This window comes from Aedes aegypti, chromosome 3 (assembly GCF_002204515.2).
Source record: "Aedes aegypti strain LVP_AGWG chromosome 3, AaegL5.0 Primary Assembly, whole genome shotgun sequence".
Classification (NCBI taxonomy): Eukaryota; Metazoa; Arthropoda; class Insecta; order Diptera; family Culicidae; genus Aedes; species Aedes aegypti.
In genome coordinates, this window is record NC_035109.1 from 236220414 (window position 1) to 236781416 (window position 561003).

The following is a 561003-nucleotide window of genomic DNA, read 5'->3' on the forward strand; positions in this document are numbered from 1 at the left end:
CACAAATCATTATTCTGCAGTGAAGAAGCAACACGTACAACAGAACAAACGACCCGTGTGTAATAGGACTGAACCAACAACGAAATCGCCACCTAGTAAAAAACAAGTGATGGATGGGAATGAACAAATCGCTCCAACGGAAAGGCAGCAGACGAAACCAGCGAAGCCGATTGAAAAGCAGAACAGTGACGACAAGAAATTAAAACCGAGCGTGGACAGTGATTCTGACTCCGGCCTAGATCCAGCAGACGATGACATCGATGGTTGGATCATGAAATTCAAAAAACGGTCAATAAGGCAAGACAAACGGATTGCAGAGCTAATATCTAATCAACAATAATGAAACGGAATTGTATATAGAAAACAGATAATAAATATTTTTGCTCACGACATGAATGCACCCACTCGGTGTAAATGTCGTTAATAAAAAAAAATCTGTGCCTTGTTGCGTGCACTGTTACTTTATTAGCTTAAATCTCGCATAACTTGTCCCACTTCAAGAGCCATTTGGTAACCGAGTGTGTTGCTCGTTGATTCTAAGCAAATGAATATAACAATATTACAACTATCACCACAGGGAGATAGAGGAGAATGCGTTTATTTGCTTATTTATTTCTTATTCAACTGACTTCCCAGAGGTTTATTGAACGTACTTAATCTAATGTGTAACAAAAACTATATTTCATCTCATACCGATTAGATACACGCAATTTCTACAAAAACATTATAATACAAATCAGAATATCTCCTACACAAATGATAGTAAAATAAGAACATGAAAAAAAAATAATTAAAAAAATATATTTTTTATGACATAAAGAATAACGAAGCATTATTTAGGATAATTGATAGCCATAATAAAAAAAACGTTTTCAACAAGGGCTTATTGGTTTCCGAGGAATGCTTTGACGGATGAACTCACGAAACTTTATACCACACGGCCAAGTTGATGCTTCCATTGCTTTATGCTTCCATTAAACATTTAGTTCAACATTTAATGAAATATAGTCTAAGTTTTGCAGTCATTTGGAAACTATTTTTTGTACACATCCTTAATCCTTTAACCATCAGTGACTTGAGGATCAATGTTCGTTAAAAACAAAAGGACGCTCTAATCACTGTGACTATCGGTCGCATTTGTGTCGTCACCTATTTGCGTAGACTGCGAACGGTTGTGTACATCATATCGACGCACAGTGGCGCATGGCCGGACAAAACCTCAAAAAATCATGTTTTTAAAATCACTTGTTAATAGTTTCTTTAGACTTCTATACCATTGAGTGACGATTTCTCAAAATTTGAGATTGATCTAGTTATGTTTCCGATTTTTGGCAGCATCGTTAGTGCGTGAAAGTCAGCAAAAGTGGACTGCTTCAAATTCATCAACTATGGTTCACCTAACAGACTTCGAACAGCTGTATCTCAACTAAATCATAACCGATTTAAGCTCAATAGGCTTCATTTGAAAGCGTAGTCTTAAGCCTTAGACTTGGCTATAATAACATAAATTTCAACATATTAAATTATTATTTGTAGTAAAAAATATCGCTTGCAATCTTTCTTCAAAATTTTGATAAATTTTCAAAACTTCGTCCGTTTTATGTGAAATGTTCGAGAATATGAGTCACTCACTATGAATCAGCAAATCATCTATACTTTCTAACGTGCTATAGTTTTTCTTGCCTCTCTGTCCCTAGAGGTGAAAATTTCATTTACATTTTCCATTATAACTTATCTATTTCATCATTCAAATGTGTATAATGTGTCATAACTCGTTTGAAAGTTTCAGCATATAACCATTTTTTTGTAATAAAAGCCTTTTTATTCGATTGTATGGAAGAATTTAATTATGACAATATTCACTGGAAAATCGAATTTTCAATTTGACAGTTATTTCCATCGGGATGATATCAGGTATCTAAGATAGTTGATAGATTACCATTATAAAGCGATTTGGGACGTATTTGAGGTTTTGTCCGATCTTTGTATGAAGGGCCGCCACTGTGCGACTTTCGTAAATGTGCGCTTGCTATTGGTTCCATTGGACGTTGGAATCGGTGTAGAATGATGCACTGCAGCGGTAGACAGTGGCGGTGAGGGCAACATTGAAGTGTACTGCTGGCGGAACCACAGGGCAGCTATCGCACTCGAATTAGTGAGTCCCGACTACGCCCTTTCGCCTGAGCGAACAGCTACATCAACTGCCATCTGAAGTTTTTTCTGACATTCTTGATTCAGCATTCTATCAAAATTATATACCATGCGAGAAGTCTACCAAGGAGTGTTCAATTCACTGTTCGACAAAAAAAGTCGATCTGAATGCACAGAGACCGGACAACCCGGGCTTGACAGTATAAAAATAAACAAAAATAATGGCGTTTTCAGAATTTTCGTGTCTGCCCCAGGTCATTTTTAAAATATACTTGAACTTTTTGCATTTTTTATTTAAAAATCTAATCTGATCAATAAACCGACACAGTGTTTTATATTCAGGACAGCGGAATTCATGTACCATATAATGTTTTAAACGTTAAGTCCAATATGAAGAGTTGTAATCAGATTTGCAGGAAGCCCTCCCCCCTTTTTTTGCACCCACCCCATTTTTAAAGTATCGCAAATGATGGAATATTTGATATACAGGGGGTTGTCAAAATAACTGGGACAGGCAAAAATTGGGCCAACTTTGGAATGCTGTAACTTTGACAAAAATTGACCGATTTCAATTCTTTAAGAAGTAATGGACGGGTCAACTAATCTAGTTTTGAGGTGCATCCACGGAGATGAACTATGACCACCGGATAACGGTGATAATCCGGATTTCCGGAAGCATGTCTTATGCAGTAAAATTATGACGTATTTTTAGCAAAGGTCTCGGCTAAAAATTCAAAATTTTATTACACATGAAGATAGAAGATCAAATTCTGAAGCGATTGGTGCGCCAAGTATTAAGATCGATCAAGAAACAACCAAGATATGGCCATTTCCCCGGAATCGGTGCCGGTAGTGGATCCGAATTGGGATCAAACAATTTATTCACTCAAAATATGTCGCGCAATATTGTTTTCTCCCTAGCTTATCATAAAATACCCTATTATAAATTGAGAAAGAGTCTTGTACAGATTTGGCCACTCATGGCGCCGCCAAGTGCCCCGGGGGAACCTTGCATAGGGGACATTTCGATTTCGACACCAAAGCATATCATGCGACGGCTCATTCTTCATGTCTTGTCGTAAATAGGGCAACTTTAGACTCAAAACGGATAGTTGACTACAGTGACTACTTCCGGGACCACCGGATGTCCCCGAGGGAACCTGTAATTAGGGACAATTGAAATTGAACTCCAATACATATCGTGCGACGGTTCATTTTTTATGTCTCGTGCTAAATAGGGCTAATGTAGACCTAAAATGGATAATTGACTACAGTAGCCACTTTTGGGACCACCGGAATTTCCCGGAGGAACCTGGCATTGGGGACATTTCTGTTCTTACACCAAAACATATCATGCGACGGCTCTTCTTTTTCTTCATGCCTTGTCGGAAATAGAGTAACTGTAGACTCAAAATGGGAATTTATTTGAATTGGCCACTTTTGGGACCACCGGGTGTCTCCTAGGGAACCTATGATCGGGGACAATTGGAATTGAGCTCCAATACTCATCGTGCAACGGCTCATTCTTCATGTCTAGTCATGAATAGATCAACTTTAGACCGAAAATGGATATTTAACTAGAATGGCCACTTTGGGGACCTCCTATAGTTCCCTAAGGAACCTATCATTGGGGACATTTCGATTTTTACACCAAAACATATCATGCGACAGTTCGTTCTTCATGTCTTGTCGTAAATAGGGCAACTGTAGACTCAATGTGTATATTTAAATATTGTGGCCACTTTTGAGATCACCGGATGTTCCAGAGGGAACCTGTAATTAGGGAAAATTGAAATTGAACTCCAATACATATCGTGCGACGGTTCATTTTTTATGTCTCATGCTAAATAGGGCTATTGTAGACCTTAAGTGGATATTTGACTACAGTGGCCACTTTTAAGACCACCGCAATTTCCCGGAGGAATCTGTCATTGGGGACATCACAGCCTCCCTCAGGGATATCCGGTGGTCACAAAAGTGGCCACTGTAGTCAAATATCCACTTAAGGTCTACATTAGCCCTATTTAGCACAAGACATGAAAAATGAACCGTCGCACGATATGTATTGGAGTTCAATTTCAATTGTCCCTAATTACAGGTTCCCTCTGGAACATCCGGTGGTCCCGGAGAGAATGATCCGTCGCATAATATGCTTTGGTGTCAAAATCGAAATGTCCCCTATGCAAGGTTCCCTCGGGGCACTTGGCGGCGCCATGAGTGGCCAAATCTGTACAAGACTCTTTTTTAATTTATAATAGGATATTTTATGATAAGCTAGGGAGAAAACAATATTGCGCGACATATTTTGAGTGAATAAATTGTTTGATCCCAATTCGGATCCACTACCGGCACCGATTCCGGGGAAATGGCCATATCTTTGTTGTTTCTGGATCGATCTTAATACTTGGCGCACCAATCGCTTTAAAATTTGATCTCCTATCTCCATGTGTAATAAAATTTTGAATTTTTAGCCGAGACCTTTACTAAAAACATGTCATAATTTTACTGCATAAGACATGCTTCCGGAAATCCGGATTATCACCGTTATCCGGTGGTCATAGTTCATCTCCGTGGATGCACCTCAAAACTAGATTAGTTGACCCGTCCATTACTTCTTAAAGAATTGAAATCGGTCAATTTTTGTCAAAGTTACAGCATTCCAAAGTTGGCCCAATTTTTGCCTGTCCCAGTTATTTTGACAACCCCCTGTATATCAAATATTCCATCATTTGCGATACTTTTAAAATGGGGAGGGTGCAAAAAAGGGGGGAGGGCTTCCTGCAAATCTGATTACAACTCTTCATATTGGACTTAACGTTTTAAACATTATATGGCACATGAATTCCGCTGTCCTGAATATAAAACACTGTGTCGGTTTATTGATTAGATTAGATTTTTAAATAAAAAATGCAAAAAGTTCAAGTATATTTTAAAAATGACCTAGGGCAGACACGAACATTCTGAAAACGCCATTATTTTTGTTTATTTTTATACTGTCAAGCCCGGGTTGTCCGGTCTCTGTGCATTCAGATCGACTTTTTTTGTCGAAAAGTGTATAGTCCAAGCTGCGATTTTGACAATTTTGTCAACATTAAAGAACAATTTTGTTCGAGGACTTTAAACATCAGCCGAAGCTCGGCTATAGCAGCATTACGTCTCCAGCAGCTTGAGAAAGAGAGACAGATTCGATTCAGAGAGCTTGAGGATGCGGAGAAGTTTCAGCGACTGCGCCGCGAGGTCGAACTAGAGTTCGAGAAGCAACAGTTTGCCGTCCTTAAAAAACAACTCTAAGAAGAGAACAAAGATGATAGCACGAATACGAGCAGAGTAAGCTTTAGGAGGATCTGCGATAACACCAGGAAGTAGGTCAGAGCAGCGAGTCAGACCGGTGGAATTAGAAGCTCAATAGCTACCACATCGACGCAAATTGGTTCCACAATTCCAACAGGGACCTAGCAGAAGCCCGCTATCGCTTCCGAAGGTGGCTACTACCCTAGCAATTCCGTTTTCAGTTGCATAACCAACCAGTCGAGTACCGGCACCTGTCACGGTGATGAGCGTCGTCGGCGATCCTGGGGAACAGCATTCCAACCACCCTACGGAAGTACGTACCAGCACGACAACCAGCAGCGCCTAAGGAATGATCACGCGAGCTGGAATCGTTCCTCCGGAAAATATGAAGAATGAAAAACAACTTTCGTGCCGAATGCAGCAGATAGCGGGAGCAGCTCGGCCGACGACCAATTGCAACATGTCGTCGAGCATCGACGGTGAGCGAGTGGGAGCACCAATAAGCATAGGTTTGTCTACAGACCAGGTGAGAACTACTAATAGTACTTTACACGTGAGATTACAGCCGATAGACGAGGCTGCTCAAACTTGTACAGGCACCTGTAGTACAAACAAGCGTAGGAAATCAGTCAGGGCTTAGAGAAAAACAAAATCATCTAGCCAAATCAGGCACTGCGATAGGAGCAGTTCAGGGTCATATACCACACTCTACTCTCTTGAACATCTTGCCACCCTCAGGGGAACCTCCTTGGAGTCCAAAGGGGATTGGTCTTTTACTACTCTTAAAATCATTCTTGTTAACTAATCCGAATCCATCGATTAGTCAACAAACGAACCAGCAGTTCAGTGTGTCGAATTCCCCAGAATATCAACCACCATTGTAACAAGAACAGTGTATGGTGTCTAGTGAACGAAACCAATCAGTGATTCAGCCCCCACCAGGGTACTAAAATTTCATGAGTAATTCCGAAACAGCACCAGCAGGTTCCTGGACTACGTTGTATCCAACGCTCGCAAATCCTGGTCCAGCAAGCCTTTTCCGAACATCAGGTTCTTTTCAGCGGACGCGCCGCCTTTCAGACCATGCGTTGAATTCGACGGAATATCCACCGAAGATGGGCCATCAGCAATACCAATTACCGAGCAGAACAATACTGGGAGCCCAACCGGAATACCAAGCATTTCCGGCACATGGACCGGATTAATCGGAGCCACCATCGGTATTAAATCATCAGTACAAACCAGATCAGTCAGCTCACGTGCAGTGGAACCATGCCAGTGATTCTCAACCGCGTCGTGGAACAAGGCCCACAGCCGAGCTAAAGGCAGCTCGACAATTCATCGGAAAGGAACTGCTAATGTTTGCGGGAGATCCAAAGGATTGGCCACTCTTCCTTAGTTCCTTCAACAACGCGACCGAAACATGTAGCTGCAACGATGCGGCAAACCTCGCTCGATTGGAGTGATGCTTGCGTAGGCATGCACTGGAGAGCGTTAAAAGTCGACTGCTGATTCCGGAATCAGTTCCTGTTGGATTGGAGGGAGACACTGGACAACAATATCCAATATTCAATCCTATGCTATTACAGGAATTGGTGGATAGGCTTCCACCGAATCTAAAACTCCAGTGGGCCTGCTTCAAGTGCAACTACAACCCAGTCAACCTGGCTACGTTCAACGATTTTATGGAAGAACTTGTTGAGATGGCCAGTTACGTCACTCTTTTGCCTGCTTTGCGGCTGCAAACGGTCAAGATATAAGAAAAGGGAAAGAGAAAGGAACCCACGAAGGAAAAGCTGTTTGTTCATCAATTGTCATCAACGGTGGTTGGGAGAGCCTACCGGCAAAGCCCTGTATCCGTGTATCGGTCAAACGGGCAATCGAACCGCCGACTGTATGACATTCTGGCGATTGAATGTGGACGAGCGATGGAATGTGCTAGACAGAAAGGATTGTGCAGGCTATGCTTAATACCTAATCGATCTTGCCCCTTCCAATCAAAACTGGAATGCGGAGTAGGAGGCTGTCGAATGCGTCATCATGGTTTGCTACACGTTAGGAAGAAGGAGTCAGGAGTACCAACGTCATCTTCGCTGGAGAAGAACAATGTTCAGCAACATCTACATTCAGCAATTTCTAGTACACTGTTGCGCTATCTTCCTGTGACGTTGCACTTCGATGGAAAAAGCATGGATATATTCGCATTTCTAGACGACGAAACTTCCTCAATTATGGCGGAATCAGAAGTAGCGGATTAGCTGGGCGCTGTAGGTCTAACAGAAGCAGTCCTGGAAAATACGTTAACATTCATGCTGAGCTGCCCGAAGAAGACGCCGAGATGAGCAATCTGTTCAGGCAGTGGAATTAAATGGTATAGTACTGAATTCGGTTTTTCATTTACTTACTGACGTAGTAAGCTAATGTCTTCCACAAATTTGTTGAACAGGCTAAGTCCGATTTGTGGCTCATGGAATACAAGATGGCAAAATAATAATGAAATGGCTATCGAAGATTATGCTACGTACACTATCCATTGGAATATACAAAAGTTTTACAAAACTTATTCCCGTAATGTGCTTGCTGGACTCCAATCATCTCGTCATAGAAATCTTGGTGTCATCCAAACTTCGTGACTGGCGATGCATACAATCAGATTAATTGGTACGATTCGCTAGTCACGAAGTTCAGATGACTCCAAGATTTCTGTAATGCGATGATTGAGTGCTAACAAATAGGACGACTTACGCGTTGGTTGAAGTAGATTAAAATTGTCATTATGCTCAAACAAGTTAAAGCCTGGCATTGCATTCTTGTTGCTTGGCACGTTTGGTGAGACTTGACGATATTATTGTTTGTATGAAACACCTAAGATCATACCCATGGTGAACGAAAATTTCAGTGAAACCTAAGTTAACCTGTAATATTTTATGACATCAAAGCGTAACATAACTGGCTCAAGTAATTGGTGCGGGTAATTTTATAGAAACCTAGTTTGATTGATATTTGAGAAACTTTTTTGTGAGAAGTTGCAGTTACTGCTTGGATGACAAAGCCGATTCAAAAAGTAACAAGTAACTTAACCTGATTTCACAGTGAGTTATACGCAATATGTAATCGATTGGAACAGATTAACAAGAAAAAAATGAAACAATGTAGCAACTCACGGAAAATGGAGCAATGGCAGTTTTATTTAATGTGCTTCATTTTCCAATGCCACCCTTTGACGTATGGCTCGCGGGGATCTCTGCGTTACGGCCAGTTTCACGCTCCATTCGTGCATTGGATGCATTTGTCAACATGAGAAACTCGTGGCGCTATGTTTTACAAGTTTCCATATTGTACGCAAATGGTTCGTGCCTCCGTCGCCGAGCGGTTCTGCGATGTTGAACTTCATTTGTGTACTCAATTACTCATGTACCGACCCTCTACCAGTTGCAATTTATTTTCCATATGGGGGTTGGGCCAGTTCATATATGGTTTGGTTTTGTATGACTGTAGCGTTCCGGCGGTCATTCCGCAGGGTTCAACATATATATAAGCTGTGCTGTTTTTCTGCGTGAAAAATTGCTGTTAATTGTTGAACAGATATGCACGATTAAAAGGTATTGGGCGAGGATGATGTTTGTCAATGAATTGGAATATATTTTCCTTCATTATTAAGCGGGGTCTCATTAATTAACTGTCCAATGAAAATCGATCACATCAGAAGAAAGAAAAGATTGTCGAGTCTCCCTTACTGAATAATATTTAACTCGATATTTACCCTGACGCGATGGAATCCTCGGTCCCTTGAATCTAGAATATTTTGATACCTCAATTTGTTGAAAACTCTCTTACTCAATGCATTATGTTTCAGTTTCCTATACCAGTTTGCCTCTCTAATTCGATACTTTCATGAAAAGTTTAAAATATCCTCCAAATGTTTGCATTACTTTGATTATAATCTTTTCGTGAAAAGAAATGTTCTCAACTCCCCAGGGCATAGAGTATCTACGCAATAAAAAAAAACGAATTATGCTAAAAATGAAGGTAAACAACCCGTTTCAGAATGATAAAAGAGGAAATTACCGATGATTGATTAAAAACTGTCACTTAGAAAAATGTGTTTAAATTTACAATTTTTCATGAGAAGCTTGGCGCTTCAGTTGTATTTTTGGGATCAAAAACTGTAATATTGTTTATTCTCCAACGTTTCGATCCGTATTGGATCTTCTTCAGGGATTCGACGCTATTATAGTTTTATCGTCAAATTTACGTTTTTTCTAAAGTATCAATTGTCATTTTTTAGTTTATTCGTTTTTATCCGAAAAACCATTACATTTAAATATCGGTAGTTGGAACCCGGACTGCAATTGCTACTTTGCGCACTTGTAAATATCGTGTGTGTAAATAGCGTTCCCCACCGCACTACCTCTCGGTGGAGCGTAATAAAGTAGAATTAGTAAGCAGCAGTTAGTTTCAGCGGAATCCTTCAACAAAATCACAACGTAGGACTCGTCTCATCCTGACGCAAAGTAGTCATTGCAGTCCGGGTTCCAACTACCGATATTTAAAAATTATTGAAAAAAAAAAAACCAACTTCGTAGACAGAAAAGTCAATTAGGACAAATTGAGATGTAAAATTGTGACAAATAATTTAATCGTTCTGTTGGGCTTCAATCCCACGACTCCCTATAGGCTAGACTGGGCGCGTTAACCAACTACGGCACAGAACGGGTAACGATTCTGCAGTGCAATCGGCCAATCTGAAACCAACGTCCGTCACGACCCCATATTCTCCTTCACAACTCTACATCTCGTTCGGCTCTCTTAGATGCCCAATTCGACTCTCCTAAGCGTGCCTACGAACAACAGTGAGAGTTCACCATACTCCTCATAATCCAACGTTGGCTCAATGAGATGGTTAGTATGGGTCCGGCTTTCGACGTGGTCGAATCTCGTCAAACCGACCCCTTTTGCGATAGAGAGATCGCCGCTCGATATTACGCAAGTAAGGTTGTTTGGTTAAAGCGCTAAGTTTAGCGTTTTGGGAGTCGAAATATAATGCCATGTATTTTTTCTACTTTTGCCTTTCTTGGTTGGTAAAGAGTCTTCGATAGGCCACCTAACCAGGGTTGCGCTACCTACATCGTGCTAGAGGGGCTGCCTCCTCGGTGCTGACACGATACAGCATTGTCCGCTTATTCTTTACATGATGACCACGGTCATAGCCATCACAACCATCCACCTTTATCAGGGCTTTGGACCTGTAGCTCTGGTTCTCAAAAGTTTCAAGTTCTTTCGGACATGCTACTATGGTCAGCCGTCATGAGCTAGCGGTGCTCAAGCCATCAATGTATCAAGGTAGGTAGGTATTTTTTCTACATGAATTTGATTGCAAAAATAGAAATTTTTGATTACACTTTAAATTCATAATTGAAAAACTGTGGAAAATTTCTTATTTTAATATTTCTTTGCCTATAAAGCAAAATTTAAAGCAATGACTAAAGTTCTGTTTGATCCTTCGACTTTGACGCTTGATTCTGCGGGGGCGGTTGAAGCGGTCAGAACCAAACATGTCAGCTGCGTCGTTCGCGTAGTGCTGTGGAATAGTGCTTGTTTATTGTTGGCGTAATGCAGTGAAGTTATATGTTTTTTTTATATCTAATTAATTAAAACTTTTCTTACAGTAATGGATTGGATATATCAGGTAAACTCAAAAGTGATATTTATGTACTTATAAGTAAAAACTTATAATATAAGAGACGAACCAGCCAAGAGCTGAAAGTCTCTTTAACACACCGAGGACGAAGCCTCAAAATCAGTTGGAACGCTAAATTCAACCCACTATATCTCGGCTGTCCTAAGCCCGATTTACAAAATTTTGGCACCTACAGAAATGTATGGGCTTCTAGATTCATGTCAGATTTTTGAAATATTTTTGGGAACTACTGTTTGATTTGTAGTACTTAAAACACCGGAGCAAGTCCTAAAAAAATTTCTAACCGGCGGTAATTTGTAGATAACTTAGAGTTTATCGCGATAACCTATAGATTTTTTTATAGTTTGATGATCGTTACAGTGTAATCTAACAATTGGCATTGAATTTTTGATTGTTAGCCGTTCAAAGAACTACAATATATTCACAAAACTGCGTAGAATACAGAAAAAATACATTTTCAATTATAACTTGAAATTTACCGCGATGACCCAAACATTTTATGATCTTAATATATACTCATATTTAAGGCCATCAAATTTGCAGAACACTGATAATAAATTTCTGTTGGAATAACTACAATATTTTCACAAAATAGTGAAAAATACAGGAAAATACAGGTTTTCTACAATAATTGCATGTTTATCGCAATGACTCATCAGTTTTATAATTTTAATCTCTTTGTTTGTTCATGAGGAAGAAATTTCCTGAAAATCGTTGATCGCTGTTTGTTCAAAGAACTACAATATATTCATAAATCTGCGTAGAATACAGAAAAAAATACATTTTCAACTATAACTTGAAATTAATCGCGATGACCCAAATGTTTTATGATCTTAGAATATACTCATATTTAAGGCCATCAAATTTGCAGAACACTGATAATAAAGTTCTGTTGAAAAAACTACAATATTTTCACAAAACAGTGAAAAATACAGGAAAATACAGGTTTTCTACAGTAATTTCATATTTATCGCAATGACTCATCAGTTTTATAATTTTAAACTCTTTGTGTGTTCAAGAGAAACAAATTTCCTAAACATCGTTGATCGCTGTTTGTTCAAAGAACTACAATATATTCACAAAACTGCGTAAAATACAGAAAAAAATACATTTTCAACTATAACTTGAAATTTATTGCGATGACCCAAACGTTTCATGATTCTCAAATATACTCATATTTAAGGCCATCAAATTTGCAGAACACTGATAATGAATTTCTGTTGGAAAAACTACAATATTTTCACAAAATAATGAAAAATGCAGAAAAATACAGGTTTTCTACAATAATTGCATATTTATCGCAATGAGTCATCAGTTTTATAATTTTAATCTCTTTGTTTGTTCATGAGAAACAAGTTTCCTGAACATCGTTGATCGCTGTTTGTTTAAAGAACTACAATATATTCACAAAACTGCGTAGAATACAGCAATAATACATTTTCAACTATAACTTGAAATTTATCGCGATGACCCAAACATTTTATGATCTTAGAATATACTCATATTTAAGGCCATCAAATTTGCAGAACACTGATAATAAATTTCTGTTGGAAAAACTATAATATCTTCACAAAATAGTGAAAAATACAGGAAAATACAGGTTTTCTACAGTAATTTCATGTTTATCGCAATGACTCATCAGTTTAAAAATTTTAAACTCTTTGTTTGTTCATGAGAAACAAATTTCCTAAACATCGTTGATCGCTGTTTGTTCAAAGAACTATAATATATTCACAAAACTGCGTAGAATACAGAAAAATATACATTTTCAACTATAATTTGAAATTTATCGCGATGACCCAAACATTTTATGATCTTAAAATATACTCATATTTAAGGCCATCAGATTTGCAAGAAACTGATAATAAATTTCTGTTGGAAAAACTACAATATCTTCACAAAATAGTAAAAAAAAAATACAGGAAAATACAGGTTTTCTACAGTAATTTCATATTTATCGCAATGAGTCATCAGTTTTATAATTTTAAACTCTTTGTTTGTTCATGAGAAATAAATTTCCTGAACATCGTTGATCGCTGTTTGTTCAAAGAACTACAATATATTCACAAAATCTTGTATAATACAGAAAAATCTTAAATTTCTGCTGCAATGTATTGATTGCCTCTAGATCAATTAAAAGATTTTAAGTATTTTTTGTTATGAAAATAAATATATTTACAGAACATTTTTGATGTTTTTTAAAGAACTACAACAGGGAAATTACGATCCTAACAACAGTTTGAAATTCATTGCAATGATACATGTATTACAATATTCTGTTGCTACCGAAGTTCGAAAATTTTATCATCTATATAATTTTCTAAATCGTTGAAATAAATAAATGTGCTCAAAATTATTAGAAGCTGTTTGTTTGTTTGTTCCTTTGGAATATTGTAAAATTTTCTAATTATGAAAACATTTCCCAATTACTGAACTGTAGCGGAAATAAATCCGAGGTACATTTGATTTGCATAATCTGCTGATTTAGAACTTTCAAATGAAGTCGTCTGACTTTATTTTTATGTGGTAAAATTATTCTTTATATTAAAAACACAAGACGCCTTGAGCGGCTATTGGATCAGTAGATATTTTTTATGTTTCAATAATCGCTCATTCAAAAATTATTATGTATACTAATTCTTTTTGCTGAAGTAGGTATAATTTGACCATGAAAAATAACAGGATAAATAACGAAATTCTAATTATGTATTGCTTTTGATCCAGTATGTTCGTCACGAAATCTGTTTACCGTGAGCGGAATAGGAACACTTAGATGCAGTAACAGTTTCAATTAAATATGTTTTATGAATGTTTTTAAAATAATTTCTATATTAACGCTGATCATCTATACTTGGAACATAAAAAAGTATTGATCGACTCAATAGTTATTTTAAAATGAACCTTCGAACACCTTACTTCCCTGCGAAATAGGAAAACTACGGTGATAGTAAACAGTACGATGTGGTTAAACATTAAAATATCTGTAAGTTTTCCATAGCAATAGGTAAAAGAAAGTTTTTATTGCGTTCAACATTCTATTGTGATTGTAGTTCTTTTAAGAATAAAATGATAGTATTTTGAAGCAGATTTTTTAAGATGTGTCATGTTCAAATATTATTAAAGTAAAGCTGGTTGAATCGATTCTTACTGTTTAACTTACTACATGATAGTTAAAAGTATATGCTATTAGAACAAAATAAAAATGGATCTGAAAATGTGACATGAAAATGGGTTTTCAATTAAGCCCTAGCTGAGACAGTGATTAGGGTAACTGCATATTTGAAATATTTACCTTTATATTTTTATTCTTAATTCTTATTATAGGTTATTAGATAGATGGCGTCAAACATGTTCTTGTTTGTTTTATGAGAAAGTTTCTCCTGAACATGAAAATGGTTTGAATTAATAAAATCAATGCGTCATCGCAATGAATATCAAACTACACTAGATATGAGAAAATTTATAGATTGTAAAATTCATGGGTAATAGCGATTATTTTAAACTATTGCTGAAACTTTTTTTTTCTGCCATATGCTACGCAGTTCAATATATATGTTGTAATTCGTTAAATGTACAAATAACAATGAAAAATGTTTGGTTATATAAATTCGAACTTCATTGTTAGATAAGTTCCAAGTTGTGTACAAACAAACGCTAAATTTTTATAGACTAGCTCCAGTGTTTGTAGTACTACAAATCAAACAATAGATTCCAAGCACATTTCTATAACCGCACATGAATCTACAAATAAGGACAAACTAGGGTTGAAGCGATCAACTTTTTTTAACACCATCATCCATGTAAGTAAAATATCATTAATTGCGTTATTATAAGTAAATTAAAAAATGATGTCATTGCGACAATAATGGATTAGCTACAATTTGTAGTTGTAAGTCTCAAATATGAGTATAGTTTAAAACCACAAAATCTATGGGTCGTTGCGGTGAATATGAAGTAAGATTGTTGAAGGTATTTTTTCTGTTTTATTTACAATTTTTTGAGAATGGTTTAATGTTTTGGAGAAACTATAAAATTTGCTCAGTTAATTTATGGTTTATAATATGAAAAAATATAATAAAACCATTAAAATGATAACTCCTTGCCACAATTATTATATTGCAACGGAAATCTGATATACTTTTGTTCTTCTTCTTCTTCTTTCTGGCGTTACGTCCCAACTGGGACAAAGCCTGCTTCTCAGCTTAGTGTTCTTATGAGCACTTCCACAGTTATTAACTGAGAGCTTTCTATGCCAATTGACCATTTTTGCATGTGTATATCGTGTGGCAGGTACGAAGATACTCTATGCACGGCGTGTATATGGGAAAGGTTCATCACAAAAAAATAGGCATCGCTAAATCTTTCACCATTCGAAAATATAGGTTGTTAGCTTTCATTTGAAGTGTTCCCCAAAAAAATCAACCGAGGGATCCTGAACTTTTTTTTTTATTTTAAATTTTTGTTCTTTAGAGTACATTATTTTTAAATGTAATCATTGTAAAAGACAGCTTCGTTGGTCTTAAGCTCGATAAAAGTTTTAGTTCCATATAAAAGTTCATAAAATAAATATACATACATATCTATTAAGTTTCATTTTGTAAAAAACAAAACTGTTCTATGTGATTTTGAGGATTTATTGAGCTATACGACACTTATTCGATCAGATATGTTGTAAGTTCGACTGTTCACTTATTCCACAGTGTGGAAGTATATCTAACCGAGCACTGTTTCTTTTCATGGTTAGAATACATTAAATTTATTTTTCTTCTGTCTGGCATTACACCTCTGCTGGGGCATAGCCTGCATCCCAGCTTAGAGTTCGTTGAGTACTTAGCTATTAATTGATAATTTTCTTTGCCAATCAACCGTTAAAGATTAAAAATAGAATGGATCAATATTACAACAGCCTACGAAATTAAATGGAATATGCTTAAACGCCCTGTTACCCAAGCCTTAGCATAAAGCTTAAAAAATCCTCATTAAGTATATTATTGAGGCACCTGGAGTAAGTGACACTCCACAGACTTTTTTAATAGTATTGAAATTATTTTGATGTTTTTAGCTTGGAATTTAAAAATTTAATAAGAATATAGTGGAAGATATTTCCTGTTAAATCAAATTATAAAAATAATTCCACCGTGAAAGTGGTTTTCTGACAAGCAGAACAACAATAATACAATTTTCACAATTACTGCAGTTATTAAAACACGTAAGCAGTTTACAAACAAGAAAGTTTTACCATTTTATACTCCTTTTAGATTGATATCATATGCATATAATATATGTTTCATCATGAAATATGATTAATTATGTGATTATTGGCAACGGTAAGTATTATGAGGTAGAATAACAAGTCAAATTTCATGTGCCCACTTGCCCCGTAGAGTTGAGTAACTGCAATTTAAAGTAGGTTTTTATGACTTTATTCTAAGGGTTTCAATATCTCTTTTAAATTTTTTTGGGCTTTTTCATGAAAGCAACATCAATCGAGTGGCTGCATTTATTGGTCGTAGCAAAATGAGCTCCATACAGTATGCATTTTACATTACCTTTTGGAGCTTTTTGGGGGGTTTTGCGATGATAACGACTCAAAAGTCTGCCTTGAGCTCTGCCTCTGTTTTTACAGTAGCTCCATAAACTTAAGTCAGGAGGAGTCAAATTATGATCTCCAAAATCAAATCATGTGTCCCTTTTTTATGTCAGATGTCCATGGAATTTCCGTTGCAGAGACATAATGAACAAACTTCCAAAGATATCGAATTTTATCGACTGTTTCGTACTGTTTGAAAAAAAAAAAATTACTCAATGATTCTTTTGGCCTGGTCCAAACTGTTAGTACCTACTAAATCATGAAAAGGCGTTTCTTGAATCTTGAATAGATTTTCTGTTCCACAAATGTGGCATTTTTGCTTATTTATGAAGCCAGATTGTGCCTGTTGACCACGATACTTTCAAGGATATAACAGTTGAGTTAACACAATTGCAAGACTATTTTCAATTAAAAGAGTCACTATTTTAGCATGTTGTTGTTTTATATTATATTAATTGTGGAAAATATGAAAATATTAACCCAGCAGCAAGTGATATTGATTTGTAAAAATGGTTCAAAAGAGCTCTATTTCGTATCAATCGTTTGGCAGCGTCCATTTATTACGTAACGCTAGAATCGGAAATTTTTGACTACCTCACCCCTTCCCCCTTCGTAACGTTTTTTGTATGTAAAAATTAAACGCTCGAGCCTATTCCCCCTTCCCCTGGAGCGTTATGTAGTTTGTGGAATTTTCAGGGTGGTTGATTAGATCTCATCGGTTGAGTATATTTTTCTTACACACAATATAAAAAAACATTAATGATAGGCGAATCAAATTCTCAGTTAATGAGTAACCGAAGAACTCTTATCTGGCTTTGTCTCAATAGGGGTGTAATTCCAGACAGAAGGAAAAGAAAATTCATCTTTTCTAAATATGAACAGAAACAATTATACACTAGAATCAAATACACATTTAAATCCGAATGCCGATCTCAGCTGTGCAAATCTCGGTAAAAGGTCGTTTGTTGACATCTTAGTAAAATTGACGTTTGGTAACGGCACCCAAAGGTGCTGTTTTAAGTAAACTTGATGTTAGGCTGACATATCAGTTAAAATTAATTTGCTGACCGCTCAGCTGTACGGATCCCGGTAAAAGAATGAAAATTAGTTGAAATCAACTGAGTGTGTCCTCCACTGTACGAGTAAGTGTCCAATCCACAAGATCACATAGGACAGTTATGTCTTTTACAATATGTAATCTTATATATCTTTGTTATATCAACTTTCATTTGAAATTTGGGCTACCATCAAGCTTGAGAGAAAAAAAACTGTCTTTTTTTTTTTTTTTTTTTGGCAGCGGAACTACAAAAGGCAGAAACATGGAAAAGGGCATGTTGCTGAATCACGACGCTTCAAATAGTACCACCGGGGCTCCAGCCGAGAGGACGACGTTAAAAGCATGTAAGGCATGCCAGCGCAACGATCACCGCCTTAGATTTTGTGAGGATTTTCGCAGAATGACCTATGCAGATCGAATGAAAATCGTGACGAGGTGGAAATTGTGCAACGTCTGTTTAAATGACCATGGAAACGCAACCTGCAAATTCAAGATCCGCTGTGACGTCAGCGGCTGCCAACAACGCCACAACTCGCTGCTCCACCCTGTCGGCGGCGTTATCGGGACGAGTGCGCACATTCGAACAACAAGCTCAATTCTCTTCCGAATCCTTCCAGTGCGACTGTTTTGCGGAGAAAAAACGATCACTGTCCTAGCCTTTCTGGACGAGGGTGCCTCAGTTACTTTAATCGAGCGGCAGTTCGTGGATCAATTAGGCATTGTGGGAGTTCCTGAGCGGTTGACAATTACTTGGACGGCCGATATATCTCGCGAGGAAAAAGGTGCAAAACGCGTTTGTGTATGGACATCGGGGATTGGTAACAACGAGCAACTTTTGCTGAACAATGTGTACACCGTGGAAAACCTACGTCTCCCAATGCAATCGCTGGATGCAGCGGTATTATCGGAGCAGTACAAGCATTTGAAGAATCTTCCTATCACTTCGTACAGCGACGCTAGACCCGGAATGATGATCGGTCTCAACAACCTTCATTCATTCGCGCCGATTGAAGTGAAACATGGTGCTCCTGGAGAACCGATTGCGGTACGTTGCAAACTTGGATGGACGGTCTATGGACCAAGGAAGGAAGGCGCATCCAGTCAGAACGCAGTTCTAGGTTTCCATGTAGGGGTCAGCAATGAAGAATTGCATGATTTAATTAAGACACACTACGCGTTAGAAGAGCCTGTGATGGGTGTGAAAATGGAGTCACCAGAAGACGAAAGAGCCCTTGATATTCTGCGACGAACCACCAAACGAAGCGGGAATCGGTTCGAAACTGGTCTACTTTGGAAAAGCGATCAAGTGAGTTTTCCTAACAGCTATCCAATGGCAGTCAAAAGGCTGATACAGCTGGAACGGAAGTTGGGTCAGAAGCCATTGCTTTATGAGAACGTACGTAAGCAAATACTGGAATACCAACAAAAAGGCTACGCTCACTTAGCATCAGAGGTGGAGCTTAATGCTACTGATCCCAACAAAGTTTGGTATCTACCGCTCAACGTTGTCCTAAATCCACGTAAGCCGGACAAAATTCGTTTGGTCTGGGATGCTGCCGCGACTGTCAATGGAGTATCCCTAAACTCGCAGTTGTTAACAGGACCGGATCTGTTGACTCCGTTGATTTCCGTGGTTACTAGGTTCCGAGAACACCGGATCGCTTTCGGCGCAGACATCCGCGAAATGTATCACCAGTTGCGAATCATTGAAGCTGACAAACAAGCACAGCGTTTTGTGTTCCGGATGAGTAAAGAAGACCCCATTAACATCTATGTTATGGACGTGGCCACTTTTGGGTCGACATGCTCGCCATGTTCGGCCCAATACGTCAAAAACCAGAATGCACTGGAGTATGCCGAAGAATATCCAGCAGCAGCAGCGGCAATTATTGATGGACATTATGTGGACGACTATTTCGATAGCGTTGACACCATCGACGAGGCGATTGAACGAGCGAAAGAAGTCAGCTTCGTCCATGCACAAGGTGGGTTTGAACTCAGAAACTGGGTTTCAAATTCGCCAGATGTACTTCGCAGCCTTGGAGAAGTGACGGAAACTAAACCAATACACCTTGGTCGAGTGAAGGAAACCGGTAGCGAAAGAGTTCTTGGGATCATATGGAATCCAGAACACGATACGTTTTCATTTTCGTCGGAGCATCGTGAACATCTTCAAGTGTACTTGAGCGGTATAAAAATGCCAACGAAAAGAATAGTCCTCAGTTGCGTCATGGGATTTTTTGATCCTCTTGGTCTGCTGGCAGTTTTCACAGTCCATGGCAAAATCCTCGTACAGGACCTATGGCGAACGGGTTGTGCTTGGGACGATACGGTGAATGAAGACTGTTGGAAAAAATGGAAACGCTGGATCGGGCTTCTTACGGAAGTGGAAGCAATACGCATCCAACGCTGCTACTTCGGAGAGGTACCCTGGTCGTCTGTCGAATCAGTAGAGCTGCATATATTCACGGACGCCAGTGAACATGCGTATGGCTGTGTGGGATACCTGCGAACGGTCGTCGAAGGATTTGTTCGATGTTGCTTGATAATGTCTCGCTCTAAAGTAGCGCCGCTTAAACGACAATCAATTCCCCGGCTGGAGCTAATGGGTGCCGTGATGGGCGCGAGAATGCTGCACTCGATTATTAGCACTCACTCCATAAAATTTCCACGGTACGTCCTATGGTCTGACTCGCAAACCGTGCTAAGTTGGATATCCTCTGATCAACACAAATTTAAGCAATTCGTTGCTTTTCGTATCGGGGAAGTTTTAGAATTGACAAGAACTACTGACTGGCGTTGGATCCCGTCGAAATTGAACGCAGCGGATGCCTTGACGAAGTGGGGAAGTGGTCCGCCTTTGGAAAGCGACGGTTCCTGGTTCACCGGTCCTAGATTTCTGCTCGATCCTGAAGAAAAGTGGCCCTCTCAAGCAGAACCAGCCGAGAAGACTGAGGAAGAGACAAAAGAAGAAACGCGCGCTTTCATACTATACCATCGAGCGTCGTTGGTGGAGGAAGTTATCGACAGTGAAAGATTTTCTCAATGGACACGACTTCTGCGGAGTACGGCAACTGTGCTGCGGTTCATAGACAACTGCAAACGGAAGAAGACCGGCCAACCGTTGTTGACGTCGAAGGCTACGGTGAATCAACTGTCCATGATTAGAGCGAAGAGATTGACGATTTGCCAACCACTGAAACAAGAAGAATTGGTGCAGGCTGAAAATGTTCTGTGGAGGCTGGTACAGAGCCAGAGCTTTGCAGACGAGGTGGCGATACTACTGAAAAATAATGCAAGGAGCGCCAACCAGCCACCGATTTCACTCGAAAAATCAAGTATGTTGTACAAACTGACACCTGTATTAGATGCAAATGGAGTCATTAGGATGGGTGGTAGGATGGAAGCTTCAAGGGTCCTGCCATTTGACATGAAGTACCCAATCATTCTCTCTAGAACCCACGACGTCACACGTAAGTTGATACTACATTATCATGAAAGGTTTGGGCACGCTTATCAGGAAACTGTCGTAAATGAATTGCGGCAAAGGTTTCACATCCCTAATTTACGCGCTACGATCGGTCATGTCGTACGAGGGTGCATCAAATGTAAAGTTATGCGCAGTCGTCCCCGTGTTCCTATGATGGGCCCTCTGCCTGTTCAACGAATTTCACCGCAATTACGTCCATTCTGCGCCGTAGGAGTGGATTATCTAGGCCCTATTGAGGTAACCGTTGGCCGAAGATCTGAAAAGAGGTGGATAGCACTTTTTACGTGTTTGACTGTCAGAGCAGTTCATTTAGAAATTGCTTATTCTCTTTCGTCGCAATCCTGTCTGATGGCAATTAGAAGATTCATCTGTAGACGAGGACGGCCCGAGGAATTTTTTTCTGACAACGGGACGAATTTTACGGGAGCGAGCAAGGAGTTGCTGAAGCAAATCGATGGTGATTGCGCTGAAGCAGTGACCAGTTCCGCAACGAAGTGGAATTTCAATCCGCCCGGTGCGCCACATATGGGTGGAATCTGGGAGAGGATGGTAAAGTCGGTCAAGGAAGCGATGACTGTGCTGAATGACGGAAGAAAGCTTACCGACGAAATCCTAACGACAACGATGAGTGAAGCTGAAGACATGATAAACACGCGCCCATTAACCTACAGATCACTAGAACCTGCGGAGACGGAAGCCATAACTCCTAATCATTTTCTACGGGGGGCTGTACGTGGCGTAGACGTTAATCAGGATGGTCCGACGGAGCTAGCTGAAGCGTTGAGGAACATGTATAAGCGGTCACAATATTTAGCAGATCAAATGTGGGAGCGATGGTATAAAGAGTACCTGCCTACTATAAATCAACGCACCAAGTGGTTCGATGATCCGAAGGCTCTTCAAATTGGTGACCTCGTATTCGTAATGGACGGGAAACACCGGAAGAATTGGACTAGAGGAGTTGTTGAAGAAGTGTTTGCTGGGAAAGACGGACGAATCAGGCAGGCGAATGTAAGAACGTCCAAAGGAGTGTATCGTCGAGCGACAGCGAACTTGGCGGTGCTGGAAATACAGGACGGTAAATTCGGGTCGTCAGTTATGCCGGAACCGATGTTTACGGGCTGGGGAACTGTCAACACCGCTGGGCAGTTATAACGGGGTGCCGGAAAGCCAAAAACGCAAAGTGACAGAGCTAGACAGAAGTTTAGATAAGGGGAAGAATAAAAAACATAAACAAACTTTTCAGAGTGCAGGAAAACGTGAATTATAAAAGTTGTCCAGTTTATTCTTGAAAAATAGTTGAAATCTGCGGATGTACAGTAAAGTTTGATAAAGTTGATTGGCCTGTAAGTAAATAAAATTATCCTGAAATGAAATTAAAATGAAAATAATATAAATAATGTTTGTGATGATAGATTGATGGTTAAACAGAAGCGATTTGTGAAGCAAATGAAGTTTCGGACAGATTTGAGAAATTAAGAATAAAAGTTGTAATCGGGAAATCGTAAGTAATTACAAAACAAACAATAAAATAACACTAACGAAGAAAATTTGTTACAAATAGGAAACAATCTGCACATTAGGATTGAAGGTAGAGAGCACGAGGGTTAAAAAAAAGGAAACTACTTTGTGAGTATTAAAATCAACAAACATTTATACAAATAATAACAAAAATAAAATATTATAGTTTGAGCTGACCAAAAAACTGGAGTCTGCTTCAAATTCAGTTCCTGAAGTCCGAACAATGATTATATTTGAAAATATTGTACTTCAAGGAACAAAAATTTAAAATAAAAAAAAATGGGATCCCTCGGTAGATTTTTTTGGGGAACCCGTCAAATGAAAGCTAAAAACCTATATTTTCGAATGCTGAAAGATTTAGCGATGCCTATTTTTTTGTGATAATATTGTTCTACCAGACACGCCGTGCTATGCCCTGGGATGTCGAGAAAATTTCCAACCCGAAAAGATCCTCGACCGGTGGGATTCGAACCCACGACCCTCAGCTTCGTCTTGCTGAATAGCTGCGCGTTTACCGCTACGGCTATCTGGGCCCCATTTCTGTTATAATACATAATAATACATAGATATGATTTGTGCAAATATTATCAATAAATAGAAATTGTTATATTACCAATTTTGTAAACTGTTTGTCGTGCTTTGAAAACAGAAATAATAACTGCTCTATTTTTTATATTTATTACGTTGAGAATATTTCAAATCGTAAACACAACTATTATGAAAACGGAACCATAGTCAGAAACTGTTCTGCATTATTCGTGATTTTGTGAAAATATTGTTAGTTCTTAGAGCAATTGTTGAGGAAGCTTGTTTCTTTTCAAAACTTAATAATTGTTTCGAATAATAAAATCAATTAGTCATCTTGAATAATATGAAACAAGAAAAGCAATAGTATATTTTTGTATTACATGGTATTTTGTGAAAATATTGAAGTTTTCTAACGAAATTTCATCGATTAATTTATACAAGCTTACCAACTCTAAATGAAAATATTTTATTTAACATTTTCAAATCATAAAATCCATGGATCATTGTGGTCAATTTCAGGTTTTTATTACGATCTAACTTTTCTGGTATTTTCCACAGTTTTGTGTAAATGTTGTAGTTCTTCAGAAAGCACTAAAAATGTTCTGTAGATATATTTACTTTTATATATAATTATGCTCCAAACCCTTAAAATTATATGGTCTGGAGGCAATCAGTTATTTGCATTTGGCTGACAAAACGTCGAAAAGTGGGAATTGGAAGAGAACGAAATGATCTTGGAAGAATTATTCTCTTCCGAAAGAATAAATAATTCGATATTTTTTTTCATTTCGATGTGTTATTCCTTTCGACGTTTTGACATTCAACGTTTGTTGTTGTGTTCTATCAATTTATATATGAATCTGAAAAATTCTAAACCGTGGAGATTATAAGAAAATGCAGCAATTTTGAAATAACAGGAGAAATTTTAAATGTTTCTTATTTTTCTTGAAAATTTACAACAATTTAGAAAATTATACAGATGATAAAATGTTCAAACTTTGGTAGCAACAGAATATATTTGTATTATACGGTAATTTGTGAAAATATTGTAGTTCTTTCAATGAAATTTCATCGATTATGTTGTGCAAACTTGACAACCCTAAATATGAGAATATTTTAAAATAAAAAAACCCATGAATCATTGCAAAAAAAAAAAATCAAACTGTTGTTAAGATCGTATTTTTCCTGTATTATTCACAGTTTTGCGAAAAAGTTGTCGTTCTTTGAAAAACATAAAAAATGTTTTAAAATATGTTTATTTTTATATCTCACAATTGAAGCATCTGTCAGATAAGGTCCAGAGACAACCAATAAATTGTAGAAGAAATTTCAGAATTTAATACAGAAAATTACAATACAAGATTTTGTGAAAGCATTGTAGTTCTTTGAACAAACAGCTTTCAACGATGTTCAGAAAATTTGTTTCTCATGAACAAACAAAGAGATTAAAATTATAAAACTGATGAGTCTTTGCGATAAATATGAAATTACTGTAGAAAACCTGTATTTTTCTGCATTTTGCACTATTTTGTGAAAATATTGTAGTTTTTCCAACAGAAATTCATTATCAGTGTTCTGCAAATTTGATGGCCTTAAATATGATTATATTTTAAGATGATAAAACGTTTGGGTCAAAGCGATAAATTTCAAGTTATAGTTGAAAACGTATTTTTTCCAGTATTCTACTCAGTTTTGTGAATATATTGTAGTTCTTTGAGCGAACAGCGATCAACGATGTTCAGGAAACTTGTTTCTCATGAACAAACAAAGAGTTTAAAGTTATAAAACTGATGACTCATTGCGATAAATATGAAATTGCTGCAGAAAACCTGTATTTTTCACTATTTTATGAAAATATTGTAGCTTACCCAACAGAAATTCATTATCAGTGTTCTGCGAATGTGATGGCCTTAAATATGAGTATATTTTAAGATCATAAAATGTTTGGGTCATCGCGATAAATTTCAAGTTATAGTTGAAAATGTATTTTTTTTCTGTATTCTACGCAGTTTTGTGAAAGCATTGTAGTTCTTTGAACAAACAGCGATCAAAAATGTTCAGAAAATTTGTTTCTCATGAACAAACAATAAGATTAAAATTATAAAACTGATGACTCATTGCGATAAATATGAAATTACTGTAGAAAACTTGTATTTTCCTGTATTTTTCACTATTTTGTGAAGATATTGTAGTTTTTCCAACAGAACTTTATTATCAGTGTTCTGCAAATTTGATGGCCTTAAATATGAGTATATTTTAAAATCATAAAACGTTTGGGTCATCGCGATAAATTTCAAGTTATAGTTGAAAATGTATTTTTTTCTGTATTCTACGCAGTTTTGTGAATATATTGTAGTTCTTTGAACAAACAGCGATCAACGATGTTCAGGAAATTTGTTTCTCATGAACACACAAAGAGTTTAAAATTATAAAACTGATGAGTCATTGCGATAAACATGAAATTACTGTAGAAAACCTGTATTTTCCTGTATTTTTCACTATTTTGTGAAAATATTGTAGTTTTTCCAACAGAAATATATTATCAGTGTTCTGCAAATTTGATGGCCTTAAATATGAGTATATTTTAAGATGATAAAATGTTTGGGTCATCGCGATGAATTTCAAGTTATAATTGAAAATGTATTTTTTCTGTATTCTACGCAGTTTTGTGAATATATTGTAGTTCTTTGAACGGCTAACAATCAAAAATTCAATGCCAATTGTTAGATTACACTAATACGATCATCATACAATAAAAAAATCTATAGGTTATCGCGATAAATTCTAAGTTATCTACCAATTACCGCCGGTTAGAATTTTTTTTTAGGACTTGCTCCGGTGTTTCAAGTACTACAAATCAAACAGTAGTTAACAAAAATATTTCAAAAATCTGACATGAATCTAGAAGCCCATACATTTCTGTAGGTGCCAAAATTTTGTAAATCGGGCTTAGGACAGCCAAGATATAGTGGGTTGAATTTAGCGTTCCAACTGATTTTGAGGCTTCGTCGTCCGTGTAAGTGACGAATATCTTAGGCGGACAAGTGTTAATAAAGACAAAAATAATAATAACAATTATAATATAATGCTCTAAATTGTCGAATTGAGGTCATCCTCCTATACACCCTACCCTACTAGCACAATCTCCCTTTCCCGTGACATCTATGAAGATAGTTTGGGTTCCCTGTATCTTCTTAAGTAGAAGTTGAACTAACATTCCTTCCCTTCCCCAAGCGATTGTGAGGACGTGGCCAGGTGTACAATGTGATGCTTGTTTTGTGTATTTCTATTATGTAGAGAAAGACGTTCAAAATTCAAAGCAATGACTGATAGTTTTCTCAACTTAAACGTAACTGCTGAAGTCTATTAAATATGTTTGTGAGGTAATGTTAATTTATTAATGCACTTTAAATTGATTTCAATTTTAAAAACTACGAAAACCACATTTTTTAACTATTTGCCAATAAATCAAAATTTATTGCGATGACATCTTGTTTTGTCGCCATAAATTTTATTATAGAAGTCTGGTGAACATGTTTGGTCAGAAATTGATAATTTTGAGTTCATTTAAAAGGTATTTTACTTTTAAAACTACGAAAAGCCCATTTTTAAACTTTTTGCCGGCAAATCAAGAATTAGAAACAAATGTTTCAACTTCCACAATTGCCGACAAATGACAAAAGTTATTGCTGTTTGTCTTTCGTTTCTCGACAAATAATGATATTTTTTGTATTTGTATCATTGTTTGTAGCAGATAATGATTGTTCAACTGGAATAAGTTCTACAGCATAGGGTGGTCTGATCATTATCTGTTGATGTCCTCTATTTAAATAAATAAAACTATGACACTTAACTTTCTTAACATCAATTGGTTTATAGAAATCCAGTGAAAATTTCTTGGTAGAAATAGAAAGATTTTATTATACTCAAATTTATTGTTCTAGAACTACGAAAACAATATTTTTGTAACTGTTTGTTTTTTAATAAAAAATAATGCGATAGCTTGAGAGTTTGTTTTTTTCTTGCTAAACTTCTTAGAGAAATAAATTTGAATCGGAAAAGCAAAATATAATTTCTTTAAGTTTTGATTTATGGTTAAAATGGTTAAATATTAGGATGTTTCCTAGTTTTTAAGACAAAATATTTTTTTAAGTGTGATCTCTAATCACTTTTTTAAACTGGACACCTTAAAGCAAATTATTGTCAAAAAACAATTTGCATTTTGATATAAATTCTATAAGGCTAAAATCTTGAATTTATAAAAGCTTTTTAAGTTAAAAATATTCAGTGTTAACAATAAAAATATTTCAGCCCTGTAGCGTTAATAAGACTTCTGAATTGATTCCCGATTTACAGACAACAGTTGAAAACAATCAAGATTTTAAGTAGTTTTAAGGTTGAATAATTTTCTATTCTGGCCAAACATATTTTCTAGACTTTTAGAACAAAATTGATGGCGATAAAAATAATTTCATTGCTTCAAGTTTGGATATACCACTCAGCGTAACAAAAATAACACTTTTGCATGTCTCAAGGATCAAACTATGTGTCTTTAGTAGATTTTGGGTTGCTGAATCTAATGCCGTTCCAGCACGTCACAATTTTTAGCTACAGGTAGCCAAAGTTGTATAAAACACAGTTTTTATGGATGTTTACATGAAAAAAAAAGTATGATTTATCAAACCTTTTTGTGATATAATCTACTAAAGTTGCTAAATTGGATTTGAAATTTCAATTTAGATACAATACAGTTAAAATTTCAAGATAATTTTTTTTTTCAACATGCTTGCAGTTTTCAACTAAAATTCTTCGTATCTTTTATATGGCATAATACAATACTTTTCTGAACCACCAAAAATTAACATTTCACCATCGAAAATATTATGAACTTATTTGATAATAATTGTTTTATACATGAAGTTTGAATTCTGTGACAAATTTAGCAAAGAAATAGCTGTACAAGTTGGCAAACTTCCATGCAAGTTGGCTGAAACAGTCATATTTTGCATTTTCAACAGTCAATATCTCAAAAACTAGACGTACTATGATATTTCTGAAAGTGGCAATGGATTCAGCTTAGCTTAGCTTAGCTTAGACTGACTACACATATCAATGGTTGCTATTCCGTGATTGACCGAAGTCAGTGAAAATGCACAAAGAATCAACTAGAAGTTCGGCTGGGATTGGCCATAATCTTCTGCAGTGTGCATAATTCAGTGCCTCTATTTATACAGGGTCAATAACGGCGCCGGCCACGTCCTTGCAGTCAGGTGGGATTAGGGGAAGGAATGTTAGTGTGAAACCTTTGCTATTTGGAGACCGTGTTTGCCTCTGCATCTCCACAAAGGTTACTGGGAGGGATGTTTGTTAATGGGGAGGATCGTTGGGTCACAGGATTCACTTTGATAAGCGATTAGACTATGATAGGGGAAAAGCACTAATTTTCGGCCCACAAGAATTCTGTGCCAATTTTCGAATTTTCATACAAAGTAGGCCAAAATTAAATGAATGGGTCGAGAATAAGTGCTAGGTCGAAAATTGATGCATTTCCCCTAAATAATTTGATGCGAGCAAAGGATCACACACTGGCAATGAACTCAGCAACCCTTAATAAAGTAAACAGCTGTATTTTGGTGCGAGACAAAACCGTGTTCCGCAGTGCTATCAAATAATTTAAAGCAATGAAGATTTTCTCAACTTTTTAGCAAAAAGAATTTTGAGTGTAATCTGAAATTTTGATTTCACCTCAAACATGATCACCATAAGCAAATAAATGCCAAACAACATATGTCATCACATTGAATTCCGATTTTTCAAAATTAGGGTTTCTTGAAGTTTTTGAACAAAAGAAATTTTGAGTAAAACCACAAGTTTCTTTTTCTGCACAAATATAATGATTGCTCTTGTACAATCAAAATTATTACTATAAAACACATGTCATTGCTTTCCAACTTGATTTATGGGCAAAAATATATTGAACATAAGATGTTTGTTGTTCTTTTTAGTAAAATAAATTTTGAGTGATTTCAAAATAAACATTATTTTTTAAACATGCTCACTGTATTTCTACAGCTGAGTTCTTGCCAAAAATAATATGCCTTTGTTTTATATATTGATTTAAAGCCAGAGAGGTTGGTAATCTAAGGTTTCTCGTATGGTTTTGGTGAATTTTTTTTAAAGTGTGATCCAAAATTTCTATGCCTGCTCAATTATGTTCACTGCACTTGTAGAAGCCAATTTTACCGAAAAATCTAGATATCATCGCTATGAATTTTAATAAACATGCTAACAGGAGGGAAACCTGATGTGTTTCTTAGTTTATTGAGTAAAACAGATTTTGAGTGTTATCAATATTTTATATTTCTACTAAAATTGTTCCCTGGACTATTGCAATCAAATTGCTGTTAATAAAGCTTCATGTCTTTGCTTTGAATTTTGTTTTATTAGCAAACAGTTCAAATAGTTATAATTACTATTATTCAAGTGGAAATAAATTTTGAGTGATATCAAAAAACTCCATTTCTGCTAAAACATTTTCACTGCACATCTACAATAATTTTAATAGCATAGCATAGCATAGACTGACTGCACATGTCAATGGTTGCTACTCCGTGATTGATCGGAACTGGTAAGAATTGCACTACGATCCAAATGAATAAGGGATGGGAGTTTCCGCTTACTCTCGAAGTGCATTTTTAGCAGATCTAATATTATTGATCAATAACGGCGCCGGCCAAGTCCTTGCAGTCAGTTGGGATGGGGAAGGAATGTTAGGGTGTAATGATTGTTGCTTCTAGAGACCGAGAATACCTCTGCATCTCCACAATCACCACGGGAAGGGTGTTTATTAATGAGGGAGGAAAAGATCTGGGAGTCACCTCTGGTCGGTGATGCGATCCATGGACAAGGGGGGAATATACGACTTATATTTAAAGCTAGTTTTGTATTTTTGTCTCGAGAAGTTTTTGGAAAAAATACGTCAACATCTATAATGTCGAACAATTCAAAAGCCGTTTTTATTAATGACGAAAACTGAAAATTACATGCATATATTTTAAATTATATGAAACAGGAATAATGCCGACACTTGTAGTGACGAACCATACATAGTTTGTTTGAAAATTACATATGAGTATTACTGTGCATTTTGTCTCGATATGGTAGAAGTTTTAGAAAATACGTCAACATTCACAATGTCGAACAATTCAAAAGATAATTTTTAATAATGTCAAAAAGAGAAAAATGTATGTATATTGAAATTATATAAGAAAAAAAAGCATAATTCCGACACATATAGTGACGAACCATACAAAGTTTGTTTTAATATTACATGAAAGTTACGCTTTCAAGAGAAAATGTGTTATCATAAGCATGAAACGAACTCACCAGTTGGTAATCCATTCTTGACTGAACACAAAACTGACACTGACAGCAAAACTTCTTGGCGTTCCGAAAACAAACCGTCTTGCTTGGGCCTTCCCAAATACCTACCCAGCAAGACGCTCCAAAACAGGGAAAAAAAAATCTCCGGCGACGAAAACACGCGCGAAATTGTCAGCAAAATCTATCGGACGACGCAAAACCGAACTGTCCTGCTCGGGCTTCACGAAGCACTACCCAGCAAGACGCTCCAAAACAGGAAAAAAAAAAAAATCTTCGGCAACGAAAACACGCGCGAAATTGTCAGCAAAATCCATCGGACGACGCAAAACCGAACTGTCATGCTTGGGCTTCACGAAGCACTACCCAGCTAGACGCTCCAAAACAGGGCCTTCTACAATAATTTTAATGTCGAAAAAACTATATGTCATCGCTATGAGTTTCATTTTATTTTTGGATGTTTTAGTCAAAATGCTAGGAAGTGTCTATTGTTAAATAAATTTGGTGGACGCATTTACTTAGAACTAATTGAAATGGACGTTGATCTTGAATTATGCTTGGTTTCATAGCTGATATGCATAGTCCAAGTAGGGTTTCCGACTTTTTTAGGGGGTTGGATGTGCAGGTTTAAGGTACATTTGATCATGCTGTAGCGCCACCTTGTGAGTGAATTCCGAAATAAAATGTATGAAAATTAACAATGCTCAACTGCCTTAGACGTCTGTTTAGTAGTTTGGCGATTTCAATCGATCATTTGACTTCTCTATTTATGATATTCATGAGTTGTCCGGAATTGAAATCAAAGTGTCCGGAAATCAAGGCAAATGTAAGGAAGCGTCCGGAATAAGAATCATGGGAAGTCCACACATTTTCATTTATTTTAAATCATTCATGTTGCGGAATCAAAATCTTTACCCACCATTTTAAAGCTAAGGGATTTCAAAGCTCGATGACGCGGAGAAATCATACATTGATTTATTGTATATGCTTTTCGATGAGTAACACTTCACTGAGGCCTTAAGTGTAAAGTGTAAAAAAAAATGTTTCAAAATAAAAAAAAAAAACAATCATTTATATAAAGTTTATAACGAAATATAACTGTTACGAAGACGGTCACGTTTCGGACTCTTAACAGCAAACTCGTTCTTTGCTTGAGTAGGCTTTAAGCTGTAATTTAGTTTTATTTAGTTATATGTCGCATGTTTTAATTTATTTTACTTACATTTGTTGTCTTCTACGTTAACTGTTCGTCTACTAGTAACAAATGTGTAGTTGTTGTGTATGTCCCTTCATAGATTAAGTTTTACAATTAGAATCAAATTAATTTTAATAGATTAAACAATACTTACTTATTTTTAGGAACAAATTCTATTTTAGCAACTTTAGAATAAACAATTTTAGAATAATAAATTTATGAGATTCAATCTAGCTTAGAGAGTCTTTGTGTAGATGTCTGCTATTCGTTTTTAACAATAGGTTATCTCAATTTTTCCCCAATCATCCCCCATGACGTTTTGTGCTGCACTTGTCAATCGATCGTCGGATCGGTTGAACCGATAGCGGTAGCCGATAACGAGGGGTCTTGTACCGTTGCGCACATACCCCTCCCCGTATTGCTTGAAGTTCTGCCTTCAGCCATACCAGGTTGATCGAGCACGTCCAAGACCGCCAGTTTGGTTACCGGCCGAAGAAGCACACCTCCTTTGGTCCTAACATCTGCGCTGCGTATACGGCCATCCTTTCCAGGATGCACTTTCAGGATAACGCCACGCTCCCAACTATTTCGTCTTGCCTCGTCCACCACAATAACCAAATCTCCAACTCGTACTGGTTTCGTTTCTCCGAACCACTTAGCCTGCCGAGTGATGACCGGTAGGTATTCTTTAACCCATCTGGTCCAGAAACGGTCCAACATCACTTGCACGTGACCCCAGTTGGCAAGAAGTGCCGACTTGGCATCTACAGGACTTACTGCTGGCTGGCACACACCATTTGAGCTAAGTAGCAAAAAATGGTTAGGCGTGAGTGCTTCGCTCTCAGCTGAGTCCAGTGGTAGGTAGGTGAGTGGACGTGTATTCACGATGGATTCAGCTTCTGCTAATGCGGTTAAGAAGGTCTCTTCGTCTGGGTTTCTGTAGGTCTCCATGGCGGCCAAAGCATTTTTGACAGACCGCACTAGTCTTTCCCAAATACCGCCCATATGGGGGGCATACGGCGGATTCAGCTTCCACTCTGTCGCTGCGTTTGTGAAGGTTGATGCCAGCTCCTGGTTCATCTTCCGGACGGCTTCCTGTAACTCCTTCCGCGCCCCTTGGAAGTTAAGTCCTTGATCGGAGTATATCTCCAGAGGCGCACCACGGCGGGCGATGAATCGTCGCACAGCTAGTTTACACGACTCCGTACTCAGAGTAAAGGCCACCTCTAGGTGCACCGCCCTAGTAGTGAGGCACGTGAATAATGCCGCCCAGCGTTTCACATTTTTGCGCCCAATCCGCACATTAACGGGTCCAAAGTAGTCTAGACCGGTGAACGTGAATGCCCTGATGTATGGAGTCAAGCGCGCTTCAGGAAGTGGGCCCATGCGAGGTGGTTGAGGAGTCGCTCTACGCACCTTACAGTAGCCGCAGTTTCCCGCTACTTTCTTTACAGCAACTCTGAGCTTCGGTATGTGAAACCGTTGTCTGAGCTCATTTACAATCGTCTCGTTGTTAGCGTGCGCAAATCTCCGATGGTATTCATTGATGATCAGTCCGGTGACGTAGTGCTCCTTCGGAAGTATCACTGGAAACTTTGCGTCTTCCGAAACGATAGCAGCTGCACTAATTCGGCCATCTTTGCGAATCAGTCCATCGTCTTTTATGCAAGGATTCATCTTGTAGATTGGGCTGGTTTTCTCAACCTGTTTCGGCGGATGTGAAGGTTCTTTTTGCATCGACTTCAACGTAGCATACTCTTGTGGAAATGCTTCAAACTGAACCAGCTTCAACACAGTTTGTTCTGCCAACTGCAACTCCTTGCTGGTGAGATGTACTGTTTCCGGATACGGCAACTGGTCCTTCTTCTTTCGGCAGTTACTCTGGAACCGCCACACATATCCGACTGCTCGCACAAGCCGTTCCCATCTGGAAAATCGCTCAAACTGTACAGTTCCACTGACGTTGACACGATGAACGGCCACTGTGGCCCGCACCTCTTCATTAGTACTGCATTCTTCTTCCTGCGTAGGCCATTCAGATTCATCTCGGTAGAGAAATTCCGGCCCACGAAGCCATCTTGAACTCTCCGAAGCATTCGGACCACTGCCCCATTTAGTGGCCTCGTCTGATACGTTCCATTTTGATGGAACCTTCCTCCAGTCGGTAATGTCGGTGGACTCAAGGATTTCTCCGATCCTAAAAGCCACAAATTGGTGAAATCTTCGCTGATCAGCTCTGAGCCAGGCTAACACGGTGTTCGAATCGCTCCATAGAAATTTCCTACCGATGGGAAGGGTGTGACTTGAAACAACCGTTTTCATCAACCTAGTTCCAAGGACGGCGGCTTGTAACTCCAACCTGGGTACGGAGAGCTGCTTCAGAGGCGCTACCTTTGTTTTTGATGAAACGAGACTGCAGCGTACCGTGTCACGCTGGACAACTCTGAAGTAGGCCGCCGCAGCGTAGGCATTCAAGCTGGCATCCACGAAAACGTGCAATTCCAGACTGTTCAACGTCTCTGCGTCGTAACCTGGGAAATAACACCGATCGATTTGTACTTGAGCTAAACTGTGCAGTGCTAGGACCCATCGATGCCATGATGCGGACAATTCCTGAGGTATTCGGTCATCCCAGCCGATACCAGACCTCCACACCTCTTGTACGAGGATTTTGCCGTGAACTACGAAGTTTGCCACCAACCCGAGCGGATCAAAGATGCTCATGACCAGGCTTAGGAGCTCTCTCTTCGTGGGGAACGCATTTCCGTCGAGCAATCGCTTCAGATCTTCTCGAAACTGTATTGCGAAAGTAAAAACGTCCTCCTTTGGCAACCATATCATCCCCAGCACACGTTCAGCGCCGCTGTCCTTCCCCATCACGAAGTTTTTCGCTGTGACAGAGGATTCTTCGCCGATCTGTTCCAAGACATCAGTTTTGTTGGACAACCAGTGCCGCAGTTCAAACCCAGCGCGTTCGTGTAGTGACTTCACTTCCGTTGCAAGATCCACCGCTTCGTCGACTGTATCAACGCTATCCAGGTAGTCGTCGACGTAGTGGTTTTCCAGAACTGCGGTTGAGGCTTTCGGAAACTCCCTGGAAAATTCTTGGGCGTTTCGATTTTTCGCAAACTGTGCAGAACTTGGTGAACATGTAGATCCAAATATGGCGACGTCCATCACGAACACCTCCACCGGTAGCGATGGATTATTTCGCCACAGAAATCGCTGAGCCTGTCGATCTTCCGGTCTAATGAGAACTTGGTGGAACATCTCCTTGATGTCAGCGTTAATGGCCACCTCTCTCTGCCGAAAGCGACAAAGTACCATCGGTATTGACTGCAGCAGATCAGGTCCTTTTAGTAGAACGGAATTGAGCGAAACTCCTTTAACAGTGGCGGCTGCATCCCACACCACTCGGACTTTCTCCGGTTTTTTCGGGTTGGTTACGACCCCCAGTGGCAGATACCAGGTTTGGCTTGGGTCGGTCTCTATTAGCTCCTGCATCGTCGCTTTGTGGGCGTAGCCTTTGGAGAGGTAATCAGCAATTTGCTGTCGCACTTTCTCATACAAGGCTGGATCTTTCGAAAGCCGCTTTTCGAGGCATTGAAGCCTCCTCTCCGCCATAGGTTTGCTGTCCGGAAACTTTACCAGGTCGTACCTCCATAACAGACCTGTTTGAAATTTTCCGGACTCCGTGCGAACTGTGGTAGCTTCCATTATTTCGCGAGCCCGCTTTTCACTAGTGGATTCGACAAGTTCGTTCGACCCAACACCAGCGCCTTCGATGGTGAAAAACGATTTAACTAAGTCGTGCAGATCTTCATTTGAGGGTGTATTGCACAGGTGCAATACTCGTCGCAACAGAGTGGGGTCTGACTCTCCAGATCTTCCGTATAGCATCCAGCCCAGACGTGTTTTCGCCGCAACTGGTTGATCTCCGCTACCCTCGCGCAGTTTCAGGGTGGTTTTCAGCATAGTATTGTCCAAACCAATCAATATTCCTGGGACAGCGTCTTCATAACTTGTCACAGGAAGCCCCTTCAGATACGGAAATTTTCCTTGCAGCTCAACGAAATTGATGGTCTGATGCGGCAAATCTAAGCTGGACACGGTATGCACTCCAGAAATCGTGAAACGCTTACCGCTGGTCCCAGAAATCTCTAGCTGTACACGCCTCGAATCTTCTTCTGTCCGTCTAACACCATTCGTCCACTGCATACAGAGAGGTGAGACTGCTCCGGTGACCCCAAGTTTCCTAGCGATAGAACTTTCTAACAGCGTTGAGTCAGAGCCTCCATCCAAAAAGGCGAACGTATTCACTGATTTGCCGTTAGCGTGAAGGCAAACTGGCAAGATCCGAAACAGAATTCTCTGATGCAGATGCTGATGAACAGTAACTACACCAGAAGTCGAAGCTGGTGCAGAATTTCCTTGGTTGTTTCCAGCTTGGGGATTACCAGGGTGGAGAAACTTGTGATGATTCTCCTGGCAACCATCGGAACCACAAACAGGTGCCTTACACGGCCACTTGCCGTGAGGATATAAACAGCGCTTACACAAATGTGCTTCTTGTACTGCTTTCCAGCGTTCACCGAGAGATTTCGTCTTGAAAACAGAGCAATCCTTCGGCTTATGGCCATGAACTTGGCAGACTGCACACGGCCGCACCTTGGGAGCTGTAGATGCCTTCGATTCCACGAACTCTTTTCCGCTACTGCTGCTTTTCTCCGTTCGCTGATTGCTCTTACTGTTGTTCTCCAAACGGACGGAGTTCACGAAGGCTTTACCTTTCTGCCGCTCTGCTTTTGTAACCTCGGTAATACCGCTAGATACACTGCTCGCTGCGTTGATGATCACATTCATATACTCAGCAAACGTTCGAAGATCTGCCACTGCTACTGACTGTTTGTGCATAGCCCATCCCAGTTTCACATTGGCCGGCAGCTTATCCACCAGCTCCTGAAGAAGGATCGGGTTGGCCAAGTGCATCTCTTGGCCTGCGGACACTAAATGTGCACAAAGGTTGCGCACCACCAATCCAAAATTCACCAGGGTTTCCAATTTTTCCGGTTTGGGCGTTGGAGTGCTTCTGACATCGTTTAGCAAGGTGTTTATGATAGCCTCCGGGCGCCCATACAGCGTGCGCAAGGTTGACATAATGTCGTCCACGTTTGCCGGGTGCAACAGGAAACTATTCACCGCTTTTCTCGCTTCGCCCTTCAAGCAACGCTGCAGACGAAGAAGATTCTCAGCTCCCGTGTAACCACACATCTGCGTTGAAGTAGTGTAGCTACTCCAGAACATTGGCCACTCCGCAGGATTCCCATCAAAAATTGGAAGCTCTCTTGACACCACATGACGAGCTGCGAGCTGCTGAGTGTTTGGTGCGTAATCCAGTGGAGCCGAAGGAAAACCACTAATATTCGACTCTTGTAACATCGGAACATTTGACCCCACACCGTGCAGTGAAGCCCTTTGGGGACCCCCAGGAACAAATTGAGACGAAAGGACTGGGTTTTGATTTATTTGTATACCCTGAGAGCCTGACTGACTTGTGTTCCCCCCCAAATGTAATGCTGGCCTAGCTACGCTTGCTATATTTTCTTGCTGTGGCGATATTTGCAATGGAGCATTGTTTGCTCCCGGGAACCAATAATTTGGAAAATAATTTTGGTACGAACTTTGCATGCCATGTAATCCATAGGTATTACTTACCACTGCTGTAGGTTGTGCATACTGACCTACAGAGCTACCATTCTCACCAAGACCTGGATGCATACTGATTCGACTGACCGGGACTGATGCAGAGTTGTGCTGATCTCCCTGAGAACGAACTAGCTGTGTATTGTACAGATGTTGCTCTCCTACTGGACGTCTCTCCGAAGCCACAGTCGTTGGTGTTGAATGGTGGGTTGGTGGTGGCATACTAACGTACGTCGATTGTTGCCACACTGATGGAATTCCTCCTGATGGTAAACACGACGCCACAGCAGTGTGTGATGTACCTATCCGATACAACGATGATGATGGCACAGATGGAATTGCTTGCAGTTGTGGTGGTTGAGATGAGAACGACGCCGGTACGAAAGAGTGCCTGTAGGGTGGTACAGAGCTAGCGGGTAACGTGGGCAGTGGCGGAAACGAGAGCGATGCCGTAGACACAATAGTTGGTGATATCACAAACATATTGCTGGTGTCGATTGATGTGGATGGGAAATTTTGTTGCACACTCGCAACTGGGTTTTGCATTGCTGCCTGCGTGATCGATGCGTTCGAATAGCATGGCAGGGGAGTCGAATCACTCGTAGTCGTACTCGGCGCGGTCGGTGGTACTTTGGATATGAAACCGGGAGCTGGGTGAACACGATTCGCATTAGTGATCGCTGATGCCGATGTTTGCTGCATAGAGTGTGTGATTGGTTCCAGTTGCGATGTGAGTCCAGTGGGAATAGTCCCAGTGTTGGCACTCATGGTCACAGCCGGATTACTGGTAATCCAATCCACAACCCTTTCTGATCTTGGTTGGTAACGGCTACGAACACTAACTGCGTCCCCGTCGTCATCCAACTGCGTATGTAGGAGGTCATATTTCCTCTGGAGATAATCTTTCTCCAGGGCGAACTTTTCCTTCATCGCCTTGTCCCTCCGCTCTCGTTCGAGACGCAAAGTCATCTCTAGCAGATCTCGCTCCTGCTTCTCCCTTTCCGCGTGCATCTTTTCCTGAAGCCTTTTTTCGTCCGCCAGTCGCTGTACTTCTAGCTGGATCCGGGCTTCACGGACACTCGCTGATGTCGATACCGTTGAACCCGGAGGATCGGGAACAGTACATGCCGCACATTTGAAGCTTCTTTCCGGATCTTCGATGCTGTCGTTCACACCGACGCATCTGAAGTGGAACCAGTGATCGCATCCATCACACTGGACCATTTTACGATCGGCATGGTTCGGTTGATTGCAGATAATGCATTGACTTTGCTGATCTGCATCACGCTGCTCGCGTGAATCGGCAACGGGATCACCACTAGACATTGTTATGTAATCCACGCCGATAACGATACCGAACAAATCTTAAAGTTTTTGTTACGAAGACGGTCACGTTTCGGACTCTTAACAGCAAACTCGTTCTTTGCTTGAGTAGGCTTTAAGCTGTAATTTAGTTTTATTTAGTTATATGTCGCATGTTTTAATTTATTTTACTTACATTTGTTGTCTTCTACGTTAACTGTTCGTCTACTAGTAACAAATGTGTAGTTGTTGTGTATGTCCCTTCATAGATTAAGTTTTACAATTAGAATCAAATTAATTTTAATAGATTAAACAATACTTACTTATTTTTAGGAACAAATTCTATTTTAGCAACTTTAGAATAAACAATTTTAGAATAATAAATTTATGAGATTCAATCTAGCTTAGAGAGTCTTTGTGTAGATGTCTGCTATTCGTTTTTAACAATAGGTTATCTCAATTTTTCCCCAATCATCCCCCATGACGTTTTGTGCTGCACTTGTCAATCGATCGTCGGATCGGTTGAACCGATAGCGGTAGCCGATAACGAGGGGTCTTGTACCGTTGCGCACAATAACTCTTCCGGGGGAATTATTAAAAAAATTCTGAGTAATTTTCTCAGGGATTTCTGCACAGAATTATAATATTTTCCCCCTGGGATGTCACCCTAGGATTCTTCCATAAAATCACCAGATATGTATCCAATTGTTTTTCAGAGATTTGTTTTTTTAACAGCTCTAGTGATTTTTCTGGAAATTGTTAAAAAATCAACAGATTTGCTAAAGAATTTTGCAATTCATGCTTGAACATCTCAAAAAAATGTCCAAAAATTTTAATAGGTATTCTTTTAGGTTTTAGAAATAACTCCTTTAATTCTGAATATTAGGTTAGCATATATTAGGGTTAGAAATATACCAACTTTCCATTTTTGTTTCAAAAACTCTCCAGAAATACTAAGAAATAAATTTTTGTTAAGGATTTCTTCACCAATTACGAAATTACCACTACGAATCATCATATACATCATATACAATTTACATCAGATTTCCAGAGTAACACATACAAAATGAGCTTTGGAATAACTTCTAAGCAAATTTGTTGGATAATTTCAGCCTAAATTGAATTTGAAAAAATATACTGGATTCTTGTAAAAAAATAATTTCTCAAACTTATTGACGAAATTCCTGACCGCACAGAAAAGCTTATGTATATAGAATTTACTACAAAAATCCTTGTTATTTTTTCTTCGTCTTTTATATGGGCAATGATTGGCGTTGAAACGGATGAAATTTTTGCTGAAGGTATTTTTGCAGGAACTCCAAAGGTTTTATTTCTCTTTTTTTTCTATCGCTATTAACGAGATTTTTAGCCCTGGGCTAGTTCATCTCGGGACCAACGGTTTTACTTCTCTTCCGAAGGAAGACGTCACTGAAAAATTTTTAGTGACTATTTCGGGGATGGGATTCGATCCCAAGTCCTCGGCGTGAGAGGCGTGTGTTCTAACCACTACACCAGGTCCGTCCCCCCAAAGGTTTTATGGCGAACAAATTTGTGTTTAAACTTATTCTATCCAACTTACAGAAATTGCAAACAAACATTTTTTAGGGACTATTTTTAATTATTGTGTTAAAACTGTAAAAGTTCAACGTGAAAATATTGACAGTATTGATTTTAATTCCCAAAGATGTCTTATGGTGAATCTAAGATTTAGGGTGAAGAACCGAACGCCCGTTTATGCTGAAAACTTAATCGATTGGTCAGCACCAGCGAGTGACCAATCGATTAAGTTTTCAGCTAAAACGGGCGTTCGGTTCTCCAGATTCGTGCTCTTGAAAATTTGTAGTTTGGCTTCGATTCATATTCACCTTAACGAAATAAAAATCTTGCAAGAAATCACCTTAGGTAGATGATGGGATCCATGATATATTCACGTTTAACCGGATTCGCGATATTATTCGACAATCACATTGTAGGTATGCCTAACAAGCGTTTATCACTCACCCCCGTAAGAGCAAGCGACGCGATCTTTGATCACTACTAACAAATCGCGGCACTTTTTCACTACAACGCAAATAACGCGCGACATGTTTGATCCTGCCGCCCTCGTCCGCCTACAAGCGAGCGACAAAGTCGAAGGATCAATCACTAATTAAAAAAAGTTAAAGATGAATACAGTGCCCGAAATTCCTATAAGCGCATGCCCATTTTTCACCGGCACATGTAGTATGAAAGTCCAATACTTCAATAAATCATCTCTGCTTTTAGGTATTCGGATAATATGATATTTCTACCAACTACTAAGACTTTTCTTTCAAACAGTTTGGAATGAAGAGGAATAAACGGGATTTGAGTATGGAAATTCTCATAAGCGCACCTTTATTTTCAGATCATAAAAAATCATATCACAAGAACACAACAACTTTAGTACTTGGTTTGTTTACCATTTTTCAGAATTGTTTCATAAATTTGTTTCGGCATTGAATCGACGAGGTTCTGCAGCATTGTCAAAGGAATTTTACGCCACTCCTCTCTAACAGCTGCTTCCAGCTCTCGAACTGATCCGAACTGCCGTCCTCCACTGTAAACCCTTGCGAGGATTCCCCAAAGATTTTCGATTGGGTTTAGGTCCGGACTCCGCGCTGGCCAATCCATAACTGGGATGTCCCTCTCCAAAAATCATTGTTTGGAGGCCTTGCTGACATGGATCGCAGCGTTATCTTGTTGAAAAACAAATTCGTTTTCCATCACATCCTCCGTAAATGGGATCAAAACACTGTCCAGAAGCTCAACATAGTTTTTGGACTTCATTCTGGTAGTAATTGTTGCAATCGGGGTTTTACCTCTACGTGAAAATGCAGCCCAGACCATCAAACTTCCTCCACCGAAATTTCTGCTCAGCTTCACTTGCGGATCCTTCCGAAGATCGTGCCAATAATACGCGCAGCAGTCAGGACCATCAAGATTAAACTTCTTCTCGTCGGAAAAAATCACGTTGTTCCATTCCCGCTTCCAAGACATATGGTTTCTGGCAAAATCCAGTCTTGCCTGAACATGCCTCGGAGTAAGGTTGGGTTTTTTGGCCTTTTTCGTGTACACCATGTGTCCAGATCCACGTAGTATTTGAGATACTCGCCTTGTTGTGATGGAAAGACCCAATTCCTTCTTAATACCGGATGAATCCAGCTCCCCGGCTTCACCAAGCTGGATAATTCGGTTCCTCTCACGGTTGGTGATCTTGGAGTTGCCCTTGTTTTTCTTCCGGATGCCGTAATTCTCACCTTTCTTCAGGAAATTTCGCACGACCGTCTCTCCTCTACCGATCCTCTTGGCGATTGCACGGTTACTTTGGCCAACATCCTTCAATTCAAGGATTAATCTTCGCTCCGTTTCGTCCAAGAACTTTCCTTTCGGCATCTTGAAAACTGTCAACAAACAACACTGTGCACGAATCGCAAAACTTTCCGCACGCATCCGTTTACATCGGCAGCAAAAGAAAATGACAAGTTTTTGTAGTGTGAGTGAAGCAAACACAAATGGCGTTAGCTTGGACACTGTGCGCTTATAGGAATTTCCTGGCCAAAAAATGATATTTTTATTTCACAAAATCGAAAAATTATTAATTTTGACTGTCTTTCATACAACCAAGTGGAAATATAGTAAATATCATTTTAGTAACAGATCGTCAATGTTTTATGTAATAACAAGTCGCAAATGTTGTAAAATGCGTGTGCGCTTATAGGAATTTCGGCCACTGTATAATATTCTACAAAGTAAATTTCATCTAAGTGAACATATATGCAGTAGCATGACAGCTTCTAAAAATTCACTTTTTTTTATATTTCTATTTGAAAATTTCAACATTTTTCTCTAGACAGTACTTTTAATAACTTCCAAACTCTTGAAAAAGATTATGGTTTATTTCGCGTAGATAAAGTTTCCAGTTATTTATGAGATGTAGTTCAAATTTCAGGTAAATCTGTTCATCAGATGCTGTGATACAGTTCCCTAAACTAGACAATTTTGTATGAACATCGGCCTTTGTGTACTGTATTCTTGCTAATACTGTATGTATCCAACCATTTCCTAATTCCTTTTTCGTCACACAAACATGTGATATTCAAGCAACATTCACTGCTCATCGTTCTGTTTTCGATATACCAGTGAACGAATCGTAACACATTTCATTCATCACAGACTGTACGAGCTATGGAACGTTCGGATATGAGATCGACATATTCTTCGTTGCGAAAATGATTTCAACTGATGCATATTCTCTCAACATCCGTAACCATCATGTAGGAACGCATATGCGCAGACAGGAAAACAAGCACAAACCATCGGGTGCAGTTTTATCAACTCAGCAATGGCCAGAAGGAATCAATCTACCTCCGGTAAACGGCACCAAAAAAAAAAAATTCGGATCATTGAGCTTAAACCGAGCTGTTCGGATATTATCCCATATGTGTGGGGATCACAAATTCGGTGGTACGTTTCAATAGTGACGAACGACGATGTGATATGGTTGGTTGGGATCCACATCAAAACATCCGTACAAACTACGGTGGAGGCATGAAATGATTCAGATGGATGTATTGATTTTTGTAGATAAATGTACGATTCGTGAATTTATCACTTTCATTCAATAAATGGGAAGGTTTGTGTTTTAACGTTATATTTGTGATCTGACACATATTTGTACAGTTATTTCGATTGCCAGTGGTGCTTGCTTTAATTTTTCTAAAATGAACACTCTCCAGCTTGTTTTATTCTTTCCTTTCTATTCGACGATAAATTCTAATGCCAAAGATACTCTATGGAAAACATTCAGGAGGAAGCTATGAAGATTCTTGATACAAGATGTAAAACAAAAGTTTGGGGCAACTAGCGAAATATCGCACAAGATTGTAGCCATCAACGTTTGAACATAGCTATCCTAAGAAAGGAGAAAAGATTCAAATGTCTGTTTTCAATTTAGTTTGCCGAATCACAATTTATTTTAACAGCCAATTTACAAGCAAAAACAATTTTGTATACATAACTGAAACATTATTTAAAAATGAAGTTCAAATACAATTCAAACGTTATGCAGTAAAGCATAATTGGACCACAAACGACTCAAATATAATCGAATGTCAGTTGCATCCCCTGTGCACCCGGGTCCCTTAATTATTACGAGAAATTTAAAACAATAACTGCACTTGCAACCACGCTCAGCAATGGACCTCCCTCACCTCTGGCACAATGGACTTTCTCAGAGGCTATATGCAGACGGGATTTGGTCTCCACATACCTACAAACAGCTTCTGCGCCATACCACGCAAAAACAGGCAGTAACAGTTATTTACACCTTCCTGAGGTGTACCTCGCAGAGAGCCATTCTGCATAATACAGAAGCCTTTGGGGTAACTTAGAAATGGGATGAAATACTAAAAGGCTGGAAATATTTGCCTAATTGTGAAGAATATTTGTCGTTTCTTTTACTTATCAAGAGATAATGTTTATAACACGATATTTACGTATGTCAGATTTTTGGGCCAGATTTAAAGATATTAGTGCCTATCTTTTCCATTTTTTTGGGAAGATTCCGGATTCAAGGGATTTATTAAAAATCCAAAACAATGGCGCTGTTAGTTCTTTTGCTAATTTTTTCAAAAATATTGGTCGCACTTGGATTTGATTTACACCAATATCTCTAGAGAATTCCGGATAAAACGCTAAATAATTGCGACCGCGGTCTTCTTACGAAAACCTCTAGTACTCTGGATATGCATTTTAGAGGTTTGGTGTCTTCAACCAAGTATTTTTGAATAATTTTGCTACATATTGACTCATTCGGATTTGATCTAGATAACCGAATACTGATCGAGATTAGTTTTATATTTTGATATGAGCGTCCAAGCAGAAAAGTTTCTTTTGGAAAGTTGTACATTGAGGCATTTTTAACACTTCTTCCGAAGACACTTACACTTTATCACTAACGTGGAAGGCGCTGTATGACACTTTAGAAAAAAAAACATCCAAAAAATCGATTTTGACTATTTTTATCATATAAAAATTGATAACAAATGTTTCTTTATCGAGTTTCCAAACCTCAAAAATAAAAAAGTAATTTTACTTCATTTAATAGCAAAGTTTTTACATATAATGATACTTTTAGTGAAAACAGTACAAAAATAAAGTTGGGCAAAATACTGGATAACTAATGAAGCGGCAGATGACGGCAGCTAATTTCTTGTCCGCGAATAGACAAGAATAAGAGTTTTTTGCTAGAAAAATTTTAGGATCGACAAAAAAACGGTTATATCAGTATGGGATTTTAAATGGAATATATGTCATTTAATCTGGGTTAAGATCTAGAGAACAATCAGAAGATTTGGAACAAAAAATATATAAACTTCTGAAAATTCAGGCTCCTGTCGAGTAAGTAAAGAAATTGCATTCGGTTGGTCAAATTGATGGACCCCTCTGTAGTTATAACCAAAACAGTTTTTGAGGACCCCTCGATTTTTGCCAATTCTTGCCTCACTCAAACTGCTATGACTCGAAAATTTCTTCAACAACCCCTTCACAATAGCATGGTTTTGGAAAGATAAAACAAAGGAGCTTCATTTGAAAAATAAAAGTATTTGGCCGCCATATTGGTTTCATCATAAAAAATATTTTTCATGGTGTTCGCAACCACCGATTCTTAAACTTTTTACATCACTGTTATGTTATGTTATGTGCGATTTTGAAGACCATTTCATATCGCGCTGCTGTAATTTTCGGTCATACAACGTTGCGGTAGCGATTTAAGCTTGCTGTGATGTATTTAAAATATGAAAAATTATCTCTACACTTCTTAACATGAGATATTATATGTATTGTGCAAGAAATGAGGGGTTGTGAACACCATCAAAATTCTATTTTTCTGATGAAATCCAATATGGCGGCGAAATTCAATATGGCCGCCAAGTATTTTTATTTTTCAAATGAAGCTCCTATGTTTTCTCTTTCCAAAACCATGTTATTGTGAAGGGGTTGTTGAAGAAATTTTCCGAGTTTCAGCTGTTTGAGTGAGGCAACAATCGAGGGGTCCTCAAAAACTGTTTTGGTTATAACTATCGGACCACCAGAATGCAGTTTCTTTACTTACTCGACAGGAGGTTTCGAGTGAGCATAATTTTAAACATTTTGTAAGACCAAGTGTAAATAGTGGGCCGGTCTCAGCGAGAATTATTTTCTATTAAAATCGAAGGGTGATACAGTGTATACTGATACACATATGAGACAAATAATCATGAATTTCGTTTAAATGTTAATTAGAGTATCAGTTTAGTGATGACTTCGTCAACATTCAACAGTACATTTTAAAAACATAAATTCTAGAAAAGCTTAGCGAATATAAGTTTTTCATAACAAATTTTTATCAAATATTCAAACCGCCACAACAAAAAAGCTCGACGTGGCTCCACTTTTCTTTCTTCGTGACAATGATACTAATGTTCTTCACAAGTCGTAGACATTAAATTAGCTGCCGCCATTTGCCGCTTCATGAGTTGTCCTGAATTTTGTAGAACATTATTTTTGGACCGCTTTTCCAAAAAAATATAATTAAATCTAAAAGTTTTGCTAGTAAATTATGTAAATTTACTTTGTTATTGTTAAGCTGCAAAAACTTGATGCTAAATAATTGTTCAACATTTGTTTTGCACGAATCAGTGGTCAATATTTTTACTGTTTCTACTAAATTGTTATATATCTTCATCCACGCTACTGATAGAGTGTAAGTGTCTTCGGAATTAATGTCAAAAATGCTTCAATGAACAACTTTGCAGAAGAATGTTTTTAGCTAGGACGCTCCTATCAAAATATAAAACTGATCTATTTAAGTTTCGGTAATCTAGATCAAATCCGAATGAGTCAAAATGTAGCAAAAAATATTCCAAAATACTTTGTCGAAGACACCAATCCTCTAGGATGCATATCCAGAGTACTAGAGATTTTGGCCGTCGAAAACAACGATCTGCCCCAGGGTGAGGCGGCATCCCTAAGTGACCACAAGCATAAAGGTGGAGCGGCGTGTAACTTAAGAATCATTAAAATCATCATTGATATAATAGTAGTACTGTCGCCTTTCCATGTACTTTTTCAAAACAAACAAACAAAAAATATAACATTTGTGTTAAGCATATTGCTATATAAACACATGGAAAATTTATTAGAATAACGAGTATTGGAAATCAAAATCAACTCTTCAATCGTACATATTGAAAGAAAACATTATAATTTAATGAACGGTAACGAAATTTCTCTGTTTTATATTGGATTTATCGCATAGTTTTATTATGCACCGGTACGGTTTATGTTTGCAAGAGATGACGATGTTGCCAGGTGGTTGGTGACAGATTTTTCTACTAATTGTTACAGGCTTGCTTTCGGAACATTTGCTGGTTATTATTAAAACTTATCATTTTGCAAATAGTTTTCCATCACAAGATCTCCGATTTAATCAAATTTGAATGATTTTTGTTATCAATTCACATTAAATGCTATGATTTTACAGATAGCAACTCTGACATCACTGCGCTCAACGATCGCGATGATTGTGCACACACGATAGACACGTCCCAATGCATCGCACTGTGGAGCTTTTCAATTATTTTGGTGGTCCAAATTGATAAACTCTTGGTATGATTTTATGCTTCGTAGAGATGGTTTTTGAAATTTGAGAGAATCGAAAAACAAACAACGTACATTTCAAGTGTCTTTGCTTTGCCCAACCTTTCCGCACTGAAAATTAATACAACAGAAAAAGAGTTGGATATTTTAGACTATAACACAGGCATGTCTCAGTGTGCGACGGCGGCGTCGATTCGCAGCAAGTGAAAACCACCGCCATAATAGTTTTGAGTGTTGCGGTTAATAAAATTTTAAAAATATTGAATTCCCGGTGGAAATGTGTTCTTTTAAAGAAAGTGAATGAAAGATTTGTGTAGTGAATTTACAAGTGTAGTTGTGTGAGGCAATAAAATGCGGCATAAGATCGGAGATTTTTTTTTGAGAATATAAATCTCATGCAAATTGTTGCTAAATTGATAATGCTGCATCTGAGAGTGGTGATTTAATATTGAAGTTCCACATGAAGCATTTTTCTTCGCATAAATTATCCATAAAATCAGCTGATGAGCAGTTATATTTCATCGATGCTGCAATTACCAATACTATCATAACAATTTGTTAATGATTTTAGAAGAGGCCATTTTGTGATGATGCACCAAAAAGCCTTAAGGTATTACCGCAACCTGGAATTGAACCAAAAACCATACGATTGATAGGCCCGTTCGTGCACTACACGCCTATCGACCACTCAATGTGCTGAGATGCTAAATTGATACATAAAACTTGAAGATTAGCAACCAACACAATGAAAACAAAACAAAATCTCAACAGCAAAAACACGACAGCCGTGGTAAACTTGGGAAGTGCAACACAGGGTGGGTGTACGGCTGTTAACTACAAACAAAGCTCGCCTAACAATCATCTCTCGGGCGGGCCGTCCCAAACAGCACAGGTCGAAACGTGGGCCATGTCAGACAGCAAATGCTGATGCATTTCAACACTCAAACAGCGGGATGCCTAGCAGCGTTGTGAGCCAAACGAATACACCCACAAAACATGAACGGTAGGCGAACCTCGTTGCGTGTACCCCCCCTGGTGCAACAGTCGTGTCCACCAACTTATTGCGCACTTCACCCCAAATTGAACTATCACAAAATTTGTAGAGTGCAGAAAAAAATGTGATAATGGTGCACGATTGCATCGGATCATCTCAACGTATTCGGTGCACTTGTTCCACACCATCATGATTCGACGTAACCCGTAGCTGCTATCACACTTTGAGGGAGTTTACACACTTAGGACGGTCCAACTTGGAGTGAAAACGACAATATTTGTCACTGGCAAAGAAAGGGCGCTGCTTGAAGTTGCACAATTTGCCCGGCCAAGACATGCAGCATTCATAATCCGGAGGATGGGCGCGGCGAGTCATCGAAAACATCTCACAATTAATTTGGGTTCGAATTCCTGCAAAGGAAAGAACCAAAATACACATATGAATCATTCTAAAAAAAAAATATATAGACAGACATTGCAACGGACAAAAAAATACAATAATATTTTTGTGTTTCTACTTTTGATCTCAAAACAATGGTTTCCGTCATGCATTAAATACACTTTGGCTAAAGCTTTTATACGGTACAGACAGTACCGTAAAATGGGGGTTTAAGGGATGAAAATAAAAAACCAACTCGAATTTCAAGCAATTTCTAAAATGTCAATAATTGGACAAAGGAAAGCCCTTCCATTCTCTCGTCGTAAATATCAAATGCCAAATACAATTTTGAGGATACTATGATAGATTTCTGTGATAATCATGAAAATATGTGATTGTTGACAGAAATACAAAAAAGGGGGTGTTAAGGAATTTTTGTTTCGTAAATGAAACCATATTTTTCCAACAACAAAAAAGAATCGTTTTTGGTTTTTGATGCCTTCATTCAATTTCACAGGTTATGTTCAACCTTAATCAGATATATCAATATTATTGAACTTCGAAGTCCTGCAAGCTCAAACAGTTTTATTTTAACTGCTTAATCTTTCATAGTTATTAATCCTTTTTGGGAACTATCAGTATATCGTAAAATTGTCTTGAAATGATACTTACATGCAACAGGATCATAATCTATACATTTGCAGTTTACAATTCCTATTAGCTATGCAGAGCAACTTCGTAAATAACCTATCATATAGGATTAATTTCAAGAACTTTTTAGTGTTAATAGGAGAAATGGCCAATTTGCCCTGTAAATAAAACACTTCACTAAATAACGTGTTTGCTGAAGAAAAGTATTCCAGTGAGGAGCGGAAATCTACTACACACTCCACAATAAAATGCGTTTAGTGCCCGACGAGGCAGCTAAGTTTTTCAAAAAGAGCTCAGAAATGGCAAAATATTCTTATTGTTTACCACTTCATAGGACTACAACTAAAAGATAAAGGAGAAAAGGCTTCAAAACCATTTCCAAATCAAAAAATCATTCCAACTTCCCAAACATTTTACCAGTGTGATCGAACAAGTTTTGAGAATACAGTCAACTCTCCCTTACTCGATATTTCGTATCTCGATATCGAGTTAGAGAACCATGATTAAAGTTGGTTTTCAAAGCTAACTCGAGTGTCCCTTGGATCGCAGTTCCACTGGTGTTGTGTTCTGTAACGCGACACCTCCCTTATTCGATGGTCCCTTCAATATCGAGTTAGGGAGAGTTGACTGTAGTATCAAGAAAAATCCCATATTTACTTTAAGGCCCAAGTAAAAATGGAGCAAATGTCAAAAATGAAAAAGCAGTTTTCGCCGTTAAAATCGACAAATCGAAAAAAATAAAAACCCGCAGCTGTTTTATTTCTAAAATAAAAAGGCTGTGTGTTTTTATTTTTTCCGATTTTTTGATTGCAAGGGCAAAAACTACGTTATTATCAAGTTTTACCAATTTTCGAGATTAGACATTTTTGATAATATTCAGAAACAAACAAAATAGACTCCTTAACTTTTACAATGCAGTTTTACTTCACGGAACAAGCCTAAAGTATATTGGAATATATTATGGCATAAATCCAATGAGTTTAATAACATGGAACGAGTAGAAAAGATAATCCCTTAACACCCAACTTGATTTCGGAAAGAGAATTTTTCCATAAAAATTATTAAAAGTCGAAATCTAGTTAAAATTCTCAAAAGTATGTGTCTGCGTTATGATCTCAAATAAATATACTTATCTTCTAAGTTAATATTTTTCTAAGTATTGTTTCATAATTTTGTAGTTAAATGTATTTAGGCTATAAAATTAGAACAAAAATGTTTTGAAATGTTTTCAATATGTAGATTCCACGATACTTTATTTCAATAGACATCCCTTATCACATAATGCAGTTCACAATCCTTCAAACAAATCAAGCATTTCAGATGACTGATATATTACCTTTTGACGTTTTTGTGACTTGTCAAACTTGATGGAGAAGTTTAATCCCTTAAAACTCCACGAGTCCTTAACACCCCATTTTACGGTAACTATACTTTAGCAATTGCCAACATAGAGCTAGGATATGTAGCTGTACACAGAAAAAATATTTAATTTTCAATGTGATGTAAACTGATGTATACTCTGTAAAAATAAATCAAATTCGTGTATTGTTACAGCATCATGTAAATTTAAAAAAAATATACATTCAATATTCAACTAAAAATGGTTGAATATTACATGATCGTGTAAATTTAAAGTGAATTCGATTGAAAAATAATGGATTGGTCGTTGAAATTTAGGTTTATTTTGATGCTCCAAATATGTGCATGAAAATAAACCTAAATTTACAACATATTTTTAGCTGTGTATTTACACTTTAATAGCGCCCTTTTCCACTTAAATACTGCATTAATGAGACATGTAATTCGTCGTCTGTCACCTGTAGTAAACGAGTTCATGGGAAATTATCAAGCCGGATTCGTTGACGGCTGATCGACAACGGACCAGATCTATGCTGTACGGCAAATCCTCCAAACATGTCGTGAATACCAGGTCTCAACGCATCATTCATTCATCATTCATCATTAATTTTCATCGATTTCAAGGCGGCATACGACAGTATCGACCGCGTAGAGCTGTGGAAAATCATGGACGAGAACAGCTTCCCCGGGAAGCTCACGAGGGTGATAAGAGCAACGATGGTGTGCAAAATTGTGTGAAGGTTTCTGGCGAACATTCCAGTTACTTTGAATCCCGCCGGGACTACGACAAGGTGATGGGGTTTCACGCCTGTTGTTCAATATTACGCTGGAAGGTGTTATGCGGAGCACCGGGTATGATTTTTAAGAGATCCAGTCAATTTGTTTGCTTCGCGGAAAATATGAACATTGTCAGCCGAACATTTGAAAAGGTGGCAGACAAAGACAAATTAAAGACCTCCATGTCCCTTGCAGTTGCCCAAAATTTTATGGCTCATAAGGTAATCTAGAATGCCGTGAAAAGTGTACTGCGATCTGTCAAACTTGGGTACCTTTTGCACTACCGAGGGACCAAATGCAGTACTAGAAGTGGTACCCAATCTGAGCTCGAGTGTGATGGACCTGGTGGCAGACCTATACACCTGCTTGAAACGCGAAACGGCAAATGTTGGACTGGTGGTGAATGCGACCAAGACAAATTACATGCTAGTTGGTGGGGCCGAACACGACAGGGCTTGCATAGGTAGCAGCGTTACGATAGACGGAGATAAGTTCGAGTTCGTCTACCTTGGATCCTTGCACGTCTACCTTGATGACGGCAGACAATAACGTTAGCCGTGAAATTCGGAGGTGCATCATCAGTGGAAGTCGGGCCTACAAGAAGCTGCGATCAAAAATGATTCACACTCGCACCGAATGTATCATGTACAAAACGGTAATAAGGCCGGTAGTCCTTTATGGGCATGAAATGTGGACGGTGCTCGAAAAGGACCTGCAAGCACTTGGGGTTTTCAAACGTTGTGTGCTGTAAAACGGTGTGTGGTGACGAAAGGTTAAACCACAAGCTCGTCGAACTATACGGCGCCAAAGCTGGAAGGATACGATGGGCAGCATATGTTGCAAGAATGCCGAATGGCAACCCTGCAAATGTGATGTTCGCTTTGGATCCGTTTGGTACAAGAAGACGTGGAGCACAACGAGCTAGGTGGGCGGATCAAGTGCACAACGATTTGACGAGTGCATTCATATGGTTCCGATTACGCTTGGAGCTATGCCATTCGCTTTAAGGATTGATCAGTTAAAACGAATAAAAGATCGAAAGACATAATACTTACATAAATAGACAAAACATTGAAAGGCAAAAGTATGAGAGGATAATTGGTCAAACTTTGCTTTGTTGGATATTATTTTTCTCTCAATTCGACCTTGTGTCTTTCCTTATATTCCTCTGCGACTTATTGCACGTACTTAAGACAGTGTATAGACATACTGAATTTTTTTTTTTTTTCAATTTGCTAGGTAATTGTTGATTATTATTTTTAAACCGTTCATTTTCTATTCGATTTCTGCCTTAAGTGTTTTCAGCCAACCGTACAGGTTCGTACTCGCAGTTTCAGTAGCACTATTAGGTACCACCGTCGTCATTCTCACAGCGTTATCGCAGCAGTTAGTAAGCAAAAGAAGCATATCATGATAGCCATCGTTCATAGGGTGCCCCTAGTTGCCCTCAGCCAGCCAGGAACACAGATTTTCATTTTAATTATAATGGGGCTCACAAGGCAGGGGTGATGTATGAACATAATTTAATGTACTGTGGCGTGCATAATGTATGGGAAAATATGCATTTAATTAAATTTTCTTTTTCTCACCGGGACAAAGGAAGATACCGGCGGAGTTTGGGCGAGAACTCTGAGAATGAGTCGCAGAATGTGAGAACTTCGAGAGCTTTGTGAATGGCTATGGTGGAATTCATTCAAGTGTGAATTTGTTTTATTGTATTTAACTTCCAGGAGAAAATGTGGTTAATTTATAATGCAAGAGCTGAAGTGCAAGGTACTCTAGAGCTGTGCATGCTCAAAATCCTTCTGCTCTCGGAAGTTTTTAAAACTACCTGAAGCAATGAAACAGTACTTCTCAATGGTAAGAAAAAGTATTTTTCAGTACTCAAACGCACACTTCAGGTTAATTATCAGAACTCCAGGTATGAAAGACTTTCTGTATGAACTGGTGTTCCTCAAGGCAGCATTTTGGGACCAATATTATACAAAATTTTCACATCTGATTTACCTGAGTTACCTCAATGTTGTCAAAAATCCTTGTTTGCAGATGACACAGGGTAAGTCTGCGTGACATCTGTAGTCGATTGCAAAAAAGTTTGGATATTTTTTCTTCATATTTGCAAAAATGGTAGATTTCTCCTAATGCTTCCAAAACTCAACTAATAATATTCCCACATAAACCAAAAACTCTTTATTTGAAACCTTCAAGTAGACATGTTGTCACGATGAAATAAATAAATTGATCAGATGAAATTAAGTATCTAGGGCTCATGCTAGATAAGAATTGAACTTTCAAAAATCACATTGAGGACATTTAAGCCATATGTAACAAATATAAATTGTCTGTATCCACTTATTAACAGAAAATCGAAGATTTGTCTCAAGAACAAGCTTTTGATCTCCAAACAAGTTTTCAGGCCAGCCATGTTGTATGCTGTACCAATATGGACAAGCTGTTGCAATACCAGAAAGAAAGCTCTGCAGAGGATTCAAAACAAAATTTTGAAAATGATTCTGAAGCTTCTTCCCTGGCATAGTACTAATGAGTTACATAGAATATCCAATGTTGAAGCATTGTAACAAATGTCAAATAATATAAATAATAATTTTAGACAAAAATCGTTGCAATCTTCTATTGACACGATTAATGCGTTGTATATTACGGTTGTTAAGAAAATTTTACTGTTTGCGGTAGCCGCAGAGTTCTACCGCAGCTGTCAAAGTTCTACCGCAGGCTTCGAAATCATTCCATCATTGAAACAAAAATTCAATCATAGTATGCTTGAAAGCCCAGATAGCCGTAGCGGTAAACGCGCAGCTATTCAGCAAGACCAAGCTGAGGGTCGTGGGTTCGAATCCCACCAGTCGAGGATCTTTTCGGGTTGGAAATTTTCTCGACTTCCCAGGGCATAGAGTATCTTCGTACCTGCCACACGATATACGCATGCAAAAATGGTCTTTGGCATAGTAAGCTCTCAGTTAATAACTGTGGAAGTGCTCATAAGAACACTAAGCTGAGAAGCAGGCTTTGTCCCAGTGGAGACGTAATGCCAGAAAGAAGAAGAAGAAGATGCTTGAAAGAGATAACGCTATGAAAAATAGCAACAAACAACAATCATCAAAACGGTATCCAAGGTATCATTGAAGCCTACTGATGATTTACCAGTGCAAATCAGTGATGTGACAGCTGCGGTAGCTTTCCGTTGAACCAAAGACAAATTAAGGACCTTCATGTCCCTTGCAGTTGCCCGAAATTTCATGGCTAGATAATCTAGAATGCCGTGCAAAGTGTACTGCGATCTGTCAAACTTGGGTACCTTTTGCACTACCGAGGGACCAAATGCAGTACTAGAAGTGGTACCCAAACGGAAAGTTTTCCCTAAAATTGCAATATTTAGGTTAAGTTACGTTGAGTAAATTGAAAGCGTTTTTTCTCTTATAAGCATTTCAACTCATCTGTAAAAACTCTTAACTACTACGACAAATGATATGTAATATCTTGTTAACAAAATGTCAATAGTTGCTTAATTCAATTTTACCTAATTATGATGATAGTTTTGGCCAACAAAGAACACCTGGTTACAAGCACTGAATGTAACAAAGAATTAAAAAACTGAGCATTCAAATTATTTCATATAAAAAGCTCATTTGAAGCCATGGTAATTTGAAGCGATAACGAATCATGCCCTACAGTTCCACCACCCAAAAACCATCATTACTCCAATTATTATATTACAGCTTCAAAATAGCACCCAATTTCGTCATTTTCAGAACGGTTGGCAGCTTGAGTCGACACAACGCAATGCTAATGGTAATATTATTTAATTAGTTTCTCAACTATTATGCTGTTCGCAAAACATGCTGCCCAAAGGCATTGTCAAGAAACATTTCGAAAGCTGCATCTTCAACTAGCGTCTTACAGCAGCCCAGTGCAAAAACAGTCCGGTTTAGATCGTTAACAAACCATGAGCAAAATATAATTCTAATGGGGTACTAAAAGCATTGTACAAGCTTTACTGTTTTCTAAAGAATGCAATTAGATGGAAAGCTTCAATCCATGCTGCATTTCTGGCACTTACTTGAAAATATTCTCAGTGCCAATTACGGTGGTGTAATGGCAAACTTAAAATTTAATTAGTGTCACACGATATCGTGGCTTTATATGGTGATTGCCCTCATGTCATTAAATGTACTTTTTTTCTGAAAATAGCTTTCAACTACAGTGAGGGATTATGGAGTCAGGTCGATGACGACGACGACGACGACGACGGACGGTAATAAAATTCCGAACCAACCCTCATCAAGTGAAAATTATGATAAAATGTACACGAGATCTATTGTTGGATGGAACACCTTGTCCCACGCCGCAAAGGCAAATCCGCTTTTGACAGGCAATTAAATTTATTCAATAATGATTCAGGATACATCGTATCGTGTCTGCTAGCAGGTGCGTCTAATTGATTTCAGAATTGATCCGTTGGGAGGAAATGGAAGGAGGGGATGCTAAATAGAATCCGGTGATTGCTTGAGCGGCACGATAATAGCTCCAAGAAAACGCCATTATTGTATCCAAGGTGTGATGTTTCCTGAGGGATATGGTAAGAATTTAACTAACACTGTATTCCCCTTGTATGCACACCACATATAACTGAGGGAGTCGGGTGAAAACTTTCATTTCCTACCTTGATTGGAAACCATAATTTAATCATGATGAAAATCATTTCTCATCATGAAGGTTATCAACATTAGCGAAGAAACTATATGATAAAGGAGCTAGTTACTCAGAAGAGATTATTTGAGTGCAATAATCGGGAAGGCATTGTGTAATTATGATACGGCCTTTTTGGTAGAACAGTTTTATCACAAAAATAGGAAATGCCAAATTTCACAGTGTGACAAAAATTAAATTTGTTGCATGTCTCAAGGGTCAAATTATGTGTCTCTAGTAGATTTGGGATTGTTGAATCTGATGCTTCTCAGAAATGTTCAAACATGTCACAAGTTTTAGCAACAGATCGCCAAAGTTGTATTAATCACTGCATTATGTATTATGCAGTTCATAGTCCGTTCATCTGCCAGGGAGCATTCATAAACCACATGGACTTTTTTGGAAATCAACATCCCTCTCCCACGTCGTGGCCTTTTGTCCATATACAAATTAAAAAATAGTCACGTGGTTTATGAAGAGGGATGGTACACAAATTATGTCACGCAAAATTTCAACTTTTTCGACCACTTCTTTCTAGTTCAGGGGGTTGTTCATAAAATACTCCCATATTTTGGAAATATGGCTGAATACACACTAGGTGTCTTTGGCAAAGTTGTTTGTATTTGAATTATCTACAACTTTGCCAAAGACATCATATTTAAAGATCGTCATTAAAAAAAAAAATAGTTTCGCAGCGCCGCCCGTGGCAAAGTTGCGAACTAACTTTCACCGTCTATATACGCTATAGTTTTAGAAAATTTTCGTCCGAAGATACCATTCCGAAAAAATCACGTTTAAGGTGAAGATAATTCGAAGCCAATTCTCAAATTTCCAAGAGCACAAATCTGGAGAAGCGAACACCCGATTGGGCTGAAAACTTAATCGATTGGTCATCATCAGCTTGTGACCAATCGATTAAGTTTTCAGCTCAAACGGATGGTTGGTTCTCCAGATTTGTGCTCTGCAAAATTTGAGGTGTGGCTTCGATTAATTTTCACCTTGAAGCTGCTACAGAATTAAAATCACGAATTCAGCCCATCGAAATACTGTGCGTGGGTCGCAGTCGAGGATGGAGAGAAGCGGCCATGAACCGAGTGAATTAGCGAAATATTGTTGGCGAGGTTTTATCAAGCTAATTGATAAGTAGATGAAAAAATCGAATTTAGTACTATACCATTTAATTCCACTAGAGTTTGTATCTTTTGACAGATACACGTATTTCGACCTCAAGGCCGTCTTCAGTGTCGTGTACTAGACTCGACTACACGACACTGAAGACGGCCTTACAGTTGAGGTCGAAATACGCGTATCTTTAGAAAGATCTAGTGGAATTAAATGGTATAGTACTAAATTGTTTTTTCATCTACTTATAGGTATTCTACTAAACAGCTCGAAGATTTACTATCAAGCTAATTGATGTAAAACCAAATAAATTAATAAATAACTAATCGAAACTATATTTCATGTGCTTACTACGTCACGTCGTAATGACGGAGCTCTCACGAGAGCAATCTTAATGTTGTTTTGGTTTTAAAATTTCAAAAAAAAAACAACATATTTTCTCAGTGTACATTTTTTTCTTGTAGGCCAAACGGTTCACTACAACTTCTTCATAGAACATTTTTCTCTAGAATCAACAGTTTCGGAGTAAGAATTTTTCAAATAAGTTGCATGCAAAAAAGTATAGGCCATTTTCATAAGTTATTCTCGAGTCAAAATGATCGATTTTACTATTGTATCATACCAAAAAAATATGCAAAATTTACTGCAAATCGAAGATGGACAATTTCTGTGACTGACCGATTTGACCGGGAATTCGTCACCTGCCCCATCATATGAAAGTCCTGCAAATTTAAGGCTAAATTTATTCCATGATCGTACTCCAGTAATATCAGATCTTCTCAGACAACCAAATACTCGTGAATATTAACCAATTCTTTGGGACAAATTGACCAATGCACGAATTTGACGTTTGAGTGGTGCCGAATTCACTGGTTTCCATGGCCACATAAATAACGGCACCGCTCAAACGTCAAATTCCTGAACTCGTGCAATGGTCCATTACAATAATTATCGCCTTCCAAGATTGGTAAAGTGTCGAATTTCAACAATTTGATATATTCTCTTCACAGTTTAAGCAATTTTACGAGAGATTTCAAATAATCAGTTTATGACAATAAACGCAGGATTTACGCCGTTTAGTGAATACCCCTAATATATTTTTTCTTTTTTTCACTAAACTGCTGATAACTACATAGGGTGCAGAACCACTTGGGCACTTCCATGATTCACTTTGGCATGGGGGATTTTTGTCGACCGAAATGTCTGAAACTTTACAAAAAGATTTGCTTCAGTACGTCGCATGTTGGGGCCAAATATGAGCTCCGTAGCTTTCAAAAACCCCACTGCCGAAGTGAATCAATAGTGCTAAGAATAGGATCCGACTCCCTATTTGTAACATTCGACAAAAGTAAGCATTGAGTAAATGGAATACCAAGTGTGCATTTTACGACGGTGTGGGAAAAAACTAAAGAACTCAAGAACTTCAAAATGCTTATTTGAGGCTGAAGTTTCGTACAACTCATATCGTATATTGCAGTGGTTCTCAACCTTTTTGAAGCTGCGGCCCTTTTTGAATATCTGCAAATAACCCGCGGATCCCCGAAATGGTTTTGAAATCAATGTTCGTGCAAACCATCCAAAGATTTCAGAATGATATGCCAAATATAAGACCTTGTCACTTAGTAGGCGTACCAAAAAATCTCGTTCGTAATTAATCCCAGCTATTGTAAAGTTATTGTAGGACAAAGTATTTGTTTACTATATTGGGGTGCACTTGGTAAGTACGGAGATTGGGATGTGTAACAAAATTGGGTAAACGTTATTAATTCAGTTGGTTATGAACTAACAATAACGATTTTAGTATCAATAGTTGAAAATTTATCTACGCATCGATAATATTCTGATAGTTTTAAGGCATCTCCATAATACATGTTGAGTTTACTAGTTTAAAACTTTAGGCTCAAACGCAATGATAACGGAACAACAACGGTAAACGGAATCAGTTCGCCAGCTGAATGAGAGAACAAGTTCTTGATAATGAAAGATTTGGATTCGCTTTTTCACTAAAATGATCCGTTTAAAAAAAAAAATCCGAATCAGATATCCTGTTCGCTAGAACGCCCTTTCAATTCAATGGATTTGAATAATCATGCCCTGATTAGGTGATCATTGATTTCGATCTCCTAATCATCGATTCCGATCTCCTTTTGGATACGATAAACCAAACTGAAGAAAAGAGTTTCAATAAGGGTATTCACTTAAGAGCGTAAATCACTGCGTAAGTCATGCTAAACTGGTTATATGAAATGTTTCATGAACCTGCGTAAATAATCAATGAAACGTTTCAGCATGTTCAAAATCAATCGAAGTATGCTTTGGTAATGTCAGTGTGTCACTATGGGAATACCAAACAAAAACAAATATTATGTTACGGAGAAGACTGAAAACCCAAAGTTTTACCATTCTACTGCCGGAAATTGTAAATAATATACCGTTTTGTCTCAAATTCCGAACAGACTCATATTTCGAACACTCGGTTTTTGTATGGCGATTTGGTTGAAATGTTTCGCTGAAATATGTCACCAAATAACAAGGAAATTGCAATTCAATTTTAATGTCTCCAATATAATTTATACCGCGGGAGTAGTGATGGTTCCCTAGTTTGTGACCAGTAGAACAAGCTCACATAAATGTGTTTGCAAAATTATTCATTTGAATACGATTTATTCGTGCTGTTCGGAATTTGAATCAAAGTGTTCGGAATATGAGACAGAATGAACACAGTGTTCGGCATTTGAATCAAAATGTTGTTCCACACTTTTACGTAAAAAGAAAACTAAAACTAATTAAATCAACATTATTATTGGTACACCCAACAGCTAACAGTTAGACTTTGTGAAGAAACTAAAATTTACACTAATATCAGCCAATTTATATCAATCAGATGCATTTGAAGCCACTGTTGGCCTTAAGTGTTCGGAATATGAGTCAAAACGGTAGATTGAAATAGAAGATTCTGGGCAAATTTAAGTGTACACTTGGAAATAAAATCACATGTTGGCCATTCTACGTCTACGTAGTTTCCGTTGGTCTCTTGTCTAGTGAAGGTAGTTGAACCGGGTACACTGGGTACATGGCTAGCTGTAGCATGTGAGATAGAAATTGCACCTATTTTGCTTTGTCATGTAGTTCCCATTAGTATTCCCATCTTCACGTATTCCCATACCATTGCACTATGGTCCAGGAATCAGTTTTACGCGGAAAGATGCATTTTGAGCTTTAGAATGAAACATTAGACAAAAACGGTCTTCTACAAAGTTGTTTGTATTAGTTGAGCCCTATGTTTGGTTTCATTGAAAATTAGGGTGGACCACATTTTCATAGAAATTGTGTGACTAATTTTCTTATTTGTAGAAATTATATTATACATGCTTCAGCAAAGTTAAAAACCATTCAATTTCAAGCAACTTTGCCAAAAAAGTTTTTTTTGTATCTCTTAAATTGACCGATTTAGAGCTTTTTTCCTGCAGTGACATAGGGTGGTCCGAACAAAACTGGTTTTCTGGCTCTAGAGTTTTCAATTCAAATTTCTCATCAAAGTAGTCTATGAAACACTTTTGGAGCTTTAAAAATGCGTAATTTGGTGAGTGAAGAAACTCGCTTTCTCCTTCCGTTTATGAGTTATTGTTGTTTTTCTCTCAAAAACATGCCTACTCTAATAAAACGTCTTGAAAATCAAATATTTTAATAACTTTTGAACTAAAATGGATATCAACAATCTTTTTGCATGAAAATTTGCGTTTTGTTAAGTTCTAAAAGTCGTTCATAGATGACTTTGACGAGAAAAAAAAATATTAAAAAAAACTAGAGTTGAAAAACTTATTAGTGTTGGACCACCCTGCAATGCTCTAGATTGGTAAAATTTTGAGCTACAGAAAAACTTTTTTGGCAAAGTCGATCAAAATTTCAAGCTCTACCGCTTTGCCAAAGAGCATATACCAGTATTTTTGCAAATAAAAAAGTAGATTATATTATATGTGTGATATTGTGGACCACCCTAATTTCAAATGACACAGTATGAAAGCTTACACTTTTAGAAACAATTTTGTAGAAGATCATTCTGATTTTTGTCTAAAATTTCATTTTCATGCTCAAAATGCAAAATAATAAAGAAATACATTCAATGAAAATCTTCAAAATTGTTTTAGAGCCCTATCTTTCTTATTTCAGATTTCTCGTCAAAACGGTCTATGAACGACTTTAAGAACTTGCAAAAATATTGATGATATCTATTTTAGTTCAAAAGTTATTAAAGTTTTTCTGCTTTAAATCCTTTGTTTTTCAAAGCATTTTATTGGAGTTACTAAAATAACACATCTGTAATTTTTTGATATAATATACAATTTCATTTTGTCTTTTGAATGCCGTCAAAAGATGTTTTTTATGTTTGCCCCAATCAGGGATATTTACAATCAAAGTAGGCATGTTTTTGAGAGAAAAAAACAATAACTCATAAACGGAAGGAGATAGCGAGTTTCTTCACTCACCAAATTACGCATTTTTTAAAGCTCTAAAAGTGTTTCATAGACTACTTTGATGAGAAATTTGATTTGAAAACTCTAGAGCCAGAAAACCAGTTTTGTTCGGACCACCTTATGTCACTGCAGGAAAAAAGCTCTAAATCGGTCAATTTAAGAGATACAAAAAAACTTTTTTTGGCAAAGTTGCTTGAAATTGAATGGTTTTTAACTTTGCTGAAGCATGTATAATATAATTTCTACAAATAAGAAAATTAGTTACACAAATTCTATGAAAATGTGGTCCACCCTAATTTTTAATAACACCAAACAATGGGCTTAACTAATACAAACAACTTTGTAGAAGACCGTGATTCTACCCCATTACCCCGAATCCCATTACCCCGAATGCCATTAACCCGAACGCCATTACCCCGAATTCCAAAACCCCGAACGACCCATCACCCCGAATTCCAATATGATGGGGAAATGTCATCAATATCATCATGTCAAGATAATTGTAAATTCGGGGAAATAGCATTCGGGGTAATGGAATTCGGGGTAGTGGTACATTCGGGGTAATGGAATTCGGGGTGTTGGCATTCGGGGAAATGGCATTCGGGGTAATGGGGTAGAATCGTGCATTGGTCTCCCAAATCATGTACATATGAAGATCATGGACATCTCCGTTAACACGATACAAAGAAAAATATCCTGAATGACCACAAACAGTGCACTGGCTCTTATTTATGGCTGTTTCTTAGGTTGGATTCAGGTTTTTTTTACGAAAAATGAATGCATAAACATCAGTTTTGAAAAGTTATCCTCCGGCGATAAAAAACAATTTTGAGATCTAACAACAAACCTTGGACGACTGTTTGACGTTTATAGTGGATAACTAGACTGTATTTTTTTGATTTGATATTCAATAGAAGCGGACGAGGAATATTTCATTTGAAATGTTTCATTGCTAAAGTTACGCAAGATTTCATTTTACGCAAGTTTTAGTGAATACCCCTAATGTTCAAGTACAGTGGGGGACCGAAATCTGTACAGGCTCAAAATCCGTAAACTTCATGCATATAGTAGGCGTTTTGTATGATGTGGATGGATTTAGATTAATTTCTTACGGATTTCAATCCCGCATGGTAGTGGCTCACAAAAATACGTCGCTGGAATTGTAATATCGTCATTCGGCTTGTTCACTGTCAATGAGTTAGATGTTTTTCTCGTAAAGAGCTGCAATGCTTGCTGAGATTAATTTCAGTATATTTCAGTAAGCTGATTGATAGTGTTTATCATCTGATGAATCTACGCGGTCTTGATTCGAAATTATTAAGTATGTCTAATGTGAAAAACATGCAGTTATGGACAGTAAATGTTCTTCTTCTTCTTGGCATTAACGTCCCCACTGGGACAGAGCCGGCTACTCAGCGTAGTGTTCTAAGAGCACTTCCACTGTTATTAACTGAGGGCTTTCTTTGCCTAAGTTGCCATTTGCGCATTCGTATATCGTGCGGCAGGTACGATGATACTCTATGCCCAGGGAAGTCAAGGAAATTTCCATTACGAAAAGATCCTGGACCAACCGGGAATTGAACCCAGACACCTTCAGCATGGCTTTGCTTTGTAGCCGCGGACGCTAACCACTAGGCTAAGGAAGGCCCCTAATGTAAATGTGGACAGTAAATGTGAGTACAATATTATTGTTGAAAATTCAATGCTGCTACTAAACTATTAGGAGGTATGCTTCCGACTTCTGCAAGGTGATTGATGTGCAGAGCATGTTTTGCATTTTTTTTTCGAGCATTTCAACCTAAATAAAGTCTCTTCTGACTTCCGCCTTCTTCCGATGTAAATTTTTCGAATATAATGTAATGTATAATATCGTTCAACAGAACAGAACACTCTCGGCGCCAATAATGTGTCACGATTGAATATGGAAATCATCACCATTCTGACGAGACAACGTGCAAAATCACCATCACCAGGCATGGTGAGACGTCTCGACGTTTGTCGTTTATTCGGAATCAAATGATGATTGCCTCCCTTACCGAGGAGGAAAGAATAACTCGTAATTACTTGTGTATACCATGTTTTGGTATCATACCATAATTAGGTATTGTTCAGTTGTTAATACCTCATTTTGGTATTATAATGATATTGGTTAAAACGGTTTAAAACAATTAAAAATACTTTATTTTGGTATTCGATAGCTATTGAGGACTGCTGGAGGTATTGAACTATTATAGAAAAAAATCACTTTTATATGAAAATCCATCATGTATTGTTTAGGTATTACAATACCTGATCTAAGTATCAGCTTGGTATTTGTAGAATATGCAGAAGGTATTATTTGAGGTATTATATCTCTTATGCAAGGCTCATTCATACCTCATTCAGGTTGTAAGTATTGGAAGTTATCTGGTATGGAATACCTCAATTTGGTATTCAGTAGTTATTTTCTTCTGCTCAGGTTGTAATGCGCATCCCATTGACGACGTGAAAATCCAGCCAATTCGATTCTATTTTCTGTGTTTGCTAAGTTGAGCTAACGGCAAGCATTTGTATAGCATCCAGCTGTTAGAGATTTTTCGACAAGGAGCATGTTCAGCCCAAAGCGCAAATCACGTAGACACTATCTTTTCTGAATTGAATAGTATTTTGCACAGGTTATAGAAGCTGTACAATACGACATTTATTTTCAAAAATTCTGATAAATATCCTAGCCTACTTGTTGAAATAGCCGAACAAGTTTTTTTATAATTAAAAATTTATAATTAAGAAACAAGGCATTTGATTAAAACGATGACATCGGAATAGCTCGAAGACCATGACCATCAATACGTTTATGAAACAAACATATTTCAATGCATTTTTAACACTTCGAACACATGAAAACTGTAATATTAAGTTTCTGCAGAGTAAAATTTCACTTTCATCTAATGGACTCATGATCGCCTTCTGAATGCAAATATATTTTCATTCTTACCATCAAACAATTCACTTGACTGTTTCCAAGTAACTTAATTAAGGTCATCGGTGCTCTGGACATTGGATGCCTCAAATCGGCGCTGGTTTTGATTAACCAAGCAGAGCCCTTACGAGACTTCATTACGCACTCCAATTGCCCAAACATAGATTCAACTCCGAAACAGTCAGCGGCCCAAAACGGGTTCAGATGAAATCCCATCTCATCGATAATGGATGAATTCAATTTGTTTGCAAATTGCTTTTTTGTCCTGCAATGAGCGTTCAATGGTCTCGAAACGCAAACGAGGAAACTCCCTCGCGTAAGCAGGAAGCTCCTCTTCTCGGTAGGACACATCGGTCAATCAGTCAGTCGGTCGGCCATCAGTCAATTGGGAACATTTGAACAAACAGCATGACATCCGGTGGTCATTGATGAGCTGAGTGCTGTTTGCTATGGGTCGACCCTTTCTGCCTTGCTATGGGATTTGAAGGGTTTGACTGAGTGATGGTGAGTTTCCATCAATCAGCAATCTAATCGGGACAAGCAGTGTAAATAGTACGCAAAGGTCAAAATCAAAAGCATTGACTATAGAAACAATGAAATACTGTATCAATAAAGTAGTATTATTCCAAACATTACATTCATTTCTTTATTCCAATGTTTTAATATTGGATATTCTGTGTAACTTATTAGTACTATACAAGGGAGGGAGCTTTAGAATCATTTTCAAAATTTTATTTTGAATCCTCTGCAGAGCTTTTTTCCTGGTAGGGTAGATGTACCAATAGTGGAGGTACTAAGCACAATAGAACTTCATTTAATCGCCTAAATTCAAGAAGTGCAATTAATGTACATGTTAATGTTTTAACGGAAATTTAAGACCATTGACTTAATGAGAAAAATGATTTCATCGCAGTAATCCGCGGGATGTCAGTGAAAAATAATACCTCCACTATTAGTACACTGTTCCTTTAGTTGCGGTATATTTTTAATTTGTGTTCCTATAGTTGCGGTATCCGTTCATTTCTTATGGGACCCTCCACTATAGGAACACTTTACCGCAACTATTGGTACAAGTAAAAACAGTTTTAGCAATTTTAGTGTTATTTCATCAGTTTTGAAGCAATTTGAACGCTTTTTCAACTATTCCGCGTATCAACAAGCCAATACGTCGATTGGAAGTGTCGGTTCTGTGGCTAATGTAATCAAATCAGTGGAAACAGCACTACCGCAACTATAGGAACACCCACAACTAAAGGAACACTTACCCTATAACAACAGTTACTCCATATAGATACAGCATACAACATGGCTTCCCTGAAAGTTTGTTTGACGATCAAAAGCTTGTTCTTAAGACGAAGTTTTGATTTTCAATTAATAAGTTGGAAAAAAAAATAAAAATAAATGTCTGTATTTTATATAATTCTTACGTTTGGCTTGAATGCTAAATTTTTATCTAGCATGAGCCCTAGATACTTAACTTCATCTGAGATATTTTGGTTTACGTGGGATTATTATAAGTTGAGTTTTGGAAGCATTAGGAGAAACTTTCCACTTTTGCAAGTATGAAGAAAAAGTATACAAACTTTTTTTGCAATCTACTACAGGTGACACGCAGGCTTCGTGGCCTGTGTCATCCGCAATCAAAGATTTTTGACATCTCTGAGGTAACTCAGGTAAGTCAAATGTGCTATCATTTCTGCTCATTTTGCCTTTGCACCATGTTTGATTCTACCATATCAATTTCAGCGATGTATGTGGATTTAGTTACAGCGGTACGGAAATTTCTCGCTTCCGTATAACCTACTGTATTTACATCTTAAAACGTGAATTTTCACAACAACTTAATCTCAAACAAACAAAAAAACCTAAAAATTGGAACCAACTCTTTACAGAACCTATGTTGGAATCTTTATTTGCAGGCTATACCAGTTTTTTTTTATTTAGTCGCATCAAACGAACCTAGCACCGTTGATCTAACTTCCGAGAATTAATTACCACTTTCATAGCAATAGTTATTATTGTCGTTAAACTGAAATTGAATGCAACGTGCAGATGCAAACAATAAAAAGCGGAATATTGCGCATTCCTGTCATCCTTTAATTAGGCATCCATACACAGCGGATGCGTGTTTTTGCCTCATTTGTGTAAACTTCATCATATCGACAGCCAGCGCAACAGGGTGTTGTGTAAATAATTGAAAATTAATAAGCTGTCGCGTGAATTGAAATTTAATTATCACAACTTCCCACTGGAGGGCATGGCGGTAAGCAATTAATACCATTGGTTTTTGTACTAATCGTCACCGTAATTGGCGATATAACCATTCCTTGGAATTATATGTGATTTCAATAAAATTAAAGCGAGCGCTTTATTGCTACAATACACAGTGAATAATGATCCTATATAGATTCAGAATTCAGTGTTTTATTTTCTCGATAATCGATTAATATCGGATTTCTTTCACAGTTTGAATGGGTATGTGACAGTATTTTATTGCTCCAAATCAGTGCTTCCGACGGGCATATGTTAATGACTAATGAAAAAATGCCAAGGTTGTATCAATGATAAAACCAGACAAAAATCTTGCCGCAGCTTCTAGATATCGTCCAATCAGCTTACTATTCAGTATCAGTAAACTTTTTGAAACAGTAATTTCGAACAGAATGATGGTCCACATTAACGAAAATTCAATTTTTCCCTATGAACAAAATCGGATTCCGACATGGATATTCGACCACTCATAAGATTTTACGTGTAACTAATTTGGTCCGTTCCAATAAATCTGAAGGCTATTCTACTGGTCTTGCTCTTCTAGACATAGAAAAAGCATTCGACAGTGTTTGGCATGAAAGTTTGATCGTAATATTAAAAAACTTTGATTTTCCAACATACATTGTTAAAATAATTCAAAGTGATCTGTCAAATCGCACACTTCAGGTTAATTATCAGAACTCCAGGTCTGAACGACTTCCTGTAAGAGCTGGTGTTCTTCAAGGAATGTCAAAAATCTTTGTTTGCGGATGACACAGGCCTCTCCGCCAAAGGACGAAGTCTGCCTGTCATCTGTAGTCGATTGCAAAAAAGTTTGGATATTTTTTCTTCATACTTGCAAAAATGGAAGATTTCTCCTAATGCTTCCAAAACTCAACTAATAATATTCCCACATAAACCAAAATCTCTTTAATTAAAACCTTCAAGTAGACATGTTGTCACGATGAGAGGGGTTCCAATAAATTGGTCAGATGAAGTTTAGTATCTAGGGCTCATGCTAGATAAGTATTTAACTTCAGAATTCACATTGAGGGCATTCAAGCCAAATGTAACAAATATGTAAAATGTCCCTATCCACTTATTAACAGAATATCAAAACTTTGTCTTCAGAACAAGCTTTTGATCTTCAAACAAATTTTTAGACCAGCCATGTTGTGTGCTGTACCAATATGGACTACCAGGAAGAAAGCTCTGCAGAGGATTCAAAATAAAATTTTGAATAAAATTATTAAATTTAAAACAAAACTCGTTGCAATTTCTATTGCCACAATCAATGCGTTATATATCTAGGTTAAGTAAGGTTAAGTTAATTGAAAGCGCTATTTTTTTTCTCTTATAAGCAAGTTAAACCAACTTACCTAAGAAAATCTAAACTGTTACGGCAAATGAAATGTAATATGTAGTTAACAATATGTTAATAAAAGCTAAATTGAGTTTTACCAGATTAGGATGATAGTGTTGCGTGCACAAAACACATAAATGAGAATTTGTGTTCCTGTTTTGCATTTCGCAGTGATAAGCTGTCGCAGTTTCCAATGTATCAATGTACCCGTATCGTAAATCTAATTGTGCTGACTATCAGGAATAATCAGATCATGGCTCACCCGAGAGCATTCTGCAAATTCGATAGAGTGCACATTTTGAAAATATTTTTGTCAATATTTACCGATTCGATTCGACATCCGACGAAAGAGCACAATAGTTCATCAGTGGCTGCTGCTGCTGCTGCTCAGTTTGCTTAAAACTACACCGTAAGGGACTGTCCATGAATTCCATATAAAACTTACCAAATTTTCATACAAAAAGTCGAGTTGAGAAGGAACGGGGGGCTGAAAAACTTCCGAAATTGTCTTACGTAATTAGCGGACAGCCCCCAAAGTGCACAGCCAAGCAACGACATTGAATCACGCTACCGCGTCACTGCAATCAACTAATTGAAAATTAATTTGGATTTGAAGGCGTGAAACCTCCTACTCGATTCGCGGAAGGACCTTTTTTCGGAGCAAATGCAGCGCAGATGCAAAGAAAACACATTGGCTTGGGGAAAAGTGCACAGGATAAGAGAATTAAATTGATAAAGTTTTTGCAGTTGAGTGTAGGCTGCCTCAATAGTTGGGGAAAGTCATACTTTTTCGTAAATCAGCGGGAAACGCTACATTGAAAACAGATACTTGTAACCAAAACTTCAGTTTTTTTCAATTATGAGGGCTAAACTTTTTATGCATTAAGGCTAAGTAGCTCGTCATTCGTTTTGGCATCAATGATGACTTTTCAGCTTGCATTTCAAAGTGATTAAACTCAGTCTTGATAGTTTATATTGACTTGAAAAAGTTTCACTGTACGCGCTAACATGCACAAATTATGCTGATACTTTTTCAGCTGTATCAGTGCAAACCAACTGATTATCTTCGATTCAAAATCGTGAGACGAATTAGCAACAATCATCAACGATACGTACAAATTCCAATGAATTTGTTCCGTCATTGAAATTTGTTCGCGTCGCTGATGATTGTTGCTGATGAATTTCGCGATTTCGAATCAAAGAAAATCAGTTGGTTTTGCACTGACACTGCTGAAAAAGTATCAGCATACTTTATGAATGTTAGCGCGTACAGTGATACGTTTTCAAGTCAATATAAACTATCAAGACTGAGTTTTATCACTTTGAAAAGCAAGCTGAAAAGTCATCATTGTTGCCAAAACGAATGACGGGCTATTTTGCCTTAAGCACTTACGACATCAAGAGATAAAGGAATTATATTTAAACAAGAACAAATAGGTTAAAGGTTTCATGTACAGCAGAATCACTCTTAGTTTTAGTTACTACAGAGCATCACCATAAAAAAAAACATCTCAAAGTAGTATCTCTATGAGTAGTATGAAATCGAAGCATAACTTATTTTGAGATCAAATATTCTTGAAAATATTAACAATCGTCATTTATATTTTATTCGAAACTTGGTAATAATAAGAGGCATAAGGACAAAATATTTTATGATATTAATGTTCACAAATAAAGAGAAACATCAAATTGCATTAGTTTACGTATAAAATAGATCATGTCCAAATCGTGCTTAAATCGGTTCAAGATAGTATTTATTCATGAATGACATTTAGATCGGAAACGAAGATGTGATTACACAGAAAAAAATCCGTTCTCGTATCCGTGAACAGCAGGCGTGAACTCGTCAACAAGCAAAAATACACCGTGAACTAGATCATGTATACGAGACCAATCATGGTAGTTCACGGTGTATTTTTGACAGTTCACGTTTTCCAGAACGCTTTTTTGAGCGTGTAGGGGATGATCTCCCAGTATCTCAAAGTTATTGGTTTTATACGATCATGTTATCCATTTATGATAAATATAGTTCCGCCTTCCTTAGCCGAGCGGCTACAAAGCAAAGCCATGCTGAAGGTGTCTGAGTTCGATTCCCGGTTGGTCCAAGATCTTTTCGCAATGGAAATTTCCTTGACTTCCCTGGGCATAGAGTATAATCGTACCTGCCACACGATATACGAATGCGAAAATTGCAACTTTTGCAAAGAAAGCTTTCAGTTAATAACTGCGGAAGTGCTCTGTCCCGGTGGAGACGTAATGCCAAGAAGAAAAAGAAGATATTTTCGCAAAAATTAAATTTTGACGTTGCATTTCGAAGATGTATTTAGCTTAGCTTAGCTTAGCTTAGACTGACTACACATATCAATGGTTGCTATTCCGTGATTGACCGAAGTCAGTGAAAATGCACAAAGAATCAACTAGAAGTTCGGCTGGGATTGGCCATAATCTTCTTCAGTGTGCATAATTCAGTGCCTCTATTTATACAGGGTCAATAACGGCGCCGGCCACGTCCTTGCAGTCAGGTGGGATTGGGGGAAGGAATGTTAGTGTGTAACCTTTGCTTTTTGGAGACCGTATTTGCCTCTGCATCTCCACAAAGGTTACTGGGAGGGATGTTTGTTAATGGGGAGGATCGTTGGGTCATATGATTCACTTTGATAAGCGATTAGACCATGATAAACAATGATTATTTGTGAGATATATACATGCTTATACGTAAATATAATATTTTCATTTGATATGAACAATTTCTATGTAGAGGAAAATTATGCCGACACTTGAGAGGTGACGAACCATTCAAAGTTTGTTGAACAAATACCTAAATGTAACATTCCTACAGCTGTCAGGACGAAAGCATGTGTTATTATATTTTACTCATTTGAAAAGAAACAAAAAACTCGATTGGTTGGGACATCATAGAACACTCTTATTCTTATGCCGACACTTACAGTGGCGAACCATCCAAAGTTTGTTGAATAAAGTGAACCTTTCGCAAGTCTACACTTGTAGTGTCGAACCATTCAAAGTTTTTTTAATTACAAAAATAAAGCTATATAAGAGGTGTTCTGAAAAAAAATGTTAAACATAAATAAATCATGAATCAGAGATTGTGTCGACACTCACAGTGACGAACCATCCATAGTTTGTTGAAAAATCATATTTACATCCCACCATTGTAACGATTGAATGTGCAGTCATACATATTTTATAGATTAGAAATAGTAGCATGAAACGAGCTCACCAATTGATCCGTTATCCTTGACTGAGCAGCCACAATCCACTTTCGACTTCACTCGTTTGCTCGGCTATAAAAAAGCACTCAGGAAAAAAAATAAAATAAGCGCGCGACCCAAAAAGAATAAAAAAAAAACTGTTCGGGCTTTCTTGACGCACTGCCCAGGAGCAAGCGTCAAGGTCGAAGGATCAAACAGAACTAACCGATCGCGGCACTTTTTCAGTTACTCCAACCGAACTCACCGATCACGCCACTTTTTCACTTACTAGACCAACGCGCGACATGTTTGATCCTTCCCTCGTCGCTCGCCCCGGCAAAAGCAAGTGTCAAGGTCGAAAGATCAAACAGAACTCGTTGCATTTCGAAGATGTATTTAAGCGATAAATTCTTAGAAGGTGACCTCCAATACCGGACACAACTTTGAAATATATCGAAATCCCTAAATGTGTAAATCATTAAAAATCGTTTGTTTTCAAATGCAAAAATAAAATTAATACACGTCCAACATGAATGCTTGAGCTAAACAGTCTAATGCACCCCACAGACGCTCAGACGATTTGACCAACATAGACTCCGTCCCAGATTGATGCTCATGTTGGTGCTATGTTTGACCGTGTGTGATGCTGCTTGACGAACCAATTTATTATTATTATTATTATTATTATTATTTATTTTTACTAAAATTTTGAAAGAGGGAAAACCCCCTTTGAGTGATTTCTAGTGGAAATCTTTCTCAAAGAGGCACAATAGTTATTTATGCAACTAGTTGCAAAATGAAGATTTTTTCAGCACGAGTCATACATTTATCCAACGAGGCTCGCCGAGTTGGATAAATACGACGAGTGCTGAAAAAATCGAGTTTTGCAACGAGTTGCATACAACATTTTTTGCAATAACGAAAAATGCCGGTAAAGTTGTAATTTTGGGGATATTTCAAGAAAATCCACATGGCCATCCATGCGTTGTAGCAACTCAGTATTTCTCAATCAGGTAGGCTGTGGAAAGACTGTCACCAATTTTCACACTTTCATTGCTGATTCTACTTTCAAAGACAGACCAGGTAAGGACGCCGCGCTTAGAATTTTCAACCATATTGTATATGCTGAATCTTGACAAATTACAAGAACCACCCCATAACGCTCCCGTCCTTTTATATAGTGAACCCATAAATCCTCTACTTCCGCAAAACTCAGAATCCCCACGGTTAACCAGCTTCTGATTCTAGGATCCGAATCCGATTTAATTCGGTTCGTCAAATGGATGAAGAATCAACTGATTCTACATCCATTTGACGAACCGAATTGAATCGGATTCGGATCCTAGAATCAGGAACTGGATTGAGAAAACCACAGCATTTCAATAAATGACGTATGGAGGTGATCCGACGCCGATTCGGTAACTTCCTAAACAATACTGAAAAGTGGTACTTTTCGATACTGTTATTAGTGCTGAAAAGTAACACTTTTCAGCACTGTTTGTATCGGTAGGAAAAGTAGGCTGTTATGTCGGTCATTTCCTTGATAAAAAGTTAGCCGATATGCAATCGAATTGCAAAAAACCTCTTTATCTTTTCAATAAACGTTATAAATCAAACTTAAAACTAAAGGCTCATACGGTTACAAACCATAACAGAGCCAAAATCTTGAAATATAACCATCGGCGTTAAAATAAGAGGGTCATCGGAAGCCAGTGAGGAAGAGAGTCAAAATCGAATCCGTGATATCTGAAAATAAAAGTAAAAAAAAAAACAAAGAGTATCAAACCAAATATGGAATCTCATTCAAAAACTGAAATAAAAGTTTCATTACAGGAATAGGTTGACCCAAATCTTCTATATTGTTGATTAATTTATTTCTAGGAGAAATGAATTTTTGACAATGAAATACAATATGATCGATGTCTTCATAAAATTCCCCACAATCACATAAATTGGAATCTATTATGTTAATGCGATATAAATGGCTGTTACAATTATAATGATTTGACATCAATCTTGAAAAAGAGCAAATCAAATTTCTACTTGCTGGCATATTTTTAAACCATGGAAAACGATTAACCTTAGGACAAATAGCATGACACCAACGTCCTTTGTCACTTGAATTCCAACATGTTTGCCAATCCAAAAGAGATTTAACTTTCAATTTTGGATAAAATTCAGAAGGTAGTATGATACGGCTGTAAGTTATTCCGCGATGAACACCAAATTTAGCTAACGTATCTGCCTGTTCGTTACCATAAATTTTACAATGAGCAGGAATCCGAACAAATTTGATGATAAATCCTTGAAAACTGAGTTCAAGCAATATTTTTTTCATTAATAATATAATATAATGAGTTTTGAAATTGAAATTAATTGTATTCAAAGCCTGGAGACAACTCAAACTATCAGAACAAACAATATAAATATTTGGTGTACAATCTTTAATTAAATTGCACGCAAAATAAAGAGCAATTAATTCTGCTGAGAAAACAGAACAAGGAGATTGCAATTTAAAAAAATGACCAGAAAATAAATTATAGACACCAAAACCTGCGATTCCTTCAATCAATGAACCATCAGTATAATAAAATTGTGCGGGAGTAATTCCATTGAATTTACGCTCGAACAAAATATTAGCAAAATGAGAATGTTGAAATTTTGGAATTTGTTTCATTTCATAGAATAGAGACAGGTCAATTAATGGTTTGTATGAATGAATGGAAGTTTTTGAATTATGAAAAGCATTCGAAAGGATTGGTTCAATATTTTCTGTAGAACAATGAACAAAGGAATCTAACATTTTGCTCGTAGGATTAATATCAAATAAAGATTTCAAAATATCAATAAGAGGATGATTGTTTGAAAAACAATTCATCACAAATTTGCAATTTAATTCTTGAAAACGAATTTTCAGTGGTAATATGCCAGCAAGAACTTCTATCGATTGAGTATGAGTTGAATTTATAAGTTTCAAACAAATTCTCAAGCAACGAAACTGTATTTTTTTCAAGTTTGGTAAAATATGTACGTACAGCGCTCCCAAATGTGAAACAACCATATTCCATTACTGAAAGAATAGTAGTTTTGTAAAGTGTAATTAAATCAGAAGGATTAGCGCCCCACCATGTACCTGTAATTACACGAAGAAAGTTTATTCTTTTTGAACAAACTTTCTGAATAAATTTAATATGAGCATTCCAGTTCAATTTAAAATCAAACCATATACCAAGATATTCATATTCATCAACTTGTTCAATTTCAATACCATTTAAATATAAATTAATCATTGAAGTCGAATATTTTCTAGAAAATATTATATATTTTGTTTTTTGAACTGAAAAAGCAAAACCATTTTCATGAGCCCATAAACCAATATTGTTCAGGGCACATTGCATAAAATGTCTTATAATTTCTCTATTTTTACCACTGATAGATATTACGTTATCATCAGCAAATTGTAATAAATAACATCCATTAGGAATAATCGAAGCAATGTCACTTGTGAATAAATTACACAAGAAAGGGCTTAAACAAGATCCCTGTGGAAGACCAAAATAACTATAACGAATTATTTTGGATTTTCCATTATGATAAAAATTCATGATTTTGAAAGAAAATAAATTGCATACAAAATTTGAAATAAAATTTGGAATTTTCAAATTATGCATTTTATTGTATAATAAATCAAATAAAACAGAATCATAAGCTCCAGAAACATCCAGGAATGTTGACACAACATCCTGCTTTTTATTGAATGAAAGCTGAATTTGTGAAGCTAAAAGGGCAATACAATCACGAGTACCTCGACCTCTTCTAAATCCAAATTGAGAAGATGAAAAAATGTTATTGTCCTCGGCCCATAAGTCAAGGCGATTCAAAATCATACGTTCTAATAATTTCCGCAAACATGACAATAAACTAATGGGTCTTCTACTATCAGCGCATGCAGGATCTCTACCAGGTTTGACAATATTAATAACTTTGATGAAACGCCATTCAAAAGGAATAATATTTTGACAAAATAAAGCATTATATATCGAAAGTAAATGAAGTTTTCCTTCATAAGGTAGATTATTAAGAACAATAAATTTAATGTTGTCAATACCTGGAGCAGTATTTTTGGTTATTGATAAAGCCATGTCAAATTCAGCTAATGTAAAAGGATTACAGAGTTCAGGATAGTAATTGATTGAATTAGTTTTGTAATTAATGGATGGAGGAACAAAATCAGGACAAATTTTCGAAGAAAAATTATCCATCCATTTTTCTGAATATTCTAAAATAGAAGGAGGAGAAGAGTTGTAATTTCTCAAATTACGTGCTACGGACCATAAAGTTGACAATGAAGTCTCTCTGTCCAAATTTTCAACAAAATTTTTCCAATAATTTCTCTTTTTAAATTTAGTAAGTCTGGTAAACTGTGCTTCAGCTTTGCAATATAAAAAGTAATCATTTCTGGAGCCTGATCTGCGAAATAGTTTAAAGGCTTCCGATTTGTTTCTTAAAGAAATGGAACACTCATTATCCCACCAGAACGACGGACGATTTTTTTTAAAGTTTTTGAAGTTGGTTTATTATATTGAGATTTTTGTAAACAATCAATTATTAATTTTGAAAATATATTGTAATTATCAATTGGAATATCTGAATTGACAATATTGATTAATGAAATAGAAACAAGATCAGAAAATTTAACCCAATTAACATTTTTACAAAGATCAGGAGTAGAAGCTTCATAAAATGTTTCAGTGTCTGCAGAAGTTTGCATTACAATCAAAATTGGTAAATGATCACTACCATTTGGCTGATCAATAGTTCTCCAAGATGATTGCATTGATAAATTATTTGAACATAGAGATAAATCAACACAGGAATGATTATTAGGAGGCACAGCAATCCTAGTAATCGATCCATCATTAACAATATATATATTCAAATCATCAATCAAATCCATAATTAAAGAACCTCTACCATCAGTTTTTTCACTACCCCAAGCAAAATTATGCGCATTGAAATCACCTAATATATAAAATGGTGATGGAATTTCATTTAAAATACTTTTAATTTCTGATAAACTAAAACATGTATTTGGAGGGATATAAAAACATATAATTGAAAACTCATGCATTTCCTTTCTAATCGTAACAGCAACATACTCTATTTGCGTTTGAAAGGATACATTTATATATTTAAATTCAATATTGTCGCGAATTCCAATTAAAACTCCGCCAAATGATGTATCTCTATCTTTTCGAATAATATTATATTTAGGGATACGAAAAAATTTAGCTGTACCTAACCACATTTCATTCAAACAAAATACATCTATATCGAAATTAGTCAATAAAACTTTTAATCTATCAATTTTTGGAATAATACTTCGACAATTCCATTGTAAAATGTGTAATTTTTTGGGATTGAACGAAGCCATTAGAACGAAAATAGAGAAGAAATAAGGGGAACAAATGAATTCAATTTATCTAGAAGGGAAGCCAATAATGGTAAAATCAATTTGATTATTTTTTTCCAAAAATCACTCAATCCCAAAAAATCAACAATTTCTTCCAAAATATTTAAAATTGATTGATTAGAACTTTCATTGTTTTTATCACTGTCAATATTGTTCGAATTTTTGTTAGTTGAATGGATAGAATCAACTCTTTGAAATCCAGGAATATTATTAGAGGGACCAAGGGGAGGGAAATTCGTTTCAAATGAAGTAGATGGTTGAGGTTCAAAAAACAAATTTTGGTTATTTGAAGATTTATTAGAAATTCTTTTCCTCTTACTAGGAGGTTTATAAACATAATTATTTAAATTTTGTGATGATTCAATCCCAACATCATATAAATTGGAAGATGAAAAATTTTCAGTGGATTTTGTTATTTCAGCGTAGGACAATATATTTTTATTCCTAATTTTTTGATTGAATTTGGATTGATGGTCAATGTAAACAACACATTCTTTCAAAGAATTGTGTTTTTGTTTACAATAAAAACATAGATCCGAGATTTTATTACACTCGGATGACTAATGAGGTTCTCCACATTTCGAACACTTCTGTTTGTTTGAACAAAAATTTGAAGTGTGTCCGAATAGAAGACATTTATCACAATGCTTGAGCTTTGGATAATAAAGTCTCACGCGAAATTTTACATTATCAATCATAACGTAATCCGGAAGAACTGAACCGGAAAACGTTATTTTAATACAATTTGAATGAAGGTATTTTGAATCATTTCCAACAAAAAATAATTTCGATAAACAAACACAATCCAGAACCTTAACAGGAGAAATAGATTTGTTCTTGAAAACGCCTGAACCATGGATTTTGATATCTTCACAATCCAAGGTTTCATCGTAAATAATTCCATTTATTTCGCAAGCATCCGAAGGAGCATAAACGCGATAGGAATCGAAAAATAGTTTGGATTCAAGAAGAGCGTTAGCATCATCTCTTGATCCAAAAATTACTCGTAATTTGTCGAGCGAAATTTTCTTGATTTCTTTAACCGAAGTGTATAATTTATATAACTCAGAAGAGATCAATAGAACATTAATAGGTTTCTCTTTTTTACGAAAGTAAACTACGTAAGGTCCAGGAAAACTTGATGGATAAACCTTTATTTATTCGATGAAGAGGAATCATCAGAAAGAACGTTTTCTTTTGATCCCTCTCCATCATCAGTTTCCATAATGGAAACTCAACAATTAGCAATTAGAAATAATATGTAATACTTAAGAGAATAGAAAAATATAGAAATAAAGTAAAAACAAATACTTAACAAACTTCAGGTGATTCAAACTGCAACCAATACCAAGATGGCTTCAAGCTTGAAAACTCCAAATCGAATAACGCCCTCTTGACAATATACTCCTTCCGCGCCACACAGGAAATCCTTACTACTTCCGCACCACACAGGAATTATGTTCTCCAACGTCCTTTCAGAGGCCACACAAATGGTTAACGTCCTCGAATAAGTACTCCTACCGCGCCACACAGAGAATCATCTACTTCCGCGCCACACAGGAAAACAAACGCTACCTCGAACCTCGAAGTTTTCTTGAAACTCGCCGTTCAGGCAATCTTGTTCTTCTTCCGCAACACACAGGAGTCGTAATTCCAAATTCTTGAAAAAATTTCTCTGAAAAGAGAAAAAATGTCAGATGGAAAAAACAACGTCTTACCCGTTCAAGGCCTGCTACAACAATGACGAACCAATTTGACAGTTTGTGAAACCGGTTTGACGGTTGGCGAATCGCTCGTCCAAAATCGAACGATTTTGACTTTGCTCAAACTACCGGTGCGCGGAGCCAAATGTTTGACGAACTGATCGTACCGTCTGTAGGGATGTTGTACGAACATTGTCGTCAGTGTGTCTAATTAAAGCTTCGGCTTCCCATGAACTGCCGCAGCAGGTGGATGCAAGTCAAAATGAGTGAATAAACGCAGCGTCGAAAACATACAGATCTAGTAAATGTGCGCTCCTGAGTTGTTTCTATATATTCCAGTAGCGTTTCCCCACAATCTTTAACCTATTTCTTCAGCATATACACCAGCTGTTCTATCGGTGATTCCCTAACACGGAATTACTTAAGGGTTTGTACCAGAAATTCTTATAAAGAATCCATCAGGAATTTCACCAGAAATTCATCCAGCGGGGGATTCCTTTTAAAGTTCGTCCAGGGATTCCATCAGGAGAGTTTCTATCAGAAGTTGTTGTAAGGATTACTCCAAGAATATCATCAGAGATTCCACCAGGAACTCTATCAAAATTTCCTCCAGGAACTACCATCAAGAGTACTGCTAAAGTTTCAATCATGAGTTCAACGAAGGAATACATCAGGAGTTCCATCAGGGTTTCCATAAGAAGTTTCTCTATGGATTCCGTCGGAAGTTCCTCTAGGGATTCCATCATGGGGATTTCATCAGATGTTCTTCAAGGGATTCTATCAGGAGTATCTTTAGGGCTTCCATCTTAATCTTTTCAGGGATTTCATCAGGAGTTCCTTTTAAGATTTCACCTGAAAATCTCCTAGAGATTATTTCAGGAATTCCTGGAGGAATTTCATCAGGATTTCTTCTAGGGATACCATAAGGAGCCAGGGATTTCATCAGAAGTTCCAATAGAAATTCAATCAGGAGTTCTTCTAGGGAATTCATCACGAGGTCCTCCAATGATTTCGTCAGGAGTTTCTCAAGAATATCTTTAGGAATTCCTCCAAGGATTCCATCAGGAGCTTCTTTAGGGATTCAATCAGGAGATCCTATAGGGATTCTATCAAGAGTACCTTCAGGGCTTTCAACAGAGTTCTCCTGGAGATTACATCAGGAGTTCCACCAGGGGTTCCATCAAAAGTTCCTTCAGAGATTTCACCTATAATTCCTCCAGAGATTATATCGGGAGATCCTCCAAAGCTCTAAGGATTCCAGCAAGAGTTCTATCAGGAATCTTATCAGGAACTCCTTTTGGGAGTTCATCAGGAATTCCTATAGGAATTTAATCAGGAACTCTTCTAGGAAATTTATCAGAAATTATTCTAATGATCCCATCAGGAGTTCCTCCAGGAATTTCATTTGATGTATGGATTCTATCAAGAGTACCTTTAGGGCTTCCATCAGAGTTCTTCTGGGGATTTCATCAGGAGTTCCTCCAGGGAATCCATCAATAGTTCCTCTATAGATTTCACCTGGAATACTTCCAGAGATTCGATCAGGGGTTTCTCCAGAGATTATATCAGGAGTTCCTCTAAAAATTCTAAGGAACCTTCTAGGGATATCATAAGGAGTTCCTCTACGGATTCTATCAGGAATTTCTCCAGGGATTACAACAGAAGTTTTTCTAGAGATTTCATGAGAAGTTTATTCACAGATCTTCTTCTTCTTTCTGGCGTTACGTCCCAACTGGGACAGAGCCTGCTTCTCAGCTTAGTGTTCTTATGAGCACTTCCACAGTTATTAACTGAGAGCTTACTGTGCCAATGACCATTTTTGCATTCGTATATCGTGTGGCAGGTACGAAAATACTCTATGCCCTGGGAATCGAGAAAATTTCCAACCCGAAAAGATCCTCGACCAGCGGGATTCGAACCCACGACCCTCAGCATGGTCATGCTGAATAGTTGCGCGTTTACCGCTACGGCTATCTGGGCCCCTTCACAGATATCACACAGATATCTTCACAGATATCACCTGAAATTCTTCTTGAGATTATATCAGGATTTCCTCAAGGAAATACATCAGAGTTTTTTTTTCAGGGATTGCATAAGTAGTTGCTCCAGGAATTCCATCAAGAATTCCTTCAGAAATCGTATCAGTAATATCTTCCAAATTTCAACAGAAATTCCTAAACAGATTCTTTCAGAAGTTCCTCTAAAGATTACATCAGAAATTTCTTTAGATATTCCACCTGGAACTCCTCCAGGAATTACATCACAAATTCCTCTAGGAATTACATCAGGAACATCAGGGATTTAATCAGAAGTTCCTTCATAAAATTCACCTGGAATTCCTACAGGTTTTTTTTTTTAGAAGTTTCGCTAGGGATTCCATTAGGAGATCCTTTGGAAAATGCACCTGACATTTATCTAGAGATTATATCAGGGATTCCACAAGTATATCCATCAGGATTTTTTCTCGGGATTTTATGAGGAACTTCGCCAGGCATACAATTAGAAACCCCTTTAGGGATTTCATCAGGAACTCCTATTAGAATCCCGTCAAGAGTATCTTCTGAGATTCAATTAGAAGTTCCTGCAGGCGTTACATCAGAAGTTCTTCTAGGAATTACCGCAGGAGTCCATCTAGGGGTTCCATTTGGAGTCCTTCTAAGGATTTTATCAGGAGTTCCTTTAAGAATATCACAAGTTTTTGTATGATTTCCTTTATGAGTTCCTTCAGATATTCTACCTGGAATTCCTACAGGAATTCTATGAAGATTTTCTCTAGGGATTCTATCAGGAATTCCACCAGGAGTTCCAGAGGTTCTTCCAAGGATTCAATTAGATATTTCAATAGAGATTTCATCAGGAGTCTTTCAAAAGATTTCATTAGGAGTGTCTACAGGAATTCCATCAGAAGTTCTTCCATGGATTTCTTCTGAAATTCTTCTAAGATTTAATTATAAAATCCTTATAGGAATCCATCATGAACATCTTCTAAGGTTCCATCAGATGTTTTATCGGGGATTCTATCAGGTGCTAAAGGTTCCTCAGGAATTCCTCTAGGGTTTTTTTTGGGTTCCATCAGACTATTTACTACGGATTTCACCCGGAATTTATTAATGAATTCTACCAGAATTTTCTTCCAGTGGTTTTTCTAGGGAATATTTCAAGGGATTCCTTCAAAAATTCTTCAAAGGAGTTCTCCTGGAATTGATCATGGGATGCCTCCCGAAATTCGTTAAGGAATTAATATCTCCAAGGGTTATCAGGAATTCCCCTTGGGATTTCAACAGAAATTTCGCGAAAGGATTCGATAAGCGCAATCACTCAAGAGATTCCTTCTGGAATTTCTCAAGGAATTCCTCGCAGAATGTTTCCAGGGATTCTTGGGGTTTTCAGGAATTCCATCCATCAGTAAATCATCCAGTGACTCTATGACGAGTTCCTCCTGGGAAAGAAATTCCACCAGGGATTCCTCTGAGAATTCCTTCATTAGTTCCACCAGGAATTTCTTCGAAAATTCCGATAGGATTCCCTCCTCTAGAAGTTCTTCTAAAACATTCTGGAAAATTTAGATAATCTCCAAGGATCGCATAACGAAGAGGATTAAACAAAGCATTTCTATGAATTTCTTCAAGTTGAATCCCTGGAAGGATATTTTAGGAAAATTTCTAGAAACATTCATGGAATAGTTTGTTGTTCATGGAATAGTTTCTTGGATGAATTATCGAAGAAATCACTAGAGTAATTCCCAGAGAATTCCCTGGAGAAATTCCCTAATATATCCCTGGAAGAACTTTTCAAACAATCCTACAGGATTCTCAAATGTTATTCTTGGTGGATCCCTTGGAAAAAATCTTTCAAGAAATACTGAAAGGAATTGATGGATAAATTTCCTTCCTTCAAAAATCCCAGGTCAAGTGCCTCGTAGGGTCCCTTCAGGGATACAAAGAAGAATCTTTGAAGGAAATACTGGAAGAATGTATCAAACAACCTCTCAAAAATTGCAAGCGGGATCTCTAAAGGAACTCCTGGGAGATCCCCGTGTAGGATTTTTTTAATTCTTTTGCAGTATTTCTTGTGGAATCCCTGAAAGTTTCCTGGTGGAATGCCTGGAGGAACTCCTTGATGAATCCTTGGAGATATTCTGGGTAGAATCACTGTAAGAGTTTCTAGAGTAAATCTCGGCGTGTATTTCTGTAGGAATTATTGAAGGAATTTCTAGCAAAAATCATGTAGGATTCCCTGAAGCAATCCCTGCAAGAATATTTGGATTGATCGCTGAAAAGATTTTTGAAAGGAGTAATTCCTCGTATAATTCCTGTATTAATTTCTTGGGAGGGATTTATTAAGCAATCTCTTTAAGAATTTCGAGAGGAATTCCTGGTGGAGTCGCACAATAAAAATGCTTATTGAATATGTTTAGGAATTCCTGATGTTTCTCTGTAGGAATTTTTAAATGAATATTTGGATGATTTTTTGGTAAAATATTTGAAGGAAGCATTATTAAATCCTTGGGAAGTGTTTGGGTAAATCCCTGGAAACTTGAAAAAATATAATAATTTATTGCTGAAGAAATTCCTTTTGGAATTTCTGTTGCAACTTCTGGTGGAATATAAGGAGGAGTACTAGGAGAAGGCCCTTAAAAAAAAGTCGTGGTGTAATCCTTGGGAGAATTTCTGATGATGAATTTATTGAGAAGTATCTAAAAGAATTCGTGATGTGATTCCTGAATAATGCATGATGAAATCCTTAAAACTAACTTCTAGAAGGAATTTTTGAAGAAATTGTTATAGCAATCTCTGGAATTCTTGGAGGCAGCCTTGGAGTAAGCTTTGAAAAATTACTGCAAAAAACACTTGGGGTATTTTTTGAATTGAGCTTCGAAGGAACCAGTGGAGGAAGTCCTGAATAATTGGTAGAGGATCCTTTGAAGGAATCTCCGGAAGAATGCCACCTTAAGGTATGCCTGAAGAATTCTCACCGGAAAAATTTCTGGTTTCTAGAGGAATTATTGGTGAAATTCCTGGTAGAATCTCAGGAAGGTTATCTGGTGAAATCCGTAGTATAACCCATGGATTATTGGAAAAACTTCAAAGTAGAATAACTAGAGAAAACCACTAAAGATTCCATTTCCATATTGCTTACTTTTCAGAACAACCCCTGACATGGACCCGTCATAATATTAGAATTCCTTAGAAATTGGAATTCTAATATCTAACATAATTATCAATATCTATTTCTCCCGGTACTTTAATTTTGAAAGTTCTGCTCTTCCTCACTACGATTATTGCCCAAAAATCTTAGAAATATGCCCACGCACTGCCACACAATTCTAATAAAAATAACAATCTCATATAGAGTGTCCCAGAAACTATGGGCACGACTTTGAAAATGAATATCATAGTACTTTTCCAAACAATCAAATATTTTTATATATTTCTTTTTTTCTCTAGGCTATTCCAAGCAGAATCTGTAATAAATTTGTTTGATTTAATAATCGTTTACATTGAAATTTTTGATTTTAGAAAATCATTTCTTATCTGGTCAGCACAGATCCTACATTTTGTTTTTGTTGAAAAATAACTAATAATATATGTTTCTATCGATATATTTCGCCATGTTGAGTTTGAGTACATTTATCAATGATGTTTTACATACAATTCTGTTTGAAATTTTATTTGGCTTCGTTAGGGAACAATTGAAAGAATGGTAAAATTCGAAAAATCTCGTATTTTTCTCTCCTTCCTTCGTAATAAGAGAAGTTATAACACTTCAGGTATTTTAAATAGTAATTTAAAAACATTGCAGAATTACGAAAGGTGAATCCCTATTCTTTTAGATAGGCAACTTTAATTTTTGATTTATTCATGTTTTTACGTACATATAAGGATTTGTTTTTTGAACATTTTCAATTCGACCACGGCTGGAAACAGATTTTTAGTTCCAATACAAATTTGATAAGCTTAAGTCAAAAATTTCGTATTGATCCGATCAATTATCATAATTTTGATACTTGTTTTTAATTATGAATCGCGGTTTACGGCTAACCAGCCGAGTGGAAGTTTAACAACTACCGAAAAGCTAAACATTACATATAATTTGCAATTGATCTAATCCAATTGCAAATTATATGTAATGTTTAGCTTTTCGGTAGTTGATAATTTCGATATCAACTCAACTATCATATCGTCGCTGATAAATAGATTTTTTAGGATTTTTTCTATTCACACTTTCTGACATAGAATAAACTATGTAAAACAAAGTCGCTCAAAAATAACGCGATTTGTGCAAGACTGATAAGAGATGCTTCAAAGAAATGTTACGCACAGTAATCAAATGTGTAAAAATCAGATTTTTATCTTCACTAGTCTTGAAATGTTAGTATGATGAAGTCATGCCCATACTTTCTGGGACACCCTATATTCACTAGACTTGCCGAAGATCATTCAAAACATACGAAGAAATATAGTGTTACTGCAGAAGATTTTTTTTATTATCGTACAAATTGGGCCGAAGGGTCTCAGATTTTCATGAAACTTTTTCCTCAGGCAGGGCTCATGGAAATATGAATAAAAAAAATTGAGAAAAATTCAGGGTCGCCTATTTTTCCGGAAAACTCAGGTGGAAATTTTCTGTTTTCCCTTGACACTACTTACTTTGAAAAAGCATAACTCAAGAACGAAGCATCGTAGAAACAAAGTTTTTATATGAAAATTTAAGCAAATTTTCTCAAGAATCTAAAAAAAATATGAACTGGAAAAAGTTTCCCACAAAATTTTTCACCGTTGGGAAAATTTGTAAAGAAAAGCCGGAAAAACTATACCCGAACTCGTGGAAAATTTTCAAAAAAATATTTTCGAGGAGGTAATTTTATAAGTTTTAATCACTGAAATTTTTGGAATGCTTTTTTTTTTTCGTTTTTGAGTTATGGCCAATTTTGTGAAAAATGTCCAGATGTGCCATATAAGACTTTTCTTTGAAAAATCATAACTCAAGAACGAAACATTGTAGAAACAAAGTTTTTATATGAAAATTTGAGAAAATTTCTTCAAAAATCCAAAAAAAAAATATGAACTGGAAAAAGTTTTCCACAAAATTTTCTACCGTTGGGAAAATTCGTAAAGAAAAGCCGGAAAAACTATGCCCGAACTCGTGGAAAATTTTCAAAAAAATATTTTCAAGAAGGTAATTTTATAAGCTTCAATCACTGAAATTTTTGGAATGCACTTTTTTTTCATTTTTGAGTTATGGCCAATTTTGTGAAAAATGTCCAGATGTGCCATATAAGACTTTTCTTTGAAAAATCATAACTAAAGAACGAAACATTGTAGAAACAAAGTTTTTATTTGAAAATTTAAGCAAATTTTCTCAGAAATCCAAAAAAAATATGAACTGGAAAAAGTTTTCCACAAAATTTTCCACCGTTAGGGAAATTCATAAAGAAAAGCTGGAAAATCTATGCCTGAACTCGCGGAAAATTTTTATTAAAATATTTTTGAGAAGGAAACTTTATAAACTTCAATTCTAGTAACTTTTAGGATGTACTTTTTTTTGTTCCTGAGTTATGGTCAATTTTTTAAAAAATGCAAAGGTTTGCCATACATGCCTTTTCGTTTAAAAATCATGACTCAAGACTCATCATGACTTGTCGAACCGGTAATGGAGCACTTCACGCAAATTTTCATCTTTTCCGTAATCCACCGTAATCCATTCGAATGAAGCTTACTGATGAGGCCTTGGCTGATCGATCGTAGATTTGTCCTTACTGATTTGTGGCCGTCCAGTACGAAGGGGTAACAGCATAAAGAATTGTATTCGTAATATTAAACTTTGTCCATTTCAACAGCTTCGCGAAAATTTTTTTCACTTTCCAAAAATTAACAACGAGGAATATACAGCTGATAGACAACACTTGCACTTTCTCACTGCTTTTTGTTAGTTTTTGGTAAACTTATGATTCTCAAGCCATTTCAACGCTTTAAACTTGAATTGGTAAATACCTATTTGTCATATTGTCTACCCATTTATTTAACTGTCAATCTTGTAGTTACCTAACAGGAAAAAATTGCCTTCATTCTGATTGAAGAAAACTTTGTTTCTATGTAGTTTCGTTCTTAAGAAATTTTGTTTATGAACTTATAAATTTGTAAATATATGGTTCAAACAGCTCATCCTAGCAATATTTGATCATGTTTTAGGAACGAAAAATGAGCGTATTGAAAAATATTGTAGGATTGGATCTTATTGATCGCTCCTTTCAAATATACTTTGTTTGAAAGCTGGAATAGCTAATCGGGTTTTCATTATTTGTTTTCATAAACAGTGAAAAATGTCCTGGGAAACTGATTCCATTTCGAAAATTTCATATTTTTGAGATAATTTGAATCCGGTTCGACAAGTCATGATGAGTCTTGAGTCATGATTTTTAAACGAAAAGGCATGTATGGCAAATCTTTGCATTTTTTACAAAATTGACCATAGATCAGGAACTAAAGAAAAGTACATCCTAAGGTTACCAGAATTGAAGTTTATAAAGTTTCTTTCTTAAAAATATTTTATTAAATAATTTCCGCGAGTTCGGGCATAGATTTTCCAGCCTTTCTTTATGAATTTCCCCAACGGTGGAAAATTTTGTGAAAAACTTTCTTCAGTTCATATATTTTTTTGATTTCTGAGAAAATTTGCTTAAATTTTCATATAAAAACTTTGTTTCTACAATGTTTCGTTCTTGAGTTATGATTTTTCAAAGAAAAGTCTTATATGGCACATCTGGACATTTTTCACAAAATTGGCCATAACTCAAAAATGAAAAAAGAGTGCATTCCAAAAATTTCAGTGATTAAAGCTTATAAAATTACCTTCTCGAAAATATTTTTTTGAAAATTTTCCACGAGTTCGGGCATAGTTTTTCCGGCTTTTCTTTACAAATTTTCCCAACGGTGGAAAATTTTGTGGAATTTTTTTTCAGTTCATATTTTTTTAGATTTTTGAGAAAATTTGCTTAAATTTTCATATAAAAACTTTGTTTCTACGATGCTTCGTTCTTGAGTTATGATTTTTCAAAGTAAGTAGTGTCAAGGGAAAACAAAAAATTTCCACCTGAGTTTTCCGGAAAAATAGGCGACCCTGAATTTTTCTCAATTTTTTTTTATTCATATATCCATGAGCCCTGCCTGTGGAAAAAGTTTCATGAAAATCTGAGACCCTTCGGCCCAAACCCGTACGGTAATAAAAAAAAATCCCCTGCAACGAACGAACGACAGTCGGTCAAACGGTTGCAGCAACATAAATCGATTTGACTAACTTAGGGGCCAAGTCAATGTTGGTCAAACCGTCTGAGCGTCTACGGGCTGCATAAAATATAGTCTTCATTGCCTTGGTATAAAAGCATGAAAGATCATGTCTTCTCCTATTCTTCCCATGTTCACAAAACGAATTTACTGCCAAAGCTCTCATTTCATATTGCATCATCATTCATTGAATTAACACACCTTCATAGATTCTGATGAAATGGTGCAAGCAAATACTACATTCCATCCCTATCTAAAGCAAGCTAAGCAGGATTTATTCTGTTTTCACCCCGCTCAATTTTAAACCCGTGGCAAAGATTGCAACGGTGTTCATTTCCATCGCCAGGAGGTACCGTCAAATGGGGTGTCTTTGATAATGCAGGTCATTTACATACTTAACGAAATAACATAATTTCTGTTAATAGGTTAAGCAAATCGAATACAAAAGTAGAGAGTATCATTATGGCACTCGGTTTCATAGCAATTTTAGTTGAAATCGAAAACATTTCAAGTTTTATATTTGAATATAAAAAATATGAGATTTAAGCAGTTTAGAAACACTAATTTATATATGGTCTGATAATAGTGTTTTTCATGTTTGTTTTAAATCAAAACATTTTCGTAGCTGCTTTCTTCTATAAATTCTTTATTCAATAGCATAAAATTTAAACAACGTTCTTGGTTAACATAATCCAATTCAACTCCAATAATGTCAAACAGTAGTTTGGTTGAGAATTCCATACCTATTACACTGCGGAACACGTTTTTGTCTCCAGCATCAAAATACCTCTATTTACTTAATTAATGATTGCTGAATCCATTGCCGTTAACAGAAGTATTATAGCACGTCTAGTTTTTGAGAATGCAAGTAGTTGAAAATGCAAAAATTGACTATTTCAACCAACTTGCATGCAAGTATGCCAGCTTGCAAGGCAATTTATTTGCTTAATTTGCCACAGAATTAAAATTTTGTGTATATAACAATACTTATCATCATAGTTTGTAATACTTTTGATGCGGAAAAGTTATTTTTGATGGTTTAAAAAAGTATTGTATTTTCCCATATAAGAGAAACGAAGAATCTTGTATGGAGATGAATCGTGAAATTCCAACCAAAATATATCTTAAACGAAAGTTTAAGTCCTCTTTTGCATGCTTGGTGGATAAGATCACAAAAAAGTTTGATAAATTATACTTCAAATTTGAGGTAAACATCAATAAAACTAATGTTTTATACAACTTTGTCGACCTGTAGCTAAAAATTGTGACGTGCTGGGAAATTTCTGAGAATGGCATCAGATTCAGTAACCCCAAATCTACTAGAGACACATAATTTGATCCTTGAGACACGCAAAAATGTCATTTTTGTTGCGCTGTGTTATCATAGTTACCTCAAAATCTCAAACCGACTTTAGTGTTGAACTAACGTCAGTTGAAAACTCTCAAATAAAGGCAAAAAAAAGACAACAAGGTCTGTTGTCTATTTTTGTCTTTATTTGAGAGTTTTCAACTGAATAAATGGAAAAATAGTCGTGCATTCAAAATGAATTGTTATGCAATCGATGACTATGATACCAGTACAGAATGCAACGGCGTTCTGATTATTTATCAACACACTATTGAAGTTACCCCCGTTTATGGTACTCCATAATCCGCGTGTTTCGTTTAATGAATTCATTGAACCATTCTATCACGTTAGAGCACGCTAAGCACGTCATTACCACCATAGCAACACCTTGTTGCTTGTCGCATTTGGTCTTTTTCCGGGATACTTCTTCATTCTGGCATTGCGTCCCAACTGGGACAGAACCTGTTTCTCAGCTATTCTATGTTTACTTCCACAGTTATGAATTGGAAGTTTGGTTTCTCAATTGTTCCGATCCCAGTCACTCTCAGCATGATTTCGCTGAACAACTTAGCGTTTATCGCCCCCGGGATGAACCGGGTAAATACATTATGTCCCAAATAACCAGCGTCGAATACTAAGAAAGATCAAGCACCTGTTACTACGCAACAAGACAGCGAACAGGGTGGGGGATCTCAATTAAAGGTTTCTGGAACGACATTGACAGAGGGTCCAACTTCATTTATAACCATTGGAGAAGCTAATTTCCCCTCCTTGTGAATGTTGCTGGTTTGCGTTGGTGGGCTCTACGTCTTCTTCGATGGGCCCTTTACCAATACTGGGTACTGGTGTAAAGTTAATAATAGACTTGGCCATCGCTGATTAGGGGCCCAGATAGCTGTAGCGGTAAACGCGCAGCTATTCAGCATGACCATGCTGAGGGCCGTGGGTTCGAATCCCGCTGGTCTAGGATCTTTTCGTAATGAAAATTTTCTCGATTCCCAGGGCATAGAGTATCTTCGTACCTGCCACACGATATACACATGCAAAAATGGTCAATCGGCAAAGAAAACTCTCAGTTAATAACTGTGGAAGTGCTCATAAGAACACTAATCTGAGAAGCAGGCTTTGTCCCAGCTGGAACGTAACGCCAGAAAGAAGAAGAAGAAGATCGCTGATTAAATTAAATTATCGTCGCTGACGAAAATTCTAAATTGGTGTTAGTCTGCTTGATGAAGGTGCAAAACATCATGAAATGAAATTAACATCAGATAAAAGGAGAATTTAAGGCTCTAGGAAACAGTTAGTTGCACTTCCATAGTTATAGGGCGTATGTACCACTGATAGAGGCAATAGTAACGGGTTGAGGAATAAAAAATCGCAAAAGAATAACGGAAGGTCGTGTTTCATATCTGAATACGCCATTCAATAGCAATTCTATTCTACTTCACGTAAAAAATAATCTAAGAATGATAAAACCATTGGATCTTCTGAAAAATCATTTCCTTCATTACTGGAATATGTTCCAGTAATAGTGGTATAGACTCACTATTATAGGAACGCCCTACTATTACTGGTGCAAAGAAGCAAAAAAGTTAAGGTTTATAATTGTTTTCTACTATTTCCTTACTGATATCCAAGATGTTTTTTACGCATTCATATTATTTTAACAAGGGCCTTGTTAGAAAAATACACATAAAATATAAATTGCCTATAACACGCTTGAAACCGCTCTACCACTATTGTTGGGACACACACTATCACTGGATCAGCCACCCTAAGAGCTTTATTTGTAAAAGTTGCCATTTTTGTAATCGTAGATCGTGTGATAGGCACGATTATACTTCTGTGCCCAGCATAGTCAAACTTATTTCCATGACTAGAAGAATTCTGGACCGACTGGAAATCGAACCCATGCACCCTCAGCATGGCTTTGCTTTGCAGCCGCGGACGTTACCACTAGAATCCCTATTTAATTACGAAGGAAGGAGGTTTCAATTTCATTTTTCAATTCGACATTGTTGTTGTTGGAGTCTTAAAAATCAAGAAGAATTCGACAATATTTTGAACGAAGCCAATAATTTGAAATCCGATCTTGAATTTGAGCTGCTAATCGCAAAGAATCGGAAAATTTTTCAAGACTCCACTAAGGATCTGTGTATCTTAAGTTGATATTGGGAGGAATATAGATGGAGGCAATACTTAACTCTGTTACTGCGACGGTAATAGTTGTAGACACTATTTCAATATGGGAAGGACGTTCTATCTCCTCAATTCGTTTAAATTCAATCCCGTGTTTCAAACCAAGCAAGAATCCGCCATAAAGCTTCTAATTTTGTTGAAATGTGATACATAAAAATCTTTCTCTTCTGTCAACTAAGGAACTGGATCCTATTCTTGGCACTCTTGATTCACTTCGGCAGTGGGGTTTTTTGAAAGCTACAAAAATCTTAGTTGGCCACAATATGCGTCGTACTGAAACGCTTCTTTTTGCAGAGTGTCAGATAATTCGGCCGAGAAAAACCTCCCATGCCAAAGTGAATCATGGAAGTGCCCAAGTAGCTCTGCACCCTATGGCTCTGACATTGCAAATATTTGAACTCGATTTTAATTGAAAGAGCACGCTGATTTATCATGCATCTCAGCACATTTTCCTCAACGTGCTTTGTTATCGCACATTTTAGCCGATTGGCCATATTGTTTGCAATTCATACACATCAACACTTTAGGAACACATATGAGCGATTCTCGCTGAGATCGGCCCACTATTTACACTTGGTCTTTTAAAATGTTTAAATTTATGCTCATTCAAAAGCTCTTTTCGAGTAACTAAAGGAACTTCATTCGGTTGATAACATGGATGGACCCCTCGGTAGTTTGTAACCAGTGGTGTATCTGTCTGTCCGAGATTGGTGAAATTTCCGCGATGTAGTGTGTTCCGTATAGTATTGTGATGTTTTAAAAATTAAGAAGGTGTTTGAATATTTGTTAGCATCACCACCCATCGCCCACTGGACAACATGCAGCCGCATAGAAAATAGTTCTGCTACTCACCACTAGGCCTAAAAGGACGAGCAGAATGCAGAATTGCAAGTTATAATAGATTCTAAGAATTAGTAGACTAACTGAAGCTACTGTCACTAAGTATGATGAAATTACGTTTAATCTTGTGGACATATGGCATGAGGACGTTTGGCCGAATAAGGCGTAATAACACAAAACTATGTGAAAGAACAGCCTATTATCGAAATAAGAGAAAATGCCAATTGAAATATTATTAGCTAAGAGCCACTCAATATTTGAACATTGTAAGTATAGCTTTTTATTGTATTTTTTAGCGCATTTTTTCGATATCTTCTTCTATCTGGAATTACTTCCCCCTGGGACAGAGCCTGCTTCTCAGCTTAGTGTTCTTATGAGCACTTCCACAATTATTAACTGAGAGTTTACTGTGCCAATAACCTTTTTTGCATGCGTATATCGTGTGGCAAATACGAAGATACTCTATGCCCTGGGAAGTCGAGAAAATTTCCAACCCGAAAAGATCCTCGACCGGTGGGATTCGAACCCACGACCCTCAGCTTGGTTTTGCTGAATAGCTGCGCGTTTACCGCTACGGCTATCTGGGCCCCATTTTTTCGATATCTCCATTGCTAAAATACCATGGTACAAAAAAGCGTCAATATCCTGGAAATTTGATTTCTAAAATTATTTTTTTCTGAATAATCCAAATAATGCTGTTTGAGCATTACGCAGCATATTCACTGCATTGTGTTTTCTCATGTGTTTGGTTATGATGATTTCCCCTATGAGAATTCACTGAAGAATATATATTACTAAGATTACAAATACAAGAACATTAACTTCAACTCGTAACATTTCCGTAAAAATAGACAAAACTACTAAAGGAATTTTTTAGAAAATACATTGCGGGAATTTTTGTCGAAAAATGAGGCTTAACCTTCAAGGAATTTCGACATGGCCAAGTTTTCTTCAGATAAATGGTAGTAATTTAAACTGGTTTCGATAGAGATTCTTCGACAAATTTTATGGTGATCAGAAAGCCTTTTCCGTAGCGAAAATTGAAATTTACAAATATAAATGATGTACCACGAAATGAGACAAATAAATGAAACAATACAAATCTGTTAAAATTTCGAAATTTGTGAAAATCTTGATTATTGCGACCGACATTACTTCTGTAAAACAAGTATTTGCTAGGCCCCCCCCTAGGCCCCCTCCAGAAAAAAATCTTAGCTACGCCAATGGAACTATCAATGATAATCAAATCTAGTTTTAGAATTTTACTTTAGATTCCGAACTCGTGTGCAAATATTCGTTCACTCTACACTTGTTAACTGTCTGACTGTTCGCTGACAGGTCACACGGTGTGTGTTGACAGCTGTCACTTGTCTTGACGCGGCGCATTGACAGCGTAACGCGTCGCCTCCGAAATGGGTGGCAGGGTTGCCAGCTTGCCGTCTTCTGCGCCGACAGCCCGAAAACGAGATACTGCACTGTATCTCATACTATTCAGGGTAATGGCTCATTCGGGGTAGTGGCGTTCGGGGTAATGACCCATTCGAGGTAATGGCTTTCGGGGTAGTAACCAGGCATTACAATATCATCTGATCACTTAGATCATCTTTGAATGGTGGAGAGATATTATCCTCAATCCAAGAGCGATTTGATGTGATATTGCTGTTTGCATTTGGGATGCAAATCTAGACTAAACGTCCTCCAAATGCGGGAACACAAAACAATCAAAGGACACCTAGCAACGATTAAATAAATCTCCGCCGCCCTAGGAAGAAAAGTCTAACTTTGACATCGCATTTCTTGTAAAAATCTTACCGCATTTGGTGTTCCCGCATTTGATATTTGCATATCAAACGCACACAGCAATACAATATTTCGATCTGATGCTTAAAAAGATGTCCTTGACAGTTGTTTGGTGTACAAATGCAGAGTCGATGAATGAAGAGTCGCGCAAACAGTAAATCCAAATTGAACTTTTCGAACTGTCAAACCGTCTACTTACTTATCGAGTAGATCAGCAAACCGAAAGAGTCTATTCTAGAACAATGGAATTTGTTGTGAGTTTTTTTTTTGTGAAATTGTGTGGCCTTCGGCAAATTTTTGAAGACCCTTGTATGTGGATTCCTGACGAGATAAGCTTATATTTTCAAGATGTTTGGCAGAAATCAAGCCAAATACTTTTGCATTTTTTTTTTGTAAGACAATGCGTGGCAACGACAAGGAATGTTCAGTTTTACCATAGTTTTATTAGAGTTGTACGGAATTCTATACTAATTCATAAAACAAATACATTTAATCAGCTTGAAAATGTTACTCAATAACTTTACGATTTTTCTAGCTGGACAACGAAATCATACGAAGCTTTAACAAAAATATCAGGTGAATCATAAAAGTCTCCGATTACACCAAAAAAGCATCCAAAAACGGTGAACTTTATTGCATACAGACTTGTTTGCTATTTATATCCAGCAGATCTCAAGTACTATGTTTTCTATAGCTTTGTTGTGTTCTTATCTTATAAAAGCGCCAGCTCGAACGACTTTTGATGCTAATCTTCCATCAAAAGACGTTCGAGTTGGCGCTATAATTGAATTAGAAAAGTCAAAATCATGAAGTTTGAGCCGTCGCATGCCTAGTTTTGGTGCTAAAACTTAGTGGTCCCATATTACGGGTTTTCCGGTGGTCATTTCGGTGCTCCAAAAGAACCAGAATAACCATCAATTTATTCTTTTGGCAAAATACATTCAAACATAATAAATCGTTATGAGTTGGACACAATTCATTTGGTTTTTTGGCATCAATCCGAGTAATTTCATCGAATTGTCCAGATTGGCTACCTTCCGGGTCTCCAGGAACCGATTCCGCATGGACCATACTGAACCGTGTTTTTCAAGGGATGTGCACCGGTAATTGGTTCCTTATTATTGATAAATTTTATGACAAAATATCCATCAACCGAATAGAACCGATGTGAATTACATACACAAAACTTCGATGGAAACTTACTTTTCGGATGTTCCGGGTTTCCGGAACCGGGTATGAATAACTAAATGATTTGAGAATCTCTATTTACAGTCCACGTAAATATCTATTCAACACTTCAGACTATTTGTTAAGTTGCGAAACTACAGGTTGTCGAAGTAAGGGTCTCTAAAGGGACTTTTTTCAGATGTAGCAGGTTCCTGGTGGCCACAGTGACGCAATTCCGGATCTGCGGATGGGTTTCCGAAAATCGACATGTGTGCCTTTCATTTCAGCCCAACAGTACTAATTTCGGTCAACACACTGATTTTTTCGAGCTGTTTTAATTTTCGGGTCGAAAACGACCCTAAGTTACAATTTGTAACTTTTATTTTAAGAGGCCATTCAAAACTTTTTATTCTAAGAGGCCATTCAAAACTTTTTTTTCCGCAAAAATAAATGTTCCCACAAAAAATACCCAAACGTCAGAAACGTCAAATCCCAAACACCGTAAAAAAATTGAAAAAAAAAAATATTGTTCTAGACCCCCCAACCGATTATTTTCGTTTTGGTTGCATGTGAAAGGGGAGAATCGTGGCTTTATTGTGTCAAAATTTCAGACCTGCCGAATTTTTTGTTTTGAAATTGCTCTACGAAACACACCGAGCTGTCACTGATTTTCATATTGATTACTTGCGCGTGGACTGCTGAGTTTGAATGATTTTATCTAGCCTCATATGAATTAGAGATTTCGATGAAAGATCGATCAAAGAGCGCTAAGATTATATCTTGTTATTCGATCCGTTTCTCTCTCAGATGATCATTTGATAAGATAAAATGTAATGCCTGGTAGAAACCCATTCGGGGTAGTGGCGTTCAGGGTAGTGGCATTCGGGGTAATGGGATGGAGCCATCGTATCACTTACCAAGGTGAATCCATATTGTGTGGCTACTGAATCCTTCCCGCTAAAAAAAACTCCTTCCCGTAACAATCATGCAAAGGTGAAACTAATGGTCCTTCCCTCTCCCGATGACCGTAAGGACGTGGTCGGTGCCGTTATTGACTTTATAATATCTGAATTTCCCAAAAGTGTACAATGGATATATAAAGTTTCTCTAAACGTTCAACGCTCTGTCACCGTAACCATCGTCATCATCGAAACTTCAAAAGTAGTTTTTCTGTTCAAAACTTAAAATTATTCGATGGAAATGTGTTCACTGTGTTGCGGTTGGAGAATAGAATACAGTGAACACATTTTCCTGTAACTGTTCTTGATTTCGAACGAACAAACTGCTTTTGGAAATTCCGAAATCAATGACGGATCCTGCCCCTTAAATTCCGTCTACTGGTTTTTTATGCAATTTCGAATAATCAGATTAATTACGGAGTAGTAACTACGAATTGCACGGTCATCAGTGTTCATGCTTCCGGAAAGAAACATTGCACTGATTTAGTTCCCATTAATCATGGGCCATTTCTCAAATTCCTATTTCAAAAACAACACTAGTCAGCATTTTATATCATAGAATTTACTTTCGCACATGAATGTGTTTTTGTGGCCAGGCCCCGGAATTCCTATCCTATATAAATGGCATTTCAATAAATTTCAAATTTACGTCTCTAGTTTATGTACAGTGTTTATCTCTCACTTTGTTTGCCGCATTTTGATTTATGACACTAGTGTACAATGTACAATTGATTACTCTCCTATTTAATTACATCTCATTGTGGGGTGCTTTTGGGCTCTCTATTTGGGGTTGTGTGTATGTGTGTGTGCTAGTAACGTTAAATTTTTCGTAGTCGTACTAATTTTAGTTGGTAATATTTAAGACAATTGCACTAATTCACCTAAGCTATTGTGGCCATTGGAGGCATTCGGTGCCGTTCGATTGGCCGAATCGGCTGTTCGGTCGTTGTTACAGTTTTTCCCGTTGTTCCCACTTCCGCTTCCGTGATGGTTATTGTTCATTAAGCTCCTTTGTACGACAGGTGGGCTGGGATTCCGCGAGGACACGGTTGATGCCGCGGTCGTTGTCGTGGTGGCCGTCGTGGTCGGATCGATCAACAGCCGATGTTGCACTTTCGATGTGGTCAGTTGGGTCGTGTCGGAGTTCGTTCGAGTGCGGGACCGCTTCGGCATTACGCTGTTTTCTAATTTTAACTGGGCATTTACCTCTGCCCGGGCGGCACAGGTGCAGGCTTTAAGAAAACTTTTCTTAAAGTTTTCGCTAAGGTACGCGTAGAGGATGGGGTTTATGGCTGAGTTAATGTAACCTAAACAACCGACCAGGAGGAAAAGTATGATATCGAGCCGAGTGCTGCAGGACCCATCCGGGGAAGTAATTAACGCTACCTGCGAAATCCAGTACGGTAGCCAACAAAGGATGTAGACGGTGATTACGGTTAGCACTAGTTTCGTTACCTTCCGGTGGGAACGTCGTTTTCCGCGTGATTTGTTGGTCGTTTTTGGCCCTACGTTACGAAGTTTGCGAATCACGAGACAGTAAAATGTCATTATAAAGCAGAGTGGCACTACAAATCCCAAGATCAGCGAGTAGAGCGTGAACGTGTATCCGGGCATATGTTCGTGTGATTCTGGCCACACGATTTGACACGAGTAGCTGTTGGGTTGCAGCTGGATGATGTCACCGTAAATCATGATTGGCAGCATGATTAGAGCGGAAGCTAGCCAAGCAAGAGCAGAGACCACTCGAGACACCAGAGGCGTCCTGTACTTGGGCGATGAGATATGGTGACAAATAGCTATATAGCGGTCGGCAGACATGATGAACAGAAATATTGAAGAGGTGAATTGCGTAATCGACGTGCTGACCATATAGGCTTTGCACATGGCTCCACCGAAGACCCAACGCTTCATGTGCATCGTTGCTATCAGGAACGGAATACCGATCAGGAAGCACTCGTCCGCAATCGCCAGATTCAGAATGTACATGTTGGTCACCGTCTGCATGTTGGAAAATCGTAGCACCACATAGATTACCAACGTATTGCCCATGACACCAACCAGACACACGACGGCATATAGTATCATGAACACAGTGTACGTGGTTGGCATATCCGTCGATGGGCAGGTGAAGTTGCCACGAGGCATCCCTCCTGTGTCGTTCAATGCATTCTCTCCTATCGAAGCATTTTCCCCGAACAAACCACCCGTAGTCAGAAAATACGTTAGATTATCATCCATGTTGTTGCATCTGTTTCTTTTCACACTCAATATAAAGACTCAATTATCACGCCTCCCATTTAAAAACTTCACACTCAAACTCCAATGCACGCCTCTGGCCTTAGCCTGTTGTCATCGACTCGTGAAACGTGAATGAGCGACTAAGTAAGTGCTTTTAGCATTTCTGTTCGATGATCAGAGGGAGTGGTCAATAGCAGTCAGTCAGCAACAGCACACGACAGGTGATGAGAAAACATTTCCCAGATGTCCTCCGGATGGTGGCTGTCAACGTTGGGCGCCAATCGAGAGGGTGTGTTTCCTGCAAGTAAACAGAAGACCAAAAAAAAAAGCGCTTAAAATCCAGGTCAGTGATGTTTGTCTGCTGGTGCTTAAAAAATATGCATTCGCTGTGCGGATGTTTGAACGGGAAGTGGTGTATGCTGCAAGTGGGGAGACGCACTTGCCCTGCAGAGGACTTCGCTTCGATAGCATTCGTTCAATTGTCGAGTAGGTTTGCAATTACGATGAGCAAATCGATTGCATGTAAACTGTGTGGGATTAAAGAATATACCAACTCTACCTAGGGAAAATTAAATCACTGAAAGCATTGTAATTACACCCATTTTTGATAGAATCGGATACGTTAACTGCAATGCAGAAATTTATTTAGCCCAATTATATATCGTATATATATATCGTACATATGGCTAACAAATTGGATCTACTTAAGCAAACCGCTTTTTTCAAAATTTCTTCTTGTACATCAGACTAATGAAAATTTTGAAGTTTCTGCTCCCCTATGCTTAAATGGTGTCAATGATAATAAAAATCATTTTCACTAAACTTGAAGTGATTTGGAAATAAATTTGGTTGTGCACATGTCATTTTAAGTTCACATGGAAACTACTATGGGAAAAGCAAACCTTCGGCCCTCTATTTCTTCGTTATTATATTTTGTGGAAAAGTTAACAAACATCTTCTTATGTGAAATCTCAAAATATGCATTACTCTATTGTACACTGGTCCCACAATGAAAAATCAAATTTTAAGAAATCTATGGAACGAAATGAACAAGATATTTTAGTGCATTCAACACCAAATGGAAAAGTTGAGCATGGACAAAAGGTCGATGATGATTTGCTTGGTGGAATTTTTTTCCTTCGTTGAACAAAAGATTTTTGACCTTTTGTCTCTTCTTTTTTGTTCTTCCATCTTTTATCCTTTAGACCTATTGTCTTTCGACCTTCTGTCTTTTAGTTTTTTTGTCTTTCGACCTTTTGTTATAAATTCTTTCAAAATTACATGTTGAGAAAGGGGCAAACAATTTGTCCACAAACACGATTCATGAATCATCTGAATATCTTCAATTATATCATAATTGAATGCTAGATTGCCGTAGGGATGTGAAGGGATAAAAAAAATAACTGGAATTTCTAGCGACTGCTATTATGTTGATAATTGAACGATATTTTACGGAAATGCAAAATGGGGTGTTAGGGGGTCCGTAGTCTTGACGTTACGCATTCGCTTCATAAGCAGATAATCATGGGTTCAATTCCCAGCCCCTCCACAAAAAATAACCCGTCCATCCCCCAGAAGACGCCGCACGGAGCTTAAGAGCAGTGGACTATGGCTTATATGGAAATTGATTGGACTAACTGCAAAGCACTCTCCTACCTGTTGGTGTGAGAGTAAGAGAAGAGAAGAGAGTGAAAGTAGATGATAAATATTAGACTTGCCCTTAAACAAAAAAGTTGTAAATCTCAACGAGGCACCCACTAGATATGTGCCTTAGGGTTGCTCCCCCAGCTGGCGCATTCAATTCAAAGTTTGTATGGAATATTCGTTTCAAATATGATGAAAATTAACCCTCTGTCTCTGTTTTGTTCCGTTTAGTCGTTAATCACGTTCAATTGAGCCCAGAATGACAAATTCACTAGTTGATACCTTAATGAACATAGTTGCAGAAGGTTGTATCTGAATTCAAGCTTATTTTCATTAACCTATCAGTTGTTGAAAGTTAGGCTTAGATCAGCACTCCCGTTACATATCATCTTGTACCGCAGCTCGCCCAGCGTCATAGGTGGCTATGATGCGCACCTAGCTATGTTGAAGAAATACTAAGCATTATTGCAAATCTACTTCAGATAGTTAAAACGCCAACTTTCTCAATTTTAATCATCATACAACCTTCTACAATATTGTTCGCTATGGTATCAAGTTGTGTTTTTGACATTCTGTGTTCAATTGAAAGCGATCAACAATTTTTCTGACCCAAACAGGAGATGAATGTGCTGTTTCTCATATGTTTGAGCTGTAAATCCTATATTAACTTCAATTGTAATGCGCCAGTTCATGGAACGACCAAATGAGCTGAAATTCTCATTAAGTCTTCCTCTAACTCTAAGGAATCATCCTGGGGGGTGCCCCGTGGAATTGTAAAACTTTATTTTTCTCCCATGATGAGCTGGGCCAGTCTAATAATTATAGATTATCTAAAAATAGTTCTGTAGCGGTAAAGATGCTACAGATGAACTATGATTCCGGCACAGTAGCGGCACGAGCACATATGTAAACTACGTACAGTGCCTCTTCGATTTTGGCAACATGACAAAAGATTTCGTGTTGCCTAAATCGAAACGTGGCAAAATCGAACGATTCATTTTATTAAAACTTTGATGACCGTAGATTCAATAAAATCTAAATAATTAATCATGAATTAAATTTACCAAATTTGGACAAGGTAAGCCTCGAATATGTCCACATAAATAGTGATATTAACAGGATTGGAAACTGACCCACGATCTTTTTTTTTGTATATACATTTCCATGTTGCCAGAATCGAACGGCAAATCCTAACAAAAAGTTTTCCAGTATGGAGCGGAAATCTAATTCACACTTTATAGCTGCTGCCATATTCTACCCACAGTTGTTCCTCATGTTGGCCCACAAGAAGATCCGGATTCTTAATCAGAATAACTCTCCTGAGTCTGATTTGGATCGCCCAACGGATGTAGAATCAGAAACGAGTTAGGTAATTAGAGAACAGACGTATGATACGACTGAAAAGTGCTACTTTTCATCACCGTTAACAATACTGAAAAGTGGAACTTTTCAGCACTGTTTTTTTTAAGGTAGATAGTGAAATAGACTCAAATATGGCGATGACACAAATTCCCAGTTGATGGGGATTGTGACTTTGTGGCCGACCTTCTGATATCTAATTCACCATAAGGTATCTTTGTCAATGCCCAATTTTCCAATGTTGTATGTTTTGTTTGCACTAGAGCACTTGGTAGAAGAGACACTTGAGAGCTGCCTACATAAATGCTTGAACAATTTGAACATGTATTCAGCATGACACCATTCGAGAATGGCTGGTTTGAAAAAGCGTGCACATCACTCAAACAATTACCCACGCCACTACAAAAACCTGCGCAAAAATGCATAGCGAGCGAGTATCGTGACAACGGAGTGGGACGATTCTGTTTGTTGGCAGCATTTTATTTGCCTTCGGAGTGGCTATGAATTCTGAAGCTGTAGCAGCTAACACTATTGAAAAGAATTGCACGCATTGAAATAAAAAATGATGATGCTGCAGAAACAGTGCTGCAAATAGAAATCAGCGCTAGGACAAACAGAAGCTGCCGGCAATAGCTCCCAACATTTTCGCTTAAAAACAGGGATCCGATGGCTGTGTCATTGTTGAATTATCCAAGTTGGGTTCATCCACGCGAAAAATATGAGTAAACACCGGTTCTGAAGCCGGGTAAAAAGTTTAATAACAGCCATTTGTTGGGCTTGCGCTGCTATCTACCGTAACGCCGAATGGATTCGTTTTGATAATTTATGGATTCAGGGAAGTTCACTGTGAGGACTTCACAACGTGATAAACATAATTTATTTTCAGTTTATTAAATTTGCCATAGGAGTGCTTGTAGAACACATAACTTAGAAACAGAATCTTAACGGTTGATATGTGACGCCAGAAAGAAAAGAAAAAGTTTACAAGAATGTCTAAGAGAAAAATAATTAAATTTATTTGAAATAATCCATTTATTTTGATTCAAACTTTGAGCTGTAGCCATTGGATTCACTTGACTTAATACTTATTATATAAACAAATCCTCCAGTTTCATAAACTATCCATTTCCAGAGGTCCGAGAGATGCGTGTAGAACTTCAAAGAGGGTGGTTGTTTCAAGGTGGTTGGGAACCACTGGCGGTTGGGAACAACTGGCATTAAGCATCATCGTACTTGCCAGACGATATATGAATACCACTTAACTGAGAAAAGGCTCTGTTCCAGTTGGAACGCAATGCCAGAAAGTAGAAGAACTGGCTTCTTGCTTTGAATTACTGCCTAGAACAGGCCTCAATTGTTTTCGAAGGAAGTAACAACTTATAACATTGAACTAAATCCGATTATAGGTCACATCAAATGGCCTTTCTTCCGATTGATTGATGTTTGGCCTCAGATCACAACAGTGACAATCGGTGGTGATGCGCATCTGGGAGGGAGAAACCGATACAAAATTTATGTACGTCATAGTGAGCCGAGATTCTGCTGTCACGAACTGTCACAGTGAGCCCAGATCTTAAAGAATGGACAAACATGAAAAAAGCGCGTAATTGATCAAAACATATTTTTGCATTTCAACAAAGTTGACAACAATCGGTTGAAAATGAATTCCTGCACACCCAAAAGCAATGCCACGATAGCACCTTTTAATTTGATCGAATATAAAGTACTGAAACACGCATCTTTTTACTCTTTTCCAATCAAAATTAAAATTAAATGCGCATAAAACTATAGCCCTTTTTCCAAGTTTGTCCAGAAAGATCGCAGGTACACATCAAAAGAAAACTAGCGATTCTTCCCAAGCCTGCCTTGATTGTCGTTGGTGAGCGGAAGTTATCTTGCAATTTGGAAAAGTGTTGTTCAATATTTCGTGTGTAGTATCTGTGCCTCCCTCCCAGATGCGCATGTAAACATTGCCAAATACAATATATCTCATACTTTTCGATAACAAATCATGGAACGTGGACTCGAAGTGAATTAATTGGATTTTTAGGTGCCTCAGTAACTCTCGTGATAGTTTTATTCTCAAGAAATGGAGGGCTTAAGGTTCCACTCGAGTTTGGCACCCTACTCCCAACACGCCATGTAATTCCATTGCCACCATGAAACCAACAATGAACGCTTATTTCCATACAATAAGTCCCTTTTTCGCCAGCATCGCACCAGCACCCAATAAGCCGTGTTGCAAAACTTTCTTAATTTGATATATTATTGAACCATAAATAATGCATCAACACATGATATTGACTGCATAAATTCGACGATGAAAGCGAAGTAGCTTTTCTTCGGTTCCTTGCAACGACCACCACTGCTCGAAAAGTGCATCCTAAAACCCGGCGGGGCGATTCCTGCTTTCAAAACGCACCTAATCATCGGAACCGTATTATGCAGCCGGAAGTGGTTTATTAAACTTTGTCGTCTTGGGTTGGCAGTAGTGTGGCCACAAGACTGGTTCCTCATCTCTGGCAAGAAGGCAAAGCTTTTGCTCTGCTCTGGAGATGAACTTTTGTCAGTTATCGTTCATAGAGCGGACCCGGAGGAAAAAAGAACACTACGAAAGAAGAGGACAGGGAGGCTTTGCGGCTTTTTAGGGGAAAACCAAAAAATATGAGTACATTTTTGTTGTATTGTATTTTTGGATAGATGCAGTGAAAACCTACATATCTTTTTTTAATTTCTTTATTAATATTATTTAAAACATTGTATTTATATCTAATATCTAGTTGTGTTAAGGGGGCAGGATCCGTCATCGATTTCGGAATTTTCAAAAGCAGTTTTTTCGTTCAAAGTCAAGAAAATTCACAGGAAAAAGTGTTCACTGTATTCAATTCTCCAACCACAACACGGTGAACACATTGTCGTCGAATAATTTTCAGTTTTGAACAGAAAAACTGCTTTTGAAGTTTCGATGATGACGATGATTACGATGACGGAGCGTTGAGCGTTAAGCAACACCATCATCCTAGTTTGGTAATACTAAATTAAAATTGTATTAACATTTTGTTAACCCGACATGAATGCCCTGACGAGGGAAAAGTGTCGTTAATAAATAATAATAATAATAATAAAAATTTTGTTAACAGCGTATTACATTTCATTTGCCGTAGCAGTTTAGAATTTTTACTGGTGAGTTGATTTCACTTGCTCATAAGAGAAAAAAAATCTTTCAAAAATCTAACGTTGCTTAACCTAGATCTTCTTCTTCTTGACATTACATCCTCACTGGGACAGTGCCAGCTTATGAGCACTTTCACATTTATGTACTGAGCCGCTTTCATTGCTTAAGTTGGCATTTTCGCATTCGTACATCGTGTGACCCAAGGAAGTCAAGGAGATTTCCAATACGAAAAGATCCTGTACCGATCAGCAGTGATGGAAAGTGACGAACATTTCTTCTGAACTTTTTTTAGGAAAAATGCTGCTTCCCTTCCGAGATTTATGGTTTTCAAGGGCTTTTGACTACAAACTAGTAGTTTGCTGTCGATATGATGGTTATGTCTGCCAAAACCATAATAAATCACACCTTGCTCGGTTACTCGCGAGTAAACGCTCCCGAGTTTGTTGCTACTTCTTTTGACATGTTCTCCCGAGCAGACGGGTGCGGACTTACTCACACCTAGCCAGTTCCCGAGTCTGTGATGCTTCGTGATGCGAACTTTTCCAGCACTGCCGACCGGGAATCGAACCTAGACACCTTCAGCATGGCTTTGCTTTGTAGTCGCGAACTCTAACCACTCGGCTAAGGAAGGCCTCAACTTAACCTAGATATGTAACGCATTTATCGTGACAATAGAAGATTGCAATGATTTATGTTTAATGTTATCAATTATTTAATTCGTCATTTGTTCTAACGTTTTAACATTGGATATTCTATGTAACTCATTTGTACTAAACATGGGAGGAAGCTTCACAATCATTTTCAAAATTTTATAATGAATCCTTTGCAGAGCTTTCTTCCTAGTTTTACAGCCCAGCTAACAAATATGTTTACGTAACTGAGACTGCATGTCAATAAAGTGAACACTTATTCGGTAAAAACATATTGTATAAAGAAGAATTGTGTTTGATCCTTCGACCTTGATGCTTACTCCTGCGGGGGCCGGCGATGAGAGCAGGATCAAACATGTCGTGCGTTGTTCGCGTAGTGAAATGAAAATGCGCCGCGGATCGTTAGTAGTGGGCGAGTGATGAACACTTGTTCGGCGTACAATAAGATAATCGAATTATTTCGCGACACCGATTAAGCGTGATTATATCATGGATCGCATCACCAACCATTGGTGATTCCCAGATCTTTACCTTATCCCACTAACCCATTGGTCCTCAGCCCTTTGACCCCTGAGGGCCAAAGTATATTTTCAGTATGACTTAGCGGGCCACATCATATTTTTTCGAGACGTTCAATTTTTCAAACACATTTTTGGTGATTTGGAATAAATACAGGTTTTTTTAGATTTCATTATTTTATTACAGGTTTTTATCATACAGTTTTCAATGCTACAAAATTGTCCACTTTGAATCATTACAATTATGTATACAAAGGTAACTACACATTTTTGCATTTGTATCATTACTTTTCTTGTACAAGTTTTTCCTTAGCAAGCTTGTCAATGTCAATAGTTAGATTCGAGGAAGATATTCTTAGCAAATTCTCTAAATGTTGGTCTGTCAAACGGTTTCTTGCTTTTGACTTATCATTTTTCATGTTTGAAAACAGCTGTTCGCAACAATATGTAGTAGCAAAAAGGGACAACATTTTCAACGCATGTTTCCGTAGTTCAGGAAACTCATCAACGCACTATGGGCCAGGAACGCAATCTGGCAGGACAAAATTAATAACTTCGGTAACGAAGCGTTTCCGGTATTTGGTGTCTTCGGCAAAGTTTTTTTGTAACAACGAGGACCATCTACTGACATAAACGGATAGAAGGTAAATCGTCTGCATATTTGGCGCTACAATCTAACTTTTTACTGTGACGTTCTAGAGACATGGCATGTTCGACAAAGTTGTTCATTTTGTTAAAATAAACAACTCTCTCCAGGACGTCAAAATTCCACAGCCTACTGTTTTCGAGTTATTGGCAAAATTAGAGAAAATGAGTGAAAAACGACATTTTTCCTAAGAACCAAGTCATATAATATTTTTTGCTGATAAATATATAACAAACACAACTTCTGGTATAAAAAAATAATAATACGACGCATAAAAATTAAGAAATTATGAAGAAAACTTGAAAGATAGAGCAATCTCGGAACCTTAATATCTCCAAAAGTGCAAAAAATCTCAAGCTCAAATTTTCAGGCAACATAGAACAATACTTGATGAAACGGACGTCAAAATTTCAGAGAGGTTTATTTTGGTGTTTTTGAGATTTTTTAATTTTTTTACGGTTTTTTTTTTCATAACGCGATATGATTCGTAATATTGATTCCGTGGCAAAAATTTTAGTGTATATTCAAATTAGTTGAAAAATATATTTTATTATTTCATGAAATTATTATACCTGCTCACAGTACAAGCTGGCTTTGGATTTCATCTCAAATTCGTCTGTTACAGTTTTCCGAAAGCTCAAAATTTAAGCAAATCCGGTGATTAAACACATATTTAAGGTTAAACAACCTAACAGTTCTCAAAATCGAAGGGATCTCCAAGGTGATACCTTTGATCTGTATCCTCTGTTTTGAAACATCCAAGGATCAACGTTCTTCCCGTTTGAAAACAAATCTACAAGCTCCGGACAAGAGATCGTGCGCTCTGAAATTTTGGTATTTAGAGATATCAACATGAATATGCTTCACATTCACACAAATATTCACAAAATAAATTGCTCACCTCAAGCCATGATGACAAAAATTAACGGACACATGATCAAGTTTTATGTACCCAGTTGAAATCTACAATTTCATCTATATAACTCGATATCAACTCAAGGAAATGCTCTTAAACTGAATTTCATGGCTACTATGATGGCTTTTTAAACAGTTTTCTGAAAGGTTTTGTTCCATGACTCGTTATTTCTAAAAGTCGATCGTCCCTTCAGATTGACTCATGGAAATTTAACTGTATTGGAGTAATATAATCATTGTAAAAAATTGAAATATCTCAAAAACACCAAAATATACCTCTCTGAAATTTTGACGTCCGTTTCATCAAGTATTGATCTATGTTGCCTGAAAATTTGAGCTTGCGATTTTTTGCGCTTTAGGAGATATTAAGGTTCAAAAATTGCTCTATTTATCAAGTTTTTTATAATTTCTTAATTTTTATGCGTCGTATTATTATTTTTTTTTTCCACCATTTATCAGCAAAAAATATGATAAGACATAGTTCTTAGGAAAAATGTCAAATTCGGTGAAAAAAATCGTTTTTTACTCACTTTATCTAATTTTGCCAATAACTCAAAAACAGTAGGCTGTGGAATTTTGACGTCTTCGAGAGAGTTGTTTATTTTATCAAAATAAACAAATTTGTCGAACATGCCAAGTCTCTAGAACGCCACAGTAAAAAGTTAGATTGTAGCGCCACCTATGCGGACGATCTACGAACTATCCGTTCATGTCAGTAGATGGTCCTCGTTGTTACAAAAAACTTTGCCGAAGACACCAAATACCGGAAACGCTTCGTTACCGAGTTATTAATTTTGTCCTGCCAGATTGCGTTCCTGGCCCATAGTGCAACGGTAATGTATTTCGAATAAAACTCGAACAAATTCATTTTCTTAAAAACATCTTCCAGGATAGTGTTTGTAGAACTTCAACTATTAATTCGAGCTGTAAACTACTTGGAACCGTTTCTACGTCAACTCCCCATGGCATAGACATGATTTTCAAACTTGTCTCATTTGCCTTGATATCATTGAAGCGATTTTTAAACTCTTCTCTGAGTGTCACTATCATATCAACGTATTTTTCGGTATCTGTAATTGAGCAGTTGGACATACAGTTGAAGTGCGAAAAATCACGTTTTCCCAATTGAATCTCCCATAAACGCAATTTTGTTTCGAAAGCTCTCACGTGCTGCAAAAACTCATGGACGAAAATTTGTTTACCCTGAAGCTTAACATTCAATTCGTTCAAATGTATCGATATGTCTGTCAAAAACGCGAAATCCGACATCCAGATTTTGTTATCGAAGAAATCAACCTTTTTTCCTTTCATCTCCATAAAACGTTTGATTTCATCTTTCAAGTCGAAAACCCGTTTGAGCACCTCTACTCAGCCAGCGAACATTGGGGAAATACGGCACATCACGATACTCGGCACCAACTTCATCCAAAAACTCTTGAAACTCACGGTGATTAAGTCCATGAGCCCGAATGAGCTTTTCACAACATCACCCATAACATTTTTCAAGCTGATATTTTAGCACATAAGTTTTCTTGATGTATGATGCAATGATATTGGAGGAAATCTCCGTTTCCTACCAGTTTGGCCTTTTTTCGTAAATAAGCCACCGCACCTTCATTTTTTTCCATCATGGCTGGAGCGCCATCCGTTACAGCTCCTGCATTTTTAAGAACTACCCGAATGATTATTGTAATAAACTATTTTTAAATAAGATTTACCTACAAGATTAATCAGCTTCAACCCATACCTATCAAGAGTTGAATCCAAAGCATTAAAAATATCAACTCCTTTCGTGGTGCCTTTCATAGGGAAAAGCGCCGCCAACTCCTCAGTAATGTTGAATTTCTCGTCGATTCCACGGACAAATATTGCCAGCTGAGCAGTGTCACTAATATCAGTGCTCTCATCAAGTGCTACTGAGTAGAAAACGAATTGCCCAGCCTTTTCTTTCAAACAGCTTTCAAATTCTTTGCCAATTTCTTCGATTTGCCTCGTTACGGTTGGAGCGGAGAGGCTGATTTTTACAAACACTTCCTAACACAATATCTCAACCACCGATACCAAGCACTCCTTTATAAATTCTCCTTCCATAAATGATTTCGATGACCGCGCTATTTTTTTTTTTTTCAGATATAACGTAGCTTGCCTTCACCAATGATTCACTTTCAGAGTTTTGCTTTTTAAACACACTGTGCTGATGTATCATTTGCCTCTGCAGCTCTCTCAACTTATCGGCACGCAGGTTACCCGAAAGATTTTCGAACTTGGATGCATGCTTTGCATCAAAATGCCGCTTTATATTAAATTCCTTGATCACTGCTATGCTTTCATTGCAAATTGAACAAATCGGTTTATCTTTCACCAAAGTAAAAAAATACATTTCCGTCCACTTATCTTGGAACACTCGCTTTTCATCATTAATTTTTCTTTTCGTACCACTGGCACTGCAAGCAGCCATTTTTCGATCGATTCACGAGTCTACGGAACACAGAAAATACGCGTCCAAGCGAAACAACGAAGTTGAATGAAATGACGATGGCTTGTGAATAACGCCAGACAAGAATGAATACTGAGTATATTGGTGTGCATGATGAAAGTTGATAGAATGTGGAAGCAATCATACACTTGCTTCACTACTACAATAACGCAGCTTCAAATCATTCATCACACACATCACAACTGCTAATGATCCACAGTTCAGAAGTCGTGCTGATGTATTTTGTACAACATGGGTGTAGCAAACTTCGTACACAGCATCAGTGCGGTGCTTCTAGTGGTGGTCAAATGCGCTACGACCGGAAGGTTAATCGTTACATACATATATAACTGGCTTAATATTCCATCAACGCAGTTCTTCAATATATACAGATATGATAGTTATGTTATTTATTTTCTCCATTATGAGTGTTATAATGTTTCCAACATCTTCCGCGGGCCGCATTTTTCAACATTCTCAAAATCGTCCGCGGGCCGCACAAAATGCTTCGGCGGGCCGCACTTTGGTGACCACTGCACTAACCCAATATCCTTTCCATGACAACCGTGGAGATGCAGAGGTAATCTCGGTCTCGATTGTGCGATATTTGCCAGAAAACCATTCGCCAGAAAACTATTCGCCAGAATGACATCCGCCAGAAAGTACCATATGCCAGAAAACCATTTGCCAGAAAGTACCATTCGGCAGAAAACCATTCGCCAGAATGTACCATTCCCTAGAATAGACCATCCCCTAAGTTTTATTTTCAGATTAACCAATTCTAAAAGAAATAATCGAGCTGGAGCGTTAAATAATATGTGAAATTGTTTTTGTTAGTTACATATAAAAGTACAGGGTATTTTGGACACCATCTCCAATTTACTTAGTGAGCCAGCTTAGAATATCCGTTTTGAGTATTGTGGTTCTAGTATTCTAATTTTTGGACTAGGTACACATGACTTCCTTACGGTTCTCGTGCATTCAACGATCAACATCAACATTTGAAGCTTTATAAATATGAATTGAAAAGACAGCACTTAATTCGTTGAGACCGTGGAACTAGAAAGAAGAAAACATACAATAGAATTACAATTCCATTCATTGGAAGCTGTTCCACTATGCATGAAAGATACTGCTTACTGATGTAAAGATTCGATATTCAGAATGACGGACAATAAAGTAATGTTTTTTTTTAATATATGTAGTTCCAGTAAAAAGGTATTATGGTTTGGAAGACTTCACAAGAGATTCGCCCTTCTTTCCAACCTAAGTTGTTCTTTAAAGTTTTGTGGCTTCTCATTGACGAATTCACGTGGTTTATGGCCGGCACCAAAATGGATGCAGTTTAAAATAAATAAGGAACAATCTTCAGAGACAGAGTGGTAAACTGGAAAGAACGATAGAGAAAACAAGAAAAAAATACTGAGTTCGGAGAACCGCTGATCAAAAAAGAAGGTTGCATATCATATAAACGGTTCATAATCATGAAATATACAATAAGTTATGGTAATTATGAGAGCCAAAACATTTCCGAGGAAATATTCCACTTCAGAAAACGGGGTATTCAAGGAACTGGCATTTGCGGAACTGGTGTTCGGGGAAAAGACACTCGGGGTATAGATATTCGGGAGAAAATAGCACAGCCCATAAACTAAACTGCCCATTGAAAAGCAAAAATTATCTGGTAGTTGTACAATACAATATTCTGATGAAGAAAAGCTTGCGGTGACAGGAAATACAATTTTCTCGAAGTTAAAGCTAGGTAAAACAGCTTAGAATATTGTATCAAAATATAATAGGCGAAAATCTCGCGAGAGATGTAGAATAATAGTGTTATATTGTCTCCACTCTGTGCAGTAGCAGACAGCTTAAAATGAGAAGAACGAGATTGTTACCATACTACTTGTTCAATTTAGTGCACTTAAAGATGTGAAAAGTGACACAAGTCGAATATTGTGATGGCCATCTTTAGATTCCGAGATATTTCACCATGCATTAATTGATCAAAATCGACAAGAAAAATAATTCTGGGGAATGGTACTTTCTGGCGAATGGTACATTCTGGCAAATGGTTTTCTGGTAAATGGTACATTCTGGCAAATGGTTTTCTGGTAGATGTCATTCTGGCGAATAGTTTTCTGGCAAATGGTTTTCTGGCAAATATCGCACAATCCTCGGTTTCTAGTAACAACAGTTGTCTAACTTATATTCCATCCCTTCCCCGATGACTGTAAGGACGTGGCCGATGCCGTTATTGACTTTTAATGCTTGAGCTCTCTATTTGTGCACATTGAAGAATGGTAAGCTAATCCCAAGCCCCATTCATTAATTTCCTGTGCAACTTCGATTGTTCTGGTCAATCACGGAGTAGCAACTACGAATTGTACGATCATCTATGCTCATGCTCATGCTCAAAAGCAGATTGTATAAAATGCATTGATTACCTCAATTCGCAAAAATCTGGAGGCCATATACGTACATTTTAGACAATTTATCATGGTCTATACTATTGAGGCAATTTTATTTGGCGCTTACTATAATTTCTTGTATGACTGTGTGTCACAGTTTTATCAACAGACAAGCCTCAAACTTCTGACCATCCGATCACTACTCAAACACGTTACCACTAAACCGTTCAGTCGTTACTGAAATATTTGTTGTTTCAGTAAATATAAATGCAATATTGTAGACTATGTTTCGATGTTACCGAGCTTAATTGTCATTTGGCAAAATAATCCTCCAGTGCAGTGAATCACTGAATGTTTCATGTTCCTATCGAATTAATTATTGCAATTGAAACGAAGTGCAGCTAAGTATTTATGTAGAAATCGTACATAAGTAATGTCATCGTGTTTCTGTTGAACGGTGATGTTCTTTTAACCGGTAAGTCAATAAGTATATTGTTAGTAGTTTTTCGTTTTATGTTGTGTTCGGTGATCTGTTAAACTCATATGTAATTTCACATTGATAATAACCAAGTGAAATAGAAATCGTAATGGAACAAAAGATGTTACATATTTGGGCAGATTAAATTTGAATTCTACAAGATGCAAATTTAAGTCACATAAAACTGATGACTTCATTAACGATTTGAATCAATTTAATTTTGCATCATGTATCCCATTCGAACGAGACTTTCACTTTTATACAATTTGAAATAAACATCCTTATATGATCTCTAATTTGCTGGAAACAGCTAGTCCATTCTGGTACAGCATACAACATGGCTGGCCTGAAAATTTGCCTTAAGCTCGTTTTTATGACAAAGTTTTGATGTTCTGCTAATGAGTGGATACATATCCCAGACAACCAGAAATCGCATGAAAGTTCACGTTATAACACGTTATAACATACTAATTATATCCAACTCGCAAAACACCGTGGATAAACTCGTCAAATTGATGAGATTCCTCGCATAAAACACTACAAAGTAGTACAAAGTAAATCGAATCAATTCGTAGCAGCTGACAAATCAACATTTGTTATCATAAGTTGAGTCGCATAAGATCACAGGTTAGTTCGGTGGAATATTTAAACACTCGCATTGTATGTTATTGTTCATCACATAATATATGCACGCATATCGCCTCCACTTTTGTACGTAGAAAGCCTTTTCGCGACATCTTATAAGTGAAATTTTGCACATACAAAGCCTCCAGGTGATTTCGTTATGCGTACATTTTGGATGTCTGGGATGTTTTGTATATTTGTTACATTTGGCTTGAATGCTCTTAATGTGATTTTTAAAAGTCAAATATTTATCTCGCTGAGACTTAGATACTTAACTTCATCTATCCAATTACTTAACGGTAGAGTTACTGTGTACGTGCTAGTTTATGCGCAAGAACCTCATTGCTTGCAGGCGCACGGGCGCGCTTGAGCATTGTGATACCTTTTTAGGTTCGCCTCATTTTTTTCTTGAGATGTGTCTCAATGCGATCTAATGCGCTCCGTGTCATGTGCTGTTTTAAAGTCAGCGCAATAACACAGTGTAACGAAATTGACATTATAGCGTGTCTCAAAAATCAAATTATGTGTCACCGGTAAATTCGGGGCTGCATAATCTGATGCCGTTCTCAGAAATGTTTAAGCACGTCACAATTTTTTGCTACATGTCGTCAAAGTTGAACAAAACGCTTGTTTCAAAGATGTTTATATTAAATTTTGAAGTATGATTTATCAAACTTTTTCTTGCGATCTAATCCACTAAGCATGCAAAATAGGACTTTAACATTTATTTTAGATATAATTTAGTTGAAATTGCACGAATAAATTTAGATTAAATCTATTTTTTTTAACTTGATTGTAGTCTCCATACAAAGTTCTTCGTTTCTCCTTATATGGCATAATACAATACTTTTCTAAACCATCAAAAATAACTTTTGAGCATCGAAAGCATTATGATTTTTGATGATAAGTATTGTTATACACATGAAGTTTGAATTCTGTGGTAAATTACGCTCCTCACTCCTGTTGTTATCGTTTTGTTACTCAACTTTGCTCGGGAAGTGGGACTTATGGTTGCACCTGCAATTTGCGCATACAAACTTTTTAGTATACTCCTTCGCATGACAGACGTGCTGCGCGTCAGAAGAACCTCCGCATATCATGTATTTAGCAACCACAATCCAATTCTCATCATTCTTTCATCATTATAGCACGCCTTTCCTTACGCCTGATACATACACAGTCTGCTAACCAAACCAGCAAGCCTCTCTGCCATAATAAATACTCTACCCCCTTACCTTTCCCGCATGAACTGGCATAGACGCAGTGGTATATACGGTCTACCGTGGGAGCCAGTTGAATGCATCATCAACTCCTTCCGCTTCCCCTCATTGGTCAGCATTCTGACGTGGCAGGCACCATTGTTGCCTAAAAATAGAAGATCCATAGCACTTATACACTGAGGGTGTCTGTTAATCCCAAGCAGTCATCTGGTTGATTCCTTGTGAAATTGCAGCTGACCTGGCGATACTGGAGCTCAATCTCAATTCTACCAGGTAAGCAAAACACATTCTCTAGAGCTGTCTAACTTGATTGACGAGTGACGAGACAACGATTAAGTGATCACTAACAACTGAAAAAATAGTATCATTTCTTACTTATAAAAGTTCTTCTTATTTACATACAATCTAGTATGTTTTTACTTCTCAGACGTATTTGAGCAAACAGAGCCATACGATTCTAGTATCTTTTGTATCTCAGGACAACATTATTGTTCGCCATATTCATTGTAATATTGACTCCTCCACTTAAAAAAGGGACATGAACTAAAAAATGAAAATAAATTCTCAAGCACCAAATGAAATTTCATGAAATCAAACGATGAAGGTCTATACACACCAACAACATCATATAACTGTCTATTGATTTTTATATTTATTTATTGTTGTCATTCATGTTTGTAGACCGTTACAGAGAATATGTTATGCGCTAGTTTCACTAATACATTCAAATATAGCGCTATGAATTAAATGCATTCCATCAATATTAAAGTTTTTACCGACACTAAAACTTAACCCACATCTAACATACATAACAAGATCACCAGAAAATGAATCTCGACAAGAAAATACTGAATTGTAATTAGGTATTTGAAATAAAAAAACAATTATCTGCTTTGAGCCACGTTTCCCATATAATTAAAACATCAATAGGAACTCGTAAATAATCTAGAAATAATAGTATGTCATCGATTTTTTGCATGTTGTTCAATCCTCTGACATTCCACTGTGCTATACAAAAAGAGTTTTGATTATTCATTGAAAAAATTGAGTTAAATCATCGATATTATCGTGATACAAATTTATTGTGTAAGCCATTGTTAAACATAAAGTAACAAACAAAACTTGAAAACTATATATATGTTTATGGTTTTCAAGCTGAATGAACATTTACCACGATGTTTCTTCTTTCTGAATATCGTCCATAATGTTGAGCAAATCATTTCTAGTTTTAATAATTTCCAGCTTTGAATTCTCAATTTTTTTTCACTAAGACCTTTCCACCTCTCCGGTCCAAACATATTTAATTTTCAATTTTTCTTTGTATCCTTTCATCTCATTCAAAAGTCACATCGCTAACGGTGTCAATGCATTTCGGATCGTAACATTTGTCAATTTTCCGTTAACAACGAAATTGGGATCGATTGAGGATGATAACAGTTTTCCATGTTCCATCGACTCACAAAAAAAGCTTCTCTATCTGCTTGACTCCTAAAAATTGACATTAAACAAAAACAGACTTAAAACATGGCTAGTTTCCTCAGCATTGAATCGACCAAAACTTTAAATTAATGTGCCATTAGAATCGTTATCCTATATTCTTTGAAGAGAGCTACCAAAATGTTAGCGGAAAAATCTGAAAACTATTCTAAATCAATGCAACAGTCATTCAAGTCATCGTGCAAAAGTTTGGGTTCACCTGAGCCGCACGAAAATCATTTTTGTCAATATCTCTGCCATTTTTCAACCGATTTCAATAACCCATAGCTTTTCTCAAACGCTAATGATGGCGTGTACATGAATGGTTTGAGATTTCTCAGCATTTTCGTGTTTAATGTAAGTTCAGGTAAACCCAAACTTTTGCACGATACACCAGAATGAGGGGTGAGTCCAAACTTTCGCACGATTACTTGAATGACTGTTTCATTGATTTTGAATAGGTTTCAGTTTTTCCGCCAAAATTTCAGTAACGCTCTTCAAAGAATGTGAGATTACGATTCTGATGACACAATAATTTAAAATTTTGGTCGATTCAATGCTGAGGAAATTAGCTATGTTTTGTGTTTTTTGGAAAATGTCACAACTTTAAGTAAAAAATTATGTAAACAAAATTAAAAAACTGTTTATGGAAAAATACCTACGAAGTAGGAATAGCTCATTGCCTTTCAAATGCGCTACAGAGAGTTTCAATTGGACGTGTAATCACAGAGATGTGGACAAAACACTTTTGTATATTTTTTTAGGGGTGAACCCAAACTTTTGCAAGGGAGTGTATGCATGAATGTATGAACAAATGTATGTATGTACAGTATTGCGCAAAACATTTACAACTTTATCGATTTTTCGAACAAAATGATCAACTTTAGAAGCCTAAATCTAATTTAAGTTTTAATCAAACATAACTTAAGTTTTAATATAAATTATTGAATAATTTTTCCAAGCACGAGTTCAAAAGTATTAACAATATAACCTAATTAAAATTTTCAACGAAAAATGCAATTTTTTTGTCCCAAAATATATTTGTACTTGTCTTTATCAAACTTGATCATGTCGTCAAAATCTACAACTTTACTGAAGATACCATGAAGCGATTACTTCAATCGTAAAAATTCACTCTAGTCAAATCGTTGCTGTTTTTGAAGTCGTGATTGTTAAAATAATTCAAAAATATTTGTTGGAGTTATTTCTGAAGTACTGTGAAAATTTCATTCAAATCGATCCATGAATGTGTCATATATAACCCTCTAAAGTTGACCATTTCGAAAAAGTTTCAATTGTTTTGTTCAATACTGTATATCTGTGAGTAAATATAAACATATACTGGGGATTGGATATGAGTACTAGACTTACGCACTTTTTCCAAATGCGACCGGTTTTTTATAAAATTATTTTTCATCTATTAGACTCCACTTATGGTGATAGCAAATGAAGCAACCATTTCCAATAATAAAAAATCAAATTACCAGGATTTGTAATTTATGTGAAGGTTTGGAATATACTAGAAAAGATTCCGGTATTCCGTCTGGTTACACTGCGGAACGCGGTTTTGTCTCAAGGACCAACATACCGCTAATTACTTCATTAAGGATTGTTGAATCCATTGGCTTTCTCAGAAATATCATAGCACGTCTAGCTTTCGAGATATTGGCTGTTGCAAATGCTAAATTTGACTTTTCCAGCCAACTTGCATGCAACTTTGCCAGCTTGTATGGCAATTTATTTGCTTAATTTGCCTCAGAATTCAAACTTCATGTGTATAACAATACTTATCAACAAAGTTCATAGTACTTCCGACGCTCAAAAGTTAGTTTTTCGTTGCTTTAGAAAAGTATTGCATTTTGCCATATAAGAGAAGAATTTTGTATGAAGACTGCAAACATGTTGGAGAAAATCAATTTAATCTAAATTTAACCGTGGAATTTCAACTAAATCATATCTGAAATAAAAGTTAAAGTCCTATTTTGCATGCTTGATTGATTGGACCTAATATTTTCTGATACATCATTGAGTAAATTTTATGTAAACATTAACTTTGGCTACCTGTAGCTAAAAATTGTGACGTGCTGGAACATTTCTGAAAATGGCATAAGATTCAACAGCCCCAAAACTACTAGAGACACATAATTTGATCATTGAGACACGCACAAATGTCATTTTTGTTACGCTGTGTTATCGTTTGCCATATTAAAGGCTTTACATTACAGGTAATGCAGTATGAACTGAACATGCATAAGGTAAGCTATGATAATATGATTTTCCGTAGTATTACACTCATACAGCACAAAAGAACAATTAGTACAAATTTTCTTTCGGTATCAATGGAAGAAATGACTTTTTTAGAAACTTTTAAGTAAATTGTTCTTACTGGATATTTATGTCCAAATTAGTTCTGTAAATCACTTATGCCGGATTCTGTTTTTTTAAATACTAAACTAAACAATAACTAACATTTGTTCTCCTGCAATATAAGATATTTTGCAATATGACATATAAAACTTAATTGCGGATTTTGGGGCAAATAAATTGTTCTCCAACTATATCTAAAGTTTATCAAACCCTCTAATTTAGCCTCATGATGATAGTTTCTCACGAAATAATATATATTGTACTAAAAATTTGTTATTTATGAACAAATAAATAACTAAAAATATAAATAACAAATTACAAAAGGCTTTGTAAGCTAGAATGTGCGATAAGCCTACTTTTTACCATTGTTAGTCTGTTTATGGAAACAAGAATCGGATATTCATGATCGAAACAAGCATCGCACAGCTTTGAATGACGCCTATTTACTCAATCAATACTAAATGCATTAAACACCGAAACTCAAAAAACTTGCATACAAATTCGCACAAACGCTTTTGTCTCGGTAATATTGACAGAACCACGCAAAGTGCTATTCACAGAGCTACTTCAGCACCTATATACCAAGCACGAACCAACGGAAAGATTGCGTACGACGCCCGTTTGCTCTATTTGACTAAATCTGTCAATCCAGTACTAAACTGAGTGTTTTGGAAAGCCCAAGCAAGACGATTCGTTTTCGGGACGCCGGGAGTTTAGTTTTCGGTTCGCGAGTTGTGCTGGGCAGTGTTTTGGAAAGCCCAAACAAGACGCTTCGTTTCCGGGAGGCCGGGAGTTTGGTTTGCGGTTCGTGTGTTGTGCTAGGCAGTGTTTTGCAAAGCCCAAGCAAGACGGTTCGTTTTCGGGGCGCCGAGAAGTTTTGCTGTTCGCGCTGTGTGAGTGCGAAAAGATATTCGTGTTCAGTCGAGGATGGATTACCAACTGGTGAGCTCGTTTCATGCTTATGATAACACATTTTTTCATGAAAGCGTTACTTATGCAATATATATATGCAATCAAACTTTGAATGGTTCGTCACTATAAGTGTCGGCATTATGCCTGTTTTATACAATTCTAATAAACATAAAATTTTTGACATTTCTTAAAATATTTTTTGAATTGTTTGACATCATGAATGTCGACATTTATTTTAAAACTTCTACCAAAGACTTTTCTTCTTGAGGCATAAATGTTGTAATTTTCAAACAAACTATGTATGGTTCGTCACTACATGTGTCGGCATTATTCCTGTTCCATATAATTTGGGATATACGCATATATTTTCTTCTTTTCGCCATTAATAAAAACTTCTTTTGAATGGTTCGACATTATAGATGTTGACGTTTATTTTAAATCTTCTACCAAAAACTTTTTGAGACAAAACTAAAAACTAGCTTTAAGTATAAATCGTATTTTTCCTCCTTATCCATGGATCGCATCACCGACCAAAGGTGACTCCCAGATCTTTTCCTTCTTCACTAATAAACATTCTTCCCGTGGTGATTGTGGAGATGCAGAGGTATTCTCGGTCTCTAGAAGCAACAATCATTACACCCTAACATTCCTTTCCTATCCCAACTGATTGTAAGGACTTGGCCGGCGCCGTTATTGATCAATAATATTAGATCTGCTAAAATTGCACTCCGAGAGTAAGCGGAAACTCCCATCCCTTATTCATTTGGATCGCAGTGCAATTATTACCAGTTCCGATCAATCACGGAGTAGCAACCATTGACATGTACAGTCAGTCTATGCTATGCTATGCTATGCTATGCTATGCAATCCAGTACTAAACTACTCAATCATGCAATTCGCAATAGCCGTGGTAAACCAGAACCGAATAGGCCTTTTCATGTGACAGGTCCGTCTATGCATTTGGAGGACCGGTGCAACCACGAGGCTGTCATTTCCATAGAAGAACTGTCAAAGAGCTTCCCGATCAGCTGATTTGTGTCTTGTGAATTGTGAACATAGAGTATCTTTGAGCTTGTTGCGACATATTTGAAAACAGTAAATTGGCAAAGGAAGTTCGCAGTTATTCATCAAGGGAACGTTCATAGAATATTTCGCTGCAGATCAAGTTCTGTCCCAGTTTGAACATAACACTCGATGAAAATTTCTTGAGAATGGAATTTTTTTTTGCAAAATATCAAAAGCTCTAATCCAAAGATCTATCAATGCGACTGCAAAAAATCTTTTCACAGCATAGCTCAAATGAACAACACATCTTTAAAAGAAAATATTTGTGGCAAAACTTTTCAACGGTTTAATATAAATTCTTATTAATAACACCGTCTATTATCGAGAGAAGGGAAAATTTGTGATTGAAATAATATTTTTTCCAGCATATCTCAGATGGAGATCACGCGTTTGCCCCAAAAAAGTATATGTTGAATATTGGCAGGTTCTAAAGTAATTATCATTCTAACAACACATTTGGCATTGATAAAACAGCAAAATATAAAAATGATTAACATTTAGCTTAACTACATAAAAAAAAAATCAAAACAGTATACATATAAAGAACAGCCTATTTCTACAAGAAGGCAAAATGTATAATTAAACCAATAGAAGAATGGACGCCAAAAATTATTGCGGCATAATAAAACAAAAAGACATAAAAAGGGCGTTCAGAATCATCGAAGTGATTGTGTTACTTTTCCCCGAATGCCATTTCTCCGAATGACTGGTTTCCTCGAAAAGTGGTGACGATAAAGAACGATAAACAGACAAAAGAAGGAATTATTCTGTCATTCTCGGCTATAGACATGTTGGCAAAATGCTGAGGACGGTAAAACTCGGAAGAACCGCCAATTAAATAAAAAAGGGTGCATATCAGATAATTAGTTCGTTCACCACCCTGAAATGTATAAAGTTACGACAATTATGAGTGTTTAAAACTTTTCGGGAAAGTTGAATTTTCGGGGAAACGGGATATTCGGGAAACTGGCGTTCGAGGAAACGACATTCGAGTAATCGATTTCTTTTTTCGCTGATAATTTGAGCAGATCAATGTTATCGAGTGCCGCCCTTTCGTCCGTTGGAAACAAAAAAATACTTTAAAAATATAGCTCCAATGAACAGCCTATGCATAAAAGAAGGAGAAATTTATTGAAATTTTAATCAACAGTTTTCATACCTTTAGTTATGATAACATCATATTTAGAAAAAAAAATTGAACAATTAAAAGAAGGGTAAATTTGTGCTTAATATATAAAAATCTTCAGTGCAAAAAAATGTTCCAATAGCGAAACTCAGAAGAAGAATTAATATTTGAAAGAAGGGTAATTTCTGGATGAATAATAAAATACTATTGTCAATAACATTCCTAATATGCACAGCTAAAAATATGTAGTAAATTTCAGTTTATTTTCATGCACATATTTGGAGCACCAAAATAAACTGAAACGACAAATCGCTTATTTTTCAATCGGATGGACTTTAGATTTACATGTTCATGTAACATACAAGCATCTTAAGTTGAAAATAAAACGTGAGTATCAGTCCAGTAAATCGTGCTTCATTGCTAAGCAACCGGGCAATTTGTTAGCTGAGTCTCGGTTAAAATCGGGAAACCGAGATTCGCACAGCCGCGCTCGTGAAAAAATCTGAGTGTGTAACAATAGATGAATTTGATCTACTTTTACTATACTTTTCTGTTTACGCTACATTAAAATTTGAATATTTTAATCTGTGTGCTTAAATTTATTCAAGAGCGAATGATTGTTTTGTGTCAATTGACTCCAAAACAAGCCGGATGTCATCAGAAAGATTCAATAGAAACGTAAAATCGAAAAATTGAGAAATTCTTGGTTTATTATGCCAAACGACCTTTATGCCAAACGACTTGATGTCAAATGACCATTATGCCAAACGACTTTATGCCAAACGGCTTTATGCCAAACGACTTTATGCCAAATGACCTACCACTGGTCGAACCAGAACCAGAACCACCAGCATTAATGCTGTTAACAACAACAGCAGCGCCATTCTGCATGGTACTATTCCCAAGTAACACAGAAAACATCTTCTCGCTCAGTTATTCGAAAATGATGTTATAATCAGATGTTAAAGGTAAAATCCAATACATCTTCTGTTTTAAAACCGTTCTGGCGAAGTTTTACAAGAACATATCTCTTCGGCAAGGTCAGAAACAGTGTTTATGTTATATTCCTGAATGACAAATGTAAATAATACTTAATTAAAGCACTCATCATTACTAAACTTCAGTCGATGGAAATTTAGTTATAAAGTTGCTTTTGAATACATATTTCGTACATATTTGTTTCATTGTTTTGATAGAGATGTTATAATGATGTTTTTATATGTCAAACGAAAAACATATTTAGCATATATCTCTTTGACAACTCAGTTTCTCTTCAAAGATGGATGCAGAAACTTGAAGCAAAACTAAACCTGTGGCGAACAATTAAGTCAATTGGTAGTTAATGCAAGCGGAGGATATAAATGATTGAAAATATACACGAGAATAGTGCGCAAATGAAAGTTCGTCAGATGTATTTTTTTTTTTCAATGGGAACGAGCATTACACATCAACGACGATATTTGACATTTTCAATGAAATGAACAGCTTTTTTATTTTTTGTTTTGAACAAGTTCTCGATACGTATTTAAAACTTCATTCATACACAAAATTGCTTCCAGGCATCTTTCCAAAGTCATGCCACGTTACAGCACCGATCAGAAAAATCAATAACTGTAAAAATTTCATTGCAAGCGATTTACATATAGCAGAATTACGGTTTTCAGTACGGATGGTCAGTAATGTGTTCGAACCGGCTTAAACTTTTGATGTCTTTCGAATACTACATTCTATTGAATCAAAACATATCAACCAATTGATTTTTTAAGGTATCTAATCCAATAAATATTACGAAGAGTTTTTACCTACCCTGTTGGCATCTGATTGAATCCACCATGTTTATCGCTTGTTCATCCAAAGAAAAAAAAAACACACAATCGGATAAATTGCACTGATCACAAGTTGCAATTTCGCATCTCTTAAATGGCGCTTCAATAAACAAGGGGTACAACACTCAGTTACACCAGAAATCTAAAACGGCACATAAAAAAACATACACCATACGTGCACAAATATTACTTTATATTTGGAAACTCGTAATTTGATATAACAAAAAATCCCAGCTAAATTTAATACAGCATGGTACTTGTTTTTCCTCACGATATTTGCACCACTTGAAGTCAATTGTTAATCTTATTTGTTTTTGTTTTTTGAGCTGTCAAAACAATTCAAATATCTAATACACTATGTGCACTTGTATTCTAATACGACAAATTACGTCTTGATAACTTGATTACAACTTCTTGGTTATTATGATGTATGATATAACTTTGATATAGCAAATCAGAATGCTATGTGAAGTATGAAATAGGTATTGTAAAACATCCAATTGGACTATGAAAGATGTTTTAAAACTTTCATCGTCTGCGCTTTTTCGGTTATAAAGGTGTATGAAATTTGGTATTGTACATTCGAACCAAAACAGCGGTGATGTATGAAAGGTGTTTTTTAACCACATTTATGACAAAATGTGTTACTTGGGTTTACTATCAATCTACAGCATTACTTAAAATTACACTCTTTAAACTCAAATTTTAAAAAACCTTATCAGAAAGACTAGCATCAACTATACAACATTGTTGCCAGAATAGTCACTTGAGAGACCATTCACGACGACTTTGAACAAACGTTCAGTTTTGTCGTCATAGGCAAAAAATGTGCTACTCATGTTCATGCCTACTAACTATAAGTGAGGAGTTGCTGATGTGATGTACAAAAACATGTGATTCGTATAGCAGTTTAGGATGGGTGACATACTTCAAAGTTGGCGTCAATCGAAGAACAGGACGACAATTTTCAACATTTCCAGCTAATTTGGTGAGATTTTTCCAGATCACATTACATTTAATAAATTATATTAACAACAATATATGAACTATGAAATTTATTTTGGGATTGGAAAGGAACAACAAGGCACTAAATTGAAAGGATTTGAATAGGGAGCTTGGGACTGCCTCCTCCTCACAATGGACCGAATCGACAATTTAGCCGGAAAAAAAGTGCTATCTCTGTTCTCGTCGATTTTAGACGTTCGATGTCTTCATAGAAGTTATTCGTATTGAGTTTTGCATCTTTTAAGGAAAAAGTTAAATAGGGTGGCCCATATTTAAGCTAAAATTTTGACTCAAACTTTTTTGTTTGATTAAATTTGTGGCTGCGCTCTTCTGCAAACTTTTAGAAAATATTATTTTGAACAACTTTGTCGAAGAATTTTTTGATCTAACTCTTCATTTGAGCTAAGTAAATTGATTTTGAAAGTATTAACTTAGGGTGGACCCAAAAAATCAGTTATTTTGATCTTAATTTTTTATTTTCAGTTTTACGTGAATGTGGTCCTCAAAAGAGTTGTAGAGGAAGTGAAAAACTATGAAATCTTAAGATGCCCATAACTCATGGAGTTGGTTCGAGAAATTTTTTCTTTAAGTGGCATTAGAAAGGCCATACAATAGACAACTTTTGCTGCAAAAACTGTGAGAACGTATTTTTTGTAAATTGAGAAAATTCACTTCAAAAATATACTTAAAAACTCAAAATTCGCTTGTAACTCACAAGATTTTAAAGTTAACGGCGTGCTGTCTTGAGCAAAGTTGTAGAATTTAAATAGATCTATAACTTTTCCATATACCACTTTTAAGAGAAATGTGAAGAGGCTGCTTCGATTTGGTGTTCGGAAAATGTGTCTAAGGCTTTGAACTGATTGCTCATTTCGATGCAATTATCAACATTAACCGTTTCACCCTATTCAGGAGAAACGTCCTTTGCATTTATGCCACGTTTAGTGACAGTTTTAAAACCCAATTTTTGGAAGAAGTTTTTTCATTGAATAATCGACTAGACCTTATAAGAGTTTTTTTTTCTAGACAATGTCCAAAAATGATTACCACCGCTAGCTTTGGATAACGTGTCCTATAAAAATCGAAGGCACGGGTCCAAACAAGGATCGACAACAGGTCAATAGACATAAAAACGTATTACTGAAACGTACTGTTTTTGTAGCACTGAGAAAAAATGTGTATGCACGAGGGTACGATGTGCACTGAAATATTTGCTGCTTTCGATCAGTTTTTGCAGCGATTGCTTTCTTAAAAATCGGTTTACCGAAATCGATTCTGAAATTTGGGTATACTGCATCTAAGAGGAGACCTGACTGTAACTTTTAAGGAATAGCTAGGGTTCAAATTAACTGCACATCATTTCTACCCACGTTCTCTGACGTCAAACTGCAATAAAACGGCTCATACTAGTTTCACCAAACCAATAAATCTCATCATACAAAACATGTTTACTCGACATCGTTACTTTGGATTAAATTTTCACTAAACCGATGTGGTAAACATTTCCCATTAGATGTTTTCCTTAAACCAATCAACCGAATCGCGCCATCAGTCAAAATAATAATAACGACGATGGCGGGGAGGCGCTAAATATACTTCCATTAATAACGAACGGAGGGGTCCAGCATCAAGGCCACCTCTCTATTTGCCACAATAAACAACACACAAATCAAACAGTTAATGCAATCAAGTGGCCCAACGTCGGTTTTTTTTTTTATATGGCAGCCGAACAAAGAACCAACGGCGGGCAGCATCACCAAAATATAACGAACGTGAAAAAATCGGAATGAAAACCACCGCATCCGTCGCAGCACCCTCAACTAAGGGTATGCGATATATGTAATGATTCCGTCTAATACAGTTCGAAATCTTTAATGTCCCGCAAAATTCCACGGAATCCGATAAGGCAAAATTTTTGATTTTCGATTTGTTTTTCGTTCTGTAAACATAAAGTAAAACCGACGGTTTTCATTGGCAGCAAACGAAATAATAAGGATTTTTGCAAAATTTAATTGAAGATATATGCCATTTTTTAAATATCATTGCACTTATTGAAATCGTAAAAAAATGGTTCGTTTTGGAAAATTCCACGCAATTTTTTTAGTATTTCGTAACGAGTTTTATGAAACATTTTCATTTCTTTATTATTTAGGATGCCAGAAATTTCATATATTGTTTCGCATACCGTTGCCCACAACTAGGGCGCATCCATTGATTTCGCTGTAGAATAATTGATCATGTTCAATTTTTCCCATTTTTCGTAAATCAAATGGCGCACAAATTTTGCTCACAACAATTTTCCTTAATGCATTTAGTAATCTATGGATGCTCCCCCAATAAACAGTCAATGCAAGTCAGGCAACCGCTGTTAAAACAAACACATGTGGTAGAGGGAGCGAGAAGCGTAGGAAGTTGATCGGCGCGCATTTTCAATTTCTTGAAACAGCAAAAAATAATAAACGTCTCGGGAAAGACGAAAAAGCGACAGAGAAATGAGGCGGCGTTCTCATGTTGTGTGAAAATTTTGAAGAAAGCAAATCAATTAGCACCATGGAAAGATACAACACGCATCGACAGTATTGTTTGAGGGCATCCCGCAGTATGGGGCGCGATCGGAAAATGGAAAACCTTTTTTTTTTTCGAATTTTCCTCTCTGCAGGACAAACGCGTGCAGACGAAAATGGGTGGATTGTTTAAATGTGGAAAGCGGGGCAAAAACGAAACATAATATAGACGTGCAGACTAATGTGCCAGGCACTCATAAATAAATACACAAACTGAGCACGATGCAGGAAATGGGGGCGTGAGGAACTTTGAGATACGAGGTGGGACAGGAAGACATCGGAGGAAGAGTCTACTCAGATACCATATGAATTTCTTCTACTTTCTTTCCACTTCGAGTGAAGCACACAGTTTATTTTCAAGCAGAGAATATACCGACGAAAAGTGGTGGCAAATTGAAATTGATGGTTTAATTGAGTGTGAATAATTTGCTTCAGTGCATGTAATTTGTGCTGCCTCATTGCAGTCGATGGGGCAGGATAGAGGAATTTGAAACGAAAACATATTAATCCATCAAGCGGTGACAGTGACTGTTTTTGGTGCCACATTATGTTTGAAGTTTGTAATTACTTTTTTTAAACAGCTTACACCAAGCGTATGTATGAAATAAACTCTTATTTAATTCTCCATAGTTCAAGATGTGTTAATAACTTTATCAAATTGGAAAACACTAGCAAACGAATGAGATGTACAGTGCTTTCATTAATAACTCCCTTGGATATAGTGTTTATCGAAAGGAACAAATCATTTTCCAATCAATCTTGGAGCAAATCTCTCACGCATATCTGTGTGAAATTTTGAATAAAGAGAAATCGAAAGATTGATACATATTTGAAAATAGTCAATAGAGGGATACAGGAACAGTTTGCCTCATTCTATTAAACGGAAAACATCATAAGCTGCTTGCAAATGAAAAATGTTTGAATTAGGAAGACCCCTTTCCTTAGCCGAGAAGTTAGAGTCAACGACTCAAAATCTAGGCCATGCTGATGTTGCTAGGCTAGGTTAATGTGACCAGATGTGTCCTGGAAAAAATCCGGGACGCTTGTCAGATTCCATCCCCAATGAAGTGCTGCCTATATTTGATGTGCAATTTACATTCATATCCAATCTAAGACATGTACTAGATACTAAGTTAATTGAAATAAAAAGTATTTACTCTATACTGTCAAGTTAAAAATTGCTCTGTCCCGGATAATCCGGGACGCCTGGTCACTTTAGGCTAGGCCATGCTGAAGGTGTCTGGGTTCGATTCCCGATTGGTCCAGGATCCTTTCGTGATTGAGATTTTTTTGACTTCACAGGGGAACTAGTATCTTCGTACTTACGGCACGATAGGGAGATTAACGGCTTCGGCACCATTCGACTATTATTGGCAACTAAATTTCAAACAAATAACGTTTTGATGCCTCGGGATTAGTGATGATTCTCTAGCTCGAAGTCACTAAAACTAGCTCAGATAAATTTACTTGCGGAATTGTTCATTTGAATACAATTTATTCGTGCTGTTCAGAGTTTGAATCAAGGTGTTCGGAATATGAGACAGAATGAACGGCATTTGAATCAAATTGTTCCATACTCTTATGTAAATAGGTACTAAACATTTTTAAATAAACATTGTTGGAAATAAAGTCAACGTTGGTCTTAAGTGTTCGGAATATCTATCAAATGTTTCTATCAAATGGAATGTATCTATCAAAACACACCAATGCAAACAATCAGACAATTTTTTGTTCTGTCAGCTACCCGCTGACGAGATTTCCGAGACTGGACAAACAATTTCGCCAGAGATGCTATCAATTCAAATGAAAACGCCTCAAAATGCAACTGATTTGGTGCTGCCGAAGAGATTTGCCTGCAGTTCTTATGGGAAAGCTGCCGAAGAAAATGAGGCTGCCGGCAATAGTCACACTGACAGGAGATGTTCGAAGCGTTGTCCATTGGCGTAGCTAGGATTTTTTTTTCTGGAGGGAACCTAGGGGAGGGGGGGCTAGTAAATTTTATGTTTACCGAAAGAATGTCGCAATAATCACTATATTCACAAATTTCGTTGTTTGCATAAATTTGTTTTGATTTTATTTGTTTGTGATATTGCCCTTATATCGCTGCACATCAGTGATACTTGCAAATTTAAATTTTTACTTAAAATATATTATACAATAATATATAAAATATTCATTCTTTGTCTAAAACAGTAAAAATATCATTCAAGAATTTTCCCAAATAACTCAGGAGGAATATCGCTTCCTCGAACGTTTCAGGTATCAGGGATTTATTCATATATTATTTCCGTACTTTTCCAGTGCATTCTACTCCTTTACCAGATTTCACTGAGTTCCTCCTGGGTTTCCCACGGAGAAGATTTAGATTGTTTTGATGAAGTTTCTTCAGGCTTTCAGATATTTGCAGAAAATTTATCGAAGAATCTGTATCAAATTTCATATAAAATCTCGTGAAGAATTCCGCCAGAGAATGCTTTCGAAATTCTTTAAACAATTTTGAACATTTCTCCATGAAGGCTCTCTACGTGCTTATTACCCATAAACTCCAATTGTTAGTTTAAAATATCATCCACTAACCATCCAGTTGTTGATTAATAATTTGTTCAGGATTTTCTGAAGTTACTGAGGATTTTTTAAAGAAATTGTACAAGAAATTCTAGGAATCTCGCCAAAATTGCCATCAAGCAACGATTCCACAAATTCTTCAGAGAATGCACCAACATTTTTACAACTTTGCATTTGAAATTCTTCCTAGTGTTTCTCTTAAGATTCCTTCAGCAAATATTTCAGAAATATTGGAAACACTCAAGGATTGCTTGAAAAAATCACAGCAAAAAATATCCAGTACTTTCAGTCAAGCAAAAAATATCCAGGACTTTCAGGTCAAGGATTCCTACTAATATTCCACAAGATTTTTAAAGATAATTTAACAAGATTCCATTAAGAAAATGTTCTTAAATTTTTTTCAGAGAAGCTCTCGACAGTCTATCTCTATTTTTTCACTGAAAAATATCTAATTGTTCCTTTAGATTTGTATAAAAATTTGTCTAAAATCTATAAACACATTCCTCTTCTCGAAAATTATATTTTAAAATTAAAAAAAAATGCCTATATGCTTAATTTTCTATTTAAACATTTCAAATAAAATCTAGCGGTACACGTTCAACTTCTTTTCCATATACTGTTCTGTTTTTCAGATTTTTTTTATGTTATTGTTTCCCCTGGCATGTCGTCTATGTTTCTTCCGAATAATTCACCAGAAATCCATCCAAGTATTTTTTAGAGTTTTTTTTTTACTTTGAACAGCATTAGCGACTCTTTAGAGGATTTTTAAAGAAAGTTTTCGACAGGTTTACTAAAGGATTTCATTCTTGAAGTTCTCAAAAAATAATCTCCAGAAATTCCATCAGGTATTCTTTTAGGTTCTTTAAATACACCATACTTTTCCGAAGGTTAATTTAAGTGTTCTTCCTTAAATAATGTCTAGAAATGTATCCACTCATAATAAATATTTGGTTCAAAGACTACACCAGAAATACCTCAATATATTTTAAGGGATTTCTTCACAATACAAATACAAATACATACAAATTTATATCCACATCCGGTTTATAGCAGATTTATAGAATTTTGGAAGAACTTCTAAAAAAATAGTATAATTTCAGTTCAAATTGAGTTTGGAGAAATTTACTGAATTCTTGTCAGAAAATTCAAGAACTAATCGTGGAATTTCCGAAGCGTTTTGACGAAGTTCATGTACATACATCGTAAGAAAATGACAGAGAAGCTTAAGTGAGCTTTGAAGGATTTACTACAAAAATTTTGTTCTTTTTGATTCGTCTTCTACAAAAGACGATGACTTACGTTCAAACGGATAGAATTTTACTGAAGGTATTTGAATCTAAAAATTTGTTTTTGCATAAACTTCGAACTTACATGATACTTATTAATTGAACAGATTATTTTTTTACATTTTCCTACTTGCAGAAATTCCAAACAATTTTTTTGTAGGGACTTTTCTTATATATTATGGTTCTATCAGAAGCAGAAGTTTAACGTTAGAATATTTGCGGTATTTTTAAGAACATTGCCAAAGATGTAAAAAATTACCGGTAAAATTTCACCGAATTGAAATCTGGAGTTTTTGGTCCTGGCATCAGCAAGGCAACCGCTATGAGGCGCAGTCCCACCGTGTCCCAAGCTGAAATACTAGCCATCATAGACTGTACAAATGTTTGCCTTAAAAGGAGCTACAGGTTTGCAAAAAATCTGCATTTCCTCAGACAGTCAAGCAGCTTCGAATGCTCTAACGGCCATTACGTGTCGTTCAAATTTAGTGTGGGAATGCATTCTTCCTCTGAAGCAATTGGCCAGTAGGAACGAAGTTCAATTGTACTGGGTGCACGGCCATCGTGGTATTGAGGGGAATGACTTGTGCCTAATTGGGATAGAGAGCTCCATCAACCTACCTGATGAATGTTTGGGATTAACAGACACCCTCAATGTATAAGTGGTGGTGATCTTCTATTTTTAAGCGATAATGGCGCCTGCCACGTCAGAAAGCAGACCAATGAGAGAAAAGGGGAAGAAATTGATGATGCATTAAACTGGCTCCCACAGTAGACCGCATTACCACTGCGTCTACGCCAGTTCTGCCTGCCTATGTATCAGGCGTAAGAAAAGGCGTGCTATAATGATGGAAGAATAGAAGCGTAGGGAAACGATTTTTTTATCTGTCTCTTGATCTAGCACATGCTACGAATGAATAGATCAACTGTGATAGACTAAGAGTGAAAAGATAGAAGCAAGTGAAAGATACAACTACAAAGTAAGAGGAAAGGGACGGGTCTGGGATTCAACCCATGATCTTCTGCTAGCCAACTAGACGAAGAAAGCAACGCCACGCACAGAAGCTCAAGGAGATGAACGCGGTGCAGCATTCAAAGAGGCAAAGGCTCTCAAAAAGGAAATCAAAACTCGAAAATGGGCATGCTTTGATAGTCTATGCGTGAGTACCAATTCGAGTCCGTGGGGTGACGCCTACAGAGTGATAATGGCTGAGACCAAAGGTGCCATAGCGCCCCAAGAGTAGTCGCCCGAGTTGCTGCGATCGTAAGTACTCTTCCCGCATCATCCCACAAGCCCATGGTCCCCAGCACCGTATGCAGCAGATAATGGAGAAGTAGTGACGAGAGTGACGAACGAAGAGCTGGCAGAAGTCGTGAAATCATTCGCGTTAAACAAGGCACCGGGACCTGGTGGTATCCTAAATGTTGCCTAGAAAGCGGCAGTAAAGGCCGATCCGGACGTGTTCAGATCCACGGTGCAACGCATAATTGATCAAGGAATCTTCCCGGATGTATGGAAGCGACAGAAATCGGTGCTACTACCAAAGGCGGGGAAACAACCACGTGACCCGTCGGCATGACCTGTCTACTAGATACGACGGGCAAGTTATTGGAGAGGGTGATCCTCAACAGGCTAGTACCGTATACGGAAGGTGCGTATGGCCTGTCCAACAACCAGTTTGGACACTATCCAGACGGTCGCTCAGACAGCCGAGGTGGCAATCGAGCATACAAGGAGCGGCATCCGTTACTGCGCGGTTGTCACTCTGGATGTGAAGAATGCGTTCAACAGCGCAAGCTGGGAAGCGATATCCCACGCACTTCACCGCCTCAAGGAACCGGTGCAGTTGTGTAAGCTTCTAGAAAGCTATTTTGATGGTAGGTTTCTACTGTATGATACAGAGGAGAGGCAGAAAAGCGTTCGAATTACCGTGGAAGTACCTCAACGTTCAATCCTGGGCCCGATGTAATGGAATGCAATGTACGATGACGTACTGAGGCTGCCCCTTCCAACGGGTGTTAGGATTGTTGGCTTCGCCCAAAATATCACTTTATGGGTCTATGACGAATCGATAAAGGAAGTAGAGCTGTCAACAGCGCACTCTATCTCTATAGTTGAGGAATGGATGAAGTTTAGGAAACTAGGATTGGCCCGTCACATGACTGGGGTGGTGGTGGTGATCAACTGTAAGTCCGAGCAACGGGTGCTTATCTCGGTAGGTGATTGCACCATAGAGTCCAAGCGATCCCTTAGGCATCTTGGGGTAATGATCGATAACAAGCTCAGCTTCGCTAGCCACGTTGAATATGCCTGTAAAACAGCATCTACGGCTATAGCGGCGCTTTCGAGAATGATGTCAAACAGCTCTGCTGTAATTGCCAGCAAACGCAAGCTCCTTAGAATGAGAAGAAACCTAAAGCGGATGGGAGGCACGTACATGATAATGTGCTTAAGAGTAGCAAGTGCCTACCGGACGATCTCTAAAAAGGCTGTATGCATCATAGCTGGGATGGCGCCCATCAGGCTCATCATCAAGGAAGATGTTCAATGCGTCAGCCAAAGAGGTACCAGAGGAGTCCGCGACACGTGTAAAGAGGAAACGTTCAGAAGCTGGCATCAGGAATGGGATAACTCCACTAGGGGTAGATGGACCCATCGGCTAATACCAAATGTGTCAGATTAGTATGGAAGAAACCATGGGGTTGCTATAGATAGTACCTGCATAGGTTCGGGCACTCATAATCTCCTGCGTGCCCCAATTGTGCTAGTGTGGAGGAAACAGAAGAGCATGTCGTGTTCGTTTGTCCCCGTCTCATTGTTGTGAGCGGTCGCATGCTCGCTACATGCGAAGGGGACACGTCCCCCGACATTATAATAGAGAGAATGTATGCGGATGCCAGTGCTGGAATGCAGTAACTACAGCTGTCACTCACAACATGCTTGAATTGCAGCGCCTATGGCGCGGTGACCAAGAGTTGGCTACAGAAGATTAGTCCTGACCATGCTAGTCCCTTGTAACATTGTTTAGGTCGGCTAGGAGAAGCAGTTTGCCTAGGCTACTTCTGCTACATGTGTTAAGTTCTATATGCACTTGCCCCTCTTCGAAGAAATACGGTGAGGTGGTTCCGTGGAGAAAAGGGTCTGAGGCCTTTAAATATCCAGTGGTTTGAAGTCACAATTCTAATAAATCCCAATAGATTACATTTGTAAAACAAAATACAAAACAAGTACAAATTTGAAAATTATTTCAGCGAAGTAAGTAACATCCAGAATTGACCCAGTTACTGCCACACTACTAACTGAAGCATTAGTCAGTGCTAAATCTAGCAATCGTGAAATGAGTAGAATGATTAATGATTCACTGGAAATACGATTCTTTACGGCCTCACTTTCAATCATTTCAGACTGTGTGGTCTTTTTTTTTCTCTCGTTCCAAGATACAACGAACTAAACAATTTAATGGCCCAGGCTCAACTTGATTGTTCGAAATCAGAGCACTCTTGTAGCCAAATCAGGTTACGATTTGAATAGATGAGATTCGTTTTCCGGGCAAAGACTATCAATTTTGGCCTCGGAAGGCACCTCGAGACAGTTTCGGTTCGAGTGAAGAAGGGTTTTCATTTTATATTCGAACCGTTTGGGGTGTTGTATAACAATATGCGATATGGGGGTGGGTTTCATTTAAGTTGTAAGTTTATACAACCCACATTTCGTTTTATTTTGGTTACGTCTGCGAGCGAATACTTTAGGATTTGCTTGAATGTTTGTCCAATGCACACACCAATCATGCTGCAGTGCATATGCACGAGTCGGACTGATTGAGTTTATACGAGCCGAACGGAGTCAGATTGTTTTAAATTAGTTACATTTTTCGGATGTAATTTACGGGATAAGTTTGATTGTTTTTCAGAAGAAAACCGCTCAACTGTTCCGGATTCACTGGAAACAGCTTTTAGATGTTTTTCTACTAGTATGGCTTTCGTAAAACATTTTTTTTTTTTGAAAATGACGTCATTCATCGTTCGGGTTCATTTGGCCGAATGCCGTTAGGCCAAAATTAAAAACAGTAGGATACTAATGTTAGTATGCAGACATTCCATGAAAAACCGATCTAGCGGGTCTCCGAATTCCGTGAAAATTTGCTATTTTGTTTCTTATCCGAAATAAGGATACACGTATTTTTGGATTTTTTGATTAGGGTGACCATTTCCGAAATAGGGTGACCAGAAAAATCGCGATTTTGCAAAATTTTTATTTTTTAAAAATATATAACTTTTGAACCGTTTGACCGATTTTCAATCTTTTTGGACGAAATGAAGGCTAAAAATTTTGACTTTTCAGGAAAAATATAAAATTTCACAAAAATTGTTTTTTTACATGGAAAAACTCAATAGTTTCCGCTTTTTCGTGTTTTGAAGGCCTCGGGACCAAAGGGGCTATCGCTGTTCTCATTTTTTCTTGAAAGTTCAGGAAATTTTACGTATACTGTCAAATTTTCAGCGATGTATGTTTTTTAGTTTTTGAGATATATTTTTTTGAAAATAAAAAATTAGTCATTTTTTATCGGCACACACTGTAGGTCTCAGCGCATTAGATTTGTAATGTTTAAAAAGAATTATAACTTTTGAACAGCTTAACCGATTTCCAATCTTTTTGTATGGAATGAAAGCTTAAAATTTCAACTATTCAGACAAAATTGAAAAATCTGATAAAAATATGTTTAAAAGTGAAAAAATATAATAATTTCTAGTTTTTTTTTTTTAATTTCATATATTTTAATGTGAAAAAATTTTTTTTTTTCAAAGTTTTCTGTTTTTTTCTATTTTTTCTGAAAAGTTGAGACCTTAAGCTTTTATTCCATTAAAAAAGATTGGAAATCGGTTGAGCTTGTCAAAAGTTATGATTATTTTTAAACATTACAAATCTAATGCGCTGAGATCTACAGTGTGTGCCGATGAAAAATGACTGATTTTTTATTTTCAAAAAAATATACAGTGATACCTCCATGAGTCGATGTTCCATGACTCGATATCGACTCATGGAACCATACTAAAAACAAAATTTCATGGTTACTATGATGGTCCCTAGAAGCAGCTTTCCTAAGGATAGCTGTTCCATGACTCGATATTTCCATGAGTCGATGGTCCCTTCAATATCGACTCATGGAGGTTTCACTGTATCTCAAAAACTTAAAAACATACATCGCTAAAAATTTGACAGCTTACGTAAAATTATCTGAGCTTTTAAAAAAAATGAGAGCAGCAATAGCCCCTTTGGTCCCAAGGCATTAAAAACACGAAAAAACGGAAACTATTGAGTTTTTTCATGTGAAAACACAATTTTTGTAAAATTTTATATTTTTCCCGAAAAGTCAAAATCTCTAGCCTTCATTTCGTCCAAAAAGATTGAAAATCGGTCAAACGGTTCAAAAGTTATAATTTTTTTTAAAATAAAAATTTTGCAAAATCGCGATTTTTCTGGTCATCCTATTTCGGAAATGGTCACACTAATCAAAAAATCCAAAAATACGTGTATCCTTATTTCGGATAAGGAACAAAATAGCAAATTTTCACGGAATTCGGAGACCCACCAGATCGGTTTTTCATGGAATGGCTGTATGTTTAAAATGAGTCCCGAAGCTAAGTTTTGAAGAACAGCCTATTTGTAAAGAATTCACCATTGATATACAGTGTTGGTTGAAGAATTTAGAGCACTCCGATTTTCTGCTGGCGCCAATAGCCGTCAGTAATGTAATTCCGGAATAATTACAGCATAAATTGAAAGCATAGATAACATATAAAGCAAGACAAAATTTTGGATGAATGTGTTATCATAACATTTTTTTAATGTATCAGAACTGAAGTAAATCATACAAAAGAGAGCAAATTTTCTAAATTACCCAAAATTACCCACAATCCAATAAGAGAGATTCCAAAGTTAACTCACCAATAAAACTTTCACGGATGCCCTATAGAGCTCTTCTATTATACTATTTCTTCTCTTAAAGTTTCTAGATGTATTCCTTCAAGCATTCCCTCATAGGATGGATCCGTTAAGAAAATGGATCCTCTTAGTCGTTTTCCACACTGCTGTCATTTTTCACTCTAATTATGTTTCAGAGAGCTACTCAAAGAAACTGAACGCAAACACAACTAGCGTAAAGTGACACGCTGAGTTGTTTAATTCACATTGTTAACCCGTCAGCTCAATTATTTGATTAGCATTCTATCCACAGAAGTTACGGCACAGTAGTTACCCACACCAGTTCGTCTTGCAACTCAGCATAATATATTCAATTCCAATTGTGCTTCACTTCAACGGTCCTGGAGTAGCTCCTCAGCGCTTGCTTATGCATCGGAGGCGTTTTCCACCGTTCATTGGCTTACGGACTTGAAAAAGTATTAGCATTTTATCTTCCCAACTAACCAATTTAACTGCCACTGACAACCGTTATTCTCTCGAGTTCCATTTTTCCCCGCAGCGACGCGTCGTTTCATCGTTGGAAATAGCACATTCAACAGGTCATTCCACGGCCGGTAGCTTCGCGTAGGGTTACCAATCGATTTGATCAGGACATGTCCTGATGTTAAGTTCAATTTAAAGCGTCCTGATTTATTTTTGATATAGGATACGTAATATACGTATTTGGTATTAGGATAAGTACAGGTCGGACTCGATTATCCGGAGACTCGATTATCCGGGGACTCGATTATCCGGAATTTGGTTTTTGATGTTCTTGTTTTTCAATTTTTATGCATACATCTGAGATAATTTGGTATTGCAATATACAATATGAATGGTTTTGCAGTTTTGAACGTATTTAAGGAAAGGAGGTTTGAAAAAGTGTTTTTTTTTTGTGTATACTGGTAAAAAATTGTTTTCTTGTAAAGACCCCTACTGTTCCTAGAAATAATTTATGGCTACACCATCGCATCATATAAATGAACCAAAAAAAAAATATATTTAAGTTCTTTTATCGAAGATTCCAATTTTTTTCTTAGTGATTTGATTATCCGGAGGATTCGATTATCCGGAGTGAAAAAAAAATCGATACTCCGGATAATCGAGTCCGACCTGTAATTGGTTTCTAATATTTTTTTCTTGAATTCTTTGAGGAAATACACTCGGAATTCCAGTAAGTTTTTTGCTAGATCTGGTGAAATAAAAATTATGTAGCATTCGATGTCCGGAATCAAATCCTGGAGTTATAAAGTATTACTGTCGACCTGACATGCTCTATATAAGCCGTAAAATAGCCCCGTATGTCCAAATAGCGAGATAATGGGCTAGAAATTACTTAGAAATGAAAAGAAAAAGAACAAAATTGATTCGAACGTCATGATTGTTTAACTCAACCATATAAAGCCTGTCCACGTTAAATTTCGGACACCCAAATAATGGCAGCAAAAAAAAGTTCGAGAATTTTACAGAAAGAAGGATTAACATCCTTGTCAACTGTTTATTTTGTAGATATAACTCTTTTATTCTGAAATAAACAATTGTTTTTGTTGAATTATGAGTAACTTTTTTTTGCTGCCATTATTTGGGTGTCCGAAATTTATCGTGGACAGGCTTTAGTCACCCTATGGCTTTGCCGTTTCCACCGAGTTGCAATCGCTTCGTTGCTTCCATCGCTGGGGAAGGGGAGAGATTGCATTCTTCAAGCTCTACGCTCTGACTCATATTGTACCTACATAACATAACTATGATCGTCCTGCTAATCCTTGTTGCTTCCTTCCAACCAATTCAACTGACGACGAACTGGAACTACCACTGAAGCCGTCCAGAGCAGCAGGCAACAAACAAAACCGTCCGAGTCCCCCGAGGAAAGTCGGTTACATCATCACCGAGCGATTGGAATAGTGAGAAGGAAAGCGCTTGAACCTGGAGGAACGACGTGTAATAAAATTTTATTTGCTTTTCATTCACTACATTAGTAGCATTTTCGGAATGAATTGCTGAATCCATTCAAAACTTCACTATTTATTTATGTAAGCGCCCTTTGTTGGAGCTTTCCAGTCCGGAGTCCGGTTGATTGTGTTGGGCGTTCTCGATGGCGAAACCTTGCCATGACTGTTGTTCAGGCTTGGGTTGAAAACGGTCCTCCGTATGCTGGAGAAGGTGTTGTTTCGTTAAAAACGCTATGGGTAAAAAATGGTAGCATCAATCAAAACAACTAATGTCGAGCACATGGTTCCCCAATGGTTTTTGAATGGCTATTTGGACACGCAGGGAGTTGATCACCAGTATGTTTACTTCTTTCGGTGCGCATCGTACCTTCTTCTGCTTCTTCTTCTTGGTATTAACGTCCTCACTGGGACAGAGCCTGCTTCTCAGCTTAAAGTTCTTATGAGCACTTCCACAGTTATTAACTGAGGGCTTTCTTTGCTAAATTGACATTTTTGCATTCGTATATCGTGTGGCAGGTACGATAATACTCTATGCTAAGGGAAATCAAGGAAATTTCCATTACGAAAAGATCCTGGACCGACCGGGAATCGAACCCAGACATCTTCAGCATGGCTTTGCTTTATAGCCGCGGACTCTAACCACTCGGCTAAGGAAGGCATCGTACCTTCGTGCTGTGTGGATTCTCTCTGCACTTGGAAGTTTTTCTTTAAAAACTACCTAAAGCTGTTTTATTGCTACTTTTCTGTACTATTTTTTCTACTATTGAATCCCTTTACGATCCTTGTTTAGACCCGTGCCTACGATTTTTCGTTGGACCCGTTGGCGAAAGCTAGCGGAGGTAACCCTTCTTGGACACCGTCTTGGGAAAAAAAACCTCTAGACAAATTTTCTGAACACCAAATCGAAGCAGCCTCTAGCCCAGGCTCTTTGATTCAAGTGAGGAAGCAAAGAGTGCCGCATATCGTGGTCAATTGTTCCGAAGTTGGGGGATTTTGGCAGGAGATCTTGAACTCCATTAGGGGAATCAAGGTCTTCTTCCAAATCGCAAAGAAAAAGCTAGACTTATGTCCGTGTTGCATGGGAACATTTCCAGAAACTTGGAGGAAATTACCAGAACCCCGCAGGTGCCAAAAGTGGGCTCATGGTACAAAAAATTTCCGCATGGATGTTAAATGCATGATTTGCGGAGGTTCTTCTCACGCTAAAGCGTCTGTCCAATGAAGGAAGATACCACCAAGTTTACATGCTCGAATTGTGAGGGCAATCATAAGTCAAATTTTTGGGCTTGCTCTTCGCGTAGGCGAGTCGTCGAGGCTCGTGCCAGGCAGATAAACAGTAACATCCGTTACGAGAACGGTCGTTTCCGGAATTTGCCTGGTAGAGTATCGAACAATGCTCATTTTTCAGTTATCGATCGCTTGATTAGGAATCATACCTATCAGGAAGATCATATTCATAATCATTCACAAACTAATTTTAATCCTTCAGGTGTCCGTTCGAATCTCTTAATTTCGAATGGATCTACTCACGGAAAATCTTTTGCCGATATCGTAGCACGTAATTTGAACTCCTCCCCTATTGGTACTATGAGTACCCATTCTAATTGTTTCAAATTAAATGGAAAAAAAAAAACCCTGGCGCCACAGGAAACTGCTACTCCTCCTCTTCCTCTACCGAAAATTCTAACGAGAAATCATCAGATAATGTACCCACTTCAAGTGATATGTCTGCATCTGATTTTAATTTTCTAACTGAACAATTCAATCTAATGATTGATGCAATGTTCAAAGCCAAGTCCAAGTTGGTGTATAATTTGCTAATAAAATTGTTATTAAATAACGTTTTTCTAACGGATCTAATAAATAATAATTTAAATATGTTAAATTGGAATGCTCGTTCTTTGAATGGTAAAAAGGGCCAGCTGTTTAATTTTCTTATAGCTGTTAACGTGCATATAGCAGTTATTACTAAACCATATATTAAACCTGGATCCAAACTAAGAAAAGATCCTAACTTTTTTGTATACCGTAATGATGGACTTGATGGGGCATGTGGGGGAGTTGCAATCATCATTCATAAGCGTATAAAACATCAACTGTTTTCGTCATTTGAAACTAAACTTTTTTTAAACTTTTGACGTTTCAGTTGAAACACAGCTTGGCAAATATACTTTCATAGCTGCCTATTTGCCTTTTCAATGTTCTGGACAGCAAGTTAATTTGCTCCAAATGACTTGCTAAAATTGACTCGCTATAAGTCAAAATTTGTGTCCTTGGTGACTTTAATGCCAAACATCGATCATGGAAAAATTCTCAAAGTAATTCCAACGGCAGAATTTTATTTGATGAATGCTTATCAGGATATCATGGGCCTTCCTTAGCCGAGTGGTTAGAGTCCACGGCTACAAAGCAAAGCCATGCTGAAGGTGTCTGGGTTCGAATCCCGGTCGGTCCAGGATCTTTTCGTTATGGAAATTTCCTTGACTTCCCTGGGCATAGAGTATCATCGTACCTGCCACACGAGATACGAATGCGAAAATGGCAACTTTGGCAAAATAAAGCTCTCGGTTAATAACTGTGGAAGTGCTCATAAGAACACTGAGCTGGGAAGCATGCTCTACCCCAGTGAGGACGGTAATGCCAAGAAGAAGTTATCAGGATATATCTCAATTCAATACCCTGATAGCCCTACATGTTTTTCCTCTTCTAGAAAACCATCTACGATTGTCTTGGTCTGAACCGACTCTAGTCATCTTTGTTCTTATGCTGATTTTGATTCTGATCATGTCCCTGTTACATTTCAAATATCCCATGAAGCGATACTTTATTCTATCAACTCCACTTTCAATAATTTTCGAGCCAACTGGAATATATATGCTTAGTTTAGCTTAGCATAGACTGACTACACATATCAATGGTTGCTATTCCGTGATTGACCGAAGTCAGTGAAAATGCACAAAGAATCAACTAGAAGTTCAGCTGGGATTGGCCATAATCTTCTTCAGTGTGGATAATTCAGTGCCTCTATTTATACAAGGTCAATAACGGCGCCGGCCACGTCCTTGCAGTCAGGTGGGATTGAGGGAAGGAATGTTAGTGTGTAACCATTGCTATTTGGAGACCGTGTTTGCCTCTGCATCTCCACAAAGGTTACTGGGAGGGATGTTTGTTAATGGGGAGGATCGTTGGGTCAAAGGATTCACTTTGATAAGCGATTAGACCATGATAAACAATGATTTGTGAGATATATACATGCTTATACGTAAATATAATTGTTCATATAATTTCTATGTAGAGGAAAATTATGCCGACACTTGAGGTGACGAACCATTCAAAGTTTGTTGAACAAATACCTAAATGTAACATTCCTACAGCTGTCAGTACGAAAGCATGTGTTATTATATTTTACTCATTTGAAAAGAAACAAAAGACTCAATTGGTTTGGACATCATAGAACACTCTTATTCTTATGCCGACACTTACAGTGGCGAACCATCCAAAGTTTGTTGAATAAAGTGAACCTTTCGCAAGTCCACACTTGTAGTGTCGAACCATTCAAAGTTTTTTTAATTACAAAAATAAAGGTATATAAGGGGTGTTCTGAAAAAAAAAATGTTAAACATAAATAAATCATGAATCAGAGTTTGTGTCGACACTCACAGTGACGAACCATCCATAGTTTGTTGAAACATCATATTTACATCCCACCATTGTAACGATTAAATGTGCAGTCATACATATTTTATAGATTAGAAATAGTAGCATGAAACGAGCTCACCAAATGATCCGTTATCCTTGACTGAGCAGCCACAATCCACTTTCAGCTTCACTCGTTTGCTCGGCTAGCACTCAGAAAAAAAAATAGGCGCGCGACCCGAAAAAAAACACGGACGACAGCTCGGGCTTTCTTGACGCACTGCCCAGGAGCAAGCGTCAAGGTCGTCGAAAGATCAAAAAGAACAAACCGATCGCGGCACTTTTTAACTTACTCCAACCGAACTCCCCGATCACGCCACTTTTTCACTTACTAGACCGACGCGCGACATGTTTGATCCTGCCCTCGTCGCTCGCTCCGGCAAAAGCAAGCGTCAAGGTCGAAAGATCAAACAGAACTCTCGAGCCAACTGGAATATATATGAACCATATATTGACTCTAATTTTGATGTTAACATTTCTTCACAAACCAAGGTTGATATTGAAAATGCCCTTGAAACTTTAACAAATTCCATTGTTGAAGCCTAAATGCAATTCCAAAATGTGAAGTAAAATTTGAATCCGTTATTATAGACGATGATCTTAAGCTCTTGATCCCTCTTAAAAACGTGAGGAGAAGGCAATTTCAACGCACTCGCGATCCTGTTATGAAAATTAAATGGCAAGATTTACAGAAAGAAATTAAAAAAACGATTTTCACAATTAAGAAACAAACAATTTGAAAATGAAATTGGTTTTAAGCCCTTTTGGAAATTATCTAAAATTTTAAAAAAAAACCTCAGAAGCCAATACCGGCATTGAAAGAGGAAAACAAATTATTACTAACTAATTGCGAAAACTCTCAAAAAATTGCTATACAGTTTGAAAGTGCGCACAATTTTAATATAGGACTTACTAGTCCAATTGAAAATCAAGTTACTCAAGACTTTGAAAATATTCTCAATCAAGAGAACGTTTTCGAAAATGTCTGGGAGACTGATTTGGAAGAAGTAAGAACTATTATTAAAGAATTCAAAAATATGAAAGCTCCTGGCGATGATGGAATTTTCTACATCCTCATCAATAAACTCTCAGAAAGTAGCTTATTATTCTCAGTTGATATATTCAACAAATGTTTTCAATTTCCTGACAAATGGAGAAATGCCAAGGTTGTACACATTTTAAAACCAGACAAAAATCCCGCAGAAGCTTCTAGCTATCGTCCAATCAGTTTGCTTTCCTCCATCAGTAAACTTTTTGAAAAGGTCATTTTGAACAGCATGATGGTCCACATCAACGAAAATTAATTTTTGCCAATGAACAGTTCGGATTCCGCCATGGAAATTCGACCACTTATCAACTTTTACGTGTAACAAATTTGATCCGTTCAAACAAATCTGAAGGCTATTCTACTGGTCTTGCTCTTCTAGACATAGAAAAAGCATTCGACAGTGTTTGGCATGAAGGTTTGATTGTAAAATTTAAAAACTTTAATTTTCCAACATACATTGTTAGAATAGCCTAAATTTATTTGTCAAATCGTACATTTCGGGTTTTTTATCAGAACTCCAGATTTTCCTTCGGTAATGCAAGAGTTTTCTTTATAGAACCTTTCGGTATTTCATCCAAAGATTCCACCAAAAAATCCTCCTGGATACCTTAGAAGAATTCCAAAAGAAGTTTCTGGAGGATTTCTCGGAGAAATTTTATCGCTTTTACGGCTTCTATAAAGCTGTAACTCAACACCTTAAACAGTAGCAACCTAATGTTGTGGAATAAAAGCCCCCATAATTTTCATCCAGTTGCTCTTATGCAATGTGTTTTGTTTTGCTGCTTTGTCGTTTGTTATACAGCGGATATACAGCAAAAAGCTATATAATAACAATAAGTGGCGCAACTGCATAGCCTGTTGGATGAAAACATTGCATTTGACGTTTCACACCCTTTTACAGCCTGATGAAGTAGTGTAAGCGTGGCTATAACATCTTATAGCACCATTATACAATATTACATGAACCATTTTCGATATAGAAGAAAACTGTGTCTTTTTTTGCCTTCGATATATACTGTGGTAGTAGCAAGGACAGCATCGAGACTTGTGGATGCAGAGATCGTGAGTGCGATCAGAAGCGGTGGCGAGTACTCTTATTGTGTAACTTTGGGAACATTGAATTCAAATACTTATGAATTGAGTTCCGGAAGCTAAGAAACAGCTTGAAAATAATATATAATCAATTATTTAGTGAAGCTGTATAAAAATTATTCAACAGCTACTTGTACCATAACTGAAAGAACCTCTGAGGGAAATCCAGAAAGAACTTCTGGAGGAATTCTTGAAGGAAACCCTGGAAGAATTCCTGAAGGATCTCCTGGAGGAATTTCTTAAGGAACTCTTGGAGGAAATCCTAAATATACTCATGAAGGAATTTCTGAATGAACTTCGGGAGCATTTCCTGAAAGAACTCCTGGAGGAATTCCCGAAGTAATTCATGAAGGAACTCCTGGAGCGATTCCTGAAAGAATTCCTGAAAAACTCCTGGAAGAGTTCCTGAAAGAACATTTGGGGAAGTGCTGAAGGAACTCCTGGAGGAATTCCTGATTGATTTCATGGAGGATTTTTTCTGAAGTAATTCTCAATGGAATTTCTGAATATACACATGGAGGATTTCCTGAAGGATTTTCTAGAGTAAATCCCGAAGTAAATCCAGGAGGAATTCCTGAATCAAGGAATTTGATTCCTAAAAATGTACGTTCGGCAACGAATAGAATTTAACACCTTAGTTTTCATATTCCGTGTAGTCAAGAGGATGGCTCCTCAATATTTGACAAGGCATGCAGGAGACCTCATATTGTTGAACTGCAGGAAAACATGCACGCAAAATTCGCTGTTCTATAAGGGTTATAGCTTGTTTAACCAACTACCAGAAGAACCAACAATCTGCGGGACTTCAAAAGCCTCTGCTCAATATTTGTAAAACAAATCAATAGAATAAACGACAGAGAGAAATCAATAGAATAAACGACAGAGAGAAATGGATGGGCATACACGGAAGTGGAGTCAGATTCAGGGATCTCTCATAAGCTGGTGGAAAACATTATCGAAAGATATCTGCTCGTAAACCTTCCATACTACAAAAGATGTGTATGGGTATGTGGTGGGCCATCCGAAGAAAAAATAAATGATCCAAAATGTTTGCATACAAATATCAACCGCAATGTCCATGGACCAATGCACGAGTTCACTATTTTGCGGTTTGAGCGGTGCCGAATTCATTGGTTGCCATGGTCCTAAAATAACACTGCGCCGCTAAGATAGTGAACCTGTGCATAGGTTCTTACCTACTCGCAGCAAGCTTTGTCCCAGTAGGTATGTTAGCTTGACCTTGAACTTGACTGGCCGCCCGTGGATGCTACTCCAGATTCGCCAGATCAGCTGCACTTACACAAGGGACCAACCGAATGACTGTTTGGGACCAATAGATACCCTGATCTTCTATTTTTGGGCAACAATGGCGCCTGCCACGTCAGATTGCAAACCAATGTGGGGAAGGGGGAGGAATTGGTGTTGCACTTATACTGGCCCACTGTAGAACCGTGGAGTCCGATTGCATCTACGCCAGTTAATGCGGGAGTGTATGGATTGGGGGAAAGGTATGGCAGAGAGGTTTGCTTTTGTGGTTAGCAGACTGCCTATGTATCATGCTTAAGGAAAGGCGTGCTATAATGATGGAAGAATGAAAGCGTTAGAGATACGGTTTCTTGTCCGTCTCTGGTTCTAGCGTTTGCTATGAACGAACAGTTTGAGTGTGATAGATTAAGAATGGAAGATATAAGCAAGTGAAAGATACAACTACAAAGTACGAGGAAATGGACGGGCCTGGGATTGAACCAATGACTTTCTGCTTATGGGTCAGAAGCGGTAACCATTAGACCACTAACCCCGTCTCTGTCCCAGTAGGGACGTTGAGTAAAAAACAATGTTATCGTAAAAAAGCCGAAATCCTTCTCGGGTGCGTTTCAGCTTTCTCACAATCGTTGATTACATAAAACTGTCACCTCTCTTTATATTGGTAATGCAGAGAGAACTCACAACTACACACACATGACAAAGAATATGCTGCCAGCCGTTCAGCCACCGGAGAGTCGAAAATATCGTTGCCGACGATATTTTTTGACTGCCCGGTAACATTCCGGTTTCACCACGGACGCGGCTCGGTAGCTTTGATGTGAACTCCACTCAGGCAAATGGACTATCGATAAACATAGGAACCCCTTATGAAAATTCGCCACAAGAAATCGGGTTGAAATTCATAAATTTGCCTTATGAAACCAGAATTTGAAGACAAAAAACGTTTAACGCGGCAACCTGGAAACGAACCAAGAACCTTGCGATCGATAGGCCCGAGCGTACACCACGCGCCAATCGACGCCTTGATCAGGAGTGATGCTAAAACGGTACATAAAGCGTTTGTATTGCAATAATCGATAAACCTTTCATAAGGCAAAATGTATGAAATTCGATAGTCCAGTTCGCTGCGTGTCTTGCACATAAACACAAGAGAGTAATTGAATACTTAACCCGGACGGGTCCCTGTCCAGACCCGGCACCGCGCAATGAGAATGGCCCTTAAATGTACAAGAAAATAATTACTCAGTGCAATATTCGAGAGGATGTGGATTTAAAAGAAATTTTAAAGAAGAGGAACCTATGGGGGGATTGCCATTTTTATTACATCCTAAACCATAACGTAAAACTTTCATTACGATGTTATTTAATTCGATAATAATTTGTAGTACTTCTTATGCTTCTTATATGAAGCGCAATATTACAACCAAGGTATCTAGAAGGTAGGTCGTTCAATGTATCAGAATCTTGAATTGGCCATTTTGAAATACCAGCTGGCGAGTTTGTTTTGGTTTCAAGATGCTAACTTAAGAAGTGCATCCAGACATTTTTCACTGCTACACTCCATCTCGTTTCGTTCGTCTTTTTAATTCACCGTGTCATGGAAGAAATTTAGCATCCAAGTAGCTTCTCCTCGCTTTAATCAATAAAACACTTGCATTTTACATCCTCTATAACATACGAAAAAGTTAGGCGTTACTCAGAAATGTGGGAGAAAATTTTCACATTACCGGTAGGATTTGTTTTCTGTGGTAAACAAGCCCTAACAATCCCATAGAAACGATACATGCAAACATACTCGTTAGCTAGCCAGATCGCCAGCTGTCACTTCTACCTCCCCTGTAGCTGACCTCACCTCGCACCCACTGACTGCTTTGATAACTGAACCTCCCTTCAAGAAATCTCGATTACAACAGTGACATTCGTGACAAGTATGATGTAGATTGATTATGATGTGATATTATTTTTGAACTTATCGCAGTGTATATACGAAGCATATAGATGAGAAATTCTAACACAGCATTAAAAGGTGAAATACGCAACAACAAATGCATTAATTCTACTCCACTTAGTTTTTTCGTAAATGTGTTGTTTATTTAGTTGGACATTGTTAACATGCAACTTTCTTAAAGTTAGCATATAAAAAAGTACAAGATGTTGTTTTGCAAACGGTCAACGGTCAATCTTAACGTTTCAACACAACCCTGAAAAATTGCCACTCCCATAGAAAAAAGTTCCAAAGCGAAAAAAATTACAAATGTTTCCAAAGGAAATCCATCACCTGCTAAGCGACTGTCCATTAATTACGTGAGTCGTTTATGGAGTTTTTTTTTCTTATGAATACAATAGTACAGTAGTTCATTCACAATTAGGCTTGCTTATCGGACGCAAAATATTAATCCAAAAACCTGATTTAAAATATTTTAGCTGAATCCATTGTTGTTTCGGTAATAACATAGCACGTCTAGTTTTTGAGATATTTGCTGTTAAAAATGCATTATTTAGCATTTTAAATTCGAATTGCATGCAAGTTAACAGCTTGTACGATAATTTATTTGTTTTATCTACCACAGAATTTAATTTTTATGTGTTAAAGAGAAAATAATAGTTTTTTACTAGGGGGTGCGGACTCGAAGATTAAGGTTATTCAAATTGAACACAATCTTTTCCACGAGTGCTAAACGTTGTGTGTTCACTTGTCTCGTAGGAAACCACATTCAAAATGCACACTTAAAATACTTCAAATTAACCCATTGAATAGACTTAATCAGATAGTTTCTGGTCGTATATTAGTTAGAAACATATTTTGAGCTATGCATATTTTGGACCAAGCACAACCATTCTTTGACAGTTGGCGATCTTTGTGTTACATAAATTGTATAACAATTTTTAGCGTATCGAAATCACAACCGTACATTTCTAGGCCTACTCTGATCATTTTTATGAAAATTTTAGTTTGACAGCAGCCTGACTGCTTGTAGATTTTCTGCTCGCATCTCTCAGGTTTTAACAAAGTTCATTATAATATTGCTGCTCAAAGTTCTATTTGTGCGACGGGATCAGCCTAAGTTAGATTAGTAATAATAACTTTACGGAGTTTCTATCGATTTCTTTTTAATTTCAGTTTTGGAAAGCAAATTGATTTCAGTTTTCCTTAAAAAAAGAAAATTCAAAAAAGGTGGTTCTTGACGAGGAGGGGTTATTGTGAAAAAAAATAAAATTGAACGTGCAATTTGGAAACTTTGTTTGCTAAAAATTAAAACACAGTTTTACATAAAACTATAGTTTCTTCGGTAAAGATTGGCATCATGGATAGGGCTACTAAGTTGCACATTGATTAGTTGGGAATTCCACTGCATGATGGAGCTATTACAAAAAAAAATATTATTTTCTGATCCCGTGAGTTCTATAATTTTAGAAAACTATTTTTCAAGATAATTGAAAAAAAAAATCCATGTTCGAAATATACAACTAGTGGGCATTAACAAAAAAGATACAGCTCCTCAAGATTCTCTGCGGTTGTATTGACCCCCGGAAACAGACGAGGAATTAACTGTTATATAATAATGCTTTACAAAAATTATTTTATCTTGTCATATAAACGTAACGTAATTTGTAACTGTTACGTGGTGGAACATTTCAGAAAGCGGCATAAGATTCAACAATCAGAAATTTACAAGAGACACATGATTTGATCTTTCAAGAAACATATTTGCGCTACATCAATTTTCCGAGACTGTGATATAGTTCTTAATTGGAGAGTTGCAGATTTTCAAGAAGAAAATTAATTACACTCTATTGAACAGAAGACAATATAAATTTACCATTATTAACGCTGTACGGTTCAATGACCACTTTTAACCAGTCTTTGAGAAGCCTCCCGAGAGGACAAATAAGGTTTCCTCCGATTAAATTTCCCACAGAAACATAAAACGCTTCCTGTCATTTTCTCCGATCGCTTATCACTCGTTCGTTTTTCATTTCCCCCTAAACAACCCAACGTTCATTCAATCCTAATGGTACCTATTTCATTACATCGCCCTCTCAGCAAAGAAAAATGTGCAATGGCTTCCGTTCCGTTGCTAACCGCGAAACCATTTTATTGGTCACGTAAACACGCAGCGTAAACCTTTTCTCTGGCTGCCAAAAACGCCGCCACCACCGGTCCCGGGCTCGGAGGTGCTTGAGATGACACGTTGGCCGATCCCTTTCCATTTGACCGTCGCACTAAGGGGTATTTAGACAATCTAGCTGGTCAAAACTAATTCAAGAGATTTTCCGTTTTCTCTATGTTCGAAATGCATTTTTAACGGTACTCTGATGAATGGATTATATATGGATGCAATGCTTGTAGATCTGTTGACTTGTATTTCAAGTAATTCTTGGATAATAGTGGATTATAATTGAATAAGCCCATTCAGGTATCAACCTTGCTCATAATTCTTCGGAAGATCACTGGTTTCGCTTGTTGTCAGCACTTTTACAACTTTGAACATTGGTAAATTTCAAAACTTAACGGAATATATTTTCATGAACCAATCTGGGTATAAATGTTCATTAGAAACCTTCGAGAGATCAGTAATTAGGTTTATAGATCTATGGGTCTGATTTCCTTGGAATACATGGCTTATATAAAACATCATGTTTTTGTGTTGATTTTTGCTTTTGATAAAAATAAGCAGCTTAAATTTACATTTTTTTAAACCCAGATTTGGAGGTAATGCAGCCCTGGAATAGACTCTTATAAGAGAAAAAATAAAAGTATGCAACTCAATATGCAGAACTTTATTTGAAACTCTGAATAAGCTTTTACAATAACTTTTGACCAGCCAAATTTGCCAAATACCCCTTAGTGCGTCGTTGTTGATTGCTAGATGGATTCCTAAAAGCCCTCACCATCAAAAGCTTGTGACAGGCCAACGCAAACACGCTTCTCCACAAAGTGGCAAATGGTGATTCGTTCGGGAAACGGCAAGGAACCTATTGTCGTTATTCGGTTGGAACGCATCTGAAACGCCACCGTATCGACAGGTTTGTTCAATCTGACATGGATACTTCTTTCCTGTCGGTCAGATTGACACGAAATTGAGGTTTGGCTTTCGTCGAAGAAAGTAATCCCGCCAGAACCATTGAATGGATTCCGGCATGATGAGGGTTCCATGATAAAATAGCACTTAGATGGGTGTTGAAATCGGACGACAGAATTTATTGCCGTATTGCTTGGAAATATTTCAGGAAAGTGTGGGTCAGTTATCATCAGGGAACGGTTGGATGCTCAAGGTAACGACGAGAGAAATATCCGTACATAATTTGTGATGCACGGTATGGGAAACGTTTGGCCTTTTTTGTCCATTAAGTCCATTAGATAGAATTGCTGACAAAGGAACGAATTTGTTTATGGAAAATTTTAACTTCATTTCACCGGGAAACTGATATCCTGAGCAAATATTGTCTACTGAACTCCATGAGATTTTCTCATACGAATGTATTGCTGAAACGGTGGTATTTTTCTTGAATTATTTCTGTTGTACGTTGAAAATTATGGAAATCATTCATTCCAAATACTTAATACCTGATTTGACATATAATATTGTTGCTCGTTATTTTAGCATGTGAATTTCATGTGGTAGGTAGGAAGATATTCTATGTTCTGGGAAGTCAAGAAAATTTCCAGCCCGAAAAGATCCTTGACCATGCTGAAAAGCACATTGAATTAAGACTGGCCCTTAAACAAAAAAGTTGTAAAACACAACCGGGCACTCCCTAGATATGAGTCTCAAGGCACACACGCAATGATAGCGGAACGGCAACGAATTCAGTTCCGAAAAGCAAGATTCATTGCATCTCGTTTTAATGAAAGTATCTATCCCCCTTGTATGCTTTTTCAGTAACGCTTTCCTTACCATGACTCTGAAATCATGATATCCAGAAGCTATAAAATCATATTCGCGATTAGATTCCCGTTAACGAGAACTCTGTTCATACGCGCTGTCAAAAGTAGTAACGCATGCGCATTAAAAACGAATATACAGTAGTCATCAGAACAGTTCTGAATGGAAGCCGGCAATTCAATTTTTGCTTTCTAAAGATTTATTAGTTGGCATGTGAGATATTTTCTACCTGGATCAGAAAATTACTCGTTATTTCCGTTGCTGTTCCTGCAAAAATACTGTCTGATTTGGCGCTGAAAATTTAATATCCCCCCGAGAGCGCAGTTTTGTGTAGCTTCCTTGCCTTTTTCGGATTGTGCAATTTGCGGATATACAATTCAGTTGGCTACTATGAGATTCATCGCTGCAGTTTATGTATAATTTTCATTTTCATTTCGTTTTGCAGCGTTTGGTGGGGCAATAAGAGCGCAAGTCAATCCAAAGCCGATTATAGGAGGGGAAAATAGGATAGACTTGGCACAATAATGCTATATGTAATGAATCCGTAGGTCAAACAATTCAATTGATTATTTTAGAGCCTACGAGCAAAGTGATTCAATATTGAAATAGTATTTTTAACATACAAAAATATATATGAAAGGGAAAAACAATATTTGGAAAAAATATGTGAACCACTGATCAAATCTAATATATTTGAAAAATAAACATAGAATGGCAACATGAAAGAATTTATTTTTTTATGTTGCTAGCCGTACAGTGAATACTGTCCGAAGCTCTAAACTAGACTTAAGATAGGAAAAAGGACGTAATCCTTCTGAAGCAGTTCACCAGACGTACACGGAAAGATGGCTTCCAAGAAGACACTGTTGCAATCTGTTTCAGAAGGTTACGGTAGAAGGTGGAAAACGTTCTTTTCACACTATCACTTCACTTGATAACTATTAGATTACTTCATAGCACTATTCACTAGTATTGATATCACCATCTTTATTATCAACAGAATTTCTACTAACAGCGTCACCATTATCAATACCAATTTTGTTATTAACATCACATCTATAATCCAGACACAGCACAATACTACTGCTTCGTCAAGTTTAAAGTATAATATATAATCAAATATATAATCAAATAATAATCACTGTAATAAATAAATCATATCAACACTCAATATCATTATCTTTATTAAAATAAAAGCAGGGTTCTTGTTGCGTAAATCACTAATATTCACAATATCACCAACTAGGGTAGAAGCACCGGTTTTGGCCATACGCCAATTGTAGCCATAGTGGATTATACACCGTTTTACATAGCCAAACATCATGAAACCTTTCGTATTGAGTAGATCACATTCCCATGATGGAGCTACATTCATTTACACGTCCAAATTGATTCAAAACATAAGAAAAACAATTAATTTTCCTTATAATTTTAACTCCCTTACACCTAATTTGGCCAGGGTACTCCTAATTTGGCCACTCTCATGAGAAATCAATGCGATTGGCCAATTTAGGAACCGAAGTTAAATCTCTGGCCAAAACTGGTTCTGGTGGCCTATATCAACCACCGAGATTTTCACAGCGGAGAATGGTTTTGGCTCAGTTTTGGTATTTTACATGCATAATATGGATTGAAAGCTTACATTTGACATATTTGTAGTATAAATGCGGCTTCCCATCTAATTGTTATTGACTTTTTCTCTTAGGCTGGCCAAAACCGGTGCTTTTACCCTATAATCACTCTAATAATCACCATCTTTGTAGCTTACTACCATTAACCACACAAACTTATTCGACACAATAACGTCATTTCACTATCACATTATCACTATTTTCTTAGTAACATGATAAAAACCAGCAACGGAATTATTAATATATCTTCTTAAGGTGATCCCGCCGAGGGGCCGAAGGCCGCAATAATAATGAGAACAATGTCCTGCAACAATGAAGCGCATCGCACAGCAATCACAGGTACAGATTACACTAAAGTGACCTAAGAACACTGTTCAGGATTACCATGATTATGTAAGTTACCGTTTCCGCTTACTTGTGATAGTCTTCCTCTATATCCTATGAAATGCTATTTGAGTCCGGAATCTGTTAACTGCTTCGGAATGTTGCAAAGTCTTGCCTAAGATTAGTGGTACGTAGCTATGAAGCAAGAAGAAGAATTTAAGTATTTTGTATCAGTTGTGTCTATCAATATGACTGATAAACTGTTATCATTCTGCACACTATTGCTAAAAAATATAAATTTCTGAGAAAAAAGAAAAAAGCATTGATTCACATACAGTTGTGCTCAGAATAATAGTTGTGAAAGCCGATTTTTAAACAAAATGCTCAACTTTGGCATGCTGCAGCTTTGTTTCCCTATGAGCAAAATTTTGGTAGAGAACTACAAATATACTTAACCCATATCCGCCCACCGTCCTAAAAATAGGACAGAAGCCCCAAACGCCCCGCGTCCTATAAATAGGACAGTACTTGTAGTGCAAATATCTTGAATATAAAGATGTTTACGAGAAAAATGTCTTCTGCAAAGTTGATCACAGGACTGCTGACTTCCACTTGGTAACTATTTTAATTCAGAATTAACTCACCAGGTAGCGCACAGACGCCAACAAATGTTGCATCTATAAGCAAAATATTTGCTTCGTTTATATCTCCGTCCAGCAATGAGATACAAAATTGGTGTCTTCGACAAAGTTGAATAACTAAATAATACCTATTCGCAAAGAACCTTATAAATTCGGAAAACACTCCCAAAATGGCGCTAGTGAGCCAAAGCTTTATTTGCTTATATCTTAGTCCAATTACAAAATAGGTGTCTTCGATAAAGTTGATCAACTAAATGAGACCTATTCGCCTAAATCCTTATAAGTTCAGAAACACTCAAAAGATGGCGCTAGTGGTCGAACATTTTAATTGTTCATATCTCAGTTCAGTGATGAGATACAACATTGGTGTCTTCGACAAATACGTTCAACTGAATGAGATCTATTCACCCGAAAACTTTTTAGTTTGGAAAACATTCACTAAATGGCGCTAGTGGGCAAAGATTTTTTTTGCTCTCAGTCAAGCGATTAGATACAAAGTTTGTATCTTGGACAATGTTGAACAACTAAATGAATCCTATTCGCCTAGAACCTTATTAGTTCGGAATACACAAACAAGGTGGCGCTAAAGGTCAATTTTTTTTATATCTCAGTCCAGCGATGAGGTTCGAAATTGGTGTCTTCGACAAAAGTGTTCAACTAAATGCGATCTATTCGCCCCGAAACATATTAGTTTGAAAAACACTCCCAAGGTGGCGCTAGTAGACAAACATAGTATTTGCTTATATCTCAATCCATTGATTGGATACAAAGTTAGTGTCTTTGACAAAGTTGAACTTAATGAGACCTATTCGCCACTACTGGGCACACATTTTATTCGCTTATATATCAGTCCACTGATTAAATCCAAAGAAAGCTATTCGCCTAAATCTTTCTTAGTTCGGAAGTCATTTTCATGATGGCGCTAGTCGGCAAATATTTTATTCGCCTATATTGAAGTCCAGTGAAGAAAAATTTGGTATCTTCGTAAACGATGATCAACTGAAGGAGATATTTTCGCAAAAAAACTTATTAGCTGGGAATTGCTTTTATGTGCAAAACATCAAGGAAACAACCAATAAGAAATTGGTCTGCCTAGATCAAATCAATGGCTACTTACTATCAAGTCGAGCAATAATCGCTTATTTCGGATGCAATGCTCCTTACATTTTTAGATGAACCTTGAACCATTTATTGGAGGCTAAAAGAAGAAAACACGTGTTTTCTAGCCGTCGAATGAAACAGATGATCTTTTGAATCTCTAGTGTCAAAAATCTTGGACCGCGTGGATTCGGTTCTATCGGTGAATAAGACCATATGCAGTAACTTCAATGTTTTAGACGAATCATGTTGGCTTCAAATATTCACGTCTGTAAAGCACGTAACAGTTGGAGTGCAATATTTGACTGTCATTGGACTTAAGGTCTAACTTTTGATTAGCACTAACGAAATTCTGATATTGCCAAATATATATTTCGATCGCTGTCAGATCCGAACCACATTGTATACTAATAACTTGACCGAGAAGTCAGCTGGTAAGTTTTATAGAAACTTTTTGAAGACTATTCTGAAACATCTGTAGGTTTTTTTATAATCAAAATATTTGACGTAAGATTTTATTTTGTTTTTGATATAAAAGGTGTAAGTGGGCATAATTGTACATGTACATGTATGGAAATGTATGTATTCTTTATCAGGATACGTCTATAAATTACGTCACGCCAAGTTTGGCCATATTCATCCTCCTCAATTTTTCTCTAAGGAGTGTATCGAAAAGTAGTCGCAAACATTCAAAACGGTATATCTCAGAGCATAGTTCATCTTTTTAAAAGCTTTTTTCACGCAAATCTTAATCATGTCATCAAATTTTGAAGCAACTAAAAAAATATTGAATAATATGCAATCTTAATATAAATACAACAAGGTTTATAAAGCATAAAAAGTAAAATCTTGCACAAAATTACATTTTTGAAGTGTCTTCTGAAGATTCGATGATTTGTATTGAACAAAATGTATATCAAACAAAATAGGTTGAAAAGCTTATTCTATCGGAAAATATGTTTACTTCACACAGCACGTAAAACGGATTTCAAAAAAATAAATTATTGCTCTAAGAAAGCTCAATTATTGAAATAAGGTCGGTTTTAGGAAGTCACTTTTGTATAATCAACTTTTGAAGCTCTATCATTTATAGTGTCAATTATATAGAGTACAATTTTTTGCTTACGTTACTTCATAAATATGCAAAGAAACTTTTCCAATCAAAAAACAATGTTTTATTCGTGACAATCGTTCGATATTACCATTAACGTGTAGAAAGAAAAAATCAAAAACCGAGGCCCTTAAAAATCGACTTTTTTCAATTTTTGTATTTGTTCTCAAATGCTTGTTTATGTATTTTTCGAAATATTTTTCACACTATGTCATGAGAGTTGTGGTACAGAATATATTAGCATGAACAAAACCCATTTTTTCTTAAAATTTAACACATTTATTAACATATCATTTTTTTTCAGAGGTGTGCAAGATTTTCATCGACATCTGTTAGTAATTTGCAAAATTATCATACAAAATGCCACTTTATTGAAACAATATCACCGCATCATAATTTTTAAATACATTGTAAAGCATTTCTGAACAAAAATTGTTTGTAGGTTGAACCCAATATTTTTGAGACTGATTTGAATGTTTGCGACTACTTTTCGATACACTCCTTATATTACACTTTTTGTATAGATTTCAATTTTTTTATGGGTAGTCACGTTTCCTTGTAACCCCCTTCTTCCACCATCTGTACGGGACGTAATTTATGAATTACCCCTCAACTGCAGTTTTTTTTCAACTTGTTTACATTGTAATGGGATGAAGAGCATGAAAATATATTTGATTAATCTTGAAAATAAACTTATAGAACAACTAGATATGGACGACACACTTTCAAGACTTTTTTTGGATTCCCACCATAGACTTGAATTTTTTTGGTGAAATTAGGTTTAATTTATGGGAATACGACTATGAATAACAAAAACGAAGCTGAATTCCAATTGTGAGATACCTTGGGCGGTAACGGGTTAATTTCATTAGAAAAAAAATATGAAATTTTTCATACTACCCATTAAAAAGTTAAGCACCAGGTTAAATCGCTAAACATAAAAGTAGTTTTTGTTTTGTAATTTTTTGTGTAGCAACAATTCGGTTAAAAATGGCTTGCTTATACATTCATAGCTTGAGTGGAAATTGTTGCAACGATGAGCAAAAAAAAATTCAAACACACAAAATATAGCTGATATTTATAGATACATACAATCATATCTTGTAATAATGTTTGTAATGTATTTCTTAGTTAAATTTGTAACTGTATAGAAATATTGGAACTACAAACATTTTGAAAACATTGTTTTGGGCATATGCTGGAAAATCTTTGCCTTTTACTCCATTTTTCCACAATTGACCTTATAAGAATTCTAGTTATTTTTATCAATATGTGAAATTTTGTCCCGTCTTGGAGCAAACTATATCTAGCCACTTGATGCTGGCAGAGAGTTCCTCCTGCTGCGCTGGTTTTCCGATCCGCGCTGTTCTCTATCCAGTCTCGAATTCTACTTAGGCTATCCCCGCGATTTGCTTGGCTCCTCTTCGGCGATAATCGAAACTTCCAACAGCCTTCGTTACTCGTCTAAGAACTTCTTTTCTCTGTGATTCTATTATAGCTCTGTTGGTAAGCGCGTGGAGTTGACGTTTCAGAGATCGTTTGTTCGATTCCTGACGTGTTTTGTTTATGTTTAATTCATTAATTTTTTTAATGCTCTTAATCTATCGAAGACACGATTCATATTTTTAGTCGGCTCAGTGCTCCCGAACGAAGATTCACCCGTAACGAAGGAGTCGTATTTGTTCGTCATGACGCCGAGCCTATGTGATCCGATCTCTGCGGCAAATCGTCATCCAATAGTTTCGTTGCCGATTTTTTTTCCATTTGACGGTGACGATAGGGATAGGGACTCCTTAAGAAACTCCTCTCGAAATCTGTAGAGGAATTCCTGTAGAAATCCCTGGAATAATCTTTGGAAGAATCCCTGAAGGAAACCATGAAAGAAATCCTGGCAGGAGTTTTCGAAAATATCCCTGAAACCCAATCGGAATCGCTCTAAAAAATCTAGTAGTGATCCAAAGTTCTTCCTGAAGACATTCTTGAATGAATACTTGGCAAGATTCATAGTGAAATCCCTGGAGAAATCGCAGTATGGATTACGGTAGAGATTGTCTTGGATGAATTCCTGGTGAAATCCATGGAGGAATCTTCGAATGAATTCCTGGAAAAAATGTATGGAAGAGTCTCTGAAGAAATTCCTGAGAATGTACCACTGATCGATCTCATAAATGCTAATCACGCTTGTAATCCATAGTTCTTTCCCAAATCAGAATTAAGAACTGCACCAACGATTTTCAACCGACTACAAAAATCAATTAAGTTTACTATAATCTGGTAAAAATCACTGACCAGTGCAGTAAAAGTGACCATGTCCATAGTAGTCTCGACTACATAGCATTGTTTTCAATCCGTGACACTCACCTTACAACACAGTGTGCTCAAAAGTACAACGCCAAACTTGTCAAATCAAGAATGTTGTCATAAATGCTGCAACTGTGGTTAATTAAACCGAAAATATTTTCTTGTGTGGTGATGTTGACTATGTTCTGGTAGAGTTAACATATTAGTGTAGTCGGTTGAAAATCGTTGGTGCAGTTCTTAATTTTACCATGGATTCAATAGTTTCTACTATAAAATTCATTTCAGTGCACACTTTTCGTTGACAAATCCAGTAATAGCCGCTTGCAACAGCCATTTCACCAATAAAATAAAAAAAAAAACACAAGTTTCACATCACAACATAAATTTTCAATTTTCTTTTAATCAGCGTATTCAATCTACCGCAATTCAACAAAACACATAATATAATTCGGCGACCGTTTGACTGCCACGTAATTTCACAGAAGCACAAAACAACCAATTATGGTCACCAAAATTAGTCTTGCAAGTTAGGAGAGTGGTTTTTGTCGGGCATCAGCATTTATTGGACGAAACCAATTGTTTATTTTCGTTACGTGGTTAGGATTTCTAACCTTATGATAAGAGGGAAAAAGTGAACCAAAGAGCGGCCCCCTTTTAGCCCTTTTAGGACGGATGTATTGGTCCAGTTGGCAGCATGAAATCAAGGACGAAAAATAAGTTGTTATCTATGCAGCAAAAATATAAACAAACAAGAATTTTTAAATATGGAACGACTCAGTAAAAATTGGGATACTAGATTATGCACTGTGAAAAAGATTATGACTTCTTTCAGCCAATCTTCAAAATATGTTTTTGTATGTTATCACTATTTCCGGTCAATCGCGAATAGAAATGTGCACTCAGTGTAAACTAAGCTAATCTTCGCTCTCACAGAAAGATTTGCTTTTAGAGCTGATCTTTGAGATCTTGGCTACGCTGGTAGATTGAGTGAATTGAACTCAAGGAGAGTTTGGTGAAACTAGAATATCTTATACATCCCAAAAAACTTATTAAAATATGTTGCTCTTTCTCTGACTCTTATGGTAAATCTTTACACATAAACTTTGATTCGTTCGTAAAATATGTATAGAAAAAATCGCCTTGAAAGGGTTTGAGCATGGCTCTATCTGAAGCTAGCTTCAGCACGTACAAGGAGCTCGGCAAATGACACGGAACGAGAATCGCAACAAAAACAAGCGGTTAAATAATTGCTTTTCCTACCTTTCCTATTGAAGCACTCCGAGGATCCGACAGTTGTTCCTAGCATCTGAAGAACCAGTTAAGATATCTGGCTGACTACAATTTGATGGAAACAGCTCCGGCACAGCTTCGAGCACGCTTCTTCGCCGATGGGTGGTGGAAATAGAATATATCTGCTTCAGTCTTTGTTGACCCAGGTGTGCCTCTACAGTCAGTGATGGAAAGGCGAGGTTGAAGCAGTTTGTGAAAGGTGCGCCCAAAGAACCTTACTTCAGAGTGGAGCTTTTAGGCTGTGCGTGTTTATCTTTCCCAGCTTCGAGGTTCGGTTCGAGGAAATGTAACATAATTCATCCATTTTTGGGTCATCCTAAAACGAAAAGCAGAAAGGGGAAACGGGTTGGATGAATGGAATGAGGTAACGATTCATTTCCTCTCAACTGGTGTAAGTAATTCTTAGGCGCGATATGAGTTATTATACGGGAAAGGATTAAGCAAAGGTGGGATGACTCGTGACCTACATTGCATTAGTGGAATGGTGAATATTCTCGCTCATTTATCTTGTAAATGGAGGCGGAATTATAAGATACTTTATCAAAAAATTTGCCACATCATCTAATGTTTCTTGAGCCTGCTTTACTGTTTCAATGCTTACATGCTTACATAATAAGTAGCTGAGTCTTTTTTTATTTATTTGTTTCTGTTATTTATAATTGATTGGTAGATAGTATATTGAGCCACGAATAATAATCCCTTCGTTGTTTTGTGTTAAACCTTTAAATTTTTCCTAATTATGAAAGTCCTATTCATAAATTTCTGTAAAATCGTAAATTTGACATTATATGAATTTTAATGGTTCACATTAAATAAATTGTATTGGTTGACTTATTAAAGTATGTTTGTTGAATTTCTGTTAAAACATTTCGCATAAATTTTTTTTCCTAATAGAAAACAATGCGCGATCATTCGTGTGCTATTTACAAATTGTCTTTTTAATGAAAAAACAATGTGTTCAATGTACGTATAGAAAAACATATTTTTATTGATTTCAAAAGAAACCTCTTAATGGATGAACAAAACTAAACGACTAACACCATAGTTGAAGAAGTGAATTGATAGCTTTTAAAAACGAATTCTATTCAATATGGATGTTCATAAGAATGTGTTCAACACTATTTGTTACCTAACCACGTTCAAACAATCGCCATAGTCAGACATAGCCATAACTCAAGCTGACGTTCCATTGAAAAGTTTTGCCCTATCCGATGCTTTTTCTACTATAGGTACCATTCAGCCTTTTTCAGCCAGAAAACAATCCTAGGTCCGCGAAGCAGAAGCAAAAAAAGGAACAGAACGGACATGCCTTTCGACACTTTTTCTGGCGACACTATTATTGTATTCCGGTGGCATTTTAAGTATGCTAATGAGATGGTTTCTATCACGACCGCGACAGGGCGTCACCCTGGCCTCACTTCCGTCGCTTCCTTCGCACAAAAGCGTGTCAGCTTGGATGGGACAGGATGGTCTTTAAAATAACCGGAACGTCAGGACACTAAAGGTATGCGGTATTTCGAATGATTCCGTCAACTAGTGTTCGATACGACATTCTACGAAATCCCAAAATTTTCACTTATTCCTACAACAAACAAACGAACTATAGAGATAGATTGTTGAAATCATATTAAAAAATTCTACCTTCTTGAAAATAAATTAAATCATTCTTACGATTTCTTAATTTAAGACTTGCACGGGGGGAGATAGACGTAGCGGTAGACGCGCAGCTATACAGCAAGACCAAGCTAAGAGTCGTGGGTCCGAATCCCACAGGTCGAGGATCTTTTCATATTTCACTCGACGTTTTCTCGACATAGAGTACCTTCGTAACCACCATCAGTTGACTTTAAAAAGGTACCAGTTATTTGTCATAAATGGACAATGCTGAATTTGGAACCATGCCGGAGATATTTCAGGTTGTACTGGGGTCACAAGGGTATCAAATTTTGGAAATGTGATATTTTTTTTATTGATTGCAGTTGAAACAACAAAGTTTATATGTTGAACATTAGCTAATGATCGATTGTCGATGCTAACGTCGATTTGTCCAAAACATACCGTCTAAACTCGATAAGATCAGATTTGGCCACTACAGGCACAAGATCCACGAGAGCCTCTTTGGGGACATTTCCATTTTTTGTCCAAAAAATAAAAGCATTCGGAGAGAGTCTTCGGATCTTGCAGTTTACGAACGTGGGTAAGATTTTTGGATGCGGAAATCAGAAAAAGTCAGAAAGGCAAGAAAAATTTGCTTTAATATAAACTTCATTGCGAAGTAAATGTTGAGTGTCGGTAACAGGATACGTTATTCTACTTATGGCCAATGGCAAAATTGGCTTATTGTGGCTGTTCGGGGCACGTCAGGAGTTAATCATCAATGTTAACTTCCTTTTTCCGATCAGCCTAGATAGCCGCGTAGTGTCGGTAGCGGTTGTTTCAACTGGCTAAGAATTAACACTACGGACTGCCTGTTCCGGTGGTAAAAGTCCACCTAACAGGTGACCCCTAATTCATGCGGCTTTAAACTTACCGTGCCTAAGAATGAATGGTTAGGGGGGTCTAAATAAAACCTAACCGAAAACGGAGCCTGTGGAGCACCAGGGCGCCTTCTACAGTATTGTGCTCTTCCTGTTCTACCCGGAGCAATGGTGGTGACCTTGTGTTTCTCTGAGATAATCGGCTTCCCTTCATCAGTCTCAAGCCTGAGGCTTAATAAGGGTGGGATTATTAATACGTTGTAATTTAGTTTAAATTTTCACCTTAATGGTCTCGCATTATGCGTTTTACACAGTGCATTCTGTGCTTTTAAGAGATACCGATCTGGTTTTTTCGCTGCTGGTCTTTCGTGCTGAGATTGCGAAAAGCTTAATCCTGCCTAGTTTGGGTAGTGGCTACGGTTAGGATAGCTTAGTTAGACCAATCTTCAGCATAAAATATCAGCAACGATGATTCTTTGTAGACTCATGCAAATGGTACAGCTTAAGTGGCGCTAGTTCAAAAACCTTACTTTTGTGAGCTTTTATCTAGATAACCTTGTGGACCCAGTTTTTGCTACTTTCAGAAACATGAAATGGTAAACTCACGTGACATGCCTCGTGCATGCGTGCTCGTAAATAGATGCATGTGATGTCACAATTGATATTTCTGTTCATATATCATATATTCAATAGGAAATACGTCTTTCGTTTTGTGGTGTATTTACCACATGATGAACCATCCCCAATGGATGGTGATTCCGATTATGGAACTTCTTATCACCTGATATGTAACTGTCCAATTTTCGCGTAATTGCGATTCCAATTACTTGGTAAACACTTATTAAGTGAAACTGATTTCAGAAACCTGAATCTTCAAGACATTCTGTCATTCTTAACCCATTGTGGTATGGAGCTACATGCTCTCAATTCGCTTATGCAATTTTCCCTCTTCAAGGGACCCCACTCCTATTTCCTCCCATCTTTCCCTTCCCTTTCCTCTCCCATCGGGTAGATGATGAAATAGGCTCAATTATGGCGATGGCACAAATCTCCCAAATGGCGGGGAACGTGCCTCTGAAGCCGGCCTTCTGATACCTGATACCTGAAATGTTGAGTGTCGGTAACAGGATACGTTATTCTACTTATGGCCAATGGCAAAATTGGCTTATTGTGACTTCCAGCCTAATACCATTCTTCAAGAAAATATATGACTGTCCTGGTGTTGATGACCTCGGATGAATAACAGAGTTTGCGGAAAAAGTTTTTATTGATTAGGATGAGAACACCGAGAAATAGTTTGATCATGAATAATTTAACAAGAAAATTTTGCTTATTCTATGTATTCACTGGTGGTGAACGATCGTTTTGAACAAATCTGATGATGGCTGAAAATCAGTAAGCCGAAACGTTATAATCGTGTTTCAGTGTGTAGTAATCACCGAAAAATATCAACAATCTTCAAATATAACAATCGACGGTGACTTAAACCCTATAGAGAAATGACTGATACGTTTTTCAGTTATTCAATCACTCTATGTATTACCGACAAAATATTATTCTCGACTCTTTCCACGAATTGCAAAAATGCTTGCTATTGCAATTGAACCTTCTCGACCGAATGTCCATTCGACGAAATGTCCGTTCGATCAAATGTACTTTTGACCGAATGTTATAGATTCATCTTCGCCGGGGATTTGGATGTCAATAGCCAGTTGCTGTCGAGCTTCTTTGTTAAGCGATTGGCTTCACTATTTCCGGTTATGCCAGCATGTCCAACAGAACAGAATGCTTTTGATCCAAACGCTGTGCTCGATCCTTGGATCGATCTCGTGAATCCACGGGTGTTTGGAAGATCCTCACCACCTCGTTTCTAATGTTGGAAATTGACAACGCTATATTAATTGCATACACCTCTGCAGTGAAAACGCTGCACTCTTTCAGTAGACTGGACATTCTTGAGAATCCGTTATTGTGAAATGACACTTTGACCGTCAGTGTAGACGATGCCCAAGTAGCACGTGGAACATCTTCCAAAAAGAGGTTTTCCAAAAATGGTTTCAAGCACGCATCAATAAAAGCATCTGTAGCTTACCTAGTTCTAGTTCGATTGCATGATCGAGTAGTGGAACCGAGTCGACAAAAGTAGCTGGACGACTGGGCGGACATTCCAAGCCCAGTTGCCTTGTCTCACAATTTGTACGACAGCAGGGAGTGCCGTGTCTGTGATATCCTCCAAAGATGTCGTCGGCGTACAAGAGTATGTCGACTCCAGGACCAGCGTTACGGACAAAACTGATCCTTGCAGCACACCATTTCCCAGCATGTGTTCACTGAACGTGAATCCATCTATCGACATCTAAACCGTTCGCTCCGAGAGAAAGCTTTGCAGAAGGCTCATCATCCGACCACGGATCCGCCATGATTTCAGGGTGAGAAATGAAACGTGCCATCAGGTGATGTCGTATGCTTTGGATAGATCCAGAGACCCTATCGAAGAGTGCTCGTCGTTGTCAAGTCGTCTGTTCGACTCAAGCAGTAGAAGCATTAGCTTTAGAATGCTAATGTCGCGACTGTTTGAGTGACTAACATCTAGTTTGCCACGCTCTGATAGCTTGAGTACCGGGTTTATAAGTGTCAAATCAATTTTTCTAATCAAAATAAACATTTTCTATATCTTGGCACCTAAGACAACACGTGTCAGGTCAAAGTATAAAAACGAAACAATTGCCTGCCAAAAAAGACCACTTCTGATTGGTCGTTCTGGTAAAGGCCTACGTTGAGTTGAATTGCAACAGGGCACATTGTTGCTAGCCTGGCAGTGTTGCTAGTTCATAAAGTAGAAATTTTATCAAAAGTTTGACATACTTTCATAAAATTGTTTTGTTTCAAATCTATTTATATTCGATGTTAAGTTTACTCCATGCGCTCTTACGATGCTGAAATAAATGAAAAATATTTAATTGAAAGCAATATAATGGAAATAGTGATAATTTTCTCTAAAAGTATCGCCGGTTTTGAATATAAGCCTGATGTTTAAATAAGCTAGCATCCTCTAGTGCTCTAGATGAATGATACGTGGCAGAAACAACCAAATTATGAGCCTTGATATTTGAATTGTTCACAAGATTTGCCTAAAAAGGATACTGAAAAACAACGGGCAGTCTTAGTTGAGCTGTCACGTCCTGTCCTAGCGTGGCACCAGGTCCGTCACACTCGGGCTCAGCTTGGGTACCACTTCTAGTACTACATTTCGTCCCTCGGTAGTACAAAAGGTACCCAAGTTTGACAGATCGCAGTACACTTTTCACGGCATTCTAGATTACCTTATGAGCCATAAAATTTTGGGCAACTGCAAGGGACATGGAGGTCTTTAATTTGTCTTTGGTGGCACCAAACAAACCATCAAAAACTTTAATTAAAAGTACTAATAAAATAATTCAATTTTGCGACAACAGCGCCACTAACGTTCTACTACATATATTTCTGTTACTCTAGCTCAGTGATTTACCGGCGGATCACAATCCGTTCGAGTAACTTCGCCATGCAGATGGTCAGCAAAATAGGTCAAAATGCAACAGGCCCGGAATCTTGGCAGTTTTGGGATCGGAACGACAAGGGCATTCCGCCAGCTGGCAGGAAACTCGCCACTGCACCAGATTTTATTCAGAAGCTTCAGCAGTATATGCTTCACGGACACAGAAAGGCGTTGAAGCAACGGTTACCCTAAAGGGTGTACGGAATCAAATTGCACCACTTTTAAATGGCTGTAACTTTTAACCCGTTGGGTACCGTAATACAGGGGAAAATTGTCCAGTGGGATGAATTTAATCAGGTCGGTACCAAATAGCATTTCCTTTCAAGGATTCTCAATACATCATTGGTATCACAGACATTCCATGTTTTGTAGTTTATAGATGTCTAATGAGCAAGGATGGAAATCTAGTGATCATGACAAAATCCACGATGCATCGCGGTTGTTCTTTATCGTACGATCATAGCAACAATGATTAAGGTGCAAGTAAAAATGAACCAAATGTCAAAAATGAAAAAGCAGTTTTCGCCCTTGAAATAAACAAATCGAAAAAGATAAAAACACACAGCCTTTTTATTTTCGAAATAAAACAGCTGTGTGTTTTTATTTTTTTCGATTTGTCGATTTTAACGGCGAAAACTGCTTTTTCATTTTTGACATTTGCTCCATTTTTACTTGGGCCTTAACTTTTTGTTTGATATCAGAACAAACTACGCTCCGCGATTAATGCATCGATCTGTGTGTGGGCTAGCGATTAAGTGTTCGCGAGCCATGGTTTTATCATTCTGAGGATTGTTCCATTGTTATCTGTTGATTTCCCTTCGAATGTATTGTTTGTGATTCTAAAATCATTCGGGCATGGTTTTAACGAAAAATAATAGCGCGAATGCGCCATGATTCAAGTTGATCGCTACTTGTAACAACATCCGATAAACTCTTTGTCCGACGACAAACATTGCATTGGATGCTCCTTATGTCAGTACAATGCGCGCGTGGTGAGGTTTTCAAATCATGCTGCTGCAAGAGCCACGGCCCTCTTGGACCGTTTGAATACCGTGTTGTTTGTCGCTAGAGACGATTATTTTCCATCCTTGCTAATGAGGGCTTTAAACTATTTCATTTTGGTTAAGGTTAGTCTTGCATAGAACTATACACAGTTTGTGAAGGTGTAAGCAATACTGTTGAAAATGTATGTGCTAAACAATCCGCTGGTGCTACGCTTGCATGCAAATTTTGAGTGTTTAAAATGTTGTTTAAGCCTAAGTGTGAACTACTGAACTCATTTTTGAAATCGTACAGCATCACTAGAATAGTTTTTTTTTGCTCATAAAACCGTTTATTGTTAAATAAAGTTCAAGGGAAATTGCATACTTATAAGCGTATCATGCAGATTTACAAAGTTTAATTTTGCAATAAAATGATGATATACACGAGTTGTAAGAATTTTTTCTTCATATCCAGATTCATGAGACCGAAATTTAGTAGAAAGGTATTTTTTTATTCTGAAATATGCTTTATAATATATTGATCAATTTCACCCCAATGTATCATTTTTAATTTTTGATATTGAAACTAGTTTTATGAAATGTTAAATTTTATTTGTAAACAATCGATTATATAAACTGATAGAGATCAATGATTTTGTCAAAATAAATTTAACAATACAATAACTTGAAAACACGTGGCACAGTGAAAGTCGAACGTTTTATAGTTTACATCGGCTCATAGGGCTGGTATTTTTTTAGATTGTGCTACTTTTCCCCGAATGTCGGTTCCCCGAACGCCAGTTCCCCGACTGACCCGTTTCCCCGAATGTCATTTCCCCGAATGGCCCGTTTCCCCGAAAAGTTGCTGCAATTGAAATAGGTGCTAGAATAGTTTTCAGTGGTAGGATGGTAAATTAAAAGAACGATAAGCAAACAAAAGAAGGAGGTATTTGGTCATTCTCGACTATATACATGTTGCCAAAAACACTGAGCACGGTAAAACTCGTAAGAACCGCCAATTAAATAAAGAAGGGTGCATATCAGATGACCAGTACGTTCACCACCCTGAAATGTATGAAGATATGCCAAATATGCGCGCCAAAATCCATTTCGGGGAAATGAGCTATTCGGGGAAACGGGATATTCGGGGAACTGGCGTTCGGGGAAACGACTTTCGGGGAACCGACATTCGGGGAAAAGTGGCACAACCATTTTTTTATGGCAAGGATGCTTGCAGTCTCCTGTGTATCAGGCGTAAGGAAAGGCGTGCTAAAGGCGTGATATATTCAGAGTAGAAGACAGAAGCAAGTGATATAAACAACTAAGAAGTACGAGGAAAGGGACGGACCTGGGATTGAACCCATGACCTTCTGCTTATGAAGCAGAAGCGGTAGCCATTGGACCATCAACCAACGTACAAGATGCGAAAAAAACGTGAAAGACTGCATAGGTACAAAGTCCAAAAGGCGCCTAATCGCGATGAACGGCAGAATACGGTAGGTAAAACACGTGCACGGAAGCTCTACATCCAGATGTAGACGAAACCACATTGCCTCGTTATAACATAAATCAAAGTGATTGTGTTGATACGCAGGTCAATTGAAGTGAAAACATCAACGAAAAATGACGCAACTTTTACCTGGGAGGTGTTTCTTTATGATAGGATTAAAAATCTGATACCTTTAGATTTCTATTTAAATAGGTAGCAATCATTTACGGATATAGTTTCAGGAATGCAATGGAAATTATCAAAAATATTTGTTTTGCTCACGTATTTTGTGTGATTTTCATTTTACCCCAACAGCCGTACATTTAACCCACATAGTGCAGGTGAAATAAACATTTCCATCGCTTATTGCTAATGATAAAAATATGTGATAATTTAGCTATTTTAATCTGAATTCGTGTTGCTGCTTTATATAATACCATTATTTTTTTAAGTTGTGCGATAGAACTTTAACAGATTATCGTAGAGTTCGTTGTTTCATCAGAAATAAGATGATATCCTTGAGGCGTTCATTCTACCACGTGTTCCCCTAATGATTAATAAAAAAAAAACAGAAACAGTAACAGTAAAGCCTTTGTAGAAAAAGGGGCTGAGAAGTCCTCAAGAAACCTTTAACCCATTTAAGAACGCCATGGGTAACCTTTAGAATCTCTGTGAACCCTTTGGGAGTTCTGGAATTTTTTTGGGATTCCTGAGTGATCTTCTTGAGGCCCCTGATAACCTTTAAAAATCCTTTGTGAAGCTATCAAGTCTTATTGAGTCTCCTTTGGAAATCCTTTGAAAAGCTCTGAGACCTCAGAAATCGACGTTTAGGACTTTTTTATTTCCAGTTTTTTTTTTCAGGATTCGTTTCTTTACGTATGGATGAGTACTTCAGTATTAACCCTGAAATCCTTTTCGGAACCCTTTGGAAGTTCAATTTTTGAGGATTTTTGAGCAGTGGTTCAAAACGCAACTGAAAACAGTGCGCAAAGAAAAAGCGTTGCGTAATACGCATAACGTCACTGATTTTAGTTGCGTAATGGCTATTTGGACAGTGCATAATTTAGTACACGAAAGTAGGCCATTTTACTGCAGATTGGCGTGATAATAAACAGCCTATTTCGAAGAGAAATTGCTAAATTGTATTCCACAAAACAAAATCAAAATTTCGTTTAGAAAACAATTACGCATTTTTGAATTTCGTATCAAGTTTCTGAAAATACCGTGTATCTTTTTGTTTCATGTGTACATGAAAAATTCCTATCGCATACCCCTACAAGGCACGCAGTCTTTTGGTGTCCATTGAATCTCGGTCGTTCATTGATTTGCCAACGAATGCGCGATAGTGAGTCTTGGTTAGGGCACTGGAACACGGTCCTTTTGTTATGGTAATGGCCAAATAAAAATTTATTCCTATCATCTTAATGTCGGTTGCGGAATGGTGCGTAAAACTTCGTGAGTGTGGGTGTGCGTGGACATGTGGAACTTCGTCTGGTTGGGAAAATGGCACTCGAAAGTTTCGGCTCTGCTCATCAGGAGAGGTTTGGGGGTGATTTTCACTGACATCCCCAGCTTTTGGAATGCCATGCATGAATCGCTGTAGCAAATTTCCAGTCGCCTGAACAAATTAAGGACAACTTTTTGTCGTGCATGACAGAGCCGTTGGATTTTTGTACGTTATTTACAACAGGGATCAAATTTAAATTAGATTTCTTTTCATGTACAAAATCTTTTTGCTCAGCGAGTTGGAGCTAATGATAAATGTGATAGTCACGTTATGGAAGGTAGACTCCTGTAGGTAAATTATTGTAAGCTGAAAAGCATGTGTGGCTGATGTTGACGACTAATTTTAATTCCTTTGATGCCGCAACCCCACTTGAGATTGTCGGATGTTTATACGTATATATACAATTTAGAACAATTCAATAAAAGAGCAGTCAAAGCTAAAAAGGCAACAGATGACTTTTTGTCGTTAGTTGTAAAAATATGAGCAACTGAATTGAAATTGCATAATATTGTTGCGAATATTGCTATAAACATTCATAAGCCAAGGGCATTGTTGATACGAAATCTAATCTTATCTGCTATAATGTGTTGCTGCAGTAAAGCTGTTTTGCATTCGGTACCAACAAACTATCCGAAATTGTTTTCAATCTGACAAACAAACAACCCAATCAAAGCTCAATGCTATACATAAATTTCGTTGGAAGTTGGAACTAATCTAAAACTGATCTGGCATAAATTTCCATTCATTGGGAAATTCAAACGAGCTTCACCCAAGGGCTTTCCAAATATCGATACCGATTCTGACAAGCATGTGCACTAGAGTGATGCAAATTTTGAAATTTTAGCTCCCCTATGCTCAAACGATTTTATTTATGAAAAATAGCATCCTCCCAAAGTTTGAAGTAATTCGGAAGAAATTTGACTGTGCACACGCCATTTGATGTTTATATGGAGATTACTATGTAAAACGTCAATCTTTAGTGTTCAGTCCTCTATCTCTTCGTCATAAAATTTTATGGAAAAGTGAACAAATTCTTCTAATGTGAAATCCTCCCAGCTACAACTTTGCCGAAGACCACATTTTGATTGAACGTCAGGATAAATTGTTATTCATCATTATAAAGTTGGCTTGCATGTAACATGCTTCACCAACTGTTCGGCAGGCAACAGTGGTGCTCCTGGCGGGAAGAATAGATCAAAGTAATCCAGGCTACTATGTTCTACAGCAAAAAAGCAGTGTTGCTCTGAAAGTAATTGATTGATCATCTCAGCATGATTCAGACTTTGTTATCAATAATAACAAATTATCCTTAAGTCCCATCGAAATGTGGTCTTCGGCAAAGTTGTAGCTGGGAAGTTTTCACATGAGATGAGTGTGTTCACTTTTCCATAGATTATTATGACGAGCAGTTAAAGGACTGAACACTAAAGGTTTGCCTTTTCCATATTAATTTCCATATAAACTTCAAATAGCGTGTGCACAACCAAATTTCATCCGAATCTTTCCAAATTTTGGGAGGATCATTTTAATCATAATTGACATTGTTTAAGCATAGGGGAGCAAAAACTTCAAAATTTGCATCAGTCTAATGTGCACCCCGTCACCTAACAGGTCCGCACTTAGCAGCATTGATACAAAGCGAAATTGTATCCGTTGGAAATGCTACGATGATGGCCCGACTCGATGGATAAACGAGTTTATAACAGAAATTGTTTGTGTGAAGTGATTTTTTATAACACCAGTTGTTTTAATACATGTACATGGTAGTAGTTTAAGTAACAAAACTGCAAACAAAACTTGCATCAAATATGAAAAGAGTATTGCATATCCTATTTAAAATAGCAAAATTATTACAGAATGTTTTTCAATGGTATTTAAAAAATTAAGTAGAGTAAAATGCAATTTCAAAACGTAAAAAATAATTATGTATAATTTGTATCTGTAATAAAATATGTAACAAGAGTCTATCAAACTCATCCTAATAACAAAATGATATTAACTTTTGTTATTTTCAACTACTGTCGATAGCAATGAGTTATTATCTAGCTATGTGATCCTGGTCGGGGAGATATTCTGCTCGTTAGACACTCGGAGCGTGAACTCTATCTCTCAAAGTGATTGGTGCGGTTGCGGTGCTATTATGATGAAGTTTTAATGGAATCCGGTAAATGTTTGCCTATTATTTGGCAAACAAAACAGGTGTTTCGACAACCAGCTTAATTAAATTTGTTTCTTGATAGCGCAACTGTTTGAATTGTGTGAGCCGGCGACGACGACGAGCATATTTACAGGTGTGTACATGTAAACAAAGCTGGTGCTTCTGGGATTGGTTTCGGGATGGGGGGAGGCGATTCAAATGAAACTATCAATTAGTTTCAATTAGTGACTTGAATTTTTATGGTGGTGATGAACGATTTGTTCTCTAAATACGAGATGAGTTTTTGGATAACTGTTCCATTAAGCGGTTTATTTGATTATAGGTGAAACCATTTTATCAATTGACCACCTTTGGAATGAATTTATTCATTTCAGGGTAAGTGGCAGATAATAATTTATAGCAATTCAACATAATTTGAATGATGACACCCCATTACCTATAGATACGTTAACCATACGAGCGATTACCATAAAGAGCAATTGTCATAATATATATTTCCAAATAGTACGTTAACTATAAAGTACGTTTGTAATAATGGATATTTTCCATAATTCATAATGCAACTGATTGGTACCATTTATTGGTTGTGCTACTTTTTCCCGAATGTCGATTCCCCGAACACCAGTTCCCTAACACTATTTTTTTCCGGATAGCTCAGTTCCCCGACAAATATTCGGCACTCATAATTGCGATAACAATACACATTTTAATGTGGCTTGTGCAACACACTCGTCATCTGATATGCGCCTTTCTTTATTTGACTGGCGGTTCTTTCAAGCTTAAACGTCATAATAATTTTATAATTTTTAGTAACATGGGTTAAGTCGAAATGGATCAAACAGGGTAACCAATAAAATTTGGACCCCTATATATTTTGGACCCCCTGCAGGGCCGAATTTACAGAAATAGGGGCCCCGGGGTCAGAGTCTTGTAGTGGCCTGCATATTTTTTTTATAAACTTGAATGTACTCGTTGATAATTACCCTGATAACTTTTATGCTAAATGTTCTATGTAAGGTTCTTTTTCCCAAGAGTTTTTATCTGTTTAACAGCCCTCAGAATCGTATCTTAGGATCAGAATACTTTTATTTATTGATTAGTTTTGAATAATAAAATTTTAAACCATTGAAACCCAATTATAATTTTAATTCAATAATACTATTTATTTTCAAAAAATCGAAATATTTGAAAAATTGAAAATTTTTTGATCTTTTAACTATTTGATGTAGGTATTTAAAAAATAAAGTTTAAGCATGATGTAGCCATTATTTGAGCGAAGAAATTTTCCAAAGTAGTAGCGAAAACATGCTCTATCGTGTTATTGCATAGAAATAAGATTTTATCAAAAATTTGAGGATCCTGGCTTTACAATTCACCATATTTTTAGGGTTGCTGTCCGGCATTCTTGCAACATGCCCTGCCCATCGTATCCTTCCAGCTTTGGCCACCTTCTGGATACTGGGTTCGCCGTAGAGTTGGGCGAGCTCGTGGTTCATCCTTCGCCGCCACCCACCGTTTTCCTGCACACCGCCGACGATCGTCCTAAGCACCCGACGTTCGAAGACCCCAAGTGCTTGCAGGTCCTCCTCGAGCATCGTCCACGTTTCATGCCCGTAGAGGACTACCGGCCTTATGAGCGTTTTGTACATGGTACATTTGGTGCGGGCGTGAATCTTTTTTGATCGCAGCTTCTTGTATCCCGTCTATCGTAACACTGCTACCTAAGGAGTGTATCGAAAAGTAGTCGCAAACATTTAAAACGGTATATCTCAGAGCATAGTTCATCTTTTTGAAAGCTTTTTTCACGCAAATCTTCATCATGTCATCAAAAATTGAAGCAGCTAAAAAAATATTGAATAATATGCAGTCTTTATATAAATACAACAAGGTTTATAAAGCATGGAAAATAAAATCTTGCACAAAATTACATTTTTGAAGTGTCTTCTGAAGATTCGATAATTTGTATTGAACAAAATGTATATCAAACAAAATAGGATGAAGAGCTTATTCTTTCGGAAAATATGTTTACTTCACACAGCACGTAAAAAGAAATTCAAAAAAATAAATTATTGCTCTAAAAAAGCTCAATAATTGGAACAAGGTCGGTTTTAGAAAGTCACTTTTGTTTAATCAACTTTTGAAGCTCTGTCATATACAGCGGTGATTATATAGAGTAACATTTTTTGCTTACGTTACTTCATAAATATGCAAAGAAACTTTTCCAATCAAAAAACATTTTTTTATTCATTACAATCATTCGATATTAGCATTAACGCGTAGAAAGAAAAAATCAAAAAACGAGGCCCTTAAAAATCGACTTTTTTCGATTTTTGTATTTGGTCTTAAATGCTTGTTAATGATTTTTTCAAAATATTGTTTACACTATGCCATGAGAGTTGTGGCACAGAATATATTAGCATAAACAAAAATATTTTTTTCTTAAAATTTAACACATTTATTAACATATCAATTTTTTCAGAGGTGTGCAAGATTTTCATCGGCATCTGTTAGTAATTTGCAAAATTATCATGCAAAATGCAACTTTCTTGGAATAATATCACCGCATCATCATTTTTAAATACATTGTTAAGCATTTCTGATCAAAACATTGTTTGTAGGTTCAACCCATTATTTTTGGGACTGTTTTGAAAGTTTGCGACTACTTTTCGATACACTCCTTAGGCGAGCCCTGTCGCGCTCGGCCCCACCAGCTAGCATGTACTTTGTCTTGACCGCATTCGCCACCAGTCCAACTTTTGCTGCCACGCGTTTCAGGCGGGTGTACAGGTCTGCTACCTTTTCAAATATTCGGCTGACGAAAACCATATCATCCGCGAAGCAAACAAATTGATTGGATCTCGTAAAAATCGTACCCCGGCTGTTAAGCCCGGCTCTCCGCATAACACCTTCTAGCGCAATATTGAACAACAGGCACGAAAGTCCATCATCTTGTCGTAGTCCCCGGTGGGATTCAAACGAACTGGAGAGTTCGCCCGAAACCTTCACAAAATTTTGCACCGCTCTTATCAGTCTCGTGAGCTTCCCGGGAAAGTTGTTCTCGTCCATGATTTTCCATAGCTCTACGCGGCGGATACTGTCGTATGTCGCCTTGAAATCGATGAAAAGGTGATGCGTTGGGACCACCGTTGGGTATTCACGACATTTTTGGAGGATTTGCCGTACAGTAAAGATCTGGTCCGTTGTCGATCGGCCGTCAACGAAGCCGGCCTGATAACTTCCCACGAACTCGTTTACTACAGGTGACAGCCGACGGAAGATGATCTGGGATAATACTTTGTAGGCTGCATTCAGAAAGGTGATCGCTCGAAAGTTCTCACAATCTAACTTGTCGCCTTTCTCGTAGATGGGGCATATTACTTCTTCCTTCCACTCCTCCGGTAGCTGTTCTGTTTCCCATATTGTGCCTATCAGCCGGTGCAGACAAATGGCCAGCCTCTGGACCCATCTTTATGAGTTCAGCTCCGTTACCATCCTTACCAGCAGCTTTATTGTTCTTGAGCTAGTGAATGGCATCCTTAACCTCCCTCAAAGTGCTCTCAGCGCCATTCAGGTGCTCGTCGAAGTGCTGCTTCCACCTTTCGATCACCTCACGCTCGTCCGTCAGAATGCCCCTGACATGGGGAACAGACGCTGTTTGAGGCGCTCCTAACATGGAGTACAGCCGTTCAAGGTTTGCAGAAGCAAAAGCAAAAGCAAAATCAGCTTACTAAAAATAAATAAACATTTCCCAAATAGCAAAAAACAGCAGTGCATTTCTTATTTCATACCTGTGAACTTAGTCTAGTCCTCTTGATTCTTCTTACTGGCATTACGTCCCAACAAAGATAGAGACTGCTTCTCAGCTTAGTATTCTTAAGAGTTCTTCCACATTTATTATCAGATAACTGTTGCCAAATGATCATCTAGAGTAGACGAGAAAATTTCGTTTACGAAAAGATCCTCAACCGCTGGGATTCAAACCAACGACCCTTAGCATGGTCTTGCTGAATATCTGCGTGTTCACCGCTGTGGCTATCTTGGCCTCTAGTAAAAAATAAAATTTGAAGATTTGGAACGTTGGTTTACTATTTTTTTTTCAGTTTAGTGTTTTTAAAAACGTGAGTAGCGCCATGAAAGAAGTTTTTTCAGACCGTACAATGGTAATTTGAATGCTTAGAGGAAAACAGAAACTATTTTTCATTAGCTAGGAGTAGAGTGTTCATGGCGAGATATGCCTTGACAAAAATCCCGGGATTTATGAACATTCTGGATTTCTCGTTCCCCAGGATAAACCTCAATATAAAAAGTACATTTTTTCTAAGACTCAATCATTATTTGATAAGATAGGATAGCATAATAAAGAAAAAAATAAATAGGTAATTATTTTCATAAAAAATGTTCTTCGTTGGTTTTCTCTTTAACATTAACCGTTTAATCAGCCTAAGCTGAGAAAGCCACTGAACATATCCGTCCCAAACGCGTAATCTGTCAGGCCTAGTTTATACAATTATGGCAGTCGTCTATATGCCAACCATCCGGAACAAATCAATGCCTGTTGTGCCATCCCATTTTCAATATGATACCTTAATTGATTTGTGGTATTCACATTTTTTTTCCATCAGCAACACAACAAATACGAATAGAATATACGAACAGAGATGTAATTTTTCCTGTTTGTGAACAGGATATCAATCAAAAACTCAAATGAAATAACATTTATATGCTGCAACGATTGACAGTGATTTTCAAACATCCGACAGATCAAACATCTATGACAGGATATTTCCACCGAATTTTTCGCAGAGACGAGTCAATCTATTTGAAAATCTGCTTCCCCTGCTTGATTTCCTTTTGATCGCAATCAAATCGGCAAGAAGTAATCCAACGTAGAACCGATAGATTTTAAATGAGTTGTCTTTAGCAGAATGTCTCTAGCTATAGTGTCATCCACAGAGGGCACGTACAAACTCATCAAACAGGTCTCATCAGTTCTCCGTTCAAACGGTTTCCAATCGAGAAAAAAGGCTCCCTCTCAGTTCATTGAATGACTTCTATAATCAAAAGTTCTTCGCTGTAAATATTGTGCGCGAGCAAAAAACTAAATTCAATTTCAGCATGGTTTGCCACCCATTCGGTGAAATGTGCGCTACATTTCTGATGTTAGAATAGAAGAGCGTGCATGAATTACGCCACGCTTTTCTGTAAAAGGGGTTTTGCAGGTCATGGAAACCACTCACGGTGTTTTGGATGATCCATCTAAATGCGGGGTTAGGTGAGATGGGATGTTAGAAACGTATCAGGTGAAATATGTAATTAATGGTAGATCCCATATAGTATTCCTTCGTGAGGATTTTCTGTACACTCTGAGAATCTTCACTCAGAACTGATTGACACGAACACCTATCAAATCACACGAAAGATCAGATAGGTCTGCATTTTAGGGTTCTTAACAGAATTCATAGGCGAAGATTTTAAATAAAGGATGAGAAGCATGTAATGCATGAGCTCGCTGATACGTTTTTTTTTTCTATTTTCAAGAACGATCTTGGAAATGTGATTCGGTTCACGAAGTTTTCTTAGTCACGAACGTTTTAAAAGTACATGCTGATTCAAATTTACATACAAATTTGATTGCAAAACATTTATTCTTCAACAGAAATTATAAGAATAATTCAAAGTTATCTGATGAATCGTACACTTCAGGTTAATTATCAGAACGTCTGATTTAACTGACTGAGACAGAGCCTGCTTATCAGCATAGTGTTCATTTCAGCACTTCCTCAGTTATTAACTGATAGCTTCCTTTACCAAATTACCATTTTTAAATGTGTATTAGCCTAGGACACTGATATATGAAAAATTTAGATTTTCACTTTAGTCCACTCGTCAGGTCCCATAACAACGGTTTCAAATTTCAGCTCAATCAATGAAACTATATTTAAGCGCCAGCTATTCAAAGTTTGCATAGCATTCAGTATGGAAAAAAATACTTTTGTACGGAAAGATCGCCAGAGGTCGCCCATTGTCTTCTATAAAAATCTGAACACAGATCTCAACAGCTATTTTTACGATGAACAACAATGTCGAAGACCGAAAAGCAATCCGATGCTTGTGAAAAAAGTTAGTAAGCATAGACCAATGCACGAGTTCACTAATTTGACGTATGAGCGGTGCCGTATGTACTCATTGCCATGGGCACATAAATAACACGGCACCGCTCAATCGTCAAAAAAGTGAACGCGTGCATTGGTCCATAGACTAATCAGAAATATTGCTCAATTTTGTTATTATTGTTATTCCTTTACGTGTTAAACAACGTCGCCTTGCCAACAGGTTTTCATTGAATATATTTTTCACAAAAGTCGGATTGTTTCGCGGTCTTCAATTTCTTAATAAAATACTAAAATCTAAGGATGTTTTCCAAAACTTATCTTAGGAATTTCTTAGAGAAGAACTGTTAAAAAAAATCTTACTATTTTTTAGGAATTCATTTACATACTTTCAAAGATTATTTCAGAATTAACTCTAACAACAACTCTAATAATCAAAAATTACTCTACGATCCCCGATATAAGAACTTCTCTGCGGGTTTCTCAGGAGTTTTGCTAAGCATTTCTATGAGCACAAGATAAAATATTCTTCCAAAATTTTATCTTGCAAAAATGTATTTTCCAAAGAATTCCTAGAAAATAATTCAAAAATTTGTTCAGGAATGTCTTCAAAAATATTTAATTTTACTCTAAGGACTTATGTACGGTTGTTTTTTCTTATGATATTTATGTCATATCAAAAGTCAAATTTTGAGATTTATCCTTTGGATTCTGATGATAAGTTTTTTTGTTGTGTTCTTAGAGATATTCATTGATAAATTCTAACACAAAAAAAAACTGGAAAAGGAAGCATTAGATGCATTAGCATTAGCATTAGCATTAGAGCATTAGAAAAAAAAACTCTTAACTGTTTTCTAATGATACCTGGAAGAATGTTTCAATATTAAGAGGAATTCTAACAAATACAGGATAAAACAATGCGAAATGTTTTCTACATAAACTTTACTAAGAATTTGTAATAAACATATTCAGGAGTTTCTCCTAGAATTTCTTCTGAAAACACTTCAGAAATTCCTTCAGGAAATCCTTCAACAATTTATCCAGGTTTTTTTTATGAACTTCTGGGGAACTTTTTGAGAAATATTTAACTCGAAACCGCCCATCAAATGAAAAAATGTTAAAAATTTCATCATCTCGGAAATTGTTGGATGTCTGCAGTTCGGAGTTTTTCCGGAGGGTCACTGGATACAGTCGGGTAAACATATGGGAAAATTATGGGAGAACTTAGTAAGACACTGAGACCAGCTTTCGCCTTGGGTATTTGTTTGGTTATTAATAGGATCTTCCTAGAACTGGTCAAAGATAGGACAATTTTATTTTTCTTATAGACTGTTAAAAAACTTAAACTTGTGTTAAACTTCATCATTTGCAAAAGCTTATTCAGACATGGAAGTGAAGAATCACTTCAAGAATATTGACCACCTAGATGACAGGTCTAGCGACTGAACCAGAGAATAATGCCAACTTATAATCTATTTCTAGGTGGCCATTACCCTTAAAATGATCTTGTTCGATCAGTTCTAAGCTGCTTTTGCAAAATGAAAATAATAACTACCCAAAATTGCCAGTTTAGAAGAATATAAAATTAACTTTTTTGGGGCGGGTTCCACGGAGGTCCCGTGAATAACCGAAAAAAATACCCGAAGCCAAAACTAGTGCCATTATCTAATTTAGTTATCACATGTAGAGATGAGCAAAAAAATCGGAGCCTTTCAAAATATCTGGATCACTCAAAAGCACGAGTGATCCATGGCTCTATTTTAGCGAGAGTCGGTTCATTTGATCAGACAAAAAGTGGCCCGATAAAAGAACGAACTGGGTTTTCCCCTATTCTCCTTTATTCGTTTCTCGTTTCTATTATAACGCTTGTCACGTGCCTTGCTTTGCGCGCCACGCCACACATGCAAGCTCAATTTCCTGCTGCTCCGTATTTTCAGCGCTCTCAGCATAGACTAACATATTTCCCCGTCCACTTGCATACAGGCAGATGATAGATAGAGAAGCGCCAGTGTATGTGTTTCGTGTCTGCTGTAATTTGTTCAGATACTCCGCGGTTTATATACGTCGATTTTATGTTGAAATCCTCATTTTAAATTTGTTCCGCCGCGCTCCGAACACGCATCAACAAGTGTTCTGTATCGTCTTTATGCTGCTCACATCAGTTTCCAGTTGATTGCAAGGAATAGTGAAGATTGAAGATCATCGATATTTGCTTCAAAACCCGCCATAATAAGCAGCTGCCTATCAACGCACACACCAAGATGGTTTGCCTGAGTTGCAGTATGGAAATAGTATATGGAGAACTAGTGATTGCATGTGAAGGTTTTTGCGCAGGATCCTATCACGCTAAATGTGTTGGATTGACGAAGGATGAAAATGTTTGCTGCCTCAAGAATCCTTGTATCTTCTGGATATGCACAAGTTGCAGTACAATGTTGCGTGAAATACGTTATTCCGATAATATGCAAGCCAAATTTAAGCTCAATTCATCCGCTGCGAGAAGTGCGACTGAAGAATGTGATGCTGTAAAACACTCGTCCATTTGCGAATACAGCAATGTCATAGCCGAAATAAAACCTGAAATTGTCTCGATTCAAAAAACATTGGCTGATCTTACTGCTTCTCGTCCAAGTGTATTGAACACGACCACCGATGAACTTCCACTAGCGCATTCATCGCCAACACAGTCGTCCAACTCAACGCAACAATGCTATGTAGGTAACCGCACCAATGGAATTCCACGGCAAATAGGTAGTAATCACTGGAGTATGAACTGCAACGACAAGTTTTGGCTCTTTTTCTCTCGCGTCAAGAACGATGTTACCGAGGATGAAATACGTGCTATGGTCACCGAGTGTCTTGGGATCACCGATTCAATCAGTGTGCAAAAGTTAGTTTCCAGCTGGATGGATGCCGCACAACTTCCATACATATCGTTCAAAGTAGGTATTGATGTATGTCTTCGTGATCGTGCAATGTGCTCCTCAACCTGGCCCAACGGTGTATGGTTTAGAGAATTTAAAGAGAGATGCTTCACTTGGGAACCTCGAGGACGTTGAACATGTGTTTTGATTGCATTGTGTGTATTTGAGATTATGTTCGTTTATTATGTTTTAAATGTAGTTATTAGAATTAAGTAGATGATTCAATTAGATCAATAGATGATCCGTTGAATTCAATAATCAAATAAAGAATAAAGAATAAAGAAGAGAGAAAAAAGTGCTCAACCTAGCACATTTGCTAGGTACTTCCTTTTGGTTCGGAAAATCGGCCGAGTATCGTGAGTTTCTAGGGATCAAGGTGTGTGCATTGTACTCTGTAGCCAGTGAACCCGCCTCGCTGGAGATGAAACATCAGAGAGCGAGATATACGATAGGAGTGATCCGCTCTTTTTTTCCGTTCGCATGGATCAGTTCGCGCTTTCTTTGCGAGCCACTGAACCGTTCAAAAGATCCAGTTCACAAAAATGAGTGATTCGGATCGGATCCGTGCACTAAAATGAGCCGTTTTGCCCATCTCCACATGACGTCCACAATCGAAACTATTAAAGCAAAATTAAAACAGAACCAGATTGATATCAATTAAGTAGTTGGACAAAAGTTGATCGAAAAAGAAGTTGGGGTATTTTTACCCGACTTGATCCAGTGACCCACCGTAATAGCTCCGATCCGATGGACATTTCCTAAAATTCAAATGATGATCGAAAAATACAGACAATTCCATTCGGCCTAAGACGACGACAATCCATCAAGAATTGCCGAAATGCCAGAATATGAACTTTTTTCCATTTGCTGGGAGAATACGAGTTAAAACATACAAAATGTAGTCGTCAAAAGTTTTTTATATATAAACAAAAACTGTTTCCAAATATTTGCATCAAAAGTTTACAACTCCTTACGTTTTCTGTTGGTAATCGATTGATTATACAATGCCATTAAACTGATGCAGTATTTTAAGATTTGTCTTCCAACGATTGTAAACGATAGGTACAGCGCCCATTCGATATTGGAATGGTTCGACTTTGGCTACACGCAAATGCATATACAAAAAAAATGGATCGGTCAGTCACCATTCCTAAAAATCTCAATATTTCTGTGGATCTATTTGAGGCTTACCAAATTTGACAAGTTGTCAAAGCAGAACGGGTACTGTACCCAAAATATATACTAACAAGGTACCCAATGTTTTTGGATGTCCAAGATATTGTTAAATAGTGGTTTAAGCGCATTAATTTTATTTTAATTTTTTTAGCCCATTTAATTTTAATTAAGTTTTGTTCACTGAACTTTTTTTTCATTAGGACTTTTGTGGTTACACCTTTTTAGCAACATTGGTCAACAAATTTTTGAAAAAGCTGTGAAGTTTACACGAAGTTTAATTTATAGTTATTATTAGATGTATTATACCATCGAAAGTTGCAAATTATTTTGGGTATTTTAACTTGAGGGTGAGTTGTTGAAAAAAAAAACTCAAATATTGCGTTACGCCAGTTTGTAGACATACCCATCAAATACATGAATTTTGAACAGGCTAACGTTGCATTCAGATAGCGTTAACCGTCTTTATGTGCGTGCATCATGAATATCTAGAAAGATTCGCGAATCAGGCGAAACTAACAAAATGTACACAATTTAAGAAAATATAGCGTTAGAATTGTAGCTTGATTCTCTATTCACTGCACTTGAACTTTTCCCCTATCGATAATTTAACTATTCAAAAAACGCAAATTTGTAGAAGACGAAACTTCACCTCATGCCAAACCACACACTTTGTTGATTACGCCTGTTTTTTTTTTTATCAAAGTGATGGGCGCATCTGAAATCGAAATCAAAACACGGCGAGAGTAAACGGCGACACTGCAAACAAAAAATAAACAAGGCATACATGGCGGGCTTAATTGAAACCAGAATGTAAACACGGCGCAAAAGTAATAGGCGACACTGAAAATAATATCGATTACAGGCTCATAACATTGGGCTATACTGGCATCCATGAGTGCGTTTAAGGCGAAACCTTATAATATTTTTTTTAGTACGAAATAGCTAGGGAAATTGTAGGAGATGTGTGTAATATTGATGAGGATTTTAAAATTAGGTTTATGAAATGTGTATTAAAGTGGAAAGGTTAAAGTTTGAGTATATTTTTTTCCGATTGGGATTAAAAATTTCACATGAGAATTTCATTGGTTATTTTCTCATTGTTATTGATTTGTCAGATGGGCCCTTATCGCGAATCCCTCTCGATATCAATTAGTTTTTATAAGGAAACGCTAATTTCGCGACCTATTTAAGCAATATGCTAGTCTCAATGGATAACCTGCTTTTCTCTTGTCTACAGTTGATCAGCAGAAGTTTTCTCATTGTAATTTGTATGGAGAAAGACATCTAACTTCATATTTCTCGTAAATAAAACTAGCACCAATTTTTTTTTTTCGAAATATATTGCTAATTTTGAGATATAATTCGTTAGATGCATTTCGCCACACAAATATTTTTCGCGTTATCTTTTAGCGACTTTAGTTTAAAGACACTAATGCATGTGTGTTACTATGTGATGAGTAGCTGTATCAGCATCGATTCGGCCATGCGTCTTCGCCATTCTGTCCTGAGTGTATGGAGATTGAAGAAACGCCAGAACATGTTGTCTTCGACTGCCCGACTGCTTTTGGTGAGTACGCCAGCGTAGAAGGTGTTGTCCACGGAATGATAAGCGATCCCGATCTTTGAAATATGATGACCAACATGGTGATGCAAATAATGTCTGGCTTACAGTGCAACTGGCGAGAAGAGCAGCGAAACGAGACGCAGAGAGCAGCGCTTGACGTCGGGACGTCGGGGCGCTGATGAACCGGGAGCCAAGCTCCCACCGGAATTGTCGGAATAAGTCAGTCTGTTGATGAGAGGAGACCATCGGGCGCGATCGGAGTAGGCTAGATCCTCCGTCGGAGACTAGACCGAGTAGAACGAGCGTAACGTATTATCGGTAATAAGTCGTCGAGGAGCCTGTGATCCGGAAGTCACCCTCCAACCGGAATTGTAGAACCGACCCTGACACTTGGCCGACCACCATCGAGAGGGAGTAGGCTAACTCCTCCGCCGGGGACTAGCTGAGTAGATCGCGGAACAGCACCAGCAAATGATCGTCGGGGCGCCTGTGAACCGGAAGTTTCCTTCCACCGGAATCGCACGATCGACCTCGGCATCTGCCCGGATAGCATCGGTTCGAGGAAATCTTCGTCGGAGTAGGATAGATCCACCGTCGGGGGCTATTCTGAGTAGTGCGAGCGTATCACCGGCTTGAGTCGTCGGAGCACCAGTGAACCGGAAGCCATCCTCCAACCGGAATATCTGGGCCGACTTCGGCACTCTACCGGCCAACAACGGTGTATGAATAACGCGTAACGTTACCGGTTTCGGGAGATATTCCTCCGTCGAGGTACTCTCCATCGGAGTATCGATCACGACGAACCCCCGGCTTTGGGTCGTCGGGGCGCTTGCGAACCGGAAAATACCCCTCAACCGGAATCGCAAGACCGACCTCGGCATCCAACCGGTCCGCCCGTAGAGCACGACGAGCAGAAAAATGGAGTCAAGCGCACAAACTAAACACAGCAGCATCCATCGAAAAATTCTCACATGGCCCAGGTGTGTAATCGGCCCCGAAATGTGAGTGACGTTGAAGAGACAAATTGCAGCCGGATCGAATAGAGCAAGAGGTGACGCAAAGGTGTAGAGGCATCAACAAGCGCTCTGCCTCCTGAAGTAATACCATGAGGTAGTTACAGGAGGACATCGGACATGTAGCCCAAGCCAAACAAAAGTGGCGTGGTACAGAGTTGTTTTCCCCTTTTTTTTTCTGTTACTGCACTCGAGACGTGCATCCACAGTAGACCGTTGAATAATAGACCGTTAAGTGAGAACCACATAGCCTAAACCCCCTGTGCTCCCTAGATAGCCGGGTTAGGTGAAAGTTTCTAGCTTTGCTAGAAGTGCGAAAATTCTATTAAAAAAATGTGATGAGTAGCGAATCAAGTGAGGAAAGTACCTCATTGGGATTGAAATGATTGGTTATCATTTGTTGAGATCATACATTTAAAAAAAATCTTTTCGTGATTGAAAGTGACTCAACAAACTAACAATCAATAAGCGCACATCCTTAACTTAACTTACTGTTTTTTCCTTTAATTACGTATATCAGAAGCAAACAAAAAATAATAAGGTTGTTTAATATCAAACGAATCTGTCATGAAACAGACTACTTTCCTACAATGAATTATGCAGTGGTGTGTTGCTTAATGATATCTAAGAAAAAATTTTTCACGACGCAATTGTTTCGAGTTGCGTAAAGAGTCGTAAGACATTTTTTTTAATTGTAAACTATGGTGAGGGCATCTCGATATGACTTTTGATAGATTTAGGGACAAAATGCCGAAAGACAGAATGTCGAAAGACAAAATGTAAAAAGACAGAACGTTGAATCCCAAAAGGTCAAAAGGGACAAAACGTCGAAGGTAGTAAAATTTCAACAGAATTTTATTTTCGTTTTTTTCACATCGTGCTCAATGAAACGTGCGTTTGGCACACAGGTAATTATTTATTCTTCCGGAAAAGAATCATTCTTCCAAGAAATTTTAGTTTTCTTCCAATTTTTACTATAACATATTTTGTCCTATCGATGTTTTGTCCCTTCGACGTTTTGTCCTTTCCACGTTTTGTATTTTCGACGTTTTGACATTCGACGTTTTGGAATTTGACGTTTTGCCTTTCGACGCTTTGTCACCAAACCCTTCTGATAACATTAAGTGGCCTTTTACGAATTTGCAAATAAAAGTTGTACGCAACTCGTTGCCGAACTGGATTTTGACAGCTCTCGTCGCAGTTATCCAACAGCCTCGTACAATGTACAATTCGTGCTGTAAAAATCTTCATTATGCAACTTTTTTTCAATACAAAGACATGTTTGCTTGTTGCGTAAACTACTGTTACAATACACAGCAAAAAAATTACGGCTGACATTATTTTTGTCTATAAATCAATTTTCAGATATAAGTGAATTCGATTACATCTATTGTACAACACTATTTCGCACATTTAATTCGCCAAACTAAATTGAACAAAATACCAGGAACCTTATTTGAACGAGATACAAACGAAAAACCAGTAACAATTTGAACTCACTTTTTCAAGGTGAAACTGGATGCTCTCCGTTGGGATTAGAAAAGCCCGCAATCAAATTCAAATTTTCTTGGTAGTAGTGAGCTCATCTAAGAACCGCTATAGGAAGTATTGTAATCGTGTGTAATTCAAATAATGGAAAATATAAGAATAGAAACTGAAATAACTTTCTTTAGGCAAAACGTCCGTGTCAAAAACGGAAAAAAATTTCCACCAGGAAAAAAATCCAGATGATACCTTGAACCTTCCTTTATCCTTTGACGAAAACCGATTTTGAAAATAGTGAACCAAAAATATTAAAAAAAAATATCGTGAAAGTCAAACAGGGAAATCCAATCCAGTTTCGCCTTAAGCGGGTGAGATAACCGAGAGCTATGGACCTATGCACGGGTTCACCATTTGACGCTCACACATCAAATTCAAACCCGTGCATTGGTCCATCGACGTGACACTCAGTCCCAAGAGTAGGGTTAAAAACCCACACCCTGACTTTCAACAGTCGCCGGCTCATTTTATACCATACCAACTGATGTGCAGCCAGAATGAGGTGATTTATTTTTTTGCTGTGTAATTAATACCAGATATAATATTTTTGAAAATCATATATGGTTATTATAGCGATATATTTTTGTATAATTTATGCGTTAAGTTATGTCGCATTGAGGCAAAAATAACTTCTTTTCGAGTTACATTAAACTAAGTTGCATTATGACAAGGTTACGCTATATCGAGGCTTACCTTTATTTTGAAGAATATTTATGCGTTGAGGAATGATGCAATTCCGTTTTTTATTTATTTCTGAATACATACCTGCAATAGAAAAATGAGAAAACAGTAAGATCATTAGTAGAACATATCAACAAAGTTTATTGGTGCATTAAAAATTGAGAGTTTTGCTTCTGAATTTGCGAATTTTGTTTAATAACAACCAATGTATACTTCAATATACTAGCTACTTTCATATAGCTAAATACAAGCATTTTCTTAGAAAACTTATTTCACCACGCTATTCCTTCATATTTATCAGTTTTCTCCAAACCATAGAACAAAAAATAATACTAAAAACACTTCTCCTTTCGTCGCATATGGTAACGGGAGGCCCATTTCGGTGATTGTAGCATGCTTCGGTGCCATACAACACACAGTCCACCCGCATAATGTATACACTTTAGCGAATCGTTTACTACCAGTTTTTGTGCGATCGTCATCATATGGCACGACGTGCGCCACGCCGTTAAAACGAGTTTTCCGACCCAAACTGGTTATGTTCGGGTTGTTGTTTTTGGCACTTCTTAAACCTGAGAAAAGACCAAAATATCGACGAAAACTTCCAATTTCACTGCAGGTATTTACGATTATTTTAACTATATACTGTAATCTTCTTTTTCTTCTTCTTTGCATTACGTCCTCACTAGGACAGAGCCGGCTTTTCAGCTCAGTGTTCAATGAGCACTTCCACAGTCATTAACTGAAAGCTTTATTTGTAAAAGTTGCCATTTTCGCATTAGTATATCGTGTGATAAGTACGATGATACTATATGCCCTTGAAAAACTTTGTAAAAAGAAAACAGAACTTTTAGGTGAATCGATACATGTTGACTAATCCTACGGTGGAAAACAAGCGGTAGGCACCACCATTTACCATCTGATCAAAACCGCCCGCATCGATAGCAGCGTTCCAACGCGAGGGATAAAAGAAAAACTGACCGTGATTTATGGTGTCGGCATCGGGCTCGGCAGTTCCTACATATGTGGTAGCTAGTGATTTAGGCCAGAAGGACGCAGCCGTCGTTTGTTTCCCGGAACCAAAGGCAGTTGGGACCAGATTAAAGGTATTTACGGTACGCCTCACCGGATGGGCAGATGATTTCAGTCATCAAGGGTTTTCCTTTTGTGAGGGGTAAAATTGATTGCGCAATGGCTTTAAGTAAAATATGATTTTTCCTCGATACGGTACGGCTTAAGGACATTATAAAGCGTGTGGGCTCCGTAACCGTGCGGTTAGTGTCACCAGGCATTTAGCCGCATCGTGCTAAGGAGTGTGGGTTCGATTCCCGCTGCAGGCCGTAGAACTTTTCGTGAGGAATGTTCTCCGACTGTACTACTGGGCGTTGCATGCTAGTCCGTTGTCTAGTGTGGTGCTTCCTTCAAAGGGCAAAACGCCTACTGGAAGCATTAACGTGTAGGTGTCTTTTTTTAAAAAGAAAAAAGCAAGGCCAGAAATGGCGTCTAACCGCACTTCCCCTCCATTCCACCCCTCTTGCCATACATTTGATTTGGACAAACATATGCAAACTTGTGAATCGAATTTTACGGTTCTTACCTTTAGATTGTGATGCAAAACTGCTGTAGCTGACACACATGATTATATTCTACTCACTGAAACTAAATTTGTTGCACAATTGTAGTTAGAAGACGTAGCTCGTGCATTTTTCAAACCATGCACAGTTTCTGTTTCTTTCAGCTTCTTCCTCCATTTTTGGTGGCATCAATTTAGCAGCAAAGTTCTCACTGTATTTTTACACATAATTTTAAAGTAAAAATCGATACAAATGTAATCATCACGACCGCGCACATCTAAATTTTCTATAACTTTGATTAAAATACCGAAAAAAAAACTTGCAAATCGCGTTGAACTGGCTTTATTTTTCCAATTCCAATTTCACTTTAACGGAGAGTAAACACTCGCGACGGTGACTATAAGCAGTCATGTTTTGTGATAGTATTGGTGATTTTTCCAGCAGTGGGGCTGGAATTGTTTCTAAATAATTTATACAAATCACATCCCAAGTAGCCATGGAGCATTATACAGGGTGGCCAGTGAAAAATCAGTTTCAAATTCCCGGTTTTCTCCCGATTTTTTCCCGGTATTTCAAAAATATTCCCGGTTTAATGATATGATAAGAAACATTTTTACGGTTTTTTTTACCATTTCAAACGACTTTTAATTTTTTAATAATTTTTTTCGTCATAAACCAAAGCATTTCTATTAGGGGTATACGGAAATCAGATTTTTTGCTGCGCATTCTTATTTGTTGGGCTTATACTGATTCTGCTAAATTCCAGTTTGATCTATGAAGCAATATTTTACGATGGTAAGTAATCGTTGAATTTGTTATGGAAAATTTCAGTGTTAAAAAAAGCCAATCTTTGAATGAATCACAGTTTAAATTTTGAACGGTCACAGATTTTATAGACATAAAAATGAATTTATCAATTGTTCAACATTTCGTTCCATAATCATAGAATTTTTTGTTATATTTTATCCTCACAACATTTTCTCAGGCCAATTGTTTCTGATAAAAAATTATTCTAATCATAATTCTGAAATGAATTAGAATTTTATACTATTTTTACCAAGCCCAAACAAGAAGCGAATGGCAAATCTTCAATGAATATCATATGTTGTAAACGCATTTTTTTATATTAGTGAATTGCAAGCTTGCTTAGAGAAATTTATAACATCCAAAAATTGTAGTTTTTAAAATAAAATGCTTCATAAAACTATATGAACAGATGTTTCTTCATTAAAAGTTTTTAATTTACTGGCTAATTATTTACTGCAGTGGTCACCAAACTGCGGCCCTCGAGACCATTTTGTGCGGCCCGCTAACAGATTTTGAATGTTAATGTCAAGGGTGAAGGGACCCGCAAGTAGTAAATTCCTGATGACACTTTTTTATTTCTTCCACGCTTAAACGAAGAAATTCGCAATTCGCAAAAAATTTAGCTCTTCTGGACCAACACATTCCTCATAACACGTATTGTGTGAAATTCTTTCAAATTTCGTGTGAGCTGAAACATTTTAAGGACACTCATCCACACCTACAGTGTAATGAAATTTTTGCGCAGGCATCTCAATGTGACATAAAAATTGTGAAATTGAAACATAAATCAGCACAAAATCGATATATTAGCATGTGTGATAATTACTCATACTCACAGATGTGTTGGTCCAGCAGAGCTCGGTTTTGTGTAACATGTTTTAAAAGAGTCCATTCTTGCAAATTATTATTATTTCTACATGTCCAACAATCGAATTCACTTTAACAGGAATCAACGAGGTATTATCAGCTCAAGAATAGCTCGAGTTCTGTTTAACCATCTAAGGTTCATCAAATCTTACAATTGGTCCAAAAAGGAAGGAGGCTGCGAGCCTCGAAATTTCTCAAAATTGCTTTGCTTCGCGCTTCAACATTCAGCTTTTATGGCTAAAATGTGTCATAGCCGTGAAGAAAACCTCAAACATTTCTCCAAATGCACTTTGGTTTTTATGTTTGACTTGGTTGATAAAATAAAAGATTTTCCAAGTTCGAAGAATCAATGAAATTCACGAGAATCCAGACATTTAATGCTATTAACGTTCCCTGAATCGTTATGATCAAGATGTTCTCTTTTTTGGGGAGAGCTTTGAAGATCTCGGAAATATTATCTTCCTGTTTATAAGAAAAGATTCTCAAAAAGTAGTTAAAATATATCCTAACATAACTGGCGGCCCGCGTCATAATTTGAATGTAGGTATTGGATTGGCCCGCCTAGTCAGTTAGGCTGAGGAACACTGATTTACTGGATTAGAGCAAGTGGTAACATACAAGAATATGTTCTTGACTTTATTGACTAACTTGGGATGCGAATTCAGAAGCTTTTGTAAAAATCCACTAAAATATAGATCGTGCTGGTTAAAACGTTACTTGGTATGCAAAATTTTCCCGGTGCTAATTGAAATTCCCGTATATTTCCCGGTTTTCTCCCGGTGATTCGAAATTCCCGGCTTTTTCCCGGTTTTCCCGATTTCCCGGTGCGCTGGTAACCCTGTCAATTGCATAAGGTACCCCGGGGCAAGTGAGAATCTGGGGTAAGTGGGACGTTTCGTCATAGCTCACTTAGGAAAAGTTTTTCATGGGGGTATTCTTCTAGAAAGTTGAAGATACAATGACAAGGAATGTATTAAGTACAAAACATATTGTTATTTTTATTACCATGGGGTTTATGTAACAGTTGTCAATTTAGCGCCATTTTCAACTTGTATGATAATTCGCGACATGTTTCACGTCTTTCATTGACTTGCAAAACATAAATGTGTTATAAATCGAATTTCCATCAGCAAGCTACAACCTCAATTATTATTACAAGCTGCTTGCGATAAACCAGTATTTTGTTTTCATTTCATATGAAATTTTCGATGGTCTAACATACCCCAAAATATCTTTGAACCCGGGGTAAGTGGGAACTATCAAAACAAAAACCAGAATCAAAACTTTTCGTAGACATTTCATACATTTTTCTAGAGAGTAGCACTAAAACATTCAAACAATTGATTTTTATCAAAAAACATCAATCTAAAATTACTTAATTGCATAAGAGGGAGAAGAAATGTGTAATTCTTCTATATGTTTTTTATTTATTTTTTATTTTTCTAAACCACTTTAAAATTTAACAAACACAGAGATGAAAATTGAAATGCATCATGAGAAATTATTTGAACTTTATTTGTTGTTTCTACCAAATTTAGTAGCGACGGAAAACAATTCCACCCTATTAAGCGGGTTTCTACTATGCATATAAGTAATAACAAAACATATTTATAATTTCGGCAATTATTGATGGTTTATGTACTAATTTGTAATTAACAACTTATAAATGACATATTTTGAACATGTTTAATTCCTCTTTACGCTTTTATTGAGGTATTTTCAGTTAATATTAAATGCGAGGTGACATACTATTAAATTTACGTTTTCTTCCTAAAGCGTTACGTATTTTATGGTTGATCCCTTATGTACACCAAAAATGTACTCGAAATTAAAAATATATGATTAATCAATCCTTTTATTGTAATGGTTGACTTACTGATGTGGATTGACGCATGAAACTGAATGTGTCCCACTTGCCCCGTTTAGCGAGGTAACTGCGTCAAATGGCTCATTCTAAAACTTTCCTCCAAGGTTTCCACAATTTCGAAATTTTTCGATCGGTTTCATGCACACACCAGCAAATATGTTGCCAAAATGTGATTGTGCTGTTGGATTTGAAAAATATTGACATTTGAAAATTTTATTGAACCATTTGATTGAACTACCGTTTTTTTAGTTCCCACTTGCCCCGCGGTACCTTATATAATGCAGCTGCATTGCCGTAAGCCTACCATTAAAGTAGTTTAAAAGTCGAAATGGGCACTTTTACAGTTAAATTAATGCAAAAAGGACGATAAAGCAATGAAGCAACTTATAAAGTAATATTAATGCAGCAGTACAATTTATAAAGTGATGTTAGTGCATTGATACATTTGTAATGTAGGGTTAATGCTTTATTGCTTCACGGCTCTTGAAATGTGTTGAATAAAAGCAATGTTGCATCAATGGTGTTGATATGCAGTAGAATACGTGCAATGTTATAATGCTTGTGGTTACTTGGGATATTTTAGCCGTATTTCCGAGACATTGTGCTTCAAAAATTGAAACAATGTGAAGAATTTTTTTCCATTTCAATATATACACTCTTCGAAAACGAAGCGATCAGTTGCACCTAAATTTACGTCTCTTCTTATATTTACATGATGATGAAAACCCAAAAAAAAAATACACGCCAAGATGTAAAAGCAAGTTATTTACTCACTTTTACATTTCGACGTGTAATTCATTTTGCGTCTTAGGGGTTCAATAATTCTCTACAAAAAAGGTAGAAAAAGCACCAGGGTCCGGTTCAAAACAACTCGTTCATAGGTAGCTGCAAGAAAGGTTGTATATTTTACCACTAGTGCAACTGTTGTTTTAATTTCAATTTGTCACGGGAATCCAATCGGTGGAATTTGAAGTTTACCTAGATTTCACCACAACACATACTCAATTCAATGAATTCGGCAATTCATCTAGCAAAATCGCTGAATTTCCGAAAACGGAAAATATTGGTATTATATTGGACACTGCTTCACAATATTCACATTAACACTTTTAACGTTGATTACACTTTATTACTGAGCAAATAAGATGATTACAATCTTCAATTCACTAATTCCGTTATGATGAAACTTCGATTAATTCTTCTTTGGCGTTGCGAAAACACCAAACAGCCTCCCCCACACAGGCTGATATTGAAACGGCTGCTGTTGTACTGGGAGGCAAACTTTGCACGGATGTCAACCTGTACATTATGCAATACTTACGGTTTTTATGCACAAACGACCACATTTGTTGTAAATACATTTTAAACGTCACGAACATTTTATTGTATTCCTTGAACGAACTATACCAGCGCAAGATAGAGAATCCTAAAAACGCGACGTGTGAAACCGTCCATTTTGATGTTTGACTAAATGGCCTGCCTGACGCTATCAACAAAATCAAACAGCATGTAAATTTACGCCTTTTAACATTTAGAACTAAGTACAGTGTCTATTTTTTACGGGTTTACTCATCTGAAACTAAAAACATGATCTATTTTTAGGAAAGTGGAATGAAAACAAATGTTGATTTCTGTATGCATCAAATGAAACGTAAATATAAGTGATATTTATGTTTAAGTCCTCGATTATTTGCGTTCAATTATGTTTAAGTCTTGTGTAAATTTAGATTTTTTTAAGAGTGTAGGAATAAATTTGGACAAAAATCAAGTTTGAATAACTTTCAAATAATTGAGAACATTCAGTATGAGCTTACCGCAACACTGCCATCTAGCTAGCTAATCAAAACAAACTTTGACAGTTTGTTCTTATGGTGGTATCTGTAACATGATTCTTGTTCTAACAAATACAATCACTATATGGGAAAAACTTTACTCTACCAACACTCATGCATTTTTTATGTGGCTTCCTTTTATAATGTCCTTAAGGGGACACGGGAGACCGTGTTATTTTCCCTATCTTTCGTCTCACTCTAACAATAATCATCAAAACTTTGTGAAAGCAAATCTCGAGTTTTAGTGAACCGATGAAGCTGAAAATTTATCGGGTTGTGCACTACGTATATAGAATCATAGTGATACATTTTCGCATCGATATATGGAGTGGTTCTTGGGATTTGCTTCTTGAAATGGATAGGGTGATTATGATGACGTCCCGTGGGGCCTTAAGAACACTCTTAAAAATAATGAAGATTGCTGTGGACGTAATTCTCGTTATGACTGAATGACACATGATGTAAGCGATGGAACGACACAAAAACGTGTCCTTGAAGATGTATTAAACAAAAAATGTAATTTTACATGTTAAATATTGCGAAATCAAAATTTTACGGCTAATTGGGGAGTATCAGGCCTTTAAGCCATTGTACAACGGAAAAACTAATTTGAATAAGCCGCAATCGGTTAAAGCTGTTCTTTATATCAGGAAAAAATGTATTTTTAGTGCAAAATGGAATAAAACAGACTCTCAAATTCACTGAGACTGGTTTAAAAGTCGTACATAGTATTTCCCATTTTTTTTTTTTTAAACTGCCGCAATGAGGACAAAATGAGGCAAAATAGGCTTTTTCAGTATCCAAGACCGGTATAGAAATAGTTCATTAGACGGTTTCCATGTCAAATCGGTCAGTCACAGAACTCGACCATCTTCGATTTGGATGAAATTTTGCACATGTTTTTGGTATGGTAGAATAAGTGTTTTCTATAGAAAAATTGATCATTTTGACTCAAATGTAACTTTTGAAAATGGCCTACAAATTTTTGCATGCAACTTATTTGAAAAATTCTTACTTCAAAACTGTTGATTTTAGAGAAAAATGTTCTATGAAGAAGTTGTAGTGAACCGTTTGGACTATACGAAAAAAATACACACTGAAAAAATATTTTATTTATTTTCATAGAAAAACCAAAAATAAAACTTGAATTTTAAATTACACAAAAACCACATTTTTAATATTTTTTAAATTTTCACCATAGAATCTTCATAGTGAACAGATGTTTGGGACAAAGTTTCATGATGGAGAAATCTCTCTCTCTCTCTTCTGGCGTTACGTCCCCACTGGGACAGAGCCTGCATCTCAGCTTAACTGAGAGCTTACTATGCCAATGACCATTTTTGCATGCGTATATCGTGTGGCAGGTACGAAGATACTCTATGCCCAGGGAAGTTGAGAAAATTTCCAACCTGGAAAGATCCTCGACCGGTGGGATTCGAACCCACGACCCTCAGTTTGGTCTTGCTGAATAGCTGTGCGTTTACCGCTACGGCTATCTGGAGAAATCTATATAAATATAAATGGAATGGTGTTTGTATGTCACGAAATGGCTGACGAACGGGTCAACGGATTTAAATGATTCTTCCTCCGTTTTGTTCGTCAAGAGTTCCGACGTGTTTGTGTGTATAAAAAACCCATGTATTGACCGGGATGGTTGGGAAAACGAGAGTGATCGGAACTGTCATTTTTTTATGGGACGATAAAAAGCCTTTTTCAACAGCCTACTTGATGGCAAGACAAAGTTTGCCGGGACCACTAGTTTTTTAAAAAAAAAATTTCAAGATGTTTTTGTCAAAATAAATACGATCAGATGATACAGTAAGCATCTTAAAATGATTCTAAGCCATAATGATTATATGAATAGTTTCTCTAGAAGTAGCCATCTTCGAATTATATCGAGTTTAATGCAAAAAATAGATTTTTATATGAAAATAAATAAAATATTTTTTCAGTGTATATTTTTTTTCTAATAGTCCAAACAGTTTACTACAACTTCTTCATAGAAGATTTTTCTCTAAAATCAACAGTTTTGAAGTTAGAACTGTTCAAATAAGTTGCATGCAAAAATTTATAGGCCATTTTCAAAAATTACACTTGAGTCAAAATGATCAATTTTTCTGTGGAAGACACTTATTCTACCAAACCAAAAACATGTGCAATATTTAATCCAAATTGAGAGTATCGAGCACGATTTTTATTTATTTTTTTCGACTCATTCTGGGTGGAAATCGTCATTATATTTCCCAAATGATTATACGTCAGTAAAGAATAATAAACCTGCCGTAATTAGTTGTGAATACTTTTTTATATGAATAATTATATAACAATACATTTTGAAACTATAAACTAAAAATGGGTATAATTTTGACACAAGTTCTTTCAGTACAACTTTAGCCATTTGTCATATGTTGGTCCACTGTGTGGTATTTGTTTGTGTTTAACCGTTATGATTTGACTGGAAGTATCGATTATTCCACTAAGGTCATACTTCTGTCCCACTCTATTCCACTCACATACCCGACTATTCACGCTTCCTGGCGTTCCGCGGATCTGTCTCCCGAAAAAAAACACACTCATAATCGTAAAACTTCATGATTTTGTCATTTGCTTCCCGCAGTGAATAACGGCGACCATGGAATCATTTATAAGAATCCGACAACGGTCCTGTACACGAATCTCCCCAGCAGATTGTCTGATGATGCTTTATGTTTGCCTTCAATAACACGGTGTAGCAAAAAATAAGGCTATGGTTAATATAATTTTCTGAATAAATTGAATTCTTTGGATATGTACTACAATCGTACTATAAAGTAATATGCTCAAAATATATCCAAAAATGTATTTTAAAATATATTTGACAAAACAACTGTAAACGTGAATGATTTTTGCTCATTTACTTTCGAAAAAAAGAACTGATCTTTTTTATATCATGTTTTAATGAAGAAATATCTTCGTTCTCCGACGTTTTTGTTGAAAAGTAATGAAAACATTGAATTGAGATAAAAAAAATGGTACACGGTTTACTAACACTTAACAAGGCAACCGGTAAAAGTCTCACATATGTAGTAGCCACATACTTGAGTGCGGTTTGTCGAGGAACCGTTTCGACGCCTACTCAGCAGGCACTCAAATTGGAGGAAATTTGTCGTTTGTCATGCTCCTCGAGTTTTGGAGAGCAAATTGAACCAATTTTTCTCTGCGGTAGTTCCATTCCCCATTTTCTTGCCAGAGTTTGTTCCGATTCCGATGAATGTTTCCACGTAGCAACTTTCACCGACCAAATTGTCTTGGTCGGTGCTTAATTAAATGGGACAACATTTTCATTTTGCCGAGGCTTCATTAATGTTCATTTGGATTTATTGGAATTGCAAGAGGAAATTCTGAAAAAGGCCGACAAGCTTGAACAATATTGTTCACGTACATGTTTATATCGCTTGTATTGTGTAGAGTAGACCAACTTAAATGAAGGTTATTTTAACACTGCACTTCTTTTTGCAGCTGATCGGATAAAGGCAGCATTGTGGGACCAAAATTATGCAATATTTTCACATCTGACTTACACTCCCGTGCATAAGTTTGGGTTCACCCTCTCAAAAACATACAAAAGTGTTCTGTCCATATCTCTGTGATTACGCGTCTAATTGAAACTCTTTAAGTCGCATTCGAAAGGCAAAGAGTTATTCTTACTTCGTATGTATTTTTCCAAAAACATTTTTTGAATTTTGTACACTGAATTTCAATTTAAAGTTGTGACATTTTTCAATAAACACACTAAAAAAACATTTGTAATTTCTTCAGCATTGGATCGACCAAAATTTTAAAACAATGTGTCATTAGAATCGTAATCTTATATTCTTTGAAGAGCGCTCACGAAATTTTTACGGAACAATTTGAACACTATTCAAAATTAATAAAACAGCATTCAAGTCATTGTGCAAAAGTTTGGGTTCACCCCTCGATATGGTGTATCGTGTAAAAGTTTGGGTTCACCTGAATTTACTTAAAGCACGAAAAATCTGTGAAATATCAAACCAATCATGTACGCGCGATTATTTGCGTCTGAAAAAGCTATGAATTATTAAAATCGGTTGAAAAATGGCAGAGATATTGACAAAAATGATTTGCGTGCGGTTCAGGTGAACCCAAACTTTTGCACGATTTGCATTATATTGAAGAGTGAACCCAAACTTTTGCACAATGACTTGAATGACAGATTTTTCCACAAAAATTTCGTGAGTGCTCTTCAAAGAATATAAGATTACGATTCTAATGACATCTTGTTTTAAAATTTTGGTCGATCCAATCCTGAGGAAACTACAAATGTTTTTTCAGTGTGTTTTTTGAAAAATGTCACAATTTTATGTTAAAATTTAGTACACTAAATTCAAAAACTGTTTTTAGAAAAATTCATACGAAGTAAGAATAACTCTTTGCCTTTCAAACGCGGCTTAGATAGTTTCAATTAGACGCGTAATCACAGAGATATGGACAGAACACTTTTGTATGTTTTTGAGAGGGTGAACCCAAACTTTTGCACGGGAGTGTACCTGAGCCTCCTCAGGGATGTGAGCACATGTTGATCTTGTAGGGATTGTAGTTATTCACATGCATCGAATGTCCAAGGTTCTCTAAGTTAAAGTAAATAAATTGCACTCTCTGCCATTACCAGCGTTCAAGCAATCAAATGTGTTTGCATGGGAAAGCATTTTGAAATGCAGTTTTCCACGATACGGAGCACCGTGTTCATTATATCTCCTCCGTATGTATATATAAAACACATTCCCGGTGTTAGCTTGCCTCCACATGATCATACTTTAACTGTATGTACGTTTACGAGCGAACTAATATTCCGCATGCTTTACAGCAATGGTTCAGGTGTTGGCATACGGAAATGCGAAAAACCAACAGTCCGTCTAACGACATTGCCACTTGTTGTTATTTGCATGTTGTGTAGATATCTGTACATATGTATAGATATTAATTAATTAACCACCCAAGTTGACATGCGACCGTATCGCGAGACGCCACCAGAACGCGGACGACCTCCGTAATAACGACGCCAGTGTTCAAGCACCGGCGGTATTTTGAGGATGTTTTATTCATTTATTACTTTATTAGTATCATTTTAAAAATTACATAATTTCTTATATCTAGGTATCCTTTGTTGAGCATTATCATCCTAATTTGGTACAAAAAATCTATTATTGACATATTGTTAACATCACATTAAATTTTAGCATATTGTGTTCATTGATGTTTTTATATTTTTTTTTCAAAGAGGTTAGATTTAGTTTTCATGAAATCTAGCGATGAATTAACAATTTCACACGAAGTTGCGATACTTGATTCTATCCATAAGGTAAAACGGTTCCACAAAATGCTGCTTTCTGATTTAATTAGTTTTTGCTTTTCTCATATTATGATCCAATGATTGATAAAAGCATAATAGCAGCGTTTCTTCGAGCGCAAAACAGAAAACATCGGAACCGCTTTCCAGCTAATTAATGCCTCCGAGCAGATACGTCGTAACAAGTGCCAAAGAACAAACTTTCATACCCACTGAATAAACCCCTGTGGCTCTGGAAGTTGTGTTCATTGCGACACACGACAACCGGAACGGCACCAAAGAGTCAAAAGCAAATAGTAAACATCGACACGCAAACGATAACACACCGACGTCTCACTGAACCACACCACACTGTATCCACCTCGCTGTTCTGCATTGTGAACAGTGAAAAAGATTCCTTAAAATTTGGTAAAACATAGTTTTTGCGGATTATTGGTCATAATGAACATACAGATAATCGGCTCCATCCCATTACCCCGAACGCCATTACCCCGAACGCCACTACCCCGAACGCCACTACCCCGAATGGGTCACTACCCCGAAAGCCATTACCCCGAATGGGTCATTACCCCGAACGCCACTACCCCGAATGAGCCATTACCCCGAATAGTATGAGATACAGTACAGTATCTTGTTTTGCGTGCAAAAATGCGTCTCTAATGAAGGCTGGTAATTAATGGCACGTAAAATTCGTCGGTAAAATGTTCATCATATATTTTCCCTTCTTTCATATATTTTCCCTTCAGCTATTTTTTCGAAATATCTTGATAGCAACTATATTCTTCTCATTCTTTCTGAGACAGTGCCTGTTTATCAGCTCAGTGGGCACCTTCGCAATTCAAGGGTTCATTCACAAATTTCATTTCGCCAAAAAATGCCATTTTTAACATCTACCCACCCCCTCGTACTTTTTTTTTGTATGGAAATTCTACATATTGTGAACGGGCTGTAACATTTTGAGGACAACCACCCGCAAACTCTTTTGCTCCCTTCAGCGTTACGAAATTTGTGAATGGGCTTTAATAAAATAAGCCTTTTATTGACTGAAAGGAATTCGAATCCATAACCCTCAATATGGTGTTGCTTAACAGATGCGTTTTCACCGGTATTAGGACTTATTGGTGGTGTTCATATTTCAATTTTGTTTTTGAACAAATATTTTTCTTTCTTATGAATATAGGTTGTGTCATAGCATCACGTTGCTACAGTGATCATTCACGTCATAGCTGCAAACATTTCACCAGAAATTTGCCCTTCTTTTTTAAATAGGCTGTTCTTTCACGTTTTTGTTGGATAAGCTAGTCACTAATATTTCCTTATAGAACAGCTTTTTATAAAGGAATATATCTTGAAGGCATTCACAAAAGTGATTCCTGCTATAATTCTAATCGGAAATTTACCCTTTCTTTTATCTTCTTGTATTAAAACAGACAGGTCTCTTATGGATTTACCCACCACTTTTCTGACATCATCATTTCTTCATTATCTTGAATCATAAAAATATTTGTTTGTGGTTATCTCACAGAAATTCAAATTAAAGATCCCACAAATCAACAAAAAATCTTACTGTAGCGTCAATCAGAGGCCGCCGATTTTTCTAACATGTACAAGTGTACAAGTGCGATAGCGGAACGGTCGTCTATTAGGTTGGTTTTTAGGCGGGTTCCATAGAACAACACTTGCAGCGACTATCTCAGGGTGAACTTCCATTACCATCGTTTACAAAACAAAATCTTTAAGAAGATCTTAATCTTAATGCCCGACACCTATAAAAATGAGTAAAGGAAGTGGCTACCGAGTTCCAATAAGAGACTTTACTACATCCTAATTTTGTGCATATTATAGCTATCCTTCTCATAATAAATTCACCCTTCTTTTCGAAATAGGCTGTTCTTCAGAGCATTGCAATGTGGCTGTGTGAATCTTCCCAAAATTAGAGGACAAAACTTAGTGTGTAAAAATTATTTGCTGAACAACTAGCTGCTTTTTTATCTTCTAATATTTGAAAAATACATTTTTGAGCCAAACTCGTGAAATACTCAAAAGGAATCGTACAATTATCTCCCCACTCTCTAACTAGAATATGTCTCAAAATGTTATCCATTCGGGGTAATGGCGTTCGGGGTAGTGACCCATTCGGGGTAGTGGCGTTCGGGGTAATGACCCATTCGGGGTAATGGCTTTCGGGGTAATGGCGTTCGGGGTAGTGGCATTCGGGGTAGTGGCGTTCGGGGTAGTGTCATAGAATCAGATAATCAGACAGAAGGTAAATCTCTCATAGAGTGCACAGTTTTGTCTATTTTAACAATAACTCATATTACGAACAATCAATGTGACTTAGTGATTTTCAAAACAATTACTCTTCGTTCTTGCACAAGATACGCAAACTATCAACACTATGAATTCTTCCCCACGCTCGCCAAATCGATGCGCACTTGATTCGCTCACCTAGTTCGCTACACTACACGCCTTTTTGTACCAACCGGATTCGACGCGAACACCATCTTTGCACGGTTGCTGTTCGGCTTTCTTGCAACATGCCCTGCCCATCGTATCCTTCCAGCTTTGACCACCTTCTGCATACTAGGTCCGCCGTAGAGTTGGGTGAGTTCGTGGTTCTATCTTCGCCGCCACACACCGTTTTCCTGCACACCACCAAAGATCACCCTAAACACCCGACGTTCGAAGACTCCAAGTGCTTGCAGGTCCCCCTCGAGCATCGTCCACGTTTCATGCTCGCATAGGACTACCGGCCTTATGAGCGTTTTGTACATTGTACATTTGATGCGGGTGTGAATCTGTTTTAAACCGGAGTTTCTCGTAGAGGCCGAGGTAGGCCCGACTTACACTGATGATGCGCCTCCGTATTCCGCGGCTGACGTTATTATCAGCCATCAGCAAGGATCCAAGGTATACGAACTGATCGGCGCTGTTGCGCTCGGCTCCACCAGCTAGCATGTACTTTGTCTTGGACGCATTCACCACCAGTCCAACTATTGCTGTCTCGCGTTTCAGGCGGGTGTACAGATCTGCCACCTTTTCAAATGTTCGGCCGACAATATCCACATCATCCGCGAAGCAAACAAATTAATTGGATCTCGTGAAAATTGTACTACGGCTGTTAAGCCCAGCTCTCCGCATACCACCTTCTTGCGCAATGTTGAACAACAGACACGAAAGTTCATCACCTTGTTGTAGTCTCCGGCGGAATTCAAACGAACTGGAATGTTTGCCTGAAACCTCCACATAATCTTGCACACCTTCCATCGTTGCTCTTGTCAGTCTCGTGAGCTACTACTGAATGCCGCCTGATACGTTGGAACCTGATATTCACGACATTTTATTTGCCGTACAGTGAAGATCTGGTACGGTGTCGATCGGCCGTCAACGAAGCCGGCTTGATAATTTCTCACGAACTCGTTTACTATAGGTGACATATGACGATTAGATGATCTGGAATAATACTCTGTAGACCGCATTTAGAATGGTGATCGCTCGAAAGTTCTCACAATATAACTTGTCGCCCTCTTGTAGATGGAGCATATTGCCCCCTTCCTTCCACTCACTCCTCCGCTAGCTGTTTTGTTTCCAAGATTGTACCTATCAGCCGGTACAGACAAATGGCCAACCTCTTGTTACACAACTACCGAAAAGCTAAACATTACATATAATTTGCAATTGGATTAGATGGACAAATTGATGTGAAGATTTGCGAAAAAGTTACACGTCTTCTCAGTGAGAATCGAACTCACGACTCCCCGATCTCTAGTTGGGGCGCGTTAACCACTACGCCATGAGAGGACTCATGAACACAGAAGTTAACCTGAATTCGATTTCAGCTCAATAATCACGTGGTCCTCTTTCGCAAAGTGCACCTCTTTCGGAAGAATTAGATGCCCATCCAAACACAACGCTTTCTATATATATCCAATGCCTAGCCCGAGAGCGCATTATTTTTTAGGTAGTGAAATGCCACACAACACTCTCCACCGACGTGGTGGCTGAGATTTCTATTGTGTAGGCTTCCAATGGGTCGCGACGTTCTCAAACGACCGGTTACAGAACATGAGTCCGTTGCTCGATAAATACTTGTTTTTAATTATGAATCGTGGTTTACGGCTAACCAGCCGAGTGGAAGTTTAACAACTACCGAAAAGCTAAACATTACATATAATTTGCAATTGGATTAGATGGACAAATTGATGTGAAGATTTGCGAAAAAGTTACACGTCTTCTCAGTGAGAATCGAACTCACGACTCCCCGATCTCTAGTTGGGGCGCGTTAACCACTACGTCCTCTCATGGCGTAGTGGTTAACGCGCCCCAACTAGAGATCGGGGAGTCGTGAGTTCGATTCTCACTGAGAAGACGTGTAACTTTTTCGCAAATCTTCACATCAATTTGTCCATCTAATCCAATTGCAAATTATATGTAATGTTTAGCTTTTCGGTAGTTGTTAAACTTCCACTCGGCTGGTTAGCCGTAAACCACGATTCATAATTAAAAACAAGTATTTATCGAGCAACGGACTCATGTTCCGTAACCGGTCGTTTGAGAACGTCGCGACCCATTGGAAGCCTACACAATAGAAATCTCAGCCACCACGTCGGTGGAGAGTGTTGTGTGGCATTTCACTACCTAAAAAATAATGCGCTCTCGGGCTAGGCATTGGATATATATAGAAAGCGTTGTGTTTGGATGGGCATCTAATTCTTCCGAAAGAGGTGCACTTTGCGAAAGAGGACCACGTGATTATTGAGCTGAAATCGAATTCAGGTTAACTTCTGTGTTCATGAGTCCTCTCATGGCGTAGTGGTTAACGCGCCCCAACTAGAGATCGGGGAGTCGTGAGTTCGATTCTCACTGAGAAGACGTGTAACTTTTTCGCAAATCTTCACATCAATTTGTCCATCTAATCCAATTGCAAATTATATGTAATGTTTAGCTTTTCGGTAGTTGTTAAACTTCCACTCGGCTGGTTAGCCGTAAACCACGATTCATAATTAAAAACAAGTACTCTTGTTACAATTTGAAATTATGCCAACAAAATGGAACAATAATAGCATGATTAACCGGACCTAAGCCAACCTACATGTCAGGTAATTTCATGCACTATTCAATTAACGAGACTCGATGAACCCTTATGCACCTTATCATCATGTCCACAGTTCATCTTCGCATGATGAACTTCGGATAATGAACTCATTGTTTACGATCTTCGGAAGGTAACATATAAACCTATAGATCCGCTAGGAGTGGATTAACAAGGTTTATCCTCAATATAACTCCTTTTGTTTCCAGCTTCAAGCTCGAACACCGATCTGGCTTCGCTAGAGATTGCGTTGGCACAGCATCCTAGCGCAAAAGTCTACTAGCAAAATCCTCATTCGAAGTGTGCACCTCGTCGTGATTGCATCCAAACTATCGATCAGACGATAGCGTGCATCAGAACAGCGACATCGGCACAGTGTGACAAGACCACCAGCATCGGTGAGACACGTCACCTTGTGTCGTGTGACAAGCAGGCCCGCAACGTCAAGGGCTGCGTGACATATTTGGCATGCAACAGCTTGCTACGGGATGCAAATGATGCATTAGTGTTAGGAGGTGACACGACGTTTAATAGTGCACTCAGAAATAAAAATAGTCACGGAATTACTGAAGTTTATGCATTAACGACTATTTTCTATCTGCCTCTTTTTCATTCTGCTGTGAATTTTCACACTAACTGTCATTTCGACTAGGTTGAAGCTAAGCGATGCTTCAACCCAGGTGAATTGACAAATAGGAATAAAATTCCCTGCAGGATGAAAAAGAGGCAGATAGAAAATAGCCATAAATTACTAAAATTTAGTCATTCTGTGACTACTTGTGTTTCTGAGTGTGCACAGGATGTTGCAGCTAGGTGCAGTGCAACGCATATGGTTTCGTTCTACTTCGTCGTAAGCGCTAACTAAGCAGTATATAACATTTTTTGAGTGTGCATGCTTTTTGAACTAGTTTAACAATTTTATATGATGAATGTTTACCATTAGGGATTATATTTGAATATAGTTTGTTTATTAAATTAATAAACATATAATGGGTAATTTTGGAATGGCAAATAAAGAATTTTACATCACAGTGGTAACGAAATAACTTCAGTTCAATTATCCACTTTGCACTTTTTCATCGAAATTGCATGGACGAACACGATTCGAGGAAATGCTTAGCGATCGACACCAGTCACTCCACTTTATGATACAAGTTTCTTCCCACACCCCTGTGTGACTTTCCTCGAGGGGAACTTATTTTCACTATGAAAAACCTTCGTACTTCTACACTGAAGGATTTCATTCCAATCACACGCCGTAATAGTTATATAATTCACGAAATTTTATGAAATTTCCGCAACGACCGCGTATTATTGAGAAGGTAAACAAAGTTCAATCCGTCGAACTGAGAAAAAAAGCTTTTGCGCATCAATGTGTGCGCGATGCTCGGCGTATAACAACGGTTCCTTTGATTGTGTTGTTTTCGCTACACTGTGAGCAAATGTCATAATTTTTCAGTCAAAAGTAAATGTTTTTATGTGTTTGAGCTGAATATTGATAGCGAACAATGAAATTTAAAGGAAATTGATGCATTTCATCATGATAAAAGAATGAAGAAAGATGTCTGTAAATCTAAACAAAAAGTAAAATAGCGTAATAGCGTTCATATGTTGTATTTTGACCACTCACTATATCACAGTGAGCCGTAAGTTGTGAAACAAACCTGAAAACTGATTCCGACAGAAATGAAAATACATTGCATTATTTCCAAAAAGACGATCAAGATTTATCAAAATCTGATTGTACAATGCAAAGCCCGTTTTGGAAAATAATGGTTTAGCATCGATTTGTATCAGCATCATTCACTGCAATACTGCATTGTCGTATGAGTCTATTATCCAACTGAAAAGCGTTTGGTAATGACTCATTGCGTCACACATTTTAGTTACGTAATGGTTCATTACGCAACGCTTTTCAGTAACGTAATGGAGCACATGTAATTTATTTTACTATTTTTTTTAGAAAAACGGAGAGGTCTATGAATGTTTGTTCCTAGTATTTGTGTAATTATCATTATTAGAACAAAATGGGGAGTTCAAAAGAGTTCAATAAGCTGTTTTTCTTCTATTGAATTAATTGATCTCTTCTTTTATCAGTTCAAATAAGTATATTTTTTGACAAATTGTCGCCCTATTTATTTTGGTAACAAATATCAATACAGTTAGTCATGTTATTAATTTGAACTGGGTTTTTGAACATTCGAGCTCTGAATTAAATAAGAATTTTTAACGTATTCTTCAGCACCAGTTGAAGATGTCCATCCTTCACTACTGTTACGATATACTTTTTATATATGTTGATTGTAGTGTAATGAATAAGTTTTACCTTAATCGGTTCACTCAAACTCAAGATTTACATTCCTATAAATATGATTATAATGATTGAAATGAGACAAAAAAGCAAATTTGTTTTTCATTTGCATTTTGATTTCATCAAAGGAAATTACACCATTTCAAAAAAAAAAATAAGATTTCCGATTTGTCCATCAAAATCCCATCCATCCCACACTGTCCGAATAGTTTTGGGATGGAAGACTGCATGTCCCGGTCGAGCAGTAATTTCCCGTTTAATTGCAGTCCGTGCCATCTACCATTTCGCTAATTTACTCGCTTTTATACCGCACATTTTCGTCCCTCTGCGATCTCTCTCGCTCCAACCCGAGAAAAGTGGGTTGTGTCCCAATCAGCAGCGGTACTACCTAACGAAGGGCATGGACGAAAAATGCTCGCGGAAAATTAAAAGTTGTTCATACGCACCAGGGTTTGGAGACTGAATAAAAAGTCCATCAGGCAGAAATGTTTCCCGGTCGCAATTGAGAATCGTGTGAGGTATGTGGGGTAAGTTTACCAGTATTCGCCACTTTGAAGTAAATTATGTTTTTAAAATCAATCGAAGTATTCAATGTCAATATGCTAAACGGAAGTTTTCAATCCATAGTTAGTTGAAAAATATAATAAATGGTCAGAAACTTTGTTTTTCTTTTGAAAACTGCGATCTACTACGATACTGAATCACCTTCGCTTTTGATTCTTTGGCGAATACCGGTACATTTACCTTACCACACATGGATATGGGATGATTCAACATATAACCCTTGAACGCACTCAACTCCAGATGAAAGCGATTTTTACCGCACTCGATAGGTACAACTGGTCCCAATCCGGAACGACACTTTCCTGCCTTGGTGTTTACGGAGCACGAGGCAATTAGCAATGTATGTTGACTCGTTTCGGCGTAATGGCTTGTTCTCATGTAATGAATTTGTTTACTAATGATGGAGGAAACAATTAGCAGTATAGACGGGCATCACCAATTCGATGTGTCCCGGGCACCACAATCAATTAGTGCAGTGTTTCTCAATTATGGACCGCGGCCCACCGGTGGGAAGTGAGCCTATATTCGATATAAGTAGCGCATCTGCAGAACATGAGCGTTTGATTTGCAGGCTAGAAGTGGCTCCCGACAGTGTCTGTTCTCCACGCCTAAGAAGTAGATCGGGTAGCCAACCCCGGTGGGAACTCTGGTCGTATGCTGACAGGGAAAGGAGGGGGTGTGTTTGCTTTTGCTTCTGCATACTTGGAGCGTCTGTACTCCATGTTAGGAGCGGCTCACAACAGCGTCTGTTCCCCATGTCAGGGGCGGCTGATCATCGTCCGAGTGCCAGAGAAGGACTCTAAGCTAAACTGCACACTATGGCCTTCCGAACATTAAGGGGGAATGGTCCTCCGGAAATTTAGGGGGTTAGTGTCAGACCCGGCAAGCCAGCCGTAAAAAAAATCAAGCAACGAATAATCAACGAGAGAATACGAACCGGGACAATCGGCGAAGACCACAGTGACGTAAAGGGACTAGCGATTGGAAGCTTGTTACGTGAAAATCTCTTAACTTCATCGGGAGCACACGCATACTTGCCGATGTGCTGAAGGACCTCAGATTCAGGATCATAGCGATGCAAGAAGTGTGTTGGAAGGGACCAATGGTGTGAACGTTTAGAGGTAACCATACCATCTACAAGAGCTGCGGCAACACACACGAGCTGGGAACAGCTTTCACAATGATGGATGATATGCAGAGGCCCAGATAGCCGTAGCGGTAAACGCGCAGCTATTCAGCAAGACCAAGCTGAGGGTCGTGGGTTCAAATCCCACCGGTCGAGGATCTTTCCGGGTTGGAAATTTTCTCGACTTCCCAGGGCATTGAGTATTTTCGTACCTGCCACACGATATACACATGCAACATGGTCATTGGCATAGTAAGCTCTCAGTTAATAACTGTGGAAGTGCTCATTAGAACACTAAGCTGAGAATCAGGCTCTGTCCCAGTGGGAACGTAACGCCAGAAAGAAGAAGAAGATATGCAGAGGCACGTGATCGGGTGGTGGCCGATCAATGAGAGAATTTGCAAGTTGAAGCTCAAAGGCCGATTCTTAAATTTCAGCATAATAAACGTGCACAGCACTCACTCCGGAAGCACAGGTGATGATAAAGACGCTTTTTACGCGCAGCTCAAACGCAAGTACGACAGCTGTCCAAGCCACGACGTCAAGATCATCATAGGAGATCTATCGTGGCGCTAACATCGACTCTGACCACTATCTAATCATGGTTTAACTGCGCCCAAAACTCTTCGTCGTTAAAAACGTACGGTACCGACGGTCGCCTCGGTATGACCTAGAGCGGCTTAAGCAACCGGATGTCGCAACTGCATACACGCAGCACCTCGAGGCTGCATTAGCGGAAGAGGGTGAGCTGGATGAAGCTCCTCTTGAAGACTACTGAAGAACAGTGAAAGCAGTCATCAACGATGCAGCTGAGAGCAACGTCGGGTACGCGGGACGGAGTCGACGGAACGATTGGTTCGACGAGGAATGTAGGCAGATTCTAGAGGAGAAGAATGCATCACGGGCAGTCATGCTGTATCAAGGGACCCGGCAGAACGTGGAACGTTATAGACGGAAACGGCAACAGCAAACCCGACTCTTTCGGAAGAAAAAAAAAACGCCGCCTGGAGGAGACGGAGTGCGAGGAGATGCAACAGTTGTGCCGGTCTCAAGAAACATGTAAGTTCTACCAGAAACTCAACGCATGCCACAGAGGCTTCGTGCCACGAGTCAAGATGTGCAGGATTAAAGATGGGAGCATTTTGACGAACCAGCGTGAGTTGATCAGCACTTCAACGAACACCTGAATGGCGCTGAGAGCACATGCAATTAAGGACGGGACAACGGAGGAAATACCTTCGTCAGTACTGTAGGCGATGAAAACCAACCAACACCCACTTTGAGGGAGGTTAAGGATGCAATTCACCAGCTCAAGAACAATAAAGCTGCTGGTAAGGATGGTATCGAAGCTGAACTCATAAAGATGGGCCCGGAGAGGCTGACCACTTGTCTGCACCGGCTGATAGGCACGATCTAGGAAACAGAACAGCTACCGGAGGATTGGAAAGAAGGGGTAATATGCCCCATCTACAAGAAAGGCGACAAGTTAGATTGTGAGAACTTTCGAGCGATCACCATTCTAAATGTGGCCTACAAAGTATTATCCCAGATCATCTTCCGTCGTCTGACACCTGTAGTAAACGAGTTCATGGTAAATTATCAAACCGGCTTCGTTGACGGCCGATCGACAACGGACCAGATCTTTACTGTACGGCAAATCCTCCAAAAATGTCATGAATAAAAGGTCCCTAAGCATATCCCCTTCCATCGATTTCAAGGCGGCATACGGCAGTATCGACCACGTAGAGCTATGGAAAATCATGAACAGGAACAGCTTTCCCAGGAAGCTCACAGCGACGATGGAAGGTGTGCAAAATTGTTTGAAGGTTCCAGGCTGGGGACTACGATAAGGCGATGGACTTTCGTGCCTGTTGTTCAATATTGCGCTAGAGGGTGTTATGCGGAGAGCCGGGCCTAAAAGCTGGGATACGATTTTAACGAGATCCAGTCGATTTGTTTGCCTCGGGGATGATAAGGACATTGTCGACCGAACATTTGAACAGGTAGCAGACCTGTACACCCGCCTAAAATGCGAGGCAGCGAAAGTTGGACTGGTGATGAATGCGACCAAGACGAAGTACATGCTAGCTGGTAGAGCCGAGCGCGTCATGATTCGCCTAGGTAGCAGTGTTACGTTTAAGGTGGTCGACGAGTTTGCCTACCTTGGATGCTTGCTGACGGCTGACAATAACGTTAGCCGTGAAATACGGAGGCGCATTATCAGTGAAGGTTGGGCGTACTATGGCCTCCACAAGAAGCTGCGGTTAAAAAAGATTCACGCCCGCACCAAATGTACCATGTACAAAACACTCATAAGGCCGGTAGTCCTCTACGGGCATGAAACGTGGATAATGCTCGAGGAGGACCTGCAAGCACTTGGAGTCTTCGAACTTCGGATGCCTAGGACGATCTTTGACGATGTGCAGGAAAACGGTGTGTGGCGGCGAAGGATGAACCACGAGCTCGCCCAACTCTACGGTGAACCCAGTATCCAGAAGGTGGTCAAAGCTGCAAGGATACGATGGGCAGGGCATGTTGCAAGAATGCCGAACAGCAACCCTGAAGAGATGGTGTTCACTTCGGATCCGGTTTGTACGAGAAAGCGTGGAACTCAGCGAGCTAGGTGGGCGGATCAAGTGCGTATCGATTTGACGAGCGTGGAGCAGAACCGAGGACGAAGAGATGCGACCAATGAAGAAAGGAGTAGAATAATCATTCATCATTGTAAAAATGGACTCCTTGTGAAAAATTGTAAATAACTCGAAAACAGTAGGCTGTGGAGTTTTGGAGTCTTCGAGAGTGTTGTCTATTTTATCAAAATTAACACAACCTAGCGTCTTTAAAGCACACTATGGAAACGTTTTTTGGACCGATTCAACCTGCGTGCTTTGCTGGATTAACGCAACTCCAACAACGTGGACGACCTATGTTGCAAATCGGGTTTCGAAAGTGCAGGCAATTACCGAAAATGGGCAATGGAGACATGTACCTGGAGTCGAGAACCCTGCAGATCTCATATCAAGAGAAATCTCGCCGGAAGAGATTGAAGGCAATCGTTTGTGGTGGCAAGGACCGATCTGGTTAAAAGAAAATCCAAAAGCGTGGCCAAAACTGCATCAAACTATGACCGAAAATGCAGATGAGGGTGAAAACGAGAAACGTCGGACAGTTATTGCAAACGTTACTACACCGAACGTCAAATTCGCATGATTCGCAGAACAGCATATTGGCTTTGGTTGATGGAATTACTGCGCAAACCTAGAACTGATAGGAAAAACGGATCCTTCCTGTCTATAGCGGAACTACGGGAGGCCGAAAACGCGCTCGTTAGGCGAGTACAGAAAGATGCCTTTCCCAAGGAATGGAAGGCAATTATGAATCAATCCACTCTTCCATCAAGCTCTCCATTACGGCTGTACAATCCAACAATTTCTAAGGACGGAATCACGAGAGTAGGTGGCCGTTTAAGCAAATCTCAAGAAACAGATGACAGTAAGCATCCTATTCCTTTACCGACCCGCCACGCCTTCACTCGTAAGCTCCTACAGCATTACCATGAGAGGGTTTTACACAGTGGTTCACAGCTTCTGTTAGGAGTAGTTAAACTACGATTCTTGCCCTAATGAGGAAGAAGTGTTGCTAAGCAAGTAGTTCACAATTGCCTGAAATGTTACCGTTCGAGGCCAACACCAATCCAACAATATATGGGCGATCTATAAGCAGCACGGTTCAACGTTTCCAGACCATTTTCCCGAACAGGCGTCGACTATTTTGGACCGGTCTACATCCGGCCAGCTCCTCGGCGCCCCGCAGTGAAAGCGTACGTTGCCCTGTTCAACTGCTGGTGTACCAAGGCGGTGCACCTAGAATTGGTCACAGATCTTTCGACTGGACGATCACTTCGAAGCGCTCCGTCAAACACTTGGGGGTGATGACCGTGGGGTAGCCACGTTGATTATGCCTGCAAGAGAGCCTCCACAGCTATTGTGGCACTGTCCCGGATGATGTCCAATAGCTCTGTGGTGTACGCCAGTAAGCGTAAGCTTCTGGCCAGTGTCGCCTCGTCCATACTGTGGTATGGTGGCCCGGCTTGGGGCACGACTTTAAGTACCGACAGCTACCGTAGTAAGCTAGAAAGTACTTATAGGCTAATATGCCTGAGGGTTGCGAGCGCGTACCGTACAGTATCACACGATGCACTCTGCGTCATCACTGGTATGGTGCCTATTGGTATCTTCATCATGGAGGACATAGAGTGCTTCGAAAGGCGCGGCACAAGAGGCATACGCAGGACTGCCAGACTGGCCTCTATGGCCAAATGGCAGCGTGCGTGGGACAGTTCTACCAAAGGAGGGTGGACCCACAGGTTGATTCCGAGGGTAGATATCTGGGTCAAAAGGCGCCATGGGGAACTAACATTCCACCTGACACAGGTCCTTTCGGGCCATGGTTGCTTTAGACAGTATTTACACCGTTTCTGTCATGCGGGTTCTCCCGAATGTCCAGTTTGTGCAGGTTTAGAGGAAACGGCGGAACACGTTTTGTTCGTGTGGCCGCGTTTCCGCACAATGCGTGACCGCATGCTTGCCACATGCGGTGGGGACACGACTCCAGATAATCTGGTTCAGAGGATGTGTGAAGACAAGCTTGGCTGGAATGCCGTTTCATCGGCTATCACCCACATCGTCTTGGAGCTACATAGGAGGTGGCGCGTGGACTCGAGGAGTGACTAGTGCAGACGCTAAGCAAGGGTCCAAGGGTTCGGCTACGTAGGTCATACCGGTGCCCTACGGTCGAAATCAACCCTTACAGCGATTAAGTGGCCGCGGGGAGAACATCTTGTTAGCGTTGCTGTCATGGCACCGTTCTACTGGGTTGGATCCGAGCCTTTGGTTGTTCGTAAGGGTCGGTGAAGGTGGATGCGGCTTAAGGACATTTCGTAGGAATGTTACTAAGCACAATAAGCCAATTGGCTATAAGTAGAGTTACCAACACCTAACATTCACTTCGCCATAAAGATTTTCCTGCTTTTTTAATTCTGATATCCACATTTCAAAATCTTACCCACGTCCGTAAGCTGCAAGACCTAAAATACAAAGAAATATCCCGACCACATTCTCCGTATGCTTCCAACAGATGAAGATCAGCAGTTCATTACGAAGAACGATGACATTACAAAAGAATAACAAATAATAAAAACATTATGTTCACATCGTTGAGTTGTAAAATAACTTGTTGAGCAGTTTTTCAAAGAATGATGATACAGTCGCCTCTCCACATCTCGATATCGAAGGGACCATCGAGATAGGGAGAGATCGAGACATAGAACATGTTTTTAATGCATACTAGATTGAAAACCGATCCGTTGTTAGGAAAATAGGAATAATTATAAACAAGCAGACGTCATTTCATGCTCCTCGGTTTTTTTAAATCACTAAAATCTGGTCTAGTATCCTTTGATAAAGTGATTATCGACATACGGAGAGAAAATCGGGAACGAAAAATCAACAGCACCACATCGAGATATGGAGATATCGAGATAAGGAGGATATCGAGATATGGAGAGAAAATTTATATGCTGAATGAAGGGACCGAAGAAATCATCGACATAAGGAGAGATATCGAGATGTAGAACATCGAGATGTGGAGAGTCGACTGTATTTTCAAAGAATAATAAATTCACTAGAGCTAAATATTTCAGTCAATGTACAAAAAACTACTTCTTAAAAGTTCATTTGAACAATCACCAAAATTCTAGATTTTGACATTATTTCTAATTATAAATAAAAAGATGTTTGAAATTTAAAATAAGACTACATAAATTTCCCATTTTTATTCAACAAAGCTAATGAATCAGATTCTTAAGAAGAATACGTAATCTTATGAACTTTAAAAAACTTAGAAAATAATAATCAATTTTACCGAATGATCTTTCAATAAACCATTTGAAAATAAGCTTTCAACCAAATTTCCGTTCAACTAAACGGAATTCTAGCAAAATAAATGTTCCAAAGCATTTTGACCAAATGTCCATTCGACCAAATGTCCATTCGACCAAATGTCCTTTCGACCAAATGTACTTTCGACCAAATGTCATACGACCAAACGTCATTCGACCAAATATCATTCGACGAAATGTCCTAAAGCCGTGTCATCGATGTTCGTTGCTGCATGGCTACGCAGCTAACCTTGAGGTTGCGATGTGCAATAGCCCCTCTCCGAAGCAATGCCTTCTTGGTGGTCCCGGAAAGACGAAGGGTTTGGCGGCAATGGGAATGGTTGGACCTTCAAGATCCGGGTGTCTGTTGAGCAGATTATCCCCCCATTGCCAAGAAAAAAAATCTTTCGACTGACCGGTTTCTTCAAGCTCTATATCGATTCGTGGCAAGACGGGGAAAATGTAGCGATATCTACTCCGAGAATGGCACCATTTTGTCGGTGCTATGAACAAATTACAGGAGTTCCTGAAATTATTGAAGGTTTAAACTCACAGAGAGATTGCACTGTTTTTTATTTTCTCGTTTTCATGCGCTTTTTGAATAGCGCCCAAACCGTTTATTTTAGCGATATAGTTTGTTCGGAGAAGTTTCTTGGTATATTAATGCGCAACTTTTGACGAAAAAAGTTTTGTGATCAATCCACCTAGCAGTGAGATAGAAAAACTATTTTTTCAAAACATTTAGATAGACATATGGTGTCTTCGGCAAAGTTGTAGAATTGGCAATTTGAAACAACTTTGTTGAAGACTCGATTTTTCTATCTCTTATACTTTTTGAGATGTATGTATGTGAATGACCCCTAAAAAACATATTTTTATCATAACTTTTTTCCAAGATTTTTAACATTTTTTGTGTTTTCTACAAAGTTGTTTGTCATAGAAAAACCCGTGTTTTTGCCGAACATATCATCACCCTATCTTTTGAAGTAACAAAGTTATTCATGAATTACTCTTTTTTCAAGGGGTATTTTAGGCCTCTATAACTGGCGTCGGTGCAAAATGGCGCAGACAATTCTTACAAATCATGAAAGTACCATATCCCCCTTTCGGCAGTTGATAAAAACTTTCGTCTATAAGCGTCTTTGCATAGGTTTTTACTATCAAACAAATAAGCCTTTTTAAAACGAATACGACTGATAATTATTTTACTTTAAGAGATAGAGAAGAACAATGTTCAGTAAAAACACGCGTTTTAAGATGTTTAACAATTTTGTAGAAGACATGAAAAATGTTAAAAATTTAAGTAAAAAGTTATAAACGAAAATGATTTTAAACGATTTTTTTTCATACAAATTTGTGTACTTTAAGTTAAAAAATTCGTAACTCTTTTACAAGATTTTTAACATTTTTCATGTCTTGTACAAAGTTGTTAAACATCTTAAAACGCGTGTTTTTGCTGAACATTGCACCTCTCTATCTTATAAAGTACTACGGGGATGAACCAGCCTTGGGCTGAGTTTCCCCTTAATAAAGAGTCAATCAATCAATCAATCTCTTAAAGTAAAAGAATTATACAGTCGAATTCGTTTTAAAAAGGCTTATTTGTTTGATAGTAAAAACCCATGCAAAGACGCTTATAGGCAAAAGTTTTTATCAACTGCCGAAAGCGGAGATATGGCACTTTCATGATTTGTAAGAGTTGTCTGCGCCATTTTGCGCCGAAGCCAGTTATAGAGGCCTAAAACACCCCTTGAAAAAAGAGTAATTCATGAATAACTTTGTTACTTCAAAAGATAGGGTGATGATATGTTCAGCAAAAACACGGGTTTTTCTATGACAAACAACTTTGTAGAAAACACAAAAAATATTAAAAATTTTGGAAAAATGTTATGCTAAAAAATATGTTTTTTAGGGGTCATTCACATACAACGGCATGTATCTCAAAAAGTTTAAGAGATAGAAAAATTGTGTCTTCGACAAAGTTGTTTCAAATTTTCAATTCTACAACTTTGCCGAAAACACTATATGTCTAGCTAAATGTTTTTGAAAAATAGTTTTTCTATCTCACTGCAAGGTGGATTGATCACAAAACTTTTTTCGTCAAAAGTTGCGCATTAATATACCAAGAAACTTCTCCAAACAAACTAGATCGCTAAAATCAACGGTTAGGGCGCTATTCAAAAAGCGCATGAAAACGAGAAAATAAAACACAGTGGATTGTTGGAATTCAGTGGCATTTTTCTACACCAAGCGCCCCACCTCCTTAAAGTCATCGGCGAAGATCCAGTTTCCCTGAAAGATGTCTTCACACTACTCGTCCAAGTTGAATGGTGCTTGAATTCTCGCCCTCTCACGCCCTTGTCGGAGGACCCTGAAGACCTGGAGCCGTTAATTTCCTCGCATTTCCTTTTTGGCACGTCCCTCCAAGCATTGCCGGATCCCAACCTCGAAGATATCCCACTCAACCGGCTTAATAAGTACGAACTTATGCAACGAAAGCTCCAAGATTTCTGGCGACGGTGGCGTCGGGAGCATGTATGCTTACTTCAAGCCAGGAACAAACGCTGGGAACCGCCGGTCCACGTAGAAAACGGCAAGTTGGTCGTTATCCAGGACGACAAGGTTCCTCCGATGGGTTGGAGGATGGGACGCATACAAGAACTACATCCGGGTGACGACAATGTGGTTCAAGTCGTTACCATACATCTTCAGGTGTGCTAACACGTCCGGTTGAAAAACTGTGCATTCTGGACTGCAACGACGAACCTGAGTCCGAAGCCACATCTTCCAGCAACCAAATGTGATTTCCGTTCCATTTCCCCACCCTGTCGAAGAGGCTATTCCTGTTTCTTTTCTCTTTTCAGAACCAACAAACCCTACTCATCCCTCGCTACACTACTGGTGAACTACTGGCTAGCGCAAGTCAGCAAGGATTATATAATTGCAATCAGCAGGCTACTATCTCCGAGATTACCAAACCAATAAGATTGTTGATTTCCCTACCGTGGTCGGAAACAAAAGGCTTCCAGCGCCAGTGGTATTGCCATCATCTATTCTATATGTAGGATCACAGCACCAACACTCGATAGATCGATAGCCGATCGGTTAACGGTTAAGAGAGTGAGATCCTGTCTACTGAGCATGCAGATCTACTCATCTCAGAAGATTAAACCCAGAAACCAGTCGATTTTGGATCACCGACAGGAACACTTGGGCACCGAGCCACGGGCAATTTGAATTCGTTTAGTTTTAAGACGAGAATTTATTTATTTATTTGACGTCAAGCATTTTGTAGACCATTCTAATATAGATGTTAGTTTATCCAATGTAGTTGTTTGTCCTTAAAAGATGTGCAGTTCTGTGTAACTAGTTTTTGCCTAAGTGAAAGTGTTTTTGATTGGAGAATAGGAGAAGTGCATGCATTACAATTTGGACCGGATATTTGGGCTAAAGGAACTGAGGAAGTTGGTCATAGATCTGATCACGATCTCCTAATTCGGATCCCCATACTCCTACGGTCGATGTCGGACCTGACTGCTCGCTGCATCGTATACGTTATCGAACCCACGGAAGGTTGAACAGCCAGGTGCGTACAGCCAATAACTTATAGGGGGAGATCCCCCAGTACCGGACACTTAAGCCACTAAATTCATAATTCGAAAAGTATTGATTTTATGGGCTCGTGTTACACATTTATGATATATATTATCATTTTTATAGTGTACAAAAATAAATTTGAAAATATAAATATGAATTTCGACATCGCATTTTGATGATGTATTTTAGTACCAAATTGATCGTTCTTGAAAGGTGGCACCCAATACCGGACACAATCTGGAAATGCCTCAAAATCTGTAAATTTGAGCATCATTGAATGTTTTTATTATAGGAATAGTATATAATTGCCAATTCAATGCATTTGCAACATTTAAAAGAATAATTTGAGTTTTTCTTAGTTTACAAGATGCCTATCAAAAACCTCTTCCATATATGATGAAAAATAGCACATTTTACGATGTTGTTCTAAATGTTCATTCTTTTTAATTTTATTGCATGTTTGATACCATGATCAACGGAACCCATGAAAAATGAAAGTATTTTGAGACACTGACGCAATAATTACAAAGATATCATATAACAAATCAAGCTGTCCGAAACTGAGGGACAGGAGGTGCTTAACGAAAATTGTAGTTTGTCCATATTTAGTTCAATTATGGTACAAAATACATTCATACTATCAAATAAGGATTATGTTCGATCATGCTTGCGTGATCCAAAGTATTTTTTCATATTCAAAATAATTACTGAATAGGCTCAAAATTAAGAGAATACGTCAATTTTTCAAAGATTTTCAAACTTTTCTACTTTTTTAAAAAGGCATGCATATTTCAAGGATGTGTTATTCTACGCAAACATTAGTCTACATAAAAGCTTTATTTTCTACTAATACACCATCTTGATTGGACCATGATTTCTCAATGTTTCGACTTTGTCCGGTATTGGGTGCTGTCCGGCACTGGGGGATCTCCCCCTATTAACATCTCATGGAGAGTACATTTTATTCTGACGCTTACCACTTAGCAAGAGAATAACAACTGTTAAATATATTCCACAAGGAAAAGTTACAGATAGCTCCTACTTTATCACCTAACATCAGCGTATTGGCCAAGTTTCCCCTACTCCACCACAAATGATACTGTCAACATAAATTAACAAGAATATACTATTTATTCGGCGGAAACGAATCTGAAATCAACCAATGGGTCTGTTCATAAATTTTATAACGCTAAAAATGGCAATTTTCGATACCCACCCACCCCCGTGAACGCTTTTTGAACGAATATTTTTCAAATTTTAAATTAGCTGTAACATTTTTAGGGCACCCAACCCCCACTACCACTATCAGCGTTATGGAATTTGTGAATGGGCCGAAGAAAATGTTTCACTTTATGCCATATCATCCTGCTGGTCCATTTTGCTTTAAAACACAAGACTTTCACATCCATAAATTTTCAAGGGGTACTTGAATATTCTGGCACAAGATCCGTCCATGGCGGAAACCTTAAAATGAATGTTCCCAAATCATCCTAAACCAAGAGGTCTAAATTCCTCCATTTCTTCGTCCGGAATCGACCCACGTACCGCCGAGTGTGCACATCGGACAAAGAAACACTGCTGGCAATGCTCAAATTGAATTCCAGTTCTCCGCCAATGCTTTGCCATACGATTTGTTATCCCGCAAGATGACCGTAAAGAGGAAAGATAAATTTCCTGCTAAATTGTTGGAATATTGAATCGGAAAAAGGCGTTGCCTTTCGCGTGGCGACCTGCGGAGTTCGCTTTCGTATGGACTCTGAAATCATTCTCAACCGGATTGGAATCCTACTGGCGAGGCAAGCAATTGACTGAATTGTGCTTCATTCGCACCAAAGAATGCAAAAATGTAAAATGGTATGAATATGGGTTGGAATCTGGCTTGTTGACCGCTGGCATGAGCCACGGTTGAATACCTGCTGTTTTGTTTAACTTGCGTTCAAACGGCAGCTGTTGTGGACAGAGTGACAGTCAAGCTGACAGCACACTGGCACGAAAAGGGCATGGAGACAATTCGACTACCGTAGAAAAGTTTACCACTGGGGATGAGGTTACCATCCTAACTCCTTTCTTTTTTTACATTTCTCAAAAATCAGAGCGTCCAGTTAAAAATGAGAATGATTAATTCAATACGTTTTTGTAATTAAATTTGAGAGCGTATTGTTTTTTCTCTCCAAGCGAATTGGTCTCTGGACTTCCAAAAAATGAGTGGCATGTTTCTATTCGCTCGGCTGCTGTCAGTTCAATCGAAGATGGGGTCGAAACAGCAAGCACTCCGCGAGCGTGTTATACGGTTTTACGAAGCGCCGTACGAACCGAATGCAAGGAACCCGATCAACTTACCCGAGTGCCGTCTCATTGAGGTTTTTTTCGGCATCCTCAGTGCCCTTTTGTTTAAAAATAATTGGCGGCCATGAATACGAAGCAGTTGGTCATGAAGAATCCGTAAGATGGACGTCAGTGCCGTCCAGCGCTCTTGTAAGAGCATCGCGACTGAGTCGTGTCGTGATCAAGGTTCCTTCTCCAATATTCATTGATGTTTAAAAACATGTTACTACAGTCAAACCTCGATGAGTCAATATTGAAGAGATCATCGACTCAGGGAAAAATCGAGTTATGGAACATATTTTACTATGAAAGCTGTTTGGAGGGACCATCGCAGTAATTATGAAATTCAGTTTTTAGTATGGTTCCATGACTCGGTATCGAGTCATGGAACATCGACTCATGGAGGTTTAACTGTATATGACAAAAAATCTCATTTTTTATTGAACACCCGTTATGGTCACCCTAACTGGGGAGCGAAGCGTACGCAACAAATTGTTTCCAATTCTTGCCCTAAGCCATGAGGTGCCACTGTGCATCCGATTCAAAGTGGCTCGTTTGTTTTCCTATTCCGGAGAAATTAATCATGCCAAACTGAACCCGAGCTTGAGAAATCCCGGTCCATAGTGCTTGACTTGGAGTTGAAAGCGGGCGAAATTGAAGAGGGTCGACACGAATGAGAGTGATTTACTTCCGTCTCTGGACCTGGTGTGTCGTCCTTTCCGTAGTACTCGGCTGGAAGCATTTTCCACCGGTTGCAACGAGATGGCAGCGTCGACACTGTGACCGCCGGAAGTGAACTCCACAGAGCTAGAGAAAGTTTGCTAATTGAACAGTGGCAAAGAGGATTGAACGGTTTTGAGTTGTACACCGGAAGCTTACAAGTGTCACATGCATGTAATGAACAAAGTATTTGCTCGCAATTATGTTAGCACTCTTATGAACGAGTACAAAATTAGTTTCTAGGATACTTTATGGGTTTTCAATGGTATTTTGCTAGATCAAACTCAAGAATGAAGTTTATACTATTAGATACATATAATTACTTGCCTTAAATTAATAACTTGTGTAAATGATTCTTCTTATACGATCAAATAATTTTAAACTATAACATTTCTATTTCTCAAATGAAGAGCTTTTGGTTTATGTGAGAATATTAACAGTTGAGTTTAGAATGTATTAGAAGAATTTTTCAAATTTTGCAAGTATGACGAAAACATATCCAAACTCTTTTGCAATCTACTACGGATGATACGCAGGCTTCGTTCTTTGGCGGAATGGCCTGTGTCAAGATTTTCACAAATTTCGTAGTTATTCCAGATTTATATTGTTTTTTTTTTTTATTTATTTGTTATCAGTGATATTTGTAAATTTGAATTTTTGCTACGGAAAAGAGTCATTCTTTTTGTAATCTAGTCAAAAATCCTTCAAAAAATTAAGCAAATAAAACTTTAAAGGATTTTTTTTATTCTCCCACGATTTTTTCAGGTATTCAACCATGTGCTTTGAAGAGATAACTCTGAGAATTCCTACGGGAATTTCTTGATGAATTATTTTCATACTTTTCAGTGCTTTCTTCGAGAACTCCTTTACCAGTTTTCACTATGTTCGTCCTGGGATTCCCACGGAAAATCGTTTCCAGACATTCTGTTCTCACCAGAACTTATTATTATTTTTCAAAAATGCCTTACAAAGACTATGGAATACGTTCAACTGTTCTTTCAAGAACGCTTCCACAAAAATACTCAAAGATTTCCCGAGTAATTTTTGCAGGGATTTCTTACAGAAATATATTATTGTTTCCCTAAGATTCGCCCAAAAAAATACTAGAGAGTACTCTAAGTATTTTCCAGACATTTTTTTTTTCTATTAACCGCATTAACGATTTTTTTTAATCAGATTAACTAAAATTTGGCAATTTATTCTTAAACTGCCGTAAATCGCAAGACAGTCCCATCTGTAAAAGTAGGCATTGAGAAAATGGGCTGTGAAGTTTTCAAACCTGTGTTCCATACGAATATTCCAAAAATTATAGAGGATCGGAACATGTTCAAATCTTAATAAAACTTTCACAGTTTGGTTTTCACTACGATATCTTTCCGAGCAAAAAATAAAGATTATCAAAACAAGGTTCATTTTTGTGCTACACGGTGCGGAACTCTGTAGTGGGACTGATATGCGGTTACTTTTCATTATAAGACTATTTGACTTGCTTTTTTATCCTATTTTTTTATGAACAAATTTTGTTAACTTATTAGTGCAGCTGAAAGAGCATTCGAAGATATGTTGAAAACTGAACTCAACTCAATTTTGACTAAAATGCAGATGGAACTGACTTGCGATTCACGGCAGTAAACGTCTCAATTTTTTTCTCCAGAAGCTCCATAAAGTATTCTTCTAAGCTCTAATAACTCATTTTTTTCATAATGGTAATCTCAGGATTCTTCCATAAATAACAATTCCAAAATTTATCCGCTCTTAATTTTTTGATTCAAAAACTACTCCAGGAATATCTTAATATGTTTAGGGGTTGCTTTAAAAGTTCCTCTACGAATCACTCCATATCAATTTTCTGGAGAGACACAGATACAAAAAGGTTTTAAGGAACTGTTTTAGTTTTTTTTTTTTTTTTTTGAATAATTGCAGCTTAAATATCATTTGGAAAAAATACTAAAATCTATACGATAGGATCAAATTCAAAGAATTAAACCGTAGAATTTCTGAAACTTGTTGACAATGTAACTCTTAGAATTGCTTAAGTGATTCTTAAAGGATTTACTCCATTTTTGTTTGTTCTTTTTTCTTCGTCTTTCGGTGTTACGTCTTTGGTATTACGAATGGAATTTAACTGAAAGCATTTGTAACTCAAATCTAAGATAATATTTTGTATGAACTCTGAAGTTTCATGATACTATACTGAACATTTTGATGTAGAAAGAACCCATTTTTTCCTACCTTTAGAAATTCAAACTTTTTTGAAGGGTCTATCATCGATTATTTTGTAATGGTACTGTAGTAGTGGTAATTCGTAATGTAAAATATCAGAAGGCCGGCTCCAAAGGCACGTTCCCCACCAGTTGGGAGATTTGTGCCATCGCCATATTTGAGCCTATTTCATCATCTACCCGATGGGAGAGGAAAGGGAAGGGAAAGATGGGAGGAAATAGGAGTGGGGTCCCTTGAAGAGGGAAGATCACATAAGCGAAATGAGAGCATGTAGCTCCATACCACAATGGGTTCGAACAGCGCCCTAAAAAGGGCACTGCAAAACGCATGAGCGTAGAGAGCCTATTGCTCATTACCACAGCGGGTTAAGAATAACAGAATGTCCTGAAGATTCAGGCTTCTGAATTCAGTTTCACTTAATAAGTGTTTACCAAGTAATTGGAATCGCATTTGCGAAAAAACTGGACAGTTACATATCAGGTGATACGAAGCTCCATAATCGGAGTCACAACTATCACACACAAATGAGTCAGCACGCTGAATATTTGCCATGTGGTAGTTGAGTCGGCAGTGGCCTGTAAACGCTCTGACCAAGAGACTGCAATTCTGCTTTGACAGATTTGTTAAATACTTTGCCATCCTGGCTCAGTAATGTACAATTTTGTTTGACGACATGACTCCAAACTATTCCAATATTGCTTGTGCTGAGTTGCCGCCCAAGAGTTTATCTGAAGCTTCACCCAGCACTTCGAAATTGGAATAGCCGGCTCAGGGCCAATGAAGTCATGCGATGCTCCATCGCGAGCTAGCTCATCAGCCAATTCATTTCCAGCGATGGAAGAATGGCCTGGTACCCATACAAGGTTTACAGAGTTGACTGAATTCAGTTCCTCAATTTGAGTTCGACATGCGATAACAAGCTTCGACCTTGAGTTGGCCGAAGCGAGAGCTTTTATAGCAGCCTGACTATCTGAACAGAAGTATATGACTTTACCCATTACGCGTTGTTGAAGTGCTGATTGCACTCCACACATAAGAGCAAATATTTCCGCCTGAAAAACGGTGCAGTTTCTACCAAGTGAATAAAACTGATTCAGCCTTAGCTCACGAGAATATACTCCTGCACCAGCTCTACCTTCAAGAAGGAAGCCATCAGTGTAACATACTATATTGTTTGATATACTTCTTTCCAAATAGCCAGTCGTCCACACTTCCCGTGAAGGGAATTGTGTGGTAAATGTCCTATAAGGAAAGTTACAAGCAATTGTGAGATCACTTGGAGCAAGGACAATTTTGTCCCAATTCACCAAAAGTGGAAACAACGAAGTGTGTGTAGATCTACGATTCACTGGATTTTTCTCCAGTAGATCCAGTACCCATAAACGGTAAGAGCAAGAAAGTGCTTCTTGTTTAAGATATATGTGTAGTGGCGCAACGTCGAAAATGGCCTCAAGCGCTGCTGTGGGAGTTGTAGAGAACGCACCAGACATCGCCATCAAGCACATCCTTTTAAGATGGCCCAATTTTGATTGAATTGTTCTCACTTCGCCCTTTTGCCACCACACAAGACATCCATATGCCAATATTGGTCGAACAACTGTTGTGTAAATCCATTTGATATATTTGGGTTTGAGGCCCCAAGTTTTATCAAAGGTTCGCCGGCATTGACCGAAGGTCATGCAAGCTTTTTTGACTCTGAAATCAATGTGAGCTGTCCATAAAAGTTTGGAGTCTAGAATGACTCCGACATACTTTACTTGATCAGTCACATTAATCTCAGTGCCAAAAAGACGTAAAGGTTGAATTCCATCGCGGTTTCGTTTCTCCGTAAAAAGAACAATAGATGTTTTATTATTTAACCGAAAGGCCATATTGGCGACACCAACTCTCGACTACCTGAAGCGCACTTTGCATCAGGTCGAATATGGTGCTTATGCACATACCAACTATCAGAGCTAGATAGTCGTCGGCAAATCAAAAAATGAACGTTTTATTCCATAGTCCGATTTACTGGTACATTACAGCCATTGGCACCGGCACCCTACGAGTTGAAGTTATTGTTTGGATTTTTTAGCGATTTCATCATCACCGGACACCTCGAAAATATGAGAAACCAGAATGCAATGAATATGCTTCTTTATGCTGAAACAGCATTACTAACAGGTAACTCAGTGTCATGTCTACATATCTCAAGTGATGTTCCTTATGACTATGGTACCTTTTACTTGTTCGTACCTACGGGATTTCTGAGCTATGAATACTGGCTGCCGTAAGCGCTGAAGAAGAGACTTCCCGGACTTCCCGGACTGATTAACATATTATTTTATTCTTTATTTGCAGGATATAAAAGTGGCGACGAGGATCATGGAAACGTCTGTCGGGGATTATAGTTTTTCTTTGAGAAGGCGAGTTTGCCAATTTTATTTATTTGAGTATGATGAAATTGCCAATTTGAGTTGAACTAAATTGTTCTTTAGAGCTGATGAAATTGTCGTATATTGTGAACATAGTTGTTCTTTTGTGAAGCGAGATATTATATTGAGATGAACGAAATTGTTCTTTAGTGTTGATGAAGTTGTCAAATGCAATGTTGAGCAATATGAATCCAATGATTTGAGTGTTTTTATTGTGATTTTTTTGGGTATATTTTTGATTGTTCATTGTATCAGTTGTAATAACGTGATGGTGGCTTTTAAAAGAGTTATAACAAAGTTTATAAAGGGTTAAGGACTGCCATGTCTACCTATCACAAGTGAAATTCCTTATGACTCTGGTACCTTTTACTTGTTCGTACCTACGGAGGAGACTTCCCGGACTGTGGACTGATTAACATATTATTTTATTCTTTATTTGCAGGATATAAAATTCAGAAAAAAAAAAACGATATTGACGCTGTTTTGTACAACAATATTTTTTGCAATGGAGAGTCGAAAAATTGCGCTCTCGCATCTAACAAGAAGCTAGTTCTAACAATAACCAATTGATCGACTGCTGGACGGTTAAGCTTTAGGTTGTCACGTGATTCACAGAATTCAGAACCACCACCGCTAATGCTGTGTAAAATAGGCAAAATAACGTTACTACTAAAGAGATTTTTGTAAATAACAAGAGTAATGTACATTGGTACAGAGGATTTTGCTTCATGTTGAAAAGTTTCTCTTTTTATTTTTTATTTTTTTATTAATATCATCAAAAATTCTGGAGGGGGCCAGGCCCCACTGCCACCCATGTTCCTACGCGAATGCCTGTGTCATCAGCAAACATAACATCCCTGAGGAACCTAACTCAGGTAAGTCAGATGTGAAAATATTGCATAATATCAACCCGGTGCTAGGCAGCCATGTTTTCGTGGTCAGCATCAAACTCAAGAGCAACAACGTACAATGGTCTAATAATATTACGGAATTTTTCCTCCAATACTAAAATGTGTTTTTTAGCTAATCACATCAACCCAAATTGACTTGCTGTACTGCAATCCAATAGTTTGCAACCGTTTGTTAGTTCGAATTACTGTTGTTATGCGGGAAAAGAAATTTTTCGGAGAAAAAGATTTCGCTATCATCGATTGTTATTCCTCAAACGATTATTTGTTTACAATCATTGAGCTGTTAGTAGGAACCACTTCCAAGTAGGAACCAGAGATGTTTGCTCGTTATTTTTCAATGGGGTTGTATGGGCCGTGTCAGGAAGCTGCATAATATTGATCCCAAAATGCTGACTTGCTCTTACGGGAAGTCTTTCAGACCTGGAGTTCTAATAATTAACCTGAAGTGTACAATTTGACAGATAACTTTGAATTATTCTAACAATGTATGTTGGAAAATCAAAGTTTTTTAATAATTTTACAATCAAGCCTTCATTCCAAACACTGTCGAATGCTTTTTCGAAAAGAGCAAAAAGTAGAATAGCCTTCAGATTAGTTGGAACGTATCAGATTTGTTACACGTAAAAGTTGATGAGTTGTCGAATGTCAACGGCGGAATCTGAACTGTTCATTGACAATCATTGAATTTTCTTTTATGTGGACCATCATTCTGTTCAAAACTACGTTTACACAAAGTTTACTGATGATGGAAAGCAAACTGATTTGAAGACAGCTAGAAACTTCTGCAGGATTTTTGTCTGGTTTTGAAATTGGTATAACTTTAGCATTTTTCCATTTGTCAGGAAAATATGCCAACTGAAAACATTTGTTAAAATATCAACTAAGAATAATAAGCTACTTTCTGGAAGTTTCTTAATGAAGATTTAGAAAATTCCATAATCGCCAGGAGCTTCTATATTTTTCATTTTTTTTTAATAATAGTTCACACTTCTTCCAAATCAGTCTCCGAGTCATTTTCGAAAACGTTCTCTCAATAGAGAATATTTTCGAAGTCCTGAGTGACTTGATTTTCTATTGGAGTAATGAGTCCTAAATTAAAATTGTGCGCGCTTTCAATCTGCATAGCAAGTTTTCAAGCGTTTCGCTATTAGTTACCAAGTAATAATTTGTTTTCCTCTTTCAAGACCGGTATTGGCTTCCGATGTTTATTCAAAATTTTAGATAATTTCCAAAAGGGCTTAGAGCCAGAGTCCAATTGAGAAATTTTATTTTCAAATTTTTTGTTTCTTAATTGTGAAACAGGTTTATTGATTTCTTTCTGCAAATCCTGCTATATAATTTTCATAGCAGGATCGCGAGTGTGTTGAATTTGTCTTCTCCTCACGTTTTTAAGACGGATCAAGAGTTTAAGATCGTCGTCTATAATCACGGATTCAAATTTCACTTCACATTTTAGAATTGCAACGCCCTTTGTTTCAACAATGGAATTTGTAAAAGTTTCAAGAGCATTGTCAATATCAAGTTTTGTTAGTAAAGAAATGTTAACGTCAAGATTAGAGTCAATATATGTTTCATATATATTCCAGTCGGCTCGAAGATAATTAAAAGTGGAGCTGATAGGATTGAGAATCGCTTCATGGGATATTTGAAATGTAACAGGGACATGATCAGAATCAAAATCAGCATGACTAACTAATTGGCTACAAAGATGACTAGAGTCGGTTAAGACCAAATCAATCGTAGAAGGATTTCAAGAAGAGGAAAAACATGTACACTGCCGTTGGAATTACTTTGAGAATAAGTCCATGACCTATGTTTGGCATTAAATTCACCAATGACAAAAATGTTTGACTTATTGCGAGTCAATTTTCGCAAGTCAGTTTGGAGTAAATTAACTTGATGTCCAGAGCATTGAAAAGGCAAATAGGCAGCAATGAAAGTATATTTACCAAGCAGAGTTTCAACTGAAACACCTAAAGTTTCAAATGACGAAAACAGTTGATGTTTTATACTCCTATGAATGATGATTGCAACACACTCACATGCCCCATCAAGCCGATCATCACGATAAACAAAAAAGTTAGGATCTTTTTTGAGTTTGAATCCAGGTTTCAAATACGTTTCAGTAATAACTGCTATATGCACGTTATTAGCTGTAAGAAAATTAAACAGCTCGTCCTCTTTACAATTCAGAGAACGAGCATTCCAATTTAAAATGTTTAAATTATTATTCGGATCCATTAGAAAAACGTAATCCAATAACAATTTGATTAGTACATTTTACACTAATTTGGACTGTTTCAGCCATAGTGGTGGTTTTGAACATGGCATCAACCATTTGATTCAATTGTTCAGTTAGAAAATTAAAATCAGAGGCAGACATATCACTTGAAGTGGGTACATTATCTGATGATTTCCCATAAGAATTTTCGGGAGATGAAGAAGCTGAGTAGGAGATACCTGTGGCGGTAGGATTTTTTCCATTTGATTTGAAACAGTTAGAACGCTTACTCATAGTATGGAAAGGGGAAGAGTTCAAATTACCTGCTACGATTTCGGCAAAGGATTTTCCTTGGGTAGATCCATTCGAAATTAAAAGATTCGAACGGCTACCCGACAGAATAAAATTAGTTTGTGAATGAGCATAATAATAATCTTCTCGATGGGTATGATTGTACCCCGTTTGGCATAAAGTCGTTTGGTATAAAGCCGTTTGGCATAAAGTCGTTTGGCATAATGGTCATAATGATCATTTGGTATAATGGCCGTTTGGCATAATGATTGACTTAAAATAAATATCGGCTTTTTTAAGCTTTTACCGAGATCAACACCACCGAGCCCATAACAAAAAAATTTGGTAGATGGTGTTCGTTCAGAGTTGCCCTATTTACGACAAGACATGAAGAACAAACTGTCGCATGATATATTTTGGTGTAAAAATCGAAATGTCCCCAATGATAGGTTCCTTAGGGAAACTATAAGAGGTCCCCAAAGTGGCCATTCTAGTTAAATATCCATTTTCGGTCTAAAGTTGACCTATTCATGACTAGACATAAAGAATAAGCCGTCGCACGATGAGTATTGGAGCTCAATTCCAATTGTCCCCAATCATAGGTTCCCTAGGGGACACCCTGTGGTCCCAAAAGTGGCCAATTCAATTAAATTCCCATTTTGAGTCTACAGTTACTTTATTTACGACAAGGCATGAAGAAAGAGCCGTCGCATGATATGTTTTGGTGTAAAAATAGAAATGTCCTCAATGACAGGTTCCTCCGGGAAATTCCGGTGGTCCCAAAAGTGGCCACTGTAGTCAATTATCCATTTTAGGTCTACAATAGTCCTATTTAGCACGAGACATGAAAAATGAACCGTCGCACGATATGTATTGGAGTTCAATTTCAATTGTCCCTAATTTCAAGTTCCCTCGGGGACATCCGGTGGTCCCGGAAGTAGTCACTGTAGTCAACTATCCATTTTGAGTCTACAGTTGCCCTATTTACGACAAGACATGAAGAATGAGCCGTCGCATGATATGCTTTGGTGTCAAAATCGAAATGTCCCCTATGCAAGGTTCCCCGGGGCACTTGGCGGCGCCATGAGTGGCCACATCTGTACAAGACTCATTTTCAACTTATAATAGGGTATTTTATGATAAGCTAGGGAGAAAACAATATTGCGCGACATATTTTGAGTGAATAAATTGTTTGATCCCAATTCGGATCCACTACCGGCACCGATTCCGGGAAAATGGCCATATCTTGGTTGTTTCTTGACCGATCTTAATACTTGACGCACCAATCGCTTCAAAATTTGATCTTCTATCTTCATGTGTAGTAAAATTTTGATTTTTTAGACGAGACCTTTGCTAAAAACACGTCATAATTTTACTGCATAAGACATGCTTCCGGAAATCCGAATTATCACCGGTATCCGGTGGTTACAGTTCATCTCCATGGATGCACCACAAAACTAGGATAGTTGACCCGTCCATTACTTCTTAAAGTATTGAAATCGGTCAATCTTTGTCAAAGTTACAGCATTTCAAAGTTGGCCCAATTTTTTGCCTGTCCCTGTGTGTTTGCCTGTGTGTTTGTTATTTTGACAACCCCCTGTATATCAAATATTCCATCATTTGCGATACTTTAAATTGGGGTGGGTACAAAAAAAGGGCGGAGGGCTCCCTGCAAATCTTATTACAACTCTTCATATTGTATTTAAAGTTGAACACATTATATGGCACATGAATTCCGCTGTCCTGAATATAAAACACTGTGTCGGTTTATTGATTAGATTAGATTTTTAAATAAAAAATGCAAAATATTTAAAAAATGACCTGGGGCAGACACAAACATTCTGAAAACGCCATTATTTTTGATTATTTTTATACTTTCAAGCTCGGGTTGTTCGGTCTCTGTGCATTCAGATCGACTTTTTTTGTCGAACAGTGTAAGTGCTATAAACTTCTCGGGGAAGTGGGCTAGTCGGGGAAACGGGATATTCGGGTAACTGGCGTTCGGAGAAACGATATTCGGGGAACCAACAGTCGTGGAAAAGTAAAAGTTCTCTTTTCGCTGATAATTTGAGCAGATCAATGTTATCGATTGCCACCCTTTTGTCAGTTGGAAACAAAAAAATACTTTAAAAAATATAGCTCCAAAGAACAGCCTATGCATAAAAGAAGGAGAAATTTATTTAAATTTTAAATCAACAATTTTCATACCTTTAATTATGCTTATATCATATTTAAAAGAAAAAAAATAGAACAATTAAGAGAAGGGTAAATCTGTGCTAAATATATAAAAATATTCAATGCGAAAATTTGTTCCAAAAGCGAAACTCAAAGGAAGAATTAGTATTTGAAGGAAGGGTAATTTCTGGATAAACAATAAAATACTATTGGCAATAGCTTTCCTAATATATGCTTAAATTTTATTCAAGAGCGAATGATTGTTGAAAAAAGTGTCATTTTGTATCAATTGACTCCAAAACAAGCCTGATGTCATCAGGAAGATTCAATAGAAACGTAAAATCGAAAAATTGAGAAATTCTTGGTTTCAGACTCATTATGCCAAACGACTATTATGCCCAACGACCATTATGCCAAACGACCATTATGCCAAACGGCTTTATGCCAAACGACTTTATGCCAAATGACCTACCATCATGATTCTTAATCAAGCGATCGACAAAACTCTAACAGGGAAAATCCGGAAACGAAAAACATGACCATTAGGGTGCGGCTTATTTTTCAAAAGTTCTTAAAACCAAAAATTCGTGTGCTCTACTGAATGCAAATCACATTAAAAGAGAAACCTCAAAATCTCAGCCAAAAATATTAATATTTAGAGGTGGCGCAAGCGTCTTGAAGGTAAATTTCCAAGTTATAAAAAATGACTTTCAGTGAAGTAAACATAACTTTGTTATTTTCAACCGATTTTAAAACTTTTAGCACCATTATCTTTCAAAATTAAATTTATGACAACTTCGTAGAATATCAAATTTGTCTAAAATCAAAACTAGTTTTAGTTTAAAATACTTTTATCCAAATTTTTCCTCATTTTACTAAAAATTTCAACGTTGTTTGCCCATAACTTCTTAAATATTCAATCGATTCCGAATCTTTTGACAGTTTTTTGAAGCAAATTTAGTTGTTTTCAAACCTTTCATACAACACATTTTTCTAAAAAATGGTTTTGACTAAGTTATTCAACAAAAACTATCCAAAAACATGATTTTTTAATGAATATATCAAATTTATTTGGATTACTTTGGGTTTTTCGCCGGAAACTACATTTTTTCTAAAAAACTTTATTTTATAAAGCATCTTGCCTTAATTACGAGTTAAAAAGTGCATATATTTTTTAACATATGCAATCATATTTTTGTTTCAAAACGATTTAAAAAATGTTGCAAAGTCCTTCTCAAAGGTTGACCAAAGGAGAAAAACCAGTTTCAGCATTAGAGATAATATTTAACTGGCAAAAATTTGAAAAAAAACTGTTATTTTTCGTTGAAAAATGATGTTTTTGTGCAGTTTTTGTTGAATAACATGGTCAAGGCATTTTTTAGTGAAATGTGATGTATAAAAGGTTTGAAAACAATTGAAATAGCTTTAGAAGCATGTAAAAAGATTTGGAATAGGTTGAGTAACCATGAAGTTATGGTTAAACAAAGTTGAAAGTTTAAGTAAAATGTTGAAAATTTTAGAATAAATTACTTTTAACTAAAACTTGTTTTGATTTTAGACAAATTTGATGTACTACAAAGTTTTCATAGACAGACGTCCTTAGCGTGAGAAGAACCTCCGCAAATCATGCATTTAGCATCCATGCGGCAATGTTCTGTTCCATGACCCCATTTTAAGCAGCGACGGCACTGAGTGGGGTTTCATCCAGGTTTCTGGAAATGTACCCATGTCACACGGACATCGATCCATTACTTGGACTGGGGAAAATCCAAGTAAATCATTTATTCCATTTTTGATCTGATCAGGTGACTTATAGTCACCTTTTGTTCGTGGTTGCAACCAAGTTCAGTGAATAAACGAAAGAAGACGTGACCTTCTAATAGGTTTTTTTTTCCAAGACGGTGTCCGAGAAGGATTACCACCGCTAGCTTTCGCTAACGAGTCCAACGAAAAATCGAAGACACGGGTCCAAACAAGGATCGTAAAGGGATGAATTGTAGAAAATCCACCATCGATAAAGAAAAATCAATCCATTCTTTAACCCAATTATTCAAAAATGTAGCATAAGTAATACAAACCTGGATATTCTGACCTATCAGAAAATGAAAAAGGCTGATTAAAATGTTGAACAGAACCGCTCGAGCAAACTCCTATGTCGGTCCATCACTGTTGCTGATGCCAATCCAATTGAATACACAACAAATTTGTGACAATAAATCTACGAACTTGTTAGATAAATACCTGTAAATAAATAGAAAAAATAATCAAATTCAGTACAGCAGCATTTAATTTTAACCAAAATCGGTGAGCTTCGTATTTCAATCTCCATGTAATGTCGCTTTCAGTGTCATTTTATTAATCGGAGAACACGTAAATCAAACATGGATTACTTTACACCACGAAATAAGTTTTTTACCGATTGTGTATTAACCACAAAATTGTTAACAATAAAAAAATCGTATTAATAGCTTTATACGATAAATGAATGAATATGAAATACAAAACTCCATATTGATACTGAGCAGTTATGCTCAAATTGCTGATTTAAACATGCTTAATTAACGCGAGATAATATTATACTGCGTGCAAAAATGTTCGCTTAATAAGTGGTAAATCCATTACAGGACAACTTCCCATCAAAGTATCGTATCGGAGAGGTGCGATGCACGAATTACGTTGGCGTAAACTGGAAACCCATTTACCTACTTGCTCACGTTTCACCTCACCTGTTGTTCTTGGTAACGCACACCTCTCGTCGTTTGAGTCAGGTAACATTGATTAACATGCAGGTAATACTCGGTAGAACATCAAAAGCATCTCGCTTCACTTTTTTGTAATTGGATTTACATGACGGTTGCCGTTTTCCGCCACGCCAACCAGGAAACGTATGATGCCGGATGCAACACGGGGTCGACAGTAATTAGATTTAAAATTTATTATGCATGAACTGATCCTGAAGGCCTTATGGTTGATATTTATTTTTCCTCATCGGATGGAACGTTTTCGTATTAATGCCTGTTTGTTTTTTGTGCACTGTACTGAAACCACAGGTCATCATAGACAGTCACAACTTCTGCATCGACATAACCTTGGGGCAGATATCCTCGATTTAAAAATCCGCTATATTGTGCTGTTTCACCACTCTGCGTATAATTGTCTCTATACATGAAAATATACTGCCATCCCCAACCATCCTTCAAAAGGATGTCATTTTTTCGTGTTTCTAACACTAAGCTAACTCAGCACTTGTTGGTTTGTTGCCTAACCATTCCATTTAATTTTCGCAAATCTCTCACATAAAGGATTCCCAACCAGCCACCTATAATAACAGACAAATGTGAAATAGGATCCGTCGATTTATCTCCCACTTTTCCTGTAACGAATTCCATTAGAAATCTGTAACGAAAGTCTTATATCTAACACTTCTTGATGATTCCATGAAAGGTAGAGCTAGTTTTTGTCCCTATTTATAAAAAAAAACTGGCTGTTAAATATATGCTAGAAAATATTGATAAAATTCCACCGGTACATAATAAGGTGTTCTCTTTCCAATTTCACCTCAACCCGAAATCGGAGCTTCGTTATCGATATGGTTTTTTTGTGAAACCAATTTCTAATCAAACTTGTTTTTATGCCAAGCATATTTCACTGCATGCTGGATACGTAGGTAGGTCAGATACAGAAACAGGTTCTCCCAGCTATACGTATTTTCTTTCGGGTTCATGTGCGATTATTTTTGTGGCCTTTTGGGATGACAAAGTGGATTGATAAAACACCTCAATAAATTACATATTGTTGTACGCTGCACCTTCCTCGATTGTTTTATCAGGATGATAGATAGAATGTATAAAGATCAGATTATGTCAATTTTCATGGAAGCTTTCCGCGCAATTTTTTTGTTTGTTAAAGTTCAGTTCATATTTGAGCATTTGTTAACATATAAAACAAAGTTTTCTGCAAAATGGTTGTTGGTCATCTAAAAGAAATGACATTTTTTTGAACCGTCAACTACAATATTTTAGGTGTAACATTTAGATGGAAAATACTAAGCGTGGCGTTATTATTTATTTAGTTGGTATTACATCAATTAATATGATAAACCTCGTTAACGATGTTACGCTAATTTACTCGGTCCATGGCTGTGTCCCTCCAACTTCGATTTTGGCCCACGCTCTCTAGATTTTGTTGCACCTGATCAAACTACCTCGCTCGCTGTGCTCTCGGATATGCCAACCGGGTTCGACGCGAACACCTTTGCAGGATTGTTGGCCAGTAGTCTTGTAACATGCCCTGCCCAGCGCACCCTTCCGGCTTTCGCCACCTTCTGGATACGGAATTCGCCGAAGACCCTAGCGAGCTCGTGGTTCGTGCTCCGCCGACAAACACCGTTCTCCTGTGTAGTTAGCTGTTTAGTTTCCGCCTTAGAATAGAACTCCGTATACGGATGTCCTGTTCCGGTGGTAACCCCAATTCAAGGTGTGAAGCGAAAAACCGTGCCAAGGAATGAGTGGTCGAGGGGGTGAAAAATATGCTCGATCGTTAACGGAGCCTGTGCACTATGGGCCAGAAATTAAAATTTCGCGACAAAAGTCCAAAAATCTTTTTTTTTATAAAATGAATTATTGAGATGAATTTCTCATTATTGAGAACATGTGTGATTGTGTACCATCTATCTTATTTGATTTATTACAATATTTCATTGCACTTCATGGGGCTCAATTTAGTTCCAACTGAAAAACTTGAATTTCAACCTACCATAAGAAAATTTGGTTTGAGTGGAAAAATGGCAAGAAAAAATATTGTGTGAACATTTTCGGAAAGCAAATTATATGCATGTTACATGATTTAAAAATAACGTATATATTTAATTTTAACATTGATATTACAATATACCAGTAATATCTACTATATTTTCACTAGTTTGCCTTGAAAGTTAAGGTATTCCACCGTATTCGGCTTGCAACCAGTTTGAGGTGGAAGGAGCCAGGAGGGTAGGTGCCAAACGCGAAAAGGGTGAAGCGATCATCATCAAGACGGAAGAGTCCAAGTACTCGGAAGTCTTGAAGGCGATGCGCAGCGACGCGAAGCTCGCAGATCTAAGAGCCGACGTACGCAGTGTCAGACGCACTCGTACAGGTGATCCTCGAGCTTAAGCGCGACAAGGAGCGCAAGGGCGCCGCCTACAAAAGTTTGGCGGAAGAGGTCCTTGGCGAGGGTGTTGAAGTGAGGACTCTGACGCAGTCAGTGACTCTGAAGGTGATGAACCTTGACGAGATCACCAACACAGAAGAGCTCGTCACGGCACTGCGGCAACAGTGCGAGATTCAGGTGCCGACCGCTGCCGTTCAGCTACGGAAAGGTCCGACAGGTACTCAGGTGGCCTTAGTACAGTTACCTGTGGTGGACGCTAATAAGTCCGCTAAGGTACGAAAGATCAAGGTGGGTTGGTCAGTATGCTCATTGACCATACACGAGCAATCGGTGATCTGCTTCAGGTGTGGGAAACCAGGACACAAGTCCTGAGGCTGTAAAGGCCCTGATAGGACTAAGTTGTGTAGGCGATGTGGTGAGGAAGGTCATCAGGCACTAGGCTGCAAGAACCCTCCCAAATGCTTGATTTGTTCCGGGAAGTCCGTGAACAACAAGCATCCAACGGGAGGCTCAAGGTCAGACCTGTTCATATTTGAAAAAATGTATGGAAATCTTCCGGTCAAGCAGTATTCTGAATTCATATGCTAAGAACAATGTCTGGTCAAATTTTCAGCAAATTCGATGAAGATTTCACTATGCTTCAAGTTAAAAATGTGTTTTAAGGCTTATTTTAAGGTTTGAAAAATCATAACTCAATACTTATAAATCAAAATCACTTGCTATTACCACCTATTGAAAGCTAATTCTATTGTGTTAAAGTTTGTCGAATACACCAATAATATTAAATTAAGTTTAAACATCGTTTGATCGAGATTTGTTCTCCACAGTACCCAGAAATCACGGTTTTCTGAATTTGTATGCCATAAAAAACACACATTGGCATTATTTTCCCAGGCCATAGTCAACAGGAAACAAAAATGATAAATCTATGAAATCATTAGCCATTAACAGCTTACATATTGCTTTAGGAAATAAATTACAAAAAAACTGCCCAAAGATCGAACACAGCATCGCAACCTGATGATAGTTAAATCGTGCAGGACACATGTACCGTCGAATGAATGAATTGAACAAGTTAGCATTGCTTTTTTCTTACCGAGTAATGATTGTTTTGATCGTATTTCACTGACCGTTCAGAACGATTTGAAAACAATCATTATCATCGACTGTGAAAAAGCAGTGCTAACGTGTTTATTTTTAACATTCCTTGAAGCTCACGGTGGTGCTCTTGGCTCATCGTGAGATAAAAGGTATCTTTGAACGGGATTGAGTTTAAGGCCGCACGGGACGTCATTATAATCATCCTATCCATTTGAAGAAGCAGATCTCAAGTACCACTCCATATATGGATGTGAAAAATTTATCACTATATTCTATATATGTGGTGCACAATCGATTAAATTTTCAGCTTCATCGGTTCACTAAAATTCGAGATTTGCTTCGGCAAAGTTTTGATGATAATTGTTAGAGTGAGACAAAAGATAGGGAAAATAACACGGTCTCCCGTGTCCCCTTAAGAAATACATAGTCATCATGTTCTGGAAATTAAAAATCCGAAATTTTCATATAGGTATATTTTTCAGGGAGAACACTCCCTAAAAATAGTGATTTTCAAGAACCTTGAAGCACAAACCTCAACCAAACTATGTTTAAACTTGCTCCAATCATAAAACCGTGTTCGACAAAAGTTTGTAGAATTGAATAAACTATTATGTGGAGGTATTTCCGATAAGTTTTAATGTTCCGTTTAGTAGTTATGAATTTTCAAAGCTTGAAAAACGCCCAAAAACACATAATTGATTTGAAGCACATCTAAATTTTCTCCAAGTTTACTGAAATTTTGACTAGAAGTTCATTTTGATATGAAAAATCAAAATATTGGTTGACTGAGGAACTTCTAGACATTTGAATAAGTCTACTCAAGGTGCCCGACCTTCAAAAGAGCCATAAACGATAAGTCACAGTGCAGGTAACGCAGCTGAACCTGAACCATTGTGACGCAGCTCAGCAACTGCTGTATCAGTCAGTTACTAAGTGGGGGACGGACATCGCCATCAAATCGGACCCATACCGAGTACCCGCCGGCAACGGCAACTGGGTCGTGGATGGATCCGGAAAAATGGCGGCGATATGGACGACGGGTAAATACCCCGTCCAGGAGTTGGTGTCTACTACATACAAGGGCTTTGTGATCGCCAAGGTAAACGGGGTCCTCTTCTGTAGCTGCATTGCGCCTCCGAGTTAGTCGACCGAGCGGTTCACGCAGATGCTGGACTGTATGACGACCGTGCTGACAGGGCGAAGGCCAGTAGTAATAGCGGGTGACTTCAATGCCTGGGCCGTGGAATGGGGAAGCCGTATCACGAACCAGCGAGGTCAAATCCTGCTAGAGGCACTGGCCGTGCTAGATGTAAGTCTGGCTAATGTTGGTACCAAAAGTACCTTTAGCCGAAACGGAGCGGAGTCGATTATCGACGTTACTTTTTGTAGTCCTGGCCTAACGAGTAGTTCGAACTGGAGAGTGGACAATGCCTACACTCACAGCACCTGGCGGTTCGCTACAGTATCGACTACAACAACAGCAGGCAGCGATTAGAGGAAGCGGCTAGGTCAAGGCCAAACTCTCGTAGGTGGAAGACATCGTACTTCAATGACGAAGTACTTAGAGAGGCGCTCCGCCGTGAGCGTAACCTAATCGGCCTAAGCGGGGACGAACTGGTAGCGGTGCTTTCGCGTGCATGCAGGAAAGTCCACCCTAGGAATGGGAGACCACCGACGTACTGGTGGACTCAAGCGATTGCGAACCTGCGCCATGCCTGCCTACGGGCCAGGAGGCGGATGCAGTGAGCACGTAAGGAGGAGGGGCGTGAAGAACGACGGGTGGTGTTCACCGCTGCCAAAGTCGCGCTGAAGTCCGAGATAAGGGCAAGCAGGGACTCTGTCAAAGTGCCAACGCGAATCCGTGGGGCGATGCCTACAGGATCGTTATGGCGAATACAAGAGGTGCAATGGCTTCTACAGAGCAATCTTTCCGCGCCACAACCATAGCCCTTGGCCTCCTTTCGTAGGACAGCCGGGGATTGGGGCTGGCGATGAGGAGTGGGTAATCGATGAGGAACTTGTAGGGATTGCAAAATCCCTCAGTATATGGAAGACACCAGGTCCGGACGGAGTTCCAAACCTGGCCCTCAAAGTCACAATCTTGGTGGCTCCCGGGATGTTCAGATCTGCTATGCAGATATGCCTGGACGAGGGAGCATTTCCAGATGTGTGGAAGAGGCAGAGCCTGGTACTATTGCCAAAGGCGGGAAAACCACCCAGTGACGCGTTTGCGTATAGACCAATATGCTTGATCGACACGGCGGGGAAGGTGCTCGAGAAGATCATCCTCAACAAACTGTTGAGGTACACCGAGGGTGTAAATGATCTCTCAAGCTGATGCGCTCCTACGTCTGGGGATACCCGAGTACCTGTACAAGATTCTCGGGAGTTACTTCAAGAATCGGGTATTAGTTAATGACACAGAGGTGGGTCGGACGTGCTTTCACATGACCTCAGGAGTCCCTCAAGGTTCCCTCCTGGGTCCGGTGTTATGGAATGTCATGTACGACGAGGTGTTGAGATTGAAATTCCCAGCGGGTGTGGTCATCGTTGGCTTTGCCGACGATATTACGCTGCAGGTCTGCGGTGAATCGATAGAAGAAGTGGAAATGACTGCAGCCCACTCGATCGCAATTGTGGAGGAGTGGATGAGCTCCAGGAAACTGGAATTCGCTTACCACAAAACTGAGGCGGTTGTTGTCAACAATCGAAAGTCGGTGCAGCAAGCGGGTGATCAGTGTAGGCGACTGCACGACTTCGAAGCGCTCCGTCAAACACTTGGGGGTGATGATCGACGATAAGCTTACCTTCGGTAACCACGTTGATTATGCCTGCAAGATGCCACAGAATGCCAAAGCTATTGCGGCACTGTCCCGGATGATGTCCAATAGCTCTGCGGTGTACGCCAGTAAGCGTTAGCTTCTGGGCAGTGTCGCCTCGTCCATACTGAGGTATGGTGGCCCGGCTTGGGGCACGGCTTTAAGTACCGACAGCTACAGTAGCAAGCTGGAGAGTACATATAGGCTAATATTCCTGAGGGTTGCGAGCGCGTACCGTACCGTGTCACACGATGCACTCTGCGTCATCACCGGTATGGTGCCTATTGGTATCCTTATCATGGAAGACATAGAGTGCTTCGCAAGGCGCGGCACAAGAGGCATACGCAGGACTGCCAGACTGGCCTCTATGGTCAAATGGCAGCGTGCGTGGGACAGTTCTACCAAGGGAGTGTGGACTACAGGTTGATTCCGAGGTTAGATATCTGGGTCAATAGGCGCCATGGGGAACTAACATTCCACCTGATACATGTCCTTTCGGGCCACGGTTGCTTTAGACAACATCTACACCGTTTCGGTCATGCGGGTTCTCCCGAATATCCATTTCGTGCAGGTTTAGAGGATACGGCGAAACACGTTTTGTTCGAGTGCCCGCGATTCCGCACAATGCGTGACCGCATGTTTGCCACATGCGGTGGTGGCATGATTCCGGACAACCTGGTTCAGAGGATTCCCAACCAGCCACCTATAATAACAGACAAATGTGAAATAGGATCCGTCGATTTATCTCCCACTTTTCCTGTAACGAATTCCATTAGAAATCTGTAACGAAAGTCTTATATCTAACACTTCTTGATGATTCCATGAAAGGTAGAGCTAGTTTTTGTCCCTATTTATAAAAAAAAACTGGCTGTTAAATATATGCTAGAAAATATTGATAAAATTCCACCGGTACATAATAAGGTGTTCTCTTTCCAATTTCACCTCAACCCGAAATCGGAGCTTCGTTATCGATATGGTTTTTTTGTGAAACCAATTTCTAATCAAACTTGTTTTATGCCAAGCATATTTCACTGCATGCTGGATACGTAGGTAGGTCAGATACAGAAACAGGTTCTCCCAGCTATACGTATTTTCTTTCGGGTTCATGTGCGATTATTTTTGTGGCCTTTTGGGATGACAAAGTGGATTGATAAAACACCTCAATAAATTACATATTGTTGTACGCTGCACCTTCCTCGATTGTTTTATCAGGATGATAGATAGAATGTATAAAGATCAGATTATGTCAATTTTCATGGAAGCTTTCCGCGCAATTTTTTTGTTTGTTAAAGTTCAGTTCATATTTGAGCATTTGTTAACATATAAAACAAAGTTTTCTGCAAAATGGTTGTTGGTCATCTAAAAGAAATGACATTTTTTTGAACCGTCAACTACAATATTTTAGGTGTAACATTTAGATGGAAAATACTAAGCGTGGCGTTATTATTTATTTAGTTGGTATTACATCAATTAATATGATAAAACCTCGTTAACGATGTTACGCTAATTTACTCGGTCCATGGCTGTGTCCCTCCAACTTCGATTTTGGCCCACGCTCTCTAGATTTTGTTGCACCTGATCAAACTACCTCGCTCGCTGTGCTCTCGGATATGCCAACCGGGTTCGACGCGAACACCTTTGCAGGATTGTTGGCCAGTAGTCTTGTAACATGCCCTGCCCAGCGCACCCTTCCGGCTTTCGCCACCTTCTGGATACGGAATTCGCCGAAGACCCTAGCGAGCTCGTGGTTCGTGCTCCGCCGACAAACACCGTTCTCCTGTGTAGTTAGCTGTTTAGTTTCCGCCTTAGAATAGAACTCCGTATACGGATGTCCTGTTCCGGTGGTAACCCCAATTCAAGGTGTGAAGCGAAAAACCGTGCCAAGGAATGAGTGGTCGAGGGGGTGAAAAATATGCTCGATCGTTAACGGAGCCTGTGCACTATGGGCCAGAAATTAAAATTTCGCGACAAAAGTCCAAAAATCTTTTTTTTTATAAAATGAATTATTGAGATGAATTTCTCATTATTGAGAACATGTGTGATTGTGTACCATCTATCTTATTTGATTTATTACAATATTTCATTGCACTTCATGGGGCTCAATTTAGTTCCAACTGAAAAACTTGAATTTCAACCTACCATAAGAAAATTTGGTTTGAGTGGAAAAATGGCAAGAAAAATATTGTGTGAACATTTTCGGAAAGCAAATTATATGCATGTTACATGATTTAAAAATAACGTATATATTTAATTTTAACATTGATATTACAATATACCAGTAATATCTACTATATTTTCACTAGTTTGCCTTGAAAGTTAAGGTATTCCACCGTATTCGGCTTGCAACCAGTTTGAGGTGGAAGGAGCCAGGAGGGTAGGTGCCAAACGCGAAAAGGGTGAAGCGATCATCATCAAGACGGAAGAGTCCAAGTACTCGGAAGTCTTGAAGGCGATGCGCAGCGACGCGAAGCTCGCAGATCTAAGAGCCGACGTACGCAGTGTCAGACGCACTCGTACAGGTGATCCTCGAGCTTAAGCGCGACAAGGAGCGCAAGGGCGCCGCCTACAAAAGTTTGGCGGAAGAGGTCCTTGGCGAGGGTGTTGAAGTGAGGACTCTGACGCAGTCAGTGACTCTGAAGGTGATGAACCTTGACGAGATCACCAACACAGAAGAGCTCGTCACGGCACTGCGGCAACAGTGCGAGATTCAGGTGCCGACCGCTGCCGTTCAGCTACGGAAAGGTCCGACAGGTACTCAGGTGGCCTTAGTACAGTTACCTGTGGTGGACGCTAATAAGTCCGCTAAGGTACGAAAGATCAAGGTGGGTTGGTCAGTATGCTCATTGACCATACACGAGCAATCGGTGATCTGCTTCAGGTGTGGGAAACCAGGACACAAGTCCTGAGGCTGTAAAGGCCCTGATAGGACTAAGTTGTGTAGGCGATGTGGTGAGGAAGGTCATCAGGCACTAGGCTGCAAGAACCCTCCCAAATGCTTGATTTGTTCCGGGAAGTCCGTGAACAACAAGCATCCAACGGGAGGCTCAAGGTCAGACCTGTTCATATTTGAAAAAATGTATGGAAATCTTCCGGTCAAGCAGTATTCTGAATTCATATGCTAAGAACAATGTCTGGTCAAATTTTCAGCAAATTCGATGAAGATTTCACTATGCTTCAAGTTAAAAATGTGTTTTAAGGCTTATTTTAAGGTTTGAAAAATCATAACTCAATACTTATAAATCAAAATCACTTGCTATTACCACCTATTGAAAGCTAATTCTATTGTGTTAAAGTTTGTCGAATACACCAATAATATTAAATTAAGTTTAAACATCGTTTGATCGAGATTTGTTCTCCACAGTACCCAGAAATCACGGTTTTCTGAATTTGTATGCCATAAAAAACACACATTGGCATTATTTTCCCAGGCCATAGTCAACGGGAAACAAAAATGATAAATCTATGAAATCATTAGCCATTAACAGCTTACATATTGCTTTAGGAAATAAATTACAAAAAACTGCCCAAAGATCGAACACAGCATCGCAACCTGATGATAGTTAAATCGTGCAGGACACATGTACCGTCGAATGAATGAATTGAACAAGTTAGCATTGCTTTTTTCTTACCGAGTAATGATTGTTTTGATCGTATTTCACTGACCGTTCAGAACGATTTGAAAACAATCATTATCATCGACTGTGAAAAAGCAGTGCTAACGTGTTTATTTTTAACATTCCTTGAAGCTCACGGTGGTGCTCTTGGCTCATCGTGAGATAAAAGGTATCTTTGAACGGGATTGAGTTTAAGGCCGCACGGGACGTCATTATAATCATCCTATCCATTTGAAGAAGCAGATCTCAAGTACCACTCCATATATGGATGTGAAAAATTTATCACTATATTCTATATATGTGGTGCACAATCGATTAAATTTTCAGCTTCATCGGTTCACTAAAATTCGAGATTTGCTTCGGCAAAGTTTTGATGATAATTGTTAGAGTGAGACAAAAGATAGGGAAAATAACACGGTCTCCCGTGTCCCCTTAAGAAATACATAGTCATCATGTTCTGGAAATTAAAAATCCGAAATTTTCATATAGGTATATTTTTCAGGGAGAACACTCCCTAAAAATAGTGATTTTCAAGAACCTTGAAGCACAAACCTCAACCAAACTATGTTTAAACTTGCTCCAATCATAAAACCGTGTTCGACAAAAGTTTGTAGAATTGAATAAACTATTATGTGGAGGTATTTCCGATAAGTTTTAATGTTCCGTTTAGTAGTTATGAATTTTCAAAGCTTGAAAAACGCCCAAAAACACATAATTGATTTGAAGCACATCTAAATTTTCTCCAAGTTTACTGAAATTTTGACTAGAAGTTCATTTTGATATGAAAAATCAAAATATTGGTTGACTGAGGAACTTCTAGACATTTGAATAAGTCTACTCAAGGTGCCCGACCTTCAAAAGAGCCATAAACGATAAGTCACAGTGCAGGTAACGCAGCTGAACCTGAACCATTGTGACGCAGCTCAGCAACTGCTGTATCAGTCAGTTACTAAGTGGGGGACGGACATCGCCATCAAATCGGACCCATACCGAGTACCCGCCGGCAACGGCAACTGGGTCGTGGATGGATCCGGAAAAATGGCGGCGATATGGACGACGGGTAAATACCCCGTCCAGGAGTTGGTGTCTACTACATACAAGGGCTTTGTGATCGCCAAGGTAAACGGGGTCCTCTTCTGTAGCTGCATTGCGCCTCCGAGTTAGTCGACCGAGCGGTTCACGCAGATGCTGGACTGTATGACGACCGTGCTGACAGGGCGAAGGCCAGTAGTAATAGCGGGTGACTTCAATGCCTGGGCCGTGGAATGGGGAAGCCGTATCACGAACCAGCGAGGTCAAATCCTGCTAGAGGCACTGGCCGTGCTAGATGTAAGTCTGGCTAATGTTGGTACCAAAAGTACCTTTAGCCGAAACGGAGCGGAGTCGATTATCGACGTTACTTTTTGTAGTCCTGGCCTAACGAGTAGTTCGAACTGGAGAGTGGACAATGCCTACACTCACAGCACCTGGCGGTTCGCTACAGTATCGACTACAACAACAGCAGGCAGCGATTAGAGGAAGCGGCTAGGTCAAGGCCAAACTCTCGTAGGTGGAAGACATCGTACTTCAATGACGAAGTACTTAGAGAGGCGCTCCGCCGTGAGCGTAACCTAATCGGCCTAAGCGGGGACGAACTGGTAGCGGTGCTTTCGCGTGCATGCAGGAAAGTCCACCCTAGGAATGGGAGACCACCGACGTACTGGTGGACTCAAGCGATTGCGAACCTGCGCCATGCCTGCCTACGGGCCAGGAGGCGGATGCAGTGAGCACGTAAGGAGGAGGGGCGTGAAGAACGACGGGTGGTGTTCACCGCTGCCAAAGTCGCGCTGAAGTCCGAGATAAGGGCAAGCAGGGACTCTGTCAAAGTGCCAACGCGAATCCGTGGGGCGATGCCTACAGGATCGTTATGGCGAATACAAGAGGTGCAATGGCTTCTACAGAGCAATCTTTCCGCGCCACAACCATAGCCCTTGGCCTCCTTTCGTAGGACAGCCGGGGATTGGGGCTGGCGATGAGGAGTGGGTAATCGATGAGGAACTTGTAGGGATTGCAAAATCCCTCAGTATATGGAAGACACCAGGTCCGGACGGAGTTCCAAACCTGGCCCTCAAAGTCACAATCTTGGTGGCTCCCGGGATGTTCAGATCTGCTATGCAGATATGCCTGGACGAGGGAGCATTTCCAGATGTGTGGAAGAGGCAGAGCCTGGTACTATTGCCAAAGGCGGGAAAACCACCCAGTGACGCGTTTGCGTATAGACCAATATGCTTGATCGACACGGCGGGGAAGGTGCTCGAGAAGATCATCCTCAACAAACTGTTGAGGTACACCGAGGGTGTAAATGATCTCTCAAGCTGATGCGCTCCTACGTCTGGGGATACCCGAGTACCTGTACAAGATTCTCGGGAGTTACTTCAAGAATCGGGTATTAGTTAATGACACAGAGGTGGGTCGGACGTGCTTTCACATGACCTCAGGAGTCCCTCAAGGTTCCCTCCTGGGTCCGGTGTTATGGAATGTCATGTACGACGAGGTGTTGAGATTGAAATTCCCAGCGGGTGTGGTCATCGTTGGCTTTGCCGACGATATTACGCTGCAGGTCTGCGGTGAATCGATAGAAGAAGTGGAAATGACTGCAGCCCACTCGATCGCAATTGTGGAGGAGTGGATGAGCTCCAGGAAACTGGAATTCGCTTACCACAAAACTGAGGCGGTTGTTGTCAACAATCGAAAGTCGGTGCAGCAAGCGGGTGATCAGTGTAGGCGACTGCACGACTTCGAAGCGCTCCGTCAAACACTTGGGGGTGATGATCGACGATAAGCTTACCTTCGGTAACCACGTTGATTATGCCTGCAAGATGCCACAGAATGCCAAAGCTATTGCGGCACTGTCCCGGATGATGTCCAATAGCTCTGCGGTGTACGCCAGTAAGCGTTAGCTTCTGGGCAGTGTCGCCTCGTCCATACTGAGGTATGGTGGCCCGGCTTGGGGCACGGCTTTAAGTACCGACAGCTACAGTAGCAAGCTGGAGAGTACATATAGGCTAATATTCCTGAGGGTTGCGAGCGCGTACCGTACCGTGTCACACGATGCACTCTGCGTCATCACCGGTATGGTGCCTATTGGTATCCTTATCATGGAAGACATAGAGTGCTTCGCAAGGCGCGGCACAAGAGGCATACGCAGGACTGCCAGACTGGCCTCTATGGTCAAATGGCAGCGTGCGTGGGACAGTTCTACCAAGGGAGTGTGGACTACAGGTTGATTCCGAGGTTAGATATCTGGGTCAATAGGCGCCATGGGGAACTAACATTCCACCTGATACATGTCCTTTCGGGCCACGGTTGCTTTAGACAACATCTACACCGTTTCGGTCATGCGGGTTCTCCCGAATATCCATTTCGTGCAGGTTTAGAGGATACGGCGAAACACGTTTTGTTCGTGTGCCCGCGATTCCGCACAATGCGTGACCGCATGTTTGCCACATGCGGTGGTGGCATGATTCCGGACAACCTGGTTCAGAGGATGCGTGTAGACGAGTCTGGCTGGAATGCCGTTTCATCCGCTATCACCCACATCGTCTTGGAACTACAAAGGAGGTGGCGAGTGGACTCGAGGATTGGCTAGTGCAGACGCTAAACAACAAGTGGTCCAAGGTTTCGCAGTCGGCTACGTAGGTCATACCGGGGCGCTACGGTCGAAATCGACCCTTACAGCGATTAAGTGGCCGCGGGGAGAACATCCTAGTAGCGTTGCTGCCGTAGCGCAGGCCTACTGGGTTGAATACGAGCTTCTGGTTGTTCAGGGCAGGTGCCTCCTGGTGCTAGCTGATAGGGCCTAAGCCTTCAGTAAGTCAAATTGCGAAGCCCGCAGTATCAGTTCTTGCTACCTGCGATGCAGCTGGGCGTAGGCGTTGTGGTCGACCCTGCCCGCCTTCAGCGGACAATGGGAGGAAAGGACCACCTGGGAAGCTGGCAAAGCGCCTGCATGCTACCTTGGTGGACCCATCGATTTTCGTTGCTGCATGCGTTGCGAGCCATCCATTTTCGTTGCTGCATGGCTACGCAGCTATCCTGGAGGTTGCGATGTGCAATAGCCCCTCTCCGAAGCAATGCCTTCTTGGTGGTCCCGGAGAGACGAAGGGTATGGCGGCAATGGGAATGGTTTAGTGGGTCGGGGGTGTAGTCCTGTTTACTGCTTGCATGTAGTAAATGGTCCCCAATCCCACACTCCCGGACCTTGGTCCGGCGTCTGTTGAGCAGATTATCTCCCCATTGCTAAGAAGGAAAAAAACACTCCGTTAAAGATGGCCATAAGCACTCGTCGTTCGAACACTCCAAGTGCTTGCAGGTCCTCTTCCAGCATGGTCCATGCTTCATGTCCATAGAGGACCACCGGTCTTATTAGTGTTTTATACATGGTACATTTGGTGTGGGGGTGGACCTTTCTCGACCGCAACTTCTTCTGGAGCCCATAGTAGGCGCGACTTCCACTGATGATGCGTCTCCGTATTTCATGACTAACGTTGTTATCGGCCGTTAACAAGGATCCGAGGTAGACGAACTCATCAACCATTTCAAAAGTATCCCCATATATCGTAACACTGCTTCCTAAACGGGCTCTGTCGCGCTCGGTTCCGCCTCGCTTTTCAGGCGGGTGTACTGGTCTGCCACCTTTACAAATGTTCGACCGACAATATCCATATCATCCGCGAAGCAAACAAATTGACTGGATCTCGTAAAAATTGTACCCCGGCTGTTAAGCCCGGCTCTCTGCATAACAATTTCTAGCACAATATTGAACAACATGTACAAAAGTCCATCACCTTGTCGTAGTCCCCGGGGGGATCCAAACGATCTGGAGTGTTTGCCGATACGTTGAATTTCTGATAGAACTTTCGCGTTTTTTGGAGACCGATACTCCGTCACCTGCCGGCGCTTTTTCTCCCAAAAGATGCTGGTCTGCTGTTGCCGTTTCCGTCTAGAGTTCCTTGCTGCAGTATGACCGCCCGCGCTGTGTTCTTCTTCTCCAAAATCTGCCTACTTTCTTCGTCGAACCAATCGTTCCGTCGACTCCGTCCCACGTACCCGACGTTGCTCTCAGCTGCATCGTTGATGGCTGCTTTCGCTGTACTCCAGCAGTCATCACGAGGGCTTCACCCTTTTCTGGTAATGCAGCCTCGAGGTGTTACAAGTATACGGTTGCGACAGCTGGTTGCTTCAGCCGCTCTTGGTCATACCGGAGCGCCCGTCGGTACCGTACTTTGATAACAACGAAGAGTTTTGGACGCAGTTCAACCATCACCAGATAATAGTCAGATTAGATGTCTGCGTCATGATAGGTCCTGACTTCGTTAATTAAGGGAAAGTGCCGTTCATCAATCAGAACGTCATCGATTTGTGATTTTTTGTGCTGTGGAGATATCCAGGTGCATCGATTTTTTTAGTATTATCTACAAAATAGTCTATGAGTAAAATTCGTACATCATAGTTTACCATTCCTGCTTGATATTGTTCATTGAATTATGTGGTTGCTTCGACATAGTTTCTATTTATGACTCGATGTTTTTAGAAATTGATGTTTCGCAAAAAATCCACATCAGGCTTAGAGTGGGTTTCGCCTTATTTTGTCATCTTCTCGAAATAACGTTAAGCTATCTTCTCAAATCCCGTTTACACCTCGTTGCGTTCATATCCATTCGCAAAACATAGGAAAAGTAATTTATTTTCGTTTCCAGTTGATATGGCATGACAAAGCGTGTCACCGGCCGTGATCGAGGTGTGTTGTTTATGCCTAGAAAATGGGCTTTGTTGCACGCTTCAAAACGTAATACACATTATATTCGCACCCATCATAATGGGGTGGTATCATAATTTGCTTTTATATTATATCCACCGAGGAAATATGCTCTGGCACTGGTTTCACGCGGAATAAAGCGATGAATCTTTATGGCATCCATCCCACCCAGCCTCAAACCCTTTGTCTGACTCACTCCAGAAGACAGGGCAAGCAACCACGGGGCTAACTGTTTATTATGAAATACATCAAATCACAACTTTTCCATTTCAACTCTATCCATCTTTTCACGTTTCGCAGCGAAGAAAAACAGCTTCCCATCCTAGCGGTGGTACGTGGTGCACTTTACCAGTCTTCATATTCTTCGAGGAACTTCCCGAGACCATAACTTCTCCTCCTTTACGATAATGCTGATGGTGGAGCAAAGTGAAATATATTCTTCACCTGTTTGCGCTGCTCACTCTCAATATTGAAGGGAGTCGGATAATGCACTGCTTCTACGTGACCAGAAAGGATTTGCCCCATATCACAGGCACAACAAACGGGATGGCGATGACGACAAAAACGGACGACAACGATAACGCAGCCCATCGTTTTCCATTTCCTCTGTCTGTGGGATAAGATATTGTATTTCCGTGTGAAGACTTTGCCACTCTTGCTAGATAGGTGACAGGGAGGTAAAATTGGTGTTTTCTTTCGTATCCGTTTGCTATTTCAAGCAAGTGATCTCTCAGTATATTGTTGATGATTTATAGCATTTCAGTTTTTGGCGCATTTCAGGATCACGGAATGCATGATTGAAGAGTATTTGATTTAATCAGATTTGATCAGACCAATATATTTGTTGATGTTCCGATTATGTCAGAAGTGAGTTTTTCAAACTTACACATCTCAAGATCAGCCAGAAGGATGGCGTTTTCGATGAAATATATTGTTGGGCCAAGAGTGATGCGTTAAATATCTGATTCTGTATACAGTCATCTCTCCCTTACTCGATATTGAAGGGACCATCGACTTAGGGAGGTATCGAGATACAGAACACAAAACCAATGCAACTGCGATCCAAGGGACCATCGAGTTAGCGATGAAAACCAACTTTCACTATGGTTCTCTAACTCGATATCGAGATACGGAATATCGAGTAAGGGAGAGTTAACTGTAGTAGCAAAAATAAGCCGCGAGTATCTCCCATTCTTTCAAGTTAGGTGAAAGAAATCTGCCGTATGTTATGTCAGTTTGATTTCGACTTTACATTGACATTTTCTAGGCTATTATTTTTTTCAACCAAAATTTGAGTACATAAGAAATTGAAGTCAAAGATGTCTGTACAATGAATTATAAAAAAAAATATTTAGAGGAATTGGGGCTGTCAAGTTTGTTTTTCGGATCTTCCAACGGATAGACTGTTTGTCTTGACTTCAGACATGAGAATGTCTATTACTTCAAAAATTATCTTCCATGGTTCCTATCAGGAGACACTTGAAGTACCGATATATAAAAGCGCTATGTACAACGATCACCAATCAGCGATCGTTGTTCGAGCGAAAGCGGGAGAGACAGAGTCCCTCAAAACTGCATGACTTTACCCACAGCTGGTAACAGCGTGGTTCAATAAATTTGTAATGCGACACTTTTCGTTTGTCGCCAAGAGTGCGAGACATTGAACTGAAGGTTCAATGTCGGTTTGAATTTACCTTCTCAGCATGATTCCACTGGTGTGGTCTGCTGGAAATGTATGATCGAAAGGAATGTGAACTCAAAAAACAATGCGTTCCCACTACCTCCTATCAATTAGGCTAACGGCAATTGATCATTAGAGTGATGCAAATTTTGCAATTTTGGCTCCCCTATGCTTAAACGATTTTAATTATGGTAAATAGCATCCTCCCAAAGTTTGAAATGATTCGGAAGAAATTTGACTGTGCACACGCCATTTGAAGTTTATATATGGAGATTACTATGGAAAACGCCAATTTTATGTGTTCAGCCCTCTATCTCTTCGTCATAATATTTTACGGAAAAGTGAACAAACTCTTCTAATGTGAAATTCTACCAGCTTCAAGTTCGCTAAAGACCACTTTTCGATTGAACGTCAGGATAAATTGTTATTCATCATCATAAAGTTGGTTTGCATGTAGCATGCTTCTTCAACTGTTCGGCAGGCAACCGTGGTGCTCCTAGCGGGAAAAATAGATCAAAGTAATCCAGGCTACTATGGTCTACAGCAAAAAAGCAGTGTTGCTCTGAAAGTAATTGAATGATCATCTCAGCATGATTAAGATTTTGTTATCAATAATAACAAATTGTCCTTACGTCCCATCGAAATGTGGTCTTGGGCAAAGTTGTAGCTGGGAAGTATTCACATGACGTGAGTGTGTTCACTTTTGCATAGATTATTATGACGAGCAGTTAGAGGACTGAACACAAAAGGTTTTCCTTTTCCATAGTGATTTCCATATAAACTTCAAATAGCGTGTGCACAACCGAATTTCTTCCGAATCACTTCAAATTTTGGGAGGATCATTTTCATCATAATTGACATCGGTTAAGCATAGGGGTGCAAAAACTTCAAAATTTGCATCAGTCTATTGATCATTTAGACTAATGTCGTGTACCAAAACTATCGCATATCGTTTGGAAATGTTTGGAATTTTTAATATAAGAAGGTAAATTATTCCCAATATTTTGCAGAAAGCATAATTAATAAGCATACATTTTGTACAAATTTCACTAGAACTTGTTTTGTGAGGTACCGTAATCCGGGGTAACATTGATCAGTTTTTCGGATATTTCTTAAACATTTCATTTAAGAATGCAAATATTGCAAGTTTTATATTTTTAAAACAAGTACTGCCACCAATAGCTCGTGACCATATACTGTATTTTGTTTCATGAAAGATTTAACCATGTTTATAACAATGTTTTAGGCGATTTTTTTATTTAGCTGATATGGGGTAACATTGATCACTTATGTAAACAACGTTCGGTAATATTGAAAATGTTGTTACTTACTTAAATCGAGGCTTCTGAAGCCGAATATGATAGCCAAACGCTTACAAGTCATTTATTTGTTTAGTTATTTCAAAATTAAAAACACCTCGAACCGCGGAATACGCCTAAAGGTAGGCAATTACCTAAGGAAATTCTACATTCTTAACAGTAATTCGTTAATGTTGCCTAATTGAACATTCTTATGAAAGTTTTAACAACGGAATCGTTTTTGGCGATGCCATTTTTAGTAAGAATCACATTTTCCTTGCTCTTATCACTTGCACAACTTATGTGACACATGCATCTTCGGTAGTGTCATCCTAAACCATTGAAATCATTGTTTCAAAAAGTTGTTAAATTTACGCATGAAGTAAATGCAATTTTCGCAAAAATTCTAATTTTAATTAGCTCATGAATATAAGAATGGGAAGCGCAATTCATGCTTTGGAAATATTTCTTCTATAAATGATGATACGAACTTTTTACGAGATGAGGCATTCCGGTCAATGTTACCCCGCTGATCAATGATACCCCGGATTACGGTAAATTCATAATTATTTTACTGTTTTAGAATCTATTTCAAGAAAAGTCACGTTGAAAAAATTAAAAACATATATTCTTCTTCAAAAAGAATAGGCCCCAAATCCCCTAAATTTATAATACAAAGTTTTAATTGTTGAATGGATTGAGGAAATATTTTCCACATTAAAACAATTCTACGCAAAACTACATGAAAATCTAGTTTCTCCAAAGAATCGGGGTAAAACTGGCACCATGTCAACACTATGAAGTCATTTTGGCTTTGATTGCTACACATACGTAGCTGAGTCTGATTATATCGAAAGAGTGAAATTCTCGTTCTTTTACATCGAGGCGTCATCCTATCCAGGTCGTTCGCCAATTATAACCTACAGTGAGAGGCAAAATAAAGTGCCCACCTTACCAGTTTTCGAATTTCTCTCATTGATTTGGTTCAAATTAAAGTTAACACACCTAAATCTTTTGTGATATTTTATTTTTGATGTTCTTTTAAAGTTGCACTTACGAAATTTTGATAAAAAAAAGAATTTTACTTAAAGAAAAAGAAAATCAATTTGTATTGAAAAAAAAGTAGTGACAAAAATAAGTGCCCACTTCCTTCTTGGCCCCAGAAAAGATGATTTAAGAAAAATAAAAAGCAATTTAATAGTTAATGTGATGGTCTGGGGGTGTTTTTCATGGAGTGGAGTAGGAAGCGTCGTGAAAATCGACGGAATAATGACGGCAGATTCCTACATTAACATCTTGCTGGAAAATCTGGAGGTTTCGCTGATCCAGACGGGCCTTGAAGAGAAATTCATATTTCTCTAGAACAACGACCCGAAGCATACTGGAAAGAAGACCAAGTCTTTCTTCCGGTCTTGTCGGATTAAACCGCTGGAATGGCCTCCACAAAGCCCAGACCTCAACCCCATCGAGAATTTGTGGGCGATTCTCGATGCTAGGGTTGAAAAAACTGGTGTTACCAACAAAAATAATTATTTTGAAGCCTTGGAGCGCGCCTGGGAAGAACTAGATCCACAACACCTACAAAACCTGGTGAAAAGCATGCCGAAGAGCCTCCAGCAAGTCCTTAAGGCCAAAGGAGGACACATTAACTATTAAATTGCTTTTTATTTTTCTTAAATCATCTTTTCTGGGGCCAAGAAGGAAGTGGGCACTTATTTTTGTCACTACTTTTTTTCAATACAAATTGATTTTCTTTTTCTTTAAGTAAAATTCTTTTTTTAATCAAAATTTCGTAAGTGCAACTTTAAAAGAACATCAAAAATAAAATATCACAAAAGATTTAGGTGTGTTAACTTTAATTTGAACCAAATCAATGAGAGAAATTCGAAAACTGGTAAGGTGGGCACTTTATTTTGCCTCTCACTGTAAACCTTGAAGGAGATATGATTAGCAACTCCGCTAAAAATACTTCTTCAAGTGATGGTGCTACATCTTTTGACGACTGTGATGTAGTAATTCACACTGCATCAGTAGTTCATGAAAATCCGATGGTGCCTACAACCTCTGCCAGCTGTGGTGTTGGGCAGCCAACGGTTGATTTACGAAACAAAGGAAGCACTTTAACTCTTCAGGGTGGTTCCTCCGCCAGAAGATCGACTACTTCCAGTGAAGATAACCGGATTCAAGTTCGTCTTGAAAACGGTAATTTCACAAGCGCGTTAAAAAACGCTTTGCTCCGGAATTTGAACTCAAGCCCTTCAAGGTCATTTGTTCCAAGTTTCAGTGGGTCAGGTCTCAGATTCGGAGCCATCAGGTTCGACAACGACAAAAGCTGCACCTGGGTCACGCAGAAACTTGCTTCAAGAAATGAAAATGCTGGCGATTTCAAGTTCAGAATTGAACCTTTTGCGTTGCACCAATCGTAAGTTATCATTAACAATCCTTGGGATCCAAGAGATAACCTTAAGCATGTCGATATTCTACGACGGCTGAGGTATCAGAATCCTTCAGTTCCAATGGAACATTGGAGAGTTGTTAGGACGAAACTTATTGGCAATGAAAACTAATTAGTTGTTTGTTGAATTGATGACTTTTCTTTGAAACTTAAAAAAAAAACATTTTTGCATAAAATATGCATTCGATAAAGTGTTTTTCAAAATATTTCAACAGAGCCAGTCTGTGATACCCAAACCGTAGACTTTTTTTATGTATCGGATCCAGCGAGTCTATAGTTGGTCTCCAGCAACTCAGAGCAAATTTAACAACTGTGAAGCACTGCTGCAATACTTTGCACTTGTAACTTTGTTTTAGGTTACATTATGTGTTTTGCTTTACTGTTGTTCAAGTATAGACCTTTGCACGTGTTCACTAATTTGACGTTTGAGCGGTGCCAAATTCACTAGTTGCCATGGTCACGTAGATAATACGGCACCGCTCAAACGTCAACGAGTGAACTCGTGCATTGGTCCATGAACCAATGCACGAGTTCACTAATTTGGCGTTTGAGCAGTGCTGAATTCACTCGTTGCCATGGTTACGTAAATAACAAGGCACCGCTCAAACGTCATATAGTGAACTCGTGCATCGGTCCATTGATTTCATTTTTCAGTTGATTAAGGCGAAGTAGGCCGTCATTGAAATGTGTACGCGTCGTTGATGATTGTTGATAATTCATCTCCAGATTTCGATACAAAGAAATTCAGTTGGTTTTGCACTGACACAGCTGAAAAAGTATCAGCATACGTTATGTATGTTAGCGCATACAGCGATACTTTTTCAAATCAATTTGAACTATCAAGACTTAGTTTTACCACTTTGAAATGCAAGCTGTAAAGTCATCATCGCTGCCAAAACGAATGACGGGCTACTTAGCCTTAAAGCTGTATTCCACAGGTATATTCCTGCTAAGACTTCCACTTCGTGGAGTAATAGCCCCATGGAGATGAAACACGGAAATAATGCAATTTCTGAGATTATTTATCGAAACTAAATAATGAAAATATAATTATTTGAAGAATCAGATTAATTATCTCGGTAACGGTCTTTTTTCCATGTAACGAGAGGTGCCCTAACACGCTCTGGCGCTTCATAGTGTTTATTGAAAGAACTTGTCTTGGGTTTAGCCTACTTTTCTACGCAGCGGCATACATTACACTACCCGTCATAAATACGGACTCACTAAAATAAGTATTGCAACACTCAGCTGAATATTGAATCACCCTGAAAAGTTTAGCATCACCTCAAAACACGTTAATTCACATTGCTATATCTCGAGATCCTTACGACTTACAAAGAAGCGATCTTCAGCAAAGCTGTTCAGGGGATCAAGGACATCCGGAAAGCGAACAGTTTAGTTCGCGATTTTGCCGCTAGGTGGCGCTAGTGGTCATGCAAAATTGAGCATTTTGAACTAGTTCTAGCCTGTGATCCATAAGAGATAGAAAGTTCGGGTCTTCAGCAAAATTTCTCAGGGTTTAGAGGACATCCGGAAAGTGAACAGTTTAGTTCGCGATTTTGCCGCTAGGTGGCGCTAGTGAGCATGTAAAATTGAGCACGTTAAACTAGTTCTAGCTTGTGATCCATAAGAGATAGAAAGTTCAAGTCTTCGGTGAAGTTGTTAGGAAGGCCAAGTACATCCGGAAGACAAACAGTTAGGTTGTAAATTTCGCCGCTAGGTGGTGCTAGTGAGCATGCAAAGCATGGATGCAAGCATCCATAATAGATAGAAAGTTCGGGTCTTCGGCATAGTTGCTCAGGGGTTCAAGGACATCCGGAAAGCGATCAGTTTAGTTCGCGATTTTTCCGCTAGGTGGCGCTAATGAGCATGTAAAATTGAGCATTTTGAACTAGTTCTAGCTTATGATCCACATGAGATAGAAAGTTCGAGTCTTTCGGCAAACGCGAACTAAACTGTTCACTTTCCGGATGTCCTTGAACCCCTGAGCAACTTTGTCGAAGACCCGAACTTTCTATCTCTTATGGATCACAAGCTAGAACTAGTTTAACGTGCTCAATTTTACATGCTCACCAGCGCCACCTAGCGGCAAAATCGCGAACTAAACTGTTCACTTTCCGGATGTCCTCGAAACCCTGAGCAACTTTGCCGAAGACCCGAACTTTCTATCTCTTATGGATCACAAGCTAGAACTAGTTCAAAATGCTCAATTTTGCATGCTCAAAAGGGCCACCTAGCGGAACAATCGCGAACTAAACTGTTCACTTTCCGGATGTCCTTGAACCCCTGAACAACTTTGCCGAAGACCCGAACTTTCTATCTCTTATGGATCACAAGCTAGAACTAGTTCAAAATGCTCAATTTTACATGCTCACTAGCGCCACCTAGCGGCAAAATCGCGAACTAAACTGTTCGCTTCCCGGATGTCCTTGATCCCCTGAACAACTTTGCTGAAGATCGCTTCTTTGCAAGTCGTAAGGATCTGGAGATATAGCAATGTGAATTAACCTGTTTTGAGGTGTTGCTAAACTTTTTGGGGGTGATTCATTATTCAGCTGAATGTTGCAATACTTATTTCAGTGAGTCCGTATTTATGACGGGTAGTGTATAGTTGTCCAACGCACTACGGTGGGTTTAGATATTTTGTCATTTTATTTTGCTTTACACTTTTAGAGGTTTTAAGGCTTTTGTTCGTTAACGCCTTGGCATCATATGATGCTTTTTTGAAAGGTATTTGTACAAGCTTGTCAACCTTTCCCCAAATCTTCCCTTCCTGATCCTAATAATTTCTTCTTCCCCCCGACCTTTCCCGTCAGGTAAATAATGAGAAAAGCGTCACAAAAGCTAGGCACAAATCTCCCATTTGCATGGGAATGTGCCATTTGAGCTGACGTACTGACATCTGATAGTGCTGTGTGAAGAAAAAAATCTCTGGGGAATGCTTCAATTAATCTCTTCTGATTTATTTCTGAAGAATCCTAGGACGACATCGCTGAAGAAACAATAAAACAATAATTTGAAGAAATATCCCTAAACAAACTGTCCAGGAACTTGTTGTGTAATTTTGCGAAAATGTATTTGAAAGAACAGTTGAACGTGTTACTCTAAAAACTTAATAGATACCACATGTTTTTAAATTTTCTTAGGCATTATTGAAATTTCAAAATATTATTTTCGAGAGAGTTTTGACGAGAATCTAAAGAAACACATAGTGAATTTTTTGTGGAAAAATTGCAAATGATTCTTCGGAGGACTCTTCTGAAAAATCGCTAAGGAAATTTTCAAAATTGAATCCTGTTTAAATGCTTATGGAAATCTTTTGGAATATTAGGAGGAATCCATGAATAACACCTGGAAGAACCATGAATGATAATTTAAACTAACAATTTGAATTTATATGTAACAAGGACCTTCCCGGAGAAATGTTTAAAAGAATTTCCAAAGCACTCTCTGGCGGAACTATTCAAGAATTTTCAAAATAATTAACTCGTGATGCGTGGTATAGGCGGATACACAATGAGAGAAAATATGAAAAAATCCCCATGCTCAAGTGGGATTCGAACCCACTACTATTTTATGCTAGACGAGTGCTTAACCAACTAAGCTACCGAAACATTTGGTGACCCATTAACTTAAGGTTACATGTTTTGAATTAAAATTCCAACAGTTCAAACAGACCCTTCTTATAACCCATATCCATTAGGGTGCGGCTTATTTTTCAAAAGTTCTCAAAACCAAAAATTCGTGTGCTCTACTGAATTCAAATCACATGGAAAGAGAATCCTCAAAATCTGAGCCAAAAATATTAACATTTAGGGGTGGCGCAAGCGCCTTGAAGGTGAAATTTCAAGTTAAAAAAAATAACCTTCAGTGAAGTAAACATAACTTTGTTATTTTTCAAGCGATTTTAAAACTTTTAGCATCAATACCTTCAAAATTAAATTTACAAAAACTTTGTCTAAAATCAAAACAAGTTTTAGTTAAAAGTAATTTATTCCAAATTTTTCCTCATTTTGCTAAAAATTTCAACTTTGTTTGACCATAACTTCATGATTACTCAACCGATTCCAAATCTTTTTACATGCTTTTGAAGCTATTTTAATTGTTTTCAAACTGTTCATACAACACATTTCACTAAATAAATGTTTTGAGCAAGTTATTCAGCAAAAACTGCACAAAAACATGATTTTTAACGAAAAATGCCAGTTTTTCCAAATTTTTGCCAGTTAAATATTATCTCTAAAGCTGATACTGGTTTTTCTCATTTGTTAAACCTTTGAGAAGGACTTTGCAACAATTTTTAAATAATTTTGAAACAAAACTATGTTTTCATATGTTGAAAAATATATGCTCTATTCAACTCGTAATAAAGGAAATATGCTTTCTAAATTTAAGTTTTATAGAAAAAATGCTGTATTCGGCAAAAAAACTTAAATAATCAAAATAAATTTGATTTTTTCATTAAAAAATCATGTTTTTGGATAGTTTTTGGTGAAAAACTTAGGCAAAACGATTTTTTAGAAAAATGTGTTATATGAACAGTTTGAAAACAACTAAGTTCGCTTCAAAAACATGTAAAAAGATTCGGAATCGATTGAGTATTCAAGAAGTTATGGTCCAAATAATTTGAATAATTTTTTAGTGAAATGAGTAAAAATTTGTATAAAAGTATTTTAAACTATGACTAATTTTGATTTTAGACAAATTTGATGTTCTACAAAGTTTTCATAAATTTAATTTTGAAGATAATGATGCTAAAAGATTTGAATTTGGTTGGAAAACAACAAAGTAATGTTTACTTCACTGAAGGTAATTTTTTATAACTTTAAAATTCACCTTCAAGACGCGTGCGCCACCTCTAAATATAAATATTTTTGGCTCAGATTTTGAGGTTTCTCATTTAATGTGATTTTAATTCAGTAGAGCACACGAATTTTTGGTTTTGAGAACTTTTGAAAAATAAGCCGCACCCTAATATCCATCCACCTCATGTATAAACGGATTTTAAAGCAATTTGATTAAAACTCTTCGAGAAATTTTCTAGTAAAATCAGAAAACATAAAGAAATTTTAGGAAAAATATATTGAATAATAACTAGTAACCCCGGGAATCATTTTCCGTGGGTATTTCAAAAGGAACTCATTGACAACTGGTAAAAGAGCTCTTGAAGGGAGCACTGAGTACGGGAATAAATCATGAAGAAATCCCCGTGGAAATTCTCAGAAGAATCTCTTTAGAAAACATGGCTGAACACATGAAAAGTTCGTCGAAGAATCACAGGAGAAATTCCTCGTGAATTCTTCGGAAGTTCCAACTCTTTGTTAGGCATTAAGTAATGTTAAATGGCCGGAATGTGAATAATTTGCCATTCGCCGAAAATATGGGTATTTTCCACGGAATGTAGTATCCACCCAACTGGGGCTGCACAATGTAATCATCTCTCCACAGTCATGGCTTATCTATTTCCTTGCATACAAAAGCCCGAACGGCAAACCGGTAGTTACAAACAGAAAAGCATCAGGCTATTTATTGCACGAACGTCAATAGGTTCGATTCCACAATAATAATGCGTTCCGTCCATCTGTTGCAACCAGGCCCGGATTTAAGAGGGGGCAAAGTGGGCAATTGAACCGGTCTCCCGAGGAACCAAAATGAACAAAAACCAATTATCAATGTTTTTTCTTAGACATTCGTCAAATTAAATGTTCAAAAATTAGTTTGGTTTTTATTATAATTTGTAAGATCCTGAAACATTACTCAATATGCTTATAAATCTGATGATCTGTACTCCAAGTAGTTCTTCGATAACCTTAAATAGTCATACTTTTTTTTTATTTATGAATCGTGGTTTACGGCCAACCAGCCGAGTGGAAGTTTAACATCTACCGAAAAGCTAAACATTACATATAATTTGCAATTGGATCAGATGGACAAATTGATGTGAAGATTTGCGAAAAAGTTACACGTCTTCTCAGTGAGAATCGAACTCACGACTCCCCGATCACTAGTTGGGGCGCGTTACCACTACGCCATGAGAGGACTCATCAACTAGAGATCGGGGAGTCGTGAGTTCGATTCTCACTGAGAAGACGTGTAACTTTTTCGCAAATCTTCACATCAATTTGTCCCTCTAATCCAATTGCAAATTATATGTAATGTTTATCTTTTCGGTAGTTCTTAAATAGTCGTTGTACTGAAATCTCGGTCGAGCATAAATATTTAAGCCCTATAAATATCACCCTTGTTCATAGCCCTCCTAAATATATTTGGTTACGCTTGTAGATCTGAAGGCTTGTACTGGAAGATTTTCTTATATAACTCTAAACGGTTGTTTTGCTAAACACTTGACAGTATATTTTTCCATGAGCCTATATGGGATTAAATGTTGTTCATAAATCTCTAAGATGTCACAAGTTACGCTTGTAAACTTAAACACCTGTTCTTTATCCTTTCGTGGGCATGAATTTCACTTACGTAAAAAAAATCTATTAACGCAACATTATACTCACGAACTCCCGAACCATTACGTAAACAGAGGTTTTGATGTACTCAAAATTCAAATTCAATACGTAGGTGTTTGGTCCCCCTTCGTGGGAACCGGCACTGATTCCAACCGAGCCCAACTTTCGCTTAACCAATGGATTTCCTCGAACCATCCACCATGCACCTCCATCCACAGTGCACTCCGAAATTCAAATTTGCTTCCATGTGGGGAAAACCCATTATCATTATGAAACCACAATTGCAAGCACCATTCCTATTGAATGCTGGTCAACTTTGGCCAAAGCTGATCGCTCGCTATCATTAAAACCCGTCAAATGCAAATGAAAAATCAAATTTCAACGGGCCGGACCACATCTCGTCGCACAGCAAAAGGTCGCTTCTGGTGCCGGAACGTTGAACCCTCACTGTCTTGTCATCGGCGTATCGGAAGCCCTCATGCGACGGAACGGGTCCGGAAATTTACGATATGCTATTAGGCGCAGAGATAAGATTTCATCATTTGCCCCCGAAGAACGTCCTTTTCGTCCCCCATTCCACCGTGACGTTACCACCCATTTACTGCAGCTAAGATGACATATACAGTAGTGATCGAAAAACTAGGTCACGTTGCCAATTTTCAGTGGAAGTATGTAATTATGAGGTCTATTATGACAGACACACCAAGCAAATCAATGTGCTGCATAAAACAAACGTGGATGTTTCAGTCTTCATGTAATCTATAGATTAAAATGGGGCACGAGTTCAACCTTTTTTGGAATAATTAATAATTCCAGAAAAACTAGAACAATTGAAAAAAAAAACAACTATCGTAATCCGGGCGCAAATTGATCACTAGAACGAATTTGATCAGGTCGGTACCGAATAGCATTTCCTTCCAAGTATGCTTAATGTTTCGTTGGTACCGTAATTCGGGGTGTAGTTGATCAGCGGGGAGAAGTTGATCATTCCCGTACCCACATGTATAAAGTGCCAAGAAAGCTATGATCCGTTTTCAATTGTCACAATTTCTGTGATATCGCATTTCCTGATAATTGCGCTAGATGTTTCTAAATTCGATTCGCTATTCAGCACGGAAAAAAAACAGTTTTTTAGGAAATGTTCGAAAAACTGTTGAAGGGTTCTACTACAAACATTCGACTATCGCCAAGGCTTATTCAAATGAACTGTTTTATACATTCCAGATATGTTCTGTAAACCCAGTTTCAAATTTGCATTGATGATAAAAATAAATTTTTAAGGAAATAAATGAACTTTTTGCAAACGTGTTGCCCATTACGAGGAAATTGCATACCTTTAGGCGTTTAATGTGGTGTATTCTGTAATTTACAACATTCAATTCTAAAATTGATCGATTTATCATCAAGTTGTAAGATTTTTCAGACTTGATTCAGAATCAGTGACCCCGAATTTAGTAAATAGCATATATTTTTGTTTTAGGAAACCTGCCTCAGTAATTGATCAACTTCACCCCGGAATCAAAAATGGCACTTGTTGATTTCTAAAAAATGTTTTGGTTATTATGTTAACATTTCGTAAAAAATTCATTTGTATAATTCTATAAACATTCAACCAGTACAGATTTTAAAAATATTTGGATAACATCCCAAGAAACATTTGCCTGTTTTATAATCATTTATTAAGCAATTTTTCACAACTAAATACTGAATAGTTGCTTTATTATATTACTTTGCAGCTGCTACGCACACATTGTTCAAGCAAATCTGGCGAAATTATTAAGCTTCTTATCATTTAGTGACTGTAATCATATATTGTAATGATCTTTATTCAGGTTTCACTTAGCTTAATGAGGATTGATGATTTAACAACGTTAGTTTAACAAACTACATTATTGCAGTTTAATTCAGCATCATGTTTAACAACATTTTAATTATTTCCAAGTGAAGCCTTTGTTCAGGCGTTGTTCACACAAATTTGGAGAAGTTATAAAGCGTGTCGTTATATATTGACTTTATTCTACAACTTCAAAATCGCTTTATAAGCATTCATCTCAGCTTTTATTCAACTGCCACAAAATTGATTGAAAACAAATAAATGACTAAAAATAGCTAACACTGTATACATCAAATGCAGTGTATACCTTTACCATGAATTAATAATCACTTTTAACAATTACCTGAGTACTGGATTCCAACTCGAGACCTTCCCATCGTCAGCGGTATACCTTGCCATCTGCGCCATCCTTGAATTCATATATCAGCCTTCCAGTGCCCAATATAAACCTCTTGTAGCTGATTATTGATCATGCTTGAGCTTCTATTCAACAATAACTAATCAACACGTGCTATGCTGATCAACAACTGAATAAGCGCATTACTTCTGCTGCTGTTCAGTACTGATGCGAGCTGAACTCAGTCGGCTATTTAGAGCGCACAGTGAGAAAATTTATTTCAATGCTGGTCAAAAATAAAGTTTATTTACAAAGTAAAAACAGTCTGAAATGATTAATCGAATTCCATAATAAGTTTTAACTTGTTAAAACTTTAATTGAATTGTTTATCTAACTATACTAAAATTCATTTATTAAATGTATAATATTTCTACTAGGTTAATATTTTAATTATTTGTCGTACTTTTTCCATCTATTAAACATTATACAAATATAAAATATATTTCAATCAATAATCCTATGTCAGAAGACTGATTCAAAATATTTTCTAAACAGAATTGAATAGTGTATTGAGACATCAGTTATTATTGTATCCAACATGTTTTTATATATTAGTAAGTTAGTGGCGAATTCGCCAAGGGCGAGAAGCCACTTAAATAATGATAAATAATAATAATATTAGTAAGTTGAACATTGCAATACATTAGGAATACAACGCAATTTTTAGATATTGTGTCCATTTTTTCAAAAATTTGGCTATGGTGTGATCTCTTTTGTAAGGCTTCTTTGTTGCTGAACAATGTGTTTAGTAATCGTTATTTTGGACTTCTTTGGATGACCTGCTCGGATGATATATCTATGTTGTATTAGGATTTTATAAAATACCTATTCAGCTTTTAATCATGTTCATGTTAAACATGGAAACAGCTGAAGTGCGAAGCAACCAAAACGTCAGTACGTCTCCTGTACATCTATTTACACAATTATATTTGTTTGGTGCAATATTGGCTCTTTAATAGAAGAAAAAATGACTTGTTCAACTCATTAGTAAAACAATCTTGACAAGTCGGCAGAGATTCTTTGGAGAAGTTTAATAAGTGTTGATTTTACTATTATTCATTCCAATGACAAATGTTGAACATTTACTTAAATTTGGATCTAAATACCATCTTCTCAGCTCTTTGTAGGGCATTTTTTCATTCAACAATAATTAACTATGTATGTTTATTTGTGACACTTGACTGTAAGTTGGGTAACCACTTTCATGTAACTATTGTTAAATTATTATTTATACTTCGATTATCATTAAAAATGTTATGATTAGTAACTTTTTCCGTCGCAGATGATGATCACTACATTTGGAAAATTTAAATTTTGATATTTTTAATCCAATGTGATTCGACCTTTACCCTCGTTGATCCATTACGTCGCCATTACGTCCATTACGTTAATCCATCCATCGCATATACGTCTTGGATTTGATTTGAAAAACATTTGAAAATAACATAAAAAGACATAATATGTTTTGCTTGAATAAGAGCATACTCATATACTGTTATTCACATTGCTTATAAGTTTTACTAATCATACTGGTCAACATTTTAAGTATTAGACACTGAAACTTTTGTACGATTTGTTGTTAATCAAATGTTCAATATGCTACTAAAATGATGGCTACAACCTATAGAAGCTTTTAATCAGTCAATTGTTAACTTCTTATGTGTTGTAGAACAAAAGCTACTATATTTGCATTTTCGGAGGTTTATTCAGCACTTATTGAAAACACAAACTGCAAGTGGAATAACAGCTTTTTTATAAGCGGAAATTAATTTTATTCAATTAATGATTCAACTAAAAATTTGTTCAGCAATGGCTGTTGCTATGCAGCTTGTATTAAACACGTAAGTATCTTAAAAGCTACCAATTGTTCCTTGGGCAATACATGCATTCTACTAGGGATTACAGAACAGAATCGCTCAAAAGTGATCAACTTCACCCCATTTTACGGTACCGTAATTTCTGGTGAAATTGATCATTTTTCACGGTTTTTCTGGTCTGCTTTCTAAAATATTATCAATACCATGCAACTTAATGCAGGAAAACAAGTACGACGGTGAACCTCATTAGCTGATGTACCGAAATTTTCTAACAAATGTGATGTTAGGGCTAATAACTATCTCTTAATAAAAAAATCGTAATTGGTACCAACGCCATGACACGATAATAGAGCTACCACGCTTTACCTCCCGGATGAGCTGCAGAGAACCCTAAACCCAATCCTTACCATGTCCTTCCCTTTCAAAATTGTGACCATTAACCTCGAGTTGCCACGAGTACCCTGGCTCCATCCCATACTAACTTTGGTAATGAAAATGTAAATAAATTGTAAATAGTACAAAAACGAACTTCGGCTCCGTAAAGCGTTACACGCATTTGAGCCCCAAATAAACGAACTAGGAAAAAAAAAAAAAAATCGTAGGATTTCATTTCGGAATGAAATTGATCACTTGTCATGTGATTATTGTTAGTTTTGAAATCAATTCTATATATTAAATTTGGCCCTCCTGTATCCGAACATGGTTGTCAAATTCTTAACAAAGCAATATATTTGGAAATAATCAATAATGAAATTTCAAGAATACCGCGGAAAACGCCTAAATGTAGGCAATTTCCAAAGGATTTTCCTAGCATTCAACCGATATTTAATTATTTTAACATAACTAATTGATACAAGTTTTGATGGTAAAATCTATTTTAGGGATATGTTTCAAGCATCCACACAAACTTTCAGGCTGATTATTTTGAACTAGAAGTTTATGGATGTCTATTAACACCACACCAAACAAGGTTTTGGAATTTTATGTTATTTTCATAGAAATAAACATTCTATGACACAAAAATCAGAGGGGGTTGTGTACAAGACAACCGCAAGACGCTAACTACGCCAATTGATTTTCTGCATTTGAATTTTAGTCGATTGTCATAGTTGCAGCCTTCCTATAGTTCGAAATCTAACATCATATCATGACGGTCGCAACATTTTAGATTTCCAATTGACACCCAGTATATTGCCTTAAGACGTAGTTAACGTCGAAGAAGAATGCGCAAAGAAGCAGAAATCGGTCTGCTTTTATAGTGCACTTGCCAACCCAAAAGAATAGTGGGTTTGTTTGCGTAAGAAAGGGGTCGACATTTTCCCAATTTTCGACAGTCTATCGTCGAAAATCAAAAGTTTTCTCCATTCGAGTAAAATGTTGTATAAATTTCCGACCAATTGGTGGGAAAATATTGAAAATCTACCGATAAATGGCTAAGGTAATAGTATTCAAAATCTTACTTAATTTCGTGACGGTTGCATTATTTTTTATTTTCAATTGACACCCAGTATATTGCCGTAAGACGTAGTTAACGTCAAAAACTTCACTACACACAATTCGACACTATTTAAGGCAAGCAAGGTTCATTTACTACAGGTTGCATTAATTTTGGTGCACTATTTGTAAGAAATAAAATCACTTGACACGGTGATCAATTTCACCCGAATTTACGGTACCGTAATTCGGGGTGTAGTTGATCAGTGGGGAAAAGTTGATCATTCACGTACCCACATGTATAAATTGTCAAGAGAGCTATGATTCGATTTCAATTAGCACAATTTCTGTGACGTCGTATTACCTGATGATTGCTCTTGATGTTTCTAAGGTCGGTTTGACATTGAAGATAATTATACCAGGAAAAACAGATTTTTTTATGAAATGTTTGATGAACTGTTGAAGGGTTCTTCTCCAAACAATCGACTATTGACAAGGCTATATAAAGACACTGTTTGAATAAATAAACATAAACATGGATAAACAATCATTTTCTGAGTAAAAAATGCATATTTTTGTGCGCGAGTTGCTAAATTGAAAGAAAATTGCATACCTTTAGGCATTTATTGTTGTTCTTCTTTATGGCGTTACGTCCCAACAGGGACAAAGCCTGCTTCTCAGATTAGTGTTCTTATGAGCACTTCCACAGTTATTAACTGAGAGCTTTCTTTTGCCGATTGACCATTTTTGCATGTGTATTTCGTGTGGCAGGTACGATGATACTCTATGCCCTGGGAATCGAGAAAATTTCCTTTACGAAAAGATCCTCGACCAGTGGGATTCGAACCCACGACCCTCAGCATAGTCATGCTGAATAGCTGCGCGTTTACCGCTACGGCTATCTGGGCGTTTATTGTTGTGTGTTCTGTAATTTACAACATTCAAATTTAAAATTGACCGTTATATCATTATGTTGTAAGATTTCTGAGAATTGATCCAGATTCAGTGACCCAAATTTAGTGAATAGCATATCTCTTTATTTTAGGAAACTTATCGCAATAATTGATCAACTTCACCCCGGAATATAAAACTCCACTTTTTGATTTTTAAAATATATTTTTGTAGTTAAATGAACATTTTGTCGAAATTTTGTTTGTATAATTCGATAGATATCCTTACAGTACATGTTTTAAAAATATATGGATAATAATACATGCATTCTACTAGGAGTTACAGAACAGAATCGCTCGAAAGTGATCAACTTCACCCCATTTTACGGTATCCAGACATTCCATGTTTTCTAGTTTTTAGATGACTTATTATGATTTGGAACTGTATCATTTTTCATTTAGGTCAGCTTTGCAATTTATTTTTTACGGTTTTTGAAGTTGTAAACGACTTCACCTCGTATTTTCGCTTATTTCCACATGCAATCAAGAGCGAGGTAGCTGTTTTTCCTACCAAGCTGAGGGCTTCAATTTCCATTTGGCATTCGTATTTACTGCTGATGAGCGCTCACTGACTGGAAATACACCCGGCGCAATGATTAAGTGAACGCGAAATCCGTAAATTCAGTTGAATGCATTCAGTGATTGAATGGTGAACGCGTTCTTACGTGTCTCCCAGTTAAGAGAGGATTGGTTCTCTCTCCGTTCTGTGAGTCTTTTGATTTTCGGGTTATCTCCATCGTTTGCGATTCGTCAGGATTGCGCTCGCCTTAGCAGCGTTCGGCTATCACTGAGCTTTCGGTGTCAGCAGATACTTTGCTATATTTTATTGGTAGCGTTCTGGTCAGTGAGCAAATTTTCTTTCCCATGCTGCGTCGAATCCCAAACCGACGAAAGGGACAAAATGTCGAAAACACTCATTTTTCAACACCGGCGTGGAATTTTTTTTTCTAGACTTTTTTTTACATTCAACATATAGTGAATTATGTATTCTTTCGATAGGGAATAACTATTTCGTTTTTGGAATAACTGTTCCAAGTAATTCACGTTTTCTTTCAATTCTCTACTTTCGATGTTTTTGTCATTTCGACATTTTGGCATTCGACGTTTTAGAATTCGACGTTTTGTCATCCAACCTAAGCTGCCATGGTAAACAAACACTATGAAGCGTTTCAACTTTCCAAGTTCAAAGTGGATCAATTTAAAGTGCTCCGTTTCGTCTGTGAGCTCCGAACGCCACGGAATGCGGTCATCCGAGCCAGATTGATTTCGAAGCTGGAAGCTGACGAAACCGCAGTCAACGAACAATGAAAAGCCACTAGCAAAGTAACCCAGAAAAACCTCGTGGAAGAATGCCACCGCGTGGCCAACCTCAAGCAGGACACATTGATGGTGTAGAACAAAGAAGGACGCAACGTCAACATTGTCTCTAGCAACCTGAAGAATCAGGCGAAAGCATAGCATAGCATAGACTGACTGTACATGTCAATGGTTGCTACTCCGTGATTGATCGGAACTGGTAAGAATTGCACTACGATCCAAATGAATAAGGGATGGGAGTTTCCGCTTACTCTCGAAGTGCAATTTTAGCAGATCTAATATTATTGATCAATAACGGCGCCGGCCAAGTCCTTACAGTCAGTTGGGATGGGGAAGGAATGTTAGGGTGTAATGATTGTTGCTTCTAGAGACCGAGAATACCTCTGCATCTCCACAATCACCACGGGAAGGGTGTTTATTAGTGAGGGAGGAAAAGATCTGGGAGTCACCTCTGGTCGGTGATGCGATCCATGGACAAGGGGGAAATATACTACTTGTATTTAAAGCTAGTTTTGTATTTTTGTCTCGAGAAGTTTTTGGAAAAATACGTCAACATCTATAATGTCGAACAATTCAAAAGACGTTTTTATTAATGACGAAAACTGAAAATTACATGTATATATTTTAACTTATATGAAACAGGAATAACAGGAATAATGCCGACACTTGTAGTGACGAACCATACATAGTTTGTTTGAAAATTACATATGAGTATTACTGTGCATTTTGTCTCGATATGGTAGAAGTTTTAGAAAATACGTCAACATTCACAATGTCGAACAATTCAAAAGATTTTTTTAATAAATAATTTTTAATAATGTCAAAAAGAGAAAAATATGTGTATATTCAAATTGTATAAGAAAAAAGCATAATGCCGACACATATAGTGACGAACCATACAAAGTTTGTTTTAATATTACATAAAAGTAACGCTTTCAAGAAAATATGTGTTATCATAAGCATGAAACGAACTCACCAGTTGGTAATCCATTCTCGACTGAACACAAAACTGACACTGACAGCAAAACTTCTTGGCGTCCCGAAAATAAACCGTCTTGCTTGGGCCTTCCCAAATACGTACCCAGCAAGACGCTCCAAAACAGGGGGAAAAAAATTCTCCGGCAACAAAAACGCGCGAATCCGTCACCAAAATCAATCGGACGACGCAAAACCGAACTGTCCTGCTTGGGCTTCACGAAGCACTACCCAGCAAGACGCTCCAAAACAGGGGGAAAAAAAATTCTCCGGCAACGATAACGCGCGAATCCGTCAGCAAAATCAATCGGACGACGCAAAACCGAACTGTCCTGCTTGGGCTTTACGAAGCACTACCCAGCAAGACGCTCCAAAACAGGGGGAAAAAAAAATTCTCCGGCAACGATAACGCGCGAATCCGTCAGCAAAATCAATCGGACGACGCAAAACCGAACTGTCCTGCTTGGGCTTCACGAAGCACTACCCAGCAAGACGCTCCAAAACAGGGGGAAAAAAAAATTCTCCGGCAACGATAACGCGCGAATCCGTCAGCAAAATCAATCGGACGACGCAAAACCGAACTGTCCTGCTTGGGCTTCACGAAGCACTCTCTAGCAACCTGAAGAATCAGGCGAAAAGCAATAAAGTACCTAAAACGCCATGCTGGAAATGTGGTGACCAGCACCATTTCAAGATGCAAGCAACAGGGACACAAGGAAGGTTACTGTTCCTGCGACAAGTCCACACCTTCGAAGTCATTCAAGCATTCGAAGTCCTAAGACAAAGTCAAGATGAGAAGCATCCACACGGTTCACAACGTTGGAAGCAAGCGAAAATTTATCCCGGTCGAGCTAAACGGCGTAGCAGTCAAGTTTTAGCACGACTCAGCATCCGACATTACCATCACATCGAAGGATACTTGGATCAGCATCGAACAGCCGCCCGCTCAACCAACGGAAGAATCTGCCATCACGGCTTCTGGTGGCAACCTCAACCTTCTTGGCGAGTTCCAACCCGAGATCACCATCAGGAATGTTACCAAAACCGGTCTCATTTTCATCTCAAACAGCGCAGGACTCAACGTTCTTGGAATCGAAATTATGGATCTGTTCGATCTGTGATCCGTGCCGATCACCAGCTTGGTCAACACAGTGAAACATCGTCCCGACCAATATTCCGATCAGTATGTCAGTCAACTCAAGCAACACTTCCCGGAGGTTTTTCGAAACACGTTGGGTAAGTGCACCAAAGCGCAAGTGAAGCTGTACCTGAATCCTGACGCAAGTCCTTCTTATTGCCCGAAGCGACCAGTGGCATACGCTGCACTCCCCAAGGTAGATGCAGAACTAGAAAAGCCTCAGGAAAACGGTACAATTTCTCGATTCTCGGACTGGGCAGCTCCAATAGTTGTCGTGCGCAAGGCGGACAACCTTTCAGTACGATTTTTCGACAGCTACACCGTGGATACTCAGGAATGGACGGGACGAAATCTCTGGCCCGCAGCTACATATACTGGCCTAATGTGGACGACAATGTAGTGCTATTTGTTCGTCAGTGCACCGCGTGCGCTGAAGCAGCAAGATCTCCGATACAAATAACCCTTGAATCGCGGCCCCTCGCAGTGAAGCCGTGGCAACGTGTCCACATCGGTTTTGCTGGCCCAATTGATGTGTACCACTGTTTCGACATCATGGATGCCTATTCCAAGTGGCCCGAAGTTTTCCGTTCGCGATCCATCACCACAACTACGACGTTGGATATGCTACGTGAGACGATTTCCCTTTTCGGCAACCCAGATAATTTAGTCTCGGGCAACGGCACACAATTCACCAGCGTGCATTTTCAGCAGTATTGCAGTGAAAATGGTATTGCTCACCTTCGCACTGCTGCCTACCACCCACAGTCTAACAGGCAATCGGAGCGATTCGTCGATTCCTTCAAGCGTGGTCTCAAGAAGCTCAGTAAAGGGAAAGGCTCGGCTACACTATAGCACTTGCAGACATTCCTTTCCGTGTACCATTCCACACCAAACCGAAACACACCACAGTCGGTGTCTCCAGCAGAAGCGTTCCTAGGACGACCGATACGTACTACGTTAGACATTTTGAAGAAGCCTGTAGCCCCGGCAATCAAGAACCACAAGCAGAATGGCCGGTTCAACCGTTGGCATGGAGCAGTCAAGCGCGACTTCAAATAAAATACCCTGGTGTATGTTGGACAGCATACCCGAAACATCAAGTCTTAGATGCCAGGTCGCGAAAGGTTCCGTTCACTATATCGTGTCACTGGACACGAACACGAGGTCGAATCTTGTAAACCAAATGCGCCTCGCTACGATTCCGACGTGCCAGAGTCATCAAAGCAACAACTAGCATGGGATATTCTGATAGACGAAGTGCAATCTCCTGTCGCAATCGCTAGACCGGCTGAAACAGCGCCACTGTCGGAATTTCCCGAAGCTACTACTTCCGCTGGCCTTCCGTTGCCGGCCTCCTTCGAAGTGAAGTTGTTAAGTTCTGGACGCGAATCAAGACTTCCCCGATGACTCTCTTCTTTCGACTTCTTCTAAAATGAAGAGATGTACTGCCGTTATACGCATAATTGTCCCATGTTACTTTTTGTGCATTTTTAATTTTCGTCATCAAACAGTTTATTTTTACATATAGTTTTAGAAAACACTTACTAAAAATTAACTTCGCTTGTCCCATTGTTGAATTTCCACGCATAACTGTCTCACTACTGTATTTCTACGCATAACTGTCACACTATGCAATTCTCTGCGCTGATCTCGAACAGTATATTCTTTAGTCAGTTTTGAATTAGCTGGTGTTTGGGAAAATCGTTTTGATCATCTTCTTACGTTGGCTTTACATCCCATGTGGAATGCAACCTGTTTTATGTGTTTGTATTATTGGGATGCATTCATCATTCATGCGAGCCTGCCGTCAAATTTGATTGAAATTTTCAATATCAAAATATTAAAATTCTTCTAGTTTTTGGAACCGCGGTCATCGATTAGAAATTCACCGTAATTTTGGATTCATCACGGAGTGCTGAAATAATCCCACTTGAAGAATCAGTAACCACTTTAATTTCGACAAATGAACTTCATAATTTAGCAAACCAAGTCTAAATAAAAATAGTTCGACTGTTTTTGAATGGCTTGTCCACATGCTGGATTGTTCCGAATACCGGTTCACTGGTGGAAGGGGCAATTATATTGGCGAATCTGAAACCTGGTTTGCGACACATCAATTTTCATGAATTTGCATATCAAGTCTAAAGCTGGTTCAAATGTATTTGAATAACTTGATCACATGTCGAATTGTTCTGAATTCCCGGTTCCCTGGGGGAAATGGCCTCTAAACTGTCGGATCTGAAACCTAGCTGGCAACATCAAACTTCATAAATTCCCAAATCAAGGCTAAAGAAAGGTAATTCAAAGCTTCTTGGATGACTTGATAACATGCCAGGTTGTTTTGGATAGCCTGTTCCCCAGTGGAAGTGGCCATTATATTGGCGGTCCTGAGACCTATCTTGCGGCACATTAAACTTCATGACGTCAAGAAGAAGTCAAAAGAAGAATAGTTCATAAGGTTTTGGATGAACCGGCCACATACTGGGTTATTCTGGATAATTGGCTCTTCGGTGCAAGTGGCAAATATGTTGATGGTTCTAATACTTAATTTTCGATGTATCAAATATCATGATTTGCAAACAAAATCCAAAAAATGTCAAATCGTGTGAAGATTTGTGTCGTGAATTTTGAGTTTAATATATACTCCGCAGAATAACCTTGAATTCGTAGATGAGTTTGATTGTAGTAGGCTTTGCCTGTCAATTAGAAACAGAATCTTCATTATTTAGCCAACCACCAACAAAGCAAGATTAATAAAATAATACCTAGCTTGTACCAACACTACGTCATATCCTTGGTTACGACTTTTGGCCTTTTTTTCCTCATCTGTAGAGCCTTTTAACCACTGCTTCCATTATTTAGGAATATTGTGGTATGACCCATATTTTATTTGGTGCTCATCAAACATCCTTTCACAATTGAGATGTGATAGACATTGGTTGATGTGTCACACTGTCCCAACTGGGCACAACTCGTTTTATAAAGTCTATTACCCTATAAGGACTACCTTGCCAAATTTCCAAGGGCTCTAATAACCCTTTTCCAAATGCTAACATTCTTTGATCAAGCAATGCTCCGCAGTTGCAGAGTAAATTCTCAGCAGTTTCGTTTTCAGCGTGACAAAAAAGACATTCAGAGGATTGGACTTTTCCTATCTTTTTAAGATGATACCTACTTGGGCACTGACCGGTCATCAGGCCAGTTATTACCCTGAGATTTCCTTAATTAAGATTCAGTATAGCCCGGGCTTTTTTTAGACAGTGTTTTATGAATCTTTACGCTTGCTGGGATGTATCCGTGACGTTTCAATTGGATTCTACCCAGTAGCGTAGCTATAGGGGTGCGGTGGGTGCGGTCCGCACCGGGCCCCAGGTTTATAGGGGCCCCGAAATCATGATAATTTTTTTTTTTTTCGTGGTGATAGAAATTCAGTTTTTAACAAACTAAAATTAAAACGGGAAGGAAAATTAGGTTTGGAGGGAAACTGAATTGGTTAAAGTGTAGGGGCCCCTGTTGCATTTGGTCCTTTTAGCACAGTAATTTTTAACCGAACCTAATGTCATAAATATCCTGGGACTTTCTATATCTTGAGCCTGAGGAAGCCAGGAATTGCTTTGGAAACATTTCTATTTTGAGCCGTATGCTTAACCAAGCCGGTCTCCAAGTACTTTGAAATGAATGTGCGTACTCCAAAGATTACTACGTGACTATTCCATAGCTTTATAAATGCATCATGGAAGAGCTTTAGTAATTCTGGGGCTTTGTTCAGGAATACATTCAAAGACTCGTCCAGAGATCCATCCAGAGATTATTGTAAAGACTCACGTAGTAATTCTCTCAGGAGTTCAGTTTTTAAAATCTTTAAATGATTTCTCAAGCTTTGCCAAAAGAAATTTCTACACAGTGATTACTAAAGAAAATCGTTCCAACAATGGGATTACTCCGTTAATACTCCCAGAAATTCTTAAAAGATTTCTACGGAAGCTTCTTTCAGTTTTATCGATTTTTTCGATAATTAGCATCTCAGTGCTAAAAACTAGAGAAATATTCCTACAGTAATTCTTCCAAAAAATTATACATAGATTATTCTAGGGTTGAAAAAATCGGGTACATTTTTTTTGAGGAACCAAACAAGAATTCTTTGAAAAGCCCTTTATTTAGTCATACTTTGTGTGGTTTTAGAATCACTTCTTCAGGAATTACCCCGCAGATCATCACAGGAATGGTTCCATGAATTCTTCCTATGATCACTACACAAAATCTAACAGGAACTCTTCCAGAAATTTTAATTACAAATTCAACCTGGGATTTGTCATACATTTCTCCAAAAAAATAAGTTCTTTCAAACATTTCGTGGATAATTTTTTAAATAAATTCTCAACTGATCCTTAAATTTAGTAGTTCATTTAGGGTTGAACACCACAAAATGGTACAGCAATGTTTCCTATTATTCCTTTAAGAATTTCACTCGAGATTTCCAAGGATTTTATTTAGAAAATCCTACAGGAATTATGGGGTTTGTTGAGTAAATTTTCCAATAATTACTTGATCAGTTTTTCGTGACGCTTTTCCAAGACTTTCTCAAGAGTGAAGAAATCCTGAGATCTTTAGAAGACTTCACTCCTGTAGGGAATTATTTTTTTTTTACCAGAATCAGTGGTATTTTTCTAGATTTAGTTTAAAAATATCCACCTCTTTTATTCAAGGATTCTATCTAATTATTTCAGGACAATTTCCTTAGCATCTCCTTGGAGACGTTCTTAAGGAAATTCTGGATGAATTTTTTGAGAACTTTTTCGGGACAGTTTTGGAAGAAACTATTGTAGAATTCTTAGAAGAAACTTGGGAAAAATCTATCAAGGTTATATATAGATAAATTTCTAGTTGCAATATTGAAGAAACTCTGAATGAAAATAAGAAGAATCTTTGAAGAAATCCCTGGAGTAATTTCTGAAGGTATCTTTGGAAAAATTCTGGATGAATTCTTCAAGGTAACCTTAACAAAAATCTGGGAGGAATTTTTTGGAAAAAAAAATCTGTTGGAATCGCTCAATGAACTCCTGAAGAAATTTTCAAATTTTTAACTGAAGGAGACTTTAGGCAAACACTTGTATTTCACTCTCAGGAAATCAATATATACATATAGTTATATTTAGCGTAACGTCACAGAAATTTTAAGAAAGACCTTCTGAGAGATGACTGGTTGGATTATCTGAGGAATCTTTATTGAAACTTGGCTTCTGGTCAGTCTTTCTCTGATCACGTTTTTCAGGTATGAGATTTCCAAGTTCATATTTTAAGATACCGTTACCGCTACCAGCCTTGTTGATTACTCCCATGTCAATTGTATGTTAGCATAGCGCTCCTATTTTAAAAAGGCCCAAGAATTTGACTCCGCACCGGGCCCCAAAAGCCCTTGCTACGCCACTGATTCTACCATGGACAATTCCCAATTTCTCAGTTTCATCCTGAGAGTGCACTCAGGAACACCACAGAACGGTTCAGGGCCGGCAAAGCTCGAAGCTGCACCCTGTCTTGCTAGATTGTCGGCGATTTCATTCCCCTCAATTCCACAATGGCCGGGCACCCAGTACAATGTAACTTCATTCCTACTGGCCAATTGCTTCAGAGAAAGAATGCATTGCACACTTACTTTGATCTACATGTAAACCTATAGTTTCTTTTGAGACAAACATTTGTACAGTCAATGATGGCTTGTATTTCAGCTTGGAACACAGTGGGACTGCGCCTCATAGCGATTACCTTGCTGATACTAGGGCCGAAAACTCCAGCTCCGGTGTTGTCGTCCATCTTTGACCCGTCGATTTAAAATACAATAAAACCTGGACGTAAACTTGGCCCACCAGAATCCCAAATATAGCGGCTTGGTTTAACCACTTTATATGGAACATCATAGTTGGTCTTCGTTGTCGTCCAATCTTCTATTGTTCGCATATCTGAATTACAGTATCGGACATATAAAATGCACCAAAGCCGTTTTCCCATACAAAATGGTCAACTTCAGAGAGCTATATCTCCGCCGTTTCTCAACCGATTTTTTTTCATTTTTTCTGTGACGAACTACAAATTACCTCAATTTTTGATATCTATTGAAAAAATTGTATGAAAACTATTGGTGTAAAAGTTACAGATAGGTTGAATTTTGACATAAAAAATGCACCAAGACGAAAAGTAATGTATCAGACAAACTATGCATCATATCCTTTCGGTGTCTTCAGCGCATTTGGTCCTTATCACGCAATGAACAAATGCGCTGAAGACACCAAGATGCTACGACGCGTAGTTTTTCTGCTACATCACTTTATGTCTTGGTGCATTTTTTATGTCAAAATTCATCCTATCTGTAACTTTTGAATGAATAGTTTTCACACAGTTTTTACAATAGTTTTCGAAAATTGAGGAAATATGTAATTCGTCACAGAAAAAATGAAAAAAATCGGTTGAGAAACGGCGGAGATATAGCTCTCTGAAGTTGACCATTTTGTATGGGAAAACGGCTTTGGTGCATTTTATATGTCCGATACTGTAAAATTGAATTCCTTGATGATCTTCATGTGACCAATCAAATCACCATCTAGTATTTTATTATAACGAATTAACAGCATTTTTGCCAGCTTGCAGTTTAATGAATCGATGCAAAGGCAGTATATTAAGAAGAGCATCCAAGGCAACCGATGGTGTACTTTTTATTGCCCCTGTCCAGGGATGGGAAATGTACTGTAGCAAACATTTACCACCTCGACATTCACATTTTTCTACACGACCATCAAAATCCAAAGCAAACCAACCGAATGCGAAATGACTCGAGCAGTGGTGACACAATTCGGGGTTTTGCATTTTTGCTCGATAAAGGCAGCATGAAATTGAACTTGTTTATATGTATCGCAACGGAATGATTGTGCTCTTGCTATTAGCGCTAATAGATTTCAGTTAGTTGAAAACACAAGCGAAATATTAGCGATTGAATTATTTAACATTTTTTTCTGTCATTCACCTCGAGATGGCTGCCCGAAAACGATCATAGTGGAGTGACAAAAACATTCAAGCAGTGTGTGAACCGTTGGCAGCGCAACGCATGATGGTATTGATGTTGCTGCTGCTTTGTATTTTGATTGACTGGCAGAATTGAAGAACTGTTGTTAATAGTGGTCAAAGTTCCTAAGCCTGGCCCCTGCCATTGATATACAAGCAAGTCTTTGCAACTTAGCCAGCATCTTCTGAACGGTTACCTCATTTGTCTTGGGCCATCATACCAGTGAGGCATAACTAATTTTAGGTCGGACTACTGCTGAATAAATCCAGTTTACCATATTAGGTCGCAGTTTTTCCTAGGGCTTTATTGTAGACCCAGTAAGGGCGATAACACTCCTCCTTGAGGACATCCCTTAGTAGATCTTATAGACCTCCTAGATCAGCAGAAATTGTCCGATCCTTGAGCATAGTCATAACCCATTCGATAACACTTTTATCCAAGCTCCTTGCTTCCATGGCTGAACTCATAAAGCTATAGGATGCATTATCGCTTGCTCCTTCAATATCGAGAAAAGCAACCACGGCTATTTCATGGCTTCAAGAGATTTCTCGATTTTCAGCAACTGCAGCGCCGTAATGGTAGATTTACCTGCTTGATACGCAAATTGGTATTTACAAAGAGGCATTTCTATTAAACTTGTTGACTTGATGAAGTCATCAATTATTTTTTTCCATTGTCTTTAAAAGAAAAGAGGAATGGCTTATAGGTCTAAAGGCTTTGGGAGTTGTTTTATCCCTTCTTCCAGCTTTTGGGATGAAAACAACTCGAACCTTTTGCCACGCTTTTGGGATATATGAAAGCGCAACACTTGCTTTGAATATTTCGGTTAAGAGCGGACAAAGCGGCTCTTTTCTTTGTTGCAGTAGGCCTGGGAAAATATCATCTTTCCCGGCAGATTTGTAAGGCTGGAAAGAACTCAATGCCCATTCGACCCTCGAAAGCGTGAAGATTTCACAAGCTTTCTGATAGGCATTTATCGACCATACATGTCTTGCCTCATCTGAGACCTGTTCTTCATCCAAATATGAGATCGATTCAGGGAAATGAGTTTTCATCATTACTTAGGGGAATTCGGGGTAAAACCGACACCCTAAGCTTATTGATAAAATTTGTGTACCGTTTTGATTCATATTACGGACACTTAAGGCCTCAGTGAAGTATAACCCAGCTTGGACCATACAAAATAAATCATTCTGTATGATTTTTTAGCGTTATCGAGCGTCGGAAGGCCTTAACTTTCGGATGGTGGGTAAATAATACGCGTCCGCAACTTGAATAATTTTAAATAAATCAAAACGTGTGGCCTTTTCATGATTCTTATTCCGGACGCTCCCTCACTTTTGCCTCATATTCCGGACGCTTTGATTCGAATTACGGACAGCTCATGATAATCATTAATGGAACAGTCAAATCATCAATTGAAATCGTTCAACCACTTAAGAGACGTCTAAGGTAGTTGGGCATTATAAATTTGCAATGATATTTATGGAAAAAACCTAATAAAACGAGCCTCGAAAATGAGAACTTTTGGAACGGCGAAAATTGAAACATTTCGTGTGAAATGTTTCCCATACAAACGAGAGTGTCCGGAATTTGAAGCTGTCCGTAATATGAATCAAAACGGTACTTTTGCTTGTTAAACGAACCTAAAATTGTTGTAGAATCACATATTGGTTATAAATCTATCGATCCTTGTGATCGCTGGATGATATATTTAGGTTATATAGTGATTTAAATCAAATTAATATTTCATCATTTTTAGGTGAGACAATTGAGAGTGCGGGTAAGATCGACACCCTGTTGGGGTAAAACCGACACATGCACTTTGAGTAGAATTTATACGTTGAGAACATCATCATCACATGGCATATTAAAAAGAATGCTTTAAACATGACTTTCGACTTTTATGAACCCTTTCTTTAAAGGATTATACACAAATTACGTAAATTATTGAGAAGACTCCAAAGATTCACTAAATATATGTGAAAATTTCAAATGTCCCATGCTAAGATTATAAAGTTGGGGTGAATACACATGGATATGATTATTTTGTGTTCATGGAATATTTACGAAGATGAAGTTGTGACGAATGATTGGTTTTTAAAATAAATACTGTTTTATTTTAACAAGACAGAAAAGTGTTATTATTTTTAGTTATTAAAAACTGTCGAACCTCATGGTTTGTAAATAAACAATAAAATTAATTTATTTAATAAACAACCAGATTATTTATATTCAAATTCTATAAATTTTTCAATATTTAATGAGAAAAATTTCTTCAAGCTTTATCAAATAAGTTTAAACGTGAAACATAGAAATATTATTTTTTAATACTTAATGATTGCTTGTGGCAAGTCATATAGTATCATATTTTAAATGTTAACAAGTTCGCCATCCATGAACTTCACTGGAATTCAAAAATAAAGACTCACATAAACTACAGAGGAAGTCTCCCGACAAGAAAGATTACCTGGAGCTAGATTATGAAGCAAAGAAAGGTGTCGATTTTACCCCAAATGAAAGTGTCGATCTTACCCCGAGTGGACATTTATTTTTCAATAGCGTTTTCAGCTGTCGAAAAACCAAAAATTAAATTCTTCTTCATGTTATATGAACGTAATAATAGTAAAGGATGATGTAGACGCAGAACAAATAATGACATTTTAAAAATTTCACATGTGAAATAGTTAAAGAATAACAGCGAAATATTGCAACTGCTGTTGCTTCTATGTTATTCAATACGACTTTGTTGTTTATTTTGGCAGATTATTGGTAGATTCAGTTGTAATGTCATCCAAAACACAACATTTCACAAGTTAAGATAAAGCGTGGTGGAAACTGCATGAAAATCTGTTCAAAACATGAAAAATCAAAGGGTGTCGATCTTACCCACAGTGTCGGTTTTACCCTGATTTCCCCTACAGTGTTTCAGAAGAGTCAACAGTAAAACTGCCGTCTTCTAGGTAGCCTTAGACCATTTGAATGGTCTTTTGAAAGGACTTTGTGCAGCCTTGCAGCTGCAGGAGCGTTGGTTATGGCAGGTTATGGCTATAACAATTACTTCTGTATGAGTCCCCTCGCATTGCTTAATTTAGGGTAATAAAAATACAGACTCTCTCTCTCTCTCAAGGGCACTGAGAAAAGTGAGATTTATTATAGAAGAATTTCATACGATGATATTTTTCATTAAGTGGTGACATCGATCACGCAATTTGGCAATGTTTGTATATTGAAGCTTCCAGAGTGCAACTGTTACATACCCTTGCAGCCAGAGGTAAGCACATAGGGTTGTTAGAGTGAACTAGTGAATTCAACCCAGCATCTAAAAATTACGTACATACTGTACCCAAAAGTAGAAGCACCATGCGCAGCCACCACTGACCCTCAATTTATTGTGCTGTCAATCAATCCTTCTCGAAACACAAAATGACACAAGATAGCAAACAAACCACCAACAACATCACCGCAGGCTTTCACTTTGTCTATCTGCCATGTGCAGTATCGACACCGGAGCAAAATGTGAGAAACTTATGGTCCGAACCACTTTCGACGGATTATGCGAGCCGAAACTTTTCGGAAGGGAATTTTCCCAAGTTTCCTTCTGATGAAATATGACTCTATTTTAGAATCCCCCAATCGTCGTGAGGGATATCCAACTTTGACAGGCTCTGAGTGCCGGCGGTGGCACGTGATGGGGGTTGAAAACGTTTTAAAAAGTTAAATTCTTCCGTGAGGTAATGCACCGTGATTGGGATATTCACCATTGGAGTAAATTAGTTTGATGTGGCTTATTTAGCGAGCTTATCGAACATCCATCAATTTCAGTTCATCGCTGAGGGGGATGATGAACTTTGGAAATTAGTTTTAATGCGTTATTTTGACACACTCTTCATAATGGTTCGAGGAAATTTTGCTTGAGTAGGAATTCTAAACGAGAGATCACCAAATAGTATATGTATATTATACCGTTTTGATTCATATTACGGACACTTAAGACCTCAGTGAAGTATAACCCAGCTTGGACCATACAAAATAAATCATTCTGTATGATTTTTTAGCGTTATTGAGCGTCGGAAGCCCTTAACTTTCGGATGGTGGGTAAAGAATACGCGTCCGCAACTTGAATAATTTTAAATAAATCAAAACGTGTGGCTTTTTCATGATTCTTATTCCGGACGCTCCCTTACTTTTGCCTCATATTCCGGACGCTTTGATTCGAATTACGGACAGCTCATGATAATCATTAATGGAACAGTCAAATCATCAATTGAAATCGTTCAACCACTTAAGAGACGTCTAAGGTAGTTGGGCATTATAAATTTGCAATGATAATTATGGAAAAAACCTAATAAAACGAGCCTCGAAAATGAGAACTTTTGGACGGCGAAAATTGAAACATTTCGTGTGAAATGTTTCCCATACAAACGAGAGTGTCCGGAATTTGAAGCTGTACGTAATATGAATCAAAACGGTACCATGGCCAATACCAAGGATTGTACTCTACGTACACAAACGCTAAAACGCATTCAAAAGGCAATGAGTAAATCCTATTTCAAAGGTATTTTGACAAAAAAATCGAATTTTATTAACTTTTTTTTTAATTTAAAATTGTGACATTAAAAACACTGTTTTTAAGAGAAAGTGAAAAAGAATCGTAAATCTAGCATCCACTCAACATTTAACTACTAATAGGCAACAAATAAACATAGTTTTATTTTTCATAGTACAAGATACAACAAGGATAGGTCAGATTCGTTAACAAATAGCAAAACAAGGTCTATATAGGGAAGCCAATTAGCAAGGTAAATATTCCTTCCGTTCATTGCGTGCCAGCCTTCAGCTCGCTGTGTTGGATGATTGATGATACTTTACTTGTTGTTGGCTTCACCCTTTCAATATAATTGGGATATTTTCTCCTCAAGATGATCTCTTCCTGGAATAGATGTATTTATGAAGACGTTTCATCCTCTTATACGGTGCTTAAATGTCATGTTTGTTGTGTTTTCTGCTATGAAAGATTCTAAAGATTAATAATATCTCAAGAAAAAAAAATACAACACCATTCTTGTCTTTTAATTGCTCCAACTATTTGGAGCGCCATCAAACTTTATCATTCGCCAAGAATCTAATTAAACTCTGCACCATTTCCTCCGAAGAACCACTTTCCTTCTGAAACAGCAGCGATACACTCAACCAGCCAAGCGGCCATCGAAACTTTAAAAGTTTCAAAATAAAATTTCAATTTGCTGAGCGATGCTTGAAGCAGTCGCAGTCGAAAACAATTTTGATATTTTTTTAATTTATTACTATCGAAACAGAAAGAGAATGGAATTAAGTTATACGAACGTAAAAAAAATAGCGAAAAGGAAAAGAAAGTGCTTGCTGGTAAAAGTTAATTTTGTTTATGGCTTGCAACCGTCTAGTCTGAGGGTCGTGCCGGAGAAAAAGCAATTGAACGAGCTTAAACAAAACTTTGCCATTTTAGAAGAAGTTTAACAATCAACAGTCTTCTTTGGCTGCTTCTGCTGGCTGGGTCACATGCACTAAGTGTGCGGGGCAAAGATTTGCTTCTTTCCAGAAGTTTTTCCAACCCCGGGATCGATGATTGCTTTTACCTCTTCCCTTTCGACGGGATAGATTCCGTACATCTCTAGATAGTTACGATTGTTTCGTTTTGTCAGTTACTGCTTCTGTTGCCCTATATCTACTAGACTACGAAACGATGTGATGATGGCATCCAGGGGTGCGTTGTCTAGGTTTAACATTCCACATTGCACGTATCGGAGTCGCACGGCAACCGGCTGCAAACTCCGATGAAACTTTGGAATGTACTTATTGCGATAGTTTTCCACCTGATGGAGTATGCATTCTTGGGCGTACCTATGCTATCGAGAAACGGTAGTGGTGGCCTAGAAAACAAGAGAAACGTGGGAATACTTTGAAAGTATAGACATCCGGGGTGAAGTTTTCTGAACTTTGAATTTATATTTTCAATAACAGCAGAAGTGCATTGAATAAGTTCCAGCACTCAATTGGTTTTTTTTTGTGCCTTTGACATATTTTACAGTTGTTTTAAGCGTTGCTTAAAAAACATAATGTTTGTCATTAGATGTGAGATAATATGCAGATAGATACCATAGAAACAATGCTGAACGCACTTTATGTTTGCAGTGTTCATTCACGTTGGTATCAAAAGCTTCTGACAAAACACCTCGGACGAAATACCTGTTTGCATTTTCACTCTGAGCTTTCAATGGCGAATACACCGATCTCTTTTACGATGGAATAAAAGGAAAGAATGTGATACTAAATGGATCGATTCCAAAAGATTGCAGAACTATAAGATAAATAAGTGTTGCAGTCTAGGCAGAGTTCCATAAATCATATGGACCGCGGGACAAATATGCGTAGAACGGCAGTAAGGCAGCGTCCATTTGGTAACGCTAAATTGGTAGGTAATTATTGACCGCCTTTGTAACGCTTTTTGTATAAAAAATTCTAATTTTTTTTATTAGTCGTAACACTTGAGCCAACTCTCCATAATTATTTTTTTCTATAGATTCCTGCAAGAACAAGACAATATTTTGATTATTTTAAGGAAATCTTCCTTATGGCTAAAAAACCCGTCATTCGTTTTTGCAGCAATGATGACTTTTAAGCTTGCATTTCAAAGTGATAAAACTCAGTCTTGATAGTTTATATTGACATGAAAAAGTATCCCTGTACGCGCTTACATACATAACGTATGCTGATACTTTTTCAGCTATGTCAGTGCAAAACCAATTGATTTTCTTTGATTCGAAATCGTGAGATGAATTAGCAACAATCATCAACGACGCGAACAAATTTCAATGACGGCCTACTTCGCCTTAAATGTATTCATGCATTTTTCCAGGAAAACGCAATAAATTATAACTTGAGTCGCAATAAAACATAACTTGCTTAAGCACATTTTTCCCGTCCATAGCAAATAAAATGTCAACCATATGCCTAGAAGCGATTCATATCTGTACGGCATTGAAAACCATACCGTAAAACGGGGTAACTTTGATAATGCGGGTAACTTTGATAGTGCGAGACCCACAACATATTAAACGAAATAACGAAGTTTCTGTTAATCAGTTAAGCAAAACGAATGCAAAAGTAAAGAGTATTAGTATGACACTTCATGTCAAAGCTATTTTCATTGGAATCAAGTGCATTTGAGGCTTTTTATACGAATATTGAAAATTGACACAATTTTAGCATTTTCGAAACGCTTGCAAACAATCTGTTCTACGATCACTATTTGATGTAGTTTTGAATAGTTGGCCACTTATCTTTGACAGCCTAGTTATGGAAGATCTTGAATACGGTCTCAAATCTCTTAGCGAATAGCATTTTCACAAACTGGGACCATTTTTGTAATCTAAGTCAGAAATTTCCATATAACGTTAAACGCCTAGAGGTATGCAATGCCCTACAAATGTTCGTTATTCATTCAATTTTGTTCGATTCATACTCCATTATCAAAGTTACCCCAAAACAGAAAACCAACTTTCGATTATATGAAAAATCATATATCCATTCATAATAAATCTTTTGGAAATCTATCGACTGCAATCGATAGCTAGGATGCCAGTACTTGTTTTAAAAATAAAAATTATTATTCTTTGAAACAGCATGCATAAATATTCTAGTTTTCTTCGAAAAAAACTATCAAAGTTACCCCGTTTTACGGTACCACAGTCAGCGTTGCCAACCTTCCAGATTTGTCTGGGATATTCCAGATTTTTGAGGCCCCATTTTACAAAAATCTGGAAGATCCAGATGAAATTTAAAATGAATTTGTAAAGTTTTGTAAATAATTTGTAAGGTTCTCCATATACGATATAAGCGAACTTTTCCAGACAAATTTACAAAATATACCATATATATATATCACCACTTGAACAGAATATGACAAAGATCGATCACCACGTGCGCAGCGATTTTCTGTGCTTCACATTGCAATTTACGAGAACTTGCTCTGTGTTGGTAAACATTGGCACACTATCGAACAGCATGCTTAAAACAAATTCGGTTTGATGTTTGAAATAACTGATTAATGATTAACTGAAAAGGTTGCAACAATGTTGTGCCCTGTGATTGTCATGACAATTTTGCTTCTGATTGTGTTCCAATCCGTAAAAGTATGGATAAACAGGTTGTGAGCGGCTTGCTTTGTTGTTCGTTTTTCATCTCCTTTGATGACAATTTGATTCACTGGTTATGAATCAATAATAAGACGATTCCTGAAGAAACGCCAAAACGTATGCTTTCACTAAGACATCAATCGTTTACCTCGCAGATAAATTGCTGTTATAGGGTTCTGATTTGAGTCGATTTGATTTATAGTTCAGATTCTCGTTTCCCATTGATCCACATCTTCGAAATTTCGATAGAAATCGACACTTTTTGATAAATAATCGTGAGTTTTGAGGTGTATTCCCGAAAACAGTGAGCAGTGCCTGGGAGGGAATCTTGCTTTGTACAGCGTCACTATGATTTTTAATCATATTTTGTTCTGAAAAACAACCCTTAGTTGATCCATAACTGTAAGGTGACTGTACCGCTACAAAGACATCGTCGAATATTATACTAATGTATTATTCAGAGATTTCTTATATGTATTACACAGATATTTCTTCAGAAAGCTTCATAAAATATATTCGATTACTGGGCTTCGTAGCCTTGCCGTTAGCGGCGTCTGTCGTCTAGGAGTATTGTGCCACGGGGTGTGGGTTCGATTCCCGCTCACGTCGGTGAAAACTTTTCGTCAAACGAAAAATTCATCGCTGGGCTACTGGGTGTTCCGCGTTGTCCTTTGTCTAGTGTTAGTTATTGTTCAGTCTGTGCAGTGTATGTGCTGAAGACGGTGTAAATTGTCTATTTTTACTCAGTAGGTACTTCAATATGAGTATTTTTGGGACTGCCTTCGATAATTCCTCCTGACATTTTTGCAGGAGTTTCTATAGAGATATTAGCTGATATATCTCATCATGCCATTTTCTGGGATAATTATCACAATTTTTCGAAGAAGTCTCTCAAGACTCTCTTTAGAAATACTTTCAGAATTCTTTGAACATGTTTTCAGAAATTTCCTACACTTTTTAAGGTATATCAAGGTATTGCTTGATATCACACTTGAGCAAATACATGGAGATTTTTTTGAAGCTCCTGAAGAGATTCTTAAAGCAGTTGCTTGGTGAACTTTCGAACAACCTGTGTAAAAATTTGTTTTGCAATTTCTAGAATTGACTAAACATGTGATTTAAGTAATCCTGCAGTGATACTGGAAACAATTTCATCGAAAATTTCTCCAAGAAATAAATTTTCTTTAAAAAATAATGCAAATAAACTACAGCTAATTTTGCAAACATCTTCAACGAATCCTCTAGAATGCATCTCGTAAATAGATTGTTTGGAGAGCTAAGTTTTGACCATTGAATCGAGATATTGATTTGATTGACATAAGAGAAAAAAGATCTGAAGATAATATCAAAATTTTATCATTTTTGTATGTCCATATCAAAATTTGCTATTTCTTAGCTTTTTTCGCCTGCTCGTGTAAAGACAGTGCACTATTTTGAGCATTGCTTTACAAGGGAACGGGTCCTTCGGGGAAATGGCTTCGGAGAAACGGGCCATTCGGGGAACTGGAATTCGGGGAAAAGGAGCACAGTCTCATAATCTATGTCTTTTGAAATTGTCCCGTTTTTTGTTTATTATTTGTCCCGTTTTTATCTGGTTGGCTTATGGACAGCCTATTTGACAGCATGCAAAATGTGCGTATATCGCCTCTAGATTTGTACTCTTATGGGGCTATGCATTGTTTTGATTTTGCATGGGATTTTGACTTTTACTGGCCTTGTTGTTTACAAATTTTATGGAAGAGTGAAAGAGAGAGGATTATTTTTGTGCAGAGCCCCATATCCTATTATATACGATCCTGTGTTTACTGGGATGCTTTGTTAAAACCTGGGAGTCAAAACTATTATACCAGTGGTCACCAAACTGCGGCCCGCGGACTGAAAGTTAGTGTAATGTGGCCCACAGAATGTGGTTTAGAGCAGTATGTCACTAAAATAATGGCAATTCTACATGATAAACAATTGAATGATTTTCATTAATAAAAAAAAAAACATCTGAATTTCTTTCAAGTATAACTAAAAAATGATTTCCTTAGTCTTAGAGCTCCGAAGTGGAAGAATTAGTATAAAGAAATGTTCATAGTTTACTAAAAATCCTAGTATTTGAGAAGTCTGCACCGGCAATAAAAGCACATTTTACAGAATTTTTTATGATTCAGATACGGATCTTTTTGTTTCACAGTTATTTTAAAAAATGTATTTTAGTTGATTGACAGCAAGGAAGTTCTATTGAAATTGCATTTTTGATATTTGGGTAATTTCAATTATTGGGTGTTCTATGAATTTCTTGCTTAAACATAAATTTTGATTACAGCCAACATCGAGCTCAATCACGAAAACTGAGAATCGGAATTTTACAAATATATTCAAATTATACCGACTTATTAACTCTGAGATCATTGAGAATTTTGTGTAGTGGATTTTCCTAACACATAAATTTTAATACTGGCTATTTTTTATTAATAAAAAAAACTGTTTGCCGTACAGAACTGCCGAGTATCAGTAACATACGGTTCGTTACCAAGTAATTTGGTTAGCTTTTTTTTTTTTTTATTTTATTAGAGAGGTTTTAATTATCTCGTGATCATTCACCTCTAAAGAAAATATCATAAAATATAACTTAGCTTTCTTGTTCTGTTGTCTATCTGTCGTTTCTGCCAGCTTCGATACTGTGTTGTTTCTCCTTCCTTCGCATGACTCGCTTTGTTGTATTTCTGTTCACTGATATCTTCTTTTTGTTTCCACCTGTTCTTTATTTCTTCTCTTTTTGTCTGTTGCTTAGTTCTTCTTCACTTTCTTGATGGTTTCCCTTGCTTCACATAATTAATGTTTTGTTGTTCTTCACTCACTGTTTCTATTGGTTTCTTTTTTTCACTATTTCTTTGCTCGATTACACATATTTGTATATGTTGGTGTCACGCAAAAACTTCAATAATTTTTCTTCATTTTCACTGTCACAGCTAAGCGCAACTCGAAGGCTGGTTGGATCTATACCGTGTTGCCTTCTAGCTTCGTCGTATTTTCTGCATTCTAGTATAAGGTGCCGGACATCTAGCGTAGTCCCACAGCAATCGCAGACTGGAGGACATGTTCGTTTGAGTAGAAATTCGTGGGTTATCCTTGTGTGCCCAATGCGTAATCGGGTGAGCACGCGCTGATCAATGGGGTTTGCATGATCGGGCCACTTCTCCGTAGTAAACTTAACTTCCCTGAGTTTTACGTCTCGAAGCAGTGACCATTGACTTTCCCATGATTGTCTGATTGCTTGCTTCATTGCCTTTTTAGTGTCTTTTCCTGGAAGTGCAACATTCATCGGAGTTCTATGCCTACCTTCATCGGCAAGGCGATCTGCTTTCTCATTTCCAGCGACACCAGCATGCCCTGGTATCCAGCACAGATATACCACACGGTTGTGCAGTGCATCCTCGATTCCTTGGATCCACGGATGTTGAGATTTGCCAGATTCTATGGCTGCTAAACAGCTAGCTGAGTCTGACAGAATAAGAAGCTCTTTTGAGTTTTCGACGAGGTTCAGTGCCAATTTTATTGCGAACACTTCTGCTGAAAAGACACTGCATTGTGGAGGAAGGCCAACAGACCTGGAAATATTTTCGCCAAACACTCCTGCTCCGACAGTACCGTTGCTTTTTGATCCGTCTGTATAGACAACAGTATATCTGTTGAATCGACCTGATAGGAGTTCATGAACGATGGGGCGTACCATTTCCGGAGGGTCGCCAGCTTTAACCTGTTGTTTAACAGTCCACACAACTTGTGGTTTTGGCTTATGCCAGATTCTATCAGTTAGACGAGTTCGAATGCTGATGTTTGGGGGTGATATATTCATTACTTCCTCCAGACGACTGAATACTCTTTGTATTATTGGTAAATCTCCAGCAGCTTCGTTTTTCTCTAATATGCGGATAGCCACTTGGGTTACGGATTGCAGTACAAGGAGATGGAAGGGCAGTGTGCCTGCTTCAGACATAACTGAAAGAACCGGACTGGTGACAAAGGCGCCAGACGCGTATCGAACCATCTGGTTGTAGATGGGTGAGAGGATTTTTATAACTGCGTTCTCCGCTCTGCTGGTAACTCCGATGCCATATAAGAGACGCGAGGTTATTATTGCCGATCCTATACGAAGAAGGGAGGTGCGATGTCCACGAGGAAGTCGGTTCCCGATAATTTTTAAAATCCGTAGTCTGGATTCGCAGGAAGATTTTATCGTTTTGCAATGTTGCTGGAAAGTGAGTTTTCGATCGATGGTGATTCCAATTATCTTAAGCTTGTTTGTCTTTGGAATAGGTACTTGGTCAATGCAAATATTGTTACGAGGTGCTCTGCGAACATTGGGACTTCCGTAGAATATTTTTGACTTTGAAGGTGAAATTCTAAAACCGACACTCTTAGCCCATTTGCTAACCGCCTTCACTGCAGCCTGTAGTGTTCGGTAGAGCGTTTCTTCCTTTCTCCTTCGAACGATAAGTATTATGTCATCAGCATACAAGAGAATTTCGACTGCATTTGGAATCACACGAAACACCGGTTGAACGACCACTAAAAACAAAGTGACTGAAAGCACTGAGCCTTGTGGAACGCCGTTTTCAAGTGGCATTAGACCTGTGCGCCGCCGCGCCACGCCGCCGCCGCTGATTCATTTTACGTCACGCCGACGCCGATTGACGTATCGGCGGCGCGCCATACGCTGGTCTGCGTCCCGCTGCCGATTTTGTATTTTTACGCCGATTAATATTTCAGCTCGAAAAATATAAATTAAAAAAATGGCCTAGGAAATATTTGGGCCTTACTTTAGGAATTATTTCAGGATGTGCCAAAGGATTTCTTCAAGAAGTTCTTCAGAGAATTATTTATGATACTCTCCAGGAATTGTAATATGGATTGCATCGAAAATCAGAAATTTTTCTGATAATACCTTTTGGAATATCTTCAGAATTTCCTCAATAAATGTGAATTTGTTCAGAATTGTTTCCAGAATTATTTTTTCAAATATAGAGTTAAAGTATGTGTCCATAAACTTCTGTTTAAGTTACACTAGCCACTTTCGAGTCTATATTTATGAACTTAAGAGATTTCATGCTCTTCCAGGATTTATCTGATATGCTTTTTATTGATTCCAGTGACTTCATTAATTGCTTCAAAAATTTGTCTTCTAGGTTTTACCAGGAATTAGTAATTTTTAAAGGATTCCCTTGTGAACTCTTCAAGGAACTCATCGTAGGATTGCTGCATATTTTTCTGGAATACTTTCATTTTTTATTCGGATCTTCTTCAAGTATTATTTTTTATATTTCTTCATGAATGATTTGAAAACATTTCAAAAATTATTCCTAGAATTTGTCCATGCAGTTCACAAAAAATATCTAAAAATTCCTTCAAAAACTTTCCAAAACTTTGTTTAGACATATCTTTACAAATTTATGCACGCAACAAACCAAAAATGCATGCATTTAACTCCTAAATCCCTTCCAATACTCCAAACGTGCCTCTAGTGATACATCTACAAATCAGTGAAAGGAATACTCAAACGGATCTTTTCAGTGATCCTGCCAAAAGTTTTCCATTTTTTTTCTCAAGAGATTCTTTAAAGTATGACTTGAATAAAGGATGCTTTAATTTCTACAACGAATTTATGTGGAAATAAGACACCTCTTAGAATCTTCAGAAAATTACAAAAAATCTTCATTGAGTTTTTCCAAGGATTCTAACAAATATTTCTTCAGGTATTTAGAATCTATCTAGGATTCCTCCTCCGCCCGCACCATGTATTCACCGTTGTCTATGATAAGCCGTTCAAAGGTTGTTCCAGAATTAATTATCGGATTGCTCTAGTGATTTCTTCGTAAATAATCTTGGAATTCCGCTGCTAATTTTTTCGAAGATTTTTTCAAGAAACTAGCCGAATTTTTAAAGAAAATTACTATAAATTATGGTAAGAATTCTTTTTAGAATTCCTTAAGAACTGTTTTTTGAAATTCTTGCAGAAATTACTTCAACGATCCATTTTGCCTACCAAATGCGTGAGAAAACATCGTTTGTGGGCACCTGCATACACCCGATTTTGTTTTTGCAAGGATTTTTTTTTACACGGCCGTGCAAAAAAAATTTTCCATACATTTTTTTTCGCCAAAACGTTGTTTTTGCGTGAAACGTCGAGAACTGGTGTTACTTTTTTTTACACGGTTTTTGAAATTTTGAACTGAAAACTATTTTTGCACGGTACGCATCCCCCGTGCAAAAACAGAATCGGGTTTATTTCGTTTTGGATTTGGAGGGGTTTTTCTCGCACAAATTAACGGAATGCAACGCGTATGTAGCGAAAATACTCCTTGCCGAAGTAAGTCCAAAGTGGCAAGATCCAGTAAAATTGCCCAAAGATGGGCATTGAACCTGGAGGACTCTTAAATTACTGCGGAGAGATCCTCCAGTACCGGACAGCACCCAATACCGGACACCGTATGAGAAAAAAGGTAGCTAGTAAGTATACAGAGGAATGGTTGCGAACAACACGTGAAATGTATTATTTTTCATCATACATGAAAGAGGTTTTTGGAACCACTTGCACACTAAGTAAAACTCATTACTCTTTTGAATGTTGCAAATTCATTGAATTGGCAGTAAAAATCCAATCCTAGAGTAAAAACAGTCAACAGAATTCGAGGCATTTCCAGATCGTTTCCGGTATTGGGTGCAGCCTTTTAATATTGGTCAATTTGATACCGTAATCTGGGGTATCTATTGATCAGTGGGGTAACACTGATCGAAATGACTCCTCCCATAAAAATTTCGTATCATCATTTATTGATAGAACATTTCCAAACCATGAATTGCGCTTTTTTTTTCATATATTCATTAGCTAATGAAATCTAAGAGTTTTGAGAAAATTGCGTTGAATTTATGCAAAAATTTGTCAACTTTTCGAAACAACGATTTCAATGGTTAAGGATGACACTGCCGAAGATTCATTTCTCACATAAGTTTTGCCAGCGATATGAGCAAGCGGTTCTCACTAAAATTGACACTGCAGAAAACAATTCCGTTCTCAAAACTTTCATAAGAATATTCAATCAGGCATCAATAACGATTTAATGTTGAGAATGTAATATTTTCTTAGGTGTTTTAATATTAAAATGAGCATGAGCATGATTGACCGCCCGCAGTTGCTACTCCGTTATTGCAAGAACAGCTGTACTTACACAGGGAACCAACAGATGCTACTCAGGATCAGTAACATCTTCAATGTGTAAGTACTGGTGCTCTCATTATTATAGCAAACAATACCGGCGCCGGCTGCGTCCGAATGCAGGTCAATTTGGGAATGGAAGGGAAATGTTGACGTGTTACTTGCTTTATGGAAGCCGAGGAGTCCTCTGCACTTCCACAAGAAAACACTGGGAGTTTGGATATGGGAAAGGATTCGTTTTGGTAAACGATAAAGATATATTTTTAAATGAATACGTGAACATAAACACGAATGATCGATACCGATAGTGCGATTACTATGCAAACCGGAAACGATCCGAATTCCGTCGCTCACCCACAAAGGAGCATGCAACAGATTCAACGGATCAAACACTATTGACGCGTCGATTCTTTTTGTTTCGCCCGTACTTTATTTTCGTTTTTTTTTTCCGAAAAACGCGATCCGGATCCCGTCGCTCGCCCTCAAAGGAGCATGCAACAGATTCAAAGAATCAAACGCAACTGACGCGTCAATTTTTTTTTTCACCCGCACTTTGCTTTCGTTTTTTTTTTCTTCCGAAAAACGCAATCCGGACACAATTGATCCGGATCCCGTCGCTCGCCTTCAAAGGAGCATGCAACAGATTCAACGGATCAAACACTCCTTAGGTGTTATAATGTTAAAAAAAACTCAAAAATTAAACAACTTGTAAGCGTTTGACCTTCATATTCGGTTTCAGAAGTCATGATTTAAGTAAGTAACGACATTTTCAATATTACCGAACGTTGTTTACATAGATGATCAATTTTACCCCATATAATCTATATTGAAAACATCGCTGAAAACATGTTTTAAACATGTTTAAATCTTTCAAAAAACAAAATACAGTATACAGTCACTAGCTATAGGTGGCAGTACTCGTTTTAAAATTGCAACATTTTCAATTTTCAATAAATATTCAAAAAACTGATCAATGTTACCCGGGATTACGGTACTAAAATACATCATCAAAATGCAATGTCAAAATTCATATTTATATTTTCAAATTTATTTCTATACGCTACAGAAACGACCGCATAAATAAATAATTTTTGAATTACGAATTTAGCGGCTTAGGTGTCCGGTACTAGGAGATCTCACCAAACTTATTGTGTTTTTTTTTTTCAACAAATTCTGTAAAACTTCCTCTAAATATATTTTTTAAATTCTCTAAGTAGGTCTCTAACATATTTCTAGAGGAATGCTGCCAAAGAATCTTTCTAGATTTTTTAAATTCAAGCGTTATTTCAAGAATTCCTCATCAAATTCCTCTATGCATTTTTCTAAGGATTTTTCAACACTTTTCTCTAATTTCTCAGGAATATTTTCAGGGATTCCTCAGATGACTTCTGCACAAGTTCTTTCTAGGCTAGAATTTTCTTGAATTAATTCGGGTGTTCCATGTGGATTTTATTTTTGAACATTCGTGTTCTTGTACCTTTGAGGATTCCTGCAAAAAATACAAATTACCAATAATTCCCTATGAAATCTTTCTAGTTAATAATTCATGGTTCCTTCATATATTTCAGCGATAATTTCTTCAGGTTCCGTCCATGTATCTTTTCAGAAAATATGTCTAAACTTTATCCCAGATTTTCTTCAAAGATTCATGTAAAAACTACTACTGTTCGTTCTCAGACAGATAATCCTCCAGACTTTTGGGGTCCTCCCAGAATTGAAAAAAATATAACAGGAATTTTATCAACAACTTCTCTGAATATTCTTTCAGGATAGTTTTGAAATTTTATTAGGTAATCCCTATGAATGTTAGCAGAGATTAATACAGATTAACAAATATAGGGCAACAATTTTAATTGCTCTATCGTTTGAAAAACACATGCCCTACAGTTATAAATAGCCCACAAGTATGAATCAATGTTTGATGAAATACATGAATATTCATCATTTATTTTGAGGACTGGGCAAGATACATACATATATACTCATTTATTATTATTATTATTATTATTATTATGTTTTATTTAAGACACTTTACCATTTGTCATGGCATTCGTGTCTGAAACTCATTTATGTTTCTTAAATAATGTTAAAAACATTTAACATATGTTAGCTTAAAATCCATACTGCTTCGCTATCAGTTATAATAGAATTTGATACATTTTTCCGTCGAAGAAAATAAAGTTTCGAAATTGTAATTTTGTATGTATAACATTTACCGTTCCCTACCGAATGAGCTAGGTTGTAATAAATTATTAGTTGTACCAAAACCATTCGTTTCTTGTTCTCGTTATTAGTCAATAAAGTAGTAAAGTCAATACAACGTAGGAGAAGACATCCTGACCGCTCGAAACAGTGATTCATAACTGGCACTGTGAATGAATCAAAAATATGGCGATTTTAATATAAAGCCTGTCCACGTTAAATTTCGGACACCCAAATAATGGCAGCAAAAAAAAGTTACTCATAATTCAACAAAAACAATTGTTTATTTCAGAATAAAAGAGTTATATCTACAAAATAAACAGTTGACAAGGATGTTAATCCTTCTTTTTGTAAAATTCTCGAACTTTCTGTGGTACACCCGCCATCCGTGTCCGAAATTTATCGTGGACAGGCTTTAATGCCATCTATCAAAAAACATGTAAAACTCTACCAACACAAAAACCCTTAAGATAATATGCACAAAAAAAATTATTGATTCAGCAGCTCTGCTTATACAAGCTTGAGTATTAAGGTTTGGTAATGTATTTTTTTCATATGAATAATTATTTAAATATAAAATACCTAGCTGATTTTATTATAACGAAATCTTGATTTCTTACCAAAATGTCCGAACATTTGAAAAAAAAAATGGAATTTTCGAAGATTTTTGTTGTTTTTAAATTTCCCCCACGCCGATGTACGCCGCCGCCGCCGCCGCCGAAAATGGTCAACGGCGTGACGCTGATGACGCCGCCGCCGCCGGTGCTAAAATGCCCTGACGCCGCCGCCGATTAAAAATATTTCGGCGCACAGGTCTAAGTGGCATTATGTGTGATAAATGTCCTTGCACTTGAACTTGGAACGTTCTATCAGTAAGAAAGCTATTCAGAATGTTGAACATACGACCACCAATACGCCATTTCCGAAGTGTACGGAGGATGCCATATCGCCACGTAGTGTCGTATGCCTTGGAAAGATCAAGCGACGCAACCAGGCAATGTTCGTTGTTTTCGGGTAGTGATCTTTCAAGTTCAGCAAGGTAGGTATCCGTACCGTAACCAGCTCTGAAGGCGTGCTGTCGCTTGTCAAGTCGGCCCTTCGATTCAAGCTCAGTCATCAGCCGCCTATTCACAATACGCTCAAAGACCTTTGCCATACAGTTGATTAAAGTTATGGGACGAAACGCAGCCGGTCCAGAATCGTTGGAGTTTGGTTTTGGGATCGGCACAATTATCCCAGTTCGCCAACTAGCAGGGAAAACGCCGATATGCCAAATTCGGTTGAAGAGATCCAACAGTGCTGATTTTACAGATAGCGGGATTCGTTGGAGCATCGGATATCCTATAGAATCCGGTCCTGTAGATGTACTACGACCTTTGTCGAGTGCCCACAAGAGCTCATTCAAGGTGAAGTCGCAGTTGTAGATATCTTCGGTGTTCGGCAAGACATTCATGCGATTTTGTTCAGCTTTTTCCTTTGCCCTTTGAAACAATGGGGGATAGCTGGTACTCGCAGAGATCTTGCTGTAGTGCTGTGCTAGCTCTTCTGCCACTTCTTCCGCGTGGTCCGTGAATCCGCTGGATCTTTTAATAATGGTGGTATTATTTTGCTGCTTTCCTCTAAGCTTGTTAACTGTCTGCCACATGTCCTTAGCCGAAGAATTTGGGGAAATTTTAGCCACAAAATTTTCCCACGATTGTGTTTTTGCGTTTTGGACTACTTTTTTTGCTGCCGTTCTTGTCTGTTGGAAATTTTTAAGGGCCTCCGTTATATCCGAATTTGTCTTCTTTTTGCGTTTTAATGTTCTCAGTGCCTTTCTCCTCTTTTTAACGGCTTCTTCTACTTGGGAATTCCACCATGGGGCTGATTTCGGTCCGACTCTGCCGGATGTTCGGGGAATACTTGCTACAGCTGCCGATAGTAGTCGGTTAGCGAACTCGTCTACTCCGATATCCTCACCAACTTTTATGCTTTTAGCGATTGTTTGTTCGAACGTTGCCCAGTCAGCTTGATCATAAAGCCATCGCCTTGTTTTGGTCAAGGAATGTGACCAACCACGGATTGAAACAGTAATAGGGAAATGGTCACTGTTGTACGTATCTGTGAGAGTACGCCAAACATATTTGGCGGCCAGTACTTCCGAGCAAATCGTTAAGTCTATAGCTGAGGTGTGACCAGTAGCTGGGTCGATTCGGGTATGCGTTCCATCATTAAGGATTATCATTTGTTTTGTAAGTGACTTCTCAGCTATAAAACGACCTAATGAATTTTCTGTTTGGGAGCCCCAAGCCATGTGATGAGCATTGAAATCACCTAGTATTAAAGCTGGTCCCTGCAACTGCTCAAAAAGTTTGTTCATTTCTGCTTGGCATTGTTGAGTACTTGGAGGCACATAGATAGACACCACAGTTACGGTTGCCGGAAGGTGGATGCGGACCGTGATAGCTTGAAGGTTGCAATCTAACTGGATGCGTTCAAACGGAACTCCCTCTCTGATAGCGAGGCCTACTCCCTGTTGCCAGTATTGGCAGTTACCCGTCTGTAGGATAAGGGTATAGTTGCTTCCGACAAATTGGGAAGGGACTGACCGCTTTAGTCTCTTGGAGAGCGATCACGAGTGGTTCATATTCGTGGATCAATTGTTTCAACTCGTCTATGTTGGCACGCAAGCCTCTGATGTTCCACTGCAGTGCATAGCACTTGTCAGCTTGACTGTTGCTTTTAGTCGAAGAAGACGACGACGATGCTGATGACGACAACGGGCGTGTTTGCGAATCGACCGGATGCCAGGAGGAAACTGAACGTGCAAGACACTCGTTACTGGTCCCACATTCTACCCCCCGGAGATCCACTCCCCTCCTGGGGAGGGGGGAGGTTACTTCACGCTCTCCCTCCCCTCGTCGACTGCCGCGCTCCGAACTGATTTTGCGGGTTTGCTGTTTTTGATGAGATGATTGAGGAGAGTTTGATTGATGACGATGGGTTTCACCAACGGAAAGCCGGTAGGATTGCGAAGGCTCTACATTGGTGTGACGGAGATTGCCCACTTCACTACAGACAGATCCTCTGAGTAGAGATCTGCTTATGGTGATTGCGTGAGGTAGAGGGCATGCTGTTGGTGACGGGAGGTCTACTGACATTTCTGGATGGTTTATAGCTACATTGATGGAGGACAAGTTGGATACGTTGTGGCTATGTATAGGAATTCGAAGTGGTATGCTGGGTGGATTAGGGGTGTACACTATAACTTCTTCGGGATCGACCGCAGAGGAGGATTCTCCATCAACGGGTTGGGGTAGGACGTCCCGGATGGATCCTCCAGCCTGCTGCGCTCTCGCTTGTGAGAGTGAAGGGGGTACTACACATTCCCTCCCTTCAAATCGATTGTTTTTGCTATTCGTTTCGTTGCTCAGGTTGGTGTCGTTGATCGGTGGGCGTGTGGAGAGGGGCATCTTATCGAAAAGACTGACTAGGAGGCGTTTCTTCGATTTCAATGCCGTTATCACTTAATTCTTCCTGATTAGGATCTTCTTCAGCGGGTGTCTTTTTAGGGGGAGGGCTTTGTCGACCGGGTGAGCCGTTCGTACTTCTGTTGTGCTTTTTCTTCCTATTTCGAGTTTCAGTTCCAGCGGTTTGTGTTGTCGCGGGTGATCTGTTCCTGAGCTGCATTCGAGTTGCGGTTGTGAGCTGTTCCCTGGCTTTTTGGATGGCTTCAATTGGTTTGACTGGTTCCGATGGCTTGTTTGCTTGGCAAGATTTTAGGGGCTGGGTTGGTGTGTTCTGTTGGGAATCCTGGTTTTCCACAGTTTTCATTCTGTTGATTTGCAACAGGAGCTGTTCAATTCTTTCATCTTTATCTTGGATTTTTACAAGTAGCTGCGAGATAAGAGCTTCCTTCTGTTCCATTTTCTTTTCCAATTCGTCTAACCTTTTGCGATCGGCTGTCTGTTGAGCTGTGGCGGCAGCATAGCTTCCTAGATCTTGCTCGATCCGTCTACGTGCTTCGGGAAAAGATAGGTTTTGGTCAACTTTTAGTCGAACCACTTCCATCTCCTTCTTGAACACTGGGCATTGACGGCTTCTTGGTCGATGAGGTCCATTGCAGTTGATACAGTGGGCAGCGAATGAACACACTTCGCCTTCCAACAGTTCATGTTCGGCAGAGCAGTTAACACAACGTTTTGGTCCAGGACAGCGAACACGCGGATGGCCGAAACGGACACATCCGTAGCACAAAAGTGGGTTTGGATAATACGGGCGTGTAGCAACACGAAGAAGGCCAATTTTTACATGGGATGGATAGTCGCATCTACCGAAGGTAATAATAAGGGCAGAAGTATTAACCGGCTTTCCATGCTCCTTACGCGTGATCCGTTGGACTCGAATAACGCCCTGACTATTCAGACCGTCCAGCATGGCATCCTCTGTCATGTGGACCGTTTCGAAGCACGAGATGACGCAGCGGCTCACATTTAGGATCGGGTGCGGTTCGATGATAACTTCGACGCCATCCAAAAGCGTAGACATTCTCAACAGATTTTTGACTTGAGTTCGATTTCTGACCTTGAGAGTGTACCTTGTGCATTGCGCTTCCGTTGATGCTCCTTCAATTGGTCCACCGGCAGCCAATTCTACCGATTGTCCAACAATGAAAGGATTCGACGTCAGTGGAACCTTGTCATCTTTGCTTCGTAATAGAAGATACGTTAGTGAACCAAATTCGACATTCGACGGATTTCCTATACATGGCCATGACTCCTTGGACCCACCAGGGTCGCCGCTGCTTGCGGCCGTCATGTTTACACCACCCTACACTGCCACTTCTTTATTGTTGTACACGACGAACGTTGGAATTTGATGAAAAGTTAACAACGGTCACCCGTTGTTTACCCCAGAGGCAAAAAATAGAGGAAACAAAATTTTCCTACCTTACGCTCCTTCAACGTCGCATGCACAGCATAAAAATCACCAATAAGTGGTTTTTCCTCTTATATGGTCAAGGTGAGAAACTTTTTGAACACAACTATTTGTTCACTTCTTGACACTCTCCGTTGCTCGGGTTGCACAGCAGTGCAAATTGAATGAGCCACTCCACACAAACGATGAACAAAAGCGATCACTGGTTGTTGTTATCGTCGTACCCACGCGGCAGGTGAACTTATAGTCACTGTTTTCTCACTAAACTACACCGATTAAGATCGGAATTGATTGTATATCACTAGTACACACTAGACAAAAAACGATTGATGGCTTCGTTGGGTTAAAGCACACGCGAAACCACCAAAATTACTGCGATTATTCGAGCGCGCACAAAATCGTTACGATAGGCGACGATGTCCCGAACTCACTGAATTTGGTTAGCTGAATCTCATTCAAATTTTATAAATTTTCAAGTTTTCCTTGTTCTATTTTTTCAAATTGTTTTCATTTTTTTCGGAAAATCTTCAACATTTACTAAACTATTGTGCGTCATGTTTTGAAAAATCCTTAGGCAGGCTCCATCAATTACGTAACACTTGAATTGGAAGTTTTTGACCTCGCGTTTTGTATGAAATTTTTTACTATGTTGTATGTATCGTAACGCTTGAACCTACCCCTCCCCTCCCCTCTGTTTGAGCGTTACCTAATAAGTTAGCGGTGAGTTGTCGATGTGGCCCGCACCAAGCTCTGTAAGCACCACAGTGGCCCGCACAATCAGTTGGGCTGAGGATCACTGAAATAGGGTTATAAAGGTATTGAAAAATATCCTGAAATATTCTGAAGAGCACTCATCAAATAAAATTCTGCCGTTGGAATTTCATTGCAAATTTTTCAATGAGCATTTATGTCACCAATAACAAAAAAAATGACTTATTGCGGGTGCAGTTAATGAGGGGAATCTTAGTGACGCAATTAGTTCAACTGATAATGGTAACCACTGTCCCTCAACACCTTAAAGAGTGCCAATCCTCATTGAAGATTTCCGCTCCAACTTTAAACCTTCAGCAATCGCATTCGACCAACAGACCAATGCTGACAAAGGTGAATCCCATCACAATCACGCTCAGTCGCCTTCTTATACGATTTATAGCAAAGCACACAACTTTCCCATATGTTACCTACAACCCCACACCCAGTCCCGATGGAGCGTCTGTGTGCTTGGAATGTCCGCGGAAGCAGGTTGCCCCTACGATGCTCGATGATGGGAAAGCCGTATAAAAAGGGTGTTAAAAGCTTTCCCCGCACTATAAAATAAAGTTTTACTTCGCTTTTCCGCGAGCTCAGGCTCGGAGAAAGCAGTGTGTGTTGTTAGTCCTTCGCCATGCAACGAGGACGACCTAACGAAGAATCCCAAGGGGAGACTGGGGAGATTTGATGTCCTTGTTATTGAAACACCTGTAATTCTGTAAGAAAATCATAATTAGTCGAGATTTTTACACAGGATTCCAAGTGAACGTGTTCTTCAGGAACATGCAAAAGAAATAGTTCGAAATTGCGATATGAGTATTCAAATATCGTTCTTCCGTTCACATATCTTACAAGCGTTTGAACAATTTAGGTGACACTTGATGCCAATTGGAAAACATGTATTAAAATAAGGGTTATTATTTCTTATGAACAAAGTGTTATACAAAACTACTTTGAATAAAACAATTTTAAATTCCGAGGAAACAGTCTCTTCGTGGACCAAGTCTACCCAGTTTCCCCTAAAGCTATGGTGCGGCAGCCAGCAATTGTACGAGATGCTGAAGCCGTGCCGAGGAAACCGCTTTTAAATTGGGTCACATAACGTCGTAAAAGGGTTGCTAAAATTACGGAAACAATTTTACGATTATCGCATTCGGAGGTTTGCACTATATACGCGATGCTGTGTCGAATAGGTAAGCGCCGCTCTCTGTCTGTGGTGTGACACGGAGATATGCATTGAACCCATTGAAACCCATTTTACGAGTGATCGAAGGAGCAACCCTTCCGTGGTATATTTCGTGCCGAGAATAATCATAGCAGAATTTTATACTGTGTTGAGGTTTATCAAACCTCAGCAGAATAATAGAGTTTGTTTGAAGGTGTTTCCCTATCATTAATGGCTTGAAATGGGTAACCACTAACCAGCCTTTTATCACGGTGCTTCTCAGGCCGTTATCATTACTTGGCTAAGGAAGGTCCCCACGATCATTATTACTTTTTTTTCAATTTTTCCCTTACATGCAGCTTTGCCATAGAAAACGACTGATAAGCATTGATATGATAGATTTTTCTCGATAATATCAGTCTAGGGAGCACCATGTTAATGTCAGTTTCAATTAGAGTGCACGGAAGCTTGTTCCCGAGAAAATTGGAAGCCTTAATCAAATAAACCCCTGTATGTTCGAAGCTATGCAACATATTCTCTATCGCTTAAGGCTAAGTAGCTCGTCATTCGTTTTGGCAACAATGATGACTTTTCAGCTTGCATTTCAAAGTGATAAAACTCAGTTTTGATAGTTTGTATTGACTTGAAAAAGTATCACTGTACGCGCTAACCAGAATAGAGTATGCTGATACTTTTTCCGGTGTGTCAGTTCAAAACCAATAGATTTTCTTTAATTCTAAATCGTGAGATGAATTGACAACAATCATCAACGACGCGTACGAATTTCAATGACGGCCTACTTCGTCTTAAATAAGATCTCATTTCCTTACTTTGTTGAAACGCAAAAAGAGTAAATCATTTTTGCCGCCTGGTCAATTTAGCACATCAATCCAACCCTAAAATTGTATCTCCCCTATCATGGTCATGGATACCGCCCTAAACCGACCACCATCTAACCAAATAGCGTGATGATGCAGATCATAATTCGCCTATCCCGTCCCAGCAGTTCTAGTGCTTTTCCTCTTCCTAGGGCCTGCAGAGTGACCTACTTATATTGGCAACGTGGCTGCCGTAATGAGGGAAGAGTACTAAATTATGCATAATTGCCACATTCATCAGGTTGGTCTGGACGATGCTGCTCTAAAACATCGCCGCTGACGTCGCAGTCCTTGTTCGGCGTCGTCACCATTCACAGCATATCCCGTAGCCCGTACAAAGAAAAAAGTACTGTAAAACAGGGTAACTTTGATAGTTTTCTAGAAGAAAATCATATTAGTTTCGCATTCCGTTTTGAGTATTTGTATTCTATAAATTGTACTATAGGGGGAGATCCCCCAGTGCCGGACAGCACCCAATACCGGACAAAGTCGAAACATTGAGAAATCATGGTCTAATCAAGATGGAGTATTAGTAGAAAAGAAAGCTCTTATGTAGACTAATGTTTGCGTAGAATAACACATCCTTGAAATATTCATGCCTTTTTAAAAAAGTAGAAATGTTTGAAAATCTTTAAAAAATTACAATTTTGGTTAAGCACCTCCTGTCCCTCAGATTCGGACAGCTTGATTTGTTATATGATATCGTTGTAATTATTGCATCAGTGTCTCAAAATACTTTCATTTTTCATGGTTTCCTTCGATCATGGTATCAAACATGCAATAAAATAATTATAAACTATTCCTATAGTGTACACATTCAATGATGTTCAAATTTACAGAATTTTAGGCATTTCAAGATCGTGTCCGGTATTGGGTGCCACCTTTCAAGATCGAACCATTTGGTACTAAAATACATCATCAAAATGAAATGTCAAAATTCATATTTATATTTTCAAATTTATTTTGTACACTATAAAAATGATGATATTTATCATAAATGGGTAACACGAGCCGATGAATTATGAATTTAGTGGCTTAAGTGTCCGGTACTGGGGGATCTCCTCCTATGTATTGTATATTATTAAAACAAGAACTGGTATCTTAGCTATTGATTGCACTTAAAAAAATTGATTCACTGTCACGTGACAATAATCCCATTACAGTGTTACATGGATTTTTCAAAAAAAAAACATAACTTTACAATCATTTGTCCAAATGCATAAACTTTTTTTTACTAACGAAAACTTTGCGGTCTAACGCTCATAGAAAAATAATACACATGATCGTAGCAAGGTATACGATCCGTAGGGAGCTTAGCTAAGACGGTCAACCACAGAAAAAACAGCGTTACGATGGTTTTGAGATCATATCTCAGCCATCGGACAAAAATATTAAAATCTCATTTCACCGTTGGAAACATTCAAGGGGAAAAATATCAAACAGAGTCGTAGCAAGGCAAATGGAGAATGAGGGACTCCCATTTGGAGTGTTTACCAAACCTATAAAAAATATTTCGGTGCCGCTATGCAATCAATTATTTATTATGTTTCACGATTCGACACTTCTAGTGTAGATTTTCAACAGAAACCAGACCAATGAGGGGAAGGGGAAGGAATTGATGATGCATTCAACTGGCTCCCACGGTTGACCGTATATACCACTGCGTCAACGCCAGTTCATGCGGGAAGGGTGAAAGGGTGGGGTAATTTTTATGGCAGAGAGGCTTGCTGCTTTGGTTAGCAGACTGCCTATGTATCAGGCGTAAAGGAAGGCATGCTATAATGATGAACGAATGGAAGTGTAGGGAAACGGTTTATTTCTGTCCGTCTCGGGTTCTAACAAATGCTATGAACTGTGATAGATACATCAACTGTGATATATTAAGAGTGGTAGATAGAAGCAAGTGAAAGATACAACTACAAAGTACGAGAAAAGGGACGGGCCTGGGATTGAACCCATGACCTTCTGCTTATGAAGCAGAAGCGGTAGCCATAAGACCACCAACCCCGTCTACCTACATTTTTTTTGTTATAATGTACTTAAAGAACTTAAATTAACATGTTTGGGTTAAAAATATAATTTCTGATTGCACTCAAAGTTCATTATACAGGTATGTTCCGATTTTTTCACGTTCCGATTTCGTCAACAAATTATTCCGTTTTTATCAACACACAAAATTTGTTTTTTTTTTTTCTAATTTCTTCAAATGCTAACAATATAAACTAAAGACTTTATTTGAAGCAATTCAAATGTTTTTCAATATCCTCAAGGACAAGATTGACCCATCCTTCAACAATCGAGAGTTGCTCTGGTCACGTCCTAGCGACAACTGGAATTTGTGATTAGTTGTCAGCCATTGAATAGAGTTGTGTTTGATTCTTCGACCTTGACGCTTGCTCCTGCGGGGGCCGGCGATGAGGGCAGGATCAAACATATCGCGCGTCGATCGAGTAAAGTGAAAAAGTGCCGCTTTCGATTAGTTCTTTTTGATCTTCCGACGATGACGCTTGCTCCTGGGCAGTGCGTCAAGAAAGCCCGAGCAGTCGTCAGTTGTTTTCCCTAACGGGTCGCGCGCCTATTATCTCTGAGTGCTTTTATATAGCCGAGCAAACGAGTGAAGCTGAAAGAGGATTGTTGCTGCTCAACAACGCTGCTGACGGATCAATTGGTGAGCTCGTTTCATGCTACTGTTTCTAATCTATAAAATATGCATGAATGCACTTTTAATCGTTACAAAGGTGAGACGTAAATATGATTTTTCAAAAAAATATGAATGGTTCGTCACTGTGGGTGTCGACATAAACTCTGATTCATAAATTATTTATGCCTATTTTTTTATTCAAAACACCTTCTTCTTGTTACTTTTATTTTTGTAATTAAAAAAAACTTTGAATGGTTAGACACTTCAAATGTAGACTTCTGAAAGGTTCACTTTTTTCAACAAACTTTGAAAGGTTCGTCACCTCAAGTGTCGGCATAATTTTTCTCTACATAGATATTGTTTATATCAAATGAAAATATTATATTTACATATAAGCATGTTTATATCTCACAAATAATTATCTATCATGGTCTAATCGCTTATCAAAGTGAATCCTGTGACCCAACGAACCTTCCCATTAACAAACATCCCTCCCAGTAACCTTTGTGGAGATTCAGAGGCAAACACGGTCTCCAAATAGCAAAGGTTACACACTAACATTCCTTCCCCCAATCCCACCTGACTGCAAGGACGTGGCCGGCGCCGTTATTGACAATATATGAACTGGCACTGAATTATGCACACTGAAGAAGATTATGGCCAATCCCAGCCGACTATATCACATATGTAATTTCTTGGCATCAAATGCGAATGTTGTTTGAAACACGACTGCGTTGATTACATTTGCTAGATGTTTTCTTCAATCATCATCCATCATAGAAAAAGCAAAGCTACTATGTTCAGTTTTGTAACATGTCAGCAATTGCGCCATTTAGCACCAGCTCTAAATGCAGGGGAATGAGGAATGTCGTATTTCCGACGATTTTTTACAATTTATCTGTAATTCGGATACAAAAATGATGTACTACAATAATGTTCAGAAATGACAAAGAAATGATACTACGATTGAACTTTTATGATTAGGCATGAGTTTTAGAATCTCGTAGAACAAAAACTGTAGAGAAAGGTATGTTTTACAGGTACTTTAATGAACAGAAATCAATTTTATGAGGTCAAAACCATCTCTAATCGGCATACAGTATTCTCAAAAGTTGTAAAGTACTAATAATACATTCAACAAGTGGTATTCATTCTGATTTTCCTTTTTCTAAATTCTTGTTAGAATTTTTTGAATGTAAAAAAAAACCAAAAAAACACAAATTCGACTTGAGGCACCTCCTAATCTTCTCCAAATTGAATAAAAATTTGTCTGGTAGTTTGTTTTAGTTTTGCAACTAGGATTTGGGGGTGACTGGTTGAATCCCAGAAATTTTGATTTTTGTGAAACTGTCTATTGTACACTTTTGTGTTTTTGATGATCTTTTCTTCTTCTATGGGCCAAAAATTGTTTTCAAGCATTTATGCAAAAACTAATACACATCAAAGCAACCTTATAATAGGCCTAGAAACGCCCTTGCATAAAATATTGAAAAAGATGTTATCTTAAATTGGTTCCATGCAACGAAAGTTTGACCAAAAATTACAATATTCACGTCAAAAAACAACAAATAGCCATAACTTTTCCAAATCTCAATCGATTTGTATGATATTTGGAGTGAAAATCTCTTACTTGAATAGCATTCGAACCGCCATGACATTTATAGGCTTTGTTTTGAATTGAGCTAGAAATCTCAAAAAGAAACTTTTACCCCACTCGAACTTTTGCCCCACTTTACTCTACTGTGCATTTATATGATGAAAATGTGTATTATCTTGACAAAACTGCGATTTTCTTTTCGAATTTGTAAAATATTTTGTTTAAGAAAATTATTCCGTTTTTGTCTACTGAAAATTGCCGACCATGTTGATAAAAACGGAACATACATGTACTTAAAAAACTAAGAAAGATCCATTTTGTTTATTTATATGTCTATGCATCAAAATCTAAGGCAATGATATGTAGTTTTTTTCACACTAATTTGATTGCAGAGATCAAGTGCACATTATTGAGTGGATATAGAAATTTTTGATCACACTCAAAAACTTATATTACCTAAGAAACAGCAAAAACCCTCAATCCATTAGGCAAATTTCTAATTTCTGGGCAATGACAAGTAGTTTTTTTGGCATGAAATTGCTTATAGAAGTTAAGTACACTTCTTTGAGAAGTAGTATATTTTTTCTTATAACACTTTAAATTTATATAACCTAAGAAATTACGAGGACTCCTATCCTCATGAGCTAGGTTACCTGTGAATTCAAAATTCAAAGCGATGACACGTAGCATTTTTGGAATTAATTTGCTTATAGAAGTTGAGTGAACATGTTTAAGTAGATATATAGATTTCTGATTACATTCTAAATTTATTTTCCATAAGAAACTACGTAAAAACCCAGTTGAATAAACATAAAAAATGTAAATGCTTGTGAATAAAAACTCAAATCGATTGATTGTAGTTTTTCAACATAAAACTGATTGTAAAAGTCAAGTAAATACATTTGGAAGTTATACAAATCCTGATAACACTCAATATTATTATTTTATCTAAAAAACAACGTCAAACCTAGTGCAATAGACATTTCTGCATGTAAATAAATAATCAAAGTAATATGTTTTAACACCAAATTGATTGTATAAGTTGAATGAATATGTTTAAGAAGTAATGAAAAGTTTTGATTACTCTCACAAATAATTTCACATAAGAAAACCCCTTCATCTTGAGCCTGTTTTCCTGTAAATCATAGTTTAAAGCGATGACATCAATTTTTTTTTTTTTTTTTTTGTTATAAATTTATTAATTTATTTATTTTGTTTAGTATGCTATGGGTTCCGCACTACCAAAGTAAACCGCATTATCAAAGTCACCCCGTTTCACGGTACGCATCTTTAGAATAGCAGCACCCTGTTTTACTCGCGCCACTCCTTCCGAAAACAACCTCCCAGGAGGCCATGTGGCCTTCTTCCGGATTGTTTGTGAGCGCGGAAATAGAGGCAGAAAAATGCTGCTGATGATGAGGGCATAAACTGGCGAGGATTATGATGACACTGAAAATAATAACCCTTGTGTGCTCCGGCTGAGATAAATCCGGGCAGTTTTCTTGAACGCTAAGATTGGGCGCCTACCTTCCGAGAAGTCAAATGTTTGAAATAAAAAAAATCTATTTTAGCTCCGTAAAGCGTAATAAGCGCTTCAAATAAATGCATTACAGCAGTGGTCACCAAACTGCGGCCACCAAAGGGGTTTTGTGCGGCCCCCGAACTGAATTTGAACGATCCTGGATCGGGAATCGAACCCAGACACTTTTAGCATGGCTTTGGTTTCTAGCCGCGGACTCTAACCACTCGGCTAAGGAAGGCCCCCTTATTAGCGATCCTGTATGTTAAACGATTTAATGATGATGTAATAAGGTTTTTACGTTTTGAAGTTTGCATGTACATGTGTCAAATGTACAAATTGAAATAGAAACTGCGAAAAGAAACCACATGCTCCGAAGGGGATCGAACCTACGACTCCCTATTCGCTAGATGAGCGCTTCAACTTACAAGCTGCGGAGCCCCATGACAGAACCCGACGCTCGAAGGCGAACTTCGTGAAAATTCATGAAAATAAGCTGAACTCGATTACCCCAAAGCACATGGGATCATCATTTCGCAGTCTAAACTTCGTTCGGATATATGAGATGTAAACGGATACCCAGACAACCAAAATGCACGTATAACGAAATCACCTGGAGGCTTTGTATGTGCAAAATTTCACTTATAAGATGTCGCGAAAAGGTCTCCTACGTACAAAAGTGGAGGCGATATGCGTGCATATATTATGTGATGAATAATAGCATACAATGCGAGTGTATACATATTCTACCGAACTAACCTGTGATCTTATGCGACTTAAATTATGATAACAAATGTTGATTTGACAGCTGGTACGGATTGATCCGATTAACTTTGTACGAGTGTACGGGACAAAGCAAAATGTACAAATAAACTCAGAAAAAGGTGTTTTATGCGAGGAAACTCATCAATCTGACGAGTTTATCCACGATGTTTTGCGAGTTTGATGTAATTAGTATGAATAAACGAGTTATAACGTGAACTTTCATGCGATTTCTGGTTGTCTAGGTATATAAGGGGCTGTCCATTAATTATGTAAGGGTTTATGGGGGGAGGGGGGGTTTGTTATTTCTTACGCGCCATACAATTTATTTTTAATTTTCATACAAAAATCTTACCATGGGGGAGGGGGAGTTGAAAAACCCTGAAATTTGTCTTACGTAATTAATGGATCGCCCCTAACATCAAAACTTCAAAACCTTATAACAGCAAGATTCCTTGGGCGGGAATTGTCTATAACTTGACCATTAATTAACTGTGCAAATTAACGATTATCAGGAGTCGAAATAAAATCTTCTGGATTTCCTCAACACTCAACAATATCCGAATAACGATTCCCTTAGTCTCAGAATACTGAAGAGGAGGAATTAATAGCACATATCTACAAAGCTTTCTCAAAATCGTTATGTTTTAGGTTCATGTTTAAATTCCGAGAATTTGAGTTTTTTTTTCTGAAAATCAAATTTGAACTCTTCGTAGCTTTCTCAAAATCCTAATATTTGAATTATATGCAATGGCTTTAACATAACGATGATACAGAAATGGATCTTGTAGCTTACTTGAAATTTATCTTAATTATTGATTGACCGCAAGGAAGTTCACACGAGTAGGAGTGTTTTTCGTCGTGTTATAATAATTCTCTAACTCTTGATATTTTTTTTAATTGTTTTGAGATCCGCTGGTAAAAACATGTGTTCGCGCAATAAGAACGTCTGTATGATTGTTTGGAATCTGTCGGACACCATTCATGATCGCGGATGATAATGACAACACAAAATTTATTATTATTCGACGGTAACTGATACACATATTCTTCTGTATTAATGCTGAATTTATTACCTTCACTGTATTATGTATTTCTGATCTATGGATTTTTTGGTTTGTGGACATTGCACATTATGATTGATTACTGGACACTTGACTCTGAATACTGTACTGTATACTGTCTAACTTCTGATCAGTTACTAACTGTACTTTAATACGATATAGTCTTATATAAGATCCTACTGCATATTGCCTAATTTTTCTAAACTGCTTCTGAAATTGTTGAAAAAAGTTTAAGGAACATTGTATTTATTATGCTTGACGATCCTGAAGATGCTTCTTCAGATAATCCCAAACTTTAAAAAATATCTATATAAAAATCCAGCAAATTTATATACTTCTACTTCACTGCTACATATCATAAAATATACTATTATTTAGAAAATTTAAAAGAACTCAGATATTTTTTCCTCTTTATAGCAATTTTAAAATAAATAATGTTAATAAAATTGTACATGAAAACCTGGATTCCAACAATAGTTCTCTAATCCTAAAATTTCCCTTTTGAAAAAGTCATCAAAGCATTTCCCGCGATATTTGAATGTGTTCTTGTTTAAAATTTTTGCTTAAAATATCTGTGACAACAAATTATTCCAATCTACATCATCTCTTAGAAAACATTCTTATATAATGTTTTATAATCCACAGTAGGTACAAATAAGATCGATATTTTGTTTTTGTCCATCGTATAGTTTTGCCTAACATGATTTGGAAACGAGCAAGCATATAATAAAAGAGAAATGTGCAATTAAAAAATATTCAAATGCATAAAGCTAAGTATGAAAAGTAAAGCAAATTCTTTGACTGAATGGGTCAAGCAATTTTCATCAGAGCGAATGGGTCGCTGACATTTCTTTTCAACTGCATACTACGATCAAAGTATTGTGGTATCTTGACCATATCTGGAAAGAAATTTTCCACGCATCAAGATAGGCGATTTCTTTTCTTTTCAACAAATTCTTAAGCCTTGAGCCTTAACAGTATAATCTTAAAATGAGTGTCTTCTTCAAACGTTGTTTTCAAAATTTCTCATACTAGCACTTTTGCCCCCTTTGTGGCTTTTTCGCCCCCCAAATTCAGTTTTACAAATTTTCGCCATATCGCATCGATCTTTTGGAGAAAGGCGTCAATCAAAATCAAAAAATCAGAGCTAGGAGAAACCGAGAAAACCCGACAAACTCGGCAGTTGATGTGTGACCACGTTGGAAGTAAGGCGGCAGTTGGACTGCGTAAACTTTTCCAAGTTATGGCCTAGAGTCAACCTATCAGCTTTAAGCCACCGGAAAAAGTGTGAATTCTCGAATGTATGCCAATAGCCTTGCGAGTGAAGTAGGAAGCCACCGAGAGTTAGACAAGTAGCCTTCCAGTACACCTATTCGGAGTGCCCTCAAACTTGCTAAACCAACCCCAAGTAATCCGATCACGGATTTGGAGGCTAGGGTACATTCTAGTTGCTCCATCGTCGATGTAGTATCCGGATATTCAAAAATATCGGCCTCGGGACTCTGAAAGCTTCGTCGGAGCGACTGCTGAGTGACAACCCCTTGGGATTACAAGCACGCATGATCCTATGGAGAAGGGATACGAACGATCAACGCTCTCCATGACCGGTGCCGAAGACGAGTATCGGTAGCCACCACAACGAATTTGGGCCTAGTTAGAACGAACGTTCAATGACTCTGGTGCGGTGTGACATGAAGGATTCGCCCCTACCCATCGTACTGCGGTCGAACAGTTCTTCGTCCAACCGCCGCGGAAAACAGAAGGAGCCCTCCAACCAGGTCACCTGAGATTCACCACACGTAACGGCCGGGCATGGAGCATGTCTTCATTGGATAGTGCCTGCCACAGTCCAACCACTAGCCGCCATCACCCGCCCTAGCCAAGGGCATTTGCTTTATTCAATTTGGCTTGGGATTTCGAGGTGAGTCTAACCCAAAAGTGAATTGTCGACCCTGAACTAGCCTGAGCTAGTCAGTTGTGACAGTATGGGAGGACGAAGAAATGCCTACCGGCTGACTGGGGGGCCTCATACGACTCATCTACAATAAAAAGCACAGACTTGAGTGTGTCAATTACAAAGGGATGACCTTGCTGAATTCGGTGTACAGAACACTGTCATGCATCCTGTTTGATAGACTGCGACCACCCAAGGAGTCCTTCGTAGGCGAATACCAAGCTGTTTTTTATGAGGGCCGCTCGACAATAGAGCAGATGTTATTGACTTCAAGGCAGCGTACAATTCAGTGGAAAGAAATGAATCGTGGCAGGTAATGTCTGAACATGGTTTTCCGGCGAAACTAATTTGGCTGATACGTGCTACGCTGGATAGTTCGCAATCAAGTGTTCAGATTGCAAACGAGAAGTCAACTTTATTGGAATCGATCGCAGGTCAGTAGAGGAGGTCTTCGTGCCTCTGAAGAGGGAGACGCAGAGGTAATCTTTGATGGGGATATGATTGAATATGTTGAAGAGCATGTTTAGCTTAGAACACTTGTGACATGGGTCAATGACGTTTCTCACGATGTGATAAAAAGTGTGCGGCTGAAAAAGGGCTTTTACGGACTACGTAACCAGCTTAGGTCCCACATTTTGATAACAATAACAAAAAAAAAAACATTGAAAACAAAAAAAAACATGTGAAAAACATTGACTCCTCCGGTGGCTCTCTACGTTAAAACAAACAGACCGAAAAGCTTTGGTGTGTTATATCAAGTGTATAAAAATGCGAATATCTTGAAGTGTTCAAAAGCCAGACTTCCGTGAACTGGTCACTTAGTGCGAACATAAGCATAAGCATAAGCATAGATGACCATACAATTCGTAGTTGCTATTCCGTGATTGACCAGTACAATCAAAGTTGCACAGAGATTTAATGAATGAGGCTTGAGATTAGCTTACTATTCTCAATGTGCACAAATCGAGAGTTCAAAATCTAAAGTCAATAACAACGCCGACCACGTCCTTACGGTCATCGGGGAAGGGAAGGAATGTTAGTTCGACAACCGTTGTTACTAGAGACCACCTCTGCATCTCCATAGTTGTCATGGAAAGGATATTGGGTTAGTGGGATAGGATTCAGATCTGGGAGTCACCAATGTTTGGTGATGCGATCCATGATATAATCACGCCTAACCGGATTCGCGATATTATTCGATAATCGCATTGTACACCGAACAACTGTTCATCACTCGCCCCCGCAAGAGCAAGCGACACGACCAATAGGTAAAACACTACTGACGCGCGCGGCACTTCTTCACTATAACGCAACCGACGCGCGACATGTTTGATCCTGCCCTCCCTGGTCAATTAGTGCGAACATCGAAAAATAAGTGTGAAAATAAAATTCAGCAGGGAATCAATTAGAGGTCGGTGACTTCGTGGAAGACCACGAATACGCTGGCTGTATGCAGTGGCAGAGGATCTGGCGGCCCTAAACATTTGAGCAACTGGAGAAGTATCGCCCAAACCGACGAAGATGGAGCTCTATAATACGCCCGGCAATAGCATGACGCTACAGCGCGCTGTAGCTATCAAGGTATTAAGGTATGAAGAAATGTTTATGCCTATGAAACAACTTCCCTTGGCCATGGAACCACCCCTCTTTATTGCAAATTTGACAAAACCCGTAATGTTGCTTGCCTGCCACGATTAGTCCTTTTTATATTTAAGTTCAGTATATTGAAAATCATTTTTTCATCTTATAAACAGGTAATTCTCCTTTAATTAGTTCACCTGCAAAAAATCTGAACCGCTACAGCACATGGAATGTAAAATGTTTTAATTGAATGATTATAATAACTTAATCAAGTTTTACGGTCTAGCTTTTACCAAATAAGGATGAAAGAATAGTCTAACACAGAACACCTAGGTATTACATAGATAGGAAGTAAGCCTTTAAAACATAACTTGAACACGATTGGCATAACAATTTTCTTTGAACAAATTCAAAAATAGTAGAGACACAAATCCTAATCATAAGAAACAATACAATGGTTTTTCTGTGTGCTACAAGAAAGCATACATAGGAATAGAGATCCTCCACCAACGTTAAATTACTAATCTATTATGTAAATCCTTCAGCAAACCCCGATAACTTTATTTGCCGACTCGTCAACATCCTAACTCGCATAACTTACACAATGTCTCACTTTCCGTTCGCTCGCAATTTCCTCGAATTTACGCAGTCTTATTCATCTCCAGCTGTTTCGACTTAATAAACCTGCCAATGCAAAAACCTCCCACAGCAAACGAGTTACGACGGCAACCAAGACGACAAACGACGACGACGATCCGCAACAGTTCTCCTCGGCTGATGACGAGCAACAAAACAGTAATTAATTTCATCGCTTCCACTTCACTTGTCTTCCATAATTGCACACTTAATTAACTTTTTACAATAATTTTAAATTTTTCCCGCACCCTGGCGTTGCCACTTGTGGTTGGTTGGAAGCACTTTTTCCTCTCGCACTCAGAAACGGCACTCGCTCGTTCTAGCTTTTCAGGAAAAATTGCAGAACCACTTTTTATTATTATTTTTGTGGACCATTCCACAAACATTGACCGTTCAAACGTCCGTTGTTTTTTTCCTTACTCAACCACAGAGTTAGATGATCCAAGTTGTATGAGGATTAGGGTGTCTCAAAAAAACGATGTCTGAAAAGTCAAGATGCTTAACCCTAGAATGAAGATAATAAATCTTCGAGCTGTTTAGTGGAATACCTATAGGTAAATGTAAATCCGAATTTAGTACTATCGAGTTATGGAGAGTTGGCTGTATTATATTTTTCTGTGACACCCTAACGGGAATCCAATTGACTCCGAACGAATATATCTGTCACGGCCGGTACCGGAGAGCATCGCTGCCAGGAAAGTGTGATAGAAATTGAATTTTCCTTCGTTGTGCCCTTTTTCATGTATTTCTGGGTTTCAGTGCATCGGAGCTGCATCGACGGCGACCGTTGTCATTTTCCGATTGAAACGGAAGTTTCGAGTTTCTCTGTGTCTAGTTTAAAAAAGCCAACGCCGCCACTTGACCTGGTCGGAACCGTCCCCCACCAGCTGACTGTTGAGTTAGCCCCGGTATTTCAGAGTTGCCGAATTACGAAAGGTAACGGATGGGGTTTACGATAAGTCAAAATGAATTATTCATAAAAAACACGTCGAGTTTTACGATGAACGAACGTAAAAGTGGTAATATATGAATAGCAAGTTTTTGGTTAATAATGGTGGAAGTGCCTTTAAACAGAGACCTTTTCAGGAAACTTCCACCATCATTAACCAAAAGCTTGCTTTTTCTAAGTTGCCATTCGTTCAATTAAAGTGATAATTAAAATAACCTAAAGTATATATATGTTATATTATTATATATATATTATATATAACATATATGTTTTCCCACATTCATTTAATATCAGTTTAAAGACTGAAGAAAAGCAGGAGAAACACGAGGTCGCCTACACACCATTGCTCTGGTTAGGTCACAACACTGTGGAGGACACCCTGATACTCACAAACCTTGTTTGCATTTAAGTTGTATTAAGAACTATCTGAATGTTTTATTCCTAGCCAATGTGAGCATGAAGCTTTATTACACCATGAATTAGGGGTCACATGTGATGCTTGTACCACCTGATCAGGGTGTCCATAGTGTTTTAATTGACCCTGTAACAAAAATAAAAAAGCTAAAACTATCTCAAAACCCGCTTATTGTACATCCTGCCCTATAAAAACAAGGAACTAAGCGAAGTATAAAGCGTGCTCGATCTCTCTGCAGGCAGCCAGTCAGGCTTTAATAAATATTTTCATTTAAAACTCATAAATTTTCCATCATTTTCCACCTCATAAAAATGTACACACAGAAGCGTAAAGATGAGCGTTGATGCCCGGCAGTCAGACATACCTAGTATTACTAGCGGTACCCTTACGGGACCGTCCCATTACATCGTTCAGCTCGATTCTGTGCATTTTGCCGTTTCATTGGTTCACACTATAACAACTATTGCATTTGGGGGGAGAGGGGTGAAATTGCGAATAACATTGCACCGCCATCCAGTAGTGCAATGCATGGTACTGAATGTGGACGTCCATCGTCGTCTTCCTCGGTTAGGATTCTGTTATTTTTCTTATACTATACAGTGTACCGATGCAGTGGACAGAGTGTCAAAAATCTAAATTATACGTTTCAATATTTCGAATTATGATTTTGCTATTACTCTACAAATATCCTTTTCTCGAATGTTTTCCCTTGAACGCAAGTTTACTGAATGCCTTTTTCCAGAAAAGTGGTGTAGTTTAAAAAAGAATGAGCAAGAATTGTTTTCAGATACAGGATAGTAAGTCAGAAAGAACTGAATTTTATGAAAAAAAATGCCGATAATCTCAAAAATAGTGCCACTTGATAAAACCGCAAACCTAATAAATAAAGATGCATATCAGTTTAGGTATAGGTCTTCTGTTTGAAAATTTTCACATCAATTGAAAATATTACATTCATAAGCATGTTTATATCATACAAATAGCTGTTTACCATGATCTAATCGCTTATCAAAGTGAATCCTGTGACCCAACGATTCTCCCCATTAACAAACATTCCTCCCAGTAACCTTTGCCAAATAGCAGAGGTTACACACTAACATTCCTTTCCCCAATACCACCTGACTGCAAGGACGTGGCCGGTGCCGTTATTGACCATGTATAAATAGAGGCACTGAATTATGCACACTGAAGAAGATTATGGCTAGTCCCAGCCAAACTTGTAGTTGATTATTTGTGCATTTGCGAAAGAGCTTATGATTTCAAAAAAAAACCTAAACAACCTCTGATTATGGCTCTGTTAGATTTATCTCTCCACTTCTTTATCTTTTTCATCTTTGAATAACGTTTCCACTGGCACACAGCCTGCTTCTCAGCTTAGTGTTCGAAGAGCACTTCCAAAGTGGAGAGCTTACTTCCAAATGGAGAGCTTGCTTTGCCAAAGTTGTCATTTTTCATTTCTATGTGGCAGCGGCAGGCACGAGGGCTTTTAGACCAGAGAAGTTGAGGTCCTGGGGAGTGATTGGAGTCGAACCCAGGCACCTGCGTTTTTGTTTTGGATCTCGACTACACAATTCTCGACTACTTTTTCAAATCGACGTAAGTAACTTTCATACGGTTTTGAGAAAGTTAATTAAGAAGAATCACAACCTGTCCTCTAAAACTGTTATAAAATTAATCCCGTTTTTAACATTTTTATTAACCGTATTCATCGCATAAATTTTGCATGCAATCAGCTCGCGGTAGTTCCTATCGTTTCCCACAAAAACTGTATGACAAAATGATAAGCCGTTTCATTCAGTTACTTACGACGTTTTTGTACCAGTGAAGTAGTGTTTTGTTTTGAGTCGTGGTTAAGTCAACTTGTCTCTCCATACAAAGGAGTGGCGAAAGTAATGGTTAGGTTGCGAAAGTTATATAACTTACTTTCGTCGTTTTGTAAATCCTGAAATTGAGCGTTCTAGAAGTGAAAAAACGAGTTGGTTTGAAGCGGAACATGCAGGATTTCGTCTGCGAAACACGTAAGATTGCAAAGTAAGTTTGTTAACTTTTCTTACATAAGTCTGTTTGGATAAGTTTTCGCTTTTAACGCGGTTCCTTATAACAATCACAATGCGTTCACTCCAGCTTTAATCGATATGAAAATTATGTGGACGTATGTTAGCTCAACGGAAATTCTTCATGTACCGCCGTGTGGAACCGAAATCCGTATGTATAAGCACTAAACCCAGTAAACATTTTGGTTGGTATAACTTTTGTAATACATCATTCTATATGAATCAATTCAATCGTATAGAATGCACGAAAAGGATATATACCTACCAAAGTGGAGGCTATATGCGTACTTGGCACGACTTTTTCTGACTTTCTGCGATCAGATATACGATGCCACAAAATTTGGATGAATATAAAAAAAAAGTTTCCTGCGAGTCTCAAACACGAGACCTCTGGATCAGGAATCGGGCACCTTACCACTGTACCACCAAGGGATACTTGTCTGGCGAGTGATTATTTGCCAATGTTAATACATGTTTCATGTACAGCGACACATACTTTGTTGTTCTTTGAGGCCCATCGTCAGCAGATAGACAAAGTTTGGGTGGCAATTTTGCTAAGTTATTGCGATTTCATACGATGCTTTCTGGATTGGTATATGATCTGTCATTTAATATAACATAACGTGATTCTAAGGGGTCTATTTTATAAGTTGAGTCGATCAAAATGACTCGACTGGAGTCACTGTCGACCGAAAAATTCGCTCGGCTCAGCTCTGTCACTCGAGTTTTTCGACAGTTGTCACTCTATGTGACTGGATTACTATGGACCGATGCACAAGTTCACTATTTGACGTTTGAGCGGTGCCGTGTTATTAATGTTACCATGGAGACCAGTGAATTTGGCACCACCCAAATTCGTGAACTCGTGCATCGGTCAATGGCTAAGACAAGACGTGTCAGGTCAAAGTACAAAAATGAAACCAATTACCTGTCATAAAAGACCACTTCTTATTGGTCGTTTTGGCAAAGGCCTACTTTCACATCGTTAAGTTGGATTGCAACAGGGCACTTTGTTGCTAGCTCGACCGTGTTGTCAGTTCATAAATTTGAGTTTTCATCAAAAGTTTGGAATTTTTTCGTGAAATCTTTTCGTTTCAAATCTATTTATAATCGATGTTAAGTTCAAAGCATGTACTCTTACAATGCTAAAATAAATATAAAATACCTAATTGAGACCAAAATAGTGGAAATTGCATCAATTTTCTCTAAAAACATCACCGATTTTAAATTTCAACCTAATTGTTTGAAAATATAGCATCCTCTATTGCGCTAAATGAATAAAGCGCGCAAGTAACAATCAAATTCTGAGCCTTGATAGATTTGCATATAAAGAATACTGGTAACACTGGCTTTTGTATCGTCAAGGTTATCGACGGAAAAAACAACAGGGCAGTCTTAGTTGAGCTGTCACGTCCTGTCCTAGGTCAATGGGAGTCGACGGGTGACATCTGAAATATGCATGCTTGCTTTGATCGACAATGAATACAGACGAGTCACATGAATCTGCTCTATTTATAAAATAGTTGCACTATGGACCGATGCACGAGTTCACTAATTTGACGTTTGAGCGGTGCCGAATTCACGGGTTGCCATGGTCCCATAAATAACACGGCACCGCTAAAACGTCAAAGAATGAACGCGTGCATTGATCCATTTACGACATGTTTTGTTGTCAACACAGATTGTCGTTTATGAATCGTATGACATTGATAACGCTTAATATGGCATCTTGTGCAATTCTGACTTTGGACGCATGAATATGTGATTTTGGATGCACATTCTTGTACGATACGTGGTTCATTGGGAACCAAATTAAAACCTCTGTTAAAAATGTTTGGAATCGAAATGTGCAATCTATTAGACTTTTTTCTCTAACGTTATACAAAATTCAAAACATAAATGCTAAAGATGGCATTGTTATCTTCTTCTTTTTGCTCCTGGCGTTTCTAATGCTTTGCTATGTTTGCAATATACTAGAGAATGATTGAATTGTCAGGTTTCATTTAATTGGTTTCTGTTAATTATTGAATTTGTTTTAATTGGTTTTCTTTTATTATTGAATAGTCAATTTATTTATACAAAAATCCCCATAAACCTACACATATGAGATATATTCACAAGGCTAGGTAAAATCAATTTGAATGTCTTGTATTGTGTTGTATTATTTTCTATGTTTTTTTGCCAGGCTAAGTAATAAAGTAAGACATTACCTTTGTGTTAATGCTCATATGTGCCGGTGTCACCAGAATTCACAAATTTAAAATACCTGCTTTCCACCCAATACCAATCCTGCGGTCATTTCAAGGTTCTAGTTCACAATTCCGATTTTATAATCCGTTGTGAAAATTGTTGGAACTCCTGAGTGTACTGATTAATTACGCAGTACAGAAATGATCTTCATTTAATTAATCGGAATTACAAATACTCACTATTCGGACACATCATGATCAACAGTTGGTTCGAAAAAAGTGCAAATTCCACTATTAATATGTTGCACACTATGTTCCCTCTTCTAAGCAAATCACTGTGAAGACACACAAAGCAATTGTCGCAATGACAAGCGAACAAATTTTGATTTTTAAAATTTTCAAATCATGGCCTACTTAGCATGAACAATAACATATAACTTATTAGAATAATATGTGCAATCTCAAAACCATATATTTATTCATTTTAATATTAAAATAATGAAAATTCAATCAAGAGTACGGATTTTGGTCCCACACGGTACCGATGTTCATGGACTATGTTATACAGCGTATTGCGCACATTGTAATTGCGGTTACAAGTGCGAGATTGCGAATCAAAATCGGATCGGTGTGGTGCCTTCACCGCACTTATTCAGCATGAGTTGACGAAAAAGTACGACGAAGACACCAAGCTGATCCAACGTAATCCCGTAATTTTATTTTCGATTCCGCACTTATAAGGAGTGCAGTCTTTAAAGCAATCTATAATATTATTGGATCTATTGTTATAGTGTCTTCTACTCATTCTACATTAACCAAAGTTTTAGAAATAATATTTTTTGAATAATTCAAGGCCGGTGTCTGGGATTCAAATCGTCTGGACAATTTCAATCAATACGCTACTAATAGGAACCATTTAAGACATTTCCATAATTATTTCGCAGGGTTCAAATAAAACTACAATGTTTATAACTGAACCATAAATCATCAACTTATTTGGAACCATTCTAGCCAGTTGCGGATCCCCTGGAACAGCACAAACCATATCATGTGACACATCAATCATCAAGATTTTTCAACAGAAGTTTAGTAAAATGCATATTGGGTAATTGTATGCAACATAGGGCCATCTACAAGTACTTCCGGAATATCCTAGAGCCAATTCCAGAACCCTGAAAACGGACATCAATCCGATGATTGCAAACCATATCTTATACGACACAACAATATTCATATTTTTTCTCCAGGAGTATAATATGATGCAAATTGAGTAATTTCTTGTAACATAGGGTCAATTACAAGTGCTCCGGGATATTCTGGAGGCGATTCAGTGACCCATTACACATCAATCTTCAAGTTTTTTCACTGGGAGTATGATATTATGCAAATTTAGTAATTTCTTGCAACATAGGATCATTTACAAGTACTTCTTCTGGACTTCTTCTGGAGCCGATTCAGGAACCCTGAAAATTACATCAATCCGATGATTGCTATCCTTATCAAGCGACACATCAATGTTCAAGTTTTTTTTTCACTGGAAGTATAAGATGAATTAGATTTCTCCGAGATAGCCAGCTGTCCTTCTTCAGCGTCAAGCCTAAGGTTTAATAGGAGTTAACCTACTGAGCATTACCATAACTGCTTATCTAAACAGTAATGCTCAAGCTCATTACATCGTCAGCAGCGTTGTAGCTATTTTTTAAAATGAAAACCTTTATTTAGACACGTGTTCTAGTACACAATACTGAAGATGGCCTTACAATTGATGTTGAAATACGCGTATCTGTCTAAGGATACAAACTCTAGCAGAATTGAATAGTATAGTACAAAATTTGGCTTTTTATTTATTTATAGGTATTCCACTAAACAGCTCGAGGCCAGTATTTATTTATTAGTTTATTTATTATTTACTAAATATAAATATTATTTATATTTAGTAATTTTTTTTAGTCATATGTTTTATTTTTCAATTGTATAGTTCTGATAATGTTGGAATACAATAATATTAGTAGCCTACCTTATCAAAAATAACTCATCATAATCTTGATGTCATTTCACTATCCATCGCACCAACTGTGCAGCGCTAGCTGATTGCGTTCCTCGTCAATTCCTGGCTCTGCGTACTTATTACCCGTTATCTTTATTCAGCAAAGTCTGTGTGACCTATATTGCGAAATACATGTGGTACGGTGACTTGGGTTCGCCGTTTGCTTTAGTTTATCGGTGACAGGGGAGCTTTTTCGAGCTGTACGTATGTAGTTATACGAAGGAAAGCTAGGACTCTTAGTAGTAGTAGTATGAAATGGTTTTCAAATATGTGATTCAGGATTGATCTAAAATCTATTGACATCTATTGACGATTAAACTATGCAAAGTTTTGCACACAATCAGAGCCTTAGCGTTTAATAAATTCATGTCAAATTTTAATGCAGAGAAAAGGGGTAAATATACATAATTGTCCCTATGCTATAGTAACCAGGAAACAAAGAGCAATAGATACAGACATTTGATGGTCAGATTAATACAGTCTAATGTCAGTGCGCATCGTACCCTCGTGCTGTGCGTACACAAATTCTTTCTGCTCTCGGAAGTTTTCATAACTACCAAAGCAATATGACAGAACTTTTCAGTGCTTCAGACAAACTTTTCGAACATCAAATCGATGCAGTCTCTAGCCCTGGCTCTTTGATTCAAGTGAGGGAGCAAAGAATGCCGCCTATCGTGATCAGTTGTTCGAAATTTGGGGGACATGGATGCCAAATGCATGATTTGCGGAGGTTCTTCTCACGCTAAGGACGTCTGTCCAGTGAAGGATAATACCACTAAGCTTGAATGCGCAAATTGCAAGGGCCATCATAAGTCAAACTTTTGGACTTGCCCTTCGCGTAGGAGAGTCATCGTGCCTGGCAAATGAACGGTAATGTCCGTTACGATAACGGTCGTTTCCGGAAATCCCCTGGTAGAGTATCGAACAATGCTCATTTTTCAGTTAACGATCGCTTGATTAGGAATCATACCCATCAGGTGGATTATAATCATGCTCATTCACAAACTAATTTTTTTCATCAAACATCAACTATTTTCGTCATTTGAAACTTAAGTTTTGAAACTTTAGGTGTTTCTGTTGAAACACAGCTTGGTAAATATACTTTCATAGCTGCCTATTTGCCTTGTCAATGTTGTGGGCAACAAGTTAAATTGCTCCAAACTGATTTGCGAAAATTGACTCGCAATAAGTCAAATTTTTTTGTCATTGATGACTTTAATGCCAAACATCGGTCATGGAATAATTCTCAAAGTAATTCCTAACGCAGAATTTTATTTGATGAGTGCTCTTCAGGATATTTCTCAATTGAAAACTAGCTCTACTTGTTTTTCCTCTTCTAGAAATCCATCTACAATTGATTTGGTCTTAACCGACTCTAGTCACCTTTGTAGCCAACTTGTTACGCACCCTGATTTTGATTCTGATCATGTCCCTGTTACATTTCAAATTTCCCATGAAGTGATTCGCAATTCTACCAGCACAACATTTGATTGTTTACAAGCCGACTGGAGTATATATGAAACATACATCGATAGTAATCTTGATGTAAACATTTCTTTGTGAACGAACTTTAAAATTAACAATTCTCTAGAAACTTTAACAAATTTCATTGTTGAATTCATGTAATTGAAATCAATCATTACACAACTGCTTATATACGTATATCTCAAAGTCTGTACTCCATGGAGTCCTTATAGGATCAAGAACATCGGTATAAATCAAAACAATATTTGTTTTACTTATGTGAATGGCAAAGGGTCTGTGTCAGAAGGAAAAAACTTTCAATGGACCACTGGTTACCATGGGCGTAGCCAGAATTTCCATCAGGGGCGGACGAGCGACCTCAAAGCCGTGTTTCGCCAGTTTTACAACACTAAGACACTTATAACAATCATGTGCATTTTTTGTGAGCGGTTAACTGGTTATACCTGGTAAACCCTTACCTTTTAATTATAGTGAGTAAAGGGGAGCTCATCATGCAACCTAATTAAATTTCTCGACAAGGATTCGTTGAGAGTTTTGTAAGGTTTGAAAAAAAGGAAATATTTAAAGCGAACAAGGTCCTAAATAGACCATATGAAGCTTTAGAGGAATACATGTTGGAATTATTTCTCGCACACCCCTAAACATAGCTACACGCTTTCTCTTTGGTGTACGCCCACAGGACCGTTCTGCGAGTAAGAATGTAAAAAAAAAACATATGAACGCATTTTATAATCAAGAGTTGTAAAGAACGGTTGAATTTAGATTTAGATTACGCGAATAAACTGTGAAACTCAACCGACGCATTAAAAAGTATTCGATATTCGAAGTTCTCATCCATAAACGCGTATCCTTTGGGGGAAGTGCAGTTATTAAGGAGATATCCCACATACATCCAAAGTATCATTCCGTAACAGTTTCAGAAGTTATGCAGGTATCCTTCAAAAATTTCTCCAAGGAATTTGAGACTATTCTAAATACGAATTCATTGAATAACTTCTTGCCTTTTCACAGGACTTCATGCAAACATTCCCCCATAAACGATTTCAAGGATTGGTTTTGTAATTTTCCAACAATTATACAGAGTATTCGTCAAAAAATCCACTTTTAAATTTCGTTAAGAGCTATAGTCGGAATTCATCACTTTACCAAATACTAACGAGTTAATTTTTCAATGTAAGATTTTTGCTAGAATAACAATCCAAATTCATATGACCGTTGCTTTGAGATATCCACACGATATTTTACTCCATGGATTTCTCATTCTTCTCACATTTTATGGAATCCAAAAATCTTTATCTCTGGGTCTAATTCATATATATTTCAAGAAAAGTTTATGGTTGTATTCATTATAGGATCGTCGAAAATATATAACATGAACTCCTAGGAAAATCTCGGCATTAATTCTTGAATATGTGTTTGCAGCAAATTATGATTAAATTTAAATATAAATTCTAAAGGAAATCAAAATGAAAATCTTCGAATAATACTAGGAAAAAAAAAATCTGAACAAACTGTACTGGATCTTAAAAAATATATTTTAATCAAAACATAAATAATATAGTACAAAATAAATTTCTAAAATCTCATTAATATTTCTTGAGACTCTTTTTAGGGATTCCTCAGTATAATTTCAGTAGAAAATGTTAGACAGCCTCTTTGAAAAACTTTTAGAGTAATCGCTGTATAATCCTTAGATAATTTCCTATAATAACAAGTGAAGAACTCTTCTCCTGAATTCTCTAGAAAAGATACTACTGTAAATATATTCAAGAGAAATTCCTTCAGAAAAATCGTGAAAAGAATGCCAGAGAAAAATACTGGAGTTGAAAAAGTGATACCTAATAATTTTCGGAAAAAAAACATCTTAGAAGAATAGCGTTAATATCTCCGAAACTAATACTCAATGTAACTAGTAAAAATTCTAATGATATTTCTTGGGAAATTATTACCTAGAGAAATACTTGAAAGTATCCATGGAGAAATTTTTCAAAGATTCCTACAAATTACTCCTCGCATTTTTGGACGGATTGCTGATAGAATTTCTAAAACAATTCCGAAATTATATTAGAATTTATTGCAAAATTCTTTAACTAGTTGATTAGTTATCCTTGAATGAAAAGTACTATAAGATTATTATTAGCTTTCTTAAATTCGAGTTGTCTGTCCTTAGTTGGTTGGTGTTCAGACAGATTGGACCAATTTTTTTTTCAATTATTTGAGGAAAACTGATTTCAAGCCTTCTGAATAAGAAAATGTGTGCCTTATTTTCAGTATTGTTGGAACCTATCTATTAGGAGAAACATTTGTATCAAAGTATCGCTGAAAAGATAAAAATAAACGGAGTTCTTGACTTATCTTTACAAGGCCAAAACACCAACTAGTCCGGTATGTCTGAACACCGATCAGTTTATAGAAGAATTATTTTCAAGAATCCTAGTAAAAATGTTAAGTGAAATTGACTAGAAAACTTTTGAAAAATTCAGATGCAAAATAAGTATAATTTCTGGAGAATTCTCTAGAAGACTTCTTCGGAGATTTCTCAAGGTTATTTCTGCACGATTTTTTTTTGTTTTTTGTTAGTCATAGGTTCCATTTCATTACAATGTTCTGGAAAAATAGGTCAGGGCAGACATAATTAAACTGCCCATATTTGCATAGTCGATCTAAGCGCCACTGATGTTTACAGCATCTTCTTCTTCTTCTTCTTGACATTAACGTCCCAGCGTAGTGTTACAAAAGCACTTCCACAGTTACTTTCAGTCGTCACGCGGTTTGCCGCCTTCAGAACCACCACGCTGATGTTGTGTACGATAAGCGAGGTTTTCTCACCACTGTTGTACAAAATACAACAGACCAACGACTGAAGTGTTACCTGAGAGCTTTCTTACTCTATACCCTGGGAAGTCAAGGAAATTTCCTTTACGAAAAGATCCTAGACCGACCGGGAATCGAACCCAGACACCTTCAGCATGGCTTTGCTTTGTAGCCGCGGACTCTAACCACTCGGCTAAGGAAGCACCTTTTAGCATCATTCCCATCACAATTAAATTTGTGAAAACATTGTATAACATCAAATTTGTGTAAAATCAAAACTAGTTTAAGTTGAAAGTAGTTTATTCCAATTTTTTTGCTCATTTTACTTAAATAATTATCTTTTGTTGACCGGAGCTTCATGAATACTCATCCGATTCCAAATCTTCCTCTATGTTGTTGAAGCTAATTTAATTGTTTAAAGCTGAAACTGTTTTTTCTCATTTGACTTTGCAACCATGTTTAAACAAACATATTTTTAAACATGTTAAAAAATATATGCACTAATCAACTTGTAATTAAAACAAGATGCTTTATAAACGTAAGTTTAACATAAAAAAATGCATTTTCCGGCGAAAAAACTTAAATAATCCAAAGAAATTTGATTTTTTTATTATAAAATCATGGTTTTGGGTAGTTTTTGTTGAATAACAAAGTCGAAACGGTTTTTTAGATAACTGTGTTATAATAAAAGTTTGAATACAACTAAATTTTCTTCTAAAACATGCAAAAAGATTTGAAATCGAAAGATTATATATGAAATTATGGTCAAACAAAGATGATTTTTTGTAGAATGAGGAAAAAATTGGAGAAAACTTAAATTTTTTTAACTAAGACTAGTTTTGATTTTAGACAAATTGGGTGATCGACAAATTGTTTATAAATTTAATTTTGAAGATAATGGTGCTGCAAGTTTCAAAATTGATTAGAAAATAAATAATTTATGGTGATATCACAGAAGGCCAGTTTAATAACTTGAAATTTCACCTTCAAGACGCTTACGCCACCTCCAAATCTCAAACTTTGATGGGATTTTTTCATAAGAGCACACGAATTTTTGGTTTTGAGAACTTTAAAAAAGCAAGTCGCGCCCGAGGAAAACCTTATTTTTAATGCGCTTCGAGGAAAACATTATTTTTATTTCGATGTCAATGAATCTCAGAATTCTCCAAGAGTAACATCATGACGCAATTTTATATTTGAATGCTGCAATCTTAGAAAATTCAAAACAAAATTTTATCCCTCATTTCAAAGCTGTAAATTTTGATTGGAAGAGGCAACGGCCTCATCCTGCCCCCCTATGGCTACGCCCATGTTGGTTACGTTAGGCCTATATTCCATGGAGCCCTTGGAGAAACATAAACATCCGTACAATTCAATGCATTACTCCTTTTGGTTATATGAAGGGTTAAGAATTTATGCAATTTTTAAAAACCATCAACATACAACTGCTTACGTTTGTAGATCTTTAGATCTATGCTCCATAGAATTTTTGAAAGACCTTGCACTTTTCTTCTTCTTGGCATGACGTCCTCACTGGGACAGACCCTGCTTCTCATCTCAGTGCTGTTATGAGCACTTCCGCAGTTATTAACAAAGAGCTTTAGTTGCCAAACTTGCCATGTTTGCATTCGTATATCGTGTGGCAACTATGCCCATGGAAGTCAAGGAAATTTCCATTACTATAAGATCCTGGACGGATCGGGAATCAAACCCAGACACCTTCAGCATGGCTTTGCTTTGTAGCCGCAGACTCTAACCACTAAGGAAGTCTAATTAAGAACCAAATAAATCAAGATACTTTAACAGCAAAATTTTTCGAAATAACATTTTTTTTACAAGTAGACTCTAAAAGTCGAAACTTCGTTTTACGAACCCCCGTAATATGAGGTTACAGTGTTACTGATTTAGTTTTACCAAATTAGGAGGATAGTGTTGCCCAACACAGAACACCTTTTATATAAGGATTTTTTTAAGGTTTGAAATGAGACAGAGGTGAAACATGATTTATAAGCTGTTATAGAATATTCCGCATTGTATTCGATTAAGTTTTCATTCTGCATATCATATTTCCTTCTAAAGTCGAAATGGTTATAGTCCTTCGACTAAAAGTACACACTTTTTTCGTATTTCAAGTATACCTTCCAATTTATAAATCGAAACGCCTTCAAAAGACGATTCGAATAGAACCATTGAGACACAGCCGTCAGATTCCACGAGGAAATAGTGCTCGTAAAGCTAGCCAATATCGTATACGAGCCTATACCATCTAATGCAGCAATCTCGTTCCACGGAGCTACAACATTTCAAACGGCCAATATTCGCAAATCCATTAAATTGGGCAATAAAACTGCTCTAGCACTATCCTCGAACAACAATCAGCGCAAGCAACAGGGTAGATTTTCTTGCCATTAACCGCACGACAGTATAAACAGACGTTTTCAAATATTTAGCCTTCCCCTCAGGGGAAATGGTTTAATTTTCTAATAAAAGAAAGATAATTCAACAAATGCGCAAAAGTAGGTCACCAACGTCATGTTACGCCAAATTAAAGCTGTTAAATATTTGTTCGACTAGGTATTATATGGTTTTATCGGTTTCAATTTGAACATAGGAAAAAGGCTTATTAAATACACGGATCACACCTAGGATCACACTTTACCTTGGAGGGGTTTTATGTATTCAACATTTCCGTTCGCTTCCGGTGCAATTCGTTTCCGGCAAAGGCGTCGGCACTGATTAACTCTGGGAGCTGAAAATAATCCACTGATCACACTGATAGCTAAACCGTGGGCTTCTTGGCATATCCACACGCGCGCCAAATCCGTAATCACTTTCTTCGCTTCTTCTGAGACACTCTCACTATCTTGCTCTGGTGTACGATTATTTGATTGAATTTGCTTTCTTTATTTTTTCGCAACCACGTTACTTGTTTGGTTTACACCGAAAAACTGATAACATTTTTTCATACGCTCTTCTCGTTAGATGATGGTACATAGGGTAGAACAACACTGCTCATGTTTCGTAATTCAGCTCACGGCGCAGCAGTTATATCGTTTTAGAAGTGTTTTCTTTCCTCCTTGGTAAACGAAACGGAAACCGAAAGCGGCTGGACAGAGAACGATACGTCCACTTTAAGTTTTCATTTTTGCCCCGTCGTCCCTAGCGAAAACTCATCCTCGGCTTATGAAGGCAATTTTCTTTCAATTTTTGCACTGTCACACTTTTTTAATAATTTCTAAGACAAAATGCAAATATTCACGTTACTTCACTCCAGCTCTTGTACTAAACGAACAAATGACTACGGAGACGGAGGAAGAAGAAGTATCATCATCATTTTCCGGGTTTTTCCTCAAACAGCTGGTAACTGCTTCAGTGGAATTATGCGTCTCGCTTTCAAATCCACCTTCACCGTTTCCAAGAAACCAGAAACTTTAGCAAATCACTTCACCAAGTCCCAATAAGCGTTCCGATCCTAATCCGGAATCTGATCCAGATTTACCCATCCAGCATCGGACGGAAGCACACCAGTCACCGAACGAGTACGGCACGTTAATGAGATTTTATGCCCTGAACTTGAGTTTATGAACCGGCTTCGCGAACGGTAACATCATAACTGTCGGTTCATGAAATATGTTACGGGATGGTAAACAACAATGTTGGGTTGGGACTGACTGGCTGGCTGGCTGGCACAAACGGTCGGATGCTCGGAGTGTCGTGTGTCGTGTCGCTGTGGAACGATGGCCGGAGGAACAGAGAAAACAGAAATCACCGTGCTGCTCCACCAGCTGGCAGCTGCCGATGGAGACCGTACAGTAACCGCCAAAATAAAGTGCCCACTTGCTTGTAATCACGCAAATCGTGTGTTTAAACGGGAAATTATATTGTAATAGTAGTTTACGGTACATGTTGCTTGCCGAGTAGGATAATTACGACGAGTGCTGAAAAAAACGAGTTTTGCAACGAGTTACGTACAACATTTTTTGCAATTTACATCTTTTCAGTTTTTGCTATACAATACAAATCTATTCAAACTATTTTCCATAAGACTAGAACAATTAAAACATGTTTCTGACGAAAAACTATGGGCACAATATTTTGGCAGTGACTGTATAGTAGTGGGTGTTGGAGCTCGCCGAACCGAACACGAACAAGGATCTCAGACGATTGGCGCGCGCCACCGGTGGGACGTGTTCATCCGTTTGAGTGACTTCCCACCCATAGGCCGACATCAAACTGAGCTCCACACCACGCGGTTCTCCATTAGCAGACGGTAGGTGGAAACTTCACAGCGCCCCACTCACGACAAGAGTGTCCCAATGTTTACGGAAAATGAGTGTTCCGGACGACCGACGACGATGCTGTATGTGTGCATGCGATGTCGTTTATCCGTCTTCGACAAAGCGAGCAGACGACCGGCGCGGCGTCTTACTATCACCGTGGCGACGTAGACGGTGCGTAAATTACGATACTCGAGGAGCTGAACATAATAACATGAGAATAGTTTCAAACCTTTACAATATACAGTGCCGGACGAAAACTTAAGAACACCTTACTAAACGTTTTCTTTTTCGCACAATTTCTGTTTTAGCATATTTGTTACTATTAAGGTTTTGCGTTAGCAATATTATTAAGCTGTTAAATTTTAGGGATTTACGAAGAAAAGAATACGACGAAAGCATAAAGAAGTATTAGGAACGTATGAAAATAAGGAGGTTCGAAAAGTGCGCGACAAAAATATAAGACCTCTGCACTGCTGTAAAAATAGTGTTTTACTAAATATTGAGGATTTTGCCCTATAATAGACTCACACCTAAATAATTTTGTCACACCTAAATAATTTTGTCACACCAAAATATTCTCCCACCATGTTATTGGGTGGCGTCGTAGCTAACAAAACCAACAAGTAATGCACATGTAACGCATGAATGAAAGTGCCATATAAACTGACGTGTGAGTATTCATTTTCCACGTTGAAAATGTGCACGAGAATCTATTCCTTAACTAAACGAACAATACTATAATGGAAGATCCCCCAGTACAGGATAACTAATCCGCAAGCATCATATCTCCGATATTAGTGGCTGTTCATTGATTATGTAAGACAATTTGGACTATTTTCGGACCCTCCTTTTCCCGGGGTGTTACGTTCCGTATAAGGACGTTTAGCAAAAAGGACATTTGGCAGAATGAGAATTATATGCCTTCTTAAAATGGTACCTGTTCTTATATGAAACTGCTTTATGTGAAACGTCCAATATTCCAAACGCCCTTATGTGGAACGTCTGTATGCGAAATGGGTTACGTCTTTTTGCGGAAAAATTGCCTATTTGGTTGTTTTATTTTGGTTCTGCGTTTCGTTTCACGGCGTTCCATTTTGCTCTACTTAGTTCTATGAGCTAAGTGACGTTTGAACCCTTTTTAATTCGAAAGATGTGCAGATTAGAGGGGGTCAAATTAAAATGTGTCCACACCGGCGACGCGAAAACCTGAACTCGATTGCACGCTGAACGCGTGCAAACTAAAACGACAAAAAAAAAATTAGGCGACGACGCACAAAAAGATGATTTTACTGGTGATGATGAAACGAAACCAAAACTTAAACTTTCAAGAGCACAAATCTAGAGAACCACACAGCGGCTCGAGCTGAAAACTCGAGTGATTGTTCACCACTAATCGATCAAGCCCTCAGCCCGATCAGCTGTCTGGAGTCAATTAATGAATTTTGCTTGAGCTTTAACTAAGCACTGCCCAGCAGAACGCAAGTGCACGCTATAGACACTTTTTTCAAAAACTACACTAGTCGTTTTACCTGCCGAATCTAATAATTGGCGGAGACATTAAAAACATAACAGATCAGTTTTCAACACATCCGTTCGCGCGTGCTGCCTACTGCGATGGAAAAAAAGAACTTTCTTTTGCGTTGAAAAACGAACCAGCTTACTTGGGCTTCACGAAACACTGCCTGTAATATAATCTTATATTTTATTTATATTTATAATGATTTTTTTTATAAAAAGCAAAATAAAATTCAGATCATTTTATTTGTTATTTTGTAGCGTTTGATGGGGTGTTAACAGGGCAACTCTGTTCAAACCCGATAAATAGGGAAAGGTAAAGACCGTAATAGTCTATGACACTGTATATTTTTATCTACCTGCGCTTTTTGTATGAAAATTTTAATCATTGCAAAAAGCGCCTCGGAAAGATTCTTAAGACCGTGCGGATAACAAATGGAATACAGCCGCCATATTCCAAACTAATAAACTAGTAGAACCGTAATTAGGATTCAATTCGTTTGATTGAGTGCACTAATTTCAACTTTCGCTATCTGTACTTATTTCCAGACAATTGCCTTTTATATGCAACTCGCTTCTTGGAGATTTAATCGTTTTCCTTTCTTTTCAATTTACGTCTACTCTGACGCGCTCGTCTTCGTAAACCTGTAGCAAGGTATTTGTTTTCTCAGGGAAAATGTTGCTACTATTCCATAGTTGGACGGAACTTCAGTATTCCTTACGACTTCCACATCCGAGTCCATTTTATATCGCACCTAGAAAGTTGATGATCCGTTCACGCCAACGTAAACTCCCACCGAAAAAAGGCCCACACCAAGGATTTATTCCGCCGTGTGATCAACTCAATCCCAAGAGAAATAATGAAGGCTATAAATTTGCAACATTTTACCACCGCTATACTGGACTTTCTGTTTTCCATCCGGTTTAGTTCTATCAATGTTAAGCTGTTTGCTGTTCTCGTTTGCCAGTCCGGCAAGGAAATGTACCATGGGAAAGATTCCATCGATCTGATATTTCGCTTACTTTTTCTAAGGAGTTCAACCGTGACTGCACTGAAACAAAATTAGACACGAAATGTATTACATTCGAAATGCCCTCTTATTTTGAACATGAATTAACCAGAACCGTTTGATAAGCTAAGAAATTGCATGCGAAAATGTTACTAAATATCAAATGTTTCGCAGTATACTGTGTAACTTTAGTTCTCCGTGTCTAAATTACCGCAATGGGATTAAGTGAGAACAATAAATAAGAAAAGAATTTCAAAGGAAACGTAGCACTATTTGTCACCAGTGTCACTGGTTTTTCAGAGCTTCGGAACTTAAAGTTCGCAATTAGGTGACATCCACAAATTACGTAATGCTCTAGGGGGAGGGGGGAGTAGGCCCAAGCGTTACGGCTAATACAAAAATTTGCAATTTTTCATACAAAAAGCGTTACGGAGGGGGAAGGGGCTCGAAAATTTATTACCTACATAATAAAAGAATGCAAAAAAAATGTATTAAAGCAAAGTAGGCCGTTATTGAAATTTGTACGCGTCGTTGATGATTGTTGCTAATTTATCTCACGACTTCGAATCAAAGAAAATCAGTTGGTTTTGCACTGACACAGCTGAAAAAGTATCAGCATACTTTATGCATGTTAGCGCGTACAGTGATACTTTTTCAAGTCAATATGAACTATCAAGACTAAGTTATATCACTTTGAAAAGCAAGCTGAAAAATCATCATTGTTGCCGAAACGAATGACGGGCTACTTAGCCTTAACCATCAATGTGTCACACGAATGGTCATCACCAAAACCACGCCCTGATGCTGTGTACAAAAAACGAGATTTTTCAGATAACATACGAGATATATCCCAAATCCAGCTATCATAACCAAAACTCGTACCAATTTACACATTCGGTAAAAATAATTGATTTACTGTCAGATATCAAGAAATTCTTTAGAAAGTTGCATTCATTAAGGCGTTTTCCTCGTAACTCTTGAAATTTGACTATTCATTATTCCTTTAAATATTGTATTGTTAAGAATTTAGCAAGTATATTTGGATTCAGGGATACAAAATTTATTATGTAGAGTTGGTTTGAAAACTTACAATAATCGCATTGATAAGTGATAAATTTCACCCCAAAATAAAATTCCCCGATTTTTTATTTTAGAGATATTACTTAGCACTAAAATGACATTTGTTAGAAAATTTCTGTACGTGACTCAATGAGGCTCACCTTCGTACGTGTTTTCCTGCATTCAGTTGTTCGGCATTGTCAACATTATAAAAAACAGACAAGAAAAACCGTGAAAAATCATTAATTTCACCCGAAATTACGGTACTAATCAGCCAATGCCTGAAAAATTATATCTACCCATCTAACGTCTGATAGTGATTTTAGGAAATTTTCCAAAGCATATACATATTTATTAATAAACTTTTGGGCAGGATATGCAGATACGCCTTTTTGAAGTGTATGGAAAGAATATTGTACGGTAAATTCCATTCCATCTATAATCAACGGTTAGGTGCGTACATAATCATTGCACTTTTGCGGCTGTTCTTATTTCATTCAAAACGTAACGCAGAATTTTCCAATTTGAGGCCTCTCCCTCCTCCACGTAACAGCTTTAGCATGGAAAATTAAAAATTTTTGTTTGAAAATTCAAAAATTAACACTCAAATTTACACGTACACATATTGTCTGGACTGACATTAGAAAAAGGCCAAAGTATAATTGAAATATATACAAATCAAATACAAATAGCTGATCAATGACTGCATCAAAGTTGATTGAAACACTCGAACATCACATCTATCTATTTTATATATCTGTGTTCTATTCAATTCTTTATAATTCTTTTCTATTCTAGTCTGTTCGATTGTACCCCGTTTGGCATAAAGTCGTTTGGCATAAGGTCGTTTGGCATAAATCCGTTTGGCATAAAGTCGTTTTGCATAAAGGTCGTTTGGCATAATGACCGTTTGGCATAATGGTCGTTTGGCATAATGGCCGTTTGGCATAATGATTGAATAAGAATGGATATCGGTATTTTCGAAGTTTTCACCGAGATCAACATCACCGAGCCCATAGCAAAAATTTTTCGTAGCTTAATAAGCATGCTGATTGTTCAGAGATATTGCAAGCTATGAATGTCAAAAATTGTAGTGATATTAGAGAGCATTACTGACGGGTCTGGTGGAAGATGTTTTCAGAATAATAATTTTCTCTACATCCCAGAAAATAGAGTATCTTTGAGCTTGTTGCGATATACATATTTGAAAATAGTAAATTGGCAAAGAAAGTTTGCAGTTATTAATAATGGGAACGCTAATAGAATATTTCGCAGCAGATCAAGCTCTGTTCCAGTTTGGACGTAACACTTGAGGAAAATTACTTGGTTAAAGAAGAGAAAAATTATTTGCAAAATCTTATCCCAAGAACTATAATTGCAGCATAGTGCAAAAATAGCCTATATACAAGAGCAGATTATGTTTCGTTGAAAATGTTTAAGACTCTAACACAAAAAAGACTTCTCACAAATAACTCAAATGAACAACACATTTTTTGAAAGTAATTATTGTGGCAAAACTTTTGAACGATTCAATATAAATTTTAATTTTTGAAGTGTACATCAAAAATAATATTTTTTCCAGCATATCTCGAAAAGAGATCATATGTTTGCAAAAAAAAGTAAAACATTGGCAAGTTTTAAAGCACGTCTTGCAAGAATTGATAAAACAGCAAAATATAAAAATGGTTAACATTTAGCTTAACTTAATAATAAAATATAAAAAGAAAAACAGTTTAAATATTAAGAACAGCCTATTTTTAAAAGAACGCAAAATTTATGATTCAATAGAAGATTAGACGCCAAAAATAATTGCGGCATAATAAAACAAAAAGACATCAAAAATTGCGTTCAGCATCATCGAAGTGATTGTGCAACTTATTGTCGAACACGCAAATAAGATTACATTGGGTTTAAACATTGTTTGATCATGATTTGTTCTCCACAGTACCCAAAAATCACAGTTTTCTGAACATATATGGTATAAAAAACACACATTGACATTAGTTTTTCAGAACCTGGTCAACAGGAATCGAACAAAATAAATCTATGAATTCATTAACCATTAACAGCTTACATGTTGCTTTAGGCAATAAATTACAAAAAATGCCCAAAGATCGAACACCGCTTCGCAACCTGATGATAGTTAATTCACGCATGACACATGTACCAATCAATTAAGGCCGCACGGGACGTCATCATAATCACCCTATCCATTTCAAGAAGCAAATCCCAAGAACCACTCCATATATCGATGCGAAAATGTATCACTATGATTCTATATATGTAGTGCACAACCCGATAAATTTTCAGCTTCATCGGTTCACTAAAACTCGAGATTTGCTTCCACAAAGTTTTGATGATTACTGTTAGAGTGAGACGAAAGATAGGGAAAATAACACGGTCTCCCGTGTCCCCTTAATGAATTGAACAAGTAAGCGTGGACCGATGCACGAGTTCATTGTCTGACCTTTTTGCGCAGCCGTGTTATTTGTGTGACCATGGAAACCAGTGAATTTGGCACCGCTCAAACGTCAAATTAGTGAACTCGTGCATTGGTCCATTGCTTTTTCTTTTCGAGTGATGATTGTTTGGATCGCATTTCATTGACGATTCAGAACGATTTGAAAACAATCATCATCATCGACTGAGAATAAGCAGTGCTAACGTGTTCATTTTTTACACCCGCCAAAGCTCACGGTGATGCTCTTGGCTCACCCACAGCGGATTTATAAATGTGCTTCTTAATTTTCTATTTTTTATAATTTATTTCCGTAAGATAAATTGTAATTTAAATCGGGATTAAATTTTAGATATGTATAGTTATCAGGTTCTGGAATTTAAAAATCCGAAATTTTCATACAGGTGTGTTTTTCAGAGAGAACACTCCCTAAAAATAGTGATTTTCAAGAACCTTAAAGCACAAATCTCAACCAAACTATGATAAAACTTGTCCCATTCATAAAAGTGTGTTCGACAAAAGTTCGTAGAATTGAATCAACTACTATGTAGAAGTATTTGAAGAAGATCATTTTTGGTGTTCCGTTCGATAGTTATGAATTTTTAAAGCTCGAAATTAGCTCAGAAACACATAATTGATTTGAAGCACACCTAAATTATCTCCAAAGTGACTGAAATTTTGACCAGAAGTTCATTTTGACATAAAAAATCAAAGTATTGGTTGACTGGGAAATTTCCAGACAAATGAATAGGTCTAGTGCAGAGCTAATTGGGCACCTCCATGATTCACTTTGGTATGTTTTTTTTTTTTTTTTTCATCCGAATTATAAGAAACTTAGCTATAAGATGCACTTCAATACGACGCACATTGTTGCTAAATATGGGCTCACTAGCAAAAATCCCGGCTGCCGAAGTGAATCAAATGTACTAAGAATAGGGAGCCGATGGATGAAAACCAACCTGAAGCATTTTTACGTATGGATTTTATACATCGACGTTTTACCATTTTTTTTAACATTAACATCCCAGTTTTTGCTGCGTACTGGAAAACCTCCAGGAATTTATTAATTTATTTCTCGAGGGATTGCGCCAGAAATTCCTCCCCAAGTTTCTCAATTTTTTCTCGAATTGAATTCCTCCAGTGATTCCTTCATTGATTCTTTTCGGGATTGTCCCAAACGTTTCTCAAAGAGTTCCTTCATTTCCCGAAGATAATTTCGGGGACTATTCACAAGATTTCCAAGGGTATTCTCCTAAAAATGCATCATCCAGAAATGTCTCTAGAGATTTATCCAAGAATCATTCAAGACATTTCTCTAGGAATTCCTCCAACGCGTTCTGTAGGAGTTTCTCCAAGGATATATCGAAAATACATCAGGCAGTGAATGAAATTATCGCGGAAATGAGACGAAAATAGGCATTTTTCAAGCAACCCTACAATTAGATACCGCCTTTATATGCGAGGAACAGACTTCGTGAACTGCTATAATTCTCGATTACTTTTCCAAATCGACATAAGTAACTTCCATACGGTTTTGAGATAATTAATTCAGAAGAATCACAACCTGTCTTCTTAAACTGTTTTAAAATGAATCACCTTTTTAACATTTTTTCGACGTGTACGTGTACAAAACTAAGGAGTTCCTTTTATTTCACACAAGAATTTTATGACAAACGTATAAGCTGTTTTATTCAGTTACTTGCGACGTTTTTCTACCAGTGTAAAATCGACTCAAGTAGTGTTTTGTTTTGATTCGTGGTCAAGTCACTTTGTCTCTCCATACAGTGGGGCGGCGAAAGTAGTGGTTAGGTTGCGGAAGTTGAAAATCTTACTTTCGTCGTTTTGTAAATCCGGGAATTAAACGTTTTAAAAGTGAAAAATCGAGTTGGTTCAGGGCGCAACTTGTAGAATTTTGTCTGCAAAACACGTAGGATTGATAAAGTAAGTTTGTATACTTTTTTGACTTGAGTCAACTTGTAGAATTTCGTCTGTGAAACACGTACGATTGATAAAGTAAGTTTGTATATTTTTTTGACTTGAGTCTGTATGAATAAGTTTTCGAGAATTGTTGATCATTGTACTGACGAGAAGCCAAGATCGATTCGATCCAATCAATCATATGCACTGATCCAACTTTATCGGCTCTGAACTTATCGCGATAATTATCACAAGGTAAATAACAAAAATGTTTGCACCAACGGGGTTCGAACCCATGTCCATGAGTTGAAACGTTTTCAAAACGCGCATACACCATAACCATTCGACCACATCAACTGAACGAATGGGGAAAGAAATTTGGTATAGAAAAGCTACATGTGGAAGCGAAGGACACTCAAAACGACGAAACAAGAGTAGAGAAGAAGGAAGCCAACTTCTCGTTGCTGGTGATAATATAAATTCGCTGCTGCCGATCTCGTGAGAGCATACTCTCGCAGTACTGGACGGGTACGATATTATCGCACGTCTCTTTCCTCCGGAAAATCGGCTTCATTGATAGGCTTATGACTATCACCGTGAACGATAATTTCAGGGAATTTTCAAGTGATTCTTCCTCCAGGAATTCATTCGAGAATTCCTACAGAGATGCCATCACAATTTCTTCCAATCATTCGTAAATGGATTATTCCTAGAATTTTTGCCTAGGATCCACTAACATTATCTTCTAGTATTTTTCCATGAAATACGACTGGGATTTCTCCAGAAACTCATCCAGAATTCTTCCAGGGATTCATCCAAAAAATGCTTCTTACATTCTTCCTGAAATGGCATTTTTAAATGTTGATAACCCTGGCTATCGAGCTGATTCAGCTTATGGCAGAGCATTGAAATTTCCATTGCCAAAACCTATGAAAACGTTCATAGGTTTTGGCAATGGAAACTTGAAAATTCATTAAAAATGGTAACAGTAATAATTCTCAGAACAGAACATTCAGGAAGTGAAATCATCTTACTAAAGCTCTTTTTTTTTGAAAACTATTATAAGAATGACTTGTTTGGTTCCCTTTATTCATATAAAACCTGTTGGCGATATGAAGAAAATTATTGTTGTTGCAATTACCTAATTTGAAATAATTTGACTATTGTATACCAACTCAGAGCACGACCTTTTATTCGGAAAGCATCCCCGGAAATCAAGCAAAGGCGTGTAAACTTTGTATACTTTTTGCTGACACTTATGCCAACTCTTTAAACAAATCTCAAGACAAACAACAAACAACTCTCCAGGAATCAAACACTTGCAAAGTTTCACCAAATTGTTTAGCAAGCCAAACTGACTCGATGCAAAGTCTTGTGGCAAAACTTCAAGCGGAAGCACTGCTCGACTTCCAGTTTTCTTATGTTCTATTCAACTACTTCCGCTCATTCGAATGTTCCTGCACGTTGTTGCCGGCAGCTTACGCTTTTCAAATTCAATTACATAATTTGTCCATTAATTTTCATGTCACTTTCCTGTTTTGACAAACTTAAGTTGATTTTTTTTTTGGGCTAATGACATTCTTTTGCTCGTCTGCCCCCAAGACATACTAGCACATACAGCATAGGAGTGTGCATCGTAGGATAATAGAATACGCTGTTGAAGCTGACGACTTTCAAGCAGGGCTGGGCATAACAATGCAAAGCAATGTTTTTTTTTTTGGCAAACATGAAAAAAATATGCCAGCAATGAACCTTAGCATTTCCGTACTATTCAACCATTTAAGATTGAAATGAGCAGATTCATGCGTAAAAGCCATAAACGAATTTACCTTAACACTATAAAGCGTAACAAATTTAACGTTTTGGCGTTGAAACACGTCAATTATTGCCTAGTAAATTTGGAGTTGCAGAATGTGATGTCATCCTCAAAAATATTCAGGCACGTCACAATTTTAGAGTTACAGGTCTCCAGTAAAAAATGCTGCTTTTATTAATGTTTGGATGGAATTTGATCTAAAATCTATCAAAATTTGAGGTAATTCTAATCGTCAAGAATGCAAAATAAATTTGGCAAAGCAAAATAATGTATTCAATATAAGTCTTAAATATTGAATGTAATATGGCTCAACAGAATCTTTAATAATTTCTCATTTTTTCGTTAACGAACGCTTGCTTAACAATGCAGATATCAATTTCACCCTACAGGTAATTCAAGTCAAATGAAAATACGTATGCTAATGTTGCCACAGTTAATTTCAATTTAATTCAACGGAAAATCCCAAAAGAAAATGAACCGGATACTATTCTTGGCACTTTTAATTTACTTTTGAATTAAAATGCTCGTTCTTTGAATGGTAAAGAGGACGAAATGTGTGATTTTCTATCAGCTTATAACATACATATGGGAGTTATAAGTGAAACTTATTTTGAATTGGGATCCAAACTGAAAAGAGATCCCAACTTTTTTGTTTATCGTAATGATCGCCGGGATGTACCATGTGGTGGAGTTGCTGTCATCATTCATAGGCGTATAAAACATCAACTTCAATCGTCATTTACTCTGGTCTCTCTTCAAATGTCGAATAAATCTTTCGTCTTTTTTTTAATCGTCATTTGAATCCGACAGGCAACCAAATTTTTAAAAATATGATGAAACGGAGTGATTTCTTTCTAAGTGACGTTCCATTCATCATGTGGCATTCGCCTTGTCGCGTCTCCTATAGTCATTCTTTTGAATACTACAAAGCTTAAAATATTCCGCTTTCCCCTTCTCCACAACGAATACCTATAGGTTCAAAGACGAAACGATAGAATAAAAACATGCAGCTAACGCCTCTTTGATAACCGAGCCAGTGCAGTGGTTGGCACTTTCAAGTGCGAAAAGTCTCAACTTTGCTTTCTTGTTTGCTGCCTGCAGCACAGGAAATGCCCTCCGATTCCCGGCGAGTTCTGGTGTTTTCTCGAGCGCCTCCCCAAGGATGTTCTGCTCTCTTGCCATCACAGCATCATGCCGTTCATAGCTACTTATCCAACGAGTGAGTGTACGACCAACCAGTCAAACAACAAGAGGCAACATGAATCAACACGGAAGCTGACGATAAAAAGTAGATTAAATTTACTTTGAGCAATTTTGCAAACTTTGACGCCGAGAAAATGGAAGAAACGATAAAACTGACGGATCGTACAAACTTTGACGGACATCCGGGTGAGGAAAATTTATAGGGCTGGAGAGATAATCACTGTGGTAGACATTCTTTCTTTTTCTTGGCATTACATCCCCACTGGCACAGAGCCTGTTTCACAGCATGGGCATCAAAGAGTACTTCCAAAATTATTACCTGAGAGCATTTTTTGCTATATATTTTTTAATTCTTTATTAGTATCATTCCAAACATTATATTCATTTCTAATATCTATGTGTTTTGTGTTAGAAATCACTATCATCCTAATTTGGTGAAACTAAATTTAGCATTTATCAACATTTTGATAACAACATATCACAGAGAAAAAACGCTTTCAATTTACTTAACCTAACTAAACCTAAATATATAACGCATTATCCGTAGCAATAGAAGCTTGCATCGATTTTTGTTCAAAATTATTAATTATTTTATTTGACATTTGTTCCAATGTTTCAACGTTGGATTTTCTGTGTCACATATTAGTACTATACCAGGGAGCTTCAGAATCATTTTCAAAAATTTATTTTGAATCCTCTGCAGAGCTTTCTTCCTAGTATCACAACAGCTAGTCCATATTGGTACAGCATGGCTGGCCTGAAAATTTGTTTGAAAATCAAGCACTTGTTCTTACGACAAAGTTTCCTTTTTCTGTTAATAAGTGGATACAGACTTTCTATGTATTGTAGCGGCCTAAAGGCGGTTCGGAGTTTTCTACTGAGTTCCGGACTGGATTTTAAACGAGTGGCTTGAGCGTCACTTCCAAGGAGGACCATTTCATTTATTTAGTTAACATCTACACAGATAACACTGAATCAACAATTTCACGCCACAATACTCGGTTCGTGGCCGCATCTCTCCATCCTCGGTTCTGCCCCACGCTCGCCAAATCGATACGCACTTGATCCGCCCACCTAGCTCGCTGCGCTCCACGCCTTCTTGTACCAACCGGATCCGAAGCGAACGCCATCTTTGCAGGGTTGCTGTCCGGCATTCTTGCAACATGCCCTGCCCATCGTATCCTTCCAGCTTTGGCCACCTTCTGGATACTGAGTTCGCCGTAGAGTTGGGCGAGCTCGTGGTTCATCCTACGCCGCCACACACCGTTCTCCTGCACACCGCCGAAGATCGTCCTAAGCACCCGGCGTTCGAAGACTCCAAGTGCTTGCAGGTCCTCCTCGAGCATCGTCCACGTTTCATGCCCGTAGAGGACTACCGGCCTTATGAGCGTTTTGTACATGGTACATTTGGTGCGGGCGTGAATCTTTTTTGACCGCAGCTTCTTCTGGAGGCCATAGTAGGCCCGACTTCCACTGATGATGCGCCTCCGTATTTCACGGCTAACGTTATTGTCAGCCGTCAGCAAGGATCCAAGGTAGACGAACTCGTCGACCACCTCGAACGTATTTCCGTCTATCGTAACACTGCTACCTAGGCGAGCCCTGTCGCGCTCGGCCCCACCAGCTAGCATGTACTTTGTCTTGACCGCATTCACCACCAGTCCAACTTTTGCTGCCTCGCGTTTCAGGCGGGTGTACAGGTCTGCCACCTTTTCAAATGTTCGGCCGACGATGTCCATATCATCCGCGAAGCAAACAAATTGACTGGATCTCGTAAAAATCGTAACCCGGCTGTTAAGCCCAGCTCTCCGCATAACACCTTCTAGCGCAATATTGAACAACAGGCACGTCCATCACCTTGTCGTAGTCCCCGGTGGGATCTAAACGAACTGGAGTGTTCGCCTGAAACCTTCACACAATTTTGCACACCTTGCAACGTCGCTCTTATCAGTCTCGTGAGCTTCCCGAGAAAGCTGTTCTCGTCCATGATTTTCCATAGCTCTACGCGGTCGATACTGTCGTATGCCGCCTTGAAATCGATGAAAAGGTGATGCGTTGGGACCTGGTATTCACGACATTTTTGGAGGATTTGCCGTACAGTAAAGATCTGGTCCGTTGTCGATCGGTCGTCAACGAAGCCGGCTTGATAACTTCCCACGAACTCGTTTACTACGGGTGACAGACGATGGAAGATGATCTGGGATAATACTTACTTACTACGCATTTAGAATGGCGATCGCTCGAAAGTTCTCACAATTTAACTTGTTGCCTTTCTTGTATATGGGGCAGATTACCCCTTCCTTCCACTCCTCCGGTAGCTGTTCTGTTTCCCAGATTGTGCCTATCAGCCGGTGCAGACAAATGGCCAGCCTTTCCGGACCCATCTTTATGAGTTCAGCTCCGATACCATCCTTACCAGCAGCTTTATTGTTCTTGAGCTGGTGAATGGCATCCTTAGGCTCCCTCAAAGTGGGGGCTGGTTGGTTTCCATCTTCCGCAGTACTGACGAAGGCATTTCCTCCGTTGTCCCGTCCTTCATTGCCTGTGTTCTCAGCACCATTCAGGTGCTCGTCGAAGTGCTGCTTCCACCTTTCGATCACCTCACGCTCGTCCGTCAAAATGCTCCCATCCTTATCCCTGCACATCTCGGCTCGCGGCACGAAGCCGTTGCGGGATACGTTGAGCTTCTGATAGAACCTACGCGTTTCCTGAGACCGGCTCAGCTGTTCCATCTCGTCGCACTCCGTCTCCTCCAGGCGGCGTTTTTTCTCCAGAAAGAGGCGGGTCTGCTGTTGCCGTTTCCGTTCATAGCGTTCCACGTTCTGCCGGGTCCCTTGCTGCAGCATGACCGCCCGCGCTGAATTCTTCTCCTTCAAAACCTCCTGGCACTCCTCGTCGAACCAATCGTTCCGTCGACTCCGTCCCACGTACCCGACGTTGCTCTCAGCTGCATCGTTGATGGCTGCTTTTACTGTTCTCCAGCAGTCCTCAAGAGGGGCTTCGTCCAGCTCACCCTCTTCCGGTAATGCAGCCTCGAGTTGCTGCGCGTATGCCGCTGCGACATCCGGTTGCTTGAGCCGCTCTAGGTCATACCGGGGCGGCCGTCGGTACCGTACGTTGTTAACGACGGAGAGTTTTGGGCGCAGTTTGACCATCACCAGATACAGGGGATAGGCAAAATGATTGAGATAGGCAAAATTTTGCCCAAATTCAAATGCTTATAACTTTATGAAAAATTGATGAAATTGGATGCATCTGGAAGCAGTCGACGGCAAATTTGGTCCAGTTTTAGGAACTTCCTTGGCCATGCATATTGGCCACTGGACACCGGAGATGTTCCGGATTTTCTGAGGTCATGTCCAAATGTCATTTTTTCTGTCGCTTGTATTTTTGTGTGGTGTAAAGTTAGATAGATGTTTGCAATTTTCCTAGAAACTAGAACTAATAGGAAGTTGAATGCCACCGGACGCATTAAGATTGGTTGGAAATCTTCAGAAATATGACCATTTCCGTAAAACTGGTTCCGGAAAGCATGGTCAGTCATGTTTGTATTTCCAATTATGTAAATATTATCCGGAGCTATATCCAAGCGGACACCAACCTTAAAAATGATGTTTCCTGCAGCGTATTCAGAACCATTAGATGCACAGACCACTCTATAGAACGTTCCAGGTGCCCTGGGGGAAGTGGTCAATTAGGAACATATCCGGAACCATATCAATATGGGCATCAAACTTCATTATTTTCAAAGGTTATGCTTTCCGAAGCATTTCCAGCATCACCGGCTGCCATAACCACTTTATAGTAGGTTCCAGGTGCCCCGGGGGATGTGGCCAATTCGGAACATGTCCGTTCATCTGTTTAGAATCACATTCTACCATAAACAGTAAGATCCATGTGACTTGGAAAATGGCGAGCATTTTCAGAACCACAAGATATAATAATCACTCTATAGTATATTCCAGGGGCTCCTAGAGATGTGGCCAACTCGAAACATGACCTCATCCCCCAGGGCCCATGGAACCTACTATACAGTGGTCATATAAATAAGTTGCGCTGTAAATACTTCTATTAGCATCACCTTCAAAAATCTTGATGTTTTTACCCATATTGTTGTGTTTTCGGACATGTTCCGAATTGGCCACATCCCCCGGGGCACCTGGAACCTGCTGAAAATAGTGTGTGGATTGGGAGAAAGGCATGGCAGAAAGGCTTGCTTTTGTGGTTAGCAGACTGCCTATGAATCAGGCGTAAGGAGAGGCATGCGCGTGGAAGAATGGAAGCGTTAGGGAAACGGTTTCTTGTCCGTCTCTGGTTCTAGCGTTTGCTATGAACGAATAGTTTGAGTGTGATAGATTTAGAATGAAAGATAGAAGCACGTGAGAGATATACAACTACAAAGTACGAGGAAAGGGACGGGCCTGGGATTGAACCCATGATCTTCTGTTTATGAAACAGAAGCGGTAGCCATCAGACCACCAACCCCGTCTACTAACATTTCAAAAATTAAGACCACACAAACCTAACCAACAAATTCCGACAGACAATCGAATCCCTGAACTCGACCTGATCCTTATTCTCATCACGGGTAGAGATCTCCCAACCACTTCGACTCCATACCGCTTTGGAAGGCGGATTCTTCAACAAGAAACGGTAAAACTCGAGACAAAACGAAACGTGAAATGTACTTCAACTTTCTCAACTATCACTAACTAACACATGATTTTTAGAGAAACATGGACTCATAAACAGACGTTTATTAAACATTTGACTAACCTACATTTTCGTTTACGGTCTTTTCGGCCGGCCTACCTTCTTCTTCAACTATCCCCTTCTTAGCAAACGTATGCGGTTCTAATCTTTACTTTCCTCTAGCGCTTTTTTGTGTGCCCGTGCTAATTGTGTGTTATTGCATACAACGTTGCGTATTACTCACGGTTTGTCGAAGCTCACTCTCGGAACTTACGGCATAATGGCGTTGCCGATGACGTAGGCTACCTCAGGAGAACGTTCTGATGGCTTCTGTTGCTCCTACGAAATCACGCTCACTCACGAGGGCGTTTCCTTGGATCTAGCCCCAACGGGATGACGGTAGGCGAATAGTAAGGTGCCTGAAGTGCGTTGGTGACGTTCGCAACTCCTTTCCGGCCTCAGGACGCCGGCGAACTTTGGGACCAGAACGCGGAGGACGCGCGACGTGATGTGGTGCAACGGGACGTTCTCACTTGTTGCTATGTGCGACGTACGTAGGCTCTATTTTTAGAGAAGAAGCAGAAGCTTGCGCTTGGCTAGACGGACACAATTAGCACATATAGAGCACACAACGAATGTCGTTTACCTTTGAACTTGGTGATTCGAGTTCAATGCGCACAACTGTTTCACCGCACAACCTAACTAACTGCTTTTGGCCTAAACGGGGATATGGGAACAATTAATACTGGTTAAAGAACACTTCACGTTTTAAATAAAGTCACGAAATCCCACCACGGAAGAATTTATACTTCGTGATCCTTCTTCTACCACGATCTGGAACAAAGTGGACGAGAATATTTCTGTTCTTCCTCAGATAGGATCTCACTGCATGGCTCCCGGAAACAGAAACCCAATTGTCTCCGATAATTATGTTTGTGTGATTTCAGTTATTGACATCTTCTTCGCGATTGAATAGCCTTTTCTTGTCATTCCATTACAAAGCCAAGTATTCAAAAGCTGACTACTTCGGGGTTCTCTAACACGGTAAGAAAAAGACGAACAGTAATTCTCGGTCTTGCGCATCTACGCTGTGTATGGGGTAACCTATCTACGCTTGAAGCAGTTGTATGCAATTTTCTGAATTGTTCGTGTCATTTTGGTTTTGATCACGTCCATGTAACTTTTGTTGATAAATATTTAAGGGGCCGTCCATAAATGACGTAGCATTTTTTCACTGATTTTTTACACCCCCCCTCCCCCTCGTAGCATTTCGTCACAAATGCTGGTACTCCCCCCTGGAAAATACGTAGTATATCAAGCACCCCCCCTCCCCCTTTATTTTTTAAATTTGTTTTCCTTAGTGACTGGGTTGAAACAAAAAATTGGAATTGAGAAGTTCAATACAAAGTTCGATATTAATTACTGACTGAAATGTAAGAATAATCTAACAGTTTGATATACAGTAGCCCTCAAAAGTAATTTGGAAACGTTTTAAATAAACATTTTCATTGATTTTGGTTTCCTAGTTCATATAGGCTAAATTATATTTCTTTTGCTGTTCTTACCATGAAAAACAAGTTTACTATAAAAAATGTGAAAAAAATTGATTGGATTGATGAAGCTCGTTACTGGCGAGTTGGGGTCCAATATATTTTATATTATATTTAACAAACATTTCGTTATATTAGAGGATTGTTTTTTTAATTATTCGTTGTTAGGAAATAGATTTCAATGAAGATGATAGAGAATATATATTAATTCGAAATGAATCATCGTTAATATTATCCAATTTCATTAAAGTTTACACTTGAAATATTTGGAATGTTTAGAAAATTTTAGCGATTCTTATACAAATACAATGATCTCTATTAATATTTCAGTTGAATTTCATTATTGTTTCCATACTGAAATAATCTTACACAACGTATAATGAAAAAGTTAAATAATAAAAATTCTTCAAATTACCGAGTTGTTAAGAAAATTGAATGATAGGGCAATTTTGATAACACTCGAATCTATTATCCTCATTAATATTCAGGCTATTCCATCAAGAGCATTGATATATCAAAACAAATGGTGAGTTGATTGGGTGGAGATCTCCTGCAACATTGAAGGCATAATTCACGGAATAAATATTTTGTTTTAAATGTAATATTTGCCAAGAAGAGCATATTTTATTTAGAGTTGTGTTTGATCCTTCGACCTTGACGCTTGCTCCTGCGGGGGCCGACGATGAGGGCAGGATCAAACATGTCGCGCGTCGGTCGAGTAAAGTGAAAAAGTGCCGCGTTTGATTAGTTCTTTTTGATCTTTTGGATTGTTGCTGCTCAAGAATGACGGATTAATTGGTGAGCTCGTTTCATGCTACTATTTCTAATCTATAAAATATGTATGACTGCACCTTTAATTGTTACAACGGTGAGACGTTAATATGATTTTTCAACAAACTTTGAAAGGTTCGTCACTATGAGTGTCGACATAAACTCTGATTCATAAATTATTTATGTCTATTTTTTTTATTTTTTCTCAAAACTCCTTTTTCTTTTTACCTTTATTTTTGTAATTAAAAAAAAACTTTGAATGGTTCGACACTACAAGTGTAGACTTGCGAAAGGTTCACTTTATTCCACAAACTTGGAAAGGTTCGTCACCTCAAGTGTCGGCATAATTTTTCTCTACATAGATATTGTTCATATCAAATGAAAATATTATATTTACATATAAGCAAGTTTATATCTCTCAAATAATTATTTATCATGGTCTAATCGCTTATCAAAGTGAATCCTGTGACCCAACGATCCTCCCCATTAACAAACATCCCTCCCAGTAACCTTTGTGGAGATGCAGAGGCAAACACGGTCTCCAAATAGCAAAGGTTACACACTAACATTCCTTCCCCCAATCCCACCTGACTGCAAGGACGTGGCCGGCGCCGTTATTGACCCTGTGTAAATAGAGTAACTGAATTATGCACACTGAAGAAGATTATGGCCAATCCCAGCCGAACTTCTAATTGATTCTTTGTGCATTTTCACTGACTTCGGTCAATCACGGAATAGCAACCATTGATATGTGTAGTCAGTCTAAGCTAAGCTAAGCTAAGCTAATATTTGCCAAGAAGAGCATATTTTATTTTGATGAAGAAATAAAGCCCCAACAGAAAATATGGATAAAACTAAAACGCCTGACTTTATGTCATGTTAACAAATGGCAAAAAAATGTACTCCAAGTAGTTAGAGCATTTAGATTTTAAATCAATTAATTAAACTTTTTTGTTTATTTATAAATTTATTAATTAAGACACGAATATAATATAATATTCAAAGCTTCAAAACATCTGTTTGATTGCATTTATCAAGAAAATCTAAAGTGTCATAGATATTTTTTCAATCTTGTCATATGAATGTTTTGAAGCTTCATCATAATTTTATAACCCAAGTTTATAAGTAGAAAATTAAAGAAGTTTGATAAAAAATAATTCTATGCAAATTTTTTAGCGCCTTTCTTTTAACGGACTTGATTTAAAATGCTACGTCCACTAGCTAGGACCCCTCCCTCCCCCTCGTCACACTTCGTCACAAATACGTGAAGACCCACCCCCCCCCAAAAAGCTACGTCATTTGTGGACGATCCCTAAGGTCAAGATGAATCGAAGCCAAAGTTCAAATTTTCAAGAGCACGGATCTGAAGAACGAAACATCCATTTGAACTGAAAACCTAATCGATTGGTCACCACCAGCTAGTTCAAAATTCAAAATGGCTGTCAAAATTGTTTTAAACTTTAAATGAAAGCTTTATCCTTTCTCTATACGATGCCACTAAGTTTGCTACGTGTTCCAAGGGAACACGTGAAGAACTACCTATGATTTATCAAAAATGGGCTATTTCGCAAATTGTTTAGCTATCTGGCGTACGAGGGGTCCACCAATTTGAGAAAACCGAAAGCCACCAATTTTTCGAATACTAGCCATCAGTGGTATAAAATTGGAATTCTAACGATGGGTGCCGATGGCGGCCTGGTTTCAGCGAGAATTGCTCAATTATAACTAAAGGAAGATTGCAATTATGACAATTGACTTAAATTCAAATGCAGCAAATCACATGGCGTAGTTAACATTATGCGGTTGTGCCTTGTGGGTTGTGATTTTTAAAGTTTTTTACTTTGAAATCCAAAACTCTGAAAAAGCTTCCAACCCAAATGACAGATCTCCCTTAACGTAATTGAATACTCACAATCACAGCACCTATCATCTATCATCAAACATCCTACTATCTGCAAAAAGCTACCACACTGATGTTAGAGTCTGACCCAGAATTGATCGAAGCTGTGTCCATAGTAGTCCTACGTCAACCCCGCGGTAATATAACAGACATTACCCATCCCAATTTTTTCTCAGTCAAAAAATCAATTACTAGAAGTAGGTACATTTTCTTTTGATTTTATGTTGGGACTTTCTTCTGTTGAAGATCAGTTACCTGCGGCAACCTTTTTGATCTTTTCAGGTGGCACATTTAAGACGACCTTGAACATTGCTTCTTCTCTTAAAGATGTTTAAGAAGAACTCGCAATCTTTATGGGTTGCCGGAAATACTCAGTCTCCTATCTTTGCTTATTGGAAGGATACCTTGATTCCCATTATGGAGTTCAACATCTCCTGCCCAATCCCTCCAAATTCGGAACAACTGCCTACGATTGGTGGCACTTTTTGTTTCCTCACTAGAGCCCAGGCTAGAGACTGCTTCGATTTCACGTTTGGAAATTTTGTCTAAAGCATCGAACTGATTGCTCATTTGATAATTGCATCGTTTCAACATTAGCCATGTCACCCTTGGAAGAAAGCGCGTATTTCGTAGAAACGTCTTTACTTCTAATTTAGGTTAGTGTTAGTTTCGAAACCCACGTTTTTGAAAGAAAGTAGTTAATTCAGAGAAAAAAAAACAAATGTGTAGGGACCTGATACCTCCGGCATATATTTTTTTTTTTTTTTCAAGGATTAAATGCATTATAAAGATCTGGTTTGTTGTGAAGCGGCCGACCACGAAGACAACTAGATAAATTCCCACGAACCCATTTAATAGTGCGAAACGACGGACGGTGAAAGACGATCCGGAATAGATTCTGGCTTGTTGCCTTTTTTGTGAATAGAGCATATAAATCCTTCCTCGTATATGTATCTCTAATATTTAGCTGTTCTGTCCCCTATATTCTGAATAACAGCTAATGCAGACAAGCGTCCACCTTCTCCGGCCCGTCATGATAAGTTCCGCTCCGATATCATCCTTTCCAACTGCTTTGGTAATCTTGAGCTTTTGAACGGCATCCCTCAATGTGGGAGCTGGTTGATTGCTATTGTCCAACATTCCGACGTAGTCATTCCTTACGCTGCCTGCGCTCAAAGTGTCATTCAGAAGTTAGTCGGAGAACTGCTTCCGTAAGTGGGGTTGCTACTTTAGGTGAACTGACAGCATATCATTCTCAATCGTTGGAAAAAAAAGCCACACCTCCTTGGTGCTCCATTGTATCTCAGATGCCCTATCAGGATTAGTAGTATCAGCTAATAATGCACCCCTTAGATGGCGGTCTTCATGTAGATTTTATTGGACGTGATATTTCGCTGTGCATGCTCAGTAGAATATCTCACGTCACGAGGCGGATCTAGCGACAGATGTCACTGCTCAGGAAATGCTGACCCTTCAGTTTGTCGTGTTGATTTCATGACGTATTAAAAATTACATTGATCCATACCAAATTGTTTGGCAAAACCTAAAGAAATAATCTTATCGCTTATCACTGGACTTATTAACGATAAGAATAATCATTCCGTTCGCATTAGTTAAAAGCTTATGAAAATTGAACGAGAGATTTAGTTTTCATATTACGTTTACCATGAAAATACAAATTCTGCTTTTTGCAATTTTGAGCGTGTTCTATTATAGCAATGCAGAACACTGCATGGTCATTCTCCGGTCAGATATTGCTGCTCGGGATCCCGTGTACCTCCAAATTGTAAATGGACAGGCCGAGCTTTGGGCGCCGAACGGTCCAGCTCTTATTTGGAATTCTACAAACGAGGTGACAGCTCTCCTGTGTTCAGGAAGCAACAACGCATTGATGCCAACAGGCATGGCCACCAACCAAAAGACCTGTGTGGACAGATCCACTTTCAGTGTCGAAGGAAACCTTGCAACCTCGCTGGAGCTACAATGTCGTAACCAAATCACAGGAGATACCATCAATACGGGTCAATCGTGTGGAGGACGTGGTACATTGCTGTAGGGTAGATGTATTAATCTTCGCCCCCTCCCTAGTTTTCGCCCCCCTGGTAGAACATTAGCTTGTTCTAGATTGTAATAAAATAAAAATGTTTTACTTTTTAACTTATATAAAAGATTGGAATAAAATATACTTAGTTTCCAAATGTTACTAATTAAAGTAATCTTCTAAACCGCCAAATAATCACATATAAAAATGTGGAAAAAATGATACGCTATTTTTTGCGTTCATTGAGAAAAGCGTCTATTTTAAAAGGCAAGGAAAACATATTAAGATAACTATTTCATCTTTAAAAAATGAATAGTTCTGATAAGACATGCATCAGCAAGAGACACGAATAGATTTTTTCAACTATTTCAGCAATTATAACCAGTTTTAAACTATTTTTTCAGGGTGGCGAAAACTAAAGCACGTTTTCGTACGATTCTAATCTTCGCCCCTGGCGAAACTACCTGTAACGTTCTTTCAGTGGTGCGTGCATTAATTTTCGCCCCTCCTCGAAATTGTTCGAAAAACAAAACAAACTCATTGATTTATTAACTGTTTACAGGAGGTCACAGGAAGTTTAAAGGATTTTCTAAATGTACCGAATAGTTCCTTCTTCTTGGTATTACGTTTCACTGGGACAGAGCCTGTTCTTAGCTATATATTCTCAGCAGTATTCCTATGAGCACTTGCACAGTTATTAGCTGAGAGGTTTCTTTGCATAAGCTGCCATTTTCGTATTCTTTTATTCTGTGGTAAGCACAAAAACACTTTATGCCTAACGAAGTCAATATTATTCCCGTTAATAATAGATCTTCGACCGACCAGGAATTGAACTCAGACACCTTCAGCATGGCTTTACTTTGTAGACGCGGACGTTACCACTAGAATTAGGTGGGATTAAGAACTTCATCAACGTTTTTCAACCGACTACTAAAATCTGTTTAGTTTACCATAATCTGGTAAAAATCCTGTGCAGTAAATGTGACCATTTCCATAGTAGCATTAACTACAAAGCATTTAAATCCGTGACACCTACCGTACAGCACAGTGTGGTTCAAATCAAGTTTATTTCTAGTCATAAATATTGCAATTCTGGTTAAATAAATGAATTTTCTTGTGTATTGATGTTGACTACACTTCAAAAAAGTTAACAGATTTATGTAGTCTTGAAAATTGTTGGTGTAGTTCTTAGTTTTACCATGCATTCAGTAGTTTCTACAATAAAATTCATTTCAGTGTATGATATTTGTTGCTCATCATTATACTGATAGTCTGTGACGAAGAACAAATTGAACTTATTATTGTCAATCAAATAACCCACCATATTCAGCAAGAATGGAATAGAAACGAAATATGATCAACCGATTTTTAATATTAAATATTATTTTTACCACTACATGAGTTAATGGGTTTACCGCAGTACTTTTTTTTCCGCATTCAGTTTTTGGCACTGCTAACATTATTGAAAACGCTGAATATGATAAATTTCTCCCGAAATAACGGTACTTGATATAATTATTTAAAAAATATTGGAGAACTTTAATGTATGACATATCGGGGTTGATTCCGATATTCTGACATTGGATTATTTCATGTTGGGAAATTTCTCGACTTCCTGGGAATAATAACATATATCCAGGCTTCCGAATTCTCACTCACTCTCACGATAATGGATTTATCCCTCACAGCAATTTTCTGCGATTAGCTGCCTTGCGATTTTATCCGTCCACAAAACAAAGCGAAAATAGATAATTGCACATTTCCGCAGCTGTGAGAAGTTTGTTTTCTCTTTCTCCGATCCATGGAGAACTTTTCCTGTATCCATCGCCACAAGCAGCAGTTGCTTTTATGCACCAAATTAACCACTCCTTTCGTCAAGTTGGGGTGGTAGCATGGTTAGCGTGCACGCATCGCGGTTGTTTTAGCAATGTACTAGGTTCGAATCCCGTCGCCGGCACTAGTTTTTATTTATCCACATAGTGATAATTCTCGGGAGCAGTTGGTGAGCGAAAATATGATGGAGTGAAAAATAAATTATCCCCGGAGTGGAGTGGTTTTCGGTTATCCACCATCGTAGCTCCAGGGAAAATTAGTGTGAGCGATAAAAGATGTTCACGTGAGGAAGCGAAAAAAGCATTCTCCTTATGTGAGAAAAATCGTAGATTTCGCATCATTGATACGAAAATTCAGAACCCTGCATATATCACATAAATGCTACAAGAGCATAAATAATTACTTTGCAATAAATAAAAACAATACATAGTGGAAATCAGGACCTTCCATAGCCTTCGTTAGTAGGCGGCTACAAAGCAAATCCATGCTGAAGGTGTCTGAGTTCGATTACCTATCGGTTCAGGATATTTTTGTAATGGAATTTTTATTTGAGTTCCTTGTCCATGAGGTGTCATCGTGCCTGCCACACGGTACGACTGTAGAAATGGTAACTTATGTAAAGAAACCATTTAGTTATGAACTAAGTACTCTTTGAAAATTAAGCTGAGAATCAGGCTCTGTCCTAGTGTGGACGTAATGCCAAAAAGAAAAAGACATAGTGGAAATAGGCAGGATAAGTACCAGTGAAGATGAAAAGTGAGAAGATAATAAGTACCTGTACTTCAATTAATGGGGGCGAAGATTAGAGCATGGGTGGGGCGAAGATTGAATTTAGGGGGACGAAAATTGAAGCACACCATCAATCCAAAAATTATACTTTTTTCAATAGTAAAACTTTGTTTTGGATTACTTTGCAGTTTGATCATCCTAAAATAATAGATGAATAGTTGAATAAACCCAATAACATTATTTGATATTGATTAATAGAGTCAGAAATTTATTATTCCTGCGATTACATGGTTTAGGGGGGCGAAATCTAGTGCTTCTACCCTATTTGGGATTCAACTCACAGGTTTACGGTTTCATACCATACATTCATTCGTGCATGGATATGCAACGTGCTTCTGTCCTGTGGACCAGGCATATTCTTCCAGGAGCGGCCGTTGCTGGATCTATGGTCGAGTCTTCTCGTCCCGCATGGAAAGTTGCAGGGATGCCGTCACACGTACGACCTTCGACGTCCTATACTCAAGCTTCACAGCTAGAAAGATTAACTACGTTGTTGGGATCAGCAGAGCAAGCTTCCAGATTTGTTTTTACGAATTCGTTCATGGCACGTGGACACATGTCTCCGGATGCGGATGGAATCTACCGAAGTTGGCAGTTCACGACATATTTTTTCACTAATGCTGTACCGAAGTGGCAGGTAAGATCATTACTACTGAACAGACATTCTATGCTTCTTTCCGGTCAAGTAACAATATTATATGATTTCGGGTCTTCTTTAGTAAATCCACTGCAGAATATTGAAAACATTGTCGAACTGTTAAGACAAATCATACAATATCATTGAATTTTCAAAGACCAAACCATAACATAGCACAGTTTGCATTTTGCATCTATAACTAAATTTCTACTTTGTCGCAAAGGTTGTCAACAACGGAAACTGGGTTCGCGTGGAGCGTGTAACACGTGACACGGCCATAGCACTGCACGAGGACCTCGTCATTATCCAGGGAACCGACGGGATATTGACGCTACCGCATGAAGATGGTAGACAAATTCCAATCACGCTGGAAGACGGGGGCATCGAGGCACCCCGCTGGATCTGGAAGATTATCAAGTCACCGAAGCTCGATGCCGGCATAGCGTTTGTCACGTCCAACAATCCATTCGAAACGGCCATCCATCCGATGGATTTCATTTGTGTGGATGTTTGTGGGGAAACGGGATGGGCACAGGATGAATTTGCTAATTTTGCACGCGGTTATACTTACTGTTGTGATCCAAATGAACTCATCGCAAACGTGCCAACCGCATCCCCAGAGGGACACGTGGGAAGAGTTTTACTGAGGACAATGTTATGAGTGCAACGGAGATAATCATTAACCAACTAGCAGCAACACGGTGATCAAGAACGATGGCGGTCCCGAGCAAAAGAATATGAGAAACAAATACCATTTCTTGTTATTAACTCGTGAAACGGGGTATCCTTGATAATGCAGGTAACTTTGATATACCGAGTTACACAACTCACAAAATGTAATAAACAATTACGGTCGGTTAGTTGAGCAAACCGAATACAAAATTAACTAGTATTACTCTAACATTCGAAGCAAAATGAACACCCATTTATTCTTTGATAATACATACCTAAGGATTACACATGGGCAGATCGCTGTTTTCAACGACCAAAACGTCTAGTACTCTGTATTGTTCGAATATGCATCCTAGAGGTTTGATGTTTTCGACAACGTATCTTATTATAATTTGAATTACATTAGATTATTTATTTATTTACTTAGTGTTACATCAATTAGTTTGATAAAACCCTGTTAACGATGTTACGCCAATTTACTCGATCCATGGCTGTGTCCCTCCAACTTCGATTTTGGCCCACGCTCTTCAGATCTTGTTACACCTGATCACACCCGCTGTGCTCCTCGCCTTCTTGTGCTAACCGGGCTCGACGCGAACACTATCGTTGCACGGTTGTTGTCCGGCAGTCTTGCAATATGGCCCGCCCAACGCACCCTGCTGGCTTTCACCACCTCCTGGATACAGGGTTCGCCGTAGAGCTTAGCGAGCTCGTGATTAATTCTCCGCCGTCACACACCGTTATCCTGTACATAGATGATCCTAAGCACCCGTCGTTCGAACACTCCAAGTGCTTGGAATCCTCTTCCAGCATGGTCCATGCTTCATGTCCATAGAGAACCACCAGTCTTATTAGCGTTTTTTACATGGTAGAGGAAGGGGTGCTAAAATGAACACCTTAGGAATGCCATCCTGTTTCTGAAAGAAACACGAGGAACTTGTAAATTTTTATCGCACAACATCAAAATTAGTGATGTTATCTATATCAGCGACACGAATTCAGACTGAAATAGCTTAATTTTCACATATTTTTATCGCTAGCAAAAAAACGATGCGAATGTTCATTTTACCTGCACTATGTGGGTAAAATAAAAAGCTGTTGGTGGTAAAATGAATATCATGCAAAAACCGTGAGCAAAACAAATGTTTTTGAATATTTTCATTGCGTTCCTGAAAATATATCCATTAATGAATGTAACCCATTCAAAAAGAAATCTAATGGTATCAGTTTTGACATCATATCATAATGATATTCACCCCAATGAAGACCCTCAAGACTCCCTGCTAAACTTACGTCAGTTCTGATTTTCAAACGTTTTCTAAAATCTCAGTTTTCATTAATATTTTCACTTCAATTGACCTTCTTATCAACCCGAACACTCCGATTTGTGCTCTAAATCGTCCGTGCGTGATAAACATCCAATCAAATTTATTTTTCCTGCCACCACTTCCCCTATATTTGGTGCGGGGATGAATCTTTCTCGATCACAGCTTCTTCTGGAGCCCATAGTAGACGCGATTTCCACTGATAATGCGTCTCCGTATTTCACGACTGACGTTGTTATCGTCTATCGTCTATCTACTTCCTAGGCAGACTCTGTCGTGCTAGGTTCCGCCTATCAGCATGAACTTTGTTTTTGAAGCAATCACCACCAAACCGGCTTTTGTCGCTTCACGTTTCAGACGTTCCAAATGTTCTGCCGACCCAGCTCTCCACATGACACCTTCTAGCGCGATGTTGAATAGCAGGCACGACGGGATTCGAACGAACTGGAATGTTCACACTATTCTGCACACCGTCCATCGTTGCTCTTATTAGTCTTGTGAGCTTCCCGGAAAAGCTGTACTCGTCCATGATTTTCCATAGCTCTTTACGGTCGATGCTATCATAAGGGACGGTCCATTAATTACGTAAGACAATTTTGGCGGTTTTTCGACCCCCTAGCCCCCCATGGTCAGATTTTTTGTAAACACAATTTGTATGGCGCGTAAGAAATCTCGAACCCTCCCCCCCTCATAACTCCTTACGTAATTAATGGACGACCCCTAAGCCGCTTCAAAATCGATGAACAGGTGATGCGAATGGGACTTGAAATTTTCACATTCCAGTTTGTCGCCCTTTTGTAGATGGGGCTTATAACCCCTTACTTCCACTTCCCGAGCAGGTGAAAAAAGCTCAGCAATAGCTAATTTTGATATGGACATCTAAAAGTGATATTAACTTGATAGATATAAGAGATAAAAGATCTGAAAATGATATCTAAAATTTACTCCTAGAATATCATTAGCATATCATATTTAGCTTTTGTAAGATCTAACCAATATCAGCGAACTATTAATTTGATCTGCAAACATCAAATTTTGATATGGTTTAGAAGTTCCAGGAATAAAATTTAGATATTATCTTCAGATCTTTTATCTCTTATGTCAATCAAATCAATATCTCGATTTGATGGTCAGAACTTCGCTTCTGCTCGGGTTCTCCGGCAACTGTTCCGTTTCCCAGATTCTAACAATCAGCCGATGCAGACAGGCGGCTAACCTCTCCGTGCGTCTTTTGATGAGTTCAGCTCCAATACCATCCTTACCAGCTGCCTTGTTGTTCTTGAGCTGGTTGATAGCATCCTTAACTTCTCTCAATGTGGGAACAGGTTGCTTTCCTTCATCCGCCATGCTGACATAGTCACATCCGTACACATTTCAGCTCGCGGCACGAAGCCTTTTCGGGATGTGTTAAGCTTCTCGTAGAACTTTCTCGTTACTTGTGAGCGATGAAGCTACACCATTTCTTCACATTCCGATTCTTCCAGGCGGCGCTTTTTATCTTGGAATAGACGGAACTTGCTGCTTTCGTTTCCATTTATATCGCCCCACGTTTTGTCGTGTTCCTTGCAGCTCGCACTGTATCCTTCTCCTCCAAAACTTGCCTGCATTCTTCATCCCATCAACCGTAACATGTACTCCCTTCCACGTACCCGACGATGCTCTCGGCTACGCTGTACTCAAGAGGGGCTTCGTCAAGGGGCAACGCCACCTCGAGATGCTGCGCGTATGCGGTGGCGACATTCGGTTGTGTCAGTCGCGCTTGGTTATACCGAGGCGGGCGTCGATACCGTACATTGTTGATGACAGAGAGTTTTGGGCGCAGTTACTATCACTATAGATCTATAGATAGTGAATAGAGTGAATGTTAGCGCCACGATAGGTTCGGACATCGGTTATATCGGAGAAGTGCCGTCCATCAATGGACCGATGCACGAGTTCACTATTTGACGTTTGAGCGGTGCCGTGTTATTTACGTGACCATGGCAACGCGTGAATTCGGCACCGCTCAAACGTCAAATTAGTGAACTCGTGCATTGGTCCATCAGAACGTGGTCGATTTGTGATTCCGTCTGCTGTGGTGATCTCCAGGTGTACCGATATGTGAGACTGTGCTGAAAGTAGGTGCTACGAATGGCCATGTTCTTGGAGGTGGACAAATCTATCAGTCGTAGGCAGTTCTCGTTCGTCAGCCGGTGAGCGCTGAACTTTCCAATCGTCGGTCTTAACTCCTGAACGTTCAAATCTCCTATGATGACTTTGACGTCGTGGCTTGAACAACAGCCGTACTCACATTTGAGCTGCGCGTAAAATGCGTCCTTGTCATCATCAGTGCTTCCGAAGTGAGAGCTATGCACGTTTATGATGCTGAAGTTGAAGAACCTGCCTTTGAGCCTCAACTTGCACATTCTTTCATTGATCGGCCACCACCCGATCACGCGCCTTTGCATATCACACATCACTATAAAAGCTGTTCCCAGCTAACGTGTGTTGCCGCAGCTCTGGTAGATGGTATGATTACCTCTAAACGTTCGCACCATCGAACCTGTCCAGCACACCTGCAGCGCTACGAAGCCGAACCCGCGGATCTTTAGTACATCGGAGAGCATGCGTGTGCTTCCGATGAAGTTGAGAGATTTTCAGTTCCACGATTCCAATCGCTAGTCCATTTCCGTCCTTGTGATTTTTGCCTATTGTTCTGGTCCGTATTATCTCATTGACGCTCCTGTGGTAATGTATTTTTACGGTTGGCTTGCAGGGCCTGACATCAACCCCCTAGATTTCCGGAGGGCCATTCCCCCTAAATGTTCGGAGGGCCATAGTGCACAGTTTAACTTTGAGTCCTTCCCTGGCACTCCGATTTAAAAAATAATTTTGATCAGCCGCCCCTGACATGAAGAACATACGCTATTGTGACCCTCCTTCCTCTATTGTTGAACAATTGAACTATTGTTCAACTACTAATATTACTTGGGAATGGTACGCCATGCCCAGCCATTTACCGAGCCGGCCACGTCCGTTTGTGGTGCTTTCTTCAAAGGGCAAATCGTCCACTGGAAGCATTAACGTGTCGGTGTCCAAAAAAAAAGTTAATTTTCATGCATATATTTGGAGCATCAAAATAAACTGAAATGTCAACGACAAATCGATTATTTTTCAATCGAATACACTTTAAATTTACACGATCATGTAACATTCAAGCATCTTTAGTTGAAAATTAAACGTGATGCTGTAACAATGAAGATGAATTTGCATCTTCTTCTGTTTACGCTACATTGAAATTTAAATATTTCTATCTGTGTACCCTTAGTCCCCTCCAAACAATCTGTTCTACGATCACTATTTGATGAAGATTTTTAAGAGTTCGTCATTTTTCCTTAAATGGAAATGGCTGAAAATCAACAATATTATCTTTATTTAACTTATCCTTCCAATTTTGTCCGAACTTATTCTTCAAATTTTATCCGAAATAAACATATCTATATCCAATATATTAACATATAATAAAACATATATGTGTTACCAAAGGATAGAACGATTGGCATTGGATTACAAATTTTCAGTGCAACCACTAGTTATGCCCTATCATCCAAATCAGCAAACACAGTTGGCATCACTTAAGGTGAGTATAAAAGGAAGCCAAACTTCGAATTTTCAAGTGCACAAGACTGGAGAATCTGACAACAGTTCGCGTTGAAAATCAATCAAATTACTTGCTTGCTGGTGGTGACCAATGGGATAAATTTTCAACGTGGAGCGCTGTTTGATTCTCAAGTTTTGTGCTCTTGAAAATTTGAGGTGTGGCTTCGTTCTATAATCACCTTAACACTTAACTAGAATATACTTACTGATATAAACACAATAGAGACTATTTATTTGATTATTTCCAGCTCTCTGGCTGTGTGCTAACTTCAGTGGCTTTAACTTTTATTGTAGCTGTTTTCTTCACATATGCAAATTCTTATTCTATTAATTATTTCAGATATTGGTTCTCACTTAGCCACATATCATTAATAGCAAAAGTGGCGAAATGCTATCACAACAATATGTAAGATTCATATTACGAAAACATTACCATTTGCTCTCAGTTGATAACTGGGATGGTACACAAATCATGTCACGCTAAATAGGGACTTTCTTTGTCCCTCTTGTCACGCCTTTCGTATGAAACCTCCAATATTTTCGTAAGGCTTGTCACGCTATTCCTGCTTGGAGCGTGACATAATTTGTGCATTACCCCAACTGTAGAAGTTCTCATAATAACACTAAAGGATGATGCACAATTTACGTCACGCTCCAAGGGGGGGAGGGGGTCGAGCCAAGCGTGACAAGCCTTACAAAATTTTCGCAGGACTCATACAAAAAGTGTGACAAAGGGGGGGGGGGGAGGGGGTCAAAAAAAAATTAGCGTGACATAATTTGTGTACCATCCCTAAGCTGAGTTTGGACGTAACAACAGAAGCAGAGAGTGATAGGTAACATTTGCTCGTTAGTAACACTCAAACCTTCGATTATAACGAAGCGAGTATCGAAAAAAAATTCAGAAAACAACATTAGGGTCGATGCACCAATTTTCACCATAGTACCAGTATTCGTCAACCTTGATAATGTAATGTTTTAGCAAACAAATACGCTAACAAATATTTTTTATTAAATCACTTTGAAATAATATTGTAGCCAAAGCTCAAAAACCTGAAAATTTTACTGAGAAAACAATAAAAAAAACAGAGCGGTGATGATCAATTAAACATTTATTCATAATTTGTGATTAGTTTGCTGTAAAGAAGTCCATTTTTATGTGGGATTTATCGTTAATTTTACTTATTTGTTGCATACTTCAAGGCGTTTAGAGCATATTTTTGGATATTTAAACATTGGCCAACGAATGATTAATCATTAACCTTCCAGTCGTCGCGCGGTTTGCTACTATCAGAGCCACCGCGCTGCTATTGTGAACCAATAGCGAGGTTTTGTCAGCAGTCTTAATCATTGATAAATTAAAAAATAGCGATTAACTTATTTTGGAAATGCTCTGAACGCCTTGAAGCAGGGACGTTCCGATATATCTTATCAGTTCCATCAACTAGTTTGTTTTTCTTGCTCGTGCCTTCTCAAATCGATTTGGTCGGTGTTCAGACAGACTGGACTAGATGATATTTTGGCGTTCTAAAGATAAGTTGAGGACTCCAAGAATTCTGATTATGCAGATTTTGATACAGATATATCAGCAAATAGATAAGTGTCATCATTGCATTAAATATCTCAAATATTTTGATATTTCGAATGCCTGGGGTACGTTTTTCTAAAACGATTAAAAAGCACTTGGTCCAGTCTGTCTGAACACCGACCATATGTTAGGCTGAACTAATGTTTTTATCCAATAAAGTCATAAATAATGATTATCGAGTAGTGTTTAATCCTTCGTCCTTGACGCTTGCTCCAGCGGGGGCAGGCGATGAGGGCAGGATCAAACATGTCGCGCGTCCGTCGAGTAAAGTGAAAAAGTACCGGGTTCGATTAGTTCTTTTTGATCCTTCGACCTTGACGCTTGCTCCTGGGCAGTGCGTCAAGAAATCCCGGGAAGTCGTCAGTTGTTTTCGCTCTCGGGTCGCGGTTTTTTTTTTCTCTGAGTGCTTTTCTATAGCGGAGCAAACGAGTGAAGCTGAAAGTGGATTGTTGTTGCTCTGTCAAGGATGACGGATCAATTGGTGAGCTCGTTTCATGCTACTATTTCAAATCTATAAAATATGTATGACTGCACATTTAATCGTTACAACGGTGGGACGTAAATATGATTTTTAACAAACTTATGAATGGTTCGTCACTGTGAGTGTCGACATAAACTCTGATTCATGAATTATTTATGTTTAACTTTTTTTTTTTTTTTTCAAAACACCCCTTTATTTTTGTAATTAAAAAAAACTTTGTATGGTTCGACACTACAAGTGTAGACTTGCAAAAGGTTCACTTTATTCAACAAACTTTGGATGGTTCGCCACTGTAAATGTCGGCATAAGAATAAGAGTGTTGTATGATGTCCCAGCCAATCGAGTTTTTTGTTTCTTTTCAAATGAGTAAAATATAATAACACATGCTTTCGTCCTGGCAGCAGTAGAAATGTTACATTTTGGTATTTATTCAACAAACTTTGAATGGTTCGCCACCTCAAGTGTTGGCATAATTTTCCTTTACATAGAAATTGTTCATATCAAATGAAAATATTATATTTTCATAAAAGCATATTTATTAGAGTGGTTCAAAAAATCGTTTTTGCTCCACACCGCTCATTCGATCCTAGATCAAATTCTGAGTGTCCTCCCAAAATATGAGCTCATTCGGATGAAAACTGAGACTGCACAAGCCCTTTGAAGTTTATATGGGAATTACTATGGGAAAAGCAAGCAGTTCATTCAATCGGTCATAGTGTGTGCCCATGTGCTTTTGGGGATTAGAACTACGTTGATAGTGTGAGATACAATAGTCAGCTACAACTTTGCCGAAGACCGTTTTTAAATCGGATGCCCCAGTAATTAGTTATTGATTTTTGAATGAGTTGTGAAACTTTGGCTATAATTATTGGGCTGTTCTGCGGGCATCACTGGATATATGCAGTAAAACATAGTAGCCATGATTTGTACGTGCTATCTTTCGCGCCAGGTGCAGCAATGTTGCCTGTTCAGACGTTAAATGAGCACTGCTGAAGAATTTGTGACTGGATATAAATCAATAACTAATTACTGAGGCGTCCGATTTGAAAACGGTCTTCAGCAAACTTGTAGCTGATGAATGTATCTCACAGTATCAATGTAGCTCTAATCCTCAAGAGCACACGGGCAAAAACTATGACCGATTGAATGAATCGCTTGTTTTTCCCATAGTAATTCCCATATAAACTTCAAAGGACTTGTGCAGTCTCAGTTTTCATCCAAATGAGTTCAAATTTTGGGAGGACACTCAGAATTTGATCTAGAATCGAATGAGCGGTGTGGAGCAAAAACGATTTTTTGAACCACTCTAATATTTATATTTGACAAAAAACTATTTATCATGGTCTAATCACTTATCAAAATGAATCCTTTGACCCAACGATCCTCCCCATTAACAAATATCCTTCCCAGTAACCTTTGTGGAGATGCAGAGGCAAACACGGTCTGCAAATAGCAAAGGTTACACACTAACATTCCTTCCCCCAATCCCACCTGACTGCAAGGACGTGGCCGGCGCCGTTATTGACCCTGTATAAATAGAGGCACTAAATTATGCACACTGAAGAAGATTATGGCCAAATCCAGCCGAACTTCTAGTTGATTCTTTGTGCATTTTCACTGACTTCGGTCAATCACTGAATAGCAACCATTGATATGTGTAGTCAGTCTAAGCTAAGACAATGGCAAGCATGTAGAAGCCCTCTACACTGACTTCAGTAAGGCATTTGACCGAATCGACATACCATTATTAATCTTCAAATTGCAAAAAATAGGAATGGAGCCAGGACTCTTGAGTTGGATCCAGTCATATCTATCACATAGGAAACAAATTGTGCGCTTTCAAAATAAACTATCAGCACCCATTTCTGTAACCACTGGAGTACCCCAAGGTTCTCATTTAGGCCCACTTCTTTTTATTTTGTATGTAAACGACATATCCTTTTTACTTAGAAAAATAAAATTTCTTATATATGCAGACGACATGAAGCTCTTCATGGAAGTAAGTAATTCTAGCGAAGCAGAAGAATTCCAGAATGTCATTAACTTATTCTTCATTTGGTGCCAAAAAAGTTTACTTCAGCTCAATATCAAAAAATGTAATTCAATAGCATTTAGTCGAAAATATGTAACACCACCAATTGAAGTATTTTTAGGAAATCAAGTAGTGCAGAAGTGTAAAATTGTAAGGGATTTGGGCGTAATCCAAGACTCTAAACTCACTTTTGTAGAACATTATAATTCCATAATAAACAAAGCAAACAGCATGCTTGGCTTCATTAAGAGGTTCAGCAACAATTTTCAAGACCCATATACTATTAAACTATTGTATACAACATATGTAAGACCAATTTTGGAATACTGTCACCTAGTATGGAACCCGTATCATGTCGTACACGAAGAACGCATAGAATCAGTACAGAAGCAATTCCTTTTATACGCCCTTCGGAAATTGAATTGGACTGTACTGCCACTTCCGTCGTATGAAGCACGCTGCATGCTCATCAACTTGGAAACACTTAAGCAACGCCGGGAATTCGCAATGATTCTCTTTATAAACAACATTATTTCGAACCGTGTAGACTCTGCTGCACTTCTTTCTCAACTAAACTTCTACACACCCTCTCGGCATTTAAGAACAAGAAAATTATTTTCAGAAAAATCATGCAGAACGCATTATGCTCAAAACGGACCAATAAACCGTATGATGCGTCAGTATAATGTACATTGCGAATTCATTGGCATTACTATGTCCAAAGAGCAGCTTAAAACACAACTAAAGAACAATAGAAGTAATCCATAGCATGTAAGAAAGTATTGTAATTATTGTATGTAGTCTACCTATGCTTGACGAAATAAATAAATAAATAAGCTAAGCTAATAAAGTCATAAATAATCATTATCATAGACGAAAAATTAAAAACATTTAAAAAACAACACCTACGCAACCAACAAAGAACTTTTGTTTTGGACCAAAAATATCGAAAGAACGTCATACGAAAAACCAAAGGTGAAATAAAGTTTTCCAACATTTGATAAATCTTATACATTGAATTATTGGTAGAAAATGTTACATGACGTAAACACGTCAAAATGAACTTTCACGAATAGCAAAAAGGAGTCGTTTGGTCAAAATAATTCGATTTATCGGAACGTTTCTACCTTGAAGTATACAATGAATAAATCAAACAGTTGAAAATAATTAGCTTTACCCGTTCTTCTTCTTTCTGGCATTACGTCCCAACTGGGACAAAGCCTGCTTCTCAGATAAGTGTTCTTATGAGCACTTCCACAGTTATTAACTGAGAGCTTTCTTTGCCGATTGACCATTTTTGCATGTGTATATCGTGTGACAGGTACAAAGATACTCTATGCTCTGGGAATCGAGAAAATTTCCATTACAAAAAGATCCTCGACCAGCGGGATTCGAACCCACAACCCTCAGCATGATCCTGCTGAATAGCTGGGCGTTTACCGCTACGACCAGAGTTGCTCGATGTCACTATCAATGCTTAAAATTTGTACAGGCCGACTGCGATACAAATCGGATCATTCCATATCACATCAACATCATGCTGTCTACTCCATCATCAGTGCATTGATGGCGATAGACTATGGATATCACTGATGGGTTAAGTTTAGCTTTAAATTAAGCAGATAAAATGGCAATTTATCAGCACGATATTTTCGACAGTGTTGCAGATAGATTGAAACTATGTGTTGGTCACTGAAAAACATTAATAGCATGGATAATGACCACGTGATCCCTCATTCTGCAGTGATTTTGATCTAGAGTGCGATGTTGCATCACTGCTGTTGGTTGTCAAATCAAAAGTGATATTGATAGTTTTAGACTATCAGCCATCAGCTGATATGATTGATATTAAGCAACTCTGGCTACGACCAGTGTTGCTACATTTTTTTCGATTCTCATCTGTGTTTTCGGGCAAAAAAATCTTTTTTTATCTTAAGTCAACCTCTAAGAATCTTGGTAAAAATCTTTGATACGCTAAAATCCAAAATTAAACTTTTTTAGTTCAAAAAGAGCCTTTGCAAACGTATTATGACTGTTCTTGGCATATCAGCAATTTTTAAATGGAAGTTATTCTTCTAAAAGTAATTTAAAAATGCATAATTATTTCTAAAATAAATAATACACTTAAATATTTTAGAAAAAAAAACTAAACAAACGAATGGTTTTTCTGTTTCATATCTTCCAAAAACCGTGTCCTAAACAGGTGTAATATCCTAAAATCTTAAAAAAATTATTTTTTTGCCTCAAAAATCTGTGATTTGTGATCACAGATATCTGTAGGCAAGAACAGGAAATAATCTGTGTAACTACAGATAAATATGTGTATGTGGGATCACTGGCTACGGCTATCTGGGCCCCTTGTTTAAAGTAAAAAACCAAATGGAAAAGCTTTTTGCATGATTTTGCAGAATTTAATGCAATTTTAATCATGATCAACTCAACGCTCGAATCATCAGCATCATCATCACCAATCATCTCAAACAAAATGCTCTCTTGCACCTTACTTTGCCAGTGTATCCCTAAATTTGCCTCCTTTCATAAGAAATCAATGCAGGTGATGTATTGAGATTGTGAGTTACAGGTGGTGAACAAAAATTAAAAACATTACGAATACTTGTGCAGGTGATCCAGTATTTGACACTAAAAATTTTCAATATAAAAACAAAGTTAGTGGCCATTTTTAAACATGGATTGATAGCTTCCATTTAACTTATTGACAATTTTCAAAACTTTAAAAACTGATTTATAATAATAATATTTTGTCTTAAGGTGAGCAATACTGTTTCACCTACCCTATGTGTATACCGGAGCTTGATGCATTTTTGCAAAACGGGTTATACCTACTTAGTATATAGTTTTGAACTTAGAGTATGGAGTGTAGGTTGGGTGTAAAAACAATATCATTCGCTTTTCATAGAAATACTAACAAGTGCATATCGAGCTGTCAACGACAATACAATCTGAATGAATTATCACGTAATGCAAACATTTCACTAACTGGTTAGTGCAATTGACCTTTGTGAATGAAGTCGTTCAAGTTGTAACCGGTTCTGATATCTTTTCGGGTTGATGCTCGATGCAACCACTAGTCGTAGAATTTTGAATAATATAAATAAACGTGCCTAACGTTTCAGCTGTCTAGTACAAAGTCAGTGAAAATGAACAGCACACCAATTTACCTCTTTTTACTCGTGGCTCTTGCTACAGTGGTCCTGCAATCCAACGCCGAAGGAAACTGTCCGATGCCGTGTCCACACATAATGGATCCGGTTTGTTCGACAGATGGCGGCCAAATTAGGCGCTTCTCGAACCGATGTCTAATGCAGGCGTATAACGAATGTGAAAGTGAAAATGGTAAAAGTAAGTGAACCTTTTCTATCTACGGTCTCTTCGTTTAGTGTTTCAATTCTCAACATGGATATTTTGGAAAACAATCATGCAACAACTTTTATAAGAATAGTGATCACACTGATCAATATTTCTTGTAAGCAAAACATTTTATTAAAAAAAAACTCCATAGCGAGAATGGCGTACTATAACACAATGGTTAACGAAATTGTGCAGAATTTCACTAGCACACTCAATGTCATGGGTTTTATTTTGTTTTGCAGCTTATCAGGAAATCGATGCAACACATTGTGGTGATGATGAGGACAATTGGGTATAATAGCCAATTAGCAGTGTAACGATACGATATGCAACTTGTGCAAATCTATATTTGAAATAAAGACTAATAAGTCCACAGAATTTTGTTATTTCATTTTTCATCAGAACGTTACTTATGTCACTGTTTATCAATATCCCTACCAATTGAGACAGAATAATTAATTCACTAAAAAACACATAAGCTATGATATCATTTTGCTCATACTAAACTTAACATTATTTTTCTGCCAGATTACCGAGAAGTCCTTATATTTCCAAAACATGCTCCAAAATTAGTTATTGTTCACCAGGTTCCCGAGATATTTAAATGTTTTTGGGGGACTGTCTGTTGCAAAAAATCATCTTGAGCGTTATAAGGGACAGCAATGCTCCAATACGCAAGTTTTGATGACAATTTCTCCATTCCCAACTGTATGTTGTGATAACTATGTATTTGGAATAGGCTATAGGCAACACTAGAAAATTGGGCGCAAGTTCCTTTTGATAAAAATCCTGAATATGATATTTAGTGATGATGACAGTTTTCTTTTATTTTATTTTTCTTGGCATTCCCGCTTATATTAGCACAGAGTGCCAGACATAATGCATCAGATAAGGTACCCCTGGGCAAGTGGGACATAAAAAAACGATAGTTCAAACAGTTTGTTCAATATAATTTAAAAATATCAATATTTTGCAAATCAAACAACACAGTCACATTTTGGCAACATATTTGCTAATGTGTGCATAAATTTGTTCGAATAATTTCGAAATTGTGAAAACCTTATAAGAAAGATGGACAATGAGCCATTAGACGCAGTTACCACGCTGAACGGGGCAAGTAGGACACATCTAGTTTCATGCGTCAAACCACATCAGTAAGTCAACCATTGCAATAATAGGATTGATAAACCATAGATTTTAAATTTTGATTACATATTTGATGTAAATAAGGGATCAACCATAAAATACATAACGTTTCAGGAAGAAAACGTAAATGTAAGGTTATGTCACATCGCATGTAATTTTAACAGGAAATTCCTCACTTAAAGCGTAAAGAGATTAATAAAACATGTTCAAAATATATCATTTATAAGCTATTAATCGAAATGCAGCACGTAAACTTTCAATTATTGACAAATTTTCAAATATTTATTATTATTTGTTATAACTGTTATGCATGGCGAAAAACAATTAATGAGATGGAACTGTATTCCGCAACTCCTGAATTTGGAAGAAATATCAAATAAAGTTCAATAAAAAAGGTAAAGTAATCGTTCTTATGATGTATTTTAAATTTTATCTTCGTTCAATTATGAATTCATATTTAAAAAGAAAAAAAAATAGAAAAAAATTAGAAAAATTAGTAATTTTGTCTCTTTATTCAACATCTTATATTACATTAATAAGATTGATTTTTTTTATAAAAATCATTTGTTTGAATGTTTTAGTGCTACTCTCTAGGAAAATGTTTGAAACGTGTAGGAAAAGTTTTGATTCTGGTGCTGGTTTCGATAGGTCCCACTTCTTCTTCTTCTTCTTTTCTGGCGTTACGTCCCCACTGAAACAGAGCCTGCTTCTCAGATTAGTGTTCCATTAGCACTTCCACAGTTATTCACTGAGAGCTTACTATGCCAATGACCATTTTTGCATGTGTATATCGTGTGGCAGGTACGAAGATACTCTATGCCCTGGGAAGTCGAGAAAATTTCCAACCCGAAAAGATCCTCGACCGGTGGGATTCGAACCCACGACCCTCAGCTTGGTCTTGCTGAATAGCTGCGCGTTTACCGCTACGGCTATCTGGGCCCCTTTACCCCGGGTATAAAGATATTTTGGGGTAAGTTATACTGTAGAGATTCTCATATGAAATAAAAACGATATACCTGTTTATCGTAAGCAGCTTGTAACAATGCTTGCAGGTGTAGCTTATCGATGGTAATTCGATTTATAGCACAATTATTTTTTGCGAGCCAATGCAGAACGTGAAACGTGTCACAATTTACGATGCAAGTTGAAAATGGTGCTGAGCTGACAACTGTTACATGGAGCACATGGTATTAAAAATAACAATAATTTTTCTTCTAATTACTTTCCTTATCATTGTATCTTCAACTTTCTAGAAGAATACCCCCTTGAAAAACTTTTCCTAAACGAACTATGACGGAATGTCCCACTTACCCCGGATTCTCACTTGCCCTGAGGTACCTTACTCGTTCAAATCGCTTTATGAAAAACTAACTTCGATGTGTTTTCATTATTTTTCCTATATGTTTCGAAGTAAGGGTAACGCGAATGCCAAAACATAGTAAGGACAATACATCCAAACATAAAAAATCGCAAAGAGTTAGACACAATTCATTTGGTTTTTGGGTTCAAATCTGAGTAATTTCATCGAATTGTCCAGATTACCCACCTCCCGGGACTCCTGGAACCGGTTCCGCATTGACCATACTGGACTAAATTTTTCAGCAAATGTTCGCCGGTAATTGGTTTCTTATTACAGAAAATATTATGCCAAACTATCCATCAACCGAATAGTACCGAAGTGAATTACATATACAGAACTGCGATGGAAACTTTCTTTTCGGATGTTCCGGGTTTCCGGAACCGGGTATGAATAACTAAGTGATTTGAGAATCTCTATTCAACAATATGAGGATGGTTCATATTACTTGTTTAGTTACGAAATAAAATGCTAACCTAAGACCTGGCTGTATTTTAGCGTTTTAAAAAGACATCTAAACAATCGGCTCTATTACTATTATTGCGTTCTTTCTTGAACAATTCATTAATGATTCATGCACTGGAAAGATAATAAACAAAAGAGATATAAATCTATGGACCGATGCACGAGTTCACTAATTTGACGTTTGAGCGGTATCGAATTCATTCGTTGCCATGGTCACGTGAATGACACGGCACCGCTCAAACGTCAAATAGTGAACTCGTGTCGTGTCGAATTAATGTCCTAGCATTTATGCAAATACTAATACACGTCAAAGCATCCTTATGATAGGCCTTGAAACGCCCTTATATAAAAATTTGAAAAAGATTGTATCTTTTTTGGTTCCATGCAATGCAAGTTCGACCAAAAATTACAATTTTCACATCTAAAAACAACAAATAGCCATAACTTTTCCAAATGTCAATCGAATTTTATGATATTTGGAGTGAAAGTCTTTTACTTGAATAGCATTCAAACCACCATGATATTTTTAAGTTTTGTTTAAAAATGAGCTAGAAATTAAAAAAAAACTATTGCCCCACTCGAACGTTTGCTCCGGTCTTTTTTCCGCTCAATAAAAAAATAACAAAAGTCTAGGTGTAAGGTTCACCGGAAGTGACCCTACAACCCAGCCTTGGCCATAAGGTAAAATTGACAATATTGAGAGTTGATGTCTTGTATTGGCCTTCTGAGTTGATTTCATGACGTTCAAGTTGCCGCATATGTTGCTTCGGGTCAAATTTATGTTCCTTGGCCTCGGCTCCTACCCGGAAAGTACTTCCGGAACCAGGTTCTGGCTCTCGTCCCATGCAAGAAAATAAACCAAATAGTGTATTCTTGCATAAGTACATAATGTATAAAAATGGCTAAAACTTATCGTTAAACATTGGTTTCGTTGTTAAAGTAGTAAAATATGTGACTAGGGAACACTTATTTCCGGTTAAAAAACATGTCCAGACCTGAACTTCCGGTTTGAAAACCCCACTCGCAGGAAGTCTAACTTATCCCATAGATCATAGTGAAACCATTTCGTTAAACTTATTTGTTTCTGAGCACCAGTCGATTAAAAATAAATGGTCTGTCCGGGGCTTTGAGGGTTAAATAGGAAATAAGAGATCTGAAAGAAACCAGATCTAAAAGGAACCAACAAAAGGGCGAAAACAAAAACAAACAGAAACCAAGAAAACAAAACAAAACCTAATAGGAGCCAGAAGATAAGAGTTTGATTTTTCAAAGCGTCAGAGCAGGCGTTTCTCTAAGATCTAAGACTTTTTTTTAGAATTCTGCGTGACTTTACAACAAGTAGGGTTCAGAGCTACTTGGGCACTTCCATGATTCACTTTGGCATGGGGGGGTTTTCTCGGCCGAATTGTCTGAAACTTTGCAATATAAAGCGCTTCAGGTCGACGCGTATTGTGGCAAAATATGAGCCCAGTAGCTTTCAAAAAACCCCACTGCCAAAGTGAATCAAAAGTGCCAAGAATAGGATCCGGCTCCTCATTACTGTATTTGTTTTTCATGCTTTTTATGAGAATTTCATCAAAAATTCATTCAGGTTTTTGCCACAATGTTCATATATTCCTCCTGAAACTTCTAAATAATAAAAAAAATCTCAAGAAATTTCTCCACGAAATTTGTTCAGAACACTTCAAAAATTCAACTAGGGTTTTCCTAAGGAGAACCACAAAAATGAAATTTCTCCAAAGATTATTTCAGAAATCGCCTGAATTCCTCCTAATACCTGAGAGCCTTAACTCCTCCAAGATTTTATCCAGTGATTTATCCATCGATTTCTCTGGAACACCCTCCAAGATTCAACATCAAAAAGTCTTCTAATATTTAATCTTTGACATCTCTAAAAATTTCCAGATTCCCAATAAAATCATCTTCCGGGAAAGATTAATATAAGATTTCAACTAGGTTTCTAAAGATACCTTCGGAAATTGCTTTAGAAATTTCTAAAGATTTCCTTCAAGAATTCTTTGAGAGTTTCTCAAGTTCTCTTCCAAGAATATCTGTAGGGAAATGTCAAGATTTTTCTCTGAAAAATAAATCCGTGAAGTATTTTTTTTAAATCCTTAAGTAACTTCTGATAAAACTGTAAATTTCAAAATAATCCGTAATGAACAACGATCTCCTAAATAACTCCTGGACACTTAAAGAAGTTCAAGAAAATTTCCTAGATAATTTTCTAAGTTAACCGAAAAAAATCAATCGAATTACGGGATAGTAAGGTGTGGCCCACTTAGAATTGGAACAAACATCTTTGGTTCTTACATCGACTCTAGTAGTCCAATTTATAAGCTGAGCCATCCACGTGTGCTCTATAACAATAATAAAATCACATGATTTTTTTTTTTCGCAGCTTAATTCGAACGCACTTCTGAGAAATAGGCGGCATCCACAAATTACGTAACGCTCGAAGGGGGGGGATGGGGTAGGCTCAAGCGTTACGATTCATACAAAAATTTTAAAATTTCCATACAAAAAGCGTTACGGAGGGGGGGGGTCGAAAATTTCCAATTTTAGCGTTACGTAATAAATGGATGCCGCCATACTACATGCAAGAAGATACAAGGAAAAAAATTGCGCACAAAAATTTGAAAAAACCGTCTTGATCAGGAATAGAAATTGCAAAAGTGTTAGATTTTTCAATGAATACTGTGTGGCTCGTACTGAATAAGTACGAAGTAACTATTTTGACAGATCGCAAGCCACAAAGGAAGCGTTGAGCAGTTACTGTGCACCGTCAGCTGTGGATTAAAATCAGGACCATTGATTCAAATCCAAACATTTTAGATCGCGATTTGGCCAAAACCGACCTTTTTGCACGTGCAGTACCGTGCAATGGATTCGACTTCGGATATTGAAGCCTCCGATCATACCATGTCTGCTAACAACCAAATAAGGAACAAAATTAGATAAATGTGGCCAAATTCCGTACCATGAAGTTGTTTGATCAAGTGTTGACGGAATATAAGGATTTTTTCATGATAGGTGATACCCACGTAATTGACCCCAATTAGGGTGATTATAAAACGAAGCCAAACTTTGAATTTACAAGTGCACAAGACTGGAGAATCTGAAAACAGTTCGCGTTGAAAATCAATCAAATTGTTTGCTTGCTGGTGGTGACCAAGGGGATAAATTTTCAACGCGGAGCGCTGTTTGGTGCTCAAGACCTGTGCTCTTAAAAATTTGAGGTGTGGCTTCGTACTATAATCACCTTAAGAGATTTTGGGCTTATGATGCGGAAGCTAAGAGCGAATCAAAGTATCGCCAAAACATCGACGAACTGTAAACTAAATGGGATGAAGTTGTCAAAAGTATGGATGAAAATAGTGTGCGCAAATTAATTAACCGTATTCCGAGAAAAGTCCGACCATTTCTTATAAAAGAGGATGAATATTTTTTATTATTTTTCCTTTGAAGCTCACAAGAAATGCAACATTTGAGTTAAACCAGAATTCATTTTTGTTGAATTATATGTAGATTATTGCAATTTGTGTACGTTCCAATTCTAAATGTGCCACACCTTATTCTGCAGAGTTTGTAAAGAAATTTCTCGAAAAACATTGAACAGAATCTCTATAGGAGTTTGTGTAGAATGATTATTAGAAAAATTGCTGTAGCAATAACTGGTGCGAAAACTCAAAGATTGCTTGAGAATTTTTTGATAAACTTTCAAAAAAATGTTTGGGAAAACTGCAAAAGTAATACTTGGATGAAATGCTGGAGAAATTCCTAGAAAAAAGCAGATTTATTCGAGGGTAAATTCTTGGTTAAATCCACAAGAACAAACGAAAGAATTCTTGAAAAAAAACCCTAAAGCTATTTTTTATTCAAACACTTTGGAATAAACCTTTGTGGATTTCCTCGGAAGAAATTCTGTAGAAATCTTTGGAAGCTCTCCTAGAGTAACAACTGGAGAATTCAGTTAGATAATTAGAGAAAAATATCTGAAGGAAGTTCTAGGATAGTTTTGGAACACAATCAAAGTAATACATAATGAAATTAATGGAGGGAGTAGCTTCGGAGTTCTCAAGTTTTTCCTGGAGCAAATTCTTGAGAAAATCATCTGTAAGAATTGCTAAAATCCCTTAAAGAACTTCTGGAGAGATCCCTGTAGGAAACTTTGAAAGTATTCTAAATAAAATCACTATGATAATCCCTGAAGCTTCTCCTCGGGGAATCTGAAAACCCTGTTGAAACCGTTAAAATCCTTGAAAGGTTTCTTTGGAGCCTTTACAGTTTTGCATATTGTTTCAATGCAGACAGAATATGGAAAAAAGATACTAAAGATACCATTTTTAGGGGCCCAAATAGCCATAGCGGTAAACGCGCAGCTATTCAGCAAGACCAAGCTGAGGGTCGTGGGTTCGAATCCCACCGGTTGAGGATCTTTTCAGGTTGGAAATTTTCTCGACTTCCCAGGGCATAAAGTATCTTCGTACCTGCCACACGATATACGCATGCAAAAATGGTCAATGGCACAGTAAGCTCTCAGTTAATAACTGTGGAAGTGCTCATTAGAACATTAGAAGCTGAGAAGCAGGCTCTGTCCCAGTGAGAAGGTAACGCCAGAAAGAAGAAGAAAAAGAAGATACCATTTTGGTTAAAATAGATACTTTAGAGCAGTGCTTCCCAAACTTTGTTAACTTTCACCCCCTTTAAGCCTATATATTTTGAATTCGACCCCCTAATGCGCTCCATTGTTTTTTTCTTTTTTTTTTTTTTTTGAACGCCATGATTTGCTGAAGTCTTTTTCAATATTTATCATAAATTTACTCTGAACATCTTGATTTTTAGTGCTCTGATACATCTGAATTATTCACAGCAGCTCCAAAATAATATGAATTTCACTTCGCAAAACATTAACATATTTCAATCTCAAGCCTTTTTTCAATTTTCAAAAAAAACATAAATTAAAATTTGATATATTAAAAAAAATATTTCATTTACAAAATATTATTCTACAAAACGGAGTTTCTTGCCAACTTGAACATCTCGCATATTTATTCAAATACATGCATTTGATAGTAATTTCAAAATACGAATTTTGTCATTTCTGTCAAAATTGGAGATTTGCGATAGCTAAAATTTTCATGACAAACAACAAAGCAAATTATGAAGTTTTTTTTTTAATTGCAGTGAAAAATTCAAAATCTAACGAGAATCGACTGAATGTTGCTATATAACTCAAAGAGAAAATCGATGAAAATACGTCGTTAAGCTAAACGTAAAAATGTCTTTGAGTTTCCTATTACCAACAATCTTGGTGATCTCCAATATTGAACAATTTTTAAAATGATCAACTTTCAGTAATTCATAAAGGCATGTGCAATAAAATTAAACATCAACTATTTTAGATAAACTTTGCAACCAAATCCATTACTTCATCCAAAAATTCTTAAATAATCTTCTATGGATTCTCTATGGATGTTCCAGAAACTTCTCAAGAATTACTTCCAGGAATGCTCAGGGCACTTTGTTCCAATCATCTATCGATTCATTCAGAAATGACATTGAGGTTTGCTCCACTTCTTTTTTTTTTCTAACGGCTAAAGGAGTTTTTTATAGCAAACATAGTTAGTTTCCCAGGAATTTTAGTGTAGATGTTATCAATCGTTCTTCTCACTAGCCAGAACTTTTGGGAATCATGCACAAACCATGTCACGCTGTACCATTAAAAACTTGATCGTGTCTTCCATCCTCCATAAGAATAAGTACGACGTTGATCTAGTTTATATGTAAATTGACACTTATATTGAGCTGTTCGGTAATCCAATCCGCATGGTTATTAAATTAATTAACTCATTACGCGTGGTAAAGATGGACAAATTATGGGTGAAATTATGAAAATAATCCACGTGCTCGGCTGGGATTTGAACCCAGGACGAGCGCTTTACCAACTAAGCTACCGAGCCACTTAAGTGGCCACTAAGTGGCTCGGTAGCTTAGTTGATAAAGCGCTAGTCTAGCATACAAGAGTCCTGGGTTTAAATCCCAGCCGAGCACGTGGATTTTTTTCATAATTTCACCCATAATTTGTCCATCTTTACCACACGTCTTCCTTCGTAAGCCACTGAACTCTTACTGACGATTGACAACGACGGGGCCGAGACGTCACAAACACACTGTTGCCATCTCGCCCCACATATCCCCCTTTCTCTCCGGTGAAAACATAAATAAATAAACCGACAGTGAAATTTTATAGAAAATATGTATATAAAAAAAAAACTTGGTCTGGTAGGTTCTAAATCTAGATGAAGTCTTGATTCATTTTTATAGTAGATATACCAAGCCTGTAGGTTCTAACCTACCGAATCTACCACATCTGATTTCCTTTATAGTAAATTTAGTTCATTTTAATTTTCTGTGTTATAAGACAAAATGTATAAATGTATAAATGTCAAAAGATACAAACTATAGTGAAATTAAATGGTAGTACTTAATTCGGTTATTCATCTACGTATAAACTTCCATTGTCCAGTTCGCTATGTGTACCACCAATCCTCAATCAGCCTTTAGCGAAATTCCAAAACCAAAAGCAATCAATATCAAGGGCATGAAAACATAACGGCACATTTCATGAAGACTAGAGTGGCGCGGAAAGAAATTTTGCATTGTTTATAAACAATAGTTGTAATAACAATCAATAATTAAGGTGATTCGAACGAAGATCCAAACAATACTTTATTTTGCGTATCATTTCGTGAATCATTACAAGAGAACAAGTTAATCAGTGACGTTACTCTTGCATCACTTTACCAACACACTTTCAACGCCTTTTATTTGTGCCATCTTTTTGAAGCTCATTGAATTTGCGCGACTAGGATTGACAGTTAAATACACAGGACTGAAACAGCTGTCAATCGCGAACAACTGGAGTGAAGCCAAAAATTTGGTACTGGAGAAGGTTCTGATTTGACAGCTCGTCCAAAAATAGTGGTTATTACGCTCAATTGTATAAGTCCTCAAGTGTAGAAGCAAAGACAAATTAAAGACCTTCATGTCCCTTGCAAATGCCCAAAATTTTATGGCTCATAAGGTAATCTAGAATGCCGTGAAAAGTGTACTGCGATGTGTCAAACTTGGGTACCTTTTGCACTACCGAGGGACCAAATGCAGTACTAGAAGTGGTACCCAATCTGAGCCCGAGTGCGACGGACCTGGTAGAAGTGTTTGTGAAACTTAGAGGAAAACAATATGCACTCTGTCTCGAAAAACACCTAGAATCTGGGAGTAAATATTTCAAATTTGGTAATATTTCCATATGCATTTTGATTAGTATGGAATGTGTGTGCAAGTTTCGTTGAGGAAAACAAAAACAAACTGTGTATGACGAGCGTATCGGAATGTTCGAGAGTTCAAATGTCACTAAGCTTTATACCGTTTTAGGCACAAGACACACTAGTTTTGGAATGCGACATTCATATTTTACTTATCATTCTGGTAATAAGTGCGTAGTAGTTTTTCTTATCTTCTGTAACTGCTAGATAATTTGACCACATTTCATTAGGCACAATAATAAACGATTATCAATAGAATTTTTTTTTTCATACGACAATTGTTGCTTCCGCACGCGGTTTGATGAGGGCAAAGCCTAAAATTTGTTTACTCAGCACTAGCGCCACACAGATGGTGTCGGCTTCAAGAACTAGCGCTTCCTTCAGGGGGTTGGTTAAAATCAGTATCCTTTACGGAACTAACCATTTCGCTGGCGACCTTCAGAGCACAGAGCACAAGAATCAGATTGAACAAATGTAGGAACACAAAATTCCATCATCTAGGCACAGAGGGAATAATTGAAAAACGTTTAACCCCTGGTCCCCAGCACACCAGGAAGACGGAACTATTTTTGTTTTTGCCCTTTTAAGGCTCAAGAATCCGTCATTCAATCATCGGCAATCATCAAAAATTGAAAACCAGTTTTTCCGTCCAAATGTAAATCAATCCTTTTGAAAATCTATCATCTAATTTCAGATAGCAAGTGCAATGCGATGATAGATTTTCGTGAACATTGCTTCGATTTTGAGCAAAAAAACTGGTTTTGAAAATTTGTAAAACGATGATGGTTATTTTCCTCTTAATTCACTGCGGGAAGGGTAGTGACAGCTTTCACAACTTGTTCTATGCATAGTCAATTTCTGATATTAGCGACCTCTTAACTCGCTATTAATCTGTTTACGAGCGGTCCTCAAAACTCGCTATTTATTCTTCAAAGGTGGCGGTTCTCAAAACGCGTTCCTACCCTATTTGTCGATTTTAGCGTTTCTCTCACGCTAATAATGCATTTACAAGCGGTCCTCACAACTCGCTATTTATTCTTCGAAGGTGGCGGTCCTCAAAACGCGCACTTACCCTATTTGTCAATTTTAGCGTTTCTCTCACGCTATTAATCCATTTACACGCGGTCCTCAAAACTCGCTATTTATTCTTCGAAGGTGGCGGTCCTCAAAACGCGCACTTACCCTATTTATCGATTTTAGCGTTTTCTCTCACGCTATTAATCCATTTACAAGCGGTCCTCAAAACTCGCTATTTATGCTCCGAAGGTGGCGGTCCTCAAAACGCGCACTTACCCTATTTGCTGATCTGAGCCGTCCTATCCACGCGCTCTTTGTTTTGGTGCAAGCGAATTCTCTCAACTTGATCCAACACATTATACATACTTACCAGCCATCTTGGTTTTCTTCGAGTCGATCGCACTAGATTTATTTCTCTACGCAATGGATGATTTCCGCGAGTTACAAAACTCAACGTTCATTTCTTTTGCCATGATAATATCCAAAGTTATACATAGCAAAACCTGCCACGATCGCCAATGTGCAACATCAAACTGTAACTGGGAAATCACCCATCATGTAGATCACTGCCTCGGAGAGGAAACACACGTCTTCCTTCGTAAGCCACTGAACTCTTACTGACGATTGACAACGACGGGACCGAGACGTCACAAACACACTGTTGCCATCTCGCCCCACATACAAAGTATAATTTGTTCATCTCTTATATCACAATAATTCGAGACTTATTTCACACAATAATCACGAGACGCGAGTGATACTACAATTTAATTTTCGCTATGTTAAGTAAAGCCTGTCCACGATAAATTTCGGACACCCAAATAATGGCAGCAAAAAAAAAGTTACTCATAATTCAAAAAAAACAATTGTTTATTTCAGAATAAAAGAGTTATATCTACAAAATAAACAGTTGACAAGGATGTTAATCCTTCTTTCTGTAAAATTCTCGAACTTTTTTTTGCTGCCATTATTTGGGTGTCCGAAATTTAACGTGGACAGGCTTTAGCATGAAAACGTCAGCAAAAAGAATTTGCTGTACGCACAGTGCGAGAGTATGATGCACAATTAACATTAATTTCTAGTTTATCAATTGGTTTTGGATTATAAATAAGTTCATTGCTCTATATGAACAAAACATTGAAGATTATATAACGATATAATGTCGTTGCCTTCAAGGCATTAAATTGGTGTATGCAACTATTTAATTTAGAACTCAAAATAATGTCTAACTACAAACACAATAGAATAAATTATTTCAAGTAAACGATGCCATTCCATTTATAGGCTCCACTACTACTCATTTATCATACATTATTTACGAGTTGTTTAAAAAAGAACGCAATACTTTTCGTAAATCAGATTGTTTGGAGTCATTTTTAAAACGCTTAAATACCGTCAGTTCATTTATTTTATTTAAAAATAACTCTTAGAACATCGCATTATCAACGTTACCCTGTTCTGTGGTACCAGTGTTTTGCTTTCTGCTTAAAATAAATCAACTATTTTGGGGCGCACTAAGAATCGGTGAGGGAGATCTCTGAGAAAGGTCTTAATAGCGCGACATTTTTGACTTACCGTAATTTCGGGTGAAATTGATCATTTTTCAGGGTTTTTCTTGTCTGATTTCTATAATGTTGGCAATGACAAACAACTGAATGCAGAAAAACAAGTACGAAGGTGAGCCTCATTGGCTCAAGTACCGAAATTTTCTAGCAAAAGTAATTTTAGTGCTAAAAAATATCTCTAAAATAAAAAATCGGGTGATGTCATTTTGGGGTGAAATTGATCACTTATCAATGCGATTATTGTTAGTTTTCAAAACAACTCTACATAAGAAATTTGAGCTCCCGGAATCCGAATATGCTTGCTGAATTCTTAACAATACAATATTTATAGAAATAATTAATAATTAAATTTCAAGAATTACACAGAAAACGCCTAAATTTATGCAATTTCCTAAGGAATTTCCTGATATCTAACAGAAATTCAATTATTTCAACCAAATGAGCGAATTGGTACGAAATTTGGTTATGAAATCTGGTTTGGGGATATATCTCAATTATCCTCACAAACTTTCAGGATTATACCATGTACAAATCCTTGTCTAGAACTAGAAGTTTAGAGATGTTAGTCAATACTGCACCATACATGATTTTGGAATTTTTTATTATTTTCAAAGAAATACACATTCTTTAACGCAAAAAACTTCACAACACACAATTTGACAATACTTACGGCAAACAACGTTCATTCACTGCAGGTTACATTGATATTTGTGCTCCATTAGGAAGAAATAAAATCGAGTGACACGGTGATCAATTTCACCCCACTGATCAATTTCACCCGAATTTACGGTACCTGTTTCTTTCAGGTGTTTCTGAGGAAACAAAACAAGAACTCAATGGCAAATGAGTAATGTCAAACCAAACGCACTCTGAATTTTGTCGCAATACATCTTATGCTAATAACCATCGAAAGTGATTTTTTTCTCATAGGTCTTCTGTCATGAATATACACTGCGCAAAGCTGCGGACATTATTACTGTTTTAGATTACCACTAACTTATGCCTACACAGAACAACTGGCGATGGCCGAAGGCTGACATGTGTAAACAACGACAAGTGTTCATTCCGATCGTCATTGAGAAAGGTAATTTCGATCAATTTTCAATGACGTGAGAACACGATTGACGATAAAAATTTCAAATGAACGTACAGCAGACAAATGCCTCGGGGGATAGCAAAACTGCAGTTTGGGAGAAGCACGTACGCATCACATTCCGTACATTGGAAGCTTGGCTAGTTATCAAAAAACTAAATCAAGTTAGACAGCTATTGGATGCAATTCACAAATCATTCAATGCAATCTATCTCCATGCCTGGAGGTAGCAAACACTATTCATTATTTTTACTTGCACTACGTGCAATTTAGCATTCGCCGCGCCTTCTTAAATTTGGGTACATTTCGCGGAAGCTTTAAACATTATTGGAAGAGCTTAGTCGTGATCTACTAACGGGCGTGTGCACATCAATCGGCAATATGAGAAAAATCATTATTTCGGCATTGGTTGCATTATTGCATTTCGGTTTCTGCTTATCTGTCAACGACTATTCAAACAAATTTCATAGTATCTATGGATGTAAGCAGATGAGTACGTTAAATAACTACAATGAACCCGTGACTTATCTTCCCGTGGAGAAATTTGAGCATGTCGGCACTGGAGACAACTATACTTTCTTTAGGCTTGGAGTTTTCGGTAGGAGTGATGCCGTTATTCGGTTTTCTAAGGTTCCGATGCCGTACAACAATGACATTGTGCATGAACTTGGTATGTATGTAAATATCAACATAGTACAGGTTGTTCTAAAGTTATATGTCTTTCAGTTATCGGAGCTGGAGCTAACAATCGCATCGAGATTCGGCGGCAGACAAGATTCAACGCGTTATTGTTCACCAACAACGTAATCAAACAAATCCAAACTCCGAACATTCTCTCAGAAAGTGAGCCATTTGTAATGCGGATGGATTTTGTTAAAAATGGATCGGTGCTTTTGACCAAAGACAGTGAGACGAAACCATTTTTGGAATTTTCCGATCCAACTGCGAAGATTAGCTACAAATACATTGGATTCTCCAACTGGCTATCAAAGACAATTTATTTCTTCGATTGTCCTATGTATAACTTCAATGTCAGAGTCGATAGATTCAATGTATAGTGCATGAAATTATGTATGTATATTTTGATTGTATGTAAATAAATTATGTTTAAAATTATTCAAACCTTTTAACTTCATATTTTTCAACTCAAAAAAGCCAGAAATAAAAGTTTGCTAAAACTATTTGGACCTCACTTAAAAACAATTTTGCAAGCTAGTTTATTGGATGTTAGAATTTTCATTGATAGCAATACTGATTTAAGCAACAGATAGCAGTGATTTTTTTATTTAAGTGTATTTAAGCATACGGCTTAAAATGAAAAATCGCCGTCAATATTTCAAAACTTCTTCAGATTTGTGCGTTTGTTAACGAGAGTAGAGAAAGATTTTTTTTAAATTCTTTATTTGTATCATTCCAATCGTAGAGTGAGCTATTTTACCATCAATAATTGTGATAAAACTTCTATGATAGTCATTAATTGTCAAGTTTATACTCAAAAAAATTCGAACAAAGATAATGCGTAAAGCTTTTCTATAGGCGTTGTCGAGGATTATCCAAGAACAGTACAGAACTTCGGATCGGCAAGCTTGATCAATGTTCTTTTAGAAGTAGGTAGATCATCTAAGATGAGTTAAATGTGAGTGTACAGGTGTGCCAGCCTCTCTGCTAAGTGTCCTTTAAGCAGTTCCACAGTTATTGACAGAGAGCTCTCTGTCCTTCTTGGCCAAATTTTCATTTTTTGCATTCGTGTGGAAGGTACGATTATATTCTATAACATGACCCATAACAAAATGCGATAATCTTCATATCTTGTTCTATGCTAGTTTTTATATTGTATTATTATTAGGCTTTGTTTTTTTTTATTTTGGACATGATTTAATTCTGTTACATTCTCCTTACTAGAGATGAATTGAAAGTATTGAATTGAATTCAATAATCTAAGATGGGAACAAATTGCTCTTCAAAACAATCTGTATTAATTTGAATGAAACATTAACAAAAAATAAATGCACCCTAAATCAAAAAGTCGCAAATGCATTATTACCAGAGTATGCAATGGTTAAACTCTTCTTCTGACTTTTGGACAACACAACCTTCAAAATTGTTTGCTTTAATATTTCATTAGGTACTTTTCATGTTAATAAATAAAATATGACAAAAATTGTCCTTCATGGCGAAGTTACATAAGAATATACTACAGTGCTCAGAAATAACATTCACTCACAGAAACAACAATGGAATTAACGCCTGTGTATGCTGAATTCACGTTCAAACAATTTCCGAATGTTCTATGGGCTTTACTGTAAGCCCAGGGAAATCAAAAGAATTTTCACAAGCTGGACCGACCGGGAGTCAAATCCAGACACCTTCATCGTGGCTTTGTTTTGTAGCCGTAGACGTAACCAATATTGCCAATATGCTAAAAGAGTCCTACAATCCCAAGTGTCCGGTATGGTGAAGAATCTTATAACCCCTCTACCAGCAGCTTGATTTTTTCACCACAAAAAAATATTCAAACTGTGATAACTTTTTTGTTTTTTTTTTTTTTTGCAGTATTTTTTTACAAGTTTATTTGAATCGCTCATGTTTTTAGAATCTGTAACGCTATTAATCATTGGTTATTTGGTTTTGAAGATATTCCGTTGTTCCATGAGGGACCAACACCCTCCATATAACATTTCTTTGGCCGTCATTTTGTGTTTAGTAAATGTATCTAAAAAATATGGTCTTTACTATTACAATGTAACCTAATAAAGAGCTTTTCTGGTAATAAAAAAAACACAAATTAGTTTAGCTGTCTCAGAGAATTCTGAATAATAGGGGGAGATCCCCCAGTACCGGACACTTAAGCCACTAAATTTATAATTTGAAAAATATTGGTTTAATGTGCTCGTGTTACCCATTTATGATAAATATTATCAATTTTATAGGGTACAAACATAAATTTGAAAATATAAATATGAATTTTGACATTGCATTTTGATGATGTATTTTAGTACCAAATTGAGCAATCTTGAAAGGTGGCACCCAATACCGGATTCGATCTGGAAATGCCTCGAATTCTGTAAATTTCAACACCATTGAATGTGTTTACTATAGAAATAGTGTATGATTGCCAATTCAATGCGTTTGTAGCATTTACAAGAACGATTTGAGTTTTTCTTAGTTTGCAAGATGTCTATCAAAAACCTCTTCCATATATGATGAAAAACAGCACATTTTTCGATGTTGTTTTGAATGTTCATTCTTCTTAATTTTATTGCATGTTTGATATCATGATCGACGGAATCCATGAAAAATACACTGGTGCAATAATTACGAAGATATCATATAACAAATTAAGCTGTTCGAAACTGGGGAACAGGAGATGCTTAACCAAAATTGTAATTTGTCCATATTTAGTTCAATTATGGTACAAAATACATTCATACTATCAATTAGGATTATGTTCGATCATGCTTTCGTGATCCAAAGTATTATTTTCATATTCAAAATAATTACTAATAAGGCTTAAAATTAAAATGACATGCAGTTTTTTTAAAATTTTCAAACTTTTCTACTTTTTTAAAAAGTCATGCATATCTTAAGGAAGTGTTCTACGCAAACATTACTCTCCATAATAGCTTTTTTTTTTTAAAAATACACCATCTTGATTGAACCATGATTTTTCAATTTTTCGACTATGTTCGGTATTGGGTGCTGTCTGGTACTGGGGGATCTCCCCCTACTACATTATAATTAGAATTACATTGGAATACATCATTCTAAAGTTTTCAAGATATTTATAGATCAGCGTGGTACCAAATACATGAGTGTTCTTTACTCAAAAACGAAAGCACCAATTTGCATCATTTAGTCATAAAAGACTCTGATTAGAATATCGTTTCAAAAAGCGAATAACCTCTTATGCAGGGCTCATTCATACCTCATTCAGGTTGTAAGTATTGGATATTATCTGGTATGGAATACCTTAGTTTGGTATTCAGAAGTTATTTTCTTCTGCTCGGGAAGGTGCAGCCTTAGTACATCATCGTACATCGCATTCCAGAACATCGGGCCCAGGATTTAACCATCCCAAGCAACCAAAAGTTTGGATAAAAGGGCTTGTTTTGGCTTAATCAGATCACTTTTTAAGTAATTAACCGAACTTCACAGTTTACATAAAGTTCGTTTAGGTTTCTAGGAGAATGATATTTTTTCAAGTAAGAAAGAAGTTCAATTCAAAATTGTACTGAACTTTCTAGTTGTTGACAAGTTCACGAGTCACTCTTTCGAGAATCAAATTCCGTGGTGTTCTCTCAACGAAAAAGTTTCACAGAAACTAGATTTATACCAAAAGTGATCTTATGAGTTCGCTGCTTATGTGTAATCCGAACTATTGGTTGCTTGGGTTGAGGTACTCCCGCGGTAATTCGAACGCTTTTCTGCCCATTATATGTGTAATACAGTAGAATCCTACCATAAAAATAGCTTTATAGAAGCTTACACAACTGCACCGGCATCTGGAGGCGGTGAAGTGCGTGGGCTATCGCTTCCCAGCTTATTTGTTGAACACTTTCTTCCAGAAGTGACAACCGCGTAGTAACAGATGCCACTCCTTTTATGCTCGATTGCCACCTCAGCTGTCTAAACGACTGATTGGATAGCGTCCAGAGTAGATTTATCTTTCCTGAATCCAAACTGGTTGTTAGACAGGCCGTCCGTACCTTCCGATTATGGTGCTAGCCTGTTGAGGAACAAACTCTTCAACAACATGGCCGTCGTGTATAGTAGACAGATAGCGCTATACGCTGACTGGTCACCTGGTGGTTTCCCCTCCAGCAGCAGCAATCCTTAATTAAGTAAATAGCGGTATTTTGGTGCAAGAGGCAAAATATATATTTCCTCAGTGCAATGTTTATTTAAATTTGAAATATCAAAGCGAAAAATGTTAAAGCGTTTTATAGCAATGTCTATAATTGGTTCTAAAAAGGAAGTCATACTCAATCATCGAATAAAAGAATCTAAACGAATAGTTGAGTTTATCCTACGATTACGTTTATTTACTCGCCTAGCACCGTAAAGAATTCTATTTAAACTGTGATTTTATGGCTTTCTCAGTCTAGGGAAATCAAAACGGAAAATTTTGTTTTCCCCTTTTTAAAGGGCAAAACAAAACTTTCCGTTTTGATTTCCCTAGACTGAGAAAGCCATAAAATCACAGTTAAAATCATTCCAGTCGAGTATCCTAGATTCTATTTAAATATATGAGTTGAATACTCCGAAAAATCACACCATTCTCAGCAGATGCACCAATCCAACCACCAGTATCAAGTGATACCATGCGGACAATCTTTTCGCACTAGAAGACAACATTGAGGGGGTAAGAACTTCTTTGACCAATCCTTCATAAGGGATATGAGGAACCATTCGAACCAGATCATTTGGATCGCAACAATAGGTGAATCCCGCCGTGAAATTATTGTAGTCCTGTTCAGTCCAGCCATATCGCTCACAAACATTAGTGCACAACAGCTCGTCTGGTTTTTTAGTTTCGTAAGGGTTATTCAATGTTACGAAAGCTATTCCGGCGTTTTTGCTTGGGGATTTGAGGATCTTCCACATCCACAATGGCACATCCAGTCCGGCCGCCGACAACGAAATGGCTATTGATTGATTTGCGTCGTTTGGCAGAGACAACACGCCAAACGATCCTTGAATCACCAGCACATCCTCTTGAAGCAACGACGCAACGATCCTGACCCGTTGCTCGATATTGTTCCAATTACCTTCATTAATTACCTGAACGAAAACCGTAAAATTAGTTACGTATATTAAAGTAAGTTATCTGAACACTTGCATTCCATTGGGGTATTGCATTCGTATAGAAGAACGTTGCATGTTTCCAGGTTTGAAAGATTCCGTCACCTCGTGGGGTTAGATGGCCTCTGTTCAGGAAAGTTTTCCCTGGTTCTATGTACTTTTCAGCTTGCGCCTTGGAACCCAATAAGGCTTCAAATCGTTCAAATTGTGTTGTTTGAGTGTACAAAGCGTCAGCATCGATTTTGTTGCCTATTCCATCAGGTCTCCATGTCTGGTAAGCATCAGCTACCACGGCGTCTGAAAGAAAGTGACAGGTAATAAGAGATGCGGTTTGTGGATAAGCCCGAAGTGGAAATATGTTCGAGATTTCTTACTTGCTATAGCTGCACCCGGTAGTATGTGCCTGGTATACAAAACTGATGATCTATCTGCATCGAAACAGCTATCAATGTAAGTAATAAATCCACCAGTTCCGGCGTTGAAACCCAGTTTGTTAAGAACACCTCGATTATTTGCACATGGTTCAACATTGGGGGCACATTCTCCGTCTACAGAGTCCTTGCATTTAAGATCTTTGGCACTGATTGCTGTTGTCGCCCCTTCCACCAGAAATTCCTGTCCTTTAGAACAAGTCTTAACATTGAGCGGCTTATTAGTCTGTTCCAGAACATTGTTTGCCCCTGAACAGAGAAGGGCTGTTTCCTCGGAGGTTGTGTTCCATTTCAACACCAATGCACTGGGATACCACAGATGGTATGATTTACCGTCATGTCTCAAATAAACCGGTTCGTTTTGTGGCAGATCTTTTGTTGGGTTCACCGAGCACCTTGGAGTCTGAAAATAAGTATTATATTTATAAACAATAGTACAATGATGTCGGTCACATAAATAGCACAGTAAAGCACAAATCACATACAAATGGAACTGATATCAAAAAATAAAAGAAATAATACTCGAGGCTTTCTCGCTTTCAGGCGATTTCTATATTGATAAATCCTATCTGCTTCTCAAGATTTAAAAGGAGCAAAACTATTAACTGCCCATTGAATGGATGCAGTAGTTACGATACCTACTGCGAGAAAGAAGCCAGACACTCGCTACTACATTCAAAGACATTTGGTTCATCCATAGATACTACGTCCACACATCCAGGGAAATGTGTATTGAATAAACATTCTAAAACTTCTTCATCAGAAGAAATAATGTCACTTTTATGTAATCGAACTCTGTTCACTTGGAAATCCTTAGATTCTGCAAGGATTTTTTCCAGCCGACTGACTTCACTCAAACTGGAAAATATTTTTTTCCGGCCGGGTCGTTCAGCAGATCGAAGAGTCTTGTAAGCATTGCAATGCTAATGCATTGCTGTATGCGACTTGAATGACTCTGATCCAGCTGAACGACGTCTGTTCCAACTCCTTCTACATTGTTTCCTGAGTCTAATCAGATCGGAATTTCACCATGGGATACCTCTTATAATCTTCACAGATCACAGAGGACATGCTTCATCAAAAGCTTCCATAATGTAGGATGTTTTAGTATCAATGGCATCATCCACATCACTGCGGAACACGTTTTTTGTCTCAGGAACCAAAAAACCTCTACTTACTTAATCAAGGGTTGCTGAATCCATTGTCGTTTTCAAAAATATCATAGCACATCTAGCTTTTGAGATATTGGCTGTTGAAAATGCACAATTTGACTATATCGGCTCCAATTTATTTGCAATTTATTTGCTAAATTTGTCACTGAATTCAAACTTCATGTTAACGAAGTTCTTAAAAATTTCGATTTTAAAAAGTTATTTTTTGCAATTCCGTTGCAAATCAATCAACTTTTCATTGAGAAGTTGATCATCATAACGGCCTACTTTTCCTACCGAAAGAAACAGTGCTGAAACGTGCTACTTTTCAGCACTCTTTTCGGTGCTGAAAAGTAGCAATTTTCAGTATTGTTTTGGTAGGCGTCAACCGAATAGCCCAGTCTCTTCATGCCATGCTTATTCTGCGCGGCGTGTGAGTCGAGACGAGTCGTGCTCACCTAGAGTGGCTTGAGGCGACTTATGTTAATCAAATGGAAGCGAGTCGACACCTCACCGACTCGTCTCGCACAGAATAAGCACAATAGGGTAACGACTGTTTATTTCGTTCTTAATCGCTAACAGTTGGCGCCAGCGGCAAAAAGTACAGGCAACAACCTTTCGATCATTCAGTTTCTTTCACCGGCCGGCGAGCGACGACACTGTTGTTTGTATTCCTCCCACTGATCACGCTACGCTGGATTCTCAAATTTCTCAAACTTTCAACACAAGTGCATGGAAGAATGGTAGTCGAGAACTGTCAAAAAGTATGGAAAATAATGAAAAACGTAAATTACTTTCAATTTGGAAACTGGATCAAAAAAGTAGAGATTAGAAATCAAGTGTAAAGTGAATACATAACTTTTTGTGTTTAGTTCATCTTCCGTAGAGCTTTCTTTGCTTCAGGATTTCGTTTTTACTACCACTGAAAAAGAGCCATCTATTGCCTTTTCAGGTTAGAATATCGCCCTATTGCATCAGATTCTGTCGTATAGCGAGGTGGCAATTCTTGACTCGAGTGAAGTAACTTTCCATTAGGTTTACAAGGCGAGTCCTTCACTAGAATCTACATCCGTTGTGCGATCTGATTCCGACACAGGTTGGCAACTGACGTGGAATCAGATCGTCCAGCATTAGTAGTCAGCAACTGTCTGTGCTTTCTTACCTGTTCATTCTTCCAATAGGGAATATAGATCTGCATGACACCGATAGGAGCGAGAAAATTTGTGACATTCATGGGTACTACTGTATCACAGCCTACGTTATTGAAAAATACTAAATTGAAAAAAAAAAAAATAGAGTGCGCATCGTACTTTCGTGCTGTGCGTACACGAATTCTCTCTGCTCTTGGAAGTTTTCTTAAAAACTACCTAAAGCAATAAATCAGTACTTTTCAGTGCTAAAATTAAAAACGATACTTTTCAGTGCTACTAAAACAGTACTTTTCAGTACTACTTTTTCTACTATTGATCCCTTTACGATCCTTGTTTGGACCCGTGCCTTCGATTTTTCGTTGGACCCGTTGGCGAAAGCTAGCGGTGGTAATCCTTCTTGGACACCGTCTTGGGGAAAAAAAAACCTCTCGAAGGTCACGTCTTCTTATTCACTAAACATGGTTGCAACAACAAATAAAAGGAAGGGTGAATCTCTGCATTCACAACTGCCTTCCAAAAAAGTGGGATTTAAAACTGTCACTAAACGTGGCAAGAATGGAAGAAAGGACGTTTCTCCGGAATGCGAACTTTCTTCCAAGGGTGAAATGAATAATTGTATTGAAATGAGCAATCAGTTCGATGCTCTAGACAAATTTTCCGAACACCAAATCGAAGCAGCCTTTAGCCCAGGCTCTTTGATTCAAGTGAGGAAGCAAAGAGTGCCGCCTATCGTGGTCAGTTGTTCCGAATTTGCGGGATTTAGGCAGGAGATCTTGAACTCCATTAGGGGAATCAAGGTTTCCTTCCAAATCGCAAAGAAAGGAGACTGTCGCGTTTTGCCGGAAACTCTTAAAGATCGTGAACTTCTTCTCAAACATCTTGAAGAGAAGAAGCACAATTTTTTTACTTGTGACGACAAAACTGAACGTTTGTTCAAAGTTGTCTTGAAAGGTATCTCAAGTGACTATAAATCACCTGAAGAGATCAAAAATGGAATAAATGATATACTTGGATTTTCCCCAGTCCAAGTAATCATTATGAAAAAGAGAACCCAATCTGGCATTGTTCGGAAAGGGCTTTCTCAAGAATATTATTTAGTTCACTTTAACAAAATAGAACTAAATAATATTAAAGCTTTAGAAAAAGCAAAACTTTTGTTTGATGTCCGTGTGACATGGGAACATTTCCAGAAACCTGGAGGAAATTACCAGAACCCCACTCAGTGCCGTCGGTGCCAAAAGTGGGGTCATGGTACAAAAAATTGTCGCATGGATGCTAAATGCATGATTTGCGGAGGTTCTTCTCACGCTAAGGACGTCTGTCCAGTGAAGGAAGATACCACCAAATTCATATGCTGTAATTGCGGGGCTAACCATAAGTTCAATTTTTGGAATTGTCCTTCACGCAAAAGGGTCATTGAGGCTCGTGCCAGGCAGATGAAAGATAATATCCGTTACGATGACGGTCGTTTCCGGAATTTGCCTGGTAGAGTATCGAACAATGCTCATTTTTCAGTTAACGATCGCTTGATCATGAATCATACCCATCAAGAAGATCATAATCATGCTCATTCACAAACTAATTTTAATCCGTCGGGTAGCCGTTCGAATCTTTCAATTTCGAATGTATCTACCCACGGTAAATCCTTTGCCGATATCGTAGCAGGAAATTCGAACTCCTCCCCTGTTCGATCCATGGGTACCCATTCTACTTGTTTCAAATCAAATGGAAAAAATCCTACCGCCACAGGTAACTCCGCTTCTTCGTCTACCGGAAATTCTAATGGGAAATCACATGACATGTCTGCCTCTGATTTTAATTTTCTAACTGAACACTTGAATCTAATGATTGATGCAATGTTCAAAGCCACCACTATGACTGAAGCAGTCCAAGTAGGTGTAAAATTTACAAATCAAATTGTTATTGGATTACGTTTTTCTAATGGATCCAAATAATAATTTAAATATTTTAAACTGGAATGCTCGTTCTCTGAATGGTAAAGAGGACGAGCTGTTTAATTTTCTTACGGTTAATAACGTGCATATAGCAGTTATTACCGAAACGTATTTAAAACCTGGATCTAAACTCAAAACAGATCCTAACTTTTTTGTTTATCGTAATGATCGCCTTGATGGGGCATGTGGGGGAGTTGCAATCTGTGTGGTGCACACTTACCACATATGAAAGTGTAGCAACAGCTTAAAGATTAGGCTGCGTACATCAAGTCGATAACCAGTCGACATCCCTAACTGAACTCAGCGGCAATGCGTTTCCGTCAACGACAGAGTGCATAACCATCACTCACCACCTTTTGGATTCGTAACGTTGAGAAGGTAAGACGTGTTTTCGGTGATCGTCCCGAGGCCATGTTGCTGGCTGATTCCTAGTATAGCAGAAATCCACACAATCATCATTCATAGGCGTATAAAAAATCAACTGTTTTCATCATTTGAAACTAAAGTTTTTGAAACTTTAGGTGTTTCTGTTGAAACACAGTTTGGTAAATATACTTTCATAGCTGCCTATTTGCCTTTTCAATGCTCTGAACAGCAAGTTAATTTGCTCCAAACTGACTTGCGTAAACTGACTCGCAATAAGTCAAAAAAATTTGTCATTGGTGACTTTAATGCCAAACATCGGTCATGGAATAATTCTTAAAGTAATTCCAACGGCAGAATTTTATTTGATGAGTGCTCTTCAGGATATTTCTCAATTCAATACCCTGATAGCCCCACATGATTTTCCTCTTCTAGAAATCCATCTACGATTGATTTGGTCTTAACCGACTCTAGTCATCTTTGTAGCCAACTAATTACTCATGCTGATTTTGATTCTGATCATGTCCCTGTTACATTTCAAATATCCCAAGAAGCGATTCTCAATCCTATCAGCTCCACTTTCAATTATTTACGAGCCGACTGGAATATATATAAAACGTATGTTGACTCTAATCTTGATGTTAACATTTCTTTAGAAACTAAACTTGATATTGACAATGCTCTTGAAACTTTAACAAATTCCATTGTTGAAGCCCGGAGCATTGCAATTCCAAAATGTGAAGTAAAATTTGAATCCGTGATTATAGACGATGATCTTAAACTCTTGATCCGTCTTAAAAACGTGAGGAGAAGACAATTTCAACGCACTCGCGATCCTGCTATGAAAATTATATGGCAGGATTTGCAGAAAGAAATCAAGAAACGTTTTGCTCAATTAAGAAACAAAAATTTTGAAAATAAAATTTCTCAATTGGACGCTGGCTCTAAGCCCTTTTGGAAATTATCTAAATTCTTGAAAAAACCTCAGAAGCCAATACCGGCATTGAAAGAGGAAAACAAATTATTACTAATTGCGAAAAAGCTCAAAAACTTGCTATGCAGTTTGAAAGTGCGCACAATTTTAATTTAGGACTTACTAGTCCAATTGAAAATGAAGTTACTCAGGAGTTCGAAAATATTCTCAATCAAGAGAACGTTTTCGAAAATGCCTGGGAGACTGATTTGGAAGAAGTGAGAACTATTATTAAAAAATTCAAAAATATGAAAGCTCCTGGCGATGATGGAATTTTCTACATCCTCATCAAGAAACTTCCAGAAAGTAGCTTATCATTTTTAGTTGATATATTTAACAAATGTTTTCAATTAGCATATTTTCCTGACAAATGGAAAAATGCTAAGGTTGTTCCAATTTTAAAACCAGACAAAAATCCTGCAGAAGCTTCTAGCTATCGTCCAATCAGTTTGCTTTACTCCATCAGTAAACTTTTTGAAAAGGTTATTTTGAACAGAATGATGGCCCACATCAACGAAAATTCAATTTTTGCCAATGAACAGTTCGGATTCCGCCATGGACATTCGACCACTCATCAACTTTACGTGTAACAAATTTGATCCGTTCCAACAAATCTGAAGGCTATTCTACTGGTCTTGCTCTTCTGGACATAGAAAAAGCATTCGACAGTGTTTGGCATGAAGGTTTGATTGTAAAATTAAAAAACTTTAATTTTACAACATACATTGTTAGAATAATTCAAAGTTATCTGTCAAATCGTACACTTCAGGTTAATTATCAGAACTCTAGATCTGAAAGACTTCCTGTAAGAGCTGGTGTTCCTCAAGGCAGCATTTTGGGACCTGAGTTACCTCAGGGATGTCAAAAATCTTTGTTTGCGGATGACACAGGCCTCTCCGCCAAAGGACGAAGCCTGCGTGTCATCTGTAGTCGATTGCAAAAAAGTTTGGATATTTTTTCTTCATACTTGCAAAAATGGAAGATTTCTCCTAATGCTTCCAAAACTCAACTAATAATATTCCCACATAAACCAAAAGCTCTTTATTTGAAACCTTCAAGTAGACATGTTGTCACGATGAGAGGGGTTCCAATGAATTGGTCAGATGAAGTTAAGTATCTAGGGCTCATGCTAGATAAGAATTTAACTTTCAAAAATCACATTGAGGGTATTCAAGCCAAATGTAATAAATATGTAAAATGTCTCTATCCCTTATTAATAGAAAATCAAAACTTTGTCTTAAGAACAAGCTTTTGATATTCAAACAAATTTTCAGGCCAGCCATGTTGTATGCTGTACCAATATGGACTAGCTGTTGTAATACCAGGAAGAAAGCTCTGCAGAGAATTCAAAATAAAATTTTGAAAATGATTCTGAGACTTCCTCCCTGGTATAGTACCAATGAGTTACATAGAATATCCAATGTTGAAACATTGGAACAAATGTCAAATAAAAAAATAAATAATTTCAGGCAAAAATCGTTACAATCTTCTATTGCCACGATTAATGCGTTATATGATTAGGTTAAGTTAGGTTAAGTATATTAAAAACGTTTTTTTTTCTCTTATAAGCAGGTGAAATCAACTCACCTGTAAAAAAACTGAACTGCTACGGCAAATGAAATGTAATATGTTGTTAACAAAATGTTAATTAAATCTTAAATTTGTTTTACCAAATTAGGATGATAGTGTTGTCTAATAACACAGAACACCTAGATATAAGAAATGAATGTAATGTTTGGAATGATACTAATAAAGAAATTAAAAAAAAAAAACTAAATTGAAACTACGCATGGCTGTATGCCCAAGTGGGTTCTCTTGAAATGTTTCTTTGTGCTTTTAGAGTTCATCCAGTTGAAACGGATTTTTTCCAAATAGCATAAAATGTTGTATGCAATTCGTTGCAAAACTCGATTTTTTCAGCACTCGTTGTATTTATCCAATTTGGCGGGCCTCATTTTGCAACTTGTTGAATAAATAACTATTTTGATGTTTTAGATAAGTAATGTATTTTCACCAAATTATATCGGAAAGTAAAAAAATAAATTTAATGGCATGCTTGGTGAATTAAATCAAAAAAAAACATTTTTGGTTTATCAAACTTAAAATTTTATGCAAACGTCAATGAAACTAATGTTTCATACAACTTTGGTGACCAGTAGCTAAAAATTGTGACGTGCAGGAACATTCCTGAGAATAACATTAGATTATGCAACCCCAAATGTACAAAAGACACATAATTGGATCCTTTAGACACGCAAAAATGTCATTTTTGTTACACTGTGTAATGATTCCTCATCTGAAACATGCCAATTCGTCAACTCGTGACTGATTCTGTTCCAGCAGAGACATAACGCTAACACTTCTTCTCTAGTAGATACCATGAATGTTGGGCAATTGCCTATATTAAGCATTCCAACATCTGTACTTCTTAAGAATCCCATCAGACTGGAGCCTCTTAAATTAATATCTGAGCTGCCCAGATGATTTGATGAGCATTGGCATCACTGCGCACAATCTGCGGAAGGCCTTTTTCTACACAGTGTACGACAACACATTTGAAATCATCCGTTGGGGATGGCTCATCAACCAGAGTAGCATCGATTGCTTTATTAACGAGAACGCATGCATGAGGCATTACACGCGTGTTCGCTATTTCATGTTTACCGAAAGTAGTAGGAAAGTAAGGTTCTTCAACTAGCGCCACTTGGACTGTGCATTTTGCATGAGTCTGTACATATTGATCGTTGTTGTTCTTCCATGCTAAAGATTGATCGGAGCAATCCTATCAGGTACCATATATCAGAAGGCCGGCTCCAGAGGCACGTTCCCCGCCATTTGAGAGATTTGTGCCTTCACCATATTTGAGCCTATTTCATCATCTACCCGATGGGAGAGGAAAGGGAAGGGAGAGATGGGAAAAAATAGGAGTAGGTCCCTTAAAGAGGGAAAATTGCATAAGCGAATTGAGAGCATGTAGCTCCATACCACAATGGGTTCCAACAGCGCTCTAAAAAGGGCACGGCACTGCAAAACGCATGAGCGTAAAGCGAGCCTATAGCTCATTACCACAGCGAGTTAAGAATAACAGAATGTCCTGAAGATTCAGTTTCACTTAATATATGTTAACCAAGTAATTGGAATCGCAATTACGCGAAGATTGGATAGTTACATAACAGATGATAAGCCATGTGATAGTTGAGTCGGCAGTGGTCAGTCAAGGTTGTAACCAAGAGACTGCAATTCTGCTTTGACAGATTTGTTAAATACTTAGCCACCTTTGGGATGACTCAGTAATGTACAATTTTGTTTGACGACTTACTTACTTACTTATTTACTTACTTATTTGGCTTTACATCAATTATCTTGATAAAGCCTCGCCAACAATATTTCGCCAATTCCCTCGGTTCATGGCCGCTTCTCTCCATCCTCGACTGTGACCCACGCTCTCCAGGTCCTGGTGTACCTGGTCAATCCACCTAGCTCGCTGCGCCCCACGCCTTCTTGTTCCGACCGGATTCGTGGCGAACACCATCTTTACAGGGTTGTTGTCCGGCATTCTTGCAACATGCCCTGCCCAGCGTATCCTTCCAGCTTTAGCTATCTTCACGATACTGGGTTCGCCGTAGAGTTGAGCGAGCTCGTAGTTCATCCTTCGCCGCCACACGCCGTTCTCCTGCACGCCGCCGAAGATCGTCCTTAGCACTCGGCGTTCGAAAACCCCAAGAGCTTGCAAGTCCTCCTCGAGCATAGTCCACGCTTCATGCCCATAGAGGACTACCGGTCTTATGAGCGTTTTGTACATCGTGCATTTGGTGCGGGGGTGAATCTTTCTTGACCGCAGTTTCTTCTGGAGCCCATAGTAGGCACGACTCCCGCTGATGATGCGCCTTCGTATTTCCCGACTAACATTGTTGTCAGCCGTCAACAAGGATCCGAGGTAGACGAACTCGTCCACCACCTCGAAGGTATCCCCGTCTATCGTAACACTGCTTCCTAGGCGGGTCCTGTCGCGCTCAGTTCCGCCAACCAGCATGTACTTTGTTTTCGACGCATTCACCATTAGCCCGACTCTTGTTGCTTCGCGTTTCAGGCGGGTGAACAAATCTGCCACCGTTTCAAATTTTCTCCCAATAATATCCATGTCGTCCGCGAAGCAAACAAATTGTCCGGATCTCGTGAAAATCGTGCCTCGACTGTTAAGTCCGGCTCTCCGCATGACACCTTCAAGCGCAATATTGAATAACAGGCACGAAAGTCCGTCGCCCTGTCGTAGTCACCGCCGAGACTCGAACGAACTGGAGTGTTCGCCCGAGATCTTCACGCAGTTTTGCACACCGTCCATCGTTGCTCTGATCAATCTTGTGAGCTTCCCGGGAAAGCTGTTCTCGTCCATGATTTTCCATAGCTCTATGCGGTCGATACTATCGTATGCCGCCTTGAAATCGATGAACAAATGGTGCGTAGGGACCTGGTACTCACGGCATTTCTGGAGGATTTGCCGCACGGAAAAGATCTGGTCCGTTGTCGAGCGGCCGTCGATGAAACCTGCTTGATAACTTCCCACGAACTCGTTTGCTATAGGTGATAGACGACGGAAGAGAATCTGGGATAGCACTTTATAGGCGGCGTTTAGGATGGTGATTGCACGATAATTTTCACACTCCAGTTTGTCGCCCTTTTTGCAGATAGGGCATATAACGCCTTGCTTCCACTCCTCCGGTAGCTGTTCCGTTTCCCAGATTCTGACTATCAGCCGATGCAGACAAGCGGCCAACCTGTCCGGGCCCATCTTGATGAGTTCGGCTCCGATACCATCCTTGCCAGCAGCTTTGTTGTTCTTGAGCTGTTGAATGGCATCCTTAACTTCCCCCATCGTGGGAGCTGGTTGATTTCCGCTGTCCGCTGTGCTGACGTAGCCATCGCCTTCGCTGTCCTGACCTTCTGTGCCTGTGTTCTCGGCCACCACCCGATCACGCGCCTTTGCATATCACCCATCACTATAAAAGCTGTTCCCAGCTCGCGTGTGTTGCCGCAGCTCTGGTAGATGGTATGATTACCTCTAAACGTTCGCACCAATGCTCCTGTCCAGCACACCTCCTGCAGCGCTACGATGTCGAAACCGCGGGTCTTCAGTACATCGGAGAGTATGCGAGTACTTCCAATGAAGTTGAGAGATTTGCAGTTCCACGTACCGAGCTTCCAATCGCTAGTCCATTTTCGTCGCTGTGGTCTTTGCCGATTGTTCCGGTCCGTATTCTCTCGTTGACGTTCCTGTGCTGATGTGTTTTTACGGCTGGCTTGCAGGGCCTGACACCCAACCCCCTAGATTTCCGGAGGACCATTCCCCCTAAATGTTCGGAGGGCCATAGTGCGCAGTTTAGCTTAGAGTCCTTCTCTGGCACTCGGACGATGATCAGCCGCCCCTGACATGGGGAACAGACGCTGTTGTGAGCCACTCCTAACGTGGAGTACAGACGCTCCAGGTTTGCAAAGGCAAAAGCAAAAGCAAACCCCCCCTTCCCTGTCAGCATACGACCAAAGTTCCCACCGGGGGTTGGTTACCCGATCTTCCCCTAGGTTACTCGTACCCCGGCCAGTACCACGAGGAGGTAGGGATAGGAGTTGCTGGGCAAGAGGCTAAGGACCGCACAAAGGGGTCTATTTTATTCCTGCAGGTACGCGAGGTACCAATGGTACGCCATGCCCAGCCATTTACCGCGCCAATTGTTTGACGACATGACTCAAAATTATTCCAATATTGCTGGTGCTGAGTTGCCGCCCAAGAATTTCTGAAGCTTCACCCAGCACTTCGAAATTGGAATAGCTGCCTGAGATCCAATGAAGTCATGCGATGCTCCATTCACATTGGTCCCAAAGCCATATCTAGGAAGACAAAAATGATTGCGCCTAAACCGTCAATCTTAGATATATGGTGTCTTCGGCATAGTTTCTTCATATTTTTCAGACATTTTTTTCAGAGATGTGAAATTAGGGTGGCCCACATAGTTTACGAGATCAGCACATAAACTTTTTTGCTGACGCATTTAGGACTACACAATGTTCTACAATGTTTTAGAACAACCGATTTGGAGCAACTTTGCCGAAGAACCCAAATTTCTATCTTCTATGGTTCGTGAGTTATGATTTTTTTAACAAAAAAATTAGGGTGGTACTGAAAAATCGTTTTTATCTTGATAACTTTTTATACGATAATTTCTCGCGAAAACTTTGTTCTGAGCACTTTTAGAACTTTTGATTGTGCAACTTTTTGCCGAAAAAACTTTTGTTCTATCTCTTATGGTTACAGAGTAATCAGAAATTTTCTTCGAAAAAATTTTGAAAATAATATGTTTTTTAACCGAAAATTGTCCATAACATGAAACATATTCGAGATAGGTCTTTGGTGCCTTCAGCAAAAATGTGCAAAATTGAAAGTTCTGAAAGTACTTCATACAAACTATTCATAGAAAATCAATGCTTTAAGATATATTCACCATAAACCGAATTTTATATGATAAAGAAAGCGAAAAAAGAGATATTTGCTGGAACAACTGGAATAACTGTATGTAAAATCATTTAAAATTGGAAATATATGTAATGAAATAAGATCAATCACAGTAAGCGAAATCTTAGGAGTTAGGGAAAGTTAGTTGCTGAAGCAGTTTTAAGGGGGCAGCATGATTTCAGAATTTTCAAAAGCAGTTTTTTCGTTCAAAATCAAGAATTTTTTTTTTAGGAAAATGTGTTCACTGTATTCTATCCTCCAATCGAAACACAGTGAACAAATTTTAATCGAATAATTTTTGTTTTCGAACAGAAAAACTGCTTTTGAAGTTTCAATGATGACGATGATTACGATGATGGCGCGTTGAACGTTAACAGTGATCAAAGGAACATTAATCCATGAACGAAGTCTTGTTATTTCTCGCGACATAATGTTTGTCCCGCTAACCTATGCCGTGGTTGGTTATAAATTGCTACCGCTTCGGCTTACTAAGCAGAAGGTCATGCGTTCAATACCGGTCCCGTTTATTATATTATCAACCCAAAAGGATAACAAAACGTATACTTTGAAGAATTCCTTCAAATTACCAAAACCTTACTTCCCGTGATATCCTCCCATTGAAATATAGAAGTATCTGCAATTGTTCTATCTGGGCTTCCAACTTATCCCATTCAATTCAATCAAATCCAATAAATCTGCCACAACGAATTAGTCAGGGCAGCATTCGCCTGTTGAAGAATGTATGAATCTTGAATTTGAACCAGATATAAATCCCAAATACTTGTCTAAGGTAACGAACCAGAAGGTGGGTCTTGATCACTCGAAAACTGCTTCAGCAAATAATTTTCTTCTTTTCAACTCCTCAGATTCCGCTTACTATGATCGATATCAATACATGATAATTCAATTTTAAATGACTTTACATACAGTTATTTCGATTGTTCTAGCAAATATCTCTTTGTTCGCTTTCTTCACCATATAAAATTCAATTTATGGTGAATATATCTTAAAGCGTTGATTTTCTATGAATATTTTGTATGAAGTACTTTCAGAACTTTCAATTTTGCACATTTTTGCTGAAGGCACCAAAGAGCTATCTCGAGTATTTTTCAAGTTATGAACAATTTTCGGTTAAAAAACATATTATTTTCAAAATTTTATCAATCTTTTCAAACAAAAAACGTCCTCACAGTTTTTACACCATAAACAGAATTAAAAGATAATCTTTCTAATGCCGACAAAAGATTGAAAATCCGTTTGCGCCTTTCGGAGATATCGGCATTTGAAAACAACATTTTTTTCGAAGAAAATTTCTGTTAACTCTGTAACCATAAGAGATAGAACAAAAGTTTTTTCGACAAAAAGTTGCGCATTTAAAAGTTCCAAAAGTGCTCGGAACAAAGTTTTTGCGAGAAATTATCGTATAAAAAGTTATCAAGAAAAACCCGATTTTTCAGTACCACCCTAACTTTTTTGTTAAAAAAAATCATAACTCACGAACCATAGGAGATAGAAATTTGAGTTCTTCGGCAAAGTTGCTCCAAATCGGTTGTTCTAAAACATTGTAGAACATTGTGTAGTCCTAAATGCGTCAGCAAAAAAGTTTATGTGCTGATCTCGTAAACCATGTGGGCCACCCTAATTTCACATCTCTGTGAAAAATGTCTGAAAAATATGGAGAAACTTTGCCAAAGACACCGTATATCTAAAATTGACGGTTTAGGCACAATCATTTTTGTCTTCCTAGATATGGCTTTGGGACTAATGTGCAATGGATGAATAGCAAGGACCCATATAAGTTTCACAGAGTTCACTGAATTCAGTTCCTCAAATTGAGTTCGACGTGCTATAACAAGCTTAGACTTGAGTTGGCCGAAGCAAGAGCTTCAAAAGCAGCCTGACTATCTGACATATTCCATTACAAATAGCCAGACGTCAACTCCTCCCGCGAAGGGAGTTGTGAGGAACAAAGTGACAAGCAATTGTGGGATTCACTCGAAACAAGGACGATTGTGTCCCAATTCACCGGAAGTGGAAACATTCAAATCACTAGGATTTCCAATGGACGGAGAGAATTTATATAATTTGGTCACAACCAATTCCCAGTTTGTGGAGTATAATAAATGCAAAGTCTGCATGTGATTCCGCGATATTTTGGATTCGGCCGATGAAGTGTTGAAATGGATGATGGTGCTATGCCACCCGGGAAGTGTTTTGTAGAAAATTGATAGTTTGCCTGGTGATACCGTGTAGTGCAGTGAACCTTTGTGAGAAGATGCTTCTAAACATTCAAGTGATAGGAACAAAAAGTTAGCTAGTACCTAAGCGTGAGAAAATTGATTTTCTTCATTGTGTCGGGGAATAGAGATAGAAGAATTTTGACAGAATCTGTGTGAGACGCGTGGTCATAATGACTGATTACTTGTACGACAAAGATGAAGGGAGCAAAAAAAAACCAGCAATTAAATTGTCGTTTTTATCGTGAAAAGTTTTCTTGGCCGTGTTTAGTTTCGCTTGTACTTATCAGAATTTTTCAGCTCTCGGCTGATGAAAACAGTGAAAAATTACAACATAGGTTGGCATGGCAAGTTTTTCTTGGCCGAATTGTCTGAAACTGCAATAAGAAGCAATTTCAAAAAACCCCACTGTCGAGGTGAATCAAAAGTCCCGAGAATAGGATCCAGCTCCCTATATGCTCCGATGTCGGCGAGGAAGAGTAAGCAACCAGCATTGATTGCGATCATTTTACAGCTTGGATTTGTTCTGGTGAGTTCGTTCCTGCTTCATCTGTAGTTATCTCTTTTGCCCTCCACAAACAAGTCCACGAGTCTCCTTAGTTTTTCGTTACACGAAGGTAATACAAACTCGCCATAAAAAAAACTTGTCATCTACCTTTCATACAAAATAGTTTTACAAACTACAGTTAGTTCTATATTCTTTATATTTTACACAATTAAGTGCAGTTGAATTATATAAACAGTTCCACTACGTTTGAAAATCTTAGTTAAAGTCATGACATATTATCACAAATAATGTCTTTTTATTAATATCTCTGACTACTGCGGGAGAGAGGTCAGAATGAGTTTTCTTCTCGTTTCAGAGAGCGAGTAATGGCGCTTTAGCCTAGGCTTTATAGCTAGGACATGAGGAAAAAATACCCGTGTCCCATCCCAGGAAACGGAAAAGGACTAGAAACGGAGTGCGCATCAACATTCTTAGCGAAGCCACTCCCAACGATTTTGTCTTTATCTCTGTATTGAAACGGTTGGTACGGTTGTCCCCGTTCCTTCCTCAAACATTTGAAAATTTTCGTCAATCATATTATTTATACGTGAATAATCTGATTGCCGTAAATTTTTGAACTACCTTAAACCCGAAGTCTGCACAGTGGGCCTGGCCATTTTAATATCTGTATAATATTTCAGATATGCTACAAATATTAATACTGACAAGAAAGTACCAGAAGATGTTCTAGTATTTCCAGGATGCTTTTCATTATTGGCTGTGCAAGCACTTAGAATAGAATAGAATAGAATAGAATAGAATAAATGCAAAGTCTACATGTCTGCAATGCTCATATAGAGATGTAGCGATGATCAGATAATGATTCATCATCTGATACATGCCAATTCGTCAACTCGTGACTGATTCTGTTCAAGCAGAGCATTATGTCTAACACTTCCTCTCTAGCAGATACCATGAAGGTTGGGCGATTCCCTAAAATAAGTAATCCAAGATTTGAACTACTTAAGCACTCCATCAAACTGGAGCTTCTCAAATTGATATCTGAGCTGCTCCAGATGATGTGATGAGTATCAGCATCACTGCCCACAATCAGCAGAAGGCCTTTTCATAGGCAGTGAACGACAACTCGTTTGAAATCATCCATTGGGGATGGTTCATCATGTGGTAAATACACCACAAAACGAAAGATGTATTTCCTATTGAGGTCACCAACAGAAATATCAATTGTGACAGCACATACATCTCAGAAATGAGTGTAGCAACGTCAGCGCTATTTACGAGCACGCATGCACGAAGTATGGCACGCGAGTTTGCCATTTCATGTTTCTGTAAGTAACAAAAACTGGGTCCCCAAGGTAACCTAGATAAAAGTTCACAAAAGTAAGGTTTTTGCGCCATTGGAACTGTACCATTTGCATGAGTCTACAAAGATTGATCGTTGCTGATGTTCTATGCTGAAGATTGGTCTAACTAAGCTATCCTAACCGTAGCCACTACCCAAACTAGGCTGGATTAAGCTTTTCGTAATCTCAGAACGAAAAAGACCAGCAGCGAAAAAATCAGTTCGGTATCTCTTAAAAGTCGCCAAAGGCGAAAAGCACAGAATACACTGTATAATACGAATAATGCGAAACCATAGAGGTGAAAATTTAAACTAAATTACAACGTATTAATAATCCCACCCTTATTTAGCCTCAGGCTTGAGACTGAAGAAGGACAGCCGCTATCTTAGAGAATCTTAGAAATTTTTCAATTTGTTAACAATTGTGTACAATGAGGATCCCTATGTGATTTCGGATCTCTTCATGACTAGGACAAAATCGATGATTATATAGACCGCAACCACTTCCTATCAGGAATTATTCTTAGGATTTGAACGTAGACATTTTTGACTCCACTTTCTCCATTGTGTCTTTCGTAGTGAAGTCTCAAGCCTGTAAAAAAATCAAACGACGATGCAATGCGCCATTGTAAGAAAGTAGAGAGTATGTAAAATCGAAAACTTAGCTATGCCCTTAGCGGCAGCTACTAGAATCCGGGAAAAAGTCTCTACATTTCTTGTGTTCAAAGTACGTGATAACACAATCAATTACAAAATTAGAAGTCAAGTCTCCATAACTCGATATTCCGTATCTCCATATCGAGTTATACTGCCATGAGTCGGAAGTCAGTCTTTCTTGCATTTTCATCAAAAGTCAGATGATATTAGTGTTCAACAACATGATTTTCCCAAAATAATTTTTATGATAAATGTGAAAATGCAGAGGTATACTCGGCCTCTAGATGCAATGGTTGTCTAACTAACATTTCTTCGCTTCCTCGGTGACCGTTGGCACCGTTACTGACTGTGGTGCCTTGCATTAACAAGCAGCCGTCAGTAAATAGTTTCACCTTGAAACGATGTATAACCCTTGTCATTAAGGTGAAACATCTCGGAATTCAAAGATGGTCGTCACCATGGCCGACTTGTGACCAAGGATGGAAAATAATCGTCTCTAGCGACAAACAACACGGTATTCAAACGGTCCAAGAGGGCCGTGGCTCTTGCAGCAGCATGATTTGAAAACCTCACCACGCGCGCATTGTACTGACATAAGGAGCATCCGAAACAATGTTTGTCGTAGGACAAAGAGTTTATCGGATGTTGTTACCAGGGATGCCACATACACAGATTTATCTGTAATTACACAGATTTTTTTCTGTTCTTGCCTACAGATAGGGGTCATGCACAAATTACGTCACGCTCCGAGGGGGGGGGGTCAAGCCAAGCGTGACAAGCCTTACAAAAATTTCGGAGGACTCGTACAAAAAACGTGACAAAGGGGTCAAAAAAGTTGAAATTTAGCGTGACATAATTTGTGTACCATCCCATATCTGTGATCACAGATCACAGATTTTTAAGGTTTCAAGGTATTTCACGAGTTAAGGACACGGTTTTGGAAGATTTAAATCAGAAATACTATTAGTTTCCCTAAAAACTTAAGAATTTTAATTTTTTAGAAACAATAATTATGCATCTCAATTTCACATCTAGAAGAATAAGTCCAAATTATTTTTTTTTTGACATGCCAAGAACAGCCGAAATATGTTTGCAAAGGTTCTTTCTGATCAAAAACATTAAAAATTTGAATTTTTTGCATCACAGATTTTTACCAAGATTTTTGGGGCTTGACTTAAGGTGAAACAGTTTTGAATCAACTTCTAAGATTGCACTAAAACTTTAAAGGTACAAATCTCGCGAATAAAGCATCCAACAACTGTGCACTTTTTATTTTGGCTTTGTGCACTAGCAGAAAGCTTAAAATAAGAAGATCAGTTTCTCCAACTATTTCTCTAGTTTAGTGCCTTTGAAAACGTGAGTAGGGACACAAGTCGGCCATTGTGCCAGCCATCTCTGGATTCTGAGATGTTTCACCTTAAGATAAAAAAGGTTTTTTCAGCCAAAAACACAGATGAGAATTGGAAAAAATGTGGCAACACTGGTTGTTACAAGTAGCGATCAACTTGAATCATGGCGCATTCGCGCTATTATTTTTCTTTAAAACCATTCCCGAATGATTTTAGAATCACAAACAATACATTCGAAGGGAAATCAACAGATAACAATGGAACAATCCTCAGAATGATAAAACTATGGCTCGCGAAAACTTAATCGCTAGCCCACACACAGATCGATGCATTATTCGCGGAGCGTAGTTTGTTCTGATATCTTAACGACAAAAGGTTAATCGTTGTTGCTATGATCGCACGATAAAGAACAACCGCGATGCATCGTGGATTTTGTCACTCGCGTTTTCAAAGGCACAAAACTGGAGAAATAGTAGCAAACATTCCTGATCTTCTTATTTTAAGCTTTCTACTAGTGCACAAAGCCAAAATAAAAAGTACACTGTCGTTGGATGCTTCTTTCGCGAGATTAGTGCCTTTGAAGTTCCAGTGCAATCTTAGAAGTTAGGTTCCAAACTGTTTCACCTTCAGGTTGTACTAGATAGCAATTGAGTAGTTTGGATTGAGAGTGTGAATGTGACAGTATAGCAAGGAGTGCGGTTCAGAGGGAGATTCATTGAATGTTGATTCTGTAGAGTGGAAACCGGAAGTAACAGCATAGAGTATCGAGCTCTAAAAGATTATAGAACGCGTAACTGTGCATCTGGAAATAGAGGAACACCACACTGACTTTTAAATTTAGAGCTTGCAGATTGTGCACATTGATAATGGTTACCTTATACAAGCCCCATTTATTGTATCTTTGTGCAACTTCGATTGTTCTGGTCAATCACGAAATCACAACTTCGATTTGTACAGTCTTCTATGCTCTATGCGTATGCTCATACTAACAATTACCTGCTATTAGCATTCCCAGCACTGAGTTGCAATGTTTCAATTGGTTTCATAACACTTATCACAAAACAAACAACTCACGTTTTCTTACTGTGAATTACTCACACAGAAAGTGATTCTATAGACAAACAGACGTAACATTGAAGACATTTTCATCGACCGCTAATTTAACGATCATTTCAGATTTGCTATGTTTTAAACCTAACACCCAGAGGTGCGCGCATCAAGCATTTCGTGCAACCAGATGATGATGGTGTACACTGGGCGATTGATTGTAACGGAATTTGATCTAAGTGTTACGTCTATTTATCTGTGGTGATTCTATGATTTCATCTGGGCTCATCATCACATAATCATATCAAGGTCCCGTGACCAAAATCCGTAACCTAACTGAGAGAATCGTCTCCCACCAACTTACCGAATCCGAAAGTTCTGCTTGGCACTCCTGAATGGCGTTTTTCTTGCTTTGGTTGGAACTGGCCAGCGCAATGGTCGTTATCATGAAGGCAAAAAGTGCCACACTCAGAAAGGTCACCAGTTTGTTGTTTAAGATAACATCTATTGGCAGCAGGTATAATGAAAAGAAAACGTAATAAAAGCACTTGGTTGAAAGTAATTGCCAATCGGAACCACCATGATTTATTTTCTTTGTTTTTACTGTATCTGATCAAATTGATACCAGTCGATTTCTACCGATGCTCTCCGGTGTTGATTCGTGTTCAATTAAAAGGAACATGATCTCGGATTATTTCATTCATTCTGCACAATCGGATTAACTCACCCCTGCATTGCCTAATTGATTCACTAGCCGCCATATTGAACTAGTTTATTTTTGTTCGATTTATAAATTAAATTATATTCCTTGCTATGAACTCAAAATGTGCTCCCACACCGTAGTATCATATTCGTGACAACTGACTGCGGATCTAACCCGAATTGCCTTATCAAAAGCCCATTTGATTGCCTTTTAGTGCCGATAAGAGCGCATATACTTTTTAGATAATAGATCTGTGAAGCACTTTTTTTATTTTAGCCGATAACCGCTTATCTTCATGACGACATATGGCGAATCTGTCTTCTGACAGGCTATGTTTCCGTTCATAACTTGATGCATAGGCAATAATAATGGTTATTATCTAAGTAGCTGTGCGGTACACAACATCAGCAAACATTTTTTAAGACATTTCTCATTTATATTTAAAAAAGAATCACGAAGACCATCTTCTGCGAAATTTGACCATTATTAATGGTATGTTGTTCACAAAGACGAACAGACGTAACATTAAGCTTGTAGAAGGCGCTAGTGTGAAACGTCAAAGACGAAGGAAAACTATGCAATGAGGTTTGTATGACATGTTGCTTTGAAAGATGGAATTTCGGTGCACTTCCTTGATTAAACTTTTTTCTTGCTTGAAATTTTTTAAATGGAAGTAATGAGCAATATTACAAAGTTGGCAATCATGCCCGCCGTTTGGTTGTGGTGGAAGCTCGATAACCAAAACAAAACATGTTCCTAAAGACAAAGTCCTACCAATTTTGTCTGTCACGTGGCTATGAATGACATTTCTCTATGCCAAAATGCTGTCAGATCACAAAATTGCACTTTGTCGTCACACTTCTAAGTATCACACCTTTAAAGGGTGCTGTTCGATTTGATGTGAACAGTGCAATAACATAAGCAATTTGAAATGATTTTTCAATTTCGATAGTGTTTAAACGTCTTTATTACGTTATTTTAGTACTGTGCTGTTAACAATATTTTATTTCCTGTTTGGTAATCTCATTTATGTAAGACTTGATTAACTTTCAAATCTCTTGGGATATCCGCAATAGCATCTTTCAAGTTTTCCACCGTACAGCAGTAAGTGTATCCACGGGTAAAATCCTTAAACCTCTCTTCACTCCAGCCGTACTTTGCACAGACATCTTCACACAGAAATTCATCGACCGCTATGTTAGTTCGGAACGGATCGTTATTGGTGACGAATGCGATACCAGCACTTGTAATGGGCGATACGATTATCTTCCAATACCACTTCGGAGCTCGAATGCCGCCAGCCTCAAGTGTTATCGGTACCAATTGACCATCGACATGGGGCAACGACATAATATCGTGCACTCCATCATACACAACTACGTCCTCCTGTAGCTGGGCTGCTTTAGCACGAGACAAATTTTCAACTACTAACCAATTACCAGCGTTGACAACCTGTTGAGTGAATTTTCTGCTGAGTATTCATTGAAATGAAATATAGGTAGAACACAGACAAACAGACGTAATACTGAAGAAAATTACCGTCGACCACACTTTAAAAGATCAATTCAAATTTCCTATGTTGCATATCTCACAAGCAGAGCAGAGTTTTCCATCGTGTTTAAAGGTCCAAATGCAATAAGGGGTCATGCACAAATTACATCACGTTTTTATGGGGGGAGGGGGTCAAGCCAAGCGTGACAATCCTTACAAAAGTTTCGGAGGACTTATACAAAAAGTGTGACAAAGGGGAAAAGAGGTCGAAAAACTTGAAATTTAACATAATTTGTGTACCATCCCTAATAGCGGAACGGCAACGAACGCAGAACCGGTTCGGTCATAATGAATCAGATGATCTCGAACCGGTTCTGCTTTCCTTGGCCGTTCCGCTATCAATGCGTTTGGGCCTCAACGTTCTACACTAGCGCCTTCTGTTGGCCTTGTTCCATACAACCGCATTTGTAACGTGACGTGAAGCATCCATTAGCCTACTAATTCGTCTTATTTTCCTAATAGAGCTATTATACTGCATTTTAGCTGTACAATAGCACTATATTAGAACGAAGGGTGAATTAAAGTACTATTTGGATACTTAGGGATGATGGTGTAAAATAGACAACGGATTTTTAATGAAATTGTTCTAAGTATTACGTCTGTTTCTCTGTGGGCTAATTGTTCATACATACCTGCCATTGCGGAGCAACGTTCACATAGAAGAAGGTCGCCCATTGCCAAGATCTGTAAATGCCATCCGCATCGGGAGCCAGATGTCCACGAGCCATATAGTATGATCCACCCGAGATGAACTTTTTGGCTTGTTCTTCAGAGCCTAACAACTCGGTTAATCTAGTCAACTGAGCTTGCTGAGTGTAAGAAGTAGCCGGGTTCACATGAGAGGATGTTCCAGCAACTTTGAATGACGGTCGATAAGATTCTTTGATAGAATCTGCAAGGATTTTATCATTTATAGATCTAGATCTATTGAAATTCCATATAACCTACGTGCAATCGCCTTTCCAGGAATGATATGCCTCGTATAGATGACCGATGCTTGTGGCCTATCGTAACACGACTCAATGTATGTCAGAAATCCTACATCCTCAACATTAAACCCTAACTTCAACAATGTTCCGCTGGTTCCACACTTTTCTCCAGCTTCCTCGGCCTCTCCAGTCATTCTACCAGAACATTGCAGTTCTGACGAGTTCACCGTTGTTCCTTCTACTAGAAAATCCTGTCCTGATACGCATGTTAACGATGTTGTATTGTTGTTTGCTGAAGAACATCACTGATTAGATTTTGATTGTGAATTGATCAATCAATGGGAACTCTCCCGTCAGACAATTCTACAACTCGAGATAAACCTACCATTCACAAAGTTTACTTTGGCACAAGCAACTATCGTGCTTTCCTGTTCTTCCCAGGTGAGCTCCGGTCCATCCGGTGCCCACAGCTTACCATCCTTGATGAACAGTGGCTCCAACGGTGCTAAATGGCACTGAAGATTCACGTGGCATTCTTTGAATATTTATGAAACAAAATTATTAAAATCTGGCGAAAGAGGATTGCACAACAATTGTCTTACTTGAATGACCTAACTGTATCAGCGAGAACAGTAAAACTAACACTAGTGTATTAATTAGCAGCATTGCGATCAGGTGTATGTCAACTGCAATGAATGCACAATTATTCCAAATCGCCATGCTTTATACTAGGTGCATGGCGATAAGCCGTGGGATGCACTTTATCTGATAGCAATCAGTTCAAGAGCAGTGAAGTAAACCTACCTACTTAATTGAAACAGATGGCATTAATTTAATGCTGTCTTAAAACTATAAATATTGAATTACTCTGCGAGATATTCATCTGTATAAGACAGGGCTGCCCAACGTACTGGACGCGGGCTGCATCCAGCCCTCGACATCATTTTGTGCAGCCCGCGAAAAGTCTCAAGATTATTTCCATATTAGGCCAATTGAATGTTTTACAAACATGCTTCAATTTAAACCTCTCAGGATAGATGGTCCGTATTGACCCAGCTTAACAGTATAAAATCAAGGATTTAGAAAGAGGTACACATTTTTAGCAAAATTCTGTAATAGACCTTTAAAAGCCAGACATCCCAATCATTTGAAAAATATTATTAATTTTATTAAATTTATTTAGTTAACATCTAAACAGATAACACTGAATCAACATTTTCACGCCACAATACTCGGTTCGCGGCCTCGGTTCTGCCCCACGCTCGCCAAATCGATACGCACTTGATCCGCCCACCTAGCTCGCTGTGCTCCACGCTTTGTTGTACCAACCAGATCCGAAGCGAACACCATCTTTGCAGGATTGCTGTCTAACATTCTTGCATCATGCTCTGCCCATCGTATCCTTCCGGTTTTGGCCACCTTCTGGACACCGGCAAAGATCGTCCTAAAAACCCGGGGTTCGATGAATCCAAGTGCTTGCAGGTCTTCCTCGAGCATCGTCCGCGCTTCATGCCTGTAGAGGACTACCGGTCCTATCAGCGTTGTGTACATGGTAGGAAATGCGCCGTTGGGGTAAAACGCGCCACCCTTGTTTTAAACGAACGACGTGCTTTGGGACGCTGTTTTTCACCCGAGATAATGGAAAATGTATTAAAATGCTTCTCTACATATATTGTTAAGTGTTTTCTTGGCAAAAATCGTGAAAAACTCGAAAAAACGTTTTTCGCTGATTTCGTTGTAATTTTGTGTTGTTTTCTAGGCCATTTTTCAGGTCGATAAACAACAAAACTTTTGAAACTATCACCGATCCCATAGTTTTTATTCCATGCGAAAAAAGTGTTGAATTTATCCTTAAAAAGCGTATTGAAGGACTTAAGCTTTAATCAACTCGTAGGGCAAAACGGCCACTTCTATTTCATAACACCAAAACAGCCGTTTGAATTCAAATTCCAGCAAACGTAATGCCAAGCTATAGTTACGTGCCAATTTGAACCTTACAAATGCACATTTTTCCAATCAGCATGTATACTATAATCGAACAATAACATCTGATCAAACGCCCTTATGTATGCAACGTATTTGCAAGCATGATTGCGCATGCGTGCGCGCGAAAGACTAACGCCGAGATCAGGTGGCGCGTTTTACCCCGCAAAAAATAAAAATGCAGATAAGCAAGCATTTTATAAAAATTGATTTATAAACTCCAGAAAAAATCAAATGATAGAAAACATGTTTGTCTATGAGATAATGAATAAAAAAAGGCTTATAATAATGTTCTTCATAGCTAAAAACGCTTCCTTCCTTAGGGGGCGCGTTTTACCCCCGGTTACCCTACACCCGCACAAAATGTAGGGTAACTGGGGGTAAAACGCGCCCCTAAGGAAGGAAGCGTTATTAGCTATGAAGAACATTATTATAAGCCTTTTTTTTATTCATTATCTCATAAACAAACATGTTTTCTATCAAATAGTAGAAACAGCCATCCATTTGATTTTGTCTGGAGTTTATAAATCAATTTTTATAAAATGCTTGCTTATCTGCATTTTCATTTTTTGCGGGGTAAAACGCGCCACCTGATCTCGGCGTTAGTCATTCGCGCGCACGCATGCGCAATCATGCTTGCAAATACGTTGCATACATAAGGGCGTTTGATCAGATGTTATTGTTTGATTATAGTATACATGCTGATTGGAAAAATGTGCATTTGTAAGGTTCAAATTGGCACGTAACTACAGCTTGGCATTACGTTTGCTGGAATTTGAATTCAAACGGCTGTTTTGGTGTTATGAAATAGGAGTGGCCGTTTTGCCCCACGAGTTGATTAAAGTTTAGGTCCTTCAATACGCTTTTTAAGGATAAATTCAACACTTTTTTCGCATGGAATAAAAACTATGGGAGTGCACAAATCGATTCTCGGTGATAGTTTCAAAAGTTTTGTTGTTTATCGACCTGAAAAATGGCCTAGAAAATAACACAAAATTACAACGAAAACAGCGAAAAACGTTTTTTTCGAGTTTTTTACGATTTTTGCCAAGAAAACACTTAAAAATATATGCAGAGAAGCATTTTAATACATTTTCCATTATCTCGGGTGAAAAACAGCGTCCCAAAGCACGTCGTTCGTTTGAAACAAGGGTGGCGTGTTTTACCCCAACGGCGCATTTAACACCCAGTTCCCCTACATCTTTTCCGATCGCAGCTTCTTCGGAGGCCGACTTCCACTGTTGATGCGCTTCCGTATTTCACGTCTAACTTTATTATTATAATATCAGCCATCAGCACCGTCGACCACCTCGAACGTATCCCCATCTATCATAGCACTGCTACCTAGGCGAGCCCAGTCGCGCTCGGCTCCACATACTATGTATGTTGTCTTGGACGCATTTACCACCAGTCCAGTTTTCGCTGCCACCTTTTCAAATATTCGGCCAACAATGTCCAATGTCCATATCATCCACGAAGCAAACAAATTGACTGAATCTTGTAAAAATTGTACCCGGCTGAATCTTGTAAAAATATATGCCGCCTTGAAATCGATGAAAAAGTGATGCGTTGGAACCAGATATTCACGACATTTTTGAATGAATTTGCCGTACAGCAAAGATCTGGTCCGTTGTCGATCGGTCGTCAACGAAGCCGTCTTGATAAACTTCTCACGAACTGGTTTACAGGTGACAGATGACGGAAGATGTTCTGTGATAATACGTTGTAGGCCTCAGTTAGGCCTTAGAATGGTGATTGCTTGAATGCAGATGGGGCATAAGGTATATGGACCTTTTGTCATAGATTCAGGGCATATTACCCCTTCCTTCATTGGGATTAGGCAGCAGTGGAATAAAAGTCAGAGTTATACTTAATGACGATATTAAGGTGATTATAAAACGAAGCCAAACTTTGAATTTTCAAGTGCACAAGACGAGAGAAGCTGACAACAGTTCGCGTTGAAAACCAATCATAATAATTGCTTGCTGGTGGTGACCAATGGGATAGATTTTCAACGCGGAGCGCTGTTTGGTTCTCAAGTCTTGTGCTCTTGAAAAATTGAGGTGTGGCTTCGTTATATAATCACCTTAAAAAGGATTTATTAACTTTAATGATGCGCACACAACGAGTTCACTTTTCAGATTGGAAATGGCGCACATTGCATACACTGATAAAAATCCACACGTTTGATCCGTGTGTTCAAAATTATGGATCGATTCATGAACGTCTATATTGATTTGTTGTGATTTTCTTACAAACTTCGTGTGTGTTTCTCATTCAATTCTTTAGTTTTGCTTCATGGACTGATTCATCAACCTACAACATGAATTGCAAAGCTTTCCAGATAAGTTCCTTAAAGCGAAGTAGGCCGTCACTGAAATTTGTACGCACCGTTGATGATTATTGCTAATTCATCTTACGATTTCGAACCAAAGAAAATCAGTTGGTTTTACACTGACACAGCTGAAAAATTATCAGCATTCTCTATGTATGTTGGAGCGTGCAGTGATACTTTTTCAAGTCAATATAAACTATCAAGAATGAGTTTTATCACTTTGAAAGTGCACGGAGCAAAGTCATCATTGCTGGCAAAACGAATGACGGGCTACTTCGCCTTAAGCCCTCCATTTCAAATTCGTATGCGTCAACCTATGGGTGCATAGATCATCACCCAAAACGGATTCAGTGTGTTTAACTTATGGTTATCTTGTGTCATGATCATAATGTTCAAGTTGGTCGATTTGAAATCGATAAGCTTGCTGTCGATTTCCGTGTTCCAATTTCTAAATTATTAGTGATCAACCCATAGCGAATTAAATTGCGGTCGGACCTCGTGTCGAACGACAGTCATCATCACGTTCCACAGAGAAGAAGCAAATTCTAAAGCTGGAAGTGTTAGAGAAAAATTTGTGGATTCGTTTTTCTTTCTATTAGTGAAGATGTCCGTGTGAAAATGAGGAGTTCATTCTAATTTTCCATAAATAAAATGCATTACTTCCAGCGTTGAATATAATGTATGGTGTTAGAGAAAAATCGGATTCCACTAACAGATTTTCCTAGCTTTCAGCATCGAATAAAATGAAATATGCTAATCCCGGGCTTCCCAAATTATGGATTTGCGGCGCTCCGCTTGTTGCTGACTCACTTGTTTGAAAAACAAACAACATTCAAGTGAGCTTGCGACAAGCAGAGGAGCCTCGATACCATATTTTGGGGAGCAAGATTTCTTCTATCCAATTTCTTCATTCAGTCTGATGACATTAATGTTCTATCACACATGACTATCTAAAGCCACTGCATTTCGAATTCAATAAGCAAATCAGTTGGTTTTCATGATTTAATATTTAGACATTCATGTTTGTTTCTCATGACAACCTAATGTTGAAACACATGTAATTACACCGTGAAGTCAATGACGAAATCCGTATGGCTACCACACTCAAGTCATGTGGTTTTCGTCATTGCGCAAATTTATGAGTACATCTACACGACCTTGACGTGTAGATTTTTCTCAGTGTAGCCAGCAGATTAAAATTAGACAAATCTAGGACAGGACGTGACAGCACAACTAAGACTGCCCCGTTGTTTTCAGCCGATAACCTTGACGATACAATTGCCAGTGTTACCAGTATCCTTCTTGAGCAAATCTTATGAACAAATTTAAATATCAATGCGGATAATTTGATTGTTTCTGGCACGTTTTTACTTTACTTTACGTTATTTACTGCAATAGAGGATGTTATATTTTTTAAAAATCAGGTTGAAATTCAGAACCCGCGATATTTTTAGAGAAAAATGACACAAAATCGATTATATTGGTCTAAATTAGGTATTTTTGATATGTTTTAGTATTGTATAAACACATGCTTTGAACTTAATATCGTATATGAATAGATTTGAAACAAAATGCTTCCATGAAAAATTTCCAAACTTTTAATGCAAACTTTTATCCATGAACTAGCAACACGGCCGGGCTAGCAACAAAGTGCCCTGTTGCAATCCAGCTCAACGATGTGAAAGTAGACTTTTGCCAAAACGACCAATGAGAAGTGGGTCTTTTTTGAGAGGCAATTGGTTTCGTTTTTGTACTTTGACCTGTCACGTCTTGTCTTAGAGACAAATAACATAACACTGCGGAACCCGTTTTTGTCTCCAGCACCAAAATACCACCACTTAATTAAGGGTTGCTGAATCCATTGCCGTTTTCAGAAATATCATAGCACGTCTAGTTTTTGAGATATTGACTGTTGAAAACGCAAAAAATGACTATTTCAGCCAACTTGCTTGCAAGTTTGTCAGCTTGTAAGGTAATATATTGGCTTAATTTGCCACATAATTCAAACTTTATATGTATAACAATACTTATCATCAAAATTTGTAATACTTTCGATGCGGAAAAGTTGTTTTTTGATGGTTTAGAGAATTGTTGTATTTTGCCATATAGAAGAAACGAAGAATTTTGTATGGAAACTGCAAGCATGTTGAAAAAATCGGTTTAATCGAAATTTAATCGCGCGTTTTCAATCAAATTATGTCTGAAATGAAAGTTCAAGTTCTATTTTGCATGTTTGGTGGATTAGATAATAAAAAAGTTTGATAAATTGTACTTTAAATTTCATGTAAACATTAATAAAACCAGTGTTTTATACAACTTTGGCGACCTGTAGCTAAAAATTGTGACGTGCTGGAACATTTCTGAGAATGGCACCAGATTAAGCAACCCCAAATTTACTAGAGACACATAATTTGATCCTTGAGACACGTAAAAATGTCATTTTTGTTACGCTGTGTAAATGATTAGGCTGGCACAAAATGTTTATATTAGGAGTTCGTTGATGATGCCCAGTGGTTTTGTCAATATATCTGCCACCATCTCGTTGGTCGAACAGTATTCCAAGCTTGTCCACGTACAACTCCTTCACGTAGTGCTGCTTGGTCTCTATGTGTGCTTGAGCGACGGGTAGACCTCTCCGAATCAACGGACTTTATGCAACTTTGGTTGTCCTCTCGAATATTGACTGGACCACTTTGTTGCACACCAAGATCCTTTAACAGAGACAACAACCACACCAGCTCTTGACTTGCCTCACTTAACGACACGTATTCGGATTCCATGGATGATAGCGTCACACAATTTTGTCTACGACTCACCCACGAAACCGCTCCACCTGCATAGTGGAATACGAATCCTGTTGTTTATTTTCAGGTTCCAACATCTCCAGCCCAATTGGCATCACAGTAGCCAATCAGACCGTCATTGCTACCGAATTTCAATCTCCAGTCCTTCGTAGTCTTCAGGTAGCGAACTACCCTTTTCGCCGCCACCCAGTCTGCTTCTGTTGGAGCGCTTACCTTCCGACCAAGTATCGCAACACATGCCACCACATCTGGTCTAGCACACACAGCTATGTATAGCAGCGCGCCAACCAAACTCCTGTAGGCTGTTGTGTCCGATAGCAACGGACTTTTATCCTCCATCCGGATATAACCGGTTTCCATTGGCGATATGACACTTTTTGCTTCACGGAGGCCAAATTTCTCCGACACTTTTTCAATATAATTTTCTAATTTTATCAACATACACAAGCAGATAAACACTTCCCATTCACAACTTCGGTATACAAGCAGGAGTCTGCTGCACTCGGTTGAAATCCCATTTCACGCAAAACACTATCCAGACGACGATTCCAAAACCTGGCCGACTGCTTCAGGCCATAAATGCTACGCTTCAATCGACGCACCATGTGCTCTTTCCCAATAACTTCGTAACCAGGTGGTTGCCTCATAAACAACTCCTCATCTAGTTTGCCGTACAAGTAGGCGGTTTTCACGTTGAAGTGCTTGAACGTCACTTTTCTGCTACTCGCCAAAGCTAGAAGAGCTCGAAGAGTTGTGTACCTGGTCACCGGAGCAAAAATTTCATCAGAATCTTCCCCATACTTCTGGGAGTACCCTTGGGCTACCAGCCGGGCCTTGTACTTGGCCACTTCATCAGCCGCAGGTCTTCGTCAAAGTGCTGCTTCCACCTTTCGATCACCTCACGCTCATCCGTCAAAATGCTCCCATCCTTATCCCCACATCTCGGCTCGCGGCATGAAGCCGTTGCGGGATGCTTTGAGCTTCTGATAGAACTTACTTGATTCTTGAGACCGGTACAGCTGTGCTATCTCCGTCTCCGTCCGTTTTTTCTCCCATAAGACGGAGGCTGCTGTTGCCGTTTCCGTCTATAATGCCCAGTCCCTTGTTGCAGCATGACCGCCCACGCTGCATTATTCTCCTCTAGAATCTGCCTACAGTCCTCGCCGATCCAATCGTTCCGTTGACTCCGTCCCACGTACTCGACGTTGTTGATGGCTGCTTTCACTGTTCTCCAGCAGCCTTCAAGAAGGGCTTCATCCAGCTCACCCTCTACCGGTAATGCAGCCTTGAGGTACTGCGCGTATGCAGTTGCGACATCCGGTTGCTCGAGCCACTCTAGATCATACCGGGGTGGCCGTCTGTACTGTACGTTGTTAACGACGGAGAGTTTTGGGCGCAGTTTAACCGTCACCAAATAGTGTTCAGAGTCGATGTTAGCGCCACGATTGATCCTGGCGTCGATAATGTCGGATAAATACCATCCATCAATCACAACGTGGTCGATTTGTGATTCTGTCTGTTGTGGTGATCTCCAGGTGGACCAGTATAGAAGGCTGTGCTTGAAGTAGTTGCTACGAATGGCCATATTCTTGGAGGTTGCAAAATCTATTATTCGTAAGCCGTTCTCGTTCGTCAGCTGGTGGGCGCTGAATTTTCCAATAGTCGGGACCTCCTCCTTCTGGCCAACCTGAGCATTTAGATTTCCTATGATGATTTTGACGTCGTGGCTTAGGCAGCTGTCGTACTCGCGTTCGAGCTGCGCGTAAAAAGCGTCTTTATCATCATCAGTGCTTCCGGAGTGAGGGCTGTGCACATTTATTATGCTGAAGTTGAAGAACCCGCCTTTGATCCTCAACTTGCACATTTACTCATTGATCGGCCAGCACCCGATCACGCGCCTCTGCATATCACCCATCACTATAAAAGCTGTTCCCAGCTCGGGTGTGTTGCCGCAACTCTGGTAGATGGTATGGTTACCTCTAAACGTTCGCACCATTGATCCCTTCCAACACACTTTCTGCAACGTTACGATGTCGAATCGGCGGTCCTTCAGCACGTCGGCGAGTATACGCGTGTGCTCCCGATGAAGTTGAGAGATTTACAGTTCCACGTACCGAGCTTCCAATCGCTAGTCCCTTTACGTCGCTGTGGTCTTCGCCGATTGTCCCGGTTCGTATTCTCTCGTTGATTATTCGTTGCTTGATTTTTACGTCTGGCTTTCAGGGCCAACTCCCTAGATTTGCGGAGGACCATTCCCCCTATATGTTCGGAGGGCCATAGTGCACAGTTTGGCTTAGAGTCCTTCTCTGGCACTCGTACGATAATCAGCCACCCCTGACATGGGGAACAGACGCTGTTGTAAGCCGCTCCTAACATGGAGTACAGACGCTCCAGATTTACAGAAGCAAATGCCCAACACTTATTTCCTGAAATTGCGATGCAAGGTCCGTAACCGCATGGCGTTTCTATATATGCAGAAATCGCTAAAAGCAAATTCAGAATATATTTTTCGTCAGAGCACTAAACTATTTCTCGAGATTGGAAAGTATTTTGAAAATATTTTTAGTGCTAGTTGTACAAAATGATGGTGAATACCAATCCTAATGCTACGTATTTATGACTACTCTTTTGATTTATTAGTTATTTTCGGTATTTGCTTTTCGTAAAAAACAAAAAAAACGAATTTATTGATGCTACGTTTCTAGTGTTTATTCTTTCATCCTTTTACTAAAATCAAGCTTGCCTTTTGTTCAGTATCGCAGTACGTTAGCTACAGCAGCCTCGGAAGGAATGGCAGGAATTGCACTCATGAGAGCAGCTACCGTACAGCAGTACGTAAATCCACGCGCAAAGTTCCCGTAGTTTGCATTGCCCCATCCGTACGTGCTGCACACATCTTGACATAGCATCTCCCCTGCCGGCATGCTCGTTCGGAATGGATCGTTGTTGGTGATCAGAGCGATACCCGAATTGGTATTCGGTGATTTGATGATCTTCCAGTACCATTTCGGAGCCTGGATACCGCCTGCTTCCAATGTGATGGGAATCTGCTGCCCGTTGACGTGTGGTAAGGTCATGACGTCGTGACAGCCGTTGAATATCAACACGTCTTCTTGCAATCGTCCGGCGATGTTACGAGCAGCACCCTCCACAGTTAACCAGTTTCCGGCGTTGACAACCTTTGAAGAGTTTCAATTAAGGAGCTCATACTGTAGGAACAATCTGGGGATATGTACTAACCTGCCATTGAGGGGCTACATTAACGTAGAAATAGGTAGCCCATTGCCACGAGCGGAAGATACCATCAGCATCGGGAGAAAGATGGCCACGTGACATATACGAACTCGTGGTGATGAATCGATCTGCTTGCGCTTGTGAACCCAACAACACAGCAAGACGAGTAGCTTGAGAAGCCGTAGTGTACGAGGAAGCTGGACTGACATGCGATGCAGTTCCAGCTACCTTGAACGATGGACGATAGGACTCCTGGATAGCATCTAGAAACAATCAAACTTATTGAAAACCACTGATCAAACTACTAAGTAACCAAACTTACGATTGATTGCTCGACCCGGAATTATGTGCCTGGTGTAGATAACGGATGCAGTATTAACATTGTAACACGATTGAATGTATGTAACCAATTGACTGCTAGGGTTGAGGAATCCGATGTTCCTCAGCTGCCCAGCTCCGCCACCGCAAGAGGTACTTGTGATTTGGATTTCTCCAGTGATTCTTTGTGAGCAAGTCAATGCAGCTGAGCTAACCGGAATTCCACCAATGGTGAACGAAGTTCCAGATTGGCATGTGAGGGATGCTGTGCTAACACCAACTAAAAGTACATTAGTTTTATAATTAGTTCGACCGTTACTCCTATGAATTCGGTAGAATACGTACACCCAGTGAGAGTTCCACTCTGGCAAGATATGGTGGTAGTCTCGCCAGAATTCCAGAACAGGGAAGGTCCATCGGGTGACCATAGCTGAGTCGCCGTACGGAAGAAAACTGGTTCAGGGGATACGAGGTTCGTTCTGAGGTTGACCGTGCATTCTGGAAAGGTATACAATATCCATTATCTTCAAATTTTATTTTTCACTCGTGTTAAATACCCACAGCCCCAACCTGGAAAGAAATCCATAAGTTCCAAATTCAAAGGATTGCCTCGACCACCAGTTTTCTTACCAATCGCATACCATATTATACTTGACATTTTTTAAGAAAACTCTTTTTTGAACTCATGTTTGTCTAATAATCGGCGGTACGTTTAATTTTTCGCAGGTAGGGGGACTGGGAGTAATATGCCCATGTTAAGAAGTTGATTCCAAATTCATTCTCCTAGAGGGATTTAAAAAATCAACTTAAATTACAAGCAACTTCCAGTATGTTAAGGTGAAGAGTAATCGAAGCCAAAGTTCAAATTTTCAAGAGCACGGATCTGGAGAACGATACATCCGTTTGAGCTGAAAACCTAATCGATTGGTCACCACCAGCTAGTGATTAATCGATTAAGTTTTCAGCATAAACGGATGTTTGGTTCTTCAGATCCGTGCTCTTGAAAATTTGAAGTTTGGCTTCGATTCATCTTCACCTTAATGATTAAACAAAATACAGCCCTACCGTTCTATCGTCGTGTATATCAAAAGCCAAATACAATTATGAGGATCCTACGACAGATTTCTGAGATAATCATAAAAATGTGTGATTTTTGACGAAAATGCACAATGGGGTGCTTAGGAATTTTAGTTTCGTAAATAAACCACATGTTGCCAACAATAAAACATAATATTTTTGGTCAATAAGTTCAATGTTTTCATTAAATTCCATAGGTTATGTTCAATCTTAATTAGATAATACATCAATGTTATTGAAATTGGAACTCCTGCAAGTGCAAACCATTTTATTTCAACTGCTAAATCTTTCATAGTTTTTAATCCTATTTGGGAACTATCAATACATCGTAAAATTGTCTTGAAATGATTTTTGTACTGTGTAACAGGATCATAACCTATATGCTAGCAGTTTACGAATCCTAGAAGCTGTGCAGAGAAAATTCATGAAAAACCTATCATATAAGGATGATTCCAACAAACTTTTAGTTTAATATGGTAAATGGCCAATTTGCCCTGTAAATCAAAACTACACTAAACAACGTATTTGTATGCAACACCCAGACACATGTGTAGTGGTTACAGCCTGAATGTTGGATTATTTGCTAGAATAGGTTATGCGTGTATGGAATTAGAACGAGAATTAGAACGAGCAGTTTGAACACCCCTAGCCGAAAGTGCGTGTAAACAGGTCGAAAGGCAAAGAACTAAACGAAGCTTTGTGTCGGCTGGAAATTAAAGCAATCGTGTGAGATCGGAAGATGCGAACACAGAGCTCAAAGCTGCGCTTCGTGTGACGAGTTGAATGTCGAAGCAGAAAGCTCCGAGATTGAATCGAAACGAAATTCGTTCCACTGGTTCGCGGGCTTCATTTGAGACGAAGGAAAGCATTCGGGGCCCAGATAGCCGTAGCGGTAAACGCGCAGCTATTCAGCAAGATCAAGCTAAGGGTCATGGGTTTGAATCCCACTGGTCGAGGATCTTTTCGGGTTGGAAATTTTCTCGACTTCCCAGGGCATAGAGTATCTTCGTACCTGCCACACGATATACGCATGCAAAAATGGTCAATTGGCACAGTAAGCTCTCAGTTAATAACTGTGGAAGTGCTCATAAGAACACTAAGCTGAGAAGCAGGCTCTGTCCCAGTGGGGACGTAATGCCAGAAAGAAGAAGAAGAAAGCATTCTGTTAACCATCGTTGTAGCGATCAGATGCAAATCTTAAAATGGCATCTTTCGTTTACTACAATGGTCGGAAAAATACTGAAGAAAAGTATTCCACTATGGAGCGGGAATCTGGTCCTTACCCAAAGAATGGTGGGGGAGTTCTCATTGCAATATCTTCGAAATTCAATTCAGAATTAATTGTTTCATCAAAACATAAAGAGTTTGAACACGTATGGGTGAAAGCACATATCGCCGGTGAAACACATATATTTGCTTCTGTGTATTTTCCGCCAGACCATGCTTGCAAATTATCATATGAAATTTTCTTTCAAACCGCAGAAGAAATTTTGTCGCAGTTATCTCCAGAATTCAAAGTGCATATCTATGGCGATTTTAATCAGCGTAATGCTGATTTTTTTCGTGATTCCTAAAACGAAAATGTTCTGCTGCCGGTTGTTGGTGAAAACGAATCATTACAACTTATTTTTGAAAGAGCTGCATTTTTAGGTTTAAATCAAATCAATCATGTGAAAAACCGACATAACTGTTATTTGGACTTCTTATTCTCATACATAATGGAAGATTTCTGTGTGAATGAATCTCTTTCTCCACTATGGAAAAATGAAGCATTTCATACAACTATCGAGTACTCATTTTTTGTTCATAATCATCATAATTCCGACTACTATGACTTTGAGAATTTCTTTGATTATAAAAACGCCAATTATAACGGAATCAGAAAGAAATTAAATAGAATAGATTGGCAATCCGTTTTGAAAAATCAGGAAGATTTAGAGTATGCAGTTACGGGTTTTTATTCAATTTTGTCGGGAATCATTCAGATGGAAGTTCCACTCTTGCGGAGACGTCGTAGGAATGGGTCAAAAAATCCTGTCTGGATTAATAAGCAAATAAAAAAATTGAAAAATCGTAAGCAAAAGGCTCATAAAATTTACAGACAACAAAACACTCAAGAAAGTTTAGAAAATTATTTGTATATTGTCAACCAACTTAATCAAGCCATATCCACTGCACTTGAAGAGTACAACACAAAAATTGAAAATGATTTAAAATCTTGCCCTAGGAATTTCTTCAATTATGTTAAAACTAAGATGAAGTCTAACAACTTTCCATCTATAATGACATTGGATAATAAAGTAGCAGATAATCAAAATGACATTTACAATCTCTTTGCTGATTTTTTCCAAGAGACTTATACAAACTTCTTGTTATATCTGTGAATTCGACCTAAACGCCGATTCCTGTGGTCTGAGTATTCATTTCATTGTGAGTGCCTTTTGGGCTATCGAATAGTATACAGGAATAAATGAGTTTAGTTTTGACTCGAGCCTTAAGCTACAAACAACGGTGTTCTATATTTGATATCCGAAACGCAATACATTTCAACTGTCGACGAGGTGAAGGATTTTTTTTACGTCGCGTGTGATATAACTAAACAAATTGAAAAGTTAGTAAAATATTTATGTGGTGAATCGAACGCTTTAAAATAAAAGCATAATTCCACTCAAATCACCATTTATGTGGTAAAAAAAAAAAAAAAAAGAAAAAAGGCTTCTGCTAAGACAAGTGAAGTGAAAAGCCATTTTGAAGAGGCAATTATTACAATTGTGACAAAAGGCTATTCCCACGATAGATAATAGAAGATCATTGACCTCACAACTGAGGGTGAATAATTGATCTAAAGGTGGTTTAATTAAGCAAGATAAATAAATTCAACAACAAAGTGATAGCTATATTACTTTATTGCACCTGAATACCAAGTATGATATATGCGCTACATGTGATCGGCTGAGCTATAGGCAAGAGCGCTGATAGTAAGAAAAAAAAATAATTCGAGCAGTTCCATTTAGTGAGCTCCAGCTAAGATTTGAGTATACGGAGGTGTATGATTTCCCGTATTGAGTGATAAAAAAAAATAGAAAATAAAATTGAGTAGTTACCGAAGTTCATATCCAGAGATTCTTCAGTACAGTGAGTGTCAACGAGCAGCCGAGAGAGCGAGCGTAACAACCGACAACAGAGTCTTCTCTTAGAGTCATAGATAAACTACAACCACAACAGCACATACACTGGTGAGAGAGCTGATTTGTCTCAGCTAAACAAGTGTGAGAGGTAAAACAACAAACAATCGGTGAGTCGTCGTATTGCTACCGTTCTTCTATTGATTTTACTTTTATTTTGATTCCTCATTCGTATCCATCCGTCTTGTAGATATGACTACTGCAAACCTGGTCGGTGTTATTGAACCATATGTTGTTGGTAATTCCTTTACAGAATATGCCGAACGTTTTGATGAGTTTTTTGAATTTAATCAAATTGATGATAATAGAAAAAGATCTACTTTTTGTACCCTAAGTGGTCCGGCAATTTACTCGGAAATCAAACTTTTGTTTCCGGGTCAAAAAGTAAAAGAATTAACCTATACTGAAATAATTCAGAAGTTGAAATCACGTTACGATAAAGTAGATTCGGATGTGATTCAGTGTTTTAAATTCAACACGCGGGTTCAAAGGGCAGATGAAACCACTGAAAGTTTCATTCTTGACCTTAAACTGCAAGCATCTTTGTGTGATTTTGGCACTTACAAAGATAAAGCAATAAGAGATCGAATTTTAGTAGGCGTTTACGATAAAAATTTACAAAAGCAACTTCTTAAAGAGGAAAAACTTACACTAGCAGATGCAGAACGTATAATTACGAATTATGAACTTGCCAATACACGTACGGCTGCTATCAACACCGAAAGTCAGCAAGTAGCTTCTGTTAGGCAGCGACTTGGTCGAAGGGCGACCTTTGATCAAAATAGACACAATAATTATTACAACCGAAGAGATCGAAGCCGCAGCAGAAGCACGAGCTTTCAAAGAAGAGTCAGGTTTAGTGAAGATGGAAGAAGGAATGATCAATACGCCAATTATTATTGTAATGGTTGCGGTATGAAAGGTCATATTAAGCGCCAATGCCGCAACACTGGAGGCTTAAATACAAGAGTACACAATGCAAGCAAGGTTCAAAGCGTTGTTGTTCCTCCTGCAGGTGTTGAGTATAGCCTGAAACAAGCGATGAATCGATTGAAGATGCAGATGAGTGACGATTCTGGTGATGATTCCTCAGGTGAATATATGTGTATGAATGTAACGTCTATTAATAAAGTAAGTGAACCTTGCCTGGTAAAAGTTACTATAGAGGAAAAATCAGTGCTTATGGAAATTGATTGTGGGTCTGCTGTCTCTGTCATGGGAATTAGAACTTTCATTGAATTATTCAATACACCTCTCCGCAAGAGTAACAGAAAACTCGTCGTTGTAGATGGAGGAGACTTAAAAGTTTTTGGAGAAACTAAAGTTCTTGTGTGTTTTCATAACAGAACAGAATACGTATCTCTGGTTGTTATTGATAATAGTGAATCTGGCTGTCAACATCGTTTTACTCCCTTATTAGGTCGAGAGTGGTTAGATGTTTTTTTGCCAGAATGGAGATATACGTTCCAAAAACCAAATAATGTATACAATATTACAACCAACGACCAAGCTTCCTGTATGAGCGATATTGAAAACAAATTTGCTAATGTTTTTAAAAAAGATTTTTCATCCCCGATTGTTGGTTATGAGGCTGAGCTGGTACTAAAAGACGAGCAACCAATATTCAAACGTGCGTATGAAGTACCATATAGATTACGAGAAAGAGTTTGCGAATATTTAGATAAATTAGAAAATGAGAATGTAATCACTCCTATCAAAACCAGTGAAAGCATCACCTGTAATCGTTTTGATTAAAAAAAATAATCAGATCCGATTAGTGGTAGACTGTAAAGTTTCACTTAACAAAGTGATTATACCGAACACATACCCATTGCCAGTTGCACAAGATCTTTTTGCCCGCTTGTCTGGATGTAAGGTATTTTGTGCCCTTCAAGGTGCCTACACACAATTATCACTTTCAAAAAAATCTAGAAAATTCATGGTTATCAATACAATAAAAGGGCTTTATACGTACAACCGCTTGCCTCAGGGAGCTTCTTCGAGCGCTGCAATTTTTCAGCAAATAATGGAGCAAATATTGTTGGGGATTGAAAATGTAACAGTTTATTTAGATGATGTATTGATAGCTGGAAAAGATCTGGAAGACTGTAAGAAAAAGTTGCAAATAGTTTTGGAAAGACTATCAGCAGCAAATGTTAAAGTAAATTGGGAAAAGTGTAAGTTTTTTGTCTCCAATCTCCCTTATCTGGGTCATATAGTTACAGACAAAGGGTTGCTACCTAGCCCAGATAAATTAGAGACAATAAGAGCGGCTAAAGTTCCATCCAATACTACAGAGCTGAAAGCATATTTGGGTCTAGTAAATTACTATGGAAAATTTGTACCTCATTTGTCTACAAAGCTGAGTGAGTTGTACAATCTTTTGCGAAAAAATGTAAATTATGTGTGGACTAATACTTGTCAAAGAGCTTTTGAGAATAGCAAACATGAACTAGTTAATGCCGATCTTTTAGAATATTTTGACCCAAAGAAACCATTAGTGGTGGTTTCCGACGCTTGCAATTATGGTTTGGGAGGGGTTCTTGCACATGTGATCGATGAAGTCGAGAAACCAATATGTTTTACATCCTTTTCCTTAAACGAAGCTCAAAATAAATACCCAATTTTACACTTAGAGGCTTTAGCACTTGTATGTAGTATCAAGAAATTTCATAAGTTTGTCTATGGCCAGAAATTTGTAGTCTATACTGACCACAAACCATTGGTAGGAATATTTGGCAAAGCTGGAGGGAATTCTATTTATGTTACTCGGCTACAGAGATACGTGTTAGAGCTGTCGATATACGATTTTGAGATAGTATATCGACCTTCCACAAAAATGGGAAACGCTGATTTCTGTTCACGTTTTCCTTTGCAGCAGAATGTTCCCTTGGAGTGCGACGTAGAATACGTCAAGAGTCTCAACCTTACCCATGAATTACCCATGATTTTTTCAAAAATTGCCTGCGAAACAGCAAATGATGAGTTTTTGGTCAAATTAATGTCTTTCCTGCAGAATGGTTGGCCAGAGAAGATTGATAAAACATTTTTGAATATTCATACGAACCAGCACGATCTTGAAATAGTAGAAGGATGTGTAATGTTTCAGGATCGTGTAGTTATTCCGTTTAAATTGAGAAAACAAATACTTAGTATCTTACATGTTAATCATTCCGGTGTAATTAAAATGAAGCAACTTGCGAGACGAACAGTCTACTGGCCTGGAATTAATACAGATATAGAGAACTTTGTGAAAGATTGTGATACCTGTACAAAAATGTCTGTAGTACCAAAGCCTAGCTCAACCACAGAGTGGATACCAACGACGAGACCATTTAGCAGATTACACGCAGATTTCTTTAATTTTGAACAAAAAGTGTTCCTTCTTATAGTGGATAGCCATTCGAAATGGCTGGAAATTGAATGGATGAGGAATGGAACAGACGCTTCAAGAGTTATTAGGAGATTCACAAAAATGTTTTCTTGTTTTGGATTACCGGACGTGGTAGTTACCGACGGCGGTCCACCTTTTAATTCCACCTTATTTGTGTCGTTCCTTGAGAAGCAAGGTATAAAAGTGTTAAAAAGTCCACCTTACAACCCATCTAGCAATGGTCAGGCAGAGCGGATGGTAAGGCTTGTTAAGGACGTTTTCAAAAATTTTTTGCTTGAACCAGAGGTGCGAAATTGGAACACAGAGGATCAGATTGACTACTTTTTAATTAACTACCGAAACACTTGTGTGACGAAAGATGGATCTTTTCCATCCGAGAAAATATACAGCTATAAACCAAAGATGTTGATAGATCTTATCAATCCTAAAAAGCATTATTCAAGACAGCTTGTAGAAAGTCCCTCTAGTTACAAAGACCACCAAGGAACACTAACAACTTCAACGCAGACATTAGTTAAGAATGATCCATTTGACAGTTTAATGTCTGGAGATAAAGTGTGGTTGAAGAACAATCATGTGAATCGTGTAGAAAAATGGATAGAGGCAAAATTCGTAAGACGACTTTCCATCAATGTTTTCCAGGTGGCAATTGGAAACGTAACTTCAAACGCGCATTGCAACCAACTGAAGATACCGAGGATTAAATCGCCCACCATGAACGTAATGGTCCCAGTTACCTCACATAAGAGGAGCCGGGTGGTAACGGTGGCGGAGGAAGATACTCCAACAACATCAGCTTCGTTTCAAACTAATGAACCGAATTCGAAACCAATAATCGATCCAGCTGTAATTCTCCCTACGCTCCGAAGATCAACCAGGACAAAAAAGCAAAAAATTAATGATGATTTTATATATTCTTGAGCTCGATTAAGAAAATGCATGAATTATTTATTGTTTTGTTTTTAGCCTATTTGAATTAATTTCTGTTGAACTTAAAATGTAAATTATAATTTAAAGTATGAATTTTCTGTGTATAGCTTGTAGAATAATCTTAAGGGAAAAGAATTGTTATATCTGTGAATTCGACCTAAACGCCGATTCCTGTGGTCTGAGTATTCATTTCATTGTGAGTGCCTTTTGGGCTATCGAATAGTATACAGGAATAAATGAGTTTAGTTTTGACTCGAGCCTTAAGCTACAAACAACGGTGTTCTATATTTGATATCCGAAACGCAATACATTTCACTTCTCGGATAATGACCGTGATTTTGAACACTTTTCAAGTTTTCTTGATTTTACAACAGATGTCGGCGTTAGTCAAATACGGGTACAAGATATTATAACAGGACTGAAGAATTTAGATTCCACCAAAGAATCAGGACCTGACGGAATCCCACCTGCTTTACTGAAAAACTTAGCCAATGAATTTACAACACCATTATTTTGGCTGTTCAACATGTCACTTGAAAAGGGCAGATTTCCAAAAGAATGGAAAAGGTCATTTCTTATACCCATTTACAAGTCTGGTAAAATATCTGATATCCGAAATTATCGTGGAATTGCTATTATTTCATCCATTCCAAAACTATTTGAATCAATCATTAATAAAAAAAGTATTTAGCCAAATAAAACATAGAATAACGAATGTACAACATGGTTTCTTTAATGGTCGTTCTACTACAACAAACCTTTTGGAATTTGTTAATTACACTTTAAATGCAATGGATAGATGTAACCACGTCGAATCACTTTACACCGACTTTAGTAAAGCATTTGACAGATTAGATATTCCTATGTTGATTTTCAAGCTAAATGAAATGGGAATTGCAATGAAACTCCTCAACTGGATTCGTATTTAACAGATTGAACGTATTTAACAGATCGCCAAACAAACAAATAGTAAGATTTGAGGGAAAACTATCTAAACCTGTTCATGTTACATCAGGAGTTCCCCAAGGTTCACATTTAGGCCCATTGTTATTCATATTGTTTGTTAATGATATTTCATATGTGATAAAACATGTTAAAATTCTTATTTATGCTGACGATATGAAACTTTTTATGGAAATCAATAGCAAAAAAGAGAGCGACATTTATCTGAATGAAATAAGTATATTTGATAAATGGTGTAGTAAAAGCTTACTTAAATTAAACGTCAAAAAATATAATCTAATCACATATAGCAGAAAACGTAATACACCATAAATTACTGTATTTTAAAAAAATCAATACGTTCAAAGGTGCGATAAGATTAGAGATTTAGGTGTTATATTAGATTCTAAACTTACATTTACTGACCATTATAATACTATTGTCCATAAAGCAACCAATATGTTAAGCTTTATTAAGCGTTTTAGCTTCAATTTTCGGGATCCATATACGATTAAAACCTTGTACATTGCTTATGTAAGATCAGTTTTAGAATATTGTAGTATTGTGTGGTCCCCACATATGAAAACACATGAGGATAGAATCGAATCAGTACAGAAGCAATTTCTTTTATATGCCTTACGCAAATTAGGCTGGACAACGTTTCCACTGCCATCATACGAGGCTCGATGCATGCTTATTGACATCCAAACTTTAAAGGAGCGTCGCGAATTAGCCATGATTTCATTTGTCAATGATTAGTATCGCATCGTATTGATTCCACCAATCTCTTATCTAGTTTGAATTTCTACACGCTCGCCAGACAGTTGAGGAATCGGAATCTGTTCGCATCAAACAATCACAGACAAACAGACGTAACAGCTAAAACAATTATCAATTTAAAACATAGTCACGTGAACATTTACGCCCAATGCTAAAAATACCTCATTTGGCCAACCGTAAACTAGGTGGCGGTAGTGAGCAAACGTCAAACTGTAACAAAAGTGATGCGAGAGCCACGAGTGGCCCGTCGGCCAAGTACCAAATATTAGAATTGGGCGTTATTCTGCTGTACGATGAAAATAATTAGAGTGTTACGTCTGTTTGTCTGTGAAACAATCATCGAACTAATTATGCCAAATTCGGCCCAAAAATAAAATGATGTCTCTTTATAACTAGCATTACACAGAAATTGATTTGACCATGTCGCGAACGAAGCTTAGGCAATATTTTAATTCCCTTAGATATAATACAACATAGTATTAAGCAAACATGTAGTCCACAATTGATTGACGAAATAAATAAATAAATAAAATAAATTAATAAATTTAACGCACACTCTATAGCCAATGTGTTTAGTGCCCGACGAGGCCGTGCAGATTCTCAAAAAGAGCTCGAAAATGACAAAATATTATTATTATATACAATGGGATTACCACTTAAAAGATCAATGACTTCAACACTATTTCTAAAAAAGAATCATTCCTTTTTCCAAACATTTTACCAGTGGGATCGAACGAGTTTTGCAACAGTATCAAGAAAAATCCCATATTCACTTTAATACGTTGATACCAAGATTTTCTTATCTTTTAATGATATTTACTTCAGGGAACAAGCCCGAAATATTTTGGAATATATTACGGCATAAATCGAAAGAGTTTAGTAACTAGAAAAAAAGTAGAAACTTAATCCCTTAACACCCCTCTTATCTTCAAAAAATGACTTTTTCCATAAAAATATCTGGAGCCGTAATCTAGATGAATTTTTCAAAGGTTTTTGTCTGCGTCACGATCTCAATTAAATATACCTACCTTCTTCGTTACTCACATATTTTTCTTAATATTGTTTCATAGTTTTGTAGTTAAATGTATTAAGCCACTAAAATTCGAACAAAAATGTTTTGAAAGCGTTTCACACTCCACAATACTTAATTTTAATAGACATCCCCTATAACGTAATGCAGCTCACAATCCTCCGAACAAATCACGCATTTCAGATGACTGATATATCGACTTTTGACGTTTTTATGACTTGTCAAACTTGATTGAGAAGTTCAATTCATCAAAACCCCACGTGTTATTAACACCCCATTTTACGGTACTTTAGCAAAATTGATCATCAAATCAAGAACTATATGCTGCATGTCTACATAACTCAACAAACTGCCACTAGGAGCCAAACTTATAGGGGAAAGTGGGGCAGTTTGGCCACCTTAAGAAAAAGTCGATAAACGTGCTAAAAATATTATGCAAACCTTGGATGTTTGCGTGATTTCCAATAATTCTTAGATCAATACACTAGATCTGTATGATTTCCGTTGTCTAATAAAAATCCCGAATAAATGAGAGATTTTTCAAAATTTGTCGATGGGGTGAAATGAGCACCCTATGTTTGATTGTAAATTTATCTCATAAAATCTAAAAAAAAAATTCACTACACGTTAAAGTTATAAGTATTTATAAACACTCCGTGCAAAAAGATTAAATTTTGAAAAACATTCTAACAGTCGAATTTCATCATTCTAAAATGATGAAAATTGAAAGAGCCATTCGGGGCAAGTTTTTCCGAACTTCATTTATTTCTTTTTTTTTTTTTTGAGTTTAGAACACTGACTTGTAGCATGTCTGTATGTCTACCTACATCAAGTGATGGTCATTACACTACCCTATGACTCTGGTACCTTTTACTTGTTGGTACCTACTGGATTTCTGAGCTATAAATACGGGCTGCTGTATGCGCAGAAGAGATAGACTTTCCGGATTGTGGACAGATTAACATATCATTTTATTTTTCATTTGCAGGATATAAAAGTCTGTTGCTTTTTTTTCGTCAGCTTTGGGGTTGCATGTTATTTCAGATGAAATTTCAAGAATTTATGCAGTTTTCAAGGGGTGCTCATTCCACCCGACCGCCCGACTACCCCTATATCTCAAGTTTGAGTTATGTTAGAAGTTAGTGTCTTTGGCACAGTTGTTCATTTGTTAAAAAGCCACACATTGCTTATTCAGTTGGTTCCTTATTGTGCCAGTAGGAGGTGCTAGTAAACATTGACAATTAAAAATTCATATATTTCAGGATGCAAATCAAATAGCAGGCTGGTGTTTCAGTTAAGTTGCTATAGTATAGTAGCCTCTCATGCCAAGGACCTGGGATCGAATCCCGTCCCCGAGGAGTTAAGAGGAAAATAACCATCATCGTTTTACAAATTTTCAAAACCAGTTTATTTGCTCAAAATCGAAACAATGCTCAAGAAAATCTATCATTGCATTGCTCTTGCTATCTGAAATATGATGATATATTTTCCTAAAGATTGATATAAAATTGAATGAAAAAACTGGTTTTTGATTATTGCTAATGATTGAATGATGGGTTCTTGAGCCTTAATCATCAATGTTAACTTCCTTTTCCCGATCAGCCTAGATAGCCGTGTAGTGTCGGTAGCGGTTGTTTCAATTGGCTAAGAATTAACACTACGGACTACCTGTTCCGGTGGTAAAAATCCACCTCACAGCTGAACCCTAATTCCTACGGCATTAACCTTCCTTAGTCCCTAACAAAAAGTTACAAATTGTGACTTAGGGTCGTTTTCGACCCGAAACTTCAATCAGCTCGCAAAAATCAGTGTGTTGACCGAATTTAGTTCTGTTGGGCTTAAATGAAGGGCACACATGTCGAGTTTCAGAAACCCTCCCGGAGATCCGGATTTGGTCCCTGTGGCCACCGGGAACCTGCTACATATGAAAAATGTCCCTTTAGAGACCCTTACTTTGATGACCTGTAGTTTCGTAACTAAACAAGTAATCTGAACCGTCCTCATATTGACGTGGACTGTGAATAGAGATTCACTTAGTTATTCATACCCGGTTCCGGAAACCCGGAACCCTGGAAAAGTAAGTTTCCATCGCAGTTCTGTTCATGCGGAACCGGTTCCTAGAGTCCCGGGAGGTTGGCCACCTGGACGATTCAATGAAATTACTCAGTTTTGAACCCCAAAACCAATTGAATTGTGTCCAATTCTTTACGATTTTTTATGTTTGGATGTATTTTGCCAAAAGAATGAATGGATGGTTATTCTGGTCCTTTTGGAGCACCGGAATGGCCACCGGGAAACCCGTAATATTGGACCACAAAGTTTTATCACCAAAAGTAGGCATGCGACGGCTCAATCTTCATGATTTTGAATCCCTGTAAATCTGTTAGTTCAATTATTGTTGAATGACCACGTTGGTTCTTCTGGCCCACCGAGATAACCCAGGAATGGCCACCGGAGATGCCCGTATTGTCACAATTTGTAACTTTTTTGAGGAAGCTCCCCTAGGGGTCATTCAAAACTTTTGTTTTTGCAAAAACAAAATTTCCCACAAAAAAATAATTGTCAGAAAGTTTCAAATTGCTAGGTTATTTCAATCAAAAGTTACATTGATTTGAATTTTGAAATGGGTCGAAAAAGACCCAAGGTCCTTACTAAGGTTAAGCTTACCGTGCCTAAGAATGAATGGTTAGGGAGGTCTAAATAAAACCTTACCGCAAACGGAGCCTGTAGAGTATCAGGGCGCCTTCTACAGTATTGTGCCCTTCTTGGGCTACTCGGAGCAATGGTGCAGGTAACCTAGTGTTTGTCCGAGATAATCGAGAGAGGGTGTCCGAAATTTAATGTATTTGCGAAGACCTGCTCTTTTGAATAACTTGCTTTTACGCAGTTCAGCAGTCTGCCAAGGAAGCCGCGAAACTCTATGCACTCTTTTTGGGACGTGCCTGTCAATGAAGTATGCTAAGATGTTTGAGAAGGTTACAGCAACAGTATTAACTTCGCTACGATCCAAAACATTTTCCCAGTCAATGCTAGTCAACACTTCCGCAATGCTATGGTAATCGGCCTTCTGGAAATTATAGTACACAATTGCTGGACGATCATTGCCATTGACGGGGAGGGTTCTGTCGACGGAAATAATCAATGGAGGGAGATGAGCGACATCTTTAACTAGTGGCCAAGGGACCTCCGAAATGAAGGGTACCGTAAAATGGGGTGATGTTGATCACTTTTGAGCGATTCTGTTCTACAATTCCTAGTAGGATGCATGTATTTTCATCCAAATATTTTTAAAACCTGTACTGGTTGGATGTTTATCGAATTATACAAACGAAATTTTTACGAATTGTTATCATAATAACAAAAACATTTTTTAGAAATTAAAAGTGGAATTTTTGATTCCGGGGTGAAGTTGATCAATTACTATGACACGTTTCCTAAAATAAAGAGAAATGCTATTTACTAAATTTGGGATCACTGATGCCGAATCAAGTCTCAAAAAACTTACAACTTGTTGATAAATCCGTCAATTTTAGAATTGAATGTTGTGAAATCCGGAATACACCAAATAAAACGCCTAAAGGTATGCAATTTTTTTTGAAATTAGCAACTCGCTCACAATAAGAACATTTTTATCTTTGAAAATGATTTTTTATCCTCAATGCAAATATAAAACTGGGTTCACAGAACATATATGGAATGTACGAAACAGTTTATTTAAATGGTGTCTTTATATAGCCTAGGCAATAGTCGAATGTTTAGGGTAGAAACCTTCAACAGTTCATCGAACATTTCCTTAAAAATCTGTTTTTCCATGGTATAATTTTCTTGAACGACGAACCGAATTTAGAAACATCAAGAGCAGCTATCAGGTAATACGATATGACATAACTTGTGATAATTGAAAACGGATAATAGCTCTCTTGGCAGTTCATACATGTGGGTACGGGAATGATCAACTTCTCCCCACTGATCAACTACACCCCGAATTACGGTACTGATGAAGCAAAGATCCAAGCTTCGTCCGTTCTCATTGACTACGTGATTCTGGAAGAGCATAGCGGCACTGTAGCTGTCCAAGAGACCTGATGCACAACCGTGGATTACGGAGCGTTCAGGGTCCGGATAGAAGAAATTCGGTAGGTTGAAGTCGCCTAAAACGAGGACCTTATCCACAAGCAGGAAGCAGTTTCCATTACAGTACACAGTTCGAACGAAACGTGTGAATTTCTGAGACATATGATGCACATAATTGGAGCGTGGATTATCATGGATATTTACATAATATGTCATGTAAACTTCGATTATATGTCATGTAATGCAGCAGGATTCTGAATGGGTACATGACATATAACACATTTTTACATGATTTCAGACTTAAATTTACAGGACGTCATGTTTACATTGCATAAATGAAGTTTACATGACGTGTAATCTTCATTATTTTTAACTGTGTATGAAACTGATCGACAGTGAGTATCGTAGACAGCATTGTCCCGAGTCAGATAGGGTGCGATATAGGCTAGGGGAAGTGGTTCATCTAGTGTGAATTTATAGCAGAGAAAAAGTAGATTTTGTATGACAATTGACAGGAAAATGAATGACAAGTTCATCCACTTCTCCTGGCCTATAGAGCGTGCGGTGGGGCCGAGCGCAACACGGCTCGCCTAGGTAGCAGTGTTACTATAGACGGTGATACGTTCGAGGTGGTCGACGAGTTCGTCTACCTTGAAGCCTTGCTGACGGCTGACAATAACGTTAGCCGTGAAATACGGAGGCGCATCATCAGTGGAATTCGGGCCTACTATGGCCTCCCCAAGAAGCTGCGGTCAAAAAAGATTCACACCCGCACCAAATGTACCATGTACAAAACGCTCATAACGCCGATAGTCCTCTACGGCCATGAAACGTGGACGATACTCGAGGAGGACTTGCAAGCGCTTGGAGTGTTCGAACGTCGGGTGCTTAGAACGATCTTTGGCGGTGTACAGGAAAGCGGTGTGTGGCGGCGAAGGATGAGCTACGAGCTCGCTCAACTCTACGGCGAACCCAGTATCCAGAAGGTGGTCAAATGCCCGACAGCAACCCTGCAAAGATGGTATTAGCGTCGGATCCGGTTGGTACAAGAAGATGTGGAGCGCAGCGAGCCAGGTGGACGGATCAAGTGTGTATCAATTTGGCGAGCGTGGGGCAGAACCGAAGATGGAGAGATGCGGTCACGAACCGAGTATTGTGGCGTGAAATTGTTGATTCAGTGTCCTTGTCATCTTTAGTGCTCTCCGGAGTGAGGGCTATGCACGTTTGTGATGCTGAAGTTGAAGAAACGGCCTGTGATCCTCAACTTGCACAATCTTTCGTTCATCGGCCACCACCGGATCACGCGCCTTTGAATATCACCCATCACTATAAAAGCTGTTCCCAGCTCACGTTTGTTGCCGCAGCTCTGGTAGATGGTACAATTACCTCTAAACGTTTGCACCATCGAACCTGCAGCGCCACGATGCTGAAACCGCGGATCTTCAGTACATCGGAGAGTATGCGTGTGTTTTCGATGAAGATGAGAAATTTGCAGTTCCACGTACCGAGTTTCAAATCGCTAGTCTATTTCCGTCGCTGTGGTCTTTGCCGATTGTTCTGCTCCATATTCTCTCGTTGACGTTACTGTGCTCTTGGCGAACTCAAATTGAAGAACTGAATTCAGTCAACTCTGTAAGCCTTGTATGGGTATTTGGTCATTCTTCCATCGATTGAAATGAATTGGCTGATGTGCTAGCTCGCGATGGAGCATCACATGACTTCATTGGCCCTGAACCAGCTATTCCAATTTCGAAGTGTTCTGTGAAGCTTCTGATCAATTCTTGGGCGCGGCGCGACTTAGCAAAGCAATACTGGATTAGTTTGGAGTCTCTACAGGAGTTGTAACATTACGGGGACGAAATGTTAATCATATCGTTGAGCCAGTTCACCAAAACATCTGACTATTGCCTTATTAATCAATGCATTGATACAGCGCTGGAAAGATTTCGCCTATCAATGAGCTTGAAGTGATCCTTGATACTGAACTCCGTTAAAAAAAAAAACACATTACACCGAGATTACACCAATGCAATGCTCGAATTTCTTCGACCTACTACACTACGTTTAAGATATCCACTCACTTAAATCACTCGACTGTGCCTTAGTTCACATTTAGTTCAGCATTTTTAAAAGTCCAAAGGCGTTTGATCATTCAATTGTTAAGACATTGTCATCTGCTTTCAATACATGCTCTGAGAACATGGAAACACTTGATACATTAAAGTAGTAACTGGACTGATAACTCACTTCCGATGTAAAACAAGAATAAACTTCGGTTTTACAAAGCACTCTACACTAGATATCAAATCAAAAGACACTTACGCCCCCAAACTAGCTCCAAAGCTACCGCGAGCACGAATAAACTTCCGATCCTGATCATTGTAACCGAAATTTCAGGGTTACCGAACTCTACTAACGGTCCACGTTGCCGGTGGGGTACATTTTATAGCAATACCCATATCTTTCCAGATTCGCATCTCGTCTTATCGAACATTTAGACAAGGTGATACGAAGAGCGGGACACTTGTATTCCCCAGTCATAACATTGTCTGTACACGTTTTGATTCGACCAAAATGAATTTTATGATATTTCTAAAAAAAAAAGTTCGAATAAGGTAGTTGGTTCGGCATATTCTTGGTGGTTCGGTACGATTGGCAATGTTCTACTTTGCTTAGGTATGCAGTACTATAATCTATTGGCTTAAAATTTAGTAGGTATATCAGGCAATGTATTGACAATGTTTAGACGCTAAAAGGATAAGATAAGTGTAACACGAGACGCTCAACTGTACGATTACCCCTTTGATAGCCATGAATATTTCGTGATAATGAAATGATGTTAGAACGTGACAATAGAGTTTGCAATCAACTAAGTTTATTTCAAACAGTTATACCAACTGACTTCGAAAGAAATTCGTAATTTGACATTCTATGGTGCTAAAACGCCTAAAATCTAATTCTAGACACAACATAATTTCACATATTTTCAACTACACACTGGAAATACACAATCGAAGCAAATGCAATGTTTTTGAAACAAAGGCTACACAAATCTAACTCAGGCCAAAATGCTGCCTTCCAGGCTGTTTTCCACCTTCAGATTATGTCCAAGCTGGTTGAAAGCTGTGGCCACGTCTGCTGCTTTGTCCGGGTGGCACACGATAGCTGTTCGGGCCTCGGCTGAGAACAGTTGCTTCACGTATTTTGATCCTACTCGGGCAAGATCGGCTTCGGTTACCTTACCGACTTGGCGAACAAGCGCTTGGTTGTAGCCGACCGATACCTGTTTGAAGCTGGAGAGGAAAGACTGCTCCACCACGTTGCCGATGCTCTTCTCGCGAGCAATGATTTCGAAAATCAACGAACTGCGGGCCGATTCCAGCAGAGTTGAGTCCCACTCGGCATCCGGTTGAAGTTGCTTCTCCTGCGAATGGAAGGAAATTATAGAAATTTGATCAAGATATTTTACGTACCGTCAAACGGGGTGACTTGCAACGGCGGGGTGACTTGCAACACATTGTAATTTACAACTAAATTTCACTATAAAACACAAATTTCAAAAGAAAATTCGTTTCAAATCGGTGCATCAATACGTTTGACTGACAATTCAAGTAAGAGTCACTATTAAAGCTGTTATCATGAATATGTTTGTACATTAAACATAATTCTTTAAAATGTCTTGAAACTGATACTTGATGGAGGTTCAAAATCGTGACCTAAAAACATGAGATAGATTTAATTTACAAAAGTAATACTCTACCTGGTGTTTCTATAACTAATAAGTGATAATATAACGAATTTTATTTTACGAAATTGTTGCAACAAGTTTTTAATAAAAATCATCTTTATAAAAATGTATCTATGCGGGGTGACTTGCAACACTTTATTTCCAAGCAATTTAGAGTTTTATAAAAGCGAAAAACTTTTGTGTTAGGTCTACTTTATAATCAAAAGAGTAAATATTTATCAATCAGTAACAAACACTCATTAAAAATATTGTTCAGTTAAGATATTGGACTTTGATGGTTTAACACATATTTTTCCCATACATATATAGCTCAATTATTTTCTTACAAAAAGGTATTCAAAATGCTCTTGTACTGTTTCAAATGCTTTAAATACATGAATAACAATACTTAACAAGTCTGACTAATAAAAAATATCAACATTTTGTTGGCAAAAACTAAATTAGCATTGAGTGTTGCAAGTCACCCCGCATAAGTACATTTAAAAAAAAATATCTTTTTGATGGCTTTTGATATGACAAAATAATTCGATTCAATTTTCTGTCATCCCGTTCTGTACGTGGACCGGCCATTAAAAGTTCCAAAAGGAATTTAGATTTTTAGATGATGTTTAGATCATGGTTTTGGTTGATTGAAGTTGAAAAGTGTTGCAAGTCACCCCGTTTGACGGAACAATGATTGAGGTTTAAAACCTCAAGTCCACCTTACTATATTTTTAATAATATTGCTTTTGGCCGTTACTGTATATAAGACTTACGGTAATTGACTTGGCTTCCTTGTAGGCTGCTACTAAATTCGTTGCCCGATAGAGAGTAAAGTACAGCAAGCCCTCGTTAGGCCGGTGCACGATGTTGTATCCGTAGGAAAATCCTTGGCCGCGGATTTGGCGCCACAATGGACCCTCAAGTTGAGTTAGGTACTGCAGAAACAGCAGTAGCGGTGCAAGATCCTCGTCGTTGAAATCGGTGATAGCTTTAGAGCTTTGATACAGGAAGGCACTTTCGACGCTTCCCATGCCAACAACCACACCGGTGGAATCTGTCAAGTTACCATCCATGTTTATTAATTTCCAGTCCGGAATGACGATGAGTCTGTTTAAATTAAAAAAGTGGTGAGTGTTAACGCTCAATACGTGCAATACTGCAAACCTACTCTTTCTTGAGATCATTAAACTCAGATTTAACCAGTTTACTCCACGGTGCCTCCAAATCGACCTGAAGTTTGGCCATCTCCTCCCAGTCGGCCGCAATGTGCAAACCAAGATTCTTTGGCTGAGTGATGATTTCACGAACTTTGTTCAACTTGTTGATCACCTTTTCTGCTCCTTGTTCATTATCGAGCTGTTCGATCAAGGTGCTCAAAAACTTCTGCTGCTTTAGAAGAGAACTCACGCGTACATTGCTGTCTGTAGAAAAAGTAGAATTTTGAATTTCATTCAAATCCTTTTTTGAATCAGATTCTTACCCTTCTCGTAATACATAGCCTTCAGCAAATCTCTCACGATGGAGTTGCCTTCCCGTTTGGCTTGTGCCACATCGTTCACCATTTTGGAAGCGCAAACCTTAACGCGTTCCGTTGTAAATTCAGTTTTCTGCAAGAGTTCCGCAATCCAGTTAATGCCCGTCTCGTATTTGCTACGGACGACTTGCATCGACAAAATGGCAGTATTTGAAAATGGCCCCAGACTGAAACGATTTCTCGTTTCGATTCCTAGCTGTGCCTCGGTTGCGATGGTGTCGGCTTCCAGTGCGGCAACGACTGCTTCGTATGGAATTAACTCGTCGCCACGTCGGATCGGCGACTCGGTGAGCAGCTCCATCAGAAGCAGCAAATACGGTCGCAGCTCCGGTTCCACGGATTCGGTGTTCATCGTTACCATGAGCTGAAAAGTTCAAATTCTTTGTATTATTCTAAAACATTCCCCAAAAAACTATAAACATAGCATAGCATAGATGGGGCCTCCATTAGCCGAGTTGTTAGAGTCCGCGGTTACAAAGCAAAATAGGTGTCTGGGTTCGAATCCCGGTCGGTCTCAAGATCTTTTCGTAATGGTAATTCCCTTGGCATAGAGTATAATCGTACCTGCCACACGATATACGAATGCGAAAATGGCAACTTTGACAAAGAAAGCTCTCAGTCAACAACTGTGGAAGTGCTCATAAGAACACTAAGCTGATAAGCAGTCTCTGTCCAAGTGACGACGTAATGCCAATAAGAAGAAGAAGCATAGACTAACTGTATATGTCAATGGTTGCTACTCAGTGATAGGAACTGGTAAGAATTGCATTTCCCAAGCAACCACTAGCCCGCTAATTCGCCTTTTTGGGCTTATAGAGCTATTATACGGCTAATATAGGGCATGTCTGCTGTATAATAGCACTATATTAGCAGGCAGGGCACATTAAAGTGCTATTGATTAATTGAATTTCATTCAAATGAATAAGAGATGCAACTTTTTACTTACTCTCGAAGTGCACATTTTATTATTATTGATGAGTAACGGTGCCGGCCAAGTCCTTACGGTCAGTTGGGATGCGGAAAGAATATTATTGTGTAATGACTGTTGCATCTGGAGACCGAGAATATCTCTACATCCCCACATCACGGAGAGGATGTTGATTAGTGAGGGAGGAAAAAGATCTGGGAGTCACCTTTTGACGATCTTGCGATCCATGGATAGAGAGGAAAACTATGACTCTTACGTAAAACTTAGTTTTCCATTTTTGTCTCGCGGTGAAAAGATATTGGGAGATATTGGCAGAAAATGGAAAATGTATATCCTTGATGGCAGCCCTGCGCCTAACGAGTGTAGAACTTCTACACTGAACCAACTAATCCGATTGCATTTATCTGAAAAATCATATATCCATACCGGAATCGTAATTTAATAGATTTCATAGTTATCCATTAAAACCTATATGAGGATCCAATAAAGGTTGAATATTATTCATATGAAAGCAATTTGAACTTCACATAAAACATATTGGATATCAATTGTCTGGCCGATTATCACAAAATCAGATAAATGGTGTATGATTGTATAATGTGAAAAAAATCCTATTATCTGTTTATCTACAGTCGACCATGTCAGTCATTGCACAGTTTGCTAGTGAATCTTTTAATCTGAGTTGTTGCAAGTTTTCAAAGGTAAGTTGTAAAAACAGTTGATAGCTAATATTTATACAGTATAATATGTTTTTCTTCTATTACAGAATGTGGCATTACTTTTTGACCCTGCCTCATAATTCTTTTTTCTAAAATTGCATTCCAACGATGTAGGTATCGGAAAACGAAGCACCAATTACTTTTAGTTTCATACACGTCGTTTCTTTTTTCAGAAATTGTATGCTCATGATTAAGGAAGCAGCGTGCCACAATATTTTCAGCAGAAGCATTCTAGGTGATGGATCCGATTGGCCATATGGTCATTGGTACCGGGCCCCAAAGAGAAAGCGGTCAGACGATAGCTTCGACCAGAGGGAAGAAGAAGAAGATACATCCGAGCTCTAACCTTTTGCTCCCTTTTCTTCGCTGTTGACTACATCTGGTAAACCAAATGAAATTACCTTAGTTGACTACTCTGATATGACTGCTATGTACCTCATGAAATGCTAAATAAATATGTTAAATGGTAAAACTGCATATAAATGCCTAAACGTTTGTATTTATTTCAAAATTTTCATTAGAGAAACCAATATAATCTTTAATGGTTTCATTTGAAGGTTATATGATTCAGTCTATGATTTCAGCTGCAATTGGTTTCACTAGATATCTACTTTTTATATAAAAGTTATGTGAAGTTCGTAATGAACTCTATCTATAGGATTTCAAAATGAAAGTTGTATGAAAAGCATTATGGAAAAAAGCTATATGTTTTTTGTAATGATTCGGATATGATTAATATCTGGCGTGTACAGTAGAAGGAACTGACTGAATGAAGCTCAAAAGTGAATGGAAAGAAGGAAATGAGTAAAGCTCATTCAAGTGTTTTGCCTCGATCTGTAAAAACGTGTTTTACTGTTCTCTCTGCTATTTTACCCCTCCAATAGGTCATGGGCCTGTGAAGTAGCCATTTTGTTTTTGTGCAAAGTGAACACGTTCAGACCTGAGACGAGACTCGCGAAGACGGTCTTCTTATTCTGTGATTGCTGAGTTTTTTTCTTCTTCCACTTTGTGTTTATACCAATTATGCGCATGCTGTTCAAATCCTCACATGAACCTCTCAGCAAAAAATGATTGAGTTTGCATCACATCGAATCATAAATAGCCGTTTAAGTGAAATTTCATGCCAGCAAACGTAGCAGAAATAATTAATCTTCTGCTTAGATTTATAAGCAACTTTGGAAAAAACTGCTCCGCACACTGAGGTTTTTAATAACAGTTTACTTTGAACACAATACTTTTCACTTTTTCAGCCATAAAAACGGTGGGCTGCATTCGACGTTTCGTGAGAGGGGAATCTGGGCTGCATATGACGTTGATATTTTTCCTCTTCGCGAGTCTCTCTCAGGTTCAGACAAGTCGTGGCGCGTTTGTTGGAATTTTTCCGGAGGTGTTAAATTTTACCCCTCCAATGATCGTTAACCTTAGTAAGGACCTTGGGTCTTTTTCGACCCATTTCAAAATTCATATCAATGTAACTTATACGATATACGAATGCAAAAATGGCAATTTAGGCAAAGAAAGCTCTCAGTTAATAACTGTGGAAGTGCTCATGAGAACTAATGCTAAAAAGAAGAAGATCAATGTAACTTTTGATTGAAATAGCTTAGCAATTTGAAATTATCTGACTTTTTTTTTGTGGGAAATTTTGTTTATGCGAAAACAAAAGTTTTGAATGACCCCTAGGGGAGCTTCCATGAAAAGAGTTTCAAATTGTGACTTATTAGTAGTAGAACGCTAATGGCGCTGTTTTCACAAAACTGAATTAGTTTATTACCGTGGACGTATCATATTTGACGCGGTTAAGAAAATTCTAAATTCAAACATTTGTCAAATCGTCAAAATCTGTCCGATTTTGTTGAAATTTGAAGCTATGCTAGCCCAACTTTTATAGAATGAGGAAAAAATCAGTAAAAATATATCAAACGTCTTTTTCTTCATGTTTTAATGACTTTTTGTGGAACACTTTAGGTCCCTTCATTGACGCATCAATTTTTCAATGTGCCTAATTTGACGCACTAGGTTCGTTATTTCACGCACTAAAAAGTAATTGCTAAAGTTTAAAATATACAAGAGTTTTAGTATTCAATAGTTCAATCAAACGGCCGCTCGACAACGGACCAAATCTTCACTGTACGGCAAATCCTCCAGAAATGCCGTGAATACCAAGTCCCAACGCATCACTTGTTCATCGATTTCAAAGCGGCTTATGATAGCATCGACCGCGAAGAGCTATGGAAAATCATGGACGAGTACAGCTTTCCCGGGAAGCTCACAAGACTAATAAGAGCAACGTTGGACGGTGTGCAGAATAGCGTGAAGATTTCGGGCGAACATTCCAGTTCGTTCGAATCCCGCCGGGGACTTCGACAGGGTGATGGACTTTCGTGCCTGCTGTTCAACATCGCGCTAGAAGGTGTCATGCGGAGAGCCGGGTTCAATAACCGAGGTACGATTTTCACAAGATCCAGCCAATTTGTTTGCTTCGCGGATGATATGGATATTGTCGGCAGAACATTTGGAACGGTGGCAGACGTGTACACCCGCCTGAAACGTGAAGCGACAAAAGTTGGCCTGGTGGTGAATGCGTCAAAAACAAAGTACATGCTGATAGGCGGAACCGAGCGCGACAGAGCCCGCCTGGGAAGCAGTGTTACGATAGACGGGGATACTTTTGAGGTGGTTGATGAGTTCGTCTACCTCGGATCCTTGTTAACGGCTGATAACAACGTTAGTCGTGAAATACGGAGACGCATCATCAGTGGAAGTCGCGCCTACTATGGGCTCCAGAAGAAGCTGCGGTCGAGAAAGTTTCACCCTCGCACCAAATGTACCATGTACAAAACGCTTATAAGACCGGTAGTCCTCTATGGACATGAAGCATGGACCATGCTGGAAGAGGACCTGCAAGCACTTGGAGTGTTCGAACGAAGGGTGCTTAGGACGATCTTTGGCGGAGTACAGGAAAACGGTGTGTGGCGGCAGAGAATGAACCACGAGCTCGCTAGGCTCTACGGCGAACCCAGTATCCAGAAGGTTGCGAAAGCCGGAAGGGTGCGCTGGGCAGGACATGTTGCAAGACTACCGGACAACAATCCTGCAAAGATGGTGTTCGCGTCGAATCCGGTTGGCACAAGAAGGCGAGGAGCACAGCGAGCGAGGTGGCTTGATCAGGTGCAACAAGATCTGGAGAACGTGGGCCAAAATCGAAGTTGGAGAGACACAGCCATGGACCGAGTAAATTGGCGTAACATTGTTAACGAGGTTTTATCAAATTAATTGATGTAACACCAACTAAATAAATAAATAATAGTTCAATCAATTAAAGAAAGCGCATTAGAGTGAACATAAAAGTTAGAACTTTTGGAAAAAGTTTTGAATTAAGTCATCCGGGATTTCTTTTGCTGTGTGTCCAGCTAAAGTGTAGAAAATAAAACCGGCGATTGAGTTCAATCCACAGTCAAGCATTATTGTTTAGTTTAATATATTTTCGTCGTGATATCAAAAAAGGGAAAGATTTGAAAACTACGTTGCGCTGGAGGGGGAAGGAAGTTGCAGAAAAAGGAATAAAATGGTCGAAAACTAGAAAGAAAACAACCGGTTCCAGAAATGATCGTTTGAGAATTTTCATTATTTATAACACGTGAACTACGCCTACTTGTATCATGCTCTATGCAAACCTTATGCGAGATATGACGAATCATACAAATTTTTTGAAGGTTCCATGTAAAAAGTGTGACGTAGGGCGGATGGGCTGGGTTGTTATAGAACATGATATGTTTTTGTGACACGTATCTCATGGATACCCCCTATTGTATAAATTTCGCTAAACCAACCATTGAACCAACACCTCACCTCCTGACGTATTTATTGAAGCTTCCTTGAAACATTAGGGGACGTCCAAAAACCGCGCTAATTGTAACATTCATTTTCAACCCCTCTCCACCTTGGCCACATTTTTTGTATGGAAAGTGCGAATATTTTGTATGAATCGTTGCATTTCCCTCAACCCCCTCCTCTCCCCTCCTAAGAAAAAAATTGAAATCTTTAATAAAGAACTTAAATATTATATTTTTTCGTTACTTTATTTATATGATGCGGTGGCATAGCCAGAAATTTTTTCTAGGAACAGTAGGGGTCTTAACAAGTAAAAAGGAAATTTGACCAGCATACACAAAAAAACCACATTATCAAACCCCTCTCTTCTTAAATACGTTCTAAACTGCAAACCCATTCATATTGAATATTGCAATACCGAATTATCTCAGATTTAGGCATAAAAATTGAAAAACAAGAACATCAAAAAACAAATTCCGGATAATCGAGTCAAAAATTCCGGATAATCGAATCCCGGATAATCGAGACCCCGGATAATCGAGTCTCCGGATAATCGAGTCCGACCTGTATTTAGCACATTCACTAAGGAATGAAAAAAATGAGGCACTTGTCGAATGCGTTTTCAAATAAATTTTATTTTTTACCTATTATTACCTATTCAAAAATAAACATTTTTCGATTGGAATCCTTCAATAACATGTAAAAGAAGATTAAGCAATAAATTTTCGAGTACTAATCTGAACTAGAAATAATTTATGATAAAATTAATTAGAAAATGCGTCAAGTTTGGACCCGCCTCAAATATGGTACGTTAACGGTACCACCTTTAACTTTATCTTTTCATTGATTGTTCGATGCCATGTTGTAGTGGATGATTTAAAAATTTATTTGACACTTTGAGGACCGGTACTCAAGCTGTCAGCGCGTGGTAAACTAGATGTTGGTCACAAGAACAGTAGCGACATTAGCATTCTAAGGTTAATGCTTCTACTTGTTTGACCCGAACATTCAAACAGCTCGCAAAAATCAGTGCGTTGACCGCACTGTTCTGTTGAGCTTAAGGTGAAGATAAATCGAAGCCAAAGTTCAAATTTTCAAGAGCACGGATCTGAAGAACAAAACACCCGTTTGAGCTGAAAACCTGATCGATTGGTCACCACCAGCTAGTGAGCAATCGATTAAGTTTTCAGCTTAAACGGATGTTCTGTTCTCCAGATCCGTGGTCTTGAAAATTTGAACTTTGGCTTCGATTCATCTTCACCTTAATTGAAAGGCACACATGTCTAGTTTGGGGCCCCGATAGCCGTAGCGGTAAACGCGCAGCTATTCAGCATGACCAAGCTGAGGGTCGTGGGTTCGAATCCCACCTGTCGAGGATCTTTTCGGGTTGGAAATTTTCTCGACATCCCAGGGCATAGAGTATCTTCGTACCTGCCACACGATATACACATGCAAAAATAGTCATTGGCATAGTAAGCTCTCAGTTAATAAATGTGGAAGTGCTCATTAGAACACTAAGCTGAGTAGCAGGCTCTGTCCCAGTGGGGACGTAACGCCAGAAAAAAGAAGAAGAAGACGGGTCTAGTTTCAGAAACCCTCCCGGAGATAGTAATTTGGTCCCTGTGGCCATCGGGAGCCTGCTATATCTGAAAAAAAAAAATCCCTTTAGAGACCCTTACTTGGACAACCTGTAGTTTCGTAACTAAACAAGTAATCTGAACCTTCCTCATATTGTTGAATAGGTATTCACGTGGACTGTATATAGAGATTCTCAAATCACTTAGTTATTCATACCCGGTTCCGGAAACCCGAACCATCCGAAAAGTAAGTTTCCATCGCAGTTTTGTATATGTAATCCACATCGGTACTATTCGGTTGATGGATATTTTGGCATTATTTTTTTCTGTAATAAGGAACCAATTACCGGCGCACATCTTTTGAGAAATTCGGTCCAGTATGGTCCATGCGGAACCGGTTCCTGAAGTCCAGGAAGGTGACCAATCTGGACAATACGATGAAATTACTCGGATCGATGCCCCAAAACCAAATGAATTGTGCCCAATTATTTACGATTTTTTATGTTTGGATGTATTTTGCCAAAAGGATGAATGGATGGTTATTCTGGTCCTTTTTAAACAACGGAATTGCCACCGGGAAACCGGTAATATGGGATCACAAAGTTTTAGCACCAAAAGTAGGCATGCGCCGGCTCAATCTTCATGATTTTTAATCCCTGTGACTCTTCTAGTTCAATTATTGAAGAATGACCACTTTGGTTCTTCCGGTCCACCGAAATAACACAGAAATGACCACCGGAGGTACCCGTACTGTGGACATTTCAGTTTTTGTACCAAAACTAGGCATGCGACGGCTAATATAATTGGAAAAAAAGGATAGCACTAGAAAGTAGAAACTGAACTCTAGAACAATAGTTTCCTATAAATAGGTAAATACTCACGTAGCAAAAGTTGGTGTGCAAATGGTAGGCCTCCGCATAAACCGGCAGTTTTTTCAGATCCAGTCCAGCTGGGTTCTTGCCATCGCCGGTGGCCTTGAATATTTCCACCGGATGGAACTTGATTCCATCAGTAGACGGTACCGGAATCGACGTCAACATCTCGTCCGGCGGTGGGACTTCGTTTGCGGCCATCGCCTCCGCTACCTGTTTACCCTTTTTGGCCAGACCTTCCTCGCCAAGGGTTGCTCGCTGTTGCTCGATGCGATCCATCTCTTCCTTGGCCGATCGCTTCTGCTCTTCGATACTTGGGACGGCACGAACTACAACATGGTTGGCCTAGTTTGGAGTATAGCTTAGTAATTTTGAGAAGGCTTTCTTTTATCCGTTTAAAGACTCACATCAATAAGGTACTTGTTTAACAAATTGACCCAGAAATCCTCTTTCTTCTCCTTCAGCTTCTGAAGGAACCTGTTGGCGTTTAAGCGGTTATCGAACTGCAAAAAGAATTTAGGATATTAATAATAAGTAATTTATAATTTCATAAGAATCATACATCTTGCTCCACGGCTCCGTAAAGAACGTCTCCTATAACATGGAACGCCACGTTATCATGCGGACTGCTCTCCAGGTTACTCAACGATTCCAAAATATACCTTTCCAACACATTTTCCATGCGTTTCATATCGATTTTCTCCTCACCCTTTCCAATCTTTTCCAGAACTTGCTTGAGCTTCGCGTGGATGTCATCGATCTTACTCAGAGGCACATTCTCGAAAGAAATGTACAACAGGGATTCGGCATTTTCCGCAATGTTATATCCCACTCGGCTTGCGAAAGGGTCTTCAATCTCTACGAACTCACGCTGCAGAGGACTGACCGATGTATCCGAAAGGTACCGCAAGAGGACGGAACATGCTGTCAGTTCTTCGTATTCGCTGGTTGCTTTGGGTCCACGCCAGGCCACATTAACTAAACCACAATCTTCCTCATCGGCAGGATATACGATCTTGATGTCCTTCGATTCAGCCAACGGTTCCACTGGGGTTTGCCATGGCCGAGTAAATGCCGGCAGATCTCCTTTGGACAGGATCTTCTCTTCTACCGGTTCCAAGGCTTTGAATATGTCCTCGGGTTCAATTTGACCGGTGATGATTACGTGAAGGTTATCCGGACGATAAAATCCGGCGTGATAAGCACGGACCTTTTCATTTGTGGTACTGGTACGCAAATTGGCCATTATTCCACCGGTCTCCGAGCTGTAACCGCAGTTCGGATAGATTGCCCGAAGCATATCCAAATGAATGCGAGATTCGCCCGTATTCTCACGCCCTTGCATTTCACAGTACACAACTCCACCGTCTTCGCCTTCCTCGGAAATATGATGCACTTCCGTCGTAAAGCCAGAATCCGTCAGAGTTGGGTACAGAATATGGTCCAGGTAAACCGGTAACAGCGACAGGAAGCCTCCACTTCCGGCAGTTGTCATCGTGTAGCAGGTATGATCCGTATCCGTCCAGGCATTCGTTCCCGATGCCAGACATCGATTGGCGACCAGGTCTAGAATACCTTTGAAAGGATACTTTTCCGAACCCAGGAAGATCAAATGCTCCAGAGTATGCGGCAATCCGTCATCGTCATGCGCTTCCGTTGCCAATGCAAAGTATCCATTCACCAGTGGACCTGAGAAGTATTTAATTAGACAGAACTTTGAAATATAATAATGTTCGGTTGACTATTCTATGTTTGGGAATCCCAGGGGCTGGTAGCGACTAAGTGCCTTAAAAATAGAAACGTTAAAGACCTCTTACAACAAAATAAAAGTACAAAAAAACAAATAGGAACCAAAACGAGACCACATTACACCAAGAAAACAAATATTTATTTATTTATTTTTATTTATTAATTTTATCTTTACAAATCGTGTTCAATAGCTTTTAGTGACACTTGCAGAGATTTGGTCCACCTTTCAACTGCGACTTTAAACAAATTCTTTTTAGAATATTTCAATACATTTTTGACGTAATTAGACTATATAGGGAAAAATAACAAAAAAAACCCTTAAAATAAATTGAGCTTAATCTATATCACAGTGGTTGAGTTGCAAGATTTTCTATAAGAGGGTTCGCTGACATCTGGCATGAGATAATGAAGGTATTTGTTGCTCGTTCGATGAATTCGTCGATGGATTCCGTATTAGATAGACGATGAAGTTCTTGTGTCGAGAAGAGGGGGTCCAAATTAAGGATCATTTTCAGCAACTTATTCTGCTTCACTTGTAGACGTTTTCGATGCGATTTGGCACATTTTGCCCAAACTGGGGAACCGTATGTCATTATAGGTCGAAGTACACATTTGAACACCAGCATTTTGTTTTTGGTTGATAACTTTGAACGCCGATTAATTAGCGAATACAAAGATCGGACTGACTTGTCCAGTTTATCTATGGAGTAATTCACATGTTTGGCAAATGTCAGTTTCGAGTCGAATACTACTCCAAGATATTTGCCTTCATCTACCCAGGCTGAAGCCTGACCATTCGTGGTTATTTCTGTTCTTGGAAGGCTTCGAGCTGCCCTTTTCCTGGTGAAGAGAATTGTTTGCGTTTTAGTTGCATTGATTTTAATTCGCCATTTGCGCTGGTACTCTTCCAGGGTGCTCTGCGCATGTTGAAGTTTCGCAACAATTTGAGTTGGATCCTTGTCGGCAGCTAAGAATGCCGTGTCATCCGCAAAAAAGGCATACACTACTCCGTCTACCATCAGCGTATCGGAAGTAAAAATGTTGTACAGAGCTGGACTCAGGACCGATCCTTGAGGAACGCCAAATGGTATAGAGTGTGTGGTGGACCTAGAACCGTTGACCACTACTTGAAATTTTCTATCAGACAGGAACGAATGAATGATTTTGACCAAGTAAAGTGGGCAGTTAGTTTGATAAAGCTTGAAGACTACGGCCTCCTGCCATACCGAGTCGTAGGCTTTTTCAACATCAAGAAGAACCATAACATCGATTGGCGACCAGGTCTAGAATACCTTTGAAAGGATACTTTTCCGAACCCAGGAAGATCAAATGCTCCAGAGTATGCGGCAATCCGTCATCGTCATGCGCTTCCGTTGCCAATGCAAAGTATCCATTCACCAGTGGACCTGAGAAGTGTTTAATTAGACAGAACTTTGAAATATAATAATGTTCGGTTGACTATTCTATGTTTGGGAATCCCAGGGGCTGGTAGCGACTAAGTGCCTTAAAAATAGAAACGTTAAAGACCTCTTACAACAAAATAAAAGTACAAAAAAACAAATAGGAACCAAAACGAGACCACATTACACCAAGAAAACAAATAGAAACCATACAAAAATAAGGGGAAGTGCTGTCGTAAGAACTCCTGATAGAATATGATTAGACATTTCTCTAGGGATAATTCTAAGAGTTCATTTTTTTGGGAATATCTCGTCACATTACGATAAGTAGGAGGAGATCACCCAGTACCGGACATCAAAGCCGCAAATTTCATAATTAAAAAGCTATCGGTTTTATGCGATCCTGTTGCCCATTTATGATAAATATTATCATTTTTGTAGCGTAGAAACATAAATTTGTAAATGTAAATATTAATTTTAGCATTGCATTTCAATGATGTATTTACTTTTTTTTTGTATGGTATTCAGTTGGCTTAACTTGTCAAGGCTGAACCCTCGGTCTGGCTTTTGCCAAGTTTCCATCTACCAGGACCAATACTCAGACGGACTAGGCAATGGCGCCTACATGAACACTGCTTTTTTATTAGTATTGTGACGTGGTAGTTTTTGAAAAGTACCCATATTCCCTTGCTTCTGAGAAAAGGAAGCATTGTGAAAATCAGCAGCTCCATCAGAATTTGTTGGAAATAGTAGTGTAGTAGTGTCATTACTAATACTGTCTAGTCGAAATGGTTTTGAATAATTTGTCATTCAAGTGCTATTCTGATTACTCCTGTCTTTTACGTAAGATTAGAGTCTTAAATGTCAATTGTCGTCAAGTCTTAACAAAATTAGGCTGTTTAGTAAGAGTTCTAGTTAATTTCATTTTTTGTTGTTAAAAGTATTTATTGATCATTACGTTCATATATCCTTAAAGAAAAAAGTCGCTTTCCTTGTCTGTTCAACACTTTTTCGAAACTAGCAAGTGTACCCTAATGATCGATCTCAGCGTCTTACTTCCCATAGTCATTTTTATAGTGAACATTGAAGAGTAAAGTTACCTTAGGCTTCTATTACAGTCTCCTACAAGATTCACTTTTCGGTGGCAAATGCAATGCTTCACAACGCCTACTTTCTACTTGTAAATTTTGCGAAAATGAAGCTGGAATTAGATTATTTATACCGCTGTTACAAAAGAGGTATTTCTTATTATGGCAATGTAAAAACCATATTAAAATAAGATTGTCGCCACTTATTTCTACTCAGTGAATCTACTAGTCATTTTCCTAAGAGTTCCTAAGTATTCCCTACGTCGTATATGATAACGATGTATCTAGCTAGCTAATAGTAAGAGTGGCTACGGATCATTCTGGTTAGCAAATAGAATAGATTAATTATTTGAAATGGGCATCAATTCTATCAATGACGCAGAATGTCCGTTGGATCACATCCGAGATATTATTGCGTCTATGCCATATGAATTATGACGCGGCTTTAAGCAAAAATGTGATACCACACCTTTGGTTTCCATCATATGGGCTATTGGATTATGCCCTCCCATAGCGGCAAGGTCGCATAACCAAGGGAAGTGGTGAATTTTAGCATTGCATTTCAATTATGTATTTTCATACCAAATTAGCCAATCCTATAAGGTTGTCCCGAATACCGGACATGATCTGGAAATGCCTTGAATTATGTAAATGTGTACATCATTGAATGTATTTGCTCAAGGAATAGTGTTTCATTTCCAAATCAATACATTTACAGCATTTACAAGAGTAATTAGAGTTTTACATAGTCTGCAATTCTTCCATCAAAAAACCTCTTTCATGTTGGCACACATTTGGCTTGTTGTTCTGAATTTTCAATCGCCTTATTTTTATTGCATATTTAATAACATGATCGATAAAATCCATGAAAAATGAATGTATTTTATAACACTGGTGCAACAATCAGTGAGATCATTGATAACAAATCAAAAACAGTTAGACAAGATGTGCTAGACCAAAAGTGTAGTTCGACCGTATTTATTTAATACAAAACTTTAAATATAGTACAATACTTTCAAATTATAAATGTTTTCCATTATGCAGCCCACAGACGCTCAGGCAACGCAACATCTTTGACCAGAAGGTTCTTTAAGTTTTGCTTCTACTCTTGACTTCCAATACACGTATGAATGATGCAAGGCCAAAAGAACATGAATCAGTCATACATATAGCGGTAGTGAAGTGTTTTGCCTAAGGATATGGAAAAGGAGGGATTTTGTGTGGTTTTTTGTAAATAGCTCTGTGGAACAAGTTTGTTATTAGTTAAAAATTTAGTTGATCTTATTCACCTTGCAATCAGTAATAAGAATATTTACAGAAACATAATACTTATCTTTTCTCGGCCAATACACTGCCATGTCTTTCCTCTCGGATGATTTTTGCCTCGTTGTAATGGCGGGTTAGATATAAAAACAAGGGTAAAGAGAAAAGAAATGTTAGTTATTGTTACATGCTTTATTGCTGTATTGAACTACAATGAAATCATACAAAATTCGCTCTTTGGATTCCCATGATAACAATCCATGCAGCTTCTGAGAAACTCCATGGCAATGATCGCTGTACGCCATGTGCGGCATTCAGGACATCTCAACACTACTGATGACGGACAACAAAAAATGAATCCAAAAGAGCAAAAACCTTAATGTTTCAATGTAGGACAATCCAGCTTTATTGCATGTGAGAAGTTTTTAGTGATATTCTCACAACGGCCATTCAGAATGGTTCGACGGCTGTAGATAAAAGATCATTTTGATTAAATTAACGCGACGACATGTTAGTAAGCTCAAAACGATTATTGTAGTTGCAACTTTTAATTTAAATAGTTAAGCTAAGGGTCGGTTATTGTATACAACTTTATAGATAAGCAGAAGTATAGCACGAACGCGAAGTAATGACCTTCCATCCCATCTTCAAGTGCTCCCCACAAGCACAACACTTCATTCTGGCACTTTAGAACGTCCATGTAACTTGTTCACACAATAAATAATAGCTGTAAATCAACTAAAGATAATGCAGTAGGAATCTTAAGAAATCATTAAAAGAATTCCTTCGAGGAATCTGAAAAGAAATTCCTGGATAATAATCGCCTAAGAGAAAGTTTACCTATATGGAACCTCTACAATTATGTACCTACCGGAATTCAATGCAAGGAGAAAGAGGAAAAAGGTGACGAGAGATTTTTTTTAAGTACTTGAGACCTTCCATTAGGAATTGTGACCCCTAGATTTGCGTCTACATAGTGACCATGTCATTAAAAATATATCTGCAACCAGCCCTCAAACCCCTCCTTTTGAACAATAGAATAACCAAATCCACCATATTGAACGCTTCTTTTCCGAGAGATTACTCACCTTCGACTTCGCCCACAACGACACTTAATCCGGTGCGTTCCGATCGGTACTTGCGGACCGGAATGACTCCGTTTGCTTTGGCGCTGCTAATCAACTTGAATGACATCCTTCTGGTGGAGGTGTCCGGAATCGCACTTGCCGTCGATATTCGCTGTTCCCGTGGCAACGAATGAAAGTTCTCCCGGTGGAACAAAAAAACACTTCGGAAGTACGGTATGACTCAACAGCCAACAGAGTGGAAGCAAGCAAATGAAAACTGTTCTGCGGCTTAAAATGTTGTCGGGCGGAATATTTACGTGAAGCGGATCAATTTATGAACAGATAAATCAACGAAACAATATTATTACAAACAATCCGATACACCGGAGATAAGAAAAATGGCCAGTGTTCTTTATGCCGGTCACGAAAAACAATAAAGCTTCCCATTGACTGGTGTAACCAGTACTAACGCAATCAAGATAGCTAAAACTGCGGGAAAACCGAATTATTTTGTCCCGTATTTTCAGCCACGTTTTTTATGGAATGTTTACAACATCAACACTAGTTTCCGCAGAAAGCTCTATGACTATGACTATGACTCATTGAGCCTATGCATGCTATAAAAGCATGCAAAGGCTCATTCGAATTTTGACAAATCGAGTAACACACGGAAACAAAATAGAATTTTGAAATGCGATGAAAACTGTAGTGCTTTTTGATTGGGTCGTTATTATGCCTAGTTATTAGTTATTATTAATATTAATATTATTATTCTTAAAATTAATATGTGCAACAATTCAAATGCAACGTCAAAATTCAAATAGGGTTGGATTTTTTTTCGTTCGTTCATTTTGTTGCCGAAAATTGCCATTTATTACGTTATGAAATATGTGAATAAACCCTATAATTCTCAGGGATTGGAATCCAACCATTCTTGGGTTGCATCTGTGGTCTCTTATTTAGATATATCCAGCGATATTTTGTACAAATCTAAACAAGATTCAGACGGAGCTGCAATAACGATTGATGAATGGATCATTGAATGTAGTTTTTGTCAGTGCTCACCGCATCAAAACAAAGGCGCCACTGTATATGGGATTTAACATTGTGACAGCATTGCTGTTCTGTCAAACACACAAGGCTACGGTGACGCTATCTATGCTTTCCATAGCGGCCGTTTTGGTTATTTTAATGATCCATTAAAGTTCACAAGGGGCATTTTTAACTTGCTTTGGTCCTTGCATATCCTTCTTCTTGACATTAACGTCCCCACTGGGACTGAGCCTGCTTCTCAGCTAAGTGTTCTTATGAGCACTTCCACAGTTATTATCTGAGAGCTTTCTTTGCCTAAGTTGCCATTTTCACATTCATATATCGTGCACGCAGCGAACTGAACTATCGAAATCCATACATTATGCCGTATGAAAGATGAAGCGATTACTGCAATACGAACGTTTTATGTATCGTTCTAGCATCACCTACACAGCAAAAAAAGTTGTTGAATATCACATCGAAACCGCTGCAACCAAGTCATTCCCTCGGTCGTGTCATATTACACAGCCTGACGTACTCGCGGGCTGTTGGTGTAATAAATGCGACCGATGTAATTTTTCCGATGTAATAGTTTCAACGTACACAATACGATGTAATCGATGCGATGTAATATGAAAACTATGTAATCTAATCGATTTAGAAGGAAAAAGCGAGCACAAATTCTGCTCAATGGTTGATTAAATTGCTTTTTAATTCGTTTTCGATCTTAAATCATATTTACGATTAAAATCGAGTATAACTCATGATTGAGTTGAGTGTTATAATTTTTTGATAGATAAAAGCAATTTAATCAACCATTGAGGAGAATATGTTGATAAAAATATAAAACATGTTGCAAACAAAAATATGAATACAGAGTAATGTAAATCATCAATTACTTTTTTATTGCATTATAAATAAAGCATTTATTAATTACATATTTTTATTTATTCTGAAGGCAATCACGGATGTGTTAAGGTTCCCTTCGCAACCAGTAGAATAGTTCACAGAGCTCGACCTAAAAAAAGAAATGAAAATATTGAATTATTTTATACTTATCTATGATCGATAGTTTTATAGTATTAATGAAAGTATTATTATGTTATATGAAGTTTCTATTCTAATATGTTAGGTCATGCACAAATAATGTCACGCTCCAAGGGAATTTGAGTGGTTGGAGGGGTCAGGCCTTGCTTGAAGAGCCTTACAAAATTTTTAGAGGTCTCACTCTCATGCAAAAAGTGTAACAAGGGGGGCGGGGAGGATGTCGAAAAAGTCCCATTTCAGTGTGACATAATATTCCATCCCTTACACGAATATCCGTTTTTTAGGTCCTAAATTTTATTCTTATTTTGAGGGTTATCTCAGATTGAAAAATTTTAAAAAATTCGTTTAAGGAAATCGTTCTGCACCTGGAATTTTAGAAATTATTTAATCAGTTTCCTCGCCTTAAATATCTTGCATCAGGTGTTTTGCTTGAAGAATTTCGCTTATGGTAATCCTGTTGAAATTCAAACCAAGGATCCTCTAAAGTTTTCAAGTTAATTTTCGCTAGAGAAGCGTTCGGGGAATCCAACCATCAATGATATAATGATGGGATGTTCGCAGCGCTTCTCTAGCGAAAATAAACTTGAAAACATTCAATTTTGAATTTCAACATGACGATATTCCACTTCAAATTCAAGTGATTATATTAGGTGATATGCACAATACAGTATTATATTGATAATTATATCAATTATTGTAATGTTTCACGAAATGAACATATATTTAACGCAGTAATTCTGATGATTACAAGTTTATTCTCTGATTGCACAACTAGTCAAGAACACGGACGTTATAACAATGACGCGCTATTTTTCTCTCCTCTCTTCTTCTTCATTTCAAGGTACTTGTACGCTGCTCGTTGGCAGCCCTGTTCTTACACTGATACAAATATCACAATTATTATATTAATATCAATTATTATAATAATTGAATATTGATAATATTGATAATGTTCAAATTTGCGGAATTTATACCGATTCGATGAGATTTTAAACTTGTTAAGAGAAAATTTCTCTTAAGAAATTTCTTCGAGGATTTTCTCCATAAATTACTCCGGAGACTTTTTCAGAGAATTTATCTGGAGTTCTTTAAAAAAAAAATTTCTGGGAATTCGCATAAGAAATTTCAGCGAAAATTTCCTCAAGAAGTTCGTCCGAGAATTTCCTCCAGGAATTTTTCCGGGGATTTTCTCCAGAAATTCTTCCGACGATTTCCTTCAGGGATTCCTCTAGGGATATCCCCCAAGAACTCCTTCGATGATTTTCTCTCAGGAGGAAATTCTCTCAGGAATGCATTTTAAGATTTCCACTAGGATTTTCTTCAGAAAATCCTACAGGGATTTCTCATGGGATTGCCATGAGAAATTATTCCGTCAATTCCTAGGAATTCCTTTTGGGCTTTGGTTCAGAAACTTCTCTGAAGATTTCAGCCAGGATTTCCTCTTGAGATTTTCACCGAGAATTTCTACAGATATTTCTCCGGGATTTTCCTCCAGGATTTTCTCATGGGATTTCCTCCAGAAATTTCTGCAGGGATTTCTTACAGTAATTCCTCCGATATTCCCTCCAGGAATTTGCTTCAGAAATTTCTCCGGGATTTCCTCATGGAATCCCTCCGGGCATTTGCTCCAGGAATTCAGCCGGAGATTTCCTCAAGAAATTCCTCCGGCGATTTTGTCTATAAACTCCTCAGTCCTAGTTTCTCCGGAAATTCTCCAATGAATTTCTTCAGAGTCTCTCTAGAAATTCCTTCGGAGTTCCTTCACGAATTCTTTCAGAATGTTTGCCGGGAATTCTTTCTGATCCCACCGGAAATTTCTTCAGAGTTCTTCCGAGAATTCTACTGCAGTTACTACGAGAATCCCTCCGGAGCTACACCGGGAATTGCTTTGGATTTCCTTAACGGATTCTTAGCTATTTCAGAGTTCCTCCAGCAATTCCTAGGATTTCCTCCGGGAATTTCTCGGAGCTCCTCCAGTAATTTCTTTGGAGGTTATCCCGGATTTTATTCAGAGTTCCACCGGGATTCTCTCCATGGTTCCATCAGGAATTTCTCAGGAGTTTCTCTAAAAATTATTCCTCCGGCAAATCCTTCGGAGTCCCCGCAGCATTTTTTTTAAAGTCCTCCAAGAATTTCTTCAGAGCTCCTTATAGAATTTCTTCGGAGTTCCTCCGGGAATTCCCTCAGATTTCCTCTGGCAATTTTTGAAGCTCCACCGGGAATTTCTGCCAGGGTTCCTCCTTTTTTTCGGAATTTTCCAGAATTCTAGTAATACCTCGCAGATCCTCCGAATTCCCACTAGGAATTCTTCACGAGTTACTTTGAAAAAATCCCTACATTTCCTCCAGAGTTCCTCAGAAAATTTCTCAAGCGTGTCTCCAGGAATTTCCTGTAGACTTCCTCCGGAGTTCCTCGTGTATTTCCTCCGGAGTTCCTCTAGGTTTTTTCTCAAGTTCTTTCAGAAATTCTTGTTAATTTCCTCCGGAAATTTCTCTGGATTCGGGGACGGACCTGGTGTAGTGGTTAGAACACACGCCTCTCACGCCGAGGACCTAGGATCGAATCCCAACCCCGAGATAGTCACTAAAAAAAAAAATAGTGACGACTTCCTTCGGAAGGGAAGTGAAGCCGTTGGTCCCGAGATGATCTAGCCCAGGGCTAAAAATCTCGTTAATAAAGATAGAAAAAAAAAATCTCTGGATTCCATCCAGCATTTCATCAGAACTTCTTACGGATTTCCACCAGGAATTCTTACAAAATTCTTCCAGAAACTCCTCTGAAGTTCCTCAAGCGGTTGCTCTGGAGTTCATCCAGTAATTCCTGGAAAGTTTTTCCGGAGCCCATCGGGAATTCCTTCGAATATCCTCCATATTTTCTCCTGAGTTCCTCAAGCAATAACCCCGGAGTTCTTCCAGAAACGTCTCTGGAGTATTTTTAGAAACGCCTCCGGAATTCCTCCAACAATTGTTCCAGAGTTCCTCCAGGAATTCCTTTGGAGTTCGTCTAGGATTTTGTACAAAGTTCCTTTAAAATTCCTCCGGAGTTCCTGCAGGAATTATTTCGGAGTTTCACCGGTAACTCCTCCTGAGTTGCTCCAGAAATTCCTCAGGAGTTCTTTCAGCAATTATTATTGTTTTTATCACCATTCCTCCGAAGTTCCTCCAGAGCTCCAATGGGAATCCCTCTGGATTTTTTTCATAGTTGCTTTTGGATTTCCATAGTTCTCTTTGGAATTCCTCCATAGTTCCAGCAGGATTTTTTCCAGATTTCCCCCATGAATTTCTCCGCAATTCTTTCAGCAATTATTCCGGAGTTTTTGTTTTAGAAAATTTCTCCAGAAATTGATCCGGAGCTTCTCCAAGATTTGCTTCTGAGTTTCTCCAGGAATTCTTTTGGAGTTTTTCCAGTAATTCCTTCAGAGTTCCTCCAAAAATTCTTTCAAAACTTTTTCCGGAAATTCATTTGGAGTCCCAGCGGTAATTCGTTTGGATTTCCTCGATAGAACATGCAGGAATTCTTCAGAGTTCCTCAAGAAATGCATTTTGAAGATCCTCCAGATTTTCTCCGGGATGTCCTCTATAGTTCCTTCAAGAATTTCTCCGGAGTTTCTCTATAAATAATTCAGCAGTTCCTCCAGCAAATCCTTCGGAGTTTCCCCAGGATTTTTTTGGAGGTTCTTCGAGAATTCCTCCGGAAATTTCTTTGGAGCTCCACCGAGAATTGCTTCAGAAATTTTTTTGGAATGTCTCCAGGAATTCTTCAGAGTTCCTTTAATAGTTCCTCAGAAATACTCCTGAGTCCACTAGCAATTCTTCTGGAGTTACTCCGAGAATTTTCCTAGATCCTCAGTGAAATCCTTCAGTGTTGCTCCGGGAATTTCTCAAGAGTCCTAGAATTTCTCCGGAATTCCTTCAGAGTTTCTCCTCGAATCCCCCTGGAGTTGGTACAGGAATTCCTTTCTTTCCAAAATTATCCTGGATTTCATCCAGTAATTCCTCGCAAGTTCAACCGGGAATTGCTCCGAAGTTGTTCCGCAGCAGCAGCTCTTTCACCTATCAGTATATGTCAGGTGAAAAATTTTAGCTTCCGGCAATAAACTTTAGAATTTTGCTGTTCAATACTATTTGGTTGTTTTTGTTGATCACATTCGAAAAGGATAGAAGAAATACGCACGGTACCTGCACGTGCAGTTTGGTCTATTTTTACTGGTCTACTTTTTTTTTTTTTATTTTTATTACTTAATATCAATTTTTGATAAAAATTTGAACAAAAAACTGGACCACCGATGAAGTTGCCCTTAGGGTTTAGAGAGGTAAACTTGTATACAAAATTGAAACTGATTGCATCAAGTTATAGCGAGCTAGGGGAAAGATCGAGTTACAGAAAATCGAGTAAGGGACAGTTGACTGGTAATTATTAAAATGGTTGAATATATTTTTTCGTCTTATCAAATAACGAAATTAGTGCTTCAACGATAAAACCATTGACTAATCAATCAAATCAATGTTTATAACTGAAAAAAAATAAACAAGGGTATCAAAAAAATGTCTGAGCAATATAACTAGACCACCAGTTCAGTATAGAAAAAAGCGTTTTCTAATACTCTTTAATACTCTTAGAACAGTATAAAAATGATTAGTCGAACTATGTTTCAATATTCTAAAATTGTTTTAATTTGAACTATTTTTTAAATACACTGAAAATATACATTTTTTTATTTCAACAATTATCCAAAACATTAAGAGGCTGTTCATAAACCACGTGGTCATATATGAAGGGAAGGGGTTTCTGGTCAAAAACCATGATCTATATAAATTTTAAATATTTGGTATGAGGGGGGTGTTGCCTGAAAATCAGAAAAACATATGACCGCGTTGTGGACAGTTTCTAATCTGCCGCAGATATTACAAAACACAGATACTGGGGTTATTATTCTATACCCAGAAATATATGCCCCTATGAATTAGCGAAATAAAGACTCCTATAATTACTTGAAAAGTTCTTTCTAAATTTGGTCTAAAGATCCTGATAAATTTACCCATGGAAGTATTCTCGATTTTTTTCTTGTGATTCTTTCAAATATTTGTTTTCAGAAAGTTTTTTTTTTTGGAGATCCTTCCGATGTTACCCAGGAGCCCTTAAAAATACTTGGAGAACTTGGAGTTCATACAATTGCTTCATCATTAATTATAACCAGATTTTTTGTAGAATTCCGGAGTATCATTTTTTTCACATCCAGATAATCGAATCACTAGCAGAAAAAATAAAATCTGCTATGAAAGAACTTAAATACAGGTCGGACTCGATTATCCGGAGACTCGATTGTCCGGTGACTCGATTATCCGGGATTCGATTATCCGGAATTTTAGACTCGATTATCCGGAATTTGTTTTTTTTATATTCTTGTTTTTCAATTTATATGCATAAATCTGAGATAATAGGGTCCTAAATTTTTTAATGAAATCTTGTTTTTATTTAATAAGACAAAAGAGTATGTTCTTACAACCACTTTAGCATTTTTTTCTATTCAAATAACGGTTATATCACATTTAAAATTAAATTTAAAAAAAAGGTTCAACTTTGAACCTTGACACTTGAGATCATGTTTGACATTCACTGAGTCGGCAAAAACGCCACAGGGGCTCATCTTTTTAACACTGGGGTTGTTCCTATTTGACATTTCGGAAGGGACACGGAAAACAAAATACACCCAGAATTTGAGTTTAAACCAAAGGGTGTGACAAAATCTGAAAAAAAAATGTTTTTTGGCCGTAAACCAACGAAAATCATTCAAAAATTGAGTAAACATGTGATTCTGGCCTAAACTTAATCGTTTGGTACTAATATGAGGACAGGGCTTTAGGACCCTATTGACCACACAGACCATTTTGATAATAATAAGAGATTTAGAGTATTTTTTTTTTGTCGGTGGCGATAGGGGTAGTACTGGCACTCTTAATCTGCCCTAAGCTCCTTTCCAGCATTTGCTTTTATAAGTCTCTATGGCGTTCATCACACAACGTTCCTAAGCAATGTTGCTCAAATGGTCACTGTGTACCCTAGCAGCAATCGGCCCTTACCGTAGTTTTGATATGATAAGGCCTGAAATGCTACTAGAGTGGTTAAAGTGAAGAACGAAATAGTTTTATTAAAAGGTCCTCATTCCCCATTTCATTTCATCACTCACTATCGTCACTTTTATTTTCGTCACTATTATCACCGATTATCACTCATCAACTTTCGTAATACACTTCAGATATACTTTTCATTATATCACTTTTCACATCACACCATTTTCATATAAATTCATTGTTATTACCATTTACCATCTGTTAGCATCACTAAGTAATTAAAAGATATTCAATTTAAATGTTTCATTATTTTTGTTTCTGTAGAGTCATTACTATTCAAACTACAATTTAGCACTATCGAGAAAGTTACAGTAAAACAAAATCACTTCGATCCATTCTTCACCATAGATTTTATTATAAAATCACTATTAGCACCCTCACAATCACTAAATTAAATAACAACCCATTCTTATGTTGCATTATAAAACGATTGATCACATATTAGCTTCGAAACTTAACAACCATTACTGATTAGTACAAAGGATGCTACAGCTCGTGGTAAATGAACTGAACCATCAACAACCAGCACTGGTTTATAAGTAACTAATGAGCCCTGGGCCAGGGCCCCTGGCGGTCCCTCCGTTCGAAGAGGACCTGATAATATGCCGAAACATATTAACAGATCCTCCACCTGAATGCAGCCGTTTCATGATAAATCATGAACCGTTAGAGGTGTGCCAAAGTATTGGGAAGGTGATATGTTTCACAGACGGGTATTATTATGGTGCACCTTCTACTTTGGCACCGTCAAACCCTGTGATCGTGGCCAGGGAATAATAAGAGATTTAGAGTATTTCCATTTAAAATAGAGACTTGCACTAGCACTTTACCTCTGAAAAGCGACTTACTATAAAGCCTGTACGCCGAACTACACAACGCTTATTGAAACAAATAGTTCAATTACCAAAATCAAAACCCGACCAACCAGTCTTCATCATTTTTTATAAATCTTTCTACAACGATGGCGATCGCTAACGATTCAAAACGAATCTATCGATCGCTATCGAAAATCATTGACTGGTTGAGCGGGAAGGGTGCTTTACCGAAATCAAATCACATAAAAAGAGAATTCTCAAAGTTTGAGCCAAATCATTACCTAGTGTAGAAAAATGTCCAGATTTGTTTTGAATTCCTCAAAAAAAATGATTTTTTTTTATATTATATATCTTCATCAGTACTTTGTATTTTTGTTTTAAATTTTGTTTGTGATATAAATGTCTGTACAAATATTATTAGCCTAACTTGATAATCCACTTAAATACATACACATACTCAAAAAAAAAAAACTTTTCTTCAACATATCCTGGATAATGATATCAGTAATAACACAGTCTTAAAAAAAACTTTCAACACTTCCACTATTCAGCTTCAGCAGAAGTATGCTGTTTCGCTCCAGAAAAGTAAAGACATTACTTGAACTCCCCCTATCCTTCATGAATATTTCTCATATTTTGAATAGAATATACTCACTTGACGTTAATGTTTTTTTTTTCTCTGAAACTTTCAACGTTCTCAAATAATTCAAACTCTTTATATAATTAATTTTTATTTCTTTAAAAATCTAACTCTTTTGAAATTCCTTCATGTTTGAAAATAATTTCTAACAAACTCTAAAATATTCGTAGACAATCAAAATATTCACCAAAAAATATAAAAAAAGCTTAAACATTCAATAAAACAAAACAATATGTACTATTCATCAAAAATGTCTAGCATTGTTCGAATATACCCATGAATTTGTTCTTCCAGATATTTTGAGCCTACTCGAATAATTCATGAACATTTGGAAAATTTTCAAGACTTGATAAAAATTCCTAATCCCTAATATTCAAAAATAATCAGCTTTATTTCTCCAGTAATTCAAAAATGTTTAGAGCATCTCAAAATCAAAAACTCGTCAAACTTTCTTAGAAACCATTAGTCTATATCAGTCATTTCTAAGAATTTTATGTTTTCCCAGTAGTCCTACAAATGCTCAACATACATATTTTGATGTTAATAGTAAAATATTAATAAAATATACCAAAATTGTCAACCATCTACAGTAAGCCAGTTATCCACACACATGTAGAAAATTATCAGCCAACTTGTAGAAATTACACCTCATTATTTTTTGAAAATTTACAAATCAATCGCAATGCATTTTTTTTTTCATTTATTTTTCATTGCAAGTTCACTGATTGCGACATATTGCAATTGGAAAGCAAATAAGTCATTTTTTTGTAAAACAAAACTGTCAAATGCACTTGAATGCATGTTAGTGTTACTTAGACGTAGCATTGCATTACAGTTGACGAATAAAAGTTAGGTTAGATAATTTAAACATTAAAAAAGCTAGTTCTGACTTATAGTCGCCTAAACGACGAAAAAATTGTCGAGATTAAAAAAACTTTTTTCCTACATTTCCATCACAATATTGAGTTTTAAAAATAGGTTTTGCAAAATTTAACCTCACTCGTATCTGTCTATTAATGAATAGCATTCGCTCATTGCAATATGAACATATTTCAATTAACTAATGGTCACTAGAGATTTTGTTTGTCTTTCTGTCGTTACCTTCCAACTGACACAGAAACTTTGATACACCTATATAAAAAAGTGATTGAAAAATCTTAAAGTTTTAAATAAATTGTCAGAACTTTAAATTTGCTGAAGTTTCCCTTAAGCCAGGTTTTTTATTTTTAGATACCTATATCAATTTTTTTTGTCACAATATCACATTTAACTTTCGAATTCGGCGAAGAAAATATTTGGCATGGTAGAAATAATCTACTAGTAATTATTTGCAATCAAATTTATCAAAATACGGAGAATGCTGTGCACCCACTAGAATTCATAGGAAATTCTGAAAAAATCTGGAAATATGTTTAAAAATAACTGCCTTTTTTTTTTTGTATGGTATTCAGTTGGAGCTGCCTGACAGCTTAACCCTCTAATACCCAAATTTTTATTTTCGATTTAAGTATTATTTTTCGTTATCTAAAATCGTTCTAAACACGTTTTGGGCATTTATTTATTTTTATTCGCAAATTTTTAAATTTTGGTTTTTGATTTTTTTAATTTTTATTTTTGAACATCCCCAGCTTTTTTCATTTTTTCTTGAAGCCTTTTCTAGTTGTTGATTTTTGGCAATAATAAAAATTTAAATTGTTACGGTATTTTTAAAAATATTAAATTTTTAATTTTTTTTCGAAGCGTATTTTATTTTTCGTGTAACTAACGGAAAAACAGGTTTGAAATGATTTTAATACCACCAGGCTCTTCTTTTGTGATAGGTTAATCGTAGAAAAATATAAAAGGTACGATTTTTTATATTAAACGTTAAATGAAGCCCAGGCATTTGTAGGTTATATAAGAATGCAATTTTTCAAACAATTTCTAAAAATACCAAAAAGTTTCAAAAGTCATAAAAAACTTTTCTTATATGCGTGTTATGAGTCAAGGTATAAGCCAAAAATAAAATCATTTTGATTTCCGAGCTACGAAAAAATACACAAAATTCCAAAGTGTACCCCGTCTAAAGGCGGGGTTGGGTATTAGAGGGTTAACTTGTCAAGGCTGAACCCTCGGTCTGGCTTTTGCCAAGTTTCCCCTCTACCAGGACCAATACTCAGACGGACTAGGCAATGGCGCCCACATGAACACTGTTGTGACGTGGTAGTTTTTGAAAAGTGCCCATATTCCCTTGCTTCTGAGAAAAGGAAGCATTGTGAAAATCAGCAGCTCCATCAGAATTTGTTTGAAATAGTTGTGTAGTAGTGTCATTACTAATACTGTCTAGTCGAAATGGTTTTGAATAATTTGTCATTCAAGTGCTATTCTGATTACTCCTGTCTTTTACGTAAGATTAGAGTCTTAAATGTCAATTGTCGTCAAGTTTTAACAAAATTAGGCTGTTTAGTAGTAGTTCTAGTTAATTTTATTTTTTGTTGTTAAAAGTGTTTATTGGTCATTACGTTCATATATCCTTAAAGAAAAAAGTCGCTTTCCTTGTCTGTTTAACAATTTTTCGAAACTAGCAAGTGTACCCTAATGATCGATCTCAGCGTCTTACTTTCCATAGTCATTTTATAGTGAATATTGAAGAGTAAAGTTACCTTAGGCTTCTATTACAGTCTCCTACATGATTCACTTTTCGGTGGCAAATGCAATGCTTCACAACGCCTACTTTCTACTTGTAAATTGTGCGAAAATGAAGCTGGAATTAGATTATTTATACCGCTGTTACAAAAGAGGTATTACTTATTATGGCAATGTAAAAACCATATTAAAATAAGATTGTCGCCACTTATTTCTACTCAGTGAATCTACTAGTCATTTTCCTAAGAGTTCCTATGTATTCCCTACGTCGTATATGATAACGATGTATCTAACTAGCTAATAGTAAGAGTGGCTACGGATCATTCTGGTTAGCAAAAGGCAAACTGAACGTCACCAATAGTATTAATGTCCACTTCGAATAGATTAATTATTTGAAATGGGCATCAATTCTATCAATGACGCAGAATGTCCGTTGGATCACATCCGAGATATTATTGCGTCTATGCCATATGAATTATGACGCGGCTTTAAGCAAAAAATGCCAAAATGTGATACCACCACTACAGGTTACGCCTTTGGTTTCCATCATATGGGCTAATGGATTATGCCCTCCCATCGCGGCAAGGTCGCATAACCAAGGGGAGGGATGTTTAAAAATAACTGCTCTTTACATCTAAACTCACATCATTGTTCCACAAATCAACAATGTTTATAATGCTGCTCAGAATGCTTTCAAAATTATGCGTAAGACATGGTCCATAACTGGTTTCTGTCGAAATTCTTGATCTCTCGTTGGATTTAAGGGAAGGTCTTTATGGTAGAAACGATATCTCGCTTAAAATACATTTTATGCCTGGCTTGCAAAAAAAATGATGACAGCACCAAACAATCATCTTCTTAGGAATTCATTAAAATCTGATCAAGAATCTTTAAAGTACCCATCAAAAAGCTCTCCATAAATTCATCTACATAATTACATACAAAATTTCATCAGGAACCTCACTTTGCAATAGATCACGGATTAATCAGTTGTAATCCAAACAAAGCTTTCTCAAAAATCCATATAATTTTTGCCAAAAAGAAATTTTGAATGAATGTGTGGCTAAAATTCCATTTACCACTTAGATCCCTTAAGAAATTTCCCAAAAATCTATCAGCTTAGGTTTTCACTAACTGTTAGTGATTTGCTTAAAATTTTCTAATACAAAAATCGTCAAATTTGTTTCTTTGAAATCCATTAAAAATCATATTTGCAATGTACGAACTCTATTCAGTAATTATCCTAAGAACTTTTATTTAGGATTCCTGAAAGGATGTCATCTAAACATTGCCATGAATCTCAATAGAAATTCATAAAGCATCTCATTAAGAAGCAATACCTCTTGCAACTCAGTCTTCCATGGCAAAATTCTCTAGTACTTTTCCCGGTGTGTTCCACAATTTCCCATAAATGTCACGGGTAATTGTAATTCCCAGGTTTGCTTTTCTCCGATAGACGGACACCCTGCGTATGGCGGACACGAAGATACTCTATGACCCGGGAAGTGGAGAAAAAAAATCCATCCTTAACTTCGAACCCATCAACCTCAGCATGGTCTTGCTACTTTATCTGCTTTTGATCATCAACGGTAGATGTGATCTTTCGAACGCTGGCTAACCCGTTTTGAGCACAAAGGGAGGTCTTCTTTAGCCTAGTGGTTAATATCTGCGACTACAAAGCAAAGCCATGCTGCAGGCTTGCAGGTGTTTGGGTTCGACCCCCGGTCGGACCAGGATCTTTTCGTAATGGAAATTTTCTTGACTTCCCTGGCTGGGCATAGAGTAACATCGTACTTGCCACACGATATACCTATATAAGAATGCGAAAATGTAAACTTTGGCAAAGAAAGCTCTCAGTTAATAACTGTGGAAGTGCTCATAAGAACACTAAGCTGAGTTAAAGACTTTGTCCCAGTGGGGACGTAATGCCAAAAAGAAGAAGAAACAGAAGGAAGGTAAATATATCTTAGGGATTAAGAGCTGTTTATCTATATTTATAGTTACCCGTTTCACCGTAGTCGCCGATCCAATAATAAATCGAGCTCTCCCGCGTTTTATGCTCCACTCCGTTGCAGTGTACCTTGCGGCTGACCTGGTACATTGTTTACGTGCCGTGTAGGTTGGTGGATGCAGGAGTTGTGGTTCTATTGGCTAATCCGGAGGAAAAACGGATCCTCTTTCCAAACATCAATAGGGAGACCACCGGGAACGAACTTCTATTGTTGTGAACGATTGCTTCGGCGATCCTCTTTCCGGATTCCGACCATTGGCATTAGGAATCGCTGGTCGACGATGTTCATCCCAAGCACCTATCGTATAGGAATCTTCTTTGGCGGACACTTCGAAACATTGCAAATTTGCGGGAGGATTTGTTCCGCTTGGATTTTTTTCACATTTTGATTTCACCATACTACAATTGCATCGATTACGAACAACTATTACATTCGTAAGATATAAAAACACTACTTTTCACCGTTTCAAATAAAAATTCCGGAGTTTTCGCGAAGAAATCCGAACGAAAAAATCGCGATCGTGGATTGCTGCCACTCCGGCCATCTTGAATCACCGACCCTTTGTTTTGGTCGGGGCAGTGTTGCGAGATGTATCATTGCATTGGTGTTGAATGCAAAATGACATCGAAATTGTGTAATATCACTCAACTAAGTTGGAACGACTTGGTTGCAGCTGTTTCTGTGTAATATTGGTTTAGTTTAGATGTGATTATTACACAACTTCAATGTGATGAAAAATGGAAATGTTGATTCTGTGTAATTTCATGGCGATGTAATATAACATCAAAAAGATGCTATATTGTATATCAAAAAAGCGGTTACATCGGAATTTTTATACATCGACATGAATTACATCGATGCGGATTACATTATTTTTTGCTGTGTAACATCAAGGCGTCGATAAGCGCGTGGTGTACGCACGAGCCTATCGATCGCAAGGTTCCTGGTTCGATTCCAGGTTGCTGTGAAAACATTTTTTATTTTCAAATTTTGGTTTCATAAGGCAAATTTATGAATTTCAACCCGATTTCTTGTGGCGAATTTTCAGAAGGGGTTCCTATGTATACCGACAGTCTATTTGCCTGAGTGTGTGGCAGGTACGATGATACTCTATGCCCAGGAAAGTCGAGGAAATTTCTATTAAAAAAATATCCTGGACCGATCGGGAATCGAACCCAGACACCTTCAGCATGGCTTTGCTTTGAAGCCGAAGACTTGCATATAATCATCGTATTTTTCGACTGGAATTGCAATATTCATTAATGCAATGAACCAATGCACGAGTTCACTAATTTGACGTTTGAGCGGTGCCGAATTCACTAGTTTCCATGGTTACATTAATAACACGGCTCCAGATCGATTTCCAAACCAGCAATCTGCATCAAATTAATAACGCAACAGATGTGAACACGAAGGCAGAACTACTCACGTCTGCACTACAGTCCCTGATGCAACATCATGCCCCCGAGACCACAATCACAGTCCGCGACCGACGAACGCCTTGGATTACTGCGGAAATCGAGCGACAGATTTCACTTAAGGACATGGCTTTTGCTCTCTATAGTAGGAATCCAAATCGAGTCAGAGGAGACGCCCAATGGCGTGACTACGTGCAGAAAAGAGATAGGACAAAAACACTAATCTTCAAGGCCAAAAAGCGTTACGCTGAGCGTAATTTTGATTGCTCTCTACCAGCTAAAAAGTTATGGTGTAACTTGCGCCGTGAAGGGATCCATAACAATGCTAAAAACGTTTCACCCGAGGATCCTGTAGATGCAGAAGCCCTAAATCGATTCTTCTCTGAAGGTTATCTATCTCTCGCAAATCAAAATGTAACGCAACCCTTGAACGGCGTCAGAAACCATCCTCTCCCAAATGAACCAGTTGAGAATCCTAGACCAAATGCTTTCGCTTTTCGACCCACGAACGTGCGCGAGGTCGCTAACACCATATTTGAAATTCAGACGAGTGCAGTTGGCAGCGATGGTGTACCAGTGACGTTTATTAAGCTGTTGAGCCCCACTATACTCCCTGCACGCAAAAAAATTGTGCAGTAAAAACTACCATTTTAGGGGGTTAATTTGAGCGCTCGCACCGGCAATTTTCAGCAGACCAGATATGTGCTTGATTTTATCATGTCTGTAGTCGAAATCAGATTGTTGTAAATTATTTCTGTCAAATGTACCAGTATTGTGGTGGAATGTACCGTAAACATAGTAAATTGGTCTGATATTCCATGGTAGTTTCAAGAATGGGCATAGTCAGCTAAAATAGTATTTTTTACCACAGATTTTTTTCCCGTGTGTATTAGTCAACATCTTCAACGCTATCATCGAAACCAAATGTTTTCCCTCCATCTGGAAAAAGGCAGTAGTTACCCCTATTCCCAAGAAGACATGCCCCGCTACTCCACAAGACTTTCGTCCAATTAGCGTGTTACTGTCAATTTCAAAGATGCTGGAAAAAATCCTGCTTCTGCAAATTTCTGAATACCTGAAGGAAGCAGAACCTCCACTTGTCGCTGCCAACCAATCTGGATACAGAAGAGGTTACAGTACCAGTACAGCGCTGTCTAAGGTTACACATGATATTTATGCGAACCTAGATAACGGGCGATGTACCCTGATGGTGCTAGTAGATTTTTCTCTAGCATTTAACTGTGTAAAACACAAGAAGCTTGAAGACAAACTACGACGCGAATTCAATTTTTCGCTTTCTGCGATCAATTTAATATCGTCCTATCTCAGTGGAAGAAGCCAGGTTGTCCGTGTAGGAGACGACTATTCAACAGAGCTACCAGTGGTAGACGGAACGCCTCAAGGTTCGTGCCTAAGTGCGATGCTGTTCAGTCTATATATCAGTAGCATAGCCGACGTAATTGAATGTGAATATTGATGGAATATGCAATGCTGTTTCCTCTCCGTGCAGTATTCGGTGAGTGGTAACCAAGGTGGCAACCCTGAATGCTACCCACTGCACCGTCGAACGAGCGCGCCAAAAGCGCATCATTGAGAAAGAGAAGACGAAGCAACAGTGCAAAGTACAGTTGATTTTCATTCATTCGTTACTATTCAACCCGAGCAGACGTTTATTAAAGTTTATCTCGTTTCATTCACACAAGTGTTTCATTCCTTGTCCGGTTTCCTTTTCTTCGGTGTTTCGCTTCCGTTGTGCCGTGTCCACCTCTGCCCAACAGGTTATGGGCCCAGAGGAAATCCGAAATATAATTTCCGGATAGCGTAGGAAGAAAGTGTGAGAAACTGTTTTCCTGTTTCGGGTGTTCGCGCCGCGTGTGATTGGATTTTGTTTTCTGCTGTGGTGATTCAGTTCGGAAAACAAAATGGCGGAGCCGAACAAATTCGCGTTTGCCAGGTTGAGCAACCACAACTGGCAGATCTGGAAGTTCCGGATGGAGATGCTTCTGACCAGGGAGGAGCTCTGGTATGTGGTGGGCGATGTGAAGCCGGAGCCGGTTACCGATCAGTGGACGAAAGACGACCGGAAAGCTCGTGCCACCATCGGTTTATGTATCGAGGACAATCAGTTCGGTTTAGTGAAAAACGCGGACAGTGCTAAAGCTTTCTGGGATGAGTTGAAAGCATACCACGAAAAGAACACGGTTACGTCGCGTGTGTCTTTATTGAAAAAGCTTTGCAGTGTGAACCTCGCAGAAGATGGTGATCTCGAGTGCCATTTGGTAGTTTTGGAAGATTTATTCGACCGTTTGTCGAATGCGGGGCAACCGCTGGAAGAGTCGCTGCGGATCGCGATGATCCTGCGCAGCTTGCCCGACTCCTACGGAACATTGGTGACGGCCCTAGAGAGTCGTGCCGATGCCGATATCACCATGCAACTGGTAAAATCGAAGCTACTGGATGAATTCGAGAGGCGGAAGGAACGATCCGGTGATTTGTTTGATATGAAAGCGATGAAAAGTGCAATGCAAAGTGTGGGTGGTGTTTCACAACGAGTGTGCTATTTCTGCAACAAGCCTGGCCATGTGCGTCGGAATTGCCGGCTTTATCTGGCGAAGCAGAAAAGCGGTGAAGACGAGAAGAAGCTAGAAGAAAAATCGATTGCGAAGAAAGTGAAAAACGAAACCTGCAGTGCCGGTGTGTGCTTCATGGTGGCGGATGATGGACAGCGTGAATGCTGGTTTATAGACAGTGGAGCAAGCTGCCACATGACAAGTGACAAGAAATTTTTCACGACGTTCGAAGACAAGGCTGGTCCAAATGTGATTTTGGCCGACGGCAAAGTTGCTGCCACAGCTGGATGCGGTGAAGGTGTAGTGTTGTGTGTAGGTGGAGATGGAAATACAATTGAAGTAAAGTTGCGCGATGTGTTGTATGTTCCCTCCCTAACAAGTGGACTTGTATCTGTGGACAAGTTAACCGCGAAAGGATTTGTGGTGAAATTCCGGAAGGATGGCTGTTCCATTTGCGACGTCAGCGGTAAGGTGGTTGTTGCCGGAGAGCAGACTGGATCCCTGTACAAGCTGAAGCTGGCGGAAGTCGCAAGGAAAGTGGAAGGTAAGATGCACAATCATAATTGTCAACATCAGTGGCATAAGCGTTTCGGACACAGAGACCCGGCAGTATTGTCGAAGATTGTCGATGGCAAATTGGGCTTAGGCGTGAAGGTCACGGATTGCGGCATCCGACAAACTTGCGAGCCATGTTTGGAGGGTAGGTTGTCGCGGAATCCGATTCCGAAAGTAGCGGAAAGAAAATCGAAGCGTGTTTTGGAGTTGGTCCACACAGATCTCTGTGGTCCAATGCGAACGACGACGCCTGGTGGAAAACGATTTCTGATGACGATGATCGACGATTTCAGTCGATACACGGTCGTTTATCTACTGGAGAAGAAATCGGAGGCTGCTGGAAAAATAAAGGAATATGTCAGGTACGTGGAGAACTTGTTTGGGCGGAAACCACAAGTTATCCGATCCGACGGCGGTGGCGAGTACGCCAACGAAGAGTTGCGACGATTCTTTGCTGATGAGGGTATTAAGGCACAGTATACGACTGCGTATACGCCTCAGCAAAACGGAGTGGCGGAAAGGAAGAACAGATCGCTACAGGAGATGGCTACAACGATGCTATTGGATGCTGGTTTGGACAAGCGTTACTGGGGAGAAGCTTGCGTTGCTGCTGCATACTTGCAGAACAGGCTTCCGTCCCGGTCAGTAGATACGACACCGTATGAGAAATGGTGTGGTCGCAAGCCTGAGCTGGGGCATCTGAAGGCATACGGATGTCCGGCATATGTGCATGTTCCAGGAGTGAAACGTGGCAAGTTCGAGAGCAAAGCGAGAAAGTTGACGTTCATCGGTTATTCGGAGGAGCATAAAGGCTACCGGTTCGTAGATACCGGAACGGATATGGTGACGATAAGCCAAGATGCGAAGTTTTTAGAAATGCAGGATCCGAAGTGTTCATCACGGGAGAAAGTGAATGAAGGTAGTGAAGTTGAGTGGTTCTCGGGGGCACAGCCTACCGAAGTGGACAAATTCGATGGATCCGAGTTGGACAAAAGTGAAGAAGAAGACTATTTTGATTTGGACGATACGGGAGAAGAACAAGATCCATTGCAAGTGAAAGAAGAAATTCCAGATTCTAGTGCGGAAGAAAATCCTGAAGACATGCGTCGATCCAGGAGGAGTAATCGGGGTGTCCCACCCGGTCATCTGTCGGAATACGTTGTTGGCATAGCAAGAGCCGACGGCAGGAGAGCAAGAAGGCAGAAGAGCAAGAAGTCAGGAGGAGCCAATCCGAGGGATGTAGCGAGGATCAGCATTGAGGAGGAGTGATGGAATATGCAATGCTGTTTCCTCTCCGTGCAGTATTCGGTGAGTGGTAACCAAGGTGGCAACCCTGAATGCTACCCACTGCACCGTCGAACGAGCGCGCCAAAAGCGCATCATTGAGAAAGAGAAGACGAAGCAACAGTGCAAAGTACAGTTGATTTTCATTCATTCGTTACTATTCAACCCGAGCAGACGTTTATTAAAGTTTATCTCGTTTCATTCACACAAGTGTTTCATTCCTTGTCCGGTTTCCTTTTCTTCGGTGTTTCGCTTCCGTTGTGCCGTGTCCACCTCTGCCCAACAAATATCACCTATACGCCGACGACCTGCAGCTGTATGCCTCTGGACGGATTGAGGAAGTAGACATACTAGTGGACAAAATTAACAGGGATCTTGCATCAATCAAACGCTGGTCGATTTCCAATGGACTGTTTCCCAATCCGAGAAAAACGCAGGCCATCATCTTTTCACGCAACGGCACCATCGCCCCGAACAACAGCATCTCCTTCTGTTCGCAACCCATCCAGCTTTCCAGTAGCGTGAAAAATCTCGGCCTGAAATTGGACAGCAACCTCTGTTGGACTGAACAAGTCAACGATGTTACTAGGAACGTCTGTAATACACTTCGCACGTTTAGACGTTTTTCGAGCATTTTGTCTACCGAAACCCACAGAAAGCTGGTTGTAGCAGTAATTGGACCTCTCTTCATGTACTGCGATAGTAGTATACCGTACCCTGGCCTCTCTGTTGGTCAAAAGCAACAATTAAACCGACCGTTTAAATCAGCAGTCAGATTTGTGTTCAATCTGAAAAGACGCGACACGACTGCTACTTTCCGGAATTCCGTGTTTGGACGAGACCTCGAAGCGAACTATCACCACCGGACCTGTTGTCTCTTGAGAAAAGGGTACCATAGTGAACTACCCAGTTACCTCCTACAACATCTGCGAAGAGGACGAATGGACAGGACACTTTCCTTCATTGTGCCAGCCCATACAACAGCTTCCGGGAAAAGTATACTGATATACGGTGTACAATGCTGGAATCGATTGGCAGTAGCAACCAGAAGATCCCCTACGATGACATCCTTTAAAGCTGCTCTGGACGCTTAGCATACTCGACAGTGACCAAGTTACTTGTTAAGGCCCAAACGCAATGATAGCGGAACGGCAACGGAATGCGGAACCGGTTCGCCAGCATGAATCACACCATCTCGACTGAGCTGTCAATGAATGAAAGTGAACCAACACTGAGTCGACTAGCAAACTATAGTTCATAATGGCGAACCGGTTCCGCTTTCCGTTGCCGTTCCGCTGCCATTGCGTTTGGGCCTTTAGAAATTAAGATGTGATTCTTTGATTAGCTGTCCGCTGTTAATTTTTCTTATTTGTTCTCCACTTCCTTGACTTGAATAATGGTTGTTACCTGAGAGAGACTCGCGAAGAGGAAAAATATCAACGTCATATGCAGCCCAGTTTCCCCTCTCACGAAACGTCAAATGCAGCCCACCGTTTTTATGGCTGAAAAAGTGAAAAGTATTGTGTTCAAAGTAAACTGTTATTAAAAACCTCAGTCGGCGGAGCAGTTTTTTCCAAAGTTGCTGATAAATCTAAGCAAAAGATTAATTATTTCTAATGGCTGCTACGTTTGCTGGCATGAAATTTCACTCAAACGGCTATCTATGATTCGATGTGATGCAAACTCAATCATTTTTTGCTGAGAAGTTCATGTGAGGATTTGAACAGCATGCGCATAATTGATATAAACACAAAGTGGAATAAGAAAAAAAACTCAGCAATCACAGAAAAAGAAGACCGTCTTCGCGAGTCTCGTCTCAGGTTGTTACTAGTGATCCTTTATAGAGAGATAAGCGGAAGTAAAATGGAATGATTTGGCAACAGACCAACAGTGCTGATTTTGCTCGGCGTCGAGAATAATATTGTGACACGGACATGACTTCCTCATTGCTAAAAAGTGTATTTCTCGAAAACTTATTCATACAGACTCAAGTCAAAAAAGTATACAAACTTACTTTATCGATCCTACGTGTTAAGCAGGCGGAATTCTACACGTACCGCTCTGTACCAACTCAACTTTTCACTTTTAGAACGTTTAATTTCCGGATTTACAAAATGACGAAAGTAACATTTTCAACTTTTGCAACCTAACCACTACTTTCGCCGCCCCGCTGTATGGAGAGACAAAGTGACTTAACCACGAATCAAAACAAAACACTATTTGAGCCGATTTTACACTGGTAGAAAAACGTCGAAAGTAACTGAATGAAACGACTTATCGTTTTCTTATAATTATTTTTGTGGGAAATAATAGAAACTACCTAGTTTTTGAACGTGAGCTAAGTGTATGCAAAATTTGAGCGAAGTACACGGCAAAAAAATGTTAAAAAGATAATTCATTTTAAAACAGTTTTAGAAGATAGATTGTGACTTTTCCTAATTAATTTTCTCAAAACCGTATGAAAGTTACTTACGTCGATTTAAAAAAGTAATCGAGATTTAGTTTAGTTATAGATCTTTGAGCTACATATCCAAACTAATAAACAGCCGAAAAAATCAATATCTAAAAATCGCATTGACAAAAATTTTAAAAAGAAAAATATTTCATTTTTTTGCTTCATGCAAAATTACTTTTACAGATATAATTTCAAGCGGGTTACATTACTCTTCAAGAAAAGTTCAAAACAAACATAACGCATGTTCGTTTGGCTCACACTTTGACAGCTCTCGCTGCTCGATTGGCTCACACTTTGACAGAAATGTCAGCTTCCGCGAATCTCTCTTATTGTGCATCCCGATAAAATTCAGAAAGAGAACTTCGCTCAATTTCCACTTCTTTATCAACGAACTTAAGGTAACACACGATAGACTCATCGTGGCATCCATGAACAATCTATGTTCAAACTATCGTTGAAAAGAAAATATTTCTGTTTTACATCATATCGGTCATTCGGTGATCTATCGGATCATATGCTTGCTAACAACAGGCATGTTGATACTCTTTCAGTTCATCTCTGTCCGGTAAAACCAATATCACATCCCCAAAACTACAAAATTGATCATCATTTATGGATAGCAAACAGTTGCACCCTAAGCACCGCCAACACTTTCAATCGGAAGGATTTTGGCGCGCTCGAAGTGACAAATCCTCCGTTGTGGTGAAACTTCTTCCGTCGACGTGATGTTGGACTGTTTTCAAAATCAGTCGAGAGAAAAGCTGAGCCGGTAGAACAATGACAGTTAGTTCGTTCAAAACTTCGCTTCGGAAGTCCAACCGGCGAACTCCAGATTGGTGCTGCGAAGTCAATATAAAGGATTACTACACTGAACCAACTAATCCGATTGCATTTATCTGAAAAATCATATATCCATACCAGAATCGTAATTTAATAGATTTCATAGTTATCCATTAACACCTATATGAGGATCCAATGAAGGTTGAATATTATTCATATGAAAGCAATTTGAACTTCACATAAAACATATTGGATATCAATTGTCTGGCCGATTATCACAAAATCAGATAAATGGTGTATGATTGTATAATGTGAAAAAAATCCATTATCTGTTTATCTGCAGTCGACCATGTCAGTCATTGCACAGAGTAGTAGTGTTTGATCCTTCGACCTTGACGCTTGCTCCTGCTGGGGCGGGTGATGAGGGCAGGATCAAACATGTCGCGCGTCGGTAGTGAAGCGGTGAAAAAGTGATCGGTTCGTTAGTAGTGTTTGATCCTTCGACCTTGACGCTTGCTCCTGCTGGGGCGGGTGATGGGGGCAGGATCAAACATGTCGCGCGTCGGTAGTGAAGCGGTGGAAAAGTGATCGGTTCGTTAGTAGTGTTTGATCCTTCGACCTTGACGCTTGCTCCTGCTGGGGCGGGTGATGAGGGCAGGATCAAACATGTCGCGCGTCGGTAGTGAAGCGGTGAAAAAGTGATCGGTTCGTTAGTAGTGTTTGATCCTTCGACCTTGACGCTTGCTCCTGCGGGGGCGGGCGATGGGGGCAAGATCAAACTTGTCGCGCGTCGTTCGCTCAGAGAAATGAAAAAGCGCCGCGGATCGCTAGTAGTGTTTGATCTATTGATCGCGTCGCTTGCTCTTGCGTGGGCGAGTGACGAACACTTGTTCGGCGTTTAATGCGATTATCGAATTATTTAGCGAATCCGGTTAGGCGTGATTATATCATGGATCGCATCACCAAACATTGGTGACTCCCAGATCTTTACCTTATCCCACTAACCCAATATCCTCTCCATGACAACCGTGGAGATGCAGAGGTGATCTCGGTCTCTAGTAACAACGGTAGTCACACTAACATTCCTTCCCTTCCCCGATGACCGTAAGGACGTGGCCGGCGCCGTTATTGACTTTTAAATTTGAGCTCTCGATTTGTGCACATTGAAGAATGGTAAGCTAATCCCAAGCCCCATTCATTAATTCCCTGTGCAACTTCGATTGTTCTGGTCAATCACGGAGTAGCAACTACGAATTGTACGGTCATCTATGCTTATGCTTATGCTTATGCTTATGCTAGTCGACCATGTCAGTCATTGCACAGTTTGCTAGTGAATCTTTTTATCTGAGTTGCTGCAAGTTTTCAAAGGTACGTTGTAAAAACAGTTGATAGCTATAATATTTATACAGTATAATATGTTTTTCTTCTATTACAGAATGCGGCATTACTCTTTGACCCTGCCTCAGAATTCTTTTTCTAAAATTGCATTCCAACGATGTAGGTATCGGAAAACGAAGCACCATTTACTTTTAGTTTCATAGACGTCGTTTCTTTTTTCAGAAATTGTATGCTCATGATTAAGGAAGCAGCGTGCCACAATATTTTCAGCAGAAGCATTCTAAGTGATGGATTCGATTGGCCATATGGTCATTGGTACCGGGCCCCAAAGAGAAGCGGTCAGACGATAGCTTCGACCTGAGGGAAGAAGAAGAACCTGTTGCTCCCTTTTTTCGCTGTTGACTACATCTGGTAAACCAAATGAATTTACCTTAGTAGACTACTCTGATATGACTGCTATGTACCTCATGAAATGCTAAATAAATGTGTTCAATGGTAATACTGCATATAAATGCCTAAACGTTTGTATTTATTTCAAAATTTTTTATTAGAAATATGCAGTGAAACCCGGAGAAATTGCTAATTAAGAATCTAATCGTTTTCATTAGAGAAACCAATATAATCTTTAATGGTTTCATTTGAAGATTATATGATTCAGTCTATGACTTCAGCTGCAATTGGTTTCACTAGATATCTACTATTTATATAAAAGTTATGTGAAGTTCGTAATGAACTCTATCTATAGGATTTCAAAATGAAAGTTGTATGAAAAGCATTATGGAAAAAAGCTATATGTTTTTTGTAATGATTCGGATATGATTATTATTTGGCGTGTAGTTGTTACCAATAAGTTTACGTGATGTTAACAATAAAATTACAATTACAATTACACGGCACCGCTAAAACGTCAAATAGTGAGCCGGTGCATAGATACTCCACGGACAAAACGTTTGACCAGTGCCATGAAATCCAAGGCAAATCGGATTTCGCGCGTCGGAGATTGAGGCTTCCAACTGGAGTCGCGATAAAAATGTTTTATTACCGTTACGACCTAATTAAAACTCACTACTGATGAACCGGTTCCCGCAAGCCGATCGTTTTCAGTTCAGTGCATTCACTGCCGCAGCCAGTTCAGTCTGTACCGGTTCGTGAATCGGTTCTCATCTGCGCTTTTGTGTTAACGTATTTTTCGCTCCATCGAATGAAAGTAGAGAAGATTACGAACGCGCTCTAATTTGAAGGCAGAAAGTTTAATTTTCCAAGCTGCTGGTGTATTTTATTTTGTGAATTGTGGTGCAGTTTACCAAATACTTGTTCTGGAACGCCGGATGGTTGAAATATCTGGACAAAAACGGAAGTAAATAAGTGTGAATGAATTCGACTCCCACCGGTGTCCAAACAATGGATGCTTCTGCCATTGAAATGGATCCTCTGGACGAAATTGAGTGAGTTTTATAATTTTTAAACAGTTTGAATCGTTAAATACTGAGAGAATGTTGAATGAATCAATGTGATTGCCGATTTTCTGATCGTTGTTCGTTTTTGTTTACCTATAGGCAAAATGTGATTCAGCAAGCACACGAAATAACAACGATTTCCGTCCGGAGGATTCGGGAGCTGTGGACGGAAATATTCGACGAGCACATCTGCCAGGACCACATGAGCCGTTTGCCGGAACACATTCAGACCTTTTTCGACGAAGTGTACGAGGAAAGCGAGGGTCGAAAAAGGAAAATCGTCGATGCAATTGAAGCTTTGCGGCGCGAAGCTTGCGACCTGAAAAGGCTCCTGCAGGAAGATCCGGGCGACTTGGAACCGGTGCCGGGAACGCCGCTGCACATGATCCAGATCGGGTTGGACCGGAGCTTGGAGTTTATGCGGGAGAAGCTGAAGGTACGGCACGACCAGATCGACGAGTACCTGTTCGAGCAGGAGACACTTTGTGAAGGTAAGCGACCGAAAGTGCTCTTCAAACAGGGCTGGTAGCGAGTTACTTTTTAGTTAATGTTTGCAACAAAAAGTCTCCAAAGTCAAGACCAACAATGGACCGATGCACGAGTTCACTAATTTGACGTTTGAGCGGTGCCGAATTCACGGGTTGCCATGGTCCCATAAATAACACGGCACCGCTAAAACGTCAAATAGTGAACCCGTGCATAGGTTCATAGAAAGGCCTCATGCTGTAATGGGAAGTATGCACTTCAACAGAAAAGTAATAGCCTATCTCGATGCGTGGGAAATTTCTTGCAAGAAATGCTCAAGAGAAGCATTTTTCTTTGATCGCAGTACGCAGTTGAAAAGAAATGTCAATTCAAATGAGGCTCACTGTAGAGATTTTTTTGACTATTTCTTTCCGCAGAAATTTTTGCTTTTCTTGCGCTGAACAGCACACCTGAAACATGTAAATGCAAACAAATCAATATTCTGCTGATTTTTATATATAAGAGGCTCCCGAGCAGATTCTGATTTCATAATTCAGAATATCAAATTTTGTTCTTCATAACATTGATAACAGTTTTTTATAGCCATTTTTTGGATCTGAATGTAATATTGGCTGTGCAAGCGCTTAGATTAGATAAGACCATTTTTTGAATCTGAATGTAATTTCAAAATTTGATATCATTTGAACAATCCTAAATCCAAATTGAAATTTTATTTGTTCATCAAAAGGCAGTGTGTTGTTCCTCAACCCATAGTTTCTCAAACTGTGGGTCGCGACCTCTTGTGAGGTCGTAAGCCAGTCTTAAGTGGATCGCGAAACAAAAATCCAAAATATGAATTTATTTTCAAAGTTTTTTATGTTTTCTAAAGCTTTGGCCTCTGCTTGGAACATACTCATCATATTCTTACTTAATCATTAAAACTATTTTTACAAGTGATCAGTCATTGGATCAGTCGTTACTATCAATACTATTCTAAGGCTAAACATTTGAAAAAATATTGTAGAAAGTTTCGTCATCAATAGAAGCACTAACAGCCTTCTTTAGTTATTTTTTCTAAATAAATTGTATCAATTCTACAGTCGAAGAAGAATGGAAGAGTCGAAGGGACAACTCGGCCCATGGAAATATCGAGTAATGAAACAAATATTTTTTTGGGAAACTGTTTGAGAGGAACATCAAAGTACCTGCGAAGCATCTTCGTTGACAGCTTCAGTGATAATAAATAGCACTGACACGGCCTGCTTATTAACATCCAGATTTACCACATTTCCTTTTGTGCTTTTTCCGTATTGATCAAAGCAATTTTTTTCAGCAGATATTGCTGTGTGCGTTTGAAATTCAAATCTCAAATGCGGGAACACCAAACGCAAGGACAAAGGAAACACAAACGCCTTTACAAGGAAGGCGAAGTCAAAGATAACTTTTACTATTTTTACTATTTTAATTTATTTATTATTATTTATCTTCGTGAAGCCCAAGCGTGACGGTTCGATTTTTGCGTCGTCGGAGAGGTTTTGTTCTCGGTTTCGCGCGTGTTTTCGTCGACGGAGAACTTTTTCCCTGTTTCGCGCGTCTTGCTGGGTGGGTGTTTGGGAAAGCCCAGGCAAGACGGCTTGTTTTCGGGACGCCAAGAAGTTTTGCTGTTCGCACTGGTGCGAAGAAATAAATTGTGTTCAGTCGAGGATGAATTACCAACTGGTGAGTTCATTTCATGCTTATGATATTCCGGCGCTCATTTTAAATCCACATCCAGCGGCGGCGGTAACGCGCAGAAAATATGCGCGCAATTCAAACGCAGCGTCAAAATTCAAGTAGGCTTGGATTTGTTCGTTCTTCAACGACGCAAATGTTTCAAATTTGCTAAATCTGAAACATTTTGTGATTTTCATTATCACTGCGACGGTATATCGACATTGTCAGATAATCGCATTACGTTGATTTATCTTGCAGAGCACAATAACACATTTTTCTTGAAAGCGTAACTTTTATGTAATATTATGCTAAAACAAACTTTGTATGGTTCGTCAGTATAAGTGTCGGCATTATGCTTGTTTTATACAATTTCAATATACATATATATTTCTCTTTTTGACATAACTTAAAATATCTTTTGAATTGTTCGACATTGTGAATGTTGACGTAATTTTTAAACAAACTATGTATAGTTCGTCACTACAAGTGTCGGCATTATTCCTGTTTCATTTAATTTAAAATATATACACTACCCACCATAAGTATGGAATCGCGTATTGCATCACTCATACTGAATATTGCAGCACCTTGAAAAGTTTACCATCACCTAAAATGAATATTATTTTACGATTCTGAAGTGCAAGATCGATGTATTTTTGGAATCGTCTTAAAAAATACGTCTTTGAGCCCCTACAATTTTTAATTTTTGTTGGAAACACTTTTATCACTGGATGTTGGGCGATGCTAAACTTAAAAGTGCTACAATACTCAGTATTGCAACGATTCCATACTTATGGTGGGTAGTGTACACTCAAAATAATCCAAACGTCATTGCTACGTGAAAACATACGTGATTTTTTTCCATCGCACTTTCCACGTAGCTCTTACGTTAATCATAGGTAGCCCAGAATGAACGCATGAACTTTTGAACTTCGTCCATTCCACCGTCGCTAAACGTAAGAGCTACGTGGATTTTCCGGTAGCCTTTACGATGCGTTTCAATAGGACCTAGATGGTTTTGCATTTAATTTAACTGTAATAAAGACCAAACTTATTTCTAATAGGCTTTGGAAGAAAACTAATTCCCAATTGGAAAATGTAAACAAACTTAAAAGATTTTGATATTTTTATTGTCAATCTGAGCATTTTGAATCCTGTTTCCCCAATTTTGTGAGTTTGGTCTGTCTTGTTGTAGCCTTCGCGTGCTATGATTAATAGAGGTTTTAAATGACGTATAAAATATGAAGCAATGCAGGGATTCTTCGGTATTCAATGCATATTTACCTTGAAATCAATCTTGCACAGTGTTTAAAGCAGCAGCAGCTTCTGAAGTTCTTCCAAAATCAAGCGGGCGCCATCTTAGGATTTGAGCACAACACCGAATGTACTTGCAGATGCAGATATCAAAATGAACTTAGGCACCTACGTGAATTCCACGTAAGTGAGATAGGTAACCTCAGTAAACATTACCGAGTCACTGTTTGGTGGTTATGAATAGTTTAGTGATCTTCATCTTAGTCAGGTGAAGTGGAGGTAAAATGAATTTGGAATGATCTACGTGATTTTTCACGTAGCAATGACGTTTGGATTTTTGTGAGTGTACATGTAATTTTCAGTTTTTACCATTAAGGTGAAGATGAATCGAAGCCAAACCTCGAAATTACAAGAGCACAAATCTAAAGAACCGAACACCCGTTTGAGCTGAAAACTTAATCGATTGGTCACCACCAGCTAGTGACCAATCGATTAAGTTTTTATAATGTTGACGTACAAAAATACAAAACTAGCTTTAAATATAAGTCGTATATTTCCCTTCTTGTCCATGTATCGCATCACCGACCAAAGGTGACTCCCAGATCTTTTTCTTGCTCACTAATAAACACCCTTCCCGTGGTGATTGTGGAGATGCAGAGTTATTCTCGGTCTCTAGAAGCAACAATCATTATATCCTATCATTCCTTCCCCATCCCAACTGGCTGTAAGGACTTGGCCGGCGCCGTTATCGATCAATAATATTAGATCTGTTCAAATTGCACTTCGAAAGTAAATGGAAACTCCCATCCCTTATTCATTTGGATCGTAGTGCAATTCTTACCAGTTCCGATCAATCACAGAGTAGCAACCATTGACATGTACAGTCAGTCTATGCTATGCTTATTATTAATCTTTATTAGATAGCTTTTGGGTCCAGATAGCCGTAGCGGTAAACGCGCAGCTATTCAGCAAGACCAAGCTGAGGGTCGTGGGTTCGAATCCCACCGGTCGAGGATCTTTTCGGGTTGGAAATTTTCTCGACTTCCCAGGGCATAGAGTATCTTCGTATCTGCCACACGATATACGCATGCAAAAATGGTCATTGGCATAGTAAGCTCTCAGTTAATAACTGTGGAAGTGCTCATAAGAACAATAAGCTGAAAAGCAGGCTCTGTCCCAGTGGGGACGTAACGCCAGAAAAAAGAAGGGGCAAAAGTTCGAATCAGCGGGGCAAAAGACCCATGTATAAACTAATGACAAAATTTGCAATTTGCCTAAGATCCTCATATTATCTTTAAATTTACCAGTGGGGACGTAACGCCAGAAAAGAAGAAGAAGATAGCTTTTCTTTGCTAGGTTATATGAATCACGGTTGCTAGGTATCCTTTGATTAGTTTGTGTTACCGCGTTTGAAACGCATTTGAACAATATTTGCACGTCAAACGCAAACAGCAATAATTAAAGCAACAATGTTGCACCTACCTTTAATAATTCAGGTTATTTTGATAGTGCAGGACCCACAACATACCAACGAAACAACATTTCTGTTAAGTAATACGAATTCAAAAGTATATAGTATAAGTTTGACATTTCATGTCAGAGCTCTTTTCATTTCGAAAGTTTTGAGGTTTTACATTCAAATTTTAAAACTGATGCGGTTTTATCATTTTTGAAACGCAATCTGAGTTCTACGATCAGTATTTGCTGAAGTGTTAAATAGTTCGAACGCTTATCCTTGACAGCCTAGTTACAGTAGAACTTAAATTTGGTCTTTAATCTCTCAGAGACAAGTATTTTTATAACCTGGGGTCATATTTGTAATCAAGGTCAGAAATTTCCATTAATCGTTAAACGTCTAGAAGTATGCAACGCTCATGTATGTTACTTGATTCGATTAATTTTGTTTGGCATATACCTATTTAAATTAAAAAATCGATTGATTTACGTTGTTTTATTTTGTGAAATAAGTGATAATCAATTATTATTCGTTTACATATTTAATGTTATAAAAGCTCATTTAGACCAATACTAATGTTTACAAAAAAAATTGTGTAGTAACCATTTTTGTAGACCAGCACTTGTTTGAGAAATATTAGAGTTGTAATTTAAGAAATAAAATGTTTTTTTAGATTCGAAATCTAATCAATGTCTTTAGTGAAAATTGTCAAATTTTATCTTTACTTTTTAAACCATTTATAATAATTTTGTTTAATTTATGAATTACTTAGGGTGTTAACAAAGTATGAGCACGACTTCACTATACTGCCATTTCTAGAAGTATACAGATACAATTCTGATTTTCACACATTTAATTCCCGCACTCATTAAGCCCATATTTTGAATTTTGGGTGATTTTTTTGCTACCTTTTTGTATATGATGTAACATTTCTGGAAGCTCCTCTTATCAGTTTTGCACAAATTGTGAGCAACTTTATTGTACCAATTTTGTGCTAGGTCATAAAGTACGTACAATAAAAATCTAAGAAAATATGTTCAGCATTGCCGATACGATACATGATTAGACCAGTGGCGATTCCCTAACCTCAAATCTACCTGTTCCACGATTAGAAATTCTTGAACTTCAGCAACAAATTTGCATCTAATGGGTAGAGGTTTGTTAAAAAGTAGGATTTTGATCATAAACTTTTTGAGTTATAATCTAAATTTGTCGAAATAGTCATTTTTAGAGTCGTAGAACAGGTAGAAAGTGAGGCTAAGAGTCGCCACTGGATTAGACTATCTCTTATTCTATTGGAAATTAAAAACTTAAGTATATGAACTTTGAATAGAAACTAAAAATTCTATTTATCTTATGTGAAGAGAAAATTTAGCGATTTTTAAGATTTTTTTTCCATTTTGTCAAATGTTTTCTAACAAAGCCGAATAAAATTTTAAACAAAAATTCTCGTGAAACATCTTGGATACAATGTACTTGAACTCACCACATTGAAGGATTTCCATAAAAAATATTTAGTATTCGTTAAGTTCCAACAAAACACAAACGTGTAGAGTCTGTGCTGGCTATATAAAAATTGATTTTCTAATGTCAAAAATTTCAATGTAGAAGGTTATTTCATCAAACAAAATTTTCACAGGCAGCGTTTGAAATGCCCCAAGAAAAATAAGGTACCGCGGGGCAAGTGGGTAAATGGGGTAAGTGAAAACAATTGAAATATTTTACTGAATATGTGAATTAACGTTTTGAACTCATGCGTAAATCTTTGAGGCCATTGAGAACATTACGATAGGTAAGAGATTTCTGAGATTTTTCAGCTATTATTGCATAATAGAGCGAAAAATTGTTAACCTATCAACTGTTACTCCGTAACAAGTTGGCGGTGTACAATCTTATTTTAATAATTTCAGTGGAAAAAAGTTGCGGAAAATAATTTCCTGCACCACTTCTTAGTTGTCCTCTGTGACAGTTTCAAACTGCAATAAAAAAAGTTTCAGAATTAATTCGACGTAGACCTAAAAATAACTAAATTTAAACACCGTCAATTTTCTTATCAGGTGGGGCAAGTGAAAAGTTTATCATTAGAGATTGAATTTGTGTTTTCTCTTTAAGTAGCCATATGTAAACATGGTTCGCAATTATCATAGAAAAACATAACGTGCTGATAATTCAAGAAACACTATACTCAAGCGTTGAAAGCTATTAGAAATCATGGAACTTCTCTAAAAGATGTTGCCAAACATTACAATATTACTATGTCTACTTCGGGCAGCCAATTAGAAGGAAGACGTTGACAGAAAGGTTGCAATATTAGAGAATACAAGGAAATCTCGTGGAATTTCTATGTAAAGCTAGTTCAAAACATAAAAATGGGGTATAGATCTATCCACATAAAAAAGATTCTAAATACGTTATTGAAGGATTCCGTTTGATTTCTCCCGAAGAGGTATCCGACGTCATATCCGACTATCTCAAAAACAAATAACGAGCGGTGGAAATTCTACAGAGCAGAAATGCAATTGCTGTCCTATAATGTAAGAACTAACATTGGAAATGTGGCGGTTATAATGTTGTCGAATCATTTCAACTAACATAACTGAACAGAAGAAAATTCAAATGAAAAGAATAACATTTTCTTTGTTTACATGTTATTCATGTTATTGTTTATGTTATTGCCTTAACAAATGTTAAAGTTAATAGAAATCGTGAATATAACTGTTTGTTTTTGAATTTATTGTTCAAAACGGTAAACTTTTTACTTGCCTCACTTTTGGGGTAAGTGAAAAGTAAAAAGACATTTTTCAAAAACTTTTTCTGTATTTTTTTCTTTAAATTTTCATAAAAATCAATTTCAGCATGCTGCTTATATTTGGTGGGAGTTAAGCTAAAAAATATACACGACCTCATTTGTTTCAATTTAGAGTCTCTTTAATTTGAAGAATCTCAACTATGCGAATTCCATTACCCACTTGCCCCACGGTACCTTACAAAAATATAAAAAAAAGTTTGGAAAAATATTGTGATATTCGTTATCAAAGTCGTGCCCATACCATTTGGGACACCCTATATGGTTCATAGAACCCAATCAATTGTATGAAAACAAATAAACAATTTGACTCAATGATTACAACTTGCAGGGTGGCCACCAAACCGGGAAAAACGGGAAAAGCGGGAAAAAGACGGGAATTTGAATCCATCGGGAATAAGACGGGAAAAACCGGGAATTTGAGATGATCATCGGGAAAATAATTTCGAATGAAAATCTTTAAGCTCTAAATCTACAAAATTAGTCGTTGAAAGTTGTTACGGTTGATGGTAATGCCATTAAACATATTCAATTATGCATAAATAACTTTTAAACAATAATGATTTAATTTCTTGTAGAAATAATCTACTTTGCTACACTATACTTCTTAGAACTGTTTCACTTCACTCATTGATTAGCAATGTTTCGAAATATTTTATGATTTTTTTCCTCTTACTATTGACTTGATTTTTCTCTTACTTATCTGACTCGAAGTTTTGAATTAGGGTTTCAAAACTTCTTGCAGACAGTTTAAGCACTCAAAATTGAAGTAGATTTTTTTTCAGTTTGGGCCCCTCAATAAAAAACCGGGAAAATAATGAAATTTGTACCGGGAAAACCGGGAAAAAAGCGGGAATTTCAAAATGAATATTTGGTGGCCACCCTGAACTTGTTTATGCGCAAGAAAAAAAGTATGAAAATAAACTTTTGTAAATGTTTCAAGGAAATGGTATGTAATCAGGTAAAAAACCATATTATTTCAAAACTTAGAAGAGTGTTCATTTTGAACGATAACTTATCAAAATAAGAATCAAGCATTCAAAACTTTTTTTAAATGAGAACTTCGTGAGATACTCATTGCTCTATTTTGTCAGCAAGAGAAATTTTCCATATTTAGGTGTTTTTACAGTTTGCTCTAGAAGATAAAATATTTGGAATTGAAACGTAAAACATTATTGCAAATACGAGCAGTTATAAAATATGCGATTATTGTGTATTCATTTGAATTGTGAAGCTTTGTGAAGCTAAATATATGAGAGATGTTCAATGTTTTCATAGAATAATAATAATACAAATTTAAAATTTAATATACAGTCGACTCTCCATAACTCGATATTCAAGGGACCATCGACTTATAGAATTATCGAGTTATAGAATGTACTGAAACAAAAAATCACAAAATCGGAGGAACAAATTTCTGTATTATTAATACATAAATGATCACCTCTGTATGAAAGTAATATTATTTTGTTGATTGTTCTTTACAAACTATTATTTAAAAACTTTTTTTTTCGAAATGGTCGAAAAATCACATTATTTTGACTGACAATATATTTTTTATTTTCATGGTTTTCGACTTGTATTACAACTTGCAAGTATTTTTTTTCATCTTCAAACAAGAATTAGACCACGTTTCTCCAAATAAGAAAGATTTTAAAATAGATATCGAGTTATGGAGAGAAATTTGCCTCTCACGGGACATCGACTAGTGGAGATATCGAGTTATAGAAATATCGACTTATGGAGAGTACGATGTATGGAAATTTGAAGGGACCGAAAAATCCATCGAGTTATAGAGTATATCGAGTTATAGAACATCGAGTTGTGGAGAGTCGACTGTATTAAGATTGATAACAATGGATGTATAAAGGAATTGTTGTAGGGGAAGATCCCCCAGTACCGGACACTTAAGCAACTAAATTCATAACTCATAAAATATTGGTTTTATGTGATCTTGTTGCCTATTTTTATAAGCATGATTTCTCATTTTTTCAACTTTGTCCGGCATTGCGTGCTGTCCGGTACTGTGGGATCTCCCCCTATTCAAATTAACATTACACCAATATTCTTAAATAATAGTTCTGCTTGAATTTGTGTCGTGCTTGATAAGCAGTCTACTTCCTACATGTCAATTTCGAAACTTCTTGAGAAAAAGATCTTTATAATCTAAATATGTCCGTCAAAATTATAGCTATACTTCCAACTCAAAAAAATCTAACCCACAGCTTCTATCATCCAGAAAATCTACAACAATCAAACGTTATTTGTTGCTTACACACCTGTTATAAACATTTTTCGATACTAATTCGAGGTGAATAATCTTTACAAAATATAGTTTTAAAAAAATGTTTTGTTATTTCCAAGAATCCAATTTTTTTCTCGCAACGCGAAATATTGAGTTCAAATTTGATTTTCGAAATCAAAATTTTAACCCTTGATGTACAGAAATTTTGTATCGGTTTCTCCCTCCCAGCAACAGTCATTTCCCATTCAATGGAAGGTACTTCAGCATTGGGTACCCTACCTCATCCGATCCGACTGAACTCTAGCTTTATTAAGAGCATATTCTAGCTCCTTCATTGAAAATTATTCATTGAAAGTTTGTCCCTGAGTGGGCAGAACTACGAAACGCTGAATTGCAGATTGTGGATTTGGGTTGCGGGCGATGAAGCGACTAGAGTATCGGCGTAGAGAATCTGAAAGTGATCCGCAAGAGCATTTACAATGACTGTTGAGTCTCTTGTGGTAATACAATCGATTTTGAGTGCAATGCCTTTAAGGTGAAACATCTCAGAATACAAAGATGGCCGGCACAATGGCCGACTTGTGCCCCTACTCACGACTTCAAAGGCACAAAACTGGAGAAATAGTTGGCAAACGTTTCTGGTCTTCTTATTTTAAGCTTTCTGCTAGTGCACAAAGCCAAAATAAAAAGTGCACGGTTGTTGGATGCTTTCTTTGCGAGATTTGTGCATTTGAAGTTTTAGTGCAATCTTAGAAGTTGATTCAAAACTGTTTCACCTTAACACGTAGTTATGAAGTCACTATTTGGTAACTTTTTTGGTAATTTCAGCCTTGGCTTCAGCAGTGGCTAAAACTTAACTGACTTAGAAAACTGATTTAGAAAAATTGAACCCATTACATTGTTTGCACTAAAAACGCTTTATTGTAATCAAATATAGTCAATCAAAGTAGTGGGAAAAAAAGTTTAAAACAATAGCTTCTAAGCTCATATCCGCCTTGTAAAAAATAAGGATTAAAATCGACATTGTTCTTTCCTTTCATAAGAGCTAATCTGACCTGCTCAATTTCTCTTCATCGATCCTATCTTTCGCTTATAATGTAGCCAAACTGAATAAATTTGCTATGTTTCTTAGAAGCACACGAGAAAAGATCTGTTTGTTTTTTGAACAATGCTTCAGTTTTAAAATCACTATTTTCATAAGTTTAGTCACTAAAGTCACTATTATTTTGCTATGTGACCACTAACAGCCATACTTTTCATAGATTTTTGTTCTCATTTTACTTTGGTTTATCATTTTAGAGCTGGGAGAGATCCCGAGACAGCTGAAGAAGGATCCCCTACCGTCGGAAGCAGATATCTGTGAATTCCGATCGTACCTGGATAACCTCCGAGCGGAGAAACTGCAGCGATTCGATGACATTGCGGCAATGCGCCGTGAGATCAAACTGATGATGAGCCAACTGGAGATTGTTCCGCAATCGGATCGCCAAGAGGAGTTGATAAACGCTCGGAATTTCCCTCCAACCCGGTACAACCTTACAGATCTGCGTCATTTGCATGAAATGATCAGATCACAATCGGAAGACTTGAAAGAGAATATAGACCGGATTCGCGACAAGTTGCAAAATCTATGGACATATCTCGCTATAAGTCCATCGGTCGTGAAGCGATTCCAAAAGTACAACGACTACTCGCAGACCACTTACGATAAGCTATTCGCCGAGCTGGACCGGTGCGAAACCCTTCGGCGTGAGAATATCCAAGCCTTTGTGGATCGTACGCGGGTTGAAATCGTGCAATGGTGGGATAAATGCCTTAAATCTGATGAAGAGCGCTCGAGATTCTCTACTTTCAAAAGCGATGTCTATAACGAAGATTTGCTAACGCTACATGAAATGGAACTGAACGATTTGAAGGAATTCTATCGGAACAACGAAATCATTTTCCAACTTGTGGAACAACGTAAGGAAATGTGGGAAAAGATGATGTCGCTTGAGCAGAAGTCTAACGATCCCTCCAGATACAATAACCGCGGCGGCAAACTGTTAGAGGAAGAAAAAGAGCGCAAACGGATCAACGTTCAACTGCCGAAAATCGAAAATAAACTCCTGGAAGCCTGCAAACGATATGAGAACGAAAACAAACGTAAATTCACCGTTTTTGGCGAATGCATCGAAGAAGTGATCCGCGAACAGTGGAAGAAACGCGAAGAAGGCAAACTGCATTCCAGTGCTCGAAAAAAGGCCAACATGGCAACTCCAACAGCCGTCAATCGGACAGCGCTGACACGAACTCCCAAAACGGCGGAAGCCTTGGTCAGACACACCAGCATCAGCAGCCGAACGCGGAATGCGGCCGGTCCAAACGCTGATGCGTCCGTGAAAAATTCCGCCAGCAAGTTGCTGTCCGCTTCGAAACTATCCGCAATTGGAATCAAGAGGAAACTTCCATCGCCTAAAACCGGGGCCGTCAAGCGGTCGCTGCTGAAGGATTTAAACAGCCCTAGGACGTTCCTCAAGCCCGGGTTGCCGGTGTCGGCCGGTAAAAACCGATTGATGGTGCCGAAATCGCCCGGAAAAATCCCAAGCATCAAAGTGTACGACACCAAAAGTGGGCCCATAGCAGCACAGAAAAGGGTAAGTTTAAATTTAATGTGTTCATGATTATGCAGGGTTTATACAGGGTAAGTGAATGAGCAACTATTCGGGGCTGTTACAACAGTCGCGGATTTGTGCCGCCAGTCGCGAAAATCGCGAGTAAATGAAATACTGTCGCGAAAATCGCGAATCATCTTCTAAATGCATTATGTCGCAAAAGTTTAATGTAAATCACTTTGATACTTTGAGTAGTCACGAATTACGCAACTCTTCAAAAAATTGTGTAATGGATAATTGAACCTTGATATAGTTTAAAACCTAAAACTTCCAAACGTACTGAAGATCTGCGAGTTCGTAGCGCTGCAGGAGGTGTGCTGGAAAGGATCGATGGTACGAACGTTTAGCGGTAACCATACTACCTACCAGAGCTGCGGCAACACGCATGAAACGGGAACAGCTTTTATATTGATGGGTGGTATACAGAGGCACGTGATCGGTTGGTGGCCGATCAACGAAGGCTCCGGGTCTTCAACTTCAGCATCATAAACGTGCATAGTCCCCACTCCGGAGCACTGATGATGACAAGGACGCATTTTACGTGCAGTTTGAGCGCGAGTACAATCGCTGCCCAAACCACGACTTCAAGATCATCATAGGATATTTGAACGCTGAGGTTGGCCAGGAGGAGGAGTTCAGACTGACGATTGGAAAGCTCAGCGCTGACAAATGAGAACGGCCTACGACTGATAGATTTCGCCGCATCCAAGAACATGGCCATTCGTAGCACCTACTTTCAGCACAGTCTCCCATATCGGTACACCTGGAGATCATCACAGCAAACAGAATCGCAAATCGACCACGTTTTGATCGATGGACGGCATTTCTCCAATATAACCGACGCCAGAAACTATTGTAGCGCAAACATTGATCACTGGTGAAACTGCGCCCAAAACTATCTGTCATCGGCAATGTACGGTATCGACGCCCGCCTTGGTATAATCTAGCACGTCTGACACAACCGAACGTCGCCACCGTATACGAGACGAGCACCATCTCGTGGTACCGTTGTCGAAAGAGGGAGAGCTTATTGAAACCCCTCTTGACAACTGCTGGAGTACCATCAGTGCCATAAAAGCAGAACGAAACCGAGAGCATCGTCGGGTACGTAGAAAGGAAGACATTAATGATTGATTCGACGAAAAATGCAGGCACGTTTTGGAGGATAAAGATGCAACGCGGACAGCAAAGCAGGAGCAAGGAACGCGAATAAACGTGGAGCGATATAAAAGCAGCAAACCCGCTTATTTCGGGACAACAAGCGCCACCTGGGAGAAGCGAAATGTAGAATGGAGCAGCTGCATCGTTCACAAGAAACGCGATGTTCTATGAGAAGCTTAACGCATTCCGAAAAGGTACGAAGTTTCTGCGAACCGAAATATGTAGGGATAAGGATGGAAGATAGGGGGGTCTCGTAGCCTCGAGGTTACGCTTTCGTGTCGTAAGCGGAAGGCCATGGGTTCGATCCCCAACCCCCACACAAAAAACTCCATCCAGCCACTAGAAGACGCCGCACGAAGGATAGTGTATTGGGGAACACATCCATCCTCCGTCAGATCCGTCCGTCGGATGGTGACTGAGACACACTGACCCTCTTTGTAGGCTGTTGCCTCACACGACACGAAAACATGGCAAAATGAACCACCGCACACCAATGGACTACGGCTATATGGTTATGGATTGGACCAACGGCAGCACTCTCCTCTACCTGCTCGGTATGAGAGAAATAGCAATAAGAATTAGTAGTGATCCTTTATAGAGAGATAAGCGGAAGTAAAATGGAATGATTTGGCAACAGACCAGCAGTGCTGATTTTGCTTGGCGTCGAGAATAATATTGTAACACGGACATGACTTCATCATTGCTATAAAGTGTATTTTGTTTCGTTATAGATCTTTGAGCAACATATCAAAACTAATATAAACAGCCAAAAAAATCAAAAACTAAAAATCGCATTGACAAAAATTCAAAAAAGTAAAACATTTCATTTCACATCCTCAAGAAAAGTTCAAAACAAACATAACGCATGTTCGTTTGGCTCACACTTTGACAGCTCTCGCTGCTCGATTGGCTCACACTTTGACAGAAATGTCAGCTTCCGCGAATCTCTCTTATAAAGGATTTCTAAGAATTAGGATATAAATAGATTCTGTAGCTGTGTATCTATAGAAAACGAAATGATAGTCGGCATAGTAGCGGCCGGAATAAAAAAAGGATGGAACATGGAAGCATATCGACTATGTATGACGAGCGTAAGCGAGTGTTCTTGTGTTCAAATGTCACTAAGCTCTACAGCAAATGAGTTTGTGGGAAGTTATCAATGGCCGCTCGACGGCGGACCATATCTTTGTACGGCAATTCCTCCAGAAATGCCGTGAATATCAAGTCTCAACGCATCACCTATCGACTGGTGTCGACTTTAAAGTGGCTTATGTTTTCTTGGGAATGTTGAAGCAATCGAAGCAATAATTGATATATTCAACATGATTGCGTTGCTATGTACATTTCATAGCAACGACCTTTTTAGCACATGAATCTGAAATAAAATGTTCATTAGTAGTTCGACCATTAACTACACCGCACGTGTCAAGTTATTTTCTCTCGGAAAAATCTTTTCTCTGCGGCTTAAATCTCCAATAGGTTATTGGTCCAGCCGGAAGCTCCTGATCGAAAAATTTAAGCGTGAAGAGTTTGCTGTTTTTCCTCGAAGCGATAGAGTGGGAGAAACTTGTTAAGCTGAACAATTCGAACTACCAAGCATGATCGTTCTCCGTGAAAGCGTTGTTGCAGAGGGAGCAGCTTTGGAAGCACGTGGAACCATGTACTCCCCCGGAACTGATAACGGATGCGTGTAACGAAAGCGACGAGAAGACGTTGGCCACAATTCACTTGTTGGTAGATGAGAGCCAATACACTCTGATTCGTGACAAAACGACGACGAAAGTCACGTGGGCGGCTCTGAAAGCACATAACTAGAGGACCACGTTGAGGCAACGGGTGACCGAAAATTCGGTTTTGAGATGCAAGAGTGCCTCATGGTGTCGCTGATACTGCTGGGACTTCCGGAGTTATTCAATCCTCTGACGACGACACTGGAAGCGCGAAACGAAGATGAGCTTACCCTGGACCCTCGTGAAGGTAAAGCTGCTGGATGAAGCTGAGAAAGTACGGAAACGATCCGGTTCCGACGAGCAAGTGCTGCGAACTGGCTGAACGAGTACGTCGCAGAAAAGTGTCGTCTGCTATCACTGCGGCAAGCCAGGGCAACGAAAGCGAAAGTGTAAGACGCACCTGGCAGAGTGTGGCGGAAATACGGAACCGAAGAGAGAAAAGGCTAAGGCCAAGACAGTACACAAAAACGAAGCATGCTGCGAGGGTGCTCGATTCGGGCGCGACGTCACATTTGGCGAAAAACCGCTAATCGTTTGTGCGTCTGCGAGTGATGGTGAGTAATAAGCAGCACTACATGGATTGTCTGCACACGTAGCATCGACGACTAGACCACCGAGATCCAGATGCGATTGGCGAAGTTGAGCGGCGTGGTTTGGCTTCTAGAATGAAAACCAAGCCATGTGGTATCCGGATGACTTGTGAGTGTTGCGTCGAAGGGAAGATAACACAGCCGCCGCTTCCACAAGCAGCCCAGAAGAAATCGAAGGCAGTGCTAGATGTGGTACACAGTGATGTATGCGGTCCTATGACGACATCGCCGGGTGGGTGCCGATATTATATGACGCTGATTGACGATTACAGCCGTTATTCGATCGTGTTTTTTTTTTTAAGAGAAGTCCGAGGTCATCGAAAAGATACTTGAGTATGGTTCACCGAAACTTAATTCGGAAAGAAACCAAAGGTCATCCGTTTAGAACGGGGTGTTGTTCAACAAAAGAAGGAGGATAGTGACTCATTGGCAGATGGACAAGTACCAAAGTCTGATCGGTTGTACATTGCTACATACTCGGGTGCCGGATTATCAAACCAATCACTGCGGTTTGGAACGAGGCGAATCGGGTGCTACGTTACATTAAGGGCACCGATAACTACGAGCTCCATCTGGGTGGTGGTGACAACCTTCAAGTGGAGTACTTCGTAGATGCAAACTGGGATGGCGAAGTAGACAACAGGAAGTCCAACACTGGCTATATTATCAAGTTTGGTGACGGACTCGTTGGCTGGGAAAGCAGGAAGCACACGTGCGTGTCTCTGTCCAGCATTGAAGCGAAGTACATCGCTATAGCGGAATGCTTGCTAGAGCTGCAGTGGCTACGTGTACTGGTAGATAACCAGAGCTGGATATGGTATAGATTGTGATAGTTTGTCATATTATTTGTTATGGTTATATCGGTCATGCAACTCAAAGGTAAAGGGAGTATTGTAGAAGATTTTTACAAATGATAAAATGAATATTTGGATAGGCATACCAGTGTTCGTACCAAACCTTAAAGCTTTGTTTATAGTTATTATTAATTTTATGCAAAACATAAATCACCCGAATGGCTTGATACCGTTGTAGTCTGTGAAAGTTACTGCTCTTGAACGCTATCTCGCCATATACCAAACGAGAGAGTGAATATCAACATTCATAGCTCTCCGTTTGCAATGTGTCACGAACTGTTATGGTTCATGAATTGTTACACTCTTTGAATATGGTTCGATCGGCTTATTCGGATTGAAATTCAAATACTGAATTTTACCTAACAATCAACTAATGACTTTATAACTAACACTTTCAGCGATCCCGACGAAAATCTCGGAACAGATCACGTCGTAGTGTTAACAAAGCCCGTCCAGACATCGTAATCACATCAAGTACAAATACCACACTTCAATCGGAATCCGTATCGTACGAGCATTTTGAGGTAAAAGGGGAAATTTAAGAATAATTTTAAATTTTCGATTCCAACCTATCATTTATCTTTTTTTTTTATCGGCAGAACTTTTTCGAGACCAACACTCCAAATCGATCATCGCTCATGCCCGGTCGGGGGGAAACGGTGACGGCAGAAACCCGTGCCAACACGCGTCGTCAGTATCGCAATCACGGAATTTCACAGCTCAACGCCACTGGAAATCCGCTCAGCACACCGTCCAAGATAACGTTCCGGAATCCGACGGCTTCGTCCACGATGCTGGCCACTACGTTACGATCCCCGGCAGCAAGCAATACTACCGCCAGCGGCAAAAAGATGATGTCTACTGCTAAGAATTGTCCGATCATTTTCTAAGCTCGATAAGATGATTGCAAATCATCCGATCGATCTGTGGCACCCTCATCCGTTCAACGAGCGTTTCGAAGGGTTGGCAATATGTTACATGTTACGTTGTTCTAAAGATTTTTGCCCATCTCACTCGGAACCATAAGTAGGTAGTAGCCGGTAAGGTATTTAACACAGTCCTTTCTTTCGTACCATTTTCGATTTACGTCCTTATTTTTGTATCATAAACATATTTTTAGCTATTTGATTACAAGAGAAAAACAATTATTTTTAGTTAATTTTTAACACGCTTGTGATTTGAATAATTTTACGGCAAACAAGAATCGATTTATCGAATAGTACACACGTGCAGGCATTACGCTCTCTGAAATTTAAAAAGAAATTTGCTTGGAAGGTTTAGAATAAAGCGGAACGGATCGTAGATCCAGTTCTCTGTACAAAGTTCAAAAAACAATATAAGACCCGTTTTCTGATTATTAATAAATTTATATTTTAATACAACGACATCGACACGGTGCTAAGAGATAATCTTTTTGTAATAGATGACCTAACATCCCTGCACTAAACAAGAAAAAAGTGGGTATCTTTAATACTTAAGCTATTTCAAATCTTATTAAAAAAATGAAACATCTTTTAAAACATATTATTGAGGTCTGGGAAATATTATAAGAATAATAATTCGTCCTTGGTGGAACAGAAATCCTTGAAAGAGTTTGCTAAAAATATATGATGTTAATTTTGGAGGGTCCGTTGAGTGCTGGCGAACTCCTTCATTCAACTACCAAAGTAATGTCTGTCGAAATTCCTGAAGAAAGCCTTAAATGAATGCCTTTATGCATTTTTGGAGAATTTTGTTGAGAAACCATTGGAGAAATTTCTGGAAAATCCTTTAACCCACTTATAATCAAATTTTTATGTTTGATTTAAATATCAATTTTTCGTTATCTAAAATCAATCTAAGCACGTTTCGGATAATGGTTTATTTTAATTCGTAAATTTATAAATATTGGTTTTTGATTTTTTTAACGTCCCTATTTTTTTCATATTATTCATATTGCGCATTTCCTTTACCACTGGACTACCGCAGAAGTTTTTACAAGTGCGGAAATGCTAATAAAAGTGCGCGATTGCAGCAAATAGAGTGGGTTATTCCTCACAGTCCAACGAATAAGTGCTCTGAAGACACCAACATGATTCGATGCAATCCCGCACTTTTATTTGCATTTTCACACTTATGAAGCCGCACTTCGAAGTCCAGTAGTGAAAACAATACACAATATTTTAGTTACCGATTTTTGACAATAATGAAAAAATGAGTTTCAACTGTAATTTTGAAAATACAGATCGGACTCGATTATCCGGAGTATTGATTTTCCGGATAATCGAATCCTCCGGATAATCGAACCACTAAGAAAAAAATTGAAATCTTCGATAAAAGAACTTAAATATTATCTTTTTTCCGTCGTTTTATTTATATGATGCGGTGGCGTAGCCAGAAATTATTTATAGGAACAGTAGGGGTCTTTATCAACCTACACAAAAAACCACTTTTTCAAACATCCCTTTTCTCAAATACGTTCAAAACTGCAAAACCTTTATCCGACCTGTATTAATATTTTATTTTTTTCTGAAACCAGTGTAAAATCGGCTCAAGTAGTGTTTTGTTTTGATTCGTGGTTAAGTCACTTTGTCTCTCCATGCAACGGAGCGGTGAAAGTAGCGGTTGGGTTGCGAACGTTAAAAATCTCACTTACGCCGTTTTGTAATGCCGCAATCAAATGTTCTGAAAGTGAAAAATCTAGTTAGGTAAGAGCGGAACGTGTGGAATTTAGTCTGCGAAACACGTAGGACTGATAAAGTAATGTCGTTTTCGTTTTTAGGAACTGGGTCGGTGATCAACACATAAACAAACCAATGTCAAATAAATTGTAGTTCGGTCGAACCTGAATCGGGTTGGGGTTGAAACTGTGATTCAGAACGGGTTGCGCCAGTTCCAACCTAGGTTCAAAAACGAATTCGACATAAGTTCGTTCACTTTTTTGACTTGAGACTATTTGAATAAGTTTTCGAGATTTGTGTATAATGCTCTGAAGAGGGAGGCAGCGAGGATAGGCTTAACCATTATTTCAAACTTGGTTGCAGGTAGAGATAGGGAGTAGGATCCTATTATTGGCACTTTAGATTCACTTCGGCAGTGGTTTTTTTTTTAAAGCTACAGAGCTCATATTTGGTCACAATATGCGTCGTACTTATGTACTTCTCAGTACAAAGTTTCAGACCATTCGGTCGATAAAACCCCCCTATGCCAAAGTGAATCATGGAAGTGTCCAAGTGGTTCTGCTCCCTATAGACAGGTTTTGTTGCTGAGGTAGTGTTTGAAATTGTTGAATTTGTTTGGAATTTCGGCCTCCTTAACTATTATCATGTTATGTCAGTAAAGTTGCAATTCATGAAACCTTGAAATTGTTATATTTCTCATATAAAAAAGTGCCATAAAATGTAATTTTGAAATTTTTACTCGAGGAATATAAAATTATATTTACACGCATACCGTATCCTAATCAATCTTATAGTTGTAAGCCATGTCGTAGTTCGTCACCAGCATCTGCAGGATCAATATGTTGGAAAAGAAAAAGACGATACTCTGGATCCATATGAACTCGAACGTGTTCCAGCCTCTGAATTCTAGCAGATATGCTGGTAGTAGCCAACCGCCTTGCGATATGAACCACATCACCGGAATGAAAACCGCCTTCCGTATACCGATGTTTTTGAAGTTCTTCACGCTGAGCGGCAACAACGACAGGAACCACACAAAGTACTGCGATGTGACGACGGGATTGTAGGCCACCATTACGAAGGCGATGGCAAACAGCGCAAAACCCAGCGTTTGACGATGCTTCCCATAGCGTAGGGTTAGGATTATGATGAGCACTAGCTGCGGTAGGAAAGTCAGTAGTTTTTCCAGTAGAGAGATGTCGAAATTGGAACTCAGATATTGTTGGTAGAAGTACAGCGAGAAGTTGTGACGGGTGTCTTTTCTGACCAGATGGAATAGGATGGCTTCGTAGAGGTACTGATAACCGTAGAGATAGTAGAAAACTCCTGTTGATACTGCAATAGATGTGATCGTTCCTCCAACTAGGGCTAATTGCTTGGCATTCGGCATTAGTATTGCTTGTATGTGATCCTTGATCGTTACCAGTTGCTTATCAAGCGTGGCTAGATAAAATGCCAGGCAAAATCCAATAGGGTAGAGTCGAAAATGAATTGATAAACCGAGAAATATGCCTGCTGTGAAAAACTGCACAATGGTTTGCTCATTTTTCAAGAGGAAATAGAGTGAGACTAGCACGAGTGAACATGAAACGCAGTCTCCATTACCTCTAGTAGCAATGATCATTGTAAGCGGATTGTAAAGCCAAAATAGGCGCTGATTTCCGCCATCCGGATGTACTTCGGTGGCAGCGCTTCATTGTTACTGTTCAGAATTTCATTTTTCCGCTTGATAAGATATTTATTGCGATTGTTCAGGGTCTCCAATTTGAGTAGCTTCTTTTCGATGGATATCTTATTGCCTCGATAGCAGTTCAACAAGATCCATTTGATCAGCACTCCTATGAAAATGTCGAACAGAGAGAAAACGAATTTTCCGAAGCTGTGATGCAGTACGAGATTCGGTAGCACCAAATAGGCCAAAAGTGGCGTGTAACGGTATGTGTGCCTTTTGAAGGGCGAGTTCAAATTGAGAACATGACTAGCTCCATCGGTTACCACCCGATAGTCTACATCGGTGTACTGAATCTCGGAGAGACTATCCTGCACCTCGCCATAATACACCAGGAAGATGCGAATGACAATGCTAATGATGAGGTGCTTTCTAAACGACATTTTCGTCTGATTTATCGATTCAAGCATCTGAAATGAGACAGTTTCAATGGATTAGGACTATTGGAAGGAAAAGCGTGAACTGTATGATTACTGGTGAATCTATAGCATTCCCTAGAAAACCATTTCCCAGAAATGCGTTCTCCAGAACATTTTTTTTATTGGTTTAAAGGTGCAGAATGACCTCAGGAATCAAGTCCTGTACTCAATTTTGATGAACTTTTTTTTCATAATAACGTTCTGTCGGAATATTCTGCTGAGACGACTGACTATACGCTGAACGGAAGTTTCAGACTTATAGTTGTGCTTATTCTGCGCGGCGTGTGAGGTGAAACGAGTCAAATGAGGTGACAATTCTGGTAAACATTGGCTTTGCAAGACGCTGTTGAGCCCAATTCAACTCGATCACGCTCACCAATACCACTATCAGAAAGAGCTAACATCAATCTTTCTGATAGTGGTGTTAGTTTGCGTGGGCGGGCTAAGAAGGGCTCAACAACAACGTTTCTGAAAAAAGGCTCAAGACCTCTTGGGCCCTTTTCAAATGTTTGTCCAGAATTGTCGACTCGCTCCAACTTTTGAATGTTAAAAATGTTGTGTAAGCTCATGTGTGAACTTGAACTAATTTTTAAAATCATAGAATAACACATATATATTATATATATTTTTTGTCATAAAACTGTTTCTTCTCGAATAACGTGCTCATTTCAAGGGAAATTGCCTTCATTTAGGCGTATTATGCAGAGTTTCAAAGATCAATTTTGTAATATATTGATAAAATACACATAATTATAGGAATTATGACATCATTTTTAGTTTCAGGAGATTGAAATTTAGTACCTAGATTGGGATTTTTTTTATTCCTTAAGGCGAAGTAGGCCGTCATTGAAATTTGTACGCGTCGTTGATGATTGTTGCTAATTCATCTCACGATTTCGAATCAAAGAAAAGCAGTTTATTTTGCACTGACTCAGCTGAAAAAGTATCAGCATACTTCATGCATGTTAGCGCGTACAGTGATACTTTTTCAAGTCAATGTGAACTACCAAGACTGAGTTTTATCACTTTGAAATGCAAGCTGAAAAGTCATCATTGATGCCAAAACGAATGACGGGCTACTTAGCCTTAATCTGCTTTTTTATAGTTATCAATTTCGCCCCAGTGTGTCATTTTCAATTTTTGATATTAAAACGAATTTCATTATAAGTATGTTATATGTTATTTCATTTTAAATCGATTACATAAACTGAATCAGAATGACTCGACTGGAGTCACTGTCGACTAAAAAATTTGCTGGACTCAGCTCTGTCACTCGAGTTTTTCGACAGTTGTCACTCTATGCGACAGGATTACTATGAGAGTCGACGTGTGACATCTGAAATATACATGCTTACTTCGATCGACAGTGGCTACAGACGAGTCATATGAATCTATTCGATTTACAAAATAGACATTCTAGAATTGAAATTCTAGTGCTTGCACAGCCAATAATGAAAAGCAACCTTGACATATCAGCGTTTCTGCTGCTATTTTCTTGTCAGTATTAATATTTGAAACATATCATCAGTGATATGACACAAATATTAAAATGACCAGACCCACTGTGCAGACTAATGGAGTTGAAGATAATTCAAAAATAAACGGCAATCAGATTATTCACTCATGAATAACACGATTGACTAGTTTTTTTTTTTTTTTTTTAAATTTGGACAACCGTACCAACCGTTTAATTTTTAGGAAATGGGAATTTTGTGTAGGAAGTTGCTGGGAGTGGCGAAGCTAATAAGGATCACGGCACAATGGACCCGCATGTCTTGTCTCTTAGGATCGGATACAGGTATTTCCTCCTTGTATCCAGGCTCTAAAGCCTAGACTTAAGCGCCTTTACTCGTTCTATTAGAAGTGAACGGTCGGATTTGTCGGAAATAATTTGACAATTTCCAGAGGATAACATTCCAAAAAGTTTTGAAATAGTGATCAATTTGCCCCGGAGTACGGTCCTTGGTGAAAAGATGTAGTTGTGGCTAAGCTGTTGATTAAAGAGGGGTTCTCAATGTTATACCGTGACATGCCCTATTACCGTGAGGTTAAAAAAAACTTAAGTTTCAATCAATCAGAAAAAAATAATGTACAGTCAAACCTCCATGAGTCTGACGGACCATCGACTCATGTAAATATCGAGTAATGGAACAATGGTTCCATGAGTCGATATCGAGTCATGGAGGTTTTACTGTATTATTATTTTAATTATTTTAATTTTTTAAAGTTTTATATAAAAACCGTTTTATATATTTTGCCCAAAAAATATGATTTGTTCTATTTTGATAATTTTTACCATAGTTACAGCTGCTATTGTTAAACATACCATTATTCTAAATACCGTGCATCTGACACCGACTGCCGGATGACATTTTGAAACATCTCACAATTGAACGAATGAAGCGCATCATAATTAAAACTTTTGTATCAAACAACGTCTGGAGGATTGTATTATCGATGCGGGAAATAAAATATTTCTTTTACTCAGCCATTTTTGAAAAAAACACGGTATTTGGAACTCAAAAGCAATCATGCCCTAATACCGTGTGTTGACATCAGGTGATTTCATTCTAAAATTATTTTTGTTTGCAACTTTAGTTCAAATTTGTCATGGCTTCCTAAAGACTACTTTATATGGAGATCGCAGCATGCCGTGCGCGCGGGCGGCTGCGTTTTGAATTTTCTGTCACGTTTACTTCGGTTCCGCGTTTCGGACGGTGAAAAATAGATTCGGCTGATGGCGCTATGCCACCTTCAAATTTTTTTGTGATCTCGTTGTTCTCAAATCCGCCGATATTAGCAGGTGCAACGTAATCCGGGTTGTAGTGCTTTGTACAGTGAAAAACAGCTGCAATAAAACTGGCTGATAATGCAGTGATTTACGTGTTATATTTGATTTGCGACGATTTTAAAGATGGCTTGTGGCGTGCTAAATTGTTGTCATGATTCCATTAGTGTTACGCCACCCGGATAGTTTTTTTTTTCTTTCAGTTGGAATAAGTGTGGCTTTCAGTTGGAATAAGTGTGGCTTTGACAAAATAAGATAAAAAATCATACGGTTGTGAGATTTATATCATTTTTAATTTGAAAACCTGTGTTAAGTATAAAAGCCGCCTTCGATGATAATTATTGTGCTACGCAGAAATTAGTTCAAACCAAATTCAGATATGAAACCATTCAGAGGATGTCGATTCAAATTCCTAACAGATTAATATTAAAGTTTTTGGGGAAACGTGTTTTTACTCGGCGTTTCGATAAGTGGACGGATTTGGTGAGTTTGTTCCGATTTAGCCGCTATTATTTATTCTGGGCTATTTCTGTAGCATGGGGTTGGGTCACTTTATCTTCTCGTTTCAGAGAGCGACTAATGGCGCTCAAACCAAAGCTTCTTAGCTAGGGCACAAGGTGGAAATACCTGTGTCTCATCCCTGGAAGACGAACACGCATGGAGTGACTTTAACTTTCTTAGCAACGTCACTCCCAACGATGATGAAAACATTACATTCACGCTAACACTCAATTACAAAAAGTATACTAAACTACACATACACTAAATTTCAATCCGGTCGCATCACTCGCTTATAGTGAATCCTAGACCATTACCCTTCCCATCATCCAACTCCTTGACATCTATGAGGGCGTCGGTGAGTCGCTGGCCTCTCTTCAAGTAGGTGTCATATCATCATTTTCCTTTCCTTTCCTCGTAACGGAGAAGATGGGCGTGGCCGGCAATGGAAATTATCATGTCTTTGCATCTCTGAATTCCGATTGGATAACTATTTGATTCAAAATAGTTTTCCATGAGTAATTGGAATAAGTGTTGTAAAGTTTCTAACATGACAGTTTTCAGTATGCAATCTACGAAATACTCCGTTACCACGCAACGCAACGCAACGCAACGCTTCCTAAAGACTACTTTATATGCTAACGTTTGTGAAAATCGTTCAAAAAATAATAATATAATAGGCTGAAAATCCATATAATTCCCAAATACACGGTATTAGGCAACACACGGTATTAGAGCAGGTCACGGTATAGGTCGTTTAGAAAAGTTCAGCAAGAATTGACACCTCATTAGACTCCTCTCACCGCACCCGCCACGCAGAATAGGAGCACATTTGGCGAAAAACCGCGGCAACCCCAAATGGCATAAAGTAGTTTGGCATAATGTAAGTTGGTCTCTGGAATCAAACCAAGTTACGCTATACGTCTCTAATAAGTTATTTTATGTTAATTTGACAATCTTCACTATTCTGCACAATATAGGATAAAGATAGTCAAAATGGGTCACCTAAAGAAAGGATACCCATATCCTTCCCATATGTAAATCGAATTGACCTTTTATCATTAATAAGCTATGATAATGAGCTGATGAAATGTCATGAAGTCAACCGCGTTTTGACGAGCAGTTTGCAGAACGTATACTTGAACTATATTGTTTGAACCCATGGGCAAACCTTTGTTCAGGTGACTTGTCTCAAATAATGATAGCCTTTGAGCTACGAACAGCTTTGCCGAAGGCGGCATCCTTCTAAGTTGTCAGGATGCTAAGATATCCGCCAAACAAAAGATTCATGCTCACTAGCGTCACCTGGTGGCAAAATCTCTAAATTCTTAGCTCAAATAATGATAGCCCTTGAGCTACTGAACAACAATTCTCTCTAAGTGGTCAGTTTACTGAGATATCCGTTTAAAAGCTTAATGCTCACTAGCTAGATATTCGTTGCATCACTATATTTTACCCTTGCTTATTTTCAATAAAAATGCATAGGTTTCTAGGGAATGGTGCATTCTGAGGAAGGTTATGAAATCGTTACTGATACTTACTATTTTAAAAAGGTTTCACTACTTTATTCGATTACATGAATTGTTAGTACGATTGCCGGCGCCAAACGGATTAGTTTATTCACTAGGTATCTAAGAATTTTAATCGGTCCATATTACACCACTTCAATCATAGTTTTGTTTTCATATCACTGGCTGCCTTCTGTAAGCACTGTTTAAACTGCCGGAATTCCTGGTCGCACGACTTATGCGAAACATTCAAATCCGTGGTCACACATGTAGCATAGGCGGCAGCTGCGACGGAACACTTGGCCAGTAAGATAGGATAGTTCTTAAGTCTTTGGTTGGCCTTTCTAACGGATTCCATTGCCCTTAAATTTCTTTTTACTTAGGACCAATTCGAACCGATCGGTATTCTCTTTTGACCGGAGGCTCGTCTGCGATGAATGCGTCGTACAATGGTTTGGAGAAGAAGGTCAAAAGGGCGGTGGTTGTAACAATGCTAACGAACAGCCGAGGATTACGCTGGGCCCAGTTTCGTTTCGGTACGATGAATTTCCGGCGGGGATCGTGGCTCATGGCTTGTGCTGTTTCTCCAATTTCTCGCGTTCTGCAGCTTCCTTCTCTAGTCTGTAATTGCGATCCAGTTTGATTCCGGAACAGCAGAGTGATACTTTGTGCCACTTTAGACAACACTGGCGCATGTCTTCGAGGACGTCATAGCACCTGGTCTCATCAAATTTGTGCTCTGTGAAGATAAAATTAAAAATTTGGTAAGGGTAATTTGCCCATTATTGCGGTATGATAATTAAAAATTTTCTATGAACATTATTGATAATAATGAAAGTCTATAATATTCCCAAGCTGATTCAAATGAATGCTTTCAAATGATGCATCGAAAAAAGCCTATATTTTTAGCAGGTCCCTCTATCTACGATATTAATTTCATAGGCGCGAATTTTTAAGTTTAGAACTAAATCAATTACATGCACCAGGCATAGGTATCATATATAAGTTCATGATGGATGTAGTTACCTGAAATACGTTGAATTTTGAAGGAGATTTTTATATTTTCAAGAAAAGGCATATATCACAATAATAGGACAATTAAAATAGCCTTTTGCCTATTATTGCGGCATATGTACAGCACATTTGAAACATCATAAATTTCAATAGTCATACTTAAGGCAATCGCTAGAAACATTTGTATTAACACTTCAGTCGTCGCGCTGTTGCATTTTGTACAACACTGTTGAAAAACCCTCGCTTTTCGTTCACAACAGCAGCGTGGAACTACGTAAGGGTTACGTTAATTTTTCGTAAATTCCACCAAGGGAATTAATGGAAGCTAAAGAAAGCTTCCTGTAAATGTCAATTGAAATCTGTGTAAATATAATCTGCTTGGCTTTGCTTTATTATCTGTAATTGCACATTTTTTTATAAAACGAAATATAAACACAATAATTATGAAACTTTTATTAGCTGACTGGTAGATATGAAACTTCAGGGAAAACATTTTCGTCAAAGAACACACATTTGTTTCAGAATTGGTAGGTTGGTGGATACTTCCGCTTCTATAGACACAAGGGGCCGTCCATTAATTACGTAAGGGGTTATGGGGGGAGGGGGGGGGGTTTGAGATTTCTTACGCGCCATACAAACTATTTTTTATTTTCATACAAAAACTCTTACCATGGGGGGTGGGGGGTTCTAAAAACTGCCAAAATTGTCTTACGTAATTGATGGACCGCCCCCAAGTAGGATTAGATTCTTTCGCCGGGTTTTAGCAGGTACCGTTCTTATAACAGTGAGAATGTAATAATAGGGATTGAATAGTAAAAAATACGCAAAAATAGATGATTTACTCACGTTTAGCTGTGAGCGAGAGAAAACTATTTCGTTCAACACCAGATCACCTTAAGGCCTTTTGTGCGCGATCACAAAATGGCTTCTTTCAAAAACATTAACATAATGTTATGATAGTATTGGTATTTGCATCATCAATAAAATATAACGGCTCATCGCCTGATTACATGGATGTTTTATTCGAAGAAAAATGCTTCAGATGGTTCTCCAATATTTAATCATAAATTTCAGATACACCATTGTCAATTTAGTGACAATATACATGAGATTTATATTCCAAAAAAAAATCTCCAAACTTATGCCGCATTTCATTGCCTCACACAACTACACTTGTAAATAGAAGGTGCTTACCTTTTCAGTTGTAATTCTGCATTAAAAATGAGTGTATTGGATTTTATATTGCGTTCACAACACTTTCACTAAACAAATCATTCATTTACTTCCCTTAAAGGAACACATTTCAAACGGGAACTAAAAATTTTAATAGTTTTATCAACCGCAACAATCAAATATGATATGGCGGCGTTTTTCACTTGTAGCAAATCAACGACGACGACGACACCACCATACGTGCACAATCATCGCGATCGTGAAGCGCAGTGATGCCAAGGATGCCTTCCATAAATTCATTGCAATTAATGAGAATTGATCACAAAAATCGTAAACATTTCATTAAATCAGTCATCTTATGATAAAAAACTTTTCGAAGAATTATAAGGGTTGATAATATGCGGCAAATGTTCTGAAAACGAACATATTACAATTCGTAGAAAAATCTGTCACCTACAACCTGGCAACACCGTCATATCCTGCAAACATAAACAGTGCCGATGCATAACATGAATATGCGATGATTTCAACATCAAACAGAGAAGTTCCGTTGCTCGTCAATAAATCATAATGTGTTCTTTTGATATGCATGATTAAACAGCAGATTTTGATTTTCAATACTCGTCAAATTACTGAATTTCCCGTGTGTTTACATAAAAATATGTTAACAAAAATTATGTATTTTTTGTTTGTTTGTTTTGAAAATGTACATGGAAAGGTGACACTACTACTATTACATCAATGATGATTCTAATGATTCTTTGACTTACACGCCGCTTCACCTTAAGACGCTTGGCTCGTCAAAAAAGACTATGCAATTCTGGCCCTAAGGAGTATAATTTATACCAAAATGCGATTGCAGAAACCAAAATAGAATTTACTTTAAAATTTATGTTATTATAGCGGTTAAAATAATTGCTCTCAAAGCTTGTCTTGGACTGACGCCATCACAACATAGAATGAATTGCAGAGTGAACACGATCAAAATGAATCAATCTATGTACGTAATTTCCACGTAGGATTGATAGGTAATTTCATTTATTTAGTAAGTGTAGAACTAGCCCTCGTGCGTTAAAATACACTCTAATAAAGATTTAAAAAAAAAAAAAAAAAATTTATTTAGTTAACATCTACACAGATAACACTGAATCAACAATTTTACGCCACAATACTCGGTTCGTGGCCGCATCTCTCCATCCTCGGTTCTGCCCCACGCTCGCCAAATCGATACGCACTTGATCCACCCACCTAGCTAGCTGCGCTCCACGCCTTATTGTACCAACCGGATCCGAAGCGAATACCATCTTTGCAGGGTTGCTCTCCGGCATTCTTGCAACTTTCCCTGCCCATCGTATCCTTCCAGCTTTGGCTACCTTCTGGATATTGGATTCGCCGTAGAGTTGGGCGAGCTCGTGGTTCATTCTTCGCCGCCACACACCGTTCTCCTGCACACCGCCGAAGATCGTCCTAAGCACCCGACGTTCGAAGACTCCAAGTGCTTGCAGGTCCTCCTCGAGCATCGTCCACGTTTCATGCCCGTAGAAGACTACCGGCCTTATGAGCGTTTTGTACATGGTACATTTGGTGCGGGCGTGAATCTTTTTTGACCGCAGCTTCTTCTGGAGGCCATAGTAGGCCCGACTTCCACTGATGATGCGCTTCCGTATTTCACGGCTAACGTTATTGTCAGCCGTCAGCAAGGATCCAAGGTAGACGAACTCGTGGTCGACGTCGAAGTATCCCCGTCTATCGTAATACTGCTACCTAGGCGAGCCCTGTCGCGCTCGGCCCCACCAGCTAGCATGTACTTTGTCTTGGCCGCATTCACCACCAGTCCAACTTTTGCTGCCTCGCGTTTCAGGCGGGTGTACAGGTCTGCCACCTTTTCAAATGTTCGGCCGACGATGTCCATATCATCCGCGAAGCAAACAAATTGACTGGATTTCGTAAAAATCGTACCCCGGCTGTTAAGCCCGGCTCTCCGCATAACACCTTCTAGCGCAATATTGAACAACAGGCACGGAAGTCCATCACCTTGTCGTAGTCCCCGGTGGGATCCAAACGAACTGTAGTGTTCGCCTGAAACCTTCACACAATTTTGCACACCTTCCATCGTCGCTCTTATCAGTCTCGTGAGCTTCCCGGGAAAGCTGTTCTCGTCCATGATTTTCCATAGCTCTACGCGGTCGATACTGTCGTATGCCGCCTTGAAATCGATGAAAAGGTGATGCGTTGGGACCTGGTATTCACGACATTTTTGGAGGATTTGCCGTACAGTAAAGATCTGGTCCGTTGTCGATCGGCCGTCAACGAAGCCGGCTTGATAACTTCCTACGAACTCGTTTACTACAGGTGACAGACGACGGAAGATGATCTGGGATAATACTTTGTAGGCCGCATTTAGAACGGTGATCGCTCGAAAGTTCTCACAATCTAACTTGTCGCCTTTCTTGTAGATGGGGCAGATTACCCCTTCCTTCCACTCCTCCGGTAGCTGTTCTGTTTCCCAGATTGTGCCTATCAGCCGGTGCAGACAAATGACCAGCCTTTCCGGACCCATCTTTATGAGTTCAGCTCCGATACCATCCTTACCAGCAGATTTATTGTTCTTGAGCTGGTGAATGGCATCCTTAACCTCCCTCAAAGTGGGGGCTGGTTGGTTTCCATCTTCCGCAGTACTGACGAAGGCATTTCCTCCGTTGTCCCGTCCTTCATTGCCTGTGCTCTCAGCACCATTCAGGTGCTCGTCGAAGTGCTGCTTCCACCTTTCGATCACCTCACGCTCGTCCGTCAGTATGCTCCTATCCTTATCCCTGCGCATCTCGGCTCGCGGCACGAAGCCGTTGCGGGATGCGTTGAGCTTTTGATAGAACCTACGCGTTTCCTGAGGCGGCCTTTTTTTCTCCCGAAAGAGGCGGGTCTGCTGTTGCCGTTTCTGTTTATAGCGTTCCACGTTCTGCCGGGTCCCTTGCTGCAGCATGACCGCCCGCGCTGCATTCTTCTCCTTCAAAACCTCCTGGCACTCCTCGTCGAACCAATCGTTCCGTCGACTCCGTCCCACGTACCCGACGTTGCTCTCAGCTGCATCGTTGATGGCTGCTTTTACTGTTCTCCAGCATTCCTCAAGAGGGGCTTCGTCCAGCTCACCCTCTTCCGGTAATGCAGCCTCGAGTTGCTGCGCGTATGCCGCTGCGACATCCGGTTGCTCGAGCCGCTCTAGGTCATACCGGGGCGGCCGTCGGTACCGTACGTTGTTAACGACGGAGAGTTTTGGGCGCAGTTTGACCATCACCAGATAGTGGTCAGAGTCGATGTTAGCGCCACGATAGGTCCTGACGTCGATAATGTCGGAGAAGTGCCGACCATCAATCAGAACGTGGTCGATTTGCGATTCTGTCTGCTGTGGTGATCTCCAGGTGTATCGGTACGGAAGGCTGTGCTGGAAGTAGGTGCTACGAATGGCCATATTTTTGGAAGCGGCAAAATCAATTAGTCGTAGGCCGTTTTCGTTCGTCAGCCGGTAAGCGCTGAACTTTCCAATCGTCGGTCTGAATTCCTCCTCCTGGCCAACCTGAGCGTTTAGATCTTCTATGATGATTTTGACGTCGTGGCTTGGGCAGCTGTCGTACTCGCGTTCGAGCTGCGCGTAAAAAGCGTCTTTATCATCATCAGTGCTTCCGGAGTGAGGGCTGTGCACGTTTATTATGCTGAAGTTGAAGAACCGGCCTTTGATCCTCAACTTGTTCATTCTCTCATTGATCGCCCACCACCCGATCACGCGCCTCTGCATATCACCCATCACTATAAAAGCTCTGGTAGATGGTATGGTTACCTCTAAACGTTCGCACCATTGATCCCTTCCAACAAAAACTGATTGATAGGTCAACCACAGTGAAACTTAGCGGAGATCCATTTCATATTTACCTATGGACTTATCCACTGGTGTACTAAACTAACTCGGTCGAAGAATTTTGACACTAGAGCGGGTCCAGATCACGTGGGGATCATACGGGAGCGTGCCCCGCTCAAGTGTCATAATTCTCAGACCGAGTGAATTTAGTACACCGGTGGATTAGACCATGGTTCAGTGATTGTTACCTTAGTCAGGTAGGAGTCGGAGAGAATTCATTTTCAAGGATCTACGTGATTTTTCACGTAACAATGACGTTTGGATTATTTTGAGTTTAGTGATGTTAAAATCGAAGAGATGATAGATTTCGTTAAATTTCGTTGCCATCTAATTGGGTCATGCTGTCCGTATAAAGTGTTTCGACTGCTGAGACTGACAAAATTCCGTCTACGCAGATTCCTGGCGTAGATGCTAACATCAGCTAGAAGGGATGGCGAATCGATGTCCCCTTGAAGCAACTTGGCTACAAAAGCGGCTTGCGATACACAACGCCTGTTCTCCAAAGTATCAATCCCCAATAAACGACAGCGATCTTCGTAAGGAGGCAGGTTACTGGGATCACGCTAAGGAAGATTTCTGAGGGCGTGGCGCAGGAATTTTCTCTGAACAGATTCAATTCGGGTAATCCAGCTGGCGTGGAACGGACACCACACTATCGCAGCAAATTCCAGAATCGAACGAACTAGAGCGCAGTAGAGGGATCTCAGACACAGCGAGTCGCTGAAACCTTCTGTTCTGCACGGTAATAGGAACCATTAATATTCAAAAGGGTCCATTCACCGTGTATTTGTGTTCCGACTGAAACACAATAAAAAAATCTTATTTGCATAAAATCTCATGGTTCATACGATTGAATACATCTTACTTGAAGTATCGACAGCGAAAACTTGTTGAAATTATAAAAAAAATGATACTCTAACGTCAAAATGAAAAATGTTATTTTTTGGCGTTTCTACCCTTATTAAACAGAATTCACATGATTTTGACTACATAAACTAGGTTTTTCAAAATGTTTTGTGACAAAAACTATTGCATTTCATCAATTTTATCTTATTCTGCTGACAAAAGAATAATTTGTAAAAATTGTATGAATATTCTGTAGGAATTTGTATAAGTGCACGGTGAATGGAGGCCGCACGGTGACTGGTGACTTAACGGTCTATGAAATACCACGTGCTTCCGTTTTTTAACGATTTTTTTTATTCCTCAACCCGTTACTACTACCTCTATTACTGGTGGTTCGGACTAGTGATCCTTTATAGGATAAAGGATTAGTTCAGACGCCCTACCTGGCCTGCACTGCCGTGAATCGCAAGTCAGTCCCATCTGTAAAAAGTAGGCATTGAGAAATTGGAGTGTGATGTTTCCAAACTCGTTTTCCATAAGAATATTCAAAAAAAAAAAAAAAAAAAACTGAAGATTGGAACATGTTCAAATCCTAGCCCTCTAATACCCAACCCTGCCTTTGGACGAGGTACACTTTGGAATTTTGTAATTTTTTTCGTAGCTCGGAAATCAAAATGATTTTATTTTTGGCTTAAACCTTGGCTCATAACACGCACATAAGGAAAGTTTATTATTGTGTATTTCTTTCACTACTGGACTGCGAAGTGCGGCTTCATAAGTGCGAAAATGCGAAAAAAAAAGTGCGAGATTGCATCGAATCATATTGGTGTTTTCAGAGCACTTATTGAAAACTGAACTCAACTCAATTTAGACGAAAATGCAGATGGGACTGACTTGCGATTCATGGCAGTGCACAACATTTAAAAGTGAAAAATGTCGGAATCCGAAAATGGCTATCACAATAATGGCCGGTTTGGCTCCTACTAACGATTTCGAAAGCTCAAATCTGCAGAAATAATGATCGTACGAAGTCCATATTCTTATTTTAAACTTTTTGCTAGTGCAAATTTGCTTAGCTTAAGTCTAGAAATGGCACAGTCGTTTATGCTTCTTTCACGAGATTTGTGCCTTCCAAGTTTTGGTACATTATTGAATTTGGATTCCAAATTCCAAGCACCTTGGGCTTGGGATTATATATTATAAGTTTTGATAATTGATCGCTGTTGTTAGTAGTTTTGATTAGATATTGGGTGAATTTCAAAGCAATGGCAATCTTTTTATTACAAAATTCAGATTTTATCTTCAGACCTAAAGATTCTGGTTAAACTACTGCATAGTACGGCTATCACTCATCAAAATTACTTTCACTCCGGGAAAATATAATTTCAAGCTGGCCAGAAGATTACAAACTGAGGGTGGGTTAGGAGCACAATCAGACCCTTTTGAATGTGCAATGTGGGTAGTAATTGGGAATGCCATTGACGGATTGTAATCTTCTATGAGGTTTTCGAAACCCAACAGGGTTGCGGATGGGAGCAAAGGGATATTAATAGCATCTACTTAAAATAATAGAGCAAAAAGCCGTTCCATGATTAATTGGTAATGTTTAGTGATCTTCTATGGCGTTCTAGTACTATAAAATTCTTCACTCACTGGGAATTCTGGCCTTGATAATATCAATAGTGATAAAAACACTTTTTCTTTTCTTTTCAAAATAATACCTAATACTTAACAAGTGCAGTGAAGCTTCACTGTACTAATAAATGATATAAAATCAATTTTCTATACTTGACAAGGTTTTGAAGACAATCAATGAGTGAAAGAACTACCTATTAGAAAAGCCACATCAGCTAAGCCTTTACATATACAAATGGGGTCATGGCGAGTATTCGGTGTGTATGTCTATGACTGATGCTTATCTAACAGGGGCACTAGAAGACCACGCGGACAATTTCGAAACAAATTATGTTTATACATCGGTCTTACGATCCGAAAGCGTCAGCTATGCTGTAATGTCATTTTTTGAAGTTATTTCATTTATTGTTTATTATTCTAACAAAACTACATATTTAAATCATTACTAATCACTGTTCCTATATTCTCTCTTTCTCACCTTCTTATCTGTTGCATAATTATGATCATTACTAATATAATGCATAAGCATGCACAATAAGAATAATTTCAAGCACAATAAGAATAATTGTAAGCAGTATATGGATACCTGGATAGAAAAGCTACGAAAAGGGTGCTTAAAATAGAATAATTCTGGTCAGGGAAATACCTATTATCATCAAGAGTAAGTAAATCTTTTTCATTATTAACTCATTGTGATCAAACAAATGAATTAGAAATATCAAATACTTTTGTACAAATCAGCATCGTCAATCAGTGAACTGAATTATAATTGTATACAGATATACACCCGATTCGTTTCTGCACGGGGGATGCGTACCTTGCAAAAAAAGTTTCAGTTCAAAATTTCAAAAACCGTGCAAAAAAGTAACACCATTTTTCGACTTTTCATGCAAAAATAAGGTTTTGGCGGAAAAAAAATGTATGGAAATTTTTTTTTGCACGGCCGTGTAAAAAAATCCGTGCGAAAACAGAATCGGGTGCACATGATAAAAACAGATAAAGATCGATTGAATTCCGTACTTTAAGGTGCCTGATTATAAAACGAAGCCAAACTTCGAATTTTTAAGTGCACCCGACTGGAGTATCTGACAACAGTTCGCGTTGAAAATCAATCAAATTACTTGCTTGCTGGTGGTGACCAATGGGATAAATTTTCAACGCGGAGCTCGGTTTGGTTCTCATGTCTTGTGCTCTTGAAAATTTGAGGTGTGGCTTCGTTCTATAATCACCTTAAAGTAATGTTCAATCAGTATCAAAAGCTCCTAAACTTAAAAAACTAACTTAAACCTTAAAATTTAATGAAATTATAGTCGGCTATATATCAAATAGTTTAGTTCACTTACGTTCGTTGAGTGTTCGAATATTTCACTGATTTTCTTATGTACCTTTTTCAAACGCTGTCACCGTATAAACTACATGGATTGCCGAGTCGAAAAGATTTTATCGAGCATCAAAAGGACCAAAGATTTTTGTTAAAAGATGATCAAAAAGCCCTAGATGATATCATCTTATTTGATCCATATCTTGCTCAGAGGATTGAAAGATGAGATGAAATCCAATGCCTGTCCTAAAGCGTCGTATCGTGCCATCAGCAGCCCTTATCATCACTCTCATATAGGTAGTTACTATTTTGTTGTTTATAAAATTTCTAGAAAGCGATCAGCTCATTCTTTCTTACTTGTAGGGGAAGGGGTGGTAAAATGAACACCTTAAGGATATCATCTTGTTTCTGATACAAAAACGAGGAATATGTACAGTTCTATCGCACAACATCAAAAATAGGGATGTTACCTATAATAGCAGTAACATGAATTCAGACTAACAGAGCTTAATTGTAATTGTAATTGTAATTGCTCAATCCACACCCTGGCAGACAATTATCCGCCCATCTAGACACGGGCTGGGTGAGGACCTACCAAGCCTCCCCCGTTAACATGTCCTATACCGTTTAGCACACCGGGATCTTCCACAAGCAGGCGCCGGAATTAAAGCGGTCCCACAAGCTTCAGATACATTAAATAGATATAGTCCCTCTGGCACTAAACCGAATGGCGCCCTCCGCTTCACCACTAGTACTGCTTCCCCACACGCCAAGCACAATATCGAAAGTAGCGCGTTGTATAGCAAATACAGTACACCACCTCCGACACTATGCCAAATGTACAGGAAAAACAGCACCAGTAAGAAAGCGAAAGGCGCACCACTCGTTTCAGTGCCAGAAGGACTATAAGTATAACGAAGAAGAAATGAAAAGATAGTAGAGTTGGTTCGGTTATTTGATTGCTGAAACGAAAAAAACAGAAAAAACAGAAACAAAGTGTTAACATTAAAACGGGGTTTTATAATTGATAAATGTATCGATAGTTTCTCATCTGTTACGTTTCCTTGTCGTAGCGCTGTCGATTTTTTCCATCTCCAGGGTGTTCGTCTCCGCTCGAGCAATGAGGACCATGATGAAATGAGAATATAAAAATGTGAGCATTAGTGTTGATCTAGTAATAGATTAATTTAAACTGCTTTTCATGTGCTAAGTAACTTGTAAACTCCTACTCAATTATGTTTTGTTGGCCTACACGTTTCATTTAGACACAATTTTTATTTAGAAAACTATTTGGATCCGAGATTTTAGGTGCAGATTGAGCATGTTTGATAAAACAAGCATCCTGTTTTCAGTTAAAGAATGTTCAAGAAGTTGATGATTCTGTTATTTATACTGGCTACATACAAGAATTCACTATTGATGTAATATATGGATATTGAAAGTTCCAACGCGCGATTATAATACTTCAGTTTTCGTGCTGTTGTATTGGTGTAAGTAGTGGGAAACCAATCAGTTTGGTGATTCTAACAGTAACAAATAGCAAGACGAAAGGAAAGTTGATAATCTATCATCATTATTATTTCAATCCTAATTTCATGATCCGTTTAATAAATTCCGCGTATGATTCGGCAATTTTAACAATTTATACATGTGTATTCGAAGAAAACAGACTACGAGCATTTATTACCTGTTGCAAGGTTCCTAAGTGATCAGATATTTATCATTTTCTACAGCCTAATTTAATAATACCTACATTGGGTTGTAACAAAAATTTGATCTTGGGATGTTGATTTGCCTCCTAATCATAGTTTCGACAATAGTCACATGCTTACTATCCCTTATGGCAGTGTTGTTGATTCTATTGTCTATCGCTCATCAGTTTCGCGCCACCCGGCAGGGACTTGGTCCTATGTACCCAATACTCTGCTGTGTCTTAACTTCACGCAATACATTCTGTAGATGTGTGATACAGTTTGCGGAATATTATGATTTATCACTTCGTTCAGATGGAAAATTCTGTTATGATACCATATTCACATATCAGATAACTCCCACCTGGAACGATGTAATACATCGGAGACATGTAGATTCAGATGTATGTATACGATCTATGCCTAGTTCGGCTCTGATCGACAGGCAATCAGTGTATTCAGTTTTTCAACTAGCTTGAAGCGATGAACGTTTCAAGACAAGCTCTCCACTATATCTGCTAGCAATCACCGGTCGTCGATAGACATTTCGGTTCTTTTCTGCTAAAGATAGATCCGATTGTATGCCAAAGACTATGGCTCATGCTTTTCAATACAGCTGGAAAAACAAGAACTACACCCAGCACCAAATAGTACGTAACTATGAGGCGGATCGGAAGGTTTGATGAGCAATCCCCACCAACATGAATTCAGACTAACAGAGCTTAATTTACACATATTTTTATCGCAAGCAAAAAAAGATGCAAATGTGCATTTTACCTGCACTATGTGGTTAAAATGAACATCATGCAAAAAACGTGAGCAAAACAAATATTTTTTGTAAATTTGCATTCCATATCCGAAAATATATCCATTAAGGATAGTAACCCATTCAAAAACAAATTTAAAAGTATCAAATTTGACATCATATCATAACGATATTTACATCAATGAAAAACCTCAAGACCTCCGAGCTAAAAGTTACGTCAGTTTGAATTTTCAAACGTGGTTTTCTGAAATCTTAGTTTTCGTTGATATTTTTACTGCAATTTACCTCTGTATCAACCCGAACACTCCGATTTATGCTCTAAATCGTCCGTGCGTGATAAAAATTCATTGAAATTTGTTTTTTCCGTCGAAAGAGACGTGGTGTTCATTTTACCATCACTTCCCCTGCAATGGCCGGTCTACTTGGAATTTTAGTACACTCAAAAAAATCCAAACGTCATTGCTACGTGAAAAATCACGTAGCTCATTCCAAATTCATTTTACCTCCACTTCACCTGACTAAGATAAAGATCACTAAACCATTAATAACCACCAAACAGTGACTCGGTAATGTTTACTGAGGTTACCTATCGCACTTACGTGGAATTCACGTAGGTGCCTAAGTTCATTTTGACATCTGCATATTGTACGTACATTCGTTGTTGAGCTCAAATCCTAAGATGGCGTCTGCTTGATTTGTGAAGAACTTCAGAAGCTGCTGCTGCTTTAATCTCTGTGTAAGATTAATTTCAAGGTAAATATGCTTTGAATATCGAAGAATCCCTGCATTACTTCATATTTTACACGTGAATTATAACCTCTTATCAATTATAGCACCCGAAGGCTACAACAAGACAGATCAAACTCACAAAATTGAGGAAACATGATTCAAAATGCTCAGATTGACAATAAAAATATCACAATATTTTAAGTTTGTTTACATTTTCCAATTGGGAATTAGTTTTCTTCCAAAGCCTATTAGAAATAAGATTGGTCTTTATTACAGTTAAATTTAATGCAAAACCATCTAGGTCCTATTGAAACGCTTCGTAAAGGCTACCGGAAAATCCACGTAGGTCTTACGTTTAGCGACGGTGGAATGGACGAACTTCCAAAGTTCATGCGTTCATTCTGAGCTACCTATGGTTTGCGTAGGAGCTACGTGAAAAGTGCGATGGAAAAAAATCACGTATGTTTTCACGTAACAATGACGTTTGGATTATTTTGAGTGTAAGTCAAATTAAACTTCAAAACTAAAATTAAATTGCTTTCAGCACATTAATCGCAGCATTATTCGCATTACTGTGTCAAGTCTTCTCCAACTCCCTTTTCCTACCCCAACCCTTCCTATTCTTTCCGATGGTGTTCAAGCGGTCCGCATAGACTATTACGGCCATGACCTATCCCTGTCCCCGGCTTTGGACTAACTTACGCTCTAATTGCCCCACCAAACGCTGCAAAATGAAAATGAAAATAATTGAATTTGGATTCCAAGCAATCTCACATTAATCGCGGGCGTTTCAATGACAAGTCTTGGTGCTTAATTAAAAGTGATCAAATCATTCAACGGGCAGATATGACCAGAATTTTCAAACTCTTCACATACCTCACAAAAGGACTCCGCGTTTCGGATGTGACTCGCGAACCGTACGTTGGGCGGCCCTGGTATATACAAACACAAAATATAACGATGACACAAAGCCGGTTAGGCCAGCGAGGTTAAGTTATGTAATATTACAAGCAAAAATTTGTAACCGAATACTCAATACTCCACTGCACTGTGACGTCACCCATCAATTTTGACAGGTACTGGTCCTGTTGTTTACAGTTTGGACTTGGTACTTTTTTCGAATCATTCTTAATTTCGTGAAAGTTTGCTGCGAGGAGAGGTCAAATCCACTGCAGATACCCACGGATCGTATTATTCTATCATCCTACCGTGGAAAATCGTCACCATCAGCATGCTGGTGATAGAAATGCGAAGATGAAAAAATGATGGAAAAAACGACTAAGTCCGAAACGTAAACAACAGGACCAGCAGCTGTCAAATAAGTGTGGTTAGGCTCGTCATATGCAGCGCTCTATAGTGGAACCACAATCGATTATAATCCAATACATTACCTTTAAGACACGTTTGAATCCTACAAGCGGAGATCTTACACGGATCTTTCGGGGCACTTCTTGTCATTCAAAATCTGCCGGAAGGAAAACGATACAGTAAAATAGAAACCGTCAGGTTTATTCCTTGAAATCTATGATAACTCAATTATTTTACAGTACTCTATCTACTGACGTATGCCAGAAGACACAAGTTTTCAGAAATTGTAGAACAATTTATGAGAAAAAAGGATTTTTGTTGTAATATTTTAGAAAACAACAAAAAACTGCGAGACTTTTTCCGACTGTTTTGGCAGCAAACGTCATGAGTTGCTTGCCACGCTAAATTTGTTTCACACACCGATGACGACGATTCTCGATTACACTCAAAAAAAATAAAATTCATAAAATTACTATTTTTTATGCATTTGCAAACTAAATTCGATTTGCGCAAACATATTTATTATTGTAAGACAAAGTTGAAGTATTTGGCTTAGTATAGTGGTAAATAACGATTGGATTATAAAAGGAGCAGGATTGGTTTGAAAGAAATAACAGGAGTGATCTAGATCATATTTTTCTCTGCACGAACTTTGGAGCTCATCGAGTTGAAAATATCCCACCTCTATGGCATTGAAATTTGAGTCCACAATAAAGACGATTGAGCCGGGTTTTTTTTTTGTCCGGAAGGATACAAGCAACATATATAATAATTGTAATGAAGTAATGGACCGATGCACGAGTACACTAATTTGACGTTTCAGCGGTGCCGAATTCACTGGTTTCCATGGCCACATAAATAACACGGCACCGCTAAAACGTCAAATAGTGAACCCGTACATAGGTCCATTGTTAATTATGCATGTGTGATTAAATATTATATGTTAAGCAAATTTGCAGTCCAGTTATTCATTTAAATTCTTAATAGAAGTAATAAACCATAGAAGAAGAATGTCGCTGGCGTCGCAGTAGGAACATCTTTTGCTGGCGGGGCTATAAATGTCAACGCGAAAATGTATGCAGTTTGACACTTATGTACCCAACATGTTTCTGAGCGAGAACAAAGGGAACACCAGCGACATTAATCTTCTATGGTTTATTATTTCTATTAAGGCCGCACGGGACGTCATCATAATCCCTCTTATCATTTTAAGAAGCAAATCCCAAGAACCACTCCATATATCGATGCAAAAATGTATCACTATGATTCTATCCAGTTATCCGTGAGCGGGAATGGCGTCTTATGGGTGCTGCTTGATAGTGGGTGAGATTCAAAATTTGACGTTTGTTGGAGGTCGTCAAAGCAACTGCACCTACCGGAGACAGCAGTCTTGCCCGTCTTGCCACCCAGAGAAGAAGAAAAAAAGCAGAGAATTTCGATGGCTGTGTTATGGATTTGGAAATTCAGCTGTTTCAAATTGAAACATCGAACAAAAATGAATGTAAATCTAATTCAAAAGGCGTTCCGAACACAGCATCGTTCCACAAATTTCCATCCTGCCCCAGTTCTGAGGAAAATGATCAACACTGATTACTAGGAAAGAAGCTGTTTCACGCAAAGTAGGTAAAACACCAGAATTGCGAAAGTGAAATTACCAATGTTGTTGTTACAGCTTCCGAGAGCTTGATTTCTTTTGAACTGTTGGTTTGGTTGGGCGACCTCATGTTGATAAAGACATATATTCTTTGGACAGCGTGCTCACTCTAGCAGATTGCATTTCATCAGCTTTTCTGAGGTGAAATTCGAGTTAAACTTTCATACAAACGTGCCGGATTTCCATATTGATATTTTGTAAACATCAATATCAGCGATGACAAAATTCTCACTGGTAGGTGCAGTTGCTTTGACGACCTCCAACAAACGTCAAACTTTGAATCCCACCCATCATCAAGCAGTACCCACAAGACGCCATTACCGCTCGTGGATAACTGGATATATGTAGTGCACAACCCAATACATTTTCAGCTTCATCGGTTCACTAGAACTCGAGATTTGCTTCCACAAAGTTTTGATGATAATAGGGTCCTAAAGCCCTGTCCCAATTTTAGTGCTAAACGCTTAAGTTTAGGCCAAAAACACATGTTTACTCAATTTTTTAATGTTCTCCGTTGGTTTAAGCCCGAAACCATTTTTTTATGTTTCTTTAGATTTTGTCACACCCCTTGGCTTAAACTCAAATTTTTGGGTATATTTTGTTTTCCGTGTTCCTTCTGAAATGTCAGATAGGAACAACCCCAGTGTTAAAACTAAAAGCCCTGTGGTGTTTTTGACGACTAAGCGAACGTCAAACATGATCAAAAGTGTCAAGGTTCATTCATGGACCAAATTTTGAAATTAAAGTTTAAACATGATATAGTCCTTATTTCAGCGGGAAAAATTGCTAAAGGAATTGCAGTAGCATGCTCTTTCGTGTTATCAAATAAAAACAAGAATTCATTAAAAAATTTAGGACCCAATTGTTAGAGTGAGACGAAAGATAGGGGCCCATTCACATATTTCATAACGCTGAAGGGGGTGGGTGGCCCGGATAAAAAATACAATACAAAAACAATATAACGTATTGAAACAGTACCATTCAATATATTGGAAATACAATACAGTATTTTGTGAAATGACAATACAATTACAGTACAATATATTGTTTTCAACTGTTCACTGTATGGTATATGAGATTTTTGCAATATAATGTATGGGTGGTTAAGTATCGTAACAATACAAATATAGATATTTTCTCATACAAATATTTTGAAAACACAATATGATATATTGTTCATGTATTGTCTTGATAAGCAATTCGTGTATTGTTGTACAATACAAAAACAATTCAACAAACTGTATCATGGTTGCATGTCAGCTAATGTCAAGTGACTTTTAAAAAACTACTTATTTTGACTTTTTGAATATTTTCCACCCAACATTTCTTGCTTTTTGAACTTGTTTTGTTTATTTCTTTCAGCAAAGCTACATAGAAAAAAGCAACAGTTGTTTTACGCGAAAATAGGAATTTGACCAATATTGTAAGGTATAAAACCAATTAAAAACAATACAATGTTCTGTTACAACATATATATATATATATATATATATATATATATATATATATATATATATATATATATATATATATATATATATATATATATATTGTTTTTGAATTGTATATCCAAACATGAATAATATTGCTTCGACATTCACTTACAATACGCTGTATTGTATACAATACGTTATATTGTACATTAATGGTTTATTCCATTCACTGAATGATACGTTTTTATCCGGGGGGTGTCTTCAAGATGTTACAGGTCATACAAAATTCGGAAAATATTCTTATAAAATGCGTTATGAGGGGGTGGGTGGATGTTGAAAATGGCCATTTTTGGCGTTATGAAATATGTGAATAAACCCTAGGGAAAATAACACGGTCTCCCGTGTCGCCTTAAGTTCTTCCATCACCGGCTTCCCGTTAATTTTTGTTTGTCGTTGCGTGTATTGAACTACCTCATTTTTATACACAGCTTGGTCTTGATTTCTTTCATCAAAGTTTTATCGGGTAGTCATCACTTCGTCTGTCAGTCAGTCACGATCACTAAAGAAACTATAAGCAAAGAAGCGAAATGTTCCAATTGGAATTCCAAGTTTACTGTCAATGTCATTCCAATCGAGCAGGAGACTTGTCAAACACTTTTTCACACAAGCTGAAAACGGCTCACACAAAAATGTTACCGCCCACGAAAATTTTGCTTCTTCTGAAGTAGCATATTTTCTGAATACTTGAGTGTCGGTTGCAATTTTCATGCTTTGCATAAAGAATGCTCTACTCATTACATTGGTTTTCCACACATTCAGTCAATTTTTCATTCGTTACCCAAACCTGTGAAAACTTAACACATAAAACCAGTGACTCACTTTTAGCGTGGGATTCAACATTGGCAGTGCTACGTAATAGATTTGGCATAGTTGCTAGCTGATTTATTTTGAATATGATCAGATTTCGTCTCTTTATAATTTAGACTCTTTAACGATCACAAATCAGCTGGAAAAACAGAGAGCCGCAAATTCGGAAGAAAAAGGTTGCATTTTCTGCAACGTTATTTCCAGTTTTTGGATAAAATCAACCGAAATGGACGATAACGACGAGCTGGAATTTGTGGAGGAGGATTACTACGCGTTCCTGAATGTGCCACGCAATGTAAGTTACGTTTTAATTGACGATCTGCGCTGCAAATATGTTGTGCTGTGTCGAGTCACCAGCGGAACGATAGATTGTTTCGTAATCTAACCTTTTTATTGCACTAATTGCGGGAGCCTTCTTTATATGAAACAGTTGTTAATGTATTAAAAATAAATGATTTGCAGGCTACTCCGGAAGAAATCAGCAGCGCCTACAGGACTTTTAGCCGGATGTATCACCCGGATAAACATACGGACGTTCGGAACAAGGAGAAGGCGGAAATGATGTTCAACCGAACGAAGAAAGCCTATGAAGTTTTGTCCGACCCTCATCAGCGTGCGATTTACGATTCGCTCGGGAACAAAGGCCTCCAAACGGAAGGCTGGGAGTTGATTCAGCGAACCAGGACACCTGCCGAAATCCGAGAGGAATACGAACGGCTTGCCCGGGAGCGCGAAGAACGGAGACTTCAGCAGAAAACTAATCCCCGGGGAAACATTACAGTGCAGATAAATGCCACTGATATCTTCAGCCGGTATGAAGATGATTACGACGACGGGGGATTGTTCCCCACGATCGAAGTGTCCGGCATGAGCATGTCGCAGTCCATCGAGGCACCACTGTCCCGCACGGACACGGCAACGCTTTCCGGCAATTTGCACCTGCAGAATGGGGTCGGCAGTGGTAACTTTCTCCTGTCCGGACGAAGACTCATCAATAAGGGTTGGTTCGAGGTGGATTGTGGTGCCGGAAGTGGCCCGGTACTGGGGCTGAAAGGGTCGCGGAATCTGACCAATCGGCTCTTCCTGAACGGGGGAACGACGGTTAACTTTCGGCAGAACGCAATCATTCCGGGCATTGCAGGCAGTGAGTATAGTTGTTGCTAAATATATAATAATTTTGTAAAATTTAACAAAAAACGGACATCAAGTTCGGATTAATATCGCCGTTACAGGCACAGAGCTGGTAACAGGGCTCTTTTAGAAACTTGATCGCTATTCTATTGCAAGGTTTTGTAAAGTCTATTTTTAATGGAAGGTTTCTAAATTCTCCTTTCATCTTTGCAATTAATCTTGTTGTAAAATTCTGAGGCTTCAGGCTATTTGACCATTCCAGAGGTTTTGTTTTAAAAATTTCTTTACAAAGAGAGAAAGAGCTTCAGGGATTTCCTAGAGCTTTGTTCCAAAATACATTGGAGATTCCTCCAGGAGTCCCTCCAGAAATTTCGCTAAAAATCGTCCTGAAATTCCTCCAATGATTTTTAGAAATATTTGCAGAATTTGCTCAAGGAAATCCTTCCTTCTTAAAGTCTTTTCTTCTTATACCTAATTCTACTACCGATATCTCCAGTTGTTACTCTTGACTATCATCCAATGATTCCGACAAAAATTCTTGCCGCAAATATACTATTCTAGGGTTGAAGAAATTCGTTACATTTCCTTCAAGAATTCCTTGATGAGTTCCTATGTCGATTGTTTCAGTAATTGTTCCAACCGGTTCCATAGAGATTCCTTGAAGAATTCTCCCATGACTTGGCATATGCATCCTGGTGCAGTATTCTTGAGACTCCAGAAAAACCTTCAGAGTTATTACGCGACTATTCCACTTTTTTATAGGAATTTCTTCTCAGATTGCTCGATGAAAAGCTTCTACTGGCTTGTTTTTAGAGAATCCTTAGAAATTCCTCTAATGATCCCTCCACCAATTTGCCAGAAATTCTTCCAGTTTATTTTTTCATTTATTTTGTTTTTCATAATTTTCTCCAGGAAATCTTTGAGTGCCTCAACGCTGCTACCTCCAGTAATTTCCACAGTAATTAAGCTGAATAATATTTTAGAGGCTACCCCAGAATTTCATCCTTATGTTTTCGACAAATTCTTCCTCAGATTTCCCCAATTGATTAGCATAGGAGATTTTCCAAAAAATCATGCAAGTGGTTTTGCAAGAAAATCTTTAGAATATTACCTATCCAGAGAATTGATTAGTTTTGTTTTTTTATCATTAAAATTTTCCAAGAATTCTTCAAGCATTCTAAAAGTTGTAGGAGTTCAACAAGGCTCACATTAGAACTTAAACAATTTTCACCAGATGTTAGATTAAGATTTGTTACCAGAAATACTTCTCAATTTTGCACTCAATTTTTTCACTTTGCATCCCTTCCCCTAATAATTTTAGAAAAAAAAAATCATTGACGTTTTCATAAAGAATTTGAAAACTATTATGGGAAATTTGCTTAAGAGGAATCTCTAGATTAATTTTTGCAAGCATTTTTCATGAAACTCATTTAAAATTGTAAAGAATCCTAAGAATTCTGTGAAGAAATTACCGGTTGAATTATTGAAAAATAATCTAAACGTAAATCTTGGAGGAAGTCGTAAAGAAAATGAAGGAAAACACATTGGATAAATTTCTTGAGGACATATGGCCTTCTTGGATTGTTTTTAAAGAACCTTAGGAAGTAAAACTACCTGATGGAATCTGATATCTGAAGGAAGTATTGGAAAAACACCTGAATTAATTTCTGATGAAACTTCTGGAGAAAAATATATACAGTAGTAGGAGCAGTACTTGTAATGTCATGAGGGATTTCCAAAAATAAAAATGCCTAGATAAATAATGTCTGGTAAGAATCTCTGAGGAATCAAACTCTTATTTACTTGTTCCTGTTATTTTTATTTCTCTTTTCTGGGTCCTTGTTTGATATTTTTGGTCTCGTTTTCTTTTTTTTCAGGCAAGAGATCTCTATTTTTTTTTCGGTGCATTTAGTCCCTACTAGCCCTGCAGGTGTGAACAATATGGTGAATTTATTAATAGGACATGATTTTCATTCTTACGCGACTATTCCAAATGTTCTTCCCTAATTTCATCTCAGATTGCTCGAGGAAAAGCTTCATAAGTTCTGTGAGTGTTTTCTCCAGAGATTTCTTCAGGAATGCCGAAGGACTCCTATTGCAATCATCCCAGATTTTTTTTCTAGAGTATTGATCAAGAATTTCCTCCATTATTCCAAAGGATTTTTAGAGGAGTTTCCTCAGAATTAGCAACAGGAGATCCTTGAGCACTCCAATGCTCTCCCCCAGAGATTTTCCCATTAACTCTACCACCTATTTCTTAATTTTTTTTTTTTTTTTTTTTTTTTTAAATCTTTATTTGAGTGTATTTTAACACACGAGGGCTAGTTCTACACTTACCTATTTCTTAAGTTGTTACTCTTGGAGATCTTTCAAAGATTTCTACAGGAGTTGCTCTAAGAATATCCATGAAGGTTTGTTCGAGAGTTTCGTGAGAATATTTTTAGGGAGTTTTTCAGGAAACGAAGAATTCTTCCATGAGTGCCTATACAATATTTTTCAATAGTTCTTCCAGCCAATTTTATAATCCATACAAGAATTTATCAGCAGTTCCACCATGGTATTTCACCAAAAAAAAAATTAGAGATTATTCTAAGAAGTCTACTACGAATTTCTAGAAATACTTTAAAAATATTTCCAGCATTTCATCCAGAGATTACTCTTGCAGTTCTTCCGAACTAGTTTTCGACCAAACTACAAAAATCTTAAGTTACACCCAAATCTTTTCATTTGTATCGCTGTGAATATTTAAGCGGAATCCGTTCAACCTACAGCTAAGAATGCTGTTCCGCTCAAGAAAAGTAAAAATTTCTAACCGATATGGTCAAGAAATTCTTTACAGCGTGCATCTCTGCTCATCTGCGTACTGCGATCAAAGAAAAATGATTTTCCTGATCATTTATTACACGATTACTTTTATTTTCAGGTGCAAAGTCCCCGTAAAGAGGGGCCAAAGAGCTTGAAGATTGTATGGAACAGGAAAAAGGTTTTTTTTTTCAAAAGTGCTCCTATTTCACAAATTAAGGTTTTTTTCTATAATAGCTTAAGCATCGAAACATTTGAAAATAATGTATTTTTAAATTGCACGTTTTAGAGTGTTATTGAAAATTAAATTTTTAGATTTAAAATTGTATATCGATGTTTATAATATTCATTGTTATTGGTAAGTAGTATCAAACATAAATAGAGGACGTATCGCGGATCAATTTCACTTTCTATGAACCAATGTCGCCCCTTGATGGGATGAGAATGAGTCAATTTAGGTCAGTGGAAAATTAAGAAATTTCGAATATTTTTTCGACATTTGCAAATCTATTACTCATAAACGTATTTCCATACTGGAAAGTTTTTGACCCATTCTTACCTCCGACAGCGATACAGCGGTTACTATGGCCAAGGATGTAGTTGGAACAGTGTTTCCCTTACAATTGGTCGATCGATTTTCTCCATACTGACTGTTAGCTCGTTAGATTTGACGGATTCCGCTCAAACTATCACATTTACTTCTAGTAATTCTATCTTATGTGTTTTGAAGAATTCATATAGAAAACATCCGCAGGACATTATCCAAGGATTTGATTTATTTTTTAAATGCATATAATAATTCAATAACTTCCCAAAAATCCAGAAGTTTTTCGAGATAATTGCTTTATTGTTCATCGGGAATTTACATGTAACGTTCATCAGAGATTACTATAAGTATTTTTTTCAGAAATACCGCCTGCATAAATTATTTGAACACACATTTTGTATTTTCTTGAGGAATTTTCGAAAAAATAAAGGAATTTGTGGTGGAATCTCTGACATAATTTCTGAGGTTAACCGTCAAAAATTCCATGCTAAAATCTTGAATCTTGGTAGATTTTCCTAAGAAGTGTGTCTAAAGGTATCTTCTAAATAATACATGTAGGAAATTTCGGACAAACATCTGCCAGAAAACCTTAGAAATAATCTTAGTGAAATGACTGGTTGGATTCTCTGATAAACTCTTATCTCCTGTCTCCGTTTGGTTTCTCTTTGTCTTATTGGTTCTTGTTTGCTCTCTATTGTGTTTCTTTCTAACAACAAAGAGATAAAGTCTCTAAAGTTCCTATTTTACGACCCTTAGTCGCTACCAACTCTGCCAAATTTAGCTCACTCGTTATATAGAATGCAAAGCAGTTTATACTTGCTTATCTGTTTACTGCCCCAAGGCCATCTTTAGCACAGTTACAAATCGTATGGTGAGTTACATATTTTTTGTAACTCGTCATACAATTTGTAACCTGAGGAAGATGCCCAAAGTGTAAAATAGTACAACTTGAGTGATAATTAAGAATTAAAGACTCAGTTTAAGGCAGGCAATTTATAAATAATTTCCATTACAGCTTTGGCAATCCAACTCGACAAACATACGGTAGGCTATCTGACCTACAATGCTGGCTTGCAAAGTTCAATGTCGACCACGATTGAACACAGTACCGAAAAGTATCACTACAATTTGAGTGCAACGCTCGGAATTCCTCATTGTTACCTCACCGCCAGCTACACGAGGAAGCTAGTAGAACAGGAGCTCAAGTTGAGAGTCGCGTTGAAGTAAGGATGTGTGTTTCTTTAGAATTGTATGAGAATTATTGCCCTTTTTGTTCTCTTCCAGGGGTGGCACATTCGGTTTCCTAGCAGAGTATGGCGCAGAAAAGAAGGTCTCCAAATATAGTTCAGTCGTGGCCACTGTTAGTGTAGGCGTTCCAACCGGCGTTACGTTGAAAGTGAAGTACGACTGCTGAATACTTTTATTTTTAACGAGTTGCAATTCTTAACTACTATTTTAGAATTATTCGCTCGACACAAACTTACCTGTTTCCAATACACCTAAGTGAGGAAATCATCCCTGCGGCAATCTTCTACGCAACGGTAGCCCCCTTACTAACCTATTTTGTGGTCAAAAAGACTATCATTGATCCCATGAACGAAGCGGCAAGGCAACGCAACATAGAAAAAGTCAAGGAAACCAATCGTTCTCGGTAAGTGCATACCAAACTCATAACATATCAATATGGTAAGGAATTTCTTTTTTACAATTCCAACAGCATGGCGGAAAAACGGCGAGAAGCCGAGTCAGCGATCGCTCTCATGGGTGCCATGTACGAACGAATTCGCAACGATGAACAGAAGCGAAAGGGTTTAATAATTGTGGCCGCGCTGTACGGAAAGTTCAATGCTGACGAAAACGTTACAATCGAACAGCGTGATGAGATTGGCTTCGTTCAGCACAACCCCAACGTGATCGACGTTAGGATCCCGCTGCAATGTCTGGTCAAAGACTCTCGCCTGCAGTTGTATGGATCCTCGAAGGTTAGTACCATTAGCGTAACTTAAGCGGAAAGTTAGGAGGGGATACAGACATGGTAAAATCAAGCACATTTCTGGTCTACTGAAAAATACCGGTATTAACTCCCATAAAATGTTAGTTTTTACGGATTTTTTTGTGATTTGCGGTTTGATTGTTGGGTGGTCTGCGTTGTCATTCAATTCGACGTGCAGGTCACCCGATAATGAGTTTGTTATTATTATTATTATTATCTTTATTAACGAGATTTGCAGCCCGAGGCTGGCTCATCTCGGCATGAGTTTGTACTTTTTCTCTTATATCTGCTCTATCTGCACTTAGAATGTCTCCTTCTCGTCGTCAGGTCCCTTCGTGTAAACAGTGAACGATGATCAACCCCTCTCGTTAACAATTATGCACTAGATTTAAGGCGATATTTACCCATTTTCAGAGCGAGCTTCCCGGCTTTTACGATCCGTGCTTTGGTGAGGAGAAACTGCTCAGAGTTGATTACGAATATCGGGAACGATCCTACACCGTGACAATAGCGGATAACGAAGACATAAAAATACCAGAAAACGGCCACAACACCAACAACAGCAGCAGGAGCGCCCCGGTGCAGAGCTGAACAATTAAATTGTTCCAAAGGCATGCAATTTTAGTATGACTTGTTAACCAGTGCATATAGTGTTGAAATTTGTGAGTGGATAAAATTTATCAATACTTTTAGACAGCTAAGCTAAGTATGGTTGATTCGACAGCGGTACAAATTATATGACTAGTTACAAAAAACGTAACTCGAATAGAGATAATAAAAACTATAGTTAATTATCTCTGTTATAACTCGTCATACAATTTGTAACGCTACTGATGATGCTGTGCGTCGACTACAACAATATTGTTTCGTTGTACAAAGCTGTTGAACTGCCGCGAAAATATAGACTTATCATAAATACCAAAGGTAAGTTGTGTGATTTTATTTGATAACATGATTTAGTGAACATCCATATATACCCCTTCTAGCACTAAACCGAATAGCGCCTTCCGATTTTTTACTAGCGCTGCCTTCCTGGAGTTAATACCTAATGCCGGAAGCAGTGCGCTGTATATTTTTTTTTTTGTTTTTTACAAGGGGGAAATCTGCAAACAGATTCCCTCAGAAGGTAACTCAGGGAATGCGGGGATGACGCACCAACGACGACCCGCTAGAACCAGCCTTTGCACTGTGCTTGAGCAATTATTTGAGAATTGCTCAAGTGGTGAACAGTGCATCGACATGACCCTTGGACTCAGACCCTTATCTCCCCGGAACCACCTTACGGTATTTCTTCGGGGAGGGACCAGTGCATATAGCACAACACGTGTAGCAGAAGTAGCCTAGGCAAACTGTTTCTCCTAGTCGACTTAAACAATGTTACAAGGGACCAGCCTCGGCAGGGCTAATCCTCTGCAGCCAACTCTAGGTAGGCGCTGCAATTCTAACATAATGTGAGTGACAGCCGTAGTTACTGCATTCCAGCACTCGGCATCCGCACACATCCTCTCTATTCAGTAGCGCAACCAGGATTTGGTTCTAGGGGGGTTTGTAAATTTGAATAAAGATGGTATTTTAGTAGCAAAAACCGACTTGAAGATATAAGTAAACATCACTAATTCAACACGCATAGTAAAAATTGATCAAACAAGATTACAATACATTACAATATAATACGTGATATCGTTTAGTCGTCCATCTATGTTGTTCTTTAAATATGTTTTCAAGTTTTCAACAATGCGAATGATCCTTAAGCGCAAAATTTTGAAATAGAAATTATTGCAACTATTGTTACAGCCGGTCGAAGGCAAACCAGCATTGTCATACTTAACTTCCAGTGGGAGCATAACTTTCTCATGTTAAAGAATCGACAAACCAGAGAATCGAGTCTAAAAGTCAAAACCGAGTTAAACTTTTTTTCAATAAGACCATCGAATTTTGTTTTTGTATGATTTCGTAATCTGATTGATTAAATACTGTATTCAGGATCAACAGCCGCAAAATCTCATAATTGTTGAAACTCCTGATCTGATATTTTCCATAATCTTCAAAAACCAAAGAATTACTTATACGTTTAAAAATAGTTAAACAAATAATTAAATACTGAGCTAACTGAAACATTTGTAATGCTTCGGATGCTACATCTTATGTTAACTTGACGTTGACCATTGCGAAATGCATCTCGCTGGTGCTGAGTACGAGACGCGAGGTTTTTCTACCTGTGTTGTACAAGATATGAAAGCACATGACTGAATTGTTAAAAAGTTCCCGATATATCTAAATATTTGACAAACTTCTCACACAAAGGCTTCAATTTAAAATTAGAAATGGCAAGGATATGGCGTTATTTATGAGCTTTTTTCTATCAGACTCTTCAAGGGTCTGAGAATTGAAAAAAAAACACCTTTGAAAATGTAACCACAGACAAACAGACGTAACACTTAGAACAAATCGCGATCAAAATCATAGTCACGAGGACATGTACGCCCAATGCTAAAATCGGTGTGTTTGGCCGACGGGCCAACAGATGGCGTTAGTGCGTAAACGTCAAACGCGAACAAAAACGATGCGAGCGCTGTGGGTGGCGGATTGGCCACCTACCATATTTTTAAATCAACCGTTAAAAAGGTGGTCGATGGACAATGATGAGAGTGATACGTCTGTTTGTCTGTGATGTAACTGTAAAAACCTCTGAAACTCTTACTGCTAATATGAACCAAACTAAGTTACTGCTGCGTAGTTGCATAAGATGTGTAGTAATGAGTTTCAAAAATATGCTTGGTTATCCTTAATTTTTTTTGGCTCTGGGGGGGGGGTGACCCCCAAATCCCCCCCTGGTTGCGCCACTGTCTCCATTATATTGATGGGGGACGTGTCCCCTCCGCATGAAGTGAACATGCGACCTCTCACAACAATGAAACGAGGGCAATCGAACACGACATGCTCCGCTGTTTCCTCCACACCAGCACAATTGGGGCACGTAGGAGATTCTGAGTACCCGAACCTATGCAGGTACTGTCTATATATAGGAGAGATTCTCATTTGACACTTTCCCGCATGCGCATCAGTTTGTTTTGATTTGATTTTGACGACAAGTCAGTAAAAAACATCAACTGCTGAATAGTCGGTAATTTTTTTTACTGACTTTTCGGCCTGTTCGTTAATGTTGCAAAATTGGGTCTGACAGCTACCGTAGTCCAGTAAAAAGTAAAAATTATTACTGAACGTCAGAAGTTTTCAATCAAAAAGCTGAAAGTTCGGTATTTTTTATGATTTACAATTCGTACCCAGTATTAAAAATTACCGAACAAGCAAATCGTGATTGAGTGTGTAGCAACCATGTCCTGACAGAAACTGCGTCAGGTGGAAGTTCACTTCCCCATGGTTTCTACTACACGGTAGTATGCGAATACCCTTTAATGGGTAAAAATTCACCCATTTCCGCTAGAAGTGCCTCTCCACATTTAATGAGTAAACACGGTTTACTCTTTAAAGGGTAAAAGTGGTTTCTGTCAATGGATGGGTAAATTTTTACCCGTTTTGTTAGTCGCCCTCGCGGCATAAAAAGGGTAAAAATTTACCCATTTCGTAAATGGCGAAAATCAATGAATATTACATCAAAACAAAAACAACGCTCTTCGCAATAAAGTTGCCGAAAAACAAAAGGTTTTTATTGAAAGTTCAGTATTTTACATTTCAAATAAATCTATTACATATAAATTTTGTTTTTACACTAATCAGTCCTCCATTTCCATATGTGCAGAACAGGTCAAATAACATCTGCTGCAGCCTACAGGATCGACGGAAACAACTGAAATTATTTCTTAGTGATCATTTTAAATTAACTTAAACAATTTATATATTGTGCTTTACTTACCGTTCCCTTAAAATTGTTTACACGAAATATACAAACATTAAAACTAATTAAACATTTATATATTTGGATTCTGAAACGGCTAACAGCTGCAGGCTGTAAAATTATTTCCAACTAGTTTTTCACCCTTAAATGGGTTTCAAAACACCCATTTTTAATCGGCAGTAGCTTTATTATAATGGGTATTTATATACCCGTTTTGTATTTCCAAATTTACCCGTTTTATGACAGATCTCTGTGCTTTTAAAAAAAGAGTAAATTTTTACCCATAAAAGGGTATTCGCAAACCACCGTGCACGGTAGTATGCGAATACCCTTTAATGGGTAAAAATTCACCCATTTCCGCTAGAAGTGCCTCTCCACATTTAATGAGTAAACACGGTTTACTCTTTAAAGGGTAAAAGTGGTTTCTGTCAATGGATGGGTAAATTTTTACCCGTTTTGTTAGTCGCCCTCGCGGCATAAAAAGGGTAAAAATTTACCCATTTCGTAAATGGCGAAAATCAATGAATATTACATCAAAACAAAAACAACGCTCTTCGCAATAAAGTTGCCGAAAAACAAAAGGTTTTTATTGAAAGTTCAGTATTTTACATTTCAAATAAATCTATTACATATAAATTTTGTTTTTACACTAATCAGTCCTCCATTTCCATATGTGCAGAACAGGTCAAATACAGGCGTTGCAGAATTCGCTCTCATTTGAGAATGAAGCACGATCAAAGCAAGCAAAGAAAAACATCCCATCTGTTGCACGGTGGTTTGCGAGTACCCTTTAATGAGTAAAAAAATACTCATTTTCAAATAGCAGAGAGATCTGTCATAAAAAGGGTAAATTCAAAATTCCAAAACGGGTAAATAAACACCCATTATTATAAAGCCGCTCCAGATTAAAAATGGGTGTTTTTAAACCCATTTATGGGTGAAAAAACAGTTGGCAGTCTTTTCATAGCATGAAGCTGGTGTTGTTCGGTGTAAATTGTGTTGGTTTAATTTCTAGTATTTTTTTTTGTATACAACATTCAAAGAAGTGGTAAGTTCTGTAGCATTGTCGACATGAATTTGTATTGATTGCAAAACATTTTGATATTTCAGATTTATCTATTGTTCCTGCAGTCCGCAGCTATATCTGGTTGCAGCAAATATCGGCATAGAGGAGCGACAGTTAATGCAGAAACAAAATCAATTAATTATTAAATTGAAAAAGTATGTAAAAATAAAATTACTACATTAAAAACTATTGTTTTTGATCGTTTCATTTCAAAGATTCCGATTTTGATTTCGGTTAAAATTATTTACTTTCAGAGTAAATTTTTACCCTGTTTTAGCACAAAAAGGGTAAATTTTTACCCTTTTTGTGCCGCGAGCGAGATTTACAAAAAGGGTAAAAAAATACCCAGCCATTGACAGAAACCGCTTTTACCCTTTAAAGAGTAAACCGTGTTTACTCTTTAAATGTGGAGAGGCACTTCTAGCGGAAATGGGTGAATTTTTACCCATTAAAGGGTATTCGCAAACGACCGTGTGCGGTCCACGATCGTCATTGTATCGCAAGGTGTAACAAGTCTGATAAATGGAAGCAGCGAGCGATAGCCCCAACGAGAGAGCGATGATAAAATCCATTTTTCTCGCTTGTTTACCGTTGGGGATAGGGGTTTTTCTTAACTGGCTCGATAAACAATCCACGAACTTCCAATAACAACAGTGTCCCCCAGGCTTGGAGCATGTTTAGAGGGGTTTTATCATGCACTACTATCCCCCCAATCTGAGCAAACTTGTAGCAGTACACGGTGGTTTGCGAGTACCCTTTAATGAGTAAAAAAATACTCATTTTCAAATAGCAGAGAGATCTGTCATAAAAAGGGTAAATTCAAAATTCCAAAACGGGTAAATAAACACCCATTATTATAAAGCCGCTCCAGATTAAAAATGGGTGTTTTTAAACCCATTTATGGGTGAAAAAACAGTTGGCAGTCTTTTCATAGCATGAAGCTGGTGTTGTTCGGTGTAAATTGTGTTGGTTTAATTTCTAGTATTTTTTTTTGTATACAACATTCAAAGAAGTGGTAAGTTCTGTAGCATTGTCGACATGAATTTGTATTGATTGCAAAACATTTTGATATTTCAGATTTATCTATTGTTCCTGCAGTCCGCAGCTATATCTGGTTGCAGCAAATATCGGCATAGAGGAGCGACAGTTAATGCAGAAACAAAATCAATTAATTATTAAATTGAAAAAGTATGTAAAAAATAAAATTACTACATTAAAAACTATTGTTTTTGATCGTTTCATTTCAAAGATTCCGATTTTGATTTCGGTTAAAATTATTTACTTTCAGAGTAAATTTTTACCCTGTTTTAGCACAAAAAGGGTAAATTTTTACCCTTTTTGTGCCGCGAGCGAGATTTACAAAAAGGGTAAAAAAATACCCAGCCATTGACAGAAACCGCTTTTACCCTTTAAAGAGTAAACCGTGTTTACTCTTTAAATGTGGAGAGGCACTTCTAGCGGAAATGGGTGAATTTTTACCCATTAAAGGGTATTCGCAAACGACCGTGTATACGATAAACAGTCTCTCATAATGTGCAGCATGTTATGATAGTTACAGAGAGCGATACGTGAGAGATTCTCTCAATTTTCTCAGGATTCAATCCCTGGTCAAATAACATCTGCTGCAGCCTACAGGATCGACGGAAACAACTGAAATTATTTCTTAGTGATCATTTTAAATTAACTTAAACAATTTATATATTGTGCTTTACTTACCGTTCCCTTAAAATTGTTTACACGAAATATACAAACATTAAAACTAATTAAACATTTATATATTTGGATTCTGAAACGGCTAACAGCTGCAGGCTGTAAAATTATTTCCAACTAGTTTTTCACCCTTAAATGGGTTTCAAAACACCCATTTTTAATCGGCAGTAGCTTTATTATAATGGGTATTTATATACCCGTTTTATGACAGATCTCTGTGCTTTTAAAAAAAGAGTAAATTTTTACCCATAAAAGGGTATTCGCAAACCACCGTGTGTATACCAATCTGACACATTTGGTATTAGCCGATGGGTCCATCTACCCTTAGTGGAGTCATCCCATTCCTGTTGTCAGTTTCTGAGCGTTTCGCGGCTAACTTGCTTCGCTTCTCTTTGGAAATGTGGACGAACGCAATGCACCCGAATTGCAATTATCTATAATGCGGTTTCTTCCCAAACCACAGCTTGAACGGTGCTCTCTCGAAGGATCTCGATGGCAACATAGGTATTTTGCGAATTAACGGCCGTGTTGACTGACCGCTTCTGCCCAGAACTCATAGCCTATCTTTGCGTCCATCAGCATGCATCGAGCCATCTCAACGATTGTCCGGGTTTTCCTCTTCGCGACTCCGTTTTGCTTCGGTGCAGCCATGTATGTACTGGGGAGCGATTTCACTTTCACGGTAGAACCGTCTCAATCGCTTCGATTTGTTTTCGCCTCCCTGGTCGGAACGAATGACGATCGGGCATCTCCCAAATCGATTTTGAACCATGCTCACGTAATCTACTATTACATTCACAGCTTTCGACTTCCATATGAGGAAATACACCACGGTGTATCGACTTTGGTCATCGATCATTGTGTTCACCGGTCCACACATGTCCGTTTTGGATGATGTCCAGCACCTTCGCATTTTTTGATCGTCTCTCTTCGGAAATGGTAGCCGAGCAATTTTGCCTTCGACGCACTCGCATGTCTGGAACACGTCACATATCTGAATGCTCATACCACACTGCTGCGTAGCCAGCTGGTATAGTCCACCAACTTTCTTCGCAGCCGCTGCAACAGCACCGTTAAGCCCTCAGTACACTCTTTGCCAAGTGTGCAAATTTTTCCACACGCATAAACTAACACTTCAATATCCACATGACACTTCAGATGTTTTGTCATTGTTGAGACCGATGTTTGCATGTTGGTTTATGCGTGCGGAAAAATTTGCACACTTGACAAACAGTGTACTGAGGGCTTTACGTTGAATAACTAATCACGACGATTTGAAAAAATCACCTCGGCCCCCTTAGCGACCAGTCTTTCTACTGATATTAGGTTCGACCCCTGATCTGGAACGTAGAACACGTCGGACAGGATTACTTCTTGCTGCTTACGTTGTTCATCTTAACAAAACAGGCGCCCAGTACCTCTTTAGCACCATCCCTAACTTCAGGCTAGGCTCTAAGTCTTGTCCAGCATTCGCGAGACTCGCGAACTGCTCCTCCATGTGGAAAAGATGGTCCTCCTTGTTCCCGTTGTCGGCGTACTTGGGCTTGTTCATTTATTTCATAACGTCAAAATTGGCCATTTTGGACACCCACCCACCCCCTCGTGACGCTTTTTGTATTGATACTCTACAATTTTTGTATGTGCCGTAACAACGTTCGGACACCCACCCACCCCCTAAAGCGTTATGAAATTTGTGAATGAGTCCTTAGCTTTGCACAGCTTTTTCAGGTACGACCCACGGTTGCACATCGTCGTTTTCTGGTGATGTTTCCGCAACGCTTCCCAGGTCTCCTTGGCGGTCTTGCAGTTCCAGATTAGCGGGTGTTGGCTGTCGTCGACGAGCAAAACGATAGGGGCTCGTGCTTTGACGTCTCCTTCCTGCCACGCGTCCGTCAGAGGTTCTGGGACGGCCTCCGTAACGTGTTTCCACAGGTTTTCGCGCACCAACAGCATGTCCATCTTGAATTGGCAGCATTTGTAGCCGCCGCTCTACAATTACTCCAGGCCGAGCTTGCTTTCATCCATATCAAAAATCAAATCAAAACGCGTAACGCTCTGTCCAAAATACATAAAACACCGTATTAGCGGTATTAGCCAATTTCAAGATATTTATAGGGCTTATTCACAAATTTCATAACGCTGAAGGGGTGGGTGGGTGTCCTTAAGATGTTACAACTCATGCAAAAATTAAAACATATTTATACAAAATGCGTTACGATGGGATGGGTGGGTGTCGAAGAAGGTCATTTTTGGCGTTATGAAATTTGTGAATAAACCCATAAACCGAGGGGCGCGACACTTGCAGGTTATCTCCATTTCAGGCCAAAACCGAACCAAAATGAACGAAACTTTGAAATAAGCCAAGATTTAAACAAAATAAATACAATCGAAAAAAATCGCAATTAATTCATCGTAATTTGCTAAAATCAATGAACATCCTTAAAACACAAGTGTCAAATTTGATCAGTATTTTTGTTTTTCTCGTTTTTCTCCGTCTTGGTCGTCGTAGGTGGTCAATGAGCCTGTGCATGCTATAAAACGTTTGACTTTTACTGTGCGCCCTGTTTTCAAAATGCCCGTGAGAGAGAGCGAGACAGCACCTACACACGGCGCACAGTAAAAGTCATGAGAACTAAAGAATTTATGGCACGTACAGAGGCTCATTCATTTTTATAGAAACTAGATTGTGGCCGGGATGGTAATTTTTGATGGCAAAGCAGGAAGCACCAGAAAACATCAAATGGAGTTTACTATTCATATATCCCAGGTTATTTATTTCAATGGTAAGAGAAAAATATCGTAGCAAATAGCTTTAATATTGTTTATTTTTTTATTTCTTTCAGTACTTGAACCAAACAATGTACATAATAATTCTTAGAGGGAACCCTCAGACGACCAGGGAAACTCTGGAGCTAGACAGAGTCTCAAACATACTCCGAATTGGATAAATAAAATAATTATAGGTATCGCTCGAGCATGTTCCAGGACTTATGGTTGGTGCAAAAATGTAATGGAATAAGTTAGTAAGGAGTAAGGACTGAGATTTAAAATCAATATATCTTTATAAAAATGTAGTGATGTATTTTCGTAAATTAGCTGAAGTAATTTTTATAAAAAAAAAGTGGTAATTTGATGCAATTATCGTCCACGATTTTTTTTCATCGCTATAAAAAAATTGCGATTTGGGGGCCTGGAGAGCTCAGCGCAATTTACTGGTTGCAGGACTTGCTCTGATATTTAGGTAAATATCTATGCTTTTAGTCTTATTCACTTTCGTTTAAAGATATGAACTTTTGATCATAAACGCGATTATCCACAGTAGGGTAGATGTACCAATAGTGGAGGTACTAAGCACGAATGAACTTCATTTAACCGCCTAAATTCAAGAAGCACAATTAATGTACATGTTAATGTTGTAACGGGAAGTAACGACCATTGACTTATTAAGAAAAATGATTTCATCGCAGTAATCCACGGCAAGTCAGTGAAAATTAATACCTCCACTATTGGTACACTGTTTCTTTAGTTGAGGTATATTTTTCATTTGTGTTCCTATAGTTGCGGTATCCGTTGTTTTCTTATGGGATCCTCCACTATAGGAACACTTTATCGCAACTATTGGTACAAGTAAGAAAAATTTTAGTAATTTTAGTGATATTTCATCAGTTTTGAAGCAATTTGAACGCTCTTTTCAACTAATCCGTGTATCAACAAGCCAATACGTTGATTGGGAGTGTCGGTTCTGTGGCTAATGTAATAAAATCAGTAAATCCGGCACTACCGCTACTATAGGAACACCCACAACTAAGGGAACACTTACCCTAGATGTAAATATTTTCAAATTTAACATTGCGTGCCGTTTCAGGATTGATTAGGTACCATCCGCTCTCCAGTAAACTGTTGTTGAAATAAGCTCCGATACTCCGATGTAGAATTTAACGTGATCTAACTCTCCTCCTATCGCACTGCTTCTGCTTGTTGTCCGGAATTTGCTGAGAGGATGGGGTTGCACAATATGCCGGCAAGGCTCAGTGAGGAAGCCATGCTGGCCACAATCCTGATTGTTATTCTTTTAAAGCTGGGCTTTGATAAAATACTTCAGATATACTTGTTTTTAATTATGAATCGTGGTTTACGGCTAACCAGCCGAGTGGAAGTTTAACAACTACCAAAAAGCTAAACATTACATATAATTGCAATTGGATTAGATGGACAAATTGATGTGAAGATTTGCAAAAAAGTTACACGTCTTCTCAGTGAGAATCGAACTCACGACTCCCCGATCTCTAGTTGGGGCGCGTTACCACTACGCCATGAGAGGACTCATGAACGCAGAAGTTAACCTGATTCGATTTCAGCTCAATAATGACGTGGTCCTTTTTCGCAAAGTGCACCTGTTCCGTAACCGGTCGTTTGAGAACGTCGCGACCCATTGGAAGCCCACACAATAGATACCTCAGCCAGCACAGTTGCTGGCTAGTGTAGTGTACTATTCCTATACCTAAAAAACAATGCGCTCTCGGGCTAGGCATTGGATATATATAGAAAGCGTTGTGTTTGGATGGGCATCTAATAATTCTTCCAAAAGAGGCGCACTTTGCGAAAAAGGACCACGTGTTTATTGAGCTGAAATCGAATTCAGGTTAACTTCTGCGTTCATGAGTCCTCTCATGGCGTAGTGGTAACGCGCCCCAACTAGAGATCGGGGAGTCGTGAGTTCGATTCTCACTGAGAAGACGTGTAACTTTTTCGCAAATCTTCACATCAATTTGTCCATCTAAGGGCTCATTCACAAATTTCATAACGCTAAAGGGGGTGGGTGGGTGTCCTCATGATGTTACGGCTCATACAAAATTTGTAGAGTGTTCATACAAAAAGCGTTACGAGGGGGTGGGTGGGTGTCGAAAATGGCGATTTTCGGCGTTATGAAATAAATGAATGATCCCTAATCCAATTGCAAATTATATGTAATGTTTAGCTTTTCGGTACTTCAGATATATTTTTAATAATTCGCAGAGGGATGAGAGGGATGGAAGAGAGAGACAGACAGACAGGCGGCCGCTAATACTTATTACTTGTGCTGAAGAACTGTCAATCATGTCGACGCTCTCAGAGTTGCATTGGGCGATTTTGGATCGGATTTGTGGATTTTAATGAGATTTTTTAGATAATTTTAGATATTTTCGATTATTGTCATTTTGCTAAGAAAACCGTGTACAAAATCAGTAAAAATGTGTGAGTCTTCCGAAAATGGATCAAATCGATAATAATGAATGATGAATTCGATAAAGGGCTTATTCACAAATTTCATAACGCCAAAAATAACTATTTTCGACACCCACCCACCCCTTCGTAACGCTTTTTATATGAATATTCTACAAATTTGTATGAGCCGTAACATCACGGGGACACCCACCCACCCCCTTCAGCGTTATGAAATTTGTGAATGGGCCCAAACTGAAAATAATCTGTAAATAATTTGAACAATAGACCATTTTCGTCAGATCTAACACCTAGCTTTTGTATTTTCTTCGAAAGACAATCATTTTTAATGAATATTAACGCTTTCAGATTTTGCTTATATGCACTCCTGATTTTCTTATAATTTTTGAAAAACATGGATATTCACCACATTTTGAGATAAAAATCATCGTGCGTCACAGTTGTTTCAACCCTATGGGCATTCAAAGTGGAGATTTTTCCGCAACGTTCATTAACACCCCTGCATTGAATGTTTGTAGACATGATGAAATGTCAAAACCCATCATTCCCACAAGCAGGGCTGCCAGATGTACAGATTTCTCTGTATTACACAGATATTTTTATGCTGACACAGATTCAATTTGTATGGAACACAGATTTTTTATCAACAATTTTTGTATGGACACAGATTTTTTTGTATGGGACACAGGTTTTTAACCCGGTGGATACAGATTTTCTATCAAATCATCTGGCAGCTCTGCCCACAAGCAACAGAACTGACTCGCTCGCCCATATAGAAAAAAAAATGAGTAGCCATTTTTCTCGTTTATTGTTTATCAAATTGCTATTCATTGCCTAAAACCGTCTCCGGAATGATAAGGACTACCCGAAAAATGACCATCATCGTTGGAATGCAGCTACGAAATCCTACAAGACCATCGCCTTCATCTCGTTGCCTGAAGCTGCTGTGGTGCTCCGTGTTAGTCCCTCGAAATGGATTCCGAGAAGAGTCCTGCTCGTTTCCGGTTCTGCGACCGCCGGAATATAGTGGCGAAGATTTAACTGTGCGGTAGCATATTGTAACAGATTCCCAGGGAAAATCCGGATCAAATGAGGAGCTCTTGAAACCTCGAGACGGGAACTTTTCCGGATTGGGATCAAACAGATTCAAAAACGATATACTGACACGCAGTGAAATTTTCATCGCCATTTTTCCACTGGCCACAAAACTACACGCAAAAAAATTGTGCGGTAAGAACTACTATTTTAGGGGGTTAACTTAAGCGCTCGCACCGACAATTTTCAGCAGACCAGAAATGCGCTTGATTTTACAATGTTTGTAGTCGAAATCAGATTGTTGTAAATTATTTCTGTCAAATGTACCAGTTATATGGTGGGATGTACCGTAAACATAGTAAATTGGTCTAAAATTCCATGGTAGTTTCAAGAATGGGCGTAGTCAGCTACAATAGTAATTATTACCACAGAATTTTTTCCCGTGTAGGAGAGAGCAGGACCCTTGTTGAGAACCATTCAACCGGAACACCACAGCAGCTTCATGCGACGGAGATGAAGGATCTTGGTCGTGAAGGATTTTGTCGTGATGATGGCAAATGTTTGATAAAAGCAAAAACGCGGAAATATGTATCACAGACAAACAGACGTCACACTCTCATCATTGTCCATCGACCACCTTTTTAACGGTCGATTCAAATATATTGTAGGTGGTCAATCCACCACCCGCAGCGCTTCCATCGTTTTTATTCGCGTTTGACATTTACACACTACCGCCATCTGTTGGCCCATCGGACAAACATAACGATTTTAGCATTGGGCGTACATGTTCTCTCGACTATGATTTTTATCGCGATTTGTTCTAAGTGTTACGTCTGTTTGTCTGTGTATGTATGCTGGTGCAATGAAACTTATGGCTTCGTTGAAGAACCTGTTAACAACAGCCGTCAACAGCACCAACAATGAGGTTTCCGGGATGGATGTGGGGATTTCAGCCACTGTGGAAGAGGCATAATAGGAGAAGATGGATATAACCTTCAAAACTTCAAATAAAAATAATGTTATCATTCCTGCAGTGAATGAAAAATCCTTATGACAAAACGTAAACAATTCCTGCAGGGAATGTCAAAGAGCAGGATAGTTAGTTGACCATGATGAAGAGCAACAGTTTTTGTGACATTACCATGCACAAATTCGAAGAGTAACAAAGTGTAGACCAAGGCGGCTGCAGCTCCTCCTAAGGTGATACATTATGCTCACTTTGTGTAGAAAACCAGGAAGGGTAGGTGAGGAAGGGCTGGCCGTTTTGTTTACAAACATCTGAGACAGGTAGTCGGACAATCGACTTCTGATTGGTTGGAAAAAACAGTGTTGTCAATAATTATTCTAATACGGTCGCACCTGCTCCATGTGTGCTCTATACTTCTTTCTCTATTTTCTTACAATTTCGTCCACACCTATGGCAGCACGGTTAGTTCAAGTTTCAGCATCTTGCGGGCCAGGCAGTAATGACTTCAGATTGGTTGGAGAAAAAGTGGTGTCAAACATTATTCTAATGCAGCCGCATCTGCGCGTAGCGTACTCTACTTTTATCTCTCTTTTTAACTATTTCGTTCGCACTATTGGCAGCACGGTTAGCTTCAGTCTGAGCGTTATCCAGACCAGGCAGTAATGTTTGTAAACAAAACGGCCAGCAAGTTAAAGATGGCCTCTTAGCCATCTTCGCCAAGTGGGACCACCTTACTCTGGCTACAGAGTAAAATCCACACATCTTGGTGTAGACCGCGGAGGAACAGCTGATCAAAATTCACCACAACGTGGAGATAAATTCATAGGGGAAAAATGGGTTCCTTAAAACATCGGAGAGATATAAATTCTAGGGGACCGTGGGGTGAACAAGTGTGCCACCAGTTTTTCGTTGTTTTTCAATAGTTAGAGGCTTCAAAACATATGAGTTCCTTGGGAGACTTGGTCCAGTAAATTTAAAGAAAGCTTATGAGCAAATAAAAAATTTTCACGGAAATGGTCTATTAAATAAATGTGCGTGTAAGTAGGTGAAATTCAAACGAAATTGATTAGTGTCGCGCCTCTCGTGTAGCACTATGAACTGATGTACGGTAAAAAGTCAGTCAGTCTACGGTGAACCTAAACGATTACAGTTGTTTTCGGTAAATAAAACGACGATTTCGGTAATATTGGACAAACATGTATTTGATTTTCTTATTTATTTACGGTTTTTCGGTAAATCTCGTTTTTAATACCGAAACTTCGGTAAAATATGTTTTTACAGTATGTTTTCGGTAATATAATTTACCGAACAACGAGATAAAATCTAAGCACAGATAACAGACGTTGAAGTCCGATTGTAAAAATGTGTAAGACAATTAATGGTCATTTTGAATGGCAACACGAGTGGCAACATCATGGTGACGCTGTCATCGCTAAGTTCCCATGACGATGTCAGTGGTGAATATGAAATATTTCAAGGTACTGATATTCACCACTGATTGACGCAATTCGCTGTGTAGCGGCGCTAGTGATTGCAAGGAGTTTCAATTCGAATATTTACACAGGTTTTCAGAAAATTTTTGTTCTAGCATGAACATCTGTTATCTGTGATCTAAGTGTGTATCTATGTTTGTGTTATAGTTGCAACTGTTTCATATACGGTAATTTTCTATGCGGGAAGACTGTAAAAAACTTTTAGGTGAAATAATTAAAATTTTCTTTGGTTAATTTTACAAATTTAGGTTAGTAATGAAAAAAAGTTAGAGGAAAACAACAAATGAAGATATTATAACTTATTCAAATTCATGTAAGCAGTCTGTCAATATGTGATAATAATACTTGATCCACTTACTCCATCCCATTAGAAAGTGCGGGGAAGTGTACCATGTCCAATAAATCTATATTTTTTATGAACATTACATTTTTCCATTGTGATTTTTGCAATTATAACTGAAATGTAAACCTTGTGTAGAAAAACCTAATATAATTTGATTTTAGGCAGAGATACAATGATTTTTCGATTGACAGAAAACAATTTTGGAATTAATTGTTATTTGCAGTTAAAGCCTAGTATCCACATCCTAAGTAGAGCGGTCAAGTACAATTTGTTGCTAATTACCAAAGTAATTTTGACAGCTGATCCAGAATGAGCGAAGTGTCACTTTTACTTGCGGAATAATTGAGCGGAACATTTTTCCGTACGGAATAGTGACAGCTCCATTTGATTTGTACAGCAGGCGTTACCAATGTTACGAAATCAGCTCTACTAACCAACTGGATACAGCTCAAGTAATTTGAACAGCTGAAGTATTTCTTGACCATTACTTGTCCTATCCTTTTGCACAGTACTTACGAAGTGGATACCAACCTTAACAAGTTTGCTTTTGTTAGTGTACATGTAGTACCAGGTTTGTAGTAGTATTAGTGAGGTTGTGAGAATATAACCTAAAACAAAGAAATGGAGCGAAAACATTCAAAATATTCAAGTATTTATGCTTAATATGGACCCCACTGATACACTTCACTTCCCCCACGGTCAGAGCTGCCAGATGATTTGATAGGAAATCTGTATCCAGCAGGTTAGAAAATCTGTGTCCCATATAAAAATATCTGTGTCGGTACAAAAATTGTTGAAAGAAAATCTGTGTTCCATACAAATTGAATCTGTGTCTGAATCTGTGTAATACAGGTAAATCTTGTTGGGCAGAGGTGGACACGGCACAACGGAAGCGAAAACACCGAAGAAAAGGAAACCGGACAAGGAATGAAACACTTGTGTGAATGAAACGAGATAAACTTTAATAAACGTCTGTTCGGGTTGAATATAAACGGATGAATGAAAAAATCAACTGTACTTTGCACTGTTGCTTTGCCTTCTCCTTCTCAATGATGCGCTTTTGGCGCGCTCGCTCGACGGTGCAGTGGGTAGCATTCAGGGTTGCCACCTTGGTTACCACTCACCGAATACTGCACGGAGAGGAAACAGCATTGCATATTCCATCACTCCTCCTCAATGCTGATCCTCGCTGCATCCCTTGGAATATCTCCTCCTGATTTCTTGCTCTTCTGCCTTCTTGCGCTCCTGCCGTCGGCTCTTGCTATGCCAACAACGTATTCCGACAGATGACCGGGTGGGACACCCCGATTACTCCTCCTGGATCGACGCATATCTTCAGGATTTTCTTCCGCACTAGAATCTGGAATTTCTTCTTTCACTTGCAATGGATCTTGTTCTTCTCCCGTATCGTCCAAATCAAAATAGTCTTCTTCTTCACTTTTGTCCAACTCGGATCCATCGAATTTGTCCACTTCGGTAGGCTGTGCCCCGAGAACCACTCAACTTCACTACCTTCATTCACTTTCTCCCGTGATGAACACTTCGGATCCTGCATTTCTAAAAATTTCGCATCTCGGCTTATCGTCACCATATCCGTTCCGGTATCCACAAACCGGTAGCCTTTATACTCCTCCGAATAACCGATGAACGTCAACTTCTTCGGCTTGCTTTCGAACTTGCCACGTTTCACTCCTGCAACATGAACATACGCCGGACACCCGTATGCCTTCAGATGCCCCAGCTCAGGCTTTCGACCACACCACTTCTCGTACGGTGTCGTATCTACTGACCGGGACGGAAGCCTGTTCTGCAAGTATGCAGCAGCAACGCAAGCTTCTCCCCAGTAACGCTTGTCCAAACCAGCATCCAAGAGCATCGTTGTAGCCATCTCTTGTAGCGATCTGTTCTTCCTTTCCGCCACTCCGTTTTGCTGAGGCGTATACGCAGTCGTATACTGTACCTTAATACCTTCGTCAGCAAAGAATCGTCGCAACTCTTCGTTGGCGTACTCACCACCGCCGTCGGATCTGATCACTTGTGGTTTCCGCCCAAACAAGTTCTCCACGTACCTCACGTATTGCTTTATCTTACCAGCAGCCTCCGATTTCTTCTCCAGAAGATAAACGACCGTGTATCGACTGAAATCGTCGATCATCGTCATCAGAAATCGTTTTCCACCAGGCGTCGTCGTTCGCATTGGACCACAGAGATCTGTGTGGACCAACTCCAAAACACGCTTCGACTTTCTTTCCGCTACTTTCGGAATCGGATTCCGCGACAACTTACCCTCCAAACATGGCTCGCAAGTTTGTCTGATGCCGCAATCCGTGATCTTCACGCCTACGCCCAATTTGCCATCGACAATCTTCGACAATACTGCCGGGTCTCTGTGCCCGAAACGCTTATGCCACTGATGTTGGCAGTTATGATTGTGCATCTTACCTTCCACTTTCCTTGCGACTTCCGCCAGCTTCAGCTTGTACAGGGATCCAGTCTGCTCTCCGGCAACAACCACCTTACCGCTGACATCACAAATGGAACAGCCATCCTTTCGGAATTTCACCACAAATCCTTTCGCGGTCAACTTGTCCACAGATACCAGTCCACTGGTAAGGGAGGGAACATACAACACATCGCGCAACTTTACTTCAATTGTATTTCCATCTCCATCTACACACAACACTACACCTTCACCGCATCCAGCTGTGGCAGCAACTTTGCCGTCGGCCAAAATCACATTTGGACCAGGCTTGTCTTCGAACGTCGTGAAAAACTTTTTGTCACTTGTCATGTGGCAGCTAGCTCCACTGTCGATGAACCAACATTCACGCTGTCCATCATCCGCCACCATGAAGCACACACCGGCACTGCAGGTTTCGTTTTTCACTTTCTTCGCAATCGATTTTTCTTCTGGCTTCTTCTCGTCTTCGCCGCTTTTCTGCTTCGCCAGATAAAGCCGGCAATTCCGACGCACATGGCCAGGCTTTTTGCAATAATAGCACACTCTTTCCGATACGCCACCCACACTAGGCATTGCACTTTTCATCGCTTTCATATCAAACGAATCACCGGATCGCTCTTTCCGCCTCTCGAATTCATCCAGTAGCTTCGATTTTACCAGTTGCATGGTGATATCAGCATCGGCACGACTCTCTAGGGCCGTCACCAATGTTCCGTAGGAGTCGGGCAAGCTGCGCAGAATCATCGCGATCCGCAGCGACTCTTCCAGCGGTTGCCCCGCATTCGACAAACGGTCGAATAAATCTTCCAACACTACTAAATGACACTCGAGATCACCACTTTCCGCGAGATTCACATTGCATAGTTTCTTCAATAAAGACACACGCGACGTAACCGTGTTCTTTTCGTGGTATGCTTTCAACTCATCCCAGAAAGCTTTCGCACTGTTCGCGTTTTTCACTAAACCGAACTGATTGTCCTCGATACATAAACCGATGGTGGCACGGGCTTTCCGGTCGTCTTTCGTCCACTGATCGGTAACCGGTTCCGGCTTCACATCGCCCACCACATACCAGAGCTCCTCCCTGGTCAGTAGCATCTCCATCCGGAACTTCCAGATCTGCCAGTTGTGGTTGCTCAACCTGGCAAACGCGAATTTGTTCGGCTCCGCCATTTTGTTCTCCCAAACTGAATCACCACAGCAGGAAACAAAATCCAATCACACGCGGCGCGAACACCCGAAACAGGAAAACAGTTTCTCACACTTTCTTCCTAAACTATCCGGAAATAATATTTCGGATTTCCTCTGGGCCCATAACCTGTTGGGCAGAGGTGGACACACCACAACGCAGAACAGGGTCACCGAAGCGGAACGCGGAACCAGGATTTCGGTAGGAAAGAAACAACTACAACTTGACTACTGTACGCAACGAGAAAGCTTTAATAAACACGTCTGAACGGATCGAACATCACATTACGGATGAATGGCAAAACTTTCCATTCTCCCTTTCTTCCTTCTATTTGGCGCTCTCGCCGCCTGCCCTACTGGCGCATGCGTCGCAGCCTCACTCATACAGCTACATACATCCAGTGCTGCCGCTTTGCATACGAGGCACAATCATTGCATACTCCAACAAATCTGTGTATCTGACAGCCCTGCCCACGGTACCTTAAAGGAATTCAGTTTGGAGCACCCAGTTGTAGAATAAACCCAAAAGTGTGTACTGTTAGTTTTAGCGTGTCGATGCTTACTATCTTCAGAGGCTTACCCCCTGCTTAGATTTTGACTCGAAAAGGTTCGAAAATCAGATACGAAGAATCACTCAAAGAAGAAAATACATAAAAATCTGTCACTGTTGAAAACGCAATCGTGAAACTTTCATCTGTCGCGCAACCGAAATAAAGGGCGATTTTTTCCGTACGAAAAAGTAGCTTTAATTAGTTTCGTCGTTTCAATTAATCACCAAGGATGGCGTCTTTGATTTTGAGGTACGTACTTAAATGAATTCCCTAGCCGGGCCGGTCAAAACAGTTCGAAGAATGCTGTTTACGGATTACATAACGGAACGAAGGGATTGTTTATGGATTAGATCACAACTAAAGAACCGTACATTGATTGGTAATCATTTTTACAGAAACGCTTGCCGTCGTACGCTGTTGCAGAACCAGCAAAGTGCCGGACCATTGTTGGCTGTGCGCACCGTAGTGCTGAAGCCAGTGCAGCCGGACAATCGCCCCGGGGAGTCGCACGATGACCGCAACGCTCGTCTTCAGCGTCCCCAGTCGCCCCATTTGACGATTTACGCCCCGCAGCTGACCAGTATGCTGTCCATTACGCACCGTATGACCGGAATGGCCTTGGCAGGTTACGCCACCATGATGGGCCTGGGAGCATTGGCTTTGCCCCACGATGCCACCCACTATTTGACCATGCTCGAGGGGTTAAGTGCTCCCACTCTGATGGCCCTGAAATTTACCCTGGCCTATCCCTTTGCTTTCCACTCGGTCAACGGAGTTCGTCATCTCTTCTGGGACATGGGTAAGTTTTTGACTATCAAGGAAGTTTACTCTACCGGGTACACCATGCTGCTGGTCTCCGGAGTGGTTGCGGCGGCCCTTACCTTCCTGTAGGAGCCTTCTGGCGGTGGAAGGGGATTCAGTTTCGTCGGAAGTTGCGTAGGTACGTAAATGCTTTGAAAGTAAACACCATCGCATTGAAATGATTATTTATTTGGAGTTCACAAGTCGGTATTAAACAAGAATCATTGAAGTTCAAGAACGCAAATCTATGGAAAGAAAGCCTTTAAAAATCTATTGAACTCTTAGCGTAGTAGCGTTTCTAGGGACCCCAAATTCATGGTAGAAATAGGAAACGATTTTAATGCTAACAAATTAGCCAACAGACAAAAAAGTTAGGTGTGGAAGTTTTTTCAATTGGAATGTGTAAGGATCCCTTGGGGTATAGAGAATCATCGTACCTACCACACAATATACGAATGCGAAAATGGCAACTTTGGTGAAGCAACCTCTTAGTTAATAACTGTGGAAGTGCTCATTGAACCCTGAAGCTGAAGATTCAGGCTCTGTTCCTGTGAGGACGTAATGCCAAGACGAAGAATCAACGTCTAGAATCACGGATTCGAATTTTTTACTTCGAAGTTTAGTATTGCAACTTGCTTCAACAATGGAAATTGTTAAAGTTTCGAGAACATTTTCAATATCAAGTTTTGTTTGCAAAGAAATATTAACATCAAGAGTACTATCGATGTATGTTTCATGTGAACTCCAGTCGGCTCGAAAATAATTGAACGTGGAGCTGAGAGGATTAAGAATTAGTTCATGGATATTTGAAATGTAACAGGGACATCATCAGAATCGAAATCAGCGTGAGTAACCTGTTGGCTACAAAGGTGACTAGAGTCGGTTAAGACAAATTCAATCGTAGAAGGGTTAAAGTAATAATCTTTCTTCACAATTTATTCAATATGTAAAGCTTTACAATTATTTAGTTACTCGAAAGTCGAATCAAAAGCTATAAGTCTAATATTCTTTCTGTCTTAGAGACCCTGTAATCCCTAGCTAAGCTAAAACTATTTTTTAAACATATAATCTTTGTAGTATTTTAACTCCTGTATGCTTTCCTCGATGTCGTCCAGCGCTCGGTGCACCAACTTTTTCGGCGGACAGTTGCTAAAGACTGCCCCATTCCAGCGTTTGCACAGTTCTTTAACCGTGCTCACATCTATGATGCGATAGTGCAGATATTCGTTCAACTGCGGCATATATCGATACAGGAACATTCTGTCCATATAAATTGTATTTCCCGCCAGTGGGCAAGCCTTTTCCGGGCAATACTTTTTGACGAAATCCAGCACCATTTGCTCAGCTTTCTGCAGATCGATTTTCGATTCACGAACCGCCTGGATCAGCCCCGTTTTGCTATGATTGGTTTGGCACCATTCATTCATTGCGTTCAGCACCTCTTCCGGCTCGTGGATAACAATATCCGGACCACGTTCCAGGATTTCCAAGTTCTTATTGGTGATTACGCAGGCTATCTCCAGGATACGATCCTTTTCCACCTCCAAACCGGTCATTTCCAGGTCAATCCAAACCAAGTTGTGTTGTGAAGGAACTATCGGTTTCCCTGCAGCTGCTGATGTCGACATTTTTGTGACTGAAATGAATTAAAAACGCTATTAGACACTTATTTTAGTCTTCTATCACTTATATTCTAGCTAGTATACTATGCTAATACCTACATGAACATTTCTGGACTCGACTAAATTGCCTTAAAAGTTGTAACATAGTCGCTAACTACTTAACGTGACGAAGTAAGAGAATCACAGTTCAACACAATAAAGAAGCTGGACACAATCCGACATTGACTAAATTTAATGGTATTCAGCGAAAACGCCTCGATTCGGTACTTACAGGGCTTCAACGATTGTGCTTTTCATTCAACTAGGACACGAAATTTTAAAATATGTAATGCAACTGCTTGATCTCGTGATTAGCGATTAGGTTAATTTTGATTAATCGAAACAAAAAAAAATGCAAGCCCGGTAGCATCAATATCAAATGTGACATATGTTAAAAAACACTGTCCATTTGCTTTACTGAAATCCGAGAAATTTTCACTCAAAACTACAGACGCTAACATGAAAGTACCCGTCAATGGGTAAATAATAGCTGTAAATAATCTTGGTATCCTCTACACTGAAATGAATTTTGTTGTAGAAATTACTGAACCCATGGTAAAATTAAAAACTGCACCAACGATTTTCAACCGACTACATTATTCTGTTAAGTCTACCAGAACATAGTCAACATCACCACATAATAAAATATTTTCGGTTTATTTAACCACAGTTGCAGTATTTATGACTTGAAACATTCTTGATTTGACAAGTTTGGCATTGTACTTTTGACCACACTGTGTTGTAAGGTGAGTGTCACGGATTGAAATACAATGCTATGTAGTCGAGACTACTATGGACATGGCCACTTTTACTGCACTGCTCAGTGATTTTTACCAGATTATTGTAAACTTAACAGATTTTTGTAGTCGGTTGAAAATCGTTGGTGCAGTTCTTAATTCTACCATGGATTCAGTAGATTATACTACTAAAATTGTTTACGTGTATAGGGCGATGACATCTTACACAGGAAACGAACGTCCAATTTGGTGGTTGGAAACAGATTAAATATATTTCGGTTTATGATATTTCATATTGTTCTAACAAGGGTACAATAAACTAATAATTACCCATACATTATTCGCATTGCTAGAACATGAATGGTTTGACTGATTCTGAACTATTTGCCTTACCATTAATTGGTAAAAATAATACCGTATATCGACCATCCGGCAAATAGCGAACGAAAAATTTTGTTGGTAGTGTTGGTTTATTGTAATTTTGGATGTTATCTGAAAGTGTTTCGATATTGTCGTAAATTGTTGTGGATAGTTCGGGAAATAGTATCTGTACGGTTTCAGTTTATGCGGGTACCTTGTTTGTTTTATATAATGCACCCCACAGACGCTCAGAAGGTTTGACCAACATTGACTCCGCCCCCCAGGTTGATGCTCATGTTGGTGCTATGTTTGACCGTGTGTGATGCTGCTTGATGAACCAATCTGACAGTTTGTGAAACCAATTTGACGGTTGACGAATCGGTCGGCCAAAATCAAACGAGTTTGATTTTGCTCAAACCACCGGTGGGCGGAGCCAAATGTTCGACGAACCGATCGTACCGTCTGTAGGGATGTTGCACGAACACCGACGTCATCATGTAAAAATAAAGCTTCGACGTCCCAGGAACTGCCGATGCAGATGGGTGCAAAGTCAAAATGCGTGAATTTACGCAGCGTCGGTGCCATAGTGATCTATCAAATGCACGCTCTGGAGTTGTTTCTATATATAACCGTTTTCTTTATCAAATTCACCAAGGATTCTTTAATTATACCTCAACCTATTTCTCCAGAAATATCTTCAATGAATCCATCGGCAGTTTCACCTGTGATTCAAAAAATCAAACCATAAATTGTACCTGGATTTGAACTACAGGGATTCCATCAGGAATTTTCCCGGAATTTCTCCAGGTAATCCTCTTGTAATATCTTTAAGAATTCTTCCAAAACTGCTTCATGATTCCACCAGGTGTTCTTCCAGAAATTTAATCAACATTTTGTCCAGTGATTTAACAACAAATTCCT

General features: G+C 38.3%; 13 protein-coding genes, 2 long non-coding RNA genes and 1 other non-coding gene across 19 annotated transcripts; 6 read left to right on the forward strand and 10 right to left on the reverse strand.

The window, feature by feature from the left end:
* Nucleotides 1–97136: 97136 nt before the first annotated feature.
* Nucleotides 97137–331820, reverse strand: LOC5577003 (somatostatin receptor type 2). 2 transcript variants are annotated; one of them, XM_021849701.1, is made up of 3 exons: nucleotides 330735–331820; nucleotides 160398–160743; nucleotides 97137–99126 (listed from the first exon to the last, which is right to left on the reverse strand). In XM_021849701.1, the coding sequence occupies exon 3, from the start codon at nucleotides 98826–98828 to the stop codon at nucleotides 97449–97451; it is 1380 nt and encodes a 459-aa protein (XP_021705393.1). In that variant the 5' UTR covers nucleotides 98829–99126; nucleotides 160398–160743; nucleotides 330735–331820; the 3' UTR covers nucleotides 97137–97448. The 2 variants fall into 2 exon arrangements, with proteins under 2 accessions (XP_021705393.1, XP_021705394.1); XM_021849702.1 differs by lacking the exon at nucleotides 160398–160743.
* On the reverse strand, nucleotides 261671–261743 carry Trnat-agu. Its single transcript has one exon. It is a non-coding gene; the product is annotated as a tRNA-Thr (tRNA).
* A 22062-nt stretch (nucleotides 331821–353882) lies between the features above and the next one.
* On the forward strand, nucleotides 353883–358447 carry LOC5571163. The gene is made up of 3 exons (XM_001653425.2): nucleotides 353883–354299; nucleotides 357172–357546; nucleotides 357770–358447. Exons 1-3 carry the CDS (start codon nucleotides 353913–353915, stop codon nucleotides 358205–358207), a joined length of 1200 nt encoding a protein of 399 aa, XP_001653475.2. The 5' UTR covers nucleotides 353883–353912; the 3' UTR covers nucleotides 358208–358447.
* A 26495-nt stretch (nucleotides 358448–384942) lies between these two features.
* Nucleotides 384943–385750, forward strand: LOC5571169. The gene is made up of 2 exons (XM_001653426.2): nucleotides 384943–385290; nucleotides 385347–385750. Exons 1-2 carry the CDS (start codon nucleotides 385002–385004, stop codon nucleotides 385676–385678), a joined length of 621 nt encoding a protein of 206 aa, XP_001653476.2. The 5' UTR covers nucleotides 384943–385001; the 3' UTR covers nucleotides 385679–385750.
* Nucleotides 385751–389635: 3885 nt separating this feature from the next.
* LOC5571179 lies at nucleotides 389636–410981 on the reverse strand. The gene is made up of 5 exons (XM_021850342.1): nucleotides 410819–410981; nucleotides 410456–410595; nucleotides 390797–391256; nucleotides 390460–390719; nucleotides 389636–390401 (listed from the first exon to the last, which is right to left on the reverse strand). Exons 1-5 carry the CDS (start codon nucleotides 410850–410852, stop codon nucleotides 389889–389891), a joined length of 1407 nt encoding a protein of 468 aa, XP_021706034.1. The 5' UTR covers nucleotides 410853–410981; the 3' UTR covers nucleotides 389636–389888.
* A 748-nt stretch (nucleotides 410982–411729) lies between these two features.
* On the reverse strand, nucleotides 411730–413985 carry LOC5571180. The gene is made up of 5 exons (XM_001653428.2): nucleotides 413877–413985; nucleotides 413660–413809; nucleotides 413294–413566; nucleotides 412978–413237; nucleotides 411730–412246 (listed from the first exon to the last, which is right to left on the reverse strand). Exons 1-5 carry the CDS (start codon nucleotides 413938–413940, stop codon nucleotides 411818–411820), a joined length of 1176 nt encoding a protein of 391 aa, XP_001653478.2. The 5' UTR covers nucleotides 413941–413985; the 3' UTR covers nucleotides 411730–411817.
* Nucleotides 413986–423079: 9094 nt separating this feature from the next.
* LOC5571175 lies at nucleotides 423080–441792 on the reverse strand. Its single transcript, XM_001653429.2, has 5 exons — nucleotides 441683–441792; nucleotides 424294–424446; nucleotides 423953–424228; nucleotides 423637–423893; nucleotides 423080–423575 (listed from the first exon to the last, which is right to left on the reverse strand). Exons 1-5 carry the CDS (start codon nucleotides 441738–441740, stop codon nucleotides 423147–423149), a joined length of 1173 nt encoding a protein of 390 aa, XP_001653479.2. The 5' UTR covers nucleotides 441741–441792; the 3' UTR covers nucleotides 423080–423146.
* A 421-nt stretch (nucleotides 441793–442213) lies between these two features.
* On the reverse strand, nucleotides 442214–459611 carry LOC5571172 (uncharacterized protein C05D11.1). Its single transcript, XM_001653430.2, has 8 exons — nucleotides 459143–459611; nucleotides 453117–454243; nucleotides 452962–453057; nucleotides 452564–452899; nucleotides 444571–444988; nucleotides 444259–444511; nucleotides 443864–444197; nucleotides 442214–442784 (listed from the first exon to the last, which is right to left on the reverse strand). Exons 1-8 carry the CDS (start codon nucleotides 459246–459248, stop codon nucleotides 442419–442421), a joined length of 3036 nt encoding a protein of 1011 aa, XP_001653480.2. The 5' UTR covers nucleotides 459249–459611; the 3' UTR covers nucleotides 442214–442418.
* LOC110679445 lies at nucleotides 445419–446946 on the forward strand. The gene is made up of 2 exons (XR_002502492.1): nucleotides 445419–446381; nucleotides 446445–446946. It is a non-coding gene; the product is annotated as an uncharacterized LOC110679445 (long non-coding RNA).
* Nucleotides 459612–461037: 1426 nt separating the features above from the next.
* LOC110678606 lies at nucleotides 461038–473955 on the reverse strand. The gene is made up of 2 exons (XR_002501776.1): nucleotides 473416–473955; nucleotides 461038–461171 (listed from the first exon to the last, which is right to left on the reverse strand). It is a non-coding gene; the product is annotated as an uncharacterized LOC110678606 (long non-coding RNA).
* An 11000-nt stretch (nucleotides 473956–484955) lies between these two features.
* LOC5571177 (protein regulator of cytokinesis 1) lies at nucleotides 484956–503595 on the forward strand. The gene is made up of 5 exons (XM_001653431.2): nucleotides 484956–485268; nucleotides 485380–485771; nucleotides 496519–497855; nucleotides 502607–502732; nucleotides 502808–503595. The coding sequence occupies exons 1-5, from the start codon at nucleotides 485195–485197 to the stop codon at nucleotides 503096–503098; spliced, it is 2220 nt and encodes a 739-aa protein (XP_001653481.2). The 5' UTR covers nucleotides 484956–485194; the 3' UTR covers nucleotides 503099–503595.
* A 1944-nt stretch (nucleotides 503596–505539) lies between these two features.
* LOC5571176 (GPI mannosyltransferase 1) lies at nucleotides 505540–507007 on the reverse strand. The gene is given in 2 exon segments (XM_001653432.2): nucleotides 505540–506518; nucleotides 506521–507007. Coding segments are annotated over 2 exon segments (1359 nt in total). The 3' UTR covers nucleotides 505540–505646.
* Nucleotides 507008–511845: 4838 nt separating this feature from the next.
* Nucleotides 511846–526610, reverse strand: LOC5571162. The gene is made up of 3 exons (XM_021848659.1): nucleotides 526459–526610; nucleotides 526287–526360; nucleotides 511846–512549 (listed from the first exon to the last, which is right to left on the reverse strand). The coding sequence occupies exon 3, from the start codon at nucleotides 512166–512168 to the stop codon at nucleotides 511971–511973; it is 198 nt and encodes a 65-aa protein (XP_021704351.1). The 5' UTR covers nucleotides 512169–512549; nucleotides 526287–526360; nucleotides 526459–526610; the 3' UTR covers nucleotides 511846–511970.
* A 3596-nt stretch (nucleotides 526611–530206) lies between these two features.
* On the forward strand, nucleotides 530207–537400 carry LOC5571166 (dnaJ homolog subfamily C member 11). Its single transcript, XM_021850346.1, has 7 exons — nucleotides 530207–530452; nucleotides 530620–531301; nucleotides 535653–535860; nucleotides 535922–536038; nucleotides 536097–536288; nucleotides 536355–536619; nucleotides 537045–537400. The coding sequence occupies exons 1-7, from the start codon at nucleotides 530384–530386 to the stop codon at nucleotides 537219–537221; spliced, it is 1710 nt and encodes a 569-aa protein (XP_021706038.1). The 5' UTR covers nucleotides 530207–530383; the 3' UTR covers nucleotides 537222–537400.
* A 19209-nt stretch (nucleotides 537401–556609) lies between these two features.
* LOC5571173 (succinate dehydrogenase cytochrome b560 subunit, mitochondrial) lies at nucleotides 556610–557556 on the forward strand. The gene is made up of 2 exons (XM_001653436.2): nucleotides 556610–556772; nucleotides 556919–557556. The coding sequence occupies exons 1-2, from the start codon at nucleotides 556753–556755 to the stop codon at nucleotides 557412–557414; spliced, it is 516 nt and encodes a 171-aa protein (XP_001653486.1). The 5' UTR covers nucleotides 556610–556752; the 3' UTR covers nucleotides 557415–557556.
* Nucleotides 557557–558233: 677 nt separating this feature from the next.
* Nucleotides 558234–559378, reverse strand: LOC5571178 (probable oligoribonuclease). 3 transcript variants are annotated; one of them, XM_001653437.2, is made up of 2 exons: nucleotides 559042–559378; nucleotides 558234–558960 (listed from the first exon to the last, which is right to left on the reverse strand). In XM_001653437.2, exon 2 carries the CDS (start codon nucleotides 558950–558952, stop codon nucleotides 558374–558376), a length of 579 nt encoding a protein of 192 aa, XP_001653487.1. In that variant the 5' UTR covers nucleotides 558953–558960; nucleotides 559042–559378; the 3' UTR covers nucleotides 558234–558373. The 3 variants fall into 3 exon arrangements, with proteins under 3 accessions (XP_001653487.1, XP_001653488.1, XP_001653489.2); XM_001653438.2 differs by having other exon boundaries at nucleotides 559218–559376; XM_001653439.2 differs by having other exon boundaries at nucleotides 559046–559376.
* Between the last annotated feature and the right edge of the window lie 1625 nt (nucleotides 559379–561003).

Bases quoted from the DNA above. Each gene is read 5' to 3' on its own strand.
- LOC5577003 (XM_021849702.1), bottom strand. From the start codon at position 98,828: ATGGATGATAATCTAACGTATTTTCTGACTACGGGTGGTTTGTTCGGG.
- LOC5571163 (XM_001653425.2), top strand. From the start codon at position 353,913: ATGAAAATACAAATTCTGCTTTTTGCAATTTTGAGCGTGTTCTATTAT. The intron at 354,300-357,171 runs TAGGGTAGATGT...GTGCTTCTACCC, and splicing joins GAGGACGTGGTACATTGCTG to TATTTGGGATTCAACTCACA. The intron at 357,547-357,769 runs GTAAGATCATTA...TTTGTCGCAAAG, and splicing joins ATGCTGTACCGAAGTGGCAG to GTTGTCAACAACGGAAACTG.
- LOC5571169 (XM_001653426.2), top strand. From the start codon at position 385,002: ATGAGAAAAATCATTATTTCGGCATTGGTTGCATTATTGCATTTCGGT. The intron at 385,291-385,346 runs GTATGTATGTAA...TATGTCTTTCAG, and splicing joins TGACATTGTGCATGAACTTG to TTATCGGAGCTGGAGCTAAC.
- LOC5571179 (XM_021850342.1), bottom strand. From the start codon at position 410,852: ATGGCGGCTAGTGAATCAATTAGGCAATGCAGGG. The intron at 390,720-390,796 runs GTAAGAAATCTC...ACTTTCTTTCAG, and splicing joins ACCGGGTGCAGCTATAGCAA to ACGCCGTGGTAGCTGATGCT. The intron at 390,402-390,459 runs GCAAGTGTTCAG...GTTTTCGTTCAG, and splicing joins ATGCAATACCCCAATGGAAT to GTAATTAATGAAGGTAATTG.
- LOC5571180 (XM_001653428.2), bottom strand. From the start codon at position 413,940: ATGCTGCTAATTAATACACTAGTGTTAGTTTTACTGTTCTCGCTGATA. The intron at 413,238-413,293 runs GTAGGTTATATG...AAATCCTTGCAG, and splicing joins TCCTGGAAAGGCGATTGCAC to ATTCTATCAAAGAATCTTAT. The intron at 412,247-412,977 runs GTATGTATGAAC...TTCACTCAACAG, and splicing joins ACGTTGCTCCGCAATGGCAG to GTTGTCAACGCTGGTAATTG.
- LOC5571175 (XM_001653429.2), bottom strand. From the start codon at position 441,740: ATGATCAGGATCGGAAGTTTATTCGTGCTCGCGGTAGCTTTGGAGCTA. The intron at 424,229-424,293 runs GTACGTATTCTA...ATGTACTTTTAG, and splicing joins GAGTGGAACTCTCACTGGGT to TTGGTGTTAGCACAGCATCC. The intron at 423,894-423,952 runs GTAAGTTTGGTT...GATTGTTTCTAG, and splicing joins TCCGGGTCGAGCAATCAATC to ATGCTATCCAGGAGTCCTAT.
- LOC5571172 (XM_001653430.2), bottom strand. From the start codon at position 459,248: ATGTCATTCAAGTTGATTAGCAGCGCCAAAGCAAACGGAGTCATTCCG. The intron at 453,058-453,116 runs GTATGATTCTTA...TTCTTTTTGCAG, and splicing joins ACGGAGCCGTGGAGCAAGAT to TTCGATAACCGCTTAAACGC. The intron at 444,512-444,570 runs GTAAGAATCTGA...CTTTTTCTACAG, and splicing joins GGCTATGTATTACGAGAAGG to ACAGCAATGTACGCGTGAGT.
- LOC5571177 (XM_001653431.2), top strand. From the start codon at position 485,195: ATGAATTCGACTCCCACCGGTGTCCAAACAATGGATGCTTCTGCCATT. The intron at 485,772-496,518 runs GTAAGCGACCGA...TTATCATTTTAG, and splicing joins GCAGGAGACACTTTGTGAAG to AGCTGGGAGAGATCCCGAGA. The intron at 497,856-502,606 runs GTAAGTTTAAAT...TAACACTTTCAG, and splicing joins CCATAGCAGCACAGAAAAGG to CGATCCCGACGAAAATCTCG.
- LOC5571162 (XM_021848659.1), bottom strand. From the start codon at position 512,168: ATGGAATCCGTTAGAAAGGCCAACCAAAGACTTAAGAACTATCCTATC.
- LOC5571166 (XM_021850346.1), top strand. From the start codon at position 530,384: ATGGACGATAACGACGAGCTGGAATTTGTGGAGGAGGATTACTACGCG. The intron at 531,302-535,652 runs GTGAGTATAGTT...TTTCCATTACAG, and splicing joins CATTCCGGGCATTGCAGGCA to CTTTGGCAATCCAACTCGAC. The intron at 536,039-536,096 runs GTACGACTGCTG...CTACTATTTTAG, and splicing joins GGCGTTACGTTGAAAGTGAA to AATTATTCGCTCGACACAAA.
- LOC5571173 (XM_001653436.2), top strand. From the start codon at position 556,753: ATGGCGTCTTTGATTTTGAG. The intron at 556,773-556,918 runs GTACGTACTTAA...TCATTTTTACAG, and splicing joins ATGGCGTCTTTGATTTTGAG to AAACGCTTGCCGTCGTACGC.
- LOC5571178 (XM_001653439.2), bottom strand. From the start codon at position 559,091: ATGTTACAACTTTTAAGGCAATTTAGTCGAGTCCAGAAATGTTCAT. The intron at 558,961-559,045 runs GTAGGTATTAGC...AATTCATTTCAG, and splicing joins TCGAGTCCAGAAATGTTCAT to TCACAAAAATGTCGACATCA.